The following is a 576,716-nucleotide window of genomic DNA, read 5'->3' as shown; positions in this document are numbered from 1 at the left end:
TGGATAACTATTGTTCCTTCCATCAGAAATGCCATTCAGAGAAAAATTGACCACAATGGAAACACAACATGAATTATCTGGAAGCACATATTGTCGATACTTTACTAGCATTTGAGAAGTTTGAGCAAACAAAAGAAACAAATGATCCTTCAGAGGCTGAAGAGAGCACGGGTATTGGAAATACATTTAATACTTTTTATTTTATTCTCAATACTGATAAGAAGGGTGTTGAAGCACCACCTCAAAGTGAAGCCCCTCCTGAGAAACAAATTGGTGGTTATAATTTGAGGAGAAAAGGGCCCATTTCTAAATAGGTGGTGATGAAATAGAAATTAAAGAAGCAATTGTTAAGAAGACTCACACCACCAACTAATCTTTCTCCGAATATGTAAAATAAGTCTGGAAATGATGCTACCTCTAAGAGCACTTCCACCAGCACTAAAAGCAAGCCTATCACTCTGGAAGTCTCGACTCAAGCCACACCTCTAGACACTTCAACACTACTTGCTAAAATGAAACTATTGATTATAACATATTTGAATTTTTTAAGAGAGCTCATGCCAACATTTCCATATTTAAACTCACAAAGATAACAGGGCAGCATGAACTGCTTGTCCATGTCTTCTCACATCCTTCCTCAGGTGACAAATCTTATTCTTCTCAAAAGGTGTCTTGTAAGTCTTCTGGTACTATCGAATCTGTAGTTAACGATGCAACTTTGGATGTTAATAACCTCTACCCCCCCATTTTTGGTAACTTTCAAAATATTCAATTACAATGACCATAATTGTTTGGTCGATTCAGGTGCAACTGTGAATGTAATTCCATTATCTAATGTTAAGAAAATTAATGCTAAATGAGATAAAATTGATGCACAAATCATTAAGTTGGATAGATCTCTTGTTCAATCTATTAGTAATCTCAAGAATGTTATTATTCAATTATCATATGATCACCGGGTACACCAATGTATAAACATTGTAATTATGGGCATCCTTAAAGCCTATGGCATACTCCTGAGTCTAGACTGGTATAGTAAATTACAAGGGTATTTAGCTACATATTGGTCACACTTATGGCTTCCATACAACGGTAGAAACAACCTAATCTGAGTGGAGAGTGAACCATACATGAAATATACTAAGACACCATTGAGGGTCATAATGAGCATGTTGCATTTGTAGACCTAATATTTGGAAATTATTTCTTTGAAATCGACCACGGATGTTATTAATCACAACCATCACCCGTCCTGTTAGCACTTCGTAATTCTTCCAGTCTGAGGAGAGGAACCCAAAGCTAACCACAAACCACTTTAAAAATGGAATCTATCCCTTCCAGCTTCAAAGAGGGCTCTCTCTATATGAATCTTCAGTCACTTAGATGACTGGTTGTATTAGGTTTTAGGCTAGGTATTAAGATAAGAGAGGAATAGGTTTTAACAGTTTGATGGCAGGGAAGAGGGAAAATCCATTGGGAATGGAGTCATATTGAGCTAATGATTTTCAGTGATATGATGGGAAAATGAGGAATCCTTAGACAGGGGAAAGGTAGGCAATACTTATAGTGTCTTTGTCAAATTTCATTGTAGAGAGGTGAACAGAGGAGTGGTGGAATTTATAACATCTATAGCATCTAGCTGAGGATGAATTTTAGATATTACAATGGAGGAAAAACACTAACATGTTCAGTTACTTACAACAGAGCACCCAAAAGTGAATTCTGAAATCAATTTTGCTTAACTAAACATTGAAGACATAAAATTTAAGCATGGTTATAATAGAAGATAAAGAAACATAAACATGATATAAACATCACCATAAGAGACTGACACATGAATCCCTGAACAAGTAGACTTCGACCTTCATCATTCATTGAAACTTTTTAATGAAAATGTACAATGCTCAATGTCTTCTCTATCAAACCCCGACCCACCTCTATTCTCATAGAAATTAAAAAAATATAAAGTAAGAACTCTTTCCTAAGATAAGTAGGCTGAGTTCAACCATTTCCCCAAAGATATAGTTAGTTACACTAAGATTCGAAACTGCGTGCTAGGAAATAGGGACCGAATTTCTGAAAAATAGGGGTAAAATATTAAATCGTATCTCTTGAATCATGACAAGTGTTACAAAAATGAAGGAGGTTTTTGTATATGAAGTTATGTTTGAGAGAAATCTATCTCAGTTTTCGAAAATTCTTCTCCATATCCTAATAATATGCACCCAAAGATCATGACTAAAACAGGAAATTACAAAACCTAAAAAATAGACTGTAAAGATTCATTCATATTTTCCAATCTATGATACCTGTGAAGAAACTAAAGGATATTTTTGTTCTTTGGTTTGTTTTAAAAAAAAAACTATTTTTGGTTTTTCAATATTCTTCTCCATTTGGTTATAAAATAATATTGAAGTTAACTACTAAAATAGTTAAAAATGCAGAAACACACTTCTTCAGAAAAAATGCAGCAAAAGCGTAGAAAATTCATCATTATCGTACTTTTGATAATATCTCAGACTTCTGAATGTATTAGGAAAGTGGAAAAAAACCCCTAAAACATCAATTACCTATTAGAAAAATATGTCCAAATTGAAAACCTCCCTTCTTGGAAGTCATCACCATTAGCAAAAGTGCAACAACTAAGCGTAGTGAATTTAATTTGCATGAATTTGATGAGGTGTTGAAGTCTTTGACTGAGAAAAATAGTTGGTAGATGATCTTGAAAACCTTAAAAACGTTGTTTCAACCTCGATTCATAAAAAATAATGCAAAAATTCTAACCTTTTATCAAATCTGCCGTCGAAAATAACGTAGCAAATCGCCTACAGCCAAAACACAACAACTCTCACTTGTTGTTGAGAGAATCTGAGGAAGACAAGAAACCTGCTCAATGGCTTCATGAGATCCAATGCATGTATTTGTAATCCTCCACTCGGTCTACGACTCCCTTTAACTACAAGGATGACTTTCTAATTTGAAACGTTCAAGCGCAACGCAATGGAGAAGTGCAACAACAACTTGTGGTGATAATGATATGATGAAATATTTGATGTGACCTTGCAATTGACTTGAAAATACACCACTGAATTTTCCCAATGATGAGAAAACAAATCCTCACTACTATCTTCATTCATGACTTGGATAACACATTACCCTAGACTTGCTAAACCTAGACCTTTTAAGACTTTGACAACTTCATTTTTATTTACCACTTGAACTTTAGTATATCCTATTGAGCTGATCTCTATGAGATCATAGAAACACTTTACAAATTGACCAAAATAATAAAAATACCAAACTTAACTTTGATTACTATAACATAGGAAACTAACACGTCCCACTAGATACACAGTTGGAGCTCCTTCCTTGTACTCCAACTGGTGGAAATGAATCTTGTAATATAGATGTACATAATAGTAATAATAGTATAGGAACCAGTTTAGTAGCTAATAATATATGATCTTTGTACTCATAGACCCACATAATAAGAATTACATCCTATCATTTAATTTGGAATTCGAGTGTAGAAATAATATTGCCGAAATACTCAAGGTAATTGGTGACTTAGAAGTGGTTACTCGACACGTACAAGATACTATCCACTATGTTTCACCAAATCTTAAAAACTACCAACAAGAGGTATGGAAATTGATTACTTACTTTAAAGATTTTAATATCATTTTTATTCCTAGACTTAGAAATGTTGCAACAAACACATTAGCTAATGCAGCCGCTAGAATGTCACCTCAGAAAAATGATTTTTTTTTTTTTTTTTTTAATATTTTATAGAGATTATATATAAACCATTTGTGCTTGATAACATCAATAATTTTCATTTTTTCAATGAAAACCAATAGACACTGCATTTTATCGCTAATGCAGATGTGTTTAAAGATGCATCGATAGAGGAGGATGAGCATGACAAGGTTTTTAGGAAGCACTTGATGAAATGAAAGGAAACACTATACCTAAAGGTGTAGTGTCCATGGAAAATTTATATGACATGAAAAAATTGTTTAGAGGAACAATTAATACTAAGACTTAGAGCTCGATGTTGTCATTCGAACAAGTCAACTTGGGAACTCAAGACAATCTGAAATATGTAAACCTCGGTACATATTTTTCTCCATAAGAACGACAAACATTCATTTGGTTATGCAAACACTGTTGATATGTGTTTGCATGGAATTACGATGATTTGAATACATATGATACTTGTATTATCTAGCATTTCATTCCCATTAAAGAAGGGATGAATCCCTTTAAGCAGAAGTTAAGGAAAGTTCATCCAACGCTGGAACCCCTAATATAAAAGGAGATGAGGAAGTTGTTGGCTGCTCAGATCATTTCAAGGTTAGACATTCTACTTGGGTTTCAAATTTGGTCCTTGATAGAAAGAAGTATGGTAAGATAAGGCTATGTGTTGACTTTCGCAATCTCAGTTGAGCCTCAGACAAAGAAAATTATCCGATGCAATCCATGGAACAAATCCTCCAAACAATATCTAGGTTTGAGATGTTCTCGCTTCTAGATGGTTTTTCTGGATACAATCAAGTGCTAGTGGAAGAACCAAACCATCTCAAAACCAACTTTAGGACCAAGTGAGGAACATTCGCCTTTAAGTCCATGCCATTTAGGCTTATAAGTGTTGGTGCTACATATCAAATAGAAATGGGCATTGATGTTCGTTGCCTGATTTGCCAAAGTGTAGTAGTCTATTTAGATGATGTAACTATATTCTCCAAAATAATATCATATGATGTACACCATCTGAAACAAATATTTAAGAGATGTTGAAAATACAGGATTTATCTCAATCCCAAGAAAAGCATCTTTGGTGTGTTAGAAGGAACTCTCTTAGGACACATCATTGTGAATATTGGAATCAAATTTGATTTCTAAAGGGTCAAAGCTATAAATCAGATCCTGTTCCCATTGAATAAGAAATATATGCAATATTTCTTAGGAAAGATCATTTTCTTGCACAAATTCATCTCCGACTATGCTTAGATAGTTAAACCATTACTAGAGATGATTAAGAAAGATGCAATTTATAAATGGGACAAAAGGGAAAAATATGTTTTTGCTAAAATAAAAAAGCTATTGATGATGCTTCCGCATTATTTAGTCTTGATTATGGAAAATATTTCCTACTTTATACTTTTGCTTTAGATTCATCTATTGTGTCTGTATTGATTCAGAAGGATGATGAAGAAAATGAACGACCTATTTATTTCATGAGTGTTGGCTTACATGGGTCATAGTTGAATTACCCAACCATTGATAAACAAGCCTGTGATGTATATAAGGCAGTCAAACATTTCATACTCTACCACCTTAAAGCTCACATGATTGTGTATGTGCTTCATCTAATGGTCATAACACTCTTTGTGCAATAAGAGCTAGGTGAGAAGAGGGAAAATCGAATGACCTGTTTATAGGAAAATGATATGGATTTTAAGCCAATTCATACCATTAAAGGGTCATGACCTTTTTCAATTAGCAGCAGAAGCAATATATGCTCTAGAGGAAGATATTTCACGATGGGAGCAGGAAATAGAGATGTACAACATTGAACATGTTCAGGAAATAAATATGTACAATGTTGAACAAGTTCCCCAGACAAACTCAACAACACCATGGTATTCATATATACAATGATTCTTAGAGCATGACACCTTGCCCACGCATTTATAAAATAATAAAAAGAGGGAAATTCAAAAAAAAGAGGGAAATTCACCTTAAAGCTTTGTCTTATCAACTCATTCATGGAGTTCTTTTCAAAAAATTACCACAATGGTGTCTTGTTAAGATGCGTTGATCCTCAAGATACAGGTAAGGTACTAAGATATCTGCACAATGGACCGATAGGTGGTCATTATGCGGGTGATACAACTGTTACACTAAAAAATGTCACCATGACTACTTACAGTTAGTATGGCTCAAATCAACAGTCATGCTACCCTCTTAGGCAAGTCTTATGCCTCTGCTATCCATCTCAAACTCAAAGAAGAGAGAAAGTCTTGTAAAAAATGTGTTTATCTCTGGGGTCGCAGGTTCTCTCTAGCCTTACCTGCGGGGACGCTCACAATGTTCACAAAAGTTGCGTCCATGGACGCTCTGTATGTTAAGGGACAGGTGCGTCCTTCTGTAAAAGGCAAAATGCGCGAGTTTCATCTTAAAAAAGTTACTTGTGGTTACTTCTAGAACTTTCTAGAGGTCGGTTTGATGAAATGGATGCGCCTCCAGTTGGTTCATGTATCCCTATTAAGGAGGAACTTATCCCATCAATAAGGGAGCTATCCCACCCAAAGAGGGGGATTATCCCATTGATGGTGGACCTGAATAACCTCTTTATAGCACTATAAATAAAGACATTGAGCCAGAGGGAGGAGAGGTTGGAGCTATACATTTTCTTTGGGTAAATGCTGCAGGAATTAGGACTCCCATTTAGAACCTTGTGAGGAGAGATTGTCTTTGTTTGATTCTACTTGGAAGTGGGTGAGCTTTGTCAAAGTAGAGGAAAACCCTTGATGGACCCTGGGAGGAACTTGCACAACACCAAGGCCAGGTTGTAAGAGTTTCTTTGTTTCGTTATTAATACAAACTGGTTTATTTTTCTCAATAGCTTATGTTAATGAGTTATTTCATGTGTTCCTTGGTCTGCATGTTGAATATATGTTTTATTATATGAAATGCAAGTGCTTGGTAATTGTTTGATTGTTTGTGGTTGCAGGAATTGACTTGAAGGAGGAGCTCATCCGGATCGGCAAGGACGGACTACAACAACAGCGTTTTGGAATAAGGTAAGCCTAAACACTTGTAGTTTTCATGTTTTAAAAGGTATATTTAGAGAAAGATCACTCCATTTTGTCTTGTTTGTCGCTAGAGAGTTTAGACTCCTAGGGAGGTCAGTTGTGTCCGCACAAACGACTTTTTCCGCCACGACAAATTGGCGACTCCACTGGGGAATCCATTAATGTGAAAGTCTTTTCCTTTGTGTGAACTTTGCTCTGAGAAAATCATTTTTATTTTCTGGTTTTTGACTGTGAGAATTAGTATTTGGGTGGCTTAGCTTTAGATTTAGTTAGATTTGGTTTTTCTTAACTTTTCCAGAAGGACGCACCCTCTGAGTACTGCACAGTGCGTCTTTGGACGCGCTGTTGCCGTTTGCACAGAGCGGGCCCGCGCCTGTTCTAACGGGTTGCCTGCGTCTTCCTGTAAAAATTTAGGAAAACTCCATTTTTGCTTTAATTGCTTTTAGATTTTGTTTTTTCTTAGTGTTTTCTGCCCAGATCCTTTAGTACCCTGTCAAAAATTTTCACCTGAACTTGTTTCATTAGCATTCCTGCTTTTAGCTTTCATCAATTGGGTGTTTTGAGTCTCTTTTTTGAGAAATTCTTAATTTGATTTCCTTTGGTCATTACTTGGAGGTTTCTCTCAGTCTTTTCACAATTTTGCATCTTTTTGCTTTTGTTTTTGCAAAAAAATTTCCCCCTCATTCGCCGGGGGGGGGGCTAAATTGTGTATGAGTGTTAATCGCCTTTGAGTGTTTTTATGTTTTGATCTTTGGAACTCTCACCCAATTTTCTCGACTTGCACTTGATTGGTTCTTAGATTACATTAGAATCATCTTGTGTTTGAGAATTCTCTTGCATAGATCACATTTGCATAATTAGAGTTCTCAGTTTCAGAATATGAATGAAAAATGTGCATAGATTACATTTGCATACTTTTCATGTGAATTGTGCATAGATTACAATTGCATAGTTTACATTCTGAAAAATCAATCGTAGATTTAGATCAGCTTTCTTTGATTTGAATTTACACAAAAATAAAAATAAAAATTGGTTTGGAATTGATTTGCATTAGTTTTTCTTGATGAAATTAGTGCATTAGAGAATTTGTTAAATTTTCTCTTAATGATCAATTTTTGCATTGTTGGAAGTGAATGGAAACTCTCTCCTTACTCTAGTTAGGATTCATCGAATTGAAAGGATTGCATTATCATATTCGATTACATTCAGTTGAGTCGGGTCATAATCTATTCCAGGCTTCACACTTTAGGGGGCAATCTGTTACACTAAAAAATGTCACCATGACTACTTACAGTTAGTATGGCTCAAATCAACAGTCATGCTACCCTCTTAGGCAAGTCTTATGCCTCTGCTATCCATCTCAAACTCAAAGAAGAGAGAAAGTCTTGTAAAAAATGTGTTTATCTCTGGGGTCGCAGGTTCTCTCTAGCCTTACCTGCGGGGACGCTCACAATGTTCACAAAAGTTGCGTCCATGGACGCTCTGTATGTTAAGGGACAGGTGCGTCCTTCTGTAAAAGGCAAAATGCGCGAGTTTCATCTTAAAAAAGTTACTTGTGGTTACTTCTAGAACTTTCTAGAGGTCGGTTTGATGAAATGGATGCGCCTCCAGTTGGTTCATGTATCCCTATTAAGGAGGAACTTATCCCATCAATAAGGGAGCTATCCCACCCAAAGAGGGGGATTATCCCATTGATGGTGGACCTGAATAACCTCTTTACAGCACTATAAATAAAGACATTGAGCCAGAGGGAGGAGAGGTTGGAGCTATACATTTTCTTTGGGTAAATGCTGCAGGAATTAGGACTCCCATTTAGAACCTTGTGAGGAGAGATTGTCTTTGCTTGATTCTACTTGGAAGTGGGTGAGCTTTGTCAAAGTAGAGGAAAACCCTTGATGGACCCTGGGAGGAACTTGCACAACACCAAGGCCAGGTTGTAAGAGTTTCTTTGTTTCGTTATTAATACAAACTGGTTTATTTTTCTCAATAGCTTGTGTTAATGAGTTATTTCATGTGTTCCTTGGTCTGCATGTTGAATATATGTTTTATTATATGAAATGCAAGTGCTTGGTAATTGTTTGATTGTTTGTGGTTGCAGGAATTGACTTGAAGGAGGAGCTCATCCGGATCGGCAAGGACGGACTACAACAACAGCGTTTTGGAATAAGGTAAGCCTAAACACTTGTAGTTTTCATGTTTTAAAAGGTATATTTAGAGAAAGATCACTCCATTTTGTCTTGTTTGTCGCTAGAGAGTTTAGACTCCTAGGGAGGTCAGTTGTGTCCACACAAACGACTTTTTCCGCCACGACAACAACCACACATAAAGTAATGAGGGTTGGTTATTATTGGCCCACCTTATTAAAATATGCTCACGCACATGCTCGCAAGTGCCCAACTTGTCACAGATGTGTCGATCAAGAACAGAAGTTAGCCACCTCGCTGCTACCAGTAGAATTTGAGGAACCTTTCCAATAGTGGGGACTTGATGTTATTGGAGAAATACTCCCACATTCGGCTGAGAAACACATATACATTTTAAGAGCAATAAATTATTTTACTCAGTGGATAGAAACAATTCCTTTAAGGCAAGTTAATGACCAAGAAGTCATCCACTTCTTGAAGTAAAAAAATATAACCAAGTTTGACGTTCCAGTGTCTCTTGTATTTGATGATGTGACATATTTTTATTTGTTGAAACTTTATGATTTAACATTAGAAAATGGTATTGTGTTAAAGCATGCATCTAACTATTACTCGCAGGGAAATGGTTTAGTTGAATCAACAAACAAAAATATCATTCGCAGAATCAAGAAAAGCATTTTATTTGAGAAAATGAACTGAAACAATGCTTTAATAAATTCATTATGGGTCGACTGTGTAACTCTGAAGTCTTCCCTCAAAACCTCAATGTACTTCTTGGTTTACGATAAAGAATCTATCTTGCCTCCTAACCTATATCTCCCAGCCTTGCAACTCTCCCAAGTGTCCCAAGGTAGACCCTGTGTTTTGGTTCAAAGTAGGATAGATACTTTGATTAAACTCGAGGAAGAAAGGCTCAAAGTAGGATAGATACTTTTCTTAAACTCGAGGAAGAAAGGCTCAAAGCCAAAGAAATATTTTTCTTTAATCAAAACCATATTAAGCACTATTTCGAAAAAAATATGCAGGGACTAATAGTTTCGATGTGGGTGACCTAGTATTGAAGTGGGATAAAGCCCACAAAGAGAAATGAAAACACACAAAGTTCCAATCTCTATGGATTGGACCCTATACCACCAAAGAGAAAATTAGTCATAACACTTTCAAGTTGAAATACTTAGATGGGAGGATTGTTCCTCTTCCTGTTAATGACCGAGATTTGAAACTCTATTTCCAGTAGTAGCTCTAAGTTGTGTTTCTAGTACAATTTCTACCTTCTTTTCGTTTTATTTATCATGTGTGTTAGTCAAGTAATGTCCCATCATGTTTTGTGTCTTGGTCATTGTACATAAATAAGACCCCATGTGAAAAGTGCTTGGCTCTGAAAGGTTTTGTGGTGGAATAAAGAAAAAGTGTGATAACCTCAATGTTTGGCTATATGTTAGTTCTTCTTATTTGTTTTGGGAAGACGCCATAGGTTGAGATAATTTTGGAAGAAAAATACAATACATCCAAAAGGAAAACCTTAATTGAACCTATGAGATTCGCTTCTATTATATTATCCAAACTCCCCAACTTGGTGTTAAATCTTCTTGGTGTTACATGCTTATCCAATCTAGTAGAGAAAAGATAAGGGGAAGATATAAAGCAAGCAAATCAATATCAGAGGTTATATAAATACTTATCTAAAGGGGAAACCTCCTTTGCTCTCAATAAGTTGATATTCCTCTTCTTCCCATTGAATATAATAAGTTTCGAAGCACAATCCTATTAAATAAATAAATAAAGGGTGAAAGAAGAGAAAGGTTTCCTACATAGGAAGGTGAAGCAAGTGACTTCGTCGGGGTACTTTTAAGGCTTGCTGGAAGCGAAGAAATGCTTATGCTTGTATAGTGACTTTGTTAGGGTACTTGTTGGGATAGGGTCCCCTAAGGGTCAACTTTGGGGCAAAAGCCAAGTTTTTGTTATGTAAAGTGTAAGGTCTCCACAAGTTGTGGTCGCAGAGTGCATAGATAGTGAAGAGTCATAAAGGGATTTTCACTTCTTTTATGTAAGTTGTGTCAGCTTTAGTAGATCTACCCATGGTCCGCCGACCATGGGATTGTATAAAAAGGAGAGTCTTAGAGAGTCTAAGGTAGGTAACTAAGAGAGATCAATGAATGTAATGGGTCAGTAGAAGTGAAGAAGCGAAGAGTCTTACAGTAGAAGAGAGGCTCTGCAGCTATGTGTGTAGAGGTCTAGAGTAGAGTTTGTAGTCGAGTGCACGAAATCCTGTAGCTAAGTGCACAAGGAAGTCTCGAGTCTGTAAGAAGAATTGAAGTGTCAATAAAGGGATTATTCTAGAAATATATGTGTTTTGTCCATTTACCTATGTTATGAATGAATGCGTTTATGGTACGATGAATGATGGGTTTATGGTTTAATACTGTATTGATGTGTGATTCTGCATATTTTACACTGTTATAAGAACGCAAGTACTAATATCTGTCTACATGAAGAATATCTTAATGCATGTTAAGAGCATTAGATAATTAGGTTGATCTAGGTAAATACAGAACTAAGGGTAGTTACAAAGGTGCATAAGTAGTTGATTCACCTGTTTAGGGTCTGCGAAAGACAGTCGTAGACCTTCACAAAGATCTAGAGGTTGATAAAAGGAAGTTATATTGATAAGCCTCTAAGGCTTATCGATCTGCGCAAAGGTAGGTTAAGGGTATAAAATGACATCACGCTCATCTCTAGGTGTGGAAATTTGGTTCCAGCATCCCCCCATACTGCTTCAGGTGAGACTTCAGTCTGCGCTCCATGGGTTGATGCTGAAAGGGCCAGTAGTGTAGGGATTTGTTTGGAAAACTTAACTCTAAACTTGGGTCAGGACCCACTAAGCCAACAAATGGTTCTATTGTTGGGACTGTGATCTACATAAAGAGATGTGTGATGTCACATCACTAGAATCTAACTAAGAAGGAAATTGAAGATTGGTTGGATAGAAAGATCCACGAATTCACGGTGCAAGAAAATAGAAATCCGCGATTGACAAAATAAAAGTGGTTGGACAGGTATATGTACACAAAGATACACGAAATTTTCTTTTGTTCCTTCCCGATCAAGCTATACAAGTGGATTGCTAAATTGGCAAACTACCATGGAAGCTAGAGGCTTAATGGTCTTGTTAACGCTCAAATCTGCCTCAGGCTGAGGAAGGCAAAACTCAAGGCAACATCAAACCAAGCTCAGCCTCGTAGCTAGCCCTACGAGGACAGGAGAGGGCTCTCTCCGGGTCAATCTCGGCAAAAGGTAATCAAAGAGGCTCGAGACAACTGAATTGATGACTAATTTTAGGCTAGGTATGAAGTACAAGGACTATGGAATTTATTTTTTGAAGTTTTGTTGAATTCAAGGGAAAGGCAATTTTGGGTGCGGGGATAAGGCACAGTTTTTGCAGAGGTCTACTTGGGGCAAGATAGGCGATTGTTTTGATGCCTTTAAAGTGAGTGAATGAATAGTCCTGACAGGTGAGGAGCTAAGGAGAGCAAGGAAGTCTCAAGGATTCTCCTTAGACTGAAGAAAACATGGAAAATTAAACAAACTTAAAGGCAGAGCATAGCAAATTTATGGATTCTACCTTAACACTTCATTTGTTTAATTGCAGAAGATTAAAAAAGGAAAGTGGTACACATACACAACTTACAAGTACTGAGAGAAACACACCATCAACACATAAGGCCACAGGAATCCCAAATAGTGCTGCAAATCCCTGGTCTATCCTTTGCCAAAATTGCTGTTAAAATATGTACAATAGCGTATCAAGCTCTTCCCAAAGAGTCCAACCCTAAAATGACTAAGAAAATACATAATATAGGCAAGCTAACACATTCCCTTGCCTCTAGGGGTCGAGCTCATCATCCTAGGAGTTGTTTCAACCAATTCTAAACAAAGCACTACAATCTAGGCAGTCAAAACAACTTGCCTCTATAAGCTAGGAAACCAATTCATTCATTAAATTTTTGCTATTTTATGAATGAATCATCTAGAATAGGTAAATAAGTGTCAAGTCAACATAGAGTTACATTAATTACATCAAGGAGGGTGAAAAATCCCATCACAAGTCAAAACTGGTCAAACTGGCTTCGTTTCCTGAGTTGAAGATGAAAACTGTGCAAAAAATCCTGATGCGTAGCGCGCCTAAGCCCTATGCGTAGTGCGCCTTTCCACCTGCTTTTGGGGCACTTCCCGGCATCCAAATTGAGCTCAGGTTGGCTTTTTGGAAAGCCTTGGATGTCTACTTTCCAACCCAAGTGGAATTTCCAATTTGATGTTCATTTGCCCCTCCAAAAGTGCATTCTCCCAAGGCTGCTTCATGTGTGTCCAAAAAGGGGCAGTGAGGTCATTTTTTGCATGTTTTTTGACCTTTTGGGGACCCAAACCTTCATGAAATGCCTTGGCAGTGGCTGAGCAGGTGTATTTCATCATGACAAATCCAAAAATGCAAACCTTTCGTGATTTGGGCCTCCCAATTTTAAGGGTAGCGCGCGGCGCGCTATGCGTTGAGCCCAAAAACCTGTTTTTTACACAAAAAATTCAAAATTGACAAAATTTTTCCCAAACTTGTTGAAATTTGGGCTGGGGGTCCCCAATCAAGTACTATGCTCAATCAAAGAGGCTTTGGCCAAAATCCGAAGATGATCAAGCTCCTTTTGCCATTTTTGCTTCTTGACCATTTTCCTCAATTTTGCCTTAAGACTCCTAATTCGCGCCTTGCAAACTAGGTTCCGGACCTTGTAATGCATAACCATGTGTTTCAATAATGCATGATCTCTATCGGCCCTTTTCAGCCATTCCTCCAAGTAGATGTTGACCCTCTCGAGATTAGCCTCTCGATCCTGATTTACCTGTTGCTCTAGAGAGGTGAACTCAATTTGCCTACGTTGGGCAGCTTGGCGATTCTCACGGATGTTCTGTAGCTCTATGATCTTGTGCTGGTCCTCAAGCTGTTTATTCCGCTGCTCTAGATACCTAATATATTGGGTCTTCTCTGATTCTGAAGTTGTCTCATCATGAATAGTAACAAACCCAGATGGCTCACCAGAAGGTCCCTCCTCATGCTTGGGCTTCTTGCCCTTATCCTGTACCTGCAGTGCTGCTGTCGAAAGCGAGGCCCCTTCCACACGAGGTGGAGATAACACTCGCTGTGCCAATGAAGTCAACGAGACCCCTTCCACCCCGGGTGGAGATAGTACTCGTCGTGTAGATGCAAATAATGTCCTGTGACCTCGCTGATATGTCACTTATGGAGGAGCACTTATATGCTCAGTCTCGGGAATGTCTGGTTGGTGTGAAGGTCCTCCCTCATCATTAACTATCTCAGGAGGTGGCTGTAATGGTGCAAAGTAATCATGGGAAATGAAATCTTCCCAAGTAATGCCCTGCTGTGCCAACTGATGCATCACTACAATTTTGATCAATGCATAATGATAGATGCTCTTATGCTGATGTGCTGGGCTCTTCATTTGTACTAAAGGCATCATCCTCTCTATGTTGCGACACATGAAAAATGGAATGTTCATCATACGTACTCTTGTAAAATGCATCAACAAACGGACATGGTACGCATAGAGACGTGAGAATCTGCCCTCGCAACTGAAATATCGAATGATGAGTTTCATCAATGGTGCATACTCATCCCTTAGGAATCTGAAAGGAAAAACTGTAGTCAAGTGTCTTACACATCCGAGCTTAATATATGGCTCATAGTGAAATCTGTCTAACTGCTGGCATTTACTCCATTCCTCCCCTACATTTGGTATCCCAGTGGCCTGAGCAATAATCTCGGGTGACAAGGTGAAATTCACTCTGGCAAGGTTTACATGACCATCCTGCAAATGTAGAACAAATAAACGGACTAGTTCCCGATGATGCTGGATTTGTGAGATCCGCTCACAGTATTCAAAACATGATTGATACCGAAAACAGTCCATTGCAAGTGGACAAGCTTGCAATTGAGCCAAAGAAGTAGGCTCCTCCCTGACATGCCGACCACTTTTGCCACCTTTGTGATACCTCCTTGGCACACTTACCTCTGGTGTAGAATCACTATCATAATCCTGCTCATAAGCTGACTCGGTCTCTGACATGTTCTTTAAAAACAAGGTGGCTCGAATATATATATGCTGATATACAACTGTGTGCAAAATTGACTGTAGACTTTTTCTTTTTTCTCAAAATGCCGTGACCAAGGGGACACAAATATACAAGGGAACTGTTAGGAAAGGGGAAACATTAGGGAAATGGGGACAATGGAAATAAAACAAGGAATTTAGGGAAGGGAAGGGACATGAAAATCTTTAAGTTTTAGGGTTTGGGATGAGGTAGGGTAGGAAAAATATGTTTGTAGTAGAAGGGAGGGGTTAGGATTGGAGGGAGAATAATGTAGGGTTTTATGAGGAATTATTGGGGAAAATATTAGTTAATATAGAGGGTGGGAAACACAAGAAATGGGAAAACCTTGGCAACATTTATGTTTGAAAACTCTACAGCAATCTTGGCATTTAAATCCTCATAGCAAACTAATGGAAAAGGAGGGTTTTTACACTTGGTTTTTCATGGCAAATATAGCATAATTTCTTTACATAAATCTTTCAAAACCAAGAACGAGCCGTGGATAAAAGCCTACCTGTGATTTGATGCATGAGAAGAGGTGTTTGAGTGTGTTTCAGGCAAAGTTCTGGGCATAAACTCCAATGCGTAGCGCGCCTCACCCAATGCGCCGTGCGCTCCTGATGCGCCTCACCCGTGTAAAATTGCACTGAAAATTGTGGCCTGATGCGTAGCACGCCCAACCTGATGCGTAGCGCGCCTTGGAAAAGGCCCGATTTGCTCACAAACTCACAAAATCACCTTAGAAGAATGCTCTTTGCTCTTGGAATGTGGAATGGGTTGCAAATGAGGAGAAATATCTTCATATAGATTCCTTGTTGATTTTTGCTTAACCCAAAACCCATTTTCTTATGTTTGGTTGTTGACACTTTTTGAAAATTAATAGGCTTTGACCTTTTTGGTTTCCCCTTTAAAATTGGTTGAAATAATGATTTTCACTGATAATATTTTGCAGGGATAGCTCTGATATGCTCTGGCAAAGGAGACCAAGGCTGCACTTGAACGATTGAAGAACTGGAAATTTTGACAATTTTTACAAAAATGAGATGGCGACTTATCTTCAAAACAGAGTTTTGAAGAGAAGTCCTAATTCAGTTGTACAATGATGAAAATTATTGAAGTGATGATCTATCAAAGACATCCCTCTGGCCTGCTGGTCTTCTAAGACTTTTCAAGACAAAATTGACTCAACCCTAGACCTAAGACCTCAAAATTTAAAACATGATTGTAAATGACCTTTGAAGACTTATTTTAATAAACAGGCCTGAACCAGTGGTGCCAAGCACGAGGGGAATGAATGACACAAACCGCTCCATCAGAGTTATGGCATGCCTAATGAAATGCAACTGACCAAAACTGATGGGACACCTAATCATGAAATGCAAAAGAGCTTTGATCTCTAACGGAGGGATAACTAGACCGACTCTAACATTGGCTCCAATGGGGATGGTAGCTCCTTGGAGATGCCAAGAACCGTAGATCTCTGTAAGAGCTAGACAATGCCTTCATCCATTGGGCGATGGAGTCATTATTCCGACACAAAATCTTGAGAATTTGACTGAAAAACCAAAAACCGTTTTGACCAAACTAGACTCAAAACTAAAAGATTTAGACCACTGACTCAAACTTAGACTAACTAACCTTCATTTTCAGAATTATAGCCTTCACCTCGGGCCCCAGACTGAAGATGATAAGTTAGTTTACATGTGCAATAGAATAAAAGTAAAATGATATGTACAATGATGATGAAATGAGCAGAAAATACTCAGAAGTAGTATCTCTTTAACAGCCGACCATTAATCGGCCCTCCAGGACATTCATCTCCATTCATTTCTTTGAGAAGAAAAGCGTTCTGACCATGATATGCTGCAATCTTATAAGGACCCTTCCATAAATTGTCAAATTTGCCATGCTTTCCTTTGTCTTCATGTCAAGCATCCCATCTCAAAACTACCTCATCTAGCTGAAATGTGTCCGCCTTTGCCTTCCGGTCATAAATCTTTTTGATGCGCTCTTGCAACTTGCAAGTGTTTTGAAATACCTCCTCCCTTGTCTACTGTAAATGAATCATCTGATTAATCCTTCTCTGCATAGGATCTTCCTCACTACCCGCTTCTTGAAGCAATTTGACTATCGGGACAGCAAGCGAAGTTGGAAAAACCGTATCTGTTCCGTACACCAACTCGAAAGGAGACATGCCAATAGACTTTTTCTGACTTACCCTATCAGCCCATAGTGCATTTATCAACTTCTTGTGCCAGCCCTTTTTACTGATTTCCAACAATTTCTTAATGATATTAACCAAAGATTTATTAGATGACTCCGCCAATCCATTTCCTTGAGGATGATATGCGGTTGAATGGCCCAAGCTGATATTGTACTTATAACAAAACTCAACCATCCTTTTTGACTTAAATGCTGCTGCATTATCTGTGATTAACTTACTTGGGCATCCAAAACGTGACAAAATATTGGTTTCAAGAAAAGAGATAATTACCGCATCCGTGGCTTGTCGAGTAGGAATTGCTTCAATCCATTTTGTGAAGTATTCTGTGGCTGTCAATATCCATCGATGCTGTCTTGATGATGCCGGATGAATTTCCCCAATGAAATCCAATCCCCACTGCTGAAAAGGTGTGCTGACTTCAATTGGTTTGAGAGGCAAAGGCTGTAGTTTCTGCTTCCCTTCGAAAATTTGGCATTCATGACAATTCTTAACAGCCTTATATACATCTGAAAATAATGAAGGCCAATAATAACCTGCCCTTAGAATCTTGTTCACTGTGGTTTTCCAAAACAGATGGCCTCCACAGTCACCTCTATGAAAGTCTTCCACAACTCTTTTGGCTTCCTCCTCTACCAAACAATTCAATAACATTCCACCAGGATCTTTCCAATACAATGCAGAATTTAGTATGCAGAATTTTGCAGCTTTCAATTTCAATGTTCTACTTTTGTTTCTAGGCATTCTGGGAGGTGAAGACAAATGCTGAAGTACATATAAAATGTCAGCATACCAAGGAGAAGAAAGAAACATTTCAGATACCTGAACGGATGAATTCTCCTCATCTTCATCAGACATGGCAACAATCAAATTTATGTCTAGAACTTGCAAATTTGTTTCAGCCATTAACTTGGCGAGTCCTTGACCTTTGATCAGCTTGGTTGGTTTAATCTCCACATCATACTCTAACAACGCAGCAATCCACTTACCCCGCCTGCCTTCTGGATCTGTCTATACTAGAATATCTTTAACTGCTGCGTTAGGAACATAAGCTAGAATATGTGAATGCAATATATACACACGGAAATCTTTCAAGGCCTTTACAAGCGCAAGTGCTTGCTTCTCAATGATGTTATATTTCAATGCTCCATCTCTTATAATCCGACTGAAAAAAGCAATGGGCTTTTCAACTCCTTCCCTCTTCTGCATTAATACAACTGCCAAAGTATGCTCAGAAGCAAATGAGAACAAAATAAAATCCTGAGTGTAATCTGGGCTGATCAAAATAGGCGCTGAAGAAAGAGCTAACTTCACTAAATTAAATGATTTTACCGCCTCTTCGGTCCACTTTACTTGACTGTCCTTTTTTAGCATGCTCGTGATTTCTCTAAGATGCTCTGCTAGATTTGGAATGAGCGACGCAGAAAATTCAGTTTACCATTGAAGGACTGTATTTCTTTCTTGTTTCGGGGCTGTTCAATTTGCTAAATGGCTTCAACACGTGCAGGGTCAATACGGATACCGTCTTTAGATATGATGTGGCCAAGAAGTTTGCCCTCATCCATGGTGAAAATACTCTTTTTCGGATTCAGCGAAATGCCATATTTTCTACATTTTTGGAATTTTTTTTTCAAATGATACAAATGCTCCTCATCAGAATTTGAAAACACGGTTAAGTCATCAAGATAAACAACTAAAAATACATCTTTCTCATTGGTGAAAGACATGTCCATTGCGTGCTGAAAGGTGGCTCTTGCATTTTTCAAACCAAACGGCATCTTTGCATAATGAAATGTTCCCCATGGAGTGGTGAATGCTGTCTTGTCACGGTCATCTTCATGTACTAAAATCTGATTGTATCCTGAATAGCCGTCGAGTAGTGACATCCTTGATGCTCCAACTACTCGCTGCAATATATGGTCCATTTTGGGCAGCAGATAATTGTATTTTAAGGACACCTTATTCAAATTTCTGAAGTCAATTCATAAATGGATCTCACCTGTTTTCTTCCTTACGGGTACCAAGTTTGATATCCAACCTGAAAATCGGATAGGCACAATGATTCCCGACTTATACAATTTGTTTACCTCTTTTTCAATTGATGGCAGCAGCTTCGGATTGATTCTCCTCAACTTTTGATGAAAAGGCTTCTGATTTGGCTTTATAGGGATAGTATGCTGAATGATATTTGTGTCATATGTTTTCAGATCTGAGTAATCCCATGCAAAAACATTAGAAAATGAAGACAACAATCTGATATACTCTTCCTTTACCTTTGGTGACAATGACTTTGATAGCTTTACCATCTTGGGATTCTCAGCTGTCCCAATGTTTACCTCCTCAACACCTTTTTCAGTCGGTCTTAATGTCGGTTTGCGGGCCACATCATCTTGGTCAAACAGCTCCTCTAAAGGAATCAATCCCTTAGGAATAATGTTGTCTTTAAGTTGCAGCACGTCCATTTGATTTACTTGTATATTATCACTACCATCATTATGTTCAGTATCTATTGAGGTATCTTTGAACTTACCCTTATTTTGCAGAAACTGATTGATCTCTTCATCATCTTGAAAGAATTGCCAACATCGCTGATTGTCTGGGACGGTGGGACGATGTTTCACATGAATTTCAAATTTGTTGCTAGAATTCATCGAAATTTTTAAATTGCTTGCTGCCTTAGCAAGTCCATCAGCAACACCATTTTGTATGTGAGGCACACATGTCAAGGTATGATCAGAAAATAACTTCAAAATATCTAAGACTGCATTTCGATATGCCCTCATACGAGGATGCTTGGCCTGAAACTCACCCTTAACTTGATTTATCACCAACTCGGAATCACCATAGACTGCAATCTTCTTCGCTTTCAACTTTCTAAGAATTTTAAGGCCAGCAATGAGAGCCTCATATTCTGCCTCATTATTTGAACAGTCAAATGCTAGTTTATAGGAACACACTCTCACCTTGCTTGGAACTTTGTCTTGAGCGGGGAAATTTGTCTTGAGCGGAAAAGGGACTTCGAATCCACACACCAATACCAGCACCCTCACTACCTACTGCGCCATCAAAATCCATGGTCCAAAGACCATCCTCATCTTCTTCCAAGTGTTGAAATTGTGTTAGCTCTGCTTTTTCTGTTTGTTGCCCCTTATCTTCAGCTGATTGCTGCATAGTAGCTGGCTTTTCTCCTCTTTCCTTTTGCAGAACTTCTCTGAAATTTTCAGTGATCTCTGGTATATCTTCCGCCTGAACTAACTGACTATCTAGATCATTAAAACTATCAGCAAATAAAACAAATGACTCCAAATCTGTATGTACATAATTTACAGGATGATTGATTGGCTTCTCTTTGCTGGTTATCATGTATTTCATCTTTTTCTCTCGATATAGTTTTCTCATTTGACCAAAGACTGGAATTGTAGCATAAGAAAAGTCTAACTGTAGAGTACCCTTCAACTTAGCCCCCCAAGACCTTGAAAGTAGCATACCAAACCGTGGAGGAATGTCCGCCACAACCACATCCATCAAGACATTCTTCGCTGGGATTTGGTCTAAGCTAACAACCAAATCTTTGATGAGCCCGATACATCTTACACGGCTGGAATCAAATGAATACAAATCATGATATTTCCTTGTAATGTCTAACCCCAACTTCTCCATGATCGCCTTTGGCATCAAATTGTGCGAAGCACCCGAATCGAACATAGCATTGTGCAAAACATATTCATGCAATCTCAAACTGATATAAAAGGGAGGAACATCACTATCAGGGGACTCACCATCCAATGCTGGCCCAAATATCAATTCTGGCTGATCATCTTCAACGTTCACCGTGTCAAACATGGGATCAAAATTCAGAATTTTAGAGACTTGACCTCGGTAGCTGCTGTTTTTCATGATTTCAGTCAAAGGAATAGATACTTTTAATTTGGAAATTTCATTTTCCAAACTAAATGCTGAAACTTTGTCGACTTCTTTGACCGGAACTTCTCTCCTATCTTTGATTATACTTGCCTGATTTGTCCTTTCTGCTGCTGATATCTTGCGGGTTACGGGATCAATTGTCTCCTTTCCTTTCTTCTGTGGTATCGGTGAATCCGTCTTTGGTGCTGTAGCTTCTTTTCTTTTCTGAATCGGATTGATAGGCACATCTCGGTTCCTCAATGAATACTGCTTCTGTTGAGTGGACAAGGCATTCAAATATCCTCTTTGGTAATCATCTAAATCTGCATCATTAGCTAAGATAAAATCTTCATCTTGCTGGGCGCCTGAACTTTCTCCATACTCTTCTTCTTCAGTGATGTAAATGGGTAGATCATCAAGAGTAAAGAAGTGATTTTGGTCCCCTACTACATCAGCATCTTCATCTGAATCTTGACTCACAAAATTCTACAAAAGAGGAGTCTTGATCGGTTGCTGGGCTGCCGGCTCTTGTACTCTTGGTTCACGCTGCTTAATTCTAAACTGAGGTTGTTGCTGGCCACGGTAATTTGGATTACGAATCTACGGTTCTGATTTGTCAAGGTTTATTCTTTTGAACATTTTTTCCATCTCACAAAACCAAGGTGGTTCTGATGTAGATTCTTCCTTTATAGTCACTCTTTTCTCTGCCTTCAACCGTGCTCTCTTGTCATTCAGATTCGCCTCAACATTAACAACAATCTTTTGCATATCTTCTAAAGTAGGCGGATCTCTATCCCGTAATGAATAAGCCATCTCCGGATCAAAACCATCCGGGAATTTGAGAAGAGCTGATTTTCTAGATGGTCTTAAATCATTTGGAATAGCATTATAAACTGTATTGAACCTGATAATGTAGTCTTGGACAGACTCACCATGATTGCGTTTGATATTATTGTACTCAGCATTGATCTGAAGTGGATCCTTTCTGAGTTCCCAACGATCTAGAAACTGTCTCTGAAGTTCAGCCAACGTAGGTATACTTCTGGCTCCCAAGCCTCTGAACCATTTTCTTACCTCTCCTCCAAATGTTTGCACAAACAACCGCATAGTTACATCCTCCTCATCAATCTCATATAAATCACAAAAATTTGCCATTTTGTCTATGTGCTGCTGAGCGGACACACTTTGAGGAGTGCCATCAAATAAAGGAATCTTACTCTGATAATCCGCGGGCATATCATGCAAATCTTGAGGAAGAGCGAGAGGAGCAAACCGAGCAGCCATTGCTCTAGGCAGATTTGGTCTGGGAGTAGTTGGTGGAGTAGATGTAACCGAAGTATGAGGAGTATGAGGTGGTGTATGCGGAGGAGAAGCGATGTGGGATGAAGGAGGGGAATTAGCTGCAGATTCTGAATAAGTAATTATAGGTTGCACAGGAATGGTGGGAATGAAAGGCGGTTCGGTGGGATTTTTCGAAGCGGAAGCCGTGATAGCAGATCCAATATTCTCAGATGCAGCTTCTAGGAAATCAGCAAGATTTGCAGCCTGAATGTCACTCTGAAGGTGCCTCAAGATAAAATTTTCAATTAATTTATTATGTTTTTCAACTTTAAGAGCTGCAGCAAAGTCAGGATTTGGAACGAGAGAATCAAGTGCACTTTCAGATTGAGTTTTAAACAACGACAATTCAAATTTCTCGTCAAAGTCAATTTCTTCAAGATACTCAAAAATTGCAGGACATGAATGAGATTTAACCAAGGGAGTCGCCGAGATTTCTTGATGGAGGATTTTTCGAATCAAGTTGGATTTTCGTAAATAGGAGGTGGATTCGGATCTGGATTAGCTCTTGTGTATCTTCTAGAAGCCAGTGTGGAATTGTTCGGAACAATCAAAGGGACACAATAAATTTCAGCCTATCAATTTTCTAGACTCAATCATCCAAGGTCTAGAACAAATAATGTACTGGGGTAAACTACAAATGAAGTGCTACATTCACAAGCTCACCGGAGATTGACTGAAGCAGCGTTTATCTACTTTCGCTTATGCATAGCAAAAGCATTTTGAAGGCTACCTGGCATGACTTCAGACTCTGTCTAAGACTTATGAAATAAACACATCAACCAGCAAACAATAACAATTTTTTCCCCAGTATGGTCGCCACTATGTTAACGCTCGAATCTGCCTCAGGCTGAGGAAGGCAAAACTCAAGGCAAAATCAAACCACGCTCAGCCTCGTAGCTAGCCCTACGAGGACAGGAGAGGGCTCTCTCCGGGTCAATCTCAGCAAAAGGTAATCAAAGAGGCTCGAGACGATTGAATTGATGACTAATTTTAGGCTAGGTATGAAGTACAAGGACTATGGAATTTATTTTTTGAAGTTTTGTTGAATTCAAGGGAAAGGCAATTTTGGGTGCGGGGATAAGGCACAGTTTTTGCAGAGGTCTACTTGGGGCAAGATAGGCGATTGTTTTGATGCCTTTAAAGTGAGTGAATGAATAGTCCTGACAGGTGAGGAGCTAAGGAGAGCAAGGAAGTCTCAAGGATTCTCCTTAGACTAAAGAAAACATGGAAAATTAAACAAACTTAAAGGCAGAGCATAGAAAATTTATGGATTCTACCTTAACACTTCATTTGTTTAATTGCAGAAGATTAAATAAGGAAAGTGGTACACATACAAAACTTACAAGTACTGAGAGAAACACACCATCAACACATAAGGCCACAGGAATCCCAAATAGTGCTGCAAATCCCTGGTCTATCCTTTGCCAAAATTGCAGATAAAATATGTACAATAGTGTATCAAGCTCTTCCCAAGAGTCCAACCCTGAAAATGACTAAGAAAATACATAATATAGGTAAGCTAACACATTACCTTGCCTCTAGGGGTCGAGCTCATCATCCTAGGAGTTGTTTCAACCAATTCTAAACAAAGCACTACAATCTAGGCAGTCAAAACAACTTGCCTCTATAAGCTAGGAAACCAATTCATTCATTAAATTTTTGCTATTTTATGAATGAATCATCTAGAATAGGTAAATAAGTGTCAAGTCAACATAAAGTTACATTAATTACATAAAGGAGGGTGAAAAATCCCATCACAAGTCAAAACTGGTCAAACTGGCTTCGTTTCCTGAGCTGAAGATGAAAACTGTGCAAAAAATCTTGATGCGTAGCGCGCCTGAGCCCTATGCGTAGCACATCTTTCCACCTGATTTTGGGGCACTTCCCGGCATCCAAATTGAGCTTAGGTTGACTTGTTGGAAAGCCTTCGATGTCTACTTTCCAACCCAAGTGGAATTTTCCAATTTGATGTTCATTTGCCCCTCCAAAAGTGCATTCTCCCAAGGCTGCTTCCTGTGTGTCCAAAAAGGGGTAGTGAGGTCATTTTTTGCATGTTTTTTGACCTTTTGGGGACCCAAACCTTGATGAAATGCCTTGGTAGTGGCTGAGCAGGTGTATTTCATCATGAAAAATCCAAAAATGCAAACCTTTCGTGATTTGGACCTCCCAATTTTAAGGGTAGCGCGCGGCGCGCTACGCGTTGAGCCCAAAAACCTGTTTTTTACACAAAAAATTCAAAATTGACAAAATTTTTCCCAAACTTGTTGAAATTTGGGCTGGGGGTCCCCAATCAAGTACTATGCTTAATCAAAGAGGCTTCGTCCAAAATCTGAAGACGATCAAGCTCCTTTTTCCATTTTTGCTTCTTGACCATTTTCCTCAATTTTGCCTTAAGACTCCTAATTCGCACCTTGCAAACCAGGTTCTGGACCTTGTAATGCATAACCATGTGTTTCAATAATGCATGATCTCTATCGGCCCTTTTCAGCTGTTCCTCCAAGTAGATGTTGACCCTCTCGAGATTAGCCTCTCGATCCTCATTTCCCTGTTGCTCTAGAGAGGTGAACTCAATTTGCCTATGTTGGGCAGCCTGGCAATTCTCACGGATGTTCTGTAGCTCTATGATCCTGTGCTGGTCCTCAAGCTGTTTATTCCGCTGCTCTAGATACCTGATATATTGGGTCTTCTCTGATTCTGAAGCTGTCTCATCATGAATAGTAACAAACCCAGATGGCTCACCAGAAGGTCCCTCCTCATGCTTGGGCTTCTTGCCCTTATCTTGTACATGTGGTGCTGCTGTCGAAAGCGAGGCCCCTTCCACACGAGGTGGAGATAACACTCGCTGTGCCGATGAAGTCAACGAGACCCCTTCCACCCCGAGTGGAGATAGTACTCGTCGTGTAGATGCAAATAATGTCCTGTGACCTCGCTGATATGTCACATATGGAGGAGCACTTATATGCTCAGTCTCGGGAATGTCTGGCTGGTGTGAAGGTCCTCCCTCATCATGAACTATCTTAGGAGGTGGCTGTAATGGTGCAAAGTAATCACGGGAAATGAAATCTTCCCAAGTAATGCCCTGTTGTGCCAACTGATGCATCACTACAATTTTGATCAATGCATAATGATAGATGCTCTTATGCTGATGTGCTGGGCTCTTCCTTTGTACTAAAGGCACCATCCTCTCTATGTTGCGACACATGAAAATGGAATGTTCATCATACGTACTCTTGTAAAATGCATCAAAAAACGGACATGGTACGCATAGAGACGTGAGAATCTGCCCTCGCAACTGAAATATCGAATGATGAATTTCATCAATGGTGCATACTCATCCCTTAGGAATCTGAAAGGAAAAACTACAGTCAAGTGTCTTACACATCCGGGCTTAATATATGGCTCATAGTGAAATCTGTCTAACAGTTGGCGTTTACTCCATTCCTCCCCTACATTTGGTATCCCAGTGGCCTGAGCAATAATCTCGGGTGACAAGGTGAAATTCACTCCGGCAAGGTTTACATGACCATCCTACAAATGTAGAACAAATAAATGGACTAGTTCCCGATGATGCTAGATTTGTAAGATCCGCTCACAGTATTCAAAACATGATTGATACCGAAAACAGTCCATTGCAAGTGGACAAGCTTGCAATAGAGCCAAAGAAGTAGGCTCCTCCCTGACATGCCGACTACCTTTGCCACCTTTGTGATACCTCCTTGGCGCACTTACCTCTGGTGTAGAATCACTATCATAATCCTGCTCATAAGCTGACTCGGTCTCTGACATGTTCTTTAAAAACAATGTGGCTCGAATATATATATGCTGATATACAACTGTGTGCAAAATTGACCGTAGACTTTTTCTTTTTCTCAAAATGTTGTGACCAAGGGGACACAAATATACAAGGGAACTGTTAGGAAAGGGGAAACATTAGGGAAATGGGGACAATGGAAATAAAACAAGGAATTTAGGGAAGGGAAGGGACATGAAAATCTTTAAGTTTTAGGGTTTGGGATGAGGTAGGGTAGGAAAAATATGTTTGTAATAGAAGGGAGGGGTTAGGATTGGAGGGAGAATAATGTAGGGTTTTATGAGGAATTATTGGGGAAAATATTAGTGAATATAGAGGGTGGGAAACACAAGAAATGGGAAAACCTTGGCAACATTTATGTTTGAAAACCCTACAGCAATCTTGGCATTTAAATCCTCACAGCAAACTAATGGAAAAGGAGGGTTTTTACACTTGGTTTTTCATGGCAAATATAGCATAATTTCTTTACATAAATCTTTCAAAACCAAGAACGAGCCGTGGATAAAAGCCTACCTGTGATTTGATGCATGAGAAGAGGTGTTTGAGTGTGTTTCAGGCAAAGTTCTGGGCATAAACTCCAATGCGTAGCGCGCCTCACCCAACGCGCCGCGCGCTCCTGATGCGCCTCACCCGTGTAAAATTGCACTGAAAATTGTGGCCTGATGCGTAGCGCGCCCAACCTGATGCGTAGCGCGCCCTGGAAAAGGCCCGATTTGCTCACAAACTCACAAAATCACCTTAGAAGAATGCTCTTTGCTCTTGGAATGTGGAATGGGTTGCAAATGAGGAGAAATATCTTCATATAGACTCCTTGTTGATTTTTGCTTAACCCAAAACCCATTTTCTTATGTTTGGTTGTTGACACTTTTTGAAAATTAATAGGCTTTGACCTTTTTGGTTTCCCCTTTAAAATTGGTTGAAATAATGATTTTCACTGATAATTTTTTGCAGGGATAGCTCTGATATGCTCTGGCAAAGGAGACCAAGGCTGCACTTGAACGATTGAAGAACTGAAAATTTTGACAATTTTTACAAAAATGAGATGGCGACTTATCTTCAAAACAGAGTTTTGAAGAGAAGTCCTAATTCAGCTGTACAATGATGAAAATTATTGAAGTGATGATCTATCAAAGACATCCCTCTGGCCTGCTGGTCTTCTAAGACTTTTCAAGACAAAATTGACTCAACCCTAGACCTAAGACCTCAAAATTTAAAACATGATTGTAAATGACCTTTGAAGACTTATTTTAATAAACAGGCCTGAACCAGCAGTGCCAAGCACGAGGGGAATGAATGACACAAACCGCTCCATCAGAGTTATGGCATGCCTAACGAAATGCAACTGACCAAAACTGATGGGACACCTAATCATGAAATGCAAAAGAGCTTTGATCTCTGACGAAGGGATAACTAGACCGACTCTAATAGGTCCAATAGTGTGGACCCTGGAGTTAGTGTGGAGATTGGAAGCCTCTGAAGATAAGATCATGTGCGCTGTCGATCACTGGCTTGATTGTGTCATCAGAGGGTTCATGACAGAGTTTGTGGTCGATACCTCAGTCAGCTACAGCGAAGCAGAGTGACACTTCTTCAAGGGACTGCGAGGTAAGTATTTAAGATCTTTGAATACTTGGATTAAAATTCTCTTGTGTGAAAAGAAAGTTATGCAATTACCTTGATGTTTGGAGCTACACGAAGTGGAAATTTATTCAGGGATAGAAGGAGAACAGGTCCTGAATATAGCCCGCTGATTGAGCCTCCTCTGAGTGACGACGAAGGAGCAGCACAAGCTTCACCGTAGAGCATTGTCCAGTTAATAAGGCAAGGGTTCCCGCGAATACCCCATCCACTCACACCACCTCCATCTTCACCTTCGCCACATACACCTTCGCCCACACCGCCACCACCTCCGCCACTGTTCAATATGGTGAATATAGTGAAGTTTCCCATTTTCAAGGGCTTGGGAAATGAGGACCTGGACCAGTTTTGGTTCGTTGCGAAGGCTGTGGCAAGCCCAAAACATTACAGATGATCAGATGAAGAAAGCAATGTTGGTTACTTCTTTACAGGATCGTGCACTAACATGGTACATTAAGTATTGCACCGATAACCTGACAGCTACATTGGCAGACATTCAAACTATGCTGAATAAGGAATTCAGTAGACCCAATTCTGAACCGCAATCAATCGTGGGATTTAAGGAAATCATGATGAAGCCTGGTGAGACACCCTCAGAGTTGGATTAGAGATTGAAATGCAAGATTTGTGAAGCTAACATGAATCTTACAAATGGGGAGAACCACGAATGGTTTGTGGCTTCGCTCTTTCCTCATCTAAGGGTTTCTTTATCACAACAAAAGATTGGGACCCAGGCGGAAGCCCTGGAGATTCCGATGAGACTGCATGAGACACTGATTCAAGATGCTACTTTGGGAGTTCAACAGATTCACGTGGAGTTGCAGAATCTTTGCCTAAAATTCTAAAGTCTAGGGAAGGATAGAGTGGCTTGGCCAGAGGTGTGCGAAGAAGTTTGGTGTTTGAAATGTAAGAGTCAGGGGCATGATAAAGATCATTGCCCTGTCTTCGTGAATTACGTTGCAGGAGGAGGGCCGATGCTTCTGAGGCCGAAAGATCAAGCAGGGCCAAGTACAGGGCCCACATTGTGGTGTGCTATCTGTCAGGTAGCTGGAAAACATGTGACAGACAATTGTCACTTGCTGCAGAAATTTGTATAGACACCGCAACAACTCTTATGCAACTTCTGCAAATCAGTGGGTCACGATGAGCGCAATTACCATAGTTATGAGTTAATGATAGAGAGAACACCTGCATATCAGATGCAGATAGAAACTCAGCCTCCGGATCAAGGTGCTGGGGGAGCATGAGGAAAATATCAGGGGTGTAGAGGAGGTTGAGGTGGAGGAAGACCTGCAAGAGGTCGGGGACAAGTTATTTGCTACAATTGTGGAGGGCGAGGACACTACATGTGAGAATGTACAAACCTAACGCACCGATAATGTACTCAGTTTGTCCACGTGACAGAACACCACCCGATATTAATAGCTAAGATGTGGGAAAAGGGGACGCAGCCTTAATAGACTACCTAGAACCTGCAAATGATGAGGGTTGAACCCCGCGAAGAGGATCCTAATGTGAATATAGTGCTGCGAAGTAGAATGATGAATGGCGAAGATAAAGGAAAGAAACCCAAAGAAAGTGAATGGGTCTGCAAAGCTCCAGAAAAGGAGGTTGTCTTTGATCTAGAGTGTGTGAAAGAAACCTTCATGGAAGCGAAGAAAAGCTTCGCTGAAGCCTGAGGCTTCTACCTCAAGAAGTCAGGATAACTAGTGTGAAGAAATGGGCCCATCAATGCTTACTACCTTTTTGGAGACATGTATGAAGCTGCTACGTGATAGAAAGGTCATGAAAGGATTGCAGGAATTGATCAATAAATGTGCTGGTAAAGAAAATACTCCTGAGGGACTGCGCGTAGTAAAAAAATTTGGTAAGCATAAGGCAAGAATGGGGTGTGAGATGAGGCTCACTGCATAAATAGGTGAATATGAAATGGACCAAGTTATTCTGGATCTTGGATTAGATGTGAATGCTTTGCCTAAACAAACATGGGAAAGAATGGGGAGACCTGTGTTGCAATGGTCTTCGATTCAGTTGAGGATGGAAAATCAACAAAAGCTTATCCCCATGGGAAGATTATAGGGAGTGACAGTAGATACTGAAGGTGCGAGCACGTTGGCTGATTTCAAACTAATAGAGATTGTCAATGACATCAATCCCTACCCCGCACTCCTTGGGATTGATTGGGCTATTGACATGAATGGGATGATCAATTTGAAGAAGCAGACAATGCCATTTGAGAGGAAATCGCTTCGTGTAGTAGTACCTCTGGACCCTGCAGAAGGACCGCGCTATACTGAACCAGTCTGCGATTATGAAAGTGACAATGATTTGGACCCGATTTATAAGATAACGATGTGAGATCAAGATTGGGTGAATTTGACAGCTGATGGACATATTGCATGGGACTGTAAAAGCTCCTGCACATTAAATTCAGATGAGGAATTGTAACACTGGCAGAATCGATTGTAATATGATTACTAAATCGCTGCATTGTGTATCATCATAGGTAGGAAGTTTTCCTTATTGTGATGGTTTAACTGATGTTGATAAATTTCTGGATGCATTTGAAGGAGAAGTACCAGAGAAGAATCAATTGCAAGCCTTGGATTTGGCGCTCTGTGCTACGCCTGCAAGATGGTGGGCTACACATAAAGACAATTTTGATGGATGGCACGACTATAGAAGAATGATGAGGGTGTTGTTTAGTCATTCAAAGGTGCAATTGACAGAGAAATACAATGGGAGGAGTGATCCACGTGATCACTTAGCAAAATGGACTGATGCTTATGGAGCAAAACCGCAACCAGAGTGGGTGCATTTGTTCTATCACACTTTGGATGTAATACCAATGAATTTGTACTTGGAAACAAAACTCTGCCATGGTACAAATGAATGGGATATTTTGATACAGGGATTCTTTATGGAATTCAGCTTTGAGGATGGATTCGAGTGCATCGATGAATCCCTGCAAGAGGTCAAGGCAACGATCTCCAGGATCCCGTAGGATCCCTTGGATGTGATTCAACCAGATTGGACCACCTAGTTGCGCCATGCACTGGAGTGCTACAATGTGACTGCTGAAGAAGAAGAGGAGGATCCAAGGAACATTAATATCCTAGAGGTAGAAGTTCACCATGAAGTTGAGGGGTCGTAGATAGAGAATCCAGATATTAGCACTGCTGAAAATGAGACAAGTGAAAATTGGAACAGAGGTGGAGTTGAAGTTTGCGAAGATAGGGGACTACTGGGGTGATGCAGCAGTAGATAAGGTCACTAAGTTTCTCCACAAGTACTAGGATTTGTTCCCTACAAAGTTTTTAGACTTGAAGGGGATAATAGGAAATTTAGGAGTTATGAAAATAATGTTGAAACCAGATGCGAAGCCTATGAAGCAGAGGTTGTATCGCCTTAATCCTAATTACAAGGAAAAGGTCTACTTGGAGTTGGAAAAAATGTTGGTAGCAGGAATCATTGAACCAGTGGAGGAGTCTGATTGGGTAAGTCCTATGGTAGTTCAGGAAAATAAGCAGAAGGATGAGACAAGGATTTGCGAAGACCTCAGGAAACAAAATGATGCTTGCGTTCATGATCCCTTTCCAACTTCGTTCATAGATGAGGTATTGGATAATATTGGTGGACAAGAAGCATATTAATTTATTGATGGGTTCTCTGGCTACCATCAGATAAAGATTGCACTGGAAGACATGAGTAAAACTAGCTTTGTGACTGAGTGGGGATGCTTTTAGTATACTATAATGCCTTTTGGACTTAATAATGCGCTGGAAATATTTTTGCACATAGTCATTGCGGCATTCAAAGAGTTCATCCACAAGTTTTTAGAGGTATACTTTGATGATTGGACAATGTTTGGTCTAGTAAAGCTCCATGTAGCTAGTTTGCGCTTAACGCTAGATACGTGCCAGAGGTATCAGATCGCGCTAAACTTAAAGAAGTGTTTATTTTGCGTCCCTTTCAGAATCTTGCTGGGGCATGTAGTGTATAGACAACGATTAATGGTGGACCCAACTAAGATCATGGTTATAATCAATTTGGAGGCACCAAGAAGTGTTAAACATCTGTGTGCAACACTGGGTCATACTAGTTATTATCAAAATTTCATCAAGAGTTATGCTCAGATTACTGCGCCGATGGAAAAGTTGTTGAAGAAGGACGCTAAATTCTATTGGAATGCAGAATGTCAGTGGAGCTTGGATGTGTTAAAAGAAAAAAATGGTCATCGCGCCAATCCTCGTCTTCCCGGATTAGAAGAAGGAATTTCATGTGCATGTGGATGCATCATGCATTGCATTGGGAGTAGTACTGATGCAGGCCGGTGAAGGAGAATTGGATCACTTGATAGCATTCGTGAGCAGGAAGTTATTGAAGGCTGAAAATAATTATTCAACGAAAGAGCGCAAAGGGTTGGCTATGGTGTACGTGCTCTAGAAGTTCAAGCATTACTTGCTAGGAAGACACTTTAAGATGTACACAGACCATTCTGCATTAAAGTACCTAGTCAACAAGCCTGTGTTGGGGGAGAAAATATGCAGATGGATATTGTTATTTCAAGAGTATGATTTCGAAGTAATTGTGAAGCCAGGGTGCTTGAATGCAAGGCCAGATTATCTGTCGTGCATTGAAACAGGAGAGGATCCTACGAATTTGTAGGAAGGACTGCCTAATGTGTAGCTCTTTGTGGTGCACGTGGAAGACAATCATTTTGTAGACATCATCCACTTCCTGACTACAGGAATGGCTCTAGAGGGGTACACTAGTCAACAAAAGAAGGAATTAGTGGTGCACACGACAAACTTTTTGGTGATTGCAGTTCACTTATATAAAATGGGATTGGACGAGATACTGTGATGCTATGTGTGTGATTTTGAATGAAGTAGTATCCTAGCTGAAGCTCATGGAGGAGCTACGGGAGGCCATTACGCAGGAAAAGAAACAGTGCAAAAGATTTTACGCGTTGGGTTGTGGTGGCCAACATTGCATAAGGATTCCAAAGTATATTGTAGGGCGTGCAATGCATGTCAAAGAACTGACAGGCCATCACGGAGGGATGAGTTGCCTTTGAATCCATAGGTATCTTTGCAGCCATTTGAGAAATGGGTGAATGCTTTTGTAGGAATGTTTCAGCCTCTAGGGAAAAATATGGGTGCACGTTATATCATCACCATGATTGAGTATTTGACCAGATGTGCAGAGGCACAACCTGTGAAGGATTGTACAGGGGCAACAACAACAAAGTTCCTATTTGAATATGTGTTGACCAGGTTTGGTTTCCTGGAGATTTTGATGAGTGATCACTGTACATATTTCCTTAATGAAATGATCAGTGCGTTGATGGAATAATTCCAAGTTTATCATAAAAAAAAGTACGCCATATAATCCTCAGGCCAATGGGATGGTGGAAGCATTGAATAAGATATTGGAGAATGCACTGACAAAGGTTTGCAATGCACAGAGCAATGATTGGGACGTGCATGTACCCGCTGTGTTATGGGCTTATAGAACTACATATAAGAAGTTGACTGGAAAGACACCTTTCAGGCTGGTCTATGGCATAGAAGCAGTGATGCCGATGGAATAAATTGTGCCTAGTATATGCATAGCAACATTCACAAGAATGATGGACTGCGGAACCTTAGAAGAGTGGCTCGCATAGCTGACAGAGCTGGAGGAAGATAGATTTTTGGCTGGATTCCATCAACAAGTTCAGAAGGAGTGCAAAAAGGCATGGCATGATCAACACATCAAACTATGCACCTTCAAGGTAAATGATTTAGTTTTATTATATGATAGCAAGTTTGATAAATTTCTAGGAAAATTTCAGATGCATTGGTTGGGGCCATATGTGATCAAGGAGATTACCGATGGTGGAGTAGTTCAGCTTGTGAAATTGAATGGAGATCCATTTCTGGGAAAGGTAAATGGAAGCCGATTGAAGCCATATATCGAGGATCCAGCTAGATGACTATATGATGGTAGCACAGTCTTAGTGCTCCATAAAGCTCCAAGCAGGCGTGAGACTATAAACTACACTGCCCGGGTTGTAGAGCCGCGCGATGAGGGGTTTGTGCGGAACAGAAGGGTGTCACAATACCAGGAAAAGCACGAAGGGATCTATGCTATAGTGATGGAGACCATGTAGCACAGCCAGAAAGTGACTGTTGCCATCACCATTCATGATTTGACTGCTAGAAGATGGTTAAGAGGAGCGGGCGACCGAAATTTAAGGAATTTAAGGCTGAAATAAAGTGTGAAATCTTTGGAAATATGCCTCCAATCTCACATTTATGGACGGATTTTAGGGGGAATTGTCGAATTTGAATTCGAATTCACCTATAAACTATAGGTGGTTGTCCAAAGAGAAACACTTTGCATTTTGAGAATTTCTGAGTTGTGTTATTTGTTGCGTAATCTCTTTGAGAATTTTCTTGCAAACCCCATGTCTGATCAGTATCCTGAGTCCGATCAGAACCTCATTAACAACATCATGTCTGCACCAGCTGAGACCACTAGTACTGGGGGCACTGTCACCTCTGAGGGAGCTGCCCCTAAGGTTGTGAGTATGGAGGTTCCTGCAGTAGTGCCTAAGGCACCGAGGTTGCCTAAGCTGAAGCCTACACTGACGAGAGAGGTTCCCAAGTCGAAGAAGGATAAGTAGAAGGAGACGCTTCCAGCGCGTGAGTCACCAAGGAAACATATAGCTACATAGGATCAAAGAAAAGAAAAGCCAACCGTGCAGGAGAAAGGCAAAGTGGTAGATCTGGAGGTCGAGGAGGGTGCGAAAGACATCGATATTGAGGGGGTAGACCCTATTTCAAAGCTGCCGGAATATATCCCTCCACGCTAGGGCAAGGTGAAGGTCTCGAAGGACCCAGATGAGGGACAGTTCCTCCTTAACACACCCTTGCTACTAGAAAAAATAATTTTTGAAGGTACGCGCTTGGTGCACATACTACATCTGAATCTTGAGGATTGGGATTTGGAAGACATTGAGCGGTTCCTGCACCTAGCTATCGATATCTTCATGAAGCGAGTCTTCTACAAGGAGTATGTTTTCACCGCGCTGGAGTCGATGGAATGGATTTGCAAGGTAAACAAGGTGTGGTTGTTGAACCTACTATGGGTGCCTCACTACCACTGTGCCCCCATAAACTTGACAATCATTAAGCAGTTGTTGTGCCTTGTGCAGGACGGGTGCTTGTGGTTGAGTGAGCCAATATCAATCACTGATATGCTGATCCATAGGATCACATTGTTACCTCATTCTGGTCTGAATCCAACAAAGGCATTTGGTGGCAAGACGGGTGAGTGTGACCTCGCCGAGAAGATGAAGGACAAGTTCAAACTTGTTAAGAAAGCGCGCGAGTATTCTATTTCTAGTATTACTAACCCCATGGTGAAGGTGACCACCCAAATTTTGGTTGGCAAAGTGATGAGAAAGTGCTGCACGAACAAGGTTCTGGCACGAGTGGTTTTGTGGCTCAGTGCATGAAGGGCGTACAATTCAACTGGGCACGCTACTTGTGCAACGAGTTCCTCGCGACCTGCCGAGAGGCACATGACTAAAGCAAGAATTTCCATTATTCATGGCTGTTATTATCAATTGTGTTGGTCACATGGGAGTTACCAGAGGATAGCTAGTTTCCTCCAGTCGAAACAGATTTACCAGAAGCAACCAAGTTTGCTTCTCTCTGGGCTACAAAGGACATTGTGTGGGTTCATGAAAGAAAAATATTTTGGGTGCTGATGGAGGCAAGCATCCGCACAACCATCAACCAAAAGCTACGGTTGTCACCAACTGCCTTTGAGTAGTTATCAGGGTACACAGAGTTCAAAGTGGACTCCACCGTGTTTACATCTAAGCATTGAAGGACTAGAGCATAAGTGGTATGATCTCCCTTACTTGGCTATGGATGATGCATTGTACAAGTCCTCAAGTGCTGGCCAGCAGATTGGCACACACCATTAGATTTGGTCGCTGGGATTAGCAAGTTCGCAGAAAAAGGAAGCAGCTCGAATGAAGGTTCAACAATTGGCAGAAAAGTGGAAGAAGGAGACTGAGGAGAAGGCCCACGCAGAAGTGGAGTGCACCGCAAAGGAGCAAGGAGATCAGGAAGAGTGTAGCTCTGACAGAAGTCAAAAATCTCCTTCGCCCCAAATGGAGGAAGAAGATCAGTCAAAGTAGGGCGGTGGGAATCAGGAGAGCACCCCCTTCCACGTGAAGCAACATAGGGAACAAGAAAAGGAGGGGCAGCGAAAGAAGACCAAAGCCTCCAAGTCGTCATTAGATCCAATCACCTTGACATAGGGTGAATTGGATGATATTGGAGATATGGTAAGGGACACGACAGTAGAACTGCTGCAACAGTTTAAGTAGTAGCAGAAGCAAGCACTGGTCACTATACAGATGGGTCTGCGTGAGCTGCAGATCCAAACAACTCGACTCGAGGCCGGTGCAGGGTAGAGCAGTGCAACATCGACTAGTTTGGTGTCAGGGACCACTCAAGCAACAAAGTTGGTTCAATCCTTGGATCTCCAAGCCATCACACTGCCTAATGGAGCTCTGAGCATAGAAGAAGATGATGACAAGGCTACTGTCAACGCTTTGAGGAATGTTGGCCTCCACTTGGCTTCACTCCCTAGTGAATTCCTTGATACACTACAAGCAGGTGTGATTATAGAAATTAGGGGCCGAGAGCAGCGTGCACTAAGCTTGATCAACGAGCAGAAAGTCAACAATGAACATATGTTCGTTGAGAAGGCAACAATGCTAGAAGCATGGAAGAAGGTTCAGGAGCAGAATGAGCGCACTACAACAGTGGTAGTCGAAGCATGCAGAACTGTTTCATAATTGCATATACTAGAAGAAGTGCCAGTGGAGGCCAAGATTAGGAAGTTGGATGTAGGAGTGCACGATGCAAAAACAAAAGTGGCCAAGGTTCAATTTGAACTGAACTTGTGGATAAAGAGCTCGAGTTGAAGTCATAGCCTTCAACTCCACAAGAGGTGAGAGAACAACGCGAGGCATCTATAAAGGATGTAGTTGCAATAGTAGATGTCACGGTGGTGGATTGCAATGCACTCTTTGAGAAGTCTATGGAGGTCGTCATGACTCTGCAGGAAGATCCTAACCTAAAGAGGTTAAACACAAAAGCCCATGAATTGCAACCAATAGGATGACGAAGCAAGAGCAATGGCGTGCACCATTGCTATATCACAACGATTGGCTAAGCTGCATGAGGCAAAGCAGTTGCTCGAACAGGTGGAGGCAATGCAAAGGAAAGAGGTGGTGATTAAGGCTAGATTGGGGCCTTGGCTGGAGGAGGCCTATGTTATCTCTACCACCATTAAAGAGAAGATGGCGGGCCTACAAAGGACACAACAAAAGATAAAGGAAGATAGTGCTGGACCAACAACCGAGCAGCTAGTGGAGCAGATCAAGCAGGCAGCCACGCAAAGCACGACTGAGGTAGCAGTGGCACAATCCAAGCTGGGAGGTCTCCGTAGTAATATCTCCACACTGGCAGAGTGACTCGAGGGTGAGTCACGATATTTGTGCTGGGGGCTTGTTGGGACAGGGTCCCCTGAGGGTCAATTTTGGGGCAAAAGCCCAAGTTTTGGGGCGAAAATCCCAAGTTTTTGTTATGTAAAGTGTAAAGTCTCTACAAGTTGTGGTCACGGAGTGCTTAGATAGTAAAGAGTCATAAACAGTTTTTCCCTTCTTTTATGTAAGTTGTGTCAGATTTAGTAGATCTACCCATGGTCCGTGGACCATGGGATTGTATAAAAAGTAGAGTCTTAGAGAATCCAAGGCAGGTAACTAAGAGAGATCAATGAATGGAATGGGTCAGTAGAAGTGAAGAAGTGAAGAGTCTTAGATTAGAAGAGAGGCTCTATAGTTGTGTGCGCAAAGGCCTAGAGTAGAGTCTGTAGCTGAGTGTGCAAACCCCTGCAACTGACTGCGCAGGGAAGTCTCGAGTCTATAAGAAGAACTGAAGTATCAATAAAGGGATTATTCTAGAAATATATGTTTTGTCCATTTGCTTCTATTATGAATGAATTCATTTATGGTATGATGAATAATGGGTTTATGGTTTAATTTTTTATCGATGCATGATTCTGCATATTTTACACTCTTATAAGAATGCAAGTAATAATATCTATCTACACGAAGAATATCTTAATGCATGTTAAGGGTATCATATAATTAGGTTGATTTGGGTAAATACAAAACTAAGGGTAATTACAAAGGTGCATAAGTAGTTGATTCACCTATTTAGGGTTTGTGAAAGGCAGTCGTAGAACTTCGCGAAGATCTAGAGGTTGATAAAAGGAGGTTATATAGATAAGCCTTAGAGGCTTATCGATATGATCATAGGCAGGTTAAGGGTATAAAACGATGTCACACTCATATATGGGTGTGAGAACTTGGTTCCATCATCCCCACATAATGCTTCGGGTGAGACTTTAGTCCGTGCTCCGCGGGTTGATGCCGAAAGGGCCAGTAGTGTAGGGATTTGTTTGGTAAACTTAACTCTCAACCTGGGCTAGGACCCACTAAGCCAATAGTACTGTCCATGCCCATTAGCAGCAGAGTAACACCAGAGATGAAACTCATACTTTGAATATCTTAAAATAGTCGTGCATATTACCCTTTTCAAGATTGAAACAATTGTGATATGACATATCTTTTGTGTTTTCGAACCAAATGAAGTGAAGTGAGGTTGCATGTATATAAATAGGTCGAAGGGGGAAGTCAAGGCATTCCAATTGGTGAATCATAAATTCCCGAAGGGCTGAATTTTCAACTAAAAATCTATTCCTAGGAAGAGAAGCTGAAGTTCGTCCAGTATGTCACCAAGTGTCGTCGTTGACACAACACGCTCCAAAATTCCACTACATTCAAATTTTGAAGCTTACCTAACCTTCGCCTCAAGTTTGACCTTAGTCATCAAGTGTCATTTTAAGTAATCCTATATGTTTCAAGTGTTCTTGATCACTCTTAAGTGTACTTCATGGTTGTAACATTGTTGTTTGTTGAAAAACGACACTCTTGGTTGCAGTCACACACACTTTGTTTATTGTACTTCGAGAGTGTTTGTAAAGCGGGATTTTGATGTGTATTTATCATTTTTGAAGCCTATCTAAGTTTTATTGATGATCTCGTATGCATCACACTTTTTTTCGTCTCTAAACTCATTGTTTTCGCCCCTTATTCCATCTTCCAGAATTAGACAAATTTTGGGCGTACAAGTTAACCCATTAAGGCAAGGAGTGCAAAAGCACTCTATTAAGCCTTAATCAATAATCCTTCATTGTTTCAAAATGTAGCTGATGCCATCTAAGAGTGCATAGCGCACTCCTAAGCATCATTTTCATTCCATGTTCTGAACTACCCTAAAAAATATCAAGTCTTCCTTTGAGTGCAGTCCTTCGACTCAAAGAACTTCACCCTCCTTGAGTGCATGAGCGCACCCCGAAGCCCTGAAGCATCACCCATTCATCCTTCAATACTATTCCCTACACTCTCCTTAGAAATATTGAGTGCGTGAGCATGCCACGAAGACTTGAAACCTCACCCCTTCTTCCTTTAGCACTGCACCCTGCACCCTCTTTGTCTTCCTTGAGTGCACAACACACTTGGGAAGCCCAAATGGTCTTCTTTCATCCTTTGGACTTGCTCCCTACTCCCTCCCTTGGGCTCCATATCTTCTCTTGAGCACACCCCAAAGCCTCAAAGATTCAACCCTTCAGCCTTTCACATTATGCCCTTGTGTCTCGAAGTTTCCTTGACCTCTTTGAGTGCACTGTTAAGTCATGAAAGAGAAATTTGCATGAAACATGTTAAGATAGGATATTTTTTAGGTTGATGTTTGCTTGAAATGTGTGATTGTGGTTGTAGGTATTTCAAGAAAAGTATGGCAAGGATGCATGAAGAATATCATGTAGAGAGGGTAGTCAAAGGAAGCATTTAAGAACAAAGAACACCTTGAAATATTGATGATTGAAGTAGCTTAAAGACTCGATGTGATCAAAGGCCCTTTGGAGGGTGAAGACATCAATGGCACAAAATTTGCTTGCAAGATCGAAGGCATAAGTGGAAACCTTGTCACCTATCTAAGAAATTACATGTCATTAGTCAATATGAGTCCTAGTCATTAATGATAGTGACTTGTCATGTTATCACCACATGATGATGTGGAAATCATGATGTGAATCACATGCACAACATTGTTAGCTTCACTTTCAAGAGGAACCACATGATAGTGAAGCTAATAGTCTTGTGCACTTGGAGTTGATTTTATGATATAAATGTATATTGTTGATTGAGAGTGAAATTTCTGAGAAATGATTGTCCGAACCCTAATTCCTATTGGTTGGCATGCTTATAACTTAGAAGGCTTCTTGCGTCTTGTTAAAATGTGGAAATGTACTTTGTTAGGAAGAGAATGAGATAGACATTGTGTCTATTTTTTAATCTAAATGTGTAACATTCTCTTTCTCATCGTGAAAATGCATAAGGTTGCAATCAAACCCAAGGAGGTTCAATAGAACCTCTTAAAATAATCAGAGTCCTAAATCTTTTCTTGGTCTACATAGGCTTGTATTATGGCCAAATATGTTTTTAAACTAAAATATACATAAGAATTTTGAGTCGGTGAATTTTGGGGAAATGGGATAGGAATATATCTGTTACTCAATGTGAGATTTCACGATGAGCTACACCTTGCCTCATTGTGTTGGGTACAATGGTTGTTTGGGATGGGCGCTATAGACAGAGCGCATTGGATGAGGATTTCCCTATCATTGGACGAAAACTTTTATGATACACCATGCCCTTTTTCCCTTAGCAGGTAGAACGTAAATACCTAAACGTTATTGCTAGAAGGCATAAGCAAAGTCTTCCCTACATCACTTATCATGAAAATTCATCTCGCACCATGCCTAGTTGGCACAAGGCTTGGTTGTAGCACATTGGTAGAATGACAATATCTTAACCCAAGGGATAGAATTGAATATGGCACTTATATTAGGAATCATGCTGTCGACCCTTGATGTCGTATAATGTAAAATATTGGATTTACATGAACAGTGTTGCCCTATGGGACCCCATGGCGATGGTTGAGGTGGAAGATGCCATGTAGGCCAAGTAAGGCTATGTAGATGCCTCATGGCAGGTGACGTAGGAGATTGTTGGCATGGTGCCTATCTGGCATGACACATGGTAGGTAGATTTTGCTTCATTGGATGGAAAAAGGGTTTATTTTTGGATGTCACATGGCACCATTAGAGGATTCCACCTAGAAAAGTGATATCACCTTGATATCGACATGACATCAGTAAGGAGTAGGGATACCAGTGATGTGAATAGCTCAATGACATGATAAGTGGCATGTGGTACCATATGGCTCAGATGTGGTATGTGGCACCAATGTGGATTTGACATGACCCAAGGCAATGTCATTGTGAACCGTAGACCCAACAATGTTTTGAAATGTTTAAGTGTAAGGAGTCATGATAAATGGAAGCTGCAAAATGAGAATTTTTCCTGGTAAGTAATCAAAAAGTATATGTATTGGCACATCATGGAGGCTAAGAAGAGTGTTTTTTCTGAAAGTATGGCATGGTGGTGTGAGGGCGTGGCGGGAGCCATGTTAGTTTATGGGTGACATGGTAGAACCACATACGCCACTTAGCAGTGCCACACAGTGGTGCACGCTGATGTGGCAGGGTTGAGGAGGCCTGATTTTTCTAATGGGAATAATTTTCAATTTGGAAATTGGATTGAGATAAAATTTATATTACCGGAAATCTCTCAACAACTTGAAAGCAATGTTTGTATTTATTTTGTATGTTGACAAACTTGGAAAATAAGGATTTCTATAACCCCATTTTCATAATGAGATCATGGAAGTGTTGATGGTGATGGATACTGTCAACATATAGGGGATATCCCTGATATGAGGTCCCAATTAGATCTCTCACATTTTGGTGTAGGAGTCCCATGAGGAAATACGACATGAATGTCATTAACTTAGAGATTTTACTTGGCTTAAGATATTAGCATGTGAGAGTAGCATGTACGTGCTTTTGAATGAGCAAGAGAGTGTGCCTTGTGAAATTTTTGATTGTAGATGTATCAAGGTTCTTTCACTGCAAGGGAGAGGAAGTGATACTCTAAAAGAAAAGTAATAATACTAATCTAGTGGAGACACACGAACGCACACAAGAAATAATCGTTAGACATCAATCAAAATAGTTCACATAGATGTTATGATCGTTAAATCATCACAACACATTTCCAACAAGTTAAACACTAAAGTCACTAAAATATTTCAATTACTTTAGTACATATGAAAGCCAACATAAACTGCAAACATCAAAAGAGTAGTCTCAAACCATCCACGATCTATGCATGAAAATGTGTTGGCCAAATGGCTTCAGGTATTAAGCAAAAGTTCCAAGATACATAAGTACAATGAACATGCCACTACTTGCTCCCAAAAAGTACTATCTCTATCTCTCTAATGTCTTGTGGGAGAAGCTAGGGTTAAAAGTCCTTGGCTTAAGTAATGATGGACCTTTCCAATCCTCATGACTCTTCACTTTCCAACTTCTAATGACCTTTGGAAGTCAAAATATATTCTAATTAACCAAGTGAAACTTTCTATCATTATTTTTACTCCCTTGCCATAAGAATTTTCTGATCATGATACTTATTTGGTTGAGAATGCTTTTCAAAGTTAGAAGCCCAGAGCACAAATAAATCAATAGAGATGATAAGAATGACTTGATTAATATTCTTTTCTCTATTATATTCAGCCAAAAACCATCCCAACTACCTATTTTATTATTGAATTTTTGGATTTTCTCATCCCGATATTCCTTGAAAGGTCTACTTAAAGAAATTGGGACTCCCAGGTATTTGAAATATTTCCACCCAATCTGAACTAGGAAGTCCAAAGCTTATGCAATCTCCTGCAATGATACACCAAAGCAATTCCAGTTATAGAGATGACTCTTCCTTTTGTTTAACAATCCTCTTAAAATCTCTATGTAAAAATCAAAGATCCCTTTGAATCTTTTTGCTATGATTTTTGAAGCACCACCCAAAAGAATTTATCATCAACAAATTGGGAGTGGTTGATTTCTTTGACATTTATAGCAATGTTAAGACCCGACAATAATCCATTAACTCTACATTTTTTTAGATGTATGATTAATCTCTCTACCACTAAGATATACAATAGAGGAGAGAGCATGAACCCTTGATGAAAACCTCTAGAAGCTGTAAAGAAAGAAGTTGGTCAACCATTGATCAGGGGGAAATATGATACAAGCATTTATCCAAAGAATAAAATTCCTTACAGTGTTGAGTGTGGAGCTTTATTATCTTTGTGATTCATAGGTCTCGACTACTTTTGACCCCAGTTCCTAAATGAGGTAGCAACATTGCCTGTATGATAACCATTAGTGGGGTCCGCGGGGGGGATGACTACTTTTAATGAGCCCCCCTTGGTGGGGGTCCGGGGGTAATACCCGTGAAGCTAAAAATAGATGAAAAATTACCTTGTAAAATATTTTAATTTCGTAGACAATCTGGGTCATTCATTAGGTGAATAATCTAACGGTAGAAATTATGTTAATTTAGGGTTTTTTGTCCTAGAAGGAAACCCTTAGTTTATATAAGGGAATTGTATTGCGGCTGTGTATTATTATTCTAAGTGAGAAAGAGAGAGGAGACTGTGTGAAAGTGAAGAGGAAATTATAGTGGATCTGCTGTAGGTTGTATCTCTTCATTTTTCTGGAGAATATAGAATGAAGGACTGGTTGTTTCTCTGTGGACGTAGCCCAAATTGGGTGAACCACATATATTTGTGTCTCTCTTGTTTTATGCATTTCTGTATTTGTGTTTCCACAATATTTTATGTATTTCACTCCGTTAATTAATTTCTAATAACTGGTATCAGAGTCGAAGGTCTATTTGGCTGATAAACTCACAAGAAAGAAGAGTTACTAGCTCGAGTGGGAGCAATGGCAGAAGATGGTAGGTTTAGGGTCAAGAAAAATAATGACCAAAATTACCATCGATGGAAGATGTATATGGAAGGTTATCTATATCAAAAAGATCTGTACCTACCATTGAGTGAAAAACAAAGAAGATGACAAGTATGACAAACGAAGAATGGGAACTTCTCGACAAAAAGACACTAGGAACAATACGACTATGCATGTCAGCGTTGATGGCATTCAAAATTTCAAAGGAAATAACAATAGAAGGTTTAATGATGACATTGGCCAAACTATATGAAAAATCGTTAGCCTCAAATAAGGTATTTCTTATGAAGCATCTATTTAATATGAAGATGTCAAAAGGTGGATCTGTTGCTGATCATTTAAATGAATTTAACATGGTTATCAGTCAACTAAGTTCTGTAGGGGTAAATTTTGATGATGAATTTAGGGCTATTTTATTTATGTCCTCATTTCCATCTTACTTATGGCTATTAGTAACTCTGTCTCTAGATCTAGTACTTTAAAGTTTGATGATCTTGCTGGTGCCATCCTTAGCAAGGAAATGCGACATAAAAGCTTCGATGAGACATTAGGTAATTATTTGACTGCAGAGACTAGAGGAATTAAAATGGAAAGAGGAAGAAGCCCAGGAAATAGTAGTAAGTGAAGAAAAGGTAGATCTAAATCCAAATCAAGGATAGTGTGTTAGAAATGCAGGAATAAAGGAAACCTGAAGAAACACTGCAAGTATTGGAAGGGAAAAGAAGGAGATGGACAACAAGAGAACAATCATGAAGCGAATGTGACAGGTTATTTGTTGCAAGATGCTTTGATTCTTTCATTAGAGAATATTATTTATGCCTGGGTGGTAGATTCAAGGGCCTCATTTCATGCCACATCTGATAGAAAACATTTTCATGATGATGTTCAAGGAGATTTTGGACAGGTTTGTCTGGGTGATGATAAACCCTGTAAAATCATTGGAATGGGTAAGGTTTTTATAAAGAAACAAAATGGAAACCAATGGATATTAAAGGAGGTAAGGCATATCTGAATAAAAATATAAGTTCAATGGGGTAGTAAGGTGGTGAAGGTCGTGTAACTAAATTCACAAAAAAAACCTAGAATGTCACTAAAGGAGCCTTGGTAGTAGAAAAAGGTGAAAATGTTGGTACGCTGTATTTATGTAATGGTATTTCTACTTCCGTTAATGCATTAAACTCCATAGGAGTAGATACAAAATTGTGGCATTATAGGCTTAGGCACATGAGTGAGAAAGGGACGCATATTTTTCACTCAAGAAATTTGTTTCCAGGTTTGAAGCATGTTGATGTGTTTATGGAAAGCATAAGAGAGTTATATTTATCAGAGTTTGGCAAGAAAAGAAGATTGAAAAATTAGAGCTTGTGCATACAAATGTATGGGGACCTGATCATGTATCATCTCTCGATGGCTCTCACTATTATGTCACTTTAATTGATGATGCAACTAAACCTTGATTTATTGTGCTGAGAACAAATATGATGTATTTGATACTTTCAAGAAACGGAAAGATTTGGTTGAGAATGAGACAAGAAATAAATTGAAGTGTCTCATATCAGATAATGGAGGTGAATACTACAATGAAGAGTTTGATAACTATTGTTCAAAGCATGGAGTTTGTAGAGAGAAGACAATTCCAGGAACACCACAGGAAAATGGTGTGTCAGAAAGGATGAATAGGACAATTGTGGAGCATGCAACGTGCATGAGATTGCATGCAGGATTTCCCTTACAATTTTAGGTAGATGATGAAGATACCATTGTTTATTTAAAAAATAGAGGGCCTTCAAGTTCCTTGGATGGTGGTATTCCAAAAGAGGCATGGATAGGTAAAAAGGTAAACTACTCATTTTTAAAGACTTTTGGTTGTGAATCCTTTTTATACATTAATAAAGAAAATAGAACAAAGCCTGAGGAAAAATCAAAGAAATGTACCTTTATTGGATACGGTGTTAATGATTTTGGTTATCACTAATATGAATATGAAAATAAAAAAATTATTAGGAGTAGAGATGTCATATCCAATGAAAAGGTGTTCTATAAGGATCAACTGTAGGAAACGAAATAGGAAAAGGAAAACAAAGAATACAAAATGCTTTATCAGATCAAAGGAAAAGTAAAGGTTCCCAAAAATAATAATGATCAGTAGCCAAACAACAACAACAACAACAACAAGAAGCACCCCAAACACTTGAAAGTGGTGTTAGAAGATCTACCAGGATAAATAAACCCCCTGAACATTACTCTTCTTCATTATATTATGTATTGTTGACTGATTTTGGTGAGTTGGAAAGATATGAAGAAGAAATGTGGGTAGAAACAAGGAAGAAGTGGGAGCAAGCCATGGAAGAAGAGATGGATTCCTTGATGCATAACCAGACTTGGGACTTAATCAAGTTGCTTGCAGGTAAAAAAACATTGCAAAATAAACAGGTTTAGGAAGAAGATGGAAGAAAACAGAGGTATAAGGCTAGACTTGTGGTGAAGGGGTTTTAAAAAAGGAAAGGTATATACTTTGATGAAATTTTTTCTCCTGTTGAAAATGACTTCAATCAGAACTATTTTAAGTCTAGTGGCAACTAAAGATTTGCAACTTGAGCAGTTAGATGTAAAGATAACCTTTCTCCATGGGGAGTTGGAGGAAGAAATATATATGTAGCAACGATAAGGGTATGAGGTCAAAGGGAAGGAGAAATTAGTGTGAAAATTGAAGAAGATATTGTATGGCTTAAAATAGGCTCCAAGGCAGTGGTATCTAAAATTTGACAGGTTTATGTCTGAACAAGGTTATATTAGATGTCACTTTGACTATTGTGTTTATTTTAAAAATAAAAATGATGGTATCTATATTATATTGCTATTGTATGTACATGACATGCTTGTTGCAGGGTATAACATGGAGGAAAAAATGCACTGAGAAGAAAATTGGCAAATTCATTTACAATGAAGGGTTTGGGTGCTGCAAAACAAATCCTTAGTATGAGAATAACTAGAGAAAGGAAAAATCACAAATTAACATTGTCTTAGAGTGAGTACATAGAAAAGTTGTTGGAAAGATTTAATATGTAGAATGCAAAACCAATTAGTACACATTTGGCTAGAAATTTCAAACTAAGGAGATGTGCCCCAAGAACCAGGAAGACATGGATTATATGTGTAAAGTTCCATATGCATCAACAATTGGAAACTTAATGTATGAAATGGTATGCACAAGGCCTAATATTGGACATGTAGTGGAAGTTGTAAGAATGTGTATGAAAAATCTAGGAAAAGAGCATTTGACGATAGTGAAGTGGATTGTTAGGTATTTGAGAGGTACCACAAATCAAGCATTATGATTTGGTGGTTCAAACATTACTCTACAGGGATATGTTGACGTAGATATGGAAGGGGATAGAGATAAAAGGAGGAGCACCACATGGTATGTGTTTATTATAGGTGGAACAACTATTAGTTGGGTTTCAAAATTGAAAAACATTGTTGCACTTTGAAAAATGAAAGAAGAGTATGTTGCTGCTACAGAGACTATTAAAGAAATGATTTGGTTACAAAGGTTTATGGATGAAAAGGAAAGAAGCAAGATATGGGAAGGTTATATAGTGACAACTAGAGCACTATTCATCTTGAAAAGAACTAAAATATTCATTCCAAGACTAAAATATACAACTCAAGTACCATTTCATACGGTCAGTGTTGGAAGATAGAAAATTGAAGCTGGAAAAGATACACACTATCCAGAATCCTGCAGATATGTTAACAACAGTTGTAACCAGGGAGAAACTGAGATTCTTCTTTGTTTCAATTGGTATTCAAATGATGGTGAAGATGAGAAATATTCAGGTCCATGTGGATTCATTATCTAGCAAGTGAAGCAATGATGGAGTTTATATAATTAGTCTCCAAGTGGGATATTGTTGGGTATGGAGACTCATTATCTTCTTGATCTAGAGGTCTCACCTTCTTTGGACTCTAGTTCCTAAAAGGGGGTGCAACGCCACCCATATGATAGTCATTAGGGGGTTCCATGGGGGGTGACAACTACTTTTAATGAGCACCCCCTTGGTGGGGGTTCGTGGGTAGCACCCCCGAAGCTAAAAATAGATGAAAAGTTTCCTTGCAAAATACTATAATTTCATAGTCAATTTGGGTTGTTCATTAGGAAGATGATCTGGTAGTAGAAGTTATGTTAATTTAGGGTTTTTTCCCTAGAAGGAAACCATCGGTTTATATGAAGGAATTGTATTGTGGTTGTGTATTATTATTCTGAGTGAGAAAGAGAGAGGACACTGTGTGAGAGTGAAGAGGAAATTATAGTGGATATGTTGTATCTCTTCATTTTGCTGGATAATATAAAAGGAAGGACTGGTTGTTTCTCCATGGACGTAGCCCAAATTGGGTGAACCACATATATCTTTCACTCTCTTATTTTATGTGTTTATTTATTTGTGTTTCCACAATATTTTATGTATTTCAGTGCTCCGTTAATTAATTTTTAACATGCAAAAGCCAAGCTTCTCCATAATAAGATAAAGGAAAGAATAAATTACATGGTCAAAATAATTTTCTATGTCTATATTTATTATTTATTACAGATACTGGTTCACCCCTTTCTTTTCTCGAATGAATTAATGCTTCTTGCACTAAGATGATATTATCTAGAATATGCCTATCTTGAAGAAAACCACCCTGATTTTCTAAGATCAGCCTCGACATCAATTTCTTTAATCGACCTTTTGTTAATATCTTATATGAGGTATTACATAGTGAGATGAGTTATAATTTAGTGAAGTTTGTAGCATTAGTCTCTTTTGGAATTAGAGCGATAAAATTTGAATTAAATCCTCTTGTAATTTTACCCCTCAAATTTGACCAATTGAGCATTCTAATCATTTTTTAAATCAACGACCAAAGTGCTTGATATAAGCTAATAGGAAATCCATTAGGGCCTGGAGCCTTATCAGGGTCCATAGACTAAATTGTTTCAATCACTTCCTCTTTCATGACTTCCTTCTTGAGATATTAATTTTCCTCGTCTAAAATCTTTAGAAGGAATGGAGAAAAAAACTCCTCAGCCTTACTAACTCCTTCTCCAACCGATGAATACAAGGAATGGAAGTACTCTAAGGATTCAAATTTTATTTCTAAGAATGTTGTTATTTTCAGCTTATCCTATAATTGATCTCCCTCACCCTATTTATTATTTCCCTTTCTTTTGTCTTCTTGTGAAAGAAAGACGTTTTTTGATCCCCTGCCTTTAACCATATGCTTATGGAATTAAACCTCCAGAAACCTTCCTCCTTCCAATTTTCTTGAAATATCTACTTGTTTAAACTCCTATCCTTCTCTAGATTCCAGTCCTTCACTTCATTATTTTTCATGTTAGATAAATTATTGTCCAATTCATTAAGTAAATCATTCCTCCTTTTTCTTGGCGAGAAATATCCTTCCTTGCCCAATTTGTGAGGGATTTATTAACAAAATTATCTTCGATTCCCAAACAAATGTTGGAGAAACTTGAACTGAAGTGTTCCAAGCATTATTTATAATGTCTAAGACACCTTCCTCTTTCAAACATCCAAGGTTAAAACATAAAGGGATAGGTACCAAATTGGATCATTGCTTCCATTTCCATTGAGATTGGTTAATGGTCTAACTCAGTCAAAGCCAAAATGGATGAAAATGGATCCAAACCTTTGAGGATCCATGATTTGTGTATTAGAAATAGGTCAAGACAAGTCACTATATGACTATAACCACTTCTCTTGTTCGACCATGTCTACTTCCCTTTCCTTGGCTTAACATCTATCATATCCCATTCTGCTATGAAGTCTTCCATCCTTTCTATGAATGGATCCCTCACTACATTTCCATCCCTTTTCTCCGATGAAAATAGAGTATTATTAATTGTTGGCATTATGATTCTGGTTTGGCTCTATGGTACAGGTGTTGTACTTGATGGCAACTCACTCAAGTGGAAAAACTCTATTCAGGCTCTCAAAATGATGGAAAATAAGAGGTTCGCAGGTCCATCGTTCAAAAGGTGCGGACCCGCAGGTTCGCCATCCAGGAAGTGCGGACATACCTGCAGGTTATCCGTTCATAAGGTGCGGTTCCCCAGTTCACTCACTCGAATGCAGAGAAGCGTGCTGACATGGGGTTTCTTATGTTTGGCCCTTGGTATTTAGCCCGTCGTTCATGATCTTATGGTTTTGGCATGTGGTTTAGGATCTAAATTATTTGAACCCCTGTTTGGATCCCTTGTATTGGTTTTCGATGGTTTTGTCCCATGGTTTGAATAAGCGTTTGCCTATAAAAAGGAAAAGAGATCACTTGGCTAGACACTTGTGAAATTTGAATATCTTAAGATCTGAAAGTTTAGGTGATTGGTTTTAAAAGCTAGATCTAAGTCAAGGAGAAAATTTAAGGCGAATCTATTGATAACTCGTGATCTCTCGGGCGCATGATCAGATTTGTGGATCTGACTGACTGTGGCACATTGGAGGACTGTTAATTTGGCCCTAATCAGAGGTTCGCAAGCAATCCACGGCATGAGTACGGGGGTAGGCAGCGCAGGAGAAGGCGCAGTGTGGGGGTACGCAACGCAACAGAAGGCGCAGTGCGAGGTACGCAGCATAGGAGAAGGTGCAGTGCGGAGGTACGCAGGGAAACAGAAGAACAAGTCGTAGAGGTACACTGTCAGGCAGTCATTGCAGGTGCGGATCTGAGCAGAGGTACGCAGGGTAGCAGAACGAGTGGTGCAGAGATATGCAGAGAAGTAGACCGACTAGGTGCAGATCTGCGCAGTTCAGACACAGAAGAGCTGCGGGTATTCGGAGGCCACTATTGGTGAATTTGCGGGCCTATCTTGAAACATTTGTTGGCTGTATTTTATCTATTGCTGCAGAGTTCTGGGTTTAGATTTCTGGTATTACTTTTCTGTTTACAACATTCTGAGAAGTTGGGTGATTCATTGGTTGATTGTATAAGGAGATTGGGTGATTTGCATGTATTTGATGATTATTTGATCTTCTTGGATCCAGTTTGAAAATTAATGAAACGTGCTACCTAAAGAAGTAAAAGAGCAAAGGGGGTTGTAGCTCCCTTCCAGGAGAGACTGGAAAACGAGAGAGAGTTGTAGCTCTCTGCAGGTTGCAGCCTATGTACTGGTAAAGGACTGCACCAGTACAAAATACTTGTAAAAGAAGTTTCTAATTGAAAGAAGATAGAGACATATTGCAGCAGGTGGTTTTCACCCACATTGGGTTTCCACCTTATATCTGGTGTTCTTTGGTGTGCTCATCTATTTTTCTTGTTCTTGTTCATTATTATATGGCACTGACATACAAATTAATGATCAATATCTGAAGAATAAATTAAAGTATAAATCTGGAAGGCATATTGAAAAGAATTTGATAATACTGATTCACCCCCCCTCTCAGTATTATTTCCAACAATTGGTATCAGAGAAGGTTCTTCAGAAGAAGCTTGATCGCTTGAAGAAAGATCTTTCATCATGAGCAACTACGAGAGGGAAGCATCAATCAGGCCACCGATTTTTGATGGGACAAACTTCGTTTATTGGAAGGTAAGAGTTACTGCCTATCTTCAATCTCTTGGTACAGAAGTCTGGGATATCATAGATACAGGGTATACTTTTCCATCAGCAACTCCTACAGATCCGGCTGAGAAGAAGAAATATGAAACAAATGCAAAGGCAGTTAATACTCTATTAGGATGCCTATCTCAATCAGAATTTGTTAAGGTAATGTAGTTTAAATCTGCAAAAGAGATATGGGACAAGATTGTTCTGAGCTATGAAGGAGATGATCAGGTAAAACGAGCAAAACTTCAAACCCTTAGAATTCAGTATGAAAATCTTAGGATGTATAATGATGAAAGTGTGGCTAACTATTTTCTTCGTGTAGATGAGATTGTTAATTGTATGAAAAATTTGGGTGAAGAAATAAAAGAGGCTGTTGTGGTTGAAAAAGTTCTAAGATCTTTGTCCCCTAGGTTTGAATCTAAAGTTTCTACAATAGAAGAAAAAGAGAATCTACAAAGCCTTAAAATGTCACAACTGCATGGAATTCTAACTGCTTATGAAATGAGGAAAGGAGGTCGATCAGACAGAAGAGAAGCTGCCTTCAAGGCTTTAGGCAAAGGAGAGTACTATGAGTCAGGACACGTGTCAGAAGAAGAAGAAGAATTAAATTTTGTCAGAAATCTTCAACGAGGTACTGGTCGTTTCCGAGGTAAGTTACCTTTCAAATTCTTTGCTTGTGGAAGAGTCGGTCACTATGCTGCCAAATGTCCTCACAAGGATAAGATTGACAAAGGGAAGGAACCTGTTAGATGGAACAAGAAACAGAATGCAACTAAGAAAAGTTACTACACTCATGAAGACAGTGATGGCCTATCAAATAGTGATGAAGATGAACGAGGTAATGATTATAAACTTTTAATGGCCTTTGAAGATGATGATTACATGGACGCTATAGATGTAGATGGTTTTTATGAAGAGATTTCTCGACTCAAAATATGTTTAGAAGAAAAATATATGATCATTGATACTCTGCAATTCCAACTTGATGACAAAGAAAAATCTCTTGAGAAGTTAGAATGTGAAATTGTTGGCCTTAGAAAAGAAATTGAGAAAACAAAGGCTCTTAATCTTAAATTTGTTAAAGGATCTGAAACTCTGGATGAGATTATCAATGTACAACGTTCTCCACTAATCAAGACAGGTCTGGGTTATAATGGAGAAACATCTCAAGCATCCACCTCAAAGAGTTATCTTGATGCAGCAAGGAGGAATGAGCAAAAGCCCAATGGAGATCACCAGGTAAGGCAGGGATGAATTACATCAAGAACAAACAAAGACTACCAGGTAAACCAGGGGCAATCCATCTTAAGGGTGAACAAAAGCTACAACCAGCCACAAGTAAAAACTTCTCAATTTGCTTCAAGAATGGATGACAATAGAAATTACAATCATTTGCCTGGTAGATTTGATAATCGCAGAAGTTTCTTCAATGGCCAATGTTTCTCTTGCCATAACTTCGGTTACAAAGTAGCTCAATGTGTTGCTTATAAGACAATCATGACTAGAGAAGCTCAAAAACAAAAAAGTATGACTGGGATTACGAAAAGAACCTATAACAACTTTTCTTCCCTTGAAAATGAAATTGAATGTTCTATTTGTAATAACTTCGGTCATGAAGATTCTGAATGCAGGAGCAGGTTTCGACAGACAAAGGAACAAGCCTCAAGCACTAGAACATGGAGAATAAAGGAACCACAAACAGAAAGATGTGGGATAGCATTTTATGCAGAAGGACAAGAAAATCTATGGTACATCGACAGCGGATGTTCGAAGCATATGACAGGTGATAAAGAAAAACTTGAATCATATACTGCTTTAGAAAAGGGAAAGAAAGTTTCTTTTGGAAATGATACCCCTGCAGCCATAAAAGGAAAAGGCACTGCTCAGTTGAAAGAAAAGGTCAAAGCTGGAAATGTTTTGTATGTTGATGGCTTGAAGCATAATCTACTAAGTGTCAGTCATATGTGCGATCAAGGAACATAGGTAATATTTCGATCAAATGGATGTAGTGTTCGTGATCTTGATATAGGAAAAACAATGATCAAAGGTAGAAGAACTCCAAATAATCTATACATATTTGAAGAAGGACAACAACAATGCTATTTGAGCAAAGATGATGAACATTGGTTATGGCACCGGAGGTTGGGGCATGTAAGCTTTTCACAAATAAGGAAAGCATGCAAATACCAGGCAGTTCGTGGTCTTCCAGATATCAAAATTCCAGACAACACCATATGCAAATCATGTCAGTTTGGTAAGAAAACCAGAACTAACTTCCCTGAGAAGGAAGGATCAGCCAGCAAGCCTCTTGAACTAGTCCATACAGATGTATGTGGTCCATTTAGGACAAGGTCACTTCGAGGAGAAGAATACTTTATATTATTCATTGACGACTTCTCCAGGATGGTTTGGTTGGGACTTATGAAACACAAGGACGAAGCATTCGAAAAATTCAAATCTTTCAAAGCCTTGGCTAAAAACGAATCAGATCACAAAATTAAGTGCCTTAGGTCCGACAGAGGTGGGGAGTTTACCTCAAATGAATTTTTTGATTTCTGTGAAGAACATGGAATTAGAAGGGAATTCTCTACAGCTAGGACTCCTCAGCAAAATGGAGTGGTGGAAAGGATGAACAGAACGGTCCAACAAATGGCTCGTGCTATGCTTGATGAGTCTGGGACTCCCGCAACCTTCTGGGGTGAAGCTGCTTTTGCTGCGGTTGTTATTCTCAACAAAACAAATGTTCGAGTGAACAACACTCAAACTCCTCATGAGCTCTGGTATGGTGAGACTCCATCGGTAAAGCATTTCAAAATTTTTGGAAGCAAATGCTATATTAAGAATAATGATGAACAACTTGGCAAACTTGAACCTAGAGCAGATGAAGGCATTCTCCTTGGTTATTCTCCCCACAGCAAAGCATATAAGTGTTACAATAAAAGACTTGGAAGAATTGTTGACAACATTGATGTAGTGGTTGATGAAAAAGGATACATTCCTAGGCAAGTAAATTATGAAAATATCGAAGAAGATGAAGACTACTCTCCAAATCAGATTGATGATGAAGAAGAACCTCAAGAGGCACCAGAGGAACAGATAAGGATAGAAGAGAAGACTCCATCCAGGTACGTTTAGAAGAATCATCTAGAATCTCAGATTTTGGGGCAGAAAGATGCAGGTGTACAAACAAGAAGAACAATTGTAGAATCCTCAAGCTATTTGGCATTACTCTCCTCCACTAAACCAAAAAATGTAAGAGAGGCATGCAAAGATGAATGCTGGGTCAAGGAAATGGATGAAGAACTTGAGCAGATCGAAAAGAACAACACTTGGGAGTTGGTTCCTAGACCAAAAGATAAGAATGTCATAGGGACAAAATGGATCTTCAAAAATAAGTTGAATGAAAATGGGGAAGTAATTAGAAACAAGGCCAGACTTGTTTGTAAAGGGTATGCTCAAAAAGAAGGAATAGACTTTGAAGAAACTTTTGCTCCCGTTGCTAGACTTGAGGACATCCGAATGTTCCTTGCTCTCTTAAGCTTTCAGAAGTTCAAAGTATTTCAAATGGACGTAAAATAAACCTTTCTGAATGGAGACTTAGAAGAAGAAGTGTACATTGAGCAACCAGATGGGTTCATCCTTGGGAACGATCCAAATCTTGTATACAGACTAAAAAAGGCTCTCTATGGTCTTAAACAGGCTCCAAGGGCTTGGTACTACCGCTTGGACAAATATCTTCATCAACAAGGTTTTTCAAAGGGATCAACAGATAGCAATCTTTATATAAAAATTGAAAATGACAAATTACTAATACTTGTTGTGTATGTAGATGATATTATCTTTAGAAGCAATGAAGAAGCTATGAGTCAAAGCTTTGCCTTGGTGATGCAGAAAGAATTCGAAATGTATTTGCTTGGAGAACTGACATATTTTCTTGGACTGCAAATCCAACAAAATGAAGGCGGGATCTTCTTGTCTCAAACCAAGTATCTCAAGCATATTTTGAAGAAATATGGCATGGAAGATGCAAAACCAGTATGTACCCCCATGGTCACAGGATGTAGCCTCAGTGCAAATGATGAATCAGCAGCAGTGCATCAACCAACCTACAGATCTATGATTGGAAGTCTTCTTTATTTGACAGGTACCCGACCAGACATCATGCATGCAGTGGGAATAGTTGGAAGATTTCAGGCAAATCCAAAGGAAACTCATCTTCAGGTAGTGAAGAGAATTTTCAAGTACCTTCAAGGAACTCAAAACTATGGTTTATGGTATCCTAGAGATACAAATCTCACACTTCATGCTTATACAGATGCAGATTGGGCCGGAAGCGTGGATGACAGGAAGAGCACAAGTGGTGGTGCATTCTTTATGGGTTCCAGATTAGTACCTTGATTCAGCAAGAAACAGAGTTCGATTGCTTTATCTACAGCTGAAGTGGAATATGTGGCTGCTGCATCTTGCTGCACTCAACTTCTTTGGATGATGCAGACCTTGCAAGATTTTCAGATCACTTGTACTCCACCTATCTCCATCTTATGTGATAATACAAGTGCAATCAGCATTTCAAAGAACCCATTCATGCATTCAAAGACCAAGCACATACCGATCAAGTATCACTTTCTCAGGGAACAAGTGCTTGAACAAAAGGTCAAGTTGGAGTATGTTCCTTCTAAGGAACAAGTTGCTGATATACTCAACAAACCATTGCCCAGGGAGACATTTGAATACCTCAGGCAAAAGCTGGGGGCTGTTGATGCATCATCCTGTTGTTGAATCTCATCTGTTTCAGAGATTGTTGGTTGTACGCAAGTTTCATATGGGGTATACGCGTACATTTGCTGGGTTGCGGATTGGTCGAAGATCGAATGGCACAGGTTTAGGGGGAGCATATAATGCATTGTTGGCATTATGGTAGAAGATCTTGGAGGAAGTACAGAAGGAGATCATGGATGTTGATCTGAATAGTGTTGCAATATGTCTCTATCTCTTTCATGGTCAATTATGGTGTTTGGTGGATTATGGTTCTTCTTGAAGAAATTTCTTTCCTTTTGCAGATCTGGTTTATAGTCAGGGGGAGCATAACCCTTTGCCCTTGATGTCAAAGGGGGAGAATGACGTTGAGGATCTTGAGGTTTCCATCAAGTCCAAAGGGGGAGATTGTTGGCATTATGATTCTGGTTTGGCTCTATGGTACAGGTGTTGTACTTGATGGCAACTCACTCAAGTGGAAAAATTCTATTCAGGCTCTCAAAATGATGGAAAATAAGAGGTTCGTAGGTGCATCGTTCAAAAGGTGCAGACCCGCAAGTTCGCCGTCCAGGAAGTGCGGACATACCCGTAGGTTATCCGTTCATAAGGTGCGGTCCCCCAGTTCACTCACTCCAATGCAGAGAAGCGCACTCACGTGGGGTTTCTTATGTTTGGCCCTTGGTATTTAGCCTGTTGTTCATGATCCTATGGTTTTGGCCCATGGTTTAGGATCTAAATTATTTGAACCCCTGTTTGGATCCCTTGTATTGGTTTTCGATGGTTTTGTCCCATGGTAAGGGCTTGCCTATAAAAAGGAAAAGAGATCACTTGGCTAGATACTTGTGAAATTTGAATATCTTAAGCTCTGAAAGTTTGGGTGATTGGTTTTAAAAGCTAGATCTAAGTCAAGGAGAAAATTTAAGGTGAATCTATTGATAAGTCGTGATGTCTCGGGCGCATGATCAGATCTGTGGATCTGACTGACTGTGGCACATTGGAGGACTGTTAATTTGGCCCTAATCAGAGGTTCGTAGGCAATCCACAGCGTGAGTGCGGGGGTACGCAGCGTAGGAGAAGGCGCAGTGCGAGGGTACGCAGCGCAACAGAAGGCGCAGTGCGAGGTACGCAGCGCAGGAGAAGGCGCAGTGCGGAGGTACACAGGGAAACAGAAGAACAAGTCGCGGAGGTACACTGTCAGGCGGGCAGTGCAGGTGTGGATCTGAGCAGAGGTACGCAGGGCAGCAGAATGAGTGGTGCGGAGATACGCAGAGAAGTAGACCAACCAGGTGTGGATCTGCGCAATTCAGACACAGAAGAGCTGCGGGTATTCGCAGGCCACTATTGGTGAAGTTGCGGACCTATCTTGAAACATTTCTTGGCTTTCTTTTATCTATGGTTGTAGAGTTCTGGGTTTAGATTTCTTGTATTACTTTTCTGTTTACAGCATTCTGAGAAGTTGGGTGATTCATTGGTTGATTGTATAAGGAGATTGGGTGATTTGCATGTATTTGATGATTATTTGATCTTCTTGGATCCAGTTTGAAAATTAATGAAACGTGGTCCCTAAAGAAGTAAAAGAGCAAAGGGGGTTGTAGCTCCCTTCCAGGAGAGACTGGAAAACGAGAGAGAGTTGTAGCTCTCTACAGGTTGCAGCCTGTGTACTGGTAAAGGACTGCACCAGTACAAAATCCTTGTAAAAGAAGTTTCTAATTGAAAGAAGATAGAGACATATTGCAACAAGTGGTTTTCAGCCACATTGGGTTTCCACCTTATATCTGGTGTTCTTTGGTGTGCTCATCTATTTTTCTTGTTCTTTTTCATTATTATATGGCACTGACATACAAATTAATGATCAATATCTGAAGAATAAATTAAAGTATAAATCTGGAAGGCATATTGAAAAGAATTTGATAATACTGATTCACCCCCCCTCTCAGTATTATTTCGAACATTAATGTCACCTTTGATGATGGAAATATGATTCCATTGGCCATTATTTAATGATATAATCTTGTACAAAAATTCTATCTTTTCCCCATATGTAGATGGAGCATAGGCATTCACTACTTTGATTCTTTCTCCAGTATCATCCTTTCCAAAATAAGAGTAATCTAGTTCTATTTTTTACACATTCAATTTAAGAGGATTCAGATTTGTTCCAAAAAATACCTAAATCTCCATATGCTCCTCGAGAGATCTTCCCAACTCCATCACCTTCTTTCCAAAAAGAAATTCCACATTCATTAATTCTTCTTCTTCTAACTTGGTTTCCTGGAGAAAAAGAATGGAAGTTTTCTTCACTTTGGCTAAATTCTTAACAAAGATGGATTTTGAGGGTCCTACAAAACCACTTATATTCCATGAGAGAAGCTTCATCATTTATTACAGGAAGGAGCTTTAGAACCTCTCTCCATGTTCCCTTGTGTGCCCTTGTTTCTCAAATACTTTAGTAGGTTAGGGATTTGCAACTGGTTTCCCAATTTTTTGTTTTTCTCAGCTTCATTTTCCCTACTATCCTTTCTGGAATGCCTCCATTTTTTCTTGACCATGATTTCAGTCTCCTAACTACTTGCTTCATCATGCCCTCCAAATTTCAAGGTCATATTTCTTGTTATTATTTTCCTAGGTCCTCCCTGATAGGAACCTGCTCCTCTAAGAGGAGACATCGACTGAGCCAATTGGTAGAGAACAAGATTTCCTTCATATATATGAGGGTTTTGAGCTAATGACGACATGATTTATCTCAGAGTGACATCCTTTAGGGGTTCATGTATTTCCCCTTCCTCTAGAGGAATGACTTCCTTGTTTCCCAATGGATGCGATGACCGTGAATATTGAGTCAAATCATCAAATTGTGTTGCATCAAGAGATTGCAAAACCCCAAAAAGATTTTTATAAGTGGTAGGGGTGTTATTAATCTATTTAGAATTATTATTAGTTGCAATATTTATCTTATTTCCTCCTTTTTTCTGAGTCTTCCATTGCTCCGCATGGGTTCTCATAGGAGGCTCACTTCTATTTGATTGGGAATTTAAAACATATTAAATCATAAACAAAAATATCTTTAAACTGATAATTAATACTTTCCTCTATGACTTCCTCTTTGCTTTTTCATTGTGTGGTTTATTAGCTGAAGCAAAAAGTTAGTGTTGTGTATACTCCACATAGTCTTCAACCAGATCCATATTTAAATCCAACTCACTGAGTGGTTTATTAGCCGAAGGAAAGAACTTTGTAGTGGTCACACTACCCCACGTAGTATTTTCGTATAACTCTAAACAATCTTCCTCATGCTCACATCCTAGTGAGCATGGGAATATTTTTTCTCCCACTAGTTACTCACTTTAATGAGCTCGGGAAACCCCCATTCTATGTCATCTACTTGGCTAAAGGATTTCCTGCATGGGCCCCCGTTTGTCACTCACCCTTTCGGGAGAAAGTAACCCCCATTCTAGGAGGTCTACCTATCCAATGGCTTTCGTACACAGGGCGATCATTAGAGTCTCACAACCCAGTAGCCATCTAGAATGCTCTAATGACATGTGCATGGAGTCTTATAGGAAAGTATTGGTCTAGCGTGTTGCACTGCACTACTCTTGGAGTCTTATATTCAAGGTCTTGGTTATGAATTTCTCCCATCAGATAAAAGAAGTACTATAGGCCATAATTCTTTCTTGACAATATTCTTCATGAGCTTCCAACTCCATCATGCCACCTTTGTCACAACATCTAATTTATTTCATGAGATATACTCAAAATTTCAAAACAAAAATTTTAGTTTCCCAACCCTTGCTTCATCCAAAAGCATGATCTCATAATTATGAGGCTTTTGATCATGTTTTTGGGCTCCTTGTGGAGGTGGTGTTAATCTGTCAGGGTGGCTTTGATCTCTCGCCATTCGAACACTTGAGAGAGAGAGAGAGAGAGAGAGAGAGAGAGAGAGATACAATTGCATGAATTCACAACAACCTAAAGTGGCTTTTGAATTGTTACACCCGTGATAATTATAACACTCCAACTAAATTCAAATAAATTGAATTGACATTATCATTGCATTTTACATGTGCCTCACATGTATTCCAATCATTTCATAATGAAATTAAACATTTAATTCAACAAAATAATGAATCAGACATGAGACATGCATGTCACTAAATTCATTAGCATTTTTAATTCTCCATTTCACTCAGCCCACATTACAAAAATTATTGCAAGGTTTCATACCAAAGGCTCCCTCACCTTCACCATTCCACTTCCTGGTATCCATGAAAGCATGCATTAATTTGAAATAACCATTTTCAATTTTAGCTAAAGGAATTCTTACCCAATTCCTTTCCTTTACCCTTTTTACCTTGGCTATCATTACCAACACTTTCAGCTAAAGCCTTTTTATGCATCCAACTGGTTGATAACATTCCTATTGTTGCAATCCTCAACAGTTCTTGTAATGGTCTTATCATCACACATTATTCATAATTTCATTAGCTCAGTTATTCACCATTTTCAATTAAAATTTCATACATGAATTTTCATTCACGTTCAATCATACCCAGTGCACACAATGTCCATCTCATTCTCTGTATAATAGAATAAATTTCCACATTTTAGAAAGGTAGGGAGCCTTCCAACTTATAAGCATGCCAACCAGCAGGCACTAATTTTAGACTAGCATTGCTAAAAAAATTCACTCCCAATCAGTAGTATACATTTATATAATAAAATAGACTGCACACACACAAAATTGTTAGCTTCACTGGTAAACATACCTCACAGTATCGAGACAATCAACAATTTCAAGCAGTTAAAAACCATGGCCAAGCCAATTAATGGAATCCACACACTATAACAGTAAACTGAGCATTTCAAGAAATCATTCAAACCATGTAAACATATATGTAACTCTGTAAAGTATCAACAAACATAGGCATCTTCCAAGACCTATTAATCATGAAAACATAGAAATAACATCTCATTGTGGACAAACATGAATATCACATTCTTTCATTGGCAGTTCATAACAAGTTAGCTGGTAAGTCCTTGCTTATATAGTGATTCAAGCATGCTTACATAAGTAATAAAACGTCCATCATTAACCATAAGCACATTTAGGCATATTATAGTCTGTAATATAACATACATAACTAATATTACTTAACTGAATGACTTGGAATGGTGGGAAATTGAACAAGGGACTTCAACTATCCACCCAACCATAAGCCAACTACGTTGCAATATTTCTTGTAGCTAACCACCCCTGAGCCAGAGCCACAGTCCAAATGAGTGATTTCTTAGAGATTCCAATTCAAGTATGGTTGGGTTATTTATCAGTCTTCCAAGAGTGTGGGGTTTCTTTATAGGTTGTTTATTAGCTTACTAGGAAATCACTAAATTTTTTATCAGCTTCACAACAAGCACTCAACAACCAATTCCACCTCTAATCCTCCTACTTCTCTTTCAATCTTGGACACCACAGTCCAATTTCTCTAGCGCATCAATATTAGAGAACACACTCCAAATAACTCATAGTCAAAATTATTAGTTGTGACTCTCCAATCTTTTTCTATGCTCCTCTTTCCCCAAAGTTCTCTCCCATTTTCCTTTTTACTTATGTTCCTTCTCTTATTTTCTCCAGGATTGTCTATCTTCCTTTCATGTCGTGTGATGAAAATCAAGGACGTGATAATCTCCCCTTCCCCATCATTATTTCTAGCTATTTGGTGGTGGGGCATTCTATCACGCCAACCCACCCACTCGTAGCTCTCCCTTAGACCATGTATCCATTGGTCCAACTCCTCAGGACAACCAATTAAAAATTATTTTATTTTATAATTGCATAATGTCTCAACCAACCATGGTCCTACATGTTGGAATTGCACATTCATCATTTATATTTATAAAAATAGGGGTCAACATAAGGGGTGTTATAGTTATTTTCCCTTTGTGGGGAGTTTCTTGGTGTAGAAAGGCTAATCACTTTCATGTCATACATATAATTTCATCCTAAAATCATGTTATGATATAAGGGTGGATCCACAAATTTGATAAAAATTAACGATATCTAATTGACAAGTTCAATAGGAAAATTAGGGAAAATAGTATTGCTAAGAGATGTGTTGAGATTTCCATTAGCATATACATAACCTTTGAGTATGTGGTCGATTTCATTTTGAATTTTCTTTAATTTTTTATTCAATATGATGTTGGAGTTGCGATCCTTACTGTTTGTCATCAAACTTATTATAGGGATTTATGTATTGATGTAAGATATAGGATTCCTAAGTGAGAGGATTGCAAGCTCATTGGAGACTGTAAGTAGATAAAAAATATATCTTTCTCTACACCAATTTCTTATACATGAAATGAAAAATGAAGGAGAAATAATATGCCTTGTTTATGAATTTTGTTGTAGATATAAGCTAGTGATACCTTCAAATTTATCTTTAGCTTCATGGTAGATCATGAAGACCATGCAGAGGGGATTGGTGATAATTAGTCAGTGGAGGAGAAGACTAATTTCAGGTTTCCGATTGTGGATCCACATGTAGTAGTCCAAATGAAGAATATCCACCATTTGTCCTTCCACATTTCCATGGTAAAGTGCACGAAGATCCAAATTCCTTTTTATTTGAATTTGATATACTATGTAGGAGTTACGACTATTCTTTAGATGCCCAGAAGCTAAAACTTTTCCTTGCAACTCTCAAGGACTCAACTTTACGTTGGTTCATGGGACTAGGAGGGAATACTATAGCTTCTTGGGAACAAATGAAGAGGGTGTTTTTAAACAAATATCAGGAATATTGTAAGACAAGAGAAATGCAGGATGAAATTTTCACTATTGCACAAGGAGATGATGAGACCTTAGAAGATTATTTGGAAAGGTTTTTATATATCCTTCAAAGGTCAAAACATAAATTTGATTTAAGCACTATTAGAACCTTTTTTCTACGAGGGCTTACAGATGACTCTAGAAATAATTTGAATTTGTGAGGACAAGGAGATATCACTCAAAATACTTTTGATAAAATTTGTGACTTGTGCAAGAAATTTTCATGAAATCAATCTAGATATGGTAAGGGAATCAGGATCAATTCTAAAAATAGCAATTTTGGATCTAAAAATGCTACGATTATTGGTTTGGAAAATAAAATGGATAATATGAAAAATGAAATTATGAATATTGTTATTAAACAGATAAATTCCTTGAAATTTCAGCAGAAGTTAATAGAAGAGCAAGAGATATTATCCATTTATTGTCCAAACTGTAGAAAAAAGCATCTTTTATGTGAATGTCCCGCATATGTTAAGAGTGATAATAATTGTGTAATGTGTAGAGAAGAATCCTACCAAAGAATTCCCTTCTATACTAGGATTAAAAGTAGCAATTTAATAAGAGCATTCATAATCTGATCCCTTAAATGCTATGGGAGCATGGAAATCATGGCCACAGGTAGGTAAATGTATGATTCCTGAACCTACACCATATTTTTCTAGTTATAATGCACCACATTATTCCTATTAGAACACAAGGTACTCACCTAAAAGTGTTACCCTTTAGGGATATAGAAATTTGGCTTCCTAGTCAGAACCCCCAAAAGGAACAACGGACCAACCATCCCGGTTGGGCTGGGAGTCAAGTTAGTCCCCTCAGGTCCACATACCGTAACTGGGTTGTGACACCCTATAGCAATGAGGCAAGGTTGACCCGGCGTCCCTAACCAGCCATGGGAAAACCCAACCTACGATGGTCTGGGACAATGTAGCCCCCTCAGGTCCACCATATTTGACTACACACAGAGTGAGTGGAACCACTCGATGAGGCAAGGCTGCATCGACTCCCTAACCTCAAATGGGACACCCCAACAATGGGTTGGGATATTTTCCAGGCAGTCCCCTCAGGTCCATGCTGACCCGTAGTGGTACCCATAACCATGAGGCAAGGCTACCTCGGCTCCCTAACCTAACATTTTGTGATCGTAAACTCCATTAACCCGCACCCTCAGGGCCACCTATTAAGAGTGGTCGTATCAGAGAGAGGCAATGTGGTCCCTTCAAGGTGCCCCTAAATGACACCACTTAGTAAAGGTTCCAACAAGTCATGGTCTTCCAGGGTTTGATGCCATCTCTGGAATGAAATTGGTTATACTCATATGTGGCTCACTACCTCTTGGTGCACCTTATGGGAAATAATTGGTTATACTAGTCTTGACAGCATGGGAATCATTTCCAGTATGGGAAATCTCCCCCTCCTTGGCAACAAGGATGGAGGGGACCACCACACTCTCATTATTCTTATCCCATGCCTACACAGTCATATCCTACACCATATGCATCGTATCCCATGACACAACCTACATTGCCAACAACCTTGCCTCAACAGACTCAGTCTATGCCACCATTGCCATTACCACCACCTTTTCAACCACCTCAATTTCCTGCACAACCAGTGCCTAACCCAAATAATAAAGCGGTGCAAATGATTCATTCTATCGAACTGCTTCCTTTCCCCATTTACCAGATTATGGTAGTTGGGGTCAATGACCTCTAGCTGAGATCAAGAAAGGTAATGAACTCAGAAAGATAAAAACAAAAACAACCCACAGAGATAATTGAGGATAAAATTAAAGGAGGAAACCCTAATGTTTAAAACAATGATGTCACCATCCAACCTGTTCCCACACACTCAGAGCCTTTACCTTCTTCTTCAAACCAACCTCCCTTTCTAGAGAGCTTGGTTATGGAGAAAGTTGACCGTACCCCTAAGTATGACTTGGCTTTGGAGCTAAGGAATCTTTGTATAAAGGTCCATTTTCTACACGTCATTAAAGAGATTCCCATATGTACCAATATTGTTAAGGAAATCTACCTTAAAAAGCTAGGGAGGAAGAGAGTTGAACCTTGTACTATCCAGTTTTTTGGAAGAGCAATTGAGTTGATGACGGGATGTGTTCAAATGGAAAAATATATTGATCTCAAAAACCCAGTTGTCTCTATTCAGATAGGTGATGTCCTTGTCCCCAATGTGTTGATAGATCTTGGAGTGGCCATTAATGTTATGACTAGGAAAACCATGGAGCAACTTCGGTTGACTCACATTCGTCCTACCCCCACTGTGCTTGAACTTGTTGATAGATCTAAAATTAATCCAGATGGTGTGTTAGATGATGTAGTTGTCTTGATTGATTCATGGGAGTACCCCACAGATTTTATTGTGTTACAACCAAAGAATCCTATTGGGGGGTAACCTTTGATCTTGGGACAATCGTGGCTTGCCACAGCAGATGCCTATATAGGATGTTGCTTAGGTGATATGTATATTTCCCATAGGGATGCTAGGAAAAATGTCACATTCCATAGAATATCCTTTTTTCCTGACTGGGTTGTACGGATACCTAGTCAGCGTCCCAGTCAGCCTATACCAAAATTCGCCTGTTTGACCAAACGATCAGAACACGATATCTTTCTCATACAAACTCCATTTCGAGTGAAACAAGTTGCATTGGGATCATATCACTGAGATGAAAAATTTAATTTAGGCTTTGATTGATACTGATCACTTTGATTTCTGAGCAAATTTTTGACCCTAATCCAGATTTTGATCACTCCTTCCCATTGACAGGATTTTGGACCCACAAAAGATGGTTATCTGATGAGATATGAATACTCTTCTCCTTCCCAAGTTCTATCAATTTATTCGTCCTAGAAAAATATCCATGACAACCACTTAGGTTCACTGACATGCCTTGCCTTTCAAATGGCTTGGCACTTCAACCAATGTTCTCCTTTTGTTGCTGACCCAATCCAACGCTTGTTGGCTGCTTGCTAATTAAACACTCTGTTATACCAAAGTGATTCATTGGTGCTTGGAAAGACGACTGATGGCCTTCCCACTGAGAATCATGTTCCTCCTTTAAAACACATGCATTCGATGCAAGCTTCTCCTTGGAAACCACTTTTTCCAAGTTAAGCCCATCTGAGTGAACTACAATGATGAGTTCCAATATCAGTAATAGAAAGAAAAGAAATGAGCATTATTTTACCTCCATAGTTCCAAATTCCACATCTATAAGAATGCATTCGCCATCTCTTTCACTTCTTGGCATCACCACATCAAACTGCATTGTAGACCATTTGATATTTTACAAGGGATGCAATTTTTTTTTGGCATTTTTGTCCACTTTCACTTCTTAATTCCATCATCCTCCAGTATTAACATGCTGCTCATGCTGTGATTTGATAATGAAGGCTAATCATGAGTCTCTTGCTTAAGCGTGAACCTTCCAAAATCTTGCGACATCTTGTCACAAGAAACACCATTAACCTTGAAAAACACTCATGCAAGAATCTAACTTGACGACCTCTTCCTTTTGCTTCTTCAAAGTAACAAATGTCACATCATGTGAATATCACCATGTACTCTTACATATTGGTGTATAAACCATCTTTGCCTTTAAAACATCAATTAAACACAAGTCGACAGAACATGCTTCTTCAAACAACTGACTTTCAAGTCAAGCAAAAACATGTACAACAACTTGACGATTTACAACAAGAATTCCACATTCTCATGAAACAATTCGTCACATATCCCTTTCATCTTTGGAGACAAAATCAAATCTTCCAAGTCGATATAAGATACATGTAACAATCAATCAACCACACAATTCGACACTCATGCATGTGCAAATGATCAACATTCTCAAGTTGACAACATACACGTTAACAAATTAATCAACCAACACAAGTGAATCACTCATGCATGTTCAAGCACAATGAAACTATTAAAAATCCACTGTTCACACACACAAAATCTCATGCATGTATAATAATTCTCAACTCTCTCACAAGTATAATCACAAGTACAAGAATCCCATTGGTATGTACGAGTAATTAAGGAGCTGAAATGACCAAATCTGCTGCAATAAAGTGAGTCAACATACTCCACATTCAAACACCTTCCTAGTGTAAACATGCAAGTTCAAGAATGCAACATGCATATAAATTTGTAGTTGAAAATTGCCACTTTGCTGCATCTAAGTGAGTCAACATAAATCTACTTTTCCAACATCTTGCTTCATGCAATATGCAACATACTTTCAAGAGAAAAGAAATGCATCCAAATAACAAGGAAATGCATCAATAAGGCAATATTTGCATCAATTATCAAAATAAATGCAAGGCCTTAATTGGTTAAGAAATCTAACCATCTATTTCCAAACCATTTCAATGGCGCTTATTTCATCTGCACTTCATCATGTGTATCATCCTGACCCACACCAATTATGGAATCCTCTTTTCCATTCTTGCCAAAATCTCTCTCCACCTTCTTCAAATGTCGTGGATGATTTGTTGGATGCAAAGTCCAATACTTGTCTACGAGATGACCCTACTTATGGCAATGAGTGCAAAATAATTGCATCTTCTTTTCAACATGGTTTCCATTATCCAATGCACCTTTGGCTCTCTCTCTCTTTTGTTTTGAAAGTTTCCTGTGTATGGATATCCTCTTACAATACCTTGAAACAATATCATTATTCAAAGCACAAAAGGAACATGTAAATTTTCTCCAAATCTTATGTGAAGATTTACCATGTTTATCATAATCAAAAGAAACTTGATTAAAAACAGAATTATACCTTGCACATTCACCTTTGTCGCCTTCTTGAAGAGGTGAATTTGATGAGGTAGTGGCTCTCTTTGGAATACCAACAATGGTTTCAATGACCTTAGAGCTTTCAACATCCTCTTGTTTTCCATTTCCACTAGTTGCATGCTTATGAGCATCTTCTTGCAAAGTGGGTATAAAACTTTTGCATTCCTCATGAACACAAACTTCACAAGCTCGAGGTAATGAACATGTAATGAAATTCATTCTTGGAACACCTGCATGTGCCTCCTTGGCTTTGGATTATTCTCCATCATGTTGTCCATAACCAAGACCCAAATACCTAAGCCTTTCCTCAACAACAATTGTCTCAACTATGCCTTGTGCATGTTTTCCTAACCATTTACCTTCATAGCCCATCCTCATCAATAATTTGGACCCTATTCCTCTAGTGTTTCTTTCAAAAGCACCAAAACATTCATTTTGAGAGGAAATTGAAGATAAAAAATTTAATTTCATACCTCATTTTCATTAACATACTTGGCTAGGGTTTCCTTGGCATCATGGAGTTGAATCTCCATCTCATGCATCTTTTCAAGAAGCTCTCGCTTCTCCCCCTTCATGGCCATAAACTGCTCTTGAAGTATAGTATTCTCCTTCCTATCTTCATACAACTCTTGCACCATATATCTCATGATGATAAACTCTTGCAACATCTCTTCATCAAAGAGTCTTGCTAAGGAAGATGAATTAGAAACATCACTTGTTGAAGCTGCCATCACATAAACTTGCACACAGTTAAATTCTCCTTACACAAATACAAAACCAATAGCTAATTTTCTAGCTAACCTTCGAAAACCATCTCAGGGTTAAAATGAGCTAAACAGTGCTCTGATACCAACTTGATCTAAAATGTTGGGCAAAATTGTTAATGTTATTCAAGCTCCCTCGTCAATATTAAAAATATGTTTAGGATCATCTCAAATTAACCAATATGTGAAGGATTATGTGTCGATGTTATATGTCTTTTATGAGAAATTGATGAGGTTAATTAGTTGTTTAAAACACATGTATAGAATGTAAAATGCAGAGAAGTAAAACACAACAACTCATAACACAAAGAGCTGATAGAGGAGTTCACCCCTCCTAGGCTACATCTCCTTGGACTTGCTTCAATGGCTAGGCCCTCTTTGGATTAATGGTCAATTCTCTGACTACATGAACCTGTAGTGCTCAAATGGCTTTGCTCCATTGGATTTAGAAGACCCAAAAACCCAAAAATGACTCTCCAAGCTCTACAGTTGGACTCCAGGTGATTTAGGCTTGACCTCCTCTCTTGGTGGCCTTAGGCTTCCTTAAAATTAAATGTAGAAAAATCACATACAGAAGTACCTTTTCTACCTCTGTAACTGTAGAAATTTTGAATAATTTAACATATATTCACAGAGGTTATCCCGATCATACAATTATAAGCGGAACATGTATAATACATAATCTCCTCTACGTTGATCATCAATTTACAAAAGCAGAAACATTCACAGGCACACATAGAAGCATCAATCAAACTCATTAACACAATATGTATCCCGGGGAAAGCATCTCGCTAAAAACCCCAAATATCTGTATATTATATTGATTGAATCATGTAACATTACAAAGTACAATGCTTATCACAAGAAATCCAGTACCAGCTCCACCTATTACACACAATACAACTTAGATCTGATCTCCAAATCTATTCCACTGCTTGCCTGCCTCCACAGCTCAATACCTGCTCAAGAACTGATGAGAATGGCTTCCCAAACTCGTATTTCACCTCAAAATAATCACTCACACTTTGTTGGACGTGAGAAAAGGCTACAATACTGGGAAAATACATGAGCAAACTCATTGGCATACTCAATCCCTTGATTGTGTAAGATCTGGTGCACAACTATAGTCACAACTGATAGCAATCTGATTCTCTACCACCTGTCCCTGTTGAAATGAACATGCACTGACATGCAACTGAGTTAACTGATGTATTCTATAGTTTCATTATGAGTTAATAACTTGTGAATTAATTAATAACTAATTCACCCAACTCATCTCTAGTCTATTGATCAGTTAGACTAAATACAACTAGTTTAACAAAGCTAAACTGAACACAACTCCATCAACTGCACCTCTAGTCCACTAAACTCAACTCACTTGAGTTCTAACTGAATTCATGCATGCAACAACTCAACTGACTCATAAGAAAAGCGTATTTCCTTATGACAGCTGCATGTGCCACCTCTGTAGCTCAAACTGAAGTGCTCCAAGAGAATAAGATCAAGTTTATAGTCCAAATATTATTATGAGACAATAATATTTGACTTTTCTATTTTTGACAGCCAGTCTAAAAATAGACTTTGATCACTCACACTGTGATCACTCACACTTTGATCAAAAATAGATGTCCATCTATTTTTCCCAACTTGACCAATCATCCATAAACAACAACCTGCAATCCATAGACATGATCCATATGTCTAAAAATAGACATAGCCTAAAAATAGACTTGCGCCAAAAATAGCCTGCGGGCCCACTTAGTGAAGGCGACTCTTTTCACTAAGCTCCATCATCTTGTTTCAATCTCAACAAGCATTTCTTGTTGCACACTTTTCAACACTCCCTCTCAACAGGAAAGGCTTCCTCTCAAACTCGATCATGTAACTCTGGAATGTTCTCCATGCAACACATCTGGCCGATCCACTTGCTATGTCATCAAAGTCTCTGACTGCTATTGCCTCTGTCGACTGAAACTCTGCATCTTTGTGCTCTTCAGTATTTGACTGCTCTAGCCTTTGTCACTTTGATCTCTGACTGCATCTGTGCTGCTGCTGGTTCTATCTCCCAGCATTGCATCCGCACTGCACCTCCCAACTGACCTTCCTGTTGGGATAGAAACATCCTCTGATGTTGAAGCTCTACCTGCTACTGACAAGTGCTCCCTCTCTGACATCTGCGCTATTGCAACATCTCCATTCATCTCGCACCATTGCATACCTCTCTGTGCCACCTAGCACTGTGTAAAACACTTGTGCCTCTCGCATTGCTGCAGCCTGCTAGCTATGCACTGTCCTGGGATTCCCTGCACTGTCGCTCTCTCTGCCGCTCCATCCGCATCTGTCTCTACCCAATCAGTTAGTTCCTGCTACTACACATCTGGGGCTCCCGTAGCAAGGTCTCATCCAAGAGGTTGGGTACCTCAAGGATCCTGCCCCTCCTCCTTGGGACAATCAATCCACATCACCCCACCTCCTACCTGGAGGTATGGTTGCATGCGATCCCTCAGCCCACCTGGCTCGAAGTTTCCCCCTACTGGAGGTCTTTGGATGAGTAGATGTCTCTACTCGATCTCCTCTTAGCTTCCCCCGTTGTGGCTCCTCCACAATCTCCTGAAGCTGCTGCACCAATCGTGGCTCCTCCACAATTGTGTGAGACTTCTTCTGGCTCTGCATGTTGAAAGGTAATATACGCTCCCTCTCAACCACCAAGTCTCCATCAGTTGCCTCACTACTCAAGGCTTTGCATGCATCTTGAACCTCAAGAGCATACAGGTTCTTGACCCATGAACCAATCTGCTTCACCTGTCTGGTGATGATGTGTTTAAGGAAAACCTTTCCCTTACTGAAGACTACATCATAGCCTCTGTCTTCCAGCATCGCGATCGACACCAAGTTTCTCTTCAGTCCTGGTACATTCTTGACATCGGTCAAGGTAAGGTGAGCTCCATGCTCCCTCTGAAAAATAACCGTGCCTACACCTGAGACACTATACTTCTCATCATTACCCATCCCTATGAGTATCTGGAGATCTTTCTCCTCCAAAGTACTGAACAAACTTCTTTCACCGGTCATGTGGAAAGAAGCTCCACTGTCAAGAAACCAACCACTTCCCATCATGGATGAAACCATGCATGCGAAGAGTGTGAAATCCAACTCAAACTGTGAAGCAAGTGCCTCACCTTCAGATCCTTCCCCGGATCCCTTCTTGGACTTCTTCTTTGGGCAATTAGTAGCATAATGACCCAACTCATGAAAATGAAAGCATCTCACCTTCGCCTTAACAACTTTCTTCCCATCATTGGAAGAATTGGATTTGGAAAGAGAAACCTTCCCCTTCCCCTTCTTCGCCTTACTCGCTAAGGCACAGTTCTCCTCATCCTGCATGGATGAAGAACCGTCTCTGGTGCTCCGTCTAATCTCCTCCTGCACAAGATCCGACCAAAGTCTTTCCCATCCTGGCAGTTTCTCCCTTCCATTCACCGAGTCCTGGTAGCTATGCCAACTCTTAGGAAGGTCAAGGAGTGGTAGACTCACCATCCTCATCCGACAGTTACCCCCACACTTCCCAGCTCATCCCGGCATTGGGTGAACTTCGTGAGATACCTGGGCATACTGTCTCCATTCTCACAGTGAATGTTTTTGAGTTTCACTCTTGCTTTGGAATTAAATTCAAATTCCACCAGCTCAAAACTCAATTGCTTCCGATCTAGAATTCGTGAGAACAAAGTATTTCTTGTACAGAGATTGACTGTCTGGGCATTCACCAGATACCTCACCTTCCAAAAGAAGGATGAATCCAGAGGCTACCTGGCCCGATTATAGACTCTGCCTGAAGAAATAAAATGTAAACACTTTCTGAATAATAGATCCGATGATCAATCCTCACTTGATATCCTGTAAAAATATCTTCTACAAATCAAGCAGCTCCAATACCATGTAGAAACTTTTTCTACAATTATCTAGCTCCGATACCATGTAGAAATTTTGAATAATTTAACACATATTCATAGAGATTATCCCGATCATACAATTATAAGCGGAACATGTATAATACATAACCTCCTCTACGTTGATCATCAATTTACAGAAGCAGAAACATTCACAGGCACACATAGAAGCATCAATCAAACTCATTAACACAATATGTATCCCGGGGAAAGCATCTCGCTAAAAACCCCAACTATCTATATATTATATTGATTGAATCATGTAACATTACAAAGTACAATGCTTATCACAAGCAATCCAATACCAGCTCCACCTGTTACACACAATACAGCTCAGATCTGATCTCCAAATCTATTCCACTGCTTGCCTGCCTCCACAGCTCAATACCTGCTCAAGAACTGATGAGAATGGCTTCCAAAACTTGTATTTCACCTCAAAATAATCACTCACACTTTGTTGGACGTGAGCAAAGGCTACAATACTGGGCAAATACGTGAGCAAACTCATTGGCATACTCAATCCCTTGATTGTGCATGATCTGGTGCACAACTATAGTCACAACTGATAGCAATCTGATTCTCTACCACCTGTCCCTGTTGAACTGAACATGCACTGACATGCAACTAAGTTAACTGATGTATTCTATAGTTGCATTATGAGTTAATAACTTGTGAATTAATTAATAGCTAATTCACCCAACTCATCTCTAGTCTATTGATCAGTTAGACTAAATACAACTAGTTTAACAAAGCTAAACTGAACACAACTCCATCAACTGCACCTCCAGTCCACTAAACTCAACTCACTTGAGTTCTAACTGAAGTCATGCATGCAACAACTCAACTGACTCATAAGAAAAGCGTATTTCCTTCTGACAGCTGCATGTGCCACCTCTGTAGCTCAAACTGAAGTTCTCCAAGAGAATAAGATCAAGTTTATAGTCCAAATATTATTATGAGACAATAATATTTGACTTTTCTATTTTTGACAGCCAGTCTAAAAATAGACTTTGATCACTCACACTGTGATCACTCACACTTTGATCAAAAATAGAAGTCCATCTATTTTTCCCAACTTGACCAATCATCCATAAACAGCAACCTTCAATCCATAAACATGATCCATATGTCTAAAAATAGACATAGTCTAAAAATAGACTTGCGCCAAAAATAGCCTGCGGGCCCACTTAGTGAAGGCGACTCTTTTCACTAAGCTCCATCATCTTGTTGCAATCTCAACAAGCATTTCTTGTTGTACACTTTTCAACAGTAACCTATTCCATTGTGTTAAGAGTATCCAGATCATCTAGGAATGACTCTTTCTGAGCCAAAATTGGTTGAAAACTACCAAAGTTATGGCTTCAATTTTTCCTAGGAAGTCTCCACTAAATCTGGAAAAACTCTAGTTAAATCTGCCAAATTTGGAGTTAGCTCCGGATTTGAGGAATCCACCAAAATAATCTCACTTAATTAGTGATAAAGTTAGATTAATTAATGTTAAATCCGCAGTTAAACTCGTTTAATCCACGCAGTTAGCATTTAATGCTAGCGGTTAAGGGTTTTGGTCACATGCATTGTTAAGTCTAGCGGTTAATGCTAGTGGTTACCTGACGGTTAACTGCTAGCAGTTAAGAGTTTTGTGGTCACATGCGGTGGTTAGTGTTACCTGGTGGTTACGTAATTGCTAGTGGTTAACATAAAATGTTGGCCGCTGGTTTTGCAACTTGGTCACATGGGAGGTTAATGCTAGTGGTTAGCTCCCAAACTCTAAAGTTTAACACTTTAAATAGAAAGTGCAGCCTTCATATGTTAAGAAACATAGTGTGGTATAATGGTAGTGTGTTGGGTTTGTGTAGGCAAGGCCATGGGTTTGACTCCCCAGCATGCCATATAAACTTTTAACCGACCTTTGAGAGGGAACATGGCAGCCTCTAGGCTTGCCATGTGTCACCCTCTCATTCGTCCACCCAAAACTACTTTGATCAATAACGTGCCGCCAAGTGTCATGATTCGGTTGGACCACCTTTGAGAATATTCTCTGGAATATTATTTTTGCTGACTGGTCTATACGGATGCCTAGTCAACATCCTATTCAGCTTGTACCAAAGTTCTCCCATTTGACCAAATGATCAGAACACGATATCTTTCTCATACGAACTTCGTTTTGAGTGAAGCGAGTTGCATTGTGATCGTATCACTAAGACAGACAATGTAATTTAGGTTTTGATTGATTCCAAGCACTTTTATGTTTGACCAAATTTTTTCCCCTAATCTAGATTTTGATCACAGCTTTAAAGAACACTTGTTCATTTCTAGATCATAAACATATATAGATTTTTCATTACTGCCAACAACAAGTTCTCATCCATCTGTTGAAAACTTAATGCAGAAAATCCCAAATGAGCATTGTTCTTCATACATAGAGAAATCCAACCCTTCATGAATTTCCTACAAATATTCACCCATTCAAACATATCCATAAGGTTCTATTACAGTATGAATGTATCTATGATGTTAGTGCTTCAAATCACAATTAACTATGCATAAATTTCATGTAGGCATGAAATCCCTCTCCCTCCCCCTCCTCATCCCCATGCTCTCACTTGAACATAAAAGATAAAAGGTTTGAGCCATGTTCAGATGCTCCATTCACTCTTTACAACTATTCATGATGTGGCAAGGAGAAAATAGAGATACTGTGACGTTTTCTGAGGAATTTGTAACACTGCTTCCAACATTCACAATGTGGACAATAGGAGTGATAGTAGCATACACCTGCAACAATGAGAGCCACATTTTAAGAATAATTCCATATATTTCTTTCACAACCCTTCTATGGCTAATTAAATTAATAAAATAAATATTAATTAGTAATTCATAGCAAAGAATATATAACTCATCAATTACTAAGCAGAAATATTACAAAAATGTTGTTATATACCTAGGGGGGATAATATGGGGTACCAAGGGAGGTACCCAAGGTAATAATGTAATAATGGGATGGGCCATAGTAATAAATAAGGTGGTTAACCCATATCATGTAAGGGACCACAAGTAGTTAATAATAATGTAATGGGCCCATGGTATTAGTTTGATGGTATGAGGGAACCATGGTATTTTATGTATGAGGCCTATATAGAGGCTAGAGACTCCACATGGAGAAATAGTCAAGGAATACTGTATGAACAGGCATATGGCTTGTGGAGTGTTCTCCTTCCTTAAGGAGTGAATGTATGGTGTTGCCCTACCTTAAGGGTTTGTTATTAATAAAGTGAATCCTTTCTATCTATGCTCAGATCTTGTTATTCTTGGGTTTATTTCTATTCTCATAGTATTTCCAGGTTAGATCTATAACAAGTGGTATCAGAGCACTTTCTTGGGCACAATGGGAGAATTTTTTTTTATTTTTTTGCAGGATTTCGGGGGCGGTGAGTTTGTAGATCAGATCTATATGTTTTGGTGAAATATCTGTAAAATCTAATTGTATATCTGTATTCTTTGTGAAAAAATAGCCGATTTCAAAAAAAAAAATCGGTTGAATCGGAGTCCAGATGAAAGAGATATCGCTGATCTAAAAATCAGTGGGGTCGTAGACAATTTTTCAGGGCAGCGAGTTGGCGGTGTAGATCTGGACATCTTGGTGCAAGATCTGCAAGATCTAATTGTAGATCTAGATTCTTTGTGAAAAAATACCCAAATTAAAAAAAAAAATCAGTCGAATCGGAGTCCATATGAGGGAGATATCGCTTATTCAGCTCTTTTTTGCAGAAATTTTGGTGACGGTGGGAGAGTTGCAGCACAGATATGTAATTCCAAGTGCCTGGATCAAGATTTCTACCACACGGCCAGATGCAGAATGATTGTTCCATTTCTAAAAATAGGTTATAATAGGGATTCTAAGCAATATTGACAGAATTGTGACCATTTCAAATTTTCGCCAATATTTTTTGTGATGGCAGGCCTAGATCGAAATTTGAGGGACTTGTATAAATTTGATGGCTCTCATCCAGCTAGATGGCTAGCACAAACGGAGAAATATTTGGATCAAGTCTATGATAATGAGACTCAGCTTATGGTGGGAAGCATGTACTTGGACAATGAAAGACGACAATGGTGGCAAGAGCATCAACGTTCCAATGGAAGGTTTTTGACTTGGGATGCCTTCAAAAAAGCTCTTATAGAGCGCTTTGACCGTAAATCTAATCTTGTGGATAAGCTCACACAGACAGACACACAGCCTAGCAAAGATTTTATTTTTACAGGAAAGAAGGAAACCAAGGAACCAAAAGGGTTATTTTTTGCTGGTATCTCTGTATTGCAGGTTCATGGATTGATTCAGAAGGAGAAAATCATTGTGTCTATAAATCCGAGTTGCAAGAAAAATCTCATAAATGTCAACTTGGCAAAAAAATTGCAAGTTCCAGCAAAACAAATTGAAAATACACAGGTTGATGATGAGGATGTTCAAATTTATAAGGATTTGAAGCTTTCTACGGATAAGTATGTGTTTCATTGTGATTTTTATGCTTTAGATATGGATAACATGGATGTTGTTTTGGGATACCCTTGGATGGAATCAGTGGGTACTATCAATATTAATGTACAGAAGAAATTCCTAAAGATCTGGTATAAAAAGAAGAAAATTACATTACAGGATATTTCCATTAATAAACAGGTAGAGTCCAAGGAGGCTGAAGCAGAAGATGTTCCAGGGTATGACATATTAGATGATGAGCCAGTGATGATAGACAATTGAACACAAATAGAGGCTGAAGAAGAAAAGGTTATAGATGCTGATACATCAAAGGAGGGCTGAGTGGTTGAAGTAATATTGAAAGATAAGACACCACAACAGGCACTACAACATGCACCAGATAACAGTCAGGCTCCCGTAAGGGGTGAATTAAAGAAAAAGCCATCGTGGATTCAAACTTCAACATATCATCACCCACATCACCCCACAAGACAACCAGCAAGATGGCAACCAATTAGCCACATGGACAACAACCCCCGCAGGACAGATAGAGAGGAGCAAAGATCCACCTACTACACATCCACACAGAAGAGCTACCACAGTCAACTTCCATCTCAAGCGAGCGAGGCACCAGTGAGATCGAGGGTTCACCTTTCTCTTGGATGGCTAGATGCACCTGCATGGTACCAGTGGACTACTCTTTTGAGTAGACCTTATTATTTGTGATCTTCCCATTTTCGGGGACGAAACATGCTTAGGGGGGTGGAATGTTATATACCTAGGGGGGATAATATGGGGTACCAAGGGAGGTACCCAAGGTAATAATGTAATAATGGGATGGGCCATAGTAATAAATAAGGTGGTTAACCCATATCATGTAAGGGACCACAAGTAGTTAATAATAATGTAATGGGCCCATGGTATTAGTTTGATGGTATGAGGGAACCATGGTAATGATCCATGGTATTTTATGTATGAGGCCTATATAGAGGCTAGAGACTCCACATGGAGAAATAGTCAAGGAATACTGTATGAACAGGCATATGGCTTGTGGAGTGTTCTCCTTCCTTAAGGAGTGAATGTATGGTGTTGCCCTACCTTAAGGGTTTGTTATTAATAAAGTGAATCCTTTCTATCTATGCTCAGATCTTGTTATTCTTGGGTTTATTTCTATTCTCATAGTATTTCCGGGTTAGATCTATAACAAATGTTAATAGTTCACCAATTATAAAATATCAATTTTAAATCATTTGTGATATTTTAAGCTGCTTCTTGAATATCATGACTTGAAGACAAACCTTTTAGCCATTTCAAGCACTTCAAAGTACATGATACTTGGTGATTGTATACACTTGATAATCTCTTTTAGAGGTAATGACACCTCACAACTTCACTAGTCACATTTATTTTTATTATGATGTTTCAACATCATGAATGCCATTACTTGCAATGTACAATGAAATTGGACAATGTTAGTACAATTATTGCACTCAAATCTATCTATAAAAATGAAGCCTTTAAATTTAATGCACCTAACATTTCCTGCTGGGATATGTATTATCATTGCATCTTTTCAGCTAAAACAATACACAAGCAGTACATCACAACCACTGCAAATGTTTACTCTAAAATATCTGTTGAAAGGAATCTTCCACCAATATACAAACTACATGTGTGTATGATGAACTCACAAGGTAACACACAAGAAATATTGACCAAGGGCACAAGAAATCCAAAATTTTTGTTGAACAATGGTAAGAAATGAAAAATAAATAAAATAAGGAAAACAAAAATTTTAAATGAGCAATGATACACAATCGGATTATGGGAAGAAAGAAAGAAAATGATCGTAATGCTAAAAGATAGAGGCCTTGTACCTCAATTTCATCTTCTTGAACTAAAATCTCAGGATCAGGGCTACAAAGAGCTTGTAATGAAGCTTCAAAATGTGACTTCTTGCCTATTTTAGCCTACGCCCAACATGAAAAAATGTTAGATAAGATTTTCCTTTTACATAACATAGCACACAAAATTTCTCTAGCTTATGTATTTCATATTTTACCGCAAGAATTCAAGCTTTCTAAAATCTTACCAACTATCTTGGAGATTTTGGGATAATGGAGAGACCAATAAGCAATAGAACACTGATAACTAGTTCTACATCACCTCCCAAGAGCTGATGGTTTTAATATTTTAAGAAACATACAATAAATTTTGTATGATTTAAAAACCCTTCTTACTAATTGCATACCTATAACTACTAGAAGCCTCCATGAAACAAACACAAATAAATATGGCAGAATTATGCCAATAGTAATTGAAATTTGTTCCATGGAAAAGAGACTTTGGTTAGTTACAACTAATATTTCTAGGGATTTACAAGTCACTTACATCCATTCAAATATGGCTCCTTAGAAAACCATGATGAAAATATATTCCCAAGGTGAAAAACATAAGAAATTAGGAATATGAAACTCACATGATTTATAGTACCAAGAGCTCCCCGCAAGTGCTTCAAAGCTATCTCAACTATATATATTGGTAACTTGATTTACCAAAACTCATGAATAACATTAGAGGCTTGAAAACATTACTGTAGTAGCTACCTTATCAAAGGTTTTGGAGGAGGAAGAGCACATGAGGGAGTGGGAGACTTGTTGTGAAAGATATGGCTCCCATTCCAAAGCCTGCCAACAATCTATCCACATACAATGATGAAGCATTATGCTACAAGATAAATACGACAACACTAAATCAAAAGTAATTTTTTTTCATTGGTTGTTCCTCATCTTCTTCTGCCAGATAACATGCCTTGCTCATCAAATATATTTTTTTGCTTCTAGTTGTGTTCCCGTGAGAGATCATAAGTATATTTTGTATGAAAGTTTATAAAAAATGGCCAGCAAGTGGCCTGATTTTCCTTTCTCAAGGTGATATGACATGCTGTAAGCACTTTTCTATGCATTTTCCTTTTTCAAACCATAAATTAGAAACTTATGCATTCTTTCTTTGGAAAGATAAATCAATTAAAATTTTCATACCCTTCACCCTATCAAATTCTTTTCAATCCAAAAGTTGCAAAAAATAAGATATTGTTCACCTTAAAATACCCATTGGATTAGATCCACACATTGCAAGGCCCATCAAACACATATCTATCAATATAGGAGAAAAACAAGAAATAAAAGTGTCATCACCCTTCCAATCTACCAGAAGCACATATCTCAATAAAGGTGCAAACAATTTGAAAAATAACTACCATCACCTATCCAAAACCCTCTACAAATAGTAATTAATGTTAATGTCATTTAGTGAAAGGGAATCCCCAAAATATGAATGAGGGCTCAATTGTCAATAATACCCAAGTGAAATTTAACTGTTGTAGACCCCGTGTGTATGGGAAAAATATAAATACTTCCAAAAAGACTCTGATTTATATGTCCAATTTAAAAAATAGGAAATCCAACTACCACACAAACATTAAAAATGAAATGCACTTCATGTGTTAGTTGCTCTGGTGTAGATTTGTTGACTTGAATGAGCAGAAACCATCTTGATTGAACCTCGTGCCATCAGATCCTTGATATCCTTTCTAGCAAGCGAACCATTAATCTAAAAATTCAAGGAAAACATTAACAATTAGTGAGAAGAACCACATACTTATCTACAAAACATATTCATGAAAAAATAACCAACTCTTCTTTCTTTTTATGATTGAATGGACCAACTTCAGAGGAACCATAGTAGAAGGCATCCAACACAAGTGTTAAGGAAAGGGATACCCTTATCTCCAAATTTTATATATGTGTTGAGGTAAGGGGTACATATAGTTATAGTAGGTATGTAATTATATTGTTTTTATGGAGGAAATGCCAAATTAATGTTTCAATGAAACACAACTACAAAAATATGAATGGCTAGTGAAAGAAATTTACACCAAAAAGTAGGTAGCAAAAAAAGGTTGAGTTATCTAAAATATTCACCATTCAAACTATTCACTAGACCTAAAGCCAAAAAGTACAAATTAACATCATACTCATACAAACAAATCAACAAAAACACAACCAATAATTATTTATAAATGATCCAATATATGGAAATACACAAGGAAAGTGAATGTAGCATGTTTTGAAAATTAACCTTGTTTAAATTCTTCACAAAATCTGAAAAAAACTTTGTAATCACTTTCTTCTAATTTGTATGTACCATTCCTAGCATCGTATGATGAGTTGGTGATTGCTATAACAAATTAAATTTGTACAAAAGAATGATCTAACAAATCATACTTATGCATGTGTTTCCCCTTTATTCTACTATACCAAAATAATTGAAGCTTGATGCCTTCTAATCTATCCAAAAGGTCAATGTCATTATGGTAATCAACCAACCTATTACCATCCTTCTTCCTTATTATTTGAATCATTCCAATGTACCATTTTCCATAAGAAACACGTTGCTTTGTACTTCAAGGAACACCTTTTCTTATAGTACATTTATTGGGGGGAATTGAGTTGCTTTTAAACAACACCCCACAATCTTATCCAATTCCAAAGGGAATTAAAACACCCTTTTATGGAGCCTTCCCATAAAGTAGACCCCATTTCTCACTTTCATCAACCTATATTTGGATAATATTAGATTTCAATTCAACTGACTAACCAAACATGCTTTGAACATATGCTTACCCTCAATATCCACCAATGGTTTTACAGTTTTTCTTACATTTTCATCAATGCAATCTAAAATTTCATCCACCTCATGTATCCAATCAATTTTTATTATTATTTTCAATTCACTTTCATTGTATACCAATGAATACGAAGATTGGAATATAGAGTTGGAACAACTCAGTGGAGATCATCAACTACTTCATCCACAATTTGGAATGCTGGATAATTTTGATCCTCTGTACATGGTTTAAACCACCAATAATATTGAGTGTAATTTTCTTGTTGCATTCCAAGAGTTGTTAAAATGTCTTTTGCATCCTTCAATCCAATCTTAAGGGATTCTACAATTTTAGTGCTTGTGGATATTGAATTATACTGTGACAATATGTCAATGTTCTATATTTTTTCTTGGTGCAATCTATTCCAAATGCTTTCTTGCTTCTTATGATATTTATTAAAATTAAGTCCTTGGGTATTTGATTCTTATTCAACAACTCTATTAAGGGTTCCAACAACATTAAGCAAGTCAGTGAAATCATAGGCCCTCTACACTCCAACCATCCCACCAACTTTGCTAAAGAAGTTATCACATACATCTGACCCACTCAGGTGCAAAAAAACATGGAAATTTAGAGTATTGATCTTGAAACAATCTCATCAAAAAAACTGCAAAATGGTAATAAATTTTCACATCTTGATATGCCTCTTTGTTGATGAAATTTATGCTGATGTTAGTATGAGATATTTTATGTACCCAACATAACCATTATGTGAAGAAATGATGAACTTGTGAAGCATTTCACACTCTTTCCCAAGACTTAAGCTATAAGACATAAATATGTCAATGTAGTCAACAACAATCATTAGATAAGTCTCTGTATCTAGTGTCCTCTGTCACTTTCCACTTGGTGTACTTCTCAACTCTTTCAAACACCTTTGAACATGCCTTGAAACAACGTGTTGTGTGAAACCCCAATTTTGTTGATCCATCCTCTCCATATATTCACCCTTAATATTGTGATCATCAAATATAAAAGTGTGATAAACAATTATGACATGACCAAAACTTATTACTCATTTCCTAAAACCAACGATCATTGACCACTAAACAAAGGATTCACTAGTTTTTCATCGTTGTGGATGTAATCTTGGTCATGCAATCTTATTACATTGCAACCATTGTACAACCCATTTAGCCTCCACCCTTCCCAAGTAATTTGGTATCGAATATCTGATGTTGAATGATAATACTTCAACATCAGTTGTCTTCTTCTACTATCCCCATCCAAGGAATTACCAACAATAGATCCCAATTTTTTTTCTCGTGTTTCTTCAACATAGATTTTACCTTCTCCCATTGTTGATAAAAAAATTTGCATTGAACCTATTGCATGTTGGATGAACAACCACAACCAAACGAGGAAGCTTTTCATGTAAAGGGTTTGAAACAATAACATGTGCATAATGACCAATAACATTGTTCTTAAAAAAATCTGTTATAATCTCATAGACTACAACTCCCTCACAAACTCTCACCAATAAATGTGATTAATGGCATTGATGTTCTTCTTTCGTACCACAAAACCCACCTAACATATTTTTTCACAATTATTTCATCTTCGGAAAGGCATATAGGAATTGAGCCATCTATACCATGTTTGGCTTCATAATAAGCATAAAATTTCTGACTACCTCAAAAATGTGTTCGTGCTCCCCTGCGATATATGCCAATGACTTTCTAACTTTCCTTAAAGCTATAGATATTAAGGGACCATCCAGATTCAAGCTAATAAAGATATGTAATCTAGGACCTCCCCATAACTTGGTCATCTTATAAAGGGATTTTATAGATGTACTATACCTTCTCCCTGCTTTTGCATGCACCAAGTTATGAAATATATCCTTGAGAAATTCCCAAACTGCATCTTTACCTTAAAATTTTCCTTGCTTATGTGCCTTACGCACATCCTTGAAAAGCCTAAATACATCCTTCCTTTCTGCCGATTCAAACAACCTTTCCTTTAGGGATGTCATTTTAATAGAGAGTGTTGTAACCTTTTCCCTGTCCCACCAAAGAGCTCACATTGTTGATCTATGGTTAGAATTTGTAATCCTTGCAACATTCTTGAGTTCATTTTGAATCAAATAGTCCAGTGTTCTACCTTTTCCTGTATCTTGTTCATTTCTTTTAATGGTGCACCTTTATTCATGATATAATCACATCCTAAATTCATCGCATTTTGGAACCATCTTATAAAATATACATTTTAATGAATCAAATGGGATCCCTATTTTAGAATCCCTCTCATAATGAATATGCCTACATGTACCATAAATACGACATTCAATACCCTCATAACATAGCATGATCTTGGTATGCTTCTCTATGACCCATAATTTCCCACCCCTTTGATCATCCATTAGGACCTTTGTTTCTAACATCCCCCCATTTATATTAATATATGAATACCAATATCCCCAACATTGTAGTAACAAGGGAGATAATTGAGATTTAATAAGATGACAACAAAATAAAAAACAAATAAATTTGAAGTAAGATAAATAAAAGAATATACAAATTCATATTCAAGATTAGTCTAAAATATTAATTAACACACCTAAATTAGGATTTGGACTTGTAGAACCCCTATGTAATACCGATGGTGATTATGGGACCAAGAACCTAATCAAACTTTGTTGGGACTTATCATTGGTAGGATTCTTAGGTCTCCCGACCATGCCACTCCTTAACCCAATTTCCTCATGTCAAGCCTCATTTGTAGTAGTAGTAGTTTGCTTCTTTGATTTCATGTGTTCATTTATAGAAATGAGAATATTACCACTTACCGACACCAAAAAACCCCATTTATTGCATAGTGAACATTCTACTCTCACTTTTTTCATGTCCTTATAGTCTGCAAGTGTTGTTTCCACCACCTTTAACAAATTAGGCTCTTTTGTCTTTTTGAAATCATCTCCAACCACCATTTTCTGTTGTACTTTGTTACATGAAGGAATTTCACTACCTCTTAGCATTGAAATGTGTTGTTGATGGGTCCTTGTTTTCATATGATTGTTTTTGAAGTTGCGAGTTGTTCGTGCTGCCAAGGATACATCATCTGTTCCATAATTAATGCCACAAATTTCAAAATGTATATTTATTTTAGATTCTAATCCATTTTTTATCATTATACTATTTGTAACCCACCTCGATGCATTTAAAGTGGAAAAAGTGGAGGAATCATCTCATGGGACCATTTTATCGACGAGACCCAGTTTGATGAAACATGGTCTAAAACCTTTTGGGAGTGTTTTGAGGCATCAAATGAAGTTTTATGGGGGAATTTTTTTTTTCTTAGGTGCAATACCATTTCATTTTATTATACACACAAAGATCTTTTTGACGGTGCAAGAAGTGCATAAATGAGAGTCTGTATGCAAAATTTATGCCACTCAGAAGTTGACCTTCCTATTTTCACACCTATAGTTCGGGAGGATGCCATGTCAGACCCCATTATTAATGTAAAATTGGATATCCACATGTTTTTGATGTCAAAGACTCTATGAGATTCTATATTGTAACTCTAGTTAAGAGTTGATGTAGTCAAAATTAACCACTAGTAGGCTATCGGGCTGTGTTATAACTAGGCCACTAAGAGGAAGAGGCATTTCATTCTTTCGAGAGAATTTTGTTCCATAGCTGTGAAAATATAGCTAGGAGAGATAGGAGGTAGAGCATAAAAAGAGGATTTGTGCACTGTAGCAGCCCATGGGCCACAGACATTACTGCCTTATTTTCTAGACAAAAAGAAAGAGAGCGAAGTGGCGTCACCTTCTAGCTAGGTTTTCTCTTGAGAGGGTTTCCCAAAGTATATTTAGTGTCTTATGTGCATGTGAGATTATTTTTTTCGTTCTATACTTTTCTGCATAATTTCCATTCATGTGCATGCACTAATCACAGTTAATTCTACAGATCTTAAAGTTTAATAAAAATATTATAGTGTAAAAATTATGCATTTTAATATTTTATTATCAGATATGTTGTGATGAAATGTCTAGTGGAATATCCACGACAATTTACAAATTAGATTCCCCCTTTTTTGAAAACACTTTGAGAGTAAGTTTCTCACTGAAAAATATTCCATTAAACTTTTCACTTTTTTTTTTCCCAAGACGCCAATACACTAGGATCAACAACTATGGTTTGTTCCACTGACAAAAAGACATATTTTCAACTCTTGATTGTTTATGCATAGGCCTCTCCACATTTTCTTCAATGTTTTCAAATATTGGCGTTCTTTCCACTAAATTTGAACCCTGTGTTTCCACATCAAATGTGCCTAGTTTCCTCTTGATACCTAAAAGTGTTGTATGAACTTTCCATTTCTCTTTGGCTTTGTATTTAAAGTTAATCCATTGTAGATAAAACCAAATGGGCATTGTTGGGTCCCTATAATACTAGTGATTACCCCATTACTATTGTAGTTATACCCCTTGATTATACTGTTGTGCCCCTATTACCCCCATATTGTTACTATTGTGCCACATAGAAGCCCACTATTGTTATTGTTGTGCCCTACAATATTATTGTTATGTAGGCTTTGATTGTATTGGGACCACTTAGACTCCTATATATAGAAAGGAGGTATTTTCATTTGTATCATCCAAGAATTGTTCATTTATGTAATGTAAACGAGGTTGCCCCCTCGAAGAGGCTGAATTCTAAGGCGTTGATCTTTCTTTTCTATCTTTTCTTGAGCTGGTTTCATAACATTTGGTATCAGAGCTTTGGATTCTAGGGTTTCGCTGCTCCAAACAGGTCATCGTGGCATTTTCGCTATAACTTTTTTTCTGTGACGTTTCAGAAGTCGCAAAAAAAACCCATTTGAGAAGAATTGGCGCTGAACCTTGGGTCTGAATTTCAGAGCTTTTTGCGCTATATTTTCGGAGATATGATCTGAGGAAGTTGGCCTTTTTGCAGACTCCTGAATTACATTCAAAACAGGTGACCTGGGGAAAATCGTCATAACTCTCTCTCTGAGGATCGGATTGAAATTTCGTAAAAAGGTACAGAAAGAGGACGGACTGTAGTTTCTTGTCTATGTGTTTTAGATTCAAAGGTTGAAACAGTGACTCGTGGCACGTCGTACAAGTTCGCTCTACTGAACCAGTCTAAAAGCAAGTCACTGTGGGAGATTTCACATAACTCTTCCTTGGAGAATCCAATTGGGCTCAGACTTGTGGCATTGGAAAGAGGACGCAGAAGGCTACTACAGGTTGCAACCTCAGAATTGGATGATCTGAAATTACAGAGATACATCAGATTCAATATCAGGCTTCTATAAAGTGAAAAAAGGTGTGTAGTTTTTTTTTATTTTTTGTGTAAGCTTGGTTTAACGGAATTCAAAGGGCATAGTAAAGCATTATTATCGGTAACTGATGCCCCGAGGAAAGAAAATGCAAACACCTAGTAAGGAACCTGAAAGCTCTAGCATGACTCATGAAGAAGAGGAAGAAATGCTACATGATATATCAAAATTACAAGAACAAGTGCAACATATGTCACGCTCACAAAAGCTAACAGAAGCTAAGATAAATGGTGTGGAATCTAAGATAAATGGCGTGGAATCTAAGATGAAGGGAATGGAAGCTAAGATGGATGATTTGAAGACAGATTTGAAGACAAACATAGCAGATTTGAAGACAGATTTGAAGACAGATTTGAAGACAGATTTGACAAATTTTCTACAAGAAATACTTACTAATGGTGAAAAGGTAGTAAAGGAAACTCATGATGAGAACAAAAGAAATGTTAATCATGATTCCATAGACTCTAATGTTGGATCGAAGACTCACCATGTTCCAAAAATCGATATGAGGAAGTTTGATGGCAAGGATCCCGCCACATGGATATTACAGATGGAGCAATTCTTCGATCTCAATAATGTGCAAAACACACAAAAGGTACGTATGGCAACTTTATATTTGGAACCAAATCAGTTTGTATGGTATCAATGGCTTTGTTCTCGTAAACAATTTATCACTTGGGCAATTTTTACGGAAGAATTGATAGCACATTATGAGGATACAAAAAGCAACACTTTTTTTAGCCAATTGATAAGTCTCAAACAAAAGGGTTCAATAATGGAGCACATTGAGGAGTTCCAAAAATTGAACATAAGGGTAAAAGATATTCCAGAGGAGCATAGGATTGATGTGTTCATAGGGTCTTTAAAGGATAATATCCAACATGATGTGCGCCTTTGGGAACCTGATTCATTAGAGAAGGCATTCAGGTTAGCAAGAAAAATGGAAAGCAAAATTATGGCAACTAGGAAGCATACCATTCACAACTATAAAGACGGAAGTGTTGCCCATAGTCTTCCACAACCTACAAGGTTGACACCACAACAATTGGAAGAAAAAAGAGCAAAAGGGCTTTGTTACAATTGTGATAGCAAATACACAAAAGGTCATAAGTGTGCTGAGAAGAAATTATTCTACATAGATTGTGAAGAGGAAGAAGAAAAGGAGCAAGAAAGGTCAAAAGAAGAGGATATATTCCAGGAACAAAGCCTAGATGAAGAACAAATAAATCCGACCATATCTTGTAATGCATTGGCGGGAATTACCACTCCTCAAACCATCAAGATAGAAGGACAAATCAAGAAGAAAAAGGTAATAGTGTTGATTGATTCAGGAAGCACCCACAATTTTATTCATTGTAGGGTAGCAAAAGAATTGAATTGCTTCCTATATCCAGCACCAGAGTGTCAAGTGATGATTGCAAATGGAGGAACAATAAATTGCTCTGGAAAGTGCCATAATATCAAGCTATCCATGGGAGAATATGTATTGACTAGCCCAATGCTTTCCATTCCAATGGGAGGTGCTGATGTTGTACTAGGAGTCCAATGGCTACAATCCTTGGGTACAATAGCTTTTAATTTTCAAGAACTTTTCATCAAATTTTCTGCGGAAGGAAAGGAAGTTGAATTAAGGGGTATTGCAGGGAAACCAGGAAAGATAATCAGCTCTAATGGTATGACAAAGCTTCTAAAAAAGGAGCAAAGAGGTGTAATTGCACAATTATGTTCGCTAGATGTTTCCACATTGGAATCATCTATTTCTCCAGATCTCCAAAAAGTCTTGGACAATCATTCCAAGGTATTTGAGACTCCCAAGGGTCTCCCACCTATGCGTGATCATGATCATGCTATTCATCTGATTCCAGGAAGTGTTCCTCCAAACATCAGGCCGTACAGATATCCCTATGTCCAAAAAAGTGAAATTGAACGTATGGTTGCAGAAATGCTAGAGGCTGGTATAATTCAACCGAGTCAAAGTTCTTTCTCAGCTCCAGTAGTATTGGTGCACAAGAAGGATGGATCATGGCGCATGTGTCCAGATTATAGGGAGCTCAACAAGCTCACTATTAAAGATAAGTTCCCCATTCCTGTTATTGATGAATTACTGGATGAATTGCATGGATCAATTTACTTCACCAAGTTGGATCTTCGTTCGGGATATCATCAAATCAGAATGAAGATTGAAGACATTCCAAAAACGGCATTTAGAACTCATGAGGGTCATTATGAATTTTTGGTCATGCCTTTTGGCCTTACCAATGCACCTTCAACATTTCAAGGTTTGATGAATTCAATTTTCAAACCATTCCTTAGAAAATTTGTGTTAGTATTTTTTGATGATATACTAATCTACAGCAAGTCTTGGAAGGATCATGTTGAACATGTTGACAGGGTGCTACAACTATTGGAGGAGAAACAATTATATGCAAAAAGATCCAAATGTTTCTTTGGAGTCCAGGAGGTGGAATATTTGGGTCATATTGTATCTCATGAAGGAGTTAAGGTAGACCCTAGCAAAATTAAAGCCATTAAGGAATGGAAAATCCCCACATCCATAAAGCATCTGCGAGGATTTCTTGGGTTGACAGGGTATTATCGCAAGTTTGTTAAGAATTATGGGAGAATAGCAGCACCTCTAACAACATTATTGAAGAAAGATTCATTTTCATGGACTCCGGAAGCAACAAAGGCCTTTGAACATCTTAAAGAGGCAATGTGCCAAGCACCGGTCTTAGCTACACCGGACTTCACAAAAACCTTTATTGTGGAATGTGATGCTTCAGGAAATGGAATTGGTGCTGTTCTAATGCAAGATGAAAGACCCATTGCTTTTGAAAGTCGTCCAATCAAGGGAAAGTTTTTAAGCAAAGCTATTTATGAGAAGGAAATGTTGGCAATACTCCATGCACTTAAGAAATGGCGACCCTACCTAATGGGAAGACACTTCAAGGTAAAAACGGATCATGATAGCCTTAAATACTTTTTAGAACAAAGATTATCCTCTGAAGAGCAACAAAAGTGGGTCACAAAGATGTTGGGTTATGACTTTGAAATCATCTACAAAAAAGGGAAGCAAAATGTGGTGGCAGATGCACTCTCAAGAAAGGATGAGGATGTGGAAGCATTGTTGTGTGCCATTTCTATTATCCAACCAGATTGGATAAACGAAGCAAGGGAGGAATGGAAGAATGACGAAGAAGTGTGGGCACTTATTCGAAAGCTACAACAAGATTCCAGTACTTCTGATACATTTAGCTGGAAAAATGATTCGTTATGGTACAAAGATCGCTTATACCTCTGTAAGAATTCCCAGCTAAAACAAAAGATTCTTATGGAATTGCACACTTCTCCCTTAGGAGGGCACTCAGGATTTTTAAAAACTTACCACAGGGTTAAGAAGGAATTTTTTTGGGATGGCCTTAAATCAGATATTCAAAAGTTTGTGGCGGAATGTTTGGTTTGCCAGCAAAATAAAGTTGAAACAATTAAGACACCGGGTCTATTACAACCTTTATCCATTCCAAGCCAACGTTGGGAGGAGGTTTCAATGGATTTTATCACAGGTTTACCCAAGTCTGAGGGAAAGAGTGTCATCATGGTGGTAGTTGACAGACTTACCAAGTATGCACACTTTTGTGCATTATCACATCCATTTAAAGCCAGTACAGTTTCTACTGCATTTATGGAAACAGTTCAAAAGCTACATGGAAACCCAAAGATTATTGTAAGTGACAGAGATCCCATTTTCACTGGAAATTTTTGGACAGAATTATTTTCTTGTCTTGGTACTCAGTTAGCTCATAGCTCATCTTATCATCCTCAATCTGATGGGCAAACTGAGATAGTAAACAAATGTTTGGAAGGATATCTTCGTTGCTTTGTATCTGATAAACAGACACAATGGGTCAAATGGTTGCCTCTGGCTGAATGGTGGTATAACACTTCCTTCCATACAGCAACAAAAATGACCCCATTTATGGCACTTTATGGGTATCAACCACCATCCATCACATCATATTTAAGAGAAAATTCTAAGGTTCAGGCAGTGGAACATCACATCGAACATCAACAACAAGTCCTCCAACTCTTAAAGGATAACCTCGTGTTGGCACAAAATAGAATGAAACAACAGGCAGATCAACATCGCAGTGAAAGAAGTTTTGATGTAGGTGATTGGGTATTCCTACGGCTACAACCATATAAGCAAATGTCCCTAAAGCAAGCTAAGAAGGATAATAAATTATCACCAAAGTATTATGGTCCGTACAAGGTGTTGCAAAAGATTGGTACTATGGCATACAAATTGGAGCTTCCTGCAGCTTCTCGATTGCACCCAGTTTTCCATGTTTCATGTTTAAAGAAGGTTATAGGTGACAAGCTCCCAATTCAAACAATATTGCCAGAACTTGACGAGGAAGGAAAAATTATATTGGAACCGGAAGCAGTCACAGAAACAAGAACTCGACAGCTACGAAATCGATCAATTTCAGAGTATCTTATCAAGTGGAAGAACTTATCCGCTGAAGATTCCACATGGGAGGATGAGAATTTTATGCAGAAGTATCCAGAACTACTCAAGCGTTGAGGACAACACTTTTTTGAAGGAGAGGGGCATGTTGGGTCCCTATAATACTAGTGATTACCCCATTACTATTGTAGTTATACCCCTTATTTATATTGTTGTGCCCCTATTACCCCCATATTGTTATATTGTGCCCCATAGAATCCCTCTATTGTTATTGTTGTGCCTATAATATTATTGTTATGTAGGCTTTGATTATATTGGGACCACTTAGACTCCTATATATAGAAAGGAGGTTTTTTCATTTGTATCATCCAAGAATTGTTCATTTATGTAATGTAAAGGAGGTTGCCCCCTCGAAGAGGCTGAATTCTAAGGCGTTTATCTTTCTTTTCTATCTTTTCTTGAGCTGGTTCCATAACAGGCATCCAATGATTTAATCATCCACAATTTCAACACATATTTGAACAATTGTACAACCTTCTCAACACCTGACCATGCCAATGACAAATTTCTCTTCATTGGTAGTAATTTTATAAACTAACTCCATCTATTTTTGCACATAAATAAATGAAAAAGTAAGTAAAACTCCACAAGCATATTAATTTATTATAAAATAAAGAACAAGGAAGAAATTTACGCACTTTCAAATCAAATCTCCGAAAAAGATGAAAAAATCTTATTATTGGGATGAAACACCTTGATTCAAAATGTACTATCGGTGGATTCCTCAAATGGAACTAAAAACTGAAATAAAATAGAGTACTAAAATAGATTTGAGAGCTTATTTATTGATTCAAGCATTGAAAAAAATATAGGAAAGCTTAGGCCCTAGATCTGCCTCAATTTTGGCCTAATTTGCATCACTTTTTTTGTGTCCTAAAGAGATTAAAACCAAACCCTTGTACCTTTTACTATTCGCTAGTATGTAGGGCTTCTAAGAGATAAATGAATTTTTTTATGTTTTTAGAGCTACCAATGGATAAGGATGTGCTTGATCTCTCCTATAAATAAGAGAAGCAATCCTCATTTGTAAATAATTTCTACTTTTGGAGAAACATTACTACTTTTCTACTTAGCTATGGACAAATAAACAATGCACCTTATTAAGGAGATGATATTATGCATTAATTTTCAACTTTTATGGATTTTCATAGCTAGGGTTTGTGGATGCAAATGAATTTTTGAGTAATTGTTCTCTCCAAGACTTGGATTTAGTTTATGAATGATTATTAAGTGTAATTTTACTTCTCTAGTGGAGGTGGTGCATTCCCTTTAAGTGTAATTATCACCTTTTCTACAATATCCAATGGTTTTGTCTTCTTTTATAGTGTTTGTGGATCCTCTTATGCTAAGCCTTGACTTGTTTCTCATTGTAAATTGCCTTATATTCTCATCTATTCAAATATATAAATTGCATTCAATAGCCACCTTAAACTCACCTTGATTATTATATTTCATTAGTGGTGAAGTAGCTACATAGGTGTCCTTGCACTTTATTGTCTCTTACCTTAGGAACCCTAGAGGCTACAAGGAAACCTCCCTTGTCGGATTCATCCTTCACTAAAATGAGGGGAGTTGTTACCAAGGTGACAGTCGTAACACTTCCATATTCTACTTGACGTAGCACCTTGTGAAGGTCTTTGCACTAAGGTCCTATATTTCAGGATAACAAGGCACATCATTTTGCATAGAAGGACATGTGTCATTGTATACAAATTTCAACCTTCTTTACTGAAATTATTCACCCATAATAAGGAGTGCTTGGGATGAAATGATGAAACATGACAACAAGGAATCATTCAACCATTAAAATTATGATGAATTCATCCCAAGATAATAATGCTCCACCATAGGAGGTTGTTAAGGGACTCTTTGTAGTAAAATAAAGAGGAAAAAGTCAATCTAAATCTCTCTAAATTATATTTTATTGGAAGGTTGTTAGAGAGAAAAGATAGAAAAAGAGGAGCACTTCTCATATGAAAGTGTGATTTCAGGTTGGAGAAAATGATTTAACCATTGTTTGGTTATTAGAGGTCATGGAATAGATTTGGAGCTTCATCAACAAGTTTCTAAGGGATGAAATATTTCTCTAAGGCTACCATTTCATGCTTGTATTCATTTCTTTAAAAAATGATAGGGGTTTGTACTTTGTTGTCTTAGGGTGGACTATTTTCTAGCATAAGAGGGTTGTTAAGAAAGATATTTTTATCCTTCTACAACTATCATGATATCAGAATCATTATATATCATGTTCTAATGGTTGCCATTTAATACAAGTCAACTTGTAGACTATTTGTTGAATCTGTCCAAAAATTTGAAAAACATGAAGCAAAAGGAAATGACAATATAGAAATACATTAAAGAAATGTATAAGTTATTCATAAGATATAAAAAATGGGGGTGATTAAATTGTTGCTAGCTATATCAATGAATTTGATGGTTTCTAAGATGAAGTCACTCAGATATCATTTGAGAAACAAAAAGAATAGAAATAATTAATTTTATTAGGGCTTGATGGTTTGGTGTTGTTCATCTTTATTACAAACAATTTTCTTCTTAACTTTATTTTCTAAAAACTTAGTTTTCATGTGATGACCCTAAGGGGATACTGGAAAACTTAGTTTTTATGTGATGGATATAAGGGGTTGCTCCCACTTGCTCTAAGACTTAAGAGAACCTTTGTCCTCAACCTCAATCCTAGCCTAATCTACACACCCATTTTTTAATTCTTTGATGGATTTAGATGTTGAGGACATTTTGAAGTTCTTGAATGTCCATATGCTTAAATATTAGGTACACACTAATTTTGTTATGTCTAATGGGTGAAGGAATGCAATATTTGATAAAATAATAGAGAATATAAGCAAGATGATTACCAAGATGAAGGGTAAGTACCTTCCTGTGGACTATTTGTTGAATCTGTCTAGAAAGTTGGAAAACATTAAACAAAAAGAAATGATAGTACAAAAATACACTAAGGAACTGTATAGGTTGTTCATAAGATACGAAAAAAGTGATGGGGGTGATTAGATTGTTGCTAGGTATATAAATCATGTTTTAAGATTGCTAAAATAAGCTCACCAAAGATCATTTGATCAACAAAAAGAATAGAAATAGTTAATTTTATTAGGGTTTGATGGTTTGGTGTCATTGATATTTATTACTAATAGGTTTTTTCTTATTTCTAGAAACTTATTTTCCATGCGATGGCCCTAAGGGGTTGCAAGAAAACTTAGGTTTCATGTGATGGCCCTAAGGGGATACTGCAAAACTTAGTTTTCATGTGATGAATATAAGGGGTATGATCCATGGATCTATAGATCCATCAGGTACAACAGAGACCATAGAAATGGCCATAGGAACCTCAGGTGGCAGTAGGGGGAAACACCTCAAAAGAGAGGAGTATTTCAAAAGAGAAATACTAATACCAACAAAAGGTTCAAGAGTACTCTTAAAAATGCAGCAAGAAAATCTAGTTTTGACTTTGCGTTGGTCAAACTAGATTAAAATTCGAATTTCTATTTCAGCGAAATACTTGGAGGTAGTTAACTTAGGTCACATGGCACATGTCACTCAGTTAACTCGGTATATTTGAGTTGGAGACACTTGAGTTCAATTCTACATGTTTGATTACTAATTTGTAGCAGTCTTTTTTAATTAATTTGAGTTATTGTCAATTTAACTAGTTCTAACTTTAAGAAGAACTAGTGGAGGTCAAGTTGTGGATCTATAACTTCAACCACACTTAGTGGTCAACTAGTTAACTGATCAATTAACCCAAAGTAATTGTTGCATGCAGAGAATTTGAGTTACCCAGTTGAGACAATGATTCCAAGGAAATGTACTATCAGTTGTAGCATATTCCCATGTGTAAAGGTGGTGCACACAGTCAGAGATGGACCTAAGGCTATTGCGTAATTCCTTGGCATGAAATTCCTAAAAAACAGGGACAATTTCTGAAGGGAAAAATGCAAGGAAATAGGAGCTTTGGAAGGTTTGAAATTGGCTACGTGTTGGGCCAAGTTCGGTCAGTAAGGTAGATAGATATACTATAAAATTGCAGGGTGTGCTAAGGCTTGAGAAAGCATTGTATTTCTTCTCTATTCTTTGATTAATGTTATACATATAATAAGGGTTTTTAAGCAGTTTCTTTCCCCTAGATAAATATTTGTGCATGTGTGATGTTTCCTTTTGCATGTCTACGGTTCTTGTTTTAGATGGTGAATTAAATTCCACAAATCAGTAGAGTAGCTTCAAATCTTGTGATTTTGCAATTTTCATGAGAACTTTTTAATCTACACATTAATTTCTACATGGTATTAGAGCTAAAATCACTATAGTGAAGATATTTCAAAGTTTTCATTGCAGGAGATTCAAATTTAAAGATCAGTGTTGCAGGTTTTCTTCACGATTGAGAAAATGGCTTTCAATGGAATCAGGCTCGAGTATGCCTTGGAAGGAACCTTAAACTTTGTTGCATGGAAGGACCACATGGAGGCAATGTTGGATGATAATGGGATGCTAGAATACGTCAAGACAGATGTAGCAAACCCCAAGCATCTTATGCCCAAAATCTTTCTCAGTGGGAGAAGGATGTTGAAAATGCAACAAGAAAATCCTAATTTAATTTTGTCCTGGAATTAAATTAGGAATAAAATTGTAATTCTACATCACAACACAACTTGTACGAGTTAACTAAGTTAATTTGACTTAATTGGCTTAGTTAATTCCAGTTGAGGGTCTATCTTGAGTCATGTAGAGTGTCTCCTACATTATAGGAGCCTTGGTTGAGTTTATTTTGATTTGTAATTAATTAATTCAGTTTAACTGAGTTAAAGTAAGTTAAACTAGTTCCAGCTGATGGAGGAACGAGTAGGAGGTCAGACAATGCGGTGTTTCTTCATGTGTTCAACTAGTTAACTGATGATTCAATCATAAATAACTCATACATCTCAGATATGAGAGTTACTCAGTTGAGATTGGAGTTCAAGGGTAATTTACTATCAATTTTATAATCATCCAAATTTTATCGGTGGTTCATGTAGTTAAAAGAAGGCCTATCAGGATTTCACAATTCATATTGAGGAACTTCCCTAATTAATATGGGGCTATTTCCCAAGGAAACAATGCAAGGAAACAGGGACTTGGGAAAGCATAAAATTGGTTATGTATTGGCATAGGCTTGTCAAGGAAGTTTTGAGATAGATAGAGATAGTGCAGAGGTTGCTCGGGCTTGAGAAAAGCATTGTAATCTTCTCATATTTTCTGACTAATGCAATATACAAATAGTAGGGGTTTTTATTTGTGGTTTTCCCTAGGAAATCATTGTGTAATGTGTTGATTGAATTCTTTCTCTTGTATGCTTCATGATTGTTTAATTATTTCCTCTGATGAATAGAGTAGATTCAAGTATATTGTTTCCGTAAATTACAATTAGCAATTTGAATCTACAAGGAATTTATACATGGTATCACAACAGAAATCACTCTAGAAGAGGAGAATATGAGTTTATATTTTGCAGGTGAAATCAAATTTGCAGTATCATTCTTCAGAGCCAGCAGGATGTCATTCTATGGATTCAAACTCCAATATTCCCTTGAGGGTAGTTCAAACTATATTGCTTGGAAGGATAGGAAGGAGGCAATGTTGGAAGACAATGGGCTGAAGGAATTCATAGACAAATATATTCCTACGCCTCCAACGACTATTGGCTTAGGGGGTCCTGACCCAGGTTCAGAGTTAGCTGTACCAACCAACAAAACCATACACTATTGGCCCTATCGAAAACAACTAATGTAGCATACGTTGCATTCTCACTCGAAATATGCAAGGATTATTCGGAAAACTTTCTTTATTGATCTTCAATTCAAGATTTTAGACTCAAAACTGCCCTGCACACATAGCTGCAAGGGTCCATACACTCAGTTGCAGACTCTACCTAGGTCTCTATGCACTCAGCTGCAGATCCTTTCTTCTCCTATCTTACCCACTTCTCCTCACTTCTTCTTTTTCTTTTTTAGACTCTCTAAGACACACCTATTTATAGCCTTTTTCATATAGTGCCATGGTTCACGGACCATGGGTGAATCTCAAAACCAACTCAAAAATTATCCAAAACAAGGGGCTAATCCCCTTTCACTCCTATTCATCTACACGCTCCGAATCCACAAATCGTGGAGACTTTACATTATCTACAAAACTGTTAACAAAAATTGGGTTATGTTAACCCCAAACTAACCCAGGGGACCCCATCCCAAAAGGCCCCGAACACAAGGACAGTGACTCGCCCTCGAGTCACTCTACTAGTGCCACGATCTTATTACGAATATCTCCCAACTCCACCTAGATCACTACAACTTCCACAACTCTTTGTATCGTTGCTTGTTTTAGTGGCTTGTCTCGCTACTGCTAGCCTCATCATTTGTTGTGTCTGTTGTAGTCACTTAAGCTTATCTTGAAGGGAGGTCATGAACTAATAAGCCTCCTCTAACCAAGGCTGCAACTTGGCCTTTAGCAGGCCTCCTTCTTTTGTGCTTCCTCTACTTGTGCTAGTAGCTACTTTCCTTCCTATAATTTGGCAAGGCGCTACACTGGCGCTAAGGTACACATAGTTTCCCTAAACTCATCATATTGGCGCTGCAGCTCCCTTACCTATGAGTTCAATGTCTACAGGTTTCGATTCTCCTATAGATTGGTCACTAGCTCCATAGCCTGATCGAACAATGTTTCACAGTCAGTGACTGTGGCATCCAAGGTAGCCATGCCTTCCTCTATTGCAGCTCCACATTACTCTCGGACCTCAGGCAAAGTCGTGGGCTGCAACTTCAATTACAGCTCTGCAATATTCATGTTGAAGTCAAAGGTTACCCATCCAACCTCTGCTTTAGCCTCACACACACTAGTGGCTAGTTTCCTGATTTTGGGTTCTGGCTATGCATCCTTCGGGATGTGAAGCTTAGGCACTGTCTTGCAGGCCTCTGCTACTGATGAATCCAGCCTTGAACTACACGTCTAAATTGCCTCCTTTTCCTTCAAATCCTATTCCTTTTCAGTGAACATTTTCTCATTTTTGACTTTTTACTAACTTATGAGGTTGAAGGTGTGCTGCTCCTTGGTTCTCAATTCAATTTCCACCCTCGTATGCAGCGTGTGGAGGGTCTCGTTGGAGAGTGCCACCATATTCAGTCCTATGTTCTTGATTTTACTAAATATGATACAGTCGTCAGCGGACTCTGTGCAAATGGACCCATCTGGCAATGGTATAGTTTTGAGGTCTAGGGTCCTTACTAGATCTGCTACTTGGCTTGTCCTGGGTGTCAAGTTCGCTTACTTCGCACTCGATTATCCAACGCCCACCTATTTTCTTCTTGTTTGGATCTATATCTCATGCAGATGCTTCTGGATGCTCCCCAACAACTGCATGTATTGCTTCTCAAGCTGTTGTAACACTTTAGTCGTTGTATCCCTGATTTTATCACCAATCTCATCAAGATCTCCTTCTGTTAACACCATGGGATCAACTTGTGATTTATCCGATTTGTGATTTTTCCATGTTCCACCTTGTTGCTCCTTGCCACATCGTTTCAAAATAAATGGGGTGCTCTGCTCCTCATCGCCTTCGTCGCTTTGTCCTGAAAGTTCTTATTCCTTTGTCTCCGACAAATGTGACTGGTTACCTTTCTGTGACTCGCGTTGTTCTTGTTCCACCCACTTCTTGTCAGCACGCTCTTTCTCTATGCAAGCCTTTTTTGCACCTTCTTTATTTTTTTTTCTAAAACTCACAACTTTCTTTGTGGCCTCCTATCGCTTCTATGCTGCAGAAATTTCTGCACCCGTGATTGTGCCAGCATCTAAGTCTAGCGGGATGAGCCACTCAGTAGGCCATTTCGTTACAACCTCTTAGACGTCTGTTTCTGAAGCTAAATAGGGAAACTAGTGCCATTTCTGCTCTAGATCCTTTTGCGCTTGGATATAGATTCTGTGGAAGTTAGCCTTGAATGCAACGTAGGCTCACAACTGCGTGAACAAGGTTGGGGACAACCTTGGATGCTGACTGATCGCTATATGGAGATCCATTTCCACCAAAATCCAAAATATTTTCGTCTCTATGATTCACGCGACATCCTTTGTAGACCATAAGGAAGCGAATTGTGCTGCCTCCGGCAATCCTTCCTCAAGCGAAGGAAATTGGCTATCCTCTGGCAATCTTCGTGCAATGAGAAAAATTGACAGCAATAACCAAGCATAGTGGAATGACTTGGTCTCGTCCTGGGCTTCTTGGCAATTCACTAGGAACTCTTGACAGAGGTAACTTGCGCAATTAAACTGCACACCTTTCATGCATTGCATAGCAAGGGAAACTACGGGTGCCAAAACTTCATCCATGTGGTATTTTCTCATTACCTTCCTTGCTAAAATTTGGGCAGAAAATTCAACTGCCAGATCTGTGATGGAAAGAATAAAATACCCTCATGATTTCTTGAGGAGGCCGTAATCCCTCTTCATCCTCTTTGCAAGATCTTTGTCCCCAATATTTCCTCCAAACTCCTTAGTTGGGTTCGCACCTTTGTAAGACAGCCGTGTGATTCTGTGAATTAGCATATTATCCGTGATGGGGATAGGATCTCGTAGCCATAAGCACCCATCATGCACTAGTGTGAGGATCTCACACACACATATCATATTAATGGGGGTACGGTGATGGTTGCTTGACACCATGGAACCATTCCTCCATCTCCAATAATGTAACACCTATTTCTTCATAATAGAACTTCTGCATATATTTGTCCATTTCCAAATGCAGAAATTTAGTGTGGTCTGCGAGGTCCCAATTCTCCATTTTTAACAATGAGATCCTCGCAAGCCAAGGTCCTTCAAAAGGGACCTACTTAGATAGCAAGGGCCCGGACACTGTAAACTTCTCAGCATCTGGGTCTTTCATGATCTTTGCTTTGCCCTTCTGTAGAGGGATATATTTAGGTAGCCTTGTCATAGGTTCCACCCCTTCAGCATCAATGTCCTATGTTCCCTAGAATCCTTCCACCTCTAGGTCCACTACCCTCTCCAGCTGCTTATCTTTATTCTGTTTTACCTTGGTTTTGGTATGTTTTCTTGGAGAGGTGCTCACCAACACCTTCTTCTGCTCGTAGATTATTTGGGCTTGGCAGGTTGGATTTCTCTGGGTAGGGGTAGGCTTTGGCCTAAACGACCTTGGCGCCGTAGGTATAGTAGCCGGAGCTTCCATACTTACAACTTCCACAACAACGGTCTCAAAGGCAACATCACCAATACTAATAGTTCCAGTAGGACTTGGCGCAAACATTCGTTCAAGAATAAGCTTCTGCCTTATCTCAGGCAATTCAGAAAACATGAGGCTCACTACTAAATCTTCCCAAACTGATTGGTTCATAGAAAATAAATAGTAAATTTCACCAATAATTCTTAGAGCGCAAAGTGTTCTCTATTGGACCAACACATGTAATTTATAAGGGGTTTTGAATTCAAATCCAATCATCCCCCCAATTTCTAACAATAAATGTTGTTTTCGTGGTAGATCTTCAATTTTTTTCCTTAATTGCCGCCACCCCGCTCCACTTAACCGTATTCTGGCTATAAAGTCATGAACAATAACTCCAACGGTCATTTTCCTATTGCGCTATGCAGTACCTTCCTCTATGGCATAGGTTCATAGGTTTCATCTTCGTCACTCTCTGTGTAGCCTGCTCGCTGTGTTGTCCTCCAAGCTAGGAAATGTAGTTTATAGTCCCCCACTCCCTTGCAACTTCCTAGAGCACTAAGACTATCCTACTACCATATAGTCATTGTGTAGGATCCCTTGTATACAACTTCAACTTGCTCCCATTCACTCTTCCCGGGAAGGGTTCCCCATTCAGCTTCGCGAGCTGAATTGCGCCTCCATCTGTAATTTCTTTGACAATATATGTCCCTAACCAATGCATCTGGAATTTACCCAGAAATTTAGTGAATTTACTATCATATAATAGGACAAGATCATTTACCTTGAATGTGTGAAGCTTGATATGACGATCATGTCACGCTTTTTCGCGTTCCTTCTGTACTTGTTGATGGAATCCTGCCAAAAATTAATCTTCCTCGAGCTTCGTCAGTTGTGCGAGCCGTTCCTCCAAGGCCTCGCGATCTGCCATATCCATCAGCGTTGTTATGCATAGACTAGGTATAATGTACTTCATCGACATTACGACTTCGACCCGATATACTAATCTAAATGGCGTTTTCCCTATCAACTTCTTACAAGTAGTCCTATAAGCCCAGAGTACTGCAGGTATGCACACATCCCAATAATTTTGTTACGGGTTACAGATCTTCGTTAACGAATTCTCCAAAATATTATTAAAGGGTTCAATAGTTCCATTTTCCTGTGGGTGATACGGTGTACTCTTCTAATGGTGGACTTGGAGTTCTTCAATCAATGCGTTGGTTGTTTCATTCAGAAAGTGCATACCCCGATCACTCATTAACACTTTTGGGCAGCCAAATCTAGTTAAGACACACTCAAACAAGAACTTTGTTGTCGTATCCCCCATGTAATCCTTAATCGGCTGTGCGTCCGCCCACCTGGTTAGATATTCTATCGTGGTGATAATATAGTGCACAGCTGTTTTCTTTCCTGAGGGCTAAATTGGCCCAACAATATCAACCACCCATTTCTCAAATGCCTACAAGGACACATGAGGATGTAGTGGTAACTTATCCATTCATGATGATCCGCCAATTCTTTGACATGCATTGCATGCCCTACGATATGCCTTCAAATCCTTCTGCAATGTTGGCCACCATAGATCTGCAAGCAAAATATTCTACACAGTTCCCTTTCCTGCACAATGGCCTCCCACAAATCCTCGATGATCTTTAGTGCGAATGCTATTTTGATCAAAGTCTAGCACATATCTTCACAATATCTCATTTGAACCCATTTTATACAAATGTCCCACAATAACTAATTCCTTCTTCTGTTGACTTGTATATCCTTCTAGCACGATCCCTGTAGCAAATAATTGAATAATGTTTGCAAAAATGGTCATCTGCTACATTCACCGCAAAGAACTGTGCATCTGGTAACCCTTCCTTCAGATTATTAGGCTCCTCTCCTGTTTCGATCCGTGACAGATGGTTAGGTCTTGCATTTAACCTCTATGGCTTCACAATGAATTCAAAGTCATACTTCTGAAATAGTAGCAACCATATGCAGATATTCCCTCCCAACACAGGCTTGTTGACCAAGTATTTCAAGGAAAAATGATATGAGTACATCTTGAAATGTCCCCCAACAGATAATGCCTAAATTTTTGTAGCATGTACACCATGCCCAATCCTTCACGCTCAATCGTTGAAATATTTTTCTCAACCTTGAATAATTTCCTACTTGCGAAGGCTATAGGATGGTCGATTTCTCCTTCTTTGGCTTGTGTCAACATTGCACCCAATGCAATAAGAGGCATCCTCATGAGCCTCGATATTGTAACAAGAATGATGCAACTCCCAAGGCTACTGAATTTAATTATCAACCCAGGATTCGTACAAGCTTAAGAGGTGCCAAAACTATATGTGCAACATATAGTGTGTCCTTCCTTTGCTGTCATGATGTAATGGAGTGCATGTACTGAAGTCAAATCCTAAACTAATTGCAGGAAATGAAAATTTTGAAATGGAACCTTAACCTATTTCAAGAAAGAAAGTACAAGGAAAGAAACCTATTCTAATTGCATAAAGATCATGAACTAAATGTAAAACAAACCTAGCTTAACCCTATTTATCACATGTGATGATTTAAACTAACTGAGCATGTAATATACTCTAGAGAGTACTAACTACTATGTGCATGTGTAAATATAAAATAACTAATTTTTAAAATCTTTTTTCTCTATAAATGCAAATGCTAATCTTTCCTTGATCTTTGGCAGGGCAGACAGGTGTGGAGCAAGAGGCGTACAATGATTTTGATGGCTTGGAGGTCAAGTAGGGGCCTAATCCCAACTTCAATGATGATTTTTCTCAATTCGGGCTCAAAATAGGCAGCTACAGGATTTCCTACAGGATCTCCCAGTTCTCCTATAGGATCCCCTGATTTACTACAAGATGTTACAAATTTACTATACGAAATTATAATTCATCGAATGACTAAAAAAATCAATCCAAATTGGATTGGACAATTTTTTTTATTGACTAGGATGCCTTAGGTCCCCATTCTAAGTGGAATCACTCAAAAATACCTCTATTAACCCATGCTAAAAAATAGTACAAAATTACTAGTCGAAAATCTGGAAATTTGAGAACTAGTGAGATAGTAAATCTATAAAATTCCTAACCTAATCAAGTGAAAATGCAATTGGGTAACTTTTGTGATGAACTAGATTTTTTTTTGATCTAATGCAAGTGGAACCAACTTGTTTGAAGCTCATTAGCATGCTATAAAAAATAGCAGAAATTTACTTTTCTTTGCCACAAAGGAGTTTGAGAAATCAAGATTTGGGAATAAGAAAGCTAATCCAAGTAGCTCAATGATTACTATGACCTTCCAAAGATTTTCCAAGGATGAAATTATGCTTGTGATCCTGCAAAAGAACTTACATAAACCATTTAACCCAATCCTACAACAAGAAATCATTAATGCTAAATGCAGAAATGTAAAGAAATAAAAACAAGAGATGCATGTGAATAAGAAGTGAAAAGAAGGAAATGAAATGATACAAAAGGGATTTGAGGCTCCTAGGATGGCCAAGCCCAAGGGAACTTAGAGACCCATGGATGATAACAATATTTAGAAGCTGAACATGACACCAATATTCATTATTTTCATCAATATAGTTACATCCCTACAAGAAAATACAATGGAACTGCAAAAATACGAGTTCTCTCCACAAGAACACTAATGAAAATCTATCCCTAGAAGAAAATTTGACTTGTTACTTATACAAAATGATCAGGAATCATTCCCCATGAAAGGAGGAAGCTATCCCCACCAAAATCCCTTGATTAGTGGATCTGGTCCCCAATACTAGGAATCTGCATTAAATGGCAGGGAACACATTCCTAGATTTTCTCAATCATTGGAGTTCCACAATCTGTGCCATAATTGCATAATATCTTGTTGATTTATGATTTATTATAGATCCTCTTGTAGTAGGGAGCAAGTACCTAAATTATATCCTCCTCCAAATCTTCATAATCTGCCCAATATTCTCATAATATTCCACAAAAATAAATAATATTAGGCACAAATATGCAATTATTCATAAACCTTCCTAATGAATACATTAAAGTTAAAAATACATTATCTAATGCAAAAATAGAGGTTTAATGTGTTGAAGGAAAATCATAGGCCTTAATTTATGTTTAATTTAGAGGCATGGGCCTTATTTGTGTCTAATTTAGAGGCCCATCATAACCCCTTACTGAAAGTGTTGCTCATCCTCTGTGCAACTTAGTGACCTCATTGTGCCTCATTCATGGCCTGGTGGCCTCTCTCTTGTGAATTAATAATCTTAGCTGTAAGTTCTGCAAGGACAAGCCCAAAAAGATATTTGTGAAAAGAAAAATCCTTGTTTCTTGAGACCATTAGTTTTCATTCTTCCCCTTATTCAAGATGGTTCTTGAATATTTTTCAGTTTGGCATGGTCTTCCACATCCTTATCAACCTTCTACTACCTTGTTCCACCATTTGGAAACCTCTGAAACCATGAAAATGACTTTAGATGAGAAATATAACATCCTATAGTAATTCCTGTCAAAACTACAGGAAACCCTTTTTGAGCATAAATGATATTCTAAGCCTAGGATAGACCCTCAACTTGACTCCCATGCCTTTTTCCCATTTTTAGGCATTGGAAAAAATATAGAGAGAGATTTGAGACCTCTTGGAAAACATATTTTCATCACTGCAATTTGAGTTTTGTTTTGATGGTGAATTTCTCATTTCTCTTTGTTGCCTTATTCTTCTCTCTTATGGCCTAAATGACTGCCTAATGGCCTTGGAGTTCTCTGTTTTGATTAAGTCTCTCTTAAGCTCTACCATCTTTGGGTTTAGCATAATTTGTTCATTTCTTCCTTCTTATGGCAACATTGCCTTCCCGTAGTAGTCATTCCTCCTCTTTCAGGGTCTTCTAACTGTATGGGAGTGATGAGAAATGATGAAGGGGGATTGGATGATGCTAGCGCTCAGAGGGAGTAGTGTAGGTTTTTGAAAATGGAGAGGATGCTCTGTTTCTTTTTTTCCAAAGAATGAAATGGGATGGATGAATGATGAATAGATAGTGAATATGAACTAAATGGAGGGCTTGGAGTGTTGTGGTGACTTGGCCTTTGCAAAAGTTTCTTCTTTTAACTATTGTCCTCATTCCTTGAAATCATCACCCTTCATAATTTGACTTTTCAACATTGCATGAGTGAAGGAGTGAGCTTCAATTAACTAGTTGAAGGTGGTTGAGACTGTTGAACCATCCTTGGAGTCCTTGTTTTGAAGATGACTGCAAACTAGGTGGTTTCCTTTGTGGGATAGGCTACTACAAGATTTCCTACAGGATACCTACAGGATGTCTTGTACTTGCCTCTCCCCTAAACTTTCATAATTTATCTCAACTCTAGAGCATAAGGGATGTTGAAATGAGTGGAGAAGGGTGATAGGGAATGGTAGGTGAGATATGGTGTCGCTGGGTATTGTTCCTCTTTCCCTCTTCTCTCTCTCTTCTGCTTATTTTCTTTTTTTCTTTTTGTAATCTGTAATTTTTTTTTTTGAATTGGTTTCTTTGATGGATGCAGGGGTGACGTGGTGATGAAAGGAATGGCTATGATGTGGTGGAGTAAATGTTTTTTCATCCAAATACAAGATTTTTTCATCCGCTTTCTCTCGGACTACCTTTCTTGGGATTTTCAAGGTCACTGTAATTCCTACAGGAAACTCTTGTAGGTTTATAGGGAATCTTGTAGGAAACACACAATTTGTGTAAGATGAGCTAGAAGGGTTTATAAGTAGAAGAATAGGTGAATAGTGGAAGATATGAGATGTGTGGATTGAAACATGGCTCTTGTAGGTCCTTATGTCCCTCTCATGATGTGCTTATCCTCCTCTGGCTGACCTACAAAACAAAATTTCCATTTGTTTTCTTGTATCATTTCTTTTTTTCTTCTCTTTTCTTTTAAAACAACTAGTCTGCCTTGAAGGAGATTTTCATCCTAGTTGCCTGCCCTGGGTGCCGCAAAAGAGGTTTTCAACCAAAGGTCTTATTTTTTCTTTTCTTTTTTTCTTTTTTCCCAACCCATTGACCACCTCATGGAGTTTTTCAATCAATGAGCCAATCTCAGGCTCCTTAAAGGAGGTTTTCACCTAAGATTTTATTTTTTCTCCTTTTTTTCAATATTTTTTTTTCTACCCTACTCTACTTGAATAAAAAAATCACTTTCAAGTATAAGAATACTTCCAATGGAGCCATGTGCACATCAATATGACAGATAAACTAATGTGTAGTCTTGCAATATATGATTTGACATGTACCTGGATTTCAGAGACCAAAATGATTTGACTTTGAAAGGATCAATCATTGTTGAAGAAGAGAGTGATGTTCCATCTTGTTGATTTTTTGGAACGAAACCTCAATATATCTTTGATGTCCTTGGTTTTCTTGCTTGTCTGGATCATTCTTCATGACCTTAAAATATTCTTATTTTTGTTTATTGCTCTCTTCAATACATTGAGGATTTGATAGTAACCATGAGGGAGCTTTCTCAATCTTTGTTTTTGATGTCTACTCTTCATCAAGTGTAGCCCATGATTCTATGGTCTTCTCATTTGAATCTTCTTCTTTTGGATGTGTTCCTTCAATGATATCAAGATAATATTTTTTTTGCAATACTCTTCCTGAGCTATGGTGAATACCATTGATCTCAAGAGGATATGTTTGGAAGTATTGTACCTCAACATTATAAGTGGGTTGAGATACTTCAATGTGGGTTTGGAAATGGTGGTACATGTAGTTGAGTGGGAGTGGATATTTGAGATGGATGTGCTTGGGGTTGTGGTTGTGGTGGAGATGAATGGTAGGGATAAGATGGAGTTGAGTATGGAGGATATTGAGGAAAATACTGAGGATATTGTGGATGGCTCCCATAAGTTCCTTTCCAACCTTGTTACCAAGATTGGTTTTGGAGTTGATATGACCAATGTTGCCAAGGAAAGGGTGTGTTCCAATTACTTTGAGGTGGATATGCATAACCTCGAAATTGTGAATGAGGCTCTTGCATCATACTAGGTTGACTAGGCTACCGTGGTCCTTTTGGAGCTACATAACATAGATGCATTAGCAATTGACTTGCTCCATTGTCCTTTTGGTGAACTTCCTTCAACCTTGGTAATGAGGATAAACATTTAACATCATGTGATTCTGCATGGACAAAATGAATATTAGCATCTTATTTTTGCTCATTTTGTATTCTTAACATTTCTACTTATTCACTTAGATTGCTGAGAATTTTTGTTTTAAAGTTATCAAGAAAATTTCCAAGTTTAGCCTGACGTATTGATCTTGATGCTGATTTACCTACTCTTTCCCTTCCTCTTGATATGTGTTTGCATGTTTAGAAAATTTCTTCAAATGATAATTGGTATACATCATCTTTACTCATGAGATCAAGTAGATTAATCCATTCATCCATAATGGTTTTAAGTAATAGGGTTTTTAGTGTGTCGGATCCTAAATGATGTAGTTTTTCCCTCTTAATGTTATACATAAACCTTTTTGTTAGATCATCTAGACTCTCATCTTCTTTTTGATTCATTCTAAATATTTCTTCTTTAAGATCATGATCTTTATATTTTTCTAGAAATATATTTTGCATATCATTCCATGATATTATTGAATTAGTCCCTAAACTCATGAACCATTTAAGAGCTCTATCCTTCAATGTTGTCGGAAACAATCTCAATTTTTGAGTGTTCAATAAGTAACCATAATATCTGCAAAGGATTTCAAATTCAAAGAGAAAGGTTTCTAGATCCTATGACCTTAGACCATGAAATTTTGGAAGAAAAGATGGAGGGATGTTCTTCATGTGCACACTACCATCAGTATCTTGAATGGGAAATTTGAGAGGATCTTCCTCATTGTCATCATCTCTATCCATTTCTTCTACATTATTTTCCATCTTCTTCTTCTACGTTTAAAAGCGAATGGTGATGTGGCTCTTACTGCACCACGTGATCAAATGGGGGGTGGGTTGGTGTTGGAGAGTTTTTTTGTTTTTATGATTGAATTAAAACGCTAATGCAATGCACTTTCCTATTTTTGAATGAAATATGCCTAATGCAATTATTTTTTGTTTTTACAAAATGTAAAATGAAATGAATCAACTAGGGAAGAAAAAAAACAATACTTTGACACCTCCCCGGAAACGACACCAAAAAACGGCGAGCCTCGGTATTGCAACAAGAATGCCGCAACTCCCAAGGCTACCAACTTTAATTATCAACCTAGGGTTCGTAGAAAATTAAGAGGTATCAACACTATATATGTAGCATACAATGTGTCCTTCCTTTGTTGTCATGATGTAATGGAGTGCATGTACTGAAGTCAAATCCTAAACTAATTTCAGAAAATGAAATGTTCGAAATGGAACCTTAACCTATTGCAAGAGAGAAAGTACAAGGAAAGAAACCTATTCTAATTGCATAAAGATCATGAACTAAATGTAGAATAAACCTAGCTTAACCCTATTTATCACATGTGGTGATTTACACTAGCTGAGCTTGAAATATGATCTAGAGAGTACTAACACAATGTGCATATTTAAATATAAAATAACTCATTTTTTAAATATTTTTTCTTTATAAATGAAAATGCTAATCTTTCCTTTATCTTTGGCATGGGAGACAGGTGTGGAGCAAGAGGGGTACAATGACTTTGATGGCTTGGAGGTTAAGTAGGGGCCTAATCCCAGCTCCAATGATGATTTTTCTCAATTCGGGTTCAAAAAACACTGCTACAGGATTTCCTACAGGATGTACTAGTTCTCTTATAGGATCTCCTAGTTCTCCTACAAGATCTCCTAGTTCTCCTACAGGATCCCCTGATTTACTATAGGATGTTACAGATTTACTATACAAAATTATAATTCATCGAATGACCAAGAAAATCAAATCCAAATTGGATGGGACAAATTTTTTTATTGACTAGGATGTCTTAGGTCCCCATTCCAAGTGGAATCACTCAAAAATACCTCTGTTAACCGATGGTAAAAAATAGTGCTAAATTACTAGTCGAAAATCTAAAAATTCGAGAACTAGTGAGCTAGTAAATCTATAAAATGCCTAACCTAATCAAGTGAAAATGCAGTGGGGTAATTTTTGTTATGAGCTAGAATTTGTTGTGATCTAATGAAAGTGGAACCAACTTGATTGAAGCTCGCTGGCATGCTCTAAAAAATAGCAGAAATTTACTGTTCTTTGCCACAAAGGAGTTCTAGAAATCTAGATTTGGGAATAAGAAAGCTAATCCAAGTAGCTCAATGATTACTATGACCTTCCAAAGCTTTTCCAAGGATGAAATGATGTTTGTGATCCTGCAAAAGAACTTACATAAACCATTTAACCTAATCCTACAACAAGAAATCATTAATATTAAATGCAGAAATGTAAAGAAATAAAAACAAGAGATGCATGTGAATAAGAAGTGAAAAGAAGGAAAGAAAATGATACAAAAGGGCTCTGAGGCTTTTGGGATGGCCAAGCCCAAGGAAATTCAGATACCTATGGAGGAGAACAATATTTAGAAGTTGAACATGACACCGGTCTTCATTATTTTCATCAGTACAATTACATCCCTGCAAGAAAATACAATGGAACTGTACAAATACGAGTTCTCTCCACAAGAACACTAATGAAAATCTGTCCCTAGAAGAAAATTAGACTTTGTACTTATAAAAAAATTATTATGAATCATTCCCCATGAAAGGAGGAAGCTTTCCCCACCAAAATCCCTTGATTAGTGGATCTGGTCCCCAATACTAGGAATCTCCATTAAATGGAAGGGAACACATTCCTAGATTTTCTCAATCATTGAAGTTCCACACTCTGTGTCATAATTCCATAATATATTGTTGATTTATTATTATTATTGATCCTCTTATAGTAGGGGGCAACTCCATAAATTATCTCCTCCTCCAAATCGTCATAATCTGCCCAATATTCTCATAATAATCCACAAAAATAAATAATATTAGGCACAAATATGCAATTATTCATAAACCTTCCTAATGAATATATTAAATTTAAGAATACATTATCTAATGCAAAAAGATAGGTTTAATGTTCTAAAGGATGGTCATAGGCCTTAATTTATGTTTAATTTAGAGGCATGAGCCTTAATTTATGTCTAATTTAGAGGCATGGGCCTTAATTTATGTCTAATTTAGAGACCCATCACATCCACTTGTACATGAAGCTCCTTTTTCCAATCAGGGAATATCAAGATTGGCACGGTGACCATTTTTTCTTTCAACACATCTAAGTTGCACTAACATTTTTCATCCCAACAGAATCTTGTGTCCTTCTTTAGCAGTTTCTCCATGGGCAATAATTTGAGCATAATCTTTGATAAACTTTCTATAGTATCCCATATGTCCTAGCATCGCGCACAACTACTTGACATTCCTAGTGGCTTCAAAATTCACAATTACTGCAATCTTTGCAAGGTCCACCATCAATCCTTGCTTGCACACCACATGACCCAGTAAGATCCCAAAGGGAACACAGAATATGAATTTCTTCAAATTCAGCACTATCTGGTATCTGCGACATGTATCCGACATTAGGATCAAACTTGCTACATGGAATTTCACTAATCTAGACACCGTCCAATCATCAAAGTATACTTCTAGGAACTTATGAATGAACTCCTTGAACGCTGCTATGAATATGCGGGAAAATATCGCAGGCATATTCTTAAGACCAAATAGCATCACGATGTATCGAAAACAACCCCATTCCATCATGAAGGTTTCTTTGCTCCAATCCTCTGGCGTGATCTTGATCTGAAGATACCCAAAAAACACGTTAAGAAAGGAATAGGTCTATTTCCTAGTTCGTCTTGTTGGGCCTTCTAGCTTTAGGGGAATTGATCCCCCTCCTGTAATATAATTCGCGTACATGGGACAATGGTCTTTGTCATTCCCCTGGATCTTGTACTTCAAACACCGGACTTCTGCATGCACTTATGGTTTAGTCTCCTTTCTTTCTTCAAACTCTGTAACTCTAGGTGTAAGCTTGCTAATTGTGAGTGGATCTTTTGTACCCCCAAGGTCGTATCTTGAATAGGTGATGCATGCAACCTCATTGCGATTTCCAAGGCTTCTACCTGCATTCCTATCTTCTGTTGTGCTAGAGAAATTATTAGGTGGGGCAGAAGCGAAGCTATAAACCATTCACGATGCTGACTATCTGTGAGCTACATGTTAGCTTCTCAAATATGACAATTCAACCTTTGATATAATTCCCAAGGCATCACATCAACCCTCATCATGATTTCTTTGAATCCAATTACTGACTATGAGTCAGACTTAGGCTACTAAACTCCTTGTGTAAAGCTGCTTTAGTCTCTGCTAGCGTTACAAGAGGATTATCGGAAAAATACTTAATATACCAAGTTAGTGCGCGATCCTGTAGAGTAGCAACCAATTGTGCCTTATTTAGATTGTCATGAGTAATCTATTGCGTTGTCCACACAACATTCGTAACAAACCAGAACTTATCTGCATTTTCAATTCCTATGCCTTTGAAGATTGGCATATTCATTGCATTCACCATGTTGAATGTGGTTGGTGGTGGTGGAGGTGTGGGCAAAGGTGTATGCGGTGAAGGTGGAGGTGGAGGTGGAGTGGATGGATGATTTACTCGAGGAATCCCCTGAGTGATTAGCTAAACAACGCTTCACGGCAGAGTCTGTTCCGCCCCTCAGTTGTCACTTAAAGGTGGTCCAATCAATAGACTATTGATGAGCCTCTAAATTAGACATAAATTAAGGCCCATGCCTCTAAATTTAACAATAATTTAAGGCCTATGACCATCCTTCAGCACATTAAACCTCTCTTTTTGCATTAGATAATTTATTTTTAACTTTAATATATTCATTAGGAAGGTTTATGAATAATTGGATATTTGTGCCTAATATTATTTATTTTTGTGGAATATTATGAGAATATTGGGCAGATTATGAAGATTTGGAGGATGATATAATATAGGGACTTGTTCCCTATTATGGGAGGATCAATAATAAATAATAAATCAACAAGATATTGTGGAATTATGGCACAGATTGTGGAACTCCAATGACTGAGAAAATCTAGGAATGTGTTCCACTAATCAAGGGAGCAGATCCACTAATCAAGGGATTTTGGTGGGGGAAAGCTTCCTCAATTCATGGGGAATTATTCCTAATCATTTTTTATAAGTACCAAGTCGAATTTGGCTCTAGGGAATGATTGAAAAAACCTAGGAATGTGTTCCCTGCCATTTAATGCAGATTCCTAGTATTGCGGACTAGATCCACTAATTAAGGAATTTTGGTGGGGAAAGCTTCCTCCATTCATGGGGAATGATTCCTAATCATTTTTTATAAGTACGAAGTCTAATTTTCCTCTAGGGGGATTTTCATTAGTGTTATTGTGGAGAGAACTTGTATTCTTGCAGCTCCATTGTATTTTCTTGTAGGGGTGTAATTGTATTGATGGAATAATGAAGATTGGTGTCATGTTCAGCTTGTAAATCTTGTTCTCCTCCATAGGTATCTGAGTTTCCTTAGGATTGGCTATCCTAGGAGCCTCAGAGCCCTTTTGTATCATTTTCTTTCCTTCTTTTCACTTCTTATTCACATGCATCTCTAGTTTTTATTTCTTTCTATTTCTGCATTTAGTATTTGTGATTTCTTGTTGTAGGATTGAGTTAAATGGTTGATGTAAGTTATTTTGCATGATCACAAGAATTATTTCATCTTTGTAAAACCTTTGGAAGTTCATAGTAAGCATTGAGCTGCTTGGATTAGTCTTCTTATTCCAAAATCTAGATTGTTGGACCTCTTTTTTAGCAAAGAACATTAAATTTCTGCTATTTTTTAGAGCATGATAATGAGATTAAATCAAATTGATTCCACTTGAATTATATCAAAAAACCATTATAGTTCATAACAAAAATTACCCCATTTCATTTTCACTTGATTTGGTTAGGCAATTTTTAGATTTACTAGCTCACTAGTTCTCAAATTTCTATATTTTCAACTAGTAATGTTTTTTATTTTATTTTTGGATGGGTTAACAGAGGTATTTTTGAGTGAATCCACTTGGAATAGGGACCTAAGGCATCATAGTTAATAAAATAATTTGTCCCATCCAATTTGGATTTGATTTTCTTGGTCATTGAACTCTCACCAATTTCATAATTTCACAAAGAAACTTATCCAAGCTTTTTGAGCAAATCCATCCATCTCCCAACTTTGGTTTTGAGTTCTAAGTGTTCCTAGGAATTTTATCACTCCATTCCATCCACCAACCGCCTTCCCTAAGCCTTCCATCACCTCCAACACCCATCGTTTTGCTCTCAGCTATATCTTGTAGGTTTTCAGGGGATCATGTAGGTTTTCCTGTAGTGGCATGTTTTGAGGCCGAATTGAGGGAAAACCTCCAGGAAGCCACAGAAGGTCACCTAAGGGTCTTCCAAGCCTTCCAACCATCCACCATCATATCCAATCCACCTGACACATCATGAAAAGAGATTAGCTTTCACATTCTCACATGAAAAAAAAAAGACAAAAATAAAAACAAATTTATTTTATTCATTTACATGCACAACAGTAGAAGGTTTGATGGTTTGAATCTACATGCTTAAGATAGTAGGATTTCATACATGTTAACTTAGCATTCTTTTGAACCAAATCCTCTTAGCAATTATTTAGAAAATGGTGTGTTTTAGCATTTGATTTCAGCCTTTTCCCTTGTACTTTCTTTCTTGCAATAGGTTAAGGTTCCATCTCAAACATTTCATTTTCTGCAATCAGTTTAGGATTTGGTGTTAGTACATGAACTCCATGACATCATGATAGCAAAGGGAGGACACATTTTATGTCACACATATAATTTCAATACTTCTTAAGTTTGTATGAACCCCGGGTTGATAATTAAAGTCGTTAACCTTGGGAGTTCATGCAACATTCTTGTTGCAATACCGAGGCTCATCAACTATACTTTGGTCCTGATCCTTCGCGATTTCTAAAGAATCATCCACTTCACATAGCTCCGAACATAAAGGTAATGGAATCACCCATTTTTCACATAAAATCATTTTAATCCAAGTGTTCAACGAGCTTAAATACTTAGCTCGCGGTCCTTTAAAAAATCGTTGCTCCGCTTCGCTATAAATGACTGAGGTATCAATTGCAATTTCTGTAACAAATCCTCCTATAATTTGATTGAGCCAGTGATCTAGCTTCCTTGACTGTCTGTCAATTTAGCTAACCACTCATACAATTGAATGGGGAAAGTGTAGAAGAAGATTTCATGTATTTCTATATATAGGTACTTGTTCAACAACTCTTCCTTTGTTAGACACTGATTCCTATTTTCTTGCATCGTGAACTCGTGAATTTTATGATCCAACCACTTTTCAATCTCTATCTTGGTCGGATTCCAGTGATGCGACATCACACATCTCTTTCAAGTAGATCCTAGTCCCAACAATGGAACCAATTGTTGGCTTAGGGGGTCCTGACCTAGGTTTGGAGTTACCTGCGCTAACCAAAAAAACCATACACTACTAGCCCTTTTGGAAACGGCCTGCCTAGCGTAGGCTGCAGTCTCACCCGAAGTAGTATGGGGGGATGAAAGAACCAAGTTTTTGCATCCAGAGACTAGTGTGATGTCTTTCAGCACCTTAGATCTGCCTTCACACAGATCAATAACCTCTTAGGGCATGTTGTTGCAACTTTGTTAAAACAACCTTTAGACCTCCACAAAGATCTACGATTAGTCCTTACGGACCTTTAACAGTTAATTTTCGTACTTACATGCATTAGAGAGAAGTCCTAAATTAATGTTCGCACAAATTTACTTAAGTTAGTGGTAAACATAAGAGAATTAATCAGAGTCTTCGCGAAAGTACTTAAACATGCATTTCGTACATCATTAACACTTATTCAAGAGAATCACATAACATTCAATCAATATTCCATAAAACACATCATTCATCGACATCATATAAGATTAACATAGATAAAAAGAAATACACAAGAATTTTGCAGAAAACTACCTTTATTGATCTTCAATTTAGGATTTCAGACTCAAAACTACCCTATGCACACAGTTGCAAGGGTCCACGCACTCAGTTGTGAACCGTACCTAGGCCTCTACGCACTCAACTACAGAGCCTTTCTTCTCCTATCTTACCCGCTTCTCCTCACTTACTTCTTCTTTTTCTTTTTTAGACTCTCTAAGACACACCTATTTATAGCCTTTTTCATAGAATGCCATGGTCCACGGATCATGGGTGAACCTCAAAACCGACTCAAAACTTATCCAAAAAAAGGGGCTAGGCCCCTTTGAATCCTATTCATTTACACACTCCACATCCAAAAATCATGGAGAATTTACATTATTTACAAAATTGTTACCAAAAATTGGGTTATATTAACCCCAAACTAACCCAAGGGATCCCATGCCAACAACAACTAATGCTCAAGATCTGATAGAGTGGAGGAAATGTGTTGCAAAAGTGAGAAGGCTTATACTAGAAGGAGTTCGAGATCATATTGTCTCGAACCTCCATAGGAAGGATACACCATATGAAATGTGTCGAGCCTTTATCAAATTGTTTTAGAACAATAGTGACCACAAGAAGTTGGCACTGAAGGAAAAGCTTCAGAAGATCAAGATGGAGAAGGGTGACAGAATACCACAATAATCGAGCAGGTTCACCCAATGTCAGGATGAATTTAGTAATGTTGATATTATAGTTGTTGAAGATGATCTGGTCAACCTAGCACTTCTAGGCCTTTCCAAAAGCCGGCACAACTACCAAGATTCGGTAAATGGGAGGGAGCATCTACGAAAGTGGGAGTGTTTTTGGTCTGACTTGGTGCAAGAAGAGATAAAGAAGAGCACTAGAGATGGAACCTCATCCAAGCATGATGATGAGGAGAATTGTTCCTTAGCTGGAAAGGCAAATAAAGGGAAAGGAAATAAATTCCAATCCAAAGGAGATTCTAGTCAAGGCGTAAAGAATAAGGAATTCTCGAATATTACATTGTTTCACTGTCATGAGCTCAGACACTATGCCATGAAGTGTTTGCACAAGAAGTCCGGCTAGAAGCCCTCATGAGGAGTGATAGGTGAAGCTTTTGCTTCACAATTTGAGTTGGATTTCACCCTCATTTCTTGCACAATGACATTGATGATGGGTAGTGTGTGGTATCCAGATAGTGGAGCCTCATTCCATATGACTGACAATAGATTTTTCAGTGACTTGGAGGAGAAGGACCTCTATATGCACATCGAAATGGGAGACGATGAAAGGTATAGTGCGATCGACATTAGTACTATTACTTTTCAGAAGGATTCTAGTTCTCCTCTCACATTAAAAGATGCCATGTATGTTCTAGGTCCGAAGAAGAATTTAGTTTTAGTTTATATGTTGGAGGATTGTGGCTACGATGTGATATTTAGAAAAGGAAAAACTTTCCTTTATCACATAGCCTCAGGACAAGTGAAACAGATCAGGGCTCGGATGAAGAACCTATACAAATTGTAAGTAGAAGATTTTGCTACTTTGAGCACAAAAGCAGAGAACATGTAGAGACGAGACATTAATGAATTATGGCATAGAAGATTGGGCCACATTCACCACGAAGTTTGAAGATCATGCAACATATTTCTACAGGAATTCCCAAGTGTACACTAGATCAAAGAGATACATGCAAAGGATGTGCATTGGGGAAGTACACCAAAGCCACCTTTCATGATAATGTCAGTCGAGTGCAAGAAATACTTGAAAGAGTTCACTCAGATGTGTGTGGATCGTTCTCGACAACCTCCATGTCCAAGCACAGGTATTATGTAATATTTGTAGATGATTTCTCATGTAAGTGCTAGATTTTCTTCATGCAAAAGAAAGATCAAACATTCTCAAAATTTTGTGAAATTAAAGCACTTGTTGTGAAAGGCACTGGAAGGAAAGTGAAGGATATCAAGAGTGATAACGATGGAGAATACGTGTTGAATGAATTCAATAAATTATTTGCATTAGAAGGAATTCAATGAGACTTAATAACACCCCATAACCCACAATAGAATGGGGTGGCTGAAAGGAAGAACAAAAGTATCATGGGAGTTGCACGGTCGATGTTACATGATCAGGGCCTATCCTTGCACTTGTGGGATGAAGCATGCAACACAACTGTATATGGGTAGATCATAAGTCCTCATCATATTCTCAGGACGAGTACAACAGAAGAATATTTTTTAGGTAAGAAACCAGATGTGGCACACTTCAGGATATCTGGTTCATCAGTTTGCTGTCATGTTACTAAGGATGCAATGAATTATCTAGAACTGACAAGTGAATTAGGAATAATTGTGGGTTACACTTATACATCTCACAACTATTGGGTGTAACTTCCATCTTACTAGTGGTTCGTAGAGATGTGAAGTTCAATGAAGAGAAGGCCATGATATGTTCCCTTGATAGGGAGCTTCAGTTACATGTATATGAGGAGTTTTTAGCTCCAAGGGAAGAACCTTAGGATGATGTGGAGCAGTCACATGCAAAGGAGATGAGAGTGGAAGCACCCACTTATGCAAAGACTTCTAGAGATGGAAGTAAGCACACCAAGGAAGCTAACAAATTAATGCATGATGCTAGAGAGCATGTGGGAGCACCCACATCACAATATAGGCATAGGAGGTCACTAGATTGTTACACTGACTACATGGCTTTGATGAGTGAGAGTGTAGAGATTGAGCCATCCTAATTTGAGGAAGAAGTGTAGAAACTAGTATGGGTCGATGCCATGGTAGAGGTGTATGATTCCATTATTAGAAACAATGTTTTGGAAGTGGTCCCAACACTAGAAGACAAGTCACTGGTGAGTTCCAGATGGATTTACAAGGTAAAGCAAGAAGAAAATGGGAGTGTAGAGAAACAAAAGGCCAAATTTATGGGCAGAGGGTTCTCTCAGGTGGAGGGAATTGGTTATGAGGAGACCTTTTCTCTAGTAGCAAGGTACTCTTCAATCATATATATTCTAGCACTTTCATCATAGATGGGATGGAAGATACGTCAGATGGATATAAATACAACCTTCCTGAGTGGAGTGTTTGAGGAAGAGGTGTACATTGAGTAGCTGAAAGGATTTGAGACCTTCAACAGAGAATCACATGTGTGCAAACTCAAGCGATTGTTGTATGGATTGAAACAAGAACCCTGTGCTTGGTACACCAAGATCCAAAACTATTTCAGTAGGTTGGGCCTCACCAAAAGTGAAGTAGATGCAAGGCTTTACCATATTATGGTTGGAGGTAAACTATTGATTATAGTATTATATGTTGATGATTTAATTCTAACATGTGATGACAAGATGGTAAAATCTTGCAAAGAGGATGTTACAAGAGAATTCAAGATGAAGGACCTGGGGCTTATGCATTATTTCCTTGGTATGGAAGTATGGAAAGGATACAAGGAATTGTTTGTCTCTCAGGAAATTATGCCAACGAGGTACTGAAGAAGTTCCACATGGAGAGGAGCAAACCCATGGAGACTCCTCTAGCAAGGAATTGGAGGAAGGGAGATTCTACTTTAGGTGAAGTAGTGGAGGCTACTATTTACAGATAGCTTGTGGGTTCACTTATGTACTTGGTGAACACATGATCAGACATATGTTTTGTAATTAACCAGCTTTGTCAAGCAATGGTTAAGCCAACCAAAATCTTTTGGAAGGCAGCTAAACATGTGTTGAGATACCTCAGAGGCATCACTCAGTTTGGTATTTGGTACGGGCAGATAGATGGAGTGAAGTTGCAAGGCTTCACAAATGTAGATTGGGTAGGGAGTCATTCTGACAGGAAGAGCACATCAGGGGGAATCTTCAATATTGGGTCATCAACAGTTTCTTGGTACAAAAGGAAGCAAAGATCGGTTGCACTAAATTCAACATAAGCATAGTACATGGTTTCTATTCAAGAAAATTGTGAGGATATCTGGATGAGGAAGATCCTTGTTGGATTATTTGGTCAACAGATGGATCCTACAGTGATTTACTGTGACATTTAGAGTTGTATCAAACTCTTTGAGAATCTAGTTTTTAACGATTGGTCTAAGCATATTGACATCCGGTATCACCATATACGAGATTATGTCCAAAGGAGAATTATGTTGTTGGAGTACATTCCTATAGAGGAACATGATGCAAACATCTTGACTAAGGCACTTTCAAGAGGAAAATTCAAGTTCCATAGAGGCAAGATTGGGGTATCTGATAATCCCTTTCTCATTAAGAGGGAGTGTTGATAATGCAAAAAGAAAATTTTAATTTAATTTTGTCTTTGAATTAAATTCGGAATAAAATTATAATTCCACATCACAAGACAACTTGTATGAGTTAAATAAGTTAATTTGACTTAGTTGGCCCAGTTAATTAGAGTTGAGGGTCTATCGTGAGTCATGTAGAGGGTCTCCTACATTATAGGAGCCATGGTTGAGTTTCTTTTGAGTTATAATTAATTAATTCAATTTAACTAAGTTAAAGTTAGTTAAAATAGTTCCAACTTATCGAGGAACTAGTAGGAGTTAAGACAATGGGGTGATCCTTGATGTGTTCAACCAGTTAACTGATTATTCACTCATAAATAACTCATGCATGTCATATCTGAGAGTTACCCAGTTGGGATTGGAGTTGAACGACAATGTACTATCATTTGTATAATCATCTGAATTATACAGGTGGTGCATGCGGGAAGAGGAAGACCTATGAGAATTGCACAATTCATATTGGGTAATTTCCCTGATTAATAGGGGGGTAATTCCCAACAAAAAATTGCACCGAGATATGGACATGGACAAGAATAAAATTGGTTAAGTATTGGCCTAGGCTTGTCTAGGAAGCTGTGAGATGGATAGAGATAGTGCAGAGGTTGCTCGAGCTTAAGAAAAGCATTATAATCTTCACATATTTTCTGACTACTGCAATATATAGATAACAGGGGTTTTTAGCTATGTCTTTCTCTAGGAAATCATTGTGTAATGTGTTGATTGAATTATTTCTCTTGTATGCTTCGTGATTTCACAACCGTTTAATTGTTTCCATTGATTAGTAGATTAGATTCAAGTCTATTGTTTTAGTAAAATACAATTAGTAGTTTGAACCTACAAGGAATTTCTACAAAGGATGTGGCCAAAGTGAGGAGAATCATATTGGAGGGAGTTCAAGATCATATTGTCTTGAATCTCCAAGGAAAAGAGATTCCATTCATGATGTGGAAAGCACTAATAAAATTGTTCAAGACCAATAGTTTCCATAGGAAGCTGGCACTCAAGGACAAGCTTTGAAGTATCCAGATGCAAAAGAATGACATAATTCCACAGTACCTGAGCAGGTTTACACAATGTCATGTTGAACTTAGCAGGGTCAATGTTAATGTCCTTGAAGAATACTTGGTAGCTCTAACCATTTTGGGCCTTCCCAAGAGCTGGTATAGCTATCAAGATTTGGCAAATGGTAGAGAGAAACTACTGAGTTAGGATTGGTTATGGTTAGGTATAGTGCAAGAAGAAATAAGGTGAAACACTAGAGACAAGACATTATCTAAGGGAGAGGATGAGGAGAATTATTCCTTGACTAGAAATAAAAAGAAAGGGAAGGGGAATAAATCCCAATCCAAAGCAAATTCAAGTCAAGGGGGCAAGAAGGAAGACTTGTCCAAAATCAAGTGCTTTCACTATCATGAATTTAGGTACTATGCAACGAAGTGTCCACATAAGAAGGCAAGCAAGAAGACTACATGAGGAGTAGCGGGTGAAGCTTTGGCTTCACAGTTCAAACTTTATTTTACCCTCACTACATGCATTAAAAGCACAATGATGGGTAGTATGTGGTACTTGGATAGCGGCGCATTGTTCCACATGATAGGGAACAAATAATTTTTCAGTGACTTGGAGGAGAAGGATCTCCATATGCACATCAGGAGGGGAGATGATGGAAGGTATAGTGCGACTGGTATTGGTATAGTTAATTTTCATAGGGAGTTTGGATACCCTCTCAAGCTCAAGGATGTGGTGTTTGTACTAGGTTTGAAGAAGAATCTAATTTTTGTAGTTTTGTTGGAAGATTGTGGCTATGATGTGATATTCAGAAAAGGGAAGGCTTTATTGAGACACATCGTCACGGGACAAGTGAAGCAGATGGGGGTTTGAGTGAAGAATCTCTATAAATTATATGTGGAATACCATTCAACATTGAGGACAAAAGCAGAGAAGGTGCAAAGACAATATGTCGACAGATTATGGCATAGAAGACTTTTCCATTTGCATCATGGTGCTTTGAAGATCATGCATCAAATTTCTACTAGCCTCCCTAAAGGAGCACTAGAGCAGCAAGATACATGCAAAGGGTTTATGTTGGGGAAGTACACAAAATCCACCTTCAATGATCGGGATGATAGGGTGCATGCATTCCTTGAAAGGATCCACTTTGATGCCTTTGGACCTTTCTTAACATCCTCCATTGCCAAGCACAGGTATTATGTCATATTTGTAGATGATTTCTCACGAAATTGCTGGATCTACTTCATGCAAAAGAAAGACCAGACATTCTCCAATTTTTTTGAGTTTAAAGCACTTGTTGAGAAAGAAACTAGAAATAAAGTGAAGTCTCTCAGGAGTGATAATCGAGGTTAGCACGTGTCAAATGAGTTTAAAAAAATTATGTGCAACGAAAGGCATTCAATTGGAGTTAAAAACACCCCATAACCCAAAACAAAATGTAGTGACTAAGAGGAAGAACAAAAGTATTGTGGGAGCAACAAGGGTGATGTTGCATGAACAAAGCCTACCTCTACACTTGTGGGCTGTATCATGCAACACAACGGTCTATTTGCAGAATAGAAGTCCTCACAAGATTCTTGGCATGAGTACACCAAAGGAAGATTTTTCAGGGAAGAAACTAGATGTGTCAGACTTCAGGATCTTTGGATCATCAATTTACTGTCATGTTTCCAAGGAAGCAAGGAAAAATATAGAGGAGGTAGCAGAGTTAGGCATATTTCTGGGGTACACATACACACCTCAAAACTATCATGTTTACTTTCCATCTCTCAAGATGATAGTGGCTAGGAGGGATGTAAAATTTGATGAGGAGAAGGCAATGAGGTGTCTCCTTGAGAGGGAGCTTTAGTTGCAAGTTGATTAGGAGCTTTTGGATCCAAACAGAGAACCTCAAGATGTTGTGGAGCATCCAAAAGTAGATGAATAGAGAGTGGAGACATCCACTCAAGAAGAGACATCCAAAGAAGGAAGGAAGTGATACAATGAAGAAAACAAATAATCGCAGGATGCTAGAGGGAATGTGGGAATACCCACATCAAAACATAGGAAGAGGAGGTCACCGGATTAGTACACTAGCTACATGGATCTTATGAGTGAGCTTGTAGAGAGTGAACCATCCTCATTTGAGGAAGATATAGAGAAACTAGTATGGGTTGATGCTATGGTAGAGGAATATGATTCCATTATCAGAAACAGTGTTTGAGAAGTGGTCCGAAGACTAGCAGACAAATTAGTGGTTGGTTCAAGATGGCTTTACAAGGTAAAGCATATAGTAAACAAAATCATAGAGAAACACAATACCAGATTTGTGGCCAAGTGGTTCTCTTAGGTTGAGGGAATTGACTATGAGGAGGCCTTTTCTTCAGTAGCAAGGTACTCATCCATCATGTCAATTGTACCATTGTTAGTGCAGATGGGGTGCAAGATACACTAGATGGATGTGAAGACAACATTCTTCAATGGAGTTATTGAGGAGGAGTTGTATGTTGAGTATCTAGAGGGGTTTTAGATCTTTGACAGAGAGTCACATGTGTGTAGACTCAAGTGAGTGTTGTATGGACTCAAGCAAGCACCCCTTGATTAGTATATCAGGATTGATAGTTATCTGACCGATTTGGGATTCACCAAAAGTGAAGCAGATTTAAACATTTTTCACATTGTGGTAGGAGTTAAGTTATTTATTATTGTGTTATATGTTGATTACTTGATCCTTACTGGTGATGTGCAACTGATCAGATATTGCAAGGAGGACCTTGCAAGAGAGTTTGAGATGAAGGACATGTGCCTCATGTGCTACTTCCTTAGTTTGGAACTATGACAAGGATATGTGGAACTATTTGTCTCTCAAGGAAAGTATACCAATGAGATACTTCAGAGGTTTCACATGGATAGGTGTAGACCCATGGAGACTCCTCTAGCAAGAAATTGGAGGAAATTGGATGCTACTTTAGGTGAAGTAGTGGAGGCTGCCATTTATAGGCAGCTTGTGGGTTCACTTATGTATTTGGTGAACACATGACCATACATGTGTTATGTATTTAATCACACTAATCAAGCAATGGTTAATCCAATCAAACTATATTGGAAGGAAACAAAGGATGTGTTGAGATACCTCAAAGGTACTACTCCATTTGGTATTTGGTACACATGAATAGAGGGAGTGAAGTTGCAAGGCTTCATAGATGCAGATTGGGTGGGGAGTCCATTAGACAAGAAGAGAACATCAGGAGGAATTTTTAGTATTGGGTCAACAAGAGTTTCTTGGTACAAGAGGAAGTAGAGATCTGTGGCACTCAACTTAGAAAAAGTAGAGTGCATGGTTGCAAGTCAAGCAACATGTGAGGCTATCTAGATGAGAAAGATTCTTGTTGGGATATTTGGGTAGAATATGGATCCTACTATGATTTACTGTGATAATCAGAGTTGTATAAAAATTTATGAGAATCTTTTATTTCATGATCGATCCAATCATATCGACATCTGGTATCACCATCTATGAGATTGCATGTAGAAGCAAATTATGTTGTTGTAGTACATTCAGATAGAGGAACGAGATGTAAATATTTTGACAAAGGCCTTGTTAAGAGGAAAATGTGAGTTCCATAGAAGCAGGGTTAGGGTATCTGATAATCCCTTTCTTTTTGAGAGGGAGTATTGAAAATGCAACAACAAAATCTAGTTTTGACTTTACCTTTGTCAAACTAGATTAAAATTCGAATTTCTATTTCCGCATAATACTTGTAGGTAGTTAACTGAGGTGACATGGCTCTTGTCACTCAGTTAACATAGTAAATTCTATTTGGAGACACTTGATTTGAGTTCTACGTGATTGATTTCTAATTTGTAGTAATTTGTTTCACTTGATTTGAGTTAGTTCCAATTTAACTAGTTCTAACCGTCAAAAGAACTAGTGGAGGCCAAGTTGTGGATGTGTAGCTTTAACCAAACATAGTGATCAACCAGTTAACTAATCAATCAACCCAAAATTATTGTTGCATGTAGATAATTCAAGTTACCCAGTTGATATCGAGATTCTAAGTTAGTGTACTATATGTTGTACATTATTCCCATGTGTACAGGTGGTGCATGTAGTCAAAGATGGGCCCAAGGCTATTGCACAATTCCTTGGTGTGAAATTCCCAAAAAGTAGGGGCAATTTCCCAAGGGATCAACATAAGGAAATAGGAGCTTGGGAAGGACTGAAATTGGCTAAGTGTTGATCGATGTTCGGTCAATGCGGTAGAGAGATAGACTATACACTTGTAGGGTGTGCTTAGGCTTGAGAAAGCATTGTATTTCTTCTGTATTATCCAATTAATGCAATATAGATAGTAAGGTGTTTCAAGTAGTTTCTTTCCCCTAGATAAATCTTTGTGCATGTGTGATGTTTCCTTTTGCATGTCTATGATTCTTTTTTATATGGTGAATTAACTTCCTAGATCAGTAGAGTAGCTTTGAGTCTTGTGATTTAGTAAATTTCATGAGCAATTTTGAATATACCCATTAATTTCTACAAGTAACACCCACTAATGAACATTTCTAGAAGTAAGCAGTTCAAATTTAGGGGTGTAGAAAGATAGTTGGTCCACTGTCATAATTCTCCCTTAGTGAGGAAAAAAAATAAGTCGGAAGACCAATGAGATAATGGCTTTCATGGCATAGATCCAACTACGCCCCAACAATGTTACCATTCAAGGTATGAGGGAAGAGCTTGAGCTGGATATTGTCATCAATCATGGAATTGGAAACACACCAAAGATGGTATGTAGTGACATGTGTCATTGGTTCATCTCCATGCTTGCCTTCAAACTTTAAAATGTCAACATGAATTTTGTGCGAGGTCAGAGGCCACAACAAGTTGTGGTTGATGGGGTCATTAGTTAACTTGTACAGATTTGGGATGTGGAGAGTAGCCAAAAATGGCAGTGGAGTAGGTGGCATGGAATCTGACTAGGGAAAACTATGTTGACCTGAAGGACCAGAAGGTCCATCCATCAACTGGTTTCTAGAAGGGTACATGGGTGTGGTCGGATAATAATTCCCTTGTGGTGGAGGTGGAGTTGTCTAAAGTGGCGAGCCATATGGTATGCCCCCAACTTAAGGGAGGTTAGAAGTAAATTGGTTACCCCCATAATAGAGGTTGCCTCCAACAGGTATTGATGGTTGAGTTGGAAGGCCTCAAGGAGATGCAGCAGGCCTAGGATATGGGACACCGTTGGCCACATAAGGTAGGTTAGGCATAGGACTACCACCTTTTATGATAATGGGACTAGTATATATTAACAGGATAACCACTAGTTTTTTAAAAATCAATCTAGAAGAGTTACCCCCACCTTGTGGTAAAGGAGGGATTGAACTTAAAAGCAAATTCTAGCCGAAAGGATTATTGAAGGTTAGCTAGACGTTCACACTGAAAGGAGTGTTAGTCGAAGGTCCAAGAGTAAAAAAAAAGGAGAAGGGTTGGAAGGAGGCACACATTGCAACCCACCACCCACAGTTGGCGTAGCTAAGGTTCTTGGATTAGACATAGTTTGGACAATGGGATAACCAAAAAATGGTGTAGAATCCAAAACAAGTGGGGTATACGATGGTGGACCAAAAGTGTCCACAAAATACCATGACTCACTAGTAGTCATTGGGATATTTGGAGTGGAAACAAATGAAGACATTGTAGGGAAAGGTGCTACTTGGATCAAAACAAGCCCAAGAGGATCTATCAAAGGAGGATTAAAAGGAGGTACTAGACCTTTAGTAAAAGGGTCTTTGGGTAGAGTTGAATCTAGGTCAGTGTGTAATGATTCAAAATTAGAAACTAGAGACTAACTCCCCTAAGTAAAAGGAGAATATGATTCACTCAGAAATTCCTCCATAGAAAGTGGAGGAAGACCCTACAGTCATCAAGATTGATGATGAGGTCTGGTGGAAGCCAAAGTGAATGATATATATTTTTACAAAAAAACTATTAAGTGATGTTCTTATATCGTCTCAATAATCAAAACATCACACTCCTAAAAAATAAAAAAGCTCTACGACATCAACAACCAATCAAAATTTGTCTGATAGTCACAACTAGCTGGAGATGAAACCTAGTATCGAAGGACTATAAGAGAAAGTTGGCCAAAATGAGATAGTTATGACTACTCCTGAGCTTCGCCTGAACCTTAGTAAGAGGGGCCAATTACTCTTGTGAAGACCAGAAACCTCCCAAGAAACCAAATACAAAGTAGATTTGTTTTTCTAGGTACTAGGGTGGCTCAGCCCAATCACCTTATGTAAGTCCCTAGGAATATGGCCACCAAGTTCACCTCAAACCATACACACCACTTGGGGGTACATGGTCATAGACAATATGTTGTTTGGGAAGGATATCCACCGAAATGGAATCGAAGGCGGGTTACCTTATTTCACAATCAAATGTTGTCTCATGTATAACTTGAGTGTTAAAGGAGCGGTCTTGGATGATGTGAGTGCAACATGATTTTCTCTATTTAATAACACTAGTTTAATTTTACAGCCTTGGGGAGTTGACTTCCACAACCTAACCCAAGACCCTAACCTAAGCTAATGTGTGTTTTTTTAAAACAAAGAGTTACTGATTGCTTTTATTAAGTTTCTTTTAAAGGAAATTTATTAGTATCTTCGGAAGGGTGTTGACATATGAAGTTCATGAGACCTGACTCAAACCATGCAAAAATAATGCTCTTCAATTAACTTTCAATGAAAAAAGTTTCTACAGGGAGAGAGTGCTAATGTCTTTTCCAAAAAAACAACCCTAATGCAACTTCTAATATATCTCAACACATGTAGACATTCACAACTCAGAATAAACAACTCATCATTAAACTGATCGAAACAAACCAAAATAAAATAATTTTTCTTTTCTTTTCTTTTCAAGTAATGCAATTAAGCTACTCTTTTAAAATAAAATTACATGTAAATGGCTAAAAAGATCAGAGTTCAGACAAAATGGACCTCAGAACCAACAAACAAGCAAAAGCCAAAACAATGAAATCCACAAGCAAGGTGGAAAATAGGGTTTTTAGGGCACTAACATGGGTTTCTAGGTTATACAATGCATTAATATCTAGGGTAACGCTCTATACAAAAAAGGAACCTGTGTTAACACACACTGGAAGGCACTAATTGGGTGTGTTTCTCTGGTTTTTCTTACAGAAAGAAATATCAAGGCCACAACATAGACTCGGACCAATAATTCTAGCATATACACACACAGATGATAGGAATTCAAAGGTGACAAGACCAAATGGAGCCTAGGTTTCAGGATCTGGGAGGTAGAATCAAAGTTAGGAATTAGAACGATCCCCAACAGAGTCACCAATTCTGCTATAGGGATTTCTACTTAGTTAAAAAAATAAGAAAAACCTCTCAGGTTTCTTGGAACCTAAGGAAAATGAGTCAAGGGATATACTATTTGCATTAGATCCCTTGGTTTGTCTGCTTTAGGTTTCGAGAAACTTGAGAGGGATTTCTTATTTGTTTAACCGAGCATAAATCCTTATAGCAAGGGTTTCTCCCACTTGTTCTCAAATTTGAGAGTTCCTTAAAAATGATGAACACAGGCTAAAAGATTATTTTACTAACTCAACATTTGAAGTTATTCACAAAGGTACCCATTGAAATCTGGTTTGGTGGGAAGCTCTACCAAAAATTGTTTTGAATTTTTTTTTAGTAAAATTATTTCTAAAGAAGCTCCTATGGATTTTTTTTTTAAATTTATATTCTAGTGCTTATGATAAATAGACAAGGCATTCAAACCTTGAGAAATTTTTCAAATAAATCCTAGTCAAGTCCATTATTAAGGTTTGGGTTAGGGAGGTCAGGGAGAGATATAAATAAATACCCATAACTTGAAAAAAATGTTTTTCTTTATTTCATTTAAAGAAGAAATTGACTATGCTGACTCTTAAGGCCCTTGGATTTATATAACACTTTAGTAGTTATGTATATGTTCCCTACAAAATCTCTAATTGACCATGATGTATAATTCCAGTGCCCGTCTAGGTGGAGTTTCAAGGCCTACAAATGTTGTTCTAGATTTTTGAGGGCCATATTTAAGTACAGTACATGAAATTTTATATCCATGATCGAGCTTGCATTCTTAACCCCAGGCCCCCAAATAAGAGGTCATCTCAAGTTTATTCTATAAAAATGCTTGAAATAAATTGTTTGTATCTAGATTAACATTAAAGTGTGAAAGGTAACTTGTGAGGTTTATTAACCTTTAAAATAACTACTTTGGATTCCAAAGTCCTGCCAATGGTTAAATTTGATTCACTTCCCACTTATGAAAAACTTTGTCCTCAACCTCAATATTGGCATGTTCTACACCTCCATTTTTTAATTCATTTATGGATTTAGATGTTGAGGAAGTTTTGAAGTCCCTGAAGGTCCATAAGCTTAAATATTGGGTTCACATTACTTTTGGTATGTCTAATGGATGAAGGAATGCAATATTTGATAAAATAATTGAGAAGCTCAACAAGATGATTACCAAGATGAAGGGTAAGTAACTTCTTGTGGACTATTTGTTGAATTTGTCTAGAAAGTTACAAAACATGAAGCAAAAGGAAATGACGGTACATAAATACACTAAAGAAGTGTATAGGTTTTTCATAAGATCTGAACAAAGTGATGGGGCTGATTAGATTGTTGTTAGGTATATCAATGGCATTTGATGGTTGTTAAAATGAACTTGCTCATATATCATTTGAGCAACAAAAAGAATATAAATAGTTAATTTTATTAGGGTTTGATGGTTTTATGTCATTCATCTTTATTACCAATAGGTTTTTTCTTAACTTTCTTTTCTAAAAACCTAGTTTTCATGTGATGACCCTAAGGGGCTGCTGGAAAACTTAGTTTTCATGTGATGGTTGTAAGGGCATGCTCCCACTTGTTCTCAAACTTGAGAGTGCCTTAAAATGGATGAAAATTTTCTCAGGTTATTCACAAATGTATCCATTACAACTTGGTTTGGTGGTAAGCTCTACCAATTTTTTTTTGGAAGGTTTTTCTATTGAGAAGTGCAGCAAGAAAGTCTCAATTTGATTTTTCTTTGGTGAAATTGAGAAAATTCGAATTTCCACATCAACAGAGAACTTGGAGGGTGTTAAATTGTGTCTTTTTACTTAGTTAGCTCAGTAAATTCGAGTTAGGGGTATTGGAGTTCAGTTAAGCATGTGTTAGGCCCTTATACTACTAGTGTAACCCCTTATTGTTATTAGTACAACCCCCTTATTATATTGTTGTACCCATCTAGTCCCCATATTGTTACTATTGTGCCCCATAGAAGCCCACTATTGTTATTATTGTGCCCTTACATTATTATTGTTATGTTGGCTTTGATTATATTATGAGCCCTTAGACTCCTATATATAGAAAGGAGGTCTTGTCATTTGTATCATCCAAGAATTGTTCATTTGTGTAATGTAAAGGAGGTTACCCCCCTCGAAGAGGCTTATTTCTAAGGCATTCATCTATCTTTTCTATCTTTTTGTGAGTTGGTTTCCTAACATTTTGGTATCAGAGCTTTGGATTCTATGGTTTCGTTGCTCCAAACAGGTCATCATGGAATTTTTGCTATAACTATTTTTTCGCGACATTTCAGAAGCTAAAAAAAAAACCCATTTGATATGAAATCCTGCTAAACCTCGGGTCCAAATTTCAGATCTTTTCAAACTATATTTCATGATATATGATCTGAGGAAGTTGGAGTTTTTGCAAGCTACAAAATTTAATCTAAAAAAGGTCATCGTGGAATTTTCGCTATAATTGTTTCACTACGAAGTTTCAGAACCTAAACAAAAAATCCATTTGAGAAGAAATCAGTCTGAACCTCAGGTCCAAATTTCAGATCTTGTATCACTATATTTTTAGATATATGATTTGAGCAATTTAGGGTTTTTGCAGACTCCCAAATTACATCCTAAACAGGTGACCTTGGGAAAATCATCATAACTTTCTCTCTGGGCAACAAATTGAAATTTTGTAAGAAGTTATAGAAAAAGGACAGACTGTAGTTTTTTGTATATATTCTTTAGATATGAAGGTTGAAACAATGACATGTGGCATGTCATACAATTTCGCTCTACTGAAACATTATATAATCAGATCATCTTAGGCGATTGGGCATAACTCTTTCTTGGAGAATCAAATTCTAATCAGACTTATGGGGCTAGAAAGAGGAATTAGAGGGCTACTACAGGATGCAATTTTAGAACTTAAAGATCTAAATCTAAAGAGCTACAATCATTTCAATATCAAGCTCCTAAAATCAAGAAAAAACGAGGAAGTTTGATGGCAAGGATCTAGTGAATTAGATACTACAGATGGAGAAATATTTTGATCTACATGGTGTACCACTATTACAAAAGGTATGTATTGCATCTAATTATTTAGAAACGAATCAATTTTTATGGTATAAAGAGCTTTGTTCTCGTAAACCACTTGTCACATGGTCAATTTTCATGGAGGAAATGATAGCACATTAGGAGGATAGAAAGAGAAACACCTTTTTAGCCAATTGATAAATCTCAAACAAAAGTGTTCAATGGCGGAGCACATTGAGGACTTTCAAAAATTGAATACAAGGGAAAATGATATTTTAGAGAAGCAAAGGATTGATGTCTCCATAGGGACTTTAAAGGATAACATTCTACATGAGGTTTGTCTTTGGGAACCTGGTTCATTAGAGAAGGCATTCAGGTTGGTAAGAGAAATTGAAAGTGAAATTATGGAAACAAGGAATTCTACCCCTCACAACTATAAACATGGAAGTGTTGTTTCTCCTATCCTTCCACAACCTACAAGGGTGACACCACAATAATTGGAAGAAAAAGGAGAAAAAGGGCTTTGTTACAATTGTGATAGAAAATGCACTGAAGGTCATAAGTGTGCTGAGAAGAAATTAATTTACATAGATTATGAAGAGGAGGAAGAAAATGATCAAGAAACATCAAAGTAAGAGGATATACACCAGGAACCAACCCTAGAGAAAGAAGAAATGAATCCGACCATATCTTGTAAAGCATTGGAAATAATTACCACTCCTCAAACTCTCAAGATAGAAGGACATATCAAGACGAAAAAGGTTCAAGAAGTGAAATATCACATCGAGAAAGAGGAAATGAATCCAACCATATCTTGTAATGCATTGGCCGGAATTACCACTCCTCAAACTATCAAGATAGAAGGACATATCAAGAAGAAAAATGTTCAAGAAGTGAAAGATCACATCAAGCATCAAGAAATGAATCCGACCATATCTTCTAAAGCATTGGAAGAAATTACCACTCCTCAAACTCTAAAGATGGAAGGACATATCAAGAAGAAAAAGGTTCAAGCAGTGAAAGATGACATCAAGCATCAACAACAAGTTCTCCAACTTTTAAAGAATAACGCCACTTTGGTGCAAAATTGAATGAAACAACAGGTAGATCAACATCCAGTGGAAAATGTTTTGATGTACGTGATTGGGTATTTTTACAGCTACATCTCAAGCAAGCTATTTATGAGAAGGAAATGTTGGCAATACTACATGCACTTAAGAAATGGGACCTTACCCAATGGGAAGACACTTCAAGGTAAAAATGGATCACGATAGTCTTAAATACTTTTTAGAACAAATATTATCTTTAGAAGAACAGAAAAAATGGGTCACAAATATGTTGGTTTATGACTTTGACATCATCTATAGAAAAGGGAAGAAAAATTTTGTTGCATATGCACTCTCAAGAAAGGATGAGGATGTGGAAGCATTGTTTTGTGCTATTTCTATTATCCAACCAGATTGGATAAACGAAGCAAGGGATGAATGGAAGAAGGACGAAGAAGTGTGGCCACTCATTCAAAAGTTGCAAAAGATCCCAATTCAAACAATATTGCCAGAACTTGAAGAGGAAGGAAAAATCATATTGGAACTTGAAGTAGTCAGCTACGAAATCGATCAATTTCAGAGTATCTCATCAAGTAGAAGAACTTACCTGCTAAATATTCCACATGGGAGGACAAGAATTTTATACAGAAGCATCAAGACCTACTCAAGCATTGAGGACAACACTTTTTGAAGGAGAGGGGCATGTTAGGCCCCTATACTACTAGTGTAACCCCTTATTGTTATTAGTAAAACCCACTTATTATATTGTTGTACCCATGTAGTCCCCATATTGTTACTATTGTGCCCCATAGAAGCCCACTATTGTTATTATTGTGCCCTTACATTATTATTGTTATGTCAGCTTTGATTATATTATGACCCCTTAGACTCCTATATATAGAAAGAAGGTCTTGTCATTTGTATCATCCAAGAATCGTTCATTTGTGTAATGTAAAGGAGGTTATCCCCTCGAAGATACTTATTTCTAAGGCGTTCATGTATCTTTTCTATCTTTTTGTGAGCTGGTTTCCTAATAGCATGTGTGATTGCTAATTTATAGCAATTGAGGTCAAGTATTTCCAGTTGTTTTTAGTTAAACTAGTTCTAACCATTAATGGAATTAGTGGAAGGTCAGTTGTGTAGTGGGACAATACTCTAACTCAATGATCATCCAATTAACTGATTGATCAACCAAAAATAACTAGTGCATGTAGATAATTCGAGTTCCCCAGCTGTGGTGGAGATTCCAAAGCAATGCAAAATCACTTGCATACTAGTATTGAGTGTACAGGTGTTGCATGTAGTCATATGATCAACCTTGGGAATTGCATAATCAATTGGAGGAAAATTCCTAAATAATAGTGGCCTAATTCCTTAGGATTTGAGCAAGGAAATAAGGGCTCAAGTAGAGGCAGAAATTGACTAAGTCTGGGTTAGAACTTCTCATTGAATAGAGAGATAGGTTATTCACTTGTAGGTTGAGCTCAAAGCAAGCTAACAATCGTAATACATTATCTACACATTTGATTAATGAAAGCATGCTTAAGGGGTTTTTAGCAGTTCCTTTCCCTTAGAAAAGTATTGTGCATGTGTATTATTTCTTATTGCATGTCACAAATTTTTGTTCTAAATTGTGAATTAATCTCCACAATGCAGTAGAGTAGAATTGTGTCTCTTGATTTATATTAAAATTTCTTGAGCAGTTACAATTCTACACCATATTTCTACATTTTTAGAAGGTAATAAAATCATTTCTAAAGAAGCTCCTATGGAATTTTTTTATATTTATATTCTAGTGCTTATGATAAACACAAAAGTGTAGGTTTTAACGCCGTACAGAAATTACCTGCATGCGAATTCTAAAACACAAAAAATAAACAATGCGAGAGAATAACACATAAAACACATATACACAGAGATTTTCCCCCAGATCCCAAAACCAAGACTACTAGATTGATTTTTCATTATGTTCCTTTCAATGTTACAATACATATTTATACATGCCGAAGCATCCAATACCATGGACCAAAACCATCGTGTCCAAAACCATGGAACGAAAACCATCGCATCCAAAACCATGTGAGAAAATCATGCACAAAACCATAGGTAGGTCTGCTCAACCTAACATAGGGTCCAAAACCAAAATTTTCTGGGGCGCTGCCTTGGACCCCATGGAGTGGGGTTACTTGCACCCCTCAAACCCCCTATGACTCCCCCGACTACGCAATTGGCGTAACGAGGTGGGGGGGCTCCGCCCCCCCTCTAACCCCCAAGTTAGCTATGTGGACTAGTCATGGAAAGAATATAACACAACCCCACATTCTCCCACTTGTTGTTTTCCTTCCACAGGGGGCCACAAGAGAGCTTAGTCATTTATCCAGCCCTGAAATGCCCATTGTTTCTCTACACCAAGAGAACTTCTCAGAGCTCACATATTTTGTTAATGCATATGCAGTATTCTTCAAAGTGTCCGCCTTTACCAACAACACCTTTTTGACTTCTATCATATCCCTCACAAAGTGATACTGAACATCAATTTTCTTTTTCTTTGAATGGTAAGAAGGGTTATTTGCTAAGAAAATTTCACTTTGGCTATCATAGTCTATCCTTATAGCTCCCTGTACTAACCCCATACTTGAGCACAATCTCTGCAACCAAACTGCTTCCTTGCTTGCATGAGTGGCTGCCATGTATTCTGCCTCTGTAGTTGATAGTGCCACTCTAGATTGTTTCCTACTCATCCAACTGACTACACCTCCAAATAGGTTAAACACATACCCACTTGTATATCTTCTCTGATCCAGATGTCCAGCCCAGTCTGCATCAACAAAGCCATGGATATCCAAAACTCTGTCCAATCCTGGTCTTCCATGGTAGCACAAACCATAATCACTAGTGCCACGAAAATACCTGAAAACCCACTTCACTACTGTCCAATGCTCCTTCCCTGGTTTTGACATAAACCTGCTCAATACTCCCACTATATGTGCAATGTTTGGTCTAGTACAAACCATCGCATACATTAGGCTACCGACTACACTTGCATATGGAACACGAGACATATCTTCTTCCTCTTCTTGTGTCTTGGGACACTCTTCAACAGATAACTTTACACCTACAGGAATAGGAACCTTCACCAGTTTACTATCCTGCATATTAAACCTTTGCAATATTGTCTCGACATACTTCCTCTGGTTTAACTAGAGCTTCCTCTTTTCCCGATCTCTGTTAATTTCCATGCCCAAAATATAGTTTGCAGCACCAAGATCTTTCATGTAGAATTTGGAGGACAATTGGGTCTTCAAATCCTGGATAATTTCTTTGTCATTTCCAACCAGCAACATATCATCCACATACAAGACCAGATAAATAACATGGTCACCAATTAATTTAAAATACACATAGTGATCTTCTTTTCTTTTGGTGAAGCCAAGTCCTCGTATTAATGTATCAAATTTCTGATAACACATCCTTAGTGACTTTTTTAACCCATATAAAGACTTCTTTAACTTGCATACCAGTTCTTTCTTACCCTTCACCGCAAATCCTTCAGGTTTCTTCATGTAGATTTCCTCTTCCAGATCCCCATGAAGAAATTTTGTCTTCACATCCATCTGTTCTACCCCAAAATCAAAAGTAGCATCAACAGATAAAATTACTCTAATAGAAGTTACCTTGACAACAGGAGAAAAAATATCACCAAAATCAATTCCCGACACTTGGGAATAACCTTTTGCTACCAACCGAGCTTTGTATTTCTCCACCTTTCCTTCTGCATTTGTCTTCTTCTTGAACACGCATTTGCTGCGAATGGGTTTCCTTCTAAGTGGTAACTCCACCAGATCCCAAGCCTCATTTTTGTGCAAACATGCCATTTCATCAACCATGGCCTCTTTCTAGAGTTTTCCATCCTTTGAATCTACTACTTCCTTCACAGTTTTGGGATCATCATTAGTAATAGATAAAGCAAAATTTGAAAAGAAAGTAGACGGACTATACCTTTCTAGATGCCTTCTTTCTCGAACTGATCTTCTCACACCTGGAGTTTGTGGCTCTTCATCTTCTGATTCCTCCTTTGCTGTAGAGTCTGATTCTTCCTTATTTAGCTCAAACTCTATCTTCTCAGGTTCCTTTGGTTGGAATTCATGTTTAATAACATCTTTCACCTCTTTGAACACCACATCTCGACTGTACACAACATTCCTTGTTATTGGGTTCCAAAGCTTATAACCCTTTAAACCATCCTTATACCCAATAAAGATGCAATTTTTAGATTTATTATCCAACTTGGTTCGTTTCTCCTTTGAAACATGTACATATGCGTCACATCCAAATACCCTCAGATGTGAAAGAGAGTGTTTCTTACCAGTCCATACCTCTTGTGGAGTCTTATCCTCCAACGCTGATGAAGGTGATCTATTGACCAAGTAACATGTTGTCTGCACCGCCTCTACCCAAAATTCTTGTCCTAATCTAGTACCACTGAGCATTCTTCTTGCCCTTTCCATCAATATCTTGTTCATTCTTTCTGCAACTCCATTTTGCTGAGGTGTATATGGAGTAATCTTTTGCCGTGCTATACCACACTTCTTACAAACTTCTTCAAATTCCTTACTTCAAAACTCTCCACCGTTATCCATCCTCAACACCTTTATATTCTTCTTTGTCTGGTTTTCCACTAGAGCCTTAAATTCTTTAACTCTGTCAAAGACTTCAGATTTCTTCTTAAGGAAATATATATATGTATTCCTTGAGAAGTCATCTATAAATGATACATAGTACACAGAATTACCCAGTGATGGAACCTTCAAAGGTCCAAACACATCACTGTGCACAAGATCTAATATCTGTTTCACCCTCTTACCACCAGAGGGGAAACTCACCCAATTCTGCTTCCCATATACAAGGGAATCAAAATCCAGAGAGCTATTACTCATACCTTCTACCATACCTTTACCATGAAGTATTCAAAGGCCCTTCTCTCCAATATGTCCAAGCCTTTGATGCCACAACATGGTCTTCTCTCCAGAGACCACTAGATTTTCCACTCCACTTTTAGGAACCATACAACTTTTGCACCCATCAACAATAGTGCTACCTTGTAGGTTGTACAGAGTTCCAATCTGAACTCCCCGCATCAATACCAGTGCTCCCCGAACGATCTTGCAAGTATCCTTCTCAAACACTATTTTTACACCTGCATCATCCAACTTGCTTATAGAAATCAGATTTCTGGCTAATGTAGTAATATGCAGAACACCGGAAGTGTTCTAAACCTTCCACCTTGCAACTTCAAGTTTACTTTTCCATAATCAACAATTCTAGCCTTCCTGTCATCCCCCAAGAAGACATCACCAACATCATATTTTTCATACCCATAGAACCACTCTCTATGGGGAGTGAAGTGAAAGGATGCACCTGAGTCAATCAACCATGCCTCATGATATACATGTGTACTTGAAGAAGCCAAGTACACATCCCCACCTTCATCTGGGGTGGTTTTCGCCTCTGCTAAAGGAGCATCAAAAGATCCCTTTCCTTTATTAGGAGCTTTAGATTTATAGTACCTTTTGTAGTGCCCTTCCTTTTTGCATTTCCAGCACACCACCTTTACAGGTTTTCTTGGAGATTTAGATCTCCCTCTAGATTTAGATATCCCACTCGATGACTTATTTTTGTTTCTGTTATGGGACCGTCCTCGTACAAATAAGGTAGCACCATTCTGGCTCTCCATGCTTTTCCGTCTCATCTCCTCTATCAGCAAGGATGAGACTATTTCATCAAACTGCAAGGCAGTTGCATTGCTACCTATTGCAATAACCAGACTATCCCATGAATCTGCTAGAGAAAACAACAAACTAATGCACTTATCTTCATTAGAAATTTTAATATCAACAAATAATAACTGACTTACCACAGTATTAAACATGTTTAGATTCTCTGTCACCGAGTCTCCATATTTCATCCTTAGGTTATACACATTTTTCCGTAGGAACAATTTATTCATGAGAGACTTAGATAGGTACAAATTCCCTAACTTGTTCCAGAAAGCCTTTGTCGTAGCTTCCCCTGATATAGTTAGGAATACTGAATCTGAGACACACAATTGTATTGTGCTCTTTGCCTTCCAATCCAACTTCTTCCATTCTTCATCGGACACTCCCATTGGTTTAGTACCTGGATCTACCATGATCCACTGATCTTTATCCACCAACAGATCCTCCATCTTTAGTTTCCATAACTCAAAACTCTAACCATTAAATTTCTCAATCTCTATCTTTCCACTGCTTGCCATCTTCTTTCACCACCAGAATAGATCCCGCAGATCTCCCAGAATAGTGTGTACCACAGGCCTGAGCAAAACCCCTCAACAACAAAGTTGTACCATTGAAGCCGAAACAACTATGATACCAAATGTAGGTTTTAACCCCATACAAAAATTACCTGCATATGAATTCTAAAACACAGAAAATAAAAAATGCGAGAGAATAACACATAAAACACATATACACAGATATTTTCCCCTGGATCCCAAAACCAGGACTACCAGACTGATTTCTCATTATGCTCCTTTCAATGTTACAATACATATTTATACATGCCGAAGCATCCAATACCATGGACTGAAAACCATTGCATCCAAAACCATGGTCTGGAAACCATTGCATCCAAAACCAAGTGTGAAAATCATGCACAAAACCATCGGTAGGTCGACCTAATCTAACATAGGGTCCAAAACCAAAATTTTCCAGGGCACTGCCCTGTACCTCGTAGAGTGGGGTTACCTGCACCCCTTAAACCCCCTATGACTCCCCCCGCTACGGAATCAGCGCAACTAAGGGGGGCGCTCTGCCCCCCCTCTAACCCCCTGGTTAGCTATGTGGGATAGTTGTGGAAAGAATATAACACAACCCAACAAAAAGAAATTCAAAACTTCAAAAATCTGTCAACTAAATCCCAGTCAAGCCCATTATTACGGTTTGGGTCAGGGAGGTCTGGAATAGATATAGATAAATTCCCATAACTTAAAAAAAAAATGTTTGCGTTATTTCATTTAAAGAAGAAACTGACTATGTTGACATTAAGTATTGGGGGTTTTCGTAGTACATTATATTATATATCATTTTTTGGATTCAACTGCGTTAAGTATGTCATTCATCTATGACCATTTCCATGAGAGGTAGTCATAACTGACTAATTTCTCATGATTTTTGAATATCCATTTAGCACTCATTGCATCGGGTGATGCTCACAGTGGTGAAGAAGTGGGATTGAAACTAGTGAAATGAATCACATAACATCAATCATCACTTCTGGGGCTCGCACCTGGTAACCAAGACTTCCTGGGAGGTCACCCATCTTGGGTTGGGTGACCTCCCAGGAAGTCTTGGTTACCTAGTGCAAGCCCCGGAAGTGATGATTGACGCTATGTGATTCATTTCACTAGTTTCAATCCCACTTCTTCACCCCTATGAGCATCACCTGATGCAATGAGTGCTAAGTGGATTATTCAAAAATCATGAGAAATTAGTTAGTTACGAATTCCTCTCATGGAAATGGTCATATATGAATGACTTACTTAATGCAGTTGAATCCCAAAAATGATATCTAATATAATGCACTGTGAAAACCCCCAATACTTAATTCAAAAGAGCGAAGGGAACTCTACTTGAATGGTTCATGAGGCACAATACTTGCTAAGGTTTTGAAAATGGGGTAGCACACTAAGTGGGCTTTATTGTGGGGAAAACTCCACAGTTAAGCTCGCTTGAGCCAGACGCGATCTAGGATGGGTGACCTTCCGGGAAGTCCCGGTTACTGGGTGCAAGTCCCGAAAGTGATGATTGATGTTATGTGATTCATTTCACTAGTTTCAATCCCACTTCTTCACCCCTATAAGCATCACCCGATGCAATGAGTGCTAAGTGGACTATTCAAAAATCATGAGAAATTAGTCAGTTATGACTACCTCTCATGGAAATGGTCATAGATGAATGACTTACTTAACGCAGTTGAATCCCAAAAATGATATCTAATATAATGCATTGCGAAAACCCCCAGTACTTAATTCAAAAGAGTGAAGGGAACTCTACTTGAGTGGTTCATGAGGCACAATACTTGTTAAGGTTTTGCAAATGGGGTAGCGAGCATCACCCGATGCAATGAGTGCTAAGTGGACTATTCAAAAATCATGAGAAATTAGTCAATTACGACTACCTCTCATGGAAATGGTCATAGATGAATGACTTACTTAATGCAGTTGAATCCCAAAAATGATATCTAATATGTTGACATTACTTCTTGAGGCCTTTGGATTTATATAACACCTTAGTAGTTATGTCTATGTGCACTATAGACTCTTTAATTAAGCATGATGTGTAACTCCTGTGTCTATGTAGGTGGAGTTTCTAGGATTACAAATGTCGTTCTAGATGTTTTAGGGCCATATTTCAATACAGTACATGTAATTTTATATCCATGAGCTAAATTTCTTTTTTAATCCCAGGCCCTCAAAGAAGAGATTATCTCAAGTTTATTTCATCAAAATTCTTGAAAGAAATTGTTTGTATCTATATTAGCATTAAAGTGTGAAAAGTAACTTGTGAGGTATATTAACCTTTGAAACAACTAATTTGATTACAATATCCTACCAATGGTTAAATGTGATTCACATCTCACTTAAGAAAACCTTTGTCCTCAACCTCAATCTTGGCATGATCTACACCTCCATTTTTTAATTCTTAGTTGATGGATTTAGATGTTGAGGAATTTTTGAAGTTCCTGAAGGTCCATATGCTTATATATTGGGTACACACTACTTTTGGTATGTCTAATGGATGAAGGAATGCAATATTTGATCAAATAATAGAGAAGCTCAACAACATGATTACCAAGATGAAAGGTAAGTACGTGTTTGTGGACTATTTGTGATACCAAATACCTTTTATTTCACAGAAAGAAATTAGCCCTTGTGATGCAATATTTAATAAAATAATAGATAAGATCAACAAGATGATTACCAAGGTGAAGGGTAAGTACCTTCTAATGGACTAACCAAATACCATTGTTGCCACAAAAATTAGCCCTTATGATTCAAAATTTGATAAAATAATAGAGAAGCTCAACAAGATGATTACTAATATGAAGAATATGTACCATTTTGTGGATTATTTGTGATGCCAAATACCCTTGGTTCCCGAAAAGATGCCAAATACCCTTCTTCCAAAAAAAATGATAAATAACCTTGATTCCACCTCATCAAACAATGATAGAAACAAAAAGAGAGTATACATAATGTGCTCATACAACAGAAATATTAGAAATTGTAAGGCTCTAAAAGACTTAATGTTGAGTATTGAGTTTTAGAGAGAGAGAGAGAGAGAGGATGAAAAATCATGTTGGGCCTCACAACCATCAGAGGCAAGCTCACCATCAGGGCCCTCAAGCACTATGAAAGGGCCAATGAATTGGAAAAAGATGTCCTCTGGGGAGTGACCAGGACTGAGGGGCACGGTTGTATGATGGCAAGGGTAGGCACAAGAATGATGGAACAAGGGATCCCAACTCTCCTAACATCAGAGGCTGATGGCAGAAATATCTTGATAGAAACATGGCTACTCAACTGAACTTGCTGGGTATTATCTAGGATGGGTGACACAACTATGGAGCCACTTGGCTTTGATCCATATATGGGTATAGTTCTTTTGTATTGTACAATTTACAAAAAGAATTATTTTATATTTTACTCTTCAATTTGGTATTTGGCGTTGAAATTTAAGAATGAATGTATAGGACATCAAGGAGAAATTGTATGATTTAACGTAAAGAAATATTATGAGCAAGAGAAATGTAGATGAATGTTAAGGAAAATGATGTGAAGGAGGCAAACAAAAATAGTAAATAACATCATGAAAGAATGTAATCAAAATGGTTTTAATTTGTTTAACAAAATGAGTCAAAGAGGAGAAAATTTTGAGCAGATGAAAATGAGTCAAACATATTAACAACATATAGATGCAATAGGCAATGGAATAGGATGGAAGTTGGCATAAGATCAAGCAACTTGGACCCTACAAGATATAAAGGAGAAATATACTTTGTTTAAGATCAAGCAACTTTTCCCCTACAAGATATAAAGGAGAAATATAATTTTCTTATTTTGAAACTTTTGATACAAGAATATGACAGTAGGTGCAACTATTTACAGATGAATTTTGACCTTTAAAAAAATGAATTTATACAAATTTTGCATTTTAGTACTTGCCTATCATAATGACAAGTTATTTGAATTTCTAATGTTTTAACATAAGAAAAAAAATGTCCAAAATTCCACCCTGTCAAGCTCAAGTTTCAACTTTATGGAAAAATACATAACATATAATTTTAACAAATCAAGCAAATTGCAGGAAAGACCCAACAGTCATTAGAATATAATCAACTACTCGCAACTTTACTTCCACAATATTTGAAGGCTACTTAGAACTATTTATTAAATTTGTGAATTTAATATATAGGTGTTGGTTGTGTTATATTCTTTCCACGACTAACCTACGTAGTAAACCGGGGGGTTAGAGGGGGGGCGGAGCACCACCTTCATTGCGCCGATTGCGCAGTGGGGGGGTCACAGGGGGGGCGGGTAGCCCCCCTCTACGGGGTCTGGGGAAACGCCCCGGGAAATTTTTTTTTGACTCTATATTAGGATGGGCGAACCTACCTATGGTTTTCGATCCATGGTTTTGGACGTGATGGTTTTTGGTCCATGGTATTGGATGCTTCGACATGTATAAATATGTATTGTAACATTGAAAGGAAAATAATGAAAAATCAAGCTGGTAGTCCCGGTTTTGGATCCAGGGGAAAATCTCTGTGTATATGTGTTTTATGTGTTATGCTCTCGCATTGTTTATTTTTCTGTGATTTAGAATTTGTATGCAGGTATTTTCTGTACGGGGTTAAAACCTACATTTGGTATCAGAGATGTTTTGGCTTCAAGGGGACGCCTTTGTTGTTGAGGGGTTTCGCTCGAGCCTGTGGTAGACCCTGTTAAGTGGGAGATCTGTGAGATCGATTCTGGGGGTGAAAGAAGATGGCGAGCAGCGGAAAGATAGAGATCGAGAAGTTCAATGGTTAGAGTTTTGAGTTGTGGAAACTCAAGATGGAGGATCTGTTGGTGGATAAAGATCAGTGGATCGCGGTAGATCCAGGTACTAAACCAACGGAAGTGATCGATGAAGAATGGAAGAAGTTGGATCGGAAGGCAAAGAGCACAATACGATTATGTGTCTCAGATTCAGTATTGCTGAATGTATCAGGGGAAGCTATGGCGAAGGCTTTATGGGACAAGTTAGGGACTTTGTACCAATCTAAGTCTCTGGTGAATAAATTGTTCCTGCGGAAAAAGCTGTATAACCTGAGGATGAAAGATGGAGACTCGGTGACAGAGCATCTGAATGCATTTAATGCTGTGGTAAGTCAGTTAGCGTCTGTTGATATTAAAATTTCAAATGAAGATAAGTGCATCAGTTTGTTGTGTTCTCTACCAGATTCATGGGATAGTCTGGTTATTGCAATAGGTAGCAATGCAACTACTTTGCAATTTGATGAAATAGTATCAGCCTTGCTGACAGAGGAGATGAGACGGAAAAATATGGAGAGCCAGAATGGTGATGCCTTGTCTATACGAGGACGGTCCCAGAATATAAACAAAAATAAGTCATCGAGTGGGAGATCTAAATCTAGAGGGAGATCTAAATCTCTAGGAAAACTTGTAAAGGTGGTGTGCTGGAAATGCGGAAAGGAAGGGCACTTCAAAAGGGACTGTAAATATAAAGCTCCTGATAAAGGAAAGGGATCTGATGATGCTCCTTCCGCAGAGGCGAAAACCACCTCAGATGAAGGTGGGGATGTGTACTTGGCTTCTTCAAGTACACATGTAGATCATGAGGCATGGTTGATTGACTCAGGTGCATCCTTTCACTTCACTCCCCATAGAGAGTGGTTCTGCGAGTATGAGAAATACGATGGTGGTGATGTCTTCTTAGGAGATGATAGGAAGGCTAGAATCATTGGTCACGGAATAGTAAAGTTGAAGTTGCAAGGTGGAAGGGTTAGAACACTCCCGGGTGTTCTGCATATTCCTACATTGGCCAGAAATCTGATTTTTGTAAGCAAGTTGGATGATGCAGGTGTAAAAACAGTGTTCGAGAAGGATACCTGCAAGATGGTTCGGGGAGCACTGGTATTGATGCGGGGAGTTCGGACTCGAACTCTGTACAAGCTGCAAGGTAGCACTGTTGTTGATGGGTGCAGCAGTTTTGTGGTTCCTAAAAGTGGAGCTGAAAATCTAGTGGTCTCTGGAGAGAAGACCATGCTGTGGCATCAAAGGCTTGGACATATTGGAGAGAAGGGCCTTCGAATACTTCATGGTAAAGGTATGTTAGAAGGTATGAGTAATAGCTCTCTAGATTATTGATTTCTATGAAAATTGTGTATATGGGAAGCAGAACCGGGTGAGTTTCCCCTCTGGTGCTAAGAGGGCGAAACAGATATTAGAGCTTGTGCACAGTGATGTGTTTGGACCTATGAAAGTTCCATCACTGGGTAAGTCTGTGTACTATGTATCATTTATAGATGACTTCTCAAGGAATACATGGATATATTTCCTTAAGAATAAATCTGAAGTCTTTGACAGGTTTAAAGAATTTAAGGCTCTGGTGGAAAATCAGATAGAGAAGAAGATAAAGGTGCTGAGGACATATAATGGTGGAGAGTTTTGCAGCAAGGAATTTGAAGAATTCTGTAAGAAGTGTGGTATAGCACGGCATAAGACTACTCCATATAAACCTCAGCAAAATGGAGTCGCAGAAAGAATGAACAAGACGTTGATGGAAAGGGCAAGAAGCATGCTCAGTGGTGCCGGGTTAGGACAAGAATTCTGGGTAAAGGCGGTGGATACTGCATGTTACTTGGTCAACACGTCACCTTCATCAGCATTGGAGGATAAGACTCCACAAGAAGTATGGACTGGTAAGAAACCCTCTCTTTCACATTTGAGGGTATTTGGATGTGATGCATATGTACATGTTCCAAAGGAGAAATGAACCAAGTTGGATGGTAAATCTGAAAAGTGCATCTTTATTGGGTATAAGGATGGTTTAAAGGGTTATAAGCTTTGGAACCCAATAACAAGGAAGGTTGTGTACAGTCGAGATGTGGTGTTCAGAGAGGTGAAAGATGTTATTAAACATGAATTTCAACCAAAGGAACCTGAGAAGATAGAGTTTGAGCTAAAGGAGGAAGAATCAGACTCTGCAGCAGAGGAGGAATCAGAAGATGAAGAGCCACAAACTCCGGCTGTGAGAAGATCAGTTCGAGAAAGAAGGCAGCCAGAAAGGTATAGTCCTTCTGCTTTCTGTTCAAATTTTACTTTGTCTATTACTGATGATGATCCCAGAACTGTGAAGGAAGCAGTAGATTCAAAGGATGGAAAACTATGGAAAGAGGCCATGGTTGATGAAATGGCATCTTTGCACAAAAAGGATGCTTGGGATCTGGTGGAGTTGCCGACTAGAAGGAAACCCATTGGCAGCAAATGGGTGTTCAAAAAGAAGACAAATGCAGAAAGGGAAGGTGGAGAAATACAAAGCTCGGTTGGTAGCAAAAGGATATTCCCAAGTGTTGGGAATTAATTTTGGTGATATTTTTTCTCCTGTTGCCAAGGTAACTTCTATTAGATTACTTTTATCTGTTGCTGCTGCTTTTGATTTTGAGGTAGAACAGATGGATGTGAAGACAACATTTCTTCACGGGGATTTGGAAGAGGAAATCTAGATGAAGCAACCTGAAGGCTTTACAGTGAAGGGTAAGAAAGAACTAGTATGCAAGTTAAAGAAGTCTCTGTATGGGTTAAAACAGTCACCAAGGATGTGGTATCAGAAATTTGATACATTTATACGGGGACTTGGCTTCACCAGAAGCAAAGCAGATCACTGTGTGTATTTTAAATTAATTGGTGACCGTGTTATTTATTTGGTCTTGTATGTGGATGATATGTTGCTGGTTGGAAATGACAAAGAAATTATCCAGGATTTGAAGACCCAATTGTCCTCCAAATTCGACATGAAAGATCTTGCTGTTGCAAACTATATTTTGGGCATGGAAATTAAAAGAGATCGGGCAAAGAGGAAGCTCTGGTTAAACCAGAGGAAGTATGTCGAGACAATACTGTAGAGGTTTAATATGCAGGATAGTAAACCGGTGAAGGTTCCTATTCCTGTAGGTGTGAGGTTATCTGCTGAACAGTGTCCCAAGACACAAGAAGAGGAAGAGGACATGTCCCGTGTTCCATATGTGAGTGCAGTCGGTAGCTTGATGTATGCAATGGTCTGTACTAGACCAGACATTGCACATGCAGTGGGAGTATTGAGCAGGTTTATGTCAAAACCAGGGAAGGAGCACTGGACAGCAGTGAAGCGGGTTTTCAGGTATTTGCGTGGCACTAGTGATTATGGTTTGTGCTACCAAGGAAGACCAGAATTGGATAGAGTGTTGGATATTCATGGCTTTGTTGATGCAGACTGGGCTGGAGATCTGGATCAGAGAAGATCTACAATTGGGTATGTGTTTAACCTATTTGGAGTGCAGTCAGTTGGATGAGTAAGAAATAATCTGTAGTGGCACTATCAACTACAGAGGCAGAATACATGGCATCCACTCATGCAAGCAAGGAAGCAGTTTGGTTGCAGAGATTGTGTTCAAGTATGGGGTTAGTACAGGGAGCTATAAGAATAGACTGTGACAGCCAAAGTGCAATTTTCTTGGCAAAGAACCCTGCTTATCATTCAAAGACAAATCACGTTGATGTTCAGTATCACTTTGTGAGGGATATGATAGAAGAGAAAAAGGTGTTGCTGGTAAAGGTGGACACTTTGAAGAATACTACAGATGCATTGATAAAATCTGTGAGCTCTGAGAAGTTCTCTTGGTGTAGAGAAACAATGGGCATTTCAGGGCTGGAAAAATGACTAAGCTGTCTTGTGGCCCCCTGTGGAAAGAAAACAACAAGTGGGAGATTGTTGGGTTGTGTTATATTCTTTCCATGACTAACCTACGTAGTGAACCGGGGGGTTAGAGGGGGGGCAGATCCCCCCCTTCGTTGCGCCGATTGCGCAGTGGGGGGGCAGCAGCCCCCCCTGTCCGGGGGGTTTGAGGGGGGCGGGTAGCCCCCCTCTACAAGGTCCGGGGCAGCGCCCCGGGAAATTTTTTTTTGGACCCTATATTAGGTTGGGCTAACCTACCTATGGTTTTCGGTCCATGGTTTAGGACGTGATGGTTTTTGGTCCATGGTATTGGATGCTTTGGCATGGATAACTATGTATTGTAACGTTGAAAGGAACATAATGAAAAATCAAGTTGGTAGTCCCGATTTTGGGATCCAGGGGCAAATCTCTGTGTATATGTGTTTTATGTGTTATGCTCTCGCATTGTTTATTTTTATGTGATTTAGAATTCGTATGCAGGTAATTTCTGTACGGGGTTAAAACCTACAATAGGGATGTTATGACCTCTACTATTATTACTAGCACATATCCATCTTAAGTTCAGATCTATCAAGCACCAAAAGGGATCAAATCTCTTGAGGTGTAATTTTTTATCATTTAAGATGGAACTGGGCTAAGATGAAGAGAAGGGTAACAATATTTCTATGTAAATATAATATTTACAATATTTTTATTTTTCTATAATATGAATCTCTCATTTTCTCTGTATAACAATTTTTATATTAATTGTACATATCAAAACTCTCTTTCATTCATACATATTATTAATTTACACTATTTGTTAATATTATTTTTGAAGCTGACATGTAAGTGTTACCCACCTGCTTGACAACATCTCTATCATAATGGGTTGTAGAGAACCGTTAGTCTTGTCATTTATCCAATTCAAGTTTATAATCATCACACAATATGCAAAATTTGTTCAAAAGAAAGCTAAATGAGAATATAAGGTAATGTGTTGGTACAATAGAATTACTAAAAACCTAAGTTCCAGGAAACACCTAGATGGCCATCTCCTAGTATCAGAAAGGCCTGGAAATACTACCAGCCATACCATATAATGTTTCCAAGGTAAGATAAAGAAGAATGACAATTTTTACTTAAATTTCTAACATCACCATTAATTGTTTCATGATGTTTCAGCATGGTTCCAACCTCATTGGAATTCACATGGAGAAATAATAATGTAATATCTCATTCAGAATTCAATAGAATTAGTCATTTTCAGTATTTTATAGTTCAGAGGATTACAAAATTTCCACCATATTCAATCATGAATGATGATATGGGATTGGCATTAGTCAAGAACACCAAGCTATGTGATTTTTCTTCATGTAATCACCTACAATAGTTAACATAGACATGGGTTTCCTTCTAAAATGTCATTTATGTGTATCACACATATTTTCTTATGAGATAATGTGTTATTTAATGTATGTGTGTGTCTCATTTTTATTTTCTTGCAAGATAATGTGATACACACACACACAAACACACACACAAACACACACACACACACACACACACACACACACACACACACACACACACACACACACACACACACGCACATTGTGTTTCCCCAACGTACCCATTTCTTATTAGCTAATGTGTTATTTAATGTGTGTGTGTCTGATTCTTATGTTCTTGCAAGATAATGTGGAACACACACACACACACACACACACACACACACACACACTGTGTTTCCCCCATGTACCCATTTCATTTTTTTTGGGGGGTGGGGGTGGGCGTGCCGTGGGTGTCATGTGCCACATTTCCGTGTGTCCCAATTTCTAAAACTTGTTCATGTTTTCCATGTTTCATGCAACTTATCTTGAAACTATAAGGCTCTGAAATTCTCAACACTGATCATTAGAGAGAGAGAAAGAGAGGATGTCAATGGCTATTGGAGCTGGCAGCCAAGGATGAGTGAGGGTGCTGAGAAGCAAGCTCACCATCAGAGTCCTCAAGCACTTCGAGAGGACCAATGCATTGGAAGATGATGTCCTTTGGGGAGAGACTTGTAATAAAAAAAGCCTAGTTCTATGATACCAAGGAGGGTTGTCACAAGAATGAGAGAACCCATTGCTCCTAACATCAGAGACTGAAGGGAGAAATCACCTTGTCGAAACCACACTTACTCCATTGAACTTACTAGGTGGTATTTGGGAGGTGGGAGCCCAACCCTTGAAGAACCTGGCACGGGTTTATCTGTAGGTATGTTTCTTCTATATTTACCATTTACAAAAAACATTCTTCTATATTTTAACCTTTTCAATTTTGGTATTTGGTATAAACATTTGATTTTGGAGTGGATCAGGGAGAAATTATATTATGAAAGAAATATTGTGAGCACGATAAAATGCCAATGGATGCAACTAGGAAGAATGGGAATTAAAACAATGCCAAAAAGAAAAACAATAGAAGACATTGAGCAAGATTGGAAACAAAATGGAGTTAACTGTTTAACAAAAAACATCAAGTGGGGAAGCATCTTGAGCATAAGAAAATGAGTCAGAGTAATAACATAAATATGCAATAAGATTGAGGAGTAACAACATAAATATGAAATAAGAAAATGATTCATAGTAACAACATAAATATGCAATAATATCAAGTAACTTTACTCCTACAAAAGATTGAGGAGAAGTATAATTTTCTCATTGTGCAAATTTGGATGCAAGAATATGATAGTAACTGCTACTATTTACGTATAATTTCTAACCTTTAAAAAAATGAATTTATGCAAATTTTTGCATTTTCATAGCTGCCTATCATTATGACAAGGAATTTCCAATCTTTTAACATAAGAAAATAAGTCCAAACTTCCACACCGTCAAACTCAAATTCCATCATTATAAAAAAATACATAACATAAAATCTCAAGAAGACAGGAAGATAGTAGGTGAAACTATTTACATATAATTTCTAACCTTTAAAAAAATGAATTTATGAAAATTTTTGCATTTTTGTAGTTGCCTACATTATAACAAGGAATTTCTAATCTTTTAACATAAGCAAATAAGTCCAAACTTCCACCATGTCAAATTCAAATTCCAAAATTATGGATTATGGAAAAACTCATAACATATAATGTCCACAAGACAAGTAGATAATAGGCAAGACATGACAAGGTCATTAGCAATATAATTAGCTACACACAACTTACTTCCACAATATTCGAAGGCTTATTAGAACTACTTAAGGAATTTGTGAATTTAATACATAAAAGCATGTTAGGGCCCCTATTCTTATTCCCAGCATATATCCATATTACGTCAAATTTTTTCAATCACCAAGAGAGTTCAAATCTCAAGGTGTAAATTTTTTGATCATTTAAAATGGATATAAGTTTAACATGAAGAGAAGGGTAACAATAATTAAATGTATATATCATATTTATAGTAATTTTGTATAATCTGGACCTCTCCTTTTCTTTCTCTATATAGTAGTTTTTATAATAAGTGTGCATAATAATCTATCTTATATATAATACACATTACTATAATTTATTCCTACTATTTGTTACTACCTTTTTAAAGCCAACATGTAAACATTACCTAAGTGCATGACAATATCTCTAACATACTGTGATGTAAAGAAATGTAAAAATTTCCCAGGTACATGATCTGCAAAGCACTTTGCTACTCTTAGTGGAATAAAATGTTTTAGTTATTTATCAAGTTCTAGTTTATAATCATTAGACATAGACATAGACATACGTATCTTCTCTAGAGTGGGTGGCCTAGTCTAGAACAACAGAAAGCAAAGAAACAAATGTTTTCCTTAAAGTAAATGGACAACGGGGTGAAGCCTACCTAGAATATGTCATAATCCCCATTCCTCTCTTATCTTGTATGCTCCTATCCTAGCTTCTATCACTATAATTAGAACCTACACAATCATACAACACAAGCCAAAGATCTACGACATCTATGTAGTATTATCCAATCACTTTATTCAATAGATCAACATGGTATTGAAATACATGAAAACATAACATAAGATATAGGAAAATAATGAACTCTTTGTATGAATAGAAATGGAGAGAATTACAACCAAACATAAAGTTTATCTTGTAGAAGATATCCTCCAAGTTGACTTTTCCTTCCTTGTCACAAAGTGTATCTCTATGTCACCCTCATGCATGGACTAATGACTCCCACAACAACAACATGAGGGTAGAATCTATCTCCAAAATCCAACCCCTAGCTTGTGGATGGCAGTAAATATATAGGAGAAGATGGTAGGTTAGGAATTTTTATCCATTTACCAATCTAGTCTTGAGATCCACTCTTGATGGGAGGATGAGCTCAAGGGATAAGGGGTGAAATATCGAAGGCAAGATAGGATATGATTTGAGACTTTCGTCCAAGAAAAATGGTTGTAACAACTCCCAAAAGCTTGTGGAAGAGGAAGCTTCAGTATTACTTTTATTTTTCCAAAATTTCTTGAATCAACACACCCACAGCAAGGGGAAACTTGTTGGTGATCAGTGCAGGTTTAGAGAGGGTCAACCTGCTGATGAATGTAGTATCTCAAAGCAGTAGGGTGTGTCGGGCCTTAAATTCACTCAAATGAAGCAGTTAAAGGTAGAAAATTAGGGATCAGGAATATCCATGTGTTATAGTCATGTTTGGGCACTGCAACCCCAAGCATAAAATGTCCATAAACCAAGGGCTCCTAAGTCCCTAAAAGTGTTTTTCTAACCCCTAAAGGAGCAAGGTCAACTGATTACAGCTTCTCCCAGAAGTTCTCCATGAAAAACTGCTCAGAATTAGTCAAAACAGGATCATTTCAGCTGCTCCATAGGCAAAGTGAGTTGCATCTCACCTAAACACACTATGTGGGTGCATTGCATTTCAAAAAGCCCTTCTATGGGGTGCGATGGGCGAGAAATGACAAATGGCAGTGTCATTCCGCAAGGTGGAGAGGCAATGGAAGCTTCCAGAAACTTCTCCTGTGACACTTGCCTCTCTGAATTCGACCAAGGATGAGTAAGAGATCATCAATCTCCAAGTGGAAGCAAGAACTATCAGAGGGAAGACACTAATCAAGTCACAAGCTGACTCATCTCCCTTACAGATATCTATATATGGATCCCTCATCCTAGAGATCCAGAGGCTGGAATTTTGCATATTGTAAGGAATTGCTGTTGGTTTCTTGAGACAAACATCAGATTGTTGGGTGATCTAAGCTTTGTATGAGGTGAAGAGGGGCTTCCTTACTGAGAGGATGATGCTGGGTCAGAACAACTGGTTGTAACTCCCCTTGGCTCTTTCTTGTTTATCAATAAAAGCTATTCAAGTTTTCCTCCATACTCTTGTGTCATTTATATTTGCTGCATTTGTATGGTAAATTTAAATCTGATCCTAGATCGTTTATGATTATAGATCCATGTTATTGTATAGTGCTATGCTACTGTGATCTTATAGGTACTCTATGAAGCTAGGCGTGCAAGGGAACAAGTAGCAAAAGACTATCAAGGAAGAGAGGAATCGAACCAGGAGATTAGCACAAGACAGAGGTTGGTCTTCTTTGTTCTTCTCTATCTATACTTCATAAAGGAAAAACGAAAGTAGCTTTACTTTGTTTGTTTCTAAGGCAGCTATCACACCTTAGTGGGATAAGCAGTTCTGAGTAGACACTTTTCCCTATAACAAAATGGCGACTCCGCTGGGGATGAATTAGTTTTTTTTTTTATCTTCCTTGTTGTCTATTTCATAAACTTACAGACGGAGTCTGAAGTCGTGCCAGGTAGCTTTCGAAATTCATTTGCTATGCAAATGAAAAGTAGATAAATGCCGCTTCAGTCAATCTCCGGGATCTGTTTATGATTTAAACAACTGGTTCACAAACTCTCTGATTTCCCCTTGTGGTAGCTCTTAGATCCTCCTTAGATCTACCCCTGATTGTTGCATTACTGATTACCTTTTGCTCGGACAAAACCCATGAACTGAACTGCAAACTGTGACCCGGAACCCAACAAAGTCTCGTCTCTGGCCCAGCGCAGGTACTGTTCTGAGAATCTGAAATTCAGCGCACTTCTCGAGTGTAGTAGGTGCACTACATTTCAAATTCCCTGTGTTACAGGTGCGCTGATCAGACTAGGCATTGTTCAGTTTTGGTTTCTGTGATTCATTCTTTCTAGTTCTATTCATGAATTTTGCTGCCTGTGATCAGTATATCTTTGTTTGAGACCCCTTTTCTTTGCTGTTATTCCGCCTCCTTTGTACAAAAGATCTGTAAATGTTTTTGTGTGTTTGTTGAGTCATTTTTAGTTCTCCTTTGCAAAAAGTAACATAATCGCACTGTCGTCCTTTGATTTGAAAGTGTCGCAAGTGTCGATTTCAATCATAGGAAAGAGTTTGATTGCTGTTGATAGTCGGTTATCCTATTACTATTGTTTTTGGTCTGAATTTGTAATTTTTCTAGTGTCGAAAAAAAGCATTCGTTTCAAAATCGTAAGGTGTTGTGATTGTCTCCATTTTTGATTTCGAAAAGAAACTTGTTGATAACTGTCGCTTGAAAAGGAATTCAGATTTGTGCATCAACTTTATTTTTATCATCTACATACTAAGAAAGTCGAAAACAAATACATGCATGTGCATTTGCATTTAGACAGTCTGATTGGTTTGATTTAGGAAAGTGCATTTAGAGTGTGCTCTTTACTCTTTGTGAAATAATTCTGTCTTTCTTTCCTTAGTAGCTAGGATTTTCATTGCACAAAGAAGATAAAAATATTGTTTATCATCTTAGATTACATTTTAGGAATTATACTACATCTCGCGGTGAACCTGAAAGGAAAACTTCATAAACAAGATCAACTATAAAATAAATTCAATGAATCTAACAACGCTTTGGAACCTAACGCACAACATTTAGAAGTCTAGGCTAGAGACGTATTCCGGCGTCGTAAAGCCTGGTAACTGTTGTTCTCACTGATGGTTGGGTGATTCCTCCACTTTGAGATGATAAGTGCCAGTACGGACTTGTGCTCCCACGTACCATCGAGTATATTTTGGGAGACCACAATAGGCTTAATCCTTTATCCATAGGAAGCCGTGTCTGCCGCCCTATCGATCGCAATGCACTGAACACATCATTTGGGAAGATTGACTGCCATACAGTAAAAAGTATTCTGCAGTTTTGTGATTGGTTTGGTAATCCCTCTACCTAGATTTCCATAGCAGTCCCTTTCGTTCCTTTTCAGACTCTTTAACGGAAAAGGTCCATCTGAGCACTTGTCACTTCAGGCTCATTAAAAATCGAAGGCGACTAGAGTCATCTTTTGTTTTTTCTCGACTCTTAAAAATTGAAAAAACAAGTTGTGTCAAAGCGTCTAAAATTTATTTTAAACGGAATATTCATCACCCTTTCCTACGTTGATCTTGGGTTGAGAAAATGGAATCCACCAACCAAGGAATTCCCCTTGGGGGAAATCCTAGTCCCTTCTCCTCTTGGGGAGATGTTGGTGCACCCCATATGGCCACATTGTCACTTCCAGGACTGACAATCGGGTTGCCTGTATGGCTCTTCTCAACCTCTGTTATTCAGAACACCGCAATTCCTGAACAATCGAGTTAGCAACTAGACGAGTCCAGAGTTACCCACCGACCTTCTACTTCCTCCAATTCTTCCTCTCCTCCTTCTTCTTCGCTTGATAGAGCTGGTAAAGCCAAAAGTCAAGTACCTGAGAAGAAGAAGGAAAAGAAGAAGAAAGAGAAGAAGAAGAAGGAGCCAAAAGCGAAAGGGGGCAACCAAGCGTCGTCTAGCGAAAATCCACACACTGCACCGACCAGGCCTAAATTGCCATGTGTCATTTGCAAAGGAGACCACTATCATAGAGATTGTCTTTGCATCCCTCGGATCTTAAGGGACTGGTCTCCTCGTTTGCACAACCCGGTGTCGTCAACCTCTGATGATCATGTTGAAAACACACCATCGACTAGTGGAAGTGAAGCCCCAGGACAAAAAGGAAAATATAGATTTCCTTGTAAACTGTGCGAAGGCGATCATGCTGTCCACCGTTGTCCCTTCTTAGACGAGGCTAAAAGAGTTTTGGACGATCGTCCGGTTTCACCGTTACGACTTCCTCCTGGATATAAAAAACTCTTGCCGAGTCTGTCACTAGTTGAAAAGCCGGCTGACCCGCTCAGGTGGTCAGCTGAAACATCTATCATTGAAGACAAACCATCTGAACCCATACCAGACGAAAGTCAAGAGGTCGAGGTGGCAGTTGACCCGGTCTTGCCTTCAGAGGTTCCATCTTCAGATGATACAGTCACCGAAGAGAACAAGGATGACACCGTCCAAATTCTTTTTGTAAGCACAAACTCCGATGAACATGGGGGCAATTTACCTATTCCTTTATCGTAGGAAGGAAGTTCGCCAGAGTCGTACCTGGTCGTCTATTCGGTCCCACCTCCAAGCAACCTAGTTGTCTCCTTTGACTGGAATCAACTACACAAACCCCGTTTACCGGCTAGTATACCATTCCAAATCATTGTTCAAATATATAGAATGGTTATGGCCGGTACCATCATAGATGAAGGGGCTTCTGTGAGTATCCTTTCCTCGACTGCTTGGAAAGCGCTTGGTTCGCCATCGCTTTTGCCTGAGATGAGAAATCTAACAGGCTTTGATAAAGGAACCAGTCGACCGTTAGGGATCCTTCCCAATGTGCCCATAACATTGAGGGGGAAAACCATTCAAATGAACGTAATGGTAGTTCAAGGACCCCTGGATTATAATCTACTCCTTGGACGAGACTATATTTATTGCATGGGAGCGATTGTCTCCTCACTCTTTAGAGTAATGTGTTTTCTGCACGAAGGAAGAGTGGTCAAGCTCGTAGACCAGCTTTCATTCCCCGGTTCACGCATAGCAAATAGTCATATACCATCCCTGAATGGTCTTTTCACGCAAGAAATGTCTCAATCCCCAGTCCATCCGCCCGATGAGCGCGAGTGATTCGGGGGACATGACTGAAACCCAGGGGGCATGCACCCTGGTCTTCTTCGACAGGAAAACTTCGGGTATAGGGTAGGTTTCCGCGAGAGTATATGACCTCCGTACTCCCGTCCATGATTGGAAGAGGGATTTGGACTGGAATAAGATTCTCTTGTCAAAGTTATGTGACTTGGCAGGCATTGCCACTCACCTTTGTCTACTTCAGTAGACATCGTCGAAGAAGTGTTTTGTTTACGCCATGAATAGAACAATCTTTGGTAACCTGTAAGAGGTAGACCTCTCTCGGTAAAACAAATGTTTTAACGGAAGGAAGAAGGGGTAGCCTTGAAACTCTGTTTTATACCTGGGGCATGAAAACCTTTTGGAGTGCAAGAAAAGAGCGATCATTTATCTGTTTTTTGGATTGGTCGTTTCCTAACTTGCATAAAGAAAGGATGTGGGGAAAAACTCTAAAAGTTGCCATTTTAAATGGGACATTCTTATTACACCACTGGATTAATCGAGCAGTTTTAGTGCGGACTTCATGCTCGTTAAAAAATAAACATAAGCAATGAGCACATGTTCCTCCAGAGTTTAAGCTCATTAAAAAATGAACCAATTTCCGGTAAATAACCATCGTGAATGTAATACTTCAGCCTTTAAAGCCTTGGTCATGTTTGCACCGTCACCTCCACTTTTACATTGGCCGATCATTCACCTCCATTTGATTGTTTACCCCTTTTTGAGGAACAACTGCGAAGAGTGATCTCACTAGCCATCCTTGTAACACTGCCGTGATTGGAAAATTCCAAACCTTACCTGGAATCAGTTGCTACCCAATTTTATCACTCGTTCCTCAAAAGACGAGTCTCCTTTAAGCTCTTTTCAAATGACTCGTAAAATATGAAAAGATTTCCGAGCCATTGGCCTCTCCAGCTCGTTAAAGGGACCGGAAGTGCTATCCCTCCTTTAAATTTTAATCTTTTTGGACCTGAGGGATTATTACACAAAAAGATCGAGCGCTTGTTTTGTTCGGCTCGTTAAAAGTATCGAAAATTCATCCCTTTTGTATTGTTTCAGACTTAAGGGATTAGATGACGAAAAAGAATTTTGGAGTTTCCTTTACATTCCTTTTTAGACTCTCTAAAATTGAAAAGGACTGAGTTATCTTTGTCGTTAAACTCGTTGAAATTTTAATAGCGACAAACTTGTTTATAGACGAGAACGAGTTTCACTATCGCTAGGCTCGTTAAAACATAGTGATGGGTTTGCCCAAAGGGAAAATTATAGAACAAGCATATGTTATCCTCCTCAAGCTTGACAAAAATAAAGAGGTACTGGTCAGCAATGACTGGGGAAAAATTGGGAAGAAAACTTGAAGAAACTTTGTTGGTAGCAAGTCGCTCTTGAACATGACACTTTCACTCCGCATCCAAGTCGGGTTGGGTTGTTTCTTTCACCGGTCACATCACCATGGTCCCATCATACCATCCACATGTGGGGTTAATGCTACCAATCCATCACATCAGTGTCGCCGATATGTTCAAGAGAAGTCATTCAGAGAATTCACCTGTGTCTCACCCGCTACAATACATTTACACTCCATTCTTTCATGACCGCCACCCTGAACCTTATATCACCAGATCGTTTTCACCTCCATTAAAATCATTTTCTCCGTTCCGTGTCATTGATGTGGGATTCATTAAGGCCCTCCTGTGACGGATCGCTTCTTGTCGACATCAGCTCATTATCCAAGAAGTCGATCTAGGAACACCCCATTCAGTTCTTTGAAGCTTGCATGCCTCAATGGCAAGTTTCTCACTTCCGGGGACAGGTTTACATCAATGGCCTTCGACCGAAAGATTTTGCATGGTGTTCGACGCCAAGTCCTTTATTCACACCACGTGAATTGTACTGCAGTACCTTGAGGGTCATTATCATTATCGGTGATTCCTCTTGCGCCTGTTAACAGCTTACGTCATTGGTTGGTAATCAGGCGATGTCTTTTCGTGTTCGACTCCAGAACATCTCTCACATGGATAGATTTGTACTTCTAGTGAAGATCGAATGAGATTGAAGACCCCAGATCTAGTTTCATCCATTCGAGCTGCGATATATATTCAGGGAAATAAAGACATTAAATGTACATCATTGCTACACAGATAATCATCCAATCAAAGGGATGATGGCTCTACCAGAATCATCAGTCTACACTCAGACGATTTCCTGTCCTATGTACATGAAAATGAATTTATAAAGCTGAGCATGGGAATGCCTGCCTCAGCTAGATCATGAAAATGTTATGAATATAATGTATTGTATTGTATCTTATTATAGGTCTCCTCCCAGCTTGAAAGAACTTCGGATCCTCATAATAAAGCATTTCACCCGACATCAAAAGATTAACGACCTCATGCTTTAGGGGGCAACTGTTATAGACATTTTTGGGCACTACAAACCCAAGCATAAAATGTCCATAAACTAAGGGCTCCTAAGTCCCTAAAAGTGTTGTTCTAACCCCTAAAGGAGCAAGGTCAACTGATTACAGCTTCTCCCAGAAGTTCTCCATGAAAAACTGCTCAGAATTAGTCAAAACAGGATCATTTCAGCTGCTCCATAGGCAAAGTGCGTTGCATCTCACCTAAACACACTGTGTGGGTGCATTGCATTTCAAAAATCCCTTCTGTGGGGTGCGATGGCCGAGAAATGACAAATGGCAGTGTCATTCCGCAAGGTGGAGAGGCAATGGAAGCTTCCAGAAACTTCTCCTGTGACACTTGCCTCTCTGAATTCGACCAAGGATGAGTAAGAGATCATCAATCTCCATGTGGAAGAAAGAACTATCAGAGGGAAGACACTAATCAAGTCACAAGCTGACTCATCTCCCTTACAGATATCTATATATGGATCCCTCATCCTAGAGATCCAGAGGCTGGAATTTTGCATATTGTAAGGAATTGCTGTTGGTTTCTTGAGACAAACATCAGATTGTTGGGTGATCTAAGCTTTGTATGAGGTGAAGAGGGGCTTCCTTGCTGAGAGGATGATGCTGGGTCAGAACAACTGGTTGTAACTCCCCTTGGCTCTTTCTTGTTTATCAATAAAAGCTATTCAAGTTTTCCTCCATACTCTTGTGTCATTTATATTTGCTGCATTTGTATGGTCAATTTACATCTGATCCTAGATCGTTTATGATTATAGATCCATGTTCTTGTATAGTGCTATGCTACTGTGATCTTACAGGTACTCTGTGAAACTGGGCGTGCAAGGGAACAAGTAGCAAAAGACTATCAAGGAAGAGAGGAATCGAACCAGGTGATTAGCGCAAGACAGAGGTTGGTCTTCTTTGTTCTTCTCTATCTATACTTCATAAAGGAAAAACGAAAGTAGCTTTACTTTGTTTGTTTCTAAGGCAGCTATCACACCTTAGTGGGATAAGAAGTTCTGAGTAGACACTTTTCCCTGTAACACCATGCTTAGTGCTTTGTCCAAGGGTGATGACAAGGGGTAAAATGATGTTGATTGATCCAGTTAACAGGCCTATTGACCAGATGCGACAAAATGGCCTATAACAAAATTCCTGTAAAGTGAAAAGTCAGAAATGACATCTGATGGCTAAAGTGCTTTACCTTGTGACAAGTTGGGATCAAGAACAACCAGTGAGATCATTATCTATTACAATACATTTACATCATGATATCTCTATTAAGGGAGGCATACCCATGCTCAACACATAAGCTAACATTACATGTACAATGATCAAATAGACATCTCCACTGATGAAAAAGGATGGACCCATGACTGGATGAATTTTTTTTATGATCCTAGCCATCATACACTGTGAACTTATATTAATATTGAAATCACAACCCAGATTATTGGAACTATATCTAGGGTCTTTTATCTCTTTCACACGATCGTCCAATGTATGAGTCTAAGCATGTGAATCAATGAGTTGGACTCGAACATGGTAGACCCCATATGATTACTAGCTAATGATGTAAGTTGTTAACAAATGTGAGAGAAACCACCGATGATGCTAATGTCTCTCAAGTTACTGCAGTCCAATCCATATGGTGTGAATGAATGAGTTGAAGTCGAACACCACACAAAATATATCGGTCTAAGGCCAATGGTGTAAACCTGTCGCCGAGAGAGAGGAAACTTTCCATTGATCTATGCAAGCACCAAGGTACTGAAGGATGAGCTTCTAAGTCAACTTCTTGGATAATTAGTTGATGTTGACAGGAAGCGACTCATCATAGGAGGGCCTTGATGTATCCCCCACCAACGACATGAAATACATATCATGATTTGAGACTGAATAATTATGATATGGAAATGGATCAAGAACGAAAGACATAGAATGAAGGTTTAAGAGTGTCGTAGAAAATATTGACTGAATGACTTCTCTTGAACACACTAGCATCACTGAATGGAGTTGGTAGAATTGACCCAAAACTAAAAATGAAGGCTGTCAAAAGGCATGATGAACCAAAATACAAGCAAATTTCCCAACCCAACAACGACAAAGAAGAAGCGGAAGAGTGTCATGTTCAAGATTGACTAGCTACCATAAATAAGTGTATTACCCTATTTTCTCAATTTCCCCAACCATTGCTGGTCAATATCTCTTTATTTTTTAACAAGATTGAGGAGGATAACATATGCTTGATCTGTAATTTCACCCTTCAGATGAATTCCTTTGAGTCTATTTAATGAACCCTGACAAGTAGTGGTTTAGTCCAGCCATGATCAACGATTCCATCGCTATTTGATATTTTAACAAGTCCAATGAAGGTCTAACTCGACATATTTTTCATGTTTAGAGAGTTTTAAAAAGATGCGAAAAAGAAAACTCCAAAGGCTCATTTTCATAGATAGTCTCTTGAATTTGAAAAGGTAGAAAATGATAATCAAGATAACATCTTATTCATGTTCAACTAAGGCATTCCTTTTTCGTAGTTAGTCTATCTCAATCTAGAAAAGGGTTAAACATATACTGAGTAGACGTATTTTCATTTACTTTAACGAGCTTGAAAAGAGAAGTGCTCGACAATCTTTTCATATCTTGGGAATCTGAAAAGAGATTAAAGATGAATCCAAGGAGTTCCATTTTCGTGAGTCTACAGAGCTCGAAAAAGTGATAAAAGTATGTTCCTTGGTCAAAATTATATGTTCTAAACACGAAAAAATCCATCAAACAATTGTCAACCTGCTCAAAACACTAGCAAATGATAAAAAAAATACCAATTTCATGATAAAACCGAATTACAGCTAGGTCAAATCATTAAATATGAATAAAGTAATGGAATAAATGGCCATAAGTAATCAAAATGACAATTTGTTTTTACCATTTCACATTTACCTTATGATGTTATAGTTTTGAGTACTTTGTGCCCTCAATCTTCTGTAGCTAATTGTGATCAATCCAGTGGACCATTTCAAGTTATGTTACTTCCAGGTAAGAGAAAAAACCTTTCTCTTTCATTTCATGGTGGAATTTAGTGATTTCATGCATATTTTTTGGATTTATGAGTGTTGGAAAATGTAACTAGATTTAGTCTTCATAATGACATGTGTAATTATGATTTTATGTAGTTGATGAAAAGAAGAAAAATAAAATTATTATTTTAATGCTTGTCTCATGGGTTTCAGGAGCAAGGAATTTTATTTTTAGTTTGACTCCCATTATGAGTCCTTAGGATTGGTCATAAAGTCTAATTGAGTCAAATTCATGTATGAAGGACCCTTCTTGAGCATATTATATTTGTATATGATTCAATGAATATGTCAAGTGGCCCTCCAAGACAAAGAAAAGTCTCCTCCTCAAGTCAGATTCAAAAATAAATAATATAAACTCTCCAAAGGACATGTCAGCTCACATACACTCAAGTCGGATAATTACGAAGGCAAAAAACTGTAAATAGGAGTGCTCGACCTCATTTCAGAGGTATATTTTTGGTGATCATAGTCTGAAGTGCGAGGGTCATTCAAGGAGCCGAGTTAACAGCAAGGAAGGAAGAAAGAGAAGTGAGGAATTTTGTGTTAATTTGGGACTATTTTGTGGGCCATCTTACCTCCACATACACAAAATTGTAGACCTATATATTTCTGTAGTGAAGGTTGAGGAAAGGTGAAATTCTATTGCAACAGTGATGTTGGGTGTGGAGCCTGATTATCTTCTGTATTCAAAGGTTTCAGTCGGATGTATACCCTAGGAAGACTGTAAACCCCTCCATGCAGGGGGGACTTGTCCCCTATGTGGGGTCTGGGGGCTAACGATCCCCCGGTGGGGGTTCGGGGGCAGCACCCCCGAAGCTAAAAATAGATGTAAAATTGCCTTGTAAAAGTCTAGTAATTTCTAGTTAATCTAGGCCGTTCATTAGGTGGATGATCTAACAATAGAAGTTATGTTTAGCTTAGGGTTTTTTCCCTAGAAGGCAACCCCTCACTATATATGAGGGAATTGTATTGCGTCTATGTATATCTGTATTCTGAGTGAGGAAGAGAGAGGAGATTAAGAGCAAAGAGGGTGTTACAGTGGATCTACTTTAGGTTGTATCTCTTCAATTTACTGGATAATATAAAAGGAAGGACTGGTTGTTTCTCCATGGACATAGCCCAAACTGGGTGAACCTCGTATATCTGTGTCTCTCTTGTTTTATGTGTTTTCTGTGTTTATATTTCTGCAATATTTTATGTGTTCCATTGCTCTGTAATATATAATTTTCTAACAACTGGTATCAGAGCCAAAGGTCTATTTGGCTGATAAACTCACAAGAGAGAAGGGTTCTTGGTTCGAGTGGGAGCAATGGTAGAAGATGGTAGGTTTAGGGTCGAAAAATTCAATGGCCAAAACTACCAGTTGTGGAAGATGTAGATGGAAGATTATCTGTATCAGAGAGATATGTACCTACCATTGAGCGGAAAGACAAAGAAGCTGACGAGTATGACAGACATAGAATGGGATATTCTTGACAGAAAGGCACTTGGAAAAATACAGCTGTGCCTAGCAGTGTCGGTAGCGTTTAATATTTCAAAGGAAACAACAACACATGGTTTAATGTCGGCATTGGCCAAACTATATGAAAAACCCTCAACCTCAAATAAGGTATTTCTTATGAAGAGTTTATTTAATATGAAGATATCAGAGGGTGGATCTATTGCTGATCATTTAAATGATTTTAATACAGTTACAAGTCAGTTAAGTTCTCTAGGGGTAAATTTTGATGATGAAGTTAGGGCTCTCTTATTTTTGTGCTCATTGCCAGAAATTTGGAATGGTTTAGTTATGGCCATTAGTAACTCTGTCTCTGGATCTAGTACTTTAAAGTTTGATGATGTTGTCGGTGCAATCCTTAGTGAGGAAATGTGATGGAAAAGCTCGAGTGAGACATCAAGTAATGCTTTGACTGCAGAGACTAAGGGAAGAAAAATGGAAAGAGGAAAGAGCCCGGGATACCACAGTATGTCAAGAATAGGTATATCCAAGTCTAGATCAGGGATAGTGTGCTAGAAATGCAGGAAGAAAGGACACCTGAAGAAAGACTGCAAGTCTCAGAAGGGAAAAGAAGGAGATGTGCAACAAGAAACTAATCATGAAGTGAATGTAACAGGTGATGTGTTGCAAGATGCTTTGATTCTTTCATTAGAAAATATTATTGATGCTTGGGTGGTAGATTCAGGGGCCTCATTCCATGCGACACCTGATAAGAAACATTTTCATGATTATGTTCAAGGAGATTTTGGACAGGTTCGATTGGGTGATGATAAACCCTATAAAATCATTGGAATCGGTACAATTTTCATAAAACAGAAAAATGGAAATCAATGGCTATTGAAGGAGGTAAGGCATGTTCCTGATCTGAAGAAAAATCTGATTTCAACAAGGTAGTTGGGAGGTGAAGGTTGCGTAACTACTTTCACAGATAAAACCTGGAAGGTCATTAAAGGATCTTTGGTAATAGCGAAAGGAGGAAAGGTTGGTACATTGTATTTATGCAATGCTATTTCTAATTCTGTTAATGCTTTAACCTCTACAGGAGAAGATACGACATTGTGGCATCATAGGCTCGGGTACATGAGTGAGAAGGGGATGCAGATTCTTCACTCAAGAAATTTGTTGCCATGTTTGAAGCATGTTGATTTAAAATTCTGTGAGAATTGTGTTTATGGAAAACAAAAGAGAGTCAGATTCCTTAGAGTTGGGAAAGAAAAGAAGAGTGAAAAATTAGAGCTTGTACATACATATGTATGGGGACCTGCTCAGGTATCATCTCTTGGTGGCTCTCGTTATTATGTTACTTTTTTTGATGATGCAACCATAAAAACCTGGATTTATTGTATTCAAAATAAATCTGATGTTATTAATACTTTCAAGAAATGGAAAGGTTTGGTTGAAAATGAGACAGGGAAAAGGTTGAAGTGTCTCAAATTAGATAATGGAGGTGAATATTGCAGCAAAGAGTTTGATAGGTACTATTCAGAGAATGGAATTCGCAGAGAGAAGACAGTTCCAGGAACACCACAAGAAAATGGTATGTCAGAAAGGATGAACAGGACAATCATGGAGCGTGCAAGGTGCATGAGATTGCATGCAGGATTGCCTTTACAATTTTGGGCAGATGCTGTAGATACTGTTGTTTATCTAATAAACAGAGGGCCTTCAATTTCCTTGGATGGTGGTATTCCAGAGGAGGCATGGATAGGTAAAAAGGTAAACTACTCATTTTCAAATACTTTTGGTTGTGAATCCTTTGTCCACATTAACAAAGAAAATAGAACAAAGCTTGAGGAAAAATCAAAGAAATGTACCTTTCTTGGATATGGTGTTAATGATTTTGGTAATTGCTTATATGATTATGAAAATCACAAAATCATTAGGAGCAGAGATGTAATATTCAATGAAAAGGTCTTGTATAAGAATCAGTTGCAGGAAAAGAAACAAGAAAAAGAAAATAGAGAATACACAGTGCTTGATGATATCATAGGAAAAGTGATGGTGCCTGAAAATCATAATGATCAATATCTAGAACAACAACCACAACAGCAACAAGCACCTCAAACACCAGAAAGTGGTGTTAGAAGATCTACCAGGATAAGTAGACCCCCTAAATGATACTCTCCTTCATTATATTATGTATCGTTGACTGATTCTGGTGAACCAGAATGTTATGAAGAAGCAGTGTAGGGAGAAACCAGGAAGAAGTGGGAGCAAGCCATGAAAGAAGAGATGGACTCCTTAACACACAACCAGACTTGGGACTTAGTCAGGTTGCCTACAGGTAAAACAACATTATAGAATAAATGGGTTTACAGGCTAAAGGAAGAAGATGGAAGAAAATAGAGGTACAAAGCTAGACTTGTGGTGAAGGGGTTTACACAAAAGAAAGGTATTTATTTTGATGAAATATTTTCTCTAGTTGTTAAAATGACTTCAATCAGAACTATTTTAAGCCTAGCAGCAGTTGAAGATTTTCATCTTGAGCAGTTAGATGTAAAGACAACCTTTCTCCATGGGGATTTGGAGGAAGAGATATACATGTAGCAGCCACAAGGATATGAGGTAAAATGGAAGGAGAAACTAGTGTGTAGGTTGAAGAAGAGCTTGTATGGCTTAAAACAGTCTCCAAGGCAGTGGTATCTAAAATTTGACAGGTTTATGTCTGAACAAGGTTATACTAGATGTCACTCTGATCATTTTGTTTATCTCAAAAGGAAAAATGATGGAAACTATATTATATTGTTATTGTATGTAGATGACATGCTTGTTGCAAGTTCTAACATGCAAGAAATAGATGTGCTTAAAAGGAAATTGGCAAACACATTTGCAATGAAGGATTTGGGTGCTGAAAAACAAATCCTTGGTATGAGAATAACTAGAGACATGAAGAATCGCAAATTAACATTGTCTCAAAGTGAGTACATAGAAAAGGTGTTGAAAATGTTTAATATGCAGAATGCAAAACCAGTTAGTATACCTTTGGCTAGTCATTTCAAATTAAGGAGGCATGTCCCAAGACTTAGGAAGAAATGGCTCATATGTCTAAACTTCCATATGCATCAGCAGTTGGAAGCTTAATGTACACAATGGTCTGCACAAGGCCTAATATTGCACATGCAGTGGGAGTTGTAAGTAGGTACATGAACAATCCATGAAAAGAACATTGGATGGCAGTGAAGTGTATTCTCAGGTATTTGAGAGGTACCACAAATCATGCATTATGCTTTGGTGGTTCAAACATTTCTCTACAGGGATATGTTGATGCAGATATGGCAAGTGATAGAGATAATAGGAGGAGCACAACAGGGTATGTGTTTATTGTAGGTGGAACAACTGTCAGTTGGGTTTCAAAAATCCAAAGTATTGTTGCACTTTCAACAACAGAAGCAGAGTATGTTGCTACTACAGAGGCTAGTAAAGAAATGATTTGGTTACAAAGGTTTCTGGATGAATTGGGTAAGAAGCAGGAGTTGGGCAGGTTATACAGTGACAACCAGAGTGCCATACATCTTGCAAAGAACTCTACATTTCATTCCAAGACTAAACATATACAACTCAACTACCATTTCATACGGTCAGCATTGGAAGATGGCTAGTTGAAGCTGGAAAAGATACACACTAGCCAGAATCCTGTAGATATGTTAACAAAAGTTGTAACCAAGGAGAAATTGAGAATCTGCTCAATTTCAATTGGTCTTCAAGTATGATGAAGAATGTGAGAAACAGCCAGGTCCAAAGTGGAGTCATTGTCTAACAAATGAAGTAGTGGTGGAGTTGCTATAATCAATCTCCAAGTGGGAGATTGTTGGGTGTGGAGCTTGATTATCTTCTGTATCCAAAGGTTTCAGTCGGATGTATACCCCAGGAAGACTATACACCCCTCCACGGGGGGGGGTGCAGGGGGGCTAATCCCCCCTGGTTGGGGGGTCCGAGGGCCAGTGGTCCCTTGGCGGGGGTTCGGGGGCAGCGCCCCCAAAGCTAAAAATAGATGTAAAATTGCCTTGTAAAAGTCTAGTAATTTCTAGTCAATCTGGGCCATTCATTAGGCGGATGATCTGACAGTAGAATTTATGTTTAGTTTAGGGTTTTTTTCCCTAGAAGGCAACCCCTCACTATATATGAGGTAATTGTATTGCGTCTATGTATATCTGTATTCTGTGTGAGGAAGAGAGAGGAGATTGAGAGCAAAGAGGGTGTTATAGAGGATTTGTTGTAGGTTGTATCTCTTTAGTTTTCTGGATAATATAAAAGGAAGGATTAGTTGTTTCTCCGTGGATGTAGCCCAAATTGGGTGAACCATGTATATCTGTGTCTCTCTTGTTTTATGGATTTTCTGTGTTTATATTTCTACAATATTTTATGTGTTCTATTGCTCTGTAATATATTATTTTCTAACAAGTGAAGGTCAAAGTCTATTGCAACAGTGGTGCAACCCTCCTAGGGAGATGAGGTGGAAGTAGGTTGAATGTATAAAGCAAGCCAAGGTTGAAGAAGTCGAGAAGGAGGAAGGGGAAGAAGGAGGACTATCGTTGACAAATGAGATTTGTGTCTTGGTCTTGGAGAGGAAAATAGGTCAAGGGTCTTGGTCGTGGTATACATGAATTTGAATCTTTATAAGAAGAAGAAATTAAGTTTTCCTCTCAAAGACTGAGAGGTTTTGGCCCTGGATGATAGCCTATATTTTTTGTTTCTTGTCTCTTTATGGTTTATGAATTGGTATATGTTTGATGAATAAGAACATAATAACCTAAGTAAAATAAGATCCTAATATTAAGAAGTAAAAAGCACTCACAAGCAGTTTATAATAGAAGAGAAATCAAATAATTACTATGCCCTAGATTTCTCAACATGGTTTCAGAGCTAATGTGACTAAGTAAAGGAAGGGCATCTTATAAAGGGATAATCAAGGGTCAAATCTCAAGGAAGGCATCAAAGAAAAGATGATCTTGAAGCATCACAACCCATTGAAGCCTCGAAATTCTCTGCGACATGGGGGATAACCACCCGGTCCGAACCTTAAAAGTAGCTCCTTTTCCGTTTGGTATAGTGGCTCCGAATGGGGATAATGGGACCAATTTCCCAAAGAGGATTGATTTGATAATGTTGTTGGGGTGATATAAGATATAATGGAGAATGATTCAACTAAGTATAATCTAATCTAAATAATAAACGCATGTATATATCTTAATCTAAAAATATCTGACCATGCATATATCTTAATCTAACATTGCCTAACTAACATTATCTCTATATGCGATCTATAGAGATGTCTGAAAGCAATTGGCAATAAATATCATTCAACTGCCAAAATAAATGAAATCGTTAATGACAATTGTTTTGGCTAAATAGTTAGACAAAAAAATTGAGAAAACTTTATTGCATATAATAATTTTTTACGTATTCAATACAGAATCAAAGCTAAAACATCATACAAAAGTGCAATAATGTAGAACTATAACTGAGAGTTTCATACGTAAGACAATCAAAGAAAGAGTATTGCTAATGCATAAATAAAACACGATCATATGCTAAAGTACCATATATGAAAGGTCTTGCTCATGGGCTCAACAATGTTGATCCAATTTCATCCAATCAAATACACTCTAAGAGTATAGAAGTGTAATTTCAGTAGAGTATGCTTTGATATTCAAAGAAAAATAAATCATGTTCCAATAATTTCATCAAAACCTTCCCAAAAATACAGAAGTGTAATGTCTTGAAAAGTGTTTTTGATAAAATTCTAGACCCCTCTCTAAATGCATGAGAGGGGTTTAAATACTATAATACATGCCTCAAAAATAGATTATTACAAAAAAGATGAGGAGGTTTCCAACAACCTTCCTCCGAGTAAGCAAAAATAATACTAAAAATAGAATTAAACTAATGAAAATCTTCTTTCAACTTAAACTATCTTAGTCGGCTAACTTGATCTTTGAGATTGCAAATGTCAATCATTGGTTTGAGCTGAGGCAGTAGGCCGATTATGGATTTTAACTGTCCTACAAATATGGCATCTGACAGGGCTGACACCATTTTTTGTGGAGAGATCGTTAAACATCGTAGAGTCATCCACTAGCTATGTGGTTTCACCAAATAATGCCAGTATGTCTCCCAATCTAGTTTGGTCAGTTGTTTGATTTCTTCTTCTGTGGTCTGAGTTGTTTATTTCCATTATTGTTCTAGTTGTTTGATATTTGGGAGAGACCCTGGTATGTACTCTTTGACAAGGTTGGCATTATGGAGGTTTTCATTAATGACCTCAATTATACTACTTGTTGCACCTGCTGCTTTCGTTGTCACCCTTTCTACCTGGTCACCCTTTCTACCTGCTTTAACCATGTATCCCAATATGTAAATAGAATGTCTGTGTGGGATTATTCTATTTTTGGTAGATCATACTTTCTGCCCTCATCAGACTCCTGCCAAGTAATAAATTTAGAAATATTTTAATTGATTTCTTCATATTCAAACCTCAAATAAATCACTTGGTTTTTTAATCTAACACTTGTCTCACAGTTAGGATTGATCTGTCAGATTTTTTGGCAGAACATATCTTCTTGCTGTATTAATAGGGAATTTAGCTTGATTTCTTCTTTGATGAACTCATATGTTTGAGGGTTATCTTTAAATATATCCACAATGGCCTGCATTTGGTGAATCTACAAGTATTTTTTTGATGTGCTTGCCTGGTCTTGTAACCTCATTTGCTTGAATTCCCTTTGAAGCTGAGCTATCTGCTATTCTGCTTGTTGATTGGTTTTCTCTTGTTCTAATTGTTGTTCAAGTAGAAGAATTCCTTGTTACTTTTCTTTTAGTAGCAGTCGGACTTTCGTTTCTTTATCAATGGTCGTTGTAGCATGGGCACCTACAAACCATGACAGCTTCATCAAGTTTTCTGATGGATCAACAAGAGTGTCCTTCCACACAACTTCCATTGATTCGTTTTCTAGATTTATAATAGTCATAGTGTCTAATTTCCTCTTCTTCCTTTGTATTTTAACTACAAACTTATGTGTAGGGGTGTAAAATATGTCGATTGGAGGTATCTCTTTAATTTTCAAGACAATTTCAGAAGTGGGAAAAGCCAAAATAACCTCAATATATTGAGTGTTTGTAGCCCCTTTCTTTGTTGTCTCTAGATTTTCTTTGTGCTGAGTATATTTGGGGGTTTGAAATTTAGATGTTTCCTCAAGATTTGTGCCTATTTGGAGCTTATTATTGAATTTCTCCCATTCCTTATCTAGTTCAATGACTGGAATCTTCCCTGTTTGATCTGAAGTGGAGCCGACCTCTCTTTGTTTCTTGGACAAGGCATGTTTGGTCGTTTCCTCAGTATTTCCTTCTGTATCTTTCTCAGAATCTATTTTAGGACTCCCTTCTCCATTATGAGATTGTTTCTCTAACTGTTCTGACTCATGAGTTGATTTCTCTTGTGTTTCCTCATCAGAATTTTCCTTTGAACTTCCTTCCATGCTCACTCTAGGAGTCAGTTCTCTTGTTGGTTCAATTTGTAATAGGTCTAATGGGATCTTTAACAATATTTTATTACTATATACATGAAAAGAATTAATATCATCTGGGCTTAACTGTAATGATGCTAAATGTTGGACTTATGCAAATGATTCAACTCCTTGAAAGAGGTCATCAAATGGATCCTCTTCATGAGTAAATTGTTTGACTTTAACCATGGTGGTGAAGTATTTAGCAACTTGATTTGGGTCATACTATCACCTTGGAACTGTGGCCAATTTTAGAGATATAATATTCTCTACTTCTTTTACTATGTGCCCATAGTCATGTAGTGCAAAAGCACCACATTGTAATGGGAAGGCTGGCCAAATGGCTTTCTTCTACTCCCTTAGGGATTTGGTCAAACCCTCCCCTACTATAGGGTAAGATATCTCTCTGGCCAATAGCTTGTCTGGAACATAATACAAGAGCAAATGTGGAGTTGCAATGCTCCCAAATACTCTAACATAAGTGAATGTTTCTTCACCGAACCATCTCGCGATTGACAATACGTCTATCTTAGCTTCTTCGGAAAGCCTGGGGGTCATTTTAACAAAAATATTTTTATAAATAGGTTGCATAATACCATGGAATATTTTGTAAAAATGGTAATTGAATTGGGATTCCCACAATAATTTATGGTACACATGGATGGGGAGAGAGTTCTGTATAGTCCACTTCCAACCCATGTTTGGAAATTGAGAGAAAAAACAAATTGCTTCAATCACATAAGCACTCATATAAAAAGGGGGAATAATTCTTCAGGAAACACTTCCATTTTGTCTATATTCCCTAATAGCCACAGCTAAATTTTCTGATAAAATCTAACTCCAGTTCATAATCATTGCGTTAACTGCTGCATCAATTAATGGAAACCATTATATAAAAAATTTGGTACTATTAGATTTACCAAATAATCTATACGTCATCACAATTGTGAAATTATGTGGGGCTAAGAAGGATGCAGTTGGATACATACCAGATTTCTCCCATTTGAATTTTCTTGAGCCTGACCTCTAGGCCTGTGTATTTTCCAATGGGTCCTCGTTTTCTTTGGCAATTACTCAAGGAAATATTTGTCATAGAGCTTTTGAGGCTCTGGTAGATGGTACATCTGGCACAAGTTGTCTGATGTGAAAGACCCCATGACCTCATGTCTTGCATTCCTAAAAGTTTTGTTTGAGATGTATGGTAATATCTTAGATCTTGTAGCTATTTTGTGTGAAAATGAACATACTGCCTCAAAGTAATAAGCGTCAGATGATTCTTTAGCATCAGTTGTTGCCTTCGTTTCTAGTGGCCTGGGTTTCTCTTCTTCCAGTAGGTTATACATAGCTTCCCATGATGCGGTTCCTCCGTCTTCGTTGCAGGTGGCATCGGAGAAGAGTGGTATCATGTTTGATTTCTCAGATGCAGTAGCTTTTCCCTTCTTCGTCATCTTTTCAAACATTTTTTCCTTCGGAGGTTTCTTGAAACTTAGCAATGGAGATTATCGGAAAAACATAGAGAGAAAATAAAAGTGAAAATGCAGATGAAGGATATCAAATCACGTCGAGTTGTTTTGAACATAAATTCCATTAAAACTCATTAAATATGCACTAAGATATTTTATTATTTCTTTTATTATTCATTTAAGACATCACATCACAAATGTGTAATAAAAACTTCAAGTTGATGAGTTTAAAGTGCGAAATGTCGATTATGCGGTTGCGATAAAGATTATCGCAATATCACAAATTGAAACATCGCACTTTCGGTTATGCATTATTTCAAAGTTATTTATAATTTTGTGAGATGAGATGTGAGCAACATACCTTTTATTGTTTTGAGAACATTTTGCTTGAATGAATACTTATTACATAAAGTAACCTTTTACTATGCACCAGACCTAACCTAAGTTATAACAATTATCACATACCTCCATCAAGTCTAGGACATATCGCATTTTGCAACCTTTCATGGTTCATAAGATTGGCCTTTGTGTAAACGCTACGATGCAATGTGTTTGGCTCATTATGTCGCAATATCACACTTCACATATATTAAAGGTTTTTCTTGTTTGTGATTTTGTGAATGCCGCAATGCGATTGCAATAGGTACTTTATTTTATAAGAAATACTTTAAGCGTTAATTTTAATGAAAGGTTTAATTATACCATAAGTCTATTACAGTGGTCCCTCTTATCGCAATTCACAGATCCCAATTGTTAATTAACCTGTGACATGTGATCCAACGATATGCGATAAAGCGAAAATAGCTAGTCACAAAGGGACTTTGGCTTGATACCTTATGTTTGTTTAAAAATTTATTTCTAATAATTCAAAAAGGAACTGCTTAAGTGCTAAGTGTTTGGAGAATATTTATAAAGGGTCCCCATTTATCAATAGAATATTAAATACGAAATCAATAAATTGGTGGGGGGGGTTTGAATAGTAAAACATAACCCTAGATCAAATAAGTCTACAAAGAAGTATTGGGATCATCATCAAGAAGGAAAATTCCAAAGCCCTACATCTACTCAAGTTGAAAGGATATACAAATCAAGTTGAAATGTTTTGAAGTCTATTCATCCAGAGGAAGCAAAAGGCATTATCATCAAGACTCTAAGGTGATCTCTCTCAAGCAGGATACCTACCATTAAAGACATCATCATCATTAAAATATCCAAGGGATCTCCCTCTCTGTGGGATCAAGGATCATTATTGAAGAAAAATATCTTCATCAAATGGAAGTTTTATATCCTCCATATCATCGTTAACATCAAGGAACCAGCAAGAAGAAGGAACATTCTATCAAGTACGTATATCTATCAAAATTTATTTTTACAAGGAAAGTAACAAATTGGTTGGGGCTTCAAACTATCTTGCATGGAAGAAAAGGACACATCTGAATCTCATTGAAAATGAGGTTATGGAACATGTCAAAGTTTTTATCACTAAACCAAGAGAGGGATATGTTCAAGCTATTACCAAGTATATGAAAGGGGAAGTTAGGGCTCAAAGGATTCTCATAGAATCCATCAAGGATCCCCTCATCCCATATGTATCTAAACTCTAAATTTCAAAATAAATCTATGATAGAATGGTAGAGTTATATTTTGTAAGCACTATTGGAGAAGTCATCTCGTTAAGGCAATAAATATACAAGTTGAAGATGTCAAGGGAAGATGGAATAGCCTCATACTTTATGAGGATATCTAAGATCTGGGATCAACTACAATATCTGGGAGAAGTCATGTCTAATAGTGAAATGACTATAGTTGTATTAAATGCACTACCGAAGGAGTGGGGTAACTTTACTTCAAGTATTTATGGGAAGAATGAAGCTACTCCATTCCAGGATCTATGGTCACTATGCAATATTGAAAAACCTAGACTAAAGGCCAAATTTGATGTGGGAGTAGGTGAGAAAAATCAAGCTTATGCTACAATGACAAGAAGAAAAGAAAAAATTGAAAAGTCTGGTTCTTGGAAAAAGAAAAGGGACATGTCTAGGATTCAATGCTAGGGGTGTCAAGAATATGGGCTTTACAGAATATATTGTCCTATGGTCAAGAAGGAAAACAAAAGAGGAAGAGAAGAAGCCCATATCGCTAAATAAGTAGAGGAAGTTGAAAATAAGTCCAAGAAAGAGGAAGTAAGAGGTTTCTATTATTGAGATAGTCTTCCTCACCTAAGTTCTTATCAAATTCCTAAGTCTTCTGTTGTAAGATATGGCTATTATGATTCACTAAATGGGATGCATCAAGGCATCATAGAAGCATTGAAAGAAAGAGCTCATGACATCATCATAGAGAAGCATGAAATATGGTTAGAATCTATGTAAGTTAAGGATATAGCTCTTGGGAGTCTCATTGGAAACATAAGTGAAAAGTTCATCTAGTACAAGGTTCACCATACATCTATCAAAAGGAAACATCTACTAATGGGGATACTTTAGATCCTCAATATTCTCTAATGGAATTTTCATTGAAAGGTTCATCGATCATGAGGAGAAGCAAGTGTTTCATTAAGAACTCCAAACTTGTTGAATTCATGGGATGATGATATGATGACAAAAAGTGAAGCGGATCAAGAGATTAAATCTCTTTCAATCAAGGAAGGTGTTGCAGGATGTATCGATGAACAAAAAAAAATGTGGTATGTATGCTTAAATTTGATATTATGGAAGTCATATGTTTGTATGTATCATGAACCAATGCTATATCTTAAGAGAATTATCAATCGAAAAGATCTCTTCCCTCAAAGGGCTGCAAGAATGCATAGATCGCACATTCACTAGATGAAATCAATATAATATGACCTCATTTGAGGTATGATGTGTTGGCATTATGTCACTGGTATGGCTATATGTTACAGATGTTGTACTTGATGGAAACTCCCGTGGCAAGGCTCTCAATTTATTGAAAATTAAGAAGTACGCAGGAAATCAGTTCAGAAGGTGCGTACCCGCAGGTACACCATGCAGGGACCGCGTCCAGATACGCAGGCCAGCCGTTCAGGAGGTGCGTCCCCCCAGTGCACACATTTCAAGGCAGAGAAAAGCACACGTGGGGTTTCTTATATTTTACTCCTGGTATTTAGCCGACGATATTGGGTTATTATGGTGTCGGCTCGTGGTATTGTTCCATGATTTTAGGAGGAGCTTGCCTATATAAAGCAAAGGAGATCACTTGGCTAAGCATCTTTTGCAATTGAATATCTTTAGATCTGAAATATTGGGTTATGGTCTTAAAAGCTTGATCTATATAAAAGGGAAGTTGAAGGCGAATCTATGAAGGATGATCTCTCGAGCGCATGATCAGATCTGAGCAACTGTGCCACTCTGGTGGACTGCCTACTTTGCCCTAATCAGAAGGCCGCAGGTGTTTAACAGAAGAACTGCGTGGGTACGCAGTGCAGAAACAGGAGATCTGCGTCGGTACGCAGAGCAGAAACAGGAGACCTGCGTCGGTACGCAGAGCAGAAGAAGAAGACCTGCGTCGGTACGCAGAGCAGAAGAAGGAGAGCTGCGTCGGTACGTAGAGTGACTAAGGTTCAGGTGCGTCCGCATAGTAAAAGTACGCGGCGCGATAGTATTTTTGGGTGCGTCCCTACAGTAACAATACGCGGCGCGATAATGTCTCTGGGTGCGTCCCTGCAGTAATAGTACGCAGTGCGGTTGAAGGAACAGTGCGTGGGCATGCAGTGCAGCAGAAGGATCTCTGTGGGTATACGCAGGAAAGCAGAAAGTGAACTGCGTAGCGACGCAGGCCACAGAAGGGAAAACTGCGTATCTGTTCTGTTGATTGAATTTTTCTGTTGATAAGGTGTTCTGGGTTAGTTCTGTTATTGCTGATCTGATAACTGTAGTGGACTGTAACTTTTATGTACTTGATGATCATTTGATGGTTTATGAAAAGAAGTAGGGGGTTGTAGCTCCCTTCCAGGAGAGACTGGAAAACGAGAGAGAGAGAGAGTTGTAGCTCTCTGCAGGTTGTAGCCTGCGTACTGGTAAAGGACTGCACCAGTATAAAACCATTGTAAAAGAAGTTTCTAATTTGAAAGAAGATAGAGACATATTGCAGCAGGTGGTTTTCACCCACATTGGGTTTCCACCTTACATCTTGTGTTCTTTGGTGTGACTATCTGTTTTTCCTTGTTCATGCTCATTATTTTATGGTACTGACATGCAAAAATAATTCAAAGAACAAATAACGAAGATTTATTAAAAGAATTAGATAATACTGATTCACCCCCCCTCTCAGTATTATTGTCAACAATTGGTATCAGAGCAGGTCCTTCAAAGAAGCTTGATCGCTTGAAGGTAGATCGTTCATCATGAGCAACTACGAGAGAGAAGCATCAATTAGGCCACCGGTTTTTGATGGGACAAACTTCAATTATTGGAAGGTAAGAGTTACTGCCTATCTTCAATCTCTTGGTACAGAAGTTTGGGACATCGTAGAGACAGGCTATGCTTTTCCTTCAGCTACTCCTACAGATGCAGCCGAGAAAAAGAAGTATGAAACAAATGTGAAAGCAGTCAGTACTCTATTAGGATGTATATCTCAATCAGAATTCATGAAGGTAATGCACTATAAATCCGCAAAAGAGATATGGGACAAAATTGTCACGAGCTATGAAGGAGACGAACAGGTAAAACGTGATAAACTTAAAACTCTCAGAATTCAGTATGAGACTCTCAAAATGTATAATGATGAAAGTGTGGCTAACTATTTTCTTCGGGTAGATGAGGTTGTTAATTGTATGAAAAATTTGGGTGAAGAAATAAAAGAGGCTATTGTGGTTGAAAAGGTCCTAAGATCATTATCCCCCAAGTTTGAATCTAAAGTATCTGCAATAGAAGAAAAGGAAAATCTACGAATTCTTACTATGTCTCAGCTACATGGAATTCTAACTGCTTATGAAATGAGAAAGGGAGGTCCATCAGACAGAAGAGAAGCTTCTTTCAAGGCATCAGGCAAAGGAGATTATTATGAAGCAAGCCACGTCCCAGAAGAAGAGGAAGAAGAATCAAATTTTGTCAGAAATCTTCAAAGGGGTTCTGGAAGGTTCAGAGGTAAGTTACCTTTTAAATGCTTTTCTTGTGGAAGAGTAGGTCATTATGCTGCAAAATGTCCTTATAAGGATAAAGGAAAGGAACCTACTAGATGGAACAAGAAACAGAACGCAAATAAGAAAAGCTACTACACTCATGAAGATAGTGATGGTCTATCAAACAGTGATGAAGATGAACAAGGTAATGAATATAAATTGTTAATGGCATTTGAAGATGTTGATTATATGGATACTATAGATGTGGATAACCTTTATGATGAAATTACTAGACTCAAGAGATGTATAGAAGAAAAGAACATGATCATTGATACTCTACAATTTCAAATTGATGAAAAGGAAAAACATCTTGAAAAATTAGAAGGTGAAATTGTTGGTCTTAGAAAAGAGATTGAGAAAACAAAAGCTATTAATCTCAAGTTTGTCAAAGGATCTGAAACTTTGGATGAGATTATCAATGTGCAGCGGTCTCCACTAAACAAAACAGGTCTGGGCTATAATGGAGAAACTTATCAAGCGTCCACCTCAAAAAGTTATCTTGATGCAGCAAGAAGAAATGAGCAAAAGCACAATGAAGATCATCAGGTAAAGCAGGGACGAATTACAAACAGAAACTATCAGGGGCAATCCATCTTAAGGGTGAACAAAATCTACAACCAGCCACAGGTAAAATCTTCTCAATTTGGTTCAAGAATAGATGAAAATAGAAATTACAATCAGTTGGCTGGTAGATTCGATAACCGCAGAAGTTTCTTCAATGGAAAATGCTTTTCTTGCCATAACTTTGGTCACAAAGCAGCTCAATGTGTTGCATATAAAACGATCATGACTAGGGAAGCTCAAAAACAAAGAAGTATGACAGGAATTACAAAAAGAACCTATAACAACTTCTCGGTTCTTGAAAATGAAGTTGAGTGCTCTATTTGCAATAACTTTGGTCATGAAGACTCTGAATGCAGGAGCAGGTTACAACAGAAAAAGGAACAAGCCTCAAGCACCAAAACATGGAGAATAAAGGAACCACAAACAGAAAGATGTGGGATAGCATTTTATGCAGAGGGACAGGAAAATCTATGGTACATTGACAGTGGATGTTCGAAGCATATGACAGGTGATAAAGAAAAACTTGAGTCTTATTCTGCTCTAGAAAAGGGAAAGAAAGTCTCTTTTGGAAATGATACTCCTGCAACTATAAAAGGAAAAGGCATTGCTTAGTTAAAAGAAAAGGTCAAGGCTGGAAATGTTTTGTATGTTGATGGATTGAAGCATAATCTTCTAAGTGTCAGCCAGATGTGTGATCAAAGAACCGAGGTTATATTCAGATCAAATGGATGTCTTGTTCGTGATCTTGATACAGGTAAAACAGTGATCAAAGGCAAAAGAACTCCAAATAATCTGTACATATTTGAAGAAGGACAACAACAATGCTATCTGAGCAAGGATGATGACCACTGGTTATGGCATCGGAGGTTGGGGCATCTAAGCTTTTCACAAATAAGGAAAGCATGCAAATATCAGGCAGTTCGCGATCTTCCAGATATCAAAATTCCTGACAACACCATATGCAAATCATGTCAGTTTGGAAAACAAACCAGAACTAACTTTCCAGAGAAGGAAGGATCAGCTAGCATGCCTCTTGAGGTAGTACATACAGATACATGCGGTCCATTCAGGAAAAGAACACCTAGAGGAGAAGAATACTTGATATTATTCATTGACGATTTCTCCAGGTTTGTCTGGCTAGGACTTATGAAGCACAAAGATGAAGCATTCGAAAAATTCAAATCCTTCAAAGCCTTGGTGGAAAATGAATCAGGTCACAAAATTAAGTGCCTCAGATCCGACAGAGGTGGGGAGTTTACCTCAAATGAATTTTTCGATTTCTGTGAAGAACATGGGATTAGAAGAGAATTCTCTACAGCTAGAACTCCTCAGCAAAATGGAGTTGTGGAAAGAATGAACAGAACAGTCCAACAAATGGCTCGTGCTATGCTTGATGAATCAGGAACTCCCGCAACTTTCTGGGGTGAAGCTGCACATGCTGTGGTTGTTATTCTTAACAAAAAAAATGTCCGGGTGAACATCACTCAAACTCCTCATGAGCTCTAGAGTGGTAGGACTCCTTCAGTAAAGCACTTCAAAATCTTTGGGAGAAAATGCTATATCAAGAATACTGATGAGCAGCTTGGCAAACTTGAACCTAGAGCAGATGAAGGCATTCTTCTTGGTTACTCTCCACATAGCAAAGCATACAAATGCTACAATAAAAGACTTGGCAGAATTGTTGACAGCATTGATGTAGTGGTTGATGAGAAGGGATACATTCCTAGGCAAGTACATCATGAAGACATCGAAGAAGATGAAGTCTACCCCCAACGACAGAATGATGAAGAAGAACCTCAAGAAGAACCTCAAGAAGAACCAGAGGAGCAAACAAGAATAAAAGAAAAGACTCCATCCAGATATGTTCAGAAGAACCATCCAAAATCTCAGATTATGGGGCAGAAAGAAGCAGGTGTACAAACAAGAAGAACAGTTGCAGAAGCTTCAAGCTATTTGGCATTACTCTCCTCTACTGAACCACAAAATGTGAAAGAGGCATGCAAAGATGAATGTTGGGTGAAAGCAATGGATGAAGAACTTGAGCAAATCGAAAAGAACAACACTTGGGAGCTGGTTCCTAGACCAAAAGATAAGAATGTTATCGGGACAAAATGGGTCTTCAAAAACAAATTGAATGAAAATGGTGAAGTAATTAGAAACAAAGCCAGACTTGTTTGTAAAGGGTATGCGCAGCAAGAAGGAATAGACTTTGAAGAAACCTTTGCTCCTGTTGCAAGACTTGAGGCCATCCGAATGTTCCTTGCTCTCTCAAGTTTTCAAAACTTCAAAGTATTTCAAATGGACGTGAAATTAGCCTTTCTAAATGGAGACTTGGAAGAAGAAGTGTACATTGAACAGCCAGATGGTTTCATTCTTGGAAATGATCCAAATCTTGTATGCAGATTGAAAAAGGCTCTCTATGGTCTCAAACAAGCTCCAAGGGCTTGGTACTACCGTTTGGACAAATATCTTCATCAACAAGGCTTTTCAAAAGGATCGGCAGATAGCAATCTTTATATAAAAGTTGAAAATGAAAAATTGCTAATACTTGTTGTGTATGTAGATGACATTATTTTTGGGAGCAATGAAGAAGCTATGAGTCAAAGCTTTGCCTCGGTCATGCAGAAAGAATTTGAAATGTCTTTGCTAGGAGAACTGACATATTTCCTTGGTTTGCAAATCCAACAAAAACCAAGTATCTCAAACAGATTTTGAAGAAATATGGTATGGAATATGCAAAACCCATATGTACACCCATGGTCACAGGATGTAGCCTCAGTGCAAATGATGAATCTGCAGCAGTACATCAACCAACCTACAGATCTATGATTGGAAGTTTACTTTATTTGACAGGTACCCGACCGGACATCATGCATGCAGTTGGAATAGTTGGAAGATTTCAGGCAAATCCGAAGGAGACTCATCTTCAGGCAGTGAAGAGAATCTTCAAATATCTTCAAGGGACTCAAAATTATGGCTTATGGTATCCTAGAGATACAGATCTTACACTTCATGCTTATACAAATGAAGATTGGGCCGGAAGCGTGGATGACAGGAAAAGTACAAGTGGTGGTGCGTTCTTTATGGGTTCCAGACTGGTATCTTGGTTCAGCAAGAAACAGAGTTCGATTTCCTTGTCTACAGCTGAAGCAGAATATGTTGCTGCTGCATCTTGTTGCACTCAACTCCTTTGGATGATGCAGACTTTGCAGGATTTTCAAATCACTTGTACACCACCTATCCCCATCTTATGTGATAATACAAGTGCAATCAGCATCTCAAAGAATCCGGTTATGCATTCGAAAACCAAGCACATACCAATCAAGTACCATTTTCTCCGGGAACAAGTACTTGAACAGAAGGTCAAGTTGGAGTATGTTCCTTCTAAGGAACAAGTTGCTGATATTCTCACCAAACCATTGCCCAGGGACACTTTTGAATACCTCAGGCAAAAGCTGGGGGTTGTTGATGCATCATCTTATTGTTGAACCTCTTCTGATTGATGGTACAGGTTCAGGGGGAGCATATAATGCATTGTTGGCATTATGGAGGATGGTCAGAAGGAGATCTTGGAAATAGCTGCAATATGTCTCTATCTCTTTCATGGTGGATTATGGTTCTTTGTTGCAGATCTGGTTCATTTTCAGGGGGAGCATGATCTTAGGGGGAGCATACCCCTTTGCCCTTGATGTCAAAGGGTGAGAATGAAGTTGAAGTTTGTGAGGTTGCCATCAAGTCCAAAGGGGGAGATTGTTGGCATTATGTTACTGGTATGGCTATATGTTACAGATGTTGTACTTGATGGCAACTCCCGTGGCAAGGCTCTCAATTTATTGAAAATTAAGAAGTACGCAGGAAATCAGTTCAGAAGGTGCGTACCCGCAGGTACACCATGCAGGGATCGCGTCCAGATACGCAGGCCAGCCGTTCAGGAGGTGCGTCCCCCCAGTGCACACATTTCAAGGCAGAGAAAAGCACACGTGGGGTTTCTTATATTTTACTCCTGGTATTTAGCCAACGGTATTGGGTTATTATGGTGTCGGCTCGTGGTATTGTTCCATGATTTTAGGAGGAGCTTGCCTATATAAAGCAAAGGAGATCACTTGGCTAAGCATCTTTTGCAATTGAATATCTTTAGATCTGAAATATTGGGTTATGGTCTTAAAAGCTTGATCTATATAAAAGGGAAGTTGAAGGCGAATCTGTGAAGGGTGATCTCTCGAGCGCATGATCAGATCTGAGCAACTGTGCCACTCTGGTGGACTGCCTACTTTGCCCTAATCAGAAGGCCGCAGGTGTTTAACAGAAGAACTGCGTGGGTACGCAGTGCAGAAACAGGAGATCTGCGTCGGTACGCAGAGCAGAAACAGGAGACCTGCATCGGTACGCAGAGCAGAAGAAGAAGACCTGCGTCGGTACGCAGAGCAGAAGAAGGAGAGCTGCGTCGGTACGCAGAGCGACTAAGGTTCAGGTGCGTCCGCATAGTAAAAGTACGCGGCGCGATAGTATTTTTGGGTGCATCCCTGCAGTAACAATACGCGGCGCGATAATGTCTCTGGGTGCGTCCCTGCAGTAATAGTACGCAGTGCGGTTGAAGGAACAGTGCGTGGGCACGCAGTGCAGCAGAAGGATCTCTGCGGGTATACGCAGGGAAGCAGAAGGTGAACTGCGTAGCGACGCAGGCCACAGAAGGGAAAACTGCGTATCTGTTCTGTTGATTGAATTTTTCTGTTGATAAGGTGTTCTGGGTTAGTTCTGTTATTGCTGATCTGATAACTGTAGTGGACTGTAACTTTTATGTACTTGATGATCATTTGATGCTTTATGAAAAGAAGTAGGGGGTTGTAGCTCCCTTCCAGGAGAGACTGGAAAACGAGAGAGAGAGAGAGTTGTAGCTCTCTGCAGGTTGCAGCCTACGTACTGGTAAAGGACTGCACCAGTATAAAACCATTGTAAAAGAAGTTTCTAATTTGAAAGAAGATAGAGACATATTGCAGCAGGTGGTTTTCACCCACATTGGGTTTCCACCTTACATCTTGTGTTCTTTGGTGTGACTATCTGTTTTTCCTTGTTCATGCTCATTATTTTATGGTACTGACATGCAAAAATAATTCAAAGAACAAATAAGGAAGATTTATTAAAAGAATTAGATAATACTGATTCACCCCCCCCTCTCAGTATTATTGTCAACATGATGTGGTTGAATACAATTGAGGAACTCTAATTGGAAGCTCATAGGAATGCAATGTGTGAAGAAAGGAAGGAAGATATCATGGAATATGCAACCATGGTAAAGGAAATCAACATACGAAAGACCAAGAAAACTTGACTAGGATATCTCCATGGAAGATATGAAGACTCTGATGGAGTCTGAAAAAGAAAGAGACCCTTGACAATATATATATATATATATATCTCTCTCTCTCTCTCTCTCTCTATATATATATATATATATATATATATATATATATATATATATATATATATCTTTGGGAGGTGTGACGATACGTATGAAGGATGTTGATGCAAACAAGAAGATGTCATGATGAAAGACCATCACAAAGGTAATGTTGATTTTAATGTTCATTCCTTTATTTTTGAATATATGGCTGGGTTTATGCAGGGCTTCTAAGGGAAGATCTGTGGTTGTCTTCCACCATCGATGCACATGTAGTATGATGAAAGATCCTTAAGTAAACATGGCATGAAGAAAGAAATATGGCATAATGGAAGGAAAAATATGGACTAGTGGATCATTTTCTGATGATGACATGGATGAGACTGATGGATGCTCGGTTCCCTATTGTTGGCTTATTGGGGCCTGACCCAGGTTCATATTTGATTTAGCCAAACAAATCCCAGTACTATTGGCCCTCTCGGCAACAATCCGCGGAGCATGGACTGAGGTCTCACCCAAAGTAGTATGGGAGGGTGTTGGAACCAAGTTTCTGCACCCTAGAGATGTCTGATGAGTTCAAGTGGTTCACGATTCGACCCTGCATGCACGTCGCTACGTGCACTTTCCCGTACCTTGCAGCCTATGATGCTACCTTCGCGTAGCCGTACTCGAGGGTCGAAAGTTGTTATTACCCAAGTCCTTACTAGTATTCCAATGTTAGTTGATTAACTTAGCCTACTTGCATGCTTTAAGTTATACTTAACAATATAAACCATTCATATAGGTGCGCGAAATAAATAAACAGTATATTTGTAATTTATATCAAACATGCATTTACCCAAGAACAAATACACAAATATGGTATCAAACTTCTCTTTATTAATTTCTTCCTCGGTTACAGACTTGACTCCACCCTGCGCACTCAGCTGCGGACTACTAGGCCTCTACGCACTCAGCTGCAGAGCCTCCTCCTACTCTACAACCCAAAGACACACTTAGTCACTTAGACTCTTTCTTCTCTCTACTACTTTGCTTCTCTTCTTTTACTACTTTGATTCTCTTCTTTTACACTTAGAGCCTCGCTCTATTTATACAATCCCATGGTTTGCGGACCATGGGTAGGCCGACATTACATTAAAAGACTAGGGCATACAACCCTATGACTCTATCATACATTTTGCACTCCGCGCCCGCAATTCGCGGAGTCTTTACAACAATATCGGGTCAAAACTTGGGCTTTGAGCCCCTAAACATGCCTTGGGGGGATTCCATTCCCAGCAAGCCCCCAACACAATCATCATGACTCTCTCTCGAGTCACTCTGTTGGCGCAATGATCTTTGTACGAATTCCCTCCATCTATTCTCGAACTATGTTGAGGTTAGCAGTGCACTGAGTTACTGCTTGCTGAATTTGCTGCATCTGCTGTTCTAAGACATCTCTGTCTAGGGTGCTTCTATGCATTAATGTGTGCATCCCATGTATGTGCATGAGATTTCCTTCAATGTTTGCCATGATAGTGAAGGCCTCGTTGATCCAAGGCTGAATGCATGCTTTAAGAACTGCCTCCTTGTGTTGCACCACGTCCACCTACTCTTTTAGTGCTTTAGCTTGCTGCATCTTCGCAAGCCTCTGGGTGAGGACTACTGTCTGTGCAATTCCTCGAACACTGTTGTATATCTGTTGGAGTTCTCATGCTTCTGTCTCCAAGTGCTGGATGTTGGGGTCCTCCTGCAAAAGTTATGAGGACCTTAAGTGTTTGTTCCAACATGTTGGTATAGTCTCTCACTACACCTCTGATTTCCTCCAGTCCCGCTGTGATAGCGCTAGCACACAATTCTCTAAATTTCGGGGGAGTGGATGGTTGCGCCTTTAACCACAGTTTGGTAATCTAAATATTCAGCTCCAGCTAGACCTTTATTGTTTCTTCCCTGGCCTTGCGGACACTTGTTTCTAACCTGTGGATCAACACCTCTACTGGTAGATCTATTGGGATGGCTAGCCCCGGGACGCTTCGTCAAGCATCGTCTACCACCTGCATCATCTATTTATTTTGTGACACCAAGTCATCACGCTTCAAGCTGAGTTGTTCCATGTTTATCTTTTGCTCGTTGAGGACTTGGATCACACACTCTCCCTAGCGCACAACTCTGCCGTTATCCCATCCTATAACATATATAGTGTCTCATGAAGAAGGGCAGTTAGATTAAGGCCAAGGCCTTTCATCATGCTAACCGAAAATTTATTGGCCTCATTCAATGTCTAGATCCCCTTCCAGTAACACTATTGTGTTTACCATCCGTGCACGCAACATCTACTCTGTTTCCGAGGATCCTGCTGCGAGGTGGGTTGAAAGGGTACCAACCTGAGGGGGGCACACCTGTAACTCCTACAACTGTACTCTGAGGGCCCCCAACATAGTCTGGTGCTCCTGCACGAAATCCTAAAGGGCCTCATTATGACATCGCACACTATCTCAACAATGTCATGCAGATCACCCTCGGTTAGGGTGATCGGGTCAATGGAAAATTTCGAGGCCTTGACCTTCTTCCTCAGTCCTGCTCACTTTGCCATGTGTGGGCGCTTCAACTGTGTGAATGCAGTTCATGGGTCCATGCTTTCTTCTTTGGTTTCTGCTTCCTCTGCCTCCTGCCGCCTTCGTGGTTGCTTCTTGTGTTGTTGTGGCTACTTCTGCATCCTTTTTCTGCTTGGTGGTTTTCTGTGTCACTTCCTGCATTACCCGTACCTCGACTGTTGTTGTTTCCTTCCACCTTTTTTCAGCCAACTGTGCAATGCGCAACTTGGAATCATCTTTCTTCTTCTGCACTGTCACCCTCTTAAGTTCTGAAAGATTTGTGGCGCACCATTCCAGAGGCCATGCCTCCAAGACAGTGAAAATGGCATCATCAGTGGCCACAAAAGGTAGCTTCACCCACTACTTCGTCAGATCCTTTTGTGCCCTAATGTATATATTATGCATGTCTGCTTCGAATTCTACAAAACTTGTAGACTGTTGTACACTGTGGACGACAAGAACGGCTTCCAGTTGATCCACATTTGGAAGTTCATCTCCATGAGCACCCAGAAGATCTTGTTGTTGCATATCCTTTTCACATCCTTCGTGGCCCAGAGCGAAGCATACTTCATGGCCTCTAGTAAATCTCTAACAATTATGGGGAATTGACTATCCTCCAGAAATTCTCCTGCTACAAGCACTATGGACAGTAACAACCATGCATAGTGGATGGTTTTACCCTGCTCCTGGGCTTTGTTACAATTCTTCAAGAATTTCATGCAAAGGAATTCAACCCAGCTAAACTAGACCCCCTTTGCGCATTGCTCGGCCAGTGTGATCACCGGTGCAGGTACCTCGCCTGCGTGGAACTTTCACATAACTTTGATTGCCAGGATTTGGGTTGCTACGCATCCCACTTTTTCCTTGATGTTGGAGATGGCGTAGCCACTCTTCTTCTTCTCCAGCTTGTACTTCGTCTTCATGGCCTCCGTGAGGGCCAAATCACTACCCTTCCCTTCCCATATTGTCGTAGGGTCCTTTCCTTTGTATGGTAGCTAGGAAATGCAATGAATTAGGTTTGTCGTGATGGGGATGGGCTCCTCTAGCCATAGATACCCATCATGCACTAGGTAGAGCAGCTACCTGATGACGCAAATGGCTATTGGGGCGCAGTGGAAATGTGGCACCCATAGTAGGTTGAGTAGCCCAACCTTTTCCACTTTGCACAACCACTTTCGTTGCTCTAATGTTGTGACCATCCCCACGGTGTTCTACTTCATGAGGTTCCCGGTCTCCAGGTGAGGGAACTTCTCGCAATCAACGAGGTCCGAGTCTTCAAATTTCATGGTTTGCACATGGCCCAGGTGCGTGCCTTCAAACATAATGTCATCTGGGAGGAGTGGGGTCTGGAGTGAACTCTTTGTTTCATCTAGGTCCTTGGGCACTTTGGCCTTCCATTTTTGTGGGGGGACATATGCGGGCAATTTTTTCGCAGAGTGTGTAGGTTGAATATCCACCTCCATGCCTTTGTCTTCTTCCTCTATGATGATAAGGGCCTACAAATATTCTTCTTCCTCATCTCTTTCTATCGTGACAACTTTCCCCTTCTCTTCCATCGATAGTTTTCTGCGTAGTGGGTTCCTCAAGGACACGCATACAGGGGCCATTTCTTGTTTATCCTTCTTAGGTCTTGGCGTACATGGTGATTTTGGGATCTCTGCCACAAACCCGACACCTTCTGGAACATCCTCCAGAGTTAGGGCCTATGCGGCCTTGCCGACAGTCACCTCTTCTATTCCCAAACCATCCTTAGTTGTTGTCATTGTATCTGGGCTATAATTGTCACTCGTGAATTCAAGGGCTCAAGCAATGCTCGACTCACAATGCTCAGGGCTTTGCTCAATCGCTCAATTCTCAAATGACCAACTGTTGTTTGCTGGGTATCCCTTTGTGTTTTATACTACTTTTTACATTCGAATTCGACCGTTACCCCTAATTCCGGTTCATCAATGCTTTCTTAGTAGTAGATTTTCCCAAATCTTTCTCATAAATTGCATCCTAAATGCTTGCTGCCCACTCCATTTGGCCTCAAGTTGAGCATCCCATCATGAATAGTGACTTCAATGGTCACTTCCCAGCCAACCTGCGTAGCAGCGCAGCCCCCCGTGCGTGGTCGTGGACCTTGTGACTCTCTACTTTTGCTCTCATCTCCAATATTGCGCAGCTCCTGGGCAGAATAGTTTATAGTCCCGTGCTACCTTCCAACTACCTAGAACGCTAAGACTGTCCTTCCCCTGGCTAGTCAGGTGGTTGTACCACCCATGTAGAGCTTCATCTTGTCCTCCATTTTTGTGGTCAACATCGTGCACTTCACCATTTGCAACGCGCTACCCTGGTCACTACACTTGGCGATATGCGGTCCAAGCCAAGGCATCAGACTTACCAATTCACGACGATAGTTCTCAGACTTGTCAGTATGATAGTATGCAGCTTACCTTACCATTCTAGTGTTTTCGATGAGAAACTCTTCCTTTATCTCGTCCTCTAGTTTCTTGACCTCCGCGTCCATCAAAGCGGTTTTCTCTCTTAACCGTACCCTTTATTTTTCAAGTTCGTGAAGTCTAAGGTTTCCTTGTTGGATTTGTTCCTCAAGTCTCATGTGTTTTGTCTCTTGCAGTTGTGTGATTCCTTCTTTCCAAGCTTCACAAACCATCGTATCTATGGGTGCTCTCATGCGAGGACTAGGCTTTGCATGCTCCATAGGGATTACAACATTTGCTTCATACTTCAGTGTTGGAAGTGCCTGCATGGTCAGGGTTTTGCACATGGTCCTATAAGCCCATAGAACCACTGGTACACGCAGGTCCCACTCAATGCGTCTCACCTGGTGGACCATGTTCAATACTTCACATACTTTGGCTTCCACGCGGATAATCGATGTGCTTGGTCTTATCATACTTCGTTGTTTGCGCCATTGTCTTGCCCGCTTTTGCTTGTTAGTATTGTTTCCTATCGCAAGGATGGTGTGTTTTTGTGTAGGTTGCATACCATACACCTGTACCCATCTGGAGAGGTGGGCATGAAGGTTTTTTTGTCCGTCATACCCGGCTTTCATCTACATCTGAGGTTTTCCAAACCACCTGAGCATCATCTTTCTGCATTGGCACAAGTGCGCAAAACTTCTTTTATGTGTACGCTACCATTTTGTGGGCGTTGTGCACAGTGCCCATTTCAGAGCGTCGAAACGTTGCTGTTTTGGCACTTCTATCTCAACCTTGTTTAGGAAATCATCCACCACTATCAATCCATCATGCCTAGGCAAATCCCTTGTTTCTGTTGTGACACAATGTAGTGACCTTACCATTGTGTTGCAGTTGAACGTGGTTACCTCATGTAACCGATTTTGCCATCGTTCTATCTCCTCGTCTGAATCCGAGGTGTAGGAGACTTTGCGCTCCCACGAAATCCTGCCATCCGCTATTGGATTCACCCAATCCTGCTTTCGCGTGGTTATCTTGTAGATGTAGTCTAGATCGTCATTGTTGTCATAGTCGCGCACCGGCTCTGTGTAGCGTGATCCTTCTGTAGGGTCTCAAGGTACCACTACGCACAGTGACTTTTTCTCAAAAATCATCTTGCGCTTCTTTAAATTTATCACTCCATTAATGTCAATGACCCAATCTATCCCCAATAGCGCAGGATAGGGATTGTTGTCATCAACAATATCTATCACTTCGAAATCTGCAAGCGCACTCACACCTTTGATATCCACCGTGATTCCCTGCAATCTTCCCATGGGTAGGATCTTTTGTTGGTTCATGATTCACAATTGAATAGGATACCATTACAACATGGGCCTACCCATGCGCTCCCATGTCTGCTTTGGCAGGACGTTCACATCCAATCCTAGATCTAGAATCACTTGATCCATTTCATATTCCCTGATTTGCACAGTCAATCTCATCTCCCTTCTTGTTTGCATTGTGTGCTTTCCAAGCTTTCGGACTATGCACGGTTCTCCTGGTCCAGCACATCTAGTGATGAGTTCTTGCAGTCCCTTCATAGCTTTGCTGTCGCACAACAGCTTCATGTATGTATCTAGAAAGGTAGTGAGCATTGATGGGTCCATTTTTGGTTCCATTTTGTCTTTACTACCTGAAGTAGAGGCCTTTGTGAAGTTCTTCTTAGCTTCCATGAATGTCTCCTTCGCGTGCTCCAAATCAAATTTTGGTTCCTTTGTTGTAGCCTTGCAAACCCAAGCACTCTCTTCGGGCTGCTTTACTTTGTCATCTTCTATCATAATACCACTTCTAAACACAATATTTACATTTTGTTCTTCCTCGCGCAACTCAGACCTCATCATTTACAGGTTCTGAGTCGGGGGAGGTTGGAGTGCTCCTTTATCGCACAACCTCGCTATCAGCGTGGGACAATCCTCCATCTCATGATCAAACTGGGTACAATATAAATATGATTCTCTCGTCGGATCTGGAAAATCACAGGCATAATGCCTTAGCCCTCCGCAATTGTAACAGATCAGCTGTTTGTGACCCGTTCCTAGTCCCATTCCACCTCGACCATGTCTACACCCTTGAAATCCAGTGCGTGCCATCCCTGCATTTTGATCGAGGGCTCGCATTTCGTTCTGAACTCTGTAGGTAGGAGTCCAATCCATCATTAGTTCATAACTTCTATAGGTACGCTCATCATGGCCTACTAACCTGCAGAAATTATAGAAAAACTATTGGGACGTTTGTGTATACTTTTGTAATAGGTGGCAGTTATCTATAACATGCTTCCCTCCTACCTGACAAATCGTGCACCATAATGCAGGCACTGCACTCGGTCCTGCTTGTGCCTCTAGTCTCACTGGCATCGGCCCTCCACCTGCTAGGTAGTTATCGAAGACTGGATAATGGTTCTTGTCATGTCCTTGGCCCTTGCACTTTATGCACCATACTTCCTCGCCCACTTCTAGGTGGGTTGTCCTGTCTTGTTTAAAACTCTGCATCTCAAGACACAAGTTTCTCAACTTCATGTGGATCTGTTGGACTCCCAGGTTAGGATCTTATATTGGGGTCTCGTGCAATCTCATTGCGATTTCCAAGGCCTCAGCTTGACTTGACAACTTCTGTTGTGACAACGCGTTCCTTAGATGCAGCGTTAGCGACACTACAAACCATGCGCAGTGTTTCCCATCCATCAAGGTCATGTTGGCTTCCTAAATCACATCCTTCAGTCTCTGATCTAGCTCCCATGGGGTCACACTGGAAGCATCACGATTTCCTTAAGTCCGATAATCAACTATGTCTCTGATTCTGGCCTGCTAAATTCCGTATTTAGCGCAGCTTGGATATGCGTGATCCCTGCATTTGGATTGTCATTGGAATGCTTAATGTACCACGTTAGTGTGTGATCTTGCAACGCACTTACCAGCATTGCCTTCTTTATATTGTCATCCATGACTCCTTGTGCTTCCCATACAACCTTTACCATGAACCAAAATTGGACTGGATCTTCATCCCCTACTCCTTTGAACACCAGAAATTTTATTGCGCTTGCCATATCGAACTGTGGTGGTGGTGTAGGTGGGGGTGGTATGCGCAGAATTCGTTGTTTATCAGATTGATCACACTTCTTGGTGAAACTTTTGTGAGCTCCTCCTCTCTCTCCTATGGAGATAAAATCAATGGACTAGTCTCTAATTCTGCGCTACCCTTGTTTTTGTAGAGCTTCCCACTTTTCATAGCCCCAAACATCAATTTATTCGCATAAACCACTTTTCACACAATAGCATTTTAATCCAAATGTTCAAAGATTTAACGTACTTACCTTGTGATTATTTGAGGAAGTGTCGTTCTGCCTCGTTGTAGCTAACTGAAGTATCTACCGCGAACTTGATGATAAACCTCCTATAATTTGATCAAGCCAATGGTCCACAACATGCGTGATATTATCTTCCGATGCTTCCATTCTGCGCATCAACTCTAGAGTCCACAGAATAGGCTTGTCGAGCCTACACCTTCCTTGACTGTCTGCTAGCTTCTTGATCCATGCGTACAAATTAGAAGGGAAGGATGAAAAGAAAAAATTGTGGATTTCCGTATATAAGTAGCACTCCAACTACTCTTCCTTTAATACTCATGGATCCCTATTTTCTTGCGCCGCGAACTCATAAATCTTTCTATCTAGCCACTCTTCAATTTCTTTCTTTGTCAGATTCCAGTGACACAACATTGAACATCTCTTATGCAGATCCCAGTCCCGGCAATCGAACCATTTGTTGGCTTATTGGGGCTTGACCTAGGTTCAGAATTGATTTAGCTAAACAAATATCGGTACTACTGCCTCTTTCGGCAATAGTCTGCGGAGCGTGGACTGAGGTCTCACTTGAAGTAGTATGGGAGGGTGCTAGAACCAAGTTTCCGCACCCTAGAGATTTCTAATGAGTTCAAGTGGTCTACGGTTCGACCCTGCGCGCACATCGCTACGCGCATTTTCCCGTACCTCGCAACTTGAGATATTGCCTTCGCGTAGCCCTACTCGAGGGTCGAACGCTATTATTATCCAAGTCCTTACTAGTATTCCAATGTTAGTTGATTAACTTAGCCTACTTGCATTCTTTAAGTTATATTTAACATTATAAACCATTCATACAGGTGCGCGGAATAAATAAACATTATATCTGTAATTTATATCAAACATGTATTAACCCAAGAACAGATACACAAATATGATATCAAGCTTCTCTTTATTAATTTATTCCTCGGTTACAAACTTGACTCCTAGATAAAGAAAAGAGATTCATGACATCATGAAGAGGAGTTCTTCAAGTAGCTGGTTGTCCCATCATCTCCACCCGAGGAGTTGTTGTAGGTACCTAATTAAGAGGGAGCCTAGAAACAAGTTTCTTACTTAAAAGAAACTTGGAAATTCCTAAGCCAAGAGGGAGCTTAGGTACATTCCTTCCATAGGAATGAGTACATTCCTTTAGTGGAATAGATATTTCCTCCCTAATCAAGAGGGAGAGATAAACACATCATTCTTGTCTTCATGTGGGAATACAAAATGGAGGATTTGGTAAACATTTGGCATCCGATGTTGTTTGAGGATGTATTAAGGCATCCAAGATAATATTAGTCATTAAGGATCAATATTGTTTGAGGACTTGGAATCCAAGATAAGAATAGTCTTGGTGGAACATACCCTGAGAAACCAGGTGGGTATGTTTCGAGAGAGACAATGATGAGGGTGTTTATACACCATTGGCCTTGCCACCATTGTGCTTATATCTTGTGGAGAGATAGAGCTATTAATAAAGGCCTTGCTTTGTGACAATGTTGATTGATATGATGCTATACATATGGGTTACCAATTTGACTCTTCTTATGAGAAATTATTCAGATTGAGAATGAACAAGTACCATTATGATTACCTCCCTAGTTAAGAGAGAGTGTTGAAAAATGTAACTAGGTTTGGTCTTCATAATGACGTGTAATTATGATTTTAAGTAATTGATGAAAAGAAGAAAAAGAAAATTATTATTGTAATGCTTGTCTCATGGGTTTCATGAGCAAGGAATTTTAGTTTTAGTTTGACTCCCATTGTGAGTCCTTAGGATTGGTCATAAAGTCAAATTGAGTCAAAGTCATGTATGAAGGACCATTATTGGGAATATTAGATCTGTATATGAGTCAATGAATATTTCAAGTAGCCCTCCAATACCAAGAAAAGTCTCCTCAAGTCGGATTCAAAAAGAAATAATATAAACCCTCCAAAGGAAATTTTAGCTCACATACACTTGACATGTCGGCTAATTACAAAGGAAAAAACTATAAATAGGAGTGTTTGGAATCATTTCAGAGGCATATTTTTGGTTATCACAGTATAAAGTGTGAGGGTCATCCAGGGAGACGAGTTACCAATGAGGAAGGAAGAAAGAGAAGCGAGGAATTTTGTGTTAATTTAGGACTGTTTTTTGGTCCATCTTACCTCCACACACACAAAATTTAGGACATGTATATTTACACAGTGAAGGCGGAGGAAAGGTGAAAGTCTATTGAAATAGTGAAGGTCAAAGTTTTTTGCAGCAGTTGTGTAGTCCTCCTAGGGAGATGAAGTGGAAGAATGATGAAAGTCTAAAGCAATCCAAGGTTTAAGAAGAAGTCTCTTGTCTCTTTATGGTTTATGCATTGGTAGTTATTTGATGAAGAAAAACACTAATAACCCAAGTAAAAGAAGATCCTAATATAAATAAATAAAAATCACTCACAAGCAATTAATAATAGAAGAGAAATCACATAATTACTATGCCCTAGATTTCTCAACATTGAGGGTCCTAAGGCTCAAATATTTCATCCCTGGATCAATGCACCATCCTAAAGTCAAATGGAGCATTGGTCTTGGTCAAAATGCACTAGATGCAGTGTTGCAATGCATTGTCTCCCTTTTAGGGGGTGTGTTGGGTGCAGTTCTCTAGTGTTTTATGTTAGTTCCCTTCAAAATTTGTCAAATTTTTTGCATGGAATGAATCTGAATGAGTCTCCTTGTGATGTTTCAAGATTTCATTGGAAAAAAATATCCTTAATATGGAGGGAAATAGAACATGAAGAACAAGATATGAATGCAGAAAATGACCCTGCTACCATCCTGGCACTAAAAAACTGTGGATTACTAAAATTCTTTTGTCTTCCTCGTATGATGCAACAGATGGAGTTGATAGAATATCTTATTCATTCATGGGATGTTAAAGTTCAGGAATCCAGATTAGGAGTACATCTGCTTGAGAGAAAGGTAGAGGACATATATTTTTTGACTGGTTTATCTATGAGAGGTGCCCCCATCTCCTTCTTAAGAGGGAGAAGGGGTGGAGAGACAGTCAAGGATTACATTTCTACTCATTATAGACCTCAATCCCATCCAACTAAGCATGGGAAAATCAACATAAAATATGTGACCCGATTGCCTTTAAGAACGATCATATTCATCATTTCTAGATTGGCTGGTAGCTCCACACTTCACATAGCCAACAAGCCATAAATACAATATGCCCTAAAATGCTTGGAGCTAACAATTTTCAATTGGAGTGAGGGATTTTTGGTCAACATGAAAGAAAAAATGACTAAAGCAAGAGGCGGATGACTTTTTTTTATGCTATGGTTCAATTCTTATCTCCATTGCTTTAGAACAAATTCCATTGCTACAACCTCAACATATTAGACTCGAGCCCATTGATATGAGAGTTCCACAGATGAGGAGGTGGATAGATCTTATGTCCCAACATTTAGGTCCGTCGGTGATTAGTTTCTCAACAACCTTCTTTGGATGGATACACAGGAAATTCCTTATGGTAGATGATTATCCATACACAAAGATTTAATTTCGTGGAGACCCTGAGCTCATGTTTCATGAGGGTGAGCAGTGGGGTGCTATAGGTATGACATTTCAACCATTTTTTATTTTAAGTTTTATAATTTGTTTGTATTTTTAAATGTGTCAGAGACTAAACTATTGATTTATTCATGCAGATATTGGGCCCATTCGACCTATAGGTGCTTCATATATCCATCGCGTGGGAGACCCACAACAGGAAGTAACACTAATATAGGTTGTTGTAGTAGGATGAGATGTACTACAAGATCTCAATGTAGCCAAGATCCTAGTAGATGTAGAGCACCACATGGAGGGGTTGACACATGGGATAGATGAAACCATGGTTGACCAACTTCCTATGTGACTTCAACAACACACTATTGGAGTGCCAAGCCGTATTGGTCGGCTACTGCACAAGATAGCTCATGTAGTGGCATGTTATCATGAGCACTATGATTAGTCTACTAGGAGGCTTATAGCCATATTTGCATGTATTTTTTGATATGATAGGTCGTGTGGCCATATGTGTCTCAAGCACAAATTTTGTAAAACAAAACCTTTATATATAAAACTATCTTCAATGTTTCTTATGTTCCTATTATTACTTTCAATGGATGTGATATGTATTGAAATTTATTTACATATGTCACAAATGTCTATCTAACACATGATTAGCTAGTGTATCTATCAATGTGTTTAGATTTCTAGAAATATGTTGATATTGGATGAAATCAAAGTGTCTTTCTAGAAGGCATACCCTCAAGAACATGCAAAGAATATTTGGACTTCTAGTTGAATATAAATTAATCAAATTTAGTACTACAAGCTATGAGTCAAGTCTGATGACTAAATAACAGATACCATGTGAAATAACATTAGGTAGAAGCTTGAATACTATGCTATACTCAACGATGTTATTGGTAGAGAGACTAATACAGATCTCTTGTAGACTCACTAAATCACCATTTGGAGTAAAGATAGCCCATGTTGCGGAAGATAGGTTCCGAGTACTACAACTAGTGCCATTAGCATAACCAACATATGGTTCAGAGGATGCTGACATCTGCAAACCAAACATAAATAGGATCAACAAAAACCATAGGAAACTCTGAAGAGACACATTGCAAACACACTCAACACACCTATATATAGTATGTACATAGTGAACTACGCAAAAAATAAAGCATAGTATTTTTTAAGGTACAACCCATTTCTAGGTTGTGCCAGTGGAACTCCATCAAAATTGACTAGCTCATAGGCCCCTTTAGCAAGAACATGCTTGACAATATATGGACCTAGCCACATGGGTTGGAACTTTCTTGATCCTAATTTATCATATTCTTGGTCGTATAGAAGGACAAGGTCTCCTTTCGAGAAGACACGAGGCTTGACATTTTTGTCATATTGCACCTTGACATGTTTCTTATAGGCTTCATTAGGCATGTAATAACCTGCCAATAAATAAAATATGAGTATTAGCATACATACAAGACCTCCATATGATAGCTACGTATGCATGGACCCACATGTATCTCACCATATGTAAACTAGTTACTACAAGAGGAGATATAAATTAAGGTAATAAATCAATAGCACACTAGAGTATCATATATATGATAAGTCCTTAAAACCAGCATAAAATATTATTTTTAAAATACATATTAAAATTTACAATTTAAAATTAAGAAAATAATAAATTAAGAATATAAATTAATTAAAAAGTATAAATTTAATTAATTCATTAATTTTTTTTTTAATAATAATAATAAATAAACCTTATTAAATTAAACTAAGTATCCAAATAAAGATCAATGAAATCAAATGAGATTTGATTTCATAAAGTACACGTAACCAAATTTTTTGACACGGGGATAAGGAGAAAGAGGTGGATGAGGAAATAAAAGAAGAGGGAAAAACCAGTTTGGGGGAGGGGGGTGGGGCAGAGTTAAGAGCATTTTCTGGATACTGTAAGTCTTGATTATACTGAAGTTTTTGCACATAGGGGAATCAGACTGCTTCAATTGGAAAGCTTTTTGAGACTAAGTACCTAGGTTGTCTTTAGTTCGGCGGGGAGGTTTTGGACATTTAAGTAATGCAGTCGGACATGAATTACAATAGAGCAGAGTGGACAGATTGTCAGCAAAGTAGACAGGTTAGTATTCATTATATTGATCTTTCAAATTTAGTTTTCAAATTTTCATGTTTTGGTAAATAAAAAAAGGAAAAAATTTACAATTTGGGATCTTACAAGGAATAACAGCATCTTGTCGAGTCTCATCTAAGCACGTCAGATGTAAGGGACATTCCTCTTCTACGAAAGTAGCAGGAAAAATTTCTATAGCAAGTTTCAGTGACAAAATCTCACATTTAATTGGAAAGATAACTTCCAAACCATAAACCAATAGAAATGGTGTAAATCTAGTAGCAGTCCTAATGGAGGTTTGATATTCCCACAAGGAAACATAAAAAAGGAAATTCCTTTCCAATTTATGGACCCCTATCATACGTTGAAGCATTGTTATGAGAACTTTATTAATAGCCTCAACTTTCCCGTTAGCTTGAGGATAGTAGGGAGTGGAACTTTCATCAGAGAGTCTCAACTTGGCAGTTAGTTTGGACATCATGTGATTGCAAAAGTGTTCCCTATCGCCCATAACTATGGCTTGCGGAACAACAAACCATGCAATGACATAGTTAACAAAAAAATATGCAGTTTTTTTCTATATTGTTAAATGTAGGCATCGCCTCAACCCATTTAGTAAAGTAATAAAATGCTACAATAATATAGTCATGCCCCTAGGTGAGTGAGGATTACATGTCATGAAATCGATACCCCATTTCAAAAAAGGACCTACTATGAGAACAAGATGAATAGGAATGGGCAGAGCATGAGTCTTACGGTCATAAATTTGGCATGTGTGACACTTCTATACAACAAGAATGGAATTGTGAAATATGGTAGGCCAAAAGTAACCAGCGCACAAAATATTTTGTGCAATGGCATAACCAGACAAATGACTGCCACATGCTCCCGAGTGGCATTCTTTGAGGACTTTCTCAGCCTCCTCATGAGTGAGGTACCTTTAGTAAACTGTATCGATACCCTGATGATAAAGGGTGTCACCGATGAGGATGTACTGCTTAGCTTGGTATCAAATACATTGTTGTTTAGAGTAAGAGGTATAAAACCAAAAATTATGGGTCTATAGATATATAAGAGTGTCTCCATACCATGGGTCATATGCCGAGATAAGAAACAATGACTTGTCTGGAGTGGAATTTTCAGACGTCGATTCAGAATCGGCAGTGGGAAGGTCGCAAATAATCTCATTGAAAACTAAGGATTTCTTGGATTTGGACTTGATAAATTCCAAATCAAACTCCTGCAAGATGACGATCCATTTGGAGTATTCCCCCCCAACAGTTGATGTGACAAAATATAAGTCATATGGTTTCAATATGAAACAACTATATTTTTCTGGAGCAATATATAATGGCGAAACCTTTGGATGACTTGGACAACCTACAAAGCTAACTTTTCTACATAGGTATACTTAATTTTGGTATCCTTAAGATTATGATTCAAATAATATATTGAAATTTTAGTCCCTACATCATCTTCTTGGACCAATACCATTGCTATCGTAGTAACTGCAGTAGCGAGATACAGGAAATAATCGCGCTGGTAATCAAGGGGATATAATAGAGATTCATGAATCAATACATCTTTCAACGCATCGAATGCTTGTTGAGAAGCATTTTCATAATGGAAGGAAACCCCTTTCTTAAGCAAGCGAGTGAATCCTTTCGTCAAATTAGTGTAATTAGGGACAAACCTTTGAATAAAGTTAGCCTTCCCTTGGAGTTGTTAAAGATGAATGAGGGAAGAAGGAGCAGGTAAATCAATGATTTCCTGGAATTTCAAGGGATCGATATGAATTCCATGTTTTGAAATGATAAAAATAAGGATTTGACTAGAACTAACACAAAACACACATTTGTGAGGATTAAGTCGAATATTATAATGTCTACATCATAAAAATATGGCCCTAAGATGCATTGGGTGATCAATTCGATGTTTAGAATGAGTAGGTAGATCATCCAAATAAGGTTGCACGATATGTTTGATATCATGGAAGGCATAATCCATCACCCTCTAAAATGTAGCCCCAACATTCTTTAAGCCAAAAGGAATTTTCCAGTATGAAAATGTACCCTAGGGACAAATGAATGTAGCCTTCGTTTGATCCATCGAGAGAATGTTGATTTGATTATAACTAGAGAAACCATCCATAAATGAATATATCTCACAAATAGCACAACCATCAACAATATGGTCAATGAACGAGGTTGGGTAATTGTCCTTTGGACAAGCATAATTTATATCCTGATAATCGACACATACACGGATTGTTCCCTGTTTCTTCATGTCAAGAACAATATTTGAAACCCAATCGGTCAAAGGAACTGGGTAGATGAATCAAGCATGTAGAATATTTTCAACTTCAGCTTTATTCGCAGCAACCTTCCTAGGATGGATTGGACGAAGGTGCTGCGAGACTGGTTTTTCATAAGGATAATTTAACATATACATGAGTTTCCTTCAAAAATTTCTATGTGTACCACACATATTTTCTTATGAGATAGTGTGTTATTTAATGCGTGTGTTTGTGTCTCATTTTTATTTTCTTGCAAGATAATGTGATACACACACACACACATTATGTTTCCCCAACGTACCCATTTCTTATGAGATAATGTGTTATTTAATGTGCGTGTGTCTCATTCTTATGTTCTTGCAAGATAATGTGAAATACACACACACACACAGTGTTTCCACCACATACCCATTTCATTTTCAGGGGCAGGGATTGTCATGTACAACATTTCCATGTGTCCCAATTTCTAAAACTTATACATGTTTTCCATGTTTTGTGCAACTTCGATTGAATCGATAAGACTCTGAAAATATCATCACTAAGCATGAGAGAGAGAGAGAGAGAGAGAGAGAGAGAGAGAGAGAGAGAGAGAGATAGAATGTCAATGCCTGCTGGAGCTTGTAGTCAAGGATGAGTGAGGGTGTTGAGAAAAAATATCACCATCATATTCCTCAAGAACTTGAAGAGGACCAATGCATTTGCAGATGATGTCCTTTGGGGAGGGACTTGTAATAGAAAAACCTATTTCTATGATACCAGGGAGGGTGGTCAGAAGAATGAGAGAACCCATTTCTCCTAACATTAGAGATTGGAGAGAGAAATCACTTGGTAGAAACCATGCTTACTCCATTGGACTTACTAGGTGGTATTTGGTGTTGAAAATAGAAACAAGAAATGTTAAAAATAGAATCAAGAAAGAAAAACCTAATTTAATTTTGTCCTTGAATTAAATTAGGAATTAAATTCTAATTCTAATTCTCATAACAACTTGTAATAGTTAACTAATTTAATTTGACTTAGTTGGATCAATTAATTTGAGTTGGGAGTTTGTCTATAGTCATGTAGAGTGGTTCTTAAATTTTAGGGGCCCGGGTTGAGTTCTTTTGAGTTGTAATTATTTAATTCAGTTTAACTAAGTTAAATTCAGTTAAACTAGTTCCAAATGACGAAGGAATTAACGGGTGATCTAGTCTTGTGATTGTAACTTGCAGTAGTGGGGTGTAACCAACAATGCTCAACTAGTAACCTAAAGAGTCACTCATAATTAACTCATGCATGCCATATTATAGAAAGAACCAGTTGAGATTGGAGTTTAGGGAGAGTGTACTATCAGTTGTATAATCTTATGAATTGTAGATGTGGTGCATGCAATGAGAGGAAGGCCTATGATGGATTGTGCAATTAGGGAGGAGGAATTTCCCAATTAAATATGGGATAATTCCCTAGGAAACTACGCAAGGAAATAGGGCCTTGGTAGGTAGCAAATTTGGTTAAGTATTGGCTGGAGCTTGTTTATGAATCAAGGAGATAGATTGTGATAGTGCAGAGATTTGCTCGGGCTTGAGAAAATCATTGTAATCTTCTTAAATTTTCTGATTAATGCATTATATATATAGTAGGGGATTTTAATTATGAATTTCCCCATAAAATTTGTGTTACGTGTGATTGAATTATTTCTCTTTTATGCTTCGTGATTTCATCAATCATTTATTGTTTCTGTTGATGATTAGAGTAGATTCAAGTCAATTATTTTAGCATATTACAATCTGCAGTTTGAATCTACAAGAAATTTCTACGTTTGGGAGGGAGCAACCCAAATCTTGAAGAACCTGGCACTAGTTTGTTTGTTGGTAAGTTTCTTTTGTATTTACCATTTACAAAAAGAATTACTCTATATTTTAACCTTTTCAATTTTGGTATTTGGTATAAACATTTCATTCCATAGCAAATCAGGGGGAAATTTTACTACGAAATAAATATTGTGAGCATGATAAAATGCCAATGGATGCAACTAGGAATAATGGGAAGAAAAATAGTGCCAAAGAGGCAAAACAGTACAGGACATTGAGCAAGATTGGAAGCAAAATGGAGTTAACTATTTGACAAAAAACATCAAGCGGGGAAGCATCTTGAGCAAAGGAAAATGAGTTACAGTAATGACATAAAGATGCAATAGGATTAACAACATAAAGATGCAATAAGAAAATTAGTCAGAGTAACAATGCAATAAGATCAAGCAACTTTACCCCTACAAAAGATTGAGGAGAAATATAATTTTCTCATTGTGAAAATTTGGATACAAGAATATGATAGTAACTGTAACTATTTACGTATAATTTCTAACCTTTAAAAAAATAAATTTATACAAAAAAATTCACTTTCGTAGCCTCCTATCATTATAATAATGAATTTACAATCTTTTATCATTAGAAAATAAGTCAAAAATTCCACACTGTCAAACTCAAATTCGAACATTATCAAAAAATACATAACATAAAATGTCAACAAGACAAGTAGATAGTAGGTGCAACTATTTACATATAATTTTTGACCTTTAAAAAAATGAATTTATTCAAAATTTTGCATTTTCATAGCTTCCTACATTATAACAAGGAATTTCTAATCTTTTAACATAAGAAAATAAGTCCAAACTTCCACCTTGTCAAACTCAAATTCCAAAATTATGGAAAAATACATAACATAAAATGTCCACAAGACAAGCAGATAATAGGCAAGGCCTGATAAATTCATTAGCAATATAATCAGCTACTCGCAACTTCCTTCCACAATCTTCTAAGGTTGATTAGAGCTACTTATGGAATTTGTGAATTTAATACATAAAAGCATGTTAGGGCCTCTATTCTTATTACCAACATATATCCATATTAAGTCCAGATATGTCAATCACCGAGAGAGTTCAAATCTCGAGGTGTAAATTTTTTGATCATTTAAAATGGATATAAGTTTAAGATGAAGAGAAGTGTAACAATACTTAAATGTATATATTGTTGGCTTAGTGGGGCCTGACCCAAGTTTAGAAGTGATTTAGCCAAGAAAATCCCGGTACTACTAGCCCTTCCGGCAATAGTCGGCAAAGCGCGGACTAAGGTCTCACCCGAAGTAGTATGGGAGGGTGCTAGAACTAGGTTTCCGCACCCTGGGGATGTCTGATATGTGGTGATTGGTACGTGGTCCAACCTTCGCACTTATTGCACTACACGCACCTGCGGACACCCCGCGCCTTGTGCTACTGTCTTCATGATGTTCCAGCCACAACGTGACCTATGTTATTTACCCAAGTTTTCCTTAATTATTCTTCGTTAGCTGATTACTTAAATTAAATTCACATATAATCATTCATATGACTATTCATCAAGTGCGCATAGTAAATAAACTGAGTAAAAGTAATGAATAACATCAACATAAATATTTCAAAACAGATGCACAGAATAAAATTCTCTTTATTATCTTTCAATCCCAAGTACAAACCCGACTCTTCCCTATGCACTCAGCTGCAGGCGTCCGCTCACTCTACTGTGGACTCTACTAGGCCTCTGTGCACTTAGCTGTAGAACCTCTTACTACTACTACAACTCAGTACACTTCAAATTTCACTCTACACTCTTACCATGCCTTCGCTATTCCACCTATTTTCTACTAAGATTTGCTATCTTTACACTTAGAGCCTCGCTCTATTTATACAATCCCATGGTCTGAGGACCATGGGTAGGCCAACATAACTTTACATTAAATTACAATATTTTAGGGTGGACAACCCTATGACTCAATTGTACACTTCGCGCTCCGTGCTCGTACTTTGCAGAGTTCTACACCATCTTTGATCAAAACTTGGGCTTTTAGCCCCAAAACCTACTACAGGGGATCCCATGCCCAACGGGCCCCCAACACAATCATCGTGACTCATCTCAAGTCACTCTGCTGGTGCGGTGATATTGGCACGGAGTCCCTCCAGCTGTGCCTATGTTGCGCGAAGGTTCGTAGTGCATTGTTCTGCCATCTACTGGATCTGCTCTACTCTTTCTACCGAATGCTCACTGCCAGGGGTAGATCCCCATCTTAAGGCATGCATCACCTTCATTTGTGTTAGCTTCCCTTCAATATCGGCAGTGATGCGGGAGACCTCATCAATCCACGGCTGGATGCGCACTTTAAGTACTGCCTCTTTCTGTCGCATGTCATCCACCTGTTCCTTCAACGCCTTTGCTTATTGTAGCTTCACTAACTGCTAGGTCAAGACAATTGTCTGCGTCGTTCCATGCACATTGTCATACTCCACTTGAAGCTCCCGCACTTTTGTTTCTAGGCGCTGTATGGTGGGGTCTTCCTGTAAGGAAGTGAGGACCCCGAGGGATTCTTCCAACATCATAGTACAGTCCTGCACTACCTATCCTATTTCCTCCATCCCCTTTTGGTTAGCTCCAGTGCACTGTTCCCTAACTTCTGGGGGTGTGGATGATTGCGCCTTTGATCTCAGTTCGGTAATCTAAAGGTTGAGGTCCAGCTGTATCCTTGTTGCTTCCTCCTTTGCCTCTCGGAATCCACTAGCCAATCTGTGAATTCGCACTCGAACTAGTAGGTCTATCGCAATTTCTAACTCTGGAGCACAGAAACATGCTTCCTCTACTACCTACTACAACTGTTGATTCTGAGCCAGCGCTTCATCACATTGTAAACTAAGCTGCTCAATGTTGATTCATTTTTCGTTGAGCATTTTTACTGTGCATCCTTCCCTAGTGCAGAGTTCTGTTGTCGCTCCGTCCTATAGCTGGCATAATATATCTTGTGGAAGGGTAGCCAAGTTTAGGCCAAGTCCCTTGATCCAGCCCACTGCGGCTTTGCCCTCCGTGTTGTCCACTGTCAGTGCTCCTTTCGACAGCACGATGGTGTTGGCCATTTTTGCCTGCAGCAACTACTCCATTGCCAATGTACTTGCGGCACGTAGGCATCTACTGTTCCCTCGTGTGGGGGCTGCACCTGAAGTTCCTCGAGTTGCGCCTTGAGGGCCCCCAACAAAATCTGTTTCTCTGTCATTGCTTCCTAGAGTGTTTCCCTGGTGAGCTCGTGAACTATGTTGCCGATGTCGTATAGGTCACCCTCTGTGAGTGAAATGGGTTCACCATCTAGTTTGGAAGCCTTGGTCTTCTTCCATGGGCCTATTAGTTCAATACTGTGCGATCATTTAAGTTGTGTAGATGTCGTGCTAGGGTCCGCACCTTCCACCATGTCCTCTATCCCCTGTCCCGTGGTCAGGTCCGGGCCTCCTTCCTCCTACGTTGTGGTGGCCCTTATTACTGGTACTGCTACTTTTTTGGCGGCCTTGGTTTGCTCTGCGAAGGCCTTCGTTACCTCGTGGAAAGCCCTTACCTACTCGGCCAACTGCTCATTACACTTCTTCTGTGCCAACAACTTGGTGGCATCTTTGTGTTTTTCTACCGCTGTCTTATCATGCATCGAGATCTAGGGCGTGCCACTCAGGTGGCCATGAGTTGAGCACAACAAAAATGGCATCATCAATTGCGATGAATAGTATTTTTGTCCAGTTCTATGTTGGATCTTTACGCGCCTTAATATACACATTGTGCATATTCGCCTTGAAGTTTGCAAAGCTCCGCAGACTATCTTACACCATGGGGGATAGGCACGACCTTCTGTTAATCCACGTCTAGATGCTCACCTCCCTGAGCACCCAGAAGATCTTGGTCTTGCGGATCCGTGTGCATCCTATGTAGCCTAGAGTGACACATATTTTGCGGCCTCTGGCAAGTCTTGTTCAAGAGGAGGGAACTGATTGTCCTTAGGCAGTTCCCTTGACACTAGTACGATGGAAAAAAGCATCCACATGTAGTGGAAGGTCTTGCCCTGCTCCTAGACTTCCTTGCAGTTTGTGAAGAATTCTTCATGGAGGAAGGAGGCCCAGTTGAATTGGACCCCCTCTGCGCATTGTTCAGCTAGCGCGATGACTGTCGCTGGTACCTTATTGCTGCAACATTTTTTCATCACCTTCCCGACTAGCAGCTAGGCGGCTATGTGCACCCTTTTTTCTGGAATGCTACTAATTACGTAGCCTCATTTCTTCTTTTCCAACTTGTATTTCTTCTTCATGGCCTCTGCGAGCGCCAAATCTCCATTGTTTCCAGCTATTTCCGTGGGGTCCCTTCCCTCACAGGGAAGCTGAGAAATCTTGTGAATAAGCTCCACCATGATGGCAATGGGCTCCTCCAGCCACAGTTACCCATCGTGTACCAAGAAAAGCAGCTGTCTGATGACAAAGATCGTAATCGGTGCGTAGTGAAAATGAAGAATCCATAGTAGGCGGAGTAGCTCGACCTTCTCCACACTGCACAGCCATTTCTGTGGTTCTAGCATTGTAACGGACCCGTCCTTGCTATGCTTCATGAGTTTGCTAATCTCCAAATGTAGGAAATTTTCATTGTCTGTGAGGCCCCAATCTTCAAATTTCATCGTGGGCATGTGGCCCAGAACTAAAACTTAAAACAAAATTCCATCTGGAAGGAGTGGGGTTTGGAGTGCGCTCTTAGCGGCATCCAAATCCTTGGTTACTTTTGCTTTCCCTTTCCACGGAGGGACATACTTGGGCAGTTTTCCTGTAGCACGCACTAGCTGAATGTCTTCCCCCATTTCTTCATCTGCCTTGATCTCTTCTATAAAAGAATGGAGGTCCTCCTCCTCCTCATCTGTCTCAAGATTAATAGTCTTGCCCTTGTCTTCCATAGAAAGTTTACCAAACCACGATTTCACGGAGACATGCGAACTGGTCCTGCTGTCTATGGATCTGTTTTGGCCCTCGGTGTCCGGGGCAATTTTGGAATTTCTGGTGCATCCCCCACCTGTACTGTAGGGCTCTGCGCAACTTCCTCAGTTGTCGACATCATTTTATTCAAGAGGTCCTGTGTCTCCTTCGGTAATGTCTCAAACACTGAACTTGCTCTCAAAGCCTCCAAATTCGTAAGGTTCATACCCACTTGATAATGCAACAATTGAATTCTCAAAATGCCAAGTGTTGTTCACTGGATAGCCACCTATGATATATAGGCATTTTTAAATTCAAATTCGACCGTTCCCCCACATTCAGCCCATTAATTGTAGATTGGCGATAGATCATCCCAAATCTAGTTCTAACTTTGTGTCTTAATTACCCGCTGCCCACTCCTCTTGGCCTTAAATTGGACATCTTGTCATGAACAGTGACACCAACGGTCACCTCCCATCCTACCCACGTGTAGCCCCCTCTGCGCGGGCGTGACCCTTGTGACATGCTGATCCTGTGCGCAACCTCATTATTGTGCAACTCCCCCACAGACTCTTTTATAGTCATGTGCTCTCTTTCAACTGCTCGGAGCGCTGAGACTGTGCTTCCTCCAGCTAGTCAGGTGGTCACACCACATGTGTGAGGCTTCAATTCACCTTCTAGCCTAGTCTGGGGCACTCCTCAATCACCCTCATCACAGTCAGTGCCACGTGTTCTTCATTATGTGGCTCACTCCCCTGGTTGCTTTGTTCGGTAAGGTGCAGTCGTAGCCATGGTAGCAGGGTCCCAAATTCTTGATGACAATCTTCTAATGCAGTAGTATGACTGTCTGTATCTTGTCTTGTCATTCTTACTTTATCGATGAGACATTCTTGTGTGATTTTGTGTTCTAGTCTTTTGATCTCCATGTCCATTAACATGCTTTTCTTCCTTAGTCGTACTCAATCCTCTTCGAGTTCACGAAGCTTAAGGTTCCCTCACCGAATGGCTTCCTGAATCTGCATATGTTTGCCCTTGCGGAGCCACATAATTCCTTTGTCTTGGTCCTCACATATTGTCCCAACTATGGGAGCTATTGTGTGAGGATTCCTTTCCTCCAAAACTATGGTCTCGACTCTGATCCTTAGCTTTGGAATAGTCTCCACCCTTAATTTTTTGCACATGGCCCTATAGGCCCATGGAATCACTGGCACGCACAGGTCCCAATCTGTTTGTTTCACCTGGTGAACCCTATTTAGGACTCCGCATACCTTATTTAATGATTCCACGTGGAATGTTTGTGGTGCGCATCGCCTTTCTTGCTGCTGCATCCTATTTCGATCTTCGATCCTTAGTTTTGGGTGTGCTTGTGTGGACTGTATAGCACATTTTTGTACCCATCGAGACAGGTGGGCGCGCAAGTTGTTCCGTCCTTGCTGACTGACTTTTGTTCAAAGTTGGGGGCTTCCAAATCGTAGGCGCATCATCCTTCTACATCCGTGCTAGTCTTCAAAGTTTCCTTGATGTGCACCCCACCAACGTGCGGGTGTTGTGCATAGTGCCCACTTCAACGCATCGAACCACTGCTATTTCGATACTGCACTTTCAAATTTTCTCAAGAATTCATCCACCATTGTCAATCCATCATATGTTGGCAGCTCTCTTGCTTATGTTTTCACGCAGCATAGTGATCTAACCATCATGTTGCAATTCAACATTGTCACTTCACGCAACCAATTTTTCTAGCATTCTACTTCTTCGTTTGAATCTAAAGTGCAGGAGCTTTCGTGCTCCCATGAGATCCTCCCATATGCAGTCGAATTCACCCAATCCTAGTCTTGTACAGTTATCTTGTAAATAGAATCAAGATCATCGTCGCTATCATTGTTGCATACTAGTTTAGTGTAGCGTGCTCCTTCAACTGGGTCTAGTGGTACTACTACACGTAGTGAATTTTTCTCGAAGATCATTTTGTGCTTCTTCAGGTTGATGACTCTGTTCATATCGGTGGCCCAGTCTATTCCTAACAACGCGGGATAGGGATTTCTATCATCGACAATCTCTATTACTTCAAAATCTGCCTGCGCATTCACGCCTTCATTATCAACTATTACCCCTTGCAACCTCCCCATGGGAAAAATCTTCTGTTGGTTCGCCATTCGTAATTGAATAGGGGACCATTGTAATGCGGGCCTGCCCATGCGTTCCCATGTTTTCTTCGGTAATACATTCGCATCTGAACCTAGATCTAGGATCACCTGATCCATTTCATATTCCCTAATCTGTGCAGTCAACCTCATTTCCCTTCCAATGCGCAATGCATGCTTCCCTAATTTCCGAACTACGCATGGTTCTCCTGACCTCGCGCACCTGGTGATCAATTCCTGTAGTCCATTAACTGCCTTGTTGTTGTGCAACAGTTTCATGCATGTCTCCAAAAAGGTGGTGAGCATTGAAGGATCCATTCTTGGCTTTGGTTGATCCTTACTGCCTGAAGTGGAGGCCTCCACGAAGCTCTTCTTAGCTTCCATGAATGTCTCCCTTGCACGTTCTAAGTCAAACTCTGGTTCCTTTGCAGGAGCCTTGAAAACCCATGTACTTTCCTCTGGCTGCTTCCCTGTATCTTCTCCCGTGGTTGTACCGCTTCTGAGCATCATGTTTGCATTCGGGTCCTCTTCGCACGACTCAGACCTCATCTATTAAAATTTGCAACTAGGGTGAAAATCCATGTGGGTCATCTTATTTATGGCAGCTGATATTTTTCTTGGATCCCTCTCATTGAGAGGCGTGGGATTGATCTAAAGATCATTCGATTCTGATAAGTATTTATGAATATATGAATTTATTTTTATTATGGACAAATTGTCAAGTCAGCCAACAACTTATGTAGGCTCAGAAGCCCAACAATCATGTCTATTCAACCTCTACATTTTAGTATAAATAGAAGAGGACTGGAAGTCATTTGTCACACACACACACTCACTCTTGTGATCTCACTTCATCCTGTTTTGGGTTTGATGAAGATGAGAGCTAGAGGGAGTGCCCTAGGGTATAGGCTGCCCTAGATACATGCCCTAGATCTAAATGTAGTCATGGGAGAATAAGCTCTATGTTGCTCAAAAAGTCGAAAAAGCTAGAAAATTTGGAAAAGGAAAAAAAAAACCAGAAAAGCCGAAACTGTCGGAAAACATGAAAATGCCGGAAAAGCCGAAACTGCTAGAAAATATGAAAAAGCTGGAACTACTGGAAAAGTTGGACCTGCCAGAAAAGCCGAAACTACCAGAACTTTCAGAAAAGCCGAAACTATCGGAAATGTCAGAAAATCCGGAACTGTGGAAAATCCAGAACTGCCGGAAAAGACGGAAAATCTGGAAAATCCAGAAAATCCAGAACTACCTAAAAAGCTGGAAAATCTAGAAATGCCGAAAAAGACGGAATTGCTAGAAAAGCTGGAAAAGCTGGAACTGTCAGAACTGCCGGAACTGCCAAGAAAGCTGGAACTGCTGAAAAAGCTGGAACTGTCGGGACTTCCGGGACTACCAGAATTGTTGGGAACTGCTGAAATAGCCAGAGCATCTATCTACGAAGTAGAGCAGCATGCAAGGGAGAGCTAACTAGCATTGGGACAGTTGTATGGTACTTAGCAGCAAAGACACCAAGCATGCAATGTTACAGCTAGCATGCAAGGGACAACTAGCATGCAACAACAAGCATGCTAGGGACAACAAGCAAGTAGGGGACAACAAGCAAGCAAGGTGTAGCCAACACATAGTTTAGGATGACAACATGGTGCAATGATTGTACATAATGCAGTACAGTGATGGGTACAGTCATGATTAATGAAGCGTGATGAGATGCAGCATAGTGATGATGGGTGCAGCATGGTGCAGTGTGGTGAGGTGCAACATGATGACAAAATGTAGCACAACGATAGTTGAAGGAGCCACCTTGGAGAATTAGTTGAAGTAGCATGTATTCAACTAATCTCATGTATCATCTTCTTAGAGATGATCTATGCTCTTATCTAGATAAGTCAAAGTGTTGACTTCTGTTGTAAATGTACTATCTCTCTCTCTACTGAACTATTGAAGAAAATATAAGAAGAATTGATCAAGGGTTTCCCCAGATTGGGGTTTGTCCTTGGCTAGCGCCACATCTTGTGTCCTCTTGTCTTGGCTTGTCTTCTGTGATTTATGTTTATGTTCTATTTGCAGTTTACTTTAATGCTGATGTGATTGCTAATCTAGAAAAGATATGAAGTTAACTGTGAAAATTGAAATAAATTGCTCTAAGCATAGAACATACCTAAAATTAACATGGAATCAGAGTTGAGGTGAAGACAATGCCCAAGCAAGAGTGAAAGAGCAATCACTAAAGACAGTTGGGAAAGGAAAAAAGGATCAGTGGATTCCTCATCCCTCTTCAAATTCACCAAGGGTGAAGTCGAAGTAGAGAATATTATCAGAATGGCACAACAGAAGTTTCTAATGGCCTACCTAAAGATCACTTCATTAGGAAGTTCAGATATAAGGGTGGAAGGAAAGGCGGATGCGTTGGTTGAAATAAGTTCAGCCATTATGCAAAGGAGTGTCTGAATGGCAGAGACACATCTCTTGATGAAGATAACAATCATTCCAGGGACATCTTCAATGATCAAAGGAATGACAGGTAATGCAGGTCATCAAGGAAATGGTCGACTCTTCAAAGAAAGCAAGGAACCCCAGGTATGAAGAATCAAATGTTGCTTCTGATAAGATAAAGAAGCATTATCTTGTATTGGCCCTCTCCTTCAAATTCTTTGGGAATCTGGCTTATTGATTGTAGTGCTTCAAGGCACTTCATCGGATAGATGGGTGCACTCTCTAATTTGGTAGATATGGAAACAATCGTGGGATTATACTTGGAGCCGATGCCACCTATCCCAGAAGGGGTGTAGGGAATGATATCCCTTAATTGAATGATGGTAACTCAATTCACTTACAGAATCTCTTTTATGTACCTGATCGCAAGAAGAACCTGGTGTCCATTTCAGCAATGGAAGTCAAAGGTTTTAGGGTGGAACTTGTTATCACTCAGGTTTTTCACTTTGACTCCCAAGGGAATACGGTCGAGGTAACCACAAACCAATCTTTGGACTATAGGTCCTAGCCTACCAGTAGTCAGAGAGGGCTCTCTCTTTAGGATTTAGCTTTGTTGATGATGATTTTAGGCTAGTTATTGAGTACAAGGGGTTTTGTTTGAGTTTTGGTGGGAAGGATGATGCTTTCAAGTAAAGAGGCAGGGATAGCATGAAAATTTTAGAACCATTGGGCGTGGAGTCAAGGAGTAGGACTGCTGGTGCGTTTTCTTGGTCACAAGAGAGAAATATGGAGCAAGCTAGCTGCACATGAAACAATGATTCAAGCTTAAAAGGATGGAATGAGGGCTAAGGAATGAGAGGCAGTTAAGAATCTCTCGTTCAGCTTAACAGAGGGAAGGTGAATGAGCTCTATCTAGGAGCAGTGAAGAATCCCTAGATAACTGTCAGACATGGGTGAATTAGGGTAAATATGAGCCAAAGGGAAATCATATTCATTACCAATTCAGTTCAGAAGAAAACATAAAGAAACAACAGAAATTGAGCATAGAGTGCGGTTAAACAAGTTCTAAGCTAATCTTTCTTTCTTCTATTTAGATGGTGATACTTGTATGATATGAGCATAAGTCAATGAAAATAGAGGTAAGAGGCACTTATTGAGTCATGTTGTGGCACAAGAATTCCACATTTAATCCTTCAAAACATTAATACACAGCACACAGTCCATTCTCCAAGCTTTCAGCAGTCTTTGATTAAGTAAAACATATCAGATATACAGTGCGAGTCTCTCTTGGAGCTATACAACCAACCAACCCCCTAAACAGTGAATTAGGGTTGTTTTATAAGTAAAATATCTACAAAATCAGATCTCAGACAGATCTGTTGTAATAAGTGTTTTTAACCTAACATATGTCTGAAATAAATGCAAGAAAATATCTCCGAGCTGCACTGGGGGCAGCTGTATCAAAAAGAGTTAATGTGTTGTCTTTATGGCTCTGTACTGATCAATTAGCCACAACTGTGCTTTGGGCTTTGATCCATGCTCTTGAGTGGTACTGAGGTGCATTAACTGTGATGGGAGAGCCTCGATATAGCTCCACAGTTTTCTTTGACTTTGTTGGAGGCCATTCAATGTTCACCTGCATTGGGAAATAAAGATTTCCATTAAAAACCTTTGACTGATACTCTTTGTTGCTTCCTTGATATGCTTTGGCAATGAATGTGCGCATTTCTCACTTCTAATACTCTTTAAACTGTTGCATCGGCCTTTCATGGTTGCTGTTCGGCCCTTCGTTTCTTTAAAAACTGTCTTTGCCCCTTTCTAAATCATGCGCGAAGAAATTCTTGTCATTTTGCGACTTTCGGGCCTGCTGGTGGCCGAGCCACGAAAGGGCTTTCCATTTTGGCCTATTTCCCTTAGCGATGCATGCGCATCAAAAACTGCCTCAGATTTTCATTCTGGGCTCTCTTTGCTGCGATTTGCGCCCTTTGTGCTTTTTGACGATGACGTCATCATGACGTTAGCGGTGGGTCCCAATACGGCGATGACGTGGTAGGGTGACGTCAGCAGTACGACCGGGTGACGTGGCGGTACGGCAGAGGTGATGACGTGGTAGTACGGTGGCAGCGACGTGGTAGGGACACGGTGGCAGGAGGCCGACACAGGATGATGACGTCATGGGGGAGACGTGGCAGTGACGTCACACAGGGGAGGGCGGTATCCGGTTTCATGTCGCACTGCTTTTGTGCAAAAGCGGTTTCAGAGGAGGGGGCTCTGCCACAGCCGAGAGGGCGACGCGTGGCGGGAGTACGACGGGAAAACCGCCCATCTCCCAGGCGTTAACCCTCGGCACATCGGGGCACAAAAGGACCCGCCCACCGTAGATCTCGGGCGCGCCAGATCTGACGGTCGGCGGCACCATCAAAATGGCGGAAGGATATATACGGGGCCCGCGGCGCTTTTTATTAATTGTTTTAATCTGGCGGGGGGGGGGGGGGGAAACTATAGGAAAGTGGGTTTTGGGTTATATAATAGCGGGGTGAAATATATTTATATGCATGACCTTAGGATAGGGGCGGGAAATGAGTATTGTAGGGTTAGGACTTAGGGGAAATGGTCTATTAGTGTGACCAGATGTCAGACTAACTCCAGGTTAGGACACAGAAGGGTTAGTAGGAGCCCCAGATGGACTACTTTTTCCCGGACTTGATAAATATGGCTATAGTGCCAAGGGGGGGGTTATTTAATATTTTTTGGGGATTTCATATAATTTCAGTAGTAAATGGGGATGGGGAAATGATAGAGGGAGCTATATAATAGAGTTAGGAGTTAATATGAATTTGTGAGGTGAAGTGTAGGGGAGAGACTAAGTTTGGGAATTGAAATTTAGACATAGGAAGGGAATAGACTGTGGAGACATGATTTTTACACAAGAAATGTGGCTTCTCTTCACTGAAGAAAGTCAAAGCTTGACTTGGTCTTTTACAAAAATGAAGTGATAACAGGACTGGTTGGGGAGATCCCAAGGTCCTTTAGGGGGATATTAGTAAGAGACTTTTAGGGGGAGTGAAAGGAAGTTAGACATGCTTCCAGAATTCTGTCATCAAAACACTGCTTTGGTACCTCTGCCACTGATGAGATGAGCTTTCTTTGCCAAGGCCAAAACTGAAGATAATCTTGCTTCTGCAACCCCAGGCTACCTACCCAGCTTAATACACCTAGCATTTTTTGTTACTTCAGGAAGGGTGCACTTAGACTTGCAAACCCTGATTGCCTTTTTCTTTTTAACTGCCCTCCTATCTAAATGTACCCTTATCTCTTCCAAGGGCCCAGATTAAGCAGTTGGGCTCCTTTGTTTCTCTACCTATCTACAAATCTGCCAAGATTAAGCTGTTTGGACAGATAATGATTCTCTATATTCTAAAATAAGAAATTGAAACCTAGGGAGGCCAAGATTAAGTTGTTTGGCCTTCCCTTAACAAAAAAATTCTTCAAGATGATTAACTCATCAAAATTTGTAATACAACAGTGGCATTTAGACTGGCACACTTTCATGGCCTCTTCTTTTGCCTCTTAAGGAAATATGGAACATTGTAGCCTGCAAAGTATGACATATTTGGCATGTACAAATGTCAATCATGAAAGATGAACACCTGTTGCAACAGGAGGCTAACAGTGACTCCACGTGGGGATGGCTTTTCCTTGTGAAAAGCCAAGAACAGCAGGTCAGACTGCCTTGATCTTCTATTGATGCTGTGGACTGAAAAATTTCTTTGTTCTAGCTACTAAAAGTGTGAACCTTTGAAATATGAGCAACCCTCTTCTCAACTGAAATATTGTGAAATACATAGCACTGCTTGCTTTCTTCTTCGTGCTTGATATTATATACAATGTTGCTTGAGCATTGCCTTTGAAATAGATCCAAAACATGGAGTAGAACTAATGTATTTCCCTTAGCCTCTGATCTAGAAACAGTTGCTGATGTGAAACTAAAAAAATTGCATCCTCTTTTATTGATACTGTTTCACTGAAGACTGCAAGATGCAAACAATTTCTTTTTACCATGAATTGCTGTGATATGACAGCGCTACTCTTGCTATTTTGCTGAGATTAATGCAGAGATAGAGCTTTTTAAAAATGGAATACTGGCATTGACTGTGTCTTCACAAACTTTGCTGCTACTCCTCTAACACTCAGACTGCTTATAAAAAAAATAAAAACAAAGTGCTGATATATACAAATATTAATGTACAAAGAGATATATATAGAGCTGCCTTGTACCCCTTAAAAGGGATCATGGTAATGTTTTAACATTCGGCCATTAACAGGGCCCTCTTCAGCAGTGCTGCCCTCTACAGATTTGAGGAAATATGTGTTATTTCCCTGAACAACAGAAATAACGAATGGCCCTTTCCATAAAAAATCAAATTTTGCATGTTTTCCCTTGTCTTCTCTTCGTGAATCCCACCTTAGAACTTTGTTGCCAACACAGAAATCTTCAGCCTTAACTCTCTTATCAAACATCTTTTTGAGCTTTTCTTGCAAAATTTGAGCTCTGTTATAGACCTGTTCTCTTGTTTGCTGAAGATGAATGGTCTGGTTTATTCTTCTTTGAATATCATTTGGTTCTGCTTGGATCTCTTGTAACAGTTTGATGATAGGAGTGCCCAAGGAAGATGGAAATCTGGCCTCCATGCCATATACCAGCTCATAAGGGCTCATCCCAATGGATTTCTTTGTTGAAATTCTGTCTGCCCATAGGGCATTTGTGAGCTTTCTATGCCAGTTCTTTTTGTTTTCTTCTAAGGTCTTCTTGATAATATTAATCAGGCTCTTGTTAGATGACTCGGCCAAGCCATTACCTTGAGGGTAATAGGCTGTGGAGTGGCCCAAGGTAATGTGAAATTTATGGCAAAAATTGATCATCTTTTTGGATTTGAAAGCAGCGGCGTTGTCAGTGATGATCTTCTCAGGGCAGCCAAATCTAGAAAGGATATCTCGCTCAAGGAATTGGATAATGATGGAGTCATTGGCCTGTCTACATGGGATCGCCTCAATCCACTTGGTGAAATAGTCGATGGCTATTAAAATCCACTTGTGCTGGCCTGAGGAAGAGGGGTGGATTTCTCCAATGAAGTCAAGACCCCATTGTTGAAAAGGCTTTTCGGTTGAGATGGGCTTAAGAGGCAAAGGTAACAACTTTCTTATGCCCTCAAAGAATTGGCATTTATGACATGAGATAGCAAACTTCTTTACATCTGCAAACAAAGAGGGCCAATAGAAACCAGCCCTTAAAATTTTATCAGCAGTGGAATTCCAATATAGATGTCCTCCACAGTCCCCTACATGGAATTCTTTCATGACATTGTTAGTTTCATTCATGGTTAAACAATTAAGCAATATGCCTTCATGATTTTTCCAAAATAAAGCACCATCTATGACACAAAACTTTGAAGCCTTCATTTTTAAAATTTTTTTCTTGGTTCAGGACAATCCTGGGGGAGCAAACAGGTTTAACAATACAAAACATATATCAACATACCATGGGGATTGCAAAAAGGTTTCACTGATCTGTGGAGTCTCCAGCTCCTGTTCATTGTCCAGTTGGTTAATTTCTAAAGCTTGAAAGTTTGTTTCGGACATCAGTTTGGCTAAACCTTGTCCCTTTATGAGCTTGGTTGGTTTTATTTCTATGTCATACTCAAGGATGTTAGCAATCCACTTACCTCTTTTGCCTTCTAGCCCCTCTTGGGTTAATATGTCTTTTACAACAGCATTTGGGACATAGGCAATCACATGTGAATATAAAATGTAAACTCGGAAGTCTTTGATTGCTTTAAAAAGGGCATAGGCCTGCTTCTCCATGATTTGGTACTTCAATGGGGCATCTCTTAAGGCTCGACTGAAAAAAGCAATTGGCTTTTCAGCTCCTTGATCATCCTTTTGCAAAAGGACATCTTCTATGGTGTGATCAGATGCGAATGAGAATATAATAAAGTCCCTATAAAATTGTGGACTTGTGAGGACTGGGGCTTGGGTTAGGGAAGATTTGATACTCTCAAAGGCTTGTTTGGTCTCAAGAGACCATTTTACCTTGGCATCCTTTTTTAACATGTTGCTTAGCAGTCTTATCAGGTCGGCTAGATTTGGGATAAATCTCCTTAGGAAATTGATCTTTCCAAGGAAGACTTGCAACTCTTTTATGTTTCTTGGATATGGGTTTTGGAGGATGGCTTGGATCCTTTCCAGATCTATTCTAATACCATCTTTTGAGATCATATGGCCAAGCAGCTTGCCTTCTTCAAGGCCAAAGAGAGACTTCTTGGGGTTCAAGGAAATGCCATATTTCCTACATGTCATGAATATTTGCCTCAAATGTTTTAGGTGTTCTTGATCAGATTTGGAGAAAGGGGTTAAGTCTTCGAGGTAGACAACTAGGAAATCATGTATTTCCTTGGCAAATGCAATATCCATTGCCCTTTGAAAAGTAGCACCAACGTTTTTAAGTCCGAAAGGCATTTTCACATACTTAAATGTTCCCCACAGTGTTGTAAAGGCTGTCTTGTCTTGGTCATCCAGGTGAACCAGTATTTGATTGAAACCTGAAAAGCCATCTAGCAAAGATATTCTAGATGACCCCACTACTCTTTGTAGGATGTGGTCCATTTTTGGCAAGGGGTAGTGGTCTTTTAGGGAGACTTGGTTTAAATTTCTTAGGTCTACACACAGCCTAATCTCACCTGTCTTTTTTCTTGTGGGAACAAGGGTGGATACCCATTCAAAAAATCTGATGGGTGCTATGATGCCTGCTTCAAACATTCTTTTCACTTCCTTTTCAATCAAAGGAAGAAGCATAGGATTGATTCTCCTCAGTTTCTGTTTGAAGGGCTTTTGGTTTGGTTTTAAGGGAATGGTGTGTTGGATCACTGAGGTGTCATAGGACTTCAGGTCCTCATAACTCCAAGAAAATACATCTTGGAATTCTTTAAACAAATCAACATATTTGGGCTTTTGATCATGTGGCAAAGATTGAGATAGTTTGATCATTTTGGGCTTCTCTGCTGTCCCGATGTTGTGTTCTTCTATAGCAGCGTTTAAGGGTTGCATTTTTGGTTTTTTGGGCACATCATTTGCATCAAACATATCTTCTAACGGAGTGAGGCCAACAGGGAGAAAGTTATCCCTTAGATCAACGATCTCGGCCTCTGTTTCGGCTATTTCCTCCAAATGCATCTATTTCAGCTCTTCTATGTTTGCATTGTAAAAAGCAGTTGGGTTCAACATTTGTTTGGCTGTTACAGTGGTTACAGCCTGCTGATTTTCAGTTGTCTGCTGTTGTTCATCTGTCATAGCATCCATGTCAATGTTAATATTTGAAAACTCATGCTCAAGAGTGAGGAAGTTGTTAATCTGGGCATCATTTTCAAATACTTGCCAATCTTTAACATTATTTGGGATAGCAGGCCTATGTTTTATCTCAGCAGTAAAATGGTGATTTGGCTCAAAGGGAAGCTTGCATGTACTAGAAAAAGTGGCTAGGCTGTGTGCATGAATGTTATGATCTCTTGAAATCTTGGCAAGCTTAGATTCAGTGAATGTATTGAGTATATTAGTGGCAGCAGTCCTGTAGGCCCTCATTCTATTGTCATTGGTAACAAATTTGGCTTTCATTTGTTGTATGATTAAATCAGAGTCACCTAGAAGGGACACTTTTGCAGCTCCTAGAGCTTTGAGCAGTTTAAGGCCTAAAAGAAGAGCCTCATACTCTGCCATGTTATTGGTACATTTGAAATTCAATCTGTAGGCATGGCCTTCTGCATGATTGTTATGAGTATTGTGAATCCATACAGCTGCCCCTGCTCCTAACTTGTTGACAAAGCCATCAAGCTCTAAACACCATGTGATTTCTTGCTTGTGGTTAGTATTAGGAGTTTCAGTCATTTTTGCAGTGGGTAGATTTGAATTTTCTGTTTGGGGAGGTTCTTCTTGTATGTTGGTTGCCTTAATTGTTTCGACAGTTCTCTCAGTATGGGCAATCGATTCTTCATTGATGTGTGTGTCCAGTTCTAAAGCCAACGACTTATCATCAGTGGGAAGACTTGTTTCATTATTAAATAAAATAAAAGAATCCATATCAGAATGGATTGAGTGAATAGGAAAATTTTGGGGCTTGTCCTCACTAGTTACCACATACTTCATCAGTGTTTCTCTATATAGTCTCTTTGGTTGCCCAAAGACAAATATAGTGGCATAGGAGAGGTATATTTGGAGAGATCCTTGGAGTTTTTCTCCCCAAGATCTTGATAATAGCATGCCATACTTTGGTGGAATGTCAACAACCACCACATCCATGAGGATTTTCTTGTTTGGGTATTGGACTAAGGAGACACACAAGTCTTTGATGAGGCCTAAACACTTGACTTGACTTGAGTCAAAGGAAAATAAATCTTTATAGGGTCTTGTAACATCAAGGTTTAGCTTCTCCATTACAGCTTTGGGCATAAGAATGTGTGAGGCACCTGAGTCAAACATAGCATTGTGCAAGATTTTGTCATGTATATGTAAACTGACATAAAAGGGTAAAACAGATCCATATGTTGATTTTCCATTGACTTCTGGACCGAACAACAGTTCAGGGGTATCTTCTAGAAAATTCACATCATCCTTGACTTCTAGAAATTGAAGTGATTTTTGAATTTGTTGCCTATACACATCATGTTTGGCAAGTTTAGATAAAGGGATGGATATCTTCAGTTTACCTATTTCTGCCTCTAAATCGAATGATTTTTCAGATTTGGTTTTAGTATGGTCAGAGGCAGGCTTCCCTTTTTCCCTTGGAGTATCAGCAATTTGGTCTTGTTTATCAGCGTTATGGGAAGTGATTGCTTGCGGTTTTTCAGTTTTAGGAGGGATTTTTGGAATGCTGTCCAAATTCTCTTTCGAGGAAGAAGGTGGCAGAGGGTGATCATTAGAGGACTGCATATCTGTGACATCCTCTATGGTGACATCCTCTGGATTAGGGACTGTTTCATCAGCAGTTTCTATGAGGGCAACCTTTTCTTTGATCTTCTTCGGCTGCTTGGTATCATTTGGTTTAACCTTTTCGGGCACATCTATGGTTCTTGTCCTCAGCTTATATTGTTTGTGGACCTCATACACAGCAGTATCATAGCCTTGTTTAAAGTCAAAAGACTCACCAGACTTAGTTTGAAATCGATTAAGGTCATGCTCATCTTGGTCTTGTTGAGTTAGGAAAATTTGTTGCTCAGCCTTTAAATCCACCAAGTTCATGTGAGCGTCCTCTGTGGGCTCACTAGATGTAGATGCTTCCGCATAATTTTCATGAAAAGGAGGCCTTACATCATGGTCCGGGCTAGATCTACCAGCATTTGTGTTCTGAGTTTTCCGGAAATTTGGGTTCCTTATGGTATTAGGTTGTTGTCCATCCCATGATGATTTCCTCTCAACACTCTCTACTCTGTCTCCGAGCCTGTGCATGCCACTGATAATAGCATCCAGCTTTTGATCTAAGGTTGAGGGTTCCTCTTTAAAGGTGGTTCTTCTCTCAGTTCTAGCTCTATTTCTTTTGGAAATTAGATTTGCCTCTACGCTAACAGCAACATTTTGCATGTCTGCAAGGGTTTGAGGGGATCTTTCCCTTAACTGATAAGCCATGTCAGTATCAAAACCATCAGGGAATTTATACAAAGCAAGATCAGGTGGAGGTCTTAGGTTTTGTGGTATTGCATTATAAACGTTATTGAATCTTGCACAATAGTCCAAGACAGACTCTTGAGGGCCTCTTTTGATGGTGTCATATTCAGATAATATGTGCAAGGGGTCTTTCTTTTTCTCCCATCTGTTGATAAATGACTGGTATAAGGCTTCTGGGTCTGCTATGGAATTGACTGTGAGTGCTCTAAACCAAGTCCTGACATCACCTGTCAAACTTTGGACGAAAATCTTCATTCTCACGCTATCATCATCTATCTCGTAGTTCTCAAAATAGTCTTGCATCTTCTTGGTATGTTGGAGGGCTGTGCAAGAACCAGTTCCATCAAAATATGTGATTTTAGTTTGATAATCCTGAGGCATAGCCCCTGGATTAGCAGGTAATTGCAGGGGTGCATATCTATTCGCCATATTCACAGGGATAAGTGGAACAATAGGAACAGCAGGAACAGCTGTAACAACAGTGGTGGTAATGGTAGTATGTGCAGTGAATGGAGGTGTGGAAGGAGTGCTTTGAGAGGTGGACGATGAACAAGGGGAAGTGGGGGTTGACCGAAATAAAACTTTGACAGGGGTTGGAACACAGCTTGGCTGAACTGTTTCAGGACTAAAATCAACAAAATCTTCTCTTCGCTCTAGCTTCCTGAGGTTCCTTGGGATTAAATTCGGATTTTCAAAAGCAATTGGGGGATTTGGGTCTGGATTTGACCTTGTATAACGTGAGTTCCTTTTGGGAGCCAGATTCTGAATTTGCTTTGGTATTTTCTATGAATGTTTTTAGAATTAGCAAGGAACTAGTCAAATTTCGGAATAGCTATCTATAGCTTAAAACTAACATGAAGATTGACTGAAGCAGCTTTTGTTTAGTCCTGTAAATGCAAAGCAAGAACAGTTTCAAAGGCTCCCTGGCTGACATTCAGGCTTCATCTGTAGTTTTAAGGAATGTACAGCAATTGAAAATTCATTGCTCCCCAGCGGAGCTTTACAACTTGATTTGTGAAACTAACTGAGGATGGTCCCCAGTGGAGTCGCCATTATGTTATCACTCAGGTTGTTCCCTTTGACTCCCAAGGGAATACGGCCGAGGTAACCACAAACCAATCTTTGGACTGCAGGTCCTAGCCTACCAGCAGTCAGAGAGGGCTCTCTCTTTAGGATTTAGCTTTGTTGATGATGATTTTAGGCTAGTTATTGAGTACAAGGGGTTTTGTTTGAGTTTTGGTGGGAAGGATGATGCTTTCAAGTAAAGAGGCAGGGATAGCATGAAAATTTTAGAACCATTGGGCATGGAGTCAAGGAGTAGGACTGCTCGTGCATTTTCTTGGTCACAAGAGAGAAATATGGAGCAAGCTACCTGCACATGAAACAATGATTCAAGCTTAAAAGGATGGAATGAGGGCTAAGGAATGAGAGGCAGTTAAGAATCTCTCGTTCAGCTTAACAGAGGGAAGGTGAATGAGCTCTATCTAGGAGCAGTGAAGAATCCCTAGATAACTGTCAGACATGGGTGAATTAGGGTAAATATGAGCCAAAGGGAAATCATATTCATTACCAATTCAGTTCAGAAGAAAACATAAAGAAACAATAGAAATTGAGCATAGAGTGCGGTTAAACGAGTTCTAAGCTAATCTTTCTTTCTGCTATTTAGATGGTGAAACTTGTATGATATGAGCATAAATCAATGAAAACAGAGGTAAGAGGCACTTATTGAGTCATGTTGTGGCACAATAATTACACATTTAATCCTTCAAAACATTAATACACAACACACAATCCATTCTCCAAGCTTTGATTAAGTAAAACATATCAAATATACAGTGCGAGTCTCTCTTGGAGCTATACAACCAACCAACCCCCTAAACAGTGAATTAGGGTTGTTTTATAAGTAAAATATCTACAAAATCAGATCTCAGACAGATCTGTTGTAATAAGTGTTTTTAACCTAACATATGTCTGAAATAAATGCAAGAAAATATCTCCGAGCTGCGCTGGGGGCAGCTGTATCAAAAAGAGTTAATGTGTTGTCTTTATGGCTCTGTGCTGATCACTTAGCCATAACTGTGCTTTGGGCTTTGATCCATGCTCTTGAGTGGTTCTGAGGTGCATTAACTGTGATGGGAGAGCCTCGATATAGCTCCACCATTTTCTTTGACTTTGTTGGAGGCCATTCAATGTTCACCTGCATTGGGAAATAAAGATTTCCATTAAAAACCTTTGACTGATACTCTTTGCCGCTTCCTTGATATGCTTTGGCAATGAATGTGCGCATTTCTCACTTCTGATACTCTTTAAACTGTTGCATCGACCTTTCATGGCTGCTGTTCGGCCCTCCGTTGCTTTAAAAACTGTCTTTGCCCCTTTCTAAATCCTGCGCGAAGAAATTCTTGTCATTTTGCGACTTTCGGGCCTGCTGGTGGCCGAGCCACGAAAGGGCTTTCCATTTTGGCCTATTTCCCTTAGCGATGCGCGATTAGTGCTAAGCGCTAATCGCGCATCAAAAACTGCCTCAGATTTTCATTCTGGGCTCTCTTTGCTGCGATTTGTGCCCTTCGCGCTTTTTGATGATGACGTCAGCAGTGGGTCCCAGTACGACGATGACGTGGCAGGGTGACGTCAGAAGGGTGATGTCAGTAGTATGGTCAGGTGATGTGGCGGTATGGCGGAGGTGATGACGTGGTAGTACGGTGGCAGCGACGTGGCAGGGACATGGTGGCAGGAGGCCGACGCAGGATGATGACGTCATGGGGGAGACATGGCAGTGACGTCACACAGGGGAGGGCGGTATCCGGTTTCATGTCGCACCGCTTTTGTGCAAAAGCGGTTTCGGAGGAGGGGGCTCTGCCACAGCCGAGAGGGCGACGCGTGGCGGGAGTACGACGGGAAAACCGCCCATCTCCCGGGCGTTAACCCTCGGCACATCGAGGCACAAAAGGACCCACCCACCGTAGATCTCGGGCGTGCCAGATCTGACGGTCGGCGGCACCATCAAAACGGCGGAAGGATATATACGAGGCCCGCAGTGCTTTTTTTTAATTGTTTTAATCTGGCGAGGGGGGAAAACTATAGGAAAGTGGGTTTTGGGTTATATAACAGCGGGGTGAAATATATTTATATGCATGACCTTAGGATAGGGGCGGGAAATGAGTATTGTAGGGTTAGGACTTAGGGGAAATGGTCTATTAGTGTGACCAGATGTCAGACTAACTCCAGGTTAGGACACGGAAGGGTTAGTAGGAGCCCCAGATGGACTACTTTTTCCCGGACTTGATAAATATGGCTATAGTGCCAGGGGGGGTTATTTAATATTTTTTGGGGATTTCATATAATTTCAGTAGTAAATGGGGATGGGGAAATGATAGAGGGAGCTATATAATAGAGTTAGGAGTTAATATGAATTTGTGAGGTGAAGTGTAGGGGAGAGACTAAGTTTGGGAATTGAAATTTAGACATAGGAAGGGAATAGACTGTGGAGACATGATTTTTACACAAGAAATGTGGCTTCTCTTCACTGAAGAAAGTCAAAGCTTGACTTGGTCTTTTACAAAAATGAAGTGATAACAGGACTAGTTGGGGAGATCCCAAGGTCCTTTAGGGGGATATTAGTAAGAGACTTTTAGGGGGAGTGAAAGGAAGTTAGACATGCTTCCAGAATTCTGTCATCAAAACACTGCTTTGGTACCTCTGCCACTGATGAGATGAGCTTTCTTTGCCAAGGCCAAAACTAAAGATAATCTTGCTTCTGCAACCCTAGGCTACCTACCCAGCTTAATACAGCTAGCATTTTTTGTTACTTCAGGAAGGGTGCACTTAGAATTGCAAACCCTGATTGCCTTTTTCTTTTTAACTGCCCTCCTATCTAAATGTACCCTTATCTCTTCCAAGGGCCCAGATTAAGCAGTTGGGCTCCTTTGTTTCTCTACCTATCTACAAATCTGCCAAGATTAAGCTGTTTGGACAGATAATGATTCTCTATATTCTAAAACAAGAAATTGAAACCTAGGGAGGCCAAGATTAAGCTGTTTGGCCTTCCCTTAACAAAAAATTCTTCAAGATGATTAACTCATCAAAATTTGGAATACATCAGTGGCATTTAGACTGGCACACTTTCATGGCCTCTTTTTTGGCCTCTTAAGGAAATATGGAACATTGCAGCCTGCAAAGTATGACATATTTGGCATGTACAAATGTCAATCATGAAAGATGAACACCTGTTGCAACAGGAGGCTAACAGAACTCATTGATGGAAAGTTACGTGTTTGAAAATAGAATTTTCAAAGATGTTTTTGAGTTCAGGGTTGTATCAATTTGTAGGAAGTCCACTAGGGACCATGTCCATTGACACATAACGCTGAAGGTCTATGAGTTAGATGGTGACAGGGATGCCTAAATTAAAAAAGAGCATGAAAGTACATGTCTAAGATGTACCAAAGGAAAATCTTACAAGGGGACCATTCCCCTCATGCAGTAGGCCCATAGGTTTGGAACAACCCAAGGAGTTTAATATTCATGATCAGGAATCTCATGTATACAGGTGGAAGAAAGCCCTCTATGGCTTGAAGCAAAACACCCTGGGTGTAGTATGAGAGGATTGATAACTATTTGATGAAGCTGAGATTCACTAGGAGTGAAACTGATCCAAACCATTGCCCAAAGGTTGTGGATGATATACCTCTCATACCGACACCTTATGAGGACGACCTATTTCTGACAGGTGCAGACCCTCTCATTTGCAGAAGTAAGAGGGAGTTGGATTCTGAATGTAGAATTATAAACTACAAGCCTGTGACTACCTTGAGGATATTAACCATCAGAAATTATATGGTAGTGATGTTTGACCAGATTTGGGAAATGCCTTTGAGTTTCATAAACTCATTTGCGTTGATGTTCTTGGTGAACTTTCATCCAGACATATGTTTTGCAGTTAGCATGGTGAGCTCATATTTGGTTGAGCCTCACTAGATTGGTGCCAAGAATATTCTAAGATATCTGCGGGGCACAATCTCTCATGGATTGAGATACACTAACGTAAATATGAAACTGCATGTTTATTTGAATGTTGAGTGGGTAGGCAGTGTGGAGGATCACTAAAGCACTTCTCAGTGTTGGTTCTCTTTGGATTCTGTTTCGATATCATGGATGAGCAGGGAGCAGAAATCGGTTGCTATAAGCACCACCAAGACTGAATAGATAGCTACGAGTATGATCTCATGTGAAGCTACATGGTTGTAGAAGCTCTTAAGTGAGTTGTTTATACACATGATGAATACCATTGTGATTCTTTATGACAACCAGAGGTGGGATTTGATTATTGAGGAATCTCATATTTGATGATTTCTCCAATAGATAGACATCAGATACTACCTTATCTGGGATATGCTAAGTCAATGAGCGAGAAGGCTCCATCACATTGAGACTGATGTACAGGTTTCAAACATTTTTTGTCAAAGCCCCGGGGAAAGTTCAAATCTGTAACTTTCCCAAACGACTTGGAACCGTTGAGAGACCTTCTTATAAGGGTCCTGCATCTTGCATGCATTGAGCTTTGGGAGCTCTAGGGGGCTTGGGGTACTTACTGAAGCAACATACGACCATAGGGTGACTCACCGTCCACTAGTGGTGTGCTATGGAACAAGACGATTCGTTCTCCTGTGGGCCAAGATGATTCGTTCTCTGTGGCGACTGTGGAATAGGATGATTCGTTCTCCTGCGGGCCAGGATGATTTGTTCTTCGTGGCGACTGTGGAACAAGATGGTTCATTCTCCTGTGGGCCAAGATGATTCATTCTCCATAGTGACTATGGAACAGGATGATTCGTTCTCCTGTGGGCCAGGATGATTCGTTCTCCATGGCGCCTGTGGAACAAGATGATTCGTTCTGCTATGGGCCAGGATGATTCATTCTGTATTGTGACTATCTAACAGGATGATTCGTTCTCCTGTGGGCCAAGAGGATTCGTTCTCTGTGGCAACTATGGAATAGGATGATTCATTCTCTGTGGCATCCACTGACAGGATGATTCGTTCTCCTGTGGACAGGATGATTAGTTCTCCTGTTGAGGCATCCTACCCATGCAGTCTGGGACTCATGGGAAGTACTTCTCATCTGATCAATGAGTAGGGAAATGAGGATAGGGACCATAGTAGTTCTATCGATGGATGCATTGTTGTATCTACCGTACTCCCTATGATAGGATTACCTCCATTGATCGGGGATCGGTATGAGTGATTTGAGACACTCTCTTGTGATATTGATCTGGGATCAATAAAACTGACTTCAGGTTAGTAAGAGAGATGTGACACACTCTCTTCAGATGAAACTGGCTTTGGGTGAGTAGAGAATGGTATGAGACATTCTCCATAAATTCTTCTTCTTCATGGTTCAACAGAGAAGAGCAGAGCAGAGTAGAGCAGAGCAGTGTAGGGCATTGATGGCAAAGATAGTACAGTTGGACATGTGGATCAGCGGATGGAGTTCTCCCTAATTGAGAGGGAGTGTTAAAATTGGCAACTAGGGCCAAACTCCATGTGGGTCATGTTATTTATGGCAGCTGATATTTTTCTTGGATACCTCTCATCGAGAGGTGTAGGATTGATCTAAAGATCATCTGATTCTGATAAGTATTTATGAATATATGAATTTATTTTGATTATGGACAAATTGTCAAGTCGGCCAACAATTTATGTAGGCTCAGAAGCCCAACAGTCATGTCTATTCAACCTCTACGTTTTAGTATAAATAGAAGAGGAATTGAAGTCATTTGTCACACACACACTCACTCTTGTGATCTCACTTCATCCTGTTTTGGGTTTGATGAAGATGAGAGCTAGAGGGAGTGCCCTAGGGTATACGTTGCCCTAGATAATATGCCCTAGATCTAAATGCAGTCATGGGAGAATAAGCTCTACGTTGCTTAAAAAGCTGGAAAAGCCGAAAAATTTGGAAAAGTTGGAAAAGCCAGAAAAGTCGGAACTGTCGGAAAAGCTAGAAATGCCGGAAAAGTCGGAACTACCAGAAAAGCCAGAAAAGTTGGAAAAGCCGAAACTGCCGGAAAAGCTAAAATAGTCGGAACTTATGGAAAAGCTGGAACTTTGAAAAAGCTAGAATTGCCGAAAAAGACAAAAAATCCAGAAAAGCCAAAAAAGTCAAAACTGCTGGAAAACCCAGAAAAGCCAGAAATGCTAGAAAATCTGAAACTGCTAGAAAATCCAGAAATGTTGGGCAAGCCGGAAAAGCCAGAACTGCCAGAACTGTCAGAATAGCCAGAACTGTCGGGACTATCGGGACTGCCAGAACTACTGGGAATTTCTGAAATAGCTGGAGCATCTGTCTCTGAATTCGAGCAGCATGCAAGGGACAACAAACTAGCATTGGGACAGTTGTATGGTACTTAGCAAAAAAGACACCAAGCATGCAATGTTATCGCTAGCATGCAAGGGACAACTAGCATGCAACAACAAGCATGCTAAGGACAACAAGCATGCTAGGGATAACAAGCAAGCAAGTGACAACAAGCAAGCAAGGTGCAACCACCACATAGTTCAGGATGGCAACATGGTGCAACAATTGCACATAATGCTGTACAGTGATGGGTATAGTCATGATTAATGAAGCGTGATGAGATACAACATAGTGATTATGGGTGCAGCATGGTGCAGCACGGTGAGGTGCAGCATGATGATGAAATGCAACACAACGATAGGTGAAGAAGTCACCTTGGAGAATTAGTTGAAGCAGCATGTCTTCAACTAATCTCATGTATCATCTTCTTAGAGATGATCTATGCTCTTATCTAGATAAGTCAAAGTGTTGAATTCTGTTGTAAACCTATTATCTCTCTCTCTCTCTCTGCTGAACTATTGAAGAACATATAAGAAGAATTGATCAAGGGTTTCCCCACATTGGGGTTTGTCCCTAGTTAGTGCCACATCTTGTGTCCTCTTGTCTTTGCTTGTCTTCTACGATTTATATTTATGTTCTATCTGCAATTTACTTTAATGCTGATGTGATTGCTAATCTGGAAAATATATGGAGATAACTGTGAAAATTGAAATAAATTGCTCTAAGCATAGAACATACCTAAAATTAACATCATCATTTGTATATTCTGAGTCGAGGAGGCTAGAATACCCCTTTTTCACGCATCTTTGTGATCAACGTAGGACAATCTATTGTTTCATGATCAAATTGAGCACAATACGAATAGGATATCCTCGTCAAGTTGGTACAATCGCGAGCATAGTGCCTTGGTCCTCCGCAATTGTAATAAATTAACTATCCCCGACCCCTTGCTAGTCCCATTCCACCTCGTCCTCGACCTCGCCTTGAAATCCAGCGTGCGCCATCCCCACATTTGGGTCGAGGGCTCGCATTTTGGTCTACATCCTATAGGCTGGGGTCCGATCCATCATTAGCTCATAATTGCGCAAGTGCACTCATCGTGGCCTACCAACCTGCAGAAATTACAAAACAACTACTGGGGTGTCTATGTATATTTCTGCAGAAAATGAAAATTGTCTGTCATGTGTTTCCCTCCTATCTGACAGATCACACACCATAAAGCGAGTGCCACACTTGGCCCTTCCTGCACCTTCGGTCTCAACAGCATTGGCCCTCCTCCTGCTATATAGTTTGTGAATACTGGGCAGTGATCCTTGCCATGGCCTTGACCTTTGTACTTTGTGCACCATACTTCCTCGTGTGCCTCTGGCCGTGGTGCCCTATCCTGCTTCAAGCTTTGTGTTTCTAAACACAAATTTTGTAGTTGCGCATGGATTTGTTGAACTCCCAACCCAAGGTCTTGTATCGGGGTCTCATGCAATCTCATTTCCATTTCCAACGTTTCGGCCTAGGTGGAAAGTTTTTGCTGTGACAGTGCCATCCTCAAGTGCGGTGGTCTATTTGTCAATGTCATATTGGCTTTGCATATCTTACTCTTCAGCCGTTGATCCAGATCCTAGGGAGTCTTTCCTAGGATCATCGTGATCTCTTTAAACTTGATGATTGATTGTGTTTCTGACTTTGGTCTACTAAATTCCTTGTTTAGCATGTTTTGGATCTCTATTATTCCTACATTTAGGTGGTCGTTAGAATTCTTGATGTACCATGTTAATGCACAATCCTGTAGCACGCTTACCAATGTAGCCTTCTTAATATTATCATCTGTGACACCTTGTGCTTCCCATACTGCTCTTACCACGAACGAGAATTGGTCCAAATCCTCATTCCCTACTCCTTTGAATATTGGTAATTTGATCACACTCACCATACTGAATCATGGAGGTGGTGGAGGTGGAGTGGGTGGAGATGGAGGTGAGGGAGGTGAAGCGGGTGGCGGTGTGGGCGGAGGTGGCAACCACGGAATCCATTGCCTTATCAAACTGACCGCGCTTCTTAGAGAAACCTTCGCGAGCTCATCCTCGCTCTCCTGCAAGGGTGAAATTAAGGGAATGTTTTTTAATTCCTTGTTACTTTCGCTTATGTATCTCTTTCCACTTTGTGTAGTCCCAAAAATTAATTTATTCGCATAACCCACTTTTCACATAACAAAATCTTAATCTAGGTATTCAAAAATTTAGTATACTTACCTTGCGGTCCCTTGAGAAAATGTCACTCTACCTCGCTATAACTGACAGTTGTGTCCGCCGCGAACTGAATGATAAATCCTCCTATTATTTGGTCGAGCCAGTGGCCCATAGTTCGTGCTATCTTATCCTCTGAGGCTTCTAGTTTGCGCACTAGTTCCAGAGTCCACACTAGTGGTTTGTTGAGCCTACACCTTCCTAGGCTATCTGCTAACTTTGTGATCCACTCATACAGCTCCGATGAAAAATATGCAAAAAAATTCTCGTGGATTTTAGTGTACAAGTAGTGATCCACCCACAGTTCCTTAGATATTCCTGGATTTCTATTTTCCTACATCACGAACTCGTGAACCTTTTTATCCAACCACTCTTCAATTTATTTCTTTGTAGGGTTCTAGTGGCATGACATCAGACATCCCTAATGCAGGTCCCAGTCCCGACAATGGAACCATTTGTTGGCTTAGTGGGGCCTGACCCAAGTTCAAAAGTGATTTAGCCAAGCAAATCCCAGTACTACTGGCCCTTTTGGCAATAGTCCACAGAGCGCGGACTAAGGTCTCACCCGAAGTAGTATGGGAGGGTACTAAAACTAGGTTTCTTCACCCTGGGGATGTTTGATATGCGATGATTGGTACGCGGTCCAACCTTTTCACTTGCTACGCTACATGCACCTATGGGCAGCTTGTGCCCTATGCTACTATCTTCATGCGGTTCCAGCCGCAGCGTTACCCATGTTATTTACCCAAGTCTTCCTTAATTAGTCTCCATTAGCTGATTACTTAGATTAAATTCACATATAAGCATTCATATGAGAATTCATCAAGTGCACGCAGTAAATAAACAAAGTAAAAGTAATGAATAACATCAACATAAAGATTTCAAAACAGATGCACAAAATAAACTTCTCTTTATTATCTTTCAATCCCAAGTACAGACCCGACTCCACCCTGCACACTCAGCTGTGGGGGTCAGTGCACTCAGTTGCAGACTCTACTAGGCCTCTGTGCACTTAGTTGCAGAGCCTCTTCCTACTACTACGACCCAGTACACTTCAACTTTCACTTTATTCTCTTACCATGCCTTCGCTATTCCATCTATTCTCTACTAAGCTTTCTTATCTTTACACTTAGAGCCTCGCTCTATTTATACAATCCCATGGCTGAGGAACATGGGTAGGCCAACACAACTTTACATTAAATTGCAATATTTTAGGGCGGACAACCCTATGACTTGATTGTACACTTCATGCTCCGCGCCCATACTTCGCGGAGTTCTACACCATCTTTGACTAAAACTTGGGCTTTGAGCCCCAAAACCTGCTATGGAGGATCCCATGCCCAACATATATCATAATTATAGTAATTTTGTATAATTTGGATCTCCTTTTCTTTCTCGATATAGTAGTTTTTATATTAAGTGTGCATATCAATCTATATTATATATAAGACATATTACTATTATTTATTCCTGCTTGTTGTTACTACTTTTTTTAAGCCAACATGTAAACATTACTCAGATAGTTGAAAATATCTCCAACATATTGTGATGTAAAGAAATGTAAACATTGCCCAGGTACATGATTTACAAAGCACTTTGCTACTCTTAGTGCAATAAACTCTTTTAGTTATTTATCTAGTTCCAGTTTATAATCATTACATGATATGCAAAGTTTGTTCAAAAGAAAACATTCCCCAACTTGATAATTGAACACATGTGAATACCAAACCTTTCTGCATTTATATTGTTTGTCACTTCAGTTTCTTTTCTTTCTAAATCATTTTTGTTGTTGAAGATCATGATTTGAAAAAGGTGCATGTGCTTTAGTCCTTTATTATATATCTTAGTATTGCATATGATTCAATTTCCATTGCATATCAATGTTTTTATTATCCTTTTCTACAATATTCTAAGTCTTTTGTACAATTTCCCACACATCTAGTGAGGATTCAAACCTCTAAGTTCATGAAAAATCCCAAACAGAAGTTAAAATTTCATTAAAACTTAAAACTACTACCATGTTGTTTCTCTCTTATAAGGCATTAACCACACCAAAATATTTGGTGATCCAAAAGCTGGTTATGGAGTGCAAAGTCCCTCCATTCCCTTCCCCCTCTACCTTCTAGGTCTAAAACAATTGAGAGAAGTTCCACCATGTTGCATCAATCAAAAGGAATGTCAAGGCCATGTAATAACATCCTCTCCCTCCAACACAAACATCCCTAGTGGTATTAGTGGTGTTCCTTGTAAACCCTCTTTGTCTTGTGGTTGTTATCTATGTGATGTATTACAATCTACTACTAAATTGACATATCCTCGTGGTAATATTTTATTCCATATTAATACTAGCTCTATTCTTACCATATGTGTGTTTGAATAATCCCACATGGATAACTAGTGTAAGACAAAGGAGGCTTATGATGTATCACCCACAACAAAAGCCTTGCTAATGTAGAAGTTGGCTTTTGGGTGCAAGTCCCCAGGTTGATGTCATAGCATCCTCCCTCACTCTAGTATCGTTAGTGCTACTTATAATGGTACCATGCCTTGTCGATCCTCTATATGTGATCTATTATAAAATTACAAGCTATCACTAAAGTGGCATTCCCTTTGGTGGGATTTTGTTCCACATTACTACCTTTCCATATGCATGGAGGTGGGGTTTGTGTGTTGTGTATAAACCCCTACATGAATAACATTGGTGAGATAAAAGATGGTTTGGGAGCCTTGTGTACCAAAAAAATTTCCAACATGAAAGCTAGCTTCAATGTGTGAGTCTCTAGGATTAATGTGATTAAAAGCATCTTTGCTCAATCTAGGACTTACATCATTGGTGCCATGCCTTCTAGGCCCTCTTAGGATTGTGGTTGTTACGTGTGTGATGACTAAAGTGGCATGGTCCATATTGCAGTGTTTTGTTCCAATTTTAAATGTATACATACTCCTGTCTTGTTTATTTTATTTCTACAAATCTTTATTAACGCAAACTTTACACCTACTAACTTTTATTTAATTATTTACTTGTGCATCAAAAACTTTGCCAATCTGGAAGCTATCTTTAAGGTGCAAATCTCTAGGTTTAATTTGAAAGAATATTTACTCGATCTGGGATTGACACTACTAGCATCATGCCTTCTAGGCCCTCTAAGGATTGTGGTTGTTATCTATGAGATGACTAAAATGGCATGGTCCACATGGTGGGATTTTGTTCCAATTCTAAATGTATACTTACTCTTGTCCTATTTATTTTAGTTCTCCATATCTCGATTAACGCTAACTTTACTCCTACTAACTTATATTTATTTACTTTTCATATTTATGTTACAGCTCCATTTTCTAGTCACTCATGGCCCCCACCATTTCCTAAAATTTTACATTATCATTTTCCTTTCTTGTTGTTCATCACTTAACAACATAATGAAATTTGTTGCCTTCTCTTGATCACTTGTTTCTTCAAGTTTTGTTTAAAATCAACCAAATTAGAATGGTCCCAAACAATTAATTCTAACCCATGACCAATATATCTAGTTCAAGTCAAAAAGTAGAACCATCAACTTTAGACTAACATAACTAAGATGAGTGAAACAAAGAATAACCACCTTTTTCTGTGCTCACATGCACCGTCAGACCTTCAGTAGACGTCCATGAGATTTTGCAAATAATTTAAAAGGATGAGATACTTAACTGACATTGAAATGCATCGGGAAGTGCTACAAACATTCAAAAAAAAAAATCAATTACACCTCTTTTACAAAAATAGCAAAAGACATTTCCATTTTTTGTATAATAACTTTAAAAAACACCATTTGCAGCATAGGGAAAAATATTTCACATGAGACTTATAAAAATCTCCAAGCAACAAGAAGAAATATTAATTGGGCACATGGAAATGGGATGAAAATTTCTATCAAGTTGCAATTGGGAAGCATCAAAAGAAACTTGACAAGAAATTATCCATGATATGCATATAAATATAATTTTTATACAACAATATTTCTATTTTGGCACATGTGGATGTACTCAACCATATAAGGGAAATAAAGAGAAAAAGACCACCTAGCTAGTTGTAAATTCTTTAGTGACCAAAAGGTGAATACAAGATCCTTCCTTTGAGAACATGAGACAACCATCCATAGAGATAACAAAGATTGAAAGAACTCCACTTGGCTGAATTCTTCAATGCCTAAAAAATAAGCATTCAAATCAATAAGGATTTCTTACCCTCCTTGCAAAATAGTATGTACAAAAACCCATTACAATTGGTGAGATCTTAGTGCCCTTTCTTTGAGTGCAAATTGGGAGTGCAAAGGAATCTCATCAAACAATGATAGAAGCAAAAAGAGAGTATAATCACTGACCAAATTTGACAAAATTATGTTTAGGAAAGGATCCACCAGATGGGTTCTGCAACAAAGTAAAAAAAATTTAGTTTTCTCATGTAGAGATCTTGAGAAAGTAGGAGGATTTAGAAATCTAGATTGAGAGGAGATGTACCTAATTGAAGCTATTCTCTCCAATAAACCAATCAATCATTTGATCATGAATTTCTCTTTCTTGCCATAAATCCCATATCATGGACATATTAAGTCACTTTTGGCTATAGATATAAATGAATCTGCTTGAACCGTTGATCTTGTTGCAAGAAACTCGGTTATCTTGGAAAACTCCAACTAGAAAGGGTTCATCGACTATCATTAACTAGGTAAACTCCAAATGGAAAGGGACTACATCAAATTCGCTAAGTAAAATCCAAATGGAAATGGTTAGGGTTCATCAACTGAAACTATTTTTGGTGACATGTAGGTTGCATTTTCCCACCATTTCCCACTCTTTCCCACTGCTGGTGATGTACATGTTATTTTTCTCGACATCCTCCCAACGAAATCATGGTTTTTGCCTCCCAATTGGCCAAAAAATAATATAAACAATACCTTAAATTATATATATTATTATATCATATATTAAAACCCTTTAGGCCCCCATTATAAACCCAATATATCTTTTTTTGCTGAAGCAAGAGTAGGACCTTCTATTTCATTAATAATTTACAAAAAAATACAACTAACCACATGGAAATGTGGCCCAAGGGAGAGACCCCCCAAAGGACCCGAGATCGGGCCTGAGGCCAAAGTCTCTACCCCAAAAAACTAGCCATTTAGCAACTAAAAGCTAAACAAGAATAGGCCAAAAGCTGAACCTAAGCAGCGGACGAAACAAAGAAAAAGACCACAAGGCCCCACCAACCCTCCATAAAGTGGAGCGAACCGTGCCCAAAAGAAGCCAACCAAAAAAAAAGGGCAAATGCTCTTCCCGCCAATGAAACAACCTGTCTCCTTAATCTACACCGTTGATCTGTTGGGCCCTATCCAACGGCAGCGGACAATATCGCGTAGAAAAGAAGCACGACTCTTAACCAACACTGCCACCAACCTGCTCGACCCATCTCAGCCATCGATCAACTTCAAATGATCTGACAGTCATGGATCATATCGTACCCACCTAAATTGCCGAACATTAGCGTGCGATGGGGGCGGTATTCAAATCGGCCCCACCACCACATGCCACCCTCTGAATGGAATCGTTACCAAAACAAAAATACCGCTTATTTCCTGTGAGGCATGCGATCGCCAGAAAACCACTCCCATGTCGGTTTGTCAAATCTAGATGGAAAAATCCTGGTAATGCGGCCGCTGAGAGTGCCTGTCGAGACGCCATTCCTTCCCAAGCTACTAAAAGAGGATCCATTCACCAAAAAGCTAGTCGAATGGGAATCAATGGTCGAATCAACTTGATTCCAGGGCCATGGATCTACCATGAAACACCAACCTATCATCTTTTGCCTGTTCATGTAAAATCACTTTTAACCTGCTCTGAGGCAACTCATGCCATTTTGACGCTACTCCATTCTCTGTACTAATCACACCTTGATTGGCTAGCAAATCTGCCAATTTGTTCGCCGATCTTCGAACATGATTAAAGCTAACTGTACGCAGGCTCTGTAGGTGATGTTGAATCCATTGAAAGCCCTGAATCAGTCTCCAGTTCTTTGAGACTTTTTCTGGCTTTGTTCCCTCGCTGATTTTCTTGACCGAATTGATAATAAGCTCAGAGTCAGCCTCCACTATCACGTTTTGTTGGTTTTCCTGATTCAGTAAATCCAAACATTGCTCCATAGCCATCAATTCCACCATATTATTAGTAGCTTTTCCCAAATGATAGTGGAAGATGAAAAGGACACTTCCATTCTCATCCCTTAACACACCTCCATAACCAGCGGTGCTCGGGTTGCCTTTTGAAGCCCCATCAATGTTGAATTTCAGATAACCCTTAGGAGGAGGATGCTAGAAATTTTTCTTAGACTTCAAGGAGATAACATTTCCATCCAGACCCTGAGGGGAAATACCCTGCAAGCCTAGCTCACAGAGAATTCTCAGTTCAGCAGCCGAAGGAGGGTTCTTAGGGAGATTTCGCACTATGGTACCAACCGTTTCCTTGAGTTGTTTTAAGATCAGCTCAAAAATGCATTGGGAAGTCCTCTTTTCATCTTTGAAGATTCGGTTGTTCCTTTCTTTCCATACATTCCAGACAATGAAGCTTGGAAAGATGGTCCATGCAATGGCAAGTACTTCATTATCTGAAAAATTTCTTCTCTAGTTGGATAGGGTGTTGCAGATATTCCTTTTGTCCCTATCCATCTGATGGAAAATGTAGGCAAAAGAATCCCACAGACTAGAGGAGAACATACAATTGTTGAGAAGGTGCTCCATAGTTTCCTCTTGAGCTTCACAGAGCTGACATCTGGATGGCCCCAAAATGCCCCTCTTCCTAATATTATCCCAGGTCAGAATTTTCCTATGCTGGACCAGCCACATGAATAGTTTAATTTTCATCCAGCCTTGATGTCTCCAAAGGTTAAGCCAAATCTTATCCGGAGTTTGAGAGTTGAGGTCAAGGAGAATGAGCTTTGCTTCCTTGAGATTAAAAACCCCCTTATTATTGTTGCCCCATCTTAGCTGATCGTGGCCCTCAGATTTCAGAATCTTTCTATGATCTAACATATCTTTTAGAGTTTATGCTTTAGCCTTCATGGTGTTATTATCCCTAAAATTAAAATTCCTCCAGGTTCTCCATTTACCATTGCTATTGGTTTGATCCCAAAAGTCTTGCACCTTAGAAAGTCTTTTGCTATCTATTTCTTCCTTGAGATCCCTTAAGTCCTCATTTAATAAAATAGGCTCTTGTTGCCATCTATCTTCCCAAAACAGGCTAAGATTTCCTTCTCTGATTTCCCAAAAGCTGTTTCCCCGGACCAAGCTTTGGTTATCCTAGGCCTTATTCCAAATGTGCGAGCCCTTTTTGTGTCCTGACATTCTAATTAGATCATTTTTATGCCAGGTGCTGGCATATTTTTCTTTCCAAATTGTTGCCCACTATGCCTCTGGCTCTTTAACCCATCACCACCATAATTTAGCTCCTAAAACCTTGCTAAGAATCTCAGGATCATCCAAACCCAGCCCACCAAAGTTCTTAGGTTTTGAGATTTTTTCCGAGGCTACCAAGGCCCATTTCTTACAATCCTCCCCCTTACCCCAAAGGAAGTCTCTTTGAATAGATTTGAGCTGATGCAGGAGAACTTGTGGAGCTGGGAGAGTAGATAGCATAAAGATTGGGATATATTGAAGGACAACTTTGGTTAGCACTAACCTACCAGCCAAATTTAGAGATCTAATAGTCCATTTCTTGACTTTGTCTTACAATTTTTTAATTACTGGCTCCCATAAGAGGAACTCCCAAATATTTTGAGGGGAGGAGCTCCCTTTGAAATCCCAAAATTCTGGCTATCTTTCTCTGAATAGAAATGTGAGTGTTAAAGAAAAAAATCTTAGATTTTGAGAGATTTACTTCCATACCTAAAGCCATGGCAAAGTCTCTTAGGATTTGCTTATAGGCTAGAGCTTCTTTGACCATGGGGATACCCTGCAGCATGGTATCATAAACAAATTGTTGATGTGTTAAAGCCTGACCATCTTCAGAAAGTTGGAGCCCTTTGACTTTACCCATGATGTTAGCATGTCTAATCATTCGACCCAGCCCTTCCATCATGAGTATGAAGAGAAAGGGAGAGAGTGGACCTCCCTGCCTTAAGCCTCTTGGAGTAAAAGTCTCCGAGGGTGAGCCATTAACAAGGATTGAAAAACCAGGAGAAATAACTAGGGCCATAACCCATCTGATCCAGTTATGATCAAACCCAAAGGAAATTAGAACTTTTCTGATGTAAGTCCAATTTAGCTTATCATAGGCTTTAGCTACGTCCAATTGCATGATCATTCCGACTTTCTTATTGCTTGTTAATGAGTGTACCACCTCATGAGCTTGAATGATGTTGTCAAGGATTTGTCTTCCTTCCACATATCCTGATTGTTCAGCTGACACTAGGGTAGGAAGAAGATATTTGAGTCTATTGGCCACCACTTTGGAAATAATCTTATAGACAACATTGCACAAGGAAATGGGTCTGAACCTCTTAGGGGTTAGAGCCAAATCTTGTTTAGGGATCAGGGAGATAAAGGTGGTATTAAGCACCTTCAAGATGGTTTTATCCCTTCTGGAGTCTTCCACTACGTTCAGAATGTCATGTTTTACTATATTCCAGCAGGCTTTGAAGAAGTTTACATTGAAACCATCCGGACATGGTGCCTTACAATTTTGCATTACTTTTAGGACCTCACTAACCTCCTCTTCTAACACTGGTTTGTTGAGATTGAAGTTGTCATCTCTGGAAACCAACTTAGGTATATGTCTAGAAACAACCCTGATGGATTGATCTCTGTCAGAGCAGGTTTCCTGTGCTATGTCATGAAAGTGCTGAACCAATACTATTTCGATTTCTTCATGCATGTTGAGCATGTTACCTCCCTTGTCCTTGATTGAAGAAATCCTATTGTGAGCTCTGTTTGCCATAGTGGATCTGTGGAAGAATCTAGTGTTGCGTTCTCCTTCTTTTAGCCATTGCACTTTGGATTTTTGCCTCCAAAAAATCTCCTCTTGTTTACATAAGTTCTCCCAATCTTGATGGTATTTAGTTTCCAGTTCATTTTTCTCCTTATCAAAACCCTCTATAATCAGGGTTTAGTTGAATTTCTGTATTTTTCCTTCCACAGTTTTTTTTGCTTCAAAAATATTTCCATATTCCTTCTTATTCCACTCCTAGAGCTAGATTTTGATATGCTTGAGTATTTTTTGAAGCAGGAACATTCTTGTACCCTGAATTTCCAAATCTTCTACCCACCAGATAGCTATGTTATTGTGGAAGTCTGGGTGGGAGAGCCAGATGTTCTCAAATCTAAAAGGTCTATTCCTAGGTTTGCCAATGCCCTGAATATCCAGTTGTACCGGCCAGTGATCCGAGCCTCCAAAGGGAAGAATGCTAGCAACTATGTCCTTGTCCTTGATCATAAGATCTTCTGAAATTATAAATCTATCCAATTTGGAGGCCACTTGAGACTCTCCTCCTCTTTTATTGTTCCAAGTAAAAGTACCATTGTTCATAACAATATCCACGAGCTTCATACTATCTATGAAGGTTTGAAAAGCACAAGAATCTTTGTTTAGAATTCTGGTTCCTCCTTTTTTCTCCGACAGCGATTTAATCATATTGAAATCACCCCCTAAGATCCAAGGGATTTTTGCATGACGTTCCCTAAGCTTCTGCAGGGAATCAAGAAACATGAGTTTACCATCCATTCTTTGGGGGCCATACACATTCGTGACTAGGTACAATTCCTTATCTCCCACTGGTTGAATGACCACTGAAAGATAATCTCTAGATGCTTCAGCATCTATAATGTCAATCTTTTGGGGGTTCCAAAGCGTGAGAATTCCTCCTGCTGTATTCTCTGCTTTGACTTCCAGAAACTCAAATTTATTGAGCCATTTACTATGAATCTCTTTTATTTTTTGAATGGAACATTTAGTTTCCTGAATGAAGATCACATCTAGGGCTGCTTGTTTCATTCTATTACTTAGTAATCTTTGTTTTCTTTTACTACCTAGACCTCTTATATTCCAAGAAGTGAACTTCATTATTAAATATTTGTAAAGGAGTAACTGGATAGGTCTTTCATCTTACCTGAATCTATCATTAGCTTTCCACATTCCATCAACAGTTCGTTCTACTTTTTCCAGCCCCTTTTCTTTCTTGGGATTCTTGGTGCTAATCCTGGTGTGGTTTTCATAGCTTTCACTCCTTCGTTACCCTGTTTTTCATTTTTCCTTTGCTTTTCTGATCCTTTGTTCTGAGTTTTCCAGATGAACAACTGCTGCACTCTATGGAACTCCTCTTGAGGTAACGAATCCACTCCCTCTTTGGTTCCTTGTTTCAAGAAACCTTCTAGATCTAGATTCTCTTTCTCAAGAATTTCCTGTAGTTCATGATCCTCCATTTCCATATCACTCTGGGTCATTTCTTGGTCCATTTCTAGATTTGTATCAATAATCATGTATTCTTTCTGTGTATTTCTATTTTGTGTTTGCCCAATGTTATCTTCTTTCTCTTCCTCCACTGGACTGCCTTCCTTGACCTGATCCATTTGTATCATCACTTCTTCCTCTTCTAGGGCTTGAAACCTATTTTGACTGGCTTGATTCTTGTCTTCCTGAGGTAGTTTCGGTCCCCATTTGCTCCCTTTTCCTTTTTGGACCACCTTATGAAAGCTTTCAGTATCTTTCATGGTGTTAGTTTTACTTTTGTTTTCTATTTTACTGAGAGGGCAATCTCTGAATAGGTGCCCATGCTCATGGAATTTATGACATCTGAAAGGGATGTGTTCATAATCCACTGTTTGCACCCATTCTTCATCAAACACTTCCAATATTACCTCATCCAGCAGAGCTCCAGAGAGGTCCATCTCCACACATATCCTTGCAAAGGATGTGTATTTTCCTTTTCTAGTGGCCTCAGAGGCTTTGACAAAATGACCTAGCGTGTTTCCTATGGTAGCTAAGGATTCCAGTTGCCAATAATCCAAAGGTAAAGAGTAGAGTCTTACCAAACCAAAACCAAGGTGAAAGTTTCGCGTTCCGAGACAAAATTCATCACCCACGGTTGCATATACAGGCCTGCAGCGACGTAAAAGTAGGGCCCTCCTTCAAACACTCTGTCCTTGTCTTCAATATTTGCAAAGAATACAGTAAAGAACCCTTTTGGCCCCAGATGAAGTTCTATGCTTCCTTTTGGTTTCTAGTTGTATTTAATCCACGTTTGTAAAGCTTTTTCAGTGGGACATAAGCCGATGAATTTACAAATGATTGCATACGTCTGCATGTGGTCCCTATGTGCCTGCAGCGCAGGGTCATTCAACACCACTCTGGGCGCTATTGAGGTTTTGGGCTTGCATGGTCCCTTTTGTGCTTTGCCTTTTATATTTTGTTCCTTGTCTTCTTCCTCGTTGTCTTTAGTGTTGTGGCTTTCCCTGGTTTTAGAGCCATTTTTCTCCTCTTCCTTATTTTTTTCCTTACATCATCAGAAGGACCTCTATCCTCCTCAACTGGTTTTTTACCTCTGCCTGCAACTGCCTACTTATAGGAGGGAGTGGAGCTCCCTCCTTTGTGTCCCTCCATGGAAAACCAGCTCTGAAAGTCCGTAACCCTAGTTCACAGGTCCGCTCGCCACTCCTTTGCTACCCCAACCATCACATCATTATAAACCCAATATATCATTTTTTAATTTTTCCATTTTTAATTCCCTAATATGAACACATGTGATATAATATTGGTTTGTCAGTGAAGCCCTCATGCAGAAGACTAGAGGTGGTGAAGTGATTCCCTGACACATAATATCCATAATTAATGTTAAATAATGACCAGGAGTGTAGATGAATGGATTGTGTGGAGTCTCATGTTGTGTGAGATATAAGTATTTTTGGAGGTATGGTATGCAGAAGTTGGTGTGTGAAAGGGAAATTGCAGAGAGAAAGTGCAAAGAACAAGGTGTGTAGAGAGGCAGAGTCGAGAAACAATGTCCATAGAAAGATGTGTACATATTTTCTCCACATATTGGAAAACCAACTAATTATTGCATATAGAGGAAAGTGTGTCGAAAAAATTGTGTAGAACAATTTCAATGGAATTTCTTTTTTGCATAGGACAAGATAAATTTTTGGGTCAAAAAACCCTTATCCAAAAACACTTGAACTTTTCCCTTCACTTATTCATTCTCTTGTGGATTCATTTTATATGCTACTTTATTTGGAACACTTGATCCAAGGATTAAGTCTATATGATGTCTAATACTCCTAACAGGAGGTAAACTACTTTGAAATTGATTAACAATGATATCAATTGGTTCATCCAACATAACTTTGAATTCTTCAGGAAAGCCATCTAATTTTGTTCTAGTAAGAATTATCTTGGGATTTCCAACTAAAGAAAAATGTACTAGGACTAGTTTCTTCCTTTGCTCTTTCATCTTGCAAAGGTAACAATGCGTGTCTTTGACCATTCTTCTCAAGTGTATAGGTATTCTTCTACCATCATGAACAACCTTTCTATCATACTACCATGGTATTCCCAACCAATTATGGCAAACATCCATGGGCATTAAAATACCTCACCAATTTGAAATTCCACCTTGAACTATTCAATCACCAAAATTTGATGTTCATTTTTTAGCAATGACACTTTATGAGGAGTAGGGTGCGTTATTATTTTCAAATCTAATTTCTCTACCATCTTAGTAGAAACCAAAGTATCTGTATTTCCATTATCAATCACAACTTTGCAACACTTACCCTTCAACTCACATAGAAGTATGAACAAATTTTTCCTTTAAGATGAATCCTTCACTTCTTTCTTTGATTTAATCAAAACTGTCTTCATTGACAAGGACTCTCCTGCTTAATGAGTTTATTCAATTACCAATGGATTCACACTTTCCTCTTTTATCTATACCAGATGTGTACTTCTATGACTTGCTAGAATATTTTCTAGACATTCCCATGAAATATGCCCCAACTTTACACATCTATAACATCTTGGTTGGTAGTCTCTACCTCTTGAGAAATATCTTCTTCCTCTAGAATCACCTCCACTTGGTGACTGATCACTTAACCTTCGACTTTATTCTCTTGAAGACAAAAATATTCCTTTGCCACTTTGTTTTCCTTTTCTTCTTAGAGGACTTCTTACTCTACTCTTCTTATTATTTTATGGTGATCTTCTATTCTACTTTTAAAGTAGCTTGATATGCATCTTCAACTATCCTCTAGGATAAAATAATAATCACACATTGAATTTCATACCTCAAACCATTGATATACCTAACAAACTTTTCAACGTCCTCTTCAATATGACCATCTCTAATGTTTAATTTATAGAATTCATCAATTGTGTTCCTTTAATAACCATAGGTTTATGTTTAGGATTTTGCAATTGCTTGAAAATATTTAATTGGTAATCTTTAGGCATAACTTACCTTTGTACTTTGTAACTATTCTGTCCCGTCTCTTGTTTTGGATTTTCCTTTCCTTCTTTTATCTTCCTACGCTTCAACCCACAATAAGACTGCATGACCTTTCAATCTTGTCACTTCATACTTCACTCTTTTCTCTTCATCAACATCTTCATAATCAAAATATTTTTACATAACATTAATTCAATCTATCAATTCATCAAAATTTTAATTAACTTCTATTGACAGTTCTAGATACAGCCAACATACAAGGGGTCTCCCTGATGTGAAGTCCCAATTAGACCCCACACCATTTGGAGTAGGAGACCCATCTAGAGTATCGACCCAACCACCATAACTTAAGGTTTTTCTTGGTTTCAATGGATAACAAAAGAGACTATACACATAACCTTTAAATAAATAAGTAAGTTGACATTGTGAAACACAAATTGCAATGCGTAAAAGGAGACCTTCATGAGCAGGAGATGAGAGTGAGTCTCTAGAAGGAAAGTAATAGTACTAACCTAAGAGAGGCACATGCGAGCAGGGAAATATTCATTAATTAACCTACAAATTATTTCATAAGATAAAAATGATTCATGAAATAAAATACAACACACATTAAACAATATAGCACCAAAGCCACCAAAATAGTTCAATTTATTTAGTACATAAGAATGCCAACTTATACTGCAAACATCCAAAAAATAGTCTTAAAACATTCAAAATACATGCATGAAAGTGTGCTAGCTCAATAAGCTTCAATTATTAGGTGAAATATCCATGTACACAGTTACAATGGTCTGAGACTAGTTCCTAGTGGAACATTAAGTCACTTCTTGCTTCTCTAAGGAATGATCTTTCCTCCTATGTCAAGCTAAAGAAGCCAAGGCTAGCTGTCTAAAGTCTATGACTACAAAATCCCTTTGCTTGAGTTATGAGGTTTCTTTTATAACAAGAGGAATGACCTTTCATATCCCCATGACTCTTGAACTACCCTCAGGACTCTTAGACTTCTATATGACCTTTGAATTATATATGATTCTTTTATCCACATGTGACTTTTAATATTCCACATGACTTTAGAATTCCACACATTAGATTTTTCCATTCTATTTAATCATTACATTCCACATGATGATGTGGAAAGACAAATGGACACATATGACAGTTTTGATCACACTTTTACAAGACATAACTTGGAAATTATCACATGGACTTCATGATGATTTCACAATTCCAAGCTCCTCTCTTCACATATTTTTCTTGCATCTTCATAATAGATTTTATTTGTATTCCACCCTCACCCTCCAAGGGGTCATGGATTAGTATCTAGACCTTATGAATCACCATGAAACTTTTTTTCATGGTCCAGGATTTGCTTCATGTCTTCGGGATGGTTCTTCTTTTTGCTTCTTCTCTGCAAGTTCTTATTTGATTCTTCTCCTTCACATATTTCACAAGCATCACCTTGACATGTTGAGCTAGTACACCTACTAATTAAGATAACTAAAAAATTATTCTTAAAACCATCTATCCTGTGTCTACCTTTCTCATGAAAGAAGTGTCTAATGATAGGCACGTGAAAGGACTAACAAGGAAGGGCTTGATGAGGACAGTTCATTTGAGCTCAACAATGGCTTAAGAAAGTACCACTATTCACTAAAACTACATTATGCGCTATGAGGAAGATCTCTTCAGGGTCCAACATAGTGGGAAAGTACAAGGGATATAGATGATTGGATTTTTAAATAATATTGCATCGTGTGCTAGGCTCCAGGGAGTAGAAAATAGTGAGATAATAGTTTGGCTTAATAGTTACTAAGAGGATGCTTTTGTGTACTCTAGGACTGCACCATGTGCTGAGGAGAAAAGATAAGCCAAGCTTTAGTGTAGAGGGGAATTTTAGTAGACAAGAGTTGAGAATTTGTTGACTAAAATTGCGCCGTGCACTATAAATAAGAGGCATGCTTAAGGGAGGGTGCAATTTTATTAAAAAATGATCTAAAAAGGGTTACACTATCCACTTAAATGGTGCCATGCACTGGAGAGACGTGTAGGCTCAAGGGAAGGCACAATTTTATTCAAAAATGAATGATTTTTCACTAAAAGTGCAACCTGCACCCTAGACTAGTAGAATTTTCTTCACCAATGGTTGATTGTTCACTAAAAGTGCACCATTCACTTAGGAAGGATCTCTAGAAGAGGAAATTATGCATTTTACTAAGGCAAGCAAAAGAAAACTAGGTCACTTTACCTTGAAGGTGATGAATGTGCAACCATAGGAGATGACCTTAAGAAAGACTTAATGAATATATTGTAGGATGCGCAAGCAGGCCCGACCACAAGGGAGAGGAAAGTGGGCGTCATGGATCGTTGAACTGAGCCACCGAAACTTCGGACCTATGCGATATGGGAATTTCAGTAACAAAAGTGGGCGTGTCGAGATGATAGATAGTCTGAAAGGGTGGTCCAAACGAATATGGTAAATGAAAGGATGAAAGTGGGCGTCGCGAAATGATATAGAGTCTGAACGCCTCTCAGGACTGGGAATTGAAATAAGCGAAGTGGGCGTATGGGAAGTAGCCGGTAATGAAATTGACTAACCCAGCAGCCTTTTCAAAGTGGGAAATGACAGAGTGAAAGGGTGGCCTATCAAGTAGCTGGTTCATTCCCCCATTACGGGCCTTGTCAAAGAAGTGGTAAATTCGCTAGTGAAAGGGTAGCGTTGACCCACGGCTAGCTGGCCTTTAAGTGTGAATTTGAGAAAGCAAAGTGGGCGTATGGGAAAATTATAAGAGGGAGAGATCTGATCAATGAGGCTCATGAATAGGTTATTCTCATCACCTAATGGGAAATTGAATCTTTCATAACTTGGACTTGGAGGTAGGACCAAAAGAGTTCCAAATGGCTAAGTGTGGGACCAGTATAGTAAGAGAGGGAAATGCATTTGAATGGGACTCAAAAATAGATCACGCACATGAATTCAATCAATAGAAGGCAAGAAAATGCACAAGGATCATGATCAAGAGTCACACCTTGAAATGATAGCAAAGTGACACTTATTTATAGGTGTGGTAGTTGAAACGAAAAATTACGACACTTAGAATACAAGTTGCGACACAAGTGTCATCTGTGACTACAAAGTGTGCACATATTATTATGATATATAGGACCATCTAATTTAGAGGAGTGTGCTAGAGATGCCTCTAGTAATGTGCAAAGGTGTGACGCATACAAGAGTGAAAATAGCTAAAAGTGGCACTTGTAACCATAAGAAAACATGAAAATGACACTTGCAAAAACTAAATAACTTGAATGTTGTAGAATTTTTTCTACAAAACCTCACTCTGATACCATGTAGAAATTTCCACTGTAGATCACTTGGTAATGCAATGTACTAAAGAAAAACACTTGATCTACTTCTACAAACGATTTAGCAGAAGCTTAATCGAACATGAGCAACATCAATAAGAACACATATAACTGATATGGAGAAATCAATCACACATAACATAGAAGAATTTACCCAGGGAAAGCCTCAGCCTAAAACCCCAACTCTGTATTATCTTACAAGTGGAAATATAGCCAGTATTACAAAAAGAATCAGCTCAAAAGCTATCCTACTCTCTCTGCAATACATCTGCTGCTCATAGATAGTCAAAGGCATCTATCTAACCTCTGGTCTGCCCTCCAAGCCTCCTATTTCTTTGCGCAATTTTGATTGGGGTCTAGTGCAGCCACTTGTTTGAATTGGTTTCTTCACACACTCACCAATCTCTGATCCAACTGTGCAGTCCCGAAGGAGATAAATCCTCATCATGGATGAGCTTCCTTTATAGGAAAAATATTCATCCAACTGATAGTACATTGTCCCTTCTTTGATCTCAACTGGGTCTCTGTCTAAACTGGCATGCATGAGTTATCCATGAGTGAATACTCAGTTATCTGAAATAAAGTAGTTACATGCATGCAAGCATTAACTAACTGAACTCTCATTAATTTAAAAAACTGTTAAATTAATCCAACTGGACCTGACTCAGTTAACTGAGCCAAATAAATACAACTCAATATTACAACTCATCCTTAACTCTTTAACTGATCGATAAATTCCTTAATTAATAGATAAACTGTTACATGTCCTCACATAGACTTCAAGTTTGTTTTTCCTTAACTAATTAACTCAAGATTAATTAATTAATTAATTTACAAACTACTGTTAATATCAAATTCGAATTTTACTTCCTATTTTTAGTCCAGGGACTAACTAAAATAAGAAATCCATCCTAAACTGCTAAAAATAGAATGTTATTTTAGCACTTCCATTTTTCATTCCCTGTTGCCCAGTCGAGCACTAGTACCCAAACTGCTATTTTTAGTAGTGTTATTTTTAGCACTTCTATTTTTAGCATTTCTTGTTGCCATTTTCAAAACTCCCTCTCAATAAGAAAGGCTTCCTCTCTAGCCCGATCCTGTACCTTTAGAATGTTTTGCATGCAACACTTCTACCAAGTGTGGTTTCTCCAGCAATTCTCGAAACAAAAAAAATTCCCAACTGACCTCTCTATTGAGCTAGAAACATACTCTGATGTTGAAGCTCTACCTGCTACTAACAACTGATCCCTCTCTGACCTCTGCGCTACTGCAACATCTCCATGCATCTCGCACCATTGCACACCTCTCTATGCCATCCTGCACTGGTGCAACACACTTGTGCCTCTTGCATTGCTGCAGCCTGCTAGCTCTGCGCTGTATTGGGTTTCCTGCACTGTAGCTCTCTTTGCCACTCCATCCGCATTTGTCTCTACCCAATTAGTCAGTCCTGCTACTCCTCATTGAGGCTCTTGTAGCAAAGTCGAATCAAAGAGGTTGGGTACCTCAAGGATCCTACCCTCCTCCTTGGGACAATCACTCCACATCACCCCACCTCCTACCTAGAGGTATGGCTACATGTGATCCCTCTACTCACTTGGCTTAAAGTTTCCCCCTACTGGAGGTCCCTGCATGAGTATATGTCTCTACTCAATCTCCACTCAGCTTACCCTATTGTGGCTACTTCACAACCCCTTGAAGTTTCTTCACCAATTGTGGCTCCCCTACAATTATCTGAGACTTCTTCTGGCACTGCATGTTGAGAGGTAATTTACTCTCCCTCTCAACCACCAAATATCTAATATTTGTCTTACTCCTCAAGGCTTTGCATGCATATTGTACCTCAAGTGCATACACGTTCTTGGCTAGCACACCAATCTGTTTCCACTTTCCCGTCGTCATGGAATTTTCTGGGAAAAGGGCTAATTTTAAATCAGTGATATCTCCCTCATCTGAACTCTGATTCAGCCGATTTTTTTTGTGAATATGGGTATTTTTCTTCAAGGAATCCAAATCTGCTATTTGTTTCTAAAAATTTTGTACATAAATTTTCAGATCTGCTCTGCAAACTCTCGGCCAAAAACTCAAAACTTTGAAATCTCCTCTCAGTATATTATTCTTTCCTTTGATCACCTTTGCTCTAATACCATGTAGAACTTTTTCTACAAAACCTCTAGCTTTGATACCATGTAGAAATTCCCACTGTAGATCACCTGGTAATGCAATGTACTAAAGCAAAACACTTGATCTACTTCTACAAACAATTTAGTGGAAGATTAATCGAACATGAGCAACATCAATAAGAACACATATAACTAATATGGAGAAATCAATCACACATAACATAGAAGAATTTACCCGGGGAAAGCCTCAGCCTAAAACCCCAACTCTGTATTATCATATAAATGGAAATATAGCCAGTATTACAAAAAGAATTAGCTCAAAAGCTATCCTGCTCTCTCTACAATGCCTCTGCTACTCATAGACAGTCAAAGGCATCTATCTAACCTATGGTTTGCCCTCCAAGCCTCTTATTTATTTGCGCAATTTGGATTGTGGTCCAGTGTAGCCACTTGTGTGAATTGGCCTCTTCACACACTCACCAACCTCTAATCCAACTGCGCAGTCCTGAAGGAGATAAATCCTCATCATGGATGAGCTTCCTTTATAGGAAAAATATTCATCCAACTGATAATACACTGTCCCTTCTTTGATCTCAACTGGGTCTCTATCTAAACTAACATTGTTATTGGGAAAACTAGTGTCCTTTTAGAGCTGCTAGTCCCACTAAGACGGGTAGCTATCTTAGAAACAAACAAACCAAAGTTACTTTTGTTTTCCTTTATGAGAGATAGATGAGAGAGAAGAAGAGAGTATCAACCTCAGTCTTTCGCTAGTCTCCTTGCTTGTTTCCTCTCTTCCTTGATAGAGCTTTCGCCACTCCTTTCTCACTTATCCTGCTTCAAAGAGCACCTGTAGAGTCAAAGCAGCAGAATACCATCAAATCATAGAGATCTATAACCATAAACAATGTAGGATCAAATGTACACTGACCATACAAATGCATATATAAATACAAGATCCAGAGATATACAAGTATATGGAGGAAAACTCAAATAGCTTTATTCATAGAAGTAGTAGAAGAGAGGATTACAATCAAGCTGTCTGATCCAGCATCATCCTCCCAGCATGAAAGCCCTCTTCACCTCATAAAAAGAAATATCACCCAACAATACAATGTCTCAAAGAGAAACCAACAACACTTCCTTACAAATTACAAAATTCCAGCCTCTGGATCTCTAGGATGAGGGATCCATATATAGATGTTTGTAGGAGAGTGAGTTAGCTTTTGGGATTTTGATTAGGGTCATTTCAATGATATTTCTTGGTTCCACTTGGAGATTTCATGATCTCTTACTCATCCCTGGGCGAATTCAGAGAGGCAAGTGTCATATGAGTAGTTTCTAGAAGATTTTTTGAGTTTCTGCCTAGCAAACTGCTTCTGCCATTTGTCTGCTCTCGCTCATCGCACCCTACAAAAGGGATTTTCAGTATGCATTGCACCCTTTGTGTGTAGCAGGTGAGATGCATCCCACCCTCAGCATGGAGCAGTCTGTATGGTCCAGTTTTGACCAATTTTGAGTAGCTTTTCAGGGAGAACTTCTGGGAAATGATGTAATCAGTTGACCTTGATCCTTTAGGGTTTGAAACAACACTTTTAGGGGTTTATAAGCCCTTGGTTTATGGACATATGTGATTGGGGTTGCAGTGCCAAAATATGTCTATAACAAACATGCATGAGTTATCCATGAGTGAATACTCAGTTATCTGAAATACAGTAGTTACATGCATGTAAGCATTAACTACCTGAACTCTCATTAATTAACAAACTGTTAAATTAATCTAGCTGGACTTGACTTAGTTAACTGAGCCAACTAATTACAACTCATCCTTATCTCTTTAACTGATGGATAAATTCCTCAATTAATAGATAAATTGTTGCATGTCCTCAAATAGACTTCAATTTTGTTTTCCTTCAATAATTAACTCAAGATGAATTAACTAATTAATTTACAAACTATTGTTAATATCAAATTCAAATTTTATTTCTTATTTTTAGTCCAGGGACTGACTGAAATAATAAATCCATCCCGAACTGCTAAAAATAGAATGTTATTTTTACCACTTCCATTTTTCATTCCCTGTTTCCCAATATAGCACTGGTACCCAAACTGTTATTTTTAACAGTGCTATTTTTAGCACTTCTATTTTTAGCATTTCTTGTTGTCATTTTCAACAAATGCAACACATGAAAAATAAAATATAACATGAAAATGCCACTTGTTAAAGTGAAAGCAAGCAAAAATGGGAGACATGAATGAGAAAGCGAGACTTTTGAAAGCAATGGTGCACAAAAGAGACAATTAAGAAAAATCACTAGAATGGTGAGAAAAATGCAACCAAAAATGAGAGGAGGTATGTCAATGGAGAGTGTACACTGACATTCGACATAGGTTGAAAATTTCATTGTATGTAAGCCTTTCTTTCATGAGCACCGCAATGCCTAGCTAAGCTTGTAGAAGAAAGATGTGCTCATGCATTTATCAAGGACTAGGCATGTGTGAGAAAGTGACATTGACATTTAGAATATGAGAAGAAGTCTTAAACATTTATCAAAACATCTATTGACTCTTAAGCGACTATGGGAGGACAGATTATAATATCCTCACTATGCTCCAAAATTCAAGTGTAGACAAAATTTTGGAGGGTGTTGATCACAACATCAACACTTGGAAACACACTGGTAGAAATCTAGCTTCTCTGTTCAAGTTTCACCCTTAAGAGAAAGGTCTCAGTATTTTAGGAAATATTGATTCATCATTTGGAAGGCCTTGGCTTCCCCATTTTACTCGGTTATAGATAAAGTCTCTTCTATTCCTTTCCTCCGTTAACACATTCAGAAAGCTTTCTAGATCACAATTGTTTCGATCTAGAAAAAGGGTAATATGTAATTTGCAAGTTTAAGATAATCATACTCTTAGTTTTCATATTTGGTGTTGCTCTGGTGCCAACAGACCTGGACAGTACTTCGACAGAGTCACTTTAGGAACACAAGAATTTCTTTGCTACCAATGAGCCTATTCAGTTCCCCAACGAAGTTACTTGTTCCACCTCTTTGCGTAGGAATCATTTCTCTTCTTTCACCCTTTATTTATTTATTTATTTTAATGTGCTTAGAAACTTATTATTTCATAAGAATCTGACTTATTCAAAGAAAAAGAGATTGTTCCTTCAGAGAAAGTTATATATACCTTTGATATTGATTTTCTTTCTAATGATTTTGCCCTTTCCCTTCTTTACTCAATTGGATTGACAAGAAAAACACCATTTAACAACAATCCCAAGTTGAGGAATGAGGATCCTATAATAGATGTGGATGTTATGGTCCGACTCAATGCTTTCCTTTCGAATGGATCATATTTTCCATTTAGATATCATTGAATTTAAATATATGTAAAACTGAATAGAGAAGAGGCAATAGATTAGACAATAATTTCTCGTCATCACAATTTCCCTTTTCAAATATTTTCCACATTGTCTTTTGAGCTAGAAGGAGTATCTTTCATTCAAAGTCTTAATAAGAAAAGATGAAATAAAAGACAAGACAAAACAATGAAACAAGATGAAAATGATAAAGAAAATGGAGGACTGGACTAAAATAATCAACATGCAAGATAAAGAGAAAATAAAGGAAATACCAAAGAGAGTAAAAGTAGGATGAGTGTGCAAGGGAAAATTGCATGCAACTAGACTTACTCCTAACCAAACCAACTAGAAGGTTAGGTCTAAGTGTAATGAAATTTCCAATGTAACCACCTTAGTTTTTCCCAACTTGAAATCACAAAGATACAAGCGATTAAAACCGATATATAATGATGTGCAAAAGAGAAGATAAAAACATGAACAAATTGCACAAAACATAGAAGGTCTTGACTACGGGCAGAAAGATGTGTCATATCAACTAACATCAACTGACTTGCAACCTTACCTTTTCGATTAAAATGCCAATCAAACAAACCATGGAAAATTCTTGCAAGTGTACCTTCATCTTGTTATCTCACTTAGCAAACATCAAGAAAGATCGAAGCTTGTTATTAAAATAATGGATTGCTAAGTAAGATGATTGCAACTAGTCATATATTAGATCGTGAAATTCAAGAAATTCCTCTTGAAAAACCTGAAAACCATGAGAAAATGAATTTCCAATTAATGGCATGGATTCAGGATGAAAATCTTGTGAAAAAGATTTGATTTGACCATGTTTAGAAGCCTTGTCAAGATATTGAGGACCTTCCATAACCAACAACGAAGGCTAAAGTGCCTCAATTGCTTGGCAAGGATCTGAATAGTGAGATGATAAACAATGAATATTAATTGATGAAAAAAAATATCATCCAATATACTGGTGGGAAAATAATCAATTGAATGACATTTATTAGGACCATAGTTGTGATCAGATGGGTTGATTAAGACATAATATTCTTGGTTAGTGGATAATAAAGACAAATCAATTTGAACAACTTTGCAAATGATTTGAACAATAGAAACACCTTCTTTACATGTTAAATGTAACCAACCATTTCCTTGTAACCGGTTACTAACTGAATCAACATCATAAACATTTAAAGAATTGAGAAGGAATATCAGTATAGAAAATACATGAAACTAGTCAAGATACAATGGGTGAAAAAGAGGAATTTGATTCACCATATAACTCAAGCATTCACTAACACTTAAGAGGACATATGATTCCATCAAAAAAATTATTAGCATTATAACATTCAAAAGAAAACTAGGACCTAAGTATTTTCAGATATATTTTATAGACATGGACCCTTCAATCAATGATAGTATTTAAAATGATCAAATTCATAGCTTTGTGTATCCATGAAAGGTATACACTCCTGTTGTGGTCACCAACAACCCCCCTCTTTGTTTGGTATTAGCAATAACACCAAACAAATGGGGACCCTTAATAAAAATCCAAAAAAAAAACATTTTATCAAAATTTTTGTATTTTAACTCCCTAAAGCTGTATCACATCGCAAGAAGAGAGTGAAACGTTTTCCTATGCGCATAATAAGCTGCGAAGAAGCGACGCGAAATTCATCGCATCGCATATATTGTGAAGCACTCTTAAATGAAAAACTTAAGGAATCGCCGACGGCCGATATGCGACGTCGCATATCGCAACATCGCATAAGCAGCACACAATGATTGGATGACTAAGCGCGATTTGCGATTCGCGATCTGCGATATTGCGATCTGCGATGAATGCGACCATCAATTCCTGCGATGACACATCTTGACGACGCGATCCTCGATACTGCGATGCGAGTCACAGAAATCACCCATCGCAAAAATTTCCTCGACACAGTATTCAAGGAAAGCTGTCTGTAGACCAAAATTGGGCGCGCGCCTTAAAAGAAATTAATGATTGTACGCCAAAGTATCCAAGAAGGATTTGTGTTGTGTTTTTCGAAGAGTCAGTTCATTATGGGTGTCATGATTATGCATTCATTAGAGCTTAAAGCTTTCATGTCAATCTTTTCGTCATTACTCTTTTCCTTTACGTAAACTGTAAGACAGCAACTAACATAAAGCAATGTGCAGGAAACATCTAAGGAAAAGGGGAAAGCGTCAATACTCGGAGAACAGAGAAGAGATGCCTTCGCAAACAAATGCCGCATGCAACAGGACCACAAATTCTAGAGTATCACTCAACAGATACTGATGTCAATAGGCCATCCAAAACTCAGAGTCAAAGGCGCACAAAAGCAGCATGTTTACAAAAGATCCTGAAGCTTAGACTGGGTAAAGCAAAAAGAAAAAGGCGCTAAAGAGGGAAAACATACCAGAAAAGCCTGGAACAAAGAATGAAGGTAGTTTTCAATACAGAAAATTATTCAGAGAGCAAAGTCCCTAACTTATTCAGTCATTCACAAGGCCGGAAACCGAAATAGCAACAGCACAATCAGTTTGAGAGAAATTTGGGTTATTACCAAGTATACACACAGTGAATACACCAAGCCAGAGGAAGATTTTCGAAAATATCTTCTAGTTTGCCAGAAAGCGGTGCCAGCTCTTGTTATTTCTATTTTCGTAGCTCAAACGAAAGGAGAAGATGACCAGCCGACTCTTCCCAGGCGAATGTTGCATTGCTTACAGCACTGAGGAGCAAATACAGAAACGGTTAGAAATTAGATTCAATTTTTAGAAATAAATTTGCTTTAGTAGAAGGGCGGTCATTTGAAACTGTGTCCTAAATTTATGTATTTAAGAATAATTAGTTAGTAGTATTTAAACCCTTCTCAGGCATTTGGAGAAGGGTCCGAAAATTTGTCAAAAAACTTGTCCTCAGAACATGCACTTTTGCACCCTCGGAGGGGGTTTTTGATGAATGGATGGATCGAGATTTATCAATGTTTGCATTTGATGTCTGCTACTGATGTTGCACTTTTGTACTCTTAGTAGATGTTAGAACAAGTAAAGATAAATCGTTGTTGCTTGAAACTTATGAGTGGAACCAGTCATAAATGGTACTTTTATCTCTTGACCATTTCTGCTTATATTCTTAAAGTGATATGCAGTTTTCAGTTGTTTATATGTTAATGCATGAATGTGTGGGTTACCATTTGGCACTTCTGTACAGTGGAGTCATTTATTTGTGTTTGATATATGAATAACTTATTATGCGATATGCTGTTCACAACTGTTTTACTTAACTTTTTATGCAGAGTGGTTTATCTTAATTGATTTCTATTCTTATGATAGCTGAATGATCTTTATTACCAGTTATTGTTCGAAATCTCTTTAGATTGCATAATAGAAGAAATACACCCCGGGTTAGTGTAGATTAGATGTGTTGTTTCTTATTAGATTACAATAGCATAGAGTTAGTTTAGAAGTTTGAATTAAATTAGCTTTAAATACCCCTAGATCAGCATCATCCAACTCTACACACACACACACCCCTTAGATTGGGAAACTGGTCCCATTATCCCCAGTCGGACCCGCTATACCAAACGGATAAGGAGCTGCCAACCAAGGTCTGGACCGGGTGGGTATCCCCCTTGTTGTCGACCTGATTTTCGGGGCTTCAACATATTTGGCGCTAGAAGGAGGGCCCAAACTATGAATGGCACCTAAATCAAAATCTAAATACCATTCTGAGAGTAAATCGCCCTGATCAACTCCCCCGACTTCCCCAGTACGTTTAAATCCAGAGTCAGAAGTCACTCGAGTATCAACCACTGCTACATACCCTAATATTTCAGACCAATTTACCATTGAACCCCCTGAAGTTCAAACTCTGATTCGCAAACTCCAGGGATTTTCTATTTTTACTCAGAGGTCTGATAAATCTCAAAGCAGCGTGACTTCGCAGTACAATCCTGCTCATCCCCTGACCATATTAAAGAGTGAAAAATTTGGCATCCAGCCAACTGAATTCCCTCTCCCCACCAGGAAAAGAGCAAGGAAAACACCACCAGAGTTTGACAGTGAGACTCTTTCATCTACGTTGTCCATTTCAACTCCCTCACCGTGAAGTCAGCCACCCACATCCTCATTCCAAACCACTCATCCATCTTCCACAACCCCTCCTCTTCAATCATCAAAGATCATAATATCTTCATCTTCCCAGCATCAGGGAACATCCTCTGCACTTTCATTTACTAGCAGCTCAACAATGGCCCAGTCTCCATGGAACAATCCTGGGGCAGTTTTAATGCCTCCACCCCTGAGCCAAATACCGACCCATCCTGAGAAATGGCTACCAAAATTCAATCCAGAAGCAGGCATGCTAGCTGAAGAGCATATTAATAATTTCATGCTTTCTGTTAATCTCAACGGAGTTACCAACGAGGATGCTGTCGTCCGGCTTTTTCCCTATACAATGCAAGGAACAGTCGGGTCATGGTACTTTTCATTACCTTCCGGGTCTGTCACAAGTTGGTACATTTTTCAAAGTCAATTCCTTACCAAGTTTGGTGATGACAGATCAACGACGACGTTAATCAATGACCTATCCAATCTTAAAGCCGAGGCTAGAGAACCCATCAAAGATTTCAATTTACGGTTCAATAAAATCCTCAACAAAATTCCCGCTACTTCCCAGCCCAGCGAAGAAGTAAGATGTGAATGGTATATTACGGCCTTACCATCAAACTTGGCAATCTTCGTGGATAGGGCAAATAAGACAACCTTAGTTGAAAACTTGACAGAGGCGATAGCAGTAGAGAAACGCGTAGTAGCCCTGGAAAAAAGATCTGCGATAGAGGAACACAAATCTAAGAAAGTCTCCTTCAAGGAAGACCCCAAGAAGAAACAAACGAAAGACCCTTTCAATTTGGAAGGATTACAAAAAGTGTTAAAAACCATGTCCAATGAGATGATTGACATAAAAAAACAAGTAGCAGAAACTTCTTCAAAAAAGCCCTACAGAGCTTTTAAAAGAAATCCTTCAATGGATGTGAAACCACCCAATGCTATCTCAAACGTCGAATCCGAAGAAGAGGAAGAAGAAGAGAATACCACTGAAGGGAAGACCGATGATGAAGAAGTTGTGGAACTACAAGGAATGTGGGATTTCATCCTCCCGCAAGAAGAAGATCAAGAAGCATTTCCGGTTAGCACACGAAGCAAAAATCAACTTGATCCTCCCCAAACTACCCCTAAGCAGAAGGGCGCAAGCCCTGCAGCAAAATATAAAGTCGCAACAAAGAAAACGACCGCTAAAGCGACTCAATCTATCCCAGTCCAATCAGATCAAACACCTCCATCAAGAACACTGATTGTGTCGGATGAAATGGAGTACAATATTATTGATGACATGAAAAAGACTAGGGCTAATATCACTCTTTATGAGTTGAGAAAATTGAAATTTCAACAGAAGATAATGATGAAAGAATTACAGGCCGTGCCTACTACATCTTTGCCTATAGCTGTAGCTTCCCACAACATGGGAAGACCTCCAACCAACACGATCAATAAGGTTGACCCAAATGACATCGCCTTGATTGGAGGAAGATCAAGGTCTCACACTCCCCCTTTTCTTCTCACTTATGAAATTTTCAATAAAAACGTGCACAATTGTTTGGTAGATTCTGGTGCTTCAACAAATATTTTACCCAGATCAATATGTGCCAAGTTGAATGTTCAACCACAAAAATCCGCAGTGCGCATAGTTCAGCTTGATCGATCTCAAGTCGAAGTGATTGGTGAACTTAATCAAGTGACCATAAGATTGTCGTCTAACCCGAAGGTATGTCAGGTTATTGACATTCTAGTAGCTGATATCCCAGAATTCTATGGCTTGATTCTTAGCAGGGATTGGTCCGAAAAACTCCATGGATACTTCTCAACCGACTGGTCGCACATGTGGTTACCCTACAATGGTAAACTGAATCAAATAAAGGTTGAACGAGAGTTACACCAGAAGTACATAGTAACAGAATTGGAGGGAGAAAATGAAGCAATATCATACAACAACAGTATCATAGGCAATTACTCGGTAGATTCTTTCCTCGGCAATTTCAATGCTCATACCTCACCTTAATTAGAAAATTCAGTTTTATCCTAAGTCGAATTTTTTTCCCAAACTGATAATTCAAAGTGTGTTAATTTTTTAGATAAACCTGTAAATACATCTTTGTTTTGGAAATTATATTTTGATGGCTCTAAATCTAACGAAGGAGCAGGAGCAGGATGCGTTCTGATTAGCCTAGACAGAAATAAGACCATGCTTACGTGCAGACCTGAATTCGATTGCACAAACAATACAACGGAATACGAGGCCTTGGTGCAAGGCCTATACAAAGCAATCGGGTTGAACGTTAACTACCTTCAGGTCTTCGGAGACTCTGAGATTGTCGTCAAACAGGTACGTAACACCATACATTGCCTATCAGGTCATTTGAAACACTATCAATCTTTAGTACAAGATCTGACTGCACATTTCATAGCATTCAATATTTCGTCAATCCCAAGACTCCAAAATGCGAGCGCAGACCTGTTAGCTAACGTAGCCTCTAGACTTATTCCCTCTGAAGATTTTAGTTCAGATAGATTCTCAATAGAATTAATCTTTAGACCGTCCATCCCTGACAACATTACAAACTGGAGAGTATTCAATGACGATCCTGACATTGTACATTTCCTCACTTCTGAAGGATCCTACTCCAATCAAATAATAGATGAAGACCATCATGATCGACAAATACAACAAAATAGCACTGATAATGCTATACCTAAATCGGTGGTCAAGTTAGAAGACTTATATGATTTGAAAAATCGGTTTAAAAGGTATACCAATTCTAAGCTCTACAGTTCGACTCTGAACTACGAATTAGTAAACCTAGGAACCGATGATAAACCACAAAACGTTAATCTAGGCCACGGCCTAGCCCCTGAAGAAAAATTAGCGTATATCCGTCTTTTGGGACAATACAAAAATGTTTTTGCCTGGAATTACGATGAGCTGAAGACATACGATACTTCTATCATTCAACATACTATCCCTATGATTGACAATGAAAAACCTGTCCAACAGAAACTCAGAAAAATCCACCCCAATTTAGAAAATCAGATAAAAACTGAGCTAAATAAGTTATTGAGAGCCAGAATAATTTTCCCCGTCAGACATTCCAAATGGGTCTCCAATATGGTACCCGTTAGAAAGAAAAACGAAGATATTAGAATCTGTATCGATTTTCGGAATCTCAACAAAGCCTGTCAAAAAGACAATTTTCCCCTCCCACCTATGGAGCATATATTACAGGTAGTGGCAGGCTCAGAATTAATGTCTTTTTTGGATGGATTTTCAGGATACAATCAAGTGCTGGTACATCCCGATGATCAGTTAAAAACCACATTCCGAACTAAATGGGGCACATACGCATATCAAAAGATGCCACTTGGTTTGATTAATGCCAGCGCTACATTTCAGAGAGCCATGGACATCGCATTCAAAGGTTTAGTCAATAAATCTGTAGTGATTTACCTGGATGATATAATAGTGTACTCCAAGAAGCAAAGCGACCATCTTAAAGACTTGAAACAAATCTTTCAACGATGTTTAAGGTATGGGATTTCACTTAACCCAAAGAAATATTTTTTCGCATTAAGTGAAGGAAAACTTCTAGGATTCATAGTGTCAAAATCTGGTATTCACATTGAACCTGATAGAATCAAAGAAATTTCTGAAATATCCATGCCTCATAACAAAAAAGCCATGCAATCTTTCCTTGGTCAAATCAATTTTGTGAAGAGATTTGTCCCAGATTTTTCACGTATTGTTTCTCCTTTGCAAAATATGATTAAAAAGAATTCAAATTTTAAATGGGGTCAAGATGAGCATGAAGCATTCAACTTGATCAAACAAGCTATCATTAACGCTCCATCTTTAGCAACCCCGATTTTTTTAGAATCTTTTATCTTATACACATTTGCCTTAGAGAAATCATATGCCCCAATTTTAACTCAAGCAAATCAAGAGAAAGCGGAAGCTCCAATTGCATTTTTTAGCTCGAATTTACAAGGTGCTGAACTCAACGATTCAGACGTGGAGAAACAGGCATATGCTGTTTTCAAAGCGATCAAATATTTCAGACCTTTCTTACTTAAAGCCCATACTAAGGTCATAGTACCGTTTCCAGCAGTAAGAAACCTTCTAATACAGAAGGATGTGGGTGAAAAAAGAGCAAATTGGATCACTGCTTTACAAGAATACGATCTTGAGATCAAACCAGCAAACATTGTAAGAGGTCAAGGCTTCTGCAAAATGTTGGTTGGAGCATCGCAAATTCCTGAGAATTCATCTGAAGAGGTACATACGTATGAGGTAAGCCTAAACGATGCAGAATCATTATATGCTGACACCATTTATTATCTTAAGAATGGGTATGCTCCATCACACCTGGATCACACCAAGAAAAGAGCTCTGAGATTGAAAGCTAAACAATACCAGCTCATAAATCATGTTCTGTTTAAAAGGAATTACGATTTTGTGCTTCTTAGGTGTCTTGAGAAAACTGAAGCCGAAAAGATTTTGCAGGAACTCCACGATGGACCAGCGGGCGGACACTATGCTGGAGATGCTACTGCACATAAAATCTTACGTGCAGGATATTATTGGCCCACGCTGTTCAAAGACTCACACAGTTACGTGAGGAAATGCCAAGTCTGCCAGACTGCTGCAGGGAAACAAAAGAAACCGTCAATGCCACTACAGCCGGTAAACATCGAGCAACCATTTAGTCAGTGGGGCTTGGACATAATAGGTGAGATCGTTCCTCACTCTTCTAAGCAGCATAGGTACAAAAAATTATTTTACTAAATGGGTAGAAGCAGTTCCTCTCAAGACAACTAATTTTGAAAACATTATTGAATTCATAGATCAATTTATAATCACTAGGTTTGGATTGCCAACGGCCTTAATTCTTGATAATGCCTCATACTTTTCTGGAAATACAATGACTGAGTTTGCACTTAAAAGAGGGTTCAAACTGAAATATTCGGCCAACTACTATCCGCAAGGTAATGGATTGGCTGAATCAACAAATAAAAACCTGATCAGGATTATTAAAAGAACAGTCGACCAAAACCAAAAGAATTGGCACAAAGCGTTGGTAAATACTTTATGGGTAGATAGAATAACGAAGAAAGCTTCAATCGACACTTCTCCCTTTAATTTAGTTTATGGGAAAGAAGTGGTTCTTCCAACTCATTTGGTCATCCCCTCTTTGTCTTTAGTACAACACATCGATGAGGTATCTACCTCCTCCATACAACTAAGACAAATGGAAATAATTAAATTAGAAGAACGATGAGAAAAAGCTAAGAAAACCCATGCTCATCACCAAGCGCTGATAAAATCCTCTTTTGACTCAAGCATAATGACCAGAAAGAATTTTCAGATGGGAGATTTAGTTTTGAAATGGGATAAGGCTCATGAAGAAAAGGGCAAACATACAAAATTTCAGAAAATGTGGCTTGGTCCTTTTCAGATTGTAGAAGTCATAGGCCCATCAACGTTTGTGTTGTAGGATTTAGCAGGTAGAAGAGATTCTTTGCCTGTTAATGGACAGATCCTTAAAATATATTTTCCATAGAAGATCACTCTTCTATTTTTGTAGGATAGTTTTAGTTTTTATTTGTTTTTTCTCTTTCTTATAAATAAAGCCAGTTGTAGATGGTTACTAAAAGGGTTCATGAAAAAGACACTAATTCACTATCAGATTTTGAGCTTTTCGCTTGTACAAGTAGCAAAATTTTTTGAAAAATCTAATCTTTATTATTGACAGGTAGAGTTAACTTTAGCCTAAATATGATACTAGTTTCAACTTCAAAAATTTGATGAAAGCAACCTTTGGTAAAAAATTGTTTTATATCAGCACAATGAAAGGTATCAATAATAAAATAAATATTCTCTGTAAAACTGCTATTTTCAAACTCTATTATTATCGTCCAGAGCTTTCTTAAGGAAAAACAATGACTTCCTCCCTGCTAAAGGAAATCGTAGCATTCAGAGGAACAATCCGAGAAAACACTGTATCTCAAAGAATAAGAGGTCTCATCACGAGCCGGCTTATCATAATCACAGATATTATAACTTGCTGACTTTGCCAATACTGTCCACCAAAACAGGGCAACGACTCAAGATTGTTGCAATCAAAAGACAAGGGGTCTCATCATGAGCCGGCTTGTTCAGCAAAAGTGTAAATCAAGTGAATGACTGTGTCATAATTTGGCCACCAAACCAAGACATTGTTCTTTAGAGAATAAAAAAGGAAAAAGTGTCAAAAAGGGTTTTTCTCTGAAAAGTTGTAAATAGCCTTAAATAGGATAAAGGATCATTGCTGGGTAACAGGTAACTCTGTCGAGGCTATGGACGCTTGCGGGCAGCAGAGGCTCTACCTACGACAAATGAGCATATTTTAAAAAGCCAGCACGCAGAGAAGACCTTATTTTATCTTTAAAAGACCAAGTAATGTCTGGTGTGAATACAAGAACTAAGCCTGAGGAAACAAACAATTGGAATATGAAAAGGTTGAGACAAAGTATCATTGATAGGATAAGGCGTAATGTACTCTATCTGTCCATAACAAAATTTAGATATATGAAATCTTTTTTCTGCTTCGGAAGTTAAAATTCAATAGAAAAGCAGAGATCACTGGTTCTTCACAGTGAATCGCCATTGTTGTGGTCACCAACAACCCCCCTCTTTGTTTGGTATTAGCAATAACACCAAGCAAATGGGGACCCTTAATAAAAATCCAAAAAAAAACATTTTATCAAAATTTTTGCGTTTTAACTCCCTAAAGCTGTATCGCATCGCAAGAAGAGAGTGAAACGTTTTCCTATGCGCATAATAAGCTGCGAAGAAGCGACGCGAAATTCATCGCATCGCATATATTGTGAAGCGCTCTTAAACGAAAAACTTAAGGAATCACCGACGGCCGATATGCGATGTCGCATATCGCAACATCGCATAAGCAGCACACAATGATTGGATGACTAAGCGCGATTTGCGATTCGCGATCTGCGATGAATGCGACCATCAATTCCTGCGATGACACATCTTGACGACGCGATCCTCGATACTGCGATGCGAGTCGCAGAAATCACCCATCACAAAAATTTCCTCGACACAGTATTCAAGGAAAGCTGTCTGTAGACCAAAATTGGGTGCGCGCCTTAAAAGAAATTAATGATTGTACGCCAGAGTATCCAAGAAGGATTTGTGTTGTGTTTTTCGAAGAGTCAGTTCATTATGGGTGTCATGATTATGCATTCATTAGAGCTTAAAGCTTTCATGTCAATCTTTTCGTCATTACTCTTTTCCTTTACGTAAACTGTAAGACAGCAACTAATATAAAGCAATGTGCAGGAAACATCTAAGGAAAAGGGGAAAGCGTCAATACTCGGAGAACAGAGAAGAGATGCCTTCGCAAATGGATGCCGCATGCAACAGGACCACAAATTCCAGAGTATCACTCAACAGATACTGATGTCAATAGGCCATCCAAAACTTAGAGTCAAAGGCACACAAAAGCAGCATGTTTACAAAAGATCCTGAAGCTTAGACTGGGTAAAGCAAAAAGAAAAAGGCGCTAAAGAGGGAAAACGCACCAGAAAAGCCTGGAACAAAGAACGGAGGCAGTTTTCAATACAAAAAATTATTCAGAGAGCAAAGTCCCTAACTTATTTAGTCATTCGCAAGGCCGGAAACCGAAATAGCAACAGCACAATCAGTTTGAGAGAAATTTGGGTTATTACCAAGTATACACACAGTGAATACACCAAGCCAGAGGAAGATTTTTGAAAATATCTTCTAGTTTGCCAGAAAGCGGTGCCAGCTCTTGTTATTTCTATTTTCGTAGCTCAAACGAAAGGAGAAGACGACCAACCGACTCTTCCCAGGCGAATGTTGCATTGCTTACAGCACTGAGGAGCAAATACAGAAACGGTTAGAAATTAGATTCAATTTTTAGAAATAAATTTGCTTTAGTAGAAGGGCGGTCATTTGAAACCGTGTCCTAAATTTATGTAATTAAGATTAATTAGTTAGCAGTATTTAAACCCTTCTCAGGCATTTGGAGAAGGGTCCGGAAATTTGTCAAAAAACTTGTCCTCAGAACATGCACTTTTGCACCCTCGGAGGGGGTTTTTGATGAATGGATGGATCGAGATTTATCAATGTTTGCATTTGATGTCTGCTACTGATGTTTCACTTTTGTACTCTTAGTAGATGTTAGAACAAGTAGAGATAAATCGTTGTTGCTTGAAGCTTATGAGTGGAACCAGTCATAAATGGTACTTTTATCTCTTGACCATTTCTGCTTATATTCTTAAAGTGATATGCAGTTTTCAGTTGTTTATATGTTAATGCATGAATGTGTGGGTTACCATTTGGCACTTCTGTACGGTGGAGTCATTTATTTTTGTTTGATATATGAATAACTCATTATGCGATATGCTGTTCACAACTGTTTTTCTTAACTTTTTATGTAGAGTGGTTTATCTTAATTGGTTTCTATTTTTATGATAGCTGAATGATCTTTATTACCAGTTATTGTTCGAAATCTCTTTAGATCGCATAATAGAAGAAATACACCCCGGGTTAGCGTAGATTAGATGTGTTGTTTCTTATTAGATTACAATAGCATAGAGTTAGTTTAGAAGTTTGAATTAAATTAGCTTTAAATACCTCTAGATCAGCATCATCCAACTCTACACACACACACACCCCTTAGATTGGGAAACTGGTCCCATTATCCCCAGTCGGACCCGCTATACCAAACGGATAAGGAGCTGCCAACCAAGGTCTGGACCGGGTGGGTATCCCCCTTGTTGTCGACCCGATTTTCGGGGCTTCAACAACTCCAAAACTGGGTTTTGACATAAAATATTTGCATGGAGATGAAGTAACTAAAATAGAATATTTAATTTGATCAGAAATTGAATCTTGAAATTTAGAAGAGCTATGTCCAAAATACCGAAGATCTTTCAAGAAGGAATTTGCATTTTGTGAAACCATGTAAAGAGAATAATTTTTTGAGAAAATCCATATGGATCTTACAAGTATTGCAAGAACCTGACATAACCATCAATGAAAGTTGAAGTTCCTCGACTTCTTGACAAGTCCCAAAACTTTCACAGAGTGTATAATTGCATTCTTAATATTGAATCAAATCATGCATGGTGTGTGGATAGCTATTACCATTAACTTGAGCAAGATCGCTACTATCCGGATGGCAGCCATCTATATCATTGATTTAATCATATTTGACAACTTCAACAAATAGATTACTCAACTCATAAAAGTCTTCTAATTGCAAATCTATAGATGGAGAAATCTTGCGAGCAACCTGATTTGAAGAATTATCCTCATGCAAAAATGGAAATATAAGGAATGGAATGAATGGTTGATGATTTGATTTATTTCTCCCTCATCATGGGTGACCTCACTACCTTGTATCAATTCAGAAATATTCTCATTATATGATGAAGTTGAGGAGCATGGGGTATCTTTATCGGAAGATAAATTATTGTAAACAGTAGGGCACAATGGATAATGAGTTGAAGAGGAATTTTCTATAAGAAAATATTCTTTGACCGAATCATAATGAAGGCCTATATATTTTGAATCAAAATATTCTTGAGAAACCAAAATATAAGTTGGTACACTTGGGCATTCATCACTATGTACATAAATGCAGTCAACATCATCAATATAATGGTTGCTAATGACTTTAGAATGATTAGGAAAATTGATTTCATTTGATTGACTACTGAGATTAGTAGATCCAAAATCAAATAGGGATAGAGGAACACCAATTTTACAAATAGGAATCTGAAAAAGAGAATAAAGATTGAAAGAATCTTCACCTTTTTTATCCTCTACCTCTAAAATATTACTACCTTGCACTTGATAACTACTTGAATTGGAAAACTAAAAATCAAACAAATTGAGGGGAAGGGTTCATGAGCATGGGATGATAGAGGAGGACAAATATCCCTTGAAGATATGATTTAAATATTGGATTTATGATTGTTAATATCATCTTGAAATATCAAGGGATTAGTCTTCACCCTCGATTCAAAGTTTTCTTAGATGAAGTCACAGATAAATGGATATAATGAGATTTACATATTTCCTAATACCAACATCGAAAGGAGGAGGAGAAGGAACAAAAGGAATGGTATATTCCTCATTTGAAACTAGAAATTTGTCATGTTTAATGAAAGTTGGGGGAGCACTATTGACCAAGGGTTCATATTCAAATTGCTTCAAGGAGTTTGAACCAAGTGCTGAAACTTTTCTTTAAAGAAATCCTAATCTATGTCTTCTTCAAGAAACTCATAACATAGGTGAAGAAATCTACTAGAAAAATCCTCAATTGACTCATTCAGGTTCATCCTTAGTTGATTAATCCTCTAAGGACATCTCAATAATCATACCTATCAAAGGCTTGATGAATCTCTTTGAGGAATTGATCAAATGAATGAATGGAAGTGTTGGGCGCGAGATCCCCCAAGGGCAGTTTTGGGGCTTAAAGCCCATATTTTGGTCCAATTTTGTAATCCAAATGTAAAGACTCCACATTTTGTGGTCACGGAGCACATAGTTGTTAAAGAGTCATAGGGTTGTCCACCCTTATTTTGGAAATGTAATGTCGGCTGTAGAATATCTACCCATGGTCTGTAGACCATGGATTGTATAAATAGAACTAAGCTCTAAGTAGTTATAAAAAGTAATGAAGATCAAACATGTATGAGAGATAGCTCTGAAGTGGAAGTCTAAGTTTTGGGTCGTAGCATAGGTAGAGGCTCTGCAACTGAGTGCACATAGGCTTACAAGTCCACAGCTGAGTGCGCAGACCCTTGCAGCTGAGTGCGTGGGGCAGGTAAAGTCTGTATTTGTTCAGGATTATCAATAAAGAGTAGTATTATACAATTTCTGTTACTTTATTTCCTGTTTATACCTCTATTATATTGGGTATGAATTTTACTTAGAATGCTTATATGATGTGCGAATGTATGTAAATATATTGGTTAAGTGAACACAAGTGAGAACATCCATTTACGCGAAGCTAAATAAGATATGTTAATAAGATAAGTAAGACACTTAGATTGGTTTGGGAAACATCACAGTTCGCTGCCCTAGCAGCGCAAAAGTATATCAACCCCTGGTTAGGGTTGCGCGAAAGCCGATTGTATCCTTTCATGAAGGTATTGAAGGGTGGAACAGAGGGCTAAGAAACCTACGCACAAGTAGGTATAGCTGAAATAAACCGACATCACAACCATCTCAAGGGTGCCGAAACTTGGTTCCAACATTCCCCCATACTACTTTAGGTGAGACTTCAGTCTGCACTCCGCGAGCTGATGCCGAAAGGGCCAGTATTGTAGGGATTTGTTTGGCTAACTAACGTTGAACCTAGGTCAAGCCCCCACAAGACAAAAAATGGTTTGATTGTCGAGATCGAAATCTGCATAGAGATGTGTGATGTCGTATTACTAGAATCCAACTAAGAAAGAAATCGAAGGCTGGTTGGATAGAACAATTCATGAGTTCACGGCACAAGAAAAGAGAAACCCGCGACTGTCAAAAGAATAGTGGTTGGATCGATACCTTTATAAGGAGATCCACAAAATCTTTTTCGCGTCCTTCCCTACTGAGCTATATGAGTGGATCACGAAGCTAGCAAATAGCCAAGGGAGGTGGAAACTTAACGGCCCTATTATGTGGACCCCAGAGCTAGTGTGAAGGTTGGAAGCATTGGAGGATAAGATTGTGTGCACTATCGATCATTGGCTTGATCGAATTATAGGAGGATTTGTTACTGAGTTTGCGGTTGACACCATAGTTAGCTATAGCAAGGCAGAGCGATGCTTTTTCAAAGGACCATGAGGTAAGTATGTAAAATCTTTGAATACTTGGATTAAAATGTTGTTGTGCAAAAAACAAGTTATGTAGCTACCTTGATGTTTGGAACTACGCAAAGCGGAAAAAGTAACAGAAACGAAGGAAATAAGGGTCCAGAGTATAGCCCCTTAATTTCACCACTGCGAAGGGACGAATAAGAGATATCGAAGGTCTCTCTGTGAAGTGCTATTCAGTTGATAAGACAAGGATTTCCGCGAATAACACCTCTGCCCACACCACCTCCATCTTCACCACCATCACCTAGAACTTCACCCGTACCACCTCCACCTCCACTAAGATTCAATATGGCAAGCACAGTGAAGTTTCCCTTGTTCAAAGGCTTGGGAAATGAGGACTTGAATCAATTCTGGTTTGTTGTGAGGGCTGTATGGGAAGCTCAAGGTGTTACAGATGACCATATAAAGAAGGAAACACTGGTCAGTGCTCTGCAAGATCGTGCTAACCTAGTATATTAAGTACTCCATCGATAACCTGAATGCTAGAGTAGCAGACATCCAAGAAACACTGAATAGGGAATTTAGTAGATCTAAATCTAAAGCGCAGTCGATTGTGGGATTCAAAGAGATCATGATGCTACTAGGCGAGATGCCTTGGGAACTAGATCAGAGGCTGAAATGTACAATCCACAAAGCCAACATGAATTTAACAGATGGACAACATCGCGAGTGGTTTGTGGTTTTGCTACTACCACACTTAAGAAGTGCATTGTCACAGCAGAAGATAACAACTCAGGCAAAGGCCTTGGAGATTTCCATGAGACTACATGAGACCTCGATGTAAGATCCTAATCTAGGAGTTCAACAAATCCATGCGCAACTGGAGAATCTATGCCTTGAGATGCAAAGCTTGAAGTAGGATAGGATGGTTTGGCCAAAGATACGCGAAGAGGTATGGTGTGTGAAATGTAAGAGTCAGGGTCATGAAAAAGACCACTACCCGGTATTTCCAAATTACCTTGCAGGAGGGGGACCAATGCCTTTAAGGCTTGATGCTCAAGCAAGACCTAGTGCGACACCTTCTTTGTGGTGTACTATCTATCAAATAACTGGAAAACATGCCACAGACAATTGTCACTTGTTACAAAAGTATACGCAAACTCCGCAACAACTGTTCTACAACTTTTGTAGATCAGTAGGACATGATGAGTGTACTTGCAGGAGCTATGAACTGATGATGGATAGAATGCCTACCTATAGAGTTCAGGCTGAAACGCGGCCCCTTGACCAAAATGAATGGATGGCGCGGACAGGATTTCAGGGGCACAGACGAGGCGAGGTGGAGGAGGACCTGGTAGAGGTCGCAGACAGCTGATTTGCTACAATTTCAGAGGGCCAGGACACTATGCCCATGATTGTACTAATCCAACGTGCCCGTCATGAAAGTATTGCATGTTGTTTGATCACGAAATAGAAGATTGTCCTATGCTGATAGCCAGGATACGTGACAAAGGAGCACTACCACCTCCCCCAACTTAGAACCTGCAGATGATGAGGTTTGAGCCGTGCGAGGAAGACCCAAACGTAAATATAGTGCTCCGAAGTGGAATCACGATGGGAGATGACAAGGGGAAATAGCCGGAAGACAACACATGGGTTCGCAAAGCCCCGGTGAAAGAGGTCAAGTTCAATTTGGAGCACGCCTGCGAAGTGTTCATGGAAGCTAAGAATGTTAAGTTATGGTATGGTCTATGCTTATAACAGTTTACTTCTTTTCCTTATTATATTCCACAGATTAGCAATCACATGTACATAAAGTAAAGTGCAGATAGAACATTAGACGATCGACAGAAAACAAGCCAAGACAAGAGACACAAGATGTGGTGGCTAGCCAAGGACAAACCCCACAATGTGTGGGGAAACCCTTTGATCAAATCTTATTTTATCTTCAATAATTCAGCAGAGAGAAACATTACAATAAATCTGATTTATATCAGCAGTAGCAAACCCTAGATCAGCACCATTAGCATTAGCGGCTTCATCATCAAACTAGGGCAGACGATATCTCACAAACTGACCGTCGGATTGACTTCATTCCACCACCAAAAGTTGCAGCTTCCAGAGGAGGTTCAAATGAACCTATAGAGTAGTTTAGATGAGGAGATCTTCTAGGCCACGCAGGTCAATCTTTACTTCTACAGTTGCAGCTTCAGTTTCAGCAGTTTCCGGCTTCACATGTGTGAGAGAGAGACTCATTTCTACGCAGTAGAGAAGAGACTCATTTCTGCGCAGTAGAGAGAGAGAGAGATGTGATGAGAAGTGTGAATGAAAATGAGGAAAAGTCCTCTTATATTTATACACAACGTTGGTGTTTGAATAGATGCGACTGTTGGGCTTCTGAGCCTACATGAGTTGTAGGTCGGCTAGATAATAATTCCATAATCAAAATAAATTCATATCGCCATGAATACTTATCGGAATCGGATGATATTTATATCAATCCTACACCTCTCGATGAGAGGATTCTAATAAAAATATTATCAGCCATGAATAAGATGACCCACATGAAGTTTTGCCATGGTTTCCAATTTTAACACTCCCTCTCAACCAGGGAGAACTTCATCTGCAACCTATCTATCGATCGTTACTATTCATCCAGCAAATGCACTACCCTGTACAGCCTGACCCTTGCCCTACTCTACTCTATTCTGCTTGTTCTGCTTTCTCTTGTTCTCCTCTGTACTGATCGGTACTGTTTTGCTCTGTTCTGCTCTGCTCTTGCATTGTTCTGTTCTACTCTACTTCTGTCCGAATTATGAAGAAGAAGAAATGATCTAGGATGTATCATACTGACTCAAAGTCAGTCTCAGAGTATGTACCACTAGTCCTAGACCAGTCTCAACCAACCCCAAGTCAGCGTCATAGTGAGTACAACTCCACTAGTCCTAAACCAATATCATCCTCCACTAACTCAAAGTCAATTTGAGAGTGCGTACCACTGGTCCCAGACCAGTCTCAGCCGACCCAAAGTTAGCTTCATAGTAAGTACCACTCCTACCACTGGTCCCAGACCAGTATTGCAGTCTCAGACAGTGTACCACTGGTCTTAGATCAGTCTCAACCAACCCGAAGTCAGCGTCATAGTATGTACCACTCTCACTGGTCCCAGACCAGTACTGCACTGACACGAAGTCAGTCTCGGAGTATGTACCACTAGTCCCAGACCAGTCTCAACCAACCCAAAGTCAGTGTCATAGTATGGTACAACTCCTACCACTGGTCCCAGACCAGTATCGCAGTCTCAGAGAGTGTACCACTGGTCCCAGACCAGTCTCAACCGACTCGAAGTCAGCGTCATAGTATGTACCACTCTCACTGGTCCCAGACTAGTACTGCACTGACACGAAGTCAGTCTCGGAGTATGTACCACTGGTCCTAGACCAGTCTCAACCAACCCGAAGCCATCATCATAGTATGGTACAACTCCTACCATTGGTCCCAGACCAGTATCATTGATCCCAGATCAATGGAGGTCATCCTAGCGTAGGGAGTGTAGTAGATACAACAATGCGTCCATCGGTACTACTATGGTCCCTAACTTCATTTCCCTGCTCATTGATCAGATGAGAGGTACTTCCCATGAGTCCCAGATTTGCATGGGTAGGAAGCCTCGACAGGAGAACTAATCAATCCTGTCCTCACGGGAGAACACATCAATCTTGCTACAATCGCCATGGAGAACACATCAATCTAGGCCTCACAGGAGAACTAATCATCCTGCTACACAGGAGAGCAAATCATCCTGTTCCATAAGAGAGAGAATCATCTTGTCCCAGTGTGCACCACCAGGGGAGGGTGAGTCACCCTGTGGTCGTATGTTGTTCTAGTAAGAACCGCAAGCCCTCAGAGCTCCCAGAGCTCAATGTATACACCATGCAGGACCCTTGTACAAGGGTTTCTTGCCAACTCCAAGTCGTTTGGGAAAACCACAGATTAGATCTTTCCTCGAGGCTTTGACAAGGTGTATCAACCTGTACATAATCTTAATGCGATGGAGCCTCCTTGCTCATCAACTTACCATATCCCAGATGATGTCTATCTGCTGGAGCAATCGACTAATACGGGATTCCTCAATAATCGAATCCCACCTCTAGTTGTTATAGAGAATCACAGTGGTATCCAATGTAAATCCAAACAGCTCACTGGAGAGCTTTTGCAACTAGAATGCCTCACACGAGGTCATGCTAGCAACAATATATTCTACTTCGGTGGTGCTCAAAGCCACCGACTTCTGCTTCCTGCTCATCCAGGATATCGAAGCCGATCCCAAGGTGAAACAGCACCCAAAAGTGCTCTTACAGTCCACCACATTGCCTGCCCAATCAGTATATCCAAGTAGTCTCACATCTCCGGTAGTGTATCTTAACCCATTGTACCACGAAGATATCTCAGAAGATTCTTGGCATCAATCCAGTGAGGCTCAACCAAATATGAGCTCACAATGCTAACTGCAAAACATATGTTAGAATGGAGGTTCACTAAGAACATCAATGCGAATGAGTTTATGAAACTCAGAGGCATTTCCCAAATCTGGTCTGACATCACTACCATATAACTTCTAAAAGTTAAGATCCTCGAGGTAGTCACAGGCTTGCAGTCCATCATACCGAATCTTTCCAATATCTTTACCACATATTTTCCTTGAGATAGGAAAATTTCCCTTGGCTTCTGCCACACTTCAAGTCCTTGGTCCTTCATTTCAAATTCAGAAGCCAACTCCCTCTTACATTTGTGAATGAGAGGGTTTGCACCTGTTAGAAAGAGGTCATCCACATACAACACCAGTATGAGAGGCTTGTCATCTTCAACCTTAAAGTAAAGGTTAGGATCGACTTCACTCCTAGTGAATCCCAGCTTCATCAAGTAGCTATTGATCCTCTCATACCATGCTTGGGGTGCTTGCTTCAGCCCATAGAGAGCCTTCTTCAACTTGCATACATGAGATTTTCAATCATAAATCTCAAATCCTTCAGGTTACTCCACATAGACCTCTTCTTTGATAGAACCATGCAAGAACGCGGTCTTGACATCCATCTGATGTAGGATCCATCCTTGTGAAGCCACAAGGGCTATGATCAAGCGTATGGTCATATATATGGCAACAGGTGCAAATATCATAATCTATACCTTCCTTCTGGGATAAACCACGAGCAACAAAATGAACCTTATACTTTTCCATACTTCCATTTGCTGCATGCTTTATCTTGTAAAGCCATTTTGAAGTAACAATTGTCTTGTCCAGGGTCTGGGAACTACTTCCCAGACATCATTCTCCATAATAGACTCATATTCTATGGTCATAGCATCCTTCCATAGTTAATGCTTGACGACATCTAAGAATGATGAAGGCTCATTTTGTATGATCGTGCTCATGATGGTCAGGTATCCCTGATACTTGTTAAGTTTCTTACTTTGACGGAAGGTTCCTCAGGGTGCAGCATGTCCTTCAACATCATTAAGTATCCCCCTAAGCCATGAAGGCCTCTTCCTAGAAGAGGAAGGTTCATGTGGAGGAGGATCAATCAGATCCATGGGTTCTTCTACATCAGGCATTGATTCATCATCCTTTTCTTTCGGTTCCCTGATGTCGGCTTCTTGAGAGCTCCTCAAAGTTGGAAGATTGTTCACCTTACTAAGAGCCATATCTTTGTCAAAGGTGACATCATGACTAATCACGACTTCCCTTTGAACGGTGGTGAACATTTCTTCAAGAGTTTATGAACCAAATGCTTGATGAGGGCATCAATTTTGGTGATTGTAGTTTCAGCCCATAGAAACTTCGGAAGTCTTTGATCATGTAGCATGGCCCGGACAACTTCCATCATCGTGTGGTTCTTCCTTCCTGTTACAGGGAAAAGTGTCTATATAAAACTGCTCTATCCACTAAGGTGTGATAGCTGCCTTAGAAACAAACAGAGAAAAGCTACTTTAGTTTTTCCTTTATGAATTATAGATAGAGAGGAACAGAAAGACCAACCTCTGTCTTGCGCTAATCTCCTGATTTGATTCCTCTCTTCTATGATAGTCTTCAGCTACCTGCTCCCTTGCACACCCAGCTTCACAAAATACCTGTAAGATCACAGAAGCATAGCACTATACAAAGACATGGATCTATAATCATAAACAATCTAGGATCAGATGTAAATTGACCATACAAATGTAGCAAACATCAATGACACAAAAGCATGGAGGAAAACTTGAATAGCTTTTATTGATAAACAAGAAAAGAGCCAAGACGAGTTACAACCAGTTGTTCTGACCCAACATCAACCTCCCAGCAAAGAAGCCCCTCTTCACCTCAAACAAAGCTTAGATCACCCAACAATCTGATGTTTGTCTCAAGAAACCAACAGGAATTCCTTACAATATGCAAAATTCCAGCCTCAGGATCTCTGGGAGGAGGGATCCATATATAGATGTCTGTAATGGAGATGAGTCAACTCATGATTTGATTAGTGTCTTCCCTCTGATAGTTCTTGCTTCCACTTGGAGATTGATGGTCTCTTACTCATCCTTGGTCGAATTCAGTGAGGCAAGTGTCACAGGAGAAGATTCTGGAAGCTTCCATTGCCTCTCCACCTCGTGGAATGACACTGCCATTTGTCATTTCTCGCCCATCACACCCCATAGAAGGGATTTTTGAAATGAAATGCACCCACACAATGTGTTTAGGTGAGATGCAACGCACTTTGCCTATGGAGCAGCCGAAATGATCCTGTTTTGACTAATTCTGAACAGTTTTTCATGGAGAACTTCTGGGAGAAGCTGTAATCATTTGACCTTGTTCCTTTAGGGGTTAGAAAAACACTTCTAGGGAATTAGGAGACCTTGGTTTATGGACATTTCATGCTTGGGGTTGCAGTGCCCAAAAATGTCTATAACAGTTGCCCCCTAAAGCATGAGGTCGTTAATCTTTTGATGTTGGGTGAAATGCTTTATTATGAGGATCCGAAGTTCTTTCAATGCGGGGAGGACGCCTGTAATAAGATACAATACAATACATTATCTTCATAATATTTTCATGATCTAGCTGAGGTGGGCATTCCCATGCTCAGCTTTATAAATTCATTTTCATGTACATAGTACAGACAATTGTCTGAGTGTAGACTGATGATTCTGATAGAGCCATCATCCTTTTGATTGGATGATTATCTATGCAGCAATGATGTACATTTGATGTATTTATTTCCTTGAATATATATCGTAGCCCGGATGGATGAAACTAGATCCGGGGTCTTCAATATCGTTCGATCTTCACTCGAAGTACAAGTCGATCCATGTGAGATTTGTTCTGAAGTCGAACATGGAAAGACATCGCTTGATTACCAGCCAATGATGTAAACTGTTAACAAGCGCGAGAGGAATCACCGATAATGATAATGACCCTCAAGGTACTGTAGTACAATTCACGTGGTGTGAATAAAGGACTTGGCGTCGAACACCACTCAAAATCTTTCGGTCGAAGGCCATTGATGTAAACCTGTCGCCGGGAGTGAGAAACTTGCCATCGAGGCATGCAAGCTTCAAAGTACTGAATGGGGTGTTCCTAGATCAACTTCTTGGATAATGAGCTGATGTCGACAAGAAGCGATCCTGCACAGGAGGGCCTTAATGAATCCCACATCAATGACACGGAATGGAGCAAATGATTTTAATGGAGGTGAAAACCATCTGGTGATATAAGGTTCAGGGTGGCGGTCATGAAAGAATGGAGTATAAATGTATGGTAGTGGGTGAGACACAGGTGAATTCTCTGAATGACTTCTCTTGAACATATCGGCGACACTGATGTGATGGATTGGTAGCATTAACCCCAAATGTGGATGGTATGATGGGACCATGGTGATGTGACCGGTGAATGAAACAACCCAACCCGACTTAGACACGGAGTGGAAGTGTCATGTTCAAGAGCGACTTGCTACCAACAAAGTTTCTTCAAGTTTTCTTCCCAATTTTCCCCAGTCAGTGCTGACAAGTACCTCTTTATTTTTGACAAACTTGAGGAGGATAACATATGCTTGTTCTATAATTTTCCCTTCGGGCAAACCCATCGCTATGTTTTAACGAGCCTAGCGATAGTGAAACTCGTTCTCGTCTATAGACAAGTTTGTCACTATTACACTTTTAACGAGTTTAACGACAAAGATAACTCAGTCCTTTTCAATTTTAGAGAGTCTGAAAAGGAACATAAAGGTAACTCCAAAATTCCTTTTTTGTCATCTAATCCCTTAAGTCCGAAAAAGTATAAAACAATATAAAAGGGATGAATTTTCGATACTTTTAACGAGCTGAACAAAACAAGCGCTCGATCTTTTTGTGTAATAATCCCTCAGGTCCAAAAAGATTAAAATTTAGAGGAGGGATAGCACTTCCTGTCCCTTTAACGAGCTGGAGAGGCCAATGGCTCGGAAATCTTTTCATATTTTACGAGTCAGTTGAAAAGAGCTTAAAGGAGACTCGTCTTCTGAGGAACGAGTGATAAAATGGGTAGCAACTAATTCTAGGTAAGGTTTGGAATTTTCCAATCACGGCATTGTTACAAGGATGGCTAGTGAAATCACTCTTCGCAGTTGTTCCTCAAAATGGGTAAACAATCAAATGGAGGTGAATGATCGGCCAATGCAAAAGTGGAGGTGACGATGCAAACACGACCAAGGCTTTAATGGCTAAAGTACTACATTCACGATGGTTATTTACCAGGGAATAGTTCATTTTTTAACGAGCTTAAATGCGGGGGGAAACATTTGCTCATGGCTTATGTTTATTTTTTAACGAGCTTAAACTATGTGCTAAAACTGCTCGATGTGGGTTTATTTTTTAACGAGCTTGAACCTTGCGGTAACACTGCTCGATTAATCTAGTCGTGTGATAAGAATGTCTCATATAAAACGACAATTTTAGAGTTTTGCCCCACATCCTTTCTTTATGCAAGTTAGGAAACGACCAATCCTACGAGTTTAAAGGGTTAGAGGACCTACAAATTTAAAAAATAAATAGTCGCTCTTCGCTTGCAAGCCAAAAGGTTTGCATGCCCCCAAGTATAAAATAGAGTTTCAAGGTTACCCCTTCTTTAGTCCGTTAAAACATTTGTTTTACCGAGAGAGGCCTACCTCTTACAGGTTACCCAAAGATCGTTCTATTCACAGCGCAAACAAAACACTTCTTTGGCGATGTCTACCGAAATAGACAAAGGCGAGTGAAGGAGGCTACTCCACCCACATAACTTTGACAAGAGAATCTTGTTCTAGAATAACCCCCTCTTCCAATCACGGACGGGAGTACAGACTAGTCATATTTTCTCGTGGAAACCTACCCTATACCTGAAGTTTTCCTGCTGAAGCAGACCAGGGTGCATGCCCCCTGGGTTTCAGTCATGTCCCCCGAATCACTCGCGCTCATCGGGTGGGCGGACTGGGGATTGAGACATTTCTTGCGTGAAAAGACCATTTAGGGATGGTATATGACTATTTGCTATGCGTGATCTGGGAAATGAAAGCTGGTCTACGAGCTTGACCACTCTTCCTTCCTGCGGAAAACACATCACTCTAAAGAGTGATGAGACAATGGCTCTCATGCAATAAATATAGTCTCGTCCAAGGAGTAGATTATAATCCAGGGGTCCTTGAACTACCATTACGTTCATGTGAATGGTTTTCCCTCTCAATGTTATGGGCACATTGGGAAGGATCCCTAACGGTCGACTAGTTCCTTTATCAAAGCCTGTTAGATTTCTCATCTCAGGCAAAAGCGATGGCGAACCAAGCGCTTTCCAAGTAGTCGAGGAAAGGATACTCACAGAAGCCCCCTCATCTATGATGGTACCAGCCATAACCATTCTATATATTTGAACAATGATTCGGAATGGTACACTAGTTGGTAAACGGGGTCTGCCTAGTTGATTCCAGTCGAAGGAGACAACTAGGTTGCTTGGAGGTGGGACCTGTTAACACCCAGGTTGTTCCCTATGACTCCCAAGGGAATACGGCCGGGGTAACCACTAACCAATCTTTGGGTTACAGTTCCTAGCCTAACTGCAACCAGAGAGGGCTCTCTCTTTATGATTTGTCTCTGTTATGATGGTGTTTCAGGCTAGCTATTATGCTTAGGTTTTGGTTTATGTTTTGGTTGAAGGATTTCTTTCAGGTCTTATAATGCAGTGTTTAGATAGTATAATACCATCGGGCAATGGAGTCTGGAGTTGTGGAGTGATCTGATACGCTGGATTGGTGGTGTTCAAACTGCAGGGCCTATTGTGTATTTTAAACAGACAAAACTAGATCAAATGGTGATGTATGTCAACCAACAGAAAGCAATTAAGAATTTTCTATTAAGCTGGTGGGGTGAAGGTGAGCACACTGCACAGGAGCAAAACTTGAATTCCTGTGACAAAGGTCACTGTGATAGATGTATTCTGAAAGTGCAGCAATTAAGAATTACACTTATCTAGATTACAGCTGAAGAAAACATTGATAAACAACACAGATTGAACTCAGGGTACTCAGTGAATAAATCCTGAAAGCTATTCCTTTTCCTTGTTGCTTAGTATTGAAAACAGATAACATATATGGATTTTAACAAAACAACTAATTAACAGAGAGAGATACAGAGACTTATTGTATGATGAAATACACAGGGATCCAGCAGTTATCCACAGACACCAGAACGCATCCAACACCTCAGAAATCCGAGAAATTCCACTGCTTTCTATATTAACTTCTGAAAGGATTACAGCATAAGAACTTCTTCAGGAGAAATCAACAACAACCCTTGCAATCTTATGCGAAGGGGACTTTATAGAAATGCGTATACAAAATATCTCAGGCATTGAGTCATCTGAGAGAGAAAATATCTTCATTATTACGTTCAGAAAGTAGGCAAGGAGTTATTACAATTTTGAATGCAGCGTAAATGCCCTTTATGTCTGTCAGAGGATTGTTTTGACTTTTGAGAGTCACTGAGTCGGTTGCATTACTCTGTTTTAATTCTGGAAATACGCATTTACTTTTGGCTGCGCAGTGCATTCTCGGGTTTGCCAGCTGTGGTCTTCTATTTCTGCTTTGTTGGCCGCTACATCCGTTGAGTTGGCTCAGCTTTGATTTATGCTGCATGCTGACTTTGCTGAACTGTGCTTTTTTATAAAAATTTGTAATAAAACAAAAATTTGGTGAATGCCTTACTGATTACAAAATTCTCTGTATTGCATCTGTCCACCATTCCTGTGTAGGGAGCTGATGCCTGAGGATGGCCTCCATTGTCTCTTCAGCTTCTGTATATTTGAAAAAATTTGGGGCCACATCAAACAAGTGATTAATTTCATTCATTATAAAAAATAGATTTTCTATCTTACTATAGAAAACCTGTCCTGTAATAGGCCCTGTGTCTTCTGAAGTGCTGGCCGTCTCATTGATCTGTGCTGAGGCAAAAACATTTACTCTTTTAGCATACTGTTCATGGGTGAATAATTTCCCTCCGCTGTTCAGTAAGCTAGGGAGTCCTCTACTCTGCAATACCTGAAATTTCTCCATGAACCTATTTACCTCTGTCTGCATATCCTAGGTTCTTCTGTCCAATGTCTGCACCAGATTTCTAAGAGTAAGAACCCTCTTGATCATTTGAATAGTCTCAGTTCTATTTGTGATTCCAATGGTGGCTAACTGAGAACTTGTTTTGTGGTTAAGCACATTGATCATTCTTGTAGCAACTTCAGGCATATTTCCTAATAAGGCCCTTGATGTTCGGATTTCCTTCTGTGCCTTTGGGATGAGCTTTAGTTGCTCATGGATTGTCTCGATATATGGCCATTGGTTGGTGATGGATTGGCCAATATTGGACCATATCATTGCTCTGATCTCAGATATGATTTTATCTAGCTTGAGCTCATTCTCAAGCTCCTTGATCCTATCTTTAAGGGCTTTGATTTCCCTGGCCTTTTCTCCCACCTCTCTTTTTGTCTTATCATGCCTTTCATTGACCTTGGCCAGCTTATCTCTGGTTTCATGCAGCTCTGTCATCTGAGCTTCCAAGATTTGTATTTCATTCTTTAATTTCTGCATGTCTAGGCTATGTGCCTGTTCTGTACTTGTAGGTGCTGCTGAAGTGGATGTAGCTGTTTGTTCAGTTTGTTGAGGTGGAGGCACAGTGGTAGGAGCAGCATCCTCAAGATTGATAACTTGAGGAGGAGGCTGAGAAGTCTGACCCTCTTGTCTTTGCTTTAGTGCTGCTTGTAAGGCCGCTTGAGTAGCCTCAGACTCTCCTAATTTCTCTTGTGTCTGCAGGAGCTGCTTATATATAGATATTAGCAGATCTGTGGCATCCTTTTCCATCCTTTGTTGGGCTACCTCATCTGTTTGGGGGTGAATGGTAGCTGGGAGCTTGACTTTCTTCCTTAATGCAGCCATGTCAGCATCCCTTAGTTTCAAGATCTCCTGTATCCCTTTGATGTCATTGGGGTTATGCCCAATTTCCACGATGATGTCCTCTAGGGATTTTATCCTGTTGTCTTTGGCCTGAGATGAAGCCCTCTCCAATTCTAGTTGAGAGGCTGTAGCATTGAGGCTGCTTGTTAATTTGTAATTCTCCAACGTTTTGTCTGCCAAGGAGGCATACACCATTTCACCAGTTTGCTTGTGCAGCTCAATTTTATCCATTGGGTGGATGTCCTTGGCCAGGACCTCTAGATTAGTCCTGAGATAATCTGCAGTAGATTGTGGCTGGAGTGCGGTGGGTATGAAGTGACTCATAGTCAACTTGCCTTCGTCCACATCAAAGGCAGCCATTAATCTTTGTTGGTTGGAGGGGGCCATTTTCAACAAATGGTTATATAATTTGATTTTCATGGGTTCACTCCTTCTTTTGATGTCTATAAACTGCTGTTTGATGCCTACCTCTCCTTCCCTCTACTGACTGGAGGAAGTGACCTCCCCTCCCATGATTCTGTCTTGTTCTTGGTGGAAGGAACTGACCGAGGCTTCCCTGCAGGGTGGGCCCATACCCATTGCTTGTCTAATTGCCTCATCATCCTCTGAGAAGTCATTTAATCTCTGTCTCTTCTCCCCTTGGTTGATGGATGAAGTCATGGGTGTTTCTCTGTCCCTTTTCCTACTTAGGTCCTCCTTCTGTGGAGTTTGAAGGACCGAGGCATCAGTAATGTTTTCAGGCCTTGAGTGTTCTACATTTTGGGCTTGCTGCTCAGTGGTAATTGGGGCATCTACCACTCTTTCTTGCTGTAAGGGCTGCTGTGTTTCAGATTGCCCTTCTCCTTGCTGCTGTTGTTGTTTTTGTTGTTGCTGCTGCTCTGCCTGTTCTTTCTCTCGCTGCTCTGGCTCTATCTCCATCACCTGTTCTTTTCCCTTCTCTGATATATTTCCAGCAACTCTTGTAGCTTGCTGTTGGGCGGTTGAAGAGGATGCTGCTGCTCCAATTTGTGTGCTCGGCAGTGAGCTGACCTGTGAATAAAACTCAAGGTCAGCCATTTTCTCTAGGTTTCTTAGAGCTCTTTGATTAAGCTCTTCTTGAGTAACAGCTTCTTCTAAAGTCCCTCTCCTCCATTTACTTTGATTGGCATGTTTTTCTATGTGAGGAAGGCTGCAATGATCATAAGCAGACAACTTGTATTTAAGCCTCCTCATGGTAATGAAGTTGTTAGGGTCATAAGGTTTCCATAGGAAGCTGTATTTGAGACCAATGCCCCCAAGTATTCTATCTGCTTCCTTCCACCCTTCCTCCCTTTCGTTATAAAGGAGATGGCCAAGTTGACTTTTGACCTTTAGCTGTGCCTTCTTACCTTTGCCTGAAAAGTGGAACACATCCACAAAGCCAAACTGCCTGAAGTATTCTAAGGCAAGTAGTCTCATAGGCACAAATCTGGGTAGTCTAAATGGGGGCAACTCACACCCATATATTCTGATAATGGTGTGGTGTTGGTAGAAATACCAATCCCCAATGTTGTATGCTTTTGATAAATGCAGGAGTCTTTGCATCTCATCTGTCAATCTGGGAGGAGGTGAGCCCAAAAGTAGAGTCATGGCTGGATGAATGAAGTGATCAATGAACTCACAGTAGGTGTATGGAGAATAGAAAGTGAGGTGGAAAGCAGATGTCCAGTACACCACCGATCTCAAATTTCCCTGTGCATCTTCTCTTTTCATTGGGAAGGAGAACTTCTCATGCTGGAAGTATAGAAGCAAATGATATATGTAGGAAGTGTATTTAAATACCCTATCTCTTGATAGGTTCATCAGCTGCTCATGCATCTTGTCAGAGATGTATGTGGCATAGTCATAGCAGACTGGTTTTCTTCCTGGAGCAAACATGAGCATTATGTGCATAACCGTTTCATCCACATATTCCACTGAATCATATCCCAGGATGGGACTGATCATGTCAACAAGGTCCAGGCCCAATTGGTTGAGGTAGACAGAGTTGATGGGAGGAGTTTGTACAGTGTCAGCATTGATGAATAACTGATTAAGCTTTGTAATCTGGGCCTCTGTCATTCTGGCTCCCCCTATTATCAAATCAGCCAGTGATAGAGGGACCAACTTCTTATTTGTTTTGAACTGCAGCATCTCCCTGATGGCTTCAGGGGTAATAAGAAACAGAATTGCGCCTGAAGAATCAAGCACTGCCCTCTGGGATGCATCATAATACTCAGCACATAAGTGGATGAGTTCTGGGAATTGGTTGACCTGTGGTAGCTTGAAGATTGGGAGAGAGGAATCCCAAATTCCCAAGATGTCTGTCCCATTATGATGTTTGATTTTAATTTCATTTAGTATTTGGAGATGAAACCTGCTCCTGCTTAGCATTTCTTCTGATATGTTATAGTCTAAGTCAGCTAATGCTTTCCAGCCCAATGCTTTGTGAGGGGCATTCAAAGGAGCTACATTGAGGGCTATAGGAGCCACAGGGGGATCCATGGTTCTTCTTAGGATTCTGTTTTTTCAAGGACTGGTGTTACTATGCAGAGTAACACAAACAGCGCTTTTTTTGAGGAAAATGAGAATTTCTGAGGACAAAGAGTGAATGGGAAAGGTTGTAGCAATTGAAACGCTGCTTTTGAGTTAATAGGTGAGTTGCAGACCTGAGCAGAGTTTGTTTTTGAGGCAAATTAGCTTCTTGCAGGTGACTGGTTCACGATTGCGCGAACCAGTAATAAGTTACGTTCAACTTGCCCAATGTGGCCCTATAAGCGTGTAGTGGCAGCTCTGGTTTGGTCTGAATGCTAGTTTAGTGGTCCTTTAATGGTGAATTTTGAGTTTGGAGGTCTGTTACTAGTTATACCCGAAATTCAGTGAAAATGGAGCTTTAGAGTGCAAATGAGAAGTACCTGTAGAATCTGGTCGGTTAGAACTTGCTAGCACTTTGAGGGATGGACGTTCTAGTAGTCCGGAAGTCTTTTCCACGGCTGGTGCAGGTTTGGACGTGAATTTACATGCAAAACAAACAACAAAGCTTGCGCCCAAAAATAGCAAAAACACGATTTTTGGCATAAATATAACTTTTGGTGATTTTGGCGCGTTTTCGCGCTGACGTCAGCATGACGTCACCGGTGGGGTCAGGGTCGGATGACGTCAGCAGGACGTCATCCGGCCAAGTGGCGGCCTCTGGTTGGTCCACGGGGACAGTGAGATGGCAGGACAAGTGGACCAGTGGTTGAGCGGAGAAATGATGCGACGGCGTACCTGGGGGTGACGTGGGGTGACGGAGCAGTGACGTGGCGGTGAGGTAATACAAGCGGGAATGATAAAACCAGAAACCGGGGCGGTTTCATATCGCACCGCCTACGGTACGGTGGCGGTATGCGTCAGTGGTACCTCCGATGGGCTGTGGAGTGGACGCGTGGCTGCCGCATGACGTAGCCAAAATACGGCCATCGGGAGATATCGTTCGGGCAGCGGATCGGCTCCGATGCTGTAGTGGCCGTCGGATCTGGAGGAGCAAGATCTAACGGTTGTCGGGAGCTTGACGTGACAGGAGGATAGTACAGTTAATGATCGGGCGTCGGAAGGGGTCCGATGTGATAAGGGCCGTCGGATCTGGAGTTGCTTGATCGGACGGTCATCGGGAAGGTGAAGCGATAATCAAGTACGGGGAAAGGCAGAGGCCTATTTTAATATTGTCCTGGGGATCTGTGCACTGGCGGAAGCTTTGGAACAGTGGGTTTTCATGATTTTTGTTTGAAAATAGACCCGCCCTTTAGACTTAGGATAAGAGAAAAATGTTGTTTTTTTGATGTTTTTAGCCATTTTGAAGCGGGTAAGGGTAGAAATTGGGCTTTTAGGGGGGTTTTCATGTGCAAATGGGGGTCAAAAATGAGGGAATGAATTTGCAGAGGACAAAGGAGATTTAGCTTAGGTTTATCAAGATGACCAGGTGCCATCTGATCCCTGACATGGGACTATATGGCTATAATGCCAAGGGGGAGGGATATTTATACAAAATTTGGGGTTTATACACCATGGTGTTAGTAATATTAGGGAAAAGGTGATATAAGGGATCTATATAATAGAGTTAGTGTTAGCATGGATGATGGAAGTGAATGGGGAACAAACACCAAGTTCATTTGAAACTTACTTAGTTTAGGGAGTAGATCAAAATGAAAAGATCTTTAGACAAGAAATGTGGCTTTGGATAAACAAGAATCATTATGAAACCATGATCTTCCTCCCTGAATCTCAGCTCATAGAGGGATGTTAGCAAATGAAAATGAAAGGGGGAAGGAGGGAGGTTAGTTATGGTCCTTGCTGCAACTTGATGAATATGCACACCTTGTCACTTGATAGACTTTGCCTTGGTAATCATAGTCACCATGCTTGCAATGGTGAAGGTAGCCTTTTTCTGCAACCACCACTACCTACCCAACTATTTGCCTAGCATTTTTTATTTCTTTTTGGAGGGTGCACTTGGACTTGCAGACCCTTACTTGCCTTTTCTTTTCTTTGGCTTTTTCTTTTATTTTCCTATCTACTTCTAACCTTATTGCTTCCAAGGTCCCAGATTAAGCAGTTGGGAGCCTTATTTTCTCTACCTAGGCTATTTGTCTGCCAAGTTTAAACAGTTTGGACAGACTTCTTTCTCTAGTCTACAACAGGAAATTGAAATCAAGGCATGATCCAGATTAGACTGTTGGATCATCCATCAGAATGGAAACAAAGCCATCAAAATTGAAACAAGGAGAAACTTTTTTACATGCCTTGTGTTTCTAGGAAATATGGGATCTTTGCATAATCAAAGCAGAGCATATTTGGACTTTCCCTAGCCCATCATGAAATATGAAACCTATTGGTATAGGTATCCAACAGGACCGAATAGATGGCTGGGTACGACTTTGACGAACTTCCTTCCTGCGGTAAAGGAACGGGTAAATTGCCCCTATGTTCGTTGGAGTCTGTGCTTATGAAAAGAATTTGGACGGTGTCATCCTTGTTCTCTTCGGTGACTGTATCATCTGAAGATGGAACCTCTGAAGGCAAGACCGGGTCAACTGCCGCCTCGACCTTTTGACTTTCGTTTGGTATGGGTTCAGATGGTTTGTCTTCAATGATAGATGCTTCAGCCGACCACTTGAGCGGGCCAGCTGGATTTTCAACTAGTGACGAACTCGACAAGAGTTTTTTTATATCCAGGAGGAAGTCGTAACAGTGAAACTGGACGATCGTCAAAAACTCTTTTAGCCTCATCTAAGAAGGGACAACGGTGGACGGCATGATCACCTTCGCACAGTTTACAAGGAAATCTATATTTTCCTTTTTGTCCTGGGGCTTCACTTTCACTAGTTGACGGTGTGCTTTCAACATGATCATCAGAGGTTGACGACACCGGGTTGTGCAAACGAGGAGACCAGTCCCTTAAGATCTATGGGATGCAAGGACAATCTCTGTGATAGTGGTCTCCTTTGCAAATGACACATGGCGATTTAGGCCTGGTCGGGGCAGTGTGTGGATTTTAGCTAGACGACACTCGTTTGCCCCCATTCGCTTTTGGCTCCTTCTTCTTATTCTCTTTCTTCTTCTTTTCCTTCTTCTCCTTAGGTACTTGACTTTTGGCTTTACCAGTCCCATCAAGCGAAGAGGAAGGAGGAGAGGAAGAATTAGAGGAAGTAGAAGGTTGGTGGGTAACTCTGTATTCGTCTAGTTTCTGATTCGATTGTTCAGGAATTGCAGTGTTCTGAACGACAGAGGTTGAGAAGAGCCATACAGGCAAACCAATTGTCAGTCCTGGAAGCGACAATGTGGCCATATGGGGTGCACCAACATCTCCCCAGGAGGAGAAGGGACTAGGATTTCCTCCAAGGGGAATTCCTTGGTTGGTGGATTCCATTTTCTCAACCCAAGATCAACGTAGGAAAGGGTGATGAATATTGTGTTTAAAATAAATTTTAGACGCTTTGACACAACTTGTTTTTTCAATTTTTAAGAGTCGAGAAAAAACAAAAGATGACTCTAGTCTCCTTCGATTTTTAATGAGCCTGAAGTGACAAGTGCTCAGATGGACCTTTTTTGTTAAGGAGTCTGAAAAGGAACGAAAGGGACTGCTCTGGAAATCTAGGTAGAGGGATTACCAAACCAATCGCAAAACTATAGAATACTTTTTACAGTATGGCAGTCAATCTTCCCGAATGCTGTGTTCAGTGCATTGCGATCGATAGGGCGGCAGACACGGCTTCCTATGGATAAAGGATTAAGCCTATTGGGGTCTCCCAAAATATACTCGATGGTATGTGGGAGCACAAGTCCGTATTGGCACTTATCGTCTCAAAGTGGAGGAATCACTCAACCATCAGTGAGAACAACAGTTACCAGGCTTTACGACGCCGGAATACGTCTCTAGCCTAGACTTCTAAATGTTGTGCGTTAAGTTCCAAAGTGTTAGATTCATTGAACTTATTTTAAGTTGATCTTGTTTATGAAGTTTGCCTTTTAGGTTCACCGCAAGATGTAGATGTAATTCCTAAAATGCAATCTAAGATGATAAACAAACTTTTTATCTTCTTTGTGCAATGAAAATCCTGGCTACTAAGGAAAAGAAAGACATAATCTTTTCACAAAGAGCAAAGAGCACTCTCTAAATGCACTTTCCTAAATCAAGCCAATCAGATTGTCTATATGCAAATGCACATGCATGTATTTGTTTTTGAATTTCTTCGTATATGAATGCTAAAAAGAAAGTTGATGCACAAATCTGAATTTCTTTTCAAGCGACAAATATCAACAAGTTTTCCTTCGAAATAAAAAATGGAGACGATCACAACATCTTACGATTTTGAAATGAATACTTTTCCTTGACACTATAAAATTACAAATTTAGACCAAAAGCAATAGTAACATGATAATCGACCATCAACAGCAATCAAACTCTTTCCTACGATTGAAATCGACACTTGCAATAGTTTCAAATCAAAGGACAACAGTACGATTATGCTACTTTTGCAAAGGAGAACTATAAATGACTCAAAAAACACACAAAAACATCTACAGTTCTTTTGTACAAAGGAGGCGGAACAACAGCAAGGAAAAGGGGTTTCAAACAGACATATACTGATCACAGGCAGCAAAATTCAGGAATAGAACTGGAAAGAATGAATCACAGAAACCAAAACTGCACAGAGCCAATCTGATCAGCGCACCTGTAACACAGAGAATTTGAAATGCAGCGCAGCTTGTCCACTCAGGAAGTGCGCTGAAGTTCAGATTCTCTGAACAGTACCTACACTGGGCTAGAAACGAGACTCTGTTTGGGTTCCGGGTCACAGTTTGCAGTTCAGTTCTTGGGTTTTGGCTGAGCAAAAAGCAATCAGTAATGCAACAATCAGGGGTAGATCTAAGGAGGATCTAAGAGCTATCACAAGGGCAATCAGATAGTTTGTGAATCAGTTGTTTAAATCATAAACAGATCCAATAGATGGATTGAAGTAGCAGTTATCTACTTTGCATTTGTTATGGCAAATGCAGTTCGAATGCTACCTGTAAGTTTAAGAAATAGACAACAAAGAATGATAAACAAACAAACTAATTATCTTCCCCAGTGAAGTCGCCATTTTGTTACAGGGAAAAGTGTCTATATAGAACTGCTCTATCCCACTAAGGTGTGACAGCTGCCTTAGAAACAAATAGAGAAAAGCTACTTTCGTTTTTCCTTTATGAATTATAGATAGAGAGGAACAGAAAGACCAACCTCTGTCTTGCGCTAATCTCCTGATTTGATTCCTCTCTTCTTTGATAGTCTTCAGCTACCTGCTCCCTTGCATGCCCAGCTTCACAAAATACCTGTAAGATCACAGAAGCATAGCACTATACAAAGACATGGATCTATAATCATAAAAAATCTAGGATCAGATGTAAATTGACCATACAAATGTAGCAAACATCAATGACACAAAAGCATGGAGGAAAACTTGAATAACTTTTATTGATAAACAAGAAAAGAGCCAAGAGGAGTTACAACCAGTTGTTCTGACCCAGCATCAACCTACCAGCAAAGAAGCCCCTCTTCACCTCAAACAAAGCTTAGATCACCCAACAATTTGATGTTTTTCTCAAGAAACCAACAACAATTCCTTACAATATGCAAAATTCCAGCCTCAGGATCTCTGGGATGAGGGATCCATATATAGATGTCTGTAATGGAGACGAGTCAACTCATGATTTGATTAGTGTCTTCCCTCTGATAGTTCTTGCTTCCACTTGGAGATTGATGGTCTCTTACTCATCCTTGGTCGAATTCAATGAGGCAAGTGTCACAGGAGAAGATTCTGGAAGCTTCCATTGCCTCTCCACCTCGCGGAATGACACTGCCATTTGTTATTTCTCGCCCATCGCACCCCATAGAAGGGCTTTTTGAAATGCAACACACCCTCACAGTGTATTTAGGTGAGATGCAACACACTTAGCCAGTGGAGCAGCTGAAATGATCCTGTTTTGACCAATTCTGAGCAGTTTTTCATGGAGAACTTCTGGGAGAAGCTGTAATATGTTGACCTTATTCCTTTAGGGGTTAGAACAACACTTTTAGGGACTTAGGAGCCCTTGGTTTATAGACATTTCATGCTTGGGGTTGTAGTGCCCAAAAATGTCTATAACACTTCGCACCACACCATTATGCTCAGGAGTATGTGGTGTAGTAGTCTCCCTCTTAATTCCAACCTCAGGTATGACGAAGTGAACCAATTGTAATATATTGGAGGTCTTGCTTTGGCTTGAGGGGAATGGTACCCTTTTGAGCTTTCCTTCGTCACATCCTAGACATACACCTTCTTTCTCTACTCAGAATTCGGGCATCCCTGTCACCCTTTGTCTTAAACTGAGTATAGATTTATAATGAAGGGGGGCAAACCTCTAATGCCAAAGTTCAGACTAAAGAGATGTGTCATAAGACATGACATCTAGCAGACTTCCATCGACCTGATATAATGAATCAACACTAAACCCAAGAGTAAAGGCATCTTTAACATTATTTTTCCATATACATACCTTGCCATTACTGAAGGTTACCTTGTAGCCTTTGTCTTCCATTGCCGAGATGGACACTAGGTTCTTTTTGAGGTCAGGTACATCTGGACTTTCTAGACTTCTTGAATGGTTGTCCTCTGCCTCGATCCCCAGCTCTCCTCTTACCTTTGCTGTTGAATTTTTCATTCCTTTGATTTTCCATCAGAGGGATTTTGATCATCGTCCCGGTGTGAGTCCTTTCTATCAGGGCACTCCCTTGCATAGTGACCTGCTTTATCATAAATGTAACATCGTCCTTTTCTTCCACCCTTAGGTCTAGCCTTTCCTTTTGATTGAGAAGAAAAGGTAGGAGGAGGACCTTTAGGCATGGGAATTTCTTGCTCTTCTTCCCTTGTTTCTTCTTGAATGCATCTAGCCATTAATTCCTCGAAACCAGGAATTACATTATAGTTCAAAAGAGTAGTCCTGAAAATGTACCATTCGGATGGTAATCCTCCAAGAGTCGTGAGTGCCATTTCCCAGTCTATCGTAGATTTCCTTGGAGGTGTCCAGTTCAGAGATGTAAGCCACCAAGTGCTTGTCAATAGAGTCCCAGATGATCTTCTATTTTGACTTCTTCGATTTTCCATTTGTTCCATGCAACAACGGATGCATTTGATGGAGGCTCAACAATATTGCCTCTTACATGGTCCAGCACTCCTGGATCTTCTAGGGTTAGATTGATAGATATCTTCCATGCGTGATAGTCATCTTTCTCACAGAGCTTGTCTTTGGCAGGAAAGAGTGTTGAGGACCCCATAGTTCTTTCAGGATAGCCTTCGAATACTCTTCGGTGATTGCTCTTGCTCTTGCTCGGGCTTTGTCTTCACCTCAGCTCCGATACCGTGTTAAGTTATGTTATGTTCTATGCTTATAAAATTTTACTTATTTTCCTTATTATATTCCACAGATTAGCAATCACATGTACATAAAGTAAAGTGCAGATAGAACATTAAACGAATGACAGAAAACAAGCCAAGACAAGAGACAGAAGATGTGGCGGTAGCCAAGGACAAACCCCATAATGTGTGGGGAAACCCTTTGATCAAATATTCTTTTATCTTCAATAATTCAGCAGAGAGAAACAGTACAATAAATCTGATTTATATCAGTATTAGCAAACCCTAGATCAACAACATCAGCATTAGCGGCTTCATCATCAAACTAGGGCAGACGATATCTCACAAATCGACTGTCGGATTGACTTCATTCAACCACCAAAAGTTGCAGCTTCCAGAGGAGGTTCAGATGAACCTACAACACAGTTCAGATGAGGAGAACTTCTAGGCCACGCTGGTCAATATTTACTTCTGCAGTTGCAGCTTTAGTTTCAGCAGTTTCCAGCTTCACATGTGTGAGAGAGAGAACCATTTCTGCGCAGTAGAGAAGAGACTCATTTCTGCGCAGTAGAGAGAGAGAGAGATGTGATGAGAAGTGTGAATGAAAATGAGGAAAATTCCTCTTATATTTATACACAACGTTGGTGTTTGAATAGATGCGACTGTTGGGCTTCTGAGCCTACATGAGTTGTAGGTCGGCTTGATAATAATTCCATAATCAAAATAAATTCATATCTCCATGAATAATTATCGGAATCGGATGATCTTTATATCAATCCTACACCTCTCAACGAGAGGAATCTAATAAAAATATTATCAGCCATGAATAAGATGACCCACATGAAGTTTTGCCATGGTTGCCAATTTTAACAAAGAAGAGCTTCACCGAGGCCTCCACTTCAGGAAGATAAACCAGAGCCGAAGATGGACCCCTGTATGCTCACTAATTTCTTGGAAACCTGTATGAAGTTACTACATAACATTAAGGCTGTGAAAGGGTTATAGGAACTTACCAATAGATGTGTTGGGACCATGCCAGGTGAACCATGCGTAGTCCACAAGATCAGAAAGCATAAGACAGGGACGTTGCGTGAAATGAGACTCACTATGCAGATCAGAGAATACGAAATGGATCAAGTCATTCTGGATTGAAGATCAGATGCGAATGTACTACTAGAGTATACTTGGGAGCAAATGGGGAAACCTGCGCTACAATGGTCTCCAATTTAGCTAACGATGGTGAATCAATAGAAAATCATACCTATGGGGCAGCTGCGAGTGACCATGGATATTGAGGGAGTGAGCACGCTGAAAATTTTTGAAGTAATAGAGATTGTGGATGATAGCAATCCCCACCCTGTGCTCTTGGGAATTGACTGGGCTATTCATATGAAAAAGGTAATCAATTTGAAGAAGCGGAAGATGATATTTGAGGAGAAATCACTGCGCGTAATAATACCCCTGGATGCTGTTGAGGGAACGCGCTATACAGAACCATTCCATGACTATGAAAGTGATGATGATTTGGACAACATCTATAAGATAACAATGTTTGACCAAGACTGGGTGAATCCCACCGGGGATGGATGGATTACATGGGAGCATGAGAGTTCCTGCACTTTCGATTCCGATGAAGAAATAGAATGTTAGCAGAATTGGTTACATGAAGTAACTATGCTGAATTGCAATAAGATGACCCAGTTGTTGCACTCTGTGTCATCAAAGGAAAGGAATCTGCCTACTTATGATGGTCTAACTAAGGTAGATACCTTTTTGGATGCCTTTGAAAGGGAGGTACCAGAAAAGCAATGCTTCTAGGCCTTGGACTGGGTACTGCATGCTACGCCCACAAGATGGTGGGGTACGCACAATGGAAGATTTTATGATTGGTGAAAATATAGGAGGATGATGAGAACACGATTTGGGAAGACTAAGATGCGACTAACAGACAAGTACGATGGGCAGGATAATCCGCATGTGCATCTGGCCAAATGGACACAGGCTTATGGAGAAAAGCCTCAATCTTAGTGGGTGCACCTGTATTATCATACCCTGGATGTTATCCCAATGAATTGGTATATAGAAATAGAGATCCACCATGGGACAGGTGAATGGGATGTCCTACGCAAAGGATTCATGATGACATTCAATTTTGAGGATGGATTTGATAGCATTGATGAAGCACTACAAGAGGTGAAAGCAGCCATCTTTAGGATACCACATGATCCTTTAGACCTGATTCAGCCTGAATGGGCTACTCAGTTGAGTTGTGTGTTGAAATGTTATAATGGAACTGCTAAAGAGAAGGATGAGGATCCTTGGAAGATTAACGTTACAAAAACAGAAGGACATCGCGAGGTTCAGGAACCACATATTGAGAACCTTGATATAACCGCGCAAGTGAAAATTAGATAGGTGAACATTGGTATGGATGCAGAACCCAAATTCGCAAATATTGGGGACTACTGGGATGACGTGATGGAGGATAAGGTCGCTGAATTACTCTGCGAATATCAAGGCTTATTCCTGAGAAAGTTTATGGATTTGAAAGGAATAATCGGAGATCTAGGAGTGATGAAGATCATGTTAAAGCCTGACGTGAAGCCATTCAAGTAGAGGCCTTACCACCTAAACCTGAAATACAAAGAGAAGGTCCGCTTAGAGCTAGACAAAATGCTAGCAGCAGGCATCATTGAGCCTATGGAGGACTCCAATTGGGTAAGCCCAATGGTGCTGCAAGAGAAGAAGCAGAAGGATGAGATAAGGATATGCGTGGATCTCATAAACTGAATGACACTTGTGTGCATGATCCTTTCCCAACTCCGTTCACAGATGAGCTGTTGGAAAATGCAAGTGGTCAGGAAGCATATTCTTTCACTGATGGGTTCTCTGGGTGCCACCAAATCAAAATCGCACCAGAGGATAGGAGCAAGACAACCTTCATGATTGATCGGGGTTGCTTACAATATACTATAATGTCGTTTGGTTTGAAGAATGTGCCTGCTATCTTTTCACACATGGCTGTTGTGGAATTCAAGGAATTTATTCATAAGTTCATGGAGGTCTATTTTGATGATTGGACTATATTTGGGTTGGTTAAGTGCCATGTAGTGAGCTTGTGCTTGATTTTGGATACTTGTCGAAGATACCAGATCGCACTCAACCTCAAGAAGTGTTTGTTTTCCATTCCTTTTGGGAACCTCTTGGGGCATGTGGTTTGCAGATAAGGGCTGATGGTAGACCCCACAAAGATCGTGGTGATTCTAAACTTGGATGCCCTGAGGAGTGTGCAACTACGCGCTACTCTGGGACATACGGGATATTACAGGAAGTTTATCAAGGGATATGCCCATATCACCACGCCAATGGAAAAATTATTGAAGAAGGACGTCATGTTCTACAAGAATGGTAACTGTAAGAAAAGCTTGGATATATTGAAAGAAAAGATGGTTACCGCATTGATTCTAGTCTTCCCAAACTGGAAGAAATATTTTCATGTACATGTCGATGCGTCATGTATAGCATTGGGAGTAGTACTAACACAGGATGGTGGAGAAGGCTTGGACCACCCTATCGTGTTCGTAAGCCGCATATTATCTAAAGCGGAGAAGAACTATTCCACCACTGAGTGCAAGGGGCTAGCTATGGTGTATGTGCTCCAGAAGTACTGACACTACTTGCTAGGAGGCCACTTTAAGATGTATATGGACCAATCCGCGCTAATGTACCTGGTCAATAAGCCTGTGTTTGGGGGGCAAATTTGCATATGGATTTTGTTGTTCCAAGAATACGATTTTGAAGTTGTTGTAAAGCCTAGATGATTGAACGCGGGACCTGACCACCTGTTGCACATAGAGATAGGGGAGGAACAGTCTAGTTTGTTTACTTGACACGCAACTCTTTGCAGTGCATGTTGCGGATGAAAATTTCTAGGATATAATACACTTTCTAACAACTGGAACTGTGCCAGAAGGATACTCTATCCAACAAAGGAAGGAATTAGTGGTGTGCGTGGCAGACTTCTCTGTCATTGCTAGGCATTTATATAAGATGGGGAATGATGAAATACTACAAAGGTATGTACCTGAGTTTGAACAAAGTAGCATGCTCGTGAATGCTCGTGGGGTTGCCGTGGGAGGACATTATGGAGGAAGAGCAACTGCGTAGAAGATTCTACACGTTGGGTTGTGGTGGCCAACCCTTCATCAAGATTCAAAAGCATATTGCAAGGTGTGTGATGTATGTCAGTGGATAGCCAGGCCATCACGGAGGGATGAAATGCCTTTGAATCCATAAGTAACGTTGCAACCCTTCGAAAAGTGGGTAGTAGATTTTGTAGGACCTATTCAGTCCCAAGGGAATACAGGCGCGAGGTACATTATCACCGCGACAGAGTACTTAACTTGTTGGGTAGAAGCGCAGTTGGTGAAGGATTGCATGGGCGTGACTACCGCGAAGTTTCTATTTGAGGATGTACAGATGCGATTTGGATGTCCAAAGATCTTGATGAGAGATTGTGGTACACACTTTTTGAATGAGACGATCAACGCACTAACAGAGGAATTTCAGTTGTATCACCAAAAGATTACACCTTGTCACCCACAGGCTAACGGGATAGTGGAGGCATTCAACAAAGTGCTTGAAATCGCACTGACCAAGGTATGCAATGCTCAGTGAAGCGATTGGGCCCTATGCATACCTGTAGTATTGTGGGCTTATCAAACAACATGCAAGAGATTAACGAGACAGACACCCTTTAGGTTGGTATACGGGGTTGAAGCGATGATTCCTATGGAATATATCATACCTAGTCTACACATAGTAGCACTCACAGGTATGATAGATTGCAGAGCCCTAGAAGAGAGGCTCGCGCAGTTGGATGAGCTAGAAGAAGAGAGATTTTTGGCTGGATTTCATCAACAGGTCCAAAAGTAGCGCGAAGAAGCATGGCAAGACCGTCATATTAAGCTATGCACCTTTAAGGTGAATGACTTGGTGCTATTGTATGACAGTAAGTTTGATAAATTTCCAGGGAAACTCAGAATGCATTGGCTAGGGCCATATGTTATTAAGGAGATTACCAATGGTGGCGCGGTCTAGTTGGTTAAGTTGAATGGAGATCCCTTCCCAGGAAAAGTGAATGGCAGTCATTTGAAACCATACACAGGTGGCTCGACCATCTGACTAGCCGATAGAAGCATAGTCTTAGCACTCTAGGTAGTTGGAAGGAGGCACAGAACTATAAACTACACTACCCAAGTTGGGGATATGCAAGATGTTAGGAATGCATGAAGTAGCGAAGTGTCACAGGGTCCGTGACAGTGTGAAGACAATTGTGCTAGCATGCAGGTCCACTGGAAAGTGACCATTAAAGTCACTACTCACGATTTGATGGTCGGTTTGAGGCCAATTGTAGTGGGCGATAGGAATTTAAGGCAATATTTATGGGCTATATTCTTGAAAATATGCCGTCAATCTAGCATTAATGGGCTGAATGTGGGGAGAACTTTCAAATTTGAATTAAAAAGGCCCTATAAATTACAAATGGTTGTCCAATGAAAAACACTTGGCATTTTAAAACTTCAGTTGTTGCACTATCAAGTGTGTATGGACCTTTCGAATTTTGAGGCTTTGAGAGCAAGTTCAGTGTTTAAAACATTGCCGAAGGAGATGTAGGACCTCCTGACTAGAATGATATCGACACCCAAGGAAGTAGCATAGGAAATTATAGTAGTTGAAGCCCCAGAGAGCGCCGGAGTAATAGTTGAGGTCCCTAAATCACCCAGAACACCGAGACCTAATAAGGATAAGCAGGCTCTGATACAAGTCTGCGTCTCACCAAGAAACCCACAAAGGACCAAGCTCACCTTGCAGGAAAAGGGGAAGGTCATTAATCTGGAGGCTGATGAGGAAGAATCTGAAGAAATCCTGGTGGATGAGGAGGACAAGGAAATGGAAGTTGAAACCTAGGGTGCAGACCCTATTACCAAGCTACTAGAATATGTTCTCCCGTGCAAGGGAAAAGCTAAGGTGCCGAAGGACATAGATGAGAGCAAGAGCTCCCTGCAAACCCCGTTGCTCCCAGATGATATTATTTTTGAGGGACCAAACTTAGGGCAAGTTCCTATCCTAAAGTTTGAATATTGGGACCTCGTGAAACATGAGAAATTCGTGCATTTAGTGACAGAGCAGCTAATGCACCGGCAGATTGACCGCACGGCTGGAATGATTCAATTGGAGCTACGCAGATGGCTCAAGAGTGTAGAGAAAGCTAGGTTGCTAAACCTGCTCTCGGTGGTGCATTACCACCACACCTCGGTGACTATCTTCATCATCAGGCAACTGCTCTACTTAGTGCATGATGGGTGTTTTTGGCTGGAGTAGCCCTTTGCCATCATAGAACACTTGATTCATCGAATCACATAGCTGCCTTAATTAAGGAAGGATAGAGCCAATATTTTAGAAGGAAAAGGTGGTGAGTTGGCCCTTGCAGAAGCGATGAAGAAGAAGTTCAAGTTGGAGAAGAAGAAGCAAGGATATTCCATTTCTAGCATTAACAACCCTGTAGTCAAGGTCGCGACACAAATACTAGTAGGGAAAGTGATGCGGAAGTGCCGCATGGATGAGGTGCTTGCGCCTGTGATTGCATTAGTGGCACAAAGTGCAGAAGGAGTCCATTTCAATTGGAAAAACTATCTATGTGGTGAGTTCCTTGCGAACTGTCATGAGGCACAAGAGCAAGGCAAAACATTTCATTATGCATGGCTCCTGTTGTCAATGGTACTAGTGGCATGGGAGCTACTCGAAGATAGCTAATTCACTTCAGTCGTGCCAAACCTTCTAGAGGAAGAAAAGTATGCTTTTCTATGGGTGACCAAGCACATGCAATGAATAAAATAAACCAAGATCTTTTGGGTCTTAATGGAGATGAATATTTGGATGGGGATCAATTGCAATTCGCGGTTGTCACCCATAGTATACGCTAGTTTGTAGAGCTTTGCAGAGTTCAAAGAGGATTTCTAGCATGTTTTTATCAGGGCATATAAGGACCCTACGAAGACATGGCATAACCTACCACACTTGGCAACTGATGATGTAATTTTCACAGTCCTTAAGTCTTGGCCACCGGAGTGGCGTGCTCTAGCTAGCTCCGTGGTGGAAACAGACAAGTCCACTGCATAACACAAGAAGGAAGAGACAAAGCTTCAAATGGAACAGCTGGTGAAGAAGCATAGAAAAGAGGAAACAGAGGCTAAGGACCACGCAGCGTGCAACACCGAAAAATTGGCAGACCAGTAGAAAACAGGAGGAGAAGAGTGCAAAGGATAGAAGTCACTGTTATAGACATTTTTGGGCACTACAACCCCAAGCATGAAATGTCCATAAACCAAGGGCTCCTAAGTCCCTAAAAGTGTTGTTCTAACCCCTAAAGGAACAAGGTCAACTGATTACAGCTTCTCCCAGAAGTTCTCCATGAAAAACTGTTCAGAATTAGTCAAAACAGGATCATTTCAGCTGCTCCATAGGCAAAGTGCATTGCATCTCACCTAAACACACTGTGTGGGTGCGTTGCATTTCAAAAATCCCTTCTATGGGGTACGATGGGCGAGAAATGACAAATGGAAGTGTCATTCCGCGAGGTGGAGAAGCAATGGAAGCTTCCAGAAACTTCTCCAGTGACACTTGCCTCTCTGAATTCGACCAAGGATGAGTAAGAGATCATCAATCTCCAAGTGGAAGCAAGAACTATCAGAGGGAAGACACTAATCAAGTCACAAGCTGACTCATCTCCCTTACAGATATCTATATATGGATCCCTCATCCCAGAGATCCAAAGGCTGGAATTTGCATATTGTAAGGAATTGTTGTTGGTTTCTTGAGACAAACATCAGATTGTTGGGTGATCTAAGCTTTGTATGAGGTGAAGAGGGGCTTCCTTGCTGAGAGGATGATGCTGGGTTAGAACAACTGGTTGTAACTCCCCTTGGCTCTTTCTTGTTTATCAATAAAATCTATTCAAGTTTTCCTCCATACTCTTGTGTCATTTATATTTGATGCATTTTTATGGTCAATTTACATCTGATCCTAGATTGTTTATGATTATAGATCCATGTTCTTGTATAGTGCTATGCTACTGTGATCTTACAGGTACTCTGTGAAGCTGGGCGTGCAAGGGAACAAGTAGCAAAAGACTATCAAGGAAGAGAGGAATCGAACCAGGAGATTAGCGCAAGACAGAGGTTGGTCTTCTTTGTTCTTCTCTATCTATACTTCATAAAGGAAAAATGAAAGTAGCTTTACTTTGTTTGTTTCTAAGGCATCTATCACACCTTAGTGGGATAAGCAGTTTTGAGTAGACACTATTCCCTGTAACAAAATGGCGACCCTGCTGGGGACAAATTAGTTTGTTTGTTTATCTTCCTTGTTGTCTATTTCATAAACTTACAGACGGAGTCTGAAGTCGTGGTAGGTAGCTTTCGAACTGCATTTTCTATGCAAATGAAAAGTAGATAAATGCCGCTTCAGTCAATCTCTGGGATCTGTTTATGATTTAAACAACTGATTCACAAACTCTCTGATTGCCCCTTGCGGTAGCTCTTAGATCCTCCTTAGATCTACCCCTGATTGTTGCATTACTGATTACCTTTTGCTCGGCCAAAACCCATGAACTGAACTGCAAACTGTGACCCGGAACCCAACCAAAGTCTCGTCTCTGGCCCAACGCAGGTACTGTTCTGAGAATCTGAAATTCAGCGCACTTCTCGAGTGTAGTAGGTGCGCTGCATTTCAAATTCCCTATGTTACAGGTGCGCTGATAAGACTAGGCATTGTTCAGTTTTGGTTTCTGTGATTCATTCTTTCCAGTTCTATTCATGAATTTTGCTACCTGTGATCAGTATATCTATGTTTGAGACCCCTTTTCCTTGCTATTATTCCGCCTCCTTTTTACAAAAGAACTGTAAATGTTTTTGTGTGTTTGTTGAGTCATTTTTAGTTCTCCTTTGCAAAAAGTAACATAATCACACTGTCGTCCTTTGATTTGAAAGTGTCGCAAGTGTCGATTTCAATCATAGGAAAGAGTTTGATTACTATTGATAGTCAGTTATCCTATTACTATTGTTTTTGGTCTGAATTTGTGATTTTTCTAGTGTCGAAAACAAGTATTCATTTCAAAATCGTAAGGTGTTGTGATTGTCTCCATTTTTTATTTCAAAAAGAAACTTGTTGATAACTGTCGCTTGAAAAGGAATTCAGATTTGTGCATCAACTTTCTTTTTCTCATATACATACTAAGAAAGTCGAAAACAAATACATGCATGTGCATTTGCATTTAGACAGTATGATTGGTTTGATTTAGGAAAGTGCATTTAGAGTGTGCTCTTTGCTCTTTGTGAAAGAATTCTGTCTTTCTTTCCTTAGTAGCTAGGATTTTCATTGCACAAAGAAGATAAAAAGATTGTTTATCATCTTAGATTGCATTTTAGGAATTATACTACATCTCGCGGTGAACCTGAAAGGCAAACTTCATAAACAAGATCAACTATAAAATAAATTCAATGAATCTAACAATGCTTTGGAACCTAACGCACAACATTTAGAAGTCTAGGCTAGAGACGTATTCTGGCGTCGTAAAGCCTGGTAACTGTTGTTCTCACTGATGGTTGGGTGATTCCTCCACTTTGAGACGATAAGTGCCAGTACAGACTTGTGCTCCCACGTACCGTCGAGTATATTTTGGGAGACCACAATAGGCTTAATCCTTTATCCATAGGAAGCCGTGTCTGCCGCCCTATCGATCGCAATGCACTGAACACAGCATTCGGGAAGATTGACTGCCATACCGTAAAAAGTATTCTGTAGTTTTGCGATTGGTTTGGTAATCCCTCTACCTAGATTTCCAGAGAAGTCCCTTTCATTCCTTTTCAGACTCTTTAACGGAAAAGGTCCATCTGAGCACTTGTCACTTCAAGCTCATTAAAAATTGAAGGCGACTAGAGTCATCTTTTGTTTTATCTCGACTCTTAAAAATTGAAAAAACAAGTTGTGTCAAAGCGTCTAAAATTTATTTTAAACAGAATATTCATCACCCTTTCCTACGTTGATCTTGGGTTGAGAAAATGGAATCCACCAACCAAGGAATTCCCCTTGGGGGAAATCCTAGTCCCTTCTCCTCTTGGGGAGATGTTGGTGCTCCCCATATGGCCACATTGTCACTTCCAGGACTGACAATCGGCTTGCCTGTATGGCTCTTCTCAACCTCTGTCGTTCAGAACACTGCAATTCCTGAACAATCGAGTCAGCAACTAGACGAGTCCAGAGTTACCCACCGACCTTCTACTTCCTCCAATTCTTCCTCTCCTCCTTCTTCGCTTGATAGAGCTGGTAAAGCCAAAAGTCAAGTACCTGAGAAGAAGAAGGAAAAGAAGAAGAAAGAGAAGAAGAAGAAGGAGCCAAAAGCGAAAGGGGGCAACCAAGCGTCGTTTGGCGAAAATCCACACACTGCACCGACCAGGCCTAAATCGCCATGTGTCATTTGCAAAGGAGACCACTATCATAGAGATTTTCCTTGCATCCCTCGGATCTTAAGGGACTGGTCTCCTCGTTTGCACAACCCGGTGTCGTCAACCTCTGATGATCATGTTGAAAACACACCGTCGACTAGTGGAAGTGAAGCCCCAAGACAAAAAGGAAAATATAGATTTCCTTGTAAACTGTGCGAAGGCGATCATGCCGTCCACCGTTGTCCCTTCTTAGACGAGGCTAAAAGAGTTTTGGACGATCGTCCGGTTTCACCGTTACGACTTCCTCCTGGATATAAAAAACTCTTGCCGAGTCCGTCACTAGTTGAAAAGCCGGCTGACCCGCTCAGGTGGTCGGCTGAAACATCTATCATTAAAGACAAACCATCTGAACCCATACCAGACGAAAGTCAAAAGGTCGAGGCGGCAGTTGACCCGGTCTTGCCTTCAGAGGTTCCATCTTCAGATGATACAGTCATCGAAGAGAACAAGGATGACACCGTCCAAATTATTATCGTAAGCACAGACTCTGATGAACATGGGGGCAATTTACCCATTCCTTTACCGCAGGAAGGAAGTTTGTCAGAGTCGTACCCGGCCATCTATTCGGTCCCACCTCCAAGCAACCTAGTTGTCTCCTTTGACTAGAATCAACTAGGCAAACCCCGTTTACTGGCTAGTATACCATTCCGAATCATTGTTCAAATATATAGAATGGTTATGGCCGGTACCATCATAGATGAAGGGGCTTCTGTGAGTATCCTTTCGTCGACTGCTTGGAAAGCGCTTGGTTCACCATCGCTTTTTCCTGAGATGAGAAATCTAACAGGCTTTGATAAAGGAACCAGTCGACCGTTAGGGATCCTTCCCAATGTGCCCATAACATTGAGGGGGAAAACTGTTCAAATGAACATAATGGTAGTTCAAGGACCCCTGGATTATAATCTACTCCTTGGACGAGACTATATTTATTGCCTGGGAGCGATTGTCTCCTCACTCTTTAGAGTAATGTGTTTTCCGCACGAAGGAAGAGTGGTCAAGCTTGTAGACCAGCTTTCATTCCCCAGTTCATGCATAGCAAATAGTCATATACCATCCCTTAATGGTCTTTTCACGCAAGAAATGTCTCAATCCCCAGTCCGTCCGCCCGATGAGCACGAGTGATTCGGGGGACATGACTGAAACCCAGGGAGCATGCACCCTGGTCTGCTTCGGAAGGAAAACTTCGGGTATAGGGTAGGTTTCTGCGAGAGTATATGATCTCCGTAAGTCCGTGATTAGAAGAGGGAGTTGGACTCGAATAAGATTCTCTTGTCAAAGTTATGTGAGTTGGCAAGAATTGCCACTCACCTTTGTCTATTTCGGTAGACATCGCCGAAGAAGTGTTTTGTTTACGCCGTGAATAGAACAATCTTTGGTAACCTGTAAGAGGTAGACCTCTCTCGGTAAAACAAATGTTTTAACGGAAGGAAGAAGGGGTAACCTTGAAACTCTATTTTATACCTGGGGGCATGCAAACCTTTTGGAGTGCAAGCAAAGAGCGATCATTTATCTGTTTTTTGGATTGGTCGTTTCCTAACTTGCATAAAGAAAGGATGTGGGGCAAAACTCTAAAAATTGTCGTTTTAAATGGGACATTCTTATTACACGACTGGATTAATCGAGCAGTTTTAGCGCAGACTTCATGCTCGTTAAAAAATAAACATAAGCAATGAGCACATGTTCCTCCAGAGTTTAAGCTCATTAAAAAATGAACCAATTTCCGGTAAATAACCATCGTGAATGTAATACTTCAGCCTTTAAAACCTGGGTCGTGTTTGCACCGTCACCTCCACTTTTACATTGGCCGATCATTCACCTCCATTTGATTGTTTACCCCTTTTTGAGGAACAACTGCGAAGAGTGATCTCACTAGCCATCCTTGTAACACTACCGTGATTGGAAAATTCCAAACCTTACCTGGAATCAGTTGCTACCCAATTTTATCACTCGTTCCTCAAAAGACGAGTCTCCTTTAAGCTCTTTTCAAATGACTCGTAAAATATGAAAAGATTGCCAAGCCATTGGCCTCTCCAGCTCGTTAAAGGGACCGGAAGTGCTATCCCTCCTCTAAATTTTAATCTTTTTGGACCTGAGGGATTATTACACAAAAATATCGAGCGCTTGTTTTGTTAGGCTCGTTAAAAGTATCGAAAATTCATCCCTTCTGTATTCTTTTATACTTTTTCAGACTTAAGGGATTAGATGACGAAAAAGGAATTTTGGAGTTTCCTTTACGTTCCTTTTCAGACTCTCTAAAATTGAAAAGGACTGAGTTATCTTTGTCGTTAAACTCGTTAAAATTTAATAGAGACAAACTTGTCTATAGACAAGAACGAGTTTCACTATCGCTAGGCTCGTTAAAACATAGCGATGGGTTTGCCCGAAGGGAAAATTATAGAACAAGCATATGTTATCCTCCTCAATCTTGACAAAAATAAAGAGGTACTGGTCAGCAATGACTGGGGAAAAATTGGGAAGAAAACTTGAAGAAACTTTGTTGGTAGCAAGTCGCTCTTGAACATGACACTTTCATTCCGCATCCAAGTCGGGTTGGGTTGTTTCATTCACCGGTCACATCACCATGGTCCCATCATACCATCCACATTTGGGGCTAATGATACCAATCCATCACGTCAGTGTCGCCAATATGTTCAAGAGAAGTCATTCAGAGAATTCACCCGTGTCTTACCCGCTACAATACATTTACACTCCTTTCTTTCATGACCGCCACCCTGAACCTTATATCACCAGATCATTTTCACCTCCATTAAAATCATTTGCTCCGTTTCGTGTCATTGATGTGGGATTCATTAAGGCCCTCCTGTGATGGATCGCTTCTTGTCGACATCAACTCATTATCCAAGAAGTCGATCTAGGAACACCCCATTCAGTACTTTGAAGCTTGCATGCCTCAATGGCAAGTTTTTCGCTTCCAGTGACAGGTTTACATCAATGGCCTTCGACCAAAATATTTTGCGTGGTGTTAGACGCCAAGTTGTTACACTAAAATTTGTCACCATGACTATTTGCAGTTAGTATGGCTCCATCAATTTTCATACTATCCTCCTTGGCAAGACTCATACCTCTGCTCTCCATGTCAAACTTCAAGAAAGAGAGAAAGTCATTAAAAATCTATATATCTCTGGGTACGCAGTTTCTCTTAGCCTTACCTGCGTGTACGCACTCCAAGTTCACAATACCTGCGTACTTGTACGCTCTGTATGTAAAGCAATGGGTACGTACTCCTGTAAAGGTCAAAAGGCGTAAGTTTCACTCCAAAAAAGTTACTTGTGGTCATTTCTAGAGCATTCTAGAAGCTTGTTTGACGTGTATGAAGAGCCTCCAGATGGTTCATGTATCCCTACCAAAGAGGAACTTATCCCATCAAGAGGGGAGCTATCCCATCCAAAGAGGGGCTTATCCCATTGATGGTGGACCTGAATAACTTCCTCTAGAGCACTATAAATACAGGAATTGGGCCAAAGGGAGGGGAGGTTGAAAGATGAACATTCCTAAGGGTAGATGCTGCTGGAATTAGGACTCCCTTGTAAAGCTTGAGAGGAGAGATTCCCATCCTTTCCTAGCCTTATTTGAGAGTGGGTGAACTGATCAAAGTAAAGGAAAACTCTTGCTGGACCCTAGGAGGGACTTGCACAACACCAAGGCTCAGGTTGTAATGGTTCCTTTTGTTACCTTTTAATGCAAATGAACTTATTTTTCTCAACAGATTGTTATTCATGGTTTGTTTCATATACTCCTTGGTCTATATGATAGATATGTATTGTTTTATGAGTTTATCAGGTGCTATTTAATATTTTGGCTTGTTAGTGAATGCAGGTTTCGAAGAGAAGGAGGAGCTCATCCGGATCGGCGAGGTTGGACTATTACAAAGCGTTGGACTAAAGGTATGTTAAAGATCCCCTGGTTACTTGTATTTGCAATGCATGTTTAGAGAAAGGTAGGATTTATTTGTCTTGTTTGTCACTAGAAAGCTTTTGCTTCTAGGGAGGTCGGTTTGTCTGCACTAACGACTCTTTCCGCATGACAAAATGGCGACTCCACTGGGGATCGAACCCAGAATCTCTATTTTCGCACCTGTGCACATAATGAGTTTTATGAGTGTAGAGAGTAGTCATGAGCATAGTTCCTTGTCTTGTGTCAAGCTCATTAAAAAACGAATCAAGGATTTTAGAGCATAGTTCCTTGTCTTGTGTCAAGCTCGTTAAAAAATGAAACAAGGGTAGGTTAAGTAGGTAGATTGTAGAGAGTAGTCATGAGCATAGTTCCTTGTCTTGTGTCAAGATCATTAAAAAATGAATCAAGGATTTTAGAGCATAGTTCCTTGTCTTGTGTCAAGCTCGTTAAAAAATGAAACAACTCCCACAAGTCTTTCCAAGATCTTGAAAGTAAAGCTTCATTCCATCCACCTCATTGAATGCAATGAGGCTTGGGGGGCATGTACCTCGTTTTGCATCATTATACTGGGGGCATGTGAACTTATAACAAGCATAGTTTTTTGTTTCAAGCTTGCATAAACATGAAACCGAATCCGAGCATAGTTCTTTTCCTGTGTCAAGCTTTTTAAAAAATGAAACAAATCCTCCTCTAATTAAGTCGAGAGTTTGACTAGATCTCGTAAATGTTAAGTTGTATATTTAGGTTAGTTATTTCAGTGTTTTGCATAATTTTCTTACAGTTTTAGGTCAAGTCTTTCAAACGATCTCGTTCATGAACCTTCATTCCATCCAGCTTGTACTTAGTTGAATTAAATGAAGCTGGGGGGCATGCGCTCTAGCAGTTACCCTTAAGGGGCATCAAGCACAGTTTTCTCTCTGTTTCAAGCTTGTGTAAAAATGAAACTACTTTGAAGCATATTTTTTCTCAGTTTCAAGCTTTTGTAAAAATGAAACCTATCTCGAGTCAAATTCAGTTATTTTCAAGACTCGTTAAACTCATGAAAATACCGAGATTATTTTGCTATCTTTCATTCTCGTAAAACAAATGAAAATGCCGAGTTCTTTCCGTCTTTCTATCTTTCATTCTCGTAAAACAAATGAAAATGCCGAGTTCTTTCCGTCTTTTCCTGCTCGTAAATTAAATTGAAAGTTGGCCACATGAGTACATTTTTATCATTTTTTCGAACTCGTTAAAACTTACGAAAAAGTGAAACCTTGGAGTTCTCTTTTAAGCCCTTTTCAGACTCCTAAAATATGAAAAGATTGCCGAGCGTTTCTTTTACACTCGTTAAAACGGAATTAAAGGACGGTCCCCTTATAGCTCTTTTCTGACCATAAAAACAGGAAAAGATTGCCGGGTTTTTGTCGTTTCAAACTCGATACGGAAATAAAACGACGTGTCCTTGATCGCTTTTTACTTTTCAGGTCAAAGGCACTAGTCATGAAAGTACTCATTGGTCGCAAGACTAAGCGGTTCTCTCAAGTATTATTTTATACTTTTTCGGGCTTGGGAGACACAACTTTACGAAAAAGTTCAACCTGGAGTCTTCTTAAGTTTTTTCAGACTCTCTAAACATGAAAAATGCCGAGTTTCTCCTATACTGGACTCATTAAAATTTCATAGTAAAGGACCTGTTCGATTACAAACAGGAACGGACCACTCCTTCTTAGGGTTCGAATCAAAACTAAGTTGGACTCATCCGAAGGATGAGCTTATAATCAAGCATATGTTATCCTCCTCAAGCTTGTAAAAAATAAAGAGGTACTTGCCAGAAATGGTGGGGGAAAAGAGAGAAAAATGAGCCCATTTGTTATCCTTTGTCTCAGAAGAAGCCTTATTACCACTCTTGAACACGACACTTTCATTCACCAGGGTTGGGAAATCCTTTGCCTCACAGTTGATCAAGCCACATTGAAAGTCTTTAGCCGGGTATTAACTTTGGGTCAAATTTCACCAACCCATCTGTCGTGTCGTTATGTGTTCAAGAGGTCTCTGCAATAAACATTCATCTGCAAAATACTCGTCATCCATTTTGACCATCCATGAGTCAGTCCTTACAGCTACATTTCTTCAACTTGATCTATGATTTCGTGTTGTGGGCTTGCCTGCAACGGGTCGCTTTCTATCGACATCAGCACATTATCTAGAAAGATGACCTAGGAATCGTCAGTACCTTGAAGTCTGCATGCATCAATGACAGGTTTCTCGCCTTTGACGACAGTTTACATCATTGACTTTCGATCGAAGGATTCTGTGAAATGTTCGACATCAACTCATTCATTCACATCTCATGGATTGTACTGGGTACTTTGAGAACCATTGACATCACTGGTGGTCTCTCTCACGCTTGTTAACAGTTTACATCATTGACTGGTAATCAAGTGGTTTCTACCATGTTCGACATCAACTCATTTATTCGCATGGATAGAATCGTACCTGTTCGGGAAGTAGAAATGAAAACCGTGGATCTAGTTTCCACCATCCAGGCTGCGAGGAGCTTTGTATTCATTATACAGTAGACTAACTATAAACAGATGGCTGCGTCCATACTGTGTCTACAAAAGTCTATGATTATGATGTACTGCAGAATCATTCCTGTATCAGAGCAGTAGATAGTGTACATTTTTATCATTTTTTCGAACTCGTTAAAACTTACGAAAAAGTGAAACCTTGGAGTTCTCTTTTAAGCCCTTTTCAGACTCCTAAAATATGAAAAGATTGTCGAGCGTTTCTTTTACACTCGTTAAAACGGAATTAAAAGACGGTCCCCTTATAGCTCTTTTCTGACCGTAAAAACAGGAAAAGATTGACGGGTTTTTTTCGTTTCAAACTCGATACGGAAATAAAACGACGTGTCCTTGATCGCTTTTTACTTTTCAGGTCAAAGGCACTAATCATGAAAGTACTCCTTGGTCGCAAGACTAAGCGGTTCTCTCAAGTATTATATTATACTTTTTCGGGCTTGGGAGACACAACTTTACGAAAAAGTTCAACCTGGAGTCTTCTTTAGTTTTTTCAAACTCTCTAAAAATGAAAAACGCCGAGTTTCTCCTATACTGGACTCGTTAAAATTTCACATTAAAGGACCTGTTCGATTACAAACAGGAACGGACCACTCCTTCTTAGGGTTTGAATCAAAACTAAGTTGGACTCATCCGAAGGATGAGCTTATAATCAAGCATATGTTATCCTCCTCAAGCTTCTAAAAAATAAAGAGGTACTTGCCAGAAATGGTGGGGGAAAAGAGAGAAAAATGAGCCTATCTGTTATCCTTTGTCTCAGAAGAAGCCTTATCACCACTCTTGAACATGACACTTTTCATTCACCTGGGTTGGGAAATCCTTTGCCTCACAGTTGATCAAACCACATTGAAAGTCTTCAGCCAGGTATTAACTTTGGGTCAAATGTAACCAAGCCATCTGTTGTGTCGTTATGTGTTCAAGAGGTCTCTGCAATAAACATTCATCTGCAAAATACTCGTCATCCATTTTGACCATCCCTGAGTCAGTCCTTACAGCTACATTTCTTCAACTTGATCTATGATTTCGTGTTGTGGGCTTGCCTGCAACGGGTCGCTTTCTATCGACATCAGCACATTATCTAGAAAGATGACCTAGGAATCGTCAGTACCTTGAAGTCTGCATGCATCAATGACAGGTTTCTCGCCTTTGACGACAGTTTACATCATTGACTTTTGATCGAAGGATTCTGTGAAATGTTCGACATCAACTCATTCATTCACATCTCATGGATTGTACTAGGTACTTTGAGAACCATTGACATCACTGGTGGTCTCTCTCACACTTGTTAACAGTTTACATCATTGACTAGTAATCAAGTGGTTTCTACCATGTTCGACATCAACTCATTTATTCGCATGGATAGAATCGTACCTGTTCGGGAAGTAGAAATGAAGACCCTGGATCTAGTTTCCACCATCCAGGCTGCGAGGATTTTTTTATTCATTATACAGTAGACTAACTATAAACAGATGGCTGCGTCCATACTGTGTCTACAAAAGTCTATGATTATGATGTACTGCAGAATCATTCCTGTATCAGAGCAGTAGATAGTCAATTAGTTAAAGTTTTCAATCTGAGTATGGGAATGCCTACCTCAGCGATGATATGATCATATATATGTATTTTGTGTTGAATACTTGCAGGTTCCGACTGGGCTCTCCACAAGATAATCCTTGAAATGATAAAGTACTTCACCCTTCCTAGATGATATGAAACCCTAATCTACTACAGGCTTCGCACTTTAGGGGGCAATCTGTTACACTAAAATTTGTCACCATGACTATTTGCAGTTAGTATGGCTCCATAAACTGTCATACTATCCTCCTTGACAAGCCTCATACCTCTGCTCTCCATGTCAAACTCCAAGAAAGAGAGAAAGTCATTAAAAATCTATATATCTCTGGGTACGCAGATTCTCTTAGCCTTACCTGCGTGTACGCACCCCAAGTTCATAATACCTGCGTACTTGTACGCTCTGTCTATAAAGCAATGGGTGCGTACTCCTGTGAAGGTCAAAAGGCGCAAGTTTCACTCCCAAAAAGTTACTTGTGGTCATTTCTAGAGCATTCTAGAAGCTTGTTTGACATGTATGAAGCGCCTCCAGATGGTTCATGTATCCCTACCAAAGAGGAACTTATTCCATCAAGAGGGGAGCTATCCCATCCAAAGAGGGGCTTATCCCATTGATGGTGGACCTGAATAACTTCCTTTAGAGCACGATAAATACAAGCATTGGGCCAAAGGGAGGAGAAGTTGAAAGCTGAACATTCCTAAGGGTAGATGCTGATGGAATCAGGACTCCCTTGTAAAGCTTGAGAGGAGAGATTCCCATCCTTTCCTAACCTTATTTGAGAGTGGGTGAGCTGATCAAAGTAAAGGAAAACTCTTGCTGGACCCTAGGAGGGACTTGCACAACACCAAGGCTCAGGTTGTAATGGTTCCTTTTGTTACCTTTTAATGCAAATGAACTTATTTTTCTCAACAGATTGTTATTCATGGTTTGTTTCATATATTCCTTGGTCTGTATGATGGATATGTATTGTTTTATGAGTTTATCTGGTGCTATTTAATCTTTTGGCTTGTTAGTGAATGCAGGTTTCGAAGAGAAGGAGGAGCTCATTCGGATCGGCGAGGTTGGACTACTACAAAGCGTTGGACTAAAGGTATGTTAAAGATCCCCTGATTACTTGTATTTGCAATGCATGTTTAGAGAAAGGTAGGATTTATTTGTCTTGTTTGTCACTAGAAAGATTTTGCTTCTAGGGAGGTTGGTTGTGTCCGCACTAACGACTCTTTCCGCATGACATGGATTTTCGCAAAAGCTTTCTAGTGACAAACAAGACAAATAAATCCTACCTTTCTCTAAACATGCATTGCAAATACAAGTAATCAGGGGATCTTTAACATACCTTTAGTCCAACGCTTTGTAGTAGTCCAGCCTCGCCGATCCGGATGAGCTCCTCCTTCTCTTCGAAACCTGCATTCACTAACAAGCCAAAAGATTAAATAGCACTTGATAAACTCATAAAACAATACATATCCATCATACAGACCAAGGAGTATATGAAACAAACCATGAATAACAATCTTTTGAGAAAAATAAGTTCATTTGCATTAAAAGGTAACAAAATGAACCATTACAACCTGAGCCTTGGTGTTGTGCAAGTCCCTCCTAGGGTCCAGCAAGAGTTTTCCTTTACTTTGATCAGCTCACCCACTCTCAAATAAGGCTAGGAAAGGATGGGAATCTCTCCTCTCAAGCTTTACAAGGGAGTCCTGATTCCAGTAGCATCTACCCTTAGGAATGTTTAGCTTTCAACTTCTCCTCCCTTTGGCCCAATGCCTGTATTTATAGTGCTCTAGAGGAATTTATTCAGGTCCACCATCAATGGGATAAGCCCCTCTTTGGATGGGATAGCTCCCCTCTTGATGGGATAAGTTCCTCTTTGGTAGGGATACATGAACCATCTGGAGGCGCTTCATACACGTCAAACAAGCTTCTAGAATGCTCTAGAAATGACCACAAGTAACTTTTTGGAGTGAAACTTACGCCTTTTGACCTTTACCGGAGTACGCACCCATTGCTTTACATACAGAGCGTACAAGTACGCAGGTATTGTGAACTTGGAGTGCGTACACGCAGGTAAGGCTAAGAGAAACTGCGTACCCAGAGATATATAGATTTTCAATGACTTTCTCTCTTTCTTGAAGTTTGACATGGAGAGCAGAGGTACGAGGCTTGCCAAGGAGGATAGTATGACAGTTGATGGAGCCATACTAACTGCAAATAGTCATGGTGACAAATTTTAGTGTAACAGATTGCCCCCTAAAGTGCGAAGCCTGTAGTAGATAAGGGTTTCATATCATCTAGGAAGGGTGAAGTACTTTATCATTTCAAGGATTATCTTGTGGAGAGCCCAGTCGGAACCTGAAAGTATTCAACACAAAATACATGTATATGATCATATCATCGCTGAGGTAGGCATTCCCATACTCAGATTGAAAACTTTAACTAATTGACTATCTACTGCTCTGATACAGGAATGATTCTGCAGTACATCATAATCATAGACTTTTGTAGACACAGTATGGATGCAACCATCTGTTTATAGTTAGTCTACTGTATAATGAATACAAAACTCCTCGCAGCCTGGATGGTGGAAACTAGATCCAGGGTCTTCATTTCTACTTCCCGAACAGGTACGATTCTATCCATGCGAATAAATGAGTTGATGTCAAACATGGTAGAAACCACTTGATTACCAGTCAATGATGTAAACTGTTAACAAGTGTGAGAGAGACCACCAGTGATGTCAATGGTTCTCAAAGTACCCAGTACAATCCATGAGATGTGAATGAATGAGTTGATGTCGAACATTTCATGGAATCCTTCGATCGAAAGTCAATGATGTAAACTGCCGTCAAAGGCAAGAAATCTGCCATTGATGCATGCAGACCTCAAGGTACTGACGATTCCTAGGTCATCTTTCTAGATAATGTGCTGATGTCGATAGAAAGCGACCCGTTGCAGGCAAGCCCACAACACGAAATCATAGATCAAGTTGAAGAAATATAGCTGTAAGGACTGACTCAGGGATGGTCAAAAATGGATGACGAGTATTTTGCAGATGAATGTTTATTGCAGAGACCTCTTGAACACATAACAACACGACAGATGGCTTGGTGAAATTTGACCCAAAGTTAATACCCGGCTAAAGACTTTCAATGTGGCTTGATCAACTGTGAGGCAAAGGATTTCCCAACCCAGGTGAATGAAAGTGTCGTGTTCAAGAGTGGTAATAAGGCTTCTTCTGAGACAAAGGATAACAAATGGGCTCATTTTTCTCTCTTTTCCCCCACCATTTCTGGCAAGTACCTCTTTATTTTTTACAAGCTTGAGGAGGATAACATATGCTTGATTATAAGCTCACCCTTCGGATGAGTCCAACTTAGTTTTGATTCGAACCCTAAGAAGGAGTGGTCCATTCCTGTTTGTAATCGAACATGTCCTTTACTGTGAAATTTTAACAAGTCCAGTATAGGAGAAACTCGGCGTTTTTCATTTTTAGAGAGTCTGAAAAAACTTAAGAAGACTCCAGGTTGAAATTTTTCGTAAAGTTGTGTCTCCCAAGCCCGAAAAAGTATAAAATAATACTTGAGAGAACCGCTTGATCTTTACGACCAAGGATTACTTTCATGATTAGTGTCTTTGACCTGAAAAGTAAAAAGCAATCAAGGACACGTCGTTTTATTTCCAGTATCGAATTTGAAACGACAAAAATCCGACAATCTTTTCCTGTTTTTACGGTCAGAAAAGAGCTATAAGGGGACCGTCTTTTAATTTCGTTTTAACGAGTGTAAAAGAAACGCTCGGCAATCTTTTCATGTTTTAGGAGTCTGAAAAGGGCTTAAAAGAGAACTCCAAGGTTTCACTTTTTCGTAAGTTTTAACGAGTTCGAAAAAATGATAAAAATGTACTCATGGTTTTCATTTTTTCGTAAGTTTTAATGAGTTCGAAAAAATGATAAAAATGTACTCATATGACTAACTTTCAATTTAATTTACGAGCAAGAAAAGACAAAAAGAACTCGGCATTTTCATTTGTTTTACGAGAATGAAAGATAGCAAAATAATCTTGGGATTTTCATGAGTTTAACGAGTCTTGAAAATAACCGAAATTGACTCGAGATAGGTTTCATTTTTACAAAAGCTTGAAACAGAGGAAAACTGTGCTTCAAAGTAGTTTCATTTTTTTAAAAGCTTGAAACAGAGAGAAAACTGTGCTTGATGCCCCCTAAGCATAACTGCTAGAGCGCATGCCCCCCAGCTTCATTTCATTCAATCGGTTGGATGAAATGAAGGTTGAGTTACGAGATCATTTGAAAGACTCGACCTAAAAAACTGAAAAAGCTAACCTAAATACTTAACATTTATGAGATCTAGTCAATCTCTCGACTCAAGTAGAGGAGGATTTGTTTCATTTTTTAATGAGCTTGACACAGGAAAAGAACTATGCTCGGATTCGGTTTCATGTTTATGCAAGCTTGAAACGAAAATCTATGCTTGTTATAAGTTCACATGCCACCAGTATAATGACGCAAATCGAGGTACATGCCCCCCAAGCTTCATTGCATTCAATGAGGTGGATGGAATGAAGCTTTACTTTCAAGATCTTGGAAAGACTTGTGGGAGTTGTTTCATTTTTTAGTGAGGTTGACACAGGAAAAGAACTATCCTCAAACCCTTATTTCATTTTTTAACCGAGCTTGACACAAGATAAGGAACTATGCTCATAACTACTCTCTACAATCTACCTACTTAACCTGCCCTTGTTTCATTTTTTAACGAGCTTGACACAAGACAAGGAACTATGCTCAAAAAGTTCGCATGCCCCCAGTATAATGATGCAAAGCAAGGTACATGCCCCCCAGGCTTCATTGCATTCAACCAGATGGATGGAATGAAGGTTTACTTTCAATATTTAACTTGAAAAGGGAGTTGTTTCATTTTTAAGGAGGTTGACACAAGAAAAGAACTATCCTCAAGCAGCCTGTTTCATTTTTTAACGAGGTTGATACAGGAAAAAGCTATCCTCGTACACACTGATTCATTTTTTAACGAGGTTGACACAGTAAAAGGAACTTTCCTCGGTCTAGCCTGTTTCATTTTTTAACGAGGTTGATACAGGAAAAAACTATCCTCGTAACAGCCTATTTCATTTTTTAACGAGGTTGATACAGGAAAAAAATTTCCTCGTAACATTGATCATGGCTTCCAACTGGAAGAAAGACATGTCAATGGACACGCCTTGATCATGGCTTCCAAGAGGTCTTCATCAGAAGGAAGAATACTTCTCTGGAAGGAACACATGTCAAGGGACTCAAAAGGGATAAGAACATCGTGTTCAAGTAATCCCATAGAGTTTTCCATGTCAATTACCGGATCTAAATCAAAGGAAGATGAGAAAACAGTGAGAGGCTCACTTACATCGGTAACTGAAAACATGGGACTAGTTGCCACATAATTAACCCGAGGCAGGGTAGATACCACTTTAGAATCAGGAACATTTAGGGGTGTCATATTATTGGTAGTTGAGACAAGACTAGGGAACGAAAGCTGGTCTACAGTCACAATACTGCCATTGTGAGGGAAAGACATCACGCAAAAGAGTGTCGATACGACAGCTTTCATTGCATAAACATAGTCTCGTCCAAGGAGTAAATTGAAATCCAAGGGACCTCGAACTACCATAAGATCAATACAGACAGTTTTATCTTCCAAGGTAATAGAAAACTTAGGAAGGATCCCTAAAGGTTAACTAATGGTTTTGTTAAAAGCTTTTAGATTCTGCGTAATAGGCGCAAGCTGAGGGGAACCCAAAGCTTTCCAAACAGTTGAGGATAAAATACTGACAGAAGCACCTTCATCTACCTGAGTACGATGTATGTCCCTATTACCAACCTTGACAATGATTTGGAAAGGGATGGAGGAAGGAAGACGAGGTTCTGTCAGCCTATTCCAATCAAAGGAAAAGACCTCAGTACTTGGAGGGGGTTCTGTAGAAACAGGTGAAATGCCCCCCGACATAGAAGAATATGATGTAACAAGAAGAACCTGAGCGGTATGAAGTTCACTCTCTAAAGGGAAAGTGGGATCGACCGAATGTGAAATTGAATCGACCACTTGATCAACTAATGGATCATCAACCTGAGTGACATGAGTTTCACTCTCCAATGGAAGAGTGTGATCGACTGTACTTGAATCAATCACTCCGTCAGTTGACGGTAGGTTGGGAGAAACTTTACGGTAACCAGTTGGAAATTCTTACTGTGGAACAGTAAGGTTTTCCAACAATGTTGAGGCTTCATCCATGTGAGGGAAAATGTGAGTTTGATGACTCCCTTTGCATAACTTACAAGGAAACCTAACTTTACCCTTTTTCCCAGGAACCTGACTATCACTGGTTGATGGATCAATGGAAAGTTGATGAGATTTTTCTGACCATACTTCCAAGACCTTTGGAATACCAGGACAATTGACAAGGAAGTGGTCACCCTTACAAAGCCTGCAAGGGTATTTGGGTTTACGATGCATGTCGGAATTTTCCTCAACACAACTAACACTTACAACCATGGTTGGTTGGTTGACTTCTTTCTTATCTTGCTTCTTCTTCTTCTTCTTCTTCTTCCCTTTCTTCTTCTTCTTAGCCTCCTGGTTACTAGCATCAAGGCTTTTACCAGGCGAAGAGGAAGAAATGGAGGAAGAAAAATTAGGCGAAGAAGGTAAAGGGTCAATAGAAGGTTGGTGATGTTGAGATGGTGAACTCTGTTGAGGTGAAGCATCCGGTTGAGATGGAACAATTGGAGTATTTTGGGCCAACGAAGTTGAAAATAACCATATCGGTAAACCTATTGTAAATCTAGGTAATGACAAAGTAGCCATATAAGGAGGACCAACATTTCCAAAGTAAGGAAAAGTACTAGGATTCTCGTTAGGAGGGGTTCCTAGGTTGGTGAATTCTGGAACATTTGCCATTATATTCAACTTCAGTGAATTTTATTAACAATTTAAAACTAAAATTAACAATTCACAATCCACACCTAACAATTAAAATTCACAATTCACACCTATGGTCTCTAAAAGTAAAAACAAACAAATTAACACGCGCTATCAAATCTAGGAGTCAAACCACACACAAACAGTAACCTTCCAGACCGAAAACACTAGTTGGTGATGAAGTCCAACATCGTCGAATTCAGTATAGAAGTGGCGGGTGGAACAGTTACCCCGGAAACCTGCTTAATGAATAGACTGGACCAAGTTCCTCCACTTTAACCGTCTCGAGTGAAGTGAACCCCCCAGAAAATCCAAGTGAGTCTAGCCGACGTCTGCTCCAGGTACAGTGGGATCTTCCCTCCACCGTCACCTTGGGTAGAACCCTAAAGATAATGGTCACTAAGGTCACCAACAACAACAAATACACCTGGGGGAACAGTCTACGACCCGATAGCACGCAAGGGCAAAGTAACAAGCTCAATCCCCTTACCGGCTCCTTGATAATAATCCAAGGTTTACCGACAAGTGACCCCAGGCTCCTCGACAATAATCCGAGGTTTACCGTTTGTAGTACGTGCGTATCTGGCGTCTTTCCCAATGAAGGAGGATTGATCCCCTCATTGGTTCGGACACGGTCTCGTGCTTCTCCTTTAAGAGGAGCTTTCCCAGAGCATAAATGTAATAGTTGGATTTATCCTACCACAAGATTAGCTACTTGTTTGGTTTTGTTGTCTTGGAGAGTTAATTACTCTCCTACTCCAAGACACTAGCCTAAGCTATGTTGGTGTATCAGAGCCCTAGAAATGTAAAAATTACTAGATGAATTTTAATTAAGCGCTGTGTTATTTAGGCTGTTATTACTCAAAGGGGTAAATGGATACGAAACCAATGGTGTTATGACCCGACTCAACTGAATGCAATCGAATATGATAATGTAATCTTTTCAATTCGATGAATCTTAACTAAAGTAAGGAGAGAGTTTCCATTCACTCCGACAATGCAAAAAATTGATCACTAAGAGAAAATATAACAAATTCTCTAATGCACTAATTTTATCAAGAAAAACTAATGCAAATCAATTCCAAACCATTTTTTTTTTACTTTTATTTTTTGTGTAAATTCAAATCAAAGAAAGCTGATCTAAATCTACGATTGATTTTTCAGAATGTAAACTATGCAATGGTAATCTAAGCACAATTCACTTGAAAAGTATGCAAATGTAATCTATGCACATTTTTCATTCATATTCTGAAAATGAGAATTCTAATTATGTAAATGCGATCTATGCAAGAGAATTCTCAAACACAAGACGATTCTAATGTAATCTAAGAACCAATCAAGTGCAAGTCGAGAAAATTGGGTGAGAGTTCCAAAGATCAAAAAATAAAAACACTCAAAGGCAATTAACACTCATACACAAGTTAGCCCCCCCCGGCGAATGAGGCGGAATTTGTTTTTGCAAAAACAAAAGCAAAAAGATGCAAAATTGTGAAAAGACTGAGAGAAGCCTCCAAGTAATGACCAAAGGAAAAAAAATCAAGAATTTCTCAAAACACCCAATTGATGAAAGCTTAGAGCAGGGATGCCAATGAAATTAGCCAAGATGAAAGCTTCTGACAGGTGAACAGTGGATCTGGGCAGCAAAAATAAGCTATAAACAAATCTAAAAGATAAAAAAAGAAGAAATTGAAATTTTATAGGCTTTTGACAGGGGTACGCAGGCAGCCTGTTCGCACAGGTGCAGGTACGCTCTGTGTACAAAGCTGCAGTGCGTACAGGTACGCACTGTGCTCAACGCAGAGGTTGCGTACTTCTAACAAAACCAAGAAAAACTAAAATCTAATTTAACCCTAAGCTAGCCCACCCAAATACACAGTCAGACAGCCAAAAACCAGAAAACAAACGACTTTTCTCAGATCAAAGTTTGATACAAAGGAAAAAAAATTCACATCAATGGATTCCCCAGTGGAGTCGCCATTTTGTCACGCGGGGATTCCCCAGTGGAGTCATTTTGTCATGGTGACAAATTTTAGTGTAGCCAAGGAGGATAATATCTTCCGTTCTGGCCGCCAATGCCAAATAAGTTGCCCAGTGATATACCCAAGTTCGAAGGTAAGTCTGGAGAGGATCCGTCCAATCATGTGATGACTTACCACCTCTGGTGTGCTTCAAATTCCATCTCGGATGATTCGATCCGCTTACGTCTTTTCCAGCGTACGCTCATTGGTCTCACGGCCAAGTGGTACATTGAGTTACCACGGGCCTCTTTTTACAATTTTAGTCAGTTAGCTACCTCGTTTCTAACTCATTTTCAGTTGTCGGTCAGATATGATAATGGCACAGAACTACTAACTTCACTAAAACAGTCGACGTCCACTTATATTTCCGATCATATCCATGAATGGAGACGTCGACAGCGATTAGTGAAAGTTTTTATTCCGGACCAAATCTTAGCTGAATGGTTTGTTAAATCATTATTACTGAAGATTACTGAAGATGTAGCTAAGGCTGGAGTAGTTACTGAAGAGCAAGTAATTGCTCAAGCGCAGTACCTTGACTTAGTTTACACTCAGTCAGGTACGTTACATGAAAAGATCCCCGATCTTCCAAAGTCAAATCAAATCGTTGCTGCTCCTTCAGGATCTCATGCTCCTGATGGCATGATTGGTACGGTAAATACTAAAAGCAAGAAGAAATCTTCAAAGAATTCTTCGCCCATTATAACCTTACCAGATTCCCCGACAGGAGAGTCTTCTCCTGAAATTTTCGCCGATATTCACGCTGTAGAGTCATCTACGGCTAAATCAAAAAACGGTGGGAAGAAGAAGGGTAAGGAGAAGGGTAAAGCAGACAAGACTCCAAAGGAGAAAAAAGAAAAGTCGGAATCCAATGACGAAAAGCGCAAACCTCGATATCCTTGTCTAATTTGTGAAGAGGATAATTTTACAAGAGATTGCCCCCATCGGGCCGAGGTTGTGAAAATCATCAAAGGTTCCTCAACTCCTGCTGTTTTGAAAGATCCATTTCCAAAGCAGGAGAGTAAGATGATAGGTTCTTCCTCGAGTGCCACTGAAGAACCCATATTGATGATGTCTCATGTAAGGATTGCAACTCGATCTCACGATTATGGTAGTAAAAGTCCTGTTGATGGATCGAAAGAAGCAAAATCTTCTCATTCAAATCCATCAACCTCAGCTCCCGGTTCCGATCCACTACAGATCGAGAAACCTAACCCTAAATTAGTAATAAAACCGCCCGCCAAGGGTGTACTTCGAAGGTCTGCTTTCAATCCACATGCGAGAGCAGCTCAGAATTACAACATTGTTGAGGATTTAGCTATTTCACCCTCAGCAATGTCGGCTTTAGAAGTGCTGCAATCATGCCCAGCACAGCGAAAATTACTTTTTTCGGCTATAGGAGCTGTTGATGTTCAGGACCCGAACCTGATAATCTTTGATCTAGAAAATAGTACACCGCGTCTCCCTCATCAGATGGATTTCCAGATTCCAGTGATAGTCAAAAACAGGCCTATTCATCGGACTGTAATTGATGAAGGAGCTTCCACGTGTATTATGTCGATTCAGTGTTGGAGATCGCTTGGTTCTCCTTCGCTGAACCAATCCCCGACAATTCTTAAGGCCTTTGATGGCCGTGGGTTCCATCCGTTTGGCATTTTACAGGATTTTCCTATAGGGGTTGAAGGAAAAACCGTTATTCTGGATGTGGAGGTGGTTGATGCCCCTCTAGACTACAACCTTCTTTCGGGTCGAAGTTGGTCTTACGCTATGACAGCAGTCGTTTCATCGGTCTTCAGAGTAATAAAGTTTCCACATAATGGCAAGATCGTGACAATAGACCAGCTGGCTTATTTTTCATCCGACCCAGCCTCTTCAGAGAGTATCCAGCATGTCGGTAAAATGACTATCCCTTATAAGGATGTTGGCGTAGGATTAGTTAAAGATTCTGGTTTACTGGGAACTTTCCCTTTTCCTCCAATCAATGCAGACCCTTCATTAGCATTCATTCATATAATTACGTCAGACACTATCATTTATGACGATCCTTGGATTGTCCCATCTGAATCTAAGATAGACTCATTCGGTGATGCAATGCCTTTGAGTCCATATGAAATTGCTTATGAAGCCATGCAGTCATTTTCCGACCCAAGTTCAACCCAAATCGACCAAATGAATGTGGTCCGTGAGGAATCCCTTTTCTCGTCAACCTCGGAGTTAATAACGTTTCCCGAAGTTGTGTCATCTGATGAACAACTTTGTGAAATCCTGTGTGTAGACGATTTACCATGGGAAGATTTCCATCATAGATCTTCGTTTTTACCTGAGGATGATTGTTTTGAAAACGATTTCTCATCAATCTTTACAGCTGAATATGTCAAAGACGCTCAGAGTCCAATGAAACATCTTGATTCAGAGCTGAATTTTGGAAACGTTTCTCGCATTATTCCCATTGACATTTCAGTGAAGCCTGGAATTGTTGAACACATTCATATAGGTGCCTCGTGTTCAGATGACGAAATTCAAACATACAAGGCCCTATTTCAAGAATTTCGCGACGTGTTTGCCTGGTCCTATGAGGAAATGCCAGGAATTGATCCCTCCATTGTTGTTCATGAGATCAAGACTTACCCGGACGCTAAACCCGTTCGGCAACATCTGCGTCAGATCCACCCTCGGAAAGCGACTGCAGTCAAAGCAGAAGTTGAGAAGCTGTTGAAAGCAGGTTTCATTTATCTGATCTCGTTAACGGATTGGGTATCGAATATTGTTCCAGTTAACAAGAAGCAGGGAACAATAAGAATATGTATCGATTATAGGGATATCAATCGTGCTTGTCCCAAGGACAACTATCCCACGCCCTATATCGATCAAATAATTGATGATTGTGCCGGCCGTGAAATATTTTCCTTTATGGACGGTTTTTCCGGTTACAACCAAATCAATATTCTACTTGCCGATCAACCAAAAACGGCTTTCATTTGTCCATGGGGGACATTTGCTTATTGCAAATTACCTTTTGGGCTTAAGAATGCCCGAGCCACTTTCCAAAGGGCGATGTCTTATGCATTTCATGACATCAAGCACATTGTGCAACCGTATCTTGATGATTTGCCCGCTCACTCCTTACATCGAGCTGATCACCTTGTCCATTTACGAGCAATTTTTATGAGGTGTAGGCATTGTCGTATACGGTTGAACCCGCACAAATGTGTCTTCTACATCGAAGTGGAACGATTGCTGGGATTTGTAGTTTCAAAAGCCGGCATTCGCGTCGATCCCTCGAAGGTCGAAGCTATCATCAAATTGCCTCCTCCTTCGAGTTTGCGCCAACTCCAAAGTTTGCAAGGGAAAGCAAACTTTTTACGCCGATTCATTCCTAACTACGCCGAGATTACCAAAGGTTTTACCCGGTTGTTAAAACAAAATGCTCAATTTTCTTGGGATGAGATAGCTCAGAAATCTTTTGATGCGCTAAAGCATGCGTTGACCCATGCACCATTGCTGCATCCTCCCAACTACAACTAGGATTACTTTTTGTACCTCGCCGCCGCTCATTCCACCATCGGAATGGTCTTAGTACAGGAAGATGAATTTGAAACGGAACATGTGATATATTATCTTAGTAGGACGTTAAATCCCACTGATCTTAAATATTCGCATGTGGAGAAATTGGCCCTGGCAGCTGTTCAGGCTGTCCAGCGTTTTCGTCATTACATTCTTCTCCGTAAAACTACAGTCATTTCGGATTGCAACCCTATGATCTATATTTTGACTAAACAATTGCTAGGGGGCAAGTACTCTAAATGGATTGTTATCTTGCAAGAGTTCGACTTGGAGTTTGAAAAATCTAAGTCTAAGAAATCTTTAGTTTTTGCGGAATTGATGTGTGACTTCCCGCGTGCTGACACGGAAACTGTGGCAGAGGAACCCATTGCGGACGAATCTCTGTTTCTCATCAGCACTTTAGATCCGTGGTATGGGGATATAATTGTCTATCTCCAAACCCAATCCTTTCTGCCCGAAGCTTCAAAGTCGGAACGTCGGAAAATTTGATTCCAGTCCCAACAGTACAAAGTTATTGGAGATACTCTTTATCGTCGTGGGGCAGATTTGGTTTTTCGTCGTTGCTTAACTCATGAAGAGGCAGAAAGGGTTATGAATGACTGTCATTCTGGAGCGTGTGGTGGTCATATGTCTGGGTATGCCACAGCTTAGAAGGTGTTGCGTGCTGGCTACTTCTGGCCGTCCATGTTTAAAGATTGTATCATTGCGGTCTGAAAATGCCACAACTGTCAAGTGTTTGATCGCAAGATGCGCGCACCACCTGCTCCTCTCCACCCTATAATTGTCGTTGGTCCTTTTGCTAAATGGGGTATCGACTTTATTGCATGTAACCCTCACTCGGCCGGGGGGCATGCGTATATCATCCTTGCGGTTGATTATTTTACTAAGTGGGCCGAGGCGATGCCTACATTCGAGGCAGACGGTAAGATAGCTGCGATTTTCGTATTCAATCATATTATTGCTAGGTTTGGTGTCCCACAAGCGATAATCACTGACCATGGGTGCCATTTTTGAAACATTATGATGACAGAACTTACAAGCCAGCTTGGTTTACGCCATGATAGTTCTACTCCTTATTATCCTCAAGCAAACGGTTTGGTTGAATCCATCAAGAAAGTTCTAGTTATCATGATCCGACGAATCATTGGTATTCATCGGTCGAATTGGCACGACATGTTATTTTCAGCGCTTTGGGCGTATCGAACCTCAGTGAAAACATCAACAGGGTTCACTCCTTTCCAACTAGTTTATGGTTTGGAAGCAGTGTTGCCCATTGAATGCGAAATCCCATCACTTCAAATGGCTATCGAATTACTTCCAGCTACTTCCAAAGAGGAGAAGCGTCTATTATACTTAGCTAAATTAGATGAGACTCGACGTGACGCTGCATTGGCAATCGAGACTCACGCAAAAAGGATGAAAGCTCAATATGATCGCAATGTGACCCCTCGTAATTTTTCGAAAGGAGACCTAGTGCTATTATATGATCAAGCTAACGATAAATTAGGTGCTGGAAAATTCGTTCCTATGTGGCATGGGCCCTACATTGTCAAGCGAAAGCTAGCAAAAGGGGCCCATGAGCTGGTAGATTTTGATGGGGACTCTTTGGGTAAGCCCAGAAATGGACTTTACCTAAAGAGGTATTATGCTTAAATGGTGGGTATGGAGATTCAGTTAGGTTAATTTTTCTTTCTAGCTAGTGTGTTTGTTGGTATAGACAGTGTGCTTAGCTTAGAGAGTGTGTTTTTCGTCGTTACTCTGGCTTATCTTGGTTTTACTCTTGATATTGCAAATGTCGACGCCTCTTCAAACGTACATTGGATTTGCTGATGGTGCTTGTCGTAGTACACGGAATATCTCTTCCGCAGCTTGGGTTATCTATTCGCCCTCTGACGAGTTAGTTTCTATGCATGGGGTGAGCCTCGGTCAAACAACAAACAACATTGCAGAATACAGTGCAGTGATTGAGTTATTATCTGAATCTATTTCATTTGGGATTCGGAGTTTGATAGTGAGGTTAGATTCTGAACTCGTTGTATTACAGCTTAATAGAGTATATGCCATTAGAAATCCAGTGTTATTAAGGTTATTTTTGAGAGTGCGCCTCTTGGAACGTGAATTTGATTACATTGAATATCAGCATATTCCAAGGTCATTAAATACATTAGCAGATGCAATTGCTTCTCGAATGTTAGACAGACATTTGCGATAATCATAAATGTAAATTTAAAAAACATTTCATCATACAGGTTTAACAAGATAAGCCGGTAATAATGATATATATATAGATAGGAGTGTGTTAAAAATATACATCGTCTTCGATCATAGGTTGAAAAACACCTTATGATCGGCAAAAATGATAAGTACAAAAAACCAAAAATGTCACATGTGTCTACAAAAAGTGACTAGCCAATCACTGATGGTGCTCCTTATACGAGACCACTGCCCGCGCTACCCTACACAGGAACCTCCTGAAAGGTCCTGGGACTGCGACCACATAGCGCTGAAGTCGGATAGGAATATCGTCTATAGTCATCTCTGGTATGTCCGCCGTGAGACGCTCTAGGTCCTGTTCCAGCTCGGCTAAGGTCTCTGCGGCCGCATCCTATGGGGCCGGTGCTGGTGCAACTGGTACTCTTCCCTCGAATGGCCAGAGATTGGCCGGACGCTGTGGACCTACATCTGCATTTTGAAATTTGTCACTGTCAGTTTTGAGACGATATAAAAAACAAAAAAAGTAAATAATTTAAAAACTTGTGAAAATGAAGTACCTCTGTCGTCCCATTGTTCTCCCTGTGGAAGAACCATGTCCGAATCACCGCGAAAATCTACTCCGGCATAAGGAAAGTCCTGAATCGCAAAGACCTGGTCCTCCAACCAGTGAAAGTAACTCGCAGGAAATCGAACAACTCCCGCTCCCTCGTCAGGATGCCAGGCCATCACCGCAACCCATCGCATCAACTTTGGCTCCCGAGGAGGCCCAGCTGGAACAGTGAGATGCTGTGGGATCAGCATCGGAACCCTCTCTAAGGCAAAGCTCACAACTAGAGGCCCATACCCAAAGGTCTTTAATTGCCCGTTCTTTGCCCTAGTCAGTTGGCCCTTCATATTGGCCAACACAGCGTCACACCAATTGAAAATGGTGCCTCGGTAGCAATCTATCGCCATCCGCATTTGGGACCCGGTGGCAATATGCAAAGCGGCTGCGCCGTAGAGTCTGGTAACTGTAAAGGCAATTACCATAAGTTTAGGCAGGGATATGTATTTGATTTCTATCCCTTTCTCCTGGTTCTGATTGTTGCACCACTCTAGCCGGAGGCTAGCAAGGGATTGGCCACCCGGCCTAGTCCTGGACAGAGTCAGTTGCTCGCCCCTATTAGGCAAACCAGTGAGAAAATATATGTCTGAGGGCTCTATCTTGAGCTGGTGCCCTCCGATGTAGAAGCATTGATCCTGAACGTTCCACCTTTCAACCACCCATTCTAAGAATCGCACCTGGGCCCTCATGCCAGGTATGGCCCAGTATTTGTAGAGACCGCATGCCTTCAAAGCATCAATGGAGGGTTGATGATCTATTGCAGCCAAATCGACATCTTCGTGTTCTCTTTCGTGCCAATCAAGCATGGTGGGCAATCTACACACTAGAAAACATTCATTAGAATTCATTAAATAAAAAATTAATGGTTTGGTTTTGAGTTTTAGGGTTTTGAAATTGCTTTGCGCGGAGTACGCACCCCGCATTCAGAAACAGAGCATATGGACGCAGCTGTTCTGAAGGTAGGCTGCGTACTCCTCCCATTTTCCCATGAACGAAAATGTCGGGGTACGCAGGTCGCCCATGGGGCACCTGCGTACCCCGAAAGGCGGATCCTAAAACCCCAAATCCCTTAAAAAATCAAACTAGGGCTTAAAATGAAATTCTAAATGGATGAAAACAAAGAGGAGGATGTTGTGAAATACCTGAAAGAGACAGCACTCGATTCCAACGGTCGGATTCTCCGCAAAGTCCACGGGAAGTTTCTTGCCAAAAGCCCTTTTCTCTCCCTCAACAGTAAAATGGTAAAAATGACATGGTAAAAGGTCTTTTTATAGGTTTTTTGGATAAATGAATGCTAAATTTGTTTATTTTTCACCATGGAAGGATATTTCTCAATGCATTTTTGCTTATCTTAAACAGGTATGAGTAATGTGTCATTTTTGTGCAGGATAATAGGATTTTCAAGGAAAATTATCATTTTTCACGAACCAAAACATCAGAGTCATCTTTTAAGCCCTTTTCTGACTCCTAAAACATGAAAAGATCGCCGAGCGTTTCTTTTACAAGTGTTAAAACGGAATTAAAAGACGGTCCCCTTATAGCTCTTTTCTGACCATAAAAACAGGAAAAGATTGCCAGGTTTTTGTCGTTTCAAACTCGATATGGAAATAAAACGACGTGTCCTTGATCGCTTTTTACTTTTCAGGTCAGAGGCACTAATCATGAAAGTACTCCTTGGTCGTAAAGATCAAGCGGTTCTCTCAAGTATTATTTTATACTTTTTCGCGCTTGGGAGACACAACTTTACGAAAAAGTTCAACCTGGAGTCTTCTTTAGTTTTTTCAGACTCTCTAAAAATGAAAATCGCCGAGTTTATCCTATACTGGACTCGTTAAAATTTCACAGTAAAGGACATGTTCGATTACAAACAGGAACGGACCACTCCTTCTTAGGGTTCAAATCAAAACTAAGTTGGACTCATCCGAAGGGTGAGCTTATAATCAAGCATATGTTATCCTCCTCAATCTTGTAAAAAATAAAGAGGTACTTGCCAGAAATGGTGGGGGAAAAGAGAGAAAAATGAGCCCATTTGTTATCCTTTGTCTCAGAAGAAGCCTTATTACCACTCTTGAACACGACACTTTCATTCACCTGGGTTGGGAAATCCTTTGCCTCACAGTTGATCAAGCCACATTGAAAGTCTTTAGCCGGGTATTAAATTTGGGTCAAATGTCACCAAGCCATCTGTCATGTCGTTATGTGTTCAAGAGGTCTCTGCAATAAACATTCATCTGCAAAATACTCGTCATCCATTTTGACCATCCCTGAGTCAGTCCTTACAGCTACATTTCTTCAACTTGATCTATGATTTCGTGTTGTGGGCTTGCCTGCAACGGGTCACTTTCTATCGACATCAGCACATTATCTAGAAAGATGACCTAGGAATCGTCAGTACCTTGAAGTCTGCATGCATCAATGACAGGTTTCTCGCCTTTGACGACAGTTTACATCATTGACTTTCGATCGAAGGATTCCGTGAAATGTTCGACATCAACTCATTCATTCACATCTCATGGATTGTACTGGGTACTTTGAGAACCATTGACATCACTGGTGGTCTCTTTCATGCTTGTTAACAATTTACATCATTGACTGGTAATCAAGTGGTTTCTACAATGTTCGACATCAACTCATTTATTCGCATGGATAGAATCGTACCTGTTCGGGAAGTAGAAATGAAGACCCTGGATCTAGTTTCCACCATCCAGGCTGCGAGGAGTTTTGTATTCATTATACAGTAGACTAACTATAAACAGATGGCTGCATCCATACTGTGTCTACAAAAGTCTATGATTATGATGTACTGCAGAATCATTCCTGTATCAGAGCAGTAGATAGTCAATTAGTTAAAGTTTTCAATTTGAGTATGGGAATGCCTACCTCAGCGATGATATGATCATATATATGTATTTTGTGTTGAATACTTGCAGGTTCCGATTGGGCTCTCCACAAGATAATCCTTGAAATGATAAAGTACTTCACCCTTCCTAGATGATATGAAACCCTAATCTACTACAGGCTTCGCACTTTAGGGGGCAATCTGTTACACTAAAATTTGTCACCATGACTATTTGCAGTTAGTATGGCTCCATCAACTGTCATACTATCCTCCTTGTCAAGCCTCATACCTCTGCTCTTCATGTCAAACTCCAAGAAAGAGAGAAAGCCATTAAAAATCTATATATCTCTGGTTACGCAGTTTCTCTTAGCCTTACCTGCATGTACGCACCCCAAGTTCACAATACTTGCGTACTTGTATGCTCTGTCTATAAAGCAATGGGTGCATACTCCTGTAAAGGTTAAAAGGCGCAAGTTTCACTCCCAAAAAGTTACTTGTGGTCATTTCTAGAGCATTCTAGAAGCTTGTTTGACGTGTATGAAGCGCCTCCAGATGGTTCATGTATCCCTACCAAAGAGGAACTTATCTCATCAAGAGGGGAGCTATCCCATCCAAAGAGGGGCTTATCCCATTGATGGTGGACCTGAATAACTTCCTCTAGAGCACTATAAATACAGGCATTGGGCCAGAGGGAGGAGAGGTTGAAAGCTGAACATTCCTAAGGGTAGATGCTGCTGGAATTAGGACTCCCTTGTAAAGCTTGAGAGGAGAGATTCCCATCCTTTCCTAGCCTTATTTGAGAGTGGGTGAGCTGATCAAAGTAAAGGAAAACTCTTGCTGGACCCTAGGAGGGACTTGCACAACACCAAGGCTCAGGTTGTAATGGTTCCTTTTGTTACCTTTTAATGCAAATGAACTTATTTTTCTCAACAGATTGTTATTCATGGTTTGTTTCATATACTCCTTGGTCTGTATGATGGATATGTATTGTTTTATGAGTTTATCAGGTGCTATTTAATCTTTTGGCTTGTTAGTGAATGCAGGTTTCGAAGAGAAGGAGGATCTCATCCGGATCGGCGAGGCTGGACTACTACAAAGCGTTGGACTAAAGGTATGTTAAAGATCCCCTGATTACTTGTATTTGCAATGCATGTTTAGAGAAAGGTAGGATTTATTTGTCTTGTTTGTCACTAGAAAGCTTTTGTTAACAATACATATCCATCATACAGACCAAGGAGTATATGAAACAAACCATGAATAACAATCTGTTGAGAAAAATAAGTTCATTTGCATTAAAAGGTAACAAAAGGAACCATTACAACCTGAGCCTTGGTGTTGTGCAAGTCCCTCCTAGGGTCCAGCAAGAGTTTTCCTTTACTTTGACCAGCTCACCTACTCCCAAATAAGGCTAGGAAATGATGGGAATCTCTCCTCTCAAGCTTTACAAGGGAGTCCTAATTCCAACAGTATCTACCCTTAGGAATGTTCAGCTTTCAACCTCACTATCAAACTCCGAATCCCGAATGAAATAGATTTAGATAATAACTCAATCACTGCACTGTATTCTGCAATGTTGTTTGTTGTTTGGCCGAGGCTCACCCCATGCATAGAAACTAACTCGTCAGAGGGCGAATAGATAACCCAAGTTGCGGAAGAGATATTCCGTGTACTACGACAAGCACCATCAGCAAATCCAATGTACGTTTGAAGAGGCGTCGACATCTGCAATATCAAGAGTAAAACCAAGATAAGCCAGAATAACGACGAAAACACACTTTCTAGGCTAAGCACACTGTCTAAACTAGCAAAAGGGGCCTATGAGCTGGTAGATTTTGATGGGGACTCTTTGGGTAAGCCCAGAAATGGACTTTACCTAAAGAGGTATTATGCTTAAATGGTGGGTATGGAGATTCAGTTAGGTTAGTTAGGTTAATTTTTCTTTCTAGCTGGTGTGTTTTGGACAACCCTTAGTTGCTGGTCCATCCCAGTAACCGGTCCAGTCTAATGTTCAAACTTCTGTAACTTCGGTAGTTACTCAGCTGCCAATTGCTCCTAGTACTCCATCTCAAACAACGGCTGCTGCAACTACCGCAACATCTGCTCCTTCCACCACACTTGCTTCTGGAGTATCGATAGCTTCGGTTTCTACTGTCTCTGCAACTACTCCTCAGACAACTTTACCTTTGTCTAGATCTACGATTCAAACTACGGTTCAGATGCCTGCAGGACAACCTGGTTTAAGTATGGTTGTCACTAGTCAACCACAATTCACTTATCAACCGTACCAGGGACAGTACCAATACGGGCCTGCTGTCTAATAGCCGGTTTACCAGTATCAACCGTATCCTGGGTACACTTATCAACAACCTCAACAACCCCAGTATGGTCCGATTAATCCTGGTTTTCCAGGAGGATATAATATCCCGAATGCGATTCCTATTCCAAGTTATCCGGGATATCCTCCTCCTGGGACTGGCCTTGTGACCCATAGTTTTAGGGATCCTAATCGGCAGTTACCGTTTATCGCAAATTTGGATTTACCAGACTTGCCGCGCCTAACGAACGATCCAATACAATATCTTCCGTTCTGGCCGCCAATGCCAAATAAGTTGCCCAGTGATATATCCAAGTTCAAAGGTAAGTCTGGAGAGGATCCGTCCAACCATGTGATGACTTACCACCTCTGGTGTGCTTCAAATTCCATCTCGGATGATTCGATCCGCTTACGTCTTTTCCAGCGTACGCTCATTGGTCTCGCGGCCAAGTGGTACATTGAGTTACCACGGGTCTCTTTTTACAATTTTAGTCAGTTAGCTACCTCGTTTCTAACTCATTTTCAGTTGCCGGTCAGATACGATAATGGCACGGAACTACTAACTTCACTAAAACAGTCGACGTCCACTTATATTTCCGATCATATCCATGAATGGAGACGTCGACGGCGATTAGTGAAAGTTTTTATTCCGGACCAAATATTAGCTGAATGGTTTGTTAAATCATTATTACCGAAGATTACTGAAGATGTAGCTAAGGTCGGAGTAGTTACTGAAGAGAAAGTAATTGCTCAAGCGCAGTACCTTGACTTAGTTTACACTCAGTCAGGTACGTTACATGAAAAGATCCCAGATCTTCCAAAGTCAAATCAAATCGCTGTTGCTCCTTCGGGATCTCATGCTGCTGATGGCATGATTGGTACGGTAAATACTAAAATAAAGAAGAAATCTTCAAAGAATTCTTCGCCCATTATAACCTTACCAGATTCCTCGACAGGAGAGTCTTCTCCTGAAATTTCCGCCGATATTCACGCTGTAGAGTCATCTACGTCTAAATCAAAAAACGGTGGGAAGAAGAAGGGTGAGGAGAAGGGTAAAGCAGACAAGACTCCAAAGGAGAAAACAGAAAAGCCGGAAACCAATGATGAAAAGCGCAAACCTCGATATCCTTGTCTAATTTGTGAAGAGGATCATTTTACAAGAGATTTCCCCCATCGGGCCGAGGTTGTGAAAATTGTCAAAGGTTCCTCAACTCCTGCTGTTTTGAAAGATCCATTTCCAAAGCAGGAGAGTAAGATGATAGGTTCTTCCTCAAGTGCCACTGAAGAACCCATATTGATGATGTCTCATATAAGGATTGCGACTCGATCTCACGATTATGGTAGTAAAAGTCCTGTTGATGGATCGAAAGAAGCAGAATCTTCTCATTCAAATCCATCAACCTCAGCTCCCGGTTCCGATCCACTACAGATCGAGAAACCTAACCCTGACTTAGTAATAAAACTACCCGCCAAGGGTGTACTTTGAAGGTCTGCTTTCAATCCACATGCGAGAGCAGCTCAGAATTACAACATTGTTGAGGATTTAGCTATTTCACCCTCAGCAATGTCGGCTTTAGAAGTGCTGCAATCATGCCCAGCAAAGCGAAAATTACTTTTGTCGGCTATAGGAGCTGTTGATGTTCAGGACCCAAACCTGATAATCTTTGATCTAGAAAATAGTACACCGCGTCTCCCTCATCAGATGGCTTTCCAGATTCCAGTGATAGTAAAAAACAGGCCTATTCATCGGACTGTAATTGATGAAGGAGCTTCCACGTGTATTATGTCGATTCAGTGTTGGAGATCGCTTGGTTCTCCTTCGCTGAACCAATCCCCGACAATTCTTAAGGCCTTTGATGGCCGTGGGTTCCATCCGTTTGGCATTTTACAGGATTTGCCTATAGGGGTCGAAGGAAAAACCGTTAGTCTGGATGTGGAGGTGGTTGATGCCCCTCTAGACTACAACCTTCTTTTGGGTTGAAGTTGGTCTTACGCTATGACAGTGGTCGTTTCATCGGTCTTCAGAGTAATAAAGTTTCCACATAATGGCAAGATCGTGACAATAGACCAGCTGGCTTATTTTTCATCCGACCCAGCCTCTTCAGAGAGTATCCAGCATGTCGGTAAAACGACTATCCCTTATAAGGATGTTGGCGTAGGATTAGTTAAAGATTCTGGTTTACTGGGAACTTTTCCTTTCCCTCCAATCAACGCAGACCCTTCATTAGCATTCATTCATATGATTACTTCAGACACTATTATTTACGATGATCCTTGGATTGTCCCATCTGAATCTAAGATAGACTCATTCGGTGATGCAATGCCTTTGAGTCCATATGAAATTGCTTATGAGGCCGTGTAGTCTTTTTCTGACCCAAGTTCAACCCAAATCGACCAAATGAATGTGGTCCGTGAGGAATCCCTTTTCACGTCAACCTCGGAGTTAATAACGTTTCCCGAAGTTGTGTCATCTGACGAACAACTTTGTGAAATCCTGTGTGTAGACGATTTACCATGGGAAGATCTCCATCATAGATCTTCGTTTTTACCTGAGGATGATTGTTTTGAAAACGATTTCTCATCAATATTTACAGCTGAATATGTCAAAGACGCTCAGAGTCCAATGAAACATCCTGATTCAGAGCTGAATTTGGGAAACGTTTCTCGCACTATTCCCATTGACATTTCAGTAAAGCCGGGAATTGTTGAACACATTCATATAGGTGCCTCGTGTTCAGATGACGAAATTCAAACATACAAGGCCCTATTTCAGGAATTCCGCGACGTGTTTGCCTGGTCCTATGAGGAAATGCCAAGAATTGATCCCTCCATTGTTGTTCATGAGATCAAGACTTACCCGGACACTAAACCCGTTCGGCAACGTCTGCGTCAGATACACCCTCGGAAAGCGGCTGCAATTAAAGCAGAAGTTGAGAAGCTGTTGAAAGCAGGTTTCATTTATCCGATCCCGTTAACGGATTGGGTATCGAATATTGTTACGGTTAACAAGAAGCAGGGAACAATAAGAATATGTATCGAATATAGGGATATCAATCATGCTTGCCCCAAGGACAACTATCCAACGCCCTATATCGATCAAATAATTGATGATTGTGCCGGCAGTGAAATATTTTCCTTTATGGACGGTTTTTCCGGTTACAACCAAATCAATATTCTACCTACTGATCAACCAAAAACGGCTTTCATTTGTCCATGGGGGACATTTTCTTATTGCAAATTACCTTTTTGGCTTAAGAATGCCGAATCCACTTTCCAAAGGGCAATGTCTTATGCATTTCATGACATCAAACACATTGTGCAACCATATCTTGATGATTTTCCCGCTCACTCCTTACATCGAGCTGATCACCTTGTCCATTTACGAGCAATTTTTATGAGGTGTAGGCATTATCGTATACGGTTGAACCCACACAAATGTGTCTTCTGCATCGAAGTGGGACGATTGCTGGGATTTGTAGTTTCAAAAGCCGGCATTCGCGTCGATCCCTCGAAGGTCGAAGCTATCATCAAATTGCCTCCTCCTTCGAGTTTGCGCCAACTCCAAAGTTTGCAAGGGAAAGCAAACTTTTTACGCCGATTCATTCCTAACTACGCCGAGATTACCAAAGGTTTTACCCGGTTGTTAAAACAAAATGCTCAATTTTCTTGGGATGAGATAGCTCAGAAATCTTTTGATGTGCTAAAGCACACGTTGACCCATGCACTGTTGCTGCATCCTCCCAACTACAACCAGGATTACTTTTTGTACCTTGCCGCGCTCATTCCACCATTGGAATGGTCTTAATACAGGAAGATGAATTCGAAACGGAACATGTGATATATTATCTTAGTAGGACGTTAAATCCCACTGAGCTTAAATATTCGCATGTGGAGAAATTGGCCCTGGCAGCTGTTCAGGCTGTCCAGCGTTTTCGTCATTACATTCTTCTCCGTAAAACTACAGTCATTTCAGATTGCAACCCTATGATCTATATTTTGACTAAACAATTGCTAGGGGGAAAGTACTCTAAATGGATTGTTATCTTGCAAGAGTTCGACTTGGAGTTTGAAAAATCTAAGTCTAAGAAATCTTTAGTTTTTGCGGAATTGATGTTTGACTTCCTGCGTGCTGACACGGAAACTGTGGCAGAGGAACCCATTGCGGACGAATCTCTGTTTCTCATCAGCACTTTAGATCCGTGGTATGGGGATATAATCGTCTATCTCCAAACCCAATCCTTTCGGCCTAAAGCTTCAAAGTCGAAATGCCGAAAAATTCGATTCCAGTCCCAACAGTACAAAATTATTGGAGATACTCTTTATCGTCGTGGGGCAGATTTGGTTTTTCGTCGTTGCTTAACTCATGAAGAGGTAGAAAGGGTTATGAATGACTGTCATTCTGGAGCGTGTGGCGGTCATATGTCTGGGTATGCCACAGCTCAGAAGGTGTTGCGTGCTGGCTATTTCTGGCCGTCCATGTTTAAAGATTATATCATTGCGGTCCGAAAATGCCACAACTGTCAGGTGTTTGATCGCAAGATGCGCGCACCACCTACTCCTCTCCACCCTATAATTGCCGTTTTCCTTTTGCTAAATGGGGTATCGATTTTATTACATGTAACCCTCACTTGGCCAGGGGGCATGCGTATATCATCCTTGCGGTTGATTATTTTACTAAGTGGGCTGAGGCGATGCCTACATTCGAGGCTGACGGCAAGACAGCTACGATTTTCGTATTTAATCATATTATTGCTAGGTTTGGTGTCCCACAAGCGATAATCACTGACCATGGGTGCCATTTTCGAAACATTATGATGACAGAACTTACAAGCCAGCGTGGTTTACACCATGATAGTTCTACTCCTTATTATCCTCAAGCAAACGGTTTGGTTGAATCCATCAACAAAGTTCTAGTTATCATGATCTGATGAATCATTGGTATTCAACGGTCGAATTGGCACAACATGTTATTTTCAGCGCTTTGGGCGTACCGAACCTCAGTGAAAACATCAACAGGGTTCACTCCTTTCCAACTAGTTTATGGTTTGGAAGCAGTGTTGCCCATTGAATGCGAAATCCCATCACTTCAAATGGCTGTCGAATTACTTCGAGCTACTTCTGAAGAGGAGATGCGTCTATTATACTTAGCTAAATTAGATGAGACTCGATGTGACGCTGCATTGGCAATTGAGACTCACGCAAAAAGGATGAAAGCTCAGTATGATCGCAACGTGACCCCTCGTAATTTTTCGGAAGGAGACCTAGTGCTATTATATGATCAAGCTAATGATAAATTAGGTGCTGGAAAATTCGTTCCTATGTGGCATGGGCCCTACATTGTCAAGCGAAAACTAGCAAAAGGGGCCTATGAGCTGGTAGATTTTGATGGGGACTCTTTGGGTAAGCCCAGAAATGGACTTTACCTAAAGAGGTATGATGCTTAAATGGTGGGTATGGAGATTCAGTTAGGTTAGTTAGGTTAATTTTTCTTTCTAGCTGGTGTGTTTGTTAGTTTAGACAGTGTGCTTAGCTTAGAAAGTTTGTTTTCGTCGTTATTCTGGCTTATCTTGGTTCTACTCTTGATATTGCAGATGTCGACGCCTCTTCAAACGTACATTGGATTTGCTGATGGTGCTTGTCGTAGTACACGGAATATCTCTTCCGTAGCTTGGGTTATCTATTCACCCTCTGACGAGTTAGTTTCTATTCATGGGGTGAGCCTCGGTCAAACAACAAACAACATTGCAGAATACAATGCAGTGATTGAGTTATTATCTGAATCTATTTCATTCGGGATTCGGAGTTTGATAATGAGGTTAGATTCTGAACTTGTTGTATTACAGCTTAATAGAGTATATGCCATTAGAAATCCAGTGTTATTAAGGTTATTTTTGAGAGTGCGCCTCTTGGAACGTGAATTTGATTACATTGAATATCAGCATATTCCAAGGTCATTAAATACATTAGCAGATGCAATTGCTTCTCGAATGTTAGACAGACATTTGCGATAATCATAAATGTAAATTTAAAAAACATTTCATCATACAGGTTTAACAAGATAAGCCGGTAATAATGATATATATATAGATAGGAGTGTGTTAAAAATATACATCGTCTTCGATCATAGGTTGAAAAACACCTTATGATCGGCAAAAACGATAAGTACAAAAAACCAAAAATGTCACATGTGTCTACAAAAAGTGACTAGCCAATCACTGATGGTGCTCCTTATATGAGACCACTGCCCGCGCTACCCTACACAGGAACCTCCTGAAAGGTCCTGGGACTGCGACCACATAGCGCTGAAGTCGGATAGGAATATCGTCTATAGTCATCTCTGGTATGTCCGCCGTGAGACGCTCTAGGTCCTGTTCCAGCTCGGCTAAGGTCTCTGCGGCCGCATCCTATGGGGCCGGTGCTGGTGCAACTGGTACTCTTCCCTCGAATGGCCAGAGATTGGCCGGACGCTGTGGACCTACATCTACATTTTGAAATTTGTCACTGTCAGTTTTGAGACGATATATAAAAAAAAAAAAAGTAAATAGTTTAAAAACTTGTGAAAAATGAAGTACCTCTGTCATCCCATTGTTCTCCCTGTGGAAGAACCATGTCCGGATCACCGCGAAAATCTACTCCGGCATAAGGAAAGTCCTGAATCGCAAAGACCTGGTCCTCCAACCAGTGAAAGTAACCCGCAGGAAATCGAACAACTCCCGCTCCCTCATCAGGATGTCGGGCCATCACCGCAACCCATCGCATCAACTTTGGCTCCCGAGGAGGCCCAGCTGGAACAGTGAGATGCTGTGGGATCAGCATCGGAACCCTCTCTAGGGCAAAGCTCACAACTAGAGGCCCATACCCAAAGGTCTTTAATTGCCCGTTCTTTGCCCTAGTCAGTTGGCCCTTCATATTGGCCAACACAGCGTCACACCAATTGAAAATGGTGCCTCGGTAGCAATCTATCGCCATCCGCATTTGGGACCCGGTTGCAATATGCGAAGCGGCTGCGCTGCAGAGTCTGGTAACTGTAAAGGCAATTACCATAAGTTTAGGCAGGGATATGTATTTGATTTCTATCCCTTTCTCCTGGTTCTGATTGTTGCACCACTCTAGCTGGAGGCTAGCAAGGGATTGGTCACCCGGCCTAGTCCCGGACAGAGTCAGTTGCTTGCCCCTATTAGGCAAACCAGTGAGAAAATATATGTCTGAGGGCTCTATCTCGAGCTCGTGCCCTCCGATGTAGAAGCATTGATCCTGGACGTTCCACCTTTCAACTAGCCATTCTAAGAATCGCACCTGGGCCCTCATGCCAGGTATGGCCCAGTATTTGTAGAGACCGCATGCCTTCAAAGCATCAATGGAGGGTTGATGATCTATTGCGGCCAAATCGACATCTTCGTGTTCTCTTTCGCGCCAATCAAGCATGGTGGGCAATCTACACACCAGAAAACATTCATTAGAATTCATTAAATAAAAAATTAATGGTTTGGTTTTGAGTTTTAGGGTTTTGAAATTGCTTTGCGCGGAGTACGCACCCCGCGTTCAGAAACAGAGCGTACGGACGCAGCTATTCTGAAGGTAGGCTGCGTACTCCTGCCATTTTCCCATGAACGAAAATGTCGGGGTACGCAGGTCGCCCATGGGGCACCTGCGTACCCCGAAAGGCGGATCCTAAAACCCCAAAGCCCTCAAAAAATCAATCTATGGCTTAAAATGAAATTCTAAACAGATGAAAACAAAGAGGAGTATGTTGTGAAATACCTGAAAGAGACGGCACTCGATTCCGACGGTCGGATTCTCCGCAAAGTCCACATGAAGTTTCTTGCCAAAAGCCCTTTTCTCTCCCTCAACAGTAAAATGGTAAAAATGACATGGTAAAAGGTCTTTTTATAGGTTTTTTGGATAAATGAATGCTAAGCTTGTTTATTTTTCACCATGGAAGGATATTTCTCAATGCATTTTTGCTTATCTTAAACAGGTATGAGTAATGTGTCGTTTTTGTGCAGGACAATAGGACTTTCAAGGAAAATTATCATTTTTCACGAACCAAAACAGCAGAGTCATCTTTTAAGCCCTTTTCTGACTCCTAAAACATGAAAAGATTGCCGAGCGTTTCTTTTACACTCGTTAAAATGGAATTAAAAGACGGTCCCCTTATAGCTCTTTTCTGACCGTAAAAACAGGAAAAGATTGCCGGGTTTTTGTCGTTTCAAACTCGATACTAGAAATAAAACGACGTGTCCTTGATCGCTTTTTACTTTTCACGTCAGAGGCACTAATCATGAAAGTACTCCTTGGTCGCAAGACTAAGCGGTTCTCTCAAGTATTATTTTATACTTTTTCGGGCTTGGGAGACACAACTTTACGAAAAAAGTTCAACCTGGAGTCTTCTTTAGTTTTTTCAAACTCTCTAAAAATGAAAAACGCTGAGTTTCTCCTATACTGGACTCGTTAAAATTTCACAGTAAAGGACCTGTTCGATTACAAACAGGAACGGACCACTCCTTCTTAGGGTTCGAATCAAAACTAAGTTGGACTCATTCGAAGGATGAGCTTATAATCAAGCATATGTTATCCTCCTCAAGCTTGTAAAAAATAAAGAGGTACTTGCCAGAAATGGTGGGGGAAAAGAGAGAAAAATGAGCCCATTTGTTATCCTTTGTCTCAGAAGAAGCCTTATTACCACTCTTGAACATGACACTTTCATTCACCTGGGTTGGGAAATCCTTTGCCTCACAGTGGATCAAACCACATTGAAAGTCTTTAGCCGGGTATTAACTTTGGGTCAAATGTCACCAAGCCATCTGTCTTGTCGTTATGTGTTAAAGAGGTCTCTGCAATAAACATTCATCTGCAAAATACTCGTCATCCATTTTTGACCATCCCTGAGTTAGTCCTTACAGCTATATTTCTTCAACTTGATCTATGATTTCGTGTTGTGGGCTTGACTGCAATGGATCGCTTTCTATCGACATCAGCACATTATCTAGAAAGATGACCTAGGAATCGTCAGTACCTTGAAGTCTGCATGCATCAATGATAGGTTTCTCGCCTTTGACGACAGTTTACATCATTGACTTTCGATCGAAGGATTCCGTGAAATGTTCGACTTCAACTCATTCATTCACATCTCATGGATTGTACTGGATACTTTGAGAACCATTGATATCACTGGTGGTCTCTCTCACGCTTGTTAACAGTTTACATCATTGACTGGTAATCAAGTGGTTTCTACCATGTTCGACATCAACTCATTTTATTCGCATGGATAGAATCGTACCTGTTAGGGAAGTAGAAATGAAGACCCTGGATCTAGTTTCCACCATCCAGGCTGCGAGGAGTTTTGTATTCATTATACAGTAGACTAATCATAAACAGATGGCTGCATCCATACTGTGTCTACAAAAGTCTATGATTATGATGTACTGCGGAATCATTCCTGTATCAGAGCAGTAGATAGTCAATTAGTTAAAGTTTTCAATCTGAGTATGGGAATGCCTACCTCAGCGATGATATGATCATATATATGTATTTTGTGTTGAATACTTGCAGGTTCCGACTAGGCTCTCCACAAGATAATCCTTGAAATGATAAAGTACTTCACCCTTCCTAGATGATATGAAACCCTTATCTACTACAGGCTTCGCACTTTAGGGGGCAATCTGTTACACTAAAATTTGTCACCATGACTATTTGCAGTTAGTATGGTTCCATCAACTGTCATACTATCCTCCTTGGCAAGCCTCATACCTCTGCTCTCCATGTCAAACTTCAAGAAAGAGAGAAAGTCATTAAAAATCTATATATCTCTGGGTACGTAGTTTCTCTTAGCCTTACCTGCGTGTATGCACTCCAAGTTCACAATACCTATGTACTTGTACGCTCTGTATGTAAAGCAATGGGTGCGTACTCCTGTAAAGGTCAAAAGGCGCAAGTCCATAAAATGATAATGCATTTTATTCTTCATGATCCCGATCCATCAACCTTCATTCGCCACATAGGTGCGCCCTTTGAACCCATAACCTGTATGAAGCGCCTCCAGATGGTTCATGTATCCCTAGCAAAGAGGAACTTATCCCATCAAGAGGGGAGCTATCCCATCCAAAGAGGGGCTTATCCCATTGATGGTGGACCTGAATAACTTCCTCTAGAGCACTATAAATACAGGCATTGGGCCAAAGAGAGGGGAGGTTGAAAGCTGAACATTCCTAAGGGTAGATGCTGCTGGAATTAGGACTCCCTTGTAAAGCTTGAGAGGAGAGATTCCCATCCTTTCCTAGCCTTATTTGAGAGTGGGTGAGCTGATCAAAGTAAAGGAAAACTCTTGCTGGACCGTAGGAGGGACTTGCACAACACCAAGGCTCAGGTTGTAATGGTTCCTTTTGTTACCTTTTAATGCAAATGAACTTATTTTTCTCAACAGATTGTTATTCATGGTTTGTTTCATATACTCCTTGGACTATATGATAGATATGTATTGTTTTATGAGTTTATCAGGTGCTATTTAATCTTTTGGCTTGTTAGTGAATGCAGGTTTCGAAGAGAAGGAGGAGCTCATCCGGATCGGCGAGGCTGGACTACTGCAAAGCGTTGGACTAAAGGTATGTTAAAGATCCCCTGATTACTTGTATTTGCAATGCATGTTTAGGGAAAGGTAGGATTTATTTGTCTTGTTTGTCACTAGAAAGCTTTTGCTTCTAGGGAGGTCGGTTGTGTTCGCACTAACGACTCTTTCCGCATGACACAAGTCCTTTATTCTCACCACGTGAATTGTACTGCAGTACCTTGAGGGTCATTATCATTATCGGTGATTCCTCTCGCGCCTGTTAACAGCTTATATCATTGGCTGGTAATCAGGCGATGTATTTCCGTGTTCGACTCCAGAACATGATACACTTGTACTTTGAGTGAAGATCGAACGAGATTGAAGACCCCGGATCTAGTTTCATCCATCCGGGCTGCGATGTATATTCAGGGAAATAAAGACATTAAATGTACATCATTGCTGCACAAATAATCATCCAATCAAAGGGATGATGGCTCTACCAGAATCATCAGTCTACACTCGGACGATTGTCTGTCCTATGTACATGAAAATGAATTTATAATGCTAAGCATGGGAATGCCCGCCTCAGCTAGATCATGAAAATATTATGAAGATAATGTATTGTATTGTATCTTATTACAGGTCTCCTCCCAGCTTGAAAGAACTTCAGATCCTCATAATAAAGCATTTCACCCGACATCAAAAGATTAACGACCTCATGCTTTAGGGGGCAACTGTTATAGACATTTTTGGGCACTGCAACCCCAAGCATGAAATGTCCATAAACCAAGGTCTCCTAAGTCCCTAAAATTGTTTTTCTAACCCCTAAAGGAACAAGGTCAAATGATTACAGCTTCTCCCAGAAGTTCTCCATGAAAAAATGTTCAGAATTAGTCAAAATAGGATCATTTCAGCTGCTCCATAGGCAAAGTGCGTTGCATCTCACCTAAACACACTGTGTGGGTGCATTTCATTTCAAAAAGCCCTTCTATGGGGTGCGATGGGCGAGAAATGACAAATGGCAGTGTCATTCCGCAAGGTGGAGAGGCAATGGAAGCTTCCAGAAACTTCTCCTGTGACACTTGCCTCTCTGAATTCGACCAAGGATGAGTAAGAGATCATCAATCTCCAAGTGGAAGCAAGAACTATCAAAGGGAAGACACTAATCAAGTCACAAGCTGACTCATCTCCCTTACAGATATCTATGTATGGATCCCTCATCCCAAAGATCCAGAGGCTGGAATTTTGCATATTGTAAGGAATTGTTGTTGGTTTCTTGAGACAAACATCAGATTGTTGGGTGATCTAAGCTTTGTATGAGGTGAAGAGGGGCTTCCTTGCTGAGAGGATGATGCTGGGTCAGAACAACTGGTTGTAACTCCCCTTGGCTCTTTCTTGTTTATCAATAAAAGCTATTCAAGTTTTCCTCCATACTCTTGTGTCATTTATATTTGCTGCATTTTTATGGTCAATTTACATCTGATCCTAGATTGTTTATGATTATAGATCCATGTTCTTGTATAGTGCTATGCTATTGTGATCTTACAGGTACTCTGTGAAGCTAGGCGTGCAAGGGAACAAGTAGCAAAAGACTATCAAGGAAGAGAGGAATCGAACCAGGAGATTAGCGCAAGACAGAGGTTGGTCTTCTTTGTTCTTCTCTATCTATACTTCATAAAGGAAAAACGAAAGTAGCTTTACTTTGTTTGTTTCTAAGGTAGCTATCACACCTTAGTGGGATAAGCAGTTCTGAGTAGACACTTTTCCCTGTAACAGTCACCTTCGCCCACCACTGAGGTAGAAATAGAGATAGAACAAGGTGGCGTGGATCCACAGACAACGTCCACTCAACTAAAGTGTCCGTGACCATGAAAGCAAGCAGTGCCATGAAAGAAATCAAAGGCATCAAGGACATTTTTCAACCCAATCACCCTCACTGAGGGGGATTTGCATGATACCCATGAAACGGTGAGGGATGTCACCGTAGAGGCCCTCCAACAGTTTGAAGAACAATAGTAGTTGGTATTGGGGGCTCTCCGGATAGAGTTTCAGGAGCTGCAGGTATGCACTCCACAGGCTGGCACAGTGTCCATGAGCCTCATGATCAACACTTCAGCTACTAAGGAGATCTTGCGCACAAGGGTGATGAACACGATAGTGCTACTAAATGGGGCACTTACTACAAAGAAGGAGGCTGAGAGGCCCATGGTTAGCATTTTGAAAGGGGTAGGATTGAACATGGCTGCACTCCCTCGGGAGACGCTCTACCTCTTGCAGGATGGAGTCACCGTGGAACTCAGGGCTTGAGAGAGTCGCGTTCTACAGGGGATGAGCAAGTAGTGCATCAACATTGAGTAGTTGGGCCTGCAGCACAATGAGGCAGTGGAGTAAAACAAGAAAATAATGCAAGTAGTGGAGGACGCCTACTGGATGGTCTCGAAGTTGGACATTAATGCAGAAGAACCAGTGGAGGCACGCATATGCAAGTTAGCCACACGGGTGCACGATGCCCGAGCAAAGATGGCCAGGGTTTAGCTATAGTTGAACCTGCCGATCGTAAAATTGTAGTTGAGGGCTTAGCCTTAAACTCCGATAGAAGTCAGGGAACAATGTACCACCGCTGTTACAACAGTAATAGCGGTGGTTGACAATGTGGTGGCAAACTACATGCAACTTTTTTAACACTCATTTGAGGTCCTAACCACTCTCAAGAGGACCCGAATGTAGAGCACTTGGAGACAGAGGTGCACGAACTACAAAAAAGGTATGATGAAGTCAAAGGGACTGTGCAAACGATTTTCCTTACATAGAGGCTCGCATGGATGCAAGAGGTAAAGGCACTCAAGGAATAGGTGGATGTCGCTCGGCATAAAGAAGCAGCCTTGAAAGCACACCTATAGCCATGGATAGACGAGGCTTATGCAATCACAACCTCCATTGAAGGAAAGCTCGTGAAACTACATGCAGCTCAACAAAAGATTTAGAGCAATAGTCATCGAGCAACGAGTGGAAGAAGTACAGTAGGAAGCCACTCACTGCATTGCCGAAATTGCGGTGATCCAAATAGAGTTGGGAGGTCTTCACGCTAGGATCTTCGCACCTGCAAAGTGACTTGAGGATGAGTCACAATTTTTGTGTTGGGGGCCTGTTGGGCACAGGATCCCCCAAGGGTAGTTTTGGGGTGTAAAGGCCATATTTTGGTCTAATTTTGTAATCCAAATGTAAAGACTCCACATTTTTCGGTTACGAAGCGTGTAGTTGTTAAAGAGTCATAGGGTTGTCCACCCTTATTTTGGAAATGTAATGTCGACTGTCAAAGATCTACCCATGGTTCACGGACCATGGATTGTATAAATAGAGCTAAGCTCTAAGTATTTAGAAAACGTAATGTATATCGAACATGTACGAGAGATAGATCTGAAGTGGAAGTCTAAGTTTTGGGTCATAACGTAGGTAGAGGCCCTACAGCTGAGTGCATAGAGGCCTAGAAGTCCACAGCTGAGTGCGCGGACCCCTGCAGCTAAGTGCGTAGGGTGGGTCGAGTCTGTATTTGTTCAAGATTATCAATAAAGAGAAGTATTCTACAATTTTTGCATCTTTATTTCCTATTTATACATTTGTTATATTGTGTATGAATTTTACTTATAATGCTTATATGATGCGCGAATGTATGTAAATATATTGGTTAAGTGAACACAAGTAAGAACATCCATTTACGCGAAGCTAACTCATATTTGTTAATAAGATAAGTATGACACTTAGCTTGGTTTGGGAAATATCATAGTTTGCTGCCCTAGCAGCGCGAAAGTATATCAGCCCCTGGTTAGGGTAGCATGAAAGCCGATTGTATCCTTTCGCGAAGGTACTAAAGAGTGGAACAGAGGGCTAAGAAACCTATGCGTAGGAAGGTATACTTTGAGGGATTAAATCCCCTAGGGTTTTGGGTCAACACCCTAGCAGAGCAGGGGTTATCTACAGTAAAAAAAAAGCATTCCACACAGCCACGATACTTAAATAAGCAAACTACGCAAAGAGAGGTGCACCTGGGGGCCCTTCGTTCAGGTAGATCCAGCTAGGGTCCAAACCCTCTTGGAGTTCCTCTCGATCATTGAACCTACAAAACAACCAATTAAAAGAAGCATAGAACTATATGGACAAAGTATCACATAGGAATCAACTTCATAACTTATTGAAAAATGGTTAATTATACATTGAAACAATTATTCATATGTAAACCATAACAATAACATCATATGCATAAAGAAGATTGATTTCAGGAACAAGACAAATGTTTCTTTATTGCAGATAACTAAAACAAAGCAAGGAATGATATCACCTGAATCTTCCTCTTGCTAGCTCCAAGCGAAACCGTCCTCCAGGTTCGTCCAATCCCAAGTCTTCAAAAGGCTCCTTCCATGACTCACACAAGGATATCTCAACTAGTGAAATGACATCATAACTCAAGGAAACAAGGGTTTCCTGTAGTGGGGGAAGTGTTGGAAGCACAAGGATCTTCAAACTTGATTAGGGATAATCTCCGCAGTGTAATTCTCTCTCTTCTCTCCCCCTTTAGGCCTTCCCATTGAAGCCTTTTTATACTTCTCTCAAAGTAGTTTTTTAGTTGGGAATTCGTTGGGAAAAGTTAGGCCATGGGCACTAATAGGTAATCAACAGGTAAAACCCGTGATCTCCACCTGCAATTAAAGAGATTTAAATTTTTTAAGTGTTTTAAGACATATATGCAGGTTGGGTATACGTAGACCCGCGTACAAACGCGTTTAGCTCAGGGCAATGTTGCGTACAGGGAGTAAAACACTATTTTTTAAGTATTTGGACCAAGTTTGGAAGGAGGGGTTGCCCTAGGCCATAAATGCAACATCATAAATATCAAGAGTGAGATTTGGAGCTATAACAGATGCCCCCTAATATATGAGGTCAGAAGGGGTACATGATGGCCGAAATGTATTAAGTACATGGAAAGGAAACCTGTTAAAAACTGAGAAGGACTTCACCAGATTTTAGCCTGCCAAGCCATAAAAGGAGATTAGAAAGAAACACTATCTGAGGTGAGCATACCCATGCTCAGAGAAAGTAAAGCATGTCCGCATATCAAGTACAAGCGGATCCACTAAGTATACAAGTATAGAAGACTGGAAATACATAATGGATCATTTGATCACGATCGAATAAGTACATGTCTGAATATCACATATAAGAATGTCAATGATGCTGAAAGATAAATTTGATCACTGATATCAAAGACTGATCCCAATAGTACCAAATGAACATGATGGAATAAGATGGTACTACACTGCAAACTCGGGTGCCAGCATATAGAATGTCGTCGTGAGTGACTGCAACATATGAGGTGGAATCGTATCAACTAGCAGCAATAGGAGCAACTGTCAAGTGAACCAATGAATGCTGATGCAACCCGATGTCTTCACCGACCACCATGGTGCATTTCTACACAATGGGAATGAATGAGCTCAAGTTGACCATGTGATAAATCGTTTGATTACCGGTCATTGATGTATATCGTTAACAAACGCGAGACTACTCACCGATAATGATAATGAGAGTCAAGGTACCCCAGTACAATCTAATAAGTGTGAATAAATGATCTGAAGTCAAACACCTGGAAGAATCTATCGATCAGGAGACAATGATGGTTTCCCACTGTTGATAGTGAAGGATCTGCCACTAATGACTGCAAACCCCAAGGTACTGCCAAATGGACTCTAGAACTTTGCCCCAGAGCAATGAGTCATAGTCGATGGGGAAAGATCTACTAGAAGGAAGGCATTAAGGCTTCCTTCATCAATCTAATGCGAGTGCAACCCATAGGCCAATAATGTGGAAAAAATCGGACGAAAAAGATGTAGTAACCCAACTGAAGCACATCTCTGGCATACACAAGATGTGGCTAGCACATGACAGAAACCCTCTGAACCAACCAATAATGAAAGCTGACACAGAGGCGAGGTATCCACCAATAGGGTCAAATGGAAACCAAGGTACTGCACGAATCCCAATGCGTGATAATGTAAGATGGCGTCGAACACAAGGGAAACCACTCAGTAAAAGACCCATGATACTGATCGATGCTGAGCACAGGGTGACCTATCAATAATGAAAATAGGGCTAGGGTGTGGCTCTAGGCCTATCCTCAGAGCAAGATGTCATCGTCAATAAGGACAAGACTCACCAGCAAGAAGTCAATGGAGACCTTCTCAAACTGGCACAAGTAAAGGACCAATATAACTAATGTGATGATAGACAAGACACTGACAACCAGGGATGGCCGGCTAAAAAATGAGCCAAGAGACACCGTATAGAGGCTAACTTAGGCTTACTTTTGTTGAACAAAAGCACGACTCAAATGACGACTTTGTGGTAGCATATGATAACTTTGTATAAGTTCGCCACACAAGAGGCATGAACGAACTCTCCATATGATTGGAAGAGATAACCAATCGGAGGAGGACTGAATCAATAACAAGGTTAAGGCATACCTAAGCCAAACTAGATCCCACCCAAATGGAGGAGACATTCTTTTTAGTGCTTTGTTCAAGGGCGACACGAGTGACTCTAGCTACCAACAATAAATGGAAATATTGTCTCGTTCCTGCTCTTTTTGGAATATGTAATTTTTTTGTCTTTTTCTTTAAGCTGGAAAAACAATAAAAGAATGTTATAGTACAGTAGAAAGAATGAGTGTTGATGAAGCAGATGATCTAGTTCCTGGGATTGGAACAATCCTATGCTCAATGCAGGGAGACAAAAACTAGTCAAAGACACTCAAAGGTATGTTCCTTCCATGGGTCATTGTGTGTCAAGTTGCAGAAGTCAAGGGGATGCAAGTTTGATTTTTCAGACATCATGGTCAAAATTTGGCTTAAACACGAGTCCAAGTGAAGCTGGCTAAAGGCCAAAGGGTGAAAATAGTCAATATGGAATATAGTAGCACAACTCAACACGAAAGAGCCTCTAGGGTATATGGCCAGAATGAAATGAAGAAGCAAAGAGGAATGAGTCTTCAGCGCATAAGTCATGGAGGGACTAGAGAGGACTCCCGAGCCTGCTCAAATGAAGCAGCATGGGCAACAAATTTCAGTGAGATGCTAACTACGATGCCCATGAAAAGGATGGATCTACCATCGTGTTAAAGTTTAAAAATCAGCGAGTGAAGCTGGTTTACTAACGATGACACAATGGGATCAACCCTATGGCAAGTATATCAGTAGATGGAGGCTAGTTATGCAGAATGCAACGAAAGAATGGATTCCCTAACCTATATTCCAGTAAGTAAAAGATACTTGCCATGACAGGTCAGTAGTCATGGAACCGACTTGAAATTTTCGAAGAAGCGTCCAAAAAGTCTTGAAAAAAACAACCTATCCTTGACAATTCGAGTTCCCAAGTTAAAAGATACATGAGAGGGAAAAAATCAAATTTTGAAATTTTTTTGACATTTTTAAAGTCTATAAAATGAATTTTTGACTCACCATTGTTACCATTTGAGTTGAGAGCACAAGGAGTGGAGAAAAAGAAGCAAGCTTGCCTTTTACCGAATCTAACTCTTCAAATCTTCTCAAAACCACCAGGTAACCCCCAAATTTAACTTGCATCAATTTGTGATTGTTTTTAAGAATTTTAATTAAAGTTTCACTGTTGAATTTATGTCAAAAAAAATTGTCGCGGCGTATACGTGGGTTGAATATATGCAACCTATGTATACGCAGGCCCTAGATGTGACTTTGTATAAAACAGACCCGTGTATACGCCGTTTTAATTTCAAAACAAAAAACTAATGGTCCAAACTTGTATTTTCCTCAGGATGACAATCACATGGAGGGAAAGGGAGGATGCCACTGTTGATGATGAGGTTATGAATGATCAACAAGCCTTGGATGCCTTAAGAGGATGCAGTTTGCTAAAAATTTTCAAAATGCCAAATATGAAGGCAAATACCCGCTTGCTCGAAATGCTTATTCATTACTGGTATCGAGGACGAGTCATTCATGATTAATCAGATGACACTGAGGATAGAGATTGAGGATATCTATTTCATCACAGGCTTTTCTCAGAGGGGAGAGGTAGTACATTCTATGGGCCATTCACGAGGTAGCCTTTCTATCAAGGACTATGTTCATATATACTACTCGGGCCATCCAAAAAAGATTGGAAGCCAAATTACAATCAAGCACGTAGAGAGTTTGTCATTTAGGATCATCCTATTCACTATAGCCAGAGTGAATGGATCAGCCTCCTTACACCAAGATTCATGACTCCCCATGAGCTTAGCTGTAGGTTGTCTCACCACAGTATTTGATTGGTGTACACCTCTTCTCAGGAACTTGAAGAGCCAGCTATCATCTATCAAAAATGGCCAGACAAAAAACTTTGGGTATAGGACTATTCTATGCTCCTTATTTTACGAGAAGGTCCCAGCGCTACGCCCTAGAGTATTAGTTCTGATTAGTAGCCTGTGAGATCCACGGATGGGCAGGTGGGCTGATCTGATGAAATGTCTAGGAGGTTGGGACATACGTGGACATATTTCGATGATGATTTCTTCTCCTGGTGGAGTAGAAAATCATCGCAGTGGATGATTACCTCTATGCCAGCTTGGACTTCCAGGGAGATCTTGATATGGAATTACCACCAGGCGTGACATGGGGAGATATAGGTAACAAATATTTTTTATTTTATGATTTTATGATTGTTATGATTTTTTCAAATACGAAAATGAACTTAAAAATAGTTTTGATGGGCTTCAAATGACTAATGTAATGATCATTTTCTAGATATTGGGCCAGTACAACTACATGGATTCCCACAGCATGGACGTCGTGGCTGAGGTGCCGAAGAGGCAGCTGCTGATACAGAGTGGGTCCTATATGCAGTTCAACAGAACTAGGTGAGATTAACTCATCGAGTACCAATGGTGGCGATAGAGAATCTCCTTGAGGATATGCAGCATCGCATGGTTGGAGAGCCACGGGATTGGGTTCGGACTCTTAGGCGTGTGGCGCTGTAGTCACATACTTGGCTGCTCATCCTGAGCTGGGTCATAGATAGTCTAGACATGATTATGGGCATTTGAGTCCCAATTTTTGTATTATATTTTGGACACACTTATGTATACTTAGGATTTTTTATGATATATATATATATATATATATATATATATATACAATTTCGACTTTTTGATGCTTGATTTTATCGTGATGAATGAATGATGTGCCAATCTAAAGCTTGATTAGCAATAGAATCTGCTAATGAATTATGAGATCTCAGAATGTGAAAATAAGTAATATAAACAAATGATCTTTGCAATAACCTCACTCTTAAATATTGGTGATATAAAGATGGATCCCTAACCCGATAAATGTTATTTAGTTGAGACACTATCAGCTGTGAACCAAGATACACTACTAACGGATCAATTCCATAAGAAATAGCTTCAGATATAGATTAATAACGACAGTATACTCAGCAATATTATTTGATGCAGGACCAATGCATACTCCCCTTGGTACCATCAACTGACCAGTTGGATAGTAAATCACCCAAGCTGCAAAAGCGAGGTTCCGAGTGTACTGACTAGCACCATCGACGAATCCAAAATAGACCAAGTGATCCATCAACACCTGCCACAGAAAATCAAAAGGTGTTGATATCAAAAACTCCCTATGAGATATGTACAAAAATACAAAATATACAAAGAAGCCATTGCCTAACTACTAAGAAAAGTACTTCTTAAGGTAGAGCCCATTTTGGGGCTCTGCCAACTTGTTCCCTTCAAAATTGACTAACTCATACGCCCCTTTCTCTCAAACTCGTTTAATTATAAAGAAACCATACCACATAGGCTTGAACTTGCCTGCTCCCAAGGCATCTTTATCTTGGTCATAGACCAGGACAAGGTCGCCTTCCGAAAAGACTCGAGGACGAACAACTTTATCGTACTGAGTTTTAACCCTTTTCTTATGAGCCTCATGAATTATGGTGGCATCTCGACGCTGCTCATCGAGATGTTCCAAATGAAGGAGGTGCTCTTCGATACTAGAGGTATTTGGAAGGAGCTCAACAGCTAGCTTAAGAGATGGAATTTCACATTCAACAAGAAAGATAGATTCCAGCCCATAAACTAACTGAAAAGGTGTAAAACTTGTGGTAGTCTTTACCGAGGTTCGGTATGCCCAAAGAGCCAGATACAACATAAGATGCCAATTGGACCATTTTTTATCGATCGTCCTTTGCAGGATCATCTTAATGGTTTTGTTCATGGCTTCTACTTGGCCATTGGCCTGAGGATAATATGGAGATGAATGCTCCTACCGGAAACCCAATTTAAGTGCTAATTCGAACATCAATTGGTTCTAGAAATGGCTGCCATGATAAGTGACAATCTCTCTCAAGATATCGAACCTTGAGATAATCTGATTGAAAAGGAACAATGCCATTGTTTCACTATCATTTTTATAAGTGGGCATGGTCTCATCCCACTTTGTGAAGTAGTCTACGGCCACTATAATGTACTTGCAATTCACTGCTGAAGGCAGATTATAAGTAGTAAAATCAATACCCAACTTAGTAAAAGGACTGACAGTGACAATAGGGAAAAGAGGAGATGGATGTGTGTGCATCTTCCTAGTATAGACTTTACAAGGGTGGCAACGTTTGACTGCTTCAACACAATCTTTGAAGAGCGAAGGCCAAAAGTAGATGGCATGCAAGATACGTTGGGCTATAGCAAGCCTTGAGAGATGACCACCACAAGCTCCACTGTGGCAATCATTGAGCACAGACTCAGCTTCCTCTAAGGTTAAACAACACCTAAGGATTGAATCAACCCCTCGATGATATAGTGCATCACCAATGATGACATAGTTCTTAGCCAGGTGACATAATTTTTTACATTCATCCCTAGAGAAAGTAGAGGGAAACTTCGAAGTCTGGAGATAGGCAATGATATCTCCATACTAGGGGTCTTGTGAAGAGATGAGGAATAGATGTTCGTCGGGAAAACTTTCCTCATAAACATTATCGTCTCCACAAGGCAGCTCGGAAATTAACTCTGCGAAAACCAAAGATTTCTTAGACTTGGCGGACAAGAACTCGAGATCAAATTCTTGTAAAATGATGATCCATCGATTGTATTTGCCCCCAATCACTTGCCTACTAAGGACAAATTGGAACGAATTGACTGCCACTAAGACAAAAAGCAAGATATAATGGCAAAGCTGTTGGACAGCATGGACAGCTGCCAAGGCTAACTTCTCAATAGGAGAATAGCGAAGTTTAGGACCTACCAAGCCTCAACTCAAGTAATAAATCACATGTTCAATAAGAGCATCATCTTCCTGAACAAGAACCATACCAATGGTTGATTCTTTTACTGCAAGATATAAAAGGAAATACCTACCATAATCCGGTGGACTCAAAAGCAAGGCAGAGACTAATGCCTTTTTCAAGGCATCAAACGACCATTGCGCAAAGTCGTCCCATACAAATGGAACTCCTTTTCGTAGAAAACACATAAACCCTTTAGTGATCTCAGCATAATTCGCTATAAACCTTCTTAAGAAATTAGCCTTCCCCTGAAGACTTTGAAGTTGCCGAATAGAGGATGGGGGAGGAAACTGGATTATTGCCTCTAACTTAAAGGGATCAACTTGAATCCCTTTAGTTGACACAATGAACCCTGATAACCGACCAGATGTAACCGTGAAAATGCACTTATTGAGATTCAACCAGATCTTGTAAAACTGACATCGTTCGAAAACCAACTGAAGATGACCAGGATGATCGATTCTCTTTCGAGAATGAGCAGCTAATTCATCTAAGTATTCTTCGATGACATGCTTGATGTCATGGAAAGTGTATGACATGGCCTGCTGAAATGTCGCTCCAGCATTTTTAAAACCAAAAGGAATCTTTTTGTATGCAAAGTTACCCCAGGGACACATGAAAGTTGTCTTATTCTAGTCTTTTGGATGGATTGATATCTGATTATAACCAGAGAATCCATCCATGAAGGCAAAAAATTCATTACCTACACATTCATCAATTATCTGATCAATAAATGGTGTGGGGTAATTATCTTTCGGACAAGCTTTGGTCAAGTCCCTAAAGTCAATGCATACACGGATCGTTCCTTGTTTTTTATGAACCAGGACTAGATTAGAAACCCAACCTGTGAGGGGAATGGGGTATATGAAACCCTCCTTGAGCATATTTTTTACTTCAGCTTTAATAGCTACTGCTTTCCTAGGATTGACCGACCAAAGCTTCTGACGAATCATCTTAGCGTTTTCATACGTCTTGATCTCATGCTGAATAATGGATGGATCGATACCAGGCATTTCTTCATAAGACCAAGAAAATACATCCTGAAACTCTTTAAAGAGGTCGGTGTAAATTTGAATCTCTTCAAGGGAAAACTCGGCTCTGATGAAGACATTTTCTATCACATTAGGGTTCCTAGATATGTTTATAGGTATCTTTTTTGAAATCACCAACATATTACCTTCGGCATGAATGTTGATGGAGCCAAAGGATTCAATACCTTACAAACATCACTAGTAAATAGCTCGGAGAACCTAGATTCAACTTCCTGCAATGGAGGAAGAAAATATGAACGATGGTGTAAGTCTTCCCAAGGTCGATCTGCACCCATCATTGCTTCTAAGATTGCTTCTTCCAATGGTAAAGTTGTATCTAAGCAGTCCATAGCGAAGGTAGAATCAAGGGTCCAAACTGGGGCCACATCACCATCTAACTCCTCCTCATAGAAAGGAGAAGAATGGTTGTCTACAGAGTTGATGATAAACTGATATCTAAGCTCTGCTGCAGACATAAGAAATGCCATTCCACCAACTTGTCCTTCATCTAATGTGGTCGTAGTTTAAGGCAAGGTCCAAGGGTCTGAAAAATAATGAGTTCAGAAGAACTCTTCTCGTGAAGACTCTTTGGATGATGAAATGACATTGATTCGAGCAATAGGAGAGGGAAAATCAAACGTACCCATCAATGAGGAATACATCCCAACTCCCATATTCTCAATAGGCAGACGGGGGGTTATCCACTAAGGGAACGGTAGAATCCGAAGCTGCTCGAGGATCAATAGGAGAATAATCCAATTGATCAACCTTAACAATTTTCCCCTCATGAGGAAAGCAAAGGACATGAAACAGAGTCAAAACAATGGCATCCATTTCACAGATCCAGTTCTGTCCTAAGAGGAGATTGTAATCTAGGTTAGTATCAATGACTTCTACTTCAATATTAACGACCTTTCCACCAACACATATAGGAAAGGCTGGGATAATCCCATGCAACCTATGAGAATGCCCATCAAATGCTGTCAGGAGGGTAGGTGAAGGAATAACCGAAGGCGATCCAATGGCTTTCCAATATGACATCGACATTACAGATGTGGAAGCTCCCTCATCTACAACTATTTGAAAAATGTTAATCTTTCAATAAGTAGACTTAATTTGAAAAGCCATATGATGAGGAAGTCGCTTATTGACATTAAGCATGTCAAAAGTAAGCACTAAGGAATTATTTGGATCAACTTCCCCTATCGCTGAAAGCAAAGCACTTCGTTGAGTTGGACACGACTGGAGGACCTCTAAAGCGGACATAGCACAGAGACTCTGAGCTAGATCCTCAACAATGGAGTAATTCTGGGTGGCCCTAGCATTAGGGTTAATAGTCACATGTTTAGTAGAACCTTTCAGTATCCGAGGTATAGTCTCGACAGAGGGTCACTTAATATGAAGTGGTTCAGTAGTTCTGGGAGTAGATTTGTCCTTGGATGTTTCATCTTCACCATAATCACATGACTGAGTGGCCACATTAACATGAGAACCCATCATGAAAACATTTGATGATTTATCCCCTTCCTAGTTGCCCCCTGCAGAGGTACCAGGATTTGAATTTGTGCCATCAAGCAACTGTTACCCTTGGGGAAAAGGGTTGGTTAATACAACCTGGGAGCTAGAAGACCCCTGCTGCACTAACAAGCACTGAGCATCTTGAATTTTTGGGCAGAGATGAGTCAAATGGTCTCCATTACATAGCTTGCATGGAAACTTAACTTTCTTTTTAGACTCTTTTCCACCCTCACCAGCATTATTGCCGGGCTTATTCGCATTACCCTTCCCATCCTGATTCTTCTTTTTACCACCCCCATTCTTCTTCCATCAGAATTTTGATTTCCCTTAGGGTTAGGATCTTAGACGACATTAATGGAAGAGGTTTGAGAAGGCGAAGGGTTAGACGAAGTGACCTGATTGTTAGGATCAGTTTATAAAGACAATTGCTACAATTGGCTCAATAGGTTCGCCGAATTGGTGTTTATCTATCCAACAATACCATCCACATGGGGACTTGGCTTCAACTTGGCTACATCAACCTTAGTCCTTGGAGCATCAAGCAATATTTTCTCGAGAATCCCAAACTGAGAGTAAATCAATTCTAACTGTCGGGCCCGAAAAATGGCTTGCTCTTCAGAATAGACTTCGAACAGAGAGACATCCTTGGAGATCTCAGGTTGTAACGATTTCAAAAACCATTCGAGACAGTATTCAAGAGGAATTTCGGCTTTAATGAGCCTCTTTCTTCGTCTCCATTCCTGAATATGATAAAAAATGTGAGTTGTCGTATCCTAACAGAAATTGGCCAGAAGTCTAGTTCTGGCATCATAATGGACGGGAAACTAGAAATGGTTTAGAAAAATGTTAGCCAAATCAGCGAAATATGTAAAGCTGCCCCTTGGAAACTCTATATACCACTTAGCCGCATTGCCAATTAAGGTGCATTGAAAAAGTCTCAAGCTAATCGAGTCATCGATGAGGGAGTTTGATGAGCACAACAAATGGAATGTGGTTACATGGTCATCCGGGTCCTCACCACCCTTCCCCTTGAACTTTGGAAGATCCAATGGGAGTTTGGTTGGGACCCGAGGCTAGGCTAGATTGTATTTGATTAGATCACTTGTCAATTTCATGAGATCTGGCAAATTTAGTGTTGCCAGAGAAGGAAGCCTAGGAGGACATTGGGGATTCCACCTAGATTGGGCAGAGTTCCCAAAGTTCTGAAAAGATTGGCCTGGATTTTGAAAGACACCATGCTGCTTGAAGTAACCAGAAAAACTCACTGAACCAATAGGTGACCCTTGTGGTCTAGCAAAACTCGGAGTTTGACCAACTCTAGCTAAAAAACCTCCATAACCAGCGGAGTTCCCTCCTAAAGCATTATAAGGAGTCGATAACCCCTGATAAGGATTCCAAGCGATAGCTAAGGGAGGAATACTTTGAAATGAACTAACTGTGGAGTACGAGCTATTCCCTTGTTGGCTGAAAAACGGATTCCCAGTTCCTTTGCCACTAACCATAGGGTTAGTCCAACCTTGAAAGGGATTACTACCTTGACTTGTAGAAGAGAAATGCATAGATCCTATTGTCAGATTGGAATGTGGTATACGACCACTTCCAAAAGGAAAACCTTGAAACGAAGTCGATCCACTCATCATGGATGTGAAGGCATTAAACAGAGTTGATGGTATACCTTGAGAATGGGTGCCAAACAGGAAAATCTAGAACTAGATGCACAGGCTTGGGATTTCCACTTGTAGACAGAATGGAGGTAGACCCAAATAAGGATGCAGAGGGGATGGAGATAGTACCTCCCCCTTGTACTGATGTTGGAGTCTGCATGGTTGTAGCACTCATGATAGATGTTATGCTCCCAGCAGTGGTCATCGAAGGGATGTGCGTGTAATAACCTAGACTTGATGGTCTATGCGTTGGAGTCCCAACGTATAATAATACGTCTGGATGATCAGAAGGTAGAGGAGAATTCAGAGCCACTAATGACTCTGAGAGTTCTTCTACCTCAATGTTATCTTCCGACTGGAAGAGAACTCGAGAAAGAACTCGGGCATTCCTCTCTAGCTCTGTGGAAGTTCCAGGCCTATCCTAAACACCAATACCCCCGAGCGGAGGATCAATCTCCGATGCGTCAGCTGCGACGGGGTGAAACCCACTGGAAGTATTGCCTCTACACCTTCTAGGAGAAGGATCTGAACTTGGTGGTGAAAGACCATGAAGTCTTCGAGACTGTCTAGGTGATCGGTCAGCCACTTTGAATTTTTTATTAAGATCTAATTACATAATCAAGAAAAAATGAAAGCTAGACCAACTAAGAGCACAAAGCACACACTAAAAAATGTCCCTAAAAGATATCAGCTAGTCAAACAACTTTCAAGTATTTCCACTCCAGGTGATGAGGATCGGACACCAAAATAAAAGAAAGTGAAGTAGGGGCCTTCCAAAGATAGTATGGGATAATTATGGCCCAAGCCTACCAGCAAAGGTATCAGAGGAAGTTACATTGACCTCCAAACAATAGCCTATGCCGGTGCAAGCCCCGAAGCTTCGCAAGGGTGCCCTCCAAAAGTACTACTAAGAGTGATACAATGTCGACCTCAAGTGCCATGGGATTCCCCTCCGTAGCCACCTGTGTAGATCCCTAGGATAAGCACTGAGGTTACCAACTTGTGTCAGAAGCCAGGCAAAACAATCTTGAGGTAATATTTGACAAGTACAAGAGGGGGTATCTCTCTTCCTTATCTTCAAAAACCCTCATGCTTAACTCCCAGATCCGGAGCTTTCCTAGTCTCCCTAATGCTATTGGATTTTCACTCATTATTCAGACTTCTATGTTTGATAGTTTAAAGCGGCCTTGGAGAGTTTTCTCGCCACTCGCCTAATCTAAGGCCCTGAATATCCTAAAACTTGTTGGTGTGTCTGAATTGACAATATAAAAAAGTTCTAGTATATTTTAGTTAGCGATTGCTTTTAAATGGGTTGTTCTTAAGTCAAGGGATAAACGGAAGTGAAACTTGTGGTGTTCTTCGATGCAAAAGAAATTAATAAAAACCAAACTATATGCAAATGCAGTTGTTTCGTTCTTCGATGAAAAGAAATTTCTACCAGGTTCTAAGGATCTTCTAAGAAAGAAATAAATTTCTCTTTTATTTTCTTTCAACTAGCTTCACACTCACAAAAACTATTGGATGCCCTAAGAGATACACAAAATACCCTAATGCAATGAGTATATGCTAATGCAAAAACCTAAGACTACTCTAAAACAAAGAATGAAAGAAAATTGTTTATCGCTTTTAATTAGCCACCTTAGATGTTTAGATAGAATATAAGTTCCAAATGTTCATTTTCATCCAAACACTAAAAGAAAATCTTAAAACAAATGAAATGGACTTTCACTCGCAAAAAGAAACCAAATCAAAACAAGGCAAAAGAAAGTAAAAACCAAGTTTTTCAAGAAGTTTTCTTTTTCATAAAAACAAACAAAAACAACTTTTCAAAAGTACTCCAAATACTATTGAAGACTTTGAGACCGAAAAATAGGCAACAAAACACTTTGCAAGTTATCAACTCCAAATGGGCGAGAACTCAACAAAATAGGTGTTTCAAGATGCCTTGAATGACCAAAAAGCAGCAAAAAAAAGCTTGGAGACAATGATCAAAATATCAAGAAAGACAAATTTCAAAATCGTGAATCAACAACTTTCAAAAAGTGAGAAAAGCAAATGGCCACAAGATGCAGTTTTGACACAAAACAAGAAGATCACAAAGATAAAGTTTGTCACAAAGATTGAAACCAATCCTTCTGCTCTGGAAGACCAGAATAGCCAAGATTCCTAGAAAGAAATCTCGTGTGCTCAAACACAAATGATGACACTTGCAACAAAACAAAACAAGACCAAAACTTTCCACAATAGGAGAGAATTCGAAACCGTAAACTTGCTGCAAAACCAAAGACTGATACCAAAACTTGACTGCTTAGGAAACACTTAGACCAACAAACAAATCCTCTAAGACAGAAAGACTTGAAAAAATCTTGGAAAATTAGTGTATATGCCACTGTGTCAAAACACAATTACGTGTATACGTGATTCAGCCCAAAGAAACATGAGTATACACGAGTTCATATGGGGAAACTTGCATACATACACTACTATAACCTGACAAAACTGAATATATAACAGTTCACAAGGAAAAACAAAAAGAGGTCTAAAGAAACTACTCAGACTTAAAGTCTGAGTTCCTATAGGAACAGACAAATTAGTTACAAAAAGAAAACCAATGGCTGAGCCTTGATTTTCTTAAATTAACCCAAACTAGGAAAAGCAATATTGTTTTCCCCAGTGGAGTCATCAATTCTGTTGAGGGATTAAATCCACTAGGGTTTTGGGTCAACACCCTAGCAGAGCGGGGGTTATCTCCAGTAAAAAACAAGCATTCCACATAGCCATGATACTTAAATAAGAAAAATATACGAAGAGAGGTGCACCTGGGGGCCCTTCATTCAAGTAGATCCAACCAGGGTCCAAACCCTCTTAGAGTTCCTCTCGATCCTTGAACCTGCAAAATAGCCAATTCAAAGAAGCATAACAATATATGGACAAAGTATCACATAGAAATCAACTTCATAACTTATTGAAAGATGGTTAATTATACATTGAAACAATTATTCATATGTAAACCATAACAATAACATCATATGCATAAAGAAGATTGATTTCAGGAATAAGACAAATGCTTCTTTATTGCAGATAACTAAAACAAAGCAAGGAATGATATCACCTAAATCTTCCTCTTGCTGGCTCCAAGCAGAACCGTCCTCCGGGTCCGTCCAATCCCAAGTCTTCAAAAGGCTCCTTCCATGACTCACACAAGGATATCTCAACTAGTGAAATGACATCATAACTCAAGGAAACAAAGGTTTCCTGTAGTGGGGGAAGTGCTATAAGCACAAGGATCTTCAGACTTGATCAGGGATAATCTCCATAAAGTAATTCTCTCTCTTCTCTCCCCCTTTATGCCTTCGCATTGAAGCCTTTTTATACTTTTCCCAAAGTAGTTTTTTAGTTTGGAATTCATTGGGAACAGTTGGGCCACGGGCACTAATAGGTAATCAATACGTAAAATCCATGATCTCCCATGAAACTAAGGAGATTTAAATTTTTTAAGTGTTTTAAGACATATACATGGGTTGGGTATACACAGACTTGCGTACACATGCATTTAGCACAGGGCAATGTCGCGTACAGGGAGTAAAACACTATTTTTTAAGTATTTGGACCAATTCTGGAAGGAGGGGTTGCCCTAGGCCATAAACGTAGCATCAAAAATATCAAGAGTGATATTTGGATCTATCACAGTATAACTAAAATAAATCGACATCACAACCATCTCAAGGGTGCGGAAACTTGGTTCCAGCATGCCCCCGTACTACTTCAGGTGAGACTTCAGTCTGTGCTCCGCAGGTTGATGTCGAAAGGGCCATTAGTGTAGGGATTTGTTTGGCTAACTAACACTGAACCTGGGTCAAGCCCTCAGAAGCCAATAGGAAGAATATGGTAACGTAGACCATTATCAGTTAACTTAACCTTTGAAAGTGAGGAAGAAAATAACACAAGAAAAATCTTCACAATCAATTTCATAAAATTCACAAAAATAGAGGAATGCTTGGCTATGGATATTTCACCCTCACCATAAAATTTTTGATTAATACAAGTTATAAAGGGGTTCCTTGAGGACTAAAAATTGACCAATATATTTATTCGTAAAACACCCCGAGAGTATGATTTGGGAATGAGCCATTTAAGATGAGAGATTTGAAACAAACTCAACAGGCACAACTTGTCATCTAGCACTCCTTCTAGAGCCAAAATGTTGATGGTGATGGATATCTCCAACATACAAGGGGTCTCCCCGATGTGAAGTTCCAATTATACATCACACCATATGGAGTAGGAGCCCCATCCAAAGTATCAACCTGACTACCATAACTTAAGGCTTTCCTTGGTTTCAGTGGATAACATAAGAGATTATACACATGAACTTTGAATAAACAAGTAAGTTGACATTGTGAAACACCAATTGCAATGTGTAAAAGGAGACCTTCACGATAAGGAGATGAGAGTGATTCTTTAGAAGGAAAGTAATAATATTGTCCTAAGAGAGGCACATAGGGGCAATGAAAGATTCATTAATTAACCTGCAAATTAGTTCACAAGATAACAATGATTAATGAAAGAAAATGTAACACACATTCAACAAGATAAGCACCAAAGCCACCAAAATAGTTCAATTTCTTTAGTACATAAGAACGCCAACATATACCACAAACACCCAAATAATAGTCTTAAAACATTCACAATACATGCATTGTTATAACCCCATCTACCACTCCATTATAGTGAGAGAAACCACATATTAACTTACCTTAGTTGTTTGGCTTAAATGCATCCATTTTCACCTTTTCTTTTACTTATGTGAGATTTATCCCATGATAAATGGTTGCAATTACATAATTGAGCAATTTCTCATAATTATTTTGCCAAAATATTATAATTATGAGATAATATTTATTTCATAATTGAGATAATTGAGAAAAAGCTCATAATTGTGAAAAAGTTTTCTAGAGTTTGTCATTCCCAAGTAGATCAACTTGACCCACTTATGTATGAGTTGGCTAGGGGTATATTATTGTAGAATTTTCCTAACTTCTCAAGCCTCTAGGTGGCTAGATACATTCTCTTGGAGGATGGAATGAGCCTTTATAATCTCACCAGGAGGAAAAGGGGAAAGGGGAGAGGATCTTATTTTTTGAAGGTATACATTTGATGTAATTTCATTTATATGGTTAATAAAAAAAATATGTTCCGTTCCTTACATGAATTTGTGTTCAGTATGTTATATGATCATATTTATTGTTCTTGACCTAACAATATTCTGAGGAAGATCAATTAATGTCATTATTCATTTGTGTTTGTGTGCAGGGTTAGAGATTTAGTGCAGATATGTTGGATCACTCGAGTGGAGCGCAATATCTGCATCGAACTCAAAACCCTTCCCCGACATGCGAGGATTGCAGGTGTGATCTCTTATCTTTATACCATAGATCCGACTGCTTTTTGCATGCATGACCATTTGGATTGGGGGGTCATTATTAGATTGTATTAGCCATTATATTTTGTTGTCTGGTGATCTCAATCGGGCATGAGATTGTAGAGCAATAGCTCCTTGCATAATTAAATGCAACAAAATTAGTGCTTTCAATGAGAACATTTTTATTTTTCCCTCTTTGTTTGAGATCTCCTCTTCTTCTTTATGTTTTTGGTTTTCTCTTATTCCCATTGAGTTCTCTGTATTTTTTTGGATCCATTTTGATCTCCATTGATTTTACTTGCTTCAGATCTTAGTTGATCTTAGATCTGGAGTTTTATTTTTTATTTTTGTATGAGAGAAGAATAGATATGGGAATTAAAATTGAATTCTGGAATTTTATATACATAATTTGATTGAATTAACCACATATATGGATTCCTCTCAAATTTCTTCCAAAAAAAGAAAAAAATCACTAAAAATGGGCTCCGTATGATGAAGTTATGGTTAATTGAAAATTGCGATGTTTGTTTTTCTTCTGCCCTCACGCGCAACTATTTTTTCTATTCATTTCTATTATTTTCTAGACAAAATTCAGTAAAAATAATCATATATCTACATTCCTCTTAGCTTTCTACCCCAAAGCAAAACAAAAAAATCACTGAAAACAAACTTTGTATGAAGAAGTTATGGACAATTGAAAATTGGTTAGTTTGTGTTTCTTCTGCCCTTGCGTGCCACTGCTTTTTCTATTTTTTTTTGTTCTTTTATATAAAAAAAAAATCAATAAAAATAATTGCATATATGTAATTCTCTTGATTTTTTATCTCAAAACAAACAAAAAACCACTTGAAATGGAGTCCATATAAGGAAGATATGGCTGATTGAAAAATCAACCCGTTTTCTATCCATTTTTCCCAATTTTTGGGTTTTATTTCAGATTATTTGCTTGATTATTCAGGTTTTTTTTTTCAAAACTTGCTACTATTTGTTGGATCTATTTGTTTTTGTTGTTTATAGCTACTAATATCTATCAGATCTGAGTCATTTCTTTTTTATTGGTTGAGATAATCCATTACTTGTATTCTTCAAGGTTTCTCTTGAAGAATTCTTTGTGTGCTTTGGTTGAGGACTAGTATTCTCATCTCTAGATCTCTGTTTCAGATCTGTTTGGTTTATTTTGGTGACTGATTAGATCTATTTGATATCCCACTTTGGTATTTTTTCCCTTTTTGTGGTTTGGTGGCTTGTTTTTAAGTTACCTATTTTCTCTCTTGTTTATTTTCGTCACAATTGGTGGTGTTGTGATTGGTTGTGCAACTATCATCTAGGAAATTTCTTTTGAGTGTGTTTTCATTACTTTGTATCACTCTCATTTTATCTCTTTTAGGCCTTCCTACCTCTAGGGTCTGGTTTTGACCTTTGTAGAACATTGGCCTTTGTTGACCCATTGTATTACATCTCTATCTTGATGAAATTTCCCTCCCTTTTTCACTTTTGGTTTTCAATTTGATTGCTTTCAGTGTGTTTCTTTGATTGGGCTTTTTTTCCTAGATGTGATGCTTTTGGAGTGCTTTGCATTCTTTCTTGGGAGTCTTTTCCTTTGTTTTTCTTGTCTGATCCACCTGGATCATATTTTTGGTTTTCCTTCTTGGTTTGTTTTGGGTCAATAATTCATAAAATTTGGGATAATTTGCATTTAAGAAGATTTAGAGGTGCAATATAATAGGCATTGGTGTGTTAGAAGGTTCTTACCCTCCTATATTTAGCATTCATAGAATTGAAAATCAAAAAATTGCATATAGCTGCATTAGGGTGACTAACTAAGAGTCATTCACACCATCTCAATGTCACACCACATCTCGCTTATGTAAACAAAAGCCACTAAAATCAATGCGATAATAAAATTAACTAGATTTGTCTTTTATTTTCACCAGTAGTGCACCAACAACAACTTAGGCTAGGGTCTTGGAGATAGCAGTGTGAGTTAACTACTCCAAGACCACAAAATGAACTTAGTAGCTTGCAATAGGGAGTTAAATACATTTGCAGTAGTGCAGTCTGGGAAGCCCTCCTCACAAAAGGGTCAAGTACGAGGTCACACTTGGGTAGGTGAATTGACACAACCCCTTTCACTTAGCTTCGGGTGGCGCAATATAGAGGAATATCCACACATACAAACAATGTCATTATCACTTGGGGACCACTTAGGAGGCAACTCGCAGGGGGGTTTCGGTCTTAACTCCTTTTGGGGTTAATTGTCCTTCCCTTGCATGTGGATTTGTCTTGTGACTGTCCCCCTAGGTCATGTTATTGTACGTGGTGACCATAGTGGCCTATATTCTTAGGGCTCATACACAGGTGTAGGGTCAGGTTCATCTTCTCTATACCTAGGATAGATATTAGTCATTCTCTCTCAATCCTCTTGGAGGGTGCCACGCGACTAATAAGGGCACTTGCACCAAGTTCGCAGATAAAAGGGTTGGGAAGCAGGTCACTAGTATAACTGTTCCACCGCCAGCTTCTTTTTATTTTGGTTTGTGTGTGCTATCTTCTAGGACGTTTCTAGTGTGCGTTGTTTAGTTCAAGTTAGTAGTTTTGGCCTTAGGGTGTTTGTACTAACATAATTGTAATCAAATCATAAGTTACCACCTTGGATGAATTTGTTCATCGACGGTCACATCGTATTCATGGTTTTCCTCTTGAATGAGTTGGACTTGTTACCCCTACATAGAGAGTACCCATCAATGCTCAAGACTTAGACCACCACATTATCATGGATTCTATACGTAGTACTTTTGGTACTAATTTTGTTTCTATCGAGACTTTGGTAGACGACTCTGACGCTCCTTCCAATCCCCCTTTGACCAATCCATTGGGACCTGAGTTATTCTGCTTGAATTATGATGATTCCAGACCTACCTACTTTCACATGCATTTGTTCGTACTTTACCCTATGGCAGAGTCTGAGACACCCTTACCTTCTGCATCAACAGTATCAGCTACCATGACATCATTGCCACCTTTTAGAGTGGCTATACCCACTCCTTCGTTCACACTTCTTACTTCTTCTTGGGGCATTCCACTTGTTTCTTCTATACCTCCTACAAATTTTGTGAATGTTTCCATGCTCACATCATCTCCTATTCTGACCATGGCAACCCATCCTAGTTAGGCGGTAGGTTTAGGAATCTTTACGCTGCATTTTTCCCAACCAACTATTCTCGTCCCTCAATTAAGCATGGTTACTTCTAGAAATATATGGTGAGGATCATCTGTTGTCCCTGGTCAGCCTGGGGGAAACACCTTTTCTACTATGTCACAGGCTTGATACACTTCACTTTTTGGAGGGGCAGCATCTACTAGTACTTTTACTACGGGGGCTAGTGTACCTGGGGGCAACCTTGTTGCGAGCACCATTTCTCACACAGGGTATCCTCCTTATGTTGATCCTACTGTGCAGAATGGTCCTTTTACTATCCCTGGGTATAACCCCATCAACAACCATGCTTTTTGAGGTCATTTTCTCTCTAGTGGTACTTATTGTGGGGGACAACCTCCATTTACCACTCATGTTGTCCCGCAATAGTCCTATGCCAAGGCGAACCTTTTCTTCACCAGCAGGTGCATCTTTCCATTCCTTATATGGGGGGGACCATATAGTTGGTCAGGGGCTTTTCCCACCTATGACCCATTTAATCAGCTCCAAAATCCTTTCTTATCTTCTCTCAATTTACCAGATTTGGCGAAACTGACTAATGACCCCATATGTCATGATCCTTGGTGGCCACCTATGCCCGCCAAATTACCATCTGATATTCCCAAGTTTGAAGGAAATCATGGGGAGAATCCATCCATGTACATTACAACTTATCATTTTTGGTGTTCCTCCAATTCTTTAGTGGATGATTCTGTTAAACTTTGCTTATTCCAACATATGTTGACTGGGGATGCCACAAAGTGGTACATTGAGTTAGATATCGCATCCTATGGTGACTTTGCCTCCCTTTCTCAAACTTTTCTGACACACTTCCAGTTACCCACTCAGTATGATGTCGATTTTGACCTCTTGTCCAGTTTCAAGTAAGATGATGGCATGTTAACTTCTGATCATCTTCATGAGTGGCGTCATTTCAAGAGGTTGGTGAGAACCAAGTTACCTGATGAGATCTTACGTAAATGGTGCATTCGATATCTCTAGCCTCATATTGCCAAGGATGTGTCTATGTTTCGAGCCATTACTGAGGAACAAGCTATTTTAGCTACCCAGCAGTTGGATATTATCTATTCATAGTTGGGTACGCTTTATGAAGTGTTGCCTAACACCCCTATGCTTTCCATTGACCCTCCAAAACCTATTCTTGGCCCACATGTCGATGCCACGATTGGGTCTGTTTTTGATTCCGTCAGCCAACTTGCTACTCAACTTGGGCAATTGACTGTTACAGCTCAAGCCCTAGAAAGTGCATCTGGCTTCGCTAAAGCAAGCCCTCCTGAGCCATCCACTGATGTTCTCACAGTGAAGTCCACTCAACTGAAGAACAATCAACAATTCGGTGGTAGGAAGAATAATAAGTGAAATAAACAAAATAATCAAAATGAGGAGTCACAACCCAACCCTTAGAGTCAAGGACGGGGCACTAGTGAACGTCGTTATAAAATCAAGTTTCCTTGTAAAATTTGTTAAGGCGACCACCTTACTCTTGAATTCCCTCAAATGGATGAAGTCCATAGGCTTCTTTCACCACCATCCACTCAACATCCTACCGTTTTGACTCATCCATTCCCTGCACAACCCTAGCAATAGATGGTTTCTCAACCTTCTCGCCCTCCACAAGGGGGAAACGAGGGGTCATCTTCTCATAATTCATCCATCTTCATGTGCAAGGAAGATGTCAATGTGACTACGTGAGCCAAGTCTTATGACGTTCCTGAGTCGAGTTCCCCATCTAAGGACTCATCAACCCCACTCCCTCCCACTATACCTCTCACTTTGGATAAGCCTATGGAACTAGTTTATCACCCTCCCAAGGGTGTTCTCTAGAAGAAAACACACAATCCTTTGGCCAGGGATGCTCAACACTACATTATTGTTGAAGATCCTGACCAAGCTCCTTGTGCCATGTTTGCTTTGGAGGTCTTGCAAAGCTATCCTCAACAACACAAAGCCTTGTTGTCTGCCATTGGTGGTGTTGACCCATCTGACTTGAATATCATTGCTTTTAATGTCGATAAATCCACTCCTCGTCTTTCACATCAAATTTATTTTTAAATCATTGTACGTATTTACCATAGGAATATTCATCACACTTTGGTGGATGAGGGCTCTTCCAAGTGTGTTATGTATGTATCCTGCTAGAAGGCTCTTGGCTCTGGTGCTCGCCACGTTCAACATGACTCTCCAAGATTTTGACAGACACAACTTTGTCCCAAAGGGGGTTCTTCCGAATTTTTCCATCAAGCTAGGGGGGAAAACTGTACATGTTGATTTCAAAGTTATTGATGCCACAATATATTACAACCTCCTCCTTGGTGGTAGTTGGTTTTATGTGATGACCATAGTCATTTCATCTATCTTCCATGTCCTTTTCTTTCCTCATGAAGACAAAATTTTCACCATCGATTAGCTTGACTTCTGCGTATCATCAACCCAAATTTCCATTACAGGGAACTCAGTCTCACTTGTTGGAAATCACCTTGGTCAGTATGAGAGTGTTAGAGTTGGACTGTTTAAAAGTTCAACTCTTATGGGGGTTTTTCCTCAACTCCCTCGACTCGACATTCCTTCCTCATCTTTAAAATCTCATATGCATATGATCTCTTCTGGCAACTGTGGACCCCATTGACCTCCTAATCCTTAGGAGTTTCCTCCTATTCTTATGGAAGTTGATCAAGCTAGTGAACATCCTCCACCACCTCTGATGGAAGAGATTAACTCTTCGGCATTCCCATCAGTACCTCCTGACGCTAGTCAAAACTCCATCACAACATGGAATATGACCAAGTTACATTTCCCACATGGGTCATCACTCTACTTGTTCCACATGAATCCCTTGATGACGAACCGCCCTAGTTAGCCAACTTGGAGGTCATGGATTTATCCAATGATAATCCTAAGGAGATTATGCCTCTAGTCTCCTTGATGAGGAATGAGTAGAGTTTGGCACTTTAAATCTTGAATCAACCCAGCGGGCATTGTTACACAACATTTTGTCACTATCCCTGTACTCCCCATTCCTTGATCCTGGAGGACCTCTACAGTGAACCCCACACGTTTTTCCTTCATGAAGAAACTCCCATTGTGCCCCTCTTCATGAGTAGATCAAATCTCTTTTGCACCATTTCTCCTGAAACTTATGTTTTTCCCAGTTTACGAGACCGGCGCTAATGCCCTTTGTCTCCCCTGCACTGATGTGAAGAGATAAGCACTATCCCTAGCATCGACTAAAGTGACTGATCTGTGTTCGAGTCATTCAGGTCATGTTATGTAAAGTTTTTAAATTAAGAGCCAAAGCTTCTAGCTCTAGAAGCTTCGTAACGGAAGTCTGGGAAATGGTTTGGCCGAATGGGGTCAAGGATGTTAGTTTGGGCTCCTTTCCCCTATAATGATGGACCTACCTCAAGGGATAAGACCTTCTTCCATGAGAAGAGGATCTGTATCCCATCCATTCATCCTATATAAACCTCCCTTCTTCCCAAGCACAAGCTAGTGTTAATGTTGGTGTGCTAGTGAAATTTTGGAGTAAACATTAAGCTATTCATAGTTGTAGCTATCTAGTTACATCAGGGAGAAGTGTGATTTGGTTTGGAGTGAAGCCTAAAGGGAAGAGACTTAAAACTATTATTTATTGAGGCCATCATGGAATGCTAGCAGAAGTGTGTGGGAACTTGGTCTTGTCAGAGGAGAACTGCAACGTCAAGACAATGGTTGTAATCTCTTCTTGATATCAATATATATGCAACTATCGATTGATTTCCTACATGACTTTTCATCTTACATATTCATGGCTTAATTTTTTTGACTTGTTAATTAGGTTTAATTACAACATTTCTATTATCATGGTTTTTGTTTGTTGTTGTTTACTTGTTTCAGGTTCTTGAATAAGGAAGCAAGAGATAGCTGGAGTGAGCAAGCAAGGACATCATCGAACAGGATAAGCGTACTAAGAGGTAGGCCCTCTTACTTGGTTCTAACCTAAGGAAATCTCCCATAGAATGTATCTGTTGTGGCTAGACCCATTATCGAGCTAGAGGAATTTTTTTATGTCCGCACTTATAATTTTACTTCACCACAAATTAGCGACTTTGCTGGGGACCCAATCCTTTTGTTTGTCTTGGATTTCATGTTTCATGAGAAATTTTCTAGTTCCACTTTTTCCCTTTGCTTCTGTTTCTTTTCTCCTACTTACTAGCCTGATTTTGAAATTCATAGTAGCATATTTTGTCTTTGTTTCAAAAAAAAAAATATTTTTTTCTAGGCTCCCTTGATCAATGCATTTAATCCACTGACACTCGTGCCGATTAGCACAATATGCTGAGGAACATTCATGCCGACCATCTTTTGGCACTTGTTGTCAGTTAGGTAGTCATGCTAATGCCTATAAGTGAAGATTAGGGTTTGACCCCAATCTTGGCCAATGTGTTCTGCCCTTATGATTTTGACCCCATAAGCCTTTTGGATTGTTTTCTCCCTGACTAGAAAGCTTCTTTTCATATGGTTTTGTTTGCTTGTTGGCTTATCATCTTTCTGCTTGATTGTTTGAGTCATTGGGTGGTCAGCAACAGTAGGGAATCTAGTTTGTCATCCATTCAGTTGTTTGTGAACTCAGTGAGTTCGGTTGTAGGTGTAATTACTCGTGATTTTCGGTCCTTTTATGACTTTTACCTCTATTACACAAGTTTGAAAAGTTTTCGTTTGCTTGTCTAAACGTTTCTTTTCTAGCATGAATCACATTGCTTGTGTTGTTGTTGGTAAAGTCAATGTTTCATTAGTCTGAATGAGCTTCTCTTTTCATGTTTTCATATGCTTAAAGAGATTTTTGTCTCAAAAATGTTTTCATCAAAGAATTTTATGCGAAAAGTTTATTTTGTTGTTTCATGAAAAGGTATGAAATTCTAGTTTGTTGCATCATTTCTCTACGATAACTTGCATGACTAAAAGACTAGAATTGCATTGAAATTTGGAAAAGGAAAAGAACTCCTTTTCTTTCAAAAGTACTGTTAGATATGTGCTTGTCAGGAAATTAGGAATTGGAATGAATTTTTCATTAGTTTATTTTTTTGAAAAAGTAAGGTAGTGAAAGATCATTTCGCTTTTAGTTGCTTGGTTGTTTCCATTTGATTGAGTAGTTTCTACCCTCTCTAGTGTAGGAATTTCATTGAATTGAAAGGGTCTTGTCTCATTTAATTACATTTAAGGTTTTTTGAGTCGCATCGCTAAGAACTGAAAACTGAAACATAACTCAAGATAAACTTTAAAATGAATTCAATTAACCTAAGGTGCATTTGACATTTAACGAACATATCTAGAAGGTCTAGGCTAGAGATGTGTTCCGGTGTCTTTAAACCTAGTAGTTGTTGTTAGCTTCGGCATTAGATAGTGCTAGTACAGATTTGTGCTCCCTGTACTATTGAGTATTAATGGAAGACCCCTTTAGGCTGCAATCCTTTATCCTTAGGAAGCCGAGTCAGCCGCCTTGCAAACGTGATACACCGAGCACAACGTTCAGGGAGATTTCCTGGTCGTACTTCTTGGTTTGCTGGGAGGTATTCTGCAGTTTACAATTGCCCAGTAATCTTGTTTACCTAACATGATACACCGAACACAGCATTCGGTGAGATTTCCTACTCGTGCTTCTCACTTCGCTGGGAGGTATTCTACAGTTCATGGTTTCCTAGTAATCCTATTGACCTAGATCATCCAAAGCAGTCATTTGATATTTTTGACTCATTAAACTTAAAAGACCATTCGAGCACTTGTCCTTTCAAGCTCATTTCCAATCGAAAGCAATAGAGTCATCTTTGTTTCTTTCTCGACTCTTAAAAAATGAAAGAGCACCAGTATTTTATGCGTCTTAATAATTGATTGCCCACAATCCAAAAACACCGTGTTAGTGTTTTCTAAGGCAAAATCGTGAGTTTCCCTTAAAGAACATTTTAAAGCCTTGAAGTTAATTTCTCTGTCCACTAAGACAAGTTCATTGTGGCTAAACCATCTGGTTCACCCAGTTCCCCTTCCTCTCCTCCGTCTGAAAGATTGTCTAAGGAGTCGTTTCCTAAGTTACCAGAGTCACTTGAGGACCAAGATGTTGAACTCGAAATTGTTTTAAGCATTCAACCTTTGTCATCTCCTCCTCTACCTACTTCCGATACTGGGTCATATGTTGATCTTGGCCTGGAATCTCCAGACAATCCCATTCAAACTCCCGAGAACTCGCCGACCACCGAGGGTCATCTTGCACTGGTTATCTACCCTCTGAGTCCTCTGTTTGACCTTGTTTTGATATCACCGTATCATCCTTACAGTCCATACAACCAGTTGGGTGTTCCTTTGGAACTATCCCCTCGTACTTCTTTAACCATTCGTCATTGTTTGTTTCCCGACATTGAACTCAAAGGCGATGCTCCAGTCACCTCTCTGGAAGAGCCCGAAATTTCTACTCCACAAAATGTTGAGGAGGAAGTGTTGTCTTTTCCTCCTGAGTGTTTCCCCTTCTCAGGGGGTATTCCCATTAGTTTTCCACCCAACTATGTGTCTTTGGCACAGTTGGTTTCAGGTACACCTAGTGCCTCATCAGTTTACCATAACCCTGTTTGGGCATCAGGCGCGATGCCTACTTCAGGTCTGTTCGTTGCAAACATGACTTCCCAATAGGTTGTTACCTCAGTCCTGGTGCAATCCACCATTCTGAATACAATTGTATCGTCAATCCCAGTTACCCATCAGCCACAACCAGCAGTTTCAAATAATGTCTCTGTCAATTCCTCCATCCCTCTAGTCAGTGGCTAGGTTGTGCCACCGCCTGGGGGGGAAACTTGAATGTTTCTATGGTGTTAGGTGCCACCAACGTGAGTGGATCAAAAGCTCACATGCTTGGTATGAACTAGCCTTCTTCTGGTATTATTCACAACCCTACTGATCCTACTGGATCAAGCAATGTCTAGTACCAATAGGTTTAGCATCCCATTGGTCCATCTGGATCAAGCAATGTTTAGTATCAGCATCCCTATGGGGCTCAGGTCCAATACCAAAATCCTTACATTCCATATGGTTCTGAAGAAATGGTTAATCAAATTTACACCCTTCAATATAGGCAGTACATTCAGCCTGGCTATGGCCAGATTCAGTTCGGAAATTTCCCGGACACTGTTCAAGTACCCTTGCAATAGCAAGGATATCCTCTAGAACAACAAAGGAAGCCTTTGTTACCACAAGGGAAACCTTTGTTGCAGCAAGGGCTCTCCGTGCAATTGCAAGGGAAAATGATCCTATAGTAAGGTCCACTACAATAACCACAAGGTCAACCCTTGCAACAGTTGCAGCAAACCATGCATCAACAAATGCAATATGATTCGCACACCTCCCATCCCATGTCCTTGTAGCGACAACCTCTGTAGCCTCAAGGACAAATTTTGAAACCGTAAGTTCAACCCTTGCAACAGCAAAACCAACCAGGGCAGCAGCAAACCTTGTATACATATCAATAGGGTCAACCCTTGCAAGGGCAAGGTGAAGGTCAAGTCCTATAGAAACAGGCTCAAAATCCTAATGGCCTAGGTCAACAGGTCCAGAATCCTACTAGCCAAGGGCATCAGGTACAAAACCCTAACGCCCTAGGTCACCAGGTTCAAAATCCTTTTGGTCAAGGGAAATAGGTACAAAATCCCTATGTCCAAGGGCAACAAGTGTATCAACCTTATGCCCAAGGAAAGTAGGTCCAAAATCCTCTTATTTAGGGGCAATAGGTTCATCACCCATATGTTCAAGGACAATAGGTCCAATATCCATATGTCCAAGGTCAACAAGCTCAACAACCTTTTAACTCGTACATTTCTTATTAGCAACCTATGGCCAGACATTTCCAAGGTATTCAAGGTCAAAATCCTCCCTATGGTCAAGGTAATCTGCAATGGGGGTGGCCTCAAATGCCATATGGAAAAAATCCCCCACTGTGGGGCAAAATCCTTACCAGCAGGGATGGGCTCCTCCGTTTGGACCTGCTTATCGACCTCCCATGCCTTTTAACACCCAATTGCCATTCTTGGCTACACTCGAATTGCCAAATGTATCTCGCCTCACGAATGATCCAATCCTTCATTCACCATACTGGCCTCCGGTGTCATCCAAGATACCAAGTGATTGTCCAAAGTTCAATGGGAAAGCTAAAGAAGATCCTCATGCTATCACCACTAGTGCTCCTCGAAATCGTACGTTGACGATTCCATTCATCTTCATCTTTTTCAACGAACCCTCATGGGTGTTGTAGCTAAGTGGTACATCAAGCTGCCTCGAAGTGATTACCATGACTTTAACTCTTTAGTCATGTCTTTCCTCACACATTTTTAGTTTCTGGTTCGCTACGAAACTGGCACCTATTTTCTCACATCGCTTAAGCAAGATACTATGACACACATATTTGATCACATCCATGAATGGAGATGTAGAGGTCGCCTGATCAAATTTGAGATTTTTGATCAGTTGCTCACTCAATGGTTCACCAAATCATTCATCGCCCCAATTTCTCATGATATAGCTATGGGTGGATGTGTCACTAAAGAGAAAGACATCGCTCATGCCCAATACTTGGATATAGTTTACCCTCAGTCTGGCACATTGCATGAGTTATTACCTAATGCTCCATGGCCATCATCTGATCCCGCAACATCAAACTTAGTCACAAGTTGTACCCCCTATTGATGGATTTATTGGTATAGTATCCCAGACCCCTGCTAAATCTTCTTCCAAATAGAAGTCGATCTCAAATTTTGTTCTTAATAGTTCGTCCCAGAATCCACCTGGCCCTGGTAAAACATCAGAGGTCCATGCTATCTAGTCTATCGCAGCAGACAAATCCTCAAAAGGAAAGAAGAAAGGAAAATGCAAGGGTAAATTCGATGCCCCAAAACAAGGTCCTCCCAGATCATCTGCTGGCGACTCTTCACAACAGAAACCTAAGTATCCTTGCCTAATTTGTGAGAAATATCACTACATTAAGGATTGTCCTCAGCGATCTGAAGTTAGTCACTTGCTCAAAGGGACCCCCGCTATCCTCAAAGAGCCATTTTCGTCTCAGCAGACCCAAATGGTTGACCAACCCCAAACTACTTCCTTCGGATCTCAAGTGTTCATGATGAGTACGCCTATTAATGTGGCTACTAGATCCAAATATTAGCAAACTCCTACTTCACTAGCTGTGAAGGAGAAAGAAGCCACACATTCTTCTTCTACCCCGAGTTCTGGCCCTCTTCATATTGAGCACCCTAACCCTGATTCCACTATATGGCCACCTTATCAAGGTGTGTTGTGGAAATCCTCATATAATCCCGATGCCCGAGCTGCTCAGGATTACAATATTGTTGAGGATTTGGCTCAGGTGTTGTTTTCCATGTCGGCTATCGAGGTGCTCCAAAGCTGCCCATCGTAGCAGAAATCTTTGCTATCAACTATCGGGGGCATTGATCCCACTGATTCCAATTTGATATGTTTTGATCTAGAGAACCATGTTTTATGTCTCCCTCATCAGATTTCCTTTCTCTTTCAGGTAATCATCAATGAGAAGACCATCCACCAGACTATCATTGATGAAGGTGCTTCCACATGCATCATGTCGACCACATGTTGGAAGGCTATTGGTTCTCCTGCTTTGAACAAATCTTTGAACACTTTGGAAGCTTTCGATGGGTGTGATTCGCGACCCTTCGGTGTCTTACCTAACCTTGCCATCACTTTGGAAGGAAAGACAATGCAAGTTGAGGTAGAAATTGTTGACACCAATCTTAATTATAATCTTCTACTCGGCCAAAGCTGGATCCATTCCATGCATGCCATGGCCTCCTTTTTATTTCGTGTGATTCATTTTCCCCATCAAGGGAAGATTGTCATTGTTAACCAACTGTCTTTCTTTTCCTCTTCCTCCTCAGATGGAAATGTTCCATACATCAAGCACACTGGTGCTCCCTATGAGAGTGTGGGGGCAGGTCTTTTCAAATATTCTGCCTTAATGGGAAATTTTCCACTCCCACCTCCTCATGTTTCCTTTGTCAACATGATCTCAGTCAAATCTAATCCTTGGGTCATACCTTCACCAGATCTTGTTGATACCTAGGGTGAGGTTATGCCACTTAGTCCCGCCAAAGTCAATTATGTGGAAATTATTTCGGCTTCGAGTTCTACATCCTCTGATTCTTTTATGTCAAAGACCTCTCTTGATACATACTCTCAATCCCCATGGCTTGGCACTTTGGAATCGCCTAATCCCTTAGCTGAGACCTTCCTTGCTGATGAAGGTATCATGGAAGTCATGTCTCTCAAGGAACCACCTTGGATCAATACTCATCATCGCTCCTCATTCCTGCCTCGTCCGGTGGTCATGTCTACCATTTTCGAAGAGTCCTCTTCTCTATTTTCACTATCGATTGTCACTCACGATGGTTGGAAGGAAATTTTGGTAATATTACCCAAACGATGTTGATTGAAATTTCTATTAAACCTGGTATCATTGAACATGTTCATATTGGGGTATCTTGTTCTTCGGATAAGATCAAGACATATACTCGTCTATTTTAGGAATTTCGTGATGTGTTTGTGTGGTCCTTCAAAGAAATGCCTGCCATTGATCCTAGCATTGCAGTGCATGAAATACCAAATTATCCGCGCGCGAATCTTGTTCACCAACGGCTTTGCCTGGTCCACCCTAGGAAGGCCGCCGCTATTAAGGGTGAAGTTGAAAAAATTATCAAAGTTGGGTTCATCTATCCCATCCCCCTAACAGATTGGGTGTCCAATATCATCTCGGTGACTAAAAAACAAGGCACAATCCGTGTTTGCATTGATTATTGAGATCTCAATCGTGCCTGTCCTAAAGACAACTATCCTACTCCCTTCATTGATCGAATCATTGATGAATGTGTCGGGAGCGAGATATTTTCCTTTATGGATAGTTTTTCTGGTTACAACCAGATCAACATCACACTAGCTGACCAAGTAAAGACAACTTTTATTTGTCCGTGGGGTATGTGCGCGTACAGAAAGCTCCCTTTCGGCCACAAAAATGTTGGGGCTACGTTTCAGTGGGTAATGTCCTATGTGTTTCATGATATTCACAACATTTTCCAGCCTTACTTGGATGACCTTCCACTCATTCTTGTAGGCACCAAGATCACCCAGACCATCTTTTGTAGATTTTTCTGCATTGCAGGCACTATAACATTCGGTTAAACCCACACAAATGTGTTCTCTACGTAGAATCTAGACAACTCCTCAGCTTCATTGTTTCCAAGGATGGTATTTGATTTGATCCACTAAAAGTCGAGGTCATTTTAAATTTTTTACCTCCATCTTCACTGCACCAACTCCAGTGCCTACAAGGAAAGGCCAACTTTCTCCGTTATTTTATACCCAATTATGTTGTGTTATCCACAGGATTTACCCGGTTTCTAAAATAAGGAATTCCCTTTGTATAAGATGAGGTAGCCAAAAAATATTTTGATGATCTCAAAGTTGTCCTCATAAATGCTCCTTTATTACACCCACCGAATTATTATCGAGATTACTTCCTTTACGTAGCTGCGGTCCCTAGCACCATTTCTATGGTCTTGGTCCAAGATGATGATGAAGGCAATGAACATGTGATCTAATACCTTATTCAAAATCTCCTCAACACTAAAACACATTATGCACATGTCGAGAAGTTTGCTTTGGCTATCATCCAGGTTGTTCAATTCTTTTGAAACTATATCCTTCTACGCATGACTACAGTGATTTCTAAATGCAACCCCATGACCTATATCCTAACTCGTCAATTGCTAGGGGGGGAATATTCTAAATGGATCGTGATCCTGCAAGAATTTGATTTGGTATTCATTATATCCAAATCTAAGAAGTCACTCATTTTCGCCGAATTGATTTGTTCCCTTCCCTCTAAGTCTCTTCCTCCTGGTGCAAATGAACAGCTTCTGGATGAGATCCTCTTTCTGATTAGCACCCTTGATCCATGGTACAGTGATATCATCGTGTATCTCCAAACATCCACATTGTAGTCTGTGTTGACTAAGGATGATTTCTTAAGGATTCAGCATCACTCCCAACCCTACCATATTGTTGGCGATACTTCATATCGTGTCGATGTCGTTTTAGTTCTTCGTCAATGCCTTAAGATCGAGGAAGATGAAAGAGTTCTCAATGATTGCCACTCCAGGGCCTGTGGTGGTCATATGTCTAGTTACGCTACTACTAAAAAAATCCTTCGTGCTAGTTATTTTTGGATGTTTATCTTCAAGGGTTACGTGGATTGGTTGGTGATTGTATACATGACTCTTGATTGGATGGTTGTGACCATGCCTAAGTCTTTCTGGATGGCTACGACCATAACTCTATTTTTATATATGGTCTTATCGACTGGATGGCTGCGTTCGTACCACAGATCAATTCTATTTGTCTTTTGGATGGCTGCGCCAATGCCTAGACTACATGTATTTCTTTCACTGTCAGAGATCTCAGTTGTACTTGCACCTGCAGGTTCTCATTGATGGTGTTCTGGTGTTACACAGTATTTTATCACCGAACCTGCATCCCCTAATCCCGGGTAGAGTCGGTCCCTGAATGGCATATGCTCTGTGTCATACATCAAAATATGTTTCCATATCTTGCACATCACTCAAGAATATCAAACATGCTTATTAATCCTAAATTTGACCCTTTTTGCCTATGTTTCAAGATCATCACAAGAAACTAGTGTTCTGTCTGCGACGATGGACCAAAGTGAAACAAAATGTCACGTCGTCGTCTCAAGGGTACATCTATTCTCTGCGAAGGTCAGATTTTAGGGCACGTTGCAAGTCCTCAATATCTTTCTTGTGATGATAGCTCTGAATACATTATTTCCCCGCGACATTGTCTCTGAGTCCTAGTGTTTGACTCACAACGATCTAGAGATGGCGAATTAGTTCGAACAGAATGCTTCTGGGTCGTTGTGGAACTAGTCATTGGGTCAAGGAAGTTAACCTTTCCTCATCTAGGATGGTGGTTCCACCTTTTAAGAAACCTCCCTTGAGGATAAGCTCCCTCTCCCTCATTTATGGAGGCTCCTCCTCTTATAAAAGCATTCCCCATTGCTATGACTGAGCTAGTTTTTGGTATTGAGCAAATTAGCTAGTTTTGGTGTGAGATTGATAGTTTTCAGTGTGAATTATTGACAGTCTAGCAATTGGTTGTGGATTTCCTTAACCTTCTACTAGTGCTTTTGAGTGAGAGAGAGTTATTAGCCTCTTGGGAGACCATTTTGAGAGTGAATACTTGAAGAAACATACTGGCTAGACCCTTCGAGGAAGCTTGCGACGCCAAGGCTTAGTTGTAAGCTTTGATTTTATTCATTTTAATACAATCAATGTTGATTTCCTATTTCATGTGTAAAATGTACTTGATAGCTTATGCTTCCTTGAATTTGTAAGTGAATAGATCATTATTGTACTCTGTTATGTGTTTTGTTGTTCTCTTGTGTTCTTTCAGGTGAATTGCTCATCGAGGAGAAGGAAACGATAACTGAAGCGGTACAATGAAAGCTCCATCAAACACTGGTTTGAGGTAGGATCTTTCAACAATGACTATTTAAGGAAATTAGTTGTTGTCTTGTTTTGCTGTGACTAGACCTACCCTAGGGTTAAAGGGGTTGCCTATGTCTACAGAGGGAACATTACCTACATCAGAAGTTGGCGACTCCGCTGGGGAGTCCTTTGTGTTATCTCTTGTTTTGCTCTTGATTTGTTTTTGATTGAATTACATAGTGTCTCTTGGTTTTTGGACTGAACCATCAGTGATTTGGATCACTTGAGTCGATATGGTAGTCCACCTCACTGTCTGAGTGATAAGCTTGGTGTCTTTCAGTGGTTTTTGCCTTGTTTTCCTTATCTGTTGAGATCATCGCTATTTCGCTCTTAACAGTTGTGACGAATTGCTTCTGTTCTCTTTACCTTCACTGTACGTCTCAAATATCCCATCATACAGCTGCGACGATTCCTAAAATCGACCGTCTCTAAAAAGAGGTGTACTCTTGCGACAGTCTCTAAAAACAGGTGTACTCTTGCGATGACATCTTGGAAAATAGATGTACTCTTGCGACTATCTCAAGTTGTTAGTGTTGTGCCTGTGACGATCTCTGTAGGGTTAATTTTTATAGCCCTGCCTCCTAAATAGACCAATGTAGCTTATCCTTTGCTATTTCTTTCACCTTGTTAAGCTTGTTTTGACTGTATTTGCTAAGGCATATCCTTCTTGGTTCCGTTTGTATGAGTTTTGGTGTTTGGGTTGTGTGACTTAAGTCTTTTGGGATTTCATCAAGAAGTCACTTGTTTTGGGTTGCTTGTCCTTCCAAGATTCTGAACTACATCCACAACCATTTTATTGACTTGTTTGAAGTTGTTCCCTTATTTCTTGTCTATCCTTTCTGATTGGTCTGTAGTGATTGGTCATTGAACTAGTTTGTTGTGGTGATTTGATTTCTGTTCACTATCAAACATAGATTACATTTGTTTGGATCAGTCAGGCTTGCACTTGCTTGTTTGTCATTAAAATTCCAAAAGTAAAAAATATTGCATTCATACAACATACAAAAGTGAAAGCGCATTTGCATTACTGAATTTTCATGATTGAGAAATTAGAAAGAAAATTTCAAATCTTTCATGAGTAGTTGCGAGATAAGTGCATTGATGCATTATGTTTCCTAGTGGTTGGATTGCTTGCATGCGCTGCTTCTATTGTGTTTTCTTGTTATGGTTTGCGTTCACTTGGAAATGAACTCCCTACCCTCATTTAGGTAGTTTTTCATTGAAAGAAATGGTCTTTTACTCATTGTAGTTGCATCCTAGGAATTGTTGAAACACATTCGGTAGGGCCTTAAAACTGAAACTTAAATCAAAGATTAACTCTTAAAATATATTGAATGAACTTAATAACGCATTGGAACCTAACACACACTTATTGAGAGATCTAGGCTAGAGACGTGCTCTGACGTCGTTAAACCTAGTTACTATTGTTTTCACTAAAGTTGGGTGATTCCTCCTTCTGTGATCCAATAGGTACTAGCACGGATTTGTGCTCCCTGTACTGTTGAGTATATATCAGGAGACCCCACTAGGTTATCAGCCTATTATCCATAGGAAGTCGAGTCTTCTACCTTACGAATTGTAACACACCGAACACAACATTCGGGAATACTGACTGTCGTACAGAAAATCCTTGGTCATTTCTCTTTCATTTGATCACCAAGATGTATATGCAGTTTTGCGATTTGTCTGGTAAACCTCTTGTCTAGTACTCTAGAGTAGTCACTTTTGTTCCTTTTTGACTCCTTAAAAGTAAAAGGATCATCTAAGCACTTGTCCTTTTAGGCTCATTAAACCTCAAAGGAGATAGAGTCACCTTTTTGTCCTTTTCTCAACTCTTAAAACATGAAAAGACGCGGTTTTGTTTCAATGTCGTAAAATTAACTACCCATGAAATATTCCTGGTTACAATTAGAGTTCCTTTCAAGGTTGATCTTTATGGAAACATTCCTAGAGTCCACCAGTCAATGTCTCCCCCCAGATGGGAGTCCTGGTCCTTTTCCCTCTTTTGGAAATGCTGGTGCTCCGTATATGGCAATGTTGTATTTGCCCCGGTTAACCATCGGTTTGCTCATTTGGTTATTTTCAATTTCATTGGTCACGAGCGTCCTGACTCCTATTCCACCATCTCCTTCATTTGAATCATGACACGATGATTCTAGGGTTGAGCCTTCACCTTCTTCCCCTGTTTCTTCATCCTCCTCTCCTACTTCGCCTGGTGAAATTTCTAGATCCAATAACCAGGAGGCTAAGAAGAAGAAGAGGAAGACGAAGAAGAAGAAGTTAGATAAGTGAGAGGCCACCCGTGCAACTATTGCTCCGAGTACACCACCAATGTAAAAACCTTCTGATCCTCCTCGGAAGGTTAAATTTCCTTGTAAATTGTGCAAGGGTGACCATCTTCTCTGTGATTGTCCTGGTATTCCTAGGATCTTAGAAGTATGGTCTCATGATCTAGCTCATCCCTCATTGCCCTTTGATGCTCATGTTGATCCTTCACCCTCCACTAGCAGTGGTAAGAAGAAAGGGAAGATTAGATTCCCCTATAGGTTATGTGAAGGAAACCATCTCCTTCACCTTTGTCTGCTCATGGATAAAGCTTCCGCAATTTTGGAAAATCTTACAGCTCCTTCAACCCAACTTCCAATTGGTTATCAAATGCTATCTTCAGACCCTCTCCAGGTTGAAAAAGATATTGACTTGGATTCATCTCTTGTCCATCTTTCTCTTCTTGAGCCTGACTATGTTTTGTCTGTTTCTAACCAACCATTGGTCGAAAAGAGTGCCGACTCGGTTTCACGACCAGTTGTTCACTCTATTCCATAAGAGCATTATGATCATACTGCTCATGTTATTCTCATCTCGTTATATTCTCTTGAGTCAAAGAACAACCCTCTTGTCCCTGCTGATCAAGAGAGTGCTTCATTAGTTCCTATAGAGCATGGGGGCAATCATATGATACCCCCACCAAGTAGTTCGGTCATTTCCTTTGACTGGAGTCACTTGAATGCTTTTTGCCTTCCATCATATGTGCCGTCCCATATCATAGTACATGCCTATAATAAGTTGGTACATGGCACTCTCTTGGATGAAGGTGCATCGGTTAGCCTCATGCCTTCCACCACTTGGCAAGCTTTGGGCTCCCCACAACTTATGCCTATCACCCAAAATCTATTGGATTTTGACGGAGGAACTAGTCAACCTTTGGGGATCCTTCCAAAGTTCCTGGTTACTTTGGGAGGCAAAACCATCTGTATAGATGTGACAGTCGTCCAATGTGTGTTGGATTTCAGTCTTCTCCTTGGCCGTGACTATATTTATGTCATGGGGGCTCTTGTTTCTTCACTTTTCCATGTGGTTTGTTTTCCTCACGATGGAAGAATTGTGACTATAGATCAGTTATCATTATTTTGTCACCAAATACCTCCTGTACAACCATCATCCCCTCTCAGTTCTTGTTCGCAAGCAATACCATCCCTGCCACAGGTCAATTATGTGGCTACCCATTCTATCTCTGCCTCTTTTGATGATCATGCATATGGTCTCATACATCATGTACTGGGGGCATTGGAACTCGATCTGTCATTGGTTCCCAATGACAAGTAGAAATTTTGAATAATATAACACTTATTCACAAAGATTATCCTGATTATACACTATTTGCGGAATGCATGCATAATACATAACCTCCTCTACCATTGATCATCAATTTGCAGAATCAAAAAACAATCACATGCGCACATTGAAACATCAATCAAACATATCAACACAGTATGTAATGGGGAAAGCATACAGCTGAAAACCCCCAACTATCTGTATATTATGATGATAGAGAACATGTAACAATACATAGCACAATACTCCTCACAAGTACTCAATACTATCTCCACATGCTACACACAAACTAGCTCAGATCTGAACAAGTCACAGGTTCAAATCTCCTCCACTGTTTGCCTGCCTCTACTGCGCAATCCAAGTTGAGAATAGATCAGATCCAAGTTCGAATTCCCTTGGCTTGTACTGCGCAATCCTCATTGGAAATCTCAATCAATGATTGTGCAAATCTCATGCACAGCTATAGTCACAACTGATAGTAGTCTCACCCTTTCACCCACCTCTAACACTTGTCTCCACTGAACTGTCCATGCACTGAGTTAACTGATGTATTCTTTAGTTGATTTATGAGTTAATAATTAGTGAATTAATTAATAATTAATTCACATCACTCATCACTAGTGTATTTGGCAGTTAGACTAAATACAACTAGTTCAACTAAGTCAAACTGAACACAACTCCATCAACTCCTCAATCAACTCCACCAAACTCAATCACTTGAGTTCTAACTGAAGTCCATCATGCAATAGCTCAACTAACCCATAGGAAAAGCGTATTTCCTTCTGGCAGTTGCATGTGCCACATCCGTAGCTCGAACTGAAGTGCTGCAAGAGGATAATATAATGTTTATAGTCCAAATATTATTAAGAGCTAATAATATTCAATTGTTCTATTTTTAGACTCGTAGTCTAAAAATAGACTCCGCCCATATGTCTAAAAATAGAGGTCCATCTATTTTTACCAACATGACCAATCATCTATAAATATCATCTTGCAACTCATAGACCATGATCCATATGTCTAAAAATAGACATAGTCTAAAAATAGACTTTGCGCCAAAAATAGCCTGCGGCCCACTTAGTGAAGGCGACTTCTTTTCACTAAGCTCCATCATCTTGTTGCATTTTCAACACTCCCTCTCAACAAGATATGGATTATCTGCAACCCCTATCCTGCCTCTGTGGTATTCGAATTTGCTCCTGGTGAGTGCCTTCATCAAGATATCAGCATCCTGATCCTCCATGGGAATGTATGAAAGTGACATGATTTTCCACTGCACACAATCTCTGATATGATGGTACCTGATGTCGATGTACTTGGATCTATCATGAAATATTGGATTAGCCAAGATTTTAATGCAACTCTGGTTATCACAATAAATCACAGTAGGCTCCAAGTGTGACCCGAACAACCCAACCAGGATCTTCCTCATCCATATAGCCTCGCATGCAACCAAAATTGTTGCCATATACTTGGCCTCTGCTGAACTGAGTGCCACGGATCTCTGCTTCCTGCTGTACCAAGAAACTACTGTCGACCTGATACTGGAGATCCCTCCAGATGTGTTGTTTCTATCCGTTGGGCTCCTTGCCCAATCTACATCCGTGAAGCCACATAGCTTCACCTCATCCTCCTGTCTGTACCACAATCCATATCCCGATGTGCCTCTGAGATAATGCAATACATGCTTGCCTGCCTTCCAGAAGAGCTTGGTTGGCTTAACCATAGCTTGTGAAAGTTGGTTAACAGCATAGCAAATATCGGGTCGTGTATTGACCAGATACATAAGTGACCCCACCAACTGTCGATAAACAGTGGCATCCACTACCCCCGCTGAAGTAGCATCCTCCTTCCTCCAACCTCCAGGAAGAGGAGTATCAACAGGCTTTCAACCATGCATGTTGAACTTCTCCAGTATCTCCCAGGCATACTTACCCTGATAAACAAATAGTCCATCACTGCGCTGCCAAATTTCCAATCCTAGGAAATAATGAAGGAGGCCCAAGTCCTTCATCTCAAACTCTCTAGCAAGATCCTCCTTGCATGAAAGTATCAACATCTCATTTCCCGTCAAAATCAAATCATCTACATAAAGTACAATGATTAGCAACTTACCCTCCAACACAATTTGGTATAGGTTAGGATCCGCCTCACTCTTGGAGAATCCAAGTCTGGTGAAATAACTGTCTATCCGTGTGTACCAAGCACAAGGTGCTTGTTTCAACCCATACAGCGCTCTCTTAAGATTGCACACATGCGACTCGCTGCTGAAGATCTCGAAACCTTCGGGCTACTCTATGTACACCTCCTCCACAATGACTGCGTTGAGGAATGCAGTCTTCACATACATCTGATGGATGTACCACCCCATCTACACTGAGAGAGCAAGAATCATCCGTATGGAAGAATACCTTGCGACAGGTGCAAAGGTCTCCTCATAATCAATCCCCTCTATCTATGAGAAGCCTCGGGCAACAAATCTTGTCTTGTACTTCTCCACACTCCTATCAGCTACCTGCTTCACTTTGTAGATCCATCTCGAACCCACCACTGATTTCCCCTCTAGTCTTGGGACAATCTCCCCTGCACTGTTTCTGACAATCGAATCATACTCTTCCACCATGGCATCTACCCATGCGGGATCCTCCACAGCTTCCTCGAAATAGGATGGCTCAGTCACAACACATTTTCTCACAAGATCCATGTATCCAGTGTACCGATTAGGTGACTGTCTCTGTCTGCGCTATGTTGTAGGTGGTCCTACAACCTTCTCTGCATCTTGAGCCAGTCGCTCAGCTTCTGTAGTGCGCTTTCACCCTATGATGGTTGGCGCTGCATGAGTGGTCTCTTCCACTCCATGAACTTCAGCTTGTGGCTGATCCACATCCTCAAGCTCATCCTTAGGAACTAATAGCTCCTCATGTGCATGCAAGTGTGGCTCCCTCTCAAGCGAACACTTCATGGCTTTCTCCTCCTGAAATTTGATATCCCGTCGCACAATAGTCTTGCGACTGTCTGGAAAATACACATGATAGTTGTGGGGCGTATCAGTGTACCCCACAAATATCCCAACCTATAGGGTCAGCTCTAGCTTCTTCCTGGCATCCTTCGTCACATGCATGTAAATAGGAGAACCAAAAATCCTCAAATGGGAAATATCAGGCCTCTTACCAGAATAAGCCTCCTCGGGTGTACTCATGCCAAGTATCTTGTGAGGAAAACGGTTCTGCACATATACTGCAGTATTGCATGCCTCTGCCCACAAGTGAAGGGGTAGGCCCTGATCATGAAACATCACCCATGCAGCACCCACGATCGTTCTGTTCTTTCGCTCAGCAACCCCGTTCTGCTGTGGATTATGGGGAGCTATGAGATCTCTTCGAATCCCTTCTACGCTGCAGAAGTCCTTGAACTTGCTAGATATGAATTCACCACCATTGTTGCTCCTAAGAGCCTTCACCTTCTTCCACGATTCCTTCTCAACCAGTGCTTTGAACTCACAGAACTTTGAGTATGTCTCGCTCTTCTTTTGCATGAAGAAGATCCAGCACTTTCGCGAGAAATCATCAACAAAGATCACATAGTACTTGTGCTTTGCTGTCGAAGCTACTGAGAAAGGTCCACACACGTCTGTGTCAATTCTCTCAAGGATCATCGTGGCGTGACTATCCTTCTCGTGAAAGGTGGCTTTCACAAATTTTCCCAAAGTACACCCCTTGCACTGATCTGACTGTGCAAGATTGCCTTTAGGAAGCCCAATAGAAATTTGCTGCAATATCTTCAAGGCTCCATGGTGAAGGTGGCCCAATCTCCGATGCCACAACTCACCATCATCCTAGCTCACCAATCCTTCTGCCTTGCATGCCATTGCTACGCAGCCATCTACATGCAATTGATAAAGGTTCTTGACTCGAACCCCTATCTTCCGGGTTTTTCTAGTTGTCTTACTGTGTAGGAAAGCCTTTCCCTCGCTGAAGACAACATCATATCCCTTGTCTTCTAACATCGCCACAGAGATAAGATTCTTCTTCAATCCTGGAACATGCATCACTTCCTTCAATATGAAGGGTTTACTAGACTCCCTCTCAAAGGAAATGGTACCGATACCAGTCGCACTGTATCTACCATCATTACCCATCTCGATGTGCACTCCAAGATATTTCTCATCCAGATCAGAAAACAAATCTCGATCTCTTGTAATTTGAAAAGGCGCACCACTGTCCAAGAACCATACTAATCCCATCACACTTGATACCAAGCATGAAATCAGCGAAAAATCCAGCTCAAACTATGAGGCTAAGGCCTCTCCCACTACAGATCTAGCAGCTTGCTTATTTTTCTTCTTCTGCGGACAATTTGTGGCATAATGTCTGTGTTGGTGATAGTGAAAGCACTTCACCTTGTTCATGTCCTGCTTCTTGCCTTTCGCATCGGAATGAGAAGCTTTCTTTTTCTTCCCCTTCTTTGCTTTGGCAGCCAAAGTGCAATTTTCTTCATCAAATGCCTTTGATGAAGATCCGTCCGTGGTATTACCCCTGATCTCCTCTTGCACAAGATCAGACCAAAGTCTCTCCCATCCTGGCAATTTCTCCCGACCATTGACAGAGTCCTGATAGGAATGCCAACTCTTCGGAAGACCAAGGAGAGCTAAGCTCGCCAAGTCCTCATCATCGATAATCACCCCCACACTTCCCAGCTCATCCCAACATTGGGTGAACTTCGTGAGATACTTGGGCATACTGTCTCCTTCCTCACACTTAATGTTTCTAAGTTTATCCTTGAGCGCCAAATTCCTCGGTCGCTCTTTCTTTGGAATAAATTTGTCAACGCTTTCCACATCAAGTATGGAGAAACCTTTCCATGCAAGCTAGATACAATGTGATCCTTCACGCTCTCCAACAGAATCCTTCGACACTTTGTTGTCTTCTTTTTCCAAGCCTCAACGTGAGCAGCATCAGTAGGCTTTGGGACCTCAGCTTCTATGAACTCCTTCAACCCATTATCATCTAACACTGCCTCCATCCTGTCTTTCCATGCAATATAATTCGAGCTACCTTCAAGGGCATACTCCAATCGCAATCCGTTGAAAGACATTTCAACTTCGACACGAAGAAAACACTGCTACAAATTCGAATTCCACCAGCTCAAAACTCAACCGCTTCTGATCTAAAATTCGTGACAACAAAGTATTTCTCATACATAGATTGACTGTATGGGAATTTACCAGATATCTCACCTTCCAAAAGAAGGATGAATCCAGAGGCTACCTAGCCCGATTACAGATTCTGCCTGAAGAAATAAAATGTAATCACTTTCTGAATAATAAATCTGATGATCAACTTCGCTCTGATACCATGTAGAAATTTTGAATAATATAACACTTATTCACAAAGATTATCCTGATTATACACTATTTGCGGAATGCATGCATAAGACATAACCTCCTCTACCATTGATCATCAATTTGTAGACTCAAAAACAATCGCATGTGCACATTGAAACATTAATCACACATATCAGCACAGTATGTAATGGGGAAGCATACAGCTGAAAACCCCCAACTATCTGTATATTATGATGATAGAGAACATGTAACAATACATAGCACAATACTCCTCACAAGTACTCAGTACTATCTCCACATGCTACACACAAACTAGCTCAGATCTGAACAAGTCACGGGTTCAAATCTCCTCCACTGTTTGCCTGCCTCTACTGCGCAATCCAAGTTGAGAATAGATCAGATCCAAGTTCTAATTCCCTTGGCTTGTACTGCGCAATCCTCATTGGCAATCTCAATCAATGATTTTGCAAATCTCATGCACAGCTATAGTCACAACTGATAGTAGTCTCACCCTTTCACCCACCTCTAGCACTTGTCTCCACTGAACTGTCCATGCACTGAGTTAACTGATGTATTCTTTAGTTGATTTATGAGTTAATAATTAGTGAATTAATTAAAAATTAATTCACATCACTCATCACTAGTGTATTTGGCAGTTAGACTAAATACAACTAGTTCAACTAAGTCAAACTGAACACAACTCCATCAACTCCTCAATCAACTCCACCAAACTCAATCACTTGAGTTCTAACTAAAGTCCATCATGCAATAGCTCAAATAACCCATAGGAAAATCATATTTCCTTCTGGCAGTTGCATGTGCCACATCAGTAGCTCGAACTGAAGTGCTGCAAGAGGATAAGATAATGTTTATAGTCCAAATATTATTAAGAGCTAATAATATTCGACTGTTCTACTTTTAAACTGGCAGTCTAAAAATAGACTCTGCCCATATGTCTAAACATAGAGGTCCATATATTTTTACCAACATGACCAATCATCCATAAATAGCATCTTGCAACTCATAAACCATGATCCATATGTCTAAAAATAGACATAGTCTAAAAATAGACTTTGCGCCAAAAATAGCCTGCAGGCCCACTTAGTGAAGGCGACTTCTTTTCACTAAGCTCCATCATCTTGTTGCATTTTCGACATGACGTATATTCCTCCAAGAGCATGGTTCTTCCCTCCAGTGAAGATCTCTTGGGAGTCATGTTCTCGTATGGCCCATGAAAAGTTTCAGAGGAGAGTTCTTTCCTTGTGTCAACCTCGTTAAAAAATGAAACAAGGGTTATGAGGATAGTTCTTTTACTATCTCAACCTCATTAAAAAATGAAACAACTCCCTTTTCCAAATCAATTCTTTGATTAAGATCTTATAAAATCTTAGTCGAGTCTTTCCAAGATCTCGAAAGTGAACCTTCATTCCATCCACCTCGTTGAATGCAATGAAACTTGGGGGGCATGTACCTTGATTTGTGTCATTATGCTTGGGTCATGCAAACTTATAACAAGCATAGTTTTTCGTTTCAAGCTTGTGTAAACATGAAACCAAATCCAAGCAGAGTTCTCCATGGTTCAAGATTGTGTAAAAATGAACCCATACCCGATTTACATCTCGTGATTCTTGTTTTATCTGCTAAATTATGCTAGATGAGCCTTGGTTGTTTCATTCCATCGCCACCACCTCTTTGGTTGATCATATGCTTTCACTTGGTTGTTTTTCCTTTCTTGAGGGACCGTAGCGATGAGTGGTTTTATTAGCCATCCTCTTGACCATTACATGTTTTGAGCAGTTCCACCATTGTCGGAATCAATTGCTACCCTTTATACCACTCGTTCCTCTAGGACGAGTCAACTTTAAGCTCTTTTCTGACTCTCGAAATATGAAAAGATTGTCGAGTATTTTTTTCCCTTTTTGACTTGTTAAAGAGAATAAAAATAAGCGGTCCACTTTAAGCTCTTTTCTGACTCTTGAAACGGGAAAAGATTGTCGAGCCCTTGTCGTTTCGAGCTCGTTAATGGTTGCGAAACATCGTGTATCCAGTAAGTTTTTTACTTTTTCAGGTTGGATACACTATTTATGAAAAATACTCCTTGACCGAAATGGTCAAGCAGTTCTCTCAAGTACCATTTTCTACCTTTTCGGGCTTGAGAGACACAAACTTACGAAAAGGCCCCCCCTGGAGTTTTCTTTTCTGTGTCTTTTTCAAACTCTCTAAATATGAAAAAGACTCGGACTTTTACCTATGTCAGACTCGTTAAATCCTAACAACATTGGACTCGTCACCATGATGAGACCCGAGCTTCTCCTCCCTAGGGCTCGTTAAAATTTCACTAGGTTGGATTTGTTCAAAGGATGAACTTATATTGCAAGCATATGCTATCCCTTTAAAGCTTGTGATTCAAAAATAATTGGGGTACTCACCAGCAATGGTGGGGGAAAATTTTGGAAATATTTTATTGATTAACTATGACAGCTTGTCGCTCTTGAACATCGACACCTTTGTTGCTTCTTGCCAGCTTTGGTACATCCTCACTTCGTCATTTTCCTTCTCGGGTTTGGTTTCTTCATTTTGCCTCCTTCCATTTGATCCTTGTTGTCTCCACAAGACCTTTGATCCCTTGGTACCAAAATGCTACCACATTCTGGAGTCGTTTCATTGATATGTTCAAGAGTTTAATCCTTCTACAATTTGCACCCTTACATCCGCCTCTGATTCTCTAATTCATCCATCTACATCTTGTTCCTTTGTCTCGTTTCATTGATGTGGGAAACATTATGGACCTGTTGCGATGGATCGCTTCCTATCGACATCAACTCATTATCCAGGAAGTTGATCTAGAGATTCATTTTGGGTACCTTAGAGCTTGCATGCCTCAATGGCAATTTCTTCGCACTCGATGACAGACTTGCATTATTGTTCTTCGATCAAGTGATTTCACAAGTGTTCAACTTCAGCTCATTCTTCACACTTTTTGGATTGTACTAGCAATACCTTGAGGACCATTGACATCACTGGTGGTCTCTCTTGCAATTGTTAATGGTTTACATCATGGACTGGTAATCAAGTGATTTTCTAGCATGCTTGACTTCAACACCTTTATTCACATATTAGAGATTTTACTATCATCGGGTTGGATTCAAGACCCTAAACTGAGATTACATAAGTTTGGGCTGCGTGGATTGGTTGGTGATTGTATACATGACTCTTGATTGGATGGCTGTGACCATGCCTGAGTCTTTCTGGATGGCTGTGACCATACCTCTATTTTTATATATGGTCTTACTGACTGGATGGTTGCATCCATACCACAGATCAATTCTATTTGTCTTTTGGATGGTTGTACCCATGCCTAGACTACATGTATTTCTTTCACTGTCAGAGATCTCAGTTGTACTTGTGCCTGCAGGGTCTTAGTGATGGTGTTTCGGTTTGGTTATGGTTTTGTAAAGAATTTCACCCCTCCCACTCTCTTGGCCTTCATGCTTTAGGGGGCATCTGTTACACAGTATTTTTTCACTGACCCTGCATCCCTTGATCCGGGGTAGAGTCGGTCCCTAAATGGCATATATTCTTTGTCATACATCAAAATATGTGCCACATATTCCACATCACTCAAGAAGATCAACCATGCTCATTAATCCTAAAGTTGACCCCTTTTACCTATGTTTCGAGAGCGTCGCAAGAAACTAGTGTTTTGTCTGCAACGATGGACCAAAGTGAACCAAAATGTCGCGCCGTCGTCGGAAGGGTACATATGTTCTCTGCGAAGGTCAGATTTTAGGGCTTGTCTCAAGTCATCAATATATTTCTTGCAACGATATCTTTGAATACACTATTGCCCCACGACATCATCTCTGAGTCCGAGTGTTTGACTCGCGACGATCCTGAGATGGCGAATTAGTTCGAACATAATGCTTCTGGGTGGTTCTGGAACTAGTTGTTGGGTTAATGAAGTTTGCCTTTCCTCCTCTGGCATGGTGGTTCCACCTTTTAAGAAACCTACCTTGAGGATAATCTCCCTCTACCTCATTTATGGAGGCTCCTCCTCTTATAAAAGCATTCCCCATTGCTATGACTGAGCTAGTTTTTGGTATTGAGAAAATTAGCTAGTTTTGGTGTGAGATTGATAGTTTGCAATGTGAATTATTGATAGTCTAGCAATTGGTTGTGGATTGCCTTAACCTTGTACTAGTGCTTTTGAGTGAGAGAGAGAGAGTTATCATCCTCTTGGGAGACCCTTTTGAGAGTGAATGCTTGAAGAAACATACTAGTTGGACCTTTCGAGGAAGCTTGCGACGTCAAGAATTGGATGCAAGCTTTGATTTTTTTTTTTTTTAATATAATCAATGGTGATTTCCTATGTCATGTGTAAAATATACTTATTATTATGATTCCTTGACTTTGTAAGTGAATATATCATTTTTGTACTCTGTTATGTGTTCTGTTGTTCCCTTGTGTTGTTTCAAGTGAACCACTCATCGAGGAGAAGGAAACGATAGTTGAAGTAGTACAATGAAAGCTCCATCGAACACCACTTTGAGATAGGCTCTTTCAACAATGACTATTTAAGGAAATTAGTTGTTGTTTTGTCTTGTTGTGACTAGACCCATTGTAGGGCTAGAGGGGTTGCCTCTGTCCGCAGAGGGAACGTTACCTACATCACAAGTTGGAAACTTCGCTAGGGAGTCAAAAAGGGTCAACTTCAGGATTAATAAGCATGGTTGATATTCTTGAGTGATGTGGAAGATATGGACACATATTTTGATGTATGACATAGAATAGATTCGATTCATGGACTGACTCTACCCAAGATCAGGAGATGCAGGGTCGGTGACAAAATATTGTGTAACAGTCCTTCAACTCAATGGGCAATATTCCATCAAAAAACCTCAAATATTGAGAATGTATCTCTGTATCCATTTATTGGAAAGGAATTTTGATTACATTACATACCATCATATTCCTAGACGCATGAATACATTGACAGATGCATTAGCTAATCATGTGTTGGATAGACATTTACAAAAGATGTGAAAAGATAAAACAAACCATTTGTACCATAGTAGACAAGAAAATACAACATATGTGTGTGTGTGTGTGTGTTGATAATGTTTGATATGTTAGAACCCCCCCACCCAAAAAAAGTGTCTAGAATAACATTGGCGGCTCGCAAGTGTCATATATCCATGGCACGCAAGCCTCAAAAAAATGTAAGTGCTGGACCTAGGAACTAATCAACATGGTGATCATGGTAGCATGATACAACTCATGCAACACAAGTTAGAAATCAACAAATCAGATCGGAGACTCCCACCATGTGTCTCTGGTACTGACAAGGAATGTCTCCTACGTGAGCATACTCCAGGATGCCACGAGTCAACCCCTCAAGGTTCCTCGCAATCTCCTCCTCATTGTCACTCCCTTCCTGATAAGGAGCGATAGAATCAATAGGGCGGGGGATGCACCTGGCTGTTGGGGACATCCCAGTAGGCCACATTGGTCCACCTTCTGCATTAACAAGAGAAATTTTATAAGCACATATATACCAAAAATAATTAAAAAATATCAAAATTAAAAAGTTGATTTTTTACCTTCATCATCAAAATCCTCTCCATCTGGTAAGGGAATGTCCGGATCTCGACAAAAGTCAGTGCCACTGTATGGCCAGTCCTCCATGACGATTTTCTGTCATTGTAGCCATGAAAATAATGCATGTCTGTACAACATGTGCTAACCCCCAGTGATCTTGGACATCAAACGACTCCAGCGGGCCCTCCGTGGATCGCGTGGCATAGGAGGATCTACCTCAGTCAACGGATACTGGAACAGTGGTACCTATTCCAAGAAGAAAGTCACGAGCACAGATCCGAAGAAAAATTGCTTCAGATTCCCCACCTTATCTTTGGACAGCTAGCACTTTATGTTGATCTTCATGGTGTCTGCCCAGCTGAAGATTATAGGTGCTATGTAGTGAATAACATATAAGAACTTCGACTTGTTGGTCTCATGTTCCGCCTGGGACCCTGCCACTCTGTTGATGGTCAATAAAAGCACTCTCAGTGTCAGATCCTGAACACTGGAAATCTCAATCTTCCCACTCTTGGATTTTAGGGCCTCAGGACAGTGTTCAACAAGCAATGAAGATATGCTTGCCCCAATCGGTCATGACCTGTACAAGTTTACTGGTTCCCCTCTTTGGGATAGTCCAGTGATGAAGTATATATCTGAAGTTTCCAACTCCAGCTCCTGGTCACCAATGACAAATATCTCCCAATTAATGTCCCAAAGACTAATCAGGTACTGAAGTAACTCGGGTTGGGCCCGCATCCCTGGCGTGAGAAAGAATTTGAGGAGCTTGCAAGCCCTCAAAGCTTCCAGGAAATTTGGGTCATTCATTGCCTGGGTGTCAACATCCTCATGTTCCCGTTCTTTCCAGTCCACCATTTTCAATGATTCTTTCCTGCAAAAGCCATTAATTTGAGTCAACAATCATGCTTGGCCCATAAAATTTGAGTTTTAATGGTGATTTTTTGAGGAAATAGGGTTTTTCCCTATTCACGGCATCGGCGTGCCTATTTTAAAAATAGTTGTGTGGAAAACACAACTGGCTTTGTTAATCACCCTCAGCCAGCAAGATTCTGTGCCTGGAATTCGCGCCGACCGAGGGCGAAAAAGTTTTTTCAAAACCCCCTCAAAAAACTTAAAAAATGGTTAAAAACATAAATAAAGGACATGAAAATGGAGCTCAAGGCTTTGGCTTTTACTTGTAACTAGCGGCTTGGCGATTGACCTCCTGGATCTCCCACAATCTGCTCCATAAAAATTAGGGAAAAAGTGAGTAAAAAGTTTTCATAGTAAGGTAAAATGGTAAATTGTAAAAATATATTTAATTTTCTCCTCTTTATTCATTTTTTCATAAAAATATTAGGATTTTGTAAATATTTTAACCTATTTTGCCTCAGGAACTAGAGAATACAATTTACCTTTTTGTGCAACAATAGGTGATGTATGTTTGACGATGATGAAGAGTCATGTTTTAGCTCTTTTCTTGACTCATTAAGCTCCTATGAAAATATTTCCGATTATTTTTTCCCTTTTGACTCATAAAAGAAAATAAAATGGGGGGTGCACTTTCAAGCTCTTTTTCGACCCTTTAAAAGCGAAAAGATGGTCGAGCCCTTGTAGTTTCAAAATCATTAATGGATGCAAAACGTCGTGTGCCCAGTATAAGTTTACCCCTTTCTCGGGCTGGGAGGCACTATTTATGAAAAAGGTACTCGACTGAAATGGTCAAGTGGTTCTCTCAAGTATCACTTTCTACATTTTCAGGCTCAAGAGACACAAACATACAGAAAGGGACCATGTGGAGTTTTCTTTTACATGTCCTTTTCAAACTCTCTAAACATGAAAAAGATGCTGAGCTACACCTTTGTCGGACTCGTTAAACTATTAAACAACATTGGATTCATCACCATGATGACCATGAGCTTCTCCTTCCTAGGGCTCGTTAAACTTACTAGGCAGGATTCATCCGAAGGATGAACTTATAGTGCAATCATATGCTATCCCCTTCAAGCATGCAATTAAAAAAATAATTGGGGTACCTGCCAGAAATGGTGGGGGAAAATTTGGAAGTCTATCAGTTGTGTCAACAGCTCGCTCTTGAACATGACACTTTCTACTTCATGTCGGGTTGGGATATCCTCCTTTGTATCATTGACCTTCCTGGGTTTTGGCCATTCATTTTTTCCTTCCATTTGATCTCTGCCATGTCATCATGACCATCAATCCCATGGATCCAAAAGCTACCAAACTTCCAGTTGTGTTGCCGATATGTTCAAGAGTTGTCCTTCTGCAATTACACTTACCTTTGTTTATCTGTATCACCCAAAATCATTTTCATCCTTTTGTCTCATGTCAATGACATGGGAAACATTATGGCCCTCCTTCAACACAGTCATTTCCCGTCGACTTCATCTCATTATCCAGGAAGTTGACCGAGAGGTACCTTAGAGCTTGCATGCCCTAATGGAAAGTTCTTCACACTTGATGGCAAGTTCACATCATTAGCTTTTGTTCGAGTGATTTCACGGGTTTTCAACTTCAGTTCCACTATTCACATTCCATGGATTGTACTGATAGTACCTTTAGGACCATTGTCATTATTGGTGGTTTCTCTCGCGCTTGTTAGCATTTCACATCATTAACTGGTAATCAAGCGAATTTCTAGCATGTTCGAGGTCAACACATCTATTCACATGTTAGAATTTGTACTTTGATCGGGTCGTGTTGGAGAGAAAAACCCTGGAATTAGATCACAAAAGTCCAGGTTGTGAAGTAATGTGACATGGTTATGTTGATATGCATGTCTCTTTTAGATGGATAGTTGCTACTAAACCATGAGTTATCATATGAGATCCTTTTCATTATTGGATGGTTGCAACCATACCTTGGTTTCATTATGATCTTCTTTGACGGATGGTTGTGCCCATACCCGGATCCATTTACATGATCATTCTTTGGATGGCTGCGTCCATGCCACGATTCATGTATCATTTCACAGAGTTCTTAGTTATGTATATGTATATGTACTTTCTTGCAACTTTTTCGACGACAGACTACAGTTCCCCGCACTGATTCATAAAGCATTTCATCCCTCACTCTGGCTCGGCCTTCATGCTTTAGGGGGCATTTATTACACATCAATTTTTCATTATCCCTGTACTCCCCATTCCTTGATCCTAGAGGATCTCTACAATGAACCCCACAGGCTTTTCCGTCATGAAGAAACTCCCATTGTGTCCCTCTTCATGTGCAGATCAATTCGCTTTTGCACCATTTCCCCTAAAACTTATGTTTTTCCCAGTTTACAAGACCGACGCTAATGGCCTTTGTCTCCCTCGTGCTGATGTGCAGATATTATCACTATCCCTAGCACCAACTAGATCGACTGAGTTGTGTTCCAGTCATGCCAGTCCTGTTATGGAAAGTTTTTAAATTAAGAGCCGAAGCTTCTAGCTCTAGAAGCTTCGTAACAGGAGTCTGGTAAATGGTTTGGCCAGATGGGGTCAAGGATGTTAGTTTGGGATCCTTTCCCTTATAATGATGGAACTTCCTCAAGGGATAAGACCTTCTCCCATGAGAAGAGGATCCATCTATTATCCGTTCATCCTATATAAACCTCCCTTCTTCCCAAGTACAAGCTAGTGTTAATGTTGGTGTGCTAGTGCTATTTTGGTTTGGAGTAAACAACAAGCTATTCATAGTTGTAGCTATCTAGTTGTGTGAGGGAGAAGTGTGATTTGGTTTGGAGTGAAGCCTAAATGGAAGAGCATTAAAACTATTGTTGATTGAGACCATCATGGAATGCTAGTAGAAGTGTGTGGGAGCCTGGTCCTGTCAGAGGAGAACTGCAACATCAAGACAATGGTTGTAATATCTTCTTGATATCAATATATATGCAACTATCAATTGATTTCCTACATGATTTGTCATCTTACATATTCATGGCTTAATGTTTCTTGACTGGTTAAGTAAGTTGAATTACAATTTGTTTATTATCACAATTGTTGTTTGCTATTGTTTACTTGTTTAAGGTGCTTGAATAAGGAAGCGAGAGATTCCTAGAGTGAGCAAGCAAGGACATCATAAAATAGGATAACGTACTAAGAGGTAGTCCCTCTTACTTGGTTCTAACCTAAGGAAATATTCCATAGAATGTATCTGTTGTGGCTAGACCCATTATTGGGCTAAAGGAATTTTTTTGTGTCTGCACTTATAATTTACTTCACCACAGGCATCTCCTCAACCCTCCTTGGAAGTGCCACCCATGGACTAAGTCAAGTCTTGGGATTGTACTATCAAGCTTTCCAATGAATTTGTTGGCATTATGACACAGGTTTGGCTTGATGACATAAGTGTTGTCCTTGATGGCAACTCACTCAAATAGCAGACCATAGTTCAGGCTCTCAGAATGGTAGAAAATGAGAAACCCGCAGGTTCCTTTTCATAAAGCCACGTACATACGCAAGTGCACCAAACAAAAGGTGCGTACATATACACAGGTGTACTAAACAAAAAGTTTGTACGTACAATACACGCACTTTCATGCAAAGAAAAGCGCGCACACGTGGGAAATTTTATGGTTGGTCCATGTTATTTAGTCCAACATTTTGAACCTATGGTTTTGGTCCGTGGTTTTGCATTTAAAGTATTGAACCTAGGTAGTATTGGATCTTGATGGTTTTGGACCATGGTTTGAGTAAGGCCTAGACTATAAAAAGGGAAGGAGATCATTTGGCTTGGTGTGACTGATGTGTTGAATATCTTGAGAAGAGCCAGATTTGAAATACTAGTGATCAGTTGGTGAGTTATAGCTGGACCTAAATCAAGGAGGAACTTGAGCATTACAAGATGGTTAAGATCTACTGATGGGTCGAGATCTCCTTGGCGCATGATCATATCTATAAATCTGATAATTTGGGTATAACTGAAGTCTGATTAAGAAAAAGGATAAATTATCTATACCCACAGGTCCGACACACTGGAAGCACGTATACCCATAGGTTTGACACAGCGGAGGCATAGATATAAGCGGGTTTGACACAACGCAGGCACGTATTCCGTAGGATCGACACAGCAGAGGCGCAGAAACTCGCAGGTTTGACACAACGCAGGCGTGGATACCCACAGGTTAAGCAAGTGAATACTGCGTATACGCGTAGGTTCTCTTTGACATATCTGCGGATGTACGTAGGTTTCTATTGGTGAAGTAGCAGAATTTTCTTGAAATATGTTTTAGCTGCTTCTATTTATTACTGCAGTGTTCTGAGTTCTGAATTGGTGTCTGGTTACTAGTACTGTGTTTTGAGAAGTTATTGGTTGATTCAGTATTTGTACAAGGAAGTTGGTTGATTGCAGATCTACTTGATGTTTGATTGATATTCATGGATCCAGTCTGAAAATTTATGAAACGTGGTCCCTGGAAGAAAAGAGAAGGTTGAAGCCTTCTGTAGGTCAGCACCTACGTACTAGTACCTCAACTAGTACAAGAGCTAAGGGGGTTGTAGCTCCCTTCCAGGAGAGTCTGGAGAATGAGAGAAGGTTGTAGCCTTCTGCAGGTTGAAGCCTGCGTGCTGGTATAAGACTGCACCAGTACAGAATCATTGTAAAAAGAAGTTTCTAATTGAAAGAAGATAGAGACATATTGCAGCAGGTGGTTTTCACCCACATTGGGTTTCCACCTTATATCTTGTGTTCTTTTGTGTGACTGTCTGCTCTACTTTTCTATTCCTGCTTACTGTTATATGGTTTTGACACATAGACTAATGATCAACATCTGAAGAATAAATTAAATTATAAGTCTGGAAGGTATACGCAAGTTTCATTAGTCAGATCTGCAAATCTTTATATAAATTGAAAAATAGTTTGATAATACTGATTCACCCCCCCCCCTCTCAGTATTATTTTCACCAGAATTTCCCTCACCAACTATCGATGTGCATCTCATACCCAGTTTATGTCTTGATCTTACTTTCTGTCCTCAGGTTAATTTCGAGATCACAACTATGTTAGAGTTTCCCTGGCATGGTAAACCTTTCAGGATTGGGAAATTTGACTTCCTTTGGCATGGCCACACGTTGATGAGCCATATGGTCCCCTCACCCTCCATGATTTCATGTATAGAAACCCTTGGCCTATACCCGACTGTGGGCACACTTGAGCATCACCTACTAGATTGTGTTGTGCTTGTACATATTGTACATATTAGTGTGATTCTTCACCCTTTTTGGTTTGGTGTGTGATGCAAGTATTTTTCATGCCCTATTTATGCCAAAAATACAAAAAAAAAATTATGGTCATGTTTTTCCCTGATCCATGTTTATTTTTTTCATTAAGTGATTTAACCATGGGTATAGTTTTTCTGGATGGTTTTTATATGATATGGTGGTGTTTCTATTGCGACATCTATTGGACCTTAGATGCATTTCTCTTGAACTTGGAATATAGGGGTAGGTCACCTATCATATTACCAATGCATTATTGACTGTCAGTGCCATATTTTATGCCTTAGGTCCGACCCCATCAAGTTGTAAATTTCGCCACTTCATTTATGCATGTTGTAGCTTGGGAGTAGAGCTTACCCAATCATGGATACCCTAGTTTAGCATATTTTTTCTGTTTTGGTTTCCATGCAGTCATTTTTTATTCCCTTCTTAGAATTCCTCCTTCTCACCCTCCATGACCTAGAATATGAGCCTCATATCTTATTCTTCATCATATTTTTGGCTATACCCCAGGAGGATTCCTTCATTTTTTCTCCCTTGTGATTGCCACTTTTTATCAGCCTACTTCTACATGATGAGCCTTGGTTTCTTTCATCATCATCATCTGCTTGGCATATTATTTGCTTTCACTTGGTGTTTACCCTTTTTTTGACGAACTGTTGCGATGAGTGGTCCTATTAGCCAGCCTCTTGTCCCTCTTATGTCACGAGTAGTTCCAACATTACCGGAACCATTTGCTACCCTCTATACCACTCTTTCCTCCAAGAGGAGTTTTCTTTAACCTCTTTTCAGACTTCTTAATTTAGAAAAAATTGTCTAGTGAACTTGTCTATTCCATGCTCGTTAAATCACCTAAAGTGTCATCTACCCAGTATAAGTTTAACCCTTTTTCTGGAATGGGATAGACCAGTTACGAGAAATGAATTCCCTAGTCTACTTTAGCTATGACATTCCCCCTTGTATACTTTTATCTCTTTTTCGAGCTTGGTGGACAAATTTACAAAAAGAGAAGGGAGGGAAAATTTATTTCCATTAGTCATCAAAATGGTAGCATTAGTTGCGTCGCCCTTGAACATGGCACCTGTCTGTCTCACTATCTTACAGTTGAGTTTTAGCTTTCCTAGGAGCCATACTATCCATATGAATATCTTTCCTCCTCTTGCTAGTTACTCTTCTAGTCATATGGAGTGTGCTTCGATGCCTCTTGCATCGTTGCATGATATCACCTTATGCTCATTATTCATGCTTCCAATTCACTCTTCTATCATGCCGCTATGTGTTCAAGGGAAGTCTCATCCTGTTTCAGCCATTTGCAGTAGCCTGTTGACCTTTTTGAGTTAGACATCCTTGTGTCAGTTGTACTTCACTGCTTCATGATTTCATCAATTCATCCCATCATCCTGGTCTGTTTTGTGTCAATTGATGGGGAATACATTAAGGCCCTCCTTCGACAGATCTTCTCCTGTCAACTTCAGCTCATTATCCAGGAGATTGATCTTAGAACCGGCAGTACCTTAGATCTTGCAGACCTCAGTGGTAGGCTTCCTCACGATCAAAAGTGGGTTTACATCATTGGCTCCTGATTGATCGAGTTCACTGGTTTTCGACATCATCTCATCTATTCACACTCAGTGGACTGTACTAGGTACCTTGGGTTCCATTTTCCTCATTGGTGGATTCACTCGCGTCTGTTACTAGTTTACATCATTGGCTAGTAATCAGGTGGTTTCTACCATGTTCGAATTCAACTCATATATTCGCATGGTGTATATTCATACCATTGGGGTAATGTCAAAGATCCTAGATTAGGAACATCTCACTCTTATATGGCATCCTTCCCAGGTTGCGTTGGATTTATGTATCATTGATATATTTTGAGGGCTATCTTGATACACTTATTTGTATGTCATGTGTCCATAGTCCTATTGATGTATATTATGACATAGATCCACATTGTATTTGTTGGTGGCTATGCTTTATCTGTTGAGTCACATGGATCCATTGTGTATGTCTTTGTGTCCATGTTCTAGCATTTCATTTCATGGATCTGCAGTGTATTTTATGGCATCCATGTTTAGTATCTTCTTCTTACCGAGCATGGGTATGCTCACCTCAGGGATGTTATCAATAGATTCAACACTTTAGCACATGAGTTCCTCCTATCCAACTTCGTAGTCTCGTCTCCTTCCTCCCATTTTGAGCATTGAGTATTATTGTAATGCATTTCGGCCATCAGTTTCTCTTTTGATCTCATACATTAGGTGATATTTGTTATAACCCTATTTTCCACTCCATTATAGTGAGAGAAACCCAATATCAACTTACCTTAGTTGTTTGGCTTAAATGCATCCCTTTTCACCTTTTATTTTACTTATGTGAGATTTATCCCATGATAAATGGGTGAAATTACATAATTGAGAAATTTCTCATAATTATTTTGCCAAAATATTATAATTATGAGATAATATTTATTTCATAATTGAGATAATTGAGAAAAAGCTCATAATTGTGGAAAAGGTTTCTAGAGTTTGTCATTCCCAAGGAGATCAACTTGACCCACTTGTGTATGAGTTGGATAGGGGTCTATTATTGTAGAATTTTCCTAACTTCTCAAGCCCCTAGGTGTCTAGATACATTCTCCTAGAGGATGGAATGAGCCTTTATAATCTCACCAAGAGGAAAAGGGGAAAGGGGAGAGGATCAAAACTATAGTGTGAGAGCTCTACTGTCTTGGGAGAGGAGGCCATACTGCAAGTTGGAGGAGAGGATCTTATTTGTTGAAGGTATACATTTGATGTACTTTCATTTATATGGTTAATAAAAAAACTATGTTCCCTTCCTTACATGAATTTGTGTTCAGTATGTTATATGATCGTATCTATTGCTTTTGATCTGACAATCTTTCGAGGAAGATCAATTGTTGTCCTTGTTTAGTTTTGTTTGTGTGCTGGGACAAAGATTTAGTGTAAAGCTGTTGGATCACAATATCTGCATCAAACTCAAAACCCTTTCCTGACATGCGAGGATTCCAGGTGTGATCTCTTATCTTTATAGCATAGATCCAACTTCTTTCTACATCATGACCATTTGGATTGGGGGATCATTATTAGATTGTATTATCCATTATATTTTGTTGTCTAGTGATCTCAATCGGGCATGAGATCACAGATAAATAGCTCCTTGCATAACTAAATTCAAAATGCATGAAAGTGTGTTGGCTCAATGAGCTTTAATTATTTGGTGAAATATCCAAGTACACAGTTACAATGGTAAGTCACTAGTTCCAATAGTGGAACATTAAGTCACTTCTTACTTCTTTGAGGAATGATCTTTTATCCCATGTCAAGCTAAAGAACTCAATCCTATCTCTCTAAAATGTAAGTCTCCAAAGGCCCTTTTCTTTTGTTATGAGGTTTATTTTATAACAAGAGGAATGACCTTTCATATCCCCATGATTCTTGAACTACTCTCATGAATCTTGGAATGCTAAATGACCTTTGAACTTCTATATGACTCTTTTTTCCACACATGACTTTTCATATTCCACATATGACATTAGACTTACACACATTACATTTTGTCATTTTCTTGAAAATACATCATTACGTTCTGCATGATGATGTGGAAATACACACAAATACATATGACATTATGATGGCACTTGTACAAGCCTAACCTTGGCAATGATGACATGGACTTCATGATGATTTGGCCATGCAAAGCTGCTCTCTTTGTTACCTTGTCTTACATCTTCATAATAGATCTTATCTATACTCCATCTTCACCCTCCAAAGGGTCATGGATTAGTATCAAGACCTTCTAAGTCATCATGAAACATTTTGTCAAGGTCCATGATCTACTTCATGTCTTCATGATGGTTCTTCTTTTTGCTTCTTCTCTGCAAGTGTTTCTTCACTTCTTCTCCTTAACATATTTCTCAAACATCACCTTTTCATGTTGAGTTGGCACACCTACCAATGAAGATCACTCATGATAAGGAAAAATTAGTTTTAAAATCATCTATCCTATCTCTACCTTGCTCATGAAGGAAGATGCTCATGAAAGACCTATAAAAGGACTAAGAAAAAGGGTTTGATGACAAGGGCATAGTTGAGCCCAATAGTGGCTTATGAAAGCACCACTATTCATTAAAATTGTTCCATGTGCTATTAGGAGGAGCTCTTCAGGCTCTAGCATAGTAGGCATGTACAAGGGACAAATGTGATGGGCTTATTGACTAATATTGCACCATGCGCTAGGCTCCAAGTAGTAGAAGATAGTGAGATCATAGTTTGACTTAACAATGACTAAGAGGAGGCATCACTGTGCTCTAGAACTACACCATGCATTGAGGAGGAAAGATAAGAAAATTTTCAACACAGAGGGGAAGTTTAGTGGACAAGATTTGAGACCTTGTTGACTAAAATTGTGCTATGCACTATAACTGAGAGGAAGGCTTAAGGGAGGGCATAATTTTCTTCAACAATGATCCAAATAGGGTCACAATATCCACTAAAACTATGCCATGAATTGGGGAGATAGACAAGGTTAAGGGAAGGCACAATTTTATTCAACAATGGTTGACTATTTACTAAAAGTGCACCCCATGCCCTAGGCTAGCGTAATTTTAATCAACAATGGCTTGCTATTCACTACAAGTTCACCCTGCACCCTAGGCTAGTGTATTTTTGTTCAAAAATGTTTGCTTATTGACTAAAAGTGTGCCATGCACTCAGGAAGGATATCTGGAAGAAGAAATTGCACATTTGACTAAGGAAAATAAGAGAAGGCTAGGTCACCTTTCCTTGAAGGTGTTGAATTTGCAGCCATAGGAGATGACCTTAATAAAGATTTGGTGCACAGATGTAAGAGGGACAGATCTGATCAATGAGGCTCATGAATAGACTATGCACATGACCTTATGAGAAATTGAAGCTTTCATAACTTGCAAATGGAATTAGGACCAATAAGATCTCCAAATGGACAGGTGTGGAACCAGTATAGTAAGAGGGGAAATGCATCCGAATGAGACTCAAACATAGATCACACACATGAATTCCATCAATACAAGTAGGAAAATGCATAGGAGTCATGATTATTTGTCACGTCTTAAAACGACAACAAGGCAGAACTTATTTCTAAGTGTGATAATTGAAACGACACATTACGACACTTAGAGTACAAGTTGTGACACAGGTGTCGAATGTGACCAAAAAGTGTGCTAAGTTGTAGGAATGTGCCTACCACATATTCTTATGATTTATAAGACCATGTAATGTAGAAGAGTGTTCTAGATATTTCTCTAGTAATGTGCAATGGTGCCACACATAGAACACTGAAAATAGCTAAAAGGGACACTTGCAACCATAAGAAAACATGAAAACGACACTTGAAAAAGCTAAATAACTTGAAGGTGACACATGATAGAGTGAATCTAACATGAAAAATCCACTTTTTAAAGTGAAAACAACAAGAAGAAAAAAAAGTCGTGAATGAGAAAGATATGGTTGTGAAATAAAAGGTGTACGAAAGTGATAGTTAAGAAAACTCACTAGAATGATGAGACAAATGCGACCGAAAGTGAGAGGATGAATGTCAATGGAGAGTGCACACTGACTATTGACATAGGTTAAACATTTCATTGTACTTAATTGTTTCTTTCAAGAGTAGCATAATGCCTAATTAAGTTTGCAGAAGAAAGTCACACTCTTGCATTTATCAAGGACTAGGCAAGTGACATTTAGAATCCGAGAAGAAGACTTTAAAATTTAGCAAAGCATCAATCTACCATGAATTTACTATGGGACGTGTTAGCCTTGGAGGAAAACGGCCCAAAATGGATCCATATATGTCCTAAAATTCTCCAAACTTGCTTAAGAATTATCCCAAAGGATCCAAGTGTGCCCCAAAATTCTTCAAAATCCTCTTAAGGATCATTCAAAATCAAAATGGTCAAAGGAGGAAAGCCCTTAAAAGGGAGGAAATACACTATCGGGAGGCAGGAAATGCTTGAAAACCATTAAAATTCCAAAATCACAGGCTTAAAGTGAGAAGGCACAGCAGCCGTTAGATTTGGCAGATCAACGACCCAGATCTAATAGATGGGTTGCATTGGCGGAGGCAAATCGATGTAGACCATGGGGCGATGGTGATGGCAATCAGCGATTAAACAAGGACCGTTGATCGCATACGCGGATCAACGGCCCAAATCACATCGGCAGATCACAGATTGGGAAGACCAAAGGGGCGGGGCCTTTACATATAGCGATATGCGATTGTGATTAGATCGCATCGCAATATCGCATCGGCGTTGACCAAAGGTGCGGGCCCTTTACATATTCCTATGTGCGATGCGATAAGGCCGGACTCGATGACATTGTGAATGATATTACATAATATTTCAAGTCTGTGCCCAAGAATTTTGTAATGTGTTTTCCGTGTATTTCATTGTATAACGAAATACAAAGGGAACCATAGGACAACACCGATAGCGATAGACCCCAGACCCGATAGGTTCTAAAATGATATATTATAATTTTTCAGGTCCGGGGAAAGCCATATGTCAATGTTTTTATGTGTTTTCATTGCTTCAATGAAAATACAAAGGGAGCCTTGAAGCCTTGCGATTGCGATGAAGCCCGGACCCGAGAGGGTCCGGGAAGGGAAATTAATGATTTTTTAAGTCCGAAAAGGATAGGGAATGGTGGGATTTCTCAGCATGGTTTTTCTTTCTTTTTATAACAAAAATAGTCATAATTTACAATTTAATAAGAAAACAATGGCATGCATGCATTTTCCACTACCCAACAGAGGCCAGGAGATAGGGATAGAGGCCGAAAAGCATCAATAGATAGCGCAGCTCACCCATAAACAACTAAATCATCATGAAGCCTCTTTGGCATAGGAGAACTCCCAGACAGCGCAACAACTACCCAAAATATCTGAATGCGGTTATTCCTCTATCAGAAGAGGAAAACCTCCAAACCATGCTTGCCTATCGAGGGAATCAATCAGTTGAAGAGATAGAGGGATAGATTAAGACCCTTGAAGCCTCAAAAGGCTCGAGATCATTGTAAACAGGATATAAATAGTTGTTAGTAAGATGTAATAGAGGTTCAACTTTTGGAGATTATTCCTCCTTTGTTCATTCAAGCTTCTCATCTTCATTCTAAGCAATATAAGCTTCTTTCTCCATTATATGCTCAATGTCCATTCCCTTTATGTTATTCTACGCTTTCACTTGAACAATTTATTCAGGTTTTCTGTGTGTTTAAGGCCAGATAACTGTCATCTTATCTCTGCTTTGATATATTAGATTAAAAATCTTCTTTGTTGCCTGTAGCTAGCCATTCATATATGTTCATGTATGCAATCTGCTGGTATTGTTAGTATTCTCCATCTATCCATTAAATATAAAAACTATTGAGAATTTGTGGTCTAAAGCCTTGTGTTGTTGAGGGTGTTCATGCATGTCTTGAGTAAGAATAGAACTAAAATGGTTATCTAACTTGATCCAAACCATCATTTATTCCAATAGTTCAGAGAACAATATTGAAGATTACATGTTACCAGGCATCTCCGATTTACAACCTAGGAGAGTTTCCTGGAGTGATAACATAATTGGCACCGTTGCCGGGGAAGGAAACTAAAGCTCAGCTTCCCTGGGAAACGACACAGATCCATATTTGATGATAGAAAAAGTCTAGGCACATTTTTGGTTGTAGTCATCTATCTGGTGACTCTACTGGAGGCCGAACCTCTTTGCGACTCCACTTTATAGTTATGGCTTAGTCTGTGAGCTATACTCGGAGAAATCCTCAAAAGCTACATGCTAACCCAATACCTGATCTTGAAAAAATCATTAAAGAGAGAAAGGTATTGCAAAAAGGAGCATCAAGTTCAGGTAAACCTAAACAATCTCATATATCTCTTCAAGAAAGGCTTGTAATAGAACAAATACTTGTTGAGAGTATAGCATCTAATCATAGCAGTGAAGAAAAACTCTCAGAGATTCACAAAGTTCCTTATTCTTTAGGTTCTCCTTTTTCTTTAAGCCTAAAGCAAACCTCACCTCCTATCCATCATACTCCTTAGCCCTCTATCATTTAGACTTCCAGTACTCTTTTAGCTACCACAACTATTGCAGGTCCACAAGCACCTACCAAAATGGAAAGAATCATAGCTGCTAGGTATGGACCTCTAATACTCCCCACTCCTTTCAATGCCATGCCTACTGGAGAATATCAGAAATATAGGCCTAAGTTTACTGGGACTGAAGGTGTTATTGCTGAAGAACATCTTGAGTCATTCTATAGCTATGCTAATAATCTAGACATTAGTGAAGATGATGTGTGGATGAGAGTCTTTGTCCAAAGCCTAGATGGAGAGGCTAGAAAATGGTTCAGAGAACTAACCCCCAGATCTATAGCAAATATTGAAGCTTTAGATGATGTATCCCTAAAGAATTGGGGGGATAAAAAGGACCTCCTATATTACCACACTGAGTTTGGCAACTTAAAGAGAGAAAATGGTGAGTTGTTGTCTGATTTCAATAAAAGGTTTAGCCGTATGTATAGCAAGATTATAGCTTAAGTAAAACCCACTACTACCTCTGCTAAACTCACCTATGTCAATGCTTTTGATTCTGACTTCTGCCTAATGTTGAGAGAAAGGCAATGTGCTACTTTGGCTAACATGCGGGATGCAGCCTTGGAAGTGGAATCAAACATCATGGCTATAGAGAAACTCAAGGGAAATTTTGATAGAAGAAGACAAAGGAGCGAGTCTTCATCATCCTCTGATCCTAATATAGATAAATTGACCAAAATGATCGAGTCATTAGCCTCTGAAATCTCTAAATTGAAGGTTGAGTAGCAACCGGGGAAAGGAAGAATGCCTAATACCTTTGCCCCAAGAAATCCAAATCTAAATCCATATAGAAGAATGAATGAGCAGTTGCGGATTTTGCAAAGAAACAAAAATTCAAATGAAGACCAAAGGGTGAAGGCTCCTTTTCAGAATGCAATCATGGAAGAAGAGAAGTTCGAAGAAGATGATGAGATCCATTATCTAGAAGACAAAGGCAATGCTTCCTTTTTGACCTCAGCTGCGTATGAAAAGTCATTATGTAATGACCAGATCAGCCATGGATGGGATGGTGAAGCTATTCTACAAGTTGTAGATCAGCAAAGATATAATTTGAGGTCAAAGATAAATAATGCCTAGGAAAATCCTATTCAAAGAGCTATTGTCCCTATAGTACTACAAGCTAATAATCAAAAACAACTGGCGGTTGATCCCATCATCCTCAAAAATCCAGCTCATGAGATAAGAGGCCTCGACAAGTCCCCTTCTCCTTTCAGTTTTCAATCAAAAATTCAAAAGCTAAGAATACCTATGCCTCTGATTGAACTAGTGAAGAATGAGTCCTTCAAAAGATCCATCCTCGAGGTCCTTGAACCTAAAGCCATCCAAGCCTCCACTGACTATGTAAATCTGCAAGATGACAATCCAGCTATTATCCTCAGCCCAATGATTGAAAACTGTGAAGGTAGCTCCCCATCATTCTATGTCTCTCTGACTATTCATGATAAAATCCTTCACAACTACCTTCTGGACACTAGAGCCAGCCATAATCTAATGCCCAAGGCTGTCATGGATGAGTTGGGTCTTGACATCACTAAGCCTTATCATGACCTATTTTCTTTTGACTTTAGAAAAGTGAAATGTCTAGGGTTAATCAAGGACCTAGCCATGACTTTGTCCCAGCTTCCTATGAAAAGCATCATGATGGACATTGTGGTAGTAGATGTACCTCCCAAGTTTGGCATGTTACTTTATAGAGGTTGGATCAAGAGATTAGGTGGATCAAAACAAAATGATTTGTCCTATGCTACTATCCCTTTTTTGGAGGTGAGAGCAAGAGATTATATAGAGAGGCGCAGTTGGCTTATATAATCAACGATGAAAAGAATCCCACCAATCATCCCATATATGCTATTAACACTAATTTTGGATCTTGTATCCTTCATATTGAAGAATCTTTGTGGGCCTCCATGCAACTCAGGAAACCAGTTTGCTAGATCGCTGAGGAAGAATACCCATAGATTTGGGATATGTTTTTTGATGGGGCTTGCTCTAAAGAAGCTGCAGGGGCAGGTGCGGTCCTTGTGTCCCCAACAAAGAAACACATTCATTTATCTTTCAAATTAACCTTTCAGGTCACAAACAACATCGCAGAATACGAAGCTTTAATTCTGGGCTTAAGCGCTGCTAAAGAAATGGGTATCAAAGGCTTGAAAGTGTTTGGAGATGCAGACCTCATTATTCAGCAGGTAAATAAAATGTTCCAAGCTAAGCATCTAAGGCTAAAATCATATAGAGATGAGGTATGGAGGCTCAAGGATTCTTTTAATGATTTCAACATTTCTTATATTCCAAGAATGAAGAACCAGTTGGCTGACTCCCTCGTTGTCTCTGCTAGAATTTTTATTCCTCCTTTGCCTCCTAAATTGACATACGAAGTTCAGGTAAAATACAGACCGTCTCTACTTGACAATGTCAAATATTGGAGGGTTTTTGAAGATGATGAGGAAATTAACAAATTTTTGCAAGTTGTGGAAGAATTTTCTGAAACGCACATCGATCAGGAAAACGAAGCCATAGGAGAACGCAACCAACCTAAGCTAAAAAGCAAGATCAGCTAAGGAAGCATCATCCAGCTGCCCAGTAATCACATACCAAAAGGATTGGTGCCCCTAGAGAAGTTTTTCTACCAAAACAGTGTGCCATATAAGCTTGCTAAAACAGAAAATGAAACTGTTGTTCGTAAACATAATATAGGGAGCCCAGCCCATCCAAAAAACATAAATTTGTCCACGCATTTTTCCTTTGCCCAGAATTCCAAGTATTGCACCCTTATGAAGCACTTCACTGACATTTTTTCTTGGGAATACAACAATCTTAAAACCTATGACGCAGACATCATTCAGCATAAGATCCCAATAGAAAATAATACCACCCCTTTTAAGCGGAAGCTAAGACCTGTCAGCCCTCTCTTATTGCCTTTGATTGAGAAAGAGATCAAGAAGCTATTGGATGCCAAAATTATAGTGCCCCTAAGGTATTCAAAATGGACAGCTAACCTTGTGGTAGTGAGAAAGAAAAATGGAGAAATCAGACTTTGTGTTGACTTCAGAAATCTGAACAAGTGCTCTAAAAAAGATAACTATCCCCTACCTAAGATGGAACACTTGCTGCAAAGAGTTTCAAGGGCTAGAGTCATGTCTTTCTTAGATGGATTTTCAGGTTACAATCAGATTGTTGTATACCCTGAAGATTAGGAGAAGGCCACCTTCACTACTCCTTGGGGCACTTTCATGTACTCCAAGATGCCTTTCGGACTGATGAATGTTGGTGCTACCTTTCAGAGGGCCATGGACATAGCCTTCATGGGAGAGAAGGACAATTTTGTCCTTATTTATATAGATGACATAATAGTCTTCTCCAATAGCCACAAAGACCGTTTACAACATTTGAAGAAGGTCTTCCTAAAGTGCAAAAATTTTGGAATTTCAGTCAACCCAAAGAGGTCACAGTTTGCTCTAGAAGAAGGCAAACTTCTGGGACATATTGTTTCTGCTGAAGGTGTGAAGATTGATCCAGCCAGGGTTCAAGCCATTTAGACATTGTCCATCCCAAGGTCAAAAAGGGACATTCAATCCTTCTTGGGTAAGATTAACTTCATAAGGAGGTTCATTCCAAACTTTACAGAGCTTGTAAAGCACATCACTTCCATGCTGAAGAAAGGAGCAGAAATAAAATGGACAAATGCTTCAAGAAGCTCTTTTGAAGCCATTAAGCAAGCTATCATGGAAGCTCCCACTCTAATCAACCCAAATTAAACTAAGGAGTTTTGTATATTCTCTTTTGCCTCTTATGATACACTTGCAGCAGTTCTGTTGCAGAAAAATGATGAAGGCATAGAGCACCCTGTGGCCTTTTTCAGCAAAACTTTAAGGGATGTTGAACTAAGGTATGACCTTATCGAAAAACAAGCTTATGCTCTCATAAAGTCTTTAAAGGCATTCAAAATTTATATTTTGCATTCCAAAGTAGTTGCATATGTACCTTCATCCTCAGTAAAGGATGTATTAACTCAGCCATATATTGATGGGAAAAGAGCTAAATGGATTGCAAAATTCATAGAGTTTAACATAGAGGTGAAGCCCACTAAGCTCGTCAAAGGCCAGGGCTTGGCTAAACTTATGGCTGAAGAAAATTGCATCTTGTTAGATATAAATTCCATGGGTCTAAATTCAGCTTATGAGCAGGTAGAGGGAGAAACAGAAGAGCAAGAGCAGGATCAATATTTGGCTGAAAATATAGTCACATGTGAATGGTATTACAACATAGTTCATTTTTTGCAAAAGCTAGAAGTCCCTCCAAGACTTAGCTCAAGTCAAGCTCATGCCATTAAACTCAGATCAGCCAAATTCTACATTAATAAAAATTTGCTTTATTGGAAGACCCATCAATCCTTTTGAGGTGTCTAGATAAAGAACAATCTCTGGAGGTCATACACCAGTTTCATTCTAGCATCTGTGGAGGGCATCATTATTGGAAAACCACAACTCACAAAATCTTAAGGGCTGGATATTATTGGCCTACTTTGTTCTCTGATGTGTTTTATTTTGTAAAAGCTTGTGAAAAATGTGAGAGGTTTGCAGGAAGACAACAACTAAATCTCTACCCTTAAAGCCAATACATGTTAATGGTCCCTTCCAGCAGTGGGGCTTGGACTTTATAGGTGAGATCAACCCACATTCCAGTGGCCAACAAAAATGGATCTTAGTAGCCACTGATTATTTTACCAAGTGGATTAAGGCTATACGCACTAAGAATGCCAGTCATCAAGTTGTCATAAATTTCTTGAATGAGAATATTTTCACTAGATTTGGTTGCCCAACCAAACTAGTCACTCATAATGCAGTAGTGTTCAAGGAAAAAGAATTGATGGACATGACTAAATCCATGGGGATTCATGATCAGGTGCTCATGTCCTAAGTGTCGTAAAATGCTCAAAATTTAAAGTGCTTAGAACTGGTTCAAAGTTGAATGACTAGAAATTTCTCGTCTTCCCGATTCCGACGCCACAAACAGGTCGAAAAACGGTCGCCGTATGAGGAAGTTATGGCAAAAAGAAGAATTTGTCCATAACATTAGAAATTTTAATTTTTCAAAAAAAAATTAAAAAAGGAATATTCCACCGGGCATGAAATCCGAGGCAACCACCAAACATTAAATGTAACTGCAGTTAAGTTGGCAGAATTTTGGCACGAGCGCCAAATTTGGCGGACCCGCCATAATTGGCGGAGCTAACTGGAGTTAACTAAAGTTAGCTGGAGTTTTTCTAGGGGCAAACTGGAGAAACTTTAAATGGCCATAACTTTGGCTAGGAAAGTCGGTTTTGGACGAATTTTTTTTTTGATTTTTGGTATTTTCGACCTTCTGAAGCCATTGGTGCAGGTCTTAGAGCTATCTGAGGTCATTTGCAGAGGTTTTGAGAGCCGTGAAAATTCTAGGAGCCACTAGGGCCCAGTTTTGTGAACACTGGATAGGGTTGCAGGTATCCATTGGAGGTGATCCAATAGTCAATCTTGAAGGATGCAAGTGTTCTGAATCCATTTTTACCATCTATTTCTCATGTAGATGCTTCTATTCAGCTGTATTTTCAATTTGAGCATTTAATAAAAACAAGGACAAGCTCGGTTGGGAGCTTTGGACCCAACAGACGTAGCCCTAGAGGGGGTGAACTGCTTTATCAACTTCTTTTGCATTTGTGGTTGATTTCTTTTGTAGAACAAATTCATTTTAATGTGTTAAACAGTAAAAGGAAATAACTCTGCTATGCTTAAATGGGTCATAAACAACTGAAAATTTCATGTGTTTTCTTTCTGCAAGACATGGAAATCTTTTAAACATGTTTAATTCTGAATTGAATACCTTGCAAACAAATTTCAAGTAGTTTAAAATTCAGATCAAGTTGGTATTAGAGCTCAGGGTTTTTGTGCAAAGATCTTCTAACTGTCTTGCAAAGTATTGATGCTTACCAGGTTGAAACTTAAAAGAGGGGACGGACAGTTGACTAGAGAACGAGAGAATCCTCAGTCAAGGAAGGCCAGAGAGCCATCACCTCCACCTTCAATTTCACCCTCAAGAGTCTCAGCAGAAGCTTCAAGGATGTCTGAACATGAAGGAGAAATTCCTACAGAGACAAATCCAAGAGAAGAAGAAAGAGTCTTCAGAAAGGCTTTCTTGGACCTCACTGAAATGGTGAGGATATTGTACCAAGAAAGAAATGAGAAATTGGCTGGAGAAGGGTCCAAACATCCACATGAAGGAGAGGGCTCTTCAGGAGGTAAGAAGGATGATGATCATTCTAAGAAAGGACATGGAGGAAATGGTGATCCACCAACCCCATCTTCACCTTCTTCCTCTTCATCCTCGTCTTCTTCTGCTCATAAGCATAGATCCTCTGGAAAAAGTCATTTTTTGAAGCTTGATGTAAAATTTGAATTACCTATGTTTAATGGTGAAGTGAATGCAGAAAAGCTTGACAACTGGATTAGGCAGTTGGAAGTTTACTTGAGGATCCAAAATATGCATGATGATGCCACAAAGATTCAGTTGGCTTCTTTGAGAATGGATGGAGCAGCATTGGTCTGGTGGGAGGCCAAGACTAAAGAGGAGATCAAGAAATTTGGTAAGGTTACCTTAACATGGCCTGAATTTCTGTTAGCCATTAAAAAACAGTTTTATCCTCTTGCTCACATGCAGAAGGCCATTATGAATTGGCAAAATTTCAGACAACTTAAGGGTCAGAGTGTCCAAGACTACACCCAAGAATTCAGGAGAAGAGCTCTCTTGTTAGGGGTAGATTTGCAGACTTAGGAAACCTTGTTGAAATACATTAGTGGCTTGCATAGCTACCTTAGACACACCATCTTGATGTTTAACCCTACTAGCCTGGATGAGATTTGTGTCCAAGCTACCCATTTAGAGGCAAGGGGAAAAAACACATTTGAAGAGGGTAGAAACAAGCCCCCCAAGGGGAAAAACAAAGAGAAAACCTCCAAGGGAAAGAGTAAAAAGAATGCATCTGTCAAACAGGAGAGTGAGAAAGTGATCTGTAAACACTGTTCTAAACCAGGCCATGAGGAGAAAAACTGTTGGAAATTATATCCTGAAAAAAGACCTCAATTTAACAAATCCAAAGGGAAACAGAAAACTGTTGCTACTACATCTACACCACAAGATTTAGGGGAAGATTCAGGTGATGAAACCAAAATTGTAGCCATGGGTTTGAAAAAATTGAAGGGAAAAGAAATTGAAACTCAAGCCAGCACTAGTACCTCAAACTGCCATGTACAAGCTCCTAATGAGGAAGAAAGAATTGAACTATTTCATGTGAGGGTGATTTCAAAACATACTAAAATTGACACACTTTTTGATAGTGGGTCACAAGCAAACCTTATATCAGAGGACTTGGTCAAGCAGCTTAAACTTGAGACCGTTCCACATCCGAAGCCATATCCACTTAGATGGATTTGCAAGGATGAAAATTTACAAGTTTCAAGAAAGTGCACATTGCGCTTTGCAATTACTGCACATTTTATTGACACAGTTGAACTTGATGTGGTACCTTTTGATATAGCAGGAATTGTTTTGGGAAGTCCTTACTTGTTTGAAAGGAAAGCTATCTTTCATCGCCATGAAAACAAATATCATCTGTTCAAAGATGGCAAGGAGTTCATTGTTAGAGCTCATTGCAAGAAGACAAATATAGCGATGGTGAATGCAGGACAGGTAAAAAGGCTGGTCAATTCAAGTAAAAATTTTGTTCTTCTTATGATTAAGCCCAAGGTTGATGTAAATCATGAGTCATTTGACAATTGTGATCCAAAACTTAAATCAGATCTGTATGATGTAGTTGATGCATATCATGAGATGTTTCAGGAGCCAACAGGGTTGCCTCCTAAGAGGGAGATTCAGCATGAAATCCATTTGCATCCAGATTGTCCTCTTCCAAATATAGGCATGTACCGCATGTCTATTATGGAGAATGATGAAATAAAGAAGCAAATCAAGGACTTGTTGGACAAGGGTTTCATAAGGCCAAGTACTTCGCCATGTGGGTCACCGATTGTATTGATTCCAAAGAAATATGGCACTTGGCGTATGTGTGTTGATTTCAGGGCCTTGAACAAGATAATGGTAAAGAATCGTTACCCACTCCCAAGGATAGATGATTTGCTAGACCAGCTGAAAGATGCTCGATATTTCACTAAGCTAGACTTGCGCAGTGGATATCATCAAGTAAGAATTGAAGAAAGTGACATTTGGAAGACAACCTTTAAAACCAAACAAGGACTCTTTGATTGGCTTGTGATGCCGTTTGGTTTGTGCAATGCACCTGCAACTTTCATGCGGGTAATGGATGATGTCTTGCATCCTTTTCTTGATGATTTCGTTATTGTCTACTTAGATGACATCTTAATTTTCAGCAAGTCTAGAGAAGATCATGTCATGCATGTTAGAAAAGTACTTGATGTTTTGAAGAAGAATCAGTTATTTCTTAAAATGTCAAAGTGTGAATTTGGAAAGACTTCTTTGGTTTATTTGGGACACATAGTAGGAGGAGGTGCTTTGAGAATTGATCCTGCTAAGATTGAGGCTATTTTGAAGTGGCCTACTCCCAAATCCATAACAGAGGTAAGACTATTTTTGGGTGCAGCTCAATATTGGAGGAAGTTTATCTCTAACTTCTCTTCTATAGCAGCTCCTATGCATGCATTGACAAGTGTGAAGCATGCTTTCCAATGGGGAGGCAAGCAGTGAAAAGCTTTCGAATCTTTGAAAGAGAAGATTAATTCAGCTCCAGTCCTTGCATTACCGGATTTGAGACAGCCATTTGAGATACAAACTGATGCTAGTGATTATGCTATGGGTGCAGTTCTTCTACAGCATGGTAAGCCTATTGCTTTTCATTATGAAACTTTTAATGGTGCTGTTGTAAATTATCCTACATATGATAAGGAGTTGTATGCGTTGGTACAAAGCGTCAAAAAGTGGAAACACTACTTGATGGGCAAAGAAACTGTTATACATACCGACCATCAGCCCTTACAGTACTTGCAATCACAAAGCAAGTTACAACAGTCACGACACTTCAGATGGATGGGCTTCTTGCAACAGTTCCATTTGGTAATAAGGTATAAGAAAGGTACTTTGAATAAGGTTGCTGATATGCTTTCAAGGCCTATTATTGGTGCTGTTACTTTACTTAAGAATGATTCCATTGTACATGATAGTTACATAGAACAATATGCATCTGATGATGACTTTAAAGATGTGTATGCTAACTTGAGTAAAGGAAATCATGTAGAGGAAAATGACTATCACATGCATAACAATTTGTTGTTTCATTTGGGCAAGTTGTGTATACCACAGGGGGAGAGGATAAATGTCATAAGAGAAGCTCATTCTTCTCTTATTGCTGGCCATTTTGGTGTGAGCAAAACAATTGCACATCTACAGAGGTATTGCTATTGGCCTCGCATGGTAGATTCTGTTTCAAGGTTCATAAGAGGTTGTTCATTATGTGCTACAAGCAAGCCTAGCAACAGGAAGCTTGGTTTGTATACTCCTTTGCCGGTACCTTCTAGACCATGGGAGAGCATCTCTATGGATTTTGTAGGAGGTTTGCCAAAATCTCGAAAGCAACATGATTATTTATATGTAGTAGTTGATCGTTTCAGCAAAATGTGTATACTTATGCCTTGTAAGAAAACTATAACTGCTGAACAAACTGCTGAATTATTTTTTCATCATGTATGGATTCACTTTGGTTTGCCTACTTCCATTATTAGTGATAGGGATTCCATATTTGTGGGGAATTTTTGGTCCAACCTATGGGAGATGATGGACACAAAGTTGAAGAAAAGTACTGCTTTCCATCCGCAAACAGATGGACAAACCGAAGTTGTGAACAGAACCATTGTGCACCTCTTGAGAGGTTATTGCAGCAAGCATCCCAAGCTTTGGGATGAACATTTGCACTACATACAGCATGCTTACAATCGTGCCAAGCACTCTTCCACAAACACCTCACCGTTTGAAGCTTGTTTTGGTTACTTGCCAAAATCACCTCTTGATTTCATTCTTGAAAAAGATGTTGCCATTGAGGGACATAGGGACATTGACAAAGCTCGTTCATTCATTGAAAGAATTCAGCAAATACATCAGCAATTTCAAGAACAACTTGAGAAGAGTCAAGGCAAGTACAAGGAAAGACACGACAAGCATAGAGTTGATCACAAGTTTCAAGAAGGAGATGAGGTATGGCTGTACATTAGTAAGGAAAGGATGCAAGGAGAAGGTAAAAAGCTGAATCCTATTCATTATGGTCCATTCAAAATCCTCAAGAAGGTTGGAAATAATGCTTTTCAATTAGATTTGCCTTCCTACATGCAAATGTATTCTGTTGTCAATGTGGAGAACTTACGTTTGTATGAACCTCCTTTGATTGCTGATCATGAAAATGCTGTTCAGCTGCCATCTATAGAAGATTTCTCACCAGAATTCTTAGATGAGCTGAAAGAAGATACAATCCTTGATAGAAGGACACACACTTCAAGGAGGGGTAGTGTAGATTATGTTCGGGTTGGTTTCAAAGGCAGTAAACCGAACAAGGAAAAGTGGATGGAGGTGTACAGAGTGAGGGAGTTGTACTCTCACCTCTTTAACAGGTAGTTGAAGGCTTTTGGGGTCCAAAAGCTTCCCAATGGGGAGTCGCGATCAGATGCTCATGTCCTAAGTGTCGTAAAATGCTCAAAATTTAAAGTGCTTAGAACTAGTTCAAATTTGAATGACTGGAAAGTTCTCGTCTTCCCGATTCCGGTGCCACAAATGGTTCGAAAAACGGTCGCCATATGAGGAAGTTATGGAAAAAAGAAGAATTTGTCCATAACATTAGAAATTTTAATTTTTCAAAAAAAAATTAAAAAAGGAATATTCCGCCGGGCACGAAATCCGAGGCAACCACCAAACATTAAATGTAACTGCAGTTGAGTTGGCAGAATTTTGGCACGAGCGCCAAATTTGGTGGACCCGCCATAATTGGCGGAGCTAACTGGAGTTAACTAAAGTTAGCTGGAGTTTTTCTAGGGGCAAACTGGAGAAACTTTAAATGGCCATAACTTTGGCTAGGAAAGTCGGTTTTGGACGAATTTTTATTTTTATTTTGGGTATTTTCGACCTTGTGAAGCCATTGGTGCAGGTCTTACAGCCATCTGAGGTCATTTGTAGAGGTTTTGGGAGCCGTGAAAGTTCTGGGAGCCACCAGGGCCCAGTTTTGTGAAGACTGGATAGGGTTGCAAGTATCCATTAGAGGTGATCCAATAGTCAATCCTGAAGGATTCAAGTGTTTTGAATCCATTTTTACCATCTATTTCTCCCGTAGATGCTTCTATTCAGCTGTATTTTCAATTTGAGCATTTAATAAAAACAAGGACAAGCCCGGTTGGGAGCTTTGGACCCAGCAGACGTAGCCGTGGAGGGGGTGAACTGCTTTATCAACTTCTTTTGCATTTGTGGTTGATTTATTTTGCAGAACAAATTCATTTTAATGTGTTAAACAGTAAAAGGAAATAACTCTGCTATGCTTAAATGGGTCATAAACAACTGAAAATTTCATGTGTTTTCTTTCTGCAAGACATGGAAATCTTTTAAACATGTTTAATTCTGAATTGAATACCTTGCAAACAAATTTCAAGTAGTTTCAAATTCAGATCAATTCAAGTGGTGCATTCTACCTCATATTATCCTCAATGAAATAACCTGGCAGAATCATCTAACAAGAGCCTGGTAAGGGTAATCTAAAATATGTTAGAGGACAACAAAAAGAGCTAGGATTCCAAGCTGAAGTTTGCACTATGGGCTGACCAAGTTACCATCAAAAATTCCATATGTAATTCTCCATTCAAACTGGTTTATGGTGCTGATGTTGTTTTCCCCATCCAGCTCATCCTCCCTATGGCTAAGTTCTTGCAAGAATAACAAGATGAAGAGAATGATATCATAAGAAGAACGAATAACCTGGTTGAACTACATCAGATAAGAGAGCAGCTGGTTGAGAAATCAAAGGCTCATCAGAAGGCAATCAAAGAAACTTTTGACAGGAAGGAAAAAGTGGACAAGCACCAAGTTGATGATTGGGTGCTTAAATGGGATGCATTTAAAGAAAAGAGAGGTAATCATGGCAATTTTGACTCCTTGTGGATAGGTGCTTTTGTCATCGCTCAAGTTCGGCACAACAATACATTCATCTTGCACAATCTGGAAGGAGGAGATGCATTTGGTAGCCCAGTAAATGGGTTGTTCTTGAAACTATATTTCGTTTAAGGCCTTAAAGCCTTGGTATTGTAAATATGTTTTTCTCTCAGTTTTTATTTTTATGCTAAAAAGACTCCATGCCCAATGGAACACTAGAAGGAAGATTTAATTCTTGTTTTACAGGAAATACATTGATCTGTTGATTATTGAAACCTCACAGGGAGGATTTCATCCCCAGAGGGAGCCAATGTTAGCCTTGGAGGTAAACGGCCCAAAAAAGGATCCATATATTTCCTAAAAGTCTCCAAACTTGCTTAAGAATTATCCCAAAGGATCCAAGTGTGCCCCAAAATTCTTCAAAATCCTCTTAAGGATCGCTCAAAATCAAAATGGTCAAAGGAGGAAAGCCCTTAAAAGGGAGAAAATACATTATCGGGAGGTAGAAAATGCTTGAAAACCATTAAGATTCCAAAATAACGAGTTAAAGTGAGAAGGCATAGCAGCCATTAGATCTAGCATATCAATGGCCCAGATCTAATCGGCAGGTCACATCGGCAGAGGCAAATTGGCACAGACCATGGGGCAATGGCGATGGCAATTGGTGATTAAACAAGGACCGTCAATCACATATGCGGATCAATGGCCCAAATCACATAGGCGGATCGCAGACCAGGAAGACTAAAGGGGCGGGGCCTTTACATATAGAGATATGCGATTACGATTAGAGCGCATCGCAATATCACATCGGTGCTGACCAAAGAGGCAGGCCCTTTACATATTCCTATCTGCAATGTGATAAGGCCAGACTCGACGGCATTGTGAATGATATTCCATAATATTTCAAGTCACACCCAAGCTTTTTGTAATGTATTTTCCATGTATTTCATTGTATAACGAAATACAAAGGGAACCATAGGATAGCTCCAATAGCGATAGACCCTGAACCCAATAGGTTCTAAAATGATATATTATAATTTTTCAGGTCTGGGGAAAGCCATATGTCAATGTTTTTATGTGTTTTCATTGCTTCAATGAAAATACAAAGGGAGCGTTGGAGCCTTGCGATTGTGATGAAGCCGGGTCCGGGAAGGGAAATTAATAACTTTTGAAGTCCGAAAAGGACAAGGAATGGTGGAATTTCTCAGTATGGTTGTGCTTTCTATTTATAATAGAAATAGTCATAGTTTTCAATTTAATAAGAAAACAAAGGCACGCAGACATTTTCCACTACCCAACAGAGGCTGAGAGACAGGGATAGAGGCTGGAAAGCATCAATAGACAGCACAACTCACCCATAAACAACTGAATCATCATGGAGCCTCTCCGGCACAAGAGAACTCCCAGACAACGCAACAACTGCCCAAAATATCTAAATGAGTTTATTCCTCTGCCAGAAGAGGAAAACCTCCAAACCATGCTTGCCTATCGAGGGAATCAATTAGTTGAAGAGATAGAGAGATAGATTAAGACCCCTGAAGCCTCAAAAAAGGCTCGGGATCATTGTAAACAGGATATAAATAGTTGCTAGTAAGTTGTAGTAGAGGTTCAACTTTTGGAGATTATTCCTCATTTGTTCATTCAAGCTTCTCATCTTCATTCTAAGCAATATAAGCTTCTTTTTCCATTATATGTTCAATGTCCATTCCCTTTATGCTGTTCTATGCTTGCACTTGAACAATTTGTTCAGGTTTTTTGTGTGTTTAAGGCCAGATAACTGTCATTTTAGATTAGCAAGACTCTTTGTTGTCTGTAGCTAGCCATTCATCTATGCTCATGTATGCAATCTATTGGTACTGTCAATATTCTCCATTTATCCATTAAATCTATAAACTATTGAGCATTTGTGGTCTAAAACCTTGTGTTGTTGAGGGTGTTCATGCATGTCTTGAGTAAGAATAGAGCTGAAATGGTTATCTAACTTGATCCAAACCATCATTTATTCCAATAGTTCAGAGAACAATATTGAAGATTACATGTTACCAAGCATCTCCGATTTACAACCTAGGAGAGTTTCTTGGAGTGATAACAGGACGATAGATCATAAGATCCTCAATAGGCTCCAAAATTCAAGTGTAGGGAAAATGTTGGAGGCTGTTGATCACAACGTCAATACCTTCATATATAGGCACCTTCATTTTAATTATGACACCCATCTTAGCTATCATCTTCAACATTCACTCCTCTTTTGATTCTTCACCTTCTTCTTCTCTAGAACATTCTTATTTTGTTTCACTAACATCTCCCATGCTAGCTCCTCTTTTTTTATTAGTCTCCATTTCTTTTAACGTCATTTGAATGCACCTCATCAATGATTGTAAGGATACATTTGCTAAATGTATTCCCTGACTTTCTCCTTGAGCTTCTCCTCTTCATATTTTTGCCATGTCTGAGAAAATATTGTGCTCTTATACTAAACTCATGCCAATTTCTCACTTTACGGATTTCTTCCTCATTGATTCATGGATTGTGTTCTTCAAAGTTTCTTGAGAGATTTTCTATCTCTCAACCTACAATCATAATCCTTAATTTTATGTGTAGTCCAAAATATAATTTATTAATAAGAACCCCATTTCGTTTAAATCCAAAGTCTCAATAATCTAGTTCGTTCCTAATTCAGATAGAATGATGTGATCCATATATTGCTATGGGTCTAGGTATCTTTCCTTTATCCCCATCCAAGCCCCTCCTTAATTTTTGTTAGCACCTTGATCTGGATCTGGATGTTTGCCATGGCTTCACACTTGACTTAGACCCTAATGTATTTGAGCCCAAATATATTGTTTTGGCTGGATGAATTTTGTTACAATTCCTAAAACCTAAAATCTGGTTAGAACTTAAGGTGGGGTCCACACAAATTCATTTTATGGTCTTGCTTATAAAATACTATCTATATATCTAGGAGTTGGATTACACTAGAAATTTCCTTGGGCCAGATATGTTTTAATCCAAATATGTCTTATCCACTAACTATTGTGGTTGGCATTTAAGCCAACGATCTCTACATTTTGGAATACAAACTAGTTGGCCTACGACGAGTGGATTTGATAAGTTCTTCAACTGGATTGTAAATCTTGACTTCAAATTGATGAGGAAGAAATGGAATTAATTTTTCAATCCTAAACTTGGATATCAACTTGTGAAAAAAATTGATTTCCCCTATAAAGGATTTGAAAAACGTTAGTGATCAACTAAATCAAAGTTTGAAGTTTGGAAAAAGTAATGTAATAGTAGATGATAATCTTAGTTTATAGAGATCTCTTTTTATTAAAACAGATCTTTGTTATCATATAAATTCCAAGGGAGAATCAAGCTCAATGACATCAGAAAAATGCAAAGAAGAATTGAAAGTTTTGTTAATTTTCTTAGATTATCTATCAATGAAAACAACAATAGGAAAGAAGGTCAGGACCAACAAAGATCTATTTTTGAAAAGAAATAAATTAGCAGCAAGTAGGGAAGTAAATAGGAATTCAGAAGATAAATCCCCCCCAAGAAGGTCTTTAACATCCAAGTATCAAAATCTATTTTTATGGCTATATATTTTCATGTAATAATTTTGGTCATAAGGCAATAGCTTTTAGAGAATATGTAAGAAGTAAGAAATCGATATATGGGGAATAAGAGTAGGGGATCATATAAGATCTCAAATAAATGTCATGTGAACAAAAACCCTAGAAGTTTTAATACAGATGGTGTTGAGAATTACATTTCATTTTCCCCCTTATTACATCATGTTGAATGTTTCAAGTTCAATAATTTTAGGGACAAAGTTCATGATTGTAGAATAAGTACATTGAGGCCTATAAATCAAAGCAAAGAAAAAGATACTTTAATAAATGGAAATAAAAAAACAAAGCTATGGAGAAAGAAGCAAGAGGATCGGGTAGAATGTGGTATAACTTTGTGTGTTTAAAAAAAAGAAGGTCAAGGGTATATTGATAATGGATGTTCAAGTCATATGAAAGGAGATAGAATAAAATTTCTCACCTTAAAATATTTGAAAGGAGGAAATATCACCCTTGGCAATAATGATTCGGGAAGGATAATTGGAAAATGGATAGTCAATCCTGATGATGGAAGGAAAATATCTCAAAATGTTCTACTAATTCAAGGTCTGAAGTACAATAAACTGATTGAAATTCAAATGGTTGATCAAGGGTATGATCACACATTCAATTCTAAAGAATGTGAAATAAGAAAAGTAGATTTAGGAAGATTGGTAGCAAAAATAATCAGGTCTCCAAATAATCCATATGTACTCAATAAGATTAACAAAAAAAAACTAATTCATGGAAGTGATATCTCTCCCATCTCATTAGTAATAGATAAGTGAGAGAATGCAACACCTCATGCCACATTAAGAAGATTAGAACTTTTGAGAGTGCGTTACAAGAGAAAAATGGTGAAATGGAAAGGTTGCATGATACGAATCGACAATATATGATGTGTGAGGAAAGTGAAGTAAATGATGTGTTAGCACCTAAATTTGCCTTAGGCTGAAGAAGGAAAAAATTAGGGTAGCCACAAACCACGCTCAGTCTCATAGCTAGCCCTACGAGAGCAGGAGAGGGCTCTCTCTGAGTCACACTCAGCGAATAGATAAGCAAAATAGTCTGAGATGACTTACGATACAATGTTTACCTTAGGCTAGTAAGTGAAAACAGATTTTGGAAAATATTTTTTGAAAGTGACTGAACTTCTGAGATGTATATGGGACTGGCGCTTAGCAAAGAACAGTGAAATTAGAATGAAGGCACAGATTATTCCGTGAGGCAAGGTAGGCGGGAAGCGGAACAATTTTAACTTAAGGTGAAGCAGAATGGAAAGATCGCCGAAGATAGTGAAAAGGGCATGGTCGCATGAATCCTTTTCAACAGAAGAATAACAGTGCACATGAAATTTTCCCACAGGCAGAGCAATATAAATTGAATTCTACCTAATCTCACTTAGAAAATTTCACTGAAATGAAACATGAAATGAATTATGAAACATAACAAGATACATATGGAACATAAGAACACATTTGCTACACTCACAACCACAAGAATCTCATGAAACAGAGCCGCTGCCTTTCATTAACTCTCTGTCAAAAATACACAGTGAAGAAACAAAGTTTCTTTCCCACAGTCTCTCAGAAGTTACAAGCCAGCCAACCCTTTGCAAATGAAATACATACAATATATAGAAAGTGTAGAGAATAGATGGAACACCCAGGGGTTGGACAGTTACTCGAATCATTTCGAAATGGAGATGGAGAGCCAACCATCAGCGACAGGTGCAGCGCTCTCAAACATGACATTTGGCTGTGGTGACCCTTTGCATTCTTCGCCACTTGGATAGATGCCCACATGGAGAGAAAACTCTTTAAAAGCCGCCTTTGGTGCCAAAAAACTGAAGAGTGGATGACCGGGCCCACTTGGAGAAGTCGCGACCCGAAATTTCGCGAAACGGGAGCAAACTGGGAAAAATTTCCTCTGTGCGCTGCGCACTTTTCGCTGTGCGTCACGCTACTTTGGGACCTGTTTTGGGGCACTTGTAGGTGTCAAAAATGTGCCCAAGTGGGCTTGTTAGAAATCTTGGCCTGTCTACTTTCTAACCCCACTAGAACTTCTCAATTTGGTGCTCATTTTCCCCATCAAATCTTCATTCTCCCAAGACTGCTTTTTGTGTGTCCAAAAAGTGGCAGAGAGGCCATTTTTGGGTGTTTTTTGACCTTTAGGAGACCCAAAACTTATCAAAACTTCTGGCCCGGACACCAGTAGATGTATTTTTCAATGCTGAATCCAAATATGAAATCTGTTTCTTCATTGGAGTCCTAGAATTTTAGCGGGAGAAAATCCCTGTTTTTCGCCCAAAACATTTCCCTGTGACCAAAATTTGCCCAAATCTTTTGAGATTTGGGCTAGAAGTTCTCTATGGGGTGCCTTGTTGAGCCAAGGAAGCCTCAGCCAAGATTCTAAGCCTATCCTTCTCTTTTTCCCTTTTTTCCCTTTTTTTGGCTTTCCTCAGTTTTGCTTTCAAACTCCTTATTCGGGTTCTCAAACTCAAGTTCTGTGCCCTGTAATGATGAGCCATGTGTCTCAGCAATGTGTTGTCTTGGTCGGCCTTGTTCAACATATTTTCCAGGTGCATGTTGACTCTCTCGAGAACAGACTCACGATCATCAATAACATGTTGCTCCAATGAAGTGAATTCAATCCCCCTCTGTTGGGCAGTTAGGCGATCCTCACGGATCTTCTGCAACTCCATGATCACATGCTGGTCTTCTAGCTATTTGTTCCTCTGCTCAAAATACCTGATGTTCCATTTGGCCATCTCCAACTTGAGTGTCAAGGATTGAATCTCTATCTCTTGCTCCTGGAAGATCTCTTTCAGCTATGCACTTTGTGGACGTGTATCTGTATCATCATCATCATGAAGGAGAATGAGTCCGGTCTTTTGTTCACCTGGTGGCACACCTGAAGGCCCCTCCTCATGCTTTGGCTTCTTGCCCTTGTCCCGTACCTGTATTTCCGATGTAGGAAGTGAGGCCCCTTCCACCCCGGGTGGAGATAACACTCGCTTTGCTGCTGCAAACAAGGGCCTGGTGCCTTTCGGATAGCCTCTCTGATATGTGATGGAAAATGGCACCACCATGATCTCATGGCACTCATGCTAATGAGAAGGACCACCTGTCTCATGTTTTGCCTCTGCTACTACCTGTGGAGCACTGACGAAGTCACGGGAGATGAAGTCCTCCCAAGCAATGCCCTGCAATCCCAACTGATGGTCCACCAAAATCTGGATAAGAGCAAAGTGATAAACACTGTTGAGCTGCTGCCGAGGGGTCTTGTGCTACATGAACTTTCTCATCCTTTCTATGTTCCTGCAAATGAAAAATGGGAGGTTCATCATACGCACCCTGGTAAAGTGCATGAGCAACCTGATGTGATATGCATAAATGCGAGAAAATCTCCCCTCACAACTGAAGCATTTCATGATCAATTTCATGAGCGGAGCATACTCATCTCTCAGAAATCTGAATGGGAAAACTCTAGTGAGCTCACTCAAACAACTGGCCTTAATGTAAGGCTCATAAAGTTCCCTCTCCACCTTCGTCTTTTTGTGCCACTATTCTCCAACATTCGGTATGCCTGTTGCCACTGATATGGTTTCGGGTGTCAATGTGAAAGCGACCCCTGCCAAGATAGACTGACCTCCATGTAGGTGAAGTGCAAAAAGATAGGCCAACTCATGATGAATTCTGACATTTGCCACCCTTTGACAAAATTCGAAACATGCTAAGTGCTGGAAACAAGACATAGCGAGAGGGCATGCCTACAACTCAGTGAGGGTATTTGGTTCATCCCTGACATGTTTGCCACTCCTAGGTCTCCGGGGAGCCTGTTCTCCCGAAGCTGTGTCACTGTGAGTTTCCCCCTCATAATCTGATGAAACTTTTGATGCCATTACTGTTGTTTATACCCTGAATTTCTTTGTTGCCCTCTGAATCCAATGACACTGATGAATGCTCTGAAAATCTGTTACCAAGGGGACAATAAAACAGGGGAGTGTTAGGAGGGGAATGATGACAAGTGGAATAGGGTTTAAAGGGGAAATTTATCAGGGATTTAGGAGTGTTTGGGGTGTGGTTTTGATGGTAGGGTTAAGGCACTTTTGAGCTATGTGAGTAAAGGGGACAAAGGGATAGGATTACATTGTAGCTAGGGTAACCATTAGGGGAAAATGCTCCAGAGGAATTAGCTGACAGAGGTAGGGTAGGAGCATAATTGATAATCAAGTTACTGTAGCAAAACCCTAGCTATTTTGCCATTCTTTGTGCCATTTTGTGTTTGCTTAAAAAAAAATTTCCTTTCGAATTCATGGTGACCAAAACATGTTTTTCTTTGAGTTTAGGATCAGTGGTGAAACGATTTATGGTCATTTTTACGATGTTGATAGCCAATTTACAAAAATTTGGGTGACTTCGGTGCTTTTTTAGGCTCACAGGCCTATGCATCACACGCTTTGCCCAGTGCGTCGCGCGCCGGGTATGCGCTGCGCCAGTGTATTGTTAACACTGTGGCCGGGCTCCCAGTGCACCGCGCGCCCTGAGTGCGCCGCGCCACATTGTGTGTGCGTCGCGCGCGGTCAAATGACACAATTTTTGCTTGCAAAACAGGGGAGGGGGTTTTAAGGAGTTTTCTAGGTTGATTTGCTTGGGAGACAAGGAGGAATGGAGGTGAACATGATGAGGAGTGAGGGGACAAGGGGAGGGAAGTGACCTTGGTGATAATCATTAGAATCTGGCAACCCCATCCATTGTTTTTTCATGGTGAATTTTTCATGTTGGCAATTGTGCTTTGGATATCATTTCAATCATCTTACAAACCCCAAAGCATAGACAAAATTGATGAAGAATAAGTTTCAACTGAGCCTACCTCTTGTTTGCCCGCCTCCACCGAGATTTTGAAGTAGTTTGCAAGGTTTTTATCCTCCTGGCTCTGTGCATCGCACGCCAAACCTAGTGCGCCACGCGCCTTATATGCGTCGCGCCTATGGCAATTTTACACTGTGGGTTGGCTGACAGTGCGTCGCACCCTCTGTGTGCGCCGCGCGACCTGGTGTATGTGCCGCGCTCTCTGTAATCGCCTCCCAACTCACTCAAACCCTCATGAATTTGCTCCTTTACCTCTGTAATTTCTTTCCAAGCTTGCCAAAGCACAAATGATTTTTGTTTTGGGCTAAAACATGTATATATAGGCTTTGGGAGAGTTGGGTTTAATTTTTTCTTCTTTGAAACCCTCTTTCTAATGTTTGAGTTGTGCACTTTTTATTGACTTTAAAACACTCTGCTTTTCCATTTTTTCTTCGAAATTGTGGCTCTCTTGATGAAATTTTTCGGCATTTCTTTGTGAGGACTGTGTGACTGGGCCTCTGGCTTTGAAATCCATGACTGCATCTGAAAATGTCAACTGTCGATTTTTGGAAAATTTTGTCATAGTTGACCTTGTTTGACTGTTCTTCAAAATAGAGTTTTGAAGAAGAGTCGATGTCTCCTGCGGTGATGATGAAGCTTTCTGCACTATAGGTGTATAAGGTCTCCCTCTGGCCTGCATGGCTTGTTATGGACATGTTTTCAGAGACCAAACTGATGAATTTCTAGACCCAAACCATAAAAAATGACTCTGTCCTGTAACAGGACCAGACCTTGACTATCATGAATTTGATTGATTTTGGACCAAGACCTGAACCAGAAGAGGCTAGACATGAGGGAAAATGAGTAGTATGACTTTCTTCGTTAGATCATGACATGTCCCTAGCGAAATGCAACTGAGTGGATGGAGCGGGACGCCTAAAATTGAAATGCACAAAGAGCTTTGATCTCTGACGGAGGGCTGACCAGACCGACTCTAACATTGGCTCCAATGGGGGATGGTAGCTCCTTGGAGGTGCCAAGAACAGCAGATCTCTGGAGGAGCTAGACAGCGCCTCTTGGTCAATTGGGCTATGGGGTCATCATTTTGATAAACAGCACAAGACTCTGACTTATTTACAAAACTGGATTAACCAAGAAATTGACTCAAACTTGACAATTGGAATAACTCAAAGACTGACTGTACATACTGAAACGAAACTGAAATAAAAATGGTATTTACAATGACAGTGGAAGCAGCGTTAATAGATCAACAATGATACCACTTGAGCAGCCGACCATTGATCGGCCCTCCAGGACAGTCTTCCCCATTCATTTCTTTAAGAAGAAAGGCATTTTGACCCCTGTATGTTGCGATCTTGAAAGGACCTTTCCACAAGTTTTTGAACTTTCCGTGCTTGCCTTTCTCTTCATTCCTTGCATCCCACTTCAGCACCACATCAACGAACTAAAATTTGTCTGCTTTAGCTTTTCTGTCATAAATTTTCTTTATCTTCTCCTGCAACTTGGATGTGTTTTGGAAAACTTCTTCTCTTGTTTGCTGCAAGTGGATCATTTGATTCAGCCTTCTATGCATGGGATCTTCTTCGCTGCTGGCCTCCTGAAGAAGTTTGACCACCAGGGTAGCAAGAGAAGCGGGATATACCGTGTCCACTCTGTAAACCAGCTCAAACGGTGACATACCAATAGATTTTTTCTGACTGATTCGATCTGCCCAAAGTGCATGAACCAACCTCTTGTTCCAGCTCTTCTTGTTAATTTCCAGCAGCTTCTTGATGATGTTGACCAAAGATTTATTCGAAGATTCCACCAATCCATTGCCTTGCAGATGATAGGCAGTTGAATGACCCAAAATTATATGATATATATGACAAAATTCTACCAACCTTTTCGATTTAAAAGTTGCTGCATTATCAATGATTATTTTGTTTGGACAACCAAAGCGAGACAAGATGTTATTTTTGAGAAATGAGATGATTACCGTGTCCGTCGCTTGTCTGGTAGGTGCTGCCTCAATCCATTTTGTGAAGTAGTCCATGGTTGTAAGGATCCATCTATGCTGTCCAGACGAGGCGGGATGAATTTCCCCAATGAAATCCAACCCCCACTGCTGAAATGGAGCGCTCACTTCGATAGGCTTAAGTGGCAAAGGATGTAATTTCTGTTTCCCTTTGAAAATTTGACACTTATGACAGCACTTTACCATCTTATGCACATCAGCAAACAAAGTAGGCCAGTAGTACCCTGCTCTCAAAATTTTGTTAGCTATTGATTTCCAAAAAAGATGACCACCACACTCTCCTCCGTGGAAATCTTCCATGGCTTTCTTTGCCTCCTCTTCCACCAGACAGTTTAACAAAATGCCACCGGGATCTTTCCAATACAATGCAGAATTCAAAATACAAAACTTGGCAGCCTTCAATTTGAGTGTTCTCGCTTTGTTTCTAGCCATGCCGGGCGGTGGTGATAGATTTTTCAGCACATATATTATATCAGAATACCATGGGGACAAAGCAAACATTTCGGATACCTGAACTGATGTTCCTTCTTCATTCTCATCAGACAAGGCAGCGATCAGATTTATGTCTAATGCATGCAAGTTTGATTGAGCCATTAGTTTCACCAACCTCTGTCCTTTGACCAGCTTTATAGGCTTTATCTCCACATCGTATTCTAGCAAGGCTGCGATCCATTTGCCTCTTCTCCCTTTTGGATCAGTCTACACCAAAACATCTTTTACAGCAGTATTAGGAACATAGGCCAGAATGTGAGAGTGTAGAATGTATACCCGGAAATCCTTCAGTGCCTTTACCAATGCCAGGGCTTGCTTCTCAATGATGTTGTACTTCAAATCTGCGTCCCTTATAGCCCTGCTGAAGAGTGCAATAGGTCTTTCATGATCATCCCTCTTCTACAATAGTACTGCTGCCATAGTGTACTCAGAAGCGAATGAAAACAAGATGAAATCTTGAGTGTAATCCGAGCTGACTAGAACTGGAGCTGAAGAAAGTGCCAATTTTACCAAGTTGAAAGATTTTATAGCCTCATCCGTCGATTTCACCTGGCTGTCCTTTCTAAGCATGTTGGTCATTTCTTTCAAGTGTTCCGCAAGATTAGGCACAAAACGACGCAGAAAATTCATCTTACCATTGAATGACTGTATCTCCTTTTCATTCCTAGGCAGATCAATTTGCTGAATTGCTTGCACACGTGCTGGGTCTATATGGATGCCATATTTTGAAATGATATGCCCAAGTAATTTTCCTTCCTCCATGGCGAACAAGCTCTTCTTAGGATTCAGCGATAAACCATATTTCCTGCATTTTTGAAAGACAATTTTTAGGTGATGCATGTGCTCTTCATCTGATTTTGAAAACACCGTCAAGTCATCCAAATACACCACCAAAAACACATCCTTCTCATTTGCAAACACCAAGTCCACTGCACGCTGAAATGTGGCTCTTGCATTCTTCAAACCGAATGGCATTTTGGCATAGTGAAATGTTTCCCATGGAGTGGTGAATGATGTTTTGTCTCTGTCATCTTCATGGACAGCAACTTGATTATATCCGGAATAACCATCCAGCAGTGAGATATGAGATGCCCTCACTACTCACTGAAGTACATGGTCCATCTTGGGCAGCAGATAGTTGTCCTTCAATGAGACCTTGTTTAGATTTCTGAAATCGATGCATAGGCGGATCTCACTAGTCTTCTTTCGTACAGGCACTAAGTTAGATATCCAATCTGAAAATCTGATAGGCACAATGATACCTGACTTGTACAACCTATTTACCTCTTTTTCGATGGATGGCAGCAACTTTGGATTGATCCTTCTCAGCTTTTGTCTAAATGGTTTTTGATTGGTCTTGATAGGTATTGTGTGTTGAATGATATTTGTATCGTAGGTCTTCAAATCAGAATAATCCCAAGCAAATACATCTGCAAATGAAGCCATCAAACTGATATATTTTTCCTTGATCTTAGGCGGTAATGCTTTGGACAATTTCACCAATTTTGGATTTGCGGCTGTACCGATGTTGACTTCTTCTTGGCTGTAATGTTGGCTTGCGGGCTACATCATCCTGATCAAAAAGTTCTTCTAGGGGTATCAAGCCTTTAGGAATGATGTTATTCTTCAGTTGTAATATGTCCATTTGATTGATCTGCACTTCTTCTGTACCATTCCCTTTGTTCTCATCGTTTTCCACATCAATTAAGGTTTCTTTGAACTTGCCTTGGTTGAGTAGAAAATCCTTAATCTGTTCATCATCTTGGAACAATTTCCAATGTCGCTGATTGTCTGGAATGGTTGGACGGTGCTTGACATGGATTTCAAATTTGTTGCTGGAGTTCATGGGGATCTTCAAGTTGCTCGATTCCTTGGCAAGAGCATCAGCAATACTGTTTTTTATTCGTGGCACACATGTCAAGATGTATTCGGAAAATAGATTCAAGATGTCCAAAACTGCATTTCGATAGGCCCGCATCCTAGGATGTTTTGCTTGATATTCACCTCTGACCTGTTTTATTACTAACTCGGCATCGCCATATATTGAAATCCTCTTTGCATTCATCTTTCTAAGAATTTTCAGGCCAGCAATCAGAGCTTCATATTCAGCCTCATTATTGGAACATTCGAAGGCTAGCTTGTATGAGCAAACTCTCACGCTGCTAGGTACTTTGTTTGGGACGGAGAAAGGACTGTGTACCCAAATACCAATACCAGCTCCATCACTCCCTACTGCTCCATCAAAATCCATGGTCCATAAGCCTTCTTCTTCTTCTTGCAAGTGTTGAAAATCTTTTTGTTGTCCATTGCTTGTTTGTTGTCCATTGTTTTCAACTGATTGCCCAATCTTTTGTTGCTTTTCTTGTCTTTCTTTCTTCAAAATCTCTTTAAAATTTTCTGTTATCTTTGGAATTTCGTCTACTTCTACTATATGACTATCTATTTCATTTAAACTATCTGAAAACAAAACAAAAGACTCTAAATCTGTATGTACATAGTTTACAGGATGATTGATCAATTTCTCCTTGCTTGTGATCATATACTTCATCTTTTGTTCCCGGTAGAATTTCCTCATCTGTCCAAACACCGGGATTGTTGCATAGTAGAAATCCAGCTGTAGTGTCCCCTTCAATTTTGCCACACAAGACCTGGAAAGAAGCATACCAAACCTTGGAGGAATGTCTGCTACCACTACGTCCATCAGCACATTTTTCATAGGAAGCTGATCTAAACTCACAACTAAGTCTTTGATGAGCCTTATGCACCTTACTCTACTAGAATCGAAAGAATAAAGATCATGATATTGCCGGGTGATGTCTAGACCAAGCTTATCCATGATAGATTTGGGCATGAGATTGTGAGAGGCTCCCGAATCGAACATGGCATTGTGTAGCACAAAGTCATGCAAGCGTAAACTGATATAGAAGGGTGGCACTTCGCTCTCTGGAGACTCACCATTTTTCGCTGGCCCGAAAATAATTTTAGGTTGATCATCTTCCACGTTTACCATGTCGGACATTGGGTCTAAGTTCAACAATTTGGAAATCTGTCCTCTATAGCTGCTGTTCTTCATGATTTCAGTTAAAGGGATTCATACCTTTAGCTTAGAAATCTCATTCTCTAGGCTGAAAGTGGGAGTTCTTTCTACCTTTTTGACCGGGATCTCTTTCCTTTCCTTGTCCTTTGAGGTGGTCGGTTGCTGTGATTGCTCTGCTGATTTTGATTTGCTGCTCTCCGGATCAACCGCTTCCTTTCCCTTTCTTTGTGTAGCTGATGGATCTTTCTTTGTTGTTTCATCCTCTTTCTTTTTCTGAATTGATTTGGCCGGTACATCTCTGTTTCTAAGGGAATATCGCTGCTTTTGTGCGGAAAATGCATTCATATACCCCCTTTGGTATTCTTCCGACTCTTCTTCCAACACGGTTTCATTAGCTAGGATAAAATCAGTGTCTTGGTGTGTAGCTGAGTTCACTGCACATTCTTCTTCTTTGGTGATGTAAGTAGGCAACTCATCTGGAGTAAAGAGATGGTTTTCTTCGCCTATTACACTCCCTTCCTCATCTGATTCCGGTCCATGTACAAAATTCTGCTGCAAAGGTGTTTGTACTGGCTGTTGTGCTGCCTGCTCCTGAGTTCGCTGATCTCTTTGCCTTATCCTATATTGTGGCTACTGTTGGCCACAAAAGTTAGGATTCCTAACTTGTGGCTCTGGCTTGTCAAGTTTTACCCTTTCAAGAATCTTTTCTACCTTCTTGAGCAGCTGATCCATGGAAGAAGATTCTTCTTTCACCGTGGTTTTTTTCTCTGCTTTCGCTCTTTCTCTTTTGGACAGCAGGTTAGCCTCAACGCTGACTGCAATTTTCTGCATATCTTCCATTGTAGCCGGTTCTCTCTCTCTCAATTGGTACGCCATGTCAGCATCAAAACCATCTGGAAACTTCATCATTGCTAGTCCCACAGGTGGCTTTAGATGGTCTGGGATGTCGTTGTAGATTGCATTAAATCTAACACAATAATCTTGGACCGACTCACCTGCATTCCTTTTGATTTGCTCATACTCAGCCAAAATTTGAAGGGGATTCTTTTTCACTTCCCACCTGTTCAAAAATTGTCTTTGTAGCTCAGCTAAGGTGGTGATACTTGCAGCTGTCAAACCTCTGAACCATTTCCTCACATCACCTGCAAATGTTTGTACAAAGATCCTCATTGCCACGTTCTCCGCATCGATCTCATGAAGTTCATAGAAGTGTGCCATTTTATCTACATGTTGTTGAGCTGTAATACCATTAGGAGTGCCATTAAAAACGGAATCTTACTTTGATAATTATTTGGCACGTCATCTAGGACTTGGGGGAGAACAAGAGGAGCAAAACGGGCAGCCATCATTCTGGGTGAATTTGGCCTTGGAGGTGTTGGAGGAGTGTGCACAGTCTGCAAGGGGCTTGCACTTGGAGTTTGGGGCTGTGTGGCAATGTAATTATCAATTAATCTATTAGCTCTTTCTGTCTCAAGGTCTACAAGAAATTTCGGATCGGGGATGGTGTAATCAATAGCCCTTTCATATTTAGATTCAAACAAATATATCTCAAATCGTTCGTCAAACTCAAGCTCTTCAAGATATTCAAAAATGTCGGGACATGAAGGGGATTTGAATATGGGAGTGAAGGTGATTTCTTGACGAAGGAGTCTTGGGATCAAATTGGGATTTTCATAAATGTGAGGAGGATCCGGGCCTGGATTTGCTCTGGTATATCGTCTTGAAGCCAGCGTGCTATTGAGAGGAATTACGGGACACAACCAACTTACTCAACCTTTCCAATCCTAAGCCCATCATCCGGGAGCCTAGAATTCTTATGAAACAAGGGGATTTGATTTTCAACTTAAGTCCCCAGTATGGTCACCACTATGTTTTTCATGATTTCAGTCAAAGGAAGAGATGGAATGCCCAGGGGTTGGCCAGTTACTCGAATCATTTAGAAATGGAGATGGAGAGCCAACCATCAGCTACACGTGCAACGCTCTCAAACATGACATTTGGCTGTGGTGACCCTTTGCATTCTTCGCCACTTGGATAGATGCCCACCTGGAGAGAAAACTCTTTAAAAGCTGCCTTTGGTGCCAAAAAACTGAAGAGTGGATGACTAGGCCCACTTGGAGAAGTCGCGACCCGAAATTTCGCAAAACGGGAGCAAATTGGGCAAAATTTCCTCTGTGCGCCGCGCGCTTTTCTCTGTGTGTCGCGCTACTTTGGGGCCTTTTTTGGGGCACTTTCAGGTGTCCAAAATGTTCCCAAGTGGGCTTGTTGGAAAGCTTGGCCTATATACTTTGTAACCCCACTAGAATTTCTCAATTTGGTGCTCATTTGCCCCTTCAAATATTCATTCTCCCAAGATTGCTTTCTGTGTGTCCAAAAAGTGGCAGAGAGGCCATTTCTGGGTGTTTTTGACCTTTAGGAGACCCAAAACTTATCAAAACTTCTAGCCCAGACACCAGTAGACGTATTTTTTGATGCTGAATCCAAATATACAAGCCGTTTCTTCATTGGAGTCCTAGAATTTTAGCGCCGTGCACAAGGAGAAAATCCCTGTTTTTCGCCCAAAAAATTTCCCTGTGACCAAAATTTGACCAAATTTTTTGAGATTTGGGCTGGAAGTTCTCTATGTGGTGCCTTGCTGAGCCAAGGAAGCCTCAGCCAAGATTTTGAGCCTATCTTTCTCTTTTTCCCTTTTTTCCCTTTTTGTGGCTTTCCTCAGTTTTGCTTTCAAACTCCTTTTTCAGGCTCTCAAACTCAAGTTTCGTACCCTGTAATGACGAGCCATGTGTCTTAGCAGTGTGTTGTCTTCATCGGCCTTGTTCAACATATTGTCTAGGTGCATGTTGACTCTCTCGAGAACAGACTCACGATCATCAATAACCTGTTGCTACAATGAAGTGAACTCAATCCTCCTCTGTTGGGCAGTTAGGCGATCCTCACGGATGTTCTGCAGCTCCATGATCACATGCTGGTCTTCTGGCTATTTTCTCCTCTGCTCCAAATACCTGATGTTCCATTTGGCCATCTCCAACTTGAGTGTCAAGGATTGAATCTCTATCTCTTGCTCCTGGAAGATCTCTTTCAGTTGTGCACTTTGTGGACGTGTATCTGTATCATCATCATCACGAAGGAGAATGAGTCTGGTCTTTTGTTCACCTGGTGGCACACCTGAAGGCCCCTCCTCATGCTTGGGCTTCTTGCCCTTGTCCTGTACCTGTATTGCCGATGTATGAAGCAAGGCCCCTTCCACCCTGGGTGGAGATAACACTCGCTTTGCTGCTGCAAACAAAGCCCTGGTGCCTTTCGAATAGCCTCTCTGATATGTGATGGAAAATGGCACCACCGTGATCTCATGGCGCTCATGCTGATGAGAAGGACCACCTATCTCATGTTTTTCCTCTGCTACTACCTGTGGAGCACTAAAGAAGTCACGGGAGATGAAGTCCTCCCAAGCAATGCATTGCAAAAGCTGATGGTCCACCAAAATCTTGATAAGAGCAAAGTGATAAACACTGTTGAGCTACTGCCGAGGGGTCTTGTGCTGCATGAACTTTCTCATCCTTTCTATGTTCCTGCAAATGAAAAATGGGAGGTTCATCATACGCACCCTGGTAAAGTGCATGAGCAGCCTGATGTGATATGCATAAAGGCGAGAAAAGCTCCCCTCACAACTGAAGTATTTCATGATCAATTTCATGAGCGGAGCATACTCATCTCTCAGAAATCTGAATGGGAAAACTCTAGTGAGCTGACTCAAACAACTAGCCTTAATGTAAGGCTCATAAAGTTCCCTCTCCACCTTCATCTTCTTGTGCCACTAATCTCCAATATTTGGTATGCCTGTTGCCACTGATATGGTTTCGGGTGTCAATGTGAAAGTGACCCCTTCCAAGATAGACTGACCTCCATGTAGGTGAAGTGCAAAAAGACAGGCCAACTCATGATGAATTCTGACATTTGCCACCCTTTGACAAAATTTGAAACATGCTAAGTGCTGGAAACAAGACATAGCAAGAGGGCATGCCTGCAACTCAGTGAGGGTATTTGGTTCATCCCTGACATGTCTGCCACTCCTAGGTCTCCGGGGAGCCTGTTCTCCCGAAGCTGTGTCACTGTGAGTTTCCCCCTCATAATCCGATGAAACTTCTGATGCCATTACTGTTGTTTATACCCTGAATTTCTTTGCTGCCCTCTGAATCCAATGAGACTGATGAATGATCTGAAAATCTGTTACCAAGGGGACAATAAAACAGGGGAGCGTTAGGAGGGGAATGATGAAAAGGGGAATAGGGGTTTAAAGGGGAAATTTATCAGGGATTTGGGAGTGTTTGGGGTGTGGTTTTGATGGGGTAGGGTTAAGGCACTTTTGAGCTATATGAGTAAAGGGGACAAAGGGATAGGATTGCATTGTAGCTAGGGTAACCATTAGGGGAAAATGCTCCAGAGGAATTAGCTGACAGAGGTAGGGTAGGAGCATAATTGATAATCAAGTTACTGTAGCAAAACCCTAGCTATTTTGCCATTCTTTGTGCCATTTTGTGTTTGCTGAAAAAAAACTTGGCTTTTCGAATTCATGGTGACCAAAACATGTTTTTCTTTGAGTTTAGGATCAGTGGTGAAAAGATTTATGGGCATTTTTGCAATGTTGATAGCCAATTTACAAAAATTTGGGTGATTCGGTGCTTTTTTAGGCTCACAGGCCTATGCGCCGCGCGCTTTGCCCAGTGCGTCGCGCCGGGTATGCACCGTGCGCGGTCAAATGACACAATTTTTGCTTGCAAAACAAGGGAGGGGGTTTTAAGGATTTTTCTAGGTCGATTTGCTTGGGAGACAAGGAGGAATGGAGGTGAACATGATGAGGAGTGAGGGGACAAGGGGAGTGAAGTGACCTTGGTGATAATCATTAGAATCTGGCAACCCCATCCATTGTTTTTTCAGGGTGAATTTTTCATGTTTGGCCTTTGTGCTTTGGATATCATTTCAATCATCTTACAAACCCCAAAGCATAGACAAAATTGATGAAGAAGAAGTTTCAACTGAGCCTACCTCGTGTTTGCCCGCCTCCACCGAGATTTTGAAGTAGTTTGCAAGGTTTTTTATCCTCCTGGCTCTGTGCGTCATGCGCCTTATATGCGCCGCGCCTGTGGTGATTTTAAACTGTGGGTTGGCTGCAGGTGCGGCGTGCCCTCTGTGTGCACCATGCGACCTGGTGTATGCGCCGCGCTCTCTGTAATCGCCTCCCAACTCACTCAAACCCTCATGAATTTGCTCCTTTACCTCTGTAATTTCTTTCCAATCTTGCCAAAGCACAAATGATTTTTGTTTTGGGCTAAAACATGTATATATAGGCTTTGGGAGAGTTGGGTTTAATTTTTTCTTCTTTGGAACCCTCTTGCTAATGTTTGAGTTGTGCACTTTTTATTGACTTTAAAACACTCTGCTTTTCCATTTTTTCTTCGAAATTGTGGCTCTCTTGATGAAATTTTTCGGCCTTTCTTTACGAGGACTGTGTGACTGGGCCTCTGGCTTTGAAATCCATGACTGCATCTGAAAATGTCAACTGTCGATTTTTGGAAAATTTTGTCATAGTTGACCTTGTTTGACTGTTCTTCAAAACAGAGTTTTGAAGAAGAGTCGATGTCTCTTGCGGTGATGATGAAGCTTTCTGCACTGTAGGTGTATAAGGTCTCCCTCTAGCCTACATGGCTTGTTATGGACATGTTTTTAGAGACCAAACCGATGAATTTCTAGACCCAAATCATAAAAAATGACTCTGTCCTGTAACAGGACCAGACCTTGACTATCATGAATTTGATTGATTTTGGACCAAGACCTGAACTAGAAGAAGCTAGACATGAGGGACAATGAGTAGTATGACTTTGTACGTCAGATCATGACATGTCCCTAGCGAAATGCAACTGAGTGGATGAAGCGAGATGCCTAAAATTGAAATGCACAAAGAGATTTGATCTCTGACGGAGGGCTGACTAGACCGACTCTAACATTGGCTCCAATGGGGGATGGTAGCTCCTTGGAGGTTCCAAGAATAGTAGATCTCTGGAGGAGCTAGACAGTGCCTCTTGCTCCATTTGGCTATGGAGTAATCATTTTGATAAACAGCACAAGACTCTGACTTATTTACAAAACTGGAGTAACCAAGAAATTGACTCAAACTTGACAATTGAAATACCTCAAAAACTGACTGTACATACTGAAACGAAACTGAAATAAAAATGGTATTTACAATGACAGTGGAAGCAGCGTTAATAGATCAATAATGATACCGCTTGAGCAGCCGACCATTGATCGGCCCTCCAGGATAGTCTTCCCCATTCATTTCTTTAAGAAGAAAGGCGTTTTGACCCCTGTATGTTGCGATCTTGAAAGGACCTTTCCACAAATTTTCGAACTTTCCGTGCTTGCCTTTCTCTTCATTCCTTGCATCCCACTTCAGCACCACATCATCCAACTGAAATTTGTCCGCTTTAGCTTTTCTGTCATAAATTTTCTTTATCTTCTCCTGCAACTTGGATGTGTTTTGGAAAACTTCTTCTCTTGTTTGCTACAAGTGGATCATTTGATTCAACCTTCTCTGCATGGGATCTTCTTCGCTGCCATCCTCCTGAAGAAGTTTGACCACCAGGGCAGCAAGAGAAGTGGGAAATACCGTGTCCACTCTGTAAACCAGCTAAAATGGTGACATACCAATAAATTTTTTCTGACTGATTCGATCTGCCCAAAGTGCATGAACCATCCTCTTGTTCCAGCTCTTCTTGTTAATTTCGAGCAGCTTCTTGATGATGTTGACCAAAGATTTATTCGAAGATTCCGCCAATCCATTGCCTTGCGGATGATGGGTAGTTGAATGACCCAAAATTATATGATATCTATGACAAAATTCTACCATCCTTTTCTGTTTAAAAGTTGCTGCATTATCAGTGATTATTTTGTTTGGACAACCAAAGAGAGACAAGACGTTATTTTCGAGAAATGAGATGATTACCGTGTCCGTCGCTTGTCTGGTAGGTGCTGCCTCAATCCATTTTGTGAAGTAGTCCGTGGCTGTAAGGATCCATCTATGCTGTCCGGACGAGGCGGGATGAATTTCCCCAATGAAATCCAACCCCCACTACTGAAATGGAGTACTCACTTCGATAGGCTTAAGTGGAAAAGGTTGTAATTTTTGTTTCCCTTCGAAAATTTGACACTTATGACAGCGCTTTACCATCTTATGCACATCATCAAACAAAGTAGGCCAGTAGTACCCTGCTCTCAAAATTTTATTAGCTGTTAATTTCCAAAAAAGATGACCACCACACTCTCCTCCGTGGAAATCTTCCATGGCTTTCTTTGCCTCCTCTTCCACCAGACAGTTTAACAAAATGCCACCGGGATCTTTCCAATACAATGCAGAATTCAAAATGCAAAACTTGGCAGCCTTCAATTTGAGTGTTCTCGCTTGTTTTCTAGCCATGCTAGGCGGTGGTGATAGATTTTTCAGCAGCTATATTATATCAGAATACCATGGTGACAAAGCAAACATTTCAGATACCTGAACTGATGTTCCTTCTTCATTCTCATCGGACAAGGCAGCGATGAGATTTATGTCTAATGCATGCAAGTTTGATTAAGCCATTAGTTTCACCAACCCCTATCCTTTGACTAGCTTTGTAGGCTTTATCTCCACATTGTATTCTAGCAAGGCTGCGATCCATTTGCCTCTTCTCTCTTTCGGATTAGTCTGCACCAAAACATTTTTTACAACAGTATTAGGAACATAGGCCAGAATGTGAGAGTGTAGAATGCATACCCGGAAATCCTTCAGTGCCTTTACCAATGCCAGGGCTTGCTTCTCAATGATGTTGTACTTCAAAGCTGTGTCCCTTATAGCCCTGCTGAAGAATGCAATAGGTCTTTCATGATCATCCCTCTTCTGCAATAGTACCCTGCCATAGTGTGCTCAGAAGTGAATGAAAACAAGATGAAATCTTGAGTGTAATCCGGGCTGACTAGAACTGGAGCTAAAGAAAGGGCCAATTTGACCAAGTTGAAAGATTTTACAGCCTCATCCTTCCATTTCACCTGGCTGTCCTTTTTAAGCATGTTGGTCATTTCTTTCAAGTGTTCCGCAAGATTAGGCATAAAACGATGCAGAAAATTCATCTTACCATTGAATGACTGTATCTCATTTTTATTCCTAGGCAGATCGATTTGCTGAATTGCTTGCACACGTGCCGGGTCTATACAGATGCCATCTTTTGAAATGATATGCCCAGGTAATTTTCCTTCCTCCATGGCGAACAAGCTCTTCTTAGGATTCAGCGATAAACCATATTTCCTGCATTTTTGAAAGACAATTTTTAGGTGATGCATGTGCTCTTCATCTTATTTTGAAAACACTGTCAAGTCATCCAAGTACACCACCAAAAACACACCCTTCTCATTTGCAAACGCCAAGTCCATTGCACGCTGAAATGTGGCACCTGAATTCTTCAAACCGAATGGCATTTTGGCATAGTGAAATGTTCCCCATGGAGTGGTGAACGCTGTTTTGTCTCTGTCATCTTCATGGAGAGCAACTTGATTATATCCGGAATAACCATCCAGCAGTGACATTGTTCCGGATTTAAACAGGAACGCAATAAAATATAGAGATAACCATAAACACAGATATGCAACAGAAATAATACTTCATTTCATTAATGGGAAATACTGAAATATGCTTACAAATAGAAATAGAAATAACCCAGCTAGGGCGATGGTAGCTTATCTCTGAGAAGAGATGTGTCGGCTACATGCCTCTGAACTGTTCTGAACTGTCTTTACAATGAGGCTCGAAGGCCTATTTATTATTGAGAAACAATGGAAAACCCTTCACATTCCAAAACCTAACCCTAGAAGATGAAACGCCAAATTGTGGGCCCCGTTTTGGGGTGAGTTGGACAACCAACTTCCCGGGGTCGCGAATTGGTCGTATTATCTCCGTTTGACGCGCATGATAGCCCGTTGGAAAGATCTCTCCGAGGACTACGACGAAAAAGATGATTTTTACTAGAAAAATCGTTGGCGGTAGATTTCCAAAAAAACGTCATTTGGGGCCTCAAAACGGCTTCGGAAGTTTAGGATTCGAAAAACTACTAAAAATAGTAAACTGCGCTATAATTAAGGAAACTGAAAAACTAAAAGAGACAGTTGTGGGGGTCCAAGTGGGATAGGTGGGTGGCCACCAACATCCACCCGGATCATTCCTCCCCCCTTAGGAAGCAATGGTCCCCATTGCATTGAGTTCCTCCCTGAGATGAGGAAGCTTCTGCTGAGCTGGGTCTCTGGTGAGCTGTTCTGCAATCTCTGATGTGTCCAAAAATGGTGGGGAGCATGGTCGGCGATGGTCCACATTGAACACTCGGTGCAAGCGAAGGAATGGAGGAATGTTGTGCTTCAAAGCATTGTTTCCCGTAGCCTTGTTACTGGTGTAAGGACCATGTCGAAGTGGTCTGAGTTTCTGATGGGTTCTGGTAAGGTGCTCCCTCTGCAAATGTAACCAAACTTTGTCGCCCACCTGAAACTTGTGTGGTACCCCTCCGGGTAAGGAGAAGTTGTTCCTGTGTTCTGTCATGACCGTATCCCTTTGTTGCTGCTGCTGCGTGGAGGAACCCTTTGCAGGGGTCATGGATGTAGCAACGATCTTCCCCTTACTTTGGGAGTGAACCAAACAGATGAATTTCCTGGTCTGGGAGATGAGCTTGCTGCCTTTCTTAGTACTGAAGAGGTGGCAGTAAGTGGGGCTACCTCTGGTATCCTGTATAATGAATTATTCAAAGAAATAATGATAGCACGAGGTCTTGACTCATATACAACATGTCGCCTCCACAAGTATGGTTGGCCTAGTAATACATCACAAACATCCAGAGGTGTAACATCACACAATACCTCATCTGTGAAGGGCTTGATGCTGTAGGGAAGGCGGCACTGCTGGCGAACTTTGAGATCTCGTCCTTCGTGAAGCCACCCGATACTGTACGGTTGTGGGTGAGGCATAGTTGGTAGGCCCAACCATTTCACGACCTCTGCTGAAACAAGGTTCTTTTGGCTGCCACTGTCGACAATGAATTGCAGCGGCGAACCCTTCACCCACATCTGTGAGTGGAAAAGACGTTCCCCCTCCTCTGGCTCTTCGGGCTCATTCTTCTGGATCTTGGCAGTGGCAATAGTGGCACTAGGATCCGCATCAATGATTTGCTTCCCTTTGCCGTCCCCATTGTCTGGTTCTGGCTCAGAGTCGGAACATGCATCTGATTCGGAAGCCTTCAACTCGGCCACCAGCGACTGCTTGGTCCGACACTCACTTGTGTTATGAGTGGGACTCTTGTGGAACTCACACCACTTCCCTGTGTTCTTCTTCGGCTTTGTGGTGTTGTTCTTTTCTTGCAGCTTCGAGGGGTTGTCTTGGGTCACCCCACCTTGGCTTTGCCCTTTGGGCTTCGAATTTTCAGATCGAAAGTCTCGCTTCTTCTGTTTGAACTTTTGCTCGATTTTGACAGCGTATCGGTATGCTGTGCCGAGTGAGGAGATGTTCAAGAACTCCATCTCTTCCTGGATGTATCTGTGTAGGCAGCCGCGGTATTTGAGTACCAGATGTAGCTCAGAATCTTTGATACCCAACTGTGTGCGAAGGGTATGAAAAATATGTGTGAACTCTGGCACATCTTGGTCTCGTCCCTGCTGCAGTGTGGTCCATTTGATGTATTTGTCCTCATAGCTTTTGACAGGGTAGTACTGCTCCTTGATGGCATCCCAGAAGTCATTCCAAGTGGGGGCGGCTAAAAACAGTGAGCCTGTACTTTCATCCTTCTGCTCGTAGTATGTTTCCCACCAGTCCTTGACGTGGGGGGCTGCTTTGAGAAGAGCGAAAACAATATTTTCCCGACTTGAAAATTCATGAACAGAAAAATACCCATCTAGCAGATTTAACCATTTATCTACGGCATCTGCATCTATTTGACCCTCGAAGATGGGGATTTCAAAATTAACTTGTACCTTAAACGGTGTGGCGTTTCCAGAGTAGTTGTTGGAAGCCGATGCATCACCTCTCGGTAGCCGCTGAAGGATCTGCGCAAAGCTGTCCATCATCGCGTTCCTTTGCCGCTCGAGGGCTTCTTCGAGCAAGATTCTGATAGGATCTCCTACCCCCTCGTCTTTCTTCTCATCCACCATGGGAGGTCGTCGAGATTTGCGAGGCTGGTCTTGCAAAGGTTCGAACAATTCAAGCCCTAACTCCTTATATCCCAACCTCGTTGGGGACATGCAAAGAAAAGCAGAGAAAAGGCAGACCGCTCTGATACCACTGATCTGGATTTAAATAGGAACGCAATAAAATATAGAGATAACCATAAAGACAGATATGCAGCAGAAATAATACTTCATTTCATTAATGGGAAATACTGAAATATGCTTACAAATAGAAATAGAAATAACCCAGCTAGGGCGATGGTAGCTTATCTCTGAGAAGAGATGTGTCGGCTACATGCCTCTGAACTGTTCTGAACTGTCTTTACAATGAGGCTCGTAGGCCTATTTATTATTGAGAAATAATGGAAAACCCTTCACATTGCAAAACCTAACCCTAGAAGATGAAATGCCAAATTGTGGGCCCCGTTTTGGGGTGAGTTGGACAGCCAACTTCCCGGGGTCGCAAATTGGTCGTATTATCTCCGTTTGTCGTGCATGATAGCCCGTTGGAAAGATACCCCCGAGGACTACGACGAATAACACGAATTATACTCGAAAAATCGTTGGCGGTAGATTTCCAAAAAACGTCGTTTAGGGCCTCAAAATGGCTTCGGAAGTTTAAGATCCGAAAAACTACTAAAAATAGTAAACTGCGCTATAATTAAGGAAACTGAAAAAATAAAAGAGACAGTTGTGGGGGTCCAAGTGGGATAGGTGGGTGGCCACCAACATCCACCTGGACCATTCCTCCCCCCTTAGGAAGCAATGGTCCCCATTGCGTTGAGTTCCTCCCTGAGATGAGGAAGCTTCTGCTGAGCTGGGTCTCTGGTGAGCTATTCTGCAATCTCTGATGTGTCCAAAAATGGTGGGGAGCATGGTCGGTGACGGTCCACATTGGACACTAGGTGCAAGCGAAGGAATGGAGGAATGTTGTGCTTCAAAGCATTGTTTCCCGTAGCCTTGTTATTGGTGTAAGGACCATGTCGAAGTGGTCTGAGTTTCTGATGGGTTCTGGTAAGGTGCTCCCTCTGCAAATGTAACCAAACTTTGTCGCCCACCTGAAACTTGTGTGGTACCCCTCCGGGTAAGGAGAAGTTGTTCCTGTGTTCTGTCATGACCGTATCCCTTTGTTGTTGCTGCTGCGTGGAGGAACCCTTTGCAGGGTTCATGGATGTAGCAATGATCTTCCCCTTACTTTGGGAGTGAACCAGACAGATGAATTTCCTGGTCTGGGAGATGAGCTTGCTGCCTTTCTTAGTACTGATCAAAGAGGTGGCAGTAGGTGGGGCTACCTTTGGTATCCTGTATAATGAATTATTCAAAGAAATAATAATAGCACGAGGTCTTGACTCATATACAACATGTCGCCTCCACAAGTATGGTTGGCCTAGTAATACATCACAAACATACAGAGGTGTAACATCACACAATACCTCATCTATGAAGGGCTTGATGCTGTAGGGAAGGCGGCACTGCTGGCGAACTTTGAGATCTCGTCCTTCGTGAAGCCACCCGATACTGTACGGTTGTGGGTGAGGCGTAGTTGGTAGGCCCAACCGTTTCACGACCTCTGTTGAAACGAGGTTCTTTTGGCTGCCACTGTTGACAATGAATTGCAGCGGAGAACCCTTCACCCACATCTGTGAGTAAAAAAGACGTTCCCCCTCCTCTGGCTCTTCGGGCTCATTCTTCTGGATCTTGGCAGTGGCAACAGTGGCACTAGGATCCGCATCAATGATTTGCTTCCCTTTGCCATCCCCATTGTCTAGTTTTGGCTCAGAGTCGGAACATGCATCTGATTCGGAAGCCTTCAACTCGGCCACCAGCGACTGCTTGGTCCGACACTCACTTGTGTTATGAGTGGGACTCTTGTGGAACTCACACCACTTTCCTGTGTCCTTCTTCGGCTTCGTGGTGTTTTTCTTTTCTTGCAGCTTTGAGGGGTTGTCTTGGGTCACCCCACCTTGGCTTTGCCCTTTGGGCTTCAGATTTTCAGATCCAAAGTCTCACTTCTTCTGTTTGAACTTTTGCTCGATTTTGACAGCGTATCGGTATGCTGTGCCGAGTGAGGAGATGTTCAAGAACTCCATCTCTTCCTGGATGTATCTGTGTAGGCAGCCGCGGTATTTGAGTAACAGATGTAGCTCAGGATCTTTGATACCCAACTGTGTGCAAAGGGTATGAAAAATATGTGTGAACTCTGGCACATCTTGGTCTCGTCCCTGCCGCAGTGTGGTCCATTTGATGTATTTGTCCTCATAGCTTTTGACAGGGTAGTACTACTCCTTGATGGCATCCCGGAAGTCATTCCAAGTGGGGACGGCTGAAAACAGTGAGCCTGTACTTTCATCCTTCTGCTTGCAGTATGTTTCCCACCAGTCCTTGGCGTGGGGGGCTGCTTTGAGAAGAGCGAAAACAATCTTTTCCCGACTTGAAAATTCATGAACAGAAAAATACCCATCTAGCAGATTTAACCATTTATCTACGGCATCTGCGTCTATTTGACCCTCGAAGATGGGGATTTCAAAATTAACTTGTACCTTAAACGGTGTGGCGTTTCCAGAGTAGCTGTTGGAAGCCGATGCATCACCTCTGGGTAGCCGCTGAAGGATCTGCGCAAAGCTATCCATCATTGCGTTCCTTTGCCGCTCGAGGGCTTCTTCGAGCAAGATTCTGATAGGATCTCCTGCCCCCTCGTCTTTCTTCTCATCCGCCATGGGAGGTCGTCGAGATTTGCGAGGCTGGTCTTGCAAAGGTTCGACCAATTCAAGCCCTAACTCCTTATATCCCGACCTCGTTGGGGACATGCAAAGAAAAACAGAGAAAAAGCAGACCGCTCTGATACCACTGATCCAGATTTAAACAGGAACACAATAAAATATAGAGATAACCATAAAGACAGATATGCAGCAGAAATAATACTTCATTTCATTAATGGGAAATACTGAAATATGCTTACAAATAGAAATAGAAATAACCCAGCTAGGGCGATGGTAGCTTATCTCTGAGAAGAGATGTGTCGGCTACATGCCTCTGAACTGTCTTTACAATCAGGCTCGAAGGCCTATTTATTATTGAGAAACAGTGGAAAACCCTTCACATTCCAAAACCTAACCCTAGAAGATGAAACGCCAAATTGTGGGCCCCGTTTTGGGGTGAGTTGGACAGCCAACTTCCCGGGGTCGCGAATTGGTCGTATTATCTCCGTTTGTCGCGCATGATAGCCCATTGGAAAGATCTATCTAAGGACTATGACGGAAAAGACGATTTTTATTAGAAAAATCGTTGGCAGTAGATTTCCCAAAAAACGTCGTTTAGGGCCTCAAAACGACTTCGGAAGTTTAAGATCCGAAAAACTGCTAAAAATAGTAAACTGCGCTATAGTTAAGGAAACTAAAAAACTAAAAGAGACAGTTGTGGGGGTCCAAGTGGGATAGGTGGGTGGCCACCAACATCCACCTGGATCAGACATACGAGATGCACCCACTACTCACTGAAGTACATGGTCCATCTTGGGCAGCAAATAGTTGTCCTTCAATGAGACCTTGTTTAGATTTCTAAAATCGATGCATAGGCGGATCTCACCGGTCTTCTTTCGTACAGGCACTAAGTTAGATATCCAATCTGAAAATCTGATAGGCACAATGATACCTAACTTGTACAACCTATTTACCTCTTTTTCGATGGATGGCAACAACTTTGGATTGATCCTTCTCAGCTTTTGTCTAAATGGTTTTTGATTGGGCTTGATAGGTATTGTGTGCTGAATGATATTTGTATCATAGGTCTTCAAATCAGAATAATCCCAAGAAAATACATCTGCAAATGAAGCCATGAAACTGATATATTTGTCCTTGATCTTAGGCGGTAATGCTTTGGAAAATTTCACCAATTTTGGATTTGCAGCTGTACCGATGTTGACTTCTTCCACACCTTTTTCCGTTGGCTGCAACGTTGGCTTGCAGGCTACATCATCCTGATCAAAAAGTTCTTCTAGGGGTATCAAGCCTTTAGGAATGATGTTATTCTTCAGCTGTAATATGTCCATTTTATTGATCTGCACTTCTTCTGTACCATTCCCTTTGTTCTCATCGTTTTCCACATCAATTAAGGTTTCTTTGAACTTGCCTTGGTTGAGCAGAAAATCCTTAATCTCTTCATCATCTTGGAACACTTTCCAATGTCACTGATTGTCTGGAATGGTTGAACGGTGCTTGACATGGATTTCAAATTTGTTGCTGGAGTTCATGGGGATCTTCAAGTTGCTCGCTGCCTTGGCAAGAGCATCAACAATACTGTTTTGTATTCGTGGCACACATGTCAAGGTGTATTCGGAAAATAACTTCAAGATGTCCAAAACTGCATTTCGATAGGCCCGCATCCTAGGATGTTTTGTTTGATATTCACCTCTGACCTATTTTATTACTAATTCAGAGTCACCATATATTGAAATCCTCTTTGCATTCAGCTTTCTAATAATTTTCAGGCCAGCAATCAGAGCTTCATATTCAGCCTCATTATTGGAACATTCGAAGGCTAGCTTGTAGGAGCAAACTCTCACGCTGCTAGGTACTTTGTTTGGGGCGGAGAAAGGATTGCGTACCCAAATACCAATACCAGCTCCATAACTCCCTACTGCTCCGTCAAAATCCATGGTCCATAAGCCTTCTTCTTCTTCTTGCAAGTGCTGAAAATCTTTTTGCTATCCACTGCTTGTTTGTTGTCCATTGTTTTCAACTGATTGCCCAATCTTTTGTTGCTTTTCTTGTCTTTCTTTCTTCAAAATCTCCCTAAAACTTTTTGTTATCTCTAGAATTTTTTCTGCTTCTACTATCTGACTATCTATTTCATTTAAACTATCTGAAAACAAAACAAAAGACTCTAAATCTGTATGTACATAGTTTACAGGAGGATTGATCGATTTCTCCTTGCTTGTGATCATATACTTCATATTTTGTTCCCGGTATAATTTCCTCATCTGTCCAAACACCGAGATTGTCACATAGGAGAAATCCAACTGTAGTGTCCCCTTCAATTTTTCCACCCAAGACCTGGAAAGAAGCATACCAAACCTTGGAGGAATGTCTGCTACCACTACGTCCATCAGCACATTTTTCATAGGAAGCTGGTCTAAACTCACAACTAAGTCTTTGATGAGCCCTATGCACCTTACTCTGCTAGAATCGAAATAATAAAGATCATGATATTTCCGGGTGATGTCTAGACCAAGCTTATCCATGATAGACTTGGGCATGAGATTGTGAGAGGCTCCGGAATCGAACATGGCATTGTGTAGCACAAAGTCATGCAAGCGTAAACTGATATAGAAGGGTGGAACTTCGTCTCGAGAGACTCACCATTTGTCGCTGGCCCGAAAATCATTTCATTCTGATCATCTTCCACGTTTACCATGTCGGACATTGGGTCTAAGTTCAACAATTTGGAAATATGTCCTCTATAACTGCTGTTCTTCATGATTTCAGTCAAAGGGATTGATACCTTTAGCTTAGAAATCTCATTCTCTAGGCTGAAAGCGAGAGTTATTTCTACCTCTTTGACCGTGATCTCTTTCCTTTCCTTGTCCTTTGAGGTGGCCAGTTGCTATGATTGTTCTGCTGATTTTGATTTGTTGCTCTCTAGATCAACCACCTCCTTTCCCTTTCTTTGTGTAGCTGATGGATCTTTCTTTGTTGTTTCATCCTCTTTCTTTTTCTGAATTGATTTGGCCAGTACATCTCTGTTTCGAAGGGAATATCGCTACTGTTGTGCGGACAATGCATTCATATACCCCCTTTGCTATTCTTCCGACTCTTCTTCCAACATAGTTTTGTTAGCTAGGATAAAATCAGTGTCTTGGTGTGTAGCTGAGTTCACTGCACATTCTTCTTCTTCGGTGATGTAAGTAGGCAACTCATCTGGAGTAAAGAGATGGTTTTCTTCACCTATTACATTCCCTTCCTCATCTGATTCCGGTCCATGTACAAAATTCTGTTGCAAGGGTGTTTGTACCGGCTATTGTGCTGCCTCCTCCTGAGTTCGCTGATCTCTTTTCCTTATCCTATATTGTGGCTGTTGTTGGCCACGAAAGTTAGGATTCCTAACTTGTGGCTCTGGCTTGTCAAGTTTTACCCTTTCAAGCATCTGTTCTACCTTCTTGAGCAACTGATCCATGGAAGAATATTATTCTTTCACCATGGTTTTCTTCTCTGCTTTCGCTCTGGCTCTTTTGGACAACAGGTTAGCCTCAACGCTGACTGCAATTTTCTGCATATCTTCCATTGTAGCTGGTTCTCTCTCTCTCAATTGGTACGCCATGTCAACATCAAAACCATCCGGAAACTTCATCATTGCTAGTCCCACAGGTGGCTTTAGATGGTCTGGGATGTCATTGTAGACTGCATAAAATCTAACACAATAATATTGGACCGACTCACTTGCATTCCTTTTGATTTGCTCATACTCGGCCAGAATTTGAAGGGGATCCTTTTTCACTTCCCACCTGTTCAAAAATTGTCTTTGTAACTCAGCGAAGGTGGTGATACTTGCAGCTGTCAAACCTCTGAACCATTTCCTCACATCACCTGCAAATGTTTGTAAAAAGAGCCTCATTGCCACGTTCTCCGCATCGATCTCATGAATTTCATAGAAGTCTGCCATTTTATCTACATGATGTTGAGTTGTAATACCATTAGCAGTGCCATCAAAAAACAGAATCTTACTTTGATAATCATTTGGCATGTCATCTAGGACTTAGGGGAGAAAAAGAGGAGCAAAATGGGCAGCCATCATTCTGGGTGGATTTGGCCTTGGAGATGTTGGAGGAGTGTGCACAGTTTGTAAGGGGCTTGCACTTGGAGTTTGGGGTTGTGTGGCAATGTAATTATCAATTAATCTATTAGCTCTTTCTGTATCAAGGTATACAAGAAATTTCGGATCAGGGACGGTGTAATCAATAGCCCTTTCAGATTTAGATTCAAACAAAGATATCTCAAATCATTCGTCAAACTCAAGCTCTTCAAGATATTCAAAAATGTCGGGACATGAAGGGGATTTGAATACGGGATTGAAGGTGCTTTCTTGACGAAGGAGTCTTGGGATCAAATTGGGATTTTCGTAAATGTGAGGAGGATCAGGGTCCAGATTTTCTCTGGTATATCGTCTTGAAGCCAGCGTGTTATTGAGAGGAATTATGGGACACAACCAACTTACTCAGCCTTTCCAATCCTAAGCCCATCATCCGGGAGCCTAGAATTATTATGAAACAAGGGGATTTGATTTTCAGCTTAAGTCCCCAGTATGGTCGCCACTATGTTTTTCATGATTTCGGTCAAAGGAAGAGATGGAACACCTAGGGGTTGGATAGTTACTCGAATCATTTCGAAATGGAGATGGAGAGCCAACCATCAGCTACAGGTGCAGCGCTCTCAAACATGACATTTGGCTATGGTGACCCTTTGCATTCTTCGCCACTTGGATAAATGCCCACCTGGAGAGAAAAATCTTTAAAAGCCGCCTTTGGTGCCAAAAACTGAAGAGTGGATGACTGGGCCCACTTGGAGAAGTTGTGACCCGAAATTTCGCGAAACGGGAGCAAACTGGGCAAAATTTCCTCTGTGCGTCGCGCACTTTTCTCTGTGCGTCGTGCTAATTTGGGGCCTATTTTGCGGCACTTGCAGGTGTCCAAAATGTTCCCAAGTGGCCTTGTTGGAAAGCTTGCCCTATCTACTTTCTAACCCCACTAGAATTTCTCAATTTGCTGCTCATTTTCCCCTTCAAATATTCATTCTCCCAAGACTGCTTTCTGTGTGTCCAAAAAGTGGCAGAGAGGCCATTTTTGGGTGTTTTTTGACCTTTAGGAGACCCAAAACTTATCAAAACTTCTGGCCCGAACACCAGTAGACGTATTTTTCGATGCTGAATCCAAATATGCAAGCCGTTTCTTCATTGGAGTCCTAGAATTTTAGCGGCACAGGGAGAAAATCCCTGTTTTTCGCCCAAAAAATTTCCCTGTGACCAAAATTTGCCCAATTTTTTTGAGATTTGGGCTGGAAGTTCTCTATGGGGTGCCTTGCTGAGCCAAGGAAGCCTCAGCCAAGATTCTGAGCCTATCTTTCTCTTTTTCCCTTTTTGCCCTTTTTGTGGCTTTCCTCAGTTTTGCTTTCAAACTCCTTATTCGGGCTCTCAAACTCAAGTTCTGTGCCCTGTAATGACAAGCCATGTGTCTCAGCAGTGTGTTGTCTTCGTTGGCCTTGTTCAACATATTGTCCAGGTGCATGTTGACTCTCTTGAGAATAGACTCACGATCATCAATAACCTGTTGCTCCAATGAAGTGAATTCAATCCTCCTCTGTTGGGCAGTTAGGCAATCCTCACGGATGTTCTGCAGCTCCATGATCACATGCTAGTCTTCTAGCTACTTGTTCCTCTGCCCCAAATACTTGATGTTCCATTTGGCCATCTCCAACTTGAGTGTCAAGGATTGAATCTCTGTCTCTTGCTCCTGGAAGATCTCTTTCAGCTGTGCACTTTGTGGACGTGTATCTGTATCATCATCATCACGAAGGAGAATGAGTCTGGTCTTTTGTTCACCTGGTGGCACACCTGATGGCCCCTCCTCATGCTTGGGCTTCTTGCCCTTGTCCTGTACCTATATTTCCGATGTAGGAAGCGAGGCCCCTTCCACCCCAGGTGGAGATAACACTCGCTTTGCTGCTGCAAACAAAGCCCTGGTGCCTTTCGAATAGCCTCTCTGATATGTGATGGAAAATGGCACCACCGTGATCTCATGGTGCTCATGCTGATGAGAAGGACCACCTATCTCATGTTTTGCCTCTGCTACTACCTGTGGAGCGCTAAAGAAGTCTCGGGAGATGAAGTCCTCCCAAGCAATGCCCTGCAATCCCAACTGATGGTCCACCAAAATCTGGATAAGAGCAAAGTTATAAACACTGTTGAGCTGTTGCCGAGGGGTCTTGTGCTGCATGAACTTTCTCATCCTTTCTATGTTCCCCCAAATGAAAAATGGGAGGTTCATCATACGCACCCTGGTAAAGTGCATGAGCAACCTGATGTGATATGCATAAAGGCGAGAAAAGCTCCCCTCACAACTGAAGTATTTCATGATCAATTTCATGAGCGGAGCATACTCATCTCTCAGAAATTTGAATGGGAAAACTCTAGTGAGCTGACTCAAACAACTGGCATTAATGTAAGGCTCATAAAGTTCCCTCTCCACCTTCATCTTCTTGTGCCACTGTTCTCCAACATTCGATATGCATGTTGCCACTGATATGGTTTCGGATGTCAATGTGAAAGTGACCCCTGCCAAGATAGACTGACCTCCATGTAGGTGAAGTGCAAAAAGACGGGCCAACTCATGATGAATTCTAACATTTGCCACCCTCTGACAAAATACGAAACATGCTAAGTGCTGGAAACAAGACATAGCGAGAGGGCATGCCTGCAACTCAGTGAGGGTATTTGGTTCATCCCTGACATGTCTGCCACTCCTAGGTCTCCGGGGAGCCTGTTCTCCCGAAGCTGTGTCACTGTGAGTTTCCCCCTCATAATCTGATGAAACTTCTGATGCCATTACTGTTGTTTATACCCTGAATTTCTTTGCTGCCCTCTGAATCCAATGACACTGATGAATGCTCTGAAAATCTGTTACCAAGGGGACAATAAAACAGGGGAGTGTTAGGAGGGGAATGATGAAAAGGGGAATAGGGGTTTAAAGGGGAAATTTATCAGGGATTTGGGAGTGTTTGGGGTGTGGTTTTGATGGGGTAGGGTTAAGGCACTTTTGAGCTATATGAGTAAAGGGGAAAAAGGGATAGGATTGCATTGTAGCTAGGGTAACCATTAGGGGAAAATGCTCCAGAGGAATTAGCTGACAGAGGTAGGGTAGGAGCATAATTGATAATCAAGTTACTGTAGCAAAACCCTAGCTATTTTTCCATTCTTTGTGCCATTTTGTGTTTGCTTAAAAAAAAATTGCCTTTCGAATTCATGGTCACCAAAACATGTTTTTCTTTGAGTTTAGGATCAGTGGTGAAAAGATTTATGGGAATTTTTGCAATGTTGATAGCCAATTTACAAAAATTTGGGTGACTTCGGTGCTTTTTTAGGCTCACAGGCCTGTGCGCTACGTGCTTTGCCCAGTGCGCCGCACGCCGGGTATGGGCCACACCAGTGTATTGTTAACACTGTGGTCGGGCTCCCAGTGCGCCGTGCACCCTAAGTGCGCCGCGCTACATTGTGTGTGCGCCGCGCGAGGTCAAATGACACAATTTTTTCTTGCAATACATGGGAGGGGGTTTTAAGGAGTTTTCTAGGTCGATTTTCTTGGGAGAAAAGGAGGAATGGAGGTGAACATGATGAGGAGTGAGGGGACAAGGGGAGGGAAGTGACCTTGGTGATAATAATTAGAATCTGACAACCCCATCCATTGTTTTTTCATGGTGAATTTTTCATGTTTGGCCATTGTGCTTTGGATATCATTTCAATCATCTTACAAACCCCAAAGCATAAACAAAATTGATGAAGAAGAAGTTTCAACTGAGCCTACCTCGTGTTTGCCCGCCTCCACCAAGATTTTTAAGTAGTTTGCAAGGTTTTTCATCCTCCTGGCTCTGTGCGTCGTGCGCCAAACCCAGTGCGCCGCGCCTGTGGTGATTGTACACTGCGGGTTGGCTGCCAGTGCGTCGCGCCATCTGTGTGCGCCGCGCGACCTAGTGTATGTGCCGCGCTCTCTATAATCGCCTCCCAACTCACTCAAACCCTCATGAATTTGCTCCTTTACCTCTGTAATTTCTTTCCAAGCTTGCCAAAGCACAAAGGATTTTTGTTTTGGGCTAAAACATGTATATATAGGCTTTGGGAGAGTTGGGTTTATTTTTTTCTTCTTTGGAACCCTCTTTCTAATGTTTGAGTTGTGCACTTTTTATTGACTTTAAAACACTCTGCTTTTCCATTTTTTCTTCGAAATTTTGTCTCTCTTGATGAAATTTTTGGGCATTTCTTTGCGAGGACTGTGTGACTGGGCCTCTGGCTTTGATATCAATGACTGCATCTGAAAATGTCAACTATCGATTTTTGGAAAAAAATTTCATAGTTGACCTTGTTTGACTGTTCTTCAAAACAGAGTTTTGAAGAAGAGTCGATGTCTCTTGCAGTGATGATGAAGCTTTCTACACTGTAGGTGTATAAGGTCTCCCTCTAGCCTGCACGGCTTGTTCTATACATGTTTTCAGAGATGAAACCGATGAATTTGTAGACCCAAACCATAAAAAATGACTCTGTCCTGTAACAGGACCAGACCTTGACTATCATGAATTTGATTGATTTTGGAACAAGACCTGAACCAACAGAGGCTAGACATGAGGGAAAATGAGTAGTATGACTTTCTCCGTCAGATCATGACATGTCCCTAGCAAAATGCAACTGAGTGGATGAAGCGGGACACCTTAAATTGAAATGCACAAAGAGCTTTGATCTCTGATAGAGGTCTGACCAGACCGACTCTAACATGATGTATTACAATTAAGATAAATGCATAACTTCAAGGGGAGCAGAATCTTTCCCTAGATATTAAAAAAGGGAGCAATTCCAAAAAAGAGGAATTTTTGGAGACAATGAAAAGTTTAGACGAGAAGAAGCACATGTTAAGGGGGAATAACCCTTCGATGAAAAAAGGAAAAGTTGTAGAAATGGATAAGTTACTATCACAAGGAGTTCTATTGCAGTCTATTGATCCCTCAACATACCATTAATTTTTTTTAAAAAGTTGAAGGGTCCCCTACTAAGTTTTTTAAATCACTGCCTTTTTATTGTATTTGATTTTGTTTTTCCTGTTTTGAACTAATTTGATGATATTCCTTTCTTGGATTCCTTGTTTTGCATGCTTCATATTATCAACTCATTTTTTTTATCTTTCATGAAATTATGACCCTATCCCTTACTAAGGGTTCATTATTTTATTCCTACATTCAAGGAAACATCTTTTAGTCAACCCATTCATGAATTTCATTTTTTGGTTTTATTTTACACAAATAAATAAATATAAAATATATATAGTTATAACAAAAACGTTTAATAAGCATTACATCTTTTTAATTATTTTCTAACCTTTTTGTAAGTTAATTTTCTTTTATATATTTTTATTTTTTGTTTTTGTTTCACTTGTTTTTTCAAGGTAGAATAGCTTGTAGCGATTGGAACCAAAGATGAGTTTGATAAGAGATCTTTGACAATACTAGTGCAAGATAGGTGTGTTTTACGAAAGATTTTCAATATCAGAGTATGATAAATTTGATACATGTTTATGTTTGATAATTGATATCATAATATCAAAGGGTTCATACGATGAAAAAACACTAAAACCCCAATACTTCAATACTTCAATATACTTTGTTATCTCCATAAATTTGAACGCATAATAAGACACACTACCCAAGTGTGGGTCTAGGTATTTTTTAATGAATTAACTGATACAACAACAAAAAGGTACACAATAAAGTATTTGCATCATCACAAGATTAGATTATTTAGTTCCTTCTCAGAGATAGTGTGAAAGAGTCAATAATTTTGTTTCAGCACAAGATATTATCTTACATTAAAGGTTTCCTTTCTTCAAAAGTAGGAATATTATCTTTCTACCTCATAGAGAGAGTATACAATATTGGTCTGATTCAAAGCGTAAAAGATCAATTATAACATATCGAAATGAACCAAAAGCAAGTGATGTATCTAAGTAGAAGTTAATAAAGACCCATTCAAGCTCAAAACCTAGTTGCAGATGGTGAAACAATCCATTTTTATGATAATAACATTGTTTGTATCGTTTTAAGGTGATTTTGCAGGAATGGTTCTGATACACCTCTCAATTATGTCAAGCAGGTATAACTTTGTTGAATGACAAGGACCATCTATAATGGGATGGCATTATGGTCAACGATTAGATCAGGGTTAAAGAGGCTTATAGTTTCATCATACAAAAGTTGTTAGGTGTGGAGCCTGATTATCTTCCTAATTTTTCATAGTTTTTTTTTTCAAATGTGTTGGTTTCTTGTTCAAAATAGGGCAAAAACATCGTCCATATCGCTATTAGGGGGGGGTCCAAGGGTGGGGAGGGGGGCAACGATGACTTTTATGAGCCCCCCCTTGGCGGGAGTTCAATGGTAGAGCCCCCGAAGCTAGAAATATATTAAAATTTTCCTTATAAAATACTGTAATTTCGTAGACAATCTAGTATTTTCATTAAGCAGATGAAATGACGATAGAATTTATGTTAATTTAGGGTTTTTTTCCCTAGAAGGAAATCCTCGGTTTATATGAGGGAATCATATTGCGGTTGTGTATGATTTTCTGAGCAAGAAAGAGAGGGGAGACTATGTGAGAGCAAAGAGGAAATTATAGCGAATATGTTGTAGGTTTCATATCTTCATTTTGCTGGATACTATAAAAGGAAGGACTGGTTGTTTCTCTGTGGACGTAGCCCAAATTAGGTGAACCACATATGTCTGTGTCTCTCTTTTTTTATGCGTTTCTATATTTTTATATTTTGTTTATTTCATTACTACATTAATTAATTTCTAACAACTGGTATCAGAGCCAAAGGTTTATTTGGATGATAAACTTGCAAGAGAGAAGGGTTCATAGTTCAAGTGGGAGCAATGGTGGAAGATGGTAGGTTTAAGGTCGAGAAATTTAATGACCAAAACTACTATCTATGGAAGATGCAGATGGAAGGATATTTGTATCAAAAAAATTTGTACCTACCATCAAGTAGAAAATCAAAGAAGTCAATGAGTATGATAGATGCATAATGGGAGATTATTGACAGAAAGGCGCTAGGAAAAATATGACAGTGTCTGGCAGCGTCAGTGGAATTCAACATTTAAAAGGAAATGACAACAGAAGGTTTAATGACGACATTGGCCAAACTATATGAAAAAACCTCGGCCTCGAATAAGGTATTTCTTCAGAAGTGTCTATTTAATATGAAGATACCATAAGGTGGATCTGTTGTTGATCATTTAAATGAATTTAACATGGTTACTAATCACTTATGTTCTGTAGAGGTAAATTTTGATGATGAAGTTAGGGCTCTGATATTTCTGTGCTTATTGCATAAAGTTGGAATGGCCTAGTTATGGTGATTAGTAACTTTGTCTCTAGATCTAGTACTTTAAATTTTGATGATGTTGTTGGTTCCATCTTTAGCGAGGAAATGCGATGAAAAATCTTCGCTGAGACATCAGGTAATGCATTGACTCCAAAGACTAGGGGAAGAAAAATGGAAAGATTAAGGAGCCCAAGGAATTGCAGTAAGTCAAAAAAAGATAGATCCAAATCTAGATCAAGGATAGTGTGCTGTAAATCTGGGAAGAAAGGACACTTGAAGAAAGAATGTAAATCTCAAAATGGAAAAGAAGCAGATGGAAAACAAGAGAATAATCATGAAGCGAATATGACAGGTGATGTGTTGCAAGATGTTTTGATTCTTGTATTAGAGAATATTATTGATGCCTGGGTGGTAGATTCAGGGGCCTCATTCCATGCCACACCCGATAGGAAAAATTTTCATGACTATATTCAAGGATATTTTGGACAGGTCATATTTTCGCACTTTCGTGCTTGTTCAAGGTTCATTTGGGTGATGATAAACCATATAAAACCATTGGAATGGATAATTTTTTTATAAAGTAACAAAATGGAAACCAATAACTACTGAAGGAGGTAAGGCATGTTCCATATTGGAAGAAAAATAAAATTTCAACAAGGTAGTTGGGAAGTGAAGGTTGTGTAACTACTTTTATAGACAAAACCTGGTAGGTCACTAAAGGAGCCCTGGTAATAGCAAAAGGAGAAAAGGTTGGTACATTGTATTCATGAAATGATATTTCTACTTTTGTTAATTCTTTAACCTGCGTAGGAGCATATATGGAACTCTGGCATCATAGCCTCGAGCACATGAGTGAGAAGGGGATATAGATTCTTCACTCAATAAATTTTTTTCCACGTTTGAAGCATGTTGATTTCGATTTCTATGAAAATTGTATTTATGGAAAATAGAAGAGACTCGGATTTATCAGAGTTCGGAAGGAAAAGAGTAGCGAAAACTTAGAGCTTGTGCATACAGATGTATGGGGATCTTCTCAGGTATCATCTCTCAGTCGCTCTTGCTATTATTAATAATCATTGATGATGCAACTAGGAAAACCTGGATTTATTGTATTCAAAATAAATCTGATGTATTTGATACTTTCAAGAAATGGAAATATTTGGTTGAGAATGAGACAAGAAATAAGTTGAATTATCTTAGATCAGAAAATGGAGGTGAATACTACAACAAATAGTTTGATAACAATAGTTCAGAGCATGGAATTTGTTAAGAGAAGATAGTTCTAGGAACACCATAGGAAAATAGAGTTTCAGAAAGGATGAACAAGACAATCATGGAGCATGCAATGTGCATGAGATTGCATGCAGGATTGCCTTTAAAATTTTGGGAAGATATTGTAGATATTTTTGTTTATCTAATAAATAGGGGGCCTTCAATTTACTTGGATGGTGGTATTCCAGAGGAGGCATGGATAGATAAAAAGGTAAACTACTCATTTTTAAAGACATTTTGTTGTGAAGCCTTTTTCCACATCAATAAAGAAAATAGAACAAAGATTGAGGAAAAATCAAATAAATGTACCTTTATTGGATATCGTGTAAATAATTTTGGTTATCACTTATATGATTATGAAAAACACAAAATCATTAGGAGAAAATATGTAATATTCAATGAAGATGTCTTGTATAAGGATTAAATGCAAGGAAAGAAACATGAAAAATAAAACAAAGAATATGCAGTGTTTGATGAGATCACATAAAAAGTAAAGGTGCCTGAAAGTCATAATGATCAGCAACCACAACATCCACAACAACAAAAAGCACCTCAAACACCTAAAAGTGGTGTTAGAAGATCTATTAGGATAAGTAGACCCCCTGAACAATACTCTCCTTCATTATATTATGTATTGTTAACTGATTCTGGTGAACCAAAGAGAAATGAAGAAGAAATGCAAGTAGAAACTAGAAACAAGTAGGAGCAATCCATGGAAGAAGAGATGGAATCCTTAATGCATAACCAGACATGGGACTTAGTCAAGTTTCCTGTAGGTAAAACAACATTGAAGAATAAATGGGTTTACATGTTGAAGGAAGAAGATGGAGGTAAACAAAGGTATAAGGCTAGACTTGTGGTGAAGGGGTTTGCACAAAAGAAAGTTATATACTTTGATGAAATTTTTTCTCCTGTTGTTAAAATGAATTTAATCAGAAGTATTCTAAGTCTAGTGGAAATAGAAGATTTACATCTTGAGCAGTTAGGTGTAAAGAGAACCTTTATCCATGGGGATTTGGAGGAAGAAATATATATGCAGCAGCCACAAGGGTATGAGGTCAAAGGGAAGGAGAAGTTAGTGTGAAAATTGAGGAAGAGCTTATATTGCTTAAAATAGGCTCCAAGGCAGTGGTATTTAAAACTTGATATGTTTATGTCTGAACAAGATTATACTATATGTCACTCTGACCATTTTGTTTATCTTAAAAATCAAAATTATAGAACCTATATTATATTTTTATTGTATGTAAATGACATGATTTTTGGAGGGTCGAACATGCAGGAAATAAATGTGCTCAAAGGAAAATTGGCAAATTCATTTGCAATGAAGGATTTGGGTGCTGCTAAAAAAATCCTTGGTATTAGAATAAATAGAGACATGAAATATTGCAAATTAACATTGTCTCGGAGTGAGTACAGAGAAAAGGTGTTGGAAATATTTAATATGCAGAATGCAAAACCAATTAGTACACCTTTAGCTAGCCATTTCAAACTAAGGAGATGTGTCCCAAGACTCATGAAGAGATGGATTATATGTGTAAAGTTCGATATGCATCAGTATTTGGAAGCTTAATGTATGCAATGGTTTGCACAAGGCCTGATATTGCACATGCAATGGGAGTTGTAAGCAAGTATATGAAAAATTCAGGAAAATGACATTGGATGGCAGTAAAGTGGATTCTCGAATATTTGAGAGGTACCAAAAATAAAACATTATGATTTGGTGGCTCAAACATTACTCTATAGGGATATGTTGTTGCAGATATGGTAGGTGATAGAGATAATAGGAGGGGTACCATATGGTATGTGTTTATTGTAGGTGGAACAAATATCATCTTGGTTTCAAAACTGCAAAACATTGTTTCACTTTCAACAATGGAAGCAGAGTATGTTGTTGCTATAAAGGCTAGTAAAGAAATGATTTGGTTACAAAGGTTTATGGATGAATTGGGCAAGAAGTAGGAGATGGGCAGGTTATATAGTGACAGCCAGAGTGCCATACATTTTGAAAATAACTCAAAATTTCATTCCAAGACTAAACATATGCAATTGAAGTACCATTCCATATGGTCATTGTTAGAAGATGGATAGTTGAAGTTGGAAATGATACACACTAGCCATAATCTTGCAAATATGTTAACAAAAGTTGTAACTAGGGAGAAACTGAGTTTCTGCTCAGTTTCAATTGGTCTTGAAGTATGATGGTCAAGATGAGAAACAACCAAGTCTAAGTGGAGTCATTATCCATCAAGTGAAGCAATGATGGAGTTTATAAAATCAGTCTCCAGGTGGGAGATTGTTGGGTGTGAAGCCTGATTATATTCCTGATTGTTCAAAGGTTTTCTATTTTATCCATGTTAGATCCTTGTTCTTAATGAGATGGAAACGTTTCCCATTTAATCATTGTTAGGGGGTACAATGGGGGGCAGCACTCAGTTAAAAATAGATGAAAAATTTCCTTGTAAAATATTGTAATTCCGTAGTCAATCTCATTCGTTCATTAGGCAAATGATATAATGGTAGAAGTTACGTTAATTTAGGATTTTTTTCCTTATAAGGAAACCTTGGTTTATATGAGGGAATTTTATTGGGGTTGTGTATGATTTTCTAAATGAGAAAGAGAGAGGATAATGTGTGAGAGTGAAGAGGATATTACAACGGATCTACTATAGGTTGTATCTCTTCATTTTGTTGGATAATATAAAAGGAATGACTGGATGTTTCTATGTGGACATAGCCCAAATTGGGTGAACCACGTATATTTGTGTCTTTCCTATTTTTTGCATTTATGTATTTGTGTTTCTGCAATATTTTGTGAATTTCATTACTCTGTTAATTAATTTCTAACAGGGGTGAGGTCTGAGAGATAGTGCGAAACCATCTGATATGTTATGAATTCTCATTTAAGAGACATAAGTAAGCAGTTTGTAGTTAATCTACAGAATTTGAAAGATCCAATGGAGTTTATACAACAACTTCTTGGTATGATGGATAAGTATCACAAAATATTAGCATGGAATTTAGCAATGATAAAAAAATTTCAAAATGTTGTGAATTCATCATTTGAATTCTTTATTAATTTGAATACAATATGCCACGAGGATATTTCTTTGTTTGTAGATGATAAAATTTAGAAGGGTCTAAAATATGTCAGCATGTAGAGGATGTCACTACTACATATAGGGGGGTTTTAAGACAACTTTTTGAGTAACTTGTCTTGAATTGAGACAAAAGGAAACTTTATATTGTCTTAAATATTGTCTTTAAGTGAGTGTCTCAAATTGTTGTCTTAAAAATATGTTTTTATAAAGAAAATATAGAACATACACATTATTATTGTCTCTATAAAGACAATAGTACAAATTAATTATTGTATCTCAAGAGGAAATTTCATTTGTCTCTCTAAAGACAATACTTATGAAATTGCTTATGTGAAATGATGAAAGATTGGGTGCACACAGCCACAAAGGGTTATAACAATGAGTGTAGCTGCGTGACTTGCCCAATAAATGGGGGCTAAAACATGGCCATGAGATAGGTTATTATATTTGGTCTGATTGAAAAGCCTATTTTAAAATATATGATATATGGAATTCTACTCTAGGAATTCTTGAGTAAACCTAATCTAGAAAGTTACAATTGTTATCATGGAGGCAACACAAGAGATTATGAAATATAAGACAAGGTGTTTAGGGAAAAAAATTGTTGAGATGGTCATATTCCCATATACGCTAATCTCCCATAATAATTACAAGTAAAAGAAATGTGCCAACCATATAAATGGAAAATAAAGTCATTAACACTTGAATGATAGACATTTCACTTTTTGACTATTGATGGGATAAGGTTTGTTATTAATCAAGGATCTTGCAAGTAGAAAGAATGATAAACGAAGAGATGTGAATATTTTCAAATTACTTAGATCCAAAGAGTGAGATAAAGATTACCATTCTTGTTGAGAGGTAGATGATTTGAATTCACATGATGTGGATGGTCCACATGGATAATTGTGGATTGGTGAGTATTATTGTGAGCGACAAGTATGGAGCATTGGGACAAATACATAGCTTGTTTCATCATTTTCCCACTGTGCTGGAAAGAATTTGAGATGTTATGACTCTTCATTTATGGGACATAATAATGTACCTCAAAGATTTTAAAATCAATCTACAAGCAAACAGGACTCAGCAAACATACATATCAATCTGCTTCAGATTAAAAGGCCGATCTATCAACATAAGAAACTCTGTTTCATTTTTAAACAACAGACTTCAGTAAAGATAAAGCGATCTTCTTTAACTTTGAAATGCCAGACTACCACAGTGGAACCTCTGGTTTCCTTTCCAAACAAACTGGATTCTGCTAGGTATCATATGGCACGGCCATTACACTCGTTCTTCAACGTATAAACAAGGTAATACCCATCCGTTCAACACAAAAACAGAAAACGTTTTATTTCAAATGAACACGACTCAACACAACTCATTTGTCCATTGTATCCACTGATACAATACATTACATTACGCTGCGCCTCACAGGCTTTAACCCACGCATCAAAGGTCACAACCAAAACAACGAAACAAAAATCACAATACCTCTGTTCATATATTATGTGACAATGCAGGTCTTTAATTTACATGCTATCTAAATAAACAACAAAAAAACACAAAAAGACGCTGGTCCAACACCGCCTCTGAACTAATTCCCCCAACGTGATACATTGTCCCCCCTTTTTAAAGCATTCGAGACACTATAGTTCTCCCCAAAATTGCCCCAAAACAAATCAATTACATATCAACTACATATTGCCAGTAATGGATCTGCGTTCTTCCTGGAACTGTTTTGACAAATTTGGGAATTCTGTTTTTATTTTGATTTCTAGGAATTTCTAATTTCTCCCGTGCCTTTACACATGATTGGACCGATTTCTGAATCTTGTCACCGTGTAATCGTGAATGGAAAAATTTGGATAACTTCTGTTGTTCATCTTTGACTGGTCCCTGTAATCGATCCACCCTTGAAGCCTCAAGTTGAAATTTCCGCATTATAGTTCTGTTAATTGAATGCTCAGATTGCGCCCTTAGCCTCTTGATAAGAGATGACCTGGACAATTCCCACTGGGTATTGACTATTAACTTGAGTTTCTTCGCTCAATAAAGATCTGATCAAGATTTATGGAACCAATTGCTTTGAATTATGTTTTTGTCGCCCAAATCTCTCCCAGACTTCAGGCGCTCGAAATCAAGATTTGCCCACGAGAAATCGGCGTTAATCCGCTCCAAGAGATCTTCAGTTTGACATTTATCCCCACCAGAATCGCCCTTCTTTAACTGCTGTTATAAAACTAATTACTCTAACAAAAGATAAGGTGATCTTCATAAATTTATTCCAACAGACATATCAAGATGCGCCTAACAAATCAATTACTAAATACAGAGATTAAATCTATTACAACAACAAACTAACTATGAACTCGACTCTCATAGTAATACTACCATCAACAGCAAATGAAATACGATTTTTTTTTCAAGCCACAACATGTGGGCAATTTCCCACATTGCTGGCCCGTCCCGATGCTCCTGCATCAGACTCTCGACGAAGAAAAGATTGGTTCTTTAAACTTTCAAGATTTATGCCATATTTCTGCAATTCAGTTGCTGTCAACCAACTGGAATCCTCCATTGGCTGCTTTTTCCACTTGATAAGATACTAATAATGAGTCTGACCCCTGGTTCGCTTTAGCGTTTTCTTTTTCCTTTTTCCTGCTTTGGGCTTTCGTCTGTTCTGGCGTCTCTTTGTGGTTCTTCTTCTAGCTTTTAGTATAGGTACCATTCTGCAATACATGACTAAATCACCTGTTTGGAATTCCTTTTTCCGCCTCCTCATATCTGCTCACTGCTTGTCTTTGCTACTGCATTCCCGCCATCTGCTTTTGACATCTCCCTCAAATATGCTTCTAGGAGTTAGCCAATTCACATCTACTTGGATTTTCTTCGGATCCAATTTCAGCTCTTCTTTAGAGATGGCATATCCTTTCAAATTTTCATTCTTCACCCTGATGGTGATTTTATATAAGGCTCGAGAATTTGGAGTCATGCACCATCCAACTTCTTTCTTCGGACTGAGTGCTATTGGCACAGCACATGGATTAAGGCTTTCACTGATTAGCCATTTATCCATCGACTCTTTCACTTGTGTTCTAGCTTTGACATTTTCCTGCATTACCCTGTAGGCTACTTTATTCGGCAAACTGACTCCAGGTATTAGATCATTATGGTCACTAATACTCCTGATGGGTAACAACTCATCCACAACAATATCAGCATAATCATTCAAGAAATTCTAAGTTTCTTCAGGTAAATCTTCTAAATTTGTAGAAGTTAAAATTACCTTGGGTTTACCAACACCAGCAAGATGCATCTCCTTACCCTTCTCTTCTTCCTGCAACAGGGTCTTCTCATTCATCAACGTAATGTTGTTTCCAAGTGCTTCTTTATTATCTTCAGCTTTCAATGGCAGTAGTGTATGCTTATTCCCATCTTTCTCCAAAGTATAAGTATTTCTTCTGCCATCATGTACGGCATTTCGGTCAAACTGCCAGGGCCTCCCTAGCAATATGTGGCATACATCTATCGGCATTACATCACATAAAATGACATCCTTATAAGTACCAATCTGAAATTCAACTTGACATTGTTCAGTTACAAAAATTTGATGGCCCTTTTGAAGCCACGATACTTTGTAAGGAGTGGGGTGTACTGTTCTCTCCAACTTCAACTTGTCCACCATCTCTGTAGAAACAAGGTTGTCAGTACTACCGCTATCAATTATCAACTTGCAACACTTACCCTTGGACTTACATACAGTTCTGAATAAAGTCTTCCTTTGAACTGGTTCTTTGGCTTCCTTAGCTCCTTCCAGTAATACCCTCTTCAGTAATAGGGACTCTCCGTCTTCTGGTGGTTCCTCTTTAGCTTCAGGTTGAGGAATCTCTTCCTTGGCTTCTACAACATTCACGTTGCGCTGGTTTGCTGATCTCTGATGAGGACAATCCCATTGCACATGTCCCCATTCACCACATGCAAAGCACCGGACATCTCTTCCTCGGCCTCTGCCTCTGGGCACAAACCTTCCACGGCCAAAATCTCCTCTTTGTGGTGCTCTATTGCTCGCACTCCCTACCTCATTATGAGAGGGTTGAACTTTGGATTCAAGTATCCTTCCTTCGTTTGCTGGATTCTTACCTCTGTTTCTCTGGTTTTGTTTGCGCAAGAGTTTTTCCTCTGCCTTCAAGGCTGCTTGATAGGCATCCTCAACAGTTTTCAAACTTAACAGGCTAATCTCATCTTGGATCTCATACCTTAGCCCATTAATATACCTGGTTACTTTCTCCAAATCATCTTCTACATGGCCGGTTCTGATATTTAACCTGTAAAATTCTTCAGTGTATTCTTTAACAGACATTCCTTTCTGCTTCAAATTTTGCATCTGCTTAAAAAGATTCAAATGATAGTCTTTAGGCAAAAACTTGGCTTTGAGTTTGCTTACCATTTTATCCCACTGCTTGATCTTAGATTTCCCCTTTCGCATTCTTGATGTTTGTAACTCGTCCCACCAGATGGCTGCATGGCCCTTCAGTCTAGTGACTGCAAACTTCACCCTCTTATTCTCCTCAATCTCTTCATAATCAAAATAATGATCTATGGATCTGATCCAGTCCATGAGCTCCTCGGCATTTAAACTCCCATCATACATAGGAATTTCTATCTTGGGCTTGCTTCCAACTTTTGCCAGCATCTTGAGGACTTTGGCAGTTTCATTTTCTTCTCCTGCTTCCACCTCTTCGTCAGATTCTTCTGAAGAACTCTCAGTTTTCACATCTGGTGCTCTTCTCTGGGCTGTTTCCATTGTCTCCATTCGTTCACGCAGTCTTCGCACTTCGTCTATCAGGACTGCATTTGGTTCTGGTCTTCCTCGACCAATTCCTCGCCTTGGCGGCATTTTAGCTGCAACCACCTAGATCTTTTGGCTCTGATACCAAAAATAATGTACCTCAAAGATTTTAAAATCAATCTACAAGTAAACAGGACTCAGCAAACATACATATCAATCTGCTTCAGATTAAAAGGCCGATCTATCAACATAAGAAACTCTGTTTCATTTTTAAACAACAGACTTCAGTAAAGATAAAGCGATCTTCTTTAACTTTGAAATGCCAGACTACCACAGTGGAACCTCTGGTTTCCTTTCCAAACAAACTGGATTCTGCTAGGTATCATATGGCGCGGCCATTACACTCGTTCTTCAACGTATAAACAAGGTAATACCCATCCGTTCAACACAAAAACAGAAAACGTTTTATTTCAAATGAACACGACTCAACACAACTCATTTGTCCATTGTATCCACTGATACAATACATTACATTACGCTGCGCCTCACAGGCTTTAACCCACGCATCAAAGGTCACAACCAAAACAACGAAACAAAAATCACAATACCTCTGTTCATATATTATGTGACAACGCAGGTCTTTAATTTACATGTTATCTGAATAAACAACAAAAAAACACAAAAAGACGCTGGTCCAACACTGCCTCTGAACTAATTCCCCTAACGTGATACACTGTCCCCCCTTTTTAAAGCATTCGAGACACTATAGTTCTCCCCAAAATTGCCCCAAAACAAATCAATTACATATCAACTACATATTGCCAGTAATGGATCTGCGTTCTTCCTGGAACTGTTTTGACAAATTTGGGAATTTTGTTTTTATTTTGATTTCTAGGAATTTCTAATTTCTCCCGTGCCTTTACACATGATTGGACCGATTTTTGAATCTTGTCACCGTGTAATCGTGAATGGCAAAATTTGGATAACTTTTGTTGTTCATCGTTGTCTGGTCCCTGTAATCGATCCACCCTTGAAGCCTCAAGTTGAAATTTCCGCATTATAGTTCTGTTAATTGAATGCTCGGATTGCGCCCTTAGCCTCTTGATAAGAGATGACCTGGATAATTCGCACTGGGTATTGACTATTAACTTGAGTTTCTTCGCTCAATAAAGATCTGATCAAGATTTATGGAACCAATTGCTTTGAATTATGTTTTTGTCGCCCAAATCTCTCCCAGATTTCAGGCGCTCGAAATCAAGATTTTCCCACAAGAAATCGGCGTTAATCCGCTCCAAGAGATCTTCAGTTTGACATTTATCCCTACCAGAATCGCCCTTCTTTAACTGTTGTTATAACACTAATTACTCTAACAAAAGATAAGGTGATCTTCATAAATTTATTCCAACAGACATATCAAGATGCGCCTAACAAATCAATTACTAAATACAAAGATTAAATCTATTACAACAACAAACTAACTATGAACTCGACTCTCTATCAACAGCAAATGAAATACGATTTTTTTTTCAAGCCACAACATGTGGGCAATTTCCCACATTGCTGGCCTGTCCCGATGCTCCTGCATCACATAAGGAAGAAGTTGGTAGTTAAACTAGAGAATTTGAAAGATCCAATGGAGATTTTGGAACACTTTCTAGATATGAAGGATAAGTATGAAAAACATATTAGCATGGAATTTAGAAAATATTTTTTTTTTCAAAATGCTTTGCATTCATCATTTTAAGTCTTTATTAATTTGAATATAGGATCCCCAAAAGGATATTTAATTGTTTGTTGATGATAAACTTCAGAAGGGTCTAAAAGATGTCAACGTAGAGGATGTCACTACCACATAGAGGGGGGTTTTAAGACAATATTTAAGACAATGTTTGAGTAAATTTTCTTAAATTGAGACAAAAATCAACTTGTGTATTCCTTAGATATTGTATTGAAGTGAGTGTCTCAAATTATTGTCTTAAAAAAATTGTCTCTATAAAGACAATATTTAACATAGGAATTATTGCCTCATATATATATATATATATATATGATTTCGTACATTTACAATTCAGAGAACCCTAATGTGTGAGGTGTAAAATCATGTCTATTGGATCATCACCATTATGTTGATGTTAAAAAAAAGCACATAAATAATTATAGGTTGATGTGAATTCTCATGAATTGTAAGTGAAGAGAAAGCTGGCGCTAAATTATTTGGACTAGTGTAGCTGATGAAAAAATCTTGTAATCTAAAAAAACCAATACATCGAAGTATAATGCCTCCTGATATGATATGAAACCATCTTTGACTTCTCATTTCATGAGATGAGGATGAAGAAAAGATAGGTATGTGTTTATCATTCAATGCATTTCCATTAGAACGATGACATACAAATTGTAAATATTGCATATTCATGTATCTTGTTACCACTATTCTTACTATTGGAACTACTAAGCAGTATGTGGTGAGGAGGATCATGAGCTTGAAAATTTTTCAGTCTTGGGACTAAATTTTACTGGAAGTCCTTATTTGAGAATAGTGAAGGGGTCATATTGAATTCTTCTCTCAACACCTACAACATCCCACCTACATAAAGTCCAAAACCAAGGATTAAAAGTCAAGAAAAATCACCATTAATGACAAAAAAACAAGAAATCCACCACCATGGCTCTGCCTAACAATATTTTCCTATATGCTTCTCCTTAAAGTCAAGTATTTTCATGAATAAATTATTCATCTGTTGAAAAATTTATACTTCAAGGAAATATTTCATAAGATTTGTGAAAGGCCTCCCAAATATAGCCAAAAAACTACAAAATCTAATGCCTAAAATATTGTCAACATGTTCATTGCTACTTTAGCCACCCTTATATCCATGATGTGGCAACGTATGCGTGTGGTGAAATGATGGGGATGACTATAGAAAAAACTGGAAGTTCTACGTATGTATGTTAGTCAAAGCTCAAATATAGTCTGCATCATGAAAACTTCAGGCTTGAAATGATCTAAATATCTAATTTCACAACTTTTAAGTTTTTCAATATATTTATCGAATCAAATGCTAGTATAAATGGTTTTTGTACTTGGTTGTGAGATGGTTGATCAAGATAAACATCTCCAACTTTTCCAGTTCATTCCTGGGGCATGAATGGACTCCACTACCAAAGGGAACAAATATGTTCCTTTTGGAGGTCTCTGCAACAATAAATACATAATATTAATTTGTTTTAAGTAAATAATATATTTGTAGATCTTGAAAAGAAGACAATGAAAAAAAATCATTAATGTCCATTGCAAACCCTGGATAATGAAAATAAGAAATGTCCATTAATTTCCACTGTAAACTGTGGAAAACACACACATATATACGACCATTGATACTCCTTAAAATCTAAACATTTTGGAAACATCACATTCACTAAGCTCAAATATAGAAGGATCAGATGTATGAGGATCCATAAAAAAATATGGATCATGATGAATGTTTCTTAAAAGTGGCATGACCTTCTAGCTCTTTGGAATGAGGTAGCCTACACAATATATGTTATATTGGTATAAAGGCATTTCAAACTTGCAAGTTCTTTTGAGGGATACATGTTAGTGATTTTTAGAAAATAGCTATGTTTATCTTGATTATAGATTTTAAAATATTTTGGAAATTTCACGGACATGAGTGAATTCAAATCATTGACTTCACCCATGTCTTATCATAAAAATTTCAAAATATACAATCTAATTACACCGAGGTTTTCGGTAACACAACTAATTCTAAGAAGTTCAACAACTTATGTGTCAATGGTTTTTGGAAAGGGCCATCCTTGTCTTGATTATAGATTTCAAAATATTTTGCAAAATCTATAGACATGAGTGAATTCAAAGCATTGACTTCACTTATTTTTATAGATTTTCCTATATATTCCAAAATCTACAATCTAATTACACTCAAGTTTTAGGTAACAAAACCAACTCTATGAAGCTCAACAACTTTCCTTACATACAATAGCTCTATACTCAACAAAATTTGAACCTAAATACAATAGCTATATACTGAACCAGACTTGAATCATTGAAGCTACTACACTTTGTCCCAACCCCTCACTGATTTACTTATTTGAATCTAAGCTATTTATATAATAAAACCTCTCTCAACCACTTACCATTCACTAATTTATTTATAATTGTTTATATTAAATAAATAAAACTTGAAAAAAAAATAAGAAACAAAAAAAAATATATCTAAAGGCTGAGAAATATACTTGATAGCTTCAAATGACATGGAATACCACCTAAATATTTTCCATTGCAATAAACCAGGTTGACTTGTTGAGTGTAACAAGCACATTGTCTTCAACATTTTCTCGAAAGGCTTAATAGCCAACTACACAATATGAAAGTAACAAATCTCAATTATTATATATGCCACAAGTACACCCCTCAACATTGGGATCTTCAATGGCTTCTCAAAACTTGTAGGAATGGTGGCTTGAATTTCTTCAATTTGATCTCTCCCATGTGTTAAACATACTGAATACAAAATTACTTGTGTTGGTATCCATATAACCATAAATTACATCATGGTCTCGACCGTGATGAGTAGAAGCTCCCCAAGAAATAGTGGAATAGCTACACAAAGAAACAACACCCACATTTCAATCAATTAACAAGGTGCCAATGGGTTGAGTAGAACAAGTGAAAAAGGAAAATTAACATAGATTCATATTTATATGTGTCATATATATAAGCAACACACATAAGTAACACACATATTCTTTTATTGAAGTTGTAAACCACCTATGCCTCTCCTTTCTTTTCAGTTAGACTTGTTTTTTATATCAGAATATAGATGATATCAAATATAAAAACACATGGAAGTAACAAACATATTTCCCTACATAGGCTATACATCACCTCTTTGTAATGTACCTATACCAACAAACAAATAAACCCTGTGATAAATTTTCCAGTTTTCATCCCTCCACTTATAAATGTCACGACTTAGCGAGAGTAGAGTAGGAATACACACCATTGAAAACAATGCAGATACAAAATCTACCTTGAAGGGAAATTTCCCCTCACTAGACATTTTTTGGTTTTGAAAGTCCACAATAGTAGATTAACCAATATGTATTGGCTCCTCCACATTCAACAATCACAACACTATGCACAAATATTGATACAAACATTCTTGGCTAGGAGGGTAAATCACAGATATAGTTGATACAAATCAACAAATATTACCATGGAGGAAGATTATCAATCCATCTATGAATTTCATTAGGAAACATAATTGTGAAATTTAGTATATGTTGTAAAATAATGATGTGAGGGGGAACTAGAAGGGTTAGTGTTATCTCTAAGTAGAGAAAAAAATTATGCGGGAAATTTGCATCTGAGGTAGATAGCCATGTGACAAGAACATGAGAAAGTGTAACAAACATCCAAAAAGGAAGCATGGATATTATATAGTGGAGTAGACATGGCAACATGAACAAATTGTTGACATGAATGAATTTATGAAGTTTGTATCCAAGGTTTAAAACATAGGGAAATTAGAGAACAAATAAAAGGAACATCATATGTCAGAGTATGCATGCATGACTTAATACAAGCATATCATAATATTTTGGCAGATGTTATGGGCGGACCATAATCTGGGTGATTATGTTGGAGTTTACACAAGACTAAAAAAATAGCTAGGTCAAAGCATGAGCATAGACTAATGGTCATTATTGCTCCTAAAAAAAAACATATGTAAATGGAATACAAACCCTAATGTTGGGTTGTGTTATATGCTTTCCACGACTACCCCACGTGCAGGGGGGCCCTCTTGTATGTTGCACTAGGTGCTGCTGAGAGGTCATAAGGGGGTATGCAACGGGGTGGTAGCCCCCCTGCACAGGGTCCATGGTAGTGCCCTGGGAAATTTTTTTTGGACCCTATATTAGCTGGGAGAACCTACGAATGGTTGTGTGCATGGATTTCGCATGTGGTTTTGGGCATGATGGTTTTTTGTCCATGGTATTTTGTAGATCTGATCAAGGAAACTACAATTATGTTCTAATACAGGGTTAATGGATTGGGGTTTATGGATGCTTCGACATGTATATATATGTATTGTAACATTGAAAGGAACATAACGAAAAATCAATCTAGTAGTCCCGGTTTTGGGATCCAGGGGAAAATCTTTGTGTATATCTATTTTATGTTTTATTTTCTTGCCATTTTTTATTTTATGTTTTTAGAATTTGTATGCAAGTAATTTCTATATGGGGTTAAAACCTACATTTGGTATTAAAGCCAGTTTTTGGCTTCAATAGTATGGCTTTGTTGCTAAGGGGATTTTTCTCAGGCTTGTGGTAGACCCTATTCAGTGGGAGATCTATGGGATCGATTATTATGGAGAAAGAAGATGGAGAGTAGTGGAAATATAGAGATCGAGAAATTTAATAGTCAGAGTTTTGAGTTGTGGAATCTCAAGATGGAGGATCTAATGGTGGATAAACATCAGCGGATCACGGTAGATCCAAGTACTAAACCAACAACAATGTTAGCTGAAGACTGTGCGAAGTTACATCGGAAGGCAAAGAGCACAATACAATTATGTGTCTCAAATTCAGTATTGCTATATGTATTAGGGGAAGCTTTGGTGAAGGATTTGTGGGATAAGTTAGGGACTTTATACCAATCTAAGTCTCTGGTGAGTAAAATGTTCATATGAAAAAAGTTGTATAACTTGAGGATGAAAGATGGAAACTCCATGATAGAGCATCTGAATGCATTTAATACTGTGGTAAGCTAGTTATTATATGTTGATATTAAAATTTCAGATGAAGATAAGTGCATCATTTTTTTGTGTTCTCTACCAAATTCATGGGATAGTCTAGTTGTTGCAATAGGTAGCAATGAAACTGCCTTACAATTTGATGAAATAGTCCCATCCTTGTTGTCGGAGGAGATGAGACGAAAAAATATGGAGGGCTAGAATGGTGATGCCTTGTCTAGACGAGGATGGTCCCAGAATAGAAACAAAAATAAGTCCTCGAGTGGGATATCTAAATCTAGAGGGAGATCTAAATCTCCAACAAAACCTGTAAAGGTGTTGGAAATGCGGAAAGGAAGGGCCCTACAAAAGGGACTGTAAATCTAAAGCTCATGAGAAAGGACAGGGATCTGATGATTCTCCTTCTACAGAGATGAAAACCACCTCAGATGAAGGTGGGGATGTGTACTTGGCTTCTTCTTCAAGTAAACATGTAGATCATGAGGCATGGTTGATTGACTCAGGTGCATCCTTTCACTTCACTCCCCATAGAGAGTGGTTCTCCGAGTATGATAAATATGATGGTGGTGATGCCTTATTAGGGGATGACAAGAAGGCTAGAATTGTTGGTCATGGAAAAGTCAAGTTGAGGTTTAAATGTGGAAGGATTAGAACACTTCTAAGTGTTCTACATATTCCTACATTGGCAAGAAATCTGATTTTTATAAGCAAGCTAGATGATGCAGGTGTAAAAATAGTGTCCAAGAAAGATACCTACAAGATGGTTCAGGGAGCACTGGTATTGATGCAGGGAGTTTGGATTGGAACTCTGTACAAGCTTCAAGGTAGCACTATTATTGATGGGTGCAATAGTTCTGTGGTTCGTGAAAGTGGAATAGAAAATATAGTGGTCTCTAGAGAAAATATCATGCTATGGCATCAAAGGCTTGTACATATCGGAGAGAATGGCCTTCGAATACTTCATGGTAAAGGTACGATAGAAGGAATGTCTAATACCTATCTGGATTTTGATTTCTATGAAAATTATGCATATGGGAAGCATAACCAAGTGATTTTTCCCTTTGGTGGTAAGAGGGTGAAACATATATTAGAGCTTGTGCACAGTGATTTGTTCGAACCTGTGTCGGTTCCATCACTCGGAAATTTTGTGTAGTATGTAACATTTATAGTTGACTTCTCAAGGAATACATGGATATATTTCCTCAGGAAGTGTTATATACATTTTTGGGCACTGCAACCCCAATCATACATGTCCATAAACCAAGGGCTCGTAAGTCACAAAAAGTGTTGCTTCACACCTAAAGGAACAAGGTCAGCTGATTACATCATCTCCAGAAGTTCTCCACAGAAAACTGCTCAGAACTGGTCAAAGCTGGACCATACAGACTGCCCAGTGCAGAGGGTACGATGCATCCCACCTGCTCAATGTAAAGGGCACGATGCATATTGAAAAGCCCTTCTGTAGGGTGCGATGGGCGAGAGTAGACAAATGGCAAAGACAATTTGCAAGGTGGATCGTCATGGAATCTTCTAGAAACTTCTCCTGTGACACTTGCCTCTCTGAATTCACCCGGGGATGAGTAAGAGATTATCAATCTCCAAGTGGAATCAAGAACTATTAGAGAGAGGACACTAATCAAAATCCCAGAAGCTGACTCACCCCCCCTGCAATCATCTATATATGGATCCCTCAACACAGAGATCTAGAGGCTGGAATTTTGCATCTTGTAAGGAAGTGTTGTTGGTTTCTTGGTGGAATATCATAGTGTTGGGTGATCTAAGCTTTTCATGAGGTGAAGAAGGGCTTTCATGCTGGGAGGATGACGCTGGGTCAGATCAATGGGTTGTAATCCTCTCTTCTAATCTTTATATCAATAAAGCTATTCAAGTTTTCCTCCACATTCTTGTATGTCTGATAGTATATGCATTTGTGTGGTCAATATATATTTGGTCCTATATTGTTTATGATTGTAGATCTCTGCACTTTGAAGGTATTATGCTGCTTTGACTTTACAGGTACTCTTTGAAGCGGAGTGGTCAAGGGAGAAGTGGAAAAGACCTGTTGGTGAGGAGAAGGGACAAGCAAAGAACTGAGCGAAAGATCGAGGTTGGTATTCTTTGATCCTCTCCTATCTACTTCTCATAAAGGAAAATGAAAGTAACTTTAATCTGTTTGTTTCTAAGATAGCTACCCATCTTAGTGGGACTAGCAGCTCTGCATAGACACTAGATTTCCCGATAACAAAATGGCGACTCCACTGGGGAGCGAATAGATTGTTTGCTTGTCTATATTTGTTTGCTTTATAAACTTACAGATGGAGCCTGAAGTTAAGCTAGCTGGCCTTCGAACTGCATTTGGTATGCAAGTGAAAATTAGATCAATGCTGCTTCAGTCTATCTCTAGGTTTTGTTTATAAACTGAACAATCAATTTGCAAACATCCTAATTGCCCTAGTGGTGGCTCTAGTAACCTCATTAGATCAGCCCCTATGATTTCTATTTACTGACTACCATTAGCTCGGCCTAAATCCTTGAACTAAGCTGCAAACTGTGACCCAGAACCAAGTTGAAGTCTCATCCCTGGACCATCGCACTTTCTCCTCTTCGGAATCTGGATGCATCGCACCTCCCGTGTGCAGTAGGTGCGCTGCATCGTACTTTCCCTGTGTTGCAAGTGCGCTGATCACACAAGACCTCTTCTACTCTTAGATTTTGGTTTTGTGTTCACTCTCTTCAGCTTTATTAAGGAGTTTTGTTGTCTATGATCAGTATACCACTATGGAAACTCCCTTCCTTTGCATGATTCCACCTCCATAGGACAAAGAATTGTGAATGTTTTTATGTATTGTGCGCCATTTACAGTTCTCTTTTACAAAAAGTAGCATAATTAAACTGTCGTCTTTTGATTTGGAAGTGTCAAAAGTGTCATTTTCAGTCAAAGAAAAGAATTCTATTGTTCTTGATGGTTGATTATACAGTTACTCTTGTATTTTATTTGAATTAGTAGTTTTTCAAGTGTCAAAAGCAGTTTTCAATTCAAAATAGCAAAGTGTCATCATTATCTTCCTTTCGTTTTTGAAGACAAATTTGTTAGTACTGTCGCTTTGAAAAGATAATTCAGATTTGTACTTAGCATTCTTCTTGTCATTCACACATTAAGAAAGCTGAAAACAAATACATGCATGTGCATTTGCATTTAGACTACTTGTTGGTTTGATTTAGGACAGTGCATCTAGTGTGTGCTCTCTGCTCTATGTTGAAAGAATATTATCTCTCTTTCTTTAGTAGCTAGGATTTTCATTGCAAAAAGAAGATTAAATGATTGTTTATCATCTTAGGTTGCATTTTAGGAATTGTATATATACATCACGTGATGAACCTGAAAGGAAAATTTCTTAAGAAAGATCAACTGTAAAATAAATTCAATGAACATAAAAACGCTTTGGAACCTAACACACAACGTCTAGAAGTCTAGGCTAGAGACGTATTCCAGCGTCGTAATGCCTGGTAACTATCGCTTTCATTGTTGGTTGGGTGATTCCTCCTCTTTGAGACGACAAGTGCCAGTACGGACTTGTGCTCCCACGTACCGTCGAGTATATATTGGGAGACAACAATAGGCTATCCTTTATCCATAGGAAGTCATGTCTACCGCCCTATCGATCGTAATGCACTGAACACAGCATTCGGGAAGATTGACTGCCATACCGTAAAAAGTATTCTATAGTTTTGTGATTGGTTTGGTAATCCCTCTGTCTAGATTTCCAGAGTAGTCTTTTTCATTCCTTTTCAGACTCCTTAAAGGAAAAGGTCCATCCGAGCACTTGTCACTTCAGGCTCATTAAAAATCGAAGGTGACTAGAGTCATATTTTGTTTTTTATCGACTCTTAAAAATTGAAAAAACAAGTTGTGTCAAAGCGTCTAAAATTCGTTTAATTCGAAATCATTTTCCCCCTCTATTTTTATTTGATTGAGTAATCCGCAATCGTGTAAGAAATTCAATCAAAACCCCATCGTTCACGGAGACTTACGAGTCAACCGTCTTTGTCTCCAGTATCAAAACTATTCCGGACAAAGCGAACTCGTTTAATCGGTTCAAAGTCCCCTGGTTTGGTTGGAACAAGTGTTTCGAAACCCTCGGAGACTCCGGTTACTCCAAACATTTCTGGTATCCCTGCCTCTACAGAAGAAGTTCCACAGCCACTAGGGGACAGTAGAACTGATCCTAGTGTGAAGGTAAACACTTCTATTCCTGAACCGGCTCCATCTGCAGCTGATTCGGAAGGTGTTATTCCCCAAACATCTGTCGTTGTAGAATCTATACCTTCTTCGGCACCGGAAATATTTTATGGACCTGACGGTCTACCTCTTCCACCTGGATTGATTGCTATAGAAGAGATTGTGGAGGATCCCCCATCTAGTACTCCATCGCATTTTGGAGTTGGGATCACCCTATATCCTTCTTCATCAGAAATTAGTCTACCGTTATCAGAAGTTCCTGTAGAATCGCTAGGAAATCTTTTGGATAGACTAGATATGTTTGAACAACCGTCGACATCTAGGACTGTGTCATCTGACACAGCGGTGGCAGAACTTCTTGCTGTCACTCCAACAATGTTCGCTAGTGTACCGTCTGTCGCAACTAGCTCTCAATCACTGGGTGGAATTCATCCAGGGGCTGTTTCGACAGTATGGTTTGTTCCTGTTTGTTCATCCAGAATAATATCTGGAATCTCTTATGTTGAGTCTCAGTAAATTGATCCTTCGCAATGTCAATTTGGGCAGTCTGGTCCTCAAAGGCAAATCATTCCCTTAAGCACTGGATTACCGCCATATGGGGGGCAATATGCCCTTTCATTGTCTCCTCCGGGAGAACAAACATACGAGAGTTCACAACAGAATTCAGGTTATGCTGGAATTACATCCAATGGTTGGATGCCAATACTACCTCAACAACCAAGAGTTACATACTCAATGCAACAAAGTCTACCTATGTCAAACATCTCCACTACACCGGCTATTGTGACGGTGTCGCAAGTACAAGCGTTGCCTGTTGTATGCCAACCTCAAGTCTCTTAGGTCGCAAGTCAATAACCCCTTTTCTCTACAACGCCACCACAATCATCGATTAGTGGCTCCTTAACTGGAGTGACCCAGGCTCAAACGGGTACCATTACTCCTCATCTTGGTCAAATAGCCAGTATTGGACAACAGCAAATGGTCTCACAACCATGGCTGGTGCAATATCAACAACCGCAATTCCAACAAGTTTACCAAGGATCTGCACACCAAATCTTTGCAGGTAATGGGCAGCCATATATCCAAAACGGTCAACATCAAGCATTTCATAATGGTTATGCCCATCAACCTTAACAAAGTTACCAGCATCAATGCACTATGCTGGTATGCAAAGACCCACTGCTCAGGAAATCCCATCTTAGTCTAGGTATGCTTCACCGAACTTGAATCAACAGTTGCCCTTCGTGGCAACTTTAGAGTTACCAGATCTAAATCGGCTGACAAACGATCCATTTGCTTACGCCCCTTGGTGGTCAGCGATTCCTCACAAACTTCCATCAGATATTCCTAAATTTAATGGAAATCCGGGTGAAGACCCGTCGAATCATGTGATGACCTTTCATCTGTGGTGTTCATCTAACACTCTAAATGATTATTCGATTAGGCTTCACCTCTTTCAGTGAATGTTAACTAGTCCAGCAGCAAAATGGTATATCGAATTTCCTAAGCTTCGTTTGATAACTTCAGTACCCTAGCCACAACCTTCTTAACCCATTTTCAGTTACCCATAAGGTACGAAACGAGAACAAAGCTTCTTACCAACTTCAAACAAACGATGACCACTCACATATCCGATCATATTCATGAGTGGCGACATCGTCGTAGAATGGTAAAAACATATGTTCCTGATCAGTTGTTGGCTGAATGGTTTATTAAGTCATTGTTACCTTCTATTACAGATGTGGCAAAGGGAGGAGTCGTCATTGAAGAGCAAGTCATTGCTCGTGCGCAATATTTAGATTTGATCTATACTCAGTCTTCCATGCTCTACGATAAAATCCCTGATGCTCCTAGACCGTAATTTTCCGTTCCTCCCTCTCCTAAATCAAACAAAGACTCTCATGCCAGGGATGGCGTGATAGGAATGACCAGCACGAAAACCGTAAAGGCTAAGTCGAAGAAGGCTCGTATGGTTTCAGGTCAAAATGCAAATGAAGAACTTCTTGCCTCAGAAGTAAATGCCGTATCAACTGACAAAGGCAAAGAAACCAAGCAACCAGGAGGCAAGAAGAAAAAGAAAGGGAAGAAGAAGAAACAAGAGGAGTTGTCCCCTAAAAAATATTCTGCAAACCCTTCTGGAGATAGGAAACCAAATCGTCCACGCCTTATATGTGATGAGGATCATTGGACAAGAGAGTGTCCATATAAAGCTGAGCTTAGAAAATTCTTCAAGAATTCAAAAACCTCGATGGTATTGACTGATCCGTTTCCAAATCCAGGAAAAAATATGGTTCCTAGTGACAATGCTTCCCCATCCCAAGTGCTAATGTTGTCGGTTTCGAAGCAGCAAAATGATGCTTTGATAACGACAAGGAATAAAGATTATGGGAATCCACAGCTGTCAGACAACAAGGCTAATGATCAACCTAGTAGTTCGGCAACAACTTCGACCGAAGTTGTGCCACCCATCATTCCTGAACTAACGATAAAGCTACCAAAGGGAACAGTACACAAATTGACATTTAATCCTCATGCCAGAGTAGCACAACATTATAATATAGTGGAGGATCTGGCCCAATCACCATCCACTATGTCGACACTTGAGGTACTGCAAAATTGCCCCTCCCAAAAGAAGGCTTTATTTTCGGCGATAGGTGGGATTGACCCAACGGATTCCAACCTTGTGTCCTTTAATCACAAAGGATATGACCCTCAGTTACCAACTCAACTAGCTTTACTTATTCAAGTGAAAGCCCTCAACAAAACTGTTCATCGAACAATTATTGATGAGGGGGCATCTACATGTATTATGTCGATGAGTTGCTAGAAAACTTTAGGATCTCCACCCTTGTCGCGATATTAGATGACATTAAAAGCATTTGGTGGACGAACATACGCCCCGTATGGGATTTTAAGTAACTTGCAAGTCGAACTAGGGGGAAAAATAGTAGAAATAGATGTTGAAGTAATCGACGGAAACCTCGATTGCAACATCCTACTGGGAAGACCCTGGATATATGCTATGGTTGTTGTTGTGTCGACTTACTTCAGGAAGATTGCATTTACCTTCCAAGGAGGTATTACAATAGTCAACCAGCAAACATTTCTTCCCAACAGTTCACAAGTTACGGGAAGCATTCCGATGATCCATGGAAGTCCTCATTCGCTTCAAAATATCGGAGTAGGCCTACTAAAAGACCCTATATTAATGGGGACTTTTTCCTTACCGCCTCCAATCAATCTGGCAGAAGTGGCAATGGTGGGAACCTGCAATATGATATTTTCTATTCAAAAGATGTCCGAAAATGATATTAACATGGATCAACTTCAGGTATTTCCTCCAAGCCCAATAGAAATATTGTGGCAATCAATGTTTTCGGCATGGAAGGCAAACCTAAGTCAACGCTTATCAAGCGTTTGGATAGATAGATCTAAGGAATATGGCACCCCTTCAGATCCTTGGTCGCAAGTACATTCTACAGATGAAGGAATTTTTCAGTCAATGATGATTGACGGGGCACCATGGGAAGATTACCACCATCGTTCCCATCTTTCGGATTACAAGGAAGATACTCCTAATGACCTTCATCATCCCTCAGTTTTTGACTTTCTACCAAATACTGTAAACATGGTGGATTCTGAACGAAACTTGTCCAATATTGAAGAGACTATCACCATAAATATCTTGACCAAAATAGATGTTGTAGAGAATATTCATGTCAACAAATCTTGTTCTCCTTCAGAACTAGAAATATATCACGCTCTTTTTCGCGAGTTCGGAGACGTCTTTGCTTGGTCGTATGATGAAATGCCAGACATTGACTTGAGCATAGTTGAACACAAAATTAAGATGTATCCAGATGTCAAACCGGTACGACAATAGCTACGGCAGGTGCACCCCAAGAAAGCCGCTGCCATGAAGACAGAAGTTGAAAAACTTCTCCATGTTGGTTTATTTACCCAGCTCCTCTAACCGATTGGGTATCGAATATTGTTCCTATAATGAAAAAACAAGGAACAATTAGAGTGTGCGTCGATTATAGGGATGTAAATCAAGCTTGTCTGAAAGACAACTACCCTACACCCTTCATTGACCAGATAATTGATGAATGTGCCAGATGTGAAATCTTTTCATTTATGGATGGATTTTCCGGGTATAATCAAATAAATATCCGCCCACAGGACTAGCCAAAGACTGCATTTATTTGTCCGTGGGGCACATTTGCATATCGCAAGATATCCTTTGGTTTAAAGAACATAGGGGAAAAATTTCAGAGGGCAATGAATTATGCCTTCCATGACATCAAAAACATCGTTCAACCATATCTCGACGATCTTCCGGCTCATTCGCGAAAGCAAACCGCTCATCCACAGCATTTGAGAGCAATATTCCTACGTTGCCGACACTACAAGATACAACTCAATCCACACAAATGTGTTCAGTGTTAGTTTTGATAGTTTACTTGGCTTTGTGGTCTCAAAGGACGGGATTCGTCTCGACCCATGTAAAGTTCAGGTAATCATTAATTTGCCTCCACCTTCAAATTTGCTTTAGATTCAGAAACTACAAGGGAAAGCAAACTTGCTAAGGAGGTTCATTCCAAATTACGCCGAACTTGCTAAAGGTTATACTCATCTATTGAAAAAAGAAGTACCCTTTATTTGGGATTAGGTCGCGCAATCTCCCTTTGATGCTTTAAAGGAATCTCTAATAAAAGCATCATTAATGTATGCTCCTGATTATCAAAAAGACTTTAACCTGTATCTGGCTACAGCGAATACGATCATCGCAATGGTTTTAGTTCAAGAAGACAATGGAATTGAACATCCTATATATTATTTGAGTAGAAACTTAAATGATACAGAAAGCAAGTACTCCTACGTTGAAAAGCTAGCTCTCACAGCTATTCAAGCGATACAGAGATTTCGACACTATGTCCTCTTTCAAAAAACTACCATTTTTTTAGATTGCAACCCCATGACTTATATATTGTCGCGACAGTTGCTGGGGGGAAAATATTCAAAATGGATAGCAATTCTACAAGAGTTTGATTTGGAATTTATAAAATCCAAATCGAAGAAATCCCTGGTTTTCGCGAAGTTACTATGCGATATCCCATCGTCGTCCAACGATGCAACCTCAGAAGAAGCGATCGTGGACGAATCTTTGTTTATGATATCTTCAAGCAATCTGTGGTATGGAGACATAATAATCTATCTCCAAACCCAAACATATAGGTCTAATACCTCACGCGTGGAACAAAGATGAATTCGATACCAAGAAAAAGACTACATGATCGTCGGTGACACGCTTTACCGTCGTGGTATCGATACAGTTTTGTGGAGGTGCCTCACCCACGAGGAGGCCGAAAAAGTCCTTAATGATTGTCATTCAAGCGCATGTGGGGGGCATCAATCTGGTTACACTATGGCGGAAAAGATTTTACGAGTGGGATACTTCTGGCCAACAATGTTCAAAGATTGCATAACCGCAGTCAAAAGTTGCCATGCATGTCAAATCTTCGATCGAAAAGCCAGAATACCACCCTCACCTCTGTAACCAGTAGTTGTTGTTAGGCCATTCACCAAATGGGGCATAGATTTCATGACATGTAACCCCACCTTGGCCGGGGGGCATGGGTATATCGTAGTCGCAGTAGACTATTTTACCAAATGGGCCGAGGTGATGCCTACATTAAACAACAGCGTCGAAACCACTGCCCTCTTCTTTTTCAATCATTTAGTCTCCAGATTCGGCATTCCACAGGCCATAGTCACAGATCATGGATCGCATTTTCGCAATCACATGATGGTTGAGTTGGCTGCCAAATTAGGGCTGTCCCACGACAGCTCTACTCCATATTATCCGTAGGCTAACAAACAAGTTGAGGCAATCAGCAAGGTCCTGAAGCAGATGCTACAAAGGATGATTGGAGTCCATAAAAGGAGTTGGCACCTAATCCTGTACTCAGCCTTGTGTGCATACCAGACATCGGTAAGAAATGCAACCGGGTTTACACCTTTTCAACTGGTGTATGGCCTGGAAGCAATCTTACCAGTTCAGTGTGAAATCTCGTCCCTCAAACTCACGGTCGACCTTCTCCCTGGAACTTCAGAAGAGGAGGCTCGTTTCTTGGAACTAATCCAATTGGATGAAACCCATCGTGATGCTTCTTTGGCTAACGAAGACCATAAGAAATGAGTCAAGGCACAGTTCGACAAGAATGTCAAACCCCGTGTCTTCTCAGAAGGTGACCTGGTCTTACTTTACGACCAGGAGTCCGATAAATTGGGAGCAGGAAAATTCAAGTCTTTATGGATGGGCCCTTATATTGTTAAGCATGTGTTAGCAAAAGGAGCCTATGAGTTAGTGGATAATGATGAGATTCCATTGGCACAACCCTGCCACAGGTTGTACCTTAAGCGTTACTATGCTTGACTCAAGATAGTAACCCCTATGCTTTTGTTACATTTTTGTTTTCGCTAAGGGTAATTGTTTTGGTTAAGTGATCCGCTTTTACATTTGTTGCAGATGTCGGACCTATTGGAATCATTTGTTGGATATGCCAATGGAGCGAGTCGTAGTTCGCGGAACCTATCTTCTGTGGCCTGGGCCATCTTCAATCCAAGCGGCGAGTTAGTGAGTTTCAGAGGGGTATGTATTGGTCGGTCAACGAACAATATTGCTGAGTATAGCATGTTGATAGAGCTCCTCTCTGATGCCATTACACGTGGCATACGCCGACTCGTCGTCAGGCTAGACTCACAACTCATCATCCTACAGCTCACCAGTATCTACTCCGTATAGAATCCAGCTATCTATCGCATGTTCCTAAGGGTCAAGATTTTGGAAAGGCAGTTTGATTCTATTCAATATCAACATATTTCCATAAACTTAAACACATTAACAGACTCATTGGAAAATTATGTGTTAGATAGACATTTGCAACATTTATAAAAGAAGCATTTCATCAAAATTCGCATCAAGATCACGTAACTTAACTAAAATAAAGCTCTGAAAATAAAAAATATATATATATATATATAACTGTTTATGGTTTATACATGATGTTCTGTAACCAAGACAAAATCGGTCAAACAACCCAAAACTCAAAATGCTAGGGGGAACCCTAGTCTAATGATGCTGGTGATAACAAGTCACAGCCTATGCAATCATGCGTAAAAGCCTAGTCCATCGACTCGGCACGCCAGTAGTATGTTGTTGCAACCTCAGAGGCAGCTCGTCGGTCCTCATGTCTAGAATACCAAGAGTGATACCCTCAACCTGATATTGCAATGTTGAAAGAGTCTCAGCCACATCAAGGTCGCGAAGGATAGCCCTCCCCATAGCCTCTCCTGTTGGAACGACATCTGGTGTTCTCAGACATACTACTGGCCGAACTGGTCCAATATTTGCATGAGCACATGAGTTTTGATTAGTCTTGATAGAAGAAAACACGAGAACATTATAAAAAATGATAAATAGAGATATGGTCAGAGAATTTACCGATAGCACCCCACTGCTCACCAGCCGGCAGCACCAAATCCGGGTCACCCTGGAAATCCATACCAGCATATGGACACTCGGAAAAAACCATCTCCTAACGGTTGAACCACTCAAAGAAGGTATCAGAGAAGGAAACATGGGACTGACCAGCATGTCGGGCCATGAGGTCGACCCATCTCTGCATTCGTGGCTCAGTTGGTGGAGGTAAACTACGTGAAATATACTGCGGCTGCATCAGTGGGATCTTTTCCAAGGCGAAAGCGGTCAAAATAGAACCATAGCCAAAATTCTTGGATTTTCCACTTTTTACCTTGGTCAATTGTTCTTTCATCACAGGGAGTACTGCGTCACACCAGTTGAACACCTTTGGTTCAAGGCATTCCAAGGCGTACTGCATATAGGACCTGTTAGCCACGTAAAGAGCCGCACTACAAGCCAGTCTAGCAAAAGTGAACAGAATGGTCCTCAAGGACTGGTCAGTGACATCTCGGATGTTGATCTTGTCGTCCCTACTCGGCTGAGATCCCTCTCTGCAATACTAGCGAATATAATCTCTCATGGATTTGCCCCCACGGGCGGAACCTGATAATGAAAGAGGGGCACCATGCCTTGATAAACCGGTCAAAAAGTAGATGTCCACGATATTCAAGGGGATGGATTTGCCTCTGATCTGAAACACCTGGTTGGTAGGATCCCATGCATCGAGGAAATATTACAACAAGTTGATTTGTTGCCTCATGCTAGAGATGCGGAAAAACTTGAGCAAGCCACAATTCCGCAGTGCAGTTACCATACCCGAATCATGTAAAGCAACCATGTCCTCTTCTTCATGCTCATGTTCTTGCCATGTAACAACCATTTTGCTCTGATGAATATTTGCAAAACAAGCAAGAGAAGAGTCAAGGTCATGATTTGGCAAAAAACAGGCAAAAATTCCATGAGAAAACAGTGCAAAAGTTTCCCTTCTCGCGCCCATTGCACCCCAACAGTGTACTGGGTGAGATGCATACTGACTGGCCAATGGCCAGGCCAGTATGCATCGCACCTTTCGATATAGGAAGGGTGCGATGGAGCCAGGGTGAATTTTTCAAACCCTAGGGGCTCAAAAAAATAGGGAAACATGCTCAGAATTCAAAAAGGAAGGAATGCAACTGAAGAGCTCAGGTTTAGCTCCTACCTGGTCTAGACGGCACCAAGAATCATCCACAGAATCTCCCGGAATCAGCTAGTGAAAATCAAGGGGGAAAGGCACCTCCAGAGCTCCAACAAACCAAAGTTCAAATGAAATGGTAAAATGAGGGGTAAAAACCACTTTTAAATTACTTTTCACGTAATTCGAGTAAAGTATTAGTGTTTTAACTCATTTTTCAAGCATGTATTGTTCATTTCTAATCGGTTTGATGAAGCAATTGAACAGGCAGTACAACCGTCAAAGGAACAAAGTGGTTAGCGGTGAAATCAAATAATCAATGACCATTATCACGAGTAGTTTTTATGTGAAGTTCAAGCTCGTTAAAAATTAAACCTAAGCAATGAGCAAATGTTTCCCCCAGAGTTTAAGCTCATTAAAAAATGAACCAATTTCCGGTAAATAACCATTGTGAATGCATTATCATCAGCTTTTGGGCCCTAGTCGTGTTCTCATCATCACCTCCACTCTGTTTTAGCCGATCATTCACCTCCACTTGATTGTTTACCCCTTTTGAGGAACAACTACAAAGAGTGATCCTGTTAGCCATCCTTGTGACACTGCCGTGATTGGAAAATTCCAAACATTACCTGGAATCAGCTGCTACGTGAAATTATCACTCGTTCCTCAAAAAATGAGTCTCCTTTAAGCTCTTTTAGTCTGAATCGTAAAATATGAAAAGATTGCTGAGCAGTTGGCCTCTCCAGCTCATTAAAGCTACTGGGAGTGCTATCCCTCCTCTAGATTTTAATCTTTTTGGACTTGAGGGATTATTACACAAAAATATCGAGCGCTTGTTTTGTTCGGCTCGTTAAAATTATCGAAAATTCATCCCTTTCATATTATTTTATACCTTTTCGGACTTAAGGGATTATATGACGAAAAAGGATTATTGGAGTTTCCTTTATGTCCCTTTCAGAATCTCTAAAATTGAAAAGGAATGAGTTATCTTTGTCGTTAAACTCGTTAAAACCAATAGCGACAAACTTGTCCATATAGACAAGAACAAGTCTCACTGTCTCTAAGCTCGTTAAAACATAGCGACGGGTTTGCCCGAAGGGAAAATTATAGAACAAGCATATGTTATCCTCCTCAAGCTTGATAAAAATAAATAGGTACTAGTCAGCAATGACTAGAAAAAAATTGGGAAGAAAACTTGAAGAAACTTTATTGGTAGCAAAGTTGCTCTTGAACATGACACTGTCTCTCTGTGTCTGAGTCGAGTTGGGTTATTCCGTTTACTGATCATATCACCATTGGTCCATCGTACCATCCATATTTGGGGTTAATGCTACCAATCCATTCCAAGTGTCGCCGATATGTTCAAGAGAAGTCAATCAAAGAATTCACCAACCCATCTTGTGTCTCATCCATTGCAATACCTTTACACTTCATTCTTTCATGACCGCCACCCTGAACCTTGTATCATCAGATTGTTTTCACCTCCAAAAGTCATTTGCTCTATTTCATGTCATAGATGTGGGATTCATTAAGGCCCTCCTATGACGGGTCACTTCTTGTCGACATCAGCTCATTATCCAAGAAGTCGACCTAGGAATAACCCGTTCATTACTTTGAAGATTGCATGCCTCAATGGCAAGTTTCTCACTTCCGGTGACAGGTTTACATAAATGGCCTTCGACCGAAAGATTTTGCGTGGTGTTTGACGCCAAGTTCCTTTTTCACACCACATGAATTGTACTGTAGTACCTTGAGGGTCATCATCATTATCAGTGATTCCTCTCGCGCTTGTTAACAGCTTACATCATTGGCTGGTAATTAGGCGATGTCTTTCCATGTTTGACTCCAGAACATCTTTCACATGGATCAACTTTTACTCCGAGTGAAGATTGGATGAGTTTGAAGACCCTGGGTCTAGTTTCATCCATCCAGGCTGCAATATATTCAGGAAAATAAAGACATCAAATGTACATCATTACTGCACAGATGATCATCTGAATCAAAGGATGATGGCTTTATCAGAATCATCAGTCTGCCACATAGACGGTTATCTGTCTTATGTACATGAAAATGAATTTATAACGCTGAGCATGGGAATGCCTGCCTCAGCTAGATCATGAAAAATATTATGAAGATAATGTATTGTATTGTATCTTATTACAGGTCACCTTCCAGCTTGAAAAAACTTCGGATCCTCATGATAAAGCATTTCACCCGACATCAAAAGATTAACAACCTCATGCTTTAGGGGGCAACTCTTATAGACATTTTTGGGCACTGCAACCCCAATCATACATGTCCATAAACCAAGGGCTCCTAAGTCCCTAAGAGTGTTGCTTCACACCCTAAAGGAACAAGGTCAGCTGATTACATCATCTCCTAGAAGTTCTCCACAGAAAACTGCTCAGATGTGGTCAAAGCTATACCATACAGACTGCCCAGTGTAGAGGGTACGATGCATCCCACCTGCTCAGTGTAAAGGGTGCGATGCATACTGGAAAGCCCTTCTGCAGGGTGCGATGGGCGAGAGTAGACAAATGGCAGAGACAATTTGCAAGGTGGATCGTCATGGAATCTTCTAGAAACTTCTCCTGTGACACTTGCCTCTCTGAATTTTCCCAGGGATGAGTAAGAGATTATCAATATCCAAGTGGAATCAAGAACTATCAGAGAGAGGACACTAATCAAAATCACAGAAGCTGACTCACCCCCTGCAATCATATATATATGGATCCCTCATCACAAAGATCTAGAGGCTGGAATTTTGCATCTTGTAAGGAAGTGTTGTTGGTTTCTTGGTGGAATATCATAGTGTTGGGTGATCTAAGCTTTTCATGAGGTGAAGAAGGGCTTTCATGCTGGGAGGATGACACTGGGTCAGATCAATGGGTTGTAATCCTCTCTTCTAATCTTTATATCAATAAAGCTATTCAAGTTTTCCTCCACAATTCTTGTATCTCTGATAGTATATGCATTTGTGTGGTCAATATATATCTGGTCCTATATTGTTTATGATTGTAGATCTCTGCACTTTGAAGGTATTATGCTGCTTTGACTTTACAGGTACTCTTTGAAGCGGAGTGGTCAAGGGAGAAGCAGCAAAGACTTGTCGGTGAGGAGAAGGGACAAGCGAAAGATCGAGGTTGGTAATCTTTGATCCTCTCCTATCTTCTTCTCATAAAGGAAAACGAAAGTAACTTTGATCTGTTTGTTTATAAGATAGCTACCCGTCTTAGTGGGACTAGCAGCTCTGCATAGACACGAGATTTCCTGATAACAGGAATAAATATGAAGTATTTGACAGGTTTAAAGAATTTAAGGCTCTGGTGGAAAACCAGACAGAGAAGAAGATAAAGGTGTTGAGGATAGATAACAGTGGAGAGTTTTGCAAGAAGGAATTTGAAGAGTTTTGTAAGAAGTGTGGTATAGCACGACAGAAGACTACTCCATACACACCTGAGAAAAATGGATTTGCAGAAAGAATGAACAAGACGTTGATGGAAAGGGAAAGAAGCATGCTCAGTTGTGTCAGGTTAGGACAGGAATTATGGTCAGAGACAGTGGAGACTACATGTTACCTGGTCAACAGATCACCTTCATCAACGTTGGAGGATAAGACTCCACAAGAGGTATGGACTCATAAGAAACCTTCTCTTTCACATATGAGGGTATTTTTATGTGATGCATATGTACATGTTCCAAAGGAGAAAATAAAAAAATTGGATAGTAAATATGAAAAGTGCATCTTTATTTGGTATAAGGATGGTTTAAAAGGTTATAATATTTGGAACCCAGAAACAAGGAAGGTTGCGTACAACCGAGATGTGGTGTTTAGAGAGGTGAAAGATGTTATTAAACATGAATTTCTACCAAAGGAACCTAAGAAGATAGGGTTTGAGCTAAAGGAGTAAGAATCAGACTCTACAACAGAAGAGGAATCAGAAGATGAAAAGCCACAAACTCTGGTTGTGATAAGATCAGTTCAAGAAAGAAGGTAGCCAGAAAGGTATGGTCCATCTTCTTTTTGTTAAAATTTTTCTTTATCTATTACTAATAATGATCCCAGAACTGTGATGGAAGCAGTAGATTCAAAGGATGGCAAACTCGTGAAAGAGGCCATGGTTGATGAAATGGAATCTTTGCAAAAAAAATGAGGCTTGGGATATGGTGGAGTTGCCGGTTGGAAGAAAATCCATTGGCAACAAATGGGTGTTTAAGAAGAAGATGAATGCAAAAGGAAAGGTGGAGAAATACAAAGCTCGGTTGGTAGAAAAAGGTTATTCCCAGGTGTCGGGAATTGATTTTGGTGATATTTTTTCTCATGTTACCAAGGTAGCTTCTATTAGATTACTTTTATCTATTGTTGCTTATTTTGATTTTGAGGTATGGATGTGAAGACAAAATTTATTCACGGGGATCTAGAAGAAGAGATCTACATGAAGCAACATGAACACTTTGCGATGAAGGGTAAGAAAGAACTAGTATGCAAGTCAAAAAAGTCTTTGTATGGGTTAAAACTGTCACCAAGGATGTGGTATCAGAAACTTGATACATTTATATGGGGACTTAGCTTCACTAGAAGCAAAGCAGATCATTTTGTGTATTTTAAATTAATTGGTGACCATGTTATTTATCTAGTCTTTTTTGGAATTATGGTACAGGTGTTTTCCTTGATGGTTCACTCAAAGGTTAGTACAGATTTGATAAAGGGAAACTCACAATGTAACAGGGCAGTGGTACAGAAGAAAAGGAAGTTGGAACAAAGGATTACTGAAAAGAATCAACAAGTTGAAGGAAAAGGAAGGTAGTTTAAGTTCTATACGCAGGTTCACCTTGTAAAAGTGGCATATACAAGTGGTTCACTGTACAAAAGGAGCTTATACATATGCACACACTTTCATAAGAGGAAAAGCACATATGGGTTGGAAAATCAAGGAAATTTAAGATTAAATAATACCAAGGGTCAATACCATGGTATTAGCCCACAATATTTATTGGAGTAATAGTTTTTTGATCTCGTCCAAGAATACCACAACTTCTAAGTGTTGTTTTGGTCTGAGGTATTGAGAAAGGCCAAAAACTATATAGGGAGGAGAAGATCAAAGGGCCAAGTGTGCAAGTGAAAGAGTATTTCATGAGTACTTCTATATGAAGTATATCTTATGTTGTAAGGGCTATGGTTATGATATGATTTGAAATATCCTGTGCACCTTTAGATATAATATTGGATCAGGATCATGAGACCTGAAATGACTTCTCATTATATGATCTGATAATTGCTAGGCTAGATCTGAATATTGACACATGTTTTATCCTATAAATTTTATGATTTTGGTATGATTGAAGTCTGGAATAGCTGTGAAGTTTTAAGTTAGTATTTGCAGATCTATACATTGGTTCGCCTTGGTGAAGGTGCATATACACGTTGTTTCGACTCTCTCAAGTAGCATATGCAAATGAAAAGTCTGTTATTCAGAAATGATTGATCTATCTTATTAGTGTTGTTGTTTACTATTGTCTGTCAATGACTTCTTCTTAGATCTAAAAGTAGAATTGAATGAATAAGGATATTGAGTCTGATTGATTGATTGATTAAGTGAGAAGGGTGATCTTTGCTATTGTATATAAATCTTTATAATTTGACATTAGATCTTTACAATGATACTGGTTGATACAATTTTGATTCAAAGGTTTTTATGATTCAGTAATTATGGAGGTATATGTAGTTTTGGTTAAAGTAAGTAGTGTATACATGTAGGTTGGCTTCACTAAAGTAGCATATACATTCTGACCTATGATTTTTGAGGTTGCAGTTGGTTCAGGATGATGATGCAGGTTTCTAGGTTTAGCGCAATGTTCTAGTGACAGTGTTTTGACTGTTCAGATTGACTGATTGTTGGTTGATGCAATTATTATTGAGTTTAAGCTTCAATGTTACTAATGGGTCCAGTATGAAAATTTGATGAAACATGGCTATCATATTGTGTTGTTGTGTACCAGGAGTATCCAATCTGAAAATTTATGAAACGTGGTCCCTGGAGGAAGAGAGAAGTTCGTAGCCTTCTGTAGGCTAACGCCTATGTACTAGTAAACATATCAGCTAGTACAAGAGCTAGGGGGTCGTAGCTTCTTTCCAGTAGAAGCTGGAGAATGAGAGAAGGTTGTAGCCTTCTACATGTGGGTGCCTACATAATGCTATGAGTCTGCACCAGTACAAGATTGTAAACCAATTTTCTTGATATTAAAAAGAAGACAGAGATGACAACAACAAGTGATTTTTCTCCTGTATTGGGTTTCCACCTTAAATCTTGGTATTCATGTGTGTTGCTTATGTGTGATGGTTTATTCTGTTATTACTTCACATAGTCACTATTTAATAAAGTATTGATGCACTGATTAAATATCAACACATGATGAATTAACTAAATCATAAGTTCACTGGATATATGTTGGTTTCCTTAATAATAGTTGTGTGCACACGCGAGTTCACTTCACTAAAGTAGTGTATATAAATCTGATTATGAAATGAAAAATTATTGAATTGTAAATATTGATTCACCCCCCCCCCCCCCCCCCCCCCCCTCACAGTATTATTTCAAACAATTGGTATCACAGCAGGTCCTTTAGAAGAAGCTTGATCACTTGAAGGAATATCTCTCAAGATGAAAAATCACGAAGGCATGGGATCTATCAAACCACCAATCTTCAATGGAAACAACTTATTATATTGGAAGATAAGAACCAGATCCTATCTTCAGTCGCTTGGAGCTGATGCTTGGGAAATTGTGGAAGGAGGATACCAATTTCCAGCAACAATACCCACAGATACAGTAGGAAAGAAGTTATATGAAACCAATGCCAAAGTCGTCAATACTTTATTGGGAAGTCTGTTGGAATCAGAATTTGTCAAAGTCATGCATCTCGAGACAACCAAAGAAATATGGAACAAAATCATTTAGAGCTACAAAGGAGACTCCCAGGTAAAATGCGCTAAGCTCCAAACTCTCAGAATTCAGTATGAAACTCTCAAGATGAATAGTGATGAAAGTATTGCTAGTTACTTTTTATGAGTAGATGAGATTGTAAATCGTATGAAGAATCTGGGTGAAGAAATAAAGGAGGCTACTTTAGTAGAGAAAATTTTGAGATATTTGTCTTCTAAATTTGAGTCAAAAGTATCTACCATAGAAGAAAAGCAGGATCTTCAATCTATTATTGTTGTTCAACTTCATGGAATTTTAACTGCCTTTGAAATGAGGAAAGGAGGTCCATCAAATATTAGAGAAGCTGCTTTCAAAGCTTCAACAAAGGGAAAAGAAAAGGAAGATCTTAATGAATCAGGATATATTTCAGAAGAAGATGAGGTAAGCTTCGTAAAGAAGCTTCAATGGTGTTCTAGAAGATTCAGAGGTAAGCTTCCATTCAAATGCTTTTCTTGTGGAAGAGTTGGCCATTATGTTGCTAAATGTCCTCATAAAGATAATCATGAAAAAGGAAAGTGTTGGCATTATGAGACAAGTATTGTCCTTGATGGAAAATCACACTGATAACAAATCATAGTGCAGAAGGATAGCAGCAAGGAATTGATGATCAGTCTACAAATATGAAGAAAAATATATACACGCTGGTTCACTATATACCAAGTCGCGTATACAAGCAGGTTCACTATATACCAAGTCGCGTATACACAGGTTCGCTATATACCAAGTCGCGTGTACACGCAGGTTGGCTTTAGTAAAAGCGCGTGTATGTGGAAAACTTATCTTTGGTCCACGGCGGTTATTCCTTGGAAGTTGTGCCTATGGTTTTGGACCTTGGTGTCTCGACGGACGTGTTGATCCCTAGTTTTGAAGTTGATGGTATTGGATTTCTATGGTTTTGGCCCTTGGTATTGAACAAGGCCTAAGGCTATATAAGGAGAAGAAAATCATTAGGCAAGTGTATCTGAAAAGTCTTGAATATCTGATGAAGTAAGTCTTGAATATCTGATGAAGTATTAGATCCAGTATGCAGGTTATTGGTTGATGATGTATTGCTTGATCTGAGCTAAGGAGAGATCTCATCGGTTGATGGAGAACAAGATCTAAGGAGAGATCGGGATCAAATGGTTTGAAATGAACTATCTTTATATGGTTGATTATGCGTATTTCTAGATCTGCATACTGACGCAATGTTATGTTCTGGGTATAACTGATGTCTAGTACAGCTGCAAGTTATGAAAAATTATTTTTAGATCTGTACGCAGGTTGTCTTCAGTAAAACCGCGTGTATACGCGGGTTTCCTTCATTGAAGTAGCGTATATCTTTTGGAGCTTGTTTTTGGGTTGCAGCTGGGTCTGACTGTTATTGCAGAGTTCCGTAGTCTCCTCTGTGTTCTGGTGACTGGGTTTGACAGGGTTTCATTGGTTCAGTGATTGTTGGTTGTTTTGTAATCTGCTATGAAAGTTGAATGAATTGTGGCCTTCAGATTGTAATGTTGTGCTTCAGGAATATCCAGTCTGAAAATGCATGAAAGGTGGTACCTGAAGGAAAGAAGATTGTAGGCCAGCACCTACGTACTAGTATCTTAGCTAGTACAAGAGCAAAGGGGGTTGGAGCTCCCTTCCAAGAAAGTTTGGAGAATGAGAGAAGGTTGAAGCCTTCAGCAGGTTGTAGCCTGCATACTGGTATAAGGCTACACCAGTACAAAAGATTGTAAACTGAAGTTTCATATTAAAGAAAGATAGAGACGACTTGCAGCAGGTGGTTTTCACCCACATTGGGTTTCCACCTTATATCATGGTGTTCATGTGTGTGTTTTCTGTGTGATGATCTGTTCTGTTATACTGCACCTATTTTACTATCATGGTTAATAATGTCCTGATGCCTTTACTGAAGATAAGCTACTGAATCATAAGTTTTATTGTTATACGCTGGTTTCTTTAGACAAAGTTGCGTGTACACACTGTTTCACTTAACTGATGTAGCATATATGTTTCTGAGCATAAAATGTAAAAGTTTTTCTGATAATACTGATTCACCCCCCCTCTCAGTATTATTTCCAACAATTGGTATCAGAGCAGGTCCTTCAGAGAAGCTTGATCGCTTGAAGGTAGATCGGTCATCATGAGCAACTATGAGAGAGAGGCATCAATCAGGCCACCGGTTTTTGATGGGACAAACTTCAATTATTGGAAGGTAAGAGTTACTGCCTATCTTCAATCTCTTGGTACAAAAGTTTGGGACATCGTAGAGACAGGCTACACTTTTCCTTCAGCTACTCCTACAGATGCAGCCGAGAAAAAGAAATATGAAACAAATGCGAAAGCAGTCAATACTCTATTGGGATGTATGTCTCAATCAGAATTCATGAAGGTAATGCACTATAAATCTGCAAAAGAAATATGGGACAAAATTGTCACGAGCTATGAAGGAGACGAACAGGTAAAGCGTGCTAAACTTCAAACTCTCATGATTAAGTATGAGACTCTCAGAATGTATAATGATGAAAGTGTGGCTAACTATTTCCTTAGGGTAGATGAGATTGTTAATTGCATGAAAAACTTGGGTGAAGAAATAAAAGAGGCTATTGTGGTTGAAAAGGTTCTAAGATCTTTGTCCCCCAAGTTTGAATCTAAAGTGTCTGCCATAGAAGAAAAGGAAAATCTGCAAATTCTTACTATGTCTCAGCTTCACGGAATTCTAACCGCTTATGAAATGAGAAAGGGAGGCCCATCAGACAGAAGAGAAGCTGCCTTCAAGGCTTCAGGCAAGGAAGATTATTATGAAGCAAGTCAGGTGCCAGAAGATGAAGAAGAGGAATCAAATTTTGTCAGAAATCTTCAAAGGGGTTCTAGAAGGTTCAGAGGTAAGTTACCTTTTAAATGCTTTGCTTGTGGAAGAGTAGGTCATTATGCTGCCAGATGTCCTCACAAAGATAAGAATGACAAGGGAAAGGAACCTGTTAAATGGAACAAGAAACAAAATGAAAAGAAGAAAAGCTATTACACTCATGAAGATAGTGATGGTCTTTCAAATAGTGATGAAGATGAACAAGGTAATAGATATAAACTTTTAATGGCTTTTGAAGATGATGACTATATGGATGCTATAGATGTAGAAGGCTTTTGTGAAGAAATGAAAGATCTCAAAGTTTGCTTAGAAGAGAAGAGTGCTATTATTGATTCTCTACAATGTCAACTAGCTGAAAAGGAAAAACATCTTGAAAAATTGGAATGTGAGATTGTTTGTCTTAGAAAGGAGATTGAGAAAACAAAAGTGATTAATCTTAAATTTGTTAAAGGATCTGAAACCTTGGATGAGATTATCAATGTGCAGCGATCTCCTCTGATCAAGACAGGTCTTGGATATAATGGAGAAACATCTCAAGCCTCTACCTCTAAAAGCTATCTTGATGCAGCAAGGAGAAGCGAGCAAAGGCCAAATAAAAGTCATCAGGTGAATCAGGGACAGTTTACCTCAAGAATAAATAAAGACCATCAAGAAATTCGGGGACAAACTGCCTTAAGGACAAACAAAATTTACAATCAGCCTCAGGTAAAATCTTCCCAATTTGCTCCAAGAATGAATGTGAATAGAAGCTACAATCGGTTGGATGATAGATCTGATTATCGCAGAAGTTTCTTTAATGGCCAATGCTTTTCTTGCCATAACTTCGGTCACAAAGCAGCTCAATGTGTTGCCTACAAGACAATCATGACTAGAGAAGCTCAAAAGCAAGGGAGAATGACTGGAACCATGAAAAGGACTTATAACAACTTTTCGGTTCTTGAAAATGAAGTTGAATGCTCCATTTGTAATAACTTTGGTCATGAAGAATCTGAATGCAGGAGCAGGTTCCGGAAGACAACTCAGAAGGAACAAACCTCAAATGTCAGAACATGGAGAATAAAGGAACCGCAACCAGAAAGATGTGGGATAGCCTTTTATGCAGAAGGTCAAGAAATTCTATGGTACATTGAGAGCGGATGTTCGAAGCATATGACAGGGGACAAAGAAAAGCTTTAGTCATATACCGCATTAGAAAAAGGGAAGAAAGTTTCTTTTGGAAACGATATCTCTGCAGCCATAAAAGGAAAAGGTGTTGCTCCATTGAAAGAGAAGGTCAAAGCTGGAAATGTTTTGTATGTTGATGGATTGAAGCATAATCTTCTGAGCGTCAGTCAGATGTGCGATCAAGGAACAGAGGTAATATTTAGATCAAATGGATGTTGTGTTCGTGACCTTGATACAGGTAAAACAGTGATCAAAGGAAGAAGGACTCCAAATAATCTATACATATTTGAAGAAGGACCACAACAATGCTATTTGAGCAAGGATGATGAACACTGGCTATGGCATCGGAGGTTGGGGCATCTATGCTTTTCACAAATAAGGAAAGCATGCAAATATCAGGCAGTTCGTGGTCTTCCAGATATCAAAATTCCAGACAACACTATATGCAAATCTTGTCAGTTTGGAAAGCAAACCAGAACTAACTTTCCAGAGAAGGAAGGATCAGCCAGCATACCTCTTGAGCTAGTCCATACAGATGTATGTGGTCCATTTAGGAAAATGACACCTCGAGGAGAAGAATATTTGATATTATTCATTGACGATTTCTCTAGGTTTGTCTGGTTAGGGCTTATGAAGCACAAAGATGAAGCATTCGAAAAATTCAAATCCTTCAAAGCCTTGGTTGAAAATGAATCAGGACACAAAATTAAGTTCCTCAGATCTGACAGAGGTGGGGAGTTTACCTCAAACGAATTTTTCGATTTCTGTGAAGAACATGGGATAAGAAGAGAATTATCTACAGCTAGAACTCCTCAGCAAAATGGGGTTGTGGAAAGAATGAACAGAACAATCCAACAAATGGCTCGTGCTATGCTTGATGAATCAGGTACTCCCGCAACTTTCTGGGGTGAGGCTGCACATGCTGCGGTTATTATTCTTAACAAAACAAATGTCTGAGTAAACAACACTCAAACACCTCATGAGCTCTAGAGTGGTGAGACTCCTTCGGTGAAGCATTTCAAAATCTTTGGGAGCAAATGTTATATTAAGAATACTGATGAGCAACTTGGAAAACTTGAACCAAGAGCAGATGAAGGCATTCTTCTTGGTTATTCTCCACATAGCAAAGCATACAAGTGCTACAACAAAAGACTTGGCAGAATTGTTGACAGCATTGATGTAGTGGTTGATGAGAAGGGATATATTCCTAGGCAAGTTCATCATGAAGACATTGAAGAAGATGAAGGCTACCCTCAAAGGCAGAATGATGAAGAAAAAGAACCTCAAGAAGAACCCCAAGAAGAAGAAGAACCTCAAGAAGAACCAGAGGAGCAGACAAGAATAGAAGAGAAGACTCCATCCAGATATGTTCAAAAGAATCATCCAGAATCTTAGATTGTGGGGCAGAAAGAAGCAGGAATACAAACAAGAAGAAGAATTGCAGAAGCTTCAAGCTATTTGGCATTACTCTCTTCCACTGAACCACAAAATGTGAAAGAGGCATGCAAAGATGAATGTTGGGTCAAAGCAATGGATGAAGAACTTGAGCAGATCGAAAAGAACAATACTTGGGAATTGGTTCCTAGACCAAAAGATAAAAATGTCATAGGGACTAAATGGGTCTTCAAAAATAAATTGAATGAAAATGGAGAAGTAATTAGAAACAAGGCCAGCCTTGTTTGTAAAGGGTATGCGCAGCAAGAAGGAATAGATTTTGAAGAGACCTTTGCTCCTGTTGCAAGACTTGAGGCCATCCGAATGTTCCTTTCTCTCTCAAGCTTTCAAAACTTCAAGGTATTCCAAATGGACGTGAAATCAACCTTTCTGAATGGAGACTTAGAAGAAGAAGTATATATTGAGCAGCCAGATGGTTTCATTCTTGGGAATGATCCAAACCTTGTATGCAGATTGAAAAAGTCTCTCTATGGTCTCAAACAAGCTCCAAGGGCTTGGTACTATCGGTTGGACAAATATCTTCACCAACAAGGCTTTTCAAAAGGATCAGCAGATAGCAATCTCTATATAAAAGTTGAAAATAACAAATTGCTAATACTTGTTGTTTATGTAGATGATATTATCTTTGGCAGCAATGAAGAGACTATGAGTCAAAACTTTGCCTTAGTTATGCAGAAAGAATTCGAAATGTCACTACTTGGAGAATTGACATACTTCCTTGGATTGCAAATCCAACAAAATGAAGGAGGCATCTTCTTGTCTCAAACCAAGTACCTCAAGCAGATCTTGAAGAAGTATGGCATGGAAGAGTCAAAGCCAGTATGTACACCCATGGTTACAGGATGCAGCCTCAGTGCAAATGATGAATCAGCAGCAGTTCATCAACCAGCTTATAGATCCATGATTGGGAGTTTGCTTTATTTGACAGGTACCCGACCAGACATCATGCATGCAGTCGGAATAGTTGGAAGATTTCAAGCAAATCCGAAGGAGACTCATCTTCAGGCAGTGAAGAGAATTTTCAAGTATCTTCAAGGGACACAAAATTATGGCTTATGGTATCCTAGAGATACAGATCTCACACTTCATGCTTATACAGATGCAGATTGGGCCGGAAGCGTGGATGACAGGAAGAGCACAAGTGGTGGTGCATTCTTTATGGGCTCCAGATTAGTATCTTGGTTCAGCAAGAAACAGAGCTCGATTGCCTTATCTACAGCTGAAGCAGAATATGTGGCTGCGGCATCTTGTTGCACACAACTTCTTTGGATGATGCAGACCTTGCAGGATTTTCAATTCACCTGCACTTCACCAGTCTCTATCTTATGTGATAATACAAGTGCAATCAGCATTTCAAAGAATCCAGTCATGCACTCAAAGACCAAGCACATACCAATCAAGTACCATTTTCTTCGAGAACAAGTGCTTGAGCAGAAGGTCAAGTTGGAGTATGTTCCTTCTAAGGAACAAGTTGCTGACATTCTCACAAAACCACTGCCCAGGGAAACTTTTGAATATCTCAGACAAAAGCTGGGAGTAGTTGATGCTTCATCCTGCTGTTGAAGCTTGTCTGTTCTACAGAAAAGTTGGTATACGCAAGTTACGTAAGGGATATCCGCATATATACGCCGATCTATGCTGGAGAAGTCGCATATATGGAGTTCTGAACAGCAAGGGCAGACTCTGGTTGGAGAAGGTCTGAGATGGGTATGCCAGAATGCAGCAGGCACAGGTTCAGGGGGAGCAGCTTAAAGTCTCATAAAGCATTGTTGGCATTTAGATGCTTTTGGTTCTAGTACACAACTATTGTTGGTTTCAGGAGAAGGAGCTCAGAAGGAAATCTTGGTTGCTGATCTAAAAAGATGTTTATCAGATGCTGCTTGTGACCTTCATAAGTCTTGGTCTAGATCTGTTGTCTCTATGTCATGTATTTTTTTGTGATATCTCTTTTATGGTGTCAAGGTCATGTAACGGCCTATGTTGGTTTCCCCACTATGCCTGGGATGAATGATGTAATATAATTGGTTGTTTCTGATGTATGCCCTCTTGGTTGGGAGTATGGATTGAGTCTTTTTGTGATAGGAAGGTCCCTTATGGTGTATAAGTCTTGGTTCTTTTGAAGAACATCTTTTGCAGATCTTGCCTACAGTCAGGGGGAGCATGTTTCAGCACAGCCAAGCAAAGATATCAGCATGTACTCAGGGGGAGCACAGCCCTTTGCCCTTGATGACAAAGGGGGAGAGTGATTTGATTTGGTGTTATTGCCATCAAGTCCAAAGGGGGAGATTGTTGGCATTATGAGACAAGTATTGTCCTTGATGGCAAATCACACTGATAACAAATCATAGTGCAGAAGGATAGCAGCAAGGAATTGATGATCAGTCTACAAATATGAAGAAAAATATATACACGCTGGTTCACTATATACCAAGTCGCGTATACAAGCAGGTTCACTATATACCAAGTCGCGTATACGCAGGTTCGCTATATACCAAGTCGTGTGTACACGCAGGTTGGCTTCAGTAAAAGCGCGTGTATGTGGAAAACTTATCTTTGGTCCACGGCAGTTATTCCTTGGAAGTTGTGCCTATGGTTTTGGACCTTGGTTTCTCGACGGACGTGTTGATCCCTAGTTTTGAAGTTGATGGTATTGGATTTCTATGGTTTTGGCCCTTGGTATTGAACAAGGCCTAAGGCTATATAAGGAGAAGGAAATCATTAGGCAAGTGTATCTGAAAAGTCTTGAATATCTGATGAAGTAAGTCTTGAATATCTGATGAAGTATTAGATCCAATATGCAGGTTATTGGTTGATGATGTATTGCTTGTTCTGAGCTAAGGAGAGATCTCATCGGTTGATGGAGAACAAGATCTAAGGAGAGATCGGGATCAAATGGTTTGAAATGAACTATCTTTATATGGTTGATTATGCGTATTTCTAGATCTGCATACTGACGCAATGTTATGTTCTGGGTATAACTGATGTCTGGTACAGCTGCAAGTTATGAAAAATTATTTTTAGATCTGTACGCAGGTTGTCTTCGGTAAAACCGCGTGTATACGCGGGTTGCCTTCATTGAAGTAGCGTATATCTTTTGGAGCTTGATTTTTGGGTTGCAGCTGGGTCTGACTGTTATTGCAGAGTTCCGTAGTCTGCTCTATGTTCTGGTGACTGGGTTTGACAGGGTTTTAGTGGTTCAGTGATTGTTGGTTGTTTTGTAATCTGCTATGAAAGTTGAATGAATTGTGGTCTTCAGATTGTAATGTTGTGCTTCAGGAATATCCAGTCTGAAAATGCATGAAATGTGGTACCTGAAGGAAAGAAGATTGTAGGCCAGCACCTACGTACTAGTATCTTATCTAGTACAAGAGCAAAGGGGATTGGAGCTCCCTTCCAAGAAAGTTTGGAGAATGAGAGAAGGTTGAAGCCTTCAGCAGGTTGTAGCCTGCGTACTGGTATAAGGCTGCACCAGTACAAAAGATTGTAAACTGAAGTTTCATATTAAAGAAAGATAGAGACGACTTGCAGCAGGTGGTTTTCACCCACATTGGGTTTCCACCTAATATCATGGTGTTCATGTGTGTGTTTTCTGTGTGATGATTTGTTCTGTTATACTGCACCTATTTTACTATCATGGTTAATAATGTCCTGATGCCTTTACTGAATATAAGCTACTGAATCATAAGTTTTATTGTTATACGCTGGTTGCTTTAGACAAAGTTGCGTGTACACGCTGTTTCACTTAACTGATGTAGCGTATATGTTTCTGAGCATAAAATGTAAAAGTTTTTCTGATAATACTGATTCACCCCCCCCCCCCCCCCCCTCTCAGTATTATTTCCAACAGAAAGGAGTCTACAAAAGGTAATAAGAAATAGTTTGTTAATAGAATAAGTTATTATACTCATGAGGATTGTGATGGATTGTCTAATAATGATGAAGATGAATCTGAACAAGATTTTAAACTACTCATGGCTTACAACAATGATGATTTTATGGATGCCTTAAAAGAGGAAGATTTTCTTGAAGAAATCACTAAACTAAAAATATGTTTGGAAGAAAAGAATATGATCATATACACTTTGACACATCAACTGACTAAAAGAGAAAAGAATAATAAAAATTAGAATGTGAAGTAGTGGGTCTAAGAAAAGAACTTGAGAAAACAAAATATCTTAATCTTAAATTTGCTAAAGGATCAGAAACTTTAAATGAAATCATCAAGGTTCAGCATTCTCCTCTTATAAAGACCGGTCTTGGATACACTAAAGGAACATCCAAATCACAAAAGTCATTAGCTGTCACCAGAAGCTATCTTGGTGCAACAAAGCCCAGTGAACAGTGCATCAATCTTCATCAAAAGCCTAAAAGTACTCCTCAGGTAAATCATGCGCATTTCACTCCAAGGGTGAACATCAATAGAAGCATCAACCAAAAGGTAAACAATACCAAAATATTTTATGATCACGGAAAATTTTTTAATGGACAATGTTTTTCATGCCATAACTTTGGGCATAAGGCTTCTCAATGTGTTTCTTACAAAACTATCATGACTAGAGAAGCACGAAAACAAAGGAGCGTGACAGGAACCAAGAAATTTCTTATAATAACTTTTCTACTTTTGAAAATGAAATTGAATGTTCATTTTGCAATAACTTTGGTCATGAAGAATCTGAATGCAGGAGAAAATTTTGGTCAACAATTCAAAAGGAGAAAACATCATCAAATTCCAAGGTATGGAGAAAGAAGGAATTTCAATCAGAAATATGTGGCATAGCTTTGTTTGCAAAAGGACAAGAAAATTAATGGTACATTGAAAGTGGATGCTTTAAACACATGACAGATGACAAAGATAAACTCATTTCATATAATGCTTTAGAAAAGGAAAAGAATGTCTCTTTTGTAAATGACACACCAGCTATCATTAAGGGTAAAGGTTATGTTTATTTAAAAGAAAAGGTTATGTATGTTGATGGTTTAAAACATAACTTGTTCAGTGTCAGTCAAATGTGTGATCAAGGAAATGAATTTGTGTTTCGATCAAATGGATGTGTGGTTCATGAGCTTGATACAGGAAAGACCATCATCAAAGGTAGAAGAACTCCAAGAAATCTATATATTTTAAAAGGAGGTAAAAAAAAATGCTATCTAAGAAAAAAACAAAAGAGAACTGTCTATGGCACAGAACATTGGGGCATCTAAGGTTTTCGTAAATAAGAAAATCATGCAGGTTCAAGGTGGTTTGTGATCTTCCAGATATAAGCGTCCCAGAAAATACCATCTACAAACCATGTCAAGTTGGTAAGAAAACTAGAGTTCATTTCAATGACAAAGAAGGATCGGCAAGTAAGCCTCTTGAACTCATTCATACTGATTCGTGTGGACCAACAAGGAAAAAGTCACCTCGTGGAGAAGAATACTTCATTTTATTCATTGATGATTTTTCTAGAATGTGCTGGATAGGTTTACCAAAGCATAAAGATGAATAATTTGAAAAGTTTAAAGGCTTCAAAGCTTTAGTTGAAAATGAATCAGATCTAAAAATAAAATGTCTCAGATCTAATCAAGGAAGAGAACTCATATCAAATGAATTTTTTTATTTTTATTTTTGTGAACAACATGGAATAAAAAGACATTTCTTTGTTGCCAAAACTCCTCAACAAAATGGCGTGGTGGAAACAATGAACAGAACAATTCAACAAATGGCTCGATCTATGCTTGATGAATCTGGAACTCCTACCACCTTTTAGGTGAAGCTGCATATATTGTCGTAAATATTCTCAACAAAGCTAATGTTTTGGTAAATGTGATCAAACTCCATATGAACTTTGGTATGGTAAGCCTCCTACTATAAAAGACTGCATAGTTTTTGGAAGCAAATGTTTCATACTGATGAAAAACTTGGTAAGTTTGAACCCAGAGTAGACAAAGGAATTCTTCTTGTTTATTTATCTAGAAGTAAAGGATACAAATGTTATAATAAGAGACTTTGAAAAAAATTGAATGCATTAATGTAGTAATTGATGAAGCATGCATAAATCTGAAACAGATGAAATCAACAAAGGAAGATAACAATGAGGAAGATGGTGAATGATTGCCTGTATAAAATCAAAATAATATAGACGAAGAAACCAATGAAGCATTTGAAGAAGATACAACTAACAAGGAAAATACTTCATCCAGGCATGTTCAAAAGAATCATCCAAAATCTCAAATTGTAGGAGAAAAAGGGTCTAGAGTATAGCCAAGAAGAACTCTTGCAGGAACTTCTAGTTATCTAGCATTACTATCCTCCATAAAACCACAGAATGTTAATGAAGCTAGCAAAGATAAATGTTTTGTTAAGGCCATGGATGAAGAACTTGACCAAATTGAAAAGAATGATACTTGGGAATTATTTCTTGGACCGCATGATAAAAATGTTATAGGAACAAAATGGATATTCAAGAATAAGTTGAATGAAAATGGAGAGGTTATTAGAAACAAAGAAACACTTGTTTGTAAAGGGTATGCTCAACAAGAAGGTATAGACTTTGAAGAAAATTTTGCACCTATTTCCATACTTGAAGCCATAAGAATGTTTCTTTCTCTTTCAAGTTTTTGAAAATTCAAAGTGTATCAAATGGATGTAAAATCTTCATTTCTTAATGGAGATTTAGAAGATGAAGTTTATATTGAACAACGAGAGGGATTCATTCTAGGAAATGATGCAAACTTGTATGCAAGCTCAAAAAGGCTCTATATGGACTGAAATAAGCTCCAAGGGCATGGTATTATCGTCAATTTATACACAAAGATTGAGAATGATAAAATGCTAATTATTATTGTTTATGTTGATGATATCATCTTTGGTAGCAATGAAGAATCTATGAGTCAGAACTTTGTTTATGTTATGCAGCAATAATTTGAAATGTCCCTACTTGGTGAACTAACTTATTTTCTTGTTCTATAAGTACAACAAACAAAACATGGTATTTTTCTTTCACAAACTAAATATCTCAAGCAGATTCTGAAGAAGTATGGAATGGAAGATTCTAAACCAGAATATACTCCAATGGTAATAGGATGTAGTCTCAGTTCTAACGATCAATCACCTGCATTAAATCAACCAGCGTACAGATCTATGGTTGGAAGTCTACTTTATCTAATAGGTACCAGACCTGATATCATGCATGCAGTAGGAATTATTGGAATATTCCAAGCAAATCCAAAGGAATCACATCTTCAGGTTGTAAAATTAAAATTCAAATATCTCCAAGGAACTCAAGACTTCGGTATATGGTATCCTAAAGGTACAGATCTCACTCTTCATGCATATACAGATGCAAATTGGGCAGGAAATGTTGATGATCAAAAATCACTAGTGGAGGTGCATTCTATATGGGATCACGATTAGTGTCTTGGTTCAGTAAGAAACAAAGTTCGATTTCTTTATATACAGCTGAAGCATAATATGTCGTTGCTACATCTTGTTGCACACAACTACTTTGGATGATGCAAACATTGCAAGATATTCAAATCACATGTTCTCCACCCATCTCCATTCTATGTGATAATACAAGTGCCATTAGTATCTCGAAAAATCCAGTCATGCACTCCAAGACCAAGAACATACCCATTAAGTACCATTTTCTATGAGAACAAGTGCTTGAACAAAAAGTTAAATTGGAGTATGTTCCCTCCAAAGAATAGGTTGTTGATATATTTACCAAACCACTTCCCAGAGAAACATTTGAATATCTCAGACAAAAGCTGGGAGTAGTTTCTGCATCATCCTATTGTTAAATCTAGTTTTTAGAAGAATGATTCATATACACGGGTTTCATGAAGAAGAATCGCATATATACTCGAGTTTCTGTGGCTGCAGGAGTGTATATGTTTTTCTGATAGAAAAACAATGGGTCAGACTCAAAATTAGTTACTGAAATGGATGTTCAGTCTGATATTAATGGTTATAGTCTATTGATATTCTTTGTTCATTTCTTTTTATTTGACTGATGAAGATGCCTTGATAATGATTTGTTGACAATGCACAGGTAGCACAGGTTCAGGGGGAGCATTAGCCTTCAAAGACATTATACATTGTTTGCATCATAATTGTTGAATTCAGCTATGGTTTCAGATATTCATATCATTTGTTATAAAGGTCATGTAAAGGCCTATGATGTAATAATGTTTATCTTTCTATCATAATCTATTAATGAGTCATTTTGGACATGTGATGTAATTTGTAACCCCACTATGCATGGGAAAGATGATGTAATAATTTCACTTTTTCAATCATCGATGAACATTTGGTATATCCCCACTTGGTTGGGTGATTGATGTATGTATGAGTCATTGGTGATAGGAAGGTCATACTCACTTATTTTAGTTATAGAGTCATGTTATTATTTTGAAAAATATATCTACAGACTTTGCCTGTACTCTAGGGGAGCATGGACAGCATAGTGTATCTCAAACGAGGAGAAGATCTTGGTCCACCGTTTACCCTTGATGTCAAAGGGGGAGAGTATCTTGGTGTTGTTTGATATATCTAACAGGTTCTACAACTTGACATAATAAACACCAATATTGTTGCCATTAAGTCCAAAGGGGAAGATTGTTGGCATTATGGTACAGGTGTTGTCCTTGATGGCAACTCACTCACAGGTCAGTACAAATTTGATAAAGGGAAACTCACAATGTAACAGGTCAATTCAGAGGTAACAAGGCAATGGTACAGAAGAACGAGAAGTTGGAACAAAGGACTACTGATCAGAATCAAGAATTTGAAGGAAAGGGATGTTTTAAGGTAGTTTAAGTTGTATACGCAGGTTCACCTTGTCAAAGTAGTGTTTACAAGCGGGTTCACTTTACAAAAGGAGCGTATACGTATGCATGCACTTTCATAAGAGGAAAATCACGTATGGGTTGGAAACTCAAGGAAATTTAAGATTAAACAATACCAAGGGTCAATACCATGGTATTAGCCCACAATGTTGAGCAGAGTAACATTATTTGATCTTGTCCAAGAATACCACAGGTTCTAAGTGTTTTTTTGGTTCAAGGTATTGAGAAAGGCCAAAAAATGTATAAGGAGGAGAAGATCAAAGGGCCAAGTGTGCAAGTGAAAAAGTCTTTCATGAATACTTCTATCTAAAGTATATCTTATGTTGTAAGGGCTATGGTTATGATATGATCTGAAATATCTTGTGCACCTTTAGATACAATATTGGATTAGGATCATGAGACTTGAAATGACTTATCATTGTATGATCTAATAATTGTTGGGCTAGATATGAATACTGACACATGTTTTATCCTATAAATATTATGATTTGGGTATGACTAAAGTATGGAATAGCTGTGAAGTTTTAAGTTATTATTTGCAGATCTATACACTGGTTCGCCTTAGTGAAGCCACATATACATGTTGTTCCGACTCTTCCAAGTAGCATATGCAAATGATAAGTCTTTTATTCAAAAATCACTTATCTATTTGATCAGTGCTGATATTTTATTGTTTTATTTCAATGATGTCTTCTTAGATATGAAAGTAGAATTGAATGCATAAGGAGATTGAGTCTGATTGATTGATTGATTAAGTGAGAAGGGTGATATTTGTTGTTGTCTGTATATATCTCTGTAATTTGATAGTAGATCTTCAGAATGTTACTGGTTGATACAGTTTTGATTCAAAGGTTTTTATGATTCAGTAATTTTGGAGGTATACGCAGGTTTGGTTAAAGGAAGTAGCATATACACACAGGTTGGCTTCACTAAAGTAGTGTATACATTCTGACATATGATTTTTGAGGTTGCAGTTGGTTTTGGATGATGATGCAGGTTTTTGGGTTCAGCACAGTGTTCTAGTGACAGTGATCTGACTGTTCAGATTGACTGATTATTGGTTGATGCAATTATTATTGAGTTTGAGCTTCAATGTTACTAATGGGTCCAGTGTGAAAATTTGATGAAACATGGCCTTCATATTGTGTTATTATGTACCAGGAGCATCCAATCTAAAAATTTATGAAACTTGGTCCCTAGACGAAGAGAGAAGTTTGTAGCCTTCTGTCGGGTAGCGCCTATGTACTAGTAAACATATCGGCTAGTACAAGAGCTAGGGGGTTGTAGCTCCCTTCCAGTAGAAGCTAGAGAAGGAGAGAAGGTTGTAGCCTTTTGCAAGTGGGTGCTGGCGTACTGGTATGAGTCTACACCAGTACAATATTGTAAACATATTTTCTTTATATTAAAAAGAAGACAAAGACAACAGCAGAAGGTGGTTTTTCTCCCTCATTGGGTTTCCACCTTAAATCTTGGTGTTCATGTGTGCTTATGTGTGAGGGTTTATTTTGTTATTACTACACATAGTCATTGTTTAATAAAGTATTGATGCACTGATTAAATATCAACACATGATGAATTAACTGAATCATAAGTTCACTGGGTATATGCTGGTTTCCTTAATAACAGTTGTGTGCACACGCGAGTTCACTTCACTGAAGTAGCATATATAAATATAATTATGAAATGACAAATTATTGAATTGTAAACATTGATTCACCCCCCCCTCTCAGTATTATTTCCAACAGTCTTGTATGTGGATGATATGTTGCTGGTTGGAAATGGTAAAGAAATTATCCAGGATTTGAAGACTCAATTATCCTCCAAATTCGACTTGAAAGATCTTGGTGCTGAAAACTATATTTTGGGCATGGAAATTAAATGATATCAGGCAAAGAGGAAAGCTTTGGTTAAACCAGAGGAAGTATGTCGAGACAATACTACAGAGGTTTAATGCAGGATAGTAAACCGGTGAAGGTTCCTATTCCTGTAGGTGTAAAGTTATCTCTTGAACAGTGTCCCAAGGCACAAGAAGAGGAAGAGAACATGTCCCGTGTTCCATATGAAAGTGCAATCAATAGCCTAATGTATGCAATGGTCTGTACTAGACCAGACATTACACATGTAGTGGAGTATTGAGAAGGTTTATGTCAAAACCAAGGAAGGAGCATTGGACAATAGTGAAGTGAGTTTTCAGGTATTTGTGTGGCACTAGTGATTATGGTTTGTGCTACCAAGGAAGACTAAGATTAGACAGAGTTTTGGACATCCATGGCTTTGTTTATGCAGATTGGGCTGGAAATCTGGATTAAGAAGATCTACAAGTGGGTATGTGTTTAACCTATTTGGAGGTGCAGTCAGTTGGATGAGTAAGAGACAGTGTGTAGTGGCACTTTCAACTACAGATCAGAATACATGGCATCCACTCATGCAAGCAAGGAAGTAGTTTCGTTGCAAAGATTGTGTTCAAGTATCGAGTTAGTACAATGAGATATAAGGATGGAGTGTGATAGCCAAAGTGCAATATTCTTGGCAAAAAACCTTTCTTATCATTCAAAGACAAAGCACATTGATGTTCAGTATCACTTTGTAAGGGATATGGTTGAGGACAAAAAGGTGTTGTTAGAAAAGGTGGACACTTTGAAGAATATTGTAGATGCATTGACAAAGTTTGTGAACACTAAGAAGTTCTCTTAGTGTAGAGAAATAATGGGCGTTGTTGGGCTGGATCAATGACTAAGCTCTCCAGTGGAAAGAAAAAAAAATTGGGAGAATTTTGGGTTGTGTTATATTCTTTCCACGACTACCCCATGCAAGGGGGGGATGGCAGATTTCTGTATACGTTGCGTGGTGTTATAAACATTTTTGGGCACTACAACCCCAAGCATGAAAATTCCATAAACCAAGGGCTCCTAAGTCCCTAAACGTGTTGTTCTAACCCCTAAAGGAACAAGGTCAACTGATTACAGCTTCTCCCAGAAGTTCTCCATGAAAAACTACTCAGAACTGGTCAAAACAGGATCATTTCAGCTACTCCATAGGCAAAGTGCGTTGCATCTCACCTAAACACACTGTGTGGGTGCATTTCATTTCAAAAATCCCTTCTATTGGGTGCGATGGGCGAGAAGTGACAAATGGCAATGTCATTCCGCGAGGTGGAGAGGCATGGAAACTTCCAGAAACTTCTCCTGTGACACTTGCCTCTCTAAATTCGACCAAGGATGAGTAAGAGATCAACAATCTCCAAGTGGAAGCAAGAACTATCAGAGGGAAGACACTAATCAAATCACAAGCTGACTCATCTCCCTTACAGATATCTATATATGGATCCCTCATCCCAGAGATCCAGAGGCTGGAATTTTGCATATTGTAAGGAATTGCTGTTGGTTTCTTGAGACAACATCAGATTGTTGGGTGATCTAAGCTTTGTATGAGGTGAAGAGGGGATTCTTTGCTGAGAGGATGATGCTGGGTCAGAACAACTGGTTGTAATTCCCCTCAGCTCTTTCTTGTTTATCAATAAAAGCTATTCATGTTTTCCTCCATACTCTTGTGTCATTTATGTTTTATGCATTTGTATGGTCAGTTTACATCAGATCCTAGATTTTTTATGATTATAGATCCATGTTCTTGTATAGTGCTATGCTACTGTGATCTTACAGGTACTCTGTGAAGCTGGTGTGCAAGGGAACAAGTAGCGAAAGACTATCAACAGAGAGAGGAATCGAACTAGGAGATTAGCGCAAGACAGAGATTGGTCTTCTTTGTTCTTCTCTCATCTATACTTCATAAAGGAAAAACGAAAGTAGCTTTACTTTTTTTGTTTCTAAGGTAGCTATCACACCTTAGTGGGATAAGCAGTTTTGTGTAGACACTTTTCCCTATAACAAAATGGCGACTCCGCTGGGGACGAATTAGTTTATTTGTTTATCTTCCTTGTTGTCTATTTTATAAACTTACAGACGAAGCCTGAAGTCGAGCCAGGTAGCTTTCGAACTGCATTTGCTATGCAAATGAAAAGTAGATAAATGCCGCTTCAGTCAATCTCCGGGATTTGTTTATAAATTAAACAACTGATTTACAAACTCTCTGATTGCCCTTGTGATAGCTCTTAGATCCTCTTTAGATCTACCCCTGATTGTTGCATTACTGATTACCATTTTCTCGGCCAAAACCCATGAACTGAACTGCAAAATGTGACCCGGAACCCAAGCAAAGTCTCATCTCTGGCCCAGCGTAGGTACTATTCTGTGAATCTGAAATTTAGCGCACTTCCCGAGTGTAGTAGGTGTGCTGCATTTCAAATTCCCTGTGTTACAGGTGCGTTGATCAGACTAGGCATTGTTCAGTTTTGGTTTCTGTGATTCATTCTTTCCAGTTCTATTCATGAATTTTGCTGCCTGTGATCAGTATATCTCTGTTTGAAACCCCTTTTCCTTGCTATTATTCCGCCCCCTTTGTACAAAAGAACTGTAAATGTTTTTTTGTATTTGTTGAGTCATTTTCAGTTCTCCTTTGTAAAAGTAACGTAATCATACTGTCGTCCTTTGATTTGAAAGCGTCGCAAGTGTCGTTTTCAGGCATAGGAAAGAGTTTGGTTGTTGTAGATAGTCGATTATCCTGTAACTATTGTATTTGGTCTGAATTTGCAATTTTTCTAGTGTCGAAAGCAAGTATTCATTTCCAAATCGTAAAGTGTTGTGATTGCCTCCATTTTTTATTTCGAAAAGAAACTTGTTGATAATTGTCGCTTGAAAAGAAATTCAGATTTGTGCATTAGCTTTCTTTTCTCCATTCACATACTAAGAAATCCGAAAACAAATACATGCATGTGCATTTTCATTTAGACTGTTTAATTGGTTTGATTTAGGAAAGTGCATTTAGAGTGTGCTCTTTGCTCTTTGTGAAAGAATATTGTCTCTCTTTCCTTAGTAGCTAGGATTTTCATTGCACAAAGAAGATAAAAGACTGTTTATCATCTTAGATTGCATTTTAGGAATTACACATCTACATCTCACGGTGAACTTGAAAGGAAAACTTCATAAACAAGATCAACTATAAAATAAATTCAATGAATCTAACAACGCTTTGGAACCTAACGCACAACATTTAGAAGTCTAGGCTAGAGACATATTCTGGCATCGTAAAGCCTAGTAACTGTTGTTCTCACTGATGGTTGGGTGATTCCTCCACTTTGAGACGATAAGTGCCAGTATGGACTTGTGCTCCCATGTACCGTCGAGTATATTTTGGGAGACCACAATAGGCTTAATCCTTTATCCATAGGAAGCCGTGTCTGCCGCCCTATCGATCGCAATGCACTGAACACAGCATTCAGGAAGATTGACTGCCATACCGTAAAAAGTATTCTGCAGTTTTGCGATTGGTTTGGTAATCCCTCTACCTAGATTTCCAGAGCAGTCCCTTTCGTTCCTTTTCAGACTCCTTAACGGAAAAGGTCCATCTGAGCACTTGTCACTTCAGGCTCATTAAAAATCGAAGGCGACTAGAGTCATCTTTTGTTTTTTCTCGACTCTTAAAAATTGAAAAAACAAGTTGTGTCAAAGCGTCTAAAATTCATCTAATTCGGAAACATACTTCCCCTTTATTTTTAGTTGATCAAGTAATCCGCAATCGTGGAAGAAAGTCAATTGAAACCCCGTTGTTCACGGAGGCTTACGAGTCAACCATCTTTGTCTCCGGAATCGAAGCTAGTACGGACAAAGCGAACTCATTTAACCAGTTCCAAATCTCCTGTTAAAGTTAGAACAAGTGTTCCAACAACATCAGAGATTCCGGTTACTCCAAACATTTCTGGTATCCCTGCCTTTACAGAAGAAGTTCAGCAGCCACAGAAGGACAGTGGTACTGATCCTAGTCTGAGGGTAAACACTTGTATCACTGAACCAGTTCCATCTACAACCGGTTTGGAGAGTGTTGCTCCCCAAACATCTGTCACTGCAGATTCCATACCTTCTTCGGCACCAGAAATATTCTACGGACCCGACGGTCTACCCCTTCCACCTGGTCTGATTGCTATAGAAAAGATTGTGGAAGATCCTCCATCTAGTACTCCATCGCAATTTGGATTTGGGATCACTCTGTATCCTTCTTCATCAGAAGTTAGTCTACCGCCAGCGGAAGCTCCTGTAGAAACACTAGGTAATATTTTGGATAGACTAGAAATGTCTGAACAACCGTCAACATCTAGGACTGTGTCGTCTGACACAGCGACGGCAGAACTCCCTACTATCACTCTGACAATGTTCGTCGGTATACCATCTGTCCCAACTAGCTCTCAATCGCTAGAAGGAGCCCACTCAGGGGCCATTTCGATGGTATGGTCTGTTCCTGTTTGTTCATCCGGAATAATATCCGAAAACTCTTATGTTGAGTCTCAACAAATTGATCCATTTGGAGGTCAATTTGGGCAGTCTGGCCCTCAAGGGAAAACCATTCCCTTAAGTACCGGATTACCACCGTATGGGGGGCAGTATGCCCTTTCATTATCCCCTCCGAGAGGACAGCCATACAGGAGTTCACAACAAAATTCGGGTTATGCTGGAATTACTTCAAGCGGTTGGGTACCAATACTACCTCAACAACCAAGAGTTGTATATTCGATGCAACAATGCTTACCTATGTCAAGTATACCAACTACGCCAGCTATTGTGACGGTGTCGCAAGTTCAAGCGCTGCCTGTTGTATGCCAACCTCAGGTTTCTCAGGTTGTAATGCAACAACCCCTTGACCCTGCAACTCAACCACAATCGCTGACTGGTGGAATGACACAGGTTCAAACGGGTACAATTACCCCTCATCTTGGTCAAACAGTTAGTATCGGGCAACAACACATGGCTTCACAACCATGGCTAGTGCAATACCAACAACCGCAGTTCCAACAAGTATACCAAGGTTCTGAACAACAAATCTTTACGAATAGTGGGCAACCATATATTCAAAACGGTCAAAATCAACCAATTTACAATGGTCATGCCCACCAACCTTACCAAAGTTACCAGCATCAAATGTATTATGCTGGTATGCAAAGACCAACTGCTCAGGAAATCCCATCTTATCCTGGGTATGCTTCACCTAACCTGAATCAACAGTTACCCTTCGTGGCAACTTTAGAGTTACCTGATTTAAATCGGTTAACAAATGATCAATCGCTTACGCCCCTTGGTGGCCAGTGATTCCACATAAACTTCCATCAGATATTCCTAAATTTAATGGAAATCTGAGTGAAGATCCATCGAATCATGTGATGACCTTTCATCTGTGGTGTTCATCAAACACCCTAAACGATGATTCAATTAGGCTTCTCCTTTTTCAAAGGACGTTAACTGGTCCGGCAGCAAAATGGTATATCGAATTTCCTAGAGCTTCATTCGACAACTTCAGTACCCAAGCCACAACCTTTTTAACCCATTTTCAGTTACCGATAAGGTACGAAACGAGAACAGAACTTCTTACCAACTTCAAACAAACGACGGCCACTCACATATCTGATCATATACATGAGTGGCGACGTCGTCGTAGAATGGTGAAAACGTATGTTCCCGATTAGCTCTTAGCTGAATGGTTTATCAAGTCATTACTGCCTTCCATCACGGAAGATGTGGCAAAAGGGGGAGTCGTCACCAAAGAGTAGGTTATCGCTCGTGCGCAATATTTGGGCTTGATTTACACTCAGTCCGGCACACTCTACGATAAAATACCTGATGCTCCTAGACCGGAATTCTCAGTTCCTCCTCCTCCTAAATCAAACAATGACTCTCATGCCAGTGATGGCATGATTGGCGCAACAGACACGAAATCGACAAAGGCTACATCTAAAAAGGCCCGTAAGATTTCCAGTCAAAGTGCAAATGAGGAACTTCTTGCCTTGGAAGTAAATGCCGTATCGACAGATAAGGGCAAAGAAACCAAGCAACCAGGGGGCAAGAAGAAAGGCAAAGGGAAGAAGAAGAAGCAGGAAGAATCATCACCTGAAAAATCTTCTGCAAACCCTCCTGGAAATAGGAAACCAAAAAATCCATGCTTCATATGCGATGAGGATCATCGAACCGTAGATTGTCCACACAGAGCTGAGCTTAAAAAATTCTTCAAGAATACAAAGACCTCAGCAGTATTAACTGATCCGTTTCCAAATCCAGGAACAAATCTGGTTGACAGTGAAAATGCTTCCCGGTGTCAAGTGTTGATGTTGTCGGTTTCTAAACAGAAAAATGATGCTTTGATATCGACAAGAAACAAAGATTATGGGAATCCACAACTGTCGAACAACAAGGATAAAGATCAACCTAGTAGTTCGACAACAACTTCGACAGAAGTTGCGCCACCCATCATTCCCGAGTTGACAATAAAACCGCCAAAGGGAGTAGTGCACAAGTCGACGTTTAATCCCCGCGCTAGAGCGGCACAGAATTATAATATAGTGGAAGATTTGGCCCAATCGCCATCCGCTATGTCGACACTTGAGGTACTACAAAATTGCCCATCCCAAAAGCAAGCTTTATTATCAGCCATTGGTGGGATAGATCCAAAGGATTCCAATCTTGTATCCTTCGATCATAAAGGATACGATCCTCAGTTACCAGCTCAACTAGCTTTCCTCGTTCAATTGAAAGCCCTCAACAAAACTGTTCATCGAACAATTATTGATGAGGGGGCATCTACATGTATTATGTCGATGAGTTGCTGGAAAAATTTAGGATCTCCAACCTTGTCGCAATCTTCGATGACATTAAAAGCATTTGACGGATGAACATATACCCCATATGGTATTCTAAGTAACTTGAAGGTTGAACTAGGAGGGAAAACAGTAAAATTAGATGTTGAGGTAATCGACAGAAATCTCGATTACAACATCCTACTGGGAAGACCATGGATATATGCTATGGCTGCTATTGTGTCGACCTATTTTAGGAAGATTGCATTTCCCTTTCAAGGAGGGATTACAATCGTCGATCAACAAAAATTCCTCCCCAATGGTTCTCAAGTTACGGGAAGCATTCCAATGATCCATGGAAGCCCCCATTCGCTTCAAAATATCGGAGTAGGCCTACTAAAAGATCCTATATTAATGGGAACTTTCGCCCTTCCACCTCCAATCAATTTGGCGGAAGTAGCGTCGGCAGGAACCTGCAATATGATATCTTCTAAAAAGATCTCAAAAAACGATATCGACATGGATCATGCGTAGGTTTTGCCTCCAAACCCAACAGAAATATTGTAGCAATCAATGTTCCTAGCATGGGAGGCAAACCAAAATCAACACTCATCAAGAGTTTGGATAGATAGGTCTAAGGAATATGGTACCCCTTCAAATCCTTGGTCGCAAGTACATGTCACCGACGAAGGAATTGTTCAATCAATGGTTTGAAGGGGCACCATGGGATGATTACCACCATCATTCCCTTCTTCCGAATTGTGAAAAAAAAACACTCCCGATGACATTTATCATCCATCAGTTTTTGATTTTCTATCAAATACTGTAAATACGGTGGATTTCGAGGATGGTTCTTATCTCATGTCGACCTCATTAAAAAAATGAAACAACGAGTCATGAGGATAGTTCTTTTACTGTGTCAACCTCATTAAAAAATGAAACAAATCCCCTTTCCAAATCTCAAAGGTAAACCTTCATTCCAACCACCGAGTTGAATGCAATGAAGCTTGGGGAGCATGCACCTCGATTTACGTTATTATGCTGGCGGCATCCAAACTTATCTCAAGCAGTGTTACCGCAAGGTTCAAGCTCGTTAAAAAATAAACCTGCATCGAGCAGTTTTAGCGCATAGTTCAAGCTCGTTAAAAAATAAACATAAGCCATGAGCAAATGTTTCCCCCCGCGTTTAAGCTCATTAAAAAATGAACTATTTCCCGGTAAATAACCATCGTGAATGTAGTACTTCAGCCTTTAAAAGCCTTGGTCATGTTCTCATCATCACCTCCACTCTGTATTGGCCGATCATTCACCTCCATTTGATTGTTTACCCCTTTTGAGGAATAGCTGCGAAGAGTGATCTCACTAGCCATCCTTGTAACAGTGCCGTGATTGGAAAATTCCAAACCTTACCTAGAATCAGCTGCTACCCAATTTGATCACTCGTTCCTCAAAAGGCGAGTCTCCTTTAAGCTCTTTTCAACTGACTCGTAAAATATGAAAAGATTGCCGAGCCATTGGCCTCTCCAGCTCGTTACAGGGACCGGAAGTGCTATCCCTCCTCTAAATTTTAATCTTTTTGGACCTGAGGGATTATTACACAAAAAGATCGAGCGCCTGTTTTGTTCGGCTTGTTAAAATTATCGAAAATTCATCCCTTCTGTATTGTCTTATACTTTTTCGGACTTAAGGGATTAGATGACGAAAAAGGAATTTTTGAGTTTCCTTTACGTTCCTTTTCAGACTCTCTAAAATTGAAAAGGACCGAGTTATCTTTGTCGTTAAACTCGTTAAAACTTAATAGCGACAAACTTGTCCATAGCAGACAAGAACGAGTTTCACTATCGCTAGGCTCGTTAAAACATAGCAATGGGTTTGCCCGAAGGGAAAATTATAGAACAAGCATATGTTATCCTCCTCAAGCTTGACAAAAATAAAGAGGTATTGATCAGCAATGACTAGGGAAAATTGGGAAGAAAACTTGAAGAAACTTTGTTGGTAGCAAGTCACTCTTACACATGACACTTTCACTCCGCATCCAAGTCGGGTTGGGTTGTTTCATTCACCGGTCACATCACCATGGTCCCATCACACCATCCACATTTGGGGTAATGCTACCAATCCATCATGTTAGTGTCACTGATATGTTCAAGAGAAGTCATTCAGAGAATTCACCTGTGTCTCACCCGCTACAATACATTTACACTCCATTCTTTCATGACTGCCACCCTGAACCGTATGTCATCAGATCGTTTTCACCTCCATTAAAATCATTTGCTCCGTTCCGTGTCATTGATGTGGGATTCATTAAGGCCCTCCTGTGACGGATCGCTTCTTGTCGACATCAGCTCATTATCCAAGAAGTCGATCTAGGAACACCCCCTTCAGTACTTTGAAGCTTGCATGCCTCAATGGCAAGTTTCTCACTTCCGGCAACAGGTTTATATCAATGGCCTTCGACCGAAAGATTTTGCGTGGTGTTCGACGCCAAGTCCTTTATTCACACCACGTGAATTGTACTGCAGTACCTTGAGGGTCATTATCATTATCGGTGATTCCTCTCGCGCCTGTTAACAGCTTACATCATTGGCTGGTAATCAGGCGATGTCTTTCCATGTTCGAATCCAGAACATCTCTCACATGGATAGACTTGTACTTCGAGTGAAGATCGAACAAGATTGAAGACCCCGGATCTAGTTTCATCCATCCGGGCTGCGATATATATTCAAGGAAATAAAGACATCAAATGTACATCATTGCTGCACAGATAATCATCCAATCAAAGGGATGATGGCTCTACCAGAATCATCAGTCTACACTCAGACGATTGTCTGTCCTATGTGCATGAAAATGAATTTATAAAGTTGAGCATGGGAATGCCCGCCTCAGCTAGATCATGAAAATATTATGAAGATAATGTATTGTATTGTATCTTATTACAGGTCTCCTCCCAGATTGAAAGAACTTCGGATCCTCATAATAAAGCATTTCACCCGACATCAAAAGATTAACGACCTCATGCTTTAGGGGGCAACTGTTATAGACATTTTTTAGCACTACAACCCCAAGCATGAAATGTCCATAAACCAAGGGCTCCTAAGTCCCTAAAAGTGTTGTTCTAACCCCTAAAGGAACAAGGTCAACTGATTACATCTTCTCCCAGAAGTTCTCCATGAAAAACTGCTCAGAACTGGTCAAAATAGGATCATTTCAACTACTCCATAGGCAAAGTGTGTTGCATCTCACCTAAACACACTGTGTGGGTGCGTTTCATTTCAAAAATCCCTTCTATGAGGTGCGATGGGCGAGAAGTGACAAATGGCAGTGTCATTCCGCGAGGTGGAGAGGCATGGAAACTTCCAAAAACTTCTCCTGTGACACTTGCCTCTCTGAATTCGACCAAGGATGAGTAAGAGATCATCAATCTCCAAGTGGAAGCAAGAACTATCAGAGGGAAGACACTAATCAAATCACAAGCTGACTCATCTCCCTTATAGATATCTATATATGGATCCCTCATCCCAGAGATCCAGAGGCTGGAATTTTGCATATTGTAAGGAATTGTTGTTGGTTTCTTGAGACAACATCAGATTGTTGGGTGATCTAAGCTTTGTATGAGGTGAAGAGGGGCTTCTTTGCAGAGAGGATGATGTTGGGTCAAAACAACTGGTTGTAATTCCCCTTGGCTCTTTCTTGTTTATCAATAAAAGCTATTCAATTTTTCCTCCATACTCTTGTGTCATTTATGTTTTATGCATTTGTATGGTCAATTTACATTGATCCTAGATTTTTTATGATTATAGATCCATGTTCTTGTATAGTGCTATGCTACTGTGATCTTACAGGTACTCTGTGAAGCTGTCGTGCAAGGGAACAAGTAGCGAAAGACTATCAAGAGAGAGAGGAATCGAACTAGGAGATTAGTGCAAGACAGAGGTTGGTCTTCTTTGTTCTTCTCTCATCTATACTTCATAAAGGAAAAACGAAAGTAGCTTTACTTTATTTGTTTCTAAGGTAGCGATCACACCTTAGTGGGATAAGCAGTTATGTGTAGACACTTTTCCCTGTAACACGTGGGGGGTGGTCACAGGGGGGTGGCTACCCCCCCATCAAGGGGTAAGTAGGGGTGCAATATCCCCCTTGCACGGGGTCTGAGGTAACGCCCTGGGAAAAAAATTTTGGACCCTATATTAGGTGGGCGGACCTACCTATGGTTTTGTGCATGGAGTTCGCACATGGTTTTGGGCATGATGGTTTTCTGTCCATGGTGTTTTGTAGATCCAGTCAAGGGAACTACGGTTATGTTCTAATCCAGGGTTAATGGATTAGGGTTTATAGATTCTTTGGCATGTATATATATGTATTGTAATATTGAAAGGAACATAATGAAAAATCAATATGGTAGCCTTGGTTTTGGGATCCAAGGGAAAATCTCTATGTATATATGTTTTATGTTTTATTCTCTCACCATTGTTTATTTTATGTTTTTAGAATTTGTATGCAAGTAATTTCTGTACAGGGTTAAAACCTACACCTAATGCATACAATTTAAATTTTTATGGCAAGATAAACTAACCATATAAAACATTAAATCTCAACTACCCGACATGGTATCACATTCACACAATTAGAGGCTAAAATAAAAATTATATGAAAAAGTTATGCAACTCTAGACTCAGTACCAACCCAAAACCATAAAAAATTATAATGTTGGTATCATATATATAATATAATGTAGGGCTTCATAACTAGCTTAGTTTTCAATATAAGATTTCATGGTAAAGGATAAACAAAACGGTAATGTGATTTATTCATTTTTCATGTTTTATACAACACATTTGGTTAAACATTAATTGTTGTATAAAAGATTATACAAGTGGGAGTTTCAAATCCCATATAAGAGCAAGAAATTATGTTCCATACCCTAGGGAAAAAACACCAGGTGGTATTTGGTACAATGGAATTTTCTTGTATATTGTTCTTTGTATAATTGTTTGTAATGCCCAACAACTAATTACCTTCAAATCCAGAACTGCATGCATGGAACAACCAAGATTGTTTTGATTGTAGATGGTCTTGGTCATCCAGGACAAACTACAATGGGCCCTCATTTCACCAGTGGGGTCAAAATTCACCATAGTTAAGGCACTAATTGTTAGGCATAATGGTGCATCTAAGAGTAAAATCACAACACCAACAAGAATATCTAAGACAAAAAACTATATCTGGGGGCTTTACAACCAAAATGATTTTTTTAGAATGGTCCGCAAATTGTAGCACTCGATGCCTTGCTTCATTTCTCTATTATACATGGAGTGCTTGTTTTATGTTGGGTGCATTAAAAGGTTAGTAGATGATAAGAGAATTATAAGAGCATGTATAAACATAACATTAAAAATGTAACCTTTCATGTAGCACATTTTGGGACTTTTCTAACTTCATAGTTGGTTAAAGTTTTGAATAACCATTCAAATTTCACTTTGGAATGACTAACTGAAGTCTTGTTGGTAACCATTTTTTAAAAAAATGACCCCAAATCTCTTAGCATTTGAAAAAGGCCAAATTTAACCAAGTTTCTATATGACCACTGAATTACAGAATAAAGGATCTATAAACCATCTTAATTTCTCTTCAGAAAATAACTTAATTCCTTCCTGCACAGTCAACTCAAAGAACAAGACTATGTACACCATCTTTCTTTCTACTCAGTAAATAGCTTAATTCATGCACAATCAAATTAGAAAACAAAGCTCTGCAGAAAATCTTGCTTTCTCTAGGAAATAATCTAATTTTATACATGAAGATTAAGGTTTTACATAGTAAATTATTATTTCTTACACAATCATATTAGAGAACAAGGCACTGAAAATGGTTTAACTTGTATTCAAAGTGTATCCTAATCTATACTCGAGGATTGAGGAATTATATAGTAGAGAGAAAATTCATAATACAAGATAATTGAGAATGAGTATAAGGATACAAAGTTTTTCTTTCATGCACAATTATATTAGAGAAAAAGACTCTAAAAATGGACTAACTTACGTTCAAATCTTATTGTAGTCTATAGTTTGTTACATTAATACTTATCTAATGTTTCAAAAGAAAAGGAAAACAAATATTCAGACAAACTTGAAACTATGTTGAAATACAACCATCTACTACACCAAATAAACATAAACTTGCCTTAGGAACATGATTGCTACTACAAGTGAAACCCGTGCTGCTGAATGTTGTGCTAGGAAGAAATGAACAAAGCCAAATATGACTATCCATTAAGGTTATTTGATTTTATTGTAGGAGGAGCAAACCGTATCATGAAACTTCATCGGTGATTTGCCACCAGTGATCATGTAAACTATATCCACACCCACTTCCACGGTCAATTGTTGTGGAACAACAATCCATTGACCAAATTTATCCCAAAATGCATGTTTCCCAACCTCATGATAACGATTAAGGTGCTTCCCTAGAACCATTTCATGCATATCAACCATTTTTCAGAGTGTGTGTGAAGTAATTGTCCATGAAAGCACCAGAATTGTCACACTTGGTCCCCTGAACATCAAACATAAAAATAATAACAATTATCACATGTGAAAATCATATGATCACAATGAACAGGGTAAAGAAAGGTAATATTAGTTAATAAATAAAGGCTATAAATTTCTAATTGAATTATTAATGTATGTAAGTTCTATATATGTAAGTGTTTTGGTCAAACACTATGATTTTTACATTCAGTAGCTATTAACTTCTTAAAATACTTTCAGAAAGAAGTTATAGAACTTGTATGCACAGACACCCTATAAATATCTTTTTGTTCAAATATTACCTGGAAGAAACCAAAATATTGACCTTGGTTGAGGGTTTCATAGAGAGGAATCACCAAGGAAGAAACTGAGACGTTAAGGATAAGAAAGTATTTAATTTTTGAAGTAGAGAGATACAAGTCAATTAGAAGAATAATCCTATAAATTTAAGGTTGAGGAATTATGTAAAAGCAATTCACCAAGAAAATAATTTTACAAAGACTAAGGTACATATCTAATCAAAATATCCAAACTTCTTATTGAAAATAGATACATTAATCCACAGAATTAAAAGATATACAGAAACTACTTGCACATGAACAAAGGAATATTTATAAATAATTATTTCAAATTATAAACCATGTATAACTGAGGGTTTAGGTACCCTAGAATAATTATTGATTTTTTTCTAAGTATTAAACATCCCCAAAAGACTTTTCTCAAACATGATATGGAGCCAAACAAATTAATTGTTCAGAAGTCCAATAATAAGTTAAAGGAAGTTGAATTCTTGGCTAATAAATCACTTGAAATAAGAATATATATCAAACCCTAGATGTCTAAAGATGTGAAAAAGAAATTTGGTTGATATCATACATCTTTGTTTCTCCGATACATGTAAAAGAAAGGCAGCGTTAAGATAATTATACTTGTGAGGGTAACACAAAAGTTTTAGACTAAGGAAAAATTTTGAACTGGAGTTGGAGCACATACCTAAGTTGTAAAACAAATATTGAAACAGAGTAGATGTGGCAACAAATTTACCTTAGGGTATCTAGCTAATCTTAGCTTGAATGATCTGTTGAAATTTTATGGTTAGAAGGGAAACAAAGTATTCTTGTGGAGCCATGAAACCTGGAACTAGATAGAAAGGATCAATAGATTGAAAATTGTTACTCTAATAACAACTTAACATGAATTATAAATTAATGTTATAATTCGAGAGTATTGACAATAAATCTTACCTAAAGGGTTTGTTCCAAGTAGTCGAGGTCTTGTAAAAAGCATACATACATACATACATTAAAGGCTAATCTTGTGCCTATTGTGACTAACACTTGGACTCTCTCCACACAATATCCCTATACCTAAAAAACATAGTTGGAGTACTTTTGAGATGTAATTTTAGCATGATTGCCACTATTTCTAGAAAATTAGCATGAAAATTTGATCTCTAGTCTGGGGTACTATGCAAATTGTCTGTTGAGTTTGGATATATTTTCCTACACCAATAAGAGTGTTATGTTGAGAGAGCCTTTCTAGAGGATTTACCGGTCCTGTTTGAGTGTAAGTGTTCCAATTTTGAAGCTCCATATGTTATGGTTTGTAAGACAGAAGGACACATGCTCGCATCACAAATATGTTGTTATCAATAAGAAGTGGTTGTAACATTCCTAGACCTTTAGTGATAAAATGGAGAGGGCACTTGGAGATTCTATTGAGATCAAAATAAACTTGGTTTGTTCTCAGTGTTGGTCACATGATTTTATTTTCCATTAGTTCTGGGGCAATGAGGAAATTATCGTTAGCATGAACAAATAGGTATGGCATCAAATGTTTGAAGAGTAAAAAAAAAACAATGGATTTAGTCTTTATAAGAGAAAATTTCATCCTATGCTTTAAGATATTGTAATCCTATGCTCAAGTTACACCATAAGACAAGAAAATTTAGAGTATCATATTTCTTAATCTAAATCATAAAGGGAGGTTTGACCTATCTTAGCATACATCAGGGCATACCTATCTTTTGTTATTGGAAGAACACATATATAGACCTTGTGAGCCTTATTTAGGATCTATCAAGAATGGATTAGTGCACCTAAGATAAGGGAGTAATAAAAGGGTTTTTAGATAGCCTATTTTTATGAGCCAATGCCAGACACTTCTTGTAGTTCCAACAAATATGTGAAAAGAAAATTTGAGTAGCAAATCGATATGTGAGCAAGTGTTGATGTGGATGACAATATGACTACTTAGAAACAAATTTGTGGTCATGTTCCAAAGGTGTTTACTCCATCAATGAAAACTTTTAGCAACATCGATTAGAGGCATATATAATAGTTGATCTGGAACTAAGTAAAGCCATATTACATGAGTAAAGCTAGATGGGAAACTACATAAGCAACAATAAGGCGTAGTTTTTCTCAAACATTCTTGAGAGAGAGTATTTTCTCAGGATTTCTTGACACAAGGATGCTTACATATCCATTCATGCATACTTCTAGACTTTGCTTCATTTGTAAAAAAATTGTCCTTATGTGGCCTAAACACAATCTAATTCTAAATATATATACGACAACAATACCATGGCCTGTTGGAAGTTAAATTTGAGGTCTAGTTTGTACTTTCCCTGGTAGAAAAACTCAATCACATGAAGAGCACCTTTCAAGGGAATTGGCATTTCTCAAAATATAATATCATTTTGACTAATCGAGCAACTTTGAGGGTGAGCATATTTGAATAAGAATGTTTATATTGGTGATAAGGACTTAAAAATTCATTGGAGGCTAAAAAATTTTAAACAGGAAGGAAGGGTTTCACAAGATCAAAACCCTTTCCTCTAAATTGAGATATAAAGGACTCAAGAATCTTGTAATTAAGAAAACAAAGAGGAATAAATTATGAAATTTTACATTATGATATCTGGTTAAAAATTCTCGTGTTTATGTAAGAGGTTTAATCATAAGCCATCAATATGTTTTACTCAACATAAATGGTTTTCTTACAAAGAACCCCAAAAAGAGAAAAACCCACACACACACATATATGAAGCAGGGATTCATAACCCTCTTTATATATTACACTAAGGTTTTGAAATATCAATATTAGTAATAATTATATAACAATTATATCATAGAGTAAAGACCTCCAAAACCCTCAAAGAAAACTTAACAAAGACATTATACGAAAAATGAATAATCTAAAATAATGAGGAACATTTTGAGTAATTAAACCCTAATACAAAGAAACAAAGTCAAGTAACAAGGAAATGAAATGAAATATCAATACCCTATTAGACATGTTCTGTGTTCACGACGAGTTTCATCACTGAGTCTATATAAATCTTCCTCATCAGACAAAACCCTCAAACTAAAACCCTGAAAGGAATATACATCAGAAAAGTTGATTTTGAAAATTAAGAAGGAATTCAAGCAGAAAACCCTTATATTACTTGAAATCAAAACTCAGATAAATAAATTGACATCTTAAGAGTCATGGGTTGAGTCCCTGAAAGTGAATGTAAAAAAGTTAAACTAACCATTACTTTGCATATATTTTTAACAACACAATGTCAAGAAATAGTTATTCAAGATTGTTGTTTGAGAGTTTTCTCTCTGATAACAACAAAAGTATTGAAACCTTTGAATCAACTAATGACCAATAATTTATAATATTTTCCCCAATAACAATTTATAATATTTCCCAAATAACAAATAATAACTTAGACAGCAGCCAACCCATTTGTAATTTAAAATAATAAAAAAATATCAAAATAAATAATTGAAATAAAATATTAATTTTAAGATTAAATGATTTCGTTTTAAATAAATATCTTAAACACCCTTTAGGATGTAATAATGTGTAGCAATCGTTTACATTGATTTCCTAAGTTGATCCAAGTAAGCAAGATGTGTTTCTCAATATTTTATTGAGAATTTCAAGTGTGTATCATCATTTCTGCTTCCCTACATTTCCAACAAATTCTACCATGGATTTTGTAAACAACAGCCTGCCCACTTTTCCACAATATGCCTTTTCACTTGCTATATATATAAGGAGAGGGCCTCTACTTGGAATAAAGGACGTATATCTTGCTACCTTGGCAAATAAACGTTCTATAGTTTCTAAGCATTCCTGGTTTATTTGAGGAATATAATGCGTGATTTCCAGTCACTTATAGGTAAAGAAACCAACCAAGATTGTATAAAAAAAATTTAGAATATAATGAGATTTGGCTACAGTATTTTGGGTGATAATCCAACAAAATAATGGAGAAGGTGCAAATAATCACCGACTAGTATGGAAAAGGGCCAAAAAGGCACAAAGAGAAAGCTCATAACTAATCTGATTGTTAAGATCAAATCGTGGATAGAATGGTATTCCACCAAATTGCAGATATCCAAATTGTGTCACTGGAGGTGTGTTAAGCTCATAGGCAGGGGTCACAAATAGAGCCGGTGGTCTAATTTGTTATTTTGCTCCCAAAGTAATGGAAATTTCCACATGATTTTGATAAAAGTTTTGAAATTTTTTTGGAAACCTGTGTTATAGTGTCAAGTTTCAATATTTTGGGTGTCAAGAAGTTTTTAGATGTTAGGCATCAATTTAAAAATAAAAAAATAGATTTCAACGATATTTTGACTATTTGGGTGAAATTGATGCTCTTAAGGGCTCATGCTGTTATTTTTTCGGGAAAAAAAAAACGGATTTCAATGATGTTTTTATTGTTCCGATAAAATTGACGCTTGGTAGACAATGCCCAATTAAAGGGCCATCAATGAATGAATGAAATTTTAACATCCACGAGACTAGCTATAGTCTATGGGACCATTAGCTTTCTTGCTTTTTGCCTTTTGCAATTCAATCCTCTTATTATTCAAATTAATGATGAGCTAACCTGACCTTCTAACAATTCCCTCACTAGAAAACAATACTGAAAACTAATATTAATATACTACAATAATTGTGCCATCCAAAAACATGAAATCACTCCACAAAATCCCACGTCATTTTAGAATTCACTGTCATGAAAATACCCAATCCCCAAAATCACAAAGGACATGTCAGTGCAAGACACCACTGAAAAGAGCCACGATATGGCAGGAGAAATAAAATTGGTTTATAAATATTTTAGTATTATGTTAGTTATAAAATTTATCATTTTATTACTTCTAATTTTATTTCTAAATGTTTAAATCTTCATGTTTCATTTTCAATCTATAGCTTTATTTTAATTTAGTTTATTTTAAATTTTATTTATATCTATATTTAGGTTTAGTTAATATTTTAATTAAGATTTGGTTATAAATTTTTATAGATTATGCTTGATTTAAAAATAATTTATTGTTTGGATTGCATATTTAGAAGATTAGAAAATAAGATCTGAAGCTAAAGATTGAGGAGAAGAGACAAAATAACATATTATAAAAGAAGCATGATGAGTTAGACTCAGGGCTGGTTGAGTATGGGGAATTGGACCAAGAGAAAGAAATTTTACACTATCATTAAGTTTTCTTTTGAAAATTCAATAGCTAGTATTGGAAATTTGGAGAGAAAGTTGTGCACTATTGTCAACCTGATTTTTGAAGGATTAAAGATCTTAGAAGGATGGATTACCAAAAGCAATTGGGCCTATGTAATGTTATCCTGCTTATTCTTAAGGGGGGTGGGGGTGTTGGACCAAGAGAAAGAAATATTTCATTATCATTAAGTCTTTTTTGAAAATTCGCTAGCCAACATCATAAATTTGGAGAGAGAAAGTTGTGCACTATTGTGAACTTGATTTTTGAAGGACTGAAGACCTTAGAAGGAGAGATTAGAAAAAATAAATTGGGATTTTGTAATGTTACCCTACTTTTTCCTAAAAGGGGTAGGTGGGGAAGGAGAGGCGAGGGGGCGTTGGACCAAGAGAAAGAAATTTTACACTATTAGTAAGTCTTCTTTTGAAAATTCAGCAGCCAACACCAAAAATTTAGAGAGAAAAAGTTGTGCACTAATGTCAACCTAATTTTTTAAGGAATGAATACCTTAGAAGGAGGGATTAACAGAAAAAAAAAATGAGCTTGTGTAATGTTATTATGCTTATTCCTAATGTTAATGTTTTCCTTAGTTGGAAATTCAATATTGGGTTTTGTATATTGTTACTTAAACTTAGTAAAGGATGTGAAGGTTGATAACTTACGAAAATACTTTTTTTTGTAATAGTGTGTGGATTGTTCTAACACTTTGTTGTGAATGTGTTATATCTTTCAATTATGTGAAATGAAACTACATTCACTTCTCAAATTGAATTATCTTTCTTCTTTTCACTAGCTATATTTAGACGTTGGAATGTTAATATAATATTCTATAAGTTATGTTATACGTTGTACTTAACATATTACTTAAGCAGTGAACTATTTCTTATTTTAAGAAAGTTATCTTCCTCTCATCATCTTTAAGTTAAAGTGTTTCATTCCCAGTTAGGATATATGAACTATTTCTTTATCCCAACTAAGATAGTTAGATATAGAATAAAAGGTAGATTTCATGAGATTAATTACTTTCATTTATGTTACTAGATTGGACTGCATTTAGGTTTATGAAAGCATATATGAAAGTATCCTTTCAAGGATCAATTCATTCAATGGCAATCGCGCCCACATACAAGTGGAAATCACCATACCAAACAAGTGTAGTCCAAATTGGGGCCTTGATCGAATGATGATCCTCTGTTGAAGATATGTCATTTTTGTTTATCAACATAGTCAAAGGAGTTATCTTGTAGATAAAAGGAAGTATAAGTCGAAGGGGTGAAGTCATAAAAAGAAGAAATAAAAGGAATTTCAAGTATAGGGGAAGCAATTTCATAAGCAAAGTTACAAGAAAAGTGACCAAGAGAAATAAATTTTACACTATCATTAAGTCTTATTTTGAAAATTCAGTACCCAACAGAAACGTTTGGAGAGAGAAAATCATGCACTATTGTCAACCTAATTTTTGAAGGACTAGAGACCTTAGAAGGGGGAAGGGGTGTTGGACCAACTTTCAAAAATTGAGTAGCCAACATCATAAATTTGGAGAGAAAAAGTTGTGCACTATTGTCAACGTGACTTTTGAAGGATTGAAGACCTTTGGAGGGATTAGCAAAAGAAATTGGGTCTGTGTAATATTATCCTGCTTATTCCTAAGAGGGGTGTGGGTGTTGTACCAAGAGAAAGAAATTTTGCACTATCATTAAGTCTTTTTTTTTTAATTTTGTTTGAGCATCATAAATTTGGACAGAAAAAGTTGTGCACTATAGTCAATCTGATTTTTGAAGTACTGAAGGCCTTAGAAGGAGGGATTAGAAAAAGCAATTAGGCTTGTGTAATGTTATCCTCCTTATTCCTAAGGGGGGGAGAGGAGTGGGGAACATTGGACCAAGAGAAATAAATTTACACTAACATTAAGTCTTCTTTTGAAAATTTTACAGCCAAAATTAGAGATTTAAGGAGAAAGAGTTGTTCACTATTGTCAACTTGGTTTTTGAAGGATAGAATACCTTAAAAGAAGGGATTAGCAAGAAAAAATGGGCTTGTGTACTTTTATTATGTTTATTATGTTAATGCTTTCCTTAGTTGGGAAATTCAATATTGGGTTTTGTATATTGTTATCTAAACTTAGTAAAGGATTGGAAGGTTGATAACTGGTGAAAAGACAATTTTTTGTAATAGTGTGTGGATTGTTCTAGCACTTTGATGTGAATGTGTTATTTTTTTCAATTTTAGGAAATGAAACCATTTTTACTTCTCACATTGAATTATCTTTCTTCTTTTCATTAGTTATATTTAGATTTTGAAATGTTAATATAATCTTCTATAAGTTATGTTATACATTCCACTTAACAAATTTCTTAAGCAGTGAACTATTTCTTGTTTTAACCAAGTTACCTTGATCTCAAAATATTTCAGTTAAAGTGGTTTTTTTCCAAATTGATATATATTATTATTATTATTATGATTATTATCCAATTTTAAGGTCACGACCAAGCTAGACACCAAATTGGTGTATGAGACCCCCATGTTTGTGGGACAAGAGACCCACCTCTGCACAACAATTTGATGGTTAAGACTATGAAGGCATACATACTCGTATTGGACCAAATGAGATTCATTCGTTAGAATAGCTTCCATTGAGTCTCTGCACCTATCCCCTTCCTATCTTAGGAGAAGAAACATTGTCTTCATGAACCGGATTTGGCTCAGGATTACCCATTCAAAATATCCCAGGGTTCCCTGGATTTGGAAGCTATCACTTGGTAGGTTTCCATACCAAGGCTCAATTCGATCAAGTCCATAGCGTCTACCAATTCCGCCATGTCCCCTTCTCGAAGAACAAGATCATACCTAGTTTTGAACATGTGATCTCTTAGGAGGAAACACATACTCTTGACCATTAGGCCCACTCAAGTTGTATATGAACTACTTATTTATCCCAACTAGGATAGTTAGACATAGAATATGAGGTAGATTTAGTTATTTTAGTTAATTTTATTTTTGTTACTAGATTAGGCTGCATTTAGGTTTATGAAAGCATATTTGATAGTATCCTTTCAAGGAGAAACTTATTTAGTGGCAATTGAGCCCACGTACAAGTGGAAACCACCATACCAAAAAAGTGTAGACTAAATTGGGACCTTGATTGAGTCATGATCCTCTATTGTAGATAGGACATTTTTGCATGTCATCATAGTCAAAGGAGTTGTCTTGTAGACAAAAGGAAGTATAAGCCAAAAAGGAGAAGTCCCAAAAATAAGAAGTAAAAGGAAGTTCAAGTATAGGGGAAGAAATTTCATAAGTAAAGTTGCAAGAGAGGACCAAGAGAAACAAATTTTACACTATCGTTAAGCTGTCTTTTGAAAATTCAGTAGCCAACATCATAAATTTGGAGAGAAAGAGTTGTGCACTATTGTCAACCTGATTTTTGAAGGACTGAAGACCTTAGGAGGTTGGGGTGGGTGTTGGACCAAGAGATATAAATTTTACACTATCATTAAGTATTCTTTTGAAAATTTAGTAGCCAACATAAAAAAACTTGGAGAGGAAAAGTCGTGCACTATTGTGAAACTAATTTTTGAAGGACTTAAAGACCTTAGAAGGAGGATTAGCAAAAGCAATTGGGGTTGTGTAATTTTATCCTTATTATTCCTATGGGTGGTGGGGAGAGGGGGGGGGGGATCGTTGGACCAAGAGAAAGAAATTTTGCACTATCATTAAGTCTTCTTTGGAAAATCCAGTGGCCAACATTAAAAATTTAGAGAGAAAAATATGTGCACTATTGTCAACCTATTTTTTGAAGGAGTGAAGACCTTAGATGCAGGGATTATCAAAAGAATTTGGTATTTTGTAACATTATCCTGCTTATTCCTTGTGTGTGGGCGGGGGGAGGGAAGTGGACCAAAAGAAAGAAATTTTGCACTATCATTAAGTCTTCTTTTGAAAATTAAATAAGCAACATAAAAATTTTGGAGAGAAAAAGTTTTGCATTATTGCCAACCTAATTTTTGAAGGACCGAAGACCTTAGGAGGAGGTATTAGCAAAAGCAATTGGGCTTGTGTAATGTTATTTTTCTTATTCCTAATGTTGATGTTTTCTTTAGTTGGAAAATTCAATATTGGTTTTTGTATATCGTTATCCAAACTTGGTTATGGATATGAAGGCCAATAACTAATGAAAAGACTTTTTTTGTAATAGTGTGTGGATCGTTCTAGCACTTTGATGTGAATTTGTTATTTCTTTCAATTCTAGGAACTAAAATTATTTTCACTTCTCAAATTGAATTATCTTTCTTCTTTTCACTAGCTATATTTAGATGTTGAAATGTTAATATAATATTTTATAAGCTATGTTAACATTATACTTAACAAATTTCTTAACTAGTGAACTATTTATTATTTTAAGCAAGTTATCTCCCTCTCAACATCTATGAGTTAAAGTGATTTTTCTCCCAACTAGATATATGAACTACTTTTTTATCCAATTTAGGATAGTTATATATAGAATATGAGGTAGATTTAGTTATATTATTTAATTTTATTTTCATTACTAGAATAGACTGCATTTAGGTTTACGAGAACATATTTGAAAGTATCCTTTCAAGGAGAAATTCATTCAATGGAAATTGGGCCCACATAAAAGTGGAAATCACCATACAAAACAAACATAGGCCAAATTAGGGCCTTGATTGAGCAATGATCCTCTATTGTAGATAGGACATTTTTTCATGTCAACATGGTCAAAGGAGTTATAGTGTAAACAAAAAGAAGTATAAGCCCATGGAGAGAAGTCCCAAAAAGAAGAAGTAAAAGTAAGTTCAATTATGGCGGAAGCAATTTCATAAGCAAAGTTGCAAGAGAGGAAATGTTGCATGTAGGGAAAAATAGACATAGAGCATAATTGCAAACAAAGGATAAGTATGTAATCAAATGAAATAAGTATTTTGTTGTTAACATCTCAAAGGGAGATTTGTAGCTGGTAGTAAAAACAACCCTTTTCCATTGATGTCAAAGGGGAAGAATTTGTAGATAATAAGAAAACTTTTAGACAGATGAAGAGTTACATAAAATAATAAGCAAAAGCTCAGGGGGAGTATCCTTTTTCCATTGATGTCAAAGGGGGAGAAGTTGTAATTACAAGGAGAATTGAAGAAAGGGAGAGTTCTTTAGTATTATTGCATAACTGACTAAGGGTTTCCATCAATGAAAAATGGGGAGATTTCTAGAAATATTTTTGTCATTGATGTAAAATATAGGGGGAGAATACATATGTCCAAGATAAATATTGGAAAATGAAGATCGTTGGAAATATTGCTTTTGGAAAAAATATGCCAAGTTTGAATACCCTATATTTGAAGGAATTTTTACCCTAATTTCCTATATCGAATTGGAGCATGGGATAGATAGTTGGAATCTTATTCCAATACCTTTCCAATGGTATAAGGAAGTCCCTCTAACTCAATAGGAATGAGGAGATATTCAATATTTTGTCAAGATGACCCAACCAAAATACAAAAAGGTCAACCCAACTAGTTTTACAAGTTGGCCCCATAAGTGAACGTAGAAACACTATAAATAAAGGATAGATGAGTTCATTTCAAGTGTATAAAAGTGAGAATATATTTAAAATTCACAAGAAGAGATAAGGAATATTTTTTGGGTGAATTTTAAAGTTTAAAGGTGGCAACAAAAATGTGATTTGTGGGGTGAATGAGTCATCTTGGAATTTCCACTATAACTCTTCTTCTGGGATTTTTCAGACCATGAAACTTGGAGGATCTATATAGAATATCTTCATGTACATTTTCTTAAACTTTCATACCTTGTTTCACTATAGTTTCGGAGATATTATCCAAGGAATTTAGGCTTCCTAAATTCTCCTAAATGTGCTTCAAACAGGTCAATGTGGGATTTTCCCTATAGATTTTCTTCTATGATGTTTAAGACCATGAAACTTGGAGGATACAGGTATACGATAATCATGTACCCATGGTTCATATTTCAAACCTTGGTTTTCTATAATTGTTGAGATATTCTCTAATGAAATTATGCTTCCTGAATGCTCCTAAAATATGCTTCAAACAAGTCAACTTGGAATTTCGCTATAACTTTTCTTTTGAAAGGTTTCAAATTGTGAAACTTGGAGGAGACAGATTAAAGGTTCATATACCCATGATTAGAAATTTATACCTTTCTTCGCTATACTTTTAGAGATATGCTCTAAGGAATTTAGGATTCTTAAATGTTCTTGAAATTTTCTTCAAACATGTCACCTAGTGTTTTCACTATAACTTTCTTTCTGAGATGTTTTAAATTGTGAAATATGGAGGAGAAAAGAAAGTGATCTCAAGGTAAGGTATTGTTTCAATATAATTTTAGAGATATGGTCTGAGGAAGTTAGTATTCCTAAATGCTCTTAAAGCATGCTTCAAACTTTCCATCTTTACATTTTTTCTCTATTTTTTTTCTAACATGATTAATTTTATTAAATCTAGAGGAGATAGAAAAGATATATCAAGATACCTATAGTAGAAATTTTAGACCTTGTTTTAGTATGCTTTCAAAGATGTGATATGAGGAAGTTAGTGTTCTTGAAAGCACCTAAAACATGCTTCAAACAAATCAGCTTGGTATTTTATTTTGTTTGCTAAGTTTTGTGAGTCTTGAGATGACTACACGCTTAACCTTTCATTTGAGAAATTGCAACCTAGGGGAATCTAAGCCATAAAAATCACCTGAGGATTACACCTATCATAGGCCACACCAACCCTTAACATGGCTGGAGTTTTTTCTCGTGGAATTTTGAACTGGTGACCTTCACATCATGAAGTGTCTTAACATTACACCCTATCAATGTATATTCTACACCACATGGGAAGTTAACTTGGTATTTTTTCTATACATTTCCTTATGAAATGTTTTAAACTATGAAAATATAGAGACGACAAAGAAGAGATATCTTAGTAATCGTGGTAGAAATTTTAGAACCAAACTTGTAAAATTGGAGAAGTGGTTATTATGCAAGTTCATGCTTGAAAAGAAGCCAACAAGCAACAAGTTTTAGGAGAAGTAGATATGGTAAAGGAATAAGTAGCAAGTAAATATGATTAAGGAAGAAGTGTCAAGAAGATTTGAAAAGAGGAAAGGAAGATAAAAAACATTGTGAATAAGCAAGAAAACTTCATGAAATAGGTTGTTGCCTAAGGATATTTGCGACAATGGGAATTGGTGTATCCTGTAGATTGGTTCCTAGAAATATTGTAGTAGAGGGGATTGGTGTCTCATGTAGGTTGGTGCCTACAAAGTAGCAGAGGGTATTGGTGTGTTATAAAATGTAACTAGGTTCGATCCTCATAATGTCTCATGTAATTTTGATTTTATGTATGTGATGTAAAGAGAAAAAGAAAAAATATTATTATTGTTTTATAGCATGGGTTTCATGTTCAAGGCAAATATATTTATAGGTCAAGCACTCATTGTGTGCTTCTAAGGTTTTTCATAGAGTCAAGAAGTCAATATAGTCATTGTCATATGTAATGGACCCCATTGGGAATCTTGTAATAAGTTAAAAGAATTTGTTTGAGTCAAAATTGTGTCAAAATACCCTCCAAGATCAAGTTGACCTCATGAAGGCAATTCCTACCCCTAGGAAGCATATATATAAGAGGCATTCAACCTCATTTGAAGCATATATCCAAGACATGTGGAAGAGCAAGAGAAGAAGTTCGATCTTAATAAGAAGAACTCCAAAGGCAAGCGAAGTTCAAGAAGGAAGTTGGAATCAAAGTTTTGGGTCTCTCTCTCTCTATCTCATGTGCAACAAAATTATGAAACTACATTAGGTTTGAAGATGTGAAGTTGCATCAACGACAAAGTTGTGAAGTTGCATCAAGGTAGCAGCTATGAAGTTGCACAAAATTCAAAGCTATGAAGTTGCATCAAGGTCAAAGATGTGAAATTGCGTCAAGAATAAAGTTGTTATGCCACATCAAGGTCGAAGTTGTGAAGTTGTATTAAGGTTGAAGCTATGAAGTTGCATCAATGTCAAATTTTTTAAGTTGTTAGGTTGAATTTGTTGAAGTTGTTAAGTCTAAGTTGTACAAATTGTTTCTAGGGATCAAAGTTGTTGGAGAAGATGCTATAAGGTTGATGTTATGAAACCACCTCATAAAAAGATAGAAAAGATAGATCAACGCCTTAGAAATAAGCCTCTTTGAGGGGGAAACCTCCTTTACATTACACAAAAGAACAATTCTTGGATGATACAAATGACAAGACCTCCTTTCTATATATAGGAGTCTAAGGGGTCATAATATAATCAGAGCCGACATAACAATAAGAATGTAAGGGCACAATAATAAAAATATGGGGACTACATTGGCACAACAATATAATAAGGAGGTTGTACTAACAACAATAAGGGGTTACACTAGTAGTATAGGGACCTAACATGCCCCTCTCCTTCAAAAAGTGTTGTCCTCAATGCTTGAGTAGTTCTTGATGCTTCTGTATAAAATTATTTTCCTCCCATGTGGAATATTCAACGGGTAAGTTCTTCCACTTGATGAGATGCTCTGAAATTGATCGATTTTTTAGTTGTCGAGTTCTTGTTTCTGTGATTGCTCTAGGTTCCAATATGATTTTTCCTTCCTTGTCAAGTTCTGACAATATTGTTTGAATTGGGATCTTCTGCAACTTTTGAATGAGTGGCCACACTTCTTCATCCTTCTTCCATTCATCCCTTGCTTCATTTATCCAATTTGGTTGGATAATATAAATAGCACAAAACAATGTTTCCACATCCTCATCCTTTCTTGAGAGTGCATATGCAACAACATTTTGCTTCCCTTTTTTGTAGATGATTTCAAAGTCATAACCAACATATTTGTGACCCATTTTTTTTGTTCTTCTAAAGATAATCTTTGTTCTAAAAAGTACTTCTGACTATCATGATCCATTTTTACCTTGAAGTGTCTTCCCATTAGGTAAGGTCACCATTTCTTAAGTGCATGTAGTATTTCCAACATTTCCTTCTCATAAATAGCTTGCTTGAGATGTAGCCATAAAAATACCCAATCGCCTACATCAAAAATTCTTTCACTACGATGTTGATCTGCCTCTTGTTTCATTCGATTCTACACCAAAGTGGCGTTATCCTTTAAAACTTGGAGAAGTTGTTGTTGATGCTCAATGTGATCTTTCATTTCTTAAATCATTTTCTTCTTGATATGTCCTTCTATCTTGAGAGTTTGAGGAGTTTTAATTTCTTCCAATGCATTACAAGATATGGTTGGATTCATTTCTTGATGCTTGATGTGATCTTTCACTTCTTGAACATTTTTCTTCTTGATATGTCATTTTATCTTGATAGTCTGAGTAGTGGTAATTCCTGCCAATGCATTACAAGATATGGTCGGATTCATTTCTTCTTTATCGATGTGATCTTTCACTTCTTGAACCTTTTTCTTCTTGATATGTCCTTCTATCTTACGAGTTTGAGGAGTGGTAATTCTTGCCAATGCTTTACAAGATATGGTCAGATTAATTTCTTCTTTCTCTAGGGTTGGTTCTTAGTGTATATCCTCTTCTTTTGATGTTTCTTGATCCTTTTCTTCCTCCTCTTCATAATCTATGTAAAATAATTTCTTCTCAGCACACTTATGACCTTTAGTGTATTTGATATCACAATTGTAACAAAGCCCTTTTTCTCTTTTTTCTTCCTATTGTTGTCGTGTAAACCTTGTAGGTTGTGGAAGGCTAGGAGAAAAAACACTTCCATAATTATAGTCGTGAGTGGTGGGATTCCTTGTTTCCATAATTTCTCTTTCAATTTTTCATGCCAACCTGAATGCCTTCTCCAATGAATTAGGTTCCCAAAGACAAACCTCATGTTGGATGTTATCCTTTAAAGTAACTATGAAGACATCAATCATCTGCTTCTCTGGAATATCATTTACCCTTATATTCAATTTTTGAAAGTCCACAATGTGCTCTTGTAGGTTTTAACCCCATACAGAAATTACCTGCATACGAATTCTAGAACATAGAAAATAAACAATGTGAGAGCATAACACATAAAACACATATACATAGAGATTTTCCCTTGGATCCCAAAACCGGGACTACCAGCTTGATTTTTCATTATTTTCATTTCAATGTTATAATAAATATTTATACATGTCAAAGCATCCAATACCATGGACCAAAAACGATGATGTCCAAAACCATGGACTGAAAATCATCGCATCCAAAAACATGTGCGACAATCATGCACAAAACCATAGGTGGGTCTGCCCAACCTAACATAGGTTCCAAAACCAAATTTTTTCAGGGCGTTGCCCTAGACCCCATAGAGTGGGGTTACCTGCACCCCTCAAACCCCCTGTGACCCCCCCCACTATGCAATCGACACAACGAAGGGGGGGCTCCTCCCCCCCTCTGACCCCTCGTTAACTACATGGCCTAGTTGCGGAAAGAATATAACACAACCCAACATTCTCCCACTTGTTGTTTTCTTTCCACAGGAAGCCACAAGAGAGCTTAGTCATTTATCCAACCCTGCAACACCCATTGTTTCTCTACACCAAGAGAACTTCTCAGAGCTCACATATTTTTTCAATGCATCTGCAGTATTCTTCAAAGTGTCCACCTTTACGAGCAACACCTTTTTGTAGTCTATCATATCCCTCACAAAGTGATACTGAATATCAATGTGCTTTGTCTTTGAATGATATGCAGTGTTCTTTGCCAAGAAAATTGCACTTTCGTTGTCACAGTCTATCCTTATAGCTAGTCTATCATTATAGCTCCATGTACTAACCCCATACTTGAACACAATCTCTGCAACCAAACTGCTTCCTTGCTTACATGAGTGGTTGCCATGTATTCTACCTCTGTAGTTGATAGTGCCACTACAGATTGTTTCTTACTCATCTAACTGACTACACCTCCAAATAGGTTAAACACATACCCACTTGTAGATTTTATGTGATCTAGATCTCCAGCCCAATTTGCATCAACAAAGCCACAAATATTCAGCACTCTGTCCAATCCTGGTCTTCCTTGGTAGCACAAACCATAATCACTAGTGCCCTACAAATACCTGAAAACCCGCTTCATTACTGTCCAATGCTCCTTTCCTGGTTTTGACATAAACTTGCTCAATACTCCCACTGCATGTGCAATGTCTGGTCTAGTACAGACCATTGCATACATCAAGCTATTGACTGCACTTGCATATGGAACACGGGACATGTCCTCTTCCTCTTCTTGTGTCTTGCGACACTATTCAACAGATAATTTTACACCTATAGGAATAGGAACCTTCACTAGTTTACTATCCTGCATATTAAATCTCTTCAATATTGTCTCGACATACCTCCTCTGGTTTAACCAGAGCTTCCTCTTTGCCCGATCTCTTTTAATTTCCATGCCCAAAATATAGTTTGCAGCACCAAAATCTTTCATGTTGAATTTGGAGGACAATTGGGTTTTCAAATCCTGGATAATTTATTTGCCATTTCCAACGAGAAACATATCATCCACATACAAGACCAAATAAATAACACGGTCACCAATTTATTTAAAATACACACAGTGATTTGCTTTGCTTCTGGTGAAGCCAAGTCCCCGTATAAATGTATCAAATTTCTGATACCACATTCTTGGTGAATGTTTTAACCCATACAAAGACTTCTTTAACTTGCATACCAGTTCTTTCTTACTATTCACCGCAAAGCCTTCAAGTTGCTTCATGTATATTTCCTCTTCCAGATCCCCGTGAAGAAATGTTGTCTTCACATCCATCTATTCTACCTCAAAATCAAAAGCAGCAGCAATAGATAAAAGCAATCTAATAGAAGTTACCTTGGCAACAGGAGAAAAAATATCACCAAAATCAATTCGCAACACCCAGGAATAACCTTTTTCTACCAATCAAGATTTGTATTTCTCCACCTTTCCTTCTGAATTTGTCTTCTTCTTGAACACCCATTTGCTGCCAATGGGTTTCCTTCCAGCCGGCGACTCCACAATATCCCAAGCCTCATTTTTGTGCAAAGATGACATTTCATCAACCATGGCCTCTTTCCAGAGTTTTACATCCTCTGAATCTACTGCTTCCTTCACAGTTCTGGGATCATCATCAATAATAGATAAAGCAAAATTTGAACAAAAAGTAGATGGACCATACCTTTCTGGATGCATTTTTTCTCAAACTGATCTTCTCACACCCAAAGTTTGCGGCTCTTCATCTTCTAATTCCTCCTCTATTGTAGAGTCTGCTTCTTCCTCCTTTAGCTCAAACTCTATCTTCTCAAGTTCCTTTGGTTGGACTTCATGTTTAATAACATCTTTCACCTCTCTGAACACCACATCTCGACTGTACACAACCTTCCTTGCTGCTGGTTTCCAAAGCTTATAACCCTTTAAACCATCCTTATACCCAATAAAGATTCACTTTTCAGATTTACTATCCAACTTGGTTCGTTTCTCCTTTGGAACATGTACATATGCATCACATCCAAATACCCTCAAATGTGAAAGAGAGGGTTTCTTACCAGTCCATACCTCTTGTGGAGTCTTATCCTCCAACGCTAATGAAGGTGATATATTAACCAGGTAACATGTTGTCTCCACCGCCTCTACCAAGAATTCTTGTCCTAACCCGGCACCACTAAGCATGCTTCTTTCCCTTTCCATCAACGTCTTGTTCACTCTTTCTACAACTCCATTTTGCTGAGGTGTATATGAAGTAGTCTTCTCTGTGCTATACCACACTTCTTACGGAATTCTTCAAATTCCTTACTACAAAACTCTCCACCGTTATCTGTCCTCAACATCTTTATCTTCTTCTCTGTCTAGTTTTCCACCAAAGCCTTAAATTCTTTAAACCCGTCAAAGACTTCAGATTTCTTCTTAAGGAAATATATCCATGTATTCCTTGAGAATTCATCTATAAATGATACATAATACACAGACTTACCTAGTGATGGAACCTTCACAGGTCCAAACACATCACTGTGCACAAGCTCTAATATATGTTTCGCCCTCTTACCACCAAAGGGGAAACTCACCCGATTCTGCTTCCCATATACACAATTTTCACAGAAATCAAAATCTAGAGAGCTATTACTCATACCTTCTACCATACCTTTACCATGAAGTATTTGAAGGCACTTCTCTCCAATATGTCTGGAAGCCTTTGATGCAACAGCATGGTCTTCTCTCCAAAGACCACTAGATTATCTTCTCCACTTTCGGGAACCACGAAACTGTTGCACCCATCAACAACAGTGCTACCTTTCAGCTTGTACAGAGTTCCAATTTGAATTCCCCGCATCAATACCAGTGCTCCCTGAACCATCTTGCAGGTATCATTCTCGGACACCATTTTTACACCTGCATCATCCAACTTGCTTACAGAAATAAGATTTCTAGCCAATGCAGGAATATGCAGAACACCCGGAAGTGTTCTAACCCTTCCACCTTGCAACTTCAACTTTACTTTTCTGCGACCAATGATTCTAGCCTTCCTATCATCCCCTAAGAATAAATCACCACCATCATATTTCTCATACTCGCAGAACCACTCTCTATGGGGAGTGAAGTGAAAGGATGCACCTGAGTCAATCAACCATGCCTCATGATCTACATGTGTACTTGAAGAAGCCAAGTACACATCCCCACCTTCATCTGAGGTGGTTTTCGCCTCTGCAAAAGGAGCATCATCAGATCCCTTTCCTTTATCATGAGCTTTATATTTACAGTCCCTTTTGTAGTGCCATCCCTTTCTGCATTTCTAGCACACCACCTTTACAGGTTTTCCTGGAGATTTAGATCTTCCTCTAGATTTAGATCTCCCACTCAATGACTTATTTTTGTTTCTATTATGGGACCGTCCTCATATAGACAAAGCATCACCATTCTGGCTCTCCATATTTTTCTGTCTCATCTCCTCCATCAGCAAGGATGAGACTATTTCATCAAACTGCAAGGCAATTGCATTGCTACCTATTGCAATAACCAGACTATCCCACAAATTTGGTAGAGAACACAACAAACTGATGCACTTATCTTCATCTAAAATTTTAATATCAATAGATGCTAACTGACTTACCACAGTATTAAATGCATTCAGATGCTCTGTCACCGAGTCTCCATATTTCATCCTCAGGTTATACAACTTTTTCTGCAAGAACAATTTATTCACCAGAGACTTAGATTGGTACAAAGTCTCTAACTTGTCCCACAAAGCCTTCGTCATAGCTTCCCCTTATACATTCAGCAATACTAAATCTGAGACACACAATCATATTGTGCTCTTTGCCTTCCGATCCAACTTCTTCCATTCTTCATCAAACACTCTCGTGGGTTTAGTACCCAAATCTACCGCGATCCACTGATCTTTATCCACCAAACGATCCTCCATCATGAGTTTCCACAACTCAAAACTCTGACCATTAAATTTCTCGATCTCTATCTTTCCACTGCTCGCCATCTTCTTTCAGCACCAGAATTGATCTCGCGGATCTCCCACTGAACAGGGTCTACCACAGGCCTGAGAAAAACCCCTCAGCAACAAAGGTGTCCCCTTGAAGCCAAAACATCTCTGATACCAAATGTAGGTTTTAACCTCGTACAGAAATTACCTGCATACGAATTCTAGAAGATAGAAAATAAAAAATGCAATAGTATAACACATAAAACACATATACACAGAGATTTTCCCCTAGATCCCAAAACCGGGACTACCAGCTTGATTTTTCATTATTTTCCTTTCAATGTTATAATACATATTTATACATGCTAAAGCATCCAATACCATGGACCAAAAACCATCGCGTCCAAAACCATGGACCGAAAACCATCACATCCAAAAACATGTGTGAAAATCATGCACAAAACCATAAGTGGGTCTGCCCAACCTAACATGGGTTCCAAAACCAAAATTTTCCAGGGCACTGCCTCGGACCCCATAGAGTGGGGTTACCTACACCCCTCAAACCCCCTGTGATCCCCCCGCTACGCAATGCGCACAACGAAGGGGGGGCTCCGCCCCCATTCTAACCCCCTGGTTATCTACGTGGGCTAGTCATGGAAATAATATAACACAACCCAACAACTCTACCATTGAACCCTTTTGTTCGAGATTTATTAATTGGCCAAAGAATGTGTTACTCTTTGTATCCTCATAATGTGCTATCATTTCTGTAGAAATTTTGAATAATTTAACACATATTCAATGGAGATTATCCCGATCATGTACTATTGTGGAAAACATACACAATACATAAGCTCCTCTACATTGATCATCAATATAGCAGCATCAAAACAATAAAACATCAAGAGCATTCACACATTAACACAGTATGTATCCCAGGGAAAGCATCTCGCTAAAAACCCCAACTATCTGTATATTAATGATTGAGTCATGTAACATTACACAGCATAATACTTCTCACAAGTATCTCCACCTCTGTTACACACAATACAGCTCAGATCTGATCTCCAAATCTCTTCCACTGCTTGCCTGCCTCCACTGCTCAATACCTGCTCAAGAACTGATGAGAATGGCTTAAAACTCATTTTTCACCTGCAAAATAGTCACTCACTCTTTGTTGGACGTGAGCACAAGCTATAATGTGGGCAAATACGTGAGCAAACTCATTGGCATACTCAATCCCTTGATTGTGCAAGATTTGGTGCACAACTATAGTCACAACTGATAGCAATCTGATTCTCTACCACCTGTCCCTGTTGAACTGAACATGCACTGACATGCAACTGAGTTAACTGATGTATTCATTAGTTTTATTATGAGTTAATAACTTGTGAATTAGATATCATTTTTTGGGATTCAACTGCGTTAAGTAAGTCATTCAAACGTATGACCATTTCCATGAGAGGTAGTCGTAACTGACTAATTTCTCATGATTTTTGAATAGTTCACTTAGCACTCATTGCATCGGGTGATGCTCACAGGGGTGAAGAAGTGGGATTGAAACTAGTGAAATGTGGAGAACGAATCACATAGCATCAATCATCACTTCCGGGGCTTGCACCCGGTAACCAGGACTTCCCAGGAGGTCACCCATCCCAGAACTCCTCTGGCTCAAGCGCGCTTAACTGTGGAGCTTTTCCCCACAATCAAGCCCACTTAGCTTGAATTAATTAATAACTAATTTACCCAACTCATCTCTAGTCTATTTGCCAGTTAGACTAAATACAACCAGTTTAACAAAGCTAAACTGAACACAACTCCATCAACTCCACAATCAACTCCACCAAACTCAACTGATTGAGTTCTAACTGAAGTCATGCATGCAACAACTCAACTGACTCATAAGAAAAGCATATTTCCTTCTGACAGCTGCATGTGCCACCTCTGTAGCTCAAACTGAAGTGCTCCAAGAGAATAAGATTAAGTTTATAGTCCAAATATTATTGTGAGACAATAATATTTGACTTTTCTATTTTTGACAGCCAGTCTAAAAATAGACTTTGATCACTCACACTGTGATCACTCACACTTTCATCAAAAATAGAAGTCCATCTATTTTTTTCCAACTTGATCAATCATCCATAAACAGCAACTTGCAATCCATAGACATGATCCATATGTCTAAAAATAGACTTGCGCCAAAAATAGCCTGCCGGCCCACTTAATGAAGGCGACTCTTTTCACTAAGCTCCATCATCTTGTTGCAATCTCAACACTCCCTCTTGACAAGATATGGATTATCAGCAACCCCTATCCTGCCTCGGTGGTACTCGAATTTGCTCCTGGTGAGAGCCTTCGTCAGAATATCCGCATCCTGATCCTCCGTTGGAATGTACGAAAGTAACATGATCCTCCGCTGCACACAATCTCTGATATGATGGTACCTGATGTCAATATGTTTAGATCTATCATGAAATACAGGATTAGCCGAGAGTTTAATGCAACTCTGGTTATCACAGTAAATCATAGTAGGATCCAAATGAGAACCGAACAAACCAACTAGGATCTTCCTCATCCATATAGCCTCACAGGCAGCCAAACTTGTTGCCATATACTCGGCCTTTGCTGAACTGAGTGCCACGGATCTCTGTTTCCTGCTATACCAAGAAACTGCTGTCGATCCAATACTGAAGACCCCTCCTGATGTGCTCTTTTTGTCTGTTGGGCTCCCTGCCCAATCTGCATCCGTGAAGCCACATAGCTTCACCTCATCCTCCTGTCTGTACCACAAACCATATCCCGATGTGCCTCTCAAGTAGCGCAATACATGCTTGCCCGCCTTCCAGAAGAGCTTGGTAGGCTTAATCATAGCTTGTGAAAGCTGGTTAACTGCATAGCATATATCAGGTCGTGTATTGACCAAATACATCAGCGACCCCACCAACTGTCGATAAACAGTGGCATCCACTTCTTCTCCTGAAGTGGCATCCTCCTTCCTCCAACCTCCAGGAAGAGGAGTATCAACAGGCTTGCAGCCATGCATGTTGAACTTCTCCAGTATCTCCCGAGCATACTTGCCCTGAGAAACAAACAGTCCACCACTGCGCTGCCATATTTCCAATCCCAGGAAATAGTGAAGGAGGCCCAAATCCTTCATCTCAAACTCTGTAGCAAGATCCTTCTTGCATGACAGTATCAACAGCTCATCACCCGTTAGAATCAAATCATCAACATACAGTACAATGATAAGCAACTTACCCTCCACCACAATCTGGTATAGGTTTGGATCCGCTTCGCTCTTGGAGAATCCAAGTCCTGTGAAATAGTTGTCTATCCGTGTGTACCAAGCACGTGGTGCTTGCTTCAACCCATACAACGCTCTCTTGAGCCTGCACACATGCGAATCGCTGCTGAAGACTTCAAAGCCTTTGGGTTGCTCAATGTACACCTCCTCCTCAATGACTCCGTTGAGGAACGCAGTCTTCACATCCATCTGATGAATGTGCCATCCCATCTGCGCTGAGAGAGCAAGAATCGTCCGTATGGAAGAATACCTTGCGACAGGTGCAAAGGTCTCCTCATAATCGATCCCCTCAATCTATGAAAAGCCTCGGGCAACAAATCTTGCCTTGTACTTCTCCACACTCCCGTCAGCTGCCTGCTTAACTTTGTAGATCCATCTCGAACCCACCACTAATTTCCCTTCCGGTCTAGGAACAATCTCCCATGCATTGTTTCTGACAATAGAATCATACTCTTCCACCATGGCGTCTACCCATGCGGGATCCTCCACAGCTTCCTCAAAAGAGGATGGCTCAGTCACAACACACTTGCTCACAAGAGCCATGTATCCAGTGTACCGATCAGGTGACTGTCTCTGCCTGCGTTGGGTTATAGGTGGTCCTACAACTTTCTCTGCATCTTGAGCGAGTCGCTCAGCTTCTGTCAAGCGCTTTCGCCCTCTGATGGTTGACGCTGCATGAGTGGACTCGTCGACTCCATGAACCTTGTCCTGTGGCTGATCCACATCCTAAAGCTCATCCTTAGGAACTAATAGCTCCTCATCTGCATGCAAGTGTAGCTCCCTCTCAAGTGAACACTTCATGGCTTTCTCCTCCTGAAATTTTATATCCCGTCGCACAACAGTTTTACCACTGTCTGGCAAATACACACGATAGTTGTGGGGCGTATCAGTGTACCCCACAAATATCCCAACCTCTGCGGTTGGCTCCAACTTCTTTCTGGCATCCTTCGTCACATGCATGTAAACGTTAGCACCAAAAATCCTCAAATGAGAAAGATCAGGCTTCTTACCAGAATAAGTCTCCTCAGGTGTACTCATGCCAAGTATCCTATGAGGACAACGGTTCTGCACATAAACTGATGTATTGCATGCTTCCGCCCACAAGTGAAGGGGTAGGCCCTGATCATGCAACATTGCCCGTGCAGCACCCACAATCGTTCTGTCCTTCCGCTCAGCTACCCCGTTCTGTTGTGGGTTATGGGGAGCTATGAGCTCTCTATGAATCCCTTTTGTCTTGCAGAAATCCTTGAACTTGTCCGAGATGTATTCACCACCATTATCGCTCCTAAGAGCCTTCACCTTCTTCCCCGACTCCTTCTCGACCAGTGCTTTGAATTCACAGAACTTTGAATATGTCTTGCTCTTCTTCTGCATGAAGAAGATCGAGCACTTACGAGAGAAATCATCAACAAAAATCACATAATACCTGTGTTTTGTTGTCGAAGCAACTGAGAAAGGTCCACACACGTCTGTGTGAATTCTCTCAAGGATCGTCGTGGCGCGACTATCCTTCTCGTGAAAGGTGGCTTTCACAAACTTCCCCAAAGTACACCCCTTGCACTGATTTGACTGCGCAAGTGTGCCTTTAGGAAGCCCTGTAGTGATCTGCTGCAGTATCTTCAAGGCTCCATGGTGAAGGTGACCCAATCTCCTGTGCCACAACTCGCCATCATCCCGGCTCACCAATCCTTCTGCCTTGCCTGCCATTGCTGCGCATCCATCTACATGCAACTGATAAAGGTTCCTCACTCGAACCCCTATCTTCTGGGTCTCACCAGTTGTCTTGCTGCACAGGAAGGCCTTTCCCTCGCTGAAAACAACATCATACCCCTTGTCTTCTAACATCGCCACTGAGATGAGATTCTTCTTCAATCCTGGAACATGCATGACTTCCTTCAATACAAAGGGTTTACCAGACTCCCTCTCAAAGGAAATGGTACTGATACCAATCGCACTGTATCTACCATCATCGCCCATCTCGATCTGCACTCCAAGATCTTTGTCCTCCAGATCAGAGAACAAATCTCTATCTCCCGTCATGTGAAAAGACGCACCACTGTCCAAGAACCACACTGATCCCATCACACTTGAAACCAAGCATGCGATCAATGAAAAATCAAGCTCAAACTGAGAAGCTAAGGCTTCCCCCCTGCAGATCCAACAGCTTGCTTGTTCTTCTTCTTCTGCGGACAATTTGTGGCATAGTGTCCGTGCTGGTGACATTGAAAACACTTCACCTTGGACATATCCTGCTTATTGCCTTTCGCACCAGACTGAGAAGCTTTCTTGTTCTTCCCCTTCTTTGCTTTGGCAGCCAAAGCGTAATTCTCTTCATCAGATACCTTTGATGAAGATCCATTCTCACCTTTATTGTTTCTGAGTTTATCCTTGAGTGCTAGGTCTCTCTTGCTTTGGAATAACATTTGCAATCCGTTGAAAGACATTTCAACAACACTGTTGCAAATTCAATTTTCCACCAGCTCCAAACTCAACCGCCTCCAATCTAAAATTCGTGAGAACACAATATTTCTCGTACAGAGATTGACTGTATGGGCATTCACCGGATATCTCACCTTCCAAAGGAAGGATGAATCCAGAGGCTACCTGGCCCGATTACAGGCTCTGCCTAGAGAAATAGAATGTAAACACTTCCTGAATAGTAGATCTGACGATCAACAGCTCTGATACCATGTAGAAATTTTGAATAATTTAACACATATTCAATGGAGATTATCCCGATCATGTACTATTGCGGGAAACATACACAATACATAAGCTCCTCTACGTTGATCATCAATATAGCAGCATCAATAACAATAAAACATCAAGAGCATTCACACATTAACACAGTGTGTATCCCGGGGAAAGCATCTCGCTAAAAACCCCAACTATCTGTATATTAATGATTGAGTCATGTAACATTACACAGCATAATACTTCTCACAAGTATCTCCACCTCTGTTACACATAATACAGCTCAGATCTGATCTCCAAATCTCTTCCACTGCTTGCCTTCCTCCACTTCTCAATACCTACTCAAGAACTGATGAGAATGGCTTACCAAACTCGTTTTTCACCTGCAAAATAGTCACTCACTCTTTGTTGGACGTGAGCACAAGCTATAATGTGGCAAATACATGAGCAAACTCATTGGCATACTCAATCCCTTGATTGTGCAAGATCTGGTGCACAACTATAGTCACAACTGATAGCAATCTGATTCTCTACCACCTGTCCTTGTTGAACTGAACATGCACTGACATGCAACTGAGTTAACTGATGTATTCATTAGTTGTATTATGAGCTAATAACTTGTGAATTAATTAATAACTAATTTACCCAACTCATCTCTAGTCTATTTGCCAATTAGACTAAATACAACCAGTTTAACAAAGCTAAACTGAACACAACTCCATCAACTCCACAATCAACTCCACCAAACTCAACTGATTGAGTTCTAACTGAAGTCATGCATGCAACAACTCAACTGACTCATAAGAAAAGCATATTTCCTTCTGACAGCTGCATGTGCCACCTCTGTAGCTCAAACTGAAGTGCTCCAAGAGAATAAGATTAATTTTATAGTCCAAATATTATTGTGAGATAATAATATTGACTTTTCTATTTTTGACAGCCAGTCTAAAAATAGACTTTGATCACTCACACTGTGATCACTCACACTTTCATCAAAAATAGAAGTCCATCTATTTTTTTCCAACTTGATCAATCATCCATAAACAACAACCTGCAATCCATAGACATGATCCATATGTCTAAAAATAGACTTGCACCAAAAATAGCCTGCGGGCCCGCTTAGTGAAGGCGACTCTTTTCACTAAGCTCCATCATCTTGTTGCAATCTCAACAATTTCTTCCGTGAAAACTGACCAAGTGACAAGTGCTTTATGAGAACAAAGCCCTTTATACCATAAAAAATGATTTGGTCCTAAATAAAAAGATGCAATTTGTACCTTTTGTAATAGTTGAATCTCATGTAGATCAAAATATTTCTCTATCTGTAGTATCCAATTTACCGGATCCTTGCCATCAAACTTCCTCATATTTCCTTTTCTTGATTTTAGGAACTTAACATTGAAACGACTGTAACTCAGTAATTTCAGATCTCCAAGTTCTGAAATTGCATCCTGCAGTATCCCTCTGAGTCCTCTTTCTAACCTACAAGTCTAATCAGAATTTGATTCTCCAAAGAAGAGTTATGCCCAATCTCCTAAGATGACCTGATTATATAATGTTTCAATAGATCGAACTTGTATGACATGCCACGTTTCACTGTTTCAACATTTGGATCTAATAAATATACATAGAAAACTACAGTCTGTCCTCATTCTGTAACTTCTTATGAAATTTCAATTTGTTGCTCAGAGAAAAAGGTATGACAATTTTCCCAAGGTCACCTGTTTAGAATGTAATTTGGGAGTCTGCAAAAACCCTAAATTCCTCAGATTATATCTCTAAAACTATAGTGAGAAAAGATCTGAGATTCGGACCCGAGCTTTACCAAGATTGTGGCTCAAATGGGTTTTAATTTTAGAGTCTGAACATTTGTAGCAAAAATATTATAGCGAAAATTCCACGATGACCTGTTTGAGATGAAATTTTGGAGCTTGGAAAAACCCTAACTTCCTAAGATCATATCTCCAAAAATATAGCGATACAGGATCTGAAATTTGGACCTGAGGTTTAGACCGATCTCTTCTCAAATGGGTTTTTTTTTTTTAGCATCTGAAACTTCATAGCGTAAAAGTGATAGCGAAAATTCCACGCTGACCTGTTTGGAGTAGCGAAACCCTAGAATCCAAAGCTCTAATACCAAATGTTATGAAACCAGCTCACAAAAAGATATAAAAGATAGATAAACGCCTTACAAATAAGCCTCTTTGAGGGGGAAATATCCTTTACATTACACAAATGAACAATTCTTGGATGACACAAATGATAAGACCTCCTTTATATATATAGGAGTCTAAGGGGTCATAATATAATCAAAGCTGACATAATAATAATAATGTAATGGCACAATAATAACAATAGTGGGCTTCTATGGGGCACAATAATAATCATATGAGGACTACATGGGCACAACAATATAATAAGGGGTTGTACTAATAACAGTAAGAGGTTACACTAGTAGTATAGGGACCTAACAATCGAAGTTTGTTGTTGAAATTTGTGTAAGGAAATATCATCAAGAAGGAAGGTTGACTTGGTCTTGGAGGGGTCTTTTTCTTGGGTCTTAGGTCTTGTTGAAGATTATATAAGAAGAGAATAATTCTTGTGGGTTTTCCTCTCAAGAGTAAAGTTTTTGGCCCTGGCTAGCAGCCTATATTTTGTGTTCTCTTGTCTCATTGATATTCATAGTTTGGTAGTTTTTGATGATAAGAACACGATAATAATCAAGTAGAAGAAGACGCTAACTACAAGAACATCAATTTAAGTAAAATAACACAGTGGATTGATGCCTCATGTAGGTTGGTATGTCTAAAGTAATAGAGCGGATTGATGTGTCTTGTAGGTTGGTAGCTAGAAAGTAATGTAATAATAGATTAGTTCCTATAAGATATTTCATATAAACAAGTTTTGTGGTTTTCTCTCATCAGGGTTTCCACGTATATAGTGTGTTACTTGTTCAGTTTATGAAAATGATGCTTTATGATGTTTGAATATTTAAATAAGTAAAAATTATCATTATATCGATTCACCCTCACCACTCCTCCACCTTCTTAGTATAATTGTGAATCCAACAATCATACAAACAAATATATGACAAAACATAATAATATTGCATTTATTTTATATTCAACATGGTACAAGCAAGGCACAAAAGTGCACTAGTTTTTATTTTCCTAAAAATCAATAGTAGATAATGAAATCCATTTGTACTAGATTTATTGTGCAAGAGTAAATGTCATTTAACGTTTAAACTACCCTAAAACTAGAAATGATACCACAACACAATATTTTTTTATTTTTTACCTATAGTCTTTAGAACACCACATGCTCTTCCTAACACTTAATTCTCTCGAATACTACACCTCTTCTTCTCTAAGTCATGATGACTCCATTTTGTTAATTTCATAAAGTTCTTAAGGAGGAGGTACTATAATTTTACTATTAAGCGCATATCAACTCCTATTTGGAGACTTCAATGGTTTTCACAAACTAAGCTAGTAGAGAATTCCATTAAACTGGTCATGTGGTGCATTATTGATTTTTTTTTGTCTTTCTACAAAACCTTTGGGAGCTTATGATAATTAGAGGGACCAAACTGTCAGGGAATTGATTTTTTCTTTAATTCCTTTCACTTAAGTATCAACTATAATCGTAATCTTGTATAGTGTTTCCACTATTTATGTAGGATTTAGTTATTTTTAAAGGCTAATTACCGAATGATAACTTTTAAAACTATTGAATAAAATGCTACACATATTAATGAGATTTGTTATTTATAGAATTATGAAGTTTAGCATCCCATTACAACTTTTAACCATTTAACTTTTAACCATTTAATGTAAATTATTATTTCTATAATAACAACAAAATAGTGAGATTAATTACAAATCATATATCAACTTTCCTATACCTCTACTAAAAAACATCTAACAATTTTAAAGCTAGAAAATCATAAACATTCATGAAATCAAATTACAAAGAGTAAGTACATCAAAACTACAACATGAATAAAAACAAGAACATAGGTCATTAATTAATTAAAATTTAACTAAGCAATGAGTATAGTTACATGGGGGGATATTGGTTCAGGTTTCATTGCAAGAAACATTACAAACCTACTATTAATTTATCACACTTCTTCAGAATTGAAACATATGAAAAGCATGAATAATTGTCTTTGTATTAACTTTAGGAAACAAAGTATTGGGATTTTAATAAAATCAAAGTGATTCTTTAGATAGATTGATCCCCATCAATGTTTAATAATGTTGTTTATATAGCATCCAAGTTCCTTCTAAAGTGATTTATTAATATCATTTCCATCCCTTAATCTACAAATTCACAAATCAAACACATTTATAGGACAAAGTATTTCTTAAAATAAAGAAATATGATTTCTAATATTCCTTGGTAGTAATAGGTAACAATTCCTGATATTACGATCTTGATGACTAGTTTCATAGAATTTATAGATCAACATTTGAGGTGATTCTGTGATTGAATATGTGTTGATGTGGTTCAATATGTTGTCATGAAATTCCTATTAACTTTGGATTTAACTTATCTTTGTTGCTTATATGTTTACTATAAAACTTGATTGACAAACACCTATCCATCTTCATATCATTTGTAACCTCCAAATCATGGTTTCTCTTTTGGATGCCTGCAACCATATAAGATTATGAATCAACCATGGACTCTATTACAGAGTAGATAGTCTCTACAAAATCATAGATTCTCATAGAAACTTACGGGTGAAACGGTTTATATACATAATTGCATATTAAAAGATGAAAAATGTATGAAAATAGACAATTTACCTTGTATTCTTTCTTGGTACCTTATCTTGTAGATGGTAGGAATTTTGACAACATGAAGTGAAAATGATTCAATAAATACTTTAAACAAATTATAATCTAAATTGCACATTAAAATATGAAAAATGTATGAAAAAAGACAATTTACTTGGTAATTATTTATTGGTATCTTATCTTGTAGATGGTAGGCATTATGACAACATGAAGTGAAAATGTGGTACCAAACATTGTAGGTCATAGATTTAGAAGATAAAATAGTAGGAAAAGGAGTGAGAAAAGTGTTAAAGATGAGGACCACATAAAAGGTAAAAGGTGTTGCATGTCTTCATGCAACAAAATTTCTTCTTTTGTCCCTAAAATACTTAGTCTCCCTCTGCAAAATTTCACAAATTTGTTGTATCAAGATTTCAAACATGTTTTGAAGCATCGAGTAGAATTTCCAGGCCAGATGTATCAACATTATTTTCTAGATTTGTATATTCAACTTAATCTTAAGCCTCTTCTTTCTTATGCTTGTTTTTTGGATTTTCCTATACCATTTCCTAGTTTGTTTAGCTAATAATTTCCTCTCTACTACCAATTTTTCCTTCTCTCTTTGAAATTTTAAACATTTCATTTTCTTTCTTTATATACTTGTTTAATAACTCTAGCTCCTAAATATTTGTTATATTATTTTAACTTTACTTATTTTTTGTTGCTTTGATGCAATAGGTACATAGTCTTCTTCATTAAGAGGTTATTCAATTAGAAAATCATCAATAGTGGCTTTGATTGTAAAATGATATAGGATATACAACTATAAAATATTTAGGTTGTGTTTCCTCGTTTTCATGAGTATCTTCTATCATATTCATCATAACCTAGTGAAACTTTTGAAGTAGACTTCTTTCTAAATATATTCACGTAACATTTTAGAAATATATCATCCTCGTCCACATTTGTGCTCAACTCCTCCTACAAATATTCAATATCAATAACATGTTTTTCATATACATTTCCTTCATCAGTTCTAGTTCCCTTTGTTCCTTATCATGCTTCATGTGGCTCTTCTTTGAATAGGTGAACATTTACACCAAAGGGGGATTTCCTTTTCTTTGTTTTAACTATTTCTTTCTTTTTTATAACAACCCCTGGTTGATTTTATATAAAAATAAAAATAAGACCAACGTCATGGGACACATATTCCAAGCTAAATGTTGGGTAAAACATAGTGATGGGGATCACTGGTGATTAATTAATGGATATGGAAATTGGCAAAGGCATTGGAAAAGGAAAAGTGGCAATAATTGGCATTTTATTTATGATATAAAGGAAAATAGGAGAAAAGGGATATGAAAGGTCTTAGATTTTCATGTGAGGAAAATTGAATGCAAAATAGAGGGAAATGAAGAAAATAGAGGCCTCAATGGTAAAAAGCTTATGAGGATCAGTTCACAACTTTTTCCAATTCAGTCATTGGCTTTCTCATTCTATTATCTCATTCTCTCATACCCTTGCACACTTAGAGTATTCTTGGAGAACTTTGGCATACATTAGATTTGGATAAAGGCAACAAGGGAAAGAAGGAAAGCACAAGGGGACAACGGGATGAACAACTACAACCAGATTTCTTTCTAGGTAACAAGCTGTATGTATGATCTCCTTATTGATTTATGGATGCATGGTATATGGATGTGATTATTTGGTTATGAGATGTCATTGACATGGAGGATTTCCTGGATTTAAAGTCGTTTTTAGCCTTTCCTTTCCATTTCTTGGATAGCCATGATGTTGTGGGTTTTTCAATTTGATTGTTTTCTAGCTGGTGCTCATAATGTCGTATGGTTGTGGGTTGGAACAAATGCTCTGGAGCCCTGGAACAACTTGGGTTTAGTTACTAGTCCTGAGGGCTAGGTTGGAAAAACGCTCTGGATCCCTTGGTGGGTTGAGTTACTAGTCTTGGAGCCAAGTTGGATAAACACTCTAGAGCCCTAGAAAGATGTGGGTTGAGTTACTAGTTCTTGGAGCCCTGGACAACTTGGGTAGAGACTGATCTGGTTGGTGTTAGTGACGTATGACCGTGAGATGGAATCGTTGGTTTAGGGTTGAGGTGGTTTGGCCTCTAGAAGCCCAAGTTTGGTTTTTCTTGGTTTATTCCACAAGATCCCACATCCATGCTCGGAATATGGTGCGAGGATGATTGGCTGAAAGAGAGATTTTTCTCATCCCAATCTATGGTCAGTGGCACGTGGAAGTATCTGACTTGGTTGACATTTTCATATATTAATAAGAGTTATTCCTCTAATTTGATTCATGTATATTTGTAGCAATTATGTTGGCGATATTATGGCTAATTTTCCATGGTTTATGTGCTGGTTACTTTCTAGTTATATGTTGTCCATATAATTTGTATCTTCTATGGACCTTGTGATGAATTATTTATCTATTGATCAGTTGTTGAACTTATGGACTAATAAGTGTTATTTCAACTATATGGAGATGGAATAGGGCCTTCTCAGTGATTCTCAATTGAATCTTAGACTTTTATGATCAAATATGCATTTATGGCCTGTAGCTTACATGTTTTCCATGTGTTTGATGAAATTTTTGTTATGTTCTAGGAAGTCTAGGTCATGTTATGCCTTCAAATATGTATGTTTAGCATTGTTTTCATGTAATTATTTATTCTGAGAAGTTTCATGAAATTTTGGGCAATGGGTCTGGAGGTGTACATGGAATCTAGGCTCAGATCTCGGGACCACGCCCTCTGAATTGGACAATTTGGGTCACAACCGCACCCAAGTAGGGTTGTGTGTGTGGTTGGAGGCCTATAGCCTCATGGAAGCCTTATCATGCATGTGGTTGGGGGTTAAATTGGGAGAAATATAGCCCCAACTTAGGTTTTGGTCATTTGGGGTGGTTCTTTGGCCCTTATGTGTCCTGTAGCCCTGAGAGATGAGGTGGGTTGTCAATTTGTCATCAGTTATCAGCCCCACTTTCATAACTGAAGCTTGTAGGTTGGGTTATTATTACATGTCTATTCGGGCACATCACTCCTAACATTCAGATCATTACTATTAGGGCTCATCAAACCCTAATTCAGTTGTTACATGCCCTAGAGAAATCAACTCATTGAATGCCTCCTTCTATGAAATTTTCATTTCCTGAAGCCTTCCTAGAATGCCTCCTTGGGACACCAGTATAGCCCAAGCCTTGAGACAGTGCGCTGCAGAGTAGGTAGGGCCATTGTGGCCTACATTACAGTGCAATTAGGCCCTCTTTAGCCTGTGGTGTGGGAGATTGAGTTAAATTTGCATAGGGTTCTGGGAATATTCCTACATTCTGGATGACTCTAGAAGGTTCCCATCTCTTATCCCCTCCTATGAGCTCGAAATTGGATAGGCTAAGGATCCATTAGCCTCCTATCCTCTCATCCCTTGCTCCATGGAAACCAAATCCAATATTGGAAAGCCATTCAATACCCTCATTTATGACAAAACCATCTCCATTTCCTATAAATTGAGCACTCATCATAGTGATCAAGGGGCTAGAATCTGAAGTTTGTAAGGAAATTATGTTGGTTTGAGGATTGAGTTTATGTTAAGCAATGTTATGCTGCTGGAGTTGTGTGGTTTTGATGTGGCAAGGGTTGAACTGAAGCTAGAGGAGTGGCACAGGATCAAACTGTATTGGGTGATACTCTTCCTTCTACATTAATAAAGAGCTTATTCCTTTTCTCATATGATTGTTCATATCTGTGATGATTATGTGTTTCAATTTCTTCGATTCCATTGTTTTATAGTAGATAGATCATGTATGCTTTGATTGTTTCTTGTTTTTGTTTCTCTTGATACAGGTACCTTTTGAACAAATTTGTTCAAGTGGAAGCAACAGGAGCGATTCAAAAGAGATCTAGGAAGTGAAAGACTACAAGTGTTGAAATATGGCAACAAGAATATTCCAATTTAATTTGTCCTTCAATTAAATTGTGAATTAAAATCAAATTTAGTCTTAATGGCTACTTGGAAATAATTAATTAATTTATTTTAAATTAATTAGTTGGATAAATTCAAGTTAGAAGTCTTTCTAAAGTCATGCAAGAGTTATCCCTTAAATTGAGGAGATAAGATTGAGTTATATTTGAGTTGTAATTAGTTAACTCAATTAATTGAGTTAAGTCCAGTTAAATTAGTTCCAAACTGTTTGAGGAACTAATTGTGAGTTAATAGTTAGTTGATGCATTAATGCACTCAACTAGTGCTACTCCAGTTAACTAAAGATTCCCTCATCAGAAACTCATGCATGTCTATTCTAAGAAAGACCCACTTGAGATTAATGTTCAAGGACAGTGTACTATCAGTTGCATGTATTTTATCATGGAGAAAACTCATGCATGCAGTCAAGGATTTATCCTTGAGGATTGCACAATTTTGGAGGAAGTTTTCCACTTGTTAAAGGAAAATCATCCACAAGGAACAGTGCAAGGAAATAGGAGCTTGGAGGGTAGAGAGGAAGGCTAGAGAGAAGCCAAGATTTCCTGTGAGCATCTATGAGGATTGTACTGAGAACTGGCTAGTTGTGAGAGCTAAGGCTTTATATAATTCCTATGTATTTCCACCGTGTATGATAATACAATAGTGTGGGGTTTTTAGTTGAGGCTTTCCCCAAAGTATTTTCATGTGTATTGTGCCATTGATTCTTCTTCTTCTGGTTATATTTTTCAGCTCAATTTTTAAGCTTCCGCAAATTGATAATAGAAGTAGGTTATAGTATTCTTCTTTGATTTATATTGCATTATCGAGTTAACCTACCATCATATTTTCTACATGGTATCAGAGATGTGAATAGTATACTGAGAAGAGAATTCGAAGTTTGAAGTTCGGGGTTGCAGGTGCAAATCGAATTCATATCATACTTTAAGGTCAGCCAATGGCGTTCTATGGCTTGAGACTTGAGTATGCCTTGGAAGGTAGCTCGAATTACATAGCATGGAAAGATAGAATGGAGGCTATATTAGAAGACAATCGCTTGAAGGAATTCATTGATCAAGAAATCGAAAATCCAGCTTCAACTAATGCACAAGAGTTGGTTGAGTGAAAGAAGTGTGTGGTGAAGGCGAGACGGATCATCCTTGAGGGAGTTCAAGACCATACTATCTCGAATCTCCATGGGAAGGATACTCCATTTTCAATGTGGAAAACATTGAAGGACCTCTACGAGAATAGAAAATCCAGCAGGGGGGCAACCAAGCAACCATTTCTTCGAATGCAACTTCTGATGAGAAACTATCTAATAAGCCTCACAAACTAAGATATCCTTGCAAAATTTGTACGGGAGATTATCTTCCTCAAAATTGTTCTAGTATTCCTCAGATCTTAGAAGAATGGTTTTCTCGTTCACAAAATCATGTGCCATCAACTTCTGGAGATCATGCTGGTGACGCACCATCAACTAGTGGTGGTAAAGTTCATGGAAAGAAGGGTAAAGTTAAGTTTCCCTATAGGTTATGTGAAGGTAATCACCCCATTCACCTTTGTCCCTATCTAGATAAAGCCAAAAATATGTTGGATAACTGTCCTACTTCTTCGCAGCAACTTCCATCTGGTTACTAGAGACTCTCCCTTAATCCCTCACTAGTTGATGAATTGACTGACCCAAATCAACTGTTGGTCAAACCCACTCTCTCTAAATGTGAATCCCATGAGTCTATACCTAACCAATCACAGGTTGAGGAAACAGTTGACCCGATTTCACCTTCAGTTAATTGTACCTTTCTCATAGAGAGTGAGTATGATACCACTCAGGTTCTTTTCGTTTCTTCAGATTCCAATGAGCTTAGAGGAAACCCTCCTGTTCCATCAAGACAAGAGGAAAATCCTCCAATTCTCGTAACTCAAGGGGGTAATTCTCCCATTCTTACGGTACCCCCTCCAAGTAGTCTGGTCACTTCCTTTGATTGGAATCAACTAGCAAGATGTCATCTTCCTTCTTATGTGCCTTTCCAGATCATAGTACAGGTTTGTAATATGGTTGTACCTGGCACTATTATAGATGAAGGTGCATCTGTGAGTATCCTTTCCTCCACTGCTTGGTAGGCACTTGGTTCACTGCCACTTGTGCCTATTACCCAAAATCTGTTGGCTTTTAACAGAGGAACCAATCAACCATTAGGGATCCTTCCTCAGTTGCCTATTACTTTGGGAGGAAAAATTGTTTATCTCAATGTGATGGTAGTCCCAGGCCCTTTAGATTACAATTTACTTCTTGGGCATGACAATGTTTATGACATGGGAGCCATTGTTTCAACACTCTTTCGAGTGATGTGTTTCCCGCATGAAGGAAAAATTTTCATCATTGACCAACTTCCATTTCTCGGTCCAAATATGGCTTCTAGTCAACCATCTTCCCTAAATGGTCCTTTTGTCCCAATGGTATCTTCCCTGCCATGGGTCAATTATGTGGCAACCTGTTCCATGCCTACATCAACTGACGATCAATTTCGTGATGTTGTGCCTTATGTACTGGGGGCACTAGAACCAAATCTCTCTAATGGATTCCTTGCTACATGAGGATAGTTTCGGGTCTTGTGTCAATCTCATTAAAAAATTAAACAAGGAACATGAGCATAGTTCCTTGTCTTGTGTCAAGCTCGTTAAAAAATGAAATAAGGAATATGAGGTCAGTTCTGGGTCTTGTGTCAACCTCGTTAAAAAATGAAACAAGGAAACTAAGCAGAGTTCCTTGTCTTGTGTCAAGATCATTAAAAAATGAAATAAGGTCCCCTAGAGCAAAGTTCCAATTCAAGTATTTTATTAAATCTCGTAAAATCCCAGTCGATTCTTTCACTTGATCTCATAAATGAACCTTCATTCCATCCACCTTATAGCCACAAGTAGTCTAATTAGGTGAATGTAATGAAGCTTGGGGGGCATGCACCTAGAATCGAGGCATCATGTTGGGAGCATGTAAACCAATCCAAGCATAGTTTTTCATTTCAATCTTGTGTAAACATGAAACTAAATCCAAGCATAATTCCCTATGGTTCAAGCTTGTGTAAAAATGAACCCATCTCCATGTTAACCCTCGTGATTGCCATTCTATCAACCTCTTCCTTCATATAAGCCTTGGTTTTTCTCCTTTCATCCTCACTATCTGCTTGGCTGATCATATGCTTTCACTTGGTTGTTCTATCCTTTTGAGGAATAGTTGCAATGAGTGGTCTTATTAGCCAACCTCTTCACATAAATCAACGTGTTTTGAGAAGTTCCAACATCACTAGAACCAGTTGCTATCCTAGACACCACTCGTTCCTCTAAGTGGAGTCCTCTTTAAGCTCTTTTCTGACTCGTAAAAAATGAAAAGATCACTGAGTATTTTCCTTTTTTGACTCATTAAAAGAAAATAAAAATAGGGGGTCTGCTTTCAAGCTCTTTTATGACTCTTAACATGAGAAGATTGTTGAGCACTTGTCATTTTCAGCTCGTAAATAGATTGGAAACGACATCTACTCAGTATTAGTTTAACCCTTTCCCGGACTGAGATAGATTACTTACGAAAAAAGGAATACATTGATTGAACATGATCAATAGGTTCTCTCTTGTATTATTTTATGCTTTTTCAGACTTGAGAGACAAATTTACAAAAAAGAACTTCTAGAGTTTCCTTTTTGTCCATTTTCAAACTCTCTAAACATGAAAAGGATCAAGTTCTCATTGTCGCTAAACTCGTTAAAACATCAAATAGTGAAAAACTTGTCCATCATTACAAGACTGAGTTTCACCTTCGCTAGGCTCATTAAAACATCACATAGTGATGGATTCACCCAAAGGGTGGAATTATACTACAAGAATATGTTATCCTCCTCAAACTTGTTAAAAAATAAAGAGGTATTGGTTAGCAATGACTGGGGAAAATGGGAAAAGGGATAAATCACTTTATGGTAGCAAGTCACTCTTGAACATGACACTTTCACTTCATCTTTGTGACTATTTTGGTTGGGTTATCTGCTTGATGGTTATCATACCTATGGTCTATCACACCATCCATAACTTTAGTTTTTGGTCAATGCTACCAATTCATTTAGTGTCACTGACATGTTCAAGATAAGTCACTCAGTAAAATTTCATCCTTTTCAATACTCATAAACCTTCATTTTCATTACCGCCATTCCTAAACCTTGTGTCGTCAGTCACATTCCCTCTCCAAAATCATTATACTCATTTCGTGTCATTGATGTGGGATACATCAAGGCCCTCCTGCAACGATTCACTTCTTGTCAACATCAGCACATTATCCAAGAAGTTGACTTAGAAACACCCTTTCAATACCTTGGCGCTTGCATACATCAATGGAAAGTTTCTCGCTTCCGACGATAGGTTGACATCACTGGCCTTCAACCGAAAGACTTTGTATGGTGTTCGACATCAAAACATTTATTCACACCATGTAGAATGTACTGCAGTACCTTGAGAATCATCATCATTATCGATGATCTCTCTCGTGTCTGTTAACGACTTACATCATTGGTTGGTAATCAGACGGTGTCTTCCCATGGTCGACTTCAGATCAGATATTCACATGGTTAGACTCGTACTTGAGCAAATGATTGAATGAGATAGAAGACCTTGGATCTAGTTTCATTCATCCAAGTTGTGATTTCAGGAGAGTGCTAAATCATCTATACGATGATGGTCATCCCATCATGGGTCTATATCTATAGACGACTATCTATGTACACGTAATGAAAAGCTTGTATGTTGAGTATGGGTATGCCTGCCCTCAGCAATTCATGAAAAAATCCAAAATATCATGATGTTATGTATTGTAATAGATGCAGGTCACCATCCGCTTCAGTTCCTCTCCATCACATCATAAAGCATATCACTCGACATTATCATTTTTGACTTCATGCTTTAGGGGGGAACTATTACAAGTCTATTTGGGCACATCACTCCCGACATTCAGATCAGTACTATTAGGGCTCATAAAACCCTAATTCAGTTGTTACATGCCCTAGAGAAGTCAACTCATTAAATGCCTCCTTCTATGAAATTTTCATGGCCTGAAGCCTTCCTGAAATGCCTCCTTGGGACACCAACGCAGCCCAAGCCTTGAGATAGTGCGCTGAAAAGCAAGTAGGCCCACTGTGGCCTGCACTGTAGTGCACTTAGGCCCTCTTTAGCCTATGCTAGGCAAGATTTAGTGAAATTTACATAGGGTTCTGGGAATATTCCTTCATTCTAGATGACTATAGAAAGTTCCCATATCTTATCCCCTCTTATGAGCTCGAAATTGGATAGGCTAAGGATCCATTAACCTCCTATCCTCTCATCCCTTGCTCCATGGAAACTAACTCCAAGATTGGAAAGCCATTCAATACCCTCATTTATGACAAAACCATCTCCATTTCCTATAAATTGAGCATTCATCATAGTGATCAAGGGGATAGAATCTGAAGTTTGTAAGTAAATTCTATTGGTTTGAGGATTGAGTTTATGTTAAGTAATGTTATGCTATTGGAGTTCTGTGGTTTTGATGTGGCAAGGGTTGAACTGAAGCTAGAGGAGTGGAACAAGATTGAACTGTATTGGGTGATACTCTGCCTTCTACATTAATAAAGATATTATTCCTTTTCTCATATGATTGTTCATATTTGTGATGATTATGTGTTTCAATGTCTTTGATTCCATTGTTTTATAGTAGATACATCATGTATTTTTTTATCATTTCTTGTTTCTGTTTCTCTTGATACAGGTACCTTTTGAGTAGATTTAGTTCAAGTGGAAGTGACGGGAGCTATTCAAAAGAGATCTAGGAAGTGAAAGACTACAAATAAGTTCCTCCATCTCATCTATCTTCTATAAGAAAAGGTTAAACTACTTTCTTTCTGTTGTTCTAGGTGTAGTCACCCACCTAGCAAAAATGTGTTTATCCGTAGATGCAAATTCTATGTAATAGTCATGTCATAGTAACTCTTCATCTCATATTTACCCTAGCAGATTGGTGAAACTTGGTAAATGTGGGAGAGGCAGTTACATATTTGTATCAAAGTAGGTTTTTTTTTCTCTGGGTGAGATCTAATACCACAGATTGGTATTAGAGCTCCCAGGTTGTAGCACTTCAACTGGATGGGAATAATGTGTTGTCATGCATACATGCCAATTTTATATGTGTTCATTATGCATGCATTGTGATGGTCATTGTTGTAGTAGTGTTGTCATGTAGAGGTTGTTGATGTTGATGATGAGACAATTGATATGTGGATTTCATTATATATACATATGTTGTGCTAATCCGGATTGATTTTCTAGAGGAGATAGCATCCCGTGAGCTTTACTAAGGTATGTTGATCATGTTTATATTTGGTTTATCTAACATGGTATGTTTGCAGGAAGTAGAGGATCAAAGATGACAAGAAAAATGGTGGACTATAGTTCATGTGATCCTCCCTAAAGATCATATGAACAAGATGGTGATGAGTACTCCCCTGACATAGAAGATACATTGAGAATTTTGAAAGCAGAGATTGGAATTTGTAAGGTGGATAGTGACAGGATCATTCAGTCATAGGAAATACTTGCCATGGCACAAGAAAAGCAAGTAGGATTTAATGTAGTCACTCTTCAGAGTCTATCATATTTGCAAAGATGGGGACTGCTTAGGATTAGTCATGGATAGGAGGAAAGGACTAGGGCCATATGGAAGTAGGTATCAATCTGAATACAAGTTTGAAAGGGATGATACAATTATATATGGTAGGTTATTCCATACACCTTGAGGGGTAATGAATGTGGGTTCTATTCTAGTTTAGGTTCAGAGAGACAAAATTGTCATCACCATCACCAACTATATAGGAGGAGTGAGAAGTACTACTTGCCAAAAGAGTTCAAGAAAGTAAAGCCTCCTACATTTGACAGAGAAATGAATAAGTCACAAGATGAAGAAGCTTGGTTGCTTGGGATGAATAAACTTTTCAGATTGCATGATTATTCAGAAAATATGAATGCGAGGATGTCTAATTTCAGTTTTAAAGGAAAAAAAGACATTTGGTGGGAAGATGTGAATAATGTTAGAGGTATTCGAGAAGAATAGTTGACTTGGAGTGAATTCAAGAGTTTTTTCAAGAAGAATTATCTATCTGAAAGATATTATGATGAGAGGTAAAATGAGTTCTATGAGTTGAAGATGGGTTCTATGACTGGTGAGGAGTATACTAGCAAATTCTTGGAGTTGTTGAGATTTGTGCCTTATCTTAAGGAGGAAAAACCAAAGATTCAAAGATTCATCGATGGGTTGTTGGTTTCATTCAAAGAAAGGATTGAGTTTGATGAGCCTAGATCACTAGAGAAAGCCATAAAAAAATTTGAAGCATTTCTATGAGAAATTGAAGCACAATATTGAGTCTATGCATGATTGGAAAGGTATTGAGAGGAATAAAGGAAGGTGGTCTAAGAAGAGAGGAAAATCTCAGGATACATATGAAAAGGAAAATGCAACACCGTACAAGAAATTCAATGCAATTAACAAAGGACAGGGATTTCAGAATGAGGAGTAGAACAAGGGTGATGGAAATAAGCCTTTGCAGTGTTGGACTTGTGGGAAGGATCATTGCGGGAGATATTGTCTACAATAGGGTGGCAGACCGTAAATTTACAATGATCAAGAGGCACAAATAGTTGGGGATGTTGGAAAGAGTATTCCTCAGATTTATGCAACATTGGAAAATAGGAAAGATGATCATCATGCATCTATTATCAAGATGGAATGTAAGCTTTGTGATCAAGTTGTTTCTATTTTGATTGACCCTAGATCTAACTATAGTTATATTAGTCCTAACCTAGTGTATAAGTGTTTCTTGAATAAAGAAGTGCATGCAAAGTCTTGGTTGGTGTAGTTGGATACAGGTACTAAAAAAATAGTTCATCATTAGGTAACATCTTGTGCATTTTAGTTGAACGGTATGTCTACATTAGCGCATCTAAAGGTGCTTCTATTCAAATCATACAATATTCTATTAGGTATTGTTATAGTGAATTTATGATTGTGGATAGAAGTATATTCCCTAGACCTAGTGGACTGGTATAGAACAACAAAAAGTAAACAATATAAAGTTTCCCATAGAGAAATTGAAGAATGGAAAGATGCTTACTTGGAATCCATTGCAAGATTTACTCTCCTCTCAGCTTGTAAGCTCCAGTCGTAGTTCAGATTGCTATAATTAGAACCTGCACATATAATCATAACAAGCCAAATATCTATGACATTTATGTAGAATTATCCAATTACTCTATTCGATGGATCATGTTAACACCCAGGTTGTTCCCTATGACTCCCAAGGGAATACGGCCGGGGTAACCACTAACCAATCTTTGGATCACTGTTTCTAGCCAAACTGTGATCAGAGAGGGCTCTCTCTTTATGATTTGTAACTGTTTATGATAGGGTTTTAGGCTAGCTATTATGCACTGGTTTTGTTTATGTTTTGGTTGAAGAATATCCTTCAGATCTCTTGTGAGGTGATTTTCAGAGAGTCAAATATCATTGGGCAATGGAGTCTGTAGCCGTAGGTGTCTAGAAACTTTGAGATGAAAGATGGAACTTACAAGGCCATTTGAGTGCTTAATAGAACAGATTTTTGATTAAATGACTGGAAACAGGTAACACAAACAGTGAAAGCATTTAAGAATTTTCACTTATTGTTTATATATTCCCAACAGACAGGTTTAAGAGGAAAAGACAGAGGTCTCAGGGGCAAAAATTGAATCCCTGAGAATGCCTATCACAGTAAAGACACAGTTTTGAAATGCAGCAATTAAGAATTACAATTCTGTCACTGTATCTGAGGAAAACATGTATAATAGCTCAGTTTGAGTCCAGGGTAATCATGGGTTAAGTCCTGGAACTATCCTTTCACCTTGCTATCAAGTGTAAAACATTTAAACAACAAAAGAGAACAAAAGACTCGAAAACATATAACAAAGAGATTTGAGAATACTTATTGTTTTATGTAACACCCTGGAATCCTGTAACATTCATCTTTCACCACAATACATCAAAGTACACCAAGCCTTGGAAATTCCATTCTTCCTTTGTATTACTTCTCTGAAAATATTACAGTAAGAGAGAGTTCTCAAAAGAAAATTACATCAACCTCTTTCAACTGCTGTGAAGGGTGAATATATACTTGCGGTGATTTACAAAATATCTGAGTTCTGAGTTATCTCAGATTTTACATTCTTACCAACCACGTAAGATATTATGACCAAAATTTAATACAGCATTGATTACAGAGTACAGGCATTTTAATGCTCTGTCAGAAGATATTTTAGCCTTTGGAAACAGCTAAGTCGGTCGAGATATTCTGAATAAATGCTGGAAGACCTGTCTTTAAGGCTTGTACGCTGTATCCTGGACTTGTCACCTGTGATTGTGACTGCTGCTTGTGGTGAGTCAATGGTCCTGCTGAGTTGGCTCAGCCTCTGCCTCGTCCTTGTAGATATCTTTCTTCAAAATTGTGCCTGCGCATGTATGCTCATTTGCCTGGAGAATTAGCGCTACTGATTCTGGCCTGACAAAATTGTCTGTGTCAAATTTCTCCAGACATCCTGTGTGGGCAGTTGGTGTGCTAAGATTGCCCCTAGAGTTTCATCTGCTTCTGTGAATTTGAAGAAGTTAGGTGGTGTATTAAACAGATGCTCAACTTCATTCATGAGGAAAAATAGGTTCTCCACCCTGTCATACATAGTCTGCCCGGTGGCTGGCCCTGCGTCTGCTGAAGTGCTGGGCGGTTTTGCAATCTCTGCTACTGCATGGGCATCAATTCTCTTATTGTAATTGTCTAGGGTGAGCAGTCTTCCTACACTGCTTAAAATGTTGGGGAGGCCTCTGTTCTGTAGTGCCACGAATTTTTCCAGGAATCTGTTGATTTCAGTCTGCATATCCTGTGTCCTCCTCTCCAGTGTTCCAACCAAGTTCCTCAATGTTATGACTCTTTTGGCTACAGCAATTGTTTCTGTCCTGTTGGTGATTCCCATGACAGCTAATTGAGAGCTAGTCTTATAGTTCAGAATATTGATCATCCTAGTAGCAGCTTCTGGCATGTGTCCAAGGCTTGCCCTGGCTCTCTGTATTTCTCTGTTTGCTTTAGTGATGAGCACCATTTGCTCATCCATGGTCTCAATATATTGCCACTGGTTGGCAATGGACCGCCCAATGTTGCTCCATAGCACTGCCTTCATTTCAGCTGTCACTTTTTCTAGTGCAAGCTCTTTCTCTAGTTCAGCAATTCTCCTCTTAAGAGCTCTTACCTCTCTCTCCTTGGCTGCCTCATTCTGTTTGCTCTTGTCAAACTTTTCATTTACCTTAGCCAAGGTTTTCTTAAGTTCATCCAGCTCTTTCATTTGAGATTCCATGGCTTGGATCTCAGCTTGCAGCTTTTGCATGTCTAAACTAGTAGCCTGTTCCGATGTTGTAGTTGTTGTTGCTGTGGATGGCGCTGTAGTTGGTGCTGTAGCTTCTGTTTGCTGAGGAGGAGGAGTAGTCTTTGGAGGGACTTCCTCAAGATTTATTATCACAGGAGGAGGCTGGGAGGGTTGGCCCTCTTCTCTTTGCTTCAGTGCTTCTTGTAGTGCTGCCTTTGCAGCTTCAGTTTGTCCTAGCTGGTCTTGAGTCCTAACCAGCTCTTTGTATAGGGATACCAGCAGGTCTGTAGTATCCTTTTCTTGCCTTTGCTGGGCAACTTCATCTGTTTGTGGATGGATGGTGGCCGGGAGTTTGATTTTCTTTCTTAGGGCCGCCATGTCTGCATCCCTTATCTTCAGGAGTTCTTGGATGCCTTTGACATCTTTAGGATCATGCCCTATATCTATAATTACCTCTTCCAAGGACTTGATCCTATTGTCCTTGGCTTGTGATGATGCTCTTTCTAATTCCAGCTGAGAAGCTGTGTTATCCAGGCTGCTCTTTAGTTTGTAGTTCTCCAATGTCTCATCTGCCAGGGAGGCATACACCATTTCACCAGTTTGTTTATGTAATTCAATCTTGTCCATAGGGTGTATGTCTTTGGCAAGAACCTCCATGTTGGTTCTTAGATAGTCCGAGGTGGACTGAGGATGAAAAGTTGTGGGCATGAAGTGGCTCATTATCATTTTGCCTTCGCTCACATCGAAAGCAGACATGAGTCTCTGCTGGTTGCTAGGAGCTAGGTTTAACAAGTGATTATACAGCTGCACTTTTATGGGATCACTCCTCCTTTTGATGTCAATGAATTGCTGCTTTATACTTGACTGCCCTTCTCTATGTTGACCGGAGGAGCTGACCTCTCCTCCCATAGTCATGTCATGTCCACGCTGAGATGAGCTGGCCGAAAGTTCTCCACTGGGTGGGCCCATGCCCATGGCTTGCCTTACTGCTATGTCCTCCTCTTGGGAGTCATTCAGTCTTTGTCTCTTCTCTCCTCTGATGAAGGATGAGGTGTGGGGGGTCTCTCTCTCCCTTTTCCTGGTCAAGTCCTCCTTCTGTGGTGTTTGGAGGACTGAGGTGTCTACATTGGTGTCTGTCCTGGGAGGCACCTCTGTTTGGGGCTGCTGCTCAGTGTAACTAGGTAGATCTGTCCCCTTTTCCTGCTGCAAGGGCTGCTGTTCACTGGACTGTGCTTCTTCTTGTTGCTGCCCCAGTTCTTGCTGTTCCATTTCTTCTTGCTGCTGTAGCAAGGTGTCAACCTGTTCTTCTGTCAATATAGGTGGCTGTTCCACCTGTTTTCCTTTGTCTTTGCTTGCTGCCTGGGGTGTCTTCTCAGTAGTTTGCTGCTGTGCTGCTGAAGATTTAGCAGCTGTTCCAATTTGCTTTCTGTAGGAGAGGGGCACCTGTCCACAAGTTTCCAAGTCAGCTTCTTTTTGCACATTCCTAGCTTCTTTCTCAAGTAATTCTTCCCTAGTGACTTGTTCTACTAGTGTATCCTCTTCCCAATCTAGTGCATTGGCATACTTTTCAATTTCAGGTTGTCTTTTATGTGCATAGTTGCCCAATTTGTATCTAATTCTCCTGAGGGAGATAGAATGATTGGGGTCATAGGGAATCCATTCAAAACTGGTCTGCAATCTGAGGCCTTCCAGGATGCTGTCTGCCTCTTTCCACCCTTCCTCTTTCCTGTTATATAGGAAGGAACCTAGCTGGTTTCTTACCTTCAATTGTGACTTCTTGTTTCTACTTTGAAAGTGAAGGTAATCTGAGTTCCCAAACTGCCTGAAATATTCTAAGGCAAAAAGCCTCATGGGGACATACCTTGGCAACCTAAATGGGTTCAATTCACAGCCATATATCCTAATGACTGTGTGGTTCTGGTAGAAGTACCAGTTGCCAATATTGTAAGATTTGTTCAAATGTAGAATCCTCTTCATATCATCGGTTAATCTAGGAGGAGGAGTACCTTGCAGCGCTGTTAGGGCTGGATGAACAAATAAATCAATAAACTCACAGTATGTATAGGGTGATACTGAGGTAGAATGAAAAACAGAGGTCCAGAAAACAACTGATCTTGGGCTTCCTTGGGCATTGAGTGGCCTCAAAGGAACAGAGAAGGTAGCTGGCTGGTTGAAAAGGAATAAATGATATATATAGGAGGTGTACCTGAACAGTTTCTCCCTTTTCAAATTCATGAACTGCTCATGGATTTTCTCTGCTATGTAAGTTGCATAATCATACTGCACAGCTGGAGGCTTACCAGGGGCAAATATAGACAGCATTGCCATTATGCTGTCATCTACATCTTCCAACCCCCTGAATCCTAGGACATAGCCAATTAGATCCACCAACATTCTGCCCAACTCATTTAGATATTGGTACCCAATAGGAGGGGTTCTGACTGTTTCAGAGCCTGGTGTGACAAACAGTTGGTTGATTTTGATAATCTGGTCACTGGACAGCTTGATCCCTCTGTTAATCAGATTCTGCATGGATAGAGGGGTCAATTTCTTGGCTGTTTTGAAGCGCAGCATCTGGTTTATGCTCTCTGGGGTGATCTGGAACAGGACTAGGCCTGTGGGGCTCATGACTGCTCTTTGACTGGGGTCATAGCATTCCTGGCAGTTATAAATGAGCTCTGGCATAGGATTGACTTGGGGAAGGTTGTATATGGGCAAATTTGACTCCCAAATCCCCAAGATATCTGCCCCACTGAGGTGCTGGGCTCTTAATTCATTCAACATTTGAATATTGTACTTGGTTCCCATGGGGAACCAATCCATCATTTGGTAGTCCATGTCTCCCAGGGCTTTCCATGCTAATTCCTGGTGAGGAGCATTGATGGGCTTAATATTCAGTGCAATAGGGGTCTCCATAGCTCTTCAAGTTGCAAGAATTGCAGGTGGACAGGTGGAATGGTAAAAACACAGTCTGGAGGCAGTTCTCTGTGGAAACAGTTGATGTTTTGAGTATCCAAGGGGAATTCTCTCAATAGCAATTGAAATACTACTGGAGTCTAGTGACAGAACTTCTCTGTGGTCTAACTGAACTCTCCAATCGGGTGAATTATATCTATTAGGAACTCTGCCGGGAAAACGCAGAATTACAGTGGTTTTATGTGAATTGCAGGTTTCTAAAGCTCTGCAGGTACTTCTTGGCCCTCACAATGACAATGGTGGATGAAAAAATGGAAATGAACGGTGCAAATAGCGTTTTTATGGTTCTACTATCCCTCTGAGCAATTTCAAGCTTAATGAAGGTCGTATGGAGGGCGAAACGGTCTAAATACCTGTAATTCGATGAGCAGAGGTTGAAGCAAAGGTGCACAGTTGCTGCTTGAGGAGGTCGCCCGGGCTAATAGACTGGTTGGCGAAAATTAGAGTGCAAACGGTCATGCAGAGCGTCCAACAGCAATAACAGTGAAAGTGGTGAAAAACACGGGAAAATTGGTAAATATGGGTTATTTTACCAATTAGGCGCTTTTTTCTGCTGACGTCATCGGGCGACGTGGCAGTGGGTGACTGGTCAAAGGGGCGGTGAGGTGGCGGTCCAGTCAGCAGTGAGGTGGACCAATAACAAAGGCAGGTACGAGCAGATAAGGACGTGGCGGCGAGTCAGCGACGGGTAGGTGGCAGTCAAACCGCAGCGGTCATGGTTAAGGCCTTAACCGCCGCGGTTTCTCGGGGCGGTTTAGGTACGGCACAGAAGCTGTCAGACTCGGCTCCGAGATGGTTGATCGATTGACGCGTGGAGGAGGCGTGACAAGGCGCAACGTCACTTTCTCGGAGGTTAAAGTGCCGCCAACGGATGCGCTCCGATATTAATGTGGACCGTCGGATCTGATGGGCTTGATCCGACGGCTGGCGGAGGAGAAAGATGCGCGCTTCATACTGCGGGCGGAAAAGATTAAAGTTTGTGGGTTTTTATGGGTTTTTCAAATGTTTTCGCTTAACCAATAATGTGGTAGGATTGGGGAACGTGCCAGAGGCGGGTATTAACCTTTGCAAAGGTTTTTATAGGCAAAAGGGGTTTGGAGAGGGGGTTTTATCAATGCAGAGGTGATTTGAGGGTAAATTAACTTGCAGCAAAGGGGGAACAGGGTGGAATAGGTTCACCAAAGTGGCCAGATGCCATTTTGGTCCCTTTTGAAAAATACACGGCTATTATGCCTAGGGGAGGGAATATACATAAGATTTGGGGTTTTATACACCTTAGTGTTAGTATTATTAGGGGTGGGGGTAAGATAGGGGAGGTTATATAGTAGAATTAGGAGTTAATATGAATGAAGGAGGGGAATTAGAAAGGGGGTGTTAGTGATGGACTAGAGAGGGAAAGAAAAGAAGTTAGTGATCCTCTTTGCTGTGAGTTCATGGAATTCACCACTTTGTTTGCTGATAGATTTATTGCCTTGGCAAGAGACCTATTGATACCTGTGTAATGGTGATCATATTCTTTCTGCAACCACAACTGCCTACCCAACTATTTTGCCTAGCATTTTTTGTTTCTTCTTGGAGGGGCACTTGGACTTGCAACCCTCAATTGCCTTTTCTTTTCTTTAGCTTTTTCCTTTTCTCTCTATCTACTTCTACCCTTATGTCTTCCAAGGTCCCAGATTAAACTTTTGGGAACCTTTGCTTCTCTACCTGAACTACTTGTCTGCCAAGATTAAGCTGTTTGGACAGACCTCTTTCTCTATTCTACAACTCAAAATTGAAACATGGCATGATCCAGTTTAGACTGTTGAATCATCCACAAAATTTGAAATAAGGTCCTCAGTACTTGAAACACTTTACCCAGCTCTTGCTTTCTAGGAAATATGGGATCTTTGGGATACCAGAGCAGAGCATATTTGGCTTTTCTCTTGCCAATCATGAAATATGAAACCTATTAGTATAGGTATCCAACAGTGGCTCCACATGGGGATGGTTTTTCTTTTGAAAGACCAAGAACAGCAGGTCAGATTGCCTTATTCCTTGACTGCCCATCTTAATCTTTGAAATTTGCTGCATATAATCTGTCAAAATTGTGTGCCTTTTCTTGGAGAACCTCTGATTCTATCTGCCTGTTGCTGCTAGGTGCAGCATTTGGGAAAACCTCTTTTTACATTCTAAAATAGAAGATAATATGTAAGGCTGCATATATACAATGAACCTCTGTATTTCTATCATAGTGAACAGTCAAAATAGTGCTTCAGCATCCTGCCATTGACAGGACCTTCATCCAGTTCAGTTACAGTCAAACTTTTTAGGAAGTAGGTGTTATTATCTTGTACTGCTTGGACAGAAAATGGTCCTTTCCATAAAGAATCAAACTTCCCATGTTTCCCTTTCTCTTCTCTTCTTGCATCCCACTTTAAAACTTTGTCCCCTATATTGAAATCTTCTGCTTTAGTTCTTCTGTCAAAGGCCTTTTTTAGTTTCTCTTGTAGTATCTGCACTCTGCTGAAAACTTGTTCTCTGGTCTGCTGTAAACAGATTATCTGGTTAATCCTTCTTTGCATATTATTTGGCTCTGCTTGACTTTCTTGTAGAAGTTTCATAACCGGCACTCCTAGTGATGATGGAAATCTGGCCTCTAATCCATAGACTAACTCATATGGGCTGGTCCCAATTGATCTTTTAGTGGTTAATCTGTCTGCCCATAAAGCATTTACTAGTTTCTTATGCCAGTTCTTTTTGTTCTCTTCCAGCACTTTCTTTATGATGTTTATCAGGCTTTTGTTTGATGATTCAGCAAGACCATTTCCTTGAGGATAGTAAGCTGTAGAATGGCCCAGGGTAATGTGAAATTTACGGCAGAAGTTCACCATTTTCTTGGATCTGAAGGCAGCAACATTATCTGTTATTATCTTGTCTGGGCAGCCAAATCTAGCCAGTATATTGTTCTCCAAAAATTGAATGATTACTGAATCATTTGCTTGTCTGCATGGGACAGCTTCAATCCACTTGGTGAAGTAGTCTGTTGCTGTCAAGATCCATCTGTGTTGTCCTGAAGATGAGGGATGAATTTCTCCAATGAAATCCAAGCCCCATTGTTGAAAAGGTCTCTCTGTTGCAATGGGCCTCAAAGGAAGTGGCAGCAACTGTCTTTTGCCTTCAAACAGTTGGCACTTGTGGCATGATGTTGTGAATTTCTTCACATCAGAGAACATAGTGGGCCAGTAATAACCAGCCCTTAATATCTTGTCTACAGTGGACTTCCAGTACAAATGTCCACCACAGTCTCCAGCATGGAATTCTTGCATGATATTGTCAGTTTCACTCTCAAGAAGACAGTGCAGCAAAATACCTTCATGGTTTTTCCAGAGTAGATTCTCATCTATCACACAAAATTTAGATGTTTTCATTTTTAGGAACCTAGACTTAGTTCTGGACAGTCCTGGGGGAGCACACAGGTTTTGTAATACATAACAGACATCAGAATACCAAGGAGATTGTTCAAAGGCTACATTGATCTTTGGAGTCGCCAGCTCTGTTTCACTGTCCAGTTGGTTGATATCTAAGGCTTGGAAATTTGCTTCTGTCATTAACTTGGCCAAACCTTGCCCTTTTATCAGCTTTGTAGGCTTTATTTCAATGTCAAATTCAAGTATGTTTGCAATCCATTTTCCTCTTCTACCCTCTA

Source organism: Pinus tabuliformis, chromosome 3_2 (genome assembly GCF_031772625.1).
Source record: "Pinus tabuliformis cultivar Carrire ecotype Pingquan chromosome 3_2, CPIR1, whole genome shotgun sequence".
Taxonomy (NCBI): domain Eukaryota; kingdom Viridiplantae; phylum Streptophyta; class Pinopsida; order Pinales; family Pinaceae; genus Pinus; species Pinus tabuliformis.
This window is presented reverse-complemented; position numbering follows the sequence as displayed.